Source organism: Hylobates moloch, unplaced genomic scaffold (assembly GCF_009828535.3).
Source record: "Hylobates moloch isolate HMO894 unplaced genomic scaffold, HMol_V3 SCAFFOLD_8, whole genome shotgun sequence".
NCBI lineage: Eukaryota > Metazoa > Chordata > Mammalia > Primates > Hylobatidae > Hylobates > Hylobates moloch.
Window position 1 is genome coordinate 90,170,845 of NW_026652283.1, and position 484,700 is coordinate 90,655,544.

Below are 484,700 nucleotides of genomic sequence, written 5' to 3' on the forward strand. Positions count from 1 at the left end.
GGATCCCAGAGGGAGATGTTTCCCATCATCAGCAACATCTGGGGAACATCTGGTGAGTCCATCCCAGGATGGGGAGATTCTTTTCTGGAGAACACATGTCACTTGATTCTTTTTATTCTCCTGTATTTTCCCTTGTTCTCTCTCCTCCATTGGGCTTCCCACTCTAAGCGCCACTCCAGCCCTCACCAGCAAACTCCCTACCCTGATTTCTGACTCATCTGGTTTCCCCAATATACAACCCAACAGGATGCAAATGTAGGCAGCATGAGAGACCCTCATTAATTCCAGTGCCCAACCCTGCCCAGTTCCCTGATAAGCAGGCAGCATCTTCTAGAAACTGAGTCAAGGAATGTTGAAGCTGGTGAGGGTTCTCTTGTCCAATGCCTCCGTTTTACAGATTGAAAAGCTAAAGGCCAGAGAGAGAGGGAAAGAGAGAGTCAGGGACAGAAACAAAACTAGATCACTTCTGGGTATCACAGAAACCTCTCTTCTGCTGGAAACTTGGCCTGGAGATTAGAGGCAGGCAGGAAGGCAGGCAGTGGAAAGGATTCCTTGGGACCAGCAACGTCTGCAGCCCGCAGCCACAGTGAGAGCACAGCTGAGGTCTGAGGTGGGTGGTGGAGGGTGTGTGGTCTGCGGGGTTACCCCTTAAAGCCCTGAGAGTGGAGTCACCTCTAGCAACAGACACCCAGCTTTGTAGCCTTTAAGCTCCTTCCTGTGCATTCTCAGCTACACTATAGCTTCAGTGTGCTAGCTGTGTGTTAAAAATCCATCCACTGCCACCTCCAGCCCTGCCCTCTCCTTGAGCCCTAGCAACTTTACCCATTTACTAGGCATGTTTAGTTTATTCAACAAGTTCTTATCAAGCACTGGAGATAGAGCAGTGATCAAGTCCAACATTGCTCCTGCCCTCCCACTGCTCACAGACAACGCACAAGGAAATGCACAAGGAAACCACACAACTAAGTGGGTGCAAGGCAGGTGCAAGGTGGGATCAGCATCCTTGAAAGTTTAAAACAGGACATACTCTGAGAACTGACCACTGGCCAACAGAGCTGGAGAGCAGTCATCAGGGGTGTGAGGTGGAAGTGTACAGGTGAGGCTGGGACAGAATCATACCTCATGTGTAAAATAAAACCGAATGCAGAAGGACTAACATTAAAAGCACATGAACTGGCCGGGCACAGTGGCTCACACCTGTAATTCCAGCACTTTGGGAGGCCAAGGCGGGTGGATCATCTGAGGTCAAGAGTTCGAGACCAGCCTGGCCAACGTGGTGAAACCTCATGTCTACTAAAAATACAAAAAAACTAGCCAGACGTGGTGGGGCATGCCTGTAATCCCAGCTACTTGGGAGGCTGAGGCAGGAGAATCGCTTGAACCCAGGAGGCGGAGGTTGCAGTGAACCGAGATTGAGCCACTGCACTCCTGCCTGGGCAACAGAGCGAGACTCCATCTCGAAAATAAAAAAAAAAAAAAGCACATAAACCAACAAAATGACATGTACACACATTAATGGCATTGAAGCGGGGTGGGGGGGAAGGGAGTGGTAAATGGGAGTGGTAAATGAGGGTATGAAGAGAGAGGTAAGACTGCAAAAGTGAGAAAGGGCCAGATTATTCCAGCTTTGTAGGCCCCAAGGAGTTGAGACTTCATGAGGAGTGTACTGGGAAGCCACTGCCAGAGAGTACTGGGAAGCTCCAGCTGCCCAGACACCTCCCCCTGCAGGCCCCCAGGTACACACTCAACGCATGCGGAAGGACAGGGCCTTTATCTTCCCCCAACCTGCTTTCCTCCTATTGTTCTTGCAGGAAAGGTAAAGTGGAGCAGACCCCTGCCATTCTACATACACATCTGTGGCTGAAGAGGGGCTCTCACCATCAACTCCACCGCAGATGCCATCCAAGCAGGCCAGGAGGTCACCCCCACCCCCAACCTGGAGGAAGGTAGAATGAAATCCTGAGGGCTGGGCTAGTGGCTGACAGCATTCATCTAGGACAGTCAGAAGAACCCAGAATGCAGCGGGAGCAGGACGGGGAGGGGGAGGGTCAGGATCCCACGAAGGCTCCCTGGAGGAGGCAGTGCAAGCTGAGCCCTTAAAGGCATTGGGATTCTGGTAAGCAGAGAGAGGGCAGGAGAGCATTCCAGTCGAGAAGACCGGCTGCAGTAAAAGCGTGAGGGTGGAAACGCTCGAGGTGATGAGTAGACTCGTACCTGCGGTTGGGAAATGGGGCTGAGGGTGGGCTCCCAGGCCAGGACTTGGTTGCCGGGGCATGCCGTACCGGGAGGGTTGGCCCCGAGTCAGGAAAGGCCTTGGCGGGAGCAGAGAAGGCAGTGGGCCATTTTAAGTGGCCAAGATCTGGCCCGGAAGAAACCAGCCATTTTATTGAGGGAAGGTTGAGGTGGGAGTGGGGAAGCTAGTTCTAAGAACCCCTAGTTTGGAACTTCTGCAGGGAAGGGTCTCTTGGCCCGTGGGCAGGGATGAAGTTCAGGCCCACTGATTACATCCATCCTTCCCGCTCCCCGCCTCCCCACTCCCCACACACCCCAGATTCCTCTCCAGCCACAGTTTACTTTTCCGGCGGATCTGGGGGTGGGTGGTAGGTTGAGGGCGGAGGAGGGAACTTTTAGATTGGAATAAAATAAACTCCCTCTAGAGGGATGGGGGTGGAGAGCGTACAGGAGACGTCGGCTCTGCCACTGTCTAGCCCGTGGCCTTGGGGAGTTACGAGGTGCTCCCGGCCTTAGTCTACCCATCTGTAAACTGGGGCGGTGGGGCGAGGTGGGGATCTCTATGCTCGGCTCTGCCGGCTTGAGTCGTCCGCGCCTTTAGGGACGGTGCTGGAAGCGGGGCGGGCAGGGCGCTGGCGGGAGAGGGCTGGGGGCGGAGAGCGGCGGAGGCGCAGTTACCGGGTCAGAGTCCGCAGGGAGGCCCCCAGGCCGCTGCGCCAGGCTCCAGGCGGGGGAGGAGGCGGCGCCTCCGGGGCGGGGCTGCCGGGCTGCCTGGCTGGAGGCCCGGCGTGCGTCAGCGCAGTGAGCCCCGGAGTTTTCCACTGACGAGGAGGGCGGAGCGGCGGGCGGGGCTGGGCGCAGCCAGTCTCCCGCCGCCGCCGCCGCCGCTGCCGGACGCGCAGAGCGAGGGGCGGCTGGACCGACGGCAGCCGGGCCGAGCGCACAGAGTCGCGGCGCGGGGGGCGTCCCCGGCCGGGACGCGGGTCGCGTCGTTGTCCTCCGCGAGCGTCCGGATTGCAGGTGAGCCCCGAGGGGCCTCGGGCCCGGCAGGACGGGACTTTGGGGAGGGGGCATTCAGCGCGAGTGACACTGCCGCTCCTGCCTCCTGCGGTTCACTCCCCGGTACCCTGAGCGGGCGCGGGGGCTGGAGCTGCCCGGCTCTGACGCGTGTCGCGGCCGGAGTCGGGGGCCGGGGGCCCGGCCGGCGGGAGTCGCAGGTTTTCTGCTCCCCTCCCCCGCCTGCCGCGGTAACCCCGAGAGAAGTCACGGCTCCCCGAGCTCGGCGCGAGTGGGGACAGAGCCGGGCTTGCGCGCGAGCGGCGAGGCGACGGGGGCGTGCGTCCGCGGGTGAGTTTCCTTTTGACCCAGTTGCCTGAGAACTTTTCAGAAGTTCCTCGCGTGGCCGGAGCAGGTGACATTTGTCGCCTTCCTCCTCGGGCTCCCCCCTCGGGGAGGCTGCGGGAGCTGCCGCGTGTGCCGGACGCCCCCGGCCGGCGGGGGTCAGGGAGGGAGTGGAGGGATGAGCGTAGAGGGAGGCGCGGTGAGTCACGGACCCCGGGAGGGAGGGATTGTGTCGTAGGCTCACCTGTTTGTCAGTCGCCGTCACTCTCAGAGGCCACTGCTGTGAGTCACGGGCGCAGCTACACCGGCCACCCGCAGGCACACGTAGACTGTCTCCCACGCACTTCTCTTTCCGCAGCACGTACTTCCTCCCCTTCCTCAGTTTCTCCTCCCCGGGGCCCATTCACAGGCACGCACTGTGGAGATGCCCACACCACAGCCATAGTCACACACTTAGTCACTCCCGCTCCCAGCACAATCACACACAGCCGTAGCCCACACTCCTGACACCAGAGGGTTCCTCCCCATCTCCTGCTGCCCACCCAGCACCTCCACCCAGAAGTCTCAAGCCTTTTGGAGAGTAACTCATCACCTCCCCCGACCCAAATCCTTGACAGCCCTGCCCTCTTCCTTCTCCACATCTCGGTATCTGCCTTTCTCCTGTGCCCTTGACCTGTCATCTCACCTGGCCCTGGCAGCACCTCCAACCGGTCACACCCCTTCCACTCCCGGTGCTGAGCCACGTTTTTAAAATGCAAATCTGGCATTGTCACTCCCTACTTAAGCCCTTTGTGGCTTGCCGTGCCCTCGAGCTAAAGCCTGCCCTGGAGCCCAGGCTCAGCCTCGCGGGCTGCCCCTCCTCCGATCACACTGTGCTGGTCCCTCCTCCTGTTCCTTACCCATGCGGAGCCCCTGTCTGGAACTCTGCCTGCATTCCTTCCTCGGAGAGACCTACCATCACCCCAGCCGTACTCTGTCCTACCCTTCAGACCCTCCATCCCAGCACCCCACTCTATTTGTCCGCCCTGCTCAATTCAGAGCTTCAAGAGGGCAGCAGTTGTATAAGTCTTGCTCCCTGCATGCGCAAGTGCCTGCCACAGTGTTTGGCACATACGTGAGCTTAGTGCATATTTGTTGAATGAATGAATGAGAGAGGGAAGAAGGCCCCACTTAGGTGGAGGAAGCAGTCATTGTCAGGTGCAGTTTCCCTTCTGCAGGAACAAGTGTCTCATATAGCCAGCAAACATTTGGCACCTATCCAGTGCCAGGTCCTGGAGGCCAAAGCCGAGGAGCTGTCCCCTCCCCCAGCTCTCCTTCAGAGGGATGCTTGGGGAAGAGGTGCCAAGGCTTTCGGTCTGCCCTCTCTGGGCCACCCAGGCTGGTTTTTCAGTGGGGGCTAGAGGTGCTGGGAGGTGCCCTCCCCTTCTCCCAGGAAGTTCCTGAGGGACAGGGGTCATGTGACCGCAAGTGTTTTGGGGGGACTGGCCAAGGCCTGGGGCTCTGAGGTTAAAGGACACATTCTTCAGATTCCTGAAGGGGGATGGAGGCAGCTAAAGGTGCCCCCTCCCTAAGACTGGCTTGGGCTGAGGCCTGGGGCACTGGTGGGACTGCTGAGGTGGACAGAGGAGTTGCTGTGACGTTTTCAAGCCCCGCCCCCACTTCTCGAAAACAGCCTTTGGTTGCTTGGTGCCCGGGGGTGAGGTGGCCTTTCCTGGATTCGCACAGTGTGACCTGAGCTTGTAGATAACTGTGGCCAGTTGAGTGGGGGGTTGTCAGTGCCTGTGTGTGGTGGCAGGAGGGCTGCCTGATTGTCAGGGCTCAGATCCCAGAAGAAGCCTGGCTCTCTGATTCAGGGCCTGTCTCTGGGGTTCCTCAGCGGTGTGGTATTTCTGTCTGAGCCAGCTCCTGGGAACTGCTTTTCCTTCCTCCAGGACCCTAGGGAGGGGGCTGTGCTCACCCTGGGAACACTGCCATGGTCAGGATCTTGATTCCTGGGTAGCTGCTGAGGGCCCCTCCCCCCACCTCTGACTCACTGTCTGACACTTTTCTTAGATTCTCACTATCTTTCATTCCCTCTTGGCCTCTCCTTGTCTCTGGCTCAGTCTTTCTGTTTCATCTCCTGCCTCTGCCTCTTAGCCTCTGGATTCCCAGGTGGAACAGAGGAACATGAAAACCAGGGGCACTTCCCCCGCCTCTCCAGAGGAGTATCAGGGAGGAGGTAATTTCTTATTTCATTCCCGCTCTGCAGATTTGGAAGGGATTGTTCATCACTAGAACCTGCAGCATGACCGTAGCTTCCCTGTGTCTCTGTTTCCCTGTCTGTAGGCTTGGAGGTCATAACCTCCTCACCTTAAGTTCTCTTTCTGTGGACATCCCTTAGGCAGAGCCGCAGTGTGTGGCTGAGCCTGCTTTCCTGACATCTCTCTCCATCTGTTTCCTCTTGGGGGACCAGGGAGCCTCCTGGGATTGCCTACATTGGCACCTGCCTGCAGCCTGAGCTTCCCTCTCCTGCCCCCAGAGCCACCCTTTTTGAGCACCATTCTTGCTTGTACCCTCTGGCACAGCTGGGGGATAGACATGTGACTCTCCTCCTGCCCCTCTTAAATTAACTGTGACAGGAGCAGGAGAAGGTCACACTGACCAGTCACCCTCAGCAGCCTCATGTGCGTAAGATTGCCTGTGCAGTTGGGTCTGTACCCGATATGCAGGGCTGGTCTGCTTACCTCTGGTATTATCAGGTGCCCTCTCTATGCCAGACTCTGTCCTAGACATAGGCACAGGGGCAGCCAGAGAGAAATGCCCTCAGCGTGAGGCAGATGAGCAATGAGGCCCTTGCAGTCTGATCAGATAAAGTCTGTGATGGGGAAATACCAGGGTTTTGGGGAGCTGTTTTACTTTGGGCTGCTATAATAGAAAGTCCGTAGACTGTGTTGCTTAAACAAAAGATTTATTTTTCACACCTTGGGAGGTTGTGAAGTCCAAGATCAAGGCTCTAGTCAGCCTGATGAAGTCCGTCTTCTTGGCTTGCAGATGGACACCTTCTTGCTGGGTCTGAGCTCACATGTTGGAGAGGGAGACCATCTCTTTTGTGTCACTTCTTATAAAGGTGCTAATAAGGTGTCATTCATCTGATTACCCCAAGGCCCACCTCCAAATACCATCACACTGGGGATTCAGTCTCAACATAAGAATTTTGGTAGGATACAAATATGCAGTCCATAGCAGGAGCACAGAGAGGCAGGAGGAAGGAGTGGGGGATTCAGGAGGCCCCTTGAAAGATGACTTTCTGAAAGGGAATGAGGCTGGGTTGTTCCAGCTTTGCAGAGGCCAGGAGGTGAGCGGGGACATGGCCATTATGGGAACTGCCAGTTCAGCTGGAGTATAGAGAGCGAGGTGGGGAGAGGGAAGCAGTGGCCGGGTCAGCTTCAGCTTCTTGAATTCTGGACTTGATCCTAATGCCCCAAGGGGAGCTATAGAGTGGTTCTAGGTGTGGGAGTGGCAGGTAAATGTGTGGTTTAAGAAGGTCATTCTGGCTGCAGGATCAAAAATGGCTGGGGAAAGAGGGCAGGAGCAGAGGGACATGGGGTAGCTGCTGTGGGGACAGAGACATGTTAAGGTTAGTGAACTTTTTAAATTGATAGTAACCTAAATAAAATGCATAAGTATATAAATCTTAAGTGTCCATAAGATGAATTTTTACAATTTTAGACATCCATTTAACCACCATGCAGATCAACACAGAACTTTTACAGGTCCCCCAGCCCTTCCTACCTCCCACCCCAGAAAATTTCCCTCATGACTCTCTCCAGGGTGTCCTTCTCCCTCCCCTGGGGAACCACTGCTCTGACTTATATCATCACAGAGTAGTTCTGCCTTTTTTTGAACATTTGCATGTATTTCATGTCTGGCTTCTTTCACTCAGCATGATGTCTGTGAGATGCATCTGTGTCGTGTGCATCCAGGAGCTGGAGCTCATTTTTTTTTTTTTTTAACAGTGTAGAATAACACATTCACTGGGCACTTATCACTAATCTAAGAACATGTGACATGTATTGATTCTTCTAAACCTCTCAACCCTATGAGGTCTTAAGACAAAGAATTGGAGGCACAGAGAGGTTAAGGAACTTGCCCAGGATTACCCAGCCAATTAATAGTGGATCCAGAGTTCAAAAGCAGGCAGTCTGGTTCTGGAGCCGAAGTTCTTAACACTGCCACGTGGCCTTCATGATACCTACTGGGTCTGTACCTGGCTTTGTGTGGATTAAATGGATTTACGTGAACTCCCAGGCATGGGGTGCCTGGATGTAGATGGAGGAAGAGAGAGGAAGGAGTTGAGGATGACTGCAGGTTTCTGGCTTGAGTGACTGGGTGGGTGGTGGGGCTGTTACTAAGATAGGGAACACAAGAAGAGGAACAGATGGCATGGGGGGTGGGGAACAGAGACAAGGGGTTCGATTTGGGGCCTGCAGAATTTTTTTGTTTCTAGAGGATGGCTGGGCAGAGATACCAAGTGGGCAGCGGGTCCTGGGGGATCTCAGGCTGGATGTGTGGTGAAGGAGGCATTCAGGGCCCTGTAGATGGCATCTGGAACTTGGGAAAGGATGGGGTCTCTTGGCAGGATGCGATGGGGACAGGATATGTGGGTGTTGTTTGTCCATATGTGTATTTCCGTGTGGTCTGAGCATGTGTGTACATGTGTATATGCCTGCCTCTGGGTCATGAATCCCCCACCTCCTGGGAGAACCTGCGGGTCAGCTGGGAGCTGGGTTGTTTTTGTTTGTGGTTTGACCCTGGGAGGGGGGTGCCAAGCCTGAGAAACTACCCACGGAGAAGCCCCCGGAAACATCTGTGAGTCTTCTTCCCTCAGGCCCAGGGTGGGGGATTGGCCGGGGAGGGAGATTTTCTTGCTTCTCTCACGCTTGCCTAGGGGAGGCTGTCCCTGGGGTAAACATTATCCAGTTAGTAAGGTTGACAGCAAACTCTACAGGATTCGGGGACTTCGTAGGCGGCTGGGAAGACGGCGAAGGAGTGTTTGGAAAGGACACCTGAGTAGAGGAGACCAAGACAGCCTTCTGGTTGGTTTTTCCTGTTCTCTCTCATTTCCTGTGATGGCAGTGGGGGAAGGGTTCCCCAGCACTGGGGCCTCGGCCTCAGCTTCAACTTCCTTTCCCTTTCCCCCTGGTGACCTCCCCGAAGGCCCAGCTGGAGCAACAGACACAAGGTAGCTGTACTCAGCCTTTGGGATTGAGTCCTCTGGGGCTTGCCAAACCTTGGGAAGGACCCTTATTTGCTGACGCATTCCAGGGAATGAGCCCCAAGTCTCTTCTGCTTGGGTAAGGCCAGCCAGCTGCGGGAGTCTCTGGTTATACTTCTGAGGGCTGAGACTCTCACATGGGAGACAGTGATGTGTTGTGGGGTGCTCCATGTCATGAAGCCACAGACAGGAGAGACTTTGGACATTAGGATCAAATGAGATGTTAAAGAGACAGCCTGAGTGGCTGTGGTCACACAGGCCTGGAGGCAGGAGACTTCTTGACAGTGGAGCGGGGGTTTCTAAGGGAAAGTCTGAGAAGCTCCCACACCGGGAGGGGGAGGGCTCAGAAACTACTCCGTCTAGGAATGGAGGCCAACGTCAAAGCCAGCCTGTTCCCCAGAGTGCCTGGCTAGCCTGGAGCAAGGGCCCGCAGCCCTGCCTGTGTGCAGGGTGGCGTGCCTGTGTGGGTGTGCTGGAGGAGGAGGAGGAAGCAGAGCCACCATACCAGGGCCGTGCGGGCTGTGTGGGCTGTGTGGGCTGCGCGGGCTGTAGGGCGTACACACACACAAACACACACACATACACACACACACAGGCACACAGATGCAAGCTGTGTGAATCACCCAGCCTGTGAGTCAGCCCCAGGATTCCTGTCGGGGAATGAGTGAGACCAGGCTGAGGTCTGTCAGTCCATCTGTTTGTATGTCTGCCTCCTTCCCCTGCTGGTGTGGATGCATGTGCGTGTGTGTGTGTGTGTGTGTGTGTGTGTGTGTGTGTGTGTGTGTTTTGTGTATGTATGTAAGTGTGTGTTGTAGGAGGTAGTGGGGAAGGTGCCTGGTGCCTGGGAAGGCTTTGAGCAGAGGTGGGAGTTTGAAACATCAGGCTGTGGATTTGCACATTAGTTTGGAGGGAGGGAGGTGCTGTGCCTTGTGCAGAGATCCTCCTGGAGACTGTGCACTCCCCCACACAGAGCTCCACAGGCAGGGCTGGAGGGCAGAGGCCAGGGTCTGGGATGTCTTGGAGGGTAAGTGGGAGGGATGATGATCCTGGCTGGAAGCCCACCTGCTGCTGCCTGCCTGCCACTTAGAGCCTTCTCATTCCCATTCCAGGCTGTCTGTCCCCAGACCCCAGAGCACCTCCGGCACCACCATGACTGGGCTGTTGAAGAGGAAATTTGACCAGCTGGATGAGGACAACTCCTCGGTTTCCTCCTCCTCCTCTTCCTCTTCCTCTGGGTGCCAATCTCGCTGCTGTTCCCCAAGCTCTTCTGTCTCCCGTGCCTGGGACTCAGAGGAGGAAGGCCCCTGGGATCAGATGCCCCTGCCTGACCGTGACTTCTGTGGCCCCAGAAGTTTCACCCGTGAGTCCTCCCTCCCCTGGGAACTCCATCACCTGCCTGCCTTCCTGAAAGATGAAATTTAGAAGTCCTTGACCAAATGCCTTTGGCCTCTGGAGGTTATGTCCCCATGGCGGTAGCTCTCATGAGCTATAATACAGTGGTCACTCAGTGTCCACTGTCCAGGGGCACCTGAGCCCAGCTAATCCACCTTTGACCTCGGGAGTGATGACATCCAGGATGCAGCTCTGCAGAGTGCCCTCAGGGCCTTCCCGGTCTGGCCCCTCCCTTCTGTTCCAGTTTCGTTTCTCCAATGAGCACCCTACCCTCCTACAAATGGAACTGCTGGAGTTCCCCGCCCACCCCATGCTTCCCTGCCACAGGGCCTGTCAAGCCGGTCCCTCTCCTGTCAAAATGCTGTCCATTTTGCCTGAACATAGTGAAAAGGGGTTTTTCCTGGTTATTTTCAAGCTTGTATAATTGTGATTCCAGACTGATGAACATGGCCCTAGAGCAGTGTTTCTGGACCTTATTTTTCATTATTGTTCCCCAGGAAGCCTATTTAGACATTTTCTCCTTAATTACCCCCCACCATGAAATTTTAATACAATAGATGTGCTGTTTACCTTTTTATGTACTGTAGGGTATATCTGTGCATTACACATAAAAAGAACATAATTTTTAGCACATAGAATCTAACAGTATAAACAGAAAACCTTTTAGAAGGGAATTCCCTCTGGTAGCTGGGTACAAAATTAATATAGTAAGTTGAAATATATGGAATTTCCAATATTTGACCGTTACATGGTAATTTGTTATGGTTCAACCTAATGAAAATACCAGTACACATAGCTTGCTAATTAATAAACATTCACTTGTAAAGGGAAAGCCCTTTTAAGCCTTTGCAAAATACAGAAATCTTACAAATCAATAAAAAACAATAGAAAACTGTACAAAGGACCTGTACATGGCTAATAAACATAGGAAAGATGTTTAATCTTATGAATACTGTCATTTGGACTGGTAGATAACAATAAGCCAGTGCTGACATGGGTGTGGTATTCAGTTTCAGCCGCTCCAGTCCCAGCCACACAGGCTCCTAAATTCACATTTCTTTTTTCAAAGTGGGTGGAGAGGGAGGAGGGGAAAGGTGGGAGGCGGGAGGTCAGTCTGGCATGATCTTTTTGGAGGTAAGTTGTGCCTCACTGAAAACTAATCCCCAGCCCATCTCCGCCTGCTTTCTAGCCCTGTCTATCCTGAAGCAGGCTCGCCGGGAGCGCCCAGGCCGTGTAGCCTTTGATGGGATCACCGTCTTCTACTTCCCCCGCTGCCAGGGCTTCACCAGTGTGCCCAGCCGTGGTGGCTGTACTCTGGGTATGGCCCCTCGCCACAGTGCCTGCCGTCGCTTCTCTTTGGCTGAGTTTGCACAGGAGCAAGCCCGTGCACGGCACGAGAAGCTCCGCCAGCGCTTGAAAGAGGAGAAGTTGGAGATGCTGCAGTGGAAGGTAGAGACAGCCCTCTCCATGGCCCACCTCCTGAGGCAGCTCCTGGAGTCCTAGCCTTGAGGGGTGGGCGTACCAGGGGTGGGTGCTGACTTGCTCATTATGTATATGGGGAAACAGGCCTGTGGGCCTAGTAATTGGCTTGATTGGAGTCTGTTGCCTGGGTTGTCTGCAAACAGGAGCCACAGAGGAGGGCTCGTGTCTATTTGCTGCAGGGGCTGGGGGCATGATACCTGAATCTGAACTTTTTGGAGAGGGGGATGTGAAGTTGATATGAACTGGGGGTGTGTGTATCTGTCTGGTTAGGAAAGGGAGTCTGTCCATGATCTAGGGAATGCCATGAGTAGGATATCTCTTTTTTTTTCAAATGCCCTGGGGGCAGTTTTCTTGGCTGTCCTGTTTGTTCACTGTCTGACACACAGTGCCCATCGCAGATTAAGCACGAGTAGTGGGGGGTAAGCACTTGGGGAGGGTTTGTCTAGTGACAGTAGGGCGAAGCCCATGTCCATGTCTGTGCTTCTCACATCCCCCTTTCCTGTGGATGCAGCTTTCGGCAGCTGGGGTACCCAAGGCAGAGGCAGGGCTGCCACCTGCAGTGGATGCCATTGATGACGCCTCTGTGGAGGAGGACTTGGCAGTCGCTGTGGCAGGTGGCCGGTTGGAAGAAGTGAGCTTCCTACAGCCCTACCCAGCCCGGCGACGTCGAGCTCTGCTGAGGGCTTCGGGCGTGCGAAGGATCGATCGGGAGGAGAAGCGGGAGCTGCAGGCACTGCGCCAATCCCGGGAGGATTGTGGCTGTCACTGCGACAGGATCTGCGACCCTGAGACCTGCAGCTGCAGCCTGGCAGGCATCAAGTGCCAGGTGTGGTGGCTGGACTGGGCTGGGATGGGGAACCTGAGCGTGGGGACTTCTTTGCACTCCACAGAACCCTCACTTGTACCTCTACTTTCTCTGCAGATGGACCACACAGCATTCCCCTGTGGCTGCTGCAGGGAGGGCTGTGAGAACCCCATGGGCCGTGTGGAATTTAATCAGGCAAGAGTTCAGACCCATTTCATCCACACACTCACCCGCCTGCAGTTGGAACAGGAGGCTGAGAGCTTTAGGGAGCTAGAGGCCCCTGCCCAGGGCAGCCCACCCAGCCCTGGTGAGGAGGCCCTGGTCCCTACTTTCCCACTGGCCAAGCCCCCCATGAACAATGAGCTGGCAGACAACAGCTGCAGCAGCGATATGACTGATTCTTCCACAGCATCTTCATCAGCATCGGGTACTAGTGAGGCTCCTGACTGCCCCACCCACCCAGGCCTGCCTGGCCCTGGCTTCCAGCCTGGCGTTGATGATGACAGCCTGGCACGGATCCTGAGTTTCAGTGACTCTGACTTTGGGGGCGAGGAGGAGGAAGAGGAGGAAGGGAGTGTGGGGAACCTGGACAACCTCAGCTGTTTCCATCCAGCTGACATCTTTGGTACTAGTGACCCTGGTGGCCTGGCCAGCTGGACCCACAGCTATTCTGGCTGTAGCTTCACATCAGGCATCCTGGATGAGAATGCCAACCTGGATGCCAGCTGCTTCCTAAATGGTGGCCTTGAAGGGTCAAGAGAAGGCAGCCTTCCTGGCACCTCAGTGCCACCCAGCATGGACGCCGGCCAGAGTAGCTCAGTGGATCTCAGCTTGTCTTCTTGTGACTCCTTTGAGTTACTCCAGGCTCTGCCAGATTATAGTCTGGGGCCTCACTACACATCACAGAAGGTGTCTGACAGCCTGGACAACATTGAGGCACCTCACTTCCCCCTGCCTGGCCTCTCTCCACCTGGGGATGCCAGCACTTGCTTCCTGGAGTCCCTCATGGGCTTCTCCGAGCCAGCCGCCGAAGCCCTAGATCCCTTTATTGACAGCCAGTTTGAGGACACTGTCCCAGCATCTCTAATGGAGCCTGTGCTGGTGTGAGGACCAGGATGCCTTTTCCCAGCCCCAAGACACCTGTTGCTGCTTTCTTGTAATTGTGGGGCTCCCCAGAGTCTGCGTAACAGTCTCCCACTGGCTGGCTCACCCACAGGTGCCATGGGCATACTCCTGGTTTTCATACAATTCTCTGGATTTATTTATTTTGTTTTAACTTTTCTGTGCTGAAGAGAGGACTGGGGGGAGGGGGCTTCCCCTTTCAGCTGCCCGGCCCCCGACACCCACAGCTTGCTCTTCTGTCTCCACAACGTGAGCCTGGAAGAGGAGAAAATGTGGCTCCTCTGGAGCTTGGCAGACCACTTTTCGGTCTTTGTGTGATGTTCCTTAGCCCAAAGACGGTGAGACAGGGCTGAAATCAAGTGGCTTCTGCCACCCTGAGCCCTAGACCCATGGGTGGCTAAATCCACTGGACTGTGAAGACTATAATTTATTTCCATAATTTATTTGGAGATTGAGGAGGCTTTGGTTGCACCTCTCTGGCTGGTGGGTAATGCCATGGGTGGGGTGGGCACAGGCCCTCAAGAGCCCCTTTTGCCTTGTAGTCCTACACCTTGCCCTGCCTGGGCTTTGGTGCAGACTAGGTGTGGATTTGAGCTCTATGATCTATGTCTGCTGCCTGGCTCCTAGATGGCTCTGCAGGCAGGTGCTGGCCAAGGACATCATCTAGGCAGGGGGAGAGGCTGGGCTGAACAGCTGTGACCAAAACTCCCTTCTGCCCCACCCTGCCCCCTCCACTTCCTGCCCTCTGTTCCATCTTCCCCCTCCCCAAAGGCCACAGCCTTTATTCCAGGCCCAGGGATGTAGGAGGGGGAAGGAGGAAACAGGAAGCCCAGAGAGGGCAAAGGGCCTACCTCGGGGCGCGAACCATGCCCCAGACTATTATCTCAGGGCTTTCTGGGCACTGCACTTCAGCCTGGCCCACCTGCCCATGCCCTGAGGCCAGTTGGTGAGGGGTGGCTCCTGAGGGTTTTTGTACCCTTTGTTTGCTAATGTTTAATTTTGCATCATAATTTCTACATTGTCCCTGAGTGTCAGAACTATAATTTATTCCATTTCTCTCTGTGTCTGTGCCAAGAAACGCAGGCTCTGGGCCTGCCCCCTTGCCCAGGAGGCCTTGCCAGCCTGTGTGCTTGTGGGAACACCTTGTACCTGAGCTTACAGGTACCAATAAAGAGGCTTTATTTTTAACAATGTGGTATGTATTTGTGGGGTGGGAAGCAGGGGTACACCCTCAGGGGCAAAGGGGATGGGGGACAAGCCCTGCAGAGGGGAGTATGGACACAGGCTGTGTTGGGGGGTAGGAGTAGGCACACCCAGCATATTGGGCCTCTTTCCAGGCAAGCCAGTCAAGTTGGAGGCAGGAAGCCAGCTGAGAGGCTGGCCAGGCAGATAGAGCAGTTTTTCCTTTGGATTAACCTGTTCCTCTACAGTGGTGACCTGGGGTGGTGGGGAGGAGCAGCAGCAGGGTCTTCTGACATGGGGCTATCTGCTGGGGATGGGTAAGGGCACCCTTCTTCCTACACACCCACACTGAGCTGAGGCCTTGTCCTGAGGGTGAATTCACCAACCTGGGTGGAGGCAGGGTAAGGGGATGTGCCTGGTCAAGGCCTGGTGATGGCCTTACATGCAGCTGTGGTCCCTGGGGACTTGAGCAGGGGGGCAGCAGGAAGGGCAGGGGGGAAGCTGCAGAACCTCATCCCTCTGCACCAGCCAGACCTGTCTGACCTGTCCCTGGCAGCTCAGCTGGGCTGCAGGCCAAAGGAGTAGGCCACACCCTGCTCTGGGGAGCCCCAGTCTGGGGGCCTGAGAAAGGTTGACTTCCCCCTTAGGAATGATAGTGATTTGTACAAGAGCTGGAAGGAGGAACGGCCAGAGGAGAACTGATTTGGGTCTCCTTGCTCTAATTCTCTGCCTTGGTCTGTACTGGGCTCACTCATCTCTTTGGCTTAACTGGTAAGAGCACAGAGCCAGAATGCTGGGCTTGAATCTCAGATTTTCTGCTACCTAGTGAGGTGATTTATGCAAATTACTCCCTCTGTGCCTGGGTGTCCTCAATACTGCATGCAAACAGTAACACTACTCACCTCATAAGCTTGTTTAGTTCATATTTACAAAGCCCTTAAAGAGTGCCTGGAACATGCAAGTCCTGTGTATGTCTGCAACTTGCATTGATGTTCATGTTTCTGCCATTCTTTCTCTGAATGTTTAATCCTTTCTTTTTTGCCTGTCCTGTCACCCTTTAGGTATCTGTCTCTTGCCTCTGGACATGCATGGACATGACCACATGGCCATATCAGTGCCATTAGAGGACTCATAGTTTGGAGTCTGGCCTATGGCGGGGCAGTATGTCTCTGTAACCAGCTTAACTAGGAATAGCTGGGCCTTAGGCTTCTCAGGTTAGAGTACCCTGGTACACTGAGTTGTCCTGTCTCTTCTTCACTGGTGCCTGGAGACCCTTCTGTTGCAATTACTTCAGCACGCACAATCCAAAACCTGGGTTCTTCCAAGGGTTCCCAGGGTCTCTGATTGGCCTGGTGGTCTGGGTGGCAGCCCTCAGCTCCAGTACTCTGGCAGGAAGCCCCAACAGGCTTCCACCACAGGGACTCAGCCCATGGCTGGACTGAGGCCTGCCTACTCCCATCTAGGGCCACAGGGTTCTTAGTTTTTGTTTCTTTGTTTTTAGATAAATGAAGAGAATCTAGGTTTTACAGCAAAAACATGATTAATGCACAATCCCTTTACAGGATCATTCTCCATATAGATAGACCTGTCAACAAACCTGTCCCAACAAAACTGGGTTGTAAAGCAGATCACAGAAAGGAGACTGGGTTTTCCCATAGGGAAAATGGTAGTAACCTGGAGAAAGCAGTCCAGATCCCCAGCTCATATCAACACACCATGTATGTGATCAGCAGTGTGTTATAAAAACAAGGCTCAGCACCATCTGAGTTACACTGTTCCAAAGGGACCCTTATCTGTCCACTGTTCCCAAACCTTAGTCACTGGACAACTGCTCTTGAAAACTCTGCCCATATCTGCATTCTACTTTAAATAATTTTTCTTTAAATCAATTATATCAGTATGCTTAAAAGTTAAACCCATCCCATGGAACAGCACCCATAAATTCCTGACTTTGCTGTGCTAGTTGGTTTTCTATGTAAAAATGATGTGTTTTTAAAAACACATAGTTATTAAACTTTCAGATGTTCGCTGTGTATCACTGGCAGAGAGTTGTGCCATGATTTGGGAGACATCTAATTTCCTGCCACAAATGGGGACACTAAGACCCAGAGAGGGGAAGGGACCTGGGAAGGCCACATTGGGAGATCCTAGGCTTCCTGATTGTCCTGAGGCCAGACTGTCCCATTATTGGCATCCTTAATGACATCAAGGAAGACTGGTATTGGGAGCACAGCAAAGGTGCCCTCTGTCACCCTCTTGCCAGTTGCAGTTAACATTATTCATCTAAATAGGAACCACTGCATTTGCCCCCTTAGACATTAAAAGAGGTTCTGTAGGATGTTAGATGGGCAATGTCTTTTGTAAAAGTTGAAGTGGGAACTATTTTCTCTTGGAATGTATTTCCTTGTGCCAGGCGAGGGTAGTCAGGTTTGTCCCAAACTGGTAAGGACCAGAAGAAGCCAGCTGGACTTGGTGGGGAGTGGGGGTGTGGGGAGCAAGGGAAAGGGAAACAATGCATGGACAGGGTGGGACAATGGCCCGCCCTTGCACCCTGCAGGCCCTCTCACACAGGGCCTTAGCTGTGGGGGCCTTCTGCAGTTAATCCTCCTGTCTGGGCCCACTGCCCACAGCATCCTGGGCCCACCGCCAGGCAGACTCAGAGGGTAGCATGGCAGAGAGAAGTAGCTGCTTCTTTAGCTCCAGGATCCTGGAGACCAGACAGAAGAGGGGCAACCACCATTGAAAAATAGCTGAAGGGGATTCTTTTCAACCACCATTCCACTAGGAGCCCCCTCTTTGCTCCCCTCTGCCCCCTCAAAGAGTCTGGGATAAAAGCGAGGTCTGTTAGAAGGCGCCCAATGAGCCCAGCAAAAGTTAAGCCAGTTAATGTCTTTCTTCCCAGAGCAAAATTTCTTGTGCCTTAAAAACATAAAGTTAGGTCAGGTGAGACATGATTCAAAATAAACCACATACACTATAGAAATGGGGAAGAATGTGTCATTTTCTGAATCCCTTCTCCACTGACCCACTTTCTATCCCTCCACACAACTTCAGTAGGTTGATGGCTTCTACTGGTCCAGGCCCCTTGACCCCAGCTAGGGCCTCAGGGACCTTCGGGCCTTTTCCAAAATTTCCTCCCTGATCTTGGGGTAGTTGGGGTGCTCCCTGAGGACCTGGAACAGAGAGAGAATGGGTGTGCAGTATCAGGCATGGTTCCCCACCGCTACACCAGGCCCTCCCCACCAAGGCTGCTGGCTTACATCATGGCAGATTTCAATGGCCTCCACAAATTTCTTGTCCTTCAGGTAGTTGAAAGCAAGTTTGAAGCCTACCAGGGACATGGAGAGCATAGATGGTGGCACCCTGGTGACCTGAGAACCCCTCTGGTTCTCATAACAGCCAGAGTACAGGCCTTGAGTTCTGGGGTCATGGTGGGGGTCCTCCTGCCCACCTCCCTCCCACGTCCATTCACGTGCACCCTGGCTGGTTGCCTTACCAATGGCAGGGTTGGTGTGATGACTGTACTTCCAGGCCAGTTTGTAGTTGGTGACTGCATCCTTGTAGGACTGCTCCTTCTCCATGATGAAGCCCATGTACTCATAGGCCTTGTAGCAGGACTGCAGGGAAAGCCAGTTAGAGCCTCTGCAGAGCGGAAGCCCCAACTGGTTCCCTGGGCCAGGGTGGGACTAGGACCAGAACCAGAAGCAGGCAAGGGACAGAAGTGAGCTGCCATACACCAAACTGCCAAGGGACCCCAGGGGTACCCCAACCTTTGCAAGAAGCCGACGGTGTGCCCTCCTCTCAGCTACCCCAGACACTGGTGTAACCCCTTTCCCTGCAGCCCTCCTGTTCCGCCACTCCCATTCCTGGCCTGCTCTGACCTGTTCCCTCCAGCTTGGAACCCATGAACCTTTCCCATCTCTGTCATTTAGTGTTCCCTCCTCTGGACATGACACGACCCCTGTGCACCTCCTCTCACCTGGTCCATCGCCCTTGATCCTCATTCCTATTCTGGTCTGTCACCCATGTGCCCCCCTCAGCCTGCCTCTTCCCGACTAGTTCTTATTCTATATGGCCTCTACCTGCAAAGCCTGCTTCACCTTCCTGGAATGCCTAGAACCCTTTCTGCCATCCCGCAGCCCTAGTGTGTGTGTGGCTCCTTGCCTTGTTGTACTGCACACAGCGCCGCAGCAGTTCTAAGGCGAGATCGAACTTGCTGCCCTGGCAGTAAATGTCGGCCAGCAGGAGCCAGCTCTTCTCCAGGTCCTCAGCCTCACTCAGCACCCAGGGGGTCTTGGCCAGGCGCTTCAACTGCATACGCGCCTTGGGGATCTGCTTCAGGAACACGTAGGCTTGTGCCAAGGCCAGCAGGGCAGGGACACTGTCCTTCTGCACACCAGGTGGGAAGTGGACGTCAGCACGCGTTGGCTGCCTGGTCTTCTCAGCCCTGCCACCTGCCCATGCCTGCCAGTCCCCACCCGCCACACCTCAGCCTGCGCTATCTGGATGAAGCTGCCCAGCGCAGCCTCCACGTTAGCCTTCTCCCTGGTGGCCAGCCGGCAGAGGCCCTGCAGCAGCCGCAGCTGGGTCTGGCTGGAGTGTGAATGTGGGTAAAACTCACGCAGCAGTTTCTCGGCAGTGCTCACGCCCTGCTGCTCCAACTCCTTCTTCTCCATGTAGCTGCAGGTGTTAGACCTGGGTATCAGACACAGGCCGGTGGCCTGCCTGTGTGGCCCTCACCTGGCTTCAACCCAGAGGCTGCAGGCTTTCCGTAACTTCCCCAGGGTTCCACCCCTGCCTCCATGGGCCCTTACTTGCTCTCAGCCCCCTGGTTCTCAAAAGCCTCTCCGCCCACAACCTCGTTGTCTGGATTCAGACAGATCTGCACCATGTGGTAGATGGCGCTCTGGCCCCAAGTGCTGTCCTTGCGTGCCTTGTTCAGGAACTTTAAGGCTTCGTTGGGCTGCCCTATGTGCCTGTGGTGGAGAAAACATTAAGAATCAGTGAGGGAAACTAAGGCCCAGTCAGGGCAGGGATATACAAGGGCCACTTTGCGAGTCTGCACAAAGCAGAGGCTGGATCGCTGGTTTCCCAGCTCCCCTGGAGGAGATGTGGGCGTCGGACCTGGGTGTTGGATGCAGGCTGGTGGCCTGCCCAAGTGGCCCTCACCTGGCCTCCATCCAGAGGCTGCAGGCTCTCCCAGGGTTCCACCCCTGCCCCCGTGGGCCCTTACTTGCTGGGCCCGGGTGTCCTGGAGGCAGAATTTCTGCTCCCTTTGTGCAGAGCAAGGGCCTAGCCTATCTGCCAGTAGGGCTTCCTGCACAGAGCTGCCCCTCAACACACCACACCCAACTCACCAGCAGTAGATACCTCTGCAGTACTTGAACCCTGGTTCCAAAGGCACCCGGCTAGACACCTTGTTGGCCAATTCAAAGAGGGCAGGAATGTCTTCAAGTTTACCACTTCTTCTTAGCAGATCGATTAATTTATTCAATACCAAAAAATTGTCTAAAATAAGAGACAGAAACCTCCAGGCTGAAATGCCCAGTAGCTGTATCAGATGAGGATGCTGGGGCCCTAGGAGGAGCCAAGAGATACTGCCCATCTGGGCTGAGCAGGGACATTCCAACAGCTCCAGAGTCTCCACTGGTCTCCAGGGTAGAGTAAAGAATAATACTAATGCTTAAAAATAGTAAAGAATAGCAGCTAACACTTACATAGCACTTATATTGTACCTGGTATTAAGTGCTTTACCTATATATTAACTGCAAGATTAGGTAGGTACCTAATCTTTTTTTTTTTTTTTTTTTTTTTTTGAGACGGAGTCTTGCCCTGTCACCCAGGCTAGAGTGCAGTGGCGTGATCTCGGCTCACTGCAAGCTCTGCCTCCTGGGCTCACGCCATTTTCCTGCCTCAGCCCACCCCTGAGTAGCTGGGACTACAGGCGCCCGCCACCACGCTCGGCTAATTTTTTTGTATTTTTAGTAGAGACAGGGTTTCACTGTGTAGCCAGGATGGTCTCGATCCCCTGACCTTGTGATCTGCCCACCTCGGCCTCCCAAAGTGCTAGGATTACAGGCGTGAGCCACCATGCCCAGCCTAGGTAGGTACTCTTATTGTGTCTGTTTTACAGATGAGGACACTGAGACATGGAGAAATAATTTGCTGAAAGTTGCACAACCAGTAAGTGGTAGACCAGGACTCAGACCCAGGCAGCCTGGCCCCAGGACCCATACTCCTAACCGTGGTGACCTCCTGGGCCTATGGGCACACTGCCATGGGCCTGCCAGGGCTCCAACCTGAGCCTCAGGTCTGGCCCCTTTCCCCAGCAAGAAGGGGTGGTTTTATGCTGCAGTGAATGGGAATGAAGCTATACAACAGGGGAGAATTTCTAGTCCCTCCAAGTGGCTGTGATCTCAAAAGGGGACTGTGTCAAGCCCCACTGGCCGTGATTTGGGGACAGACATGCTGTCCTGGGTCCAGTGCCAAGTCCTTGAGACCAGGAACTGGCCCCTTGGACTCGGGAAGGGCCGGCACGTTCCATTGGGTCTTTATCAGTTTCCTGCTTCTCTGGAACAATCAGGGAGGAAGGGGCTTCCTCTGCCCAGTCAGGAAGGAGGGAGAGGTCCCACCCTTCTCTGGGAGAGCAGCCCTTGCTCAGTGGGAACTGGTACAGGCAGTCTCCATGGGCAGAATTACCTGGCGCTTTCTCCAAGACTTGGTGGTAAAGATTGATGGCCGCTTCATGTTTCTGTTTTCTAAACATCAGGTCAGCCATCAACTATCAGAAAACACACAAAGCTCCAGATTTCCCAACAGTGGCAGCTTGCATGGGTGTAGGGGGAGGTGGGGGGTATGGGGGTGATGGTGGTAAGAAGGGAAGGTAGAAAAGGACTTGCAAGGCAGCCTCCCTAGGCCTTGTGAGAAGCTGCCACAGGAGAAGTCAGGGTTTCTCAGGCCCCCACCCAGAAGGTGAGGACTTCCCAAGGTGGGGGGCAAGAAGAGTTGGGTTGAGGATGTACATGGGAAGGTAAGACCAGTGGTAGAGACCAGTGGGGCTTTTTGACAGCCTACAGGGGAAGCTTCTCCACCCATTCTGAGAACTGCCAAGCAATAGAGGTAGGGATGAGGACCCCTCGTTGCTCTGCAAGGGGTCAGCTTCTGCTCCTGGGCCAGCCCTAGAGGAGGTCTGGATGATAGGGAAGACAGAGGCAGGACCGAGGAGGGCTTTTCCTGAAGCCCCAGGAACCTGTCCCACCCTTGCCTTCACCTACAGTGGATGTGCTTTCCCCTGGGGTGAATCAACCTCACCCCACCTTAGACTGGCCCAGGAGACTGATGCTGCCCACTGCCAGCCAGCCTACCCCTTCCGGCTAAAGGGCAGAGTAGGTGCAGCACTGAGTCCTCTCAGCCTGACAGCTCCTCAGAGGTGTGTCAGTGAGGCATCTGAGGTTATGGGGCTAGGAAGTAGCCTGCATCTGGTCACAGGGACCCTGGGAAGGGAGGAAGGGAGGGAGGGAGTGGGTGCTGGGGGCTTCCTACCACAGAAGCGGTCTCATGGTTCTGCTCAGTCTGCAGGATGGCACAGTGCTGCTCACACAGGTCCGGGTGACCCTGGAGCAGGTAGAGCTGCGCCAGCTCCAGCATCACCTGGGACAAGGCCGGATATAATAAACTAACTAATAAACACCATGGGAAACTCCTGGGATCGTCCTTGACAGCTCTTTCCCTCACACCCCACTTCTATCAGCTCTGCCTTCAAAATATCTCTCGAATTCCCCAAGTGAACGTCCTGGCCTTCCCCTTCTCCCACCCAGTTCTCCAGTCAACCCTGTGTCTTACTAACCTCTGAAAGTTGGGTCAAGCTAACACATACTCATCCTTCAGCTTCAACTCTGGCCTCACTGCTCTGAGAGCCCTCTGTGCCCCAGACTCTGGGGCAGGTACCATTCCTCCAAGTGGTGCCCTGCATCCCCATGCAGGCATGTATTGCATGGCATTAGCGCTGCCTGTGCTCTTGTCTACATGCCCTTGCCCAAGGGTAATCTGTGGGCAGTGACCAAGCTTTGCCCCACTATGTCTCCAGAGCCGGGCACAGTACTTGGCACATATTAGATGAGGTATCTGTTAAATGAGTTGAGTATTAAATGAATGAATGGATCTGTCACTAAGCTCTTCATTTACTGTGTCAGCATGAACTCCAACTATGGTTCCCTTATCTGGAGCCACACCTCCCTCACAACTCTAGGCCCTCTTGGAAGCTCAGCCTGCACTTCATGCCCAAAGTGCCCTGGCAGCTGCAACCCTCATCATCTCCCCACCTCCAAGGGGGACTTGAAAATGTCAGACTAACGTGACTTTCAGCAATGTCTTCCCTACTACACCCTTCACATTTGGCTATCCAAGGTGAGCCTTGCTCCAAGGGCTGCAGCAGGTGAGGCCCCAGGTCAGTAGGAGCAGGTACCTTACCCCAGAGGCCACTGCTAGCTGGCCTCCCATGCCCATCATATCTGTGACTCCTCAGGGAAGAATGGAGAAGGAACTGGTCCCTGTACCTGGTCAGGGAGCTCAGCAAGTCATTGTGCCCTGAGGGAGAAAGCAGCCTCTTGCTTTGAGGGCCACTCACCTTATTGTCAGTGGGCAAGTAGGAGAAGACATCCTTATAAGACTGTACTGCCTTGTCATACTCTTTCTCTGCCAGGTAGTGCTCTGCAAACTGGATGCAGATAGAGGCTGCCAGTTGCTTCTGGGAGGGGATCATTTCTGGTTGCTCCAGTGGAACTCGCTTCAGTATCCGAGACTGGAGGTCCAAGGCCTTGAGAAACCAATCAAGCCAGGATCAGAAACTCAGAGCCTGACATACCAGTTCACAGAAAGTCCTAAGTTCATAACTCAGAGCCAGAAGTATGAAAAATGACATCTTAAGTGCCCTTGGGCAAGTTTGGGTCACTCTGAATAGGCAAAGCCACTGGCTGAGTACACATGAGGCAAGCTGGCACTGCCTCTGGGGGCAGGAGCAGAAGCAAAGGACTCAAACAAAACACGCTTTTGTACTTAGCCCGTTTACCTGCTTCCATCACACCTTGAGGTTCTATGTCTAATTCACTTCACTGCACTACAGGCTAGAACTAGCACACAGTAGGTGCCCAAGGGACACAGTAGACTGTTCTGTTCTGTATGCCTCCCTGCTGGGAATTTGAGGAAGCACCCACAAATATTCACCACACTAATGATCAGGTGAGTAAGCAGAGAACATCAGGGCAAGAGGAAATGATGATGCCAGGGTTAAGCTGTAGGACGTGGGTAGGAATCAGCGCTTGGCTCCCCGAGGGCCAAAAAGAGGAATGGGAGTCCAGTGGTAATCAAAGGGACAAATCATCTCAAACAGTCAGAGAGTGGGCCCTCCCTCCAGAACCACAGAGCATACTCCAGGAACAAGTTTGAGACCACACCCCTGGGGGAAAAAAGTGAGGAAGATGTGACAGGAATGGCCGGGGGCTCTCGGATCGGGGCAGCCCAGTGTGCAAAGAGCACGGGTTGGGACAGGCCAGACCTGGCTGAGATCTCAGCTCCACCACTTGCTGGTACAGTCATGTGCTGCATAACATTTCAGTCAATGACAGACCACATATACGATGCTGGTCCCTTAAGATTATAATACTGTATTTTTACTGTACATTTCCTATGTTTAGCTGTGTTTAAATACACAAATATTTACCATGATGCTACAATTGCCTACAGTATTCAGTAGAGTAACATGCTGTGCAGGTTTATAGACTCAGAGCAATAGGCTACACCAGATAGCCTAGGTGTGAAGTCAGCTATACCGTCTGGGTGTGTGGAAGTACATTCTATGATGTTGACACAACAAAATCATATCCCTGCTGATAAGCAACATATAACGTTGCTATGGTTTGAACGTGCCCCCCAAATGTCATGTGCTTTCCTAGAAACTTAATCCCCAATGTGGCAGTATTGAAAGTTAGGGCCTTTGAGAGGTGATTGGATCATGAAGGATCTGCCCTCATAAATGGGTTAAACCACACATGGATGAATGGATTAATGGGTTATCATGGGAGTGGAACTGGTAGCTTTATTAGAAGAGGATGAGAGACTGGAGCAAGCATGTTAGCATGCTCGGCGCCCCCCGCCCACCATGTGATGCCCTGCACTGCACTCTTTAGAGAGTTCCCCTTCCCCTGAGCAGGAAGGATCTCACCAGATGTGGCTACTCCACCTTGGACTTCTCAGCCTCTAGAACTGTAGGAAATGTATGAATTACCCAGTTTCAAGTATTCTGGTATACACCAACAGAATACAGACTAACACAACTGAACCCAACTTTGGGCACATTTCTCAACCTCCTAGAGACTTATCTGTTACATGGGAATGTCACAATGCTTATTACAAAGGGCTACTGTGATCATTCAATAAGAAAGCAAAAACCCTACAGAACCTAGCACAGAGCTTTCAATGCATGGGAGCTATTGTCATTGCCATCTTTATTATCTCTATCACCCTTGAGGACAAAGGCACTGTCTTACTTCTTGCCTTCCCCAGCCCACCCCAGCTCAGAGCACATTAGTGTACCATCACTGAATGAACCAGGATGGGAAAATAAGTGAAGGTGGATGTCAGAGGTGTAACCTAGGTCTTTTTTTAAGGAAGAGGTCTGGGGCTTTCCAGACCTGGAGCTCTCTCCTTCCTCCTCCTTCAGTCCCCATCAGCAGATGGCAGATAAAGAGCTTGAGTCCACTTGTCAATTACCTTGTTCAAAGTTTCTATCACAGCTTCTTTTTTACGGCTCTTGTAAACCTTTGCCAGCAAAAGCAGGCACTTAACATCATTCATCATGGATGGGATGTCTTGGACTGTTAAATGGAAACTCAAATTAGTGTTAGTTCACTGGCTCCTGGGAAGCTGTGTTGGTGGGGAGGGCTGGGTTCAGGACTTCAGCTAATGGGGAATGGGGGAGGAGTATGTCTGCTCCAAATGCTAAAAATGGGTTACAATGCTGCCTCACCAATGTCATGTTCCAGTGCCTGTTTCAAAACTTTTTCTGCTTTATTGACCTTCTTTAACTTCAGGAGCAGTTCACCCAGATCGTAGCACAGAAAGTCCTGTCCATTAATCTTCTGGGCAGCCTCATAATACTCAATTGCCTTAGTGCAAATAATAAATATTAGCCTCTGGCCTGGTTCTGCCCTTCAGTGCCCAACACCATGTTCCCCTCAGTAGCCATCACACCAGTGTGCCCCTCCAGAACATAGCCTAAGGTGAGAAGGCACTCCTCCCAGCTGGCACAGGGTATAACCCTCAGCTTAAGCAGGTGTGGTCAGCGGCAGAGAGTTGCTGAGTTCTCCCCTTGGCACCCCATTCAGCAAGGAGCTAAGTGAAAACTCAGCCACTCTCCTCCCATCCAGAGCTCCCCAGTCATGTACCGTCCTCCACCTTCCCTGCTGGGCTGGCCCTCCCTGCCCCTTCACACCCCAGCCCAGCCTGACCTCAGTATACTGGTGGGCCTTCACATAAGCTTGCCCAATTCTGCTGGCCAGGGAGGCGTCATGTGGGTTCTGTCTATAGGCCTCGTCATAGACCTCCAGGGCCTTCTCGGGCTGGTGGGGAAAGTATCTTTGGGTCTTCCTCTTCTCTCCCACTGGAGAAGGGAGACTGGGGGCCACCTGGCAAGGCTGTGAGGCCTCTCACTTACCTCCAGAATGCTCATTAAAGCATCGCCCAGTAGCAGGTTGGTGTGGGGGCCAGGCAGATGTTCACAGAGCTCACTGCAAGCAAGAGTAACCAAAAGCTTATCCTGGGCTCGCACACACCTCATGTTCCTGAAATCATCTCCTTCACTTCCTTCCCACTGATTCTGGCTGACATTCATTCATTCATCAATCAATACTTATAGAAAGTCCACTGTGCATGAGGCACTGTGCTAGCTACCTGAGTCAGGCTCTCCACATCCATCTCTGTAGTTAGGCCATGGCCAGGCCCTCTACCTGTTCCTCTCACTCTACACGCTATCCCTCCAGATCCCTCTCCATGAGGCAGCCACGTCACTCTTTCTAAAACTCCAATCTGGCCGTGCCTCCATACTGTTCACTGGTTTCCCACTGCTGGATAGCCTTCCCTACTCCCTCAGCAACCCCACCTCCCACTTTAAATTGCTTAGATGCAGCTCTGCCAGAAGAAAGGGATGAGGAAGGCGCCTTGGAGGTCCCAATGCAAAATCATACAGAGACAGCAGCTTGGAACTTCAGTGTGTCTGCTCTGAGAACCAGGCCTACAGTCTCCCACCAGTATGTGCAAGCAGGTGAAGCGGGGGCAAGAAGGGCTCAGGGCCAATTCAATTCTGTATCGTCATCCATGAACAGGGCTTACTGACCATGGAAAATTCCATACATTCATCAACTACACTCCAAGGACACATTCTGGAGACCCAGGTTGAAGAAATACCATCTGAAGGAAACACTCCCTAAGATACCATCGGAGAAGAAGCTGTCATTGTGCTGCCTGTGGGGCTTACCGGTAGCATCTGATGTAGAGGCACCTGTCTCTGAGGGTCTGCAGGTAGATGTTGGCCATCTTCTCTCTGGCTTCCATATAGCAGGACTGCTTGGGCGAGATGTTCCTTAGCATTTTCAGCGCCACGTCCACATTGCCCTTGCTCAGGACCAAGTCCACGTTGGCAATGGTGATGCGGTTCTCTTCCGGTGTGCCGCCGAACTCATAGATGGTGTCCTGCATGACCTTGGTGGCCTCATGCTAAAACATGGGAATCAAACACACCCTTCACTTGATGCACAAGTAAACAGTGGGTGGAATCAAAGAACCTGGTTCCTGGGCCTACCCTGAGCCTCCAGTGTGCCCCAGTCCCCAGGGAAGAGAGCACGGCATTTCTTACTAGCTCCCCATTCAGCCGGAGGGCCTCCACCAGTTCCAGTAAGATGGATACCCGCTGGCTGGGCTGCACAGAGGGCCCGAGGAACTTCCTGCCTTCTTCCTTCTTCAGAGCTGGCAATTTGATGACCATTTTCAGTGTTTTTATGGCCTCTGGATAGTCTCCAGCCTTGCTGAGGGCCCTGGCCTTGATGAGGTGGTAGAGGGGGTGATCTCGGACCTAGGAGGAGCACAGCAGAGTGTGGGGCTCCAGTTCACTGCTGCTACTGCGGCTGCTCACAGCAGCCAGGTCAGAGAAAGCCTCAGGAGCCCACTGAGCCTACCCCTGCCTTTGGACCAGCAGAAAGATCTGTGGGACACAGCTAGCCCCTGGGGCTACTCTCAGAAGGCAAACAGGGGCCACAGCTAGCTGGGCTTTGGGATGCTGAGAGGATGACAGGGCACCCACCTGGAAGTTGTGGCTGACACCCAGCTCTAAGCAGTGGAAGCACATGCCAAAGTTGCCCTGAGCCAAGTAGATCTGACACATGAGGAGATGGGCATCCACGGAGGCGGGGTCCAGCTCCAGGCAACGCTGCAGGATGCTCTGGGCATTCTCTAGCTCTCCTAGAAATAATATACAAACCTCTACATGCAGGGTTCACAATGGGCTCCTAAGATCTGATATGCAAGGGCAGAATCAATTTTACGTGTCCTGTTCCCCAGAAATATACAAAGTTGAGTATTTTAGCCAGTTTTGTTCTGCTTCACTCAGGGGTCCATTTCTAAAATTAAGACTACACAGTTGTTTCCTTGACTCAGACAAAAGACAGGAAACTCAAACCTCAGTGCAACACCCTTCTTGTCTCTGTAACCCTCAGGGAGATAGCTAAGTCACTTCACTGCTCCATCCAGAAGCTCAGGGGAACACATTAAGTCTCAATTCCCACACCTAAGAGCAAACAAAACCTAGTAGTAACAGCAAATGTAATAGTTACAATTTAAGAAGCTCCTGCTCTATGTTCAATACTTGCAAAACACTTTAGAAAGTCTGATTTATTACTTGCCCAGCCCTGCAAGGTTGGTGCTATTGTTCTTGTTTTTTCAGATGTGGAACCTGGAGCTCCAGTGATATAAGCCACTTGGCTTGGGAGGGACAAAGTTGGCATTTACGTCCAGGCCTATTGGGTTCCTGAGCTTCAGCTCTGAACCCCCTGGGACTTGAAGGCTGAGGTGCCTCCCTGCAGATAGGCTGGTACTTACAGGGTGGTAGCAGCAGCCTAGGGGTTGGGTGTGATAAGTTGGTAAGGGCACTCTCTTCCCTTGCAGTCAGGTCTCTCAACAACTCCTACTTGGGATCCATAACCTGGTGGGTAGGGAGCACCTGCTTCTGGGTCCCAAGCTCCCTGCTCCTTTTTATGTGCTGTGGAAATGTGAAGAGGTCACCATGGCAACCTACGCAGCTGGAGACCTTGCTTTGGGCCCCAAATCTGCTGGCAGATGCCGGCACCCAGGGGAAGTTCTCTCACCCTGGCCTTGTATCCAGGATACCTTGAAGCTGTGGGGAAACCTGGCACCCAAATGAACATAGGGAGGACCAAGGATGAAGACAGGAAAGCTCTCAGCAGGAGTGCAACCCACACGATGCAATGCCAGAAGACAGACAAATGGCCACAGTATTCTGATCTCTTTGGACACCCCCAGAACACCACAGATCAGCCTGGTTTCCATGCAGGCAGGATTGGGTGAGAGGCCACAGGGAGACAGTACTTCAGGGGAGGGCTCTGCATCAGAGAGGACAATAGAGCACCCATGGAAGAGTTTCCCTCTCCTTCCCTTTCTCTCCAGGGTCTGGGCCTTGAGAAGGGAGAAGGTGAAAGGGGCCCTGGAGGCTCTGAAGGCTTCATGGTATGGGGTTCTCACTTCTCCACAAGGCCTTTCTGGATACCTTTTCAAACTGCAACCCTGCCACCCCTGCATCACTACCCTGTTTCAGCTTCTTCCATAGCATTACCATGTTCTAGCAAAAAAATACGATGTGCTCCCTCATGGAGCTTGCATTGAGTTGTCAATTTCCCCTTACTGGATGCAAGCTCCGTGAGGGAATTTTTGCCTATTTTTGGTACTACTGTATCTCAGAAGAAGTTCAATAACTATTACCAGCACAGATCAAATGAGTAAATCCACAAAGGCCTAGGTGGGAGAGACCCCTGCTGGTGAGAGGTCAGGAAGCTTACTAGGGGATGGAGGCTGGGAGTGGGCAGGCCTGTAGGATTATGTGCCTGTGTGTGTGTGCGCGTGTGTGCGTATGTGTGTGTGTGTGTGTGGGGGGGGGGTACCCCAGGCAAGGAGCATGCATGTGTGTGCGTGCATAGTACCCCAGGCAAGGAGTGTGTGTGTGTGTGTGTGTGTGTGTGTGTGTGTGTGTATGTAGTATCCTAGGCAAGGAGCCTGCGGACACAAAGCTCCATCAGGTGTTTGCAAGGCCCCACCTGGCTGTCAGGACCCCCCGCTCACCTGAGTAATACCTGACCTGAGCCATCAAATACAGGGGGTCGATCAGAGCTGGTGCTGCTTTGACTACAGGATTCAAGATCACGGCGACTTGTTTAAGAAGTGGAGACACGATCTGGCCTGGTAACCTGGGCTGTGGGAACATGGCAGTGGAGGTGGGAGTAGGTTTGCCCTTTTCTAAGAGAGACTCCTGGAGCTCCCAGAAAATGCTCTCAGTGAAGGAATTTTGCTTCATTCCACACTTATTTATTATCCTCTGTATCATCTAGTGCTTAGAGCATGAGCTCCAGACTATGGAACTTTGTTTTGTTCACTGTTGTGTCCCCAGTACTGAGAATGGTATCTGGCACGTAGTAATGCACTCAATAAATATTTGCTGAATGACTCATTACAAGGCACTGGGGGGATATTAAGGTGTATAAAAATATGATCCTTGGTCACAAAGAATCCTGACTGGCTGGAAGAGCAGGACAAACAAGTAAAGACTAACATACTTCTTAGGGGGCTTCTGTGGAAAAGGAAGCCAAGTTCTTGTCTCGGATAAAGGCAGGGCCATGGGCCGGTGCCCTGTTCTTCCAAGTGTGGTCCCTAGACAAGCAGCATCCATATCACTTGGGAGCCTGTTAGAGATGCAGGGTTTTAGACCCCCCTATAGAGTCAGAATCTATACTGGAACAACCTCCCAGGTGACCTGTGTGCTGTATGTTCAAGTTTAAAGAGCACTGGGCTCCCCAGCTGCCCAAGGTTCATCCCATCCTTACTTGTGACTGGCCAAGTAAGGTCCTTGCCTCTGTCCTTCAGGTGGGCACCATCCAAACCGGTACTCCAGACCCCACCATGAAGATAGGCCTTCCCCTAACCTGCTTGGGGCAGAAGAGCAAGTACTCCTTAGCAATGCAGACCAGGAAGTAGGGGTCCAGCTTTTCAAAGTACTCAGAGCCAAGAGGGATGCCTTGCATGCTGGAGAAGTGAAGCTCTGCTGCCTCCTTCAGGAGTGCTGTGGTCTCTTGCTCCCCCTTGTGCTTCTTGGACATCAGGAGGGCTTGGAGGAAAAGTAGCATCTGTGGAAGAGAGGACCGAGTCTCAGTGCCAATGTCAGCCTGAGCAGAGTTGGTAGGCAAGGGCAAAGTGAAGGTCCAGGCCACCTTGCATGCTTTCTATTGGAAACTGGGGGTGGGAGGACAGCAGAGGACATCATCCTGGAGCAACCCATGCTCCCAGGGAGCTCTGACCTCAGACTTCCCAAGGGACTTCTGCACCTCCTTCAGGAATTCCAGCTGGTACTCAGCTTCCTCCAGGTGGCCTTCTAAGATATGACACAAGATGATCCCTGTAAATTGGACAAAACAATGAAGAGCAGCTAACACTGAAGCACAGCCAGCAGCCCATCAGGTCAAGGAGCATGGATAAGACAGTGGAAGGAAGATGTCTCAGCATAAGGGATCCTTTCCAAAATTTCTACAAACTTAAAGAGAAATACATGCTCGTGCTCAAGAATTCAAACCCTAAGGCAATGCAGAAAAACATTCCTAGCTCATGTTCTGGCTTTAACAATGTCTCTCCCTAGAGATAACCACTAGGAACAATTTGAGGTATAATATGTTACTACTATATAGACACCTCAGGCGTATATATGTACACATGAGCATACCAATGGGTTTAAAAACACACACATACACAAAGGGAATCAAATTTCACATACACCATTCTACAATCTGCTTTTTTTTTTTTTTTTTTTTTTTTGAGACGTAGTTTCGCTCTTTTGCCCAGGCTGGAGTGAAGTGGCACGATCTCAGCTCACTGCAACCTCCGCCCCTCAGGTTCAGGCAATTCTCCTGCCTCAGTCTCCTGAGTAGTTGGGATTACAGGCATGGCCACCACGCCTGGCTAATTTTTGTATTTTTAGTAGAAACAGGGTTTTGCCATGTTGGCCAGGCTGGTCTCTAACTCCTGACCTCAGGTGATCCACTCACCTCAGCCTCCCAAAGTGCTAGGATTACAGGCATGAGCCACTGCGCCCGGCCACAGTCTGCTTTTTAAAATTTGTATATGATAGTCATATTTTCCCATCTCTTCATACAAATCTACCCCATTCTCTTTGATAACAACACAATATTTTACCGTGGATGTAACAATTTATTACCCTACTATTTATTTAACTATTGCCCTACTGAAGGACATCTAATTTCACATTTACTTTATTTTTGGTATTTAAATACTACAATGCTATGATGAACATTTACATATATTCAAATTCCTGAGGGAGAGCTGATGAGTCATAGAGCACATATATTTAAAATGCTGACAGATAAGGTCAACTTGCCCTCAAAGATACTTGAACTTATATTACTATTAAGAATTTAAAATATCCTTTCTTCATAACCTCAAACATGCTGTAGTTTTTGCCAGTCTGAAATATGAAAAGTAACTAGTTTTCATCAACACCTTTTTTAACTATTAGAGAGAATGAACACCTGTTCATATTTCCAATATAGCCTTTTCCTTTCTACTGTGAATATTCTGTTCACAGCCTGCCTGGTTTTTTTGGTGGGGGTGATTTTTTTTTCTCTTTATGTTTTATTAACCCTTTGTTGCAAGTGTTTTCTATTAGTTTGCCATTTATCCTTTAACTATTTTTACAGTACCTTGTCATGTAGTAATTTTCAACTTTTATGTAGTCAAATAGGTAAAATATTTTCCTTTGCAGCTTCTATTTTTTTTTTTTTCCATGTAGAGCCACAAAGCCAAACTTTGCAGCTTCAAAGTTTGGAGTTAGGCTTAGAATCCCCAGGGAAACCCATGTTTCATTTAATTTTTATGTTTAATACTTAATTCATCTGAAATTTAAGTATGGTATAAGATGAGAACTTACCTTTTTTTCTTTTTCATAATGGATAGAAGGGTATCCAACTAGGAGTTAGTGAACAACATATCAGTTTGAAATAAGGCCTGTTACATCCCATTTATCTATGTGCTTATCCCAGTCAGTGCTGGCCTCAAAGGGACTTAATTACTGTGGTTTTGTGATATGTTTTGATGTTGGGAGGACAACTCTCATCTGTTTGAAGCAAGCTATTCTACTTCCACAGGTATTTCTTCACTACTTTGGTATATCTATTCTTGACTGTCTTCCTAATTACCATCTTAGTTTTCAGTTATATCCATCCCACTATTTGGCCCATCTATGAAATTTTTTACCTTACAATAATATTTTTGATTTTTGGCAACTCTTTTTTGTTCCTGTACCTTTTTCATTGTAGCATGTTCTTTACTTATTGACATAATAGCCTCTCCAAACACTGAAGGTGTTTTGGGAGGAAAAGTCTTTTCTGTACTAGCCTTAACTCTGCTCCTCAGAGGGCTACTGCTTTGCATGTTCCACTCGGCCAATCTTTCACACTGCTAGCAGATTTATAAAGGAAGGACAGCAACTAGGCACATTTTACACACTGTTAAGGTCACTGATTTTGCCAGACTGGGCAGAAAATATGGTGACTCCAGGACATACGAGAGGGCTTGGCTTGGACTGGGAGAGTGGGACAGACATCCTGACCAGTGGACTTTCCTCTGGCTAACCACTGGGACTCTCCTCTTGAAGGAGGAAGTAGGGAAGGACTCAACCTGGTGGAAGAACATTCTAGGGAATTTTGCTTTTGTGCTGAGCAGCCAAGTCCTTTTGTCCTTCATGTCCCTGGTTACAGTGGGAAATCATCCAGAGCACTGCTCCTCTCCCTCCTGCCCCAACGCCCAATACACATATCCTGGATTCTAGCCTCTGGCCGGGACATGGTTCCAATAATCCTCCTATTATCGCTCTCACTGCCCCATGGCATGCTTTCACACTCAGCCTCTGGTGACCCTGAGCTCGTGTTTTTTAGTTTTTCTTTTTCCTGGAACTCTTTGGGGAAAGCTGGTCTACTAAATTCTTTAGCTAACCCATCTCTGCCTATGTTTGCTTATGGGTTTCTAGATCTGCTTGGAATTCCCATGTATTTGACACCATTTGCCTTCCATCTTCTAGAAATGTGAAATTCTTCAAAGTTTCTGGTCCACGCTGCTATGTACTTTTTTTGGGGGGGTGGAGTCTCACTCTGTGGCCCAGGCTGGAGTGCAGTGGTATCATCTCGGCTCATATCAACCTCCATCTCCCTGGTTCAAGTGATTCTCTGGCCTCAGCATCCCGAATAGCTGGGATTACAGGTGTCCTCCACAACACCTGGCTAATTTTTTGTGTTTTTAGTAGAGATGGGGTTTCACCATGTTGGCCAGGCTGGTCTCGAATTCCTGACCTCAAATGACCTGCCCATCTCGGCCTCCCAAAGTGTTAGGATTACAGGTGTGAGCCATCACACCTGGCTCATTACCTTTTAAAGATATCTTTCATTATTTTCATGGGATTTGGGGACAGAGGGAAAGCATGGATCTGAGGGGGTCAGCCTGACATGTTGAACCAGAAGTCAAGATAAACTACTCTGATAACTGTGCTATGCAGATGAGGAGCCTGGAGTTTAGAAAGGAGAAGTGACTTGGCCCCAAACACACAGCCCCTCAGAGCCAGGGCAAGAGTCGGCCTGCCTTGAGCACTGGACCACACAACTTCCTCAACCCAAACCAAACACTGCCGTTTCAGAATTCACCACAGACCATGGAGTAGGGGGCTTTAAAAAATGTGTAAAATGGAAATGGCACTATAGAAAGTTCATTTGGCATTTATAGAAAGGATTTTTAAAGTCACCTGGACAGACAGGGAAATATATAATTCTCAGAGCTACTCTTTCTGGTGGTTTTTCAGCTCAGAGCCCTGAAGGAGGGTCTACAGAGGTGAATCTAGAGGCTCTGCATGTGGGGACTGGTGGTGAGTAGAACTGCCTCCAACCCCGGCCTGGGCAGCCTGAGAAGAGGCGGGGCCCACTGAGTATTCTCGGGCAGTCAGTGTAGACAGACACTGGAGGTCTAGTGGAGATCAGAGTGACTCTGATCATACCTCCGAGCATTGCTGTGCCTCTTACATCTATACTTGTCGATTCCCAGAAAGATACCCCATCATACATTGTACCCCAAAATTCACATACCCTCCAAGGAGAATGCTTTCCAGCACCTCTCTTCTGGACCCATGGAAGCTGCCCGGTTTGGCTCCCAACACCCATCCCTGAGCCCTGCCACACCTGCATATACCTGTGAAACCAGCCATGCCATCCTTGTCCAGTTTCATGGCTTCTGAGTACCACAGCAAGGCCTCTTTCACTTGGTTCTTCAGGATGAAGAGATAGCCCAGCTCTGTGGCCACATGAACATAGGAGGAGGTGGCCACGAAGGTGCGCTCGATGAAACTACACACTAGCCCTAGAATCACCTGGTGACTCCCACACTGCAAGAAACAGGAAGGTGGGAATTGGGAGATCAGTCAGTCCAGCCTGTATGAGCAAGGTCATGTCAGAAATGGGGGACACTTTGGTAGGCAGGGCTGGTAGGCCCAGGAGAGCCCAAGAGGTACCCTGTGTCTAGGCAGCTGGGTCTGTGTTGCTGTCTGGCTCCCAAGGAACCTCTCACTGGCCACATCTGTGGAATCTGCCTCTAGCCACAGGGTCCTCTGAGGGACCTATCCCGTCTGGTCACAGTAATTGGTCTAAGGAGTCACCAAGAGGTTTTTCAAAAATTGAAGCTGAATGAAATAACTTCTTTTTTTTGTCCAGTAATAAGAAGTGGCCCCAAAGGCTGCCATCAGCCATGTTCCCTGCCATGTGTGGAGAACAAGGCAGAGAGAATCAGACACACAGAGGGAGAGACGGTGTCTATGCAACTCCACAGTTCTTGTTCCTGAGGTCCCAGAGTTGCCTTCATTCTTACAGCAACTACTTCTAGTAAATCTTGCTTTGGGGCTGAAGGGTCTGAAAGAGATACAGATTTGTTGGCAACCTGGTCTAGTTGAACCTTCCCTGATGTTTGAGAGGCCTAGGCAGACCAGCCTTCTCAGTTCACTTCCACAAAAAAGAATATGGGAGCTGGGCACCCAGGCACTGGAGGCTAGAGCTGGGTGTGGGTCTGCTGCATAACAGCTGCAATACCACCCGCTTTCCCCAAATAACGCACAGCCCACTCCAAAAGCACTTTCAGACCCCGTCTCCCTGATCTTCATGGCATCTCTGAGGGGGCACCTAGGCTAAGGATGTAGAACCCACATGTCACAGTTATCAGCCAGAGGCAAGTAGGCGCAACAGGCTATGAGCCACTACCCTGAAAGGACAAGTTTGAGCCAGAAGGGAGGGGTAAGGTACTCAAAGAGCTTCCTTGGGGAGCACAGGTCTCCTCTAAGGAAAGCAGGGAGAAGCACCATTTCAGAACCAGGAAAGAGCCTTCTTACCAGTCGGCTAACCACAATAATTTTTTTAAGATGGAGGCTTGGATTTTCAGGCTCCCTTGTCTCTAGTGCCTTAATCAGATTTCTAACGTGATTGGTAGCCTGCAGGGACAAAACAGAGAATGTCAACATGCAAGGTGCAAGGTCAGAATTGGGCCGTGGTTCTCAACCGTGACTGCACAGTAGCATAAGCTGGGAGATTTAAAAAATGCCCATGCCCAGGCACAACCTCCCAGAAATTCAGATTAAAGTGAATTGGAGTGGCCCAGGTATCAGAATTACTTCAAAGGCCTATAAGTGGAGCTCCTGGGGACATTATTCACCCAGAGCTGGCATTGCCCCTCTGTTCCTGAATTTGTTTTTTCTTTTCTTTTTTTATTTTTTTTGACTGCTCCTCATGGAGCAGGGCTAACCCACAGAGTAGCCCTTTTCCTGAGTTTGTGTAGAGAAGTTGCCTTTTCAGACCCACCCAGGCAGAGCCAGGAGCTAGCCCTCACTGTGTCCACAGCGCAGCCTTCCAAGCCAGCAGCAAACTAACTGTGCTGGCCCAGAAGCCTCTGCTCCATTTTGACATGAACCAAATGTAAGTCAGTACAACTATTCGAACTTTCCGAACTTTCCTGTACAACATATGAAAGGTTAGAAAGGTTAGGCAATTGGTCTGAGGTCACCCAGCCACCCAGGTCACTGACAGATTACAAAGCTTAGGTTCTTTCCCACTCCCCACCCAGGAGTAAGGAATTCTTAGTTCCCAGCTGCAGAGAAGTGCCAAAAGTAAAACCAAGGATGGTATGGGTCCACTCTGTTCAGTAAGTGTGAACAAAATTAGAATTGGGTAGCCAGCCCGGGGTCGGTGGATAGGTCCCAAGGTTTGAAGTGGGAGTAAAGCAGGGGCTAATGCTAAATCTCAGTTGGCTAAATGCTAAGTCTGCCCCTGGGGTTAACTTTCAGGCCAGGCCCCAGGAAGGCCTGCTTAGGGATCTAGAGTCACAGGGAGCTGAGGATAGTCCTATTCTCTTATTCCTACCCAGGGACGAAAAGGGCTGGGGCCTTTTTCTCCCAAATACAGACTCTACCCTCTGCCTCACCCCATCCCACAAAATCCACAATCTCAGAGTTGTGCAGAAGGAACCAGAAGCTTCCCCTTCCCACCATGACCCCTTAGAGACACTTGGTTTGCCATGCTCTCCATAGAGGCAATATATTTCACTGATCTAAAAGGCAATGCTTTGGCTAAAAACAAACCTTTTTGAAAATAAGAACCTGTCTGGGTATTGAGGTTTCACTAAGAATTCTAGGTGTTTCTGACTGCATTTGAGGGCTATTTTTGGTTTCTTTGGAAAACTACAAGACTTACGAGCATGTTTGGGGCCTGGTATTACCTGGCCAATGCCTGAGCAGTTCCAACTATCCCCTAAAAAAAAAGGCATTTCCTGAATTCAGAAATACTACCATGACTTCTACTATCAGTTAACATTGATGGAATTACTGTAGTGTGCCAGGGACTGTTCCAAACTCTCCCACTTCTTATCACATTTAGTCCTGTGTGGAATTCTGTCTATTTTACAAACAGGAAGCCTGAGGCTTATCCAGGTGGGGATGCCTGATGCTGCCTGACTCCCAAGCTATACAACCCAAAGAGTCAAACCAGAGCAGGCCTCCTTGGCAGTGAGTATAGGGGTGGGGTAGGAAAGAGGAAGCTGAGATCCAGGGGCTCCCTACAAGGGCTTTGGGTCAGGTGCACAGGTTATGAAGGGTTCCTCCTTGACTCTGTTTCAAGGCTCACCTTCTGAGTCTTCAAAGAACTTACTGTGGTCATGTTTCCTTCTCTTGCAAGCTCATGCACAGTTAGAATTTGGCAGGCATCAATATTGCTCTCATCTTTTTCTAGGATTCTGAAGGAAGAAGAGGAGGCACATGAATTGAGAGTATTGATAGGCAAGGCTGGGATGGTGTGTTGGCGACTTCTGATTGTCTTTGAATATCCATTCTCCCCTCTTCTTTTAATAATAGAACTCCCAAATTAGCCAGGCACAAGCTGCTCAGAATAAAGACATTTCCCAGTCTCTCTTTGCAGCTTACATTTGGCCATGTGACAAAGGTCTGACCTACAGGATAGAAGTGCAAGTGAGGGGTGTGCTGTCTAGTTGTGCCCTACCAGCATGCCTTCCCTTTCCGCCCTTTCCTCCTGCCTACTGTCTGGAAAGTGGCCCACGTGAGCATTATCCTGGGAATAGCAGAGCAACAAGATAGAGGGGCCTGGGACTCCCCAGAGTTAAGCTGTCATCCCAGCCCTGAGCCACCACCAACTTTACCTGGAGGAGGGATAACCTTTTATGTTTTTTAAGTTGTGTATCTGAGGGTATCTTTGCCACAGAAACTTATTCATAACCCAACTAACCAGACATGACCATGGTGCCAGAGACTGGAGGTGGCCAGAAAGGCACTTGGGGGGCAGTCACTGTAAGATAGAAAAGGAACCTGGGTTTCAATTTTGTACCATTGTGAAGCTATAGCTTCTGACCATACTATGAGGTTTTCAATATTCTATTTCTTTATAGAAAGATTCTTTCCCATTTTTCAGCCTGTCAGGGAATGACTTTCTGCTTAATAGCAGGTTAGTCTAATTCACATACTAAATTCTGACATGATTAGGCACAATCAGCATTGAAAAAGTTCTAACCATTTCTGATACTTCTGAAAGCACTGTAAACCTCATACATGTGAGAATTAACAAAAACTGCAACATACTTTGAAATAACTTATAGACCAAAGAAGAATCAAACAGATATTAGAAAATTCTTGGAGCCAAATGATATGGAAAAATATTACATACCCAAATGTGTAGACTGTGCAAAAATGGTACCTCGAGGGACACCCACAGACTTCAATGCTTATATTCCAAAGTAAAATTGAGAATGGTTGAGACAGGCATCCAACTCATGAGTCAGAAAACAGGCCAGGCACGGTAGCTTACACCTGTAATCCTAGCATTTTGGGATGCTGAGGTGGGAGGACTGCTTAAGGCCAGGAGTTCAAGACCAGCCTGGCAACACAGTGAGACCCCATCTCTACCAATTAAAAATTAAAAAATAAAACTAAAAACTAAAATTTTTTAAAAGTTAGAATACAATAGCAAAATACCTCGGAAGAAAGCAGTTGGTAGGAAATAATAAAGTTAAGAACAGAAATTAGGCTGAGTATGACGGCTCATACCCATAACCCCAGCACTTTTGGAAGCCGAGGCAAGAAGATCATTTGAGCCCAGAAGTTTGACACCTGCTTGGGCAACATAAAAAAAATAGCTTATAAAAAAAATAGCTGAGTATGGTGGTGCTTGCCTGTAGTCCTAGCTTCTCAAGAGGCTGAGGTGGGAGGATCACTTGAGCCCAGGGATTCGAGGCTGCAGTGAACTATGATTATGCCACTGCACTCCAGCCTAGGCAACAAAGCAAGACATTCCGCCCCCCAAAAAAGGGGGGGGCGGAAATTAATAAATTAGAATACACAAAGAATATAATATAGAATTTCTAATATAAAATTTCTATTTTATTAGAATATAATAGAAAGGAGCTACAAAACTCAAAGCTGGTTCTTTAAAAAGACTAATAAGAAAGGCAAACTTTTAATATTAATGAAGAAAAATAAGAAAGAAAAAACATATTAGGGATGAAAACAGAAACACATCTTTATAGAGCAGAGTTTTAAAATCAGTGAGGGAATTCTATGAATCTCACTAACTGGGAAAGCTTCCATGAGCGAACACGCTGGGGCAATGGATTCAATCTGTTGGCCCCAAACACTGTCTCCCTGCACATGGGCACAGCAGGGCCAGGGCCAGGGAGGCCACAAACACCCACATACGGCTTCAGCCAGGTGCTTCCAGGTGAGTTGCTGGCCTGAGGCCTAGCCTCCAAAGCAAGCTCCTACCAAGGCCAGGTTTACACTGTGAGAGAGGGAAGCTGAGGTCCACACAGGCATTACATGTGTGGTGCCTGTGGGCTGGGCAGGGTAGAGATATGTTTGATTTGGTACCAGCACCTCTCTATAAGATTCAAGTTCCAGTCATCAGCAGAGGAACTAGGATTCTTCCCCAGGGAAGGAAGAGGTTTGATTATACGCTTTTTTTTTAGACCTGTGCTATATATTTCCCTATAATTCAGTTACAAGTCATAGTGATAACTCATGGGCCATTAACTCCTTCTGGGAAAAAAGTGAAGATAACACATTTTAGAATGATTGCGATAAAAATAAAGTGTTAGAGTTTATTTTTATTTTATTTATTTATTTATTTTTTTTTTTGAGACAGGGTCTCATTCTGTCGCCCAGGCTGGAGCACAGTGACACAATCACAGCTCACTGCAGCTTCAACCTTCCTGTGATTCTCCTGCCTCAGCCTCCCTAGTAGCTGGGACTTCAGGTGCACACCGTGCCCAGCTGATTTTTTTTTTTATTTTCTGTAGAGACAAGGTCTCACTATATTGCCGAGGCTGGTCTTGAACTTCTGGGCTCAAGCAATCCTGCTGCCTCGGCCTCCCAAAGTGTTGGGATTACAGGCATGAGCTACTATGCCTATTAGAGTTTAAAGAGATAATTTTTTTTTTTTGGTTCCCCAAAAGCCTTGCATCAAATATCCTCCCCAAAGCGGTTGTCATTTTTCTTCACAATGCTTCCAGATCACTCTACACTTGGTGTCTGGTTTCTACACGCCCAATAACTCCTGAAATCTGCTTTCTGGTTTATGTACCCAGCCTGCTGCTAAAACACTTCTCTCAAAGTCACCAGTGACTTTTTTCCCCTAAAGTTTTTATTAAGGTATACTATACTCATAGTTTTAAAAAAAAACTTAATAATGCAATATATTCTAGTCTCATTCTCTTCATAGCAACTGCTTTCTACCCTGTAACTCTTGCTTTAGTTCTTTTGATGGGTCCTTCCCTGTCTCTTCTAAACAATAAGGCTTTACCCTCTTTTTCTTGATTTAGCCATCGTAGGCCACAGCTCCTAGTCTCATGTTATCATGTATATTTTGTTTGCTTGCACCCATCCCCGCTGTCTTCCTCATCCCAATTTGGCCATAGCACAATTCCCAGTTCCTCTATGGGCGATATTTACATTTCCGTCTTGTTCTCCTGCCTCCCCAGCTTATAAGATGGTAAATACGTGTTAGCACCCTTGGCTTGGAAAGAAAGGAAGCTGCCCATTTGTGCAGTAGCTCACCTGTGTCCCATTTCTACTGTCTGCTCCCAGTCCTGCCGAGCTAAGAACAGCTGCATCTTCAGGACGAGGGCTGGCAGGAAGCTCCCTGAAGTCACAGTGATCTGGTTCACCACCTCCAGGGCCTCTGAGTAGTTCTGCTGCATCATGAAGTACATTGCCTGTTGGGAGCCGGACAGAAGAGCCTCCGTGAAGGGAGTGCCCATGAAGGGAGTTTGTTGGAGGGGGGTTGTCTCAGTGTCTCCATGAAAACAGGAACAGAACCTGGCACATGGGCACTGTGGGTCCTCTCAGCTGGGCCAGTAGCCTCTCAAAGTCCCTGGGAGAAGGAGTGACATATCAAGGTTTACAACAGTCTTGGGTTCTTGGACAGGATGAGCAGGGGCTTTGGGGAGATAGCTAAGCCTCAAGCTTGGAAAACTTAGCAGGCCTGGGATAGAGTAAGGTTATGTGAGGTCACCCTGAAGGGGAGAGGTGAGGTCACTGGGTGCTTTCCAGTTCCATAAATTTTCCATTCATTTCCCATTCACTTTTCTGTATTTCATCACTGAAATTGCTCACCAAGGCCCAGTTTAGCAATTCTGAGTCAGTTAGGGTTTTCTGGCAACTACTTCTATAGCAAGTAGTGGAGTTTTTTTGTTGTTGTTCTGTCAAGGCCTATTGGGCTGTGGTCATGGCCTCTGCAGGCCAACACCAGCCACCAGGTTCTCCTCCAAGAGTCATGACACAGGTGCCCTAAGGGCCAGGGGGCAATGCTTCTAAAAGACTTGAAATTGGACTCTGAAAGGAGGGCTTCCCTTAGACCTACAGTAACCCCCATTAAGAGACTTGTCATTAAAAACGAGAAGATTATTCTGTATAATGAAGGTTTATGTATAAATGTGTTCACTGAAGCACTTTAAGTGCATAACCGGAAGCAATCCCAATATCCAAACAATAGGGGACTGGGTTGGTAAATTACATTATGCTCATACAATAGAAGACTGGCCTTACATCCATGTTCAAACTGACATTTTGAATATTACACAAAGAAAATATTACATGAAGAAAAACAAACTAAATGACAATATGCCCTAGGGTGAAAACTACATTATAGACCAACACTGTCTCCCACCCCACAGTGACTGCTGTGTGTGGCCCACCTCCCTACCATCAGGAGCAGGAGAGCTGGCTGATGGCTCTCCATGGAGTCTCCCTCCAGGGATCACCCATGGTTGATGGGAGTTGCTTTGTCCCAGGTCACACCTGTCCCTGGGGCAGCCCACCTCCAGTGTCAAGGCACTGATGGGGAGCTCACTGAAGGGGCATCCCGGCTCCAGAGTTCCCCAAAGAGTTGGCCGCGGCCTTTGCTGTGACTATTCACAGCCTGCCTTCTCTTTCCACAGGTGCTGGCCCCAAGGGTGCTCTGTGATGAGCTGGCTCACAATAATCTCCATTGCTTTCTGCCAGCCAGAAAACCAACTAATGCACACCCTGGACCCAAGTATAGAAAGAAGACTAGAAGACATTGCCCTAAAATACTAACATTTGTCTTGGAGTGGTAAGACTAAGCCTGCCATTTTAATTCATCTATTGACTTTTTTTAGGCTTCTGTTTTCTTAAATAAGTATGTATTCTTTTATAATAAAAATATATACAAACAGAAGAAAATACAAGGACATTTTTTCTCTCAAAGATTAATTCCATGAGGTTCACAAGAGAAAAAAGAAACTTAAGATCAGAAAATACACAACATATAAAATATATACGTCCCATCTCTTACGGCACACTAAATGAATTTAACAGGTAGAAAGAGGTGAAATGGGAAGGTCAAAATAAAAGAAGAAAAGGAGAAGGGCACTGAGTGAAACTAACACAGAGGCAGAGAGAAAGCCTGAGAGGGTCAAGGAAGGACAGACCTTAAGAAAGTGACCCTGAGAAGACCCCCATGCAAATGAGACAGAAACTCAGATCAAGCAGGAAGAAATTTGAGAAGTAGAGTGGACCTTGGACTGCTGTGTAATCCTGGGTTGGTTGCTGAACCTCTCTGGACCTCTGCTCTTTATCTATGAGATGAGGCATCTGGAGACTGAGGGTTTGGCCTGGGGGTACCTGGTGGGTCTCTGGTGCCAGTGGCCTGGCCAGGAATACTTCCACCACTCCCTTTTCCACTGCCCACCTTTCCCATCAGCCCCAGCACATCTTTGGTGTCCTGAATTCCTTGTTCCAGGTACTCAATGGCTTTCTTCGCAGTGTGGGGCTTGTCTGAGGTGAGGTCCACCCAGCCTCTGAGCACATAGGCCTGGGATGAGAACAAGATGAAAGATGAAGTCCTTGGTCCTGCACAGCCTCAACCCAGCCTGCACATGATCCACACTTTGCCACCCAAAACCCTGAGGCCCTGTCAGGCACAGCCCCATGCAGATCCCAGGGCAGCCGGCTCTCTCTCATGACCAGGTCTCCCATTGTTGCTTTGTCTGGAAATGCCCTGGACAGCACCCCTCCCACTCCCAACCAAACCCCTTCACCTGATGTCCATTACCACTCCTTACAACTCAGCCTCAGAGGCCCCTGCTTAGGAGACCTCCCTCCCTGTACCCCTACAGCTCTCCATGACCCTTACTGAGGCACACTCACCTATCCTGTCATTGCCTGTTTACACAGGGGTCAGGAGCCAACATGGGGGCCTACGCACGGCCACTCTTGATCTCTTCACTCCTTAGGCCAGCACAAGGTCTGGCCCTGCATAGGAAGCCCAGGAATGCCCTCTGAGTGGGTGAGCAGGAACCATTCTGAGCTTGTGGACCTCGCTGGTTCCATGTTAGCCTTCACCCAGCCTCCCCAGGCAGATGGGGAGGGCCAGGCCTGGGAAGCAGACTTGGAAGAGCCCTGCCCTAAAGCACCCCTCTTGACGGCCTAGATCAGTATTTCTCTATTATATTTCTATTTCTCTTTTCCTATTATCTATCCTAAGGAGTCTCTTTAGATACTGTTTTCTAATCAATCCCTCCCCCTCCAAGAAATGTTAATGCCTCAGATATACCATATCTGTGTATTGTATACTGTATATATATCTGTGTTTTATATATAAAGAGTAAGATTTTTTTGCCCCCTCCCCCAGGGACCATGTCTACACCCTTGAAAATTGATATCAGCCCTGCTGAGAAGGCATGGCCTAGACTGAGGCTTCAAATTCCATATTAGTGCAGATATACAGTATATGGGCTGCATTGCATGAGCCACCATTCAATTCCAGCAGAGCACTACAGGGAGGGAATGGCCCAGTGTGGCCAGCTCATCTGGGTCTTCAAAAGAACCAGTAAGTCTGGACCAGCCTGGGCAACATGGCAAGACCCAGTCTCTACAAAAAATGTAAAAACTACCTGGGTGTGCTGGCACACACCTATGGTCCCAGCTACTTGGGGGGCTGAGGTGGGAGGATTGCTTGTGCCTAGGAGGTTGAGGCTGCAGTGAGGTCTCAAAAAAAAATTTCTTAAGAATATGGTGCAAGCCATAGAAAATCTATCTAGAGATCAGACTCTGTGTACAAATGCCAATGTGTAACCTCTGCTAAGCCCAGAGACAACATGCGTGGGGCACCTGTGAGAGCCGGTGTTTTGTCAGTGCCTGGGTGTGGCTCTCCCCCAGTTTCAGGGCCCTTTGTGGGAATGAAGGCCACCCTGCTATTATGTGTTTGGATGCTGCTTTCTTCGCCTGTTGTCCCCATGGTGTGGTGAGTACCTCTCTGAAGCCTCTAGAGATCTTCAGCATGCGGTCAATGTACTCTTTGGCCTTGTCATGGCGGCCTATGAGCCAGAGGAAGAGGCCAGCATAGTACAGTGCAGTCCCACTGACTGTCTTGCGTATTTCCTTCAGGCTGTACTCAAGCTCCTGAATTGCTTCTCGGTCTGTAAATCCAAGAGCGAAGGAAGAGGGAGAGTTAGGATGTGGAAGTCTGCCTGGTTCTGCATGGGCCACCGAGGGCCCAGGGAACTACCTCTGGGTCTCCCTCAGACACTGTGGATCTCCTTCAACATATGCAGCACACCGCATGCAGCCCAAGGCCTGGAAACCAGCAGTACCTGCCCTTGAGATGCTGCAGGGGCTGCCCTGGCCTGGACTCAGGTGTGCTGTCTGAGATTATCTTCTCTTCTCTGTGCCCAGCAGTGTGCTGAGCAGGCAGACCAAACCAAAATCCTTAGCCTCAGGCCCACAACTTATTGTGAGTAAGGAAATAGTAGTCTGTAGTCTCTCTTGGACCCTCTCCCTGACTCTAGAAATGTGGAGATTAGGCGTAGAATTATATATATTGGCTTGGTTTCTCTGACAAGATCTTGGCAAAGAAAAAGGGTGTTTCCCCAACTCTTGGGATCTGGAGCATGGGCCCCTCCCACTGTCATGGGCTCTGCCTGCTTCCACTCAGTTGGGCCCAGGCATGGATTCTTCTCCCAGGCCTCCAGAGGGAGAGGAACAGCAGCCACTTCTCACTGGTTAACAGCATCTGCACAGCCACCAGGGCACATACCTCCTTTGGCAGCCCTTGAAGGGCTGTGTATCTCTGGGGCAGGGCTTTCTTTCCCCTGGTGGGCCAGGCCTGGCTGAGCATGGTGGCACTCACCAATGATTTCACATCTTTTGTGAGCATAAATGAGGGCCATGGTGGAGCACAGGGACACGTCTGGGTGATGCCTGATGCTTTCCAGGTCACTGATGGCATCCTGGATGTGCTCTGCAAAGATAGTCCACATAGTTATACTCTCAAGCTCCAGGACTAGAGGACATGAGACTCTGTAGCTGACCCAACAGCTCGGCACTACCTGCTGGACTAACTGGTCTGAAAGGTCCCCAGTGACCCAAGTTCCCTGAAGATTGGGCCTCTTTGAAAGAGCTGCTGGTAACATGGTCCAGGCTGTTAGGGGCTGGAAATCTTGGACTTGAAAGGTGTACCTGTGAGTACTTGTAGGGATATGTGTGAGGCTGCAATTATTAGCTGCGTCAGTTCTGAAGAAGGACCTCGGGCAGGGCATTCCCAGCTACTGCTCAAGAGCCACTGATTATGTTTATCCCTCCATGTCCTCAGATGTTGGCCACGGGCTATTTGGCCAGTCTTCAGCCCAGGACCACCTTCTGAATGCCAGCCCATCTGCACCTGCATGGGTCCCACTCCTCTCCCTGTACCTGTACCATACCCACCTGTCCTCACACTACCTCTTCCTCCTCCTTTGCCTGCATTACCAGTTCTCAGCTTCCGGGCCTGGAATTACTTCAACGATCATGCAGCTATCTCTCTAACCACTCATTTTACAGAGAGGGAACCCGAGGTGCAGAGCAGGGATAGTGAGCGCTCTGAGGTCTCAAAAGTCAACTAGATATGGATTACGTAGACCTCTGTGGATTCCCGCGGGAATCCAGCCGCTGAGTGTGAAACTGTTTTTATGGGACCATAACTAGGATACAAGGAGGCATCCAGGTGGAGCCAGAGTGTTAGGGCCGGGCTAGTGCCTGGGGTCACAAGACCAACACTACCAAGTCCTTACCTTCTTTGAGGACTCCATAGGCTTTAAAGAACTTCAACACAGGGTCATTGCTGAATTTTTCCAGGCCCACAGCTGCAGCCTGCTGCACATGGTGGAAGTACTTTTCCTGGCTATAGTAAATGATCCCAGCCTGTATGAAGGAAGACATAGCTGCAACAGCCCAGTCCCTTTCTGTCTCTGTTCTGTCCCAGATGGGATGAGACCTGCTCCCTTCCCTATCCCCTGCTCCTCCTCAGTTCTGCAAAGGGAAGAGAAAGAGGAAACATTCAGGCCTCATCCTGTCCTCTAACAGCCCTGGGAGCAGCTCCATGCAGTTTTCCCAGGAAAGAGTTTGGAGGTGTTTGTTTGGGGGATTACCAACAGATTCTGGTTCACCTATGATGGGGAATTCAACCCAGGCTTTGTCTTAGGAAGGGAATAAGGGGGGAAAAATGAGGACAAGTAATAAGAAAAATTATACCAATTGTAGTTACAAGTTATTATGGGCTTCATATCCACTATCCTGTGCATGGTCCTCTCAGTATCTTTCACAGCTAAGGAAGCTTAAGCCCATGGAAACTATAGCTTGACAAAGGGGCTGAGATTTTAAAGCTAAGTTTCACTTCCCCTAAGGTTTGTGGGCGCTAGGTTGGGAACAGATGTGGTTGGACTGTAAACATCCTCATGGGCCATATGAAAGAGCCCAGACACCATCCTAAGGGTAACAGAAAGCAGAATGGTTTTAAGGCGAGAGATACTTTCAGATGTGCATTTTTGCAACAACCACTCTGGCTGCTTTTGCATGTGGGGGGTGTGTGCCGTGGTGGCAGCAGGGACTACTGATGCTGAAGAGAGCCAGAGCAGAGAAACCAGATGGGAGGGAGGCTGTTGCAGGCGCTCAGGGGGAGAGATGGTGCTGGTTCTGGGCTAGAAGATAAAAAGATAAAAAGAAAACCCAGGAGACATCAAGGAGCTGGCATTTCTTGTAGACAGGATTAGAAGACGAGTATAGGGAAGAGGTATGAGTTAAGGCTAGGAGATTAAATGGTGAAGCCATCAACTGGGGTGGGAGACGCAGGCGAGAGTGAGCTGGGTGGAAGAAGAAGGGATGATGACAAGAAGGGATAATGATAGTGATGGGATGCGCTGGTTTGGGGTAGCTCAAGAACCGGGGATGCTAATTTGGGGCTCAGGGTGCGCAGAAGCCACCGGAGAAGACGCCCTTGCCAGGGAGAGTGGGGCAAGAAAGGGCAGGACCACCTGATATAACTGAGGACAGCGAAGGGTGGCAGGAGAGTAGCAGGGCACGAGGTCTCTGCGACAGGGGCGGGGAGTCACGAGGGAGCGGTCGGACAGCGCCCGGGCCCACGCACCATAAGGGAGGAGTCATTGCTGCTCATCTCGGGCCGCTCGCGGCTCCGAGTCCGGGTCTGGTGGGGCGGTGCAAAGCCGGATTCTCGAGGCAGGGTCGTGGGCACTCTACCGCGGCTGGCGGTTGAAGGCGTAACAGTCCTTGGAAACCGAGCTGCTAGCCGGTTGCTAGGAGCGTCAGTGTCAGGAGTGGGAGGAACAAAGCACCCCACGTCACAAGGCGCAGGAATCGAGCGCCGAGAGAGCGAGTCCGTGCTACTGGCGCCGGGTCGGCCCGGGTAGGCGCAGCGGGACTGGACCTGGGTGCCGAGCGGAGCCGCTGCCATGGGCCTGGGCGTCAGCGCTGAGCAGCCCGCAGGCGGCGCCGAGGGCTTCCACCTCCACGGGGTGAGTTGCCGCCGCGGCGCCGGTGACCTTGGCGGGGCGCCCGCAAACCCGCGCCCGGGCGTCCGGTCGCCGGCTGGCTGGCGACTGCGGCGGGGTCCTGGCCCGAGTGTTTCCGCCTGGGTGGCGGGCGGTGCCCCCTGCCCGGTGGGAGCCGCCAGGGAGAGGCGGCCTCGCGGTACTCCCGGACCCTGGCTAGTCTGCGGCCGCGGTCGGGCCCAGCGCCCGCCCCAAGTGCCAGCAGTGCCGGAAGCGGAGCGTTTTCCTGGTCGGGCCGCCGGGAATGGCGCTCCTCCGGGGTGAAGAATGCACCACTACCAGTCGGGACGCACTCGTGCACTTAGCACACATTTACGCTCGCCTGCCGCGGGCCGCTCTCCGTGCTGGACCTGAGAAGGGAGTCAGCCACGCCGAGGACAGTCCCAGGGGCCGGGGTAACCGAGTGGATGCAGCTGCGGAGGAGCCCGTCGGCGCGCGTCCTGCCAGTCGTAGGGTCATAAGGGCTTCCGAGGGTAGAGGACCGGTGCAAACCAGCCACGGGATAGTGGGGAGCGGGAGGGCCGGGAGAGTGCTGCAGAATCCTCGAGGAGAGCGTTTGCAGCTGGGGAGGGTCCCAGCCTTTAGATGCCGCTACATGGAGGTCTGGGCGAGCAGGCTTCCGGAAAGTGGAGACGGAGTGGGGTTCCTAGAACGGAGTGTGCTGTGAAGGTGAGGAGAGGGGCCCGCAGCCGGATGGAAATTTGTGCCTGCGGTGAGGGAAGGGCTATAATGTAGGTGAGAGGAGCTGGGGGGTCTGACCCCGGAGCGCTGCGGGGAAGAGGCATCCCTGCACCCCCCTTTCCCTAGTGAAAGGCAGCTGGATGCAGAGATGAGTGGAGACACGCAAGTTTGTCGGTTTGTGGGTTTTGAAGGTAGGGTCTGTTGCCAGCTAACCACATGAGAGGGCTAAAAGTTTCTTAACGTGAAAACCAGGCTGGCTTGGAGAACCCAGAGTTGACAGGATTTGTGCTTGGGAATGGGCTTTCTTATGGTGAGACACCAAACAGCAAGCGTGGACAGTGGAATGCATCCAGCCAGGAGCGTCTTCCAACAGGTTTGATTAAAGGCAAAGGAACTCAGGATATTGGCAAGAGGAGGGGTGGGGCGATGATGGGAGCTTCGAAGACGGGAGGGGCCTGCCTGATGGAGAAGGACAAATCGGAGAGGGACCAGGGATCAGAGGTTGTCAATCACAAAAATATAGTTTTGAGTTCCTACTCTGGCAGGCAGAATTCTAAGGCTCTAGAGATGAAGCAGTGAACAGAACAAACATGGTCCCTGTTCTCCTGGAGCTGACATTTGGATGATGGTAGGGAAAGAAGGGAAATGAAAAAATACATGGTAGGTGGTAATTACCAGTGATAAAAATAAAGCAGGTTAAGGGGATACAGAATGGTGAGTGGGTGCTATTTTTGATAGAGTGGTCAGGAAGGGCCTCTTCTCAAGTCACATTAGAACAGATGCTTCTGAAGGAAGTAAAGAGTGGACAATACAGATATTTAGGGGAATAGTAGTATTCCAGGCAGAAGGACCAGCTTGTGCAGAGGCCTGGAGGTAGGTTGTGCTTGTGTGTTTGAGGAAATGCCAGGTGAGGCTGGTGTGCTTGGGTGGTGTGGCCAGTGTGAGGAGGAGACCAGAGCAGACCATGTAGGACCTTGCCTGTTGTCTTGAAGATTTAAGATTTTATTCTGAGATGTAGAACCATCAGGAGGTTTTAAATGGAGGAGTGGCATGACCTACTTATATTTGACAACATTGAAGAACAGCTGTGCTGCGTTCTAGAAATATTGGCACCTTGCTGTGTGCCCAATACTTTGGAGAAGTCGCTGCCCTCAGCCAGCTTACAGTAGTGGCAGATGCACCAGAAAACAGCTGTTAGGAGAGGGCAGTGGTTAGGGGGAGGGCTCTGGGTTGGATTTCCTGGGGTCAAATTACTGAATTACTGAGTACTTGGTCTCATCTGTCATTTGAGGTTATTAAAAAGGTTAAATGATACATAAAACAGGTGAGGTGGTGCCATCCCCTGGCACTCAGCCAACCAGCCCTTAGTAAGTGTAAGCTGTGATCACTGTGAGTTCCATTAGGTTCCCTGATTGGGAAAGATAGGGTGGGAGCATGAGGAAAAGCAGCACTATAGGGCCGTGGGGCAGGCTGTGATGGGAGCCCCTGAGGGAGCTGGATGGCAGGCAGTGGTTTCTGCAGGGGGAGCAGTACAGTGGGCAGCCGCATAGATTATTTCAGCTGCGCAGCCATAGTGAGTGGTGATGAGGCCCCAGGTGAGAGAAGTGGAGTGTAGCCAAGCAGAGGACAAAGCCACAGGAGAGGGTGGTGGAGGTACTGGGTGGGTCAAGGAGGCCAGACCTGGGGCCTGATCCTCTGGACCTCATTCATGATGGAGAGCAGCTGACATGCAATACTGGGGAGTGGGGAGGGGAGTAGGCAGGCACCTGACGTGGAGTTATTTGGAAGTGGCCCTGATTAGGGAGGGGCACTATCCCCAAGCTGTTCCTGAATAACTGTCCTGTCCTGTGGTTTTCGAAAGATCCCCTCACCCCAAGGGTTAGAGGGCAGGGCCCAGAGCTCCCCTGCAGCGGGGCCTGGGAGCAGCTTGCCTACTGGGCCAGGCCAACTAGGGCCAGATCTGATTTCTGGGCTGCACTCACTCCCTTTGGAAGCCATGGCAGCTTCTGGAGGTGATAAGGAGGGGCTCAGTTGATGATGCTGCCAGAAGGGATCCTAATTCAGGGGCAAACTGGCCTTGATCCCAGCGGTTTGTTCTCAGCCTAGTCTTCATGAGCTCTCTTTCAGGTTGGGGAATCCAAAACTGGAGGGGCTGGTGTGTAGCAGGAGTCACAGGGCCTTTCCCATGAGGAAGCAGCAAGAGCCTAGGTCCTGTGCCCTCTGGGCTGGGTCTGGCTGCTGTCCACGCCAACAGGTCATCAAATGCCCGCAGCCAAAGGCCTGAGGGTGTGGGCCCATCTTCGGGTCTAGGGCCTTGGGACAAAGCCTGCATTGTTTAAGCCAGGCTCTGTAAATGGGGCTTTTGGGATGGATTTCTGCCACAGCCTGCAAAGCCTGGTTGTTGTGCTTTTGGAGACAGCAGTGAGGTGGGGAGTTCAGAGAGGGGCAGGGAGCACCCTGGGAATGGGAATGCTTCCTGGGGGAGGTATCCTGCACAGGCATGGAGGCTACACTATGAGGCTGGTAGGGCAGCTGAGCCACTGGGGGCTCCTCAGTCCAGAGCCAGGCTGTGGGGATTGGTACTGCCCACTCACTGGGCTCCCTGGCTCAGGCCCAGTTCTACCGCTGGGGTCTGCTTCTCTGCCAGTGGCTTTCAGTACCTGCTGGAGTGAGCCTGGGCCTCCCACCCCAGAGGCTGGGGTGCAAGCTGGGATCTGGCTGCAAGCTGCCTTTCCCACTCCTCTTTCTGGGTACAGCCCTGGGTGTATCCCTCCCGAGGCCTGCCCACTTCCACTGCACGTCAGGGCTCTCCCTTCTTGTCCATTCTAAACCTTTCTGGTAAACCCTTTTGGCTTTCCGGCCAACCCTAGACCAGCCATCTGCAGCAGCATTCCCACAGGCCTGGGCCAGCCTGTCTCCATACTGCCTCCTGGGAGCCCCTAAGGATGTCCTGGGCTATGAGCCATTTCTGAAAGCATCTGTGGATCATAATCAGGAAGAAGCCATTTTCCTAAGAGGAAAATTTATGCCCATGAAGGTAGCAAGAGGCCATGGAGTGAACCTTGAGAATGCCCAGAACAGTTCACGCCAGGCATGTGTTCTGGCTGGCACACTGGGAGTGCTGATGGTTCCTGAAATGGGGGAGAGGACTGCTTGGAGAGTCCCAGGGTTGGTGCAGTGACTGTGGCCTTTGCTGTGGGACAGGTGCAGGAGAACTCCCCAGCCCAGCAGGCGGGCCTGGAGCCCTACTTTGACTTCATCATCACCATTGGGCACTCGAGGCTGGTGAGTTCCCCAACCTGCCTCTGCTTTGCTTGCTTGTGTGTGTGTGTGTGTGTGTGTGTGTCTCCATCTGTCCCACAGGGGTCCACAGTCTACCCTTCCCTCCCTTTTTTTCGAAAGGGAGTCCCAGCCCTGTCTCCCCTTCTTCCAGGGCTGTACTCAGAGCCTGACTGGGGCCCTGCCCAATGCTCAGCTTCTGAGCTCTCTGGGGTGGACAGAGGACAGATGGCCTCTTGGAGGTGGCCACAAGGCCCAAGGGGCCTGCCTCCTGGGGCGTGAGGGATATGAGGGCCCTGGCCAAGGGGCAGCTGAGAGTGGGGCAGCACTGGAATGCTGTGGATCCGGGAGGCTTTTTGCTTGCTTTGTTTTTTCTGGCAGGCTGAGGAAAGTTTGGCAGTGCTTGGGGAAGGTGGGGGTCCCAGTGGCTGCAGGCTCAACCCTGGTCTGTGAACCTGGCCCATCCACTACCTTGGCCCATCCCCACAGTGACCCTGCTGAGGGCTGCTGCCCACTAAGGCCCTTGCCCCATCTCAGGCCCAGACTTGTCTGAGGGTCCTAGCCTGGGCATGAGGTGGCCTTGGAGTCAGCCCCACTGCCCCCACAGAACAAGGAGAATGACACCCTCAAGGCACTACTGAAAGCCAATGTGGAGAAGCCCGTGAAGCTGGAGGTGTTCAATATGAAGACCATGAGGGTGCGCGAGGTGGAGGTGGTGCCCAGCAACATGTGGGGCGGCCAGGGCCTACTGGGTGCCAGCGTGCGCTTTTGCAGCTTCCGCAGGGCCAGTGAGCAGGTGTGGCATGTGCTGGTGAGTGTGGGGTATGGCAGGGCAGGGTGTGTTGGAAGGATGAGTTTACTGGGGCAGGTCTGGGTGTGGGCAGGGTGTGAGGGTGGGACACACAGGAGTGGGGCGGGAGCCTTGGAGCAGTGGCCAGGGAAGACTGAGGGCAGGATGTGGTCTCATTCCAGTGTCCCAGAGAGGGCAGCTCATTACTACCTGAACAGTGTACGTTGCTTCCTGTTAGCCATGACTTTGGGTACTTTCTTACCTTCTATACCTAGGTTACTTAATTTGAAAGGTAGAAATACCATCTACTGGAATGGTGGTTGGACTGCTGGAGTGCTGCTGCTTTTATTATTCTGTGTGTCTCTCTGTGTGTGCGTGCACGCGCGCGTGCACACACACACACAGCCATGTGTTGCATGACAACGTTTCAGTCAACCACGGACTGCATATACAATAGTGGTCCCATAAGATTATAATACCATATTTTTGCTGTACCTGTTCTATGCCTGAATGTTTAGACACACAGATACTTAATTGTGTTACAGTTGCCTACAGTACTCAGTATAGTAACATGCTGTGCAGGTTTGTAGCCTAGGAGCAATAGGCCATAGCGTATACTCTAGGTGTGTAGTAGGCTATGTGTAGGTTAAGTTCACTCTATGATGTGTGCACAACAATGAAGTCAACTAACAATGCATTTCTCAGAATATATCCCTGTCATTAAGCAACGTGACTGTAAATATACGGTTTTTTCTGGTATATTGTTATATGATCAATTGATATCTTAATGAACCTCAGTGACCAAGCTGTCATAGATGTTAGTCTGTCCACAGACACACGTGCACACCCAACACCTGTGCCCATTGATGGTATCTACGTTCTTGAATGCTCAGTCCTGTAGCCTGGTGGAAGGAGGGTGCTCTGAACTAGAAGTTGGCTGGTTTGTTTTCTAGTCACTTATTTTTCTCACTGACTTCTTGGGAGAGCCTGGCCAAGTTTCTCAACTTTCACAGCCTGCCTTAATCTGCCCATGAGGTTAAGGGGACTGATGATGCAAATTCCTTTGCATTTCCCAGGGAGACTGGGAGATTGGGAGTGGTGGAACTTTCCAAAGGAGAAAGGAATCCTTATTTGTACCCAGTTTTGCTCATTGCCCTCACCTCCAACCCCTAGGGGTCTTTAGCCACATGCCTGCAGCAGAAGCAGCAATGTAGTGGGTGCTGCTGTAGCCAAGGTGTGCTTTTCTTCTTTTCATATATTTATTTTTCTCAGTAACCCTATCATTAGGTACTGTGTAGCTTACTTTTAATTGTGGGGAAACTGAGGCTAGGAGAGGTTCAATAATGTGTTTACAGTCATGTAGCTGGGCAGCTGGAGCCAGGAGTTGAGCCCGGGGTCAGATTCCAGAGCCTGGTGCTGAGCCTTATCATGGTACTGCCCTCTGCTGGACAGGCTGTAGACCTGGGGGAGGTAGGGGAATGGAGGGGTGAAATGAGGGAGCATGGGCTTGAAGCCCTGCTTAGGGACAGAGGACAAGTGTCCCACTCACTACCTCAAGAGGCAGTTCCCCCTGCCCTTTCCCATCCCCCAACCCTACCTCTAGTAGCACGGCCAGTGGTCTGTGGTTCTTTCACCAGGATGTGGAACCATCTTCACCTGCTGCCCTTGCCGGCCTGTGCCCCTATACAGACTATGTGGTTGGTTCGGACCAGATTCTCCAGGAGGTGAGGAACCCGCAGCTTGCCCCTCCCCAGACCCTCTGGATGTGGTGTGAAGAGAAGGGTGCTGTCCATGAGAAGTGTCTGGTTTTGTTGACGCTTTAGCCCTGGAAGCAGGCCTCAGGTGCTATGCATTTCTCACAGTCCGAGGACTTCTTTACGCTCATCGAGTCTCATGAGGGGAAGCCCTTGAAGCTGATGGTGTATAACTCCAAGTCAGACTCCTGCCGGGAGGTGACTGTAACTCCCAACGCAGCCTGGGGTGGAGAGGGCAGGTACTTCGTGGGGTTGGAGGGCTGCAGGGCCAGGCGGGTGGGGCCTGACCATTGGGCATGGACCTCAGAGTTCTATGGTGGAGATGGAGGAGGGTTGGGCCCTGGGCCCAGGGATCCTGAGCCTGACCAGTATTTCAGAAGTACCCTTTTCAGCCCCCTTATTGCTGGTAGTAGGTGGGGATAGCAAAGGTAGGGAGGGCCATGGGACAAGCCCCTGGATTGAATGTTTCTGGCCTTCGGCAGTCTGGGATGTGGCATTGGCTATGGGTATCTACACCGGATCCCAACTCAGCCCCCCAGCTACCACAAGAAGCCACCTGGTACTCCACCACCTTCTGCTCCACCACCTGGTGCCCCACCACCTGGACCCACCCCCGAGGACTCTCCTTCCCTGGAGACAGGTTCCAGGCAGAGTGACTACATGGAGGTATGTGGGGAGAATCTGCCAACTGGGAAGACAGGAGACTCTAGAGGCTGCCCTTGGGGAGCCATCAGCAACCCTCCCCAGGGGCCTGTGGGGCCTTTGTGATCTGAGAGGCCCCTCTACTTCTGGGACCCAGTGGGAGCAGGCAGGCCATGCCTGGAGCAGTGAAACTCACTTTTGGCTTTCCTGCCCCTTGGGTCTAGAAGTGAGGGTGGAGGTGAAGCACCCGTTGTCATCTTCATTTCATGAGTGGGAAACTGAGGCTCAGAGATGGGTGCTTGCTGTGAGTTGTGGCAAAATTGGACAAAGGGCTAGGCCTTCAGAGCCACAGTTGGGATGGTTGTCTGGCCAAGTCTGCAGGGAAGTGCTGGCCCTGCCTTCACAGCTGATGAGTGGGTCCTCTGAGAGCACCTTTGGGCACTGGGCTAGTGCCTGGGGTCTAGGCCAGGGAGTGTTCAAGGATGTTCTCCAGGTGTGCCTGAATTCAAGGAAGCCCCTCTCTTCTTGTGAGTCATTGATGGGGCAAAGGGAATGTGTCAGGGCCAGGTGGGCACCTGGGATTCCTTGTCTGAGTGCAAAGAGTGCTCCCTCTCAGTGCCAACACTGCAGGGAGGCCAGGCCAGGCCCCTCAGGCCTGACTTCCTATCACCAATAGAAGAAGGGGTGGCTTATTAAGGCCATTTCCTTTCTTCAGGCAGAGCAGTGCTCCTGGGACAAGTGGGGACTGGTGGTTAGGTTGGACTGCAAAATTCTTCACCTTGAGGCACTGTCCTGATTGTCCCCTACCCATTTCTTCTTTCCTAGGCCCTGCTGCAGGCACCTGGCTCCTCCATGGAGGATCCCCTTCCTGGGCCTGGGAGTCCCAGCCACAGTGCTCCGGACCCTGATGGACTTCCCCATTTCATGGAGACTCCTCTTCAGCCCCCACCTCCAGTGCAGCGAGTCATGGACCCAGGTACTGGGCAGGCCCTGGAGAGGAGTGGGCCCCAGGCTTGGGGCTGGACTTTGGCAGCTATGTCAAAACTTTCCCCAGGCCCTGCTGACCCCTCATATCTCATGTACACCAAGATATTTAATAGTTGCATATCATCCAATCTAGTGTACAGATGGGGAGTCTGTAGTCCAGAGAAGAGAGGTGGCTTCCTTCAGGTCACACAGCAAATTGGAGACAGAGCAGAGTCTAGGTCCACTGCCACTGTGCTATTCCCATGATGACCAACTCCAGGCCCCTTTCTTTCCTCAGAAACAGGCAGTGTGGGAACCTCTTTGAGGTCGGGTGAGGGGTATCACCAGGGACTGAGGAGATTACAGTCTCACAGGCTGGGCCAGATGCCCTAGGCAAGGTGAGCCCAGGGTGCTGCTTTCCAGCAGTCAGGGTTTCATGCTGGCAAAGAACTGCACCACCCTCCCCTAGGCTTCCTGGACGTGTCGGGAATTTCCCTCTTGGACAACAGCAATGACAGTGTGTGGCCCAGCCTGCCCTCTTCCACAGAACTGACCACCACAGCTGTGTCAACCTCAGGGCCAGAGGACATCTGCTCCAGCATCAGTTCTCATGAGCGGGGTGGTGAGTGGCCATCACCTTCCGAAGTCCTCTGGGAAGGACCCCGGGTTGTTGGGAAGGCTGCCCTCAATTCCTCAGCTGGGCAGAAGCGGGCCATTGGGTTGATACAGCCACACCAAGGCATTTGTACACTCCATCTCCAATCCCCCATCAAACCTGGAGTGGCAATGGGGGGCGGTCAGTGGGGTTACTGGCCCTATACACCATGGCCCTAGGTTCTTGCAGGCCTCCTCAGCCTGATCTTCTGTGTTGCAGGTGAGGCTACATGGTCTGGGTCAGAGTTTGAGGTCTCCTTCCTGGACAGCCCAGGTGCCCAAGCCCAGGTGGACCACCTGCCTCAGCTGACTCTTCCTGACAGTCTCACCTCTGCAGCCTCACCAGAAGATGGGCTGTCCGCCGAGCTGCTTGAAGCTCAGGCTGAGGAGGAACCAGCAAGCACAGAGGGCCTAGACATTGGGACGGAGGCTGAGGGGCTGGCCAGCCAGGCCCAGATCTCTACCACAGAATAACACCCTGGGCTGTGACAAGGCCCCTGATGACATTTCATGAGGCCCAGATGTGGGCAGGTAGCCTGGGCTGCACTATGCGGTCAGCTCCATGCTGATCCTAGCCCTGTGCCTGATCCCAGCCCTGTGTGTTCAGCTTTCTAGGCTGTAGCTCCAAGTGATGTGCAGGGACTTCTGCTGGCAGGGGGCTTCTGTGTCCACTCAGACTCTACTTCTAGTGTCCAAGAGGTAACCTCCCAGCATTTATCCTGCCTGATAGTCCTGGCTTTGGGGGTTTCAAACAAGTCTTTCTGGGGTAGTAGAGGGCTGGGAGCAGCACCCCAAATTGTTTTATAGGAGCTGGGGTAGGAGAGGAAGGATTCTTTGCTGCTTCGGTGGGGCCTGAGGCCTCAGTGGGTGGTTAGAGGGGGCCATGGGCCTTGTGGGAGGACATCTTTTGGCCATGTACCCTCAGGTCCAGTACTTGGTCCTGCTCTGGTCACTGGGGCTGCCCAGGAGGCAGCAGGTTCTGGTCATAATCCAATGTGAAGATGAGGTGAGAAAGGAAGGGGTTGCTGTCCAGTGTTGGCCTGTCGCTTTGATTCTTCCTGCACAGCTCAGCCCAACCCATCTGTACTGGAAGGGACCCTGGAGCCCTGGGACCACCCCCTTTCAAGTCCCAAACACTGAGTCCTCTGTCATGTGTCCTTTTCCCTAGGCTACAGTACTACACTTGGCTCAGGCTGGTCACCATGCTAGTCACAGGAGGGAGAGAGAGGCAGTGTACTTGCCCCCCTCTCCTGGAGGGAGGTGGGTTGGAAATTCTAGGCCCTTCAGCAGAGACCCATTTGTGCCTAGACCACAATATTTCTTCTTTCTCAGGGCCTACATGCCACAGACCTGTATCCCCAGTGGCAACTCCTGTTAGCTCCCAAACTTAAAACAGTGATCTCTTCTAAATATACAAGGCATCTACCTAGCCCCAATAGTGAATAAAAGTCACAAATTTAAGTTCAACACCCTAAGCAATTTCTCAAAGCCAGTCTACCTGACTAGGTCTATCCCCACACGGTTCCCAACCCCAAGGGGGAATTAGTGGAATAGATTAAGAGTAGGTAAAGACCCTTTTGTTCTTTTCTGTTGTAGGGCAGGAAGCTGTTCTCCCCACCCCAGGTGCCTTTGGAGGTTAAGGTTAGGTTAGGCCCTGCACTCCATCTGGGGACGGCCCCTCATCACCTGAAGTCCTCTGCTGTGTTGACCCTCACTTCCCACACTGCTAATTACTATGAAAGCTGCCTCTGGCCTCGTCTTCTAGCCTGTGCCTAGTTGAAAGTCTCACCCTTACAGGATCATTTGTAATCCTGGTGTACATGCAGGGAACTCAAGCTGTGTCAGGTATGCAGGATGAGGAATGTCTGCTCTGGGGGGCACAGACCAACTATATGGAGGGAGGGTCCCAAATCAGCAAACCCTTCATTTAAAGCAAACCCTTGTCAAGCCTACCAGAGCAGCTGATACATGCATAACAGTGAGGCACTGTGTCCTGGATCGTCTGGGAGCCCAATGTCAAGTCTGCAGGAATGCAGGAAGTACAACAGAATCGCCACAGGACTGTTCTGGGGCCAGCTTCCCTTAACTCTGTAGCCTGGCAGTCTGACCTAAAGTTGCCCTCACCCGAAGGTTCTGGCCCTTCCCTCCCTCACTTTTACTTTCCCTTCCCCCATAAGTTGGAGGATAAAATGGTTATCAATGCTAATATTTCCAGGGAGAACATGAAACCAGAGGTTTCTTTCTCTGTAATCTGCTATGAAAGAAAATAACAAATGAAAATAAATGTGTACTACACTTTGAAATATTTTAACTAAAGCCTTTATTCTATACAACTGTGAAATACAGATTTTTACCCTTTTGGCATTGCAGACTGTCAAATTTTCTGGAAACTGTATTACGGTTTGACTGGAGGGAAAGAAATACAATCATGCTGGGGGTCAGATCTATGACAGGAGGGGAATGCAGCCACCCAAGGCTTAGCACACAGGGCAAAATGACCCAGCAAAACCCATTTTTTTGCTCAAAGGCCCCTTGGGCAAACACAACTGAGGGCTGGTAAATAATTTTTTTTTTTTTTGCCATTAATTCACAACTATTGCTAAAAAATGTGCACCAAAAGCGCACTGTTGTATCCAACAGATAGAAAGGACTTTTAAAAAAAAGAAGCTGGTTGCTCTCTGAAGAAGGGAGAAAGACCATTTCAACTTATTAGAAATGTGGCCACGTCTTTGCTCACTTCTTCGAAGTGCAGGTGGCAATGGCCTGTCCAGTTTCCAAAGGAAGCTGACTAGCAGTGAGGGAACCCTGTCTCTGCAGTTGTGCGATCAGAGTATCTTAAATAGTAAGGTATGGACTTAGGCCCATCAGCTGCCCCCAGCCGAACCTGTGAAGATGTAGAAAAGAAAAAACATTCCCTGCCTCCCTCCTTAGTCCCTGCTATGGTGGAGGCAGGCCACACACAAGCTAGGGAGGCAACTGGACTGGAATCAACTGCCCTCTGAAGGCACTTGTGCTTCTGGCTTCATACAGGAGGCTTGTCTTACAGTTTTATGGGGGTGGACCATTGATTTACTCTGAATACAAATGACCTTGGGGAGAATCCAAAGTATTTTCTGCCAAAAGTAGAAGTGTTTATCCCCAATAAGTTACATTCTATACAAGATCCAAATGATTCTATGAAACTGTTAGATTGTTAGAACAGTGAAAAGATCTGGATACAGGTACAACAAAAACCTGCATATAAAACTTTGGAAAAACAAATATGTATACTTCCAGGATATGAATATCAAATTAACTCACTATGATCTCCCTTTATTCTGACACCATAAATTTTAGGTAACATTTGAATGAAACTGAAATTTCATCATGGTCTTAAGTTTTGATGGTGTCATGCTGCTCATCCAGAGCAAGAACCTGTGGTCTCAGCTCGCTTTGTGTAAATAAAACTGGACACAGTGGAGGAAGGAGTGAAATGGCTGCACCTCCCTGGGGCTGCCACAAAGCCAGGACATCATGGGAGGTGGCAGCATCGCTAGGCACGGGCTGCACAAACTCTGGCCCAGCAGTCCAAGTGCTATGATCCAGCACCTGGAATTTCAACAGATCTTCCTACAAGAACACATCTGAGATGCAATATTAAAAACAAGCCCAACATTAATCCTTTATTATGAAATGGGCTGGTTCTCAAATTGTACAACAGCAAATTCCCATTAAAAATAACTGTCTTAAACGGTGAAAACAATTTGATTTTTTTATATGACAAACTTGGAAAAAGCCTTCATATCTATTGCATGAATGGAATGTACTCTTTTAGAAAAGCTACAGAGTGTGTGGGTTTGAAGTTGAAACAGACAGTTGTGGCCCGACCGAGGTGTCTCTAACAAGTGTTAACGGACAGATAAGGTCCTTTGAAACAAAAAGAGGAAGCAAAGTCTGCACTGGCCTGTTGTCAGTCTTCTGTACATCTTGAAAGGCATAGTCTGCTTGGGGCTCTTCTGCTCTTGCACTCTGCTTCCCTGGGGACAGCTTAATCTACACATGGAGACTGGTTTCTATATTACATCTCGATTAGTCACTTCAATTGAAAGATAATCTCGGTCCATACCAAATCAGCCGTTAGAAGTCTTGCTCCCGTTGGGGCTCAGTGGGCTTCCTAGGACTACTCTTGGGGCCATAGAGGAAGGTCGTAAATGAATACCCAGGAGCATTAGCCCACCCTTCACGTGGACTTCTGACGGTAATGGAGGGTGAGGTCTCCACCACTCTTCCATATGAAGTGTTTCACTGTTCGAAGGTCCATATTTGGATCCAAAACCTGAATAGCCAAAATTAAATTTAAAAATTTCAAAGTCTCTAATATCTAAAACCTTTATCATTAACTCAGGGACTCTCATCAGGTGATCCAGCTTGCTCACTCCTCCCCTATGCCTGGTATCCAATTCTTACTGTCACAGCTTCCATGCATGCGGGAATGAAATTGGGCTTAGTGAGATGTACATCTTTTGTGACTATGCCAGAAACACCAGGCCATCTTTCAGCCATTCCTCTGAGGATATGTTTTGAGTGCATCTTGATTTGAAAAACAGTTCTGCCATTTCTCCGCACACCTTCACTCTAAATCATAAACTAACATGGCATATGCTGCTTTGCAAATCAGGAAGACCATGTGTCTTTTTCTTGTCAGAAAAAAAAGCTACCAGCACATCCACATTTGTCTATGTAACCCTTCTCTGAAAATCTCCTCAGCAGTAAAAAGGAGCTTTAGGGTGGGCTTTAGGTGGGAGAGGCCCAGGGCTCCTTAGAGCCCCTCTAAAAGTAGAAGCCCCCCACCCAAAGGCATGTAACTCTTGATGAGCACCAGCACTGGAAAAATTGGGGCTGTAGTCCTCCAGTCCACTTACCTGGTCCTGGCACAAAAGTTCAATTTTCTCCTCTGCCAACACAGCAATATCTTCTTCTTTTTCTTGTTCTCCTGGTTTTTCATTATTAGAAGAGCTAGTGGTTTGAGACTCATTATCCAAGTTGATAATTTTTTCATAAACATGTTCCATAACTTTTCGGACTTGGAGCATGTCACTAGCAGAGAGTCTATCTCTGTAAAAAAGCAATGGCATATTGTGACATCAGGGAAATCATTAGATATTATTTCTTCCATATTATTTTTCTTTGATGCAAACATTTTATAAAGATGAAAAATAAACCAATAAATGTTTTTAGTCATTACCTTAATCCATTTTTAGAGCTGCCGAAAGATTTTCTACAGTGTCCTTCTAAGACACAGTTTATGTACAACTAAATAAGATTAATACATGTTCTTAAAACTTACATATACAGGCCAGGCGTGGTGGCTCACGCCTATAATCCCAGCACTTTGGGAGGCCAAGGCAGGTGGATCACTTCAGATCAGGAGTTCAAGACCAGCCTGGCTAACCAACATGGTGAAACTCCGTCTCTACTAAAATACAAAAAATTAGCTGGGCATGGTGGTGTACGCCTGTAATTCCAGCTACTTAGGAGGCAGAGGCTGCAGTGAGCCAAGATCACGCCACTGCACTCTAGCCTGGGTGACAACAGAGCGAGACTCCATCTCAGAAAAACAAACAAAAACACTTACATATACATACATAGTAGCCTTCTGGGTTTTATTGCCTTGAATACTTTCCCAGAACCTGGGCAAACTAAATAATTCCGGAAAGGCAGGCAGCTCCCAGTGCTTACCAGGGTCCGACACTCTTAGTGCTCAATTTTCCCTGGGCTCTCCTCCCCACTGCCATGCCTTCAACTAGCACCTGTGAGCAGAGAATGCCTGAGTCTAGACCTTGAGTCTCAACCTGTTCTAAAACACAAACCCAACAGCTGGTTGGGTATCTTCAGTTGGATGTCCTACAGGCACCTCAAACTCTATGTCCCAAACTAGACTCATCAACACCCTACTTCTGTATCTCTGATAACAGTCAATAACTATTACACCAAAAAACTAAGGCTTACGCTCTGAAAATCATTTGAACTTCAGTTGTTAAATCTATCTGAAGTGGTGTCTAGGACTCACTTTAAAATAACTGTGTGTGTGTGTGTGTGTGTGTGTGTGTGTGTGTGTGTGTGCGCGCGCACGCGTGTGTGGAGAGGTGGGTGCGAGGGCAGGTAGAGGTATAGGTGAAGCAAAATGTTTAGCAAGGTATTGATAATTACTGAAGCTATCTGATGGGACGATGAGGGCTCACTAGCTTCTTTCTATGTAAGTTTGGAAATCTCTATAACAAAAAGGTTTAAAAATTTTTTTATTTTATTTGCTAGAATATACATATTGTTCATAGTTTAGCATCCCATTACTACACTACTAAAATTCTTCTCTTGGGTCTCCCTGGACCATATCCCACACTGACTCAAAAGTTTTTGGTGTTTTAGTCACTGCACGCTCTATGGCTTGGCATTCAAATCCAACATCAACAAAACCTTTAACTGCCTTTCCAATTTACCTCCTAATATCCCCCTGCTGCCCCTCCATCCCATGCTGCAGGTGCATGGGTCCTCAAGTTACTTTCCACTATCTTATGCATGCTCCCTCTTCCACATCCCTGATCACACTGTGTCCTGGACTTGGAATATCTATCTTTTGAAGTTCTACCAATCATTACATGTCCAACTCAAATTCCATGTCCTTCAAGAAGCCTTTCTGGGAAGCTCCAGCTAAAAGCTCATTTATTTCTCTCACTCTCATTATTCCTTAAGTATCCATAAAAGCAACTATTATATACAGGTTGGGTCCTAAACTGTGAATTAAGGCAACAGACAAAATATGTGTTTTATCATTTTTTTCTTAGATACAGGGTCTCTCTCTGTTGCCCAAGCTGGAGTGCAGTAGCATGATCTTTGCTCACTGCAGCCTCAAACTTCTGATGATCCTCCTGCGTTAGCCTCCTAGCTAGCTTGGACTACAAGCGTGTGCTCCCATGCCCAGCTAATTTTTTTACTTAAATCTTTTGTAGAGACGGGGTCTCACTACGTTGCTCAGGCTGGTCTCAAACCCCTGGCCTCAATTAATCCTCCCACCTCACCCTCCCAAAGTGTTGGGATTATGGGTGTGAGCCACTGTACCTGGCCTTATTTATTTTTGAACACCTGTAGTCGGCCAAAGTTGGTACCTGGTAAGTGGTTTAATTGTATAAACTTTGAATATTATAAAATCAGCCTTAGATCTGGTATTTGCTTCCTTTGCTATAAAAGCAATTATAAGGAAAAGGAATTCTCTCTAGTAGTTAATTAGATCAAGAAACCATATATTTACTTACTTTTTTAAGGTTTTTGCTCCTGAAGATGCATGAGGTTGGAGGTAGAAAGGAATTTTGTTGAATTTGGGCATATTTTTCTGAAACAGTAAAAGTTAAAAAGGTATAATAGTTTCTATTAGTTGATAAATGAAAATAATGTTAACAGGAAAACATGACTTGCAAGTAATCTTACAATTAAAAGTGACTTTCTATGAAATGTATAGTAAGCTATCAAATTACCTAAGTCAGCCTTCGAGAAAATTCATCAGAAAAATATATGTAACATTAGAGGTAATATGAAATTGTAGCATGGCTCTTCTTAGGTAACAGTACAAGGTATTAAAGGGAAACAAACTTTAATTTTTTAAGCCATATAAACCAAAATCTCAATTCTACATTAAAATATTGGAGCTGATACCGAAAGGCCCAAACAAAAACTTAAGTGTCTTGAGAGAAACCCACAGCATTCACCTTTGAGCAAAGCCACACATTCTGTGCTGGTGAGGCCCATCATCCAACTGAAAAGGCCAATCAAAGTCCTCCCATTTTCTTTCCCTCTGACATCAGAGTGAGGTCTGAGGTGTTAAGAAAGAGTGGAAACTTCAGCCAAGAACCCAGATGTCTACCATGAAGTAAACCACATTCTTAGATGAAGGATAAAATTATGTGGTCATCTTTTCTCAGGGTATTAATTCCCTCTGAGCCTCCATGTCACATCCTGTCTGGATGTCTCCTCTCAAGAATAAGCCACAGGGCTAAAGTCAGCAATGCATCCCAGGTGAGTTTCACACTCAGAGAAATTAGTGGCTTATGGGGTGCTCGGGCATAGAGAAGACCATGGAATATCCATCAGGTGTCACATTGGCTTTAAGTCTTAGAGGTGTATCCGGGACAGAAAATAAAGTTTCTGAAGGTTCTAAAGATTAAATTCCTTTTCATATGGCTTTAGAAAGATACAAAATAGATCAACAGTACATAAGAGAGTCTAGAAACAGACCTATGTGTATACAGAAATTTAGTACATGATAAACATAGCATCCCAGATTAGTAGAAAAAGGACAGATTTTCAATAAATTGTGCTAGCACACTAGCTGTCCCTTTGGAAAAAGTCAGAATCCTACTTCATACCAAACAGAAGACTAAATTCTAATAGATTAGAGAGCTAGACATAATTATCATAAAAGAGCTAGAAGAGAATATAGGAGAATATTTTTGTTACTTTGGAGTAGGAAATACCTAAACAAGACATGAAACTAAGAGCCATCAAGGATCAATTTGATTATATAAAAAGTAAAACTTTTCACCTGGCAAAAGGAACAAAGTGAAAATTTAATTGAGAGACACAGATAACAGTTAAAGGGTTAATATTCAATATAAAGAACCACCCCACAAATCAGTAAGAAAAATGACCCAATAGAAAAATGGGTAAAGAATACAAACAGGTAATTCACAGAAGAAAAACAAATGGCCAATATGAGAAGATGCTTAACCTCACTATTAATTTGTTTTTAATCCACATAAAAATAATGAGATACTATTTGCCTATTTTTTAGCAAAGATTAAAAGTATCCAGTGTTGGTGCAGGTGTGGGGAAATGGGCACTCATACACTGTTGGTGAGAATGTAAACTAGTACAGCCTTTGTGGAGGGCAATTTGGCAGTATCTATCAAAATTTAAAATGTGCATACCCTTGGATCCAGCAATTCCACTTCTAGGAATTTATCCTAAAAAGTACACAAAGATATATGTACAAGGATGTTCACTGCAGCACTGTTTGTAATAGAAAACATTGGAAACAACCTAAATGTCCATTAATAGGGGATTGATTAAATAAATTATGGTACATTTATACAGTAGAATCTTACACAGTCATTAAAAAGGAATGATTCACATGTACAGACATGAAAAGATGTCCAGGATACATTTTTTTAGGTGAAAAAAAAGTTGCAGAACAGTATGTGTAAGAGATTTTGTGCAATATAAAATGAACTGTAGACACATCTATGTACACAAATAATATATGCTTGTATGCAAAGAAAAACGTACCGAAGGCTATGCATTAATTTATTAATAGCTGTTACCTCTGGGAGGAAGGATAAGGAGTGAATGGGCAAGAATGAATGCTTGGGGAAGAGATGAGAGCTTCATTCATTTATTATTTTATTGAATAAGCATATATTATTTTTATAATTAAAAACCAACAAAGCTAGATATATAAATAATTATCAGTACTATTTCTGCAACTTTGGAACTGCAAGGAAGCAGATGGGGATTCCACTTCGGAGTCTAGCTTTTATTAAGGTTTAAGATTATAATGTCTAAAGCCGTTCTTAATTTCATAAGTTGCAAAAAAATAAAAGAGCAAAGTGGGAGTGGAGGATACTTACATCCACAGTGATGTCAATTACCCATTGTGGCACCGTCTCATTAAGAAGCATAGACTCAGTCTCACCCCCGGAATCTCGGCAGAGCAGCCTAAACATAATCCATCAAGTAGTAAGTAACCCAACAAGCACAGATGTCAAAATCACTGTCAACAAATATTAGTGGGAGGAACCCTCACGGTTTTCATGTAGGATAACCACCACTTGACAGCTGAGGAAATAAAGTACAGCCTGGGAAGAATGACTCACTCAGCTAAAAGGGAAAGCAGGCCCTAAAATCAGGCCCCCAAATTCCAAAGCCAAGCATACACTACAGCTGCTTCTCGGAGTCCTTGGGTGATGATAGGAAACCTGGGTGCAAGCAAAGCACTCAGTAAAGGTCCCCAGCTAGTGCCACAGTGCATGGCAGAGACTTTCACATGCAGTGGAAGTCAGAATATTTCTGGTAACCACTCAGGAAACTATCAGAAAGATAGATAATCCTGCACTCAAGAATAAGACAAGCATGTCTTATTCTTTCTTTCTTCTGGCACCTATAGACTAGTAAGCTCTCCCCCGGCTCTACCAGGACCTTGCTGGCAACCTGGAGGTGAACCGGTCCAGCCCTTCCCTGAAGGGCCCCACACATAACTGTCTGGCACCCCAGGCACTGTCAGCGTCAGCCTCAACAGTTCCCAGGAGCAGCCCAGTTCATCTTGGCTGGACCAGCCTAAGGAAAGTAATGTAATGTACTCTGAATTCTAGTGGTATCATCTGTTGCTTGACCCTTGCAGTCACACGGACAAAGTGAAGGAAAGTGAGAATTTCCTACAGAAACCAATAGAGAAGCTGCTTCGAGGCAAAGTATCCTACCTCATTCTAACACTAGAGTTTCTCCTCCCAATTAGAATGTGGTCTGACAGCAGCAGACATTTCACTATCTCATGGACATGGGATGCTTCCAATCCCTGGCATCCCTAGAATTTAATAATAAACTATTTCTAATATCGAAATATTGAGTTTGAGTCGACATTTCTTAGCAAATGGGATACCTTCTCAGGCAGAACCTCTGGTCTTTCTTACCCATACCTGAACAGTGTGCGACCTCCAGCTTCACCAAAGATCACGGGTGTGTGTGGGGGCACTTGAAAATATCCATTTCCTTTCTGCACTCGGTTCTCCTGCTCCCCATTTACTAGGAAAATATGCAGGTGGTGTTAATATCAGAGTTAGTGCTAAAAACACAGATTCTAAACATTTTACTCCCACAAGCTTCAAACACTGCAAGATTAAATTCAAATGTCCTCTAAGTCCACCAGAGTTAGAAATAAAGGTTAAAAACAAGTTAAATTTCTGAAAATAAGAAACACAGCAACTTGTGGTATATTTCATGGAAAAAATGACTATATTTTAGAGGATTTTAATAAAAGAGATTAATGTCTGAGATTCAGAACAAAAACATAACCAGCTACTTCAGCCACAAGGAAGTCTAGGACAGCCTGTATATAAACGATGATCTAGGGTTTTGTTTTTGTTTTTGTAGAACACCAAGCTCAGAAAAATTTCTCGAGGAAAAAAAAAATTACATTTAATGGCAGCCATAACTAATGACAGAAGCATTTGTGAAAAAATCCTCAAGGAGTCCACAATTTTACTTTTATTGTTCTCTGCAGATTTCCTTTCCACTGTTGTTTTTCTTTGAGACAGGGTCTCATTCTTTTGCCCAGGCTGGAGTGCAGTGGCGTGATTACAGATCATTGCAGCCCCAACCTCCCCTGGCTCAAGTGATCCTCCCACCTCAGCCTCCTGAGTAGCTGGAACTATAGGCACACACCACCACACCTGGCTAATTGTTTACATTTCTTGTAGGGACAGGGTCTTGCTATATTGCCCAGCATGGTTTCAAACTCCTGGGTTCAAGGCTGCTCGGCAGAGCAGCCTAAACATAAGCCATCAAGTAGTAAATAACCCAACAAGCACAGACGTCAAAATCACTGTCAACAAATATTAGAGGCCTCTCAAAGCACTGGGATTACAGGTGTGAGCCACCACGCCTAGCTCCCTTCTGCTTTCTTCATAAACTTTTGACCCAGCACAGGTGACACCAACTCAAGTGCCAATTTATTCATGACACTTTCCTCATCAAACTGGAAGCATCTGACCCCCTGAAATCCTATAGCATTTGTGGAACCTCTCTCCTAGCACCCAACTCTTCTGTCTCAGAATGCTTTCTATAAGTAACTCTCTGCCATACCAGAACATCAGCTCCTGAAGGACAGGGACCATACCCATGTGTCTTTAGTACCCCCACCTGAAACTTGGTAAGGGCCCCTGAATAATAGAGCTGCTCACCAAGCACCATCTGAACAACTCCAGAGTGTCCACTGAGTATGCTGCAGGTGCTGTGGTCTGAGCTCTGGATGAGGAGGTAGCTATGCCCTGCCCTGCCTTTCCCATGCAGTCTGATGTTAAGGATGACATGATTTCTGGTGATGTCTTCCTTATACTCCTCACTCAAAGCCTAGATCCAAAGGGTGCATGACTATACCACTGTTTTGATAACTTAATCCTTATTGCTTATTTGGGTCCCTGAGAGTATCCCATCTAACTGGAAATGATTTGCCCACAGCAACATAGCTGTTAAGCAGCAGAGTCCACCCCAGAACCTAGCTTTCTTGACCCTCTGTGGAAAGATTTTTCCATCAGTTTCTTTGGCTCAAAGTCCACTGTACAATTCTGACAGGGATCAAAGTGTGTCAGGTGATGTGAAAGAAAAGCCACCATGGGTGGGGCAACAGCACCCTCTCTCTGACAGGAACATCAGAAGTTTTGAACGGATCTCGCTCTGTCCCCAGGCTGGATGCAGTGGGGACCCGGGTCACGCAACTCTGCCTCCGGTTCACCCATTTCCTGCCTCATCAAGGAAGGATGTCATCCTCATGTGAGAGATTTAAATTCCACATATCATTATGGGTGAATCTGACAGCCAGAACAAAGTCCCTGGCAGGAGGTACTCGCCATTGTTGCTCACTCCTGGTGGCCAGCAGAGAATCTTCAGCAGAGTAAGCCTCAGTCAATGGGACTCAATGATTCCTCAACCAGCTGTAGGTTACACATGAGGATGTGAAATTCTGAGTTCTTGTTTCCCCTTCCTTTGATCAAACTGAGCCAAATGCATACATTCAAAACATGTTCTCCTCTGCTGCTCAGGGAATGTTAGTGACACTGCCTATGGCACACACACGTTTCAGATGTCCTCAGTGACATTAATTCTTTACACATGCTTGAGCATATGCCCTGTCACTTCTGAGTTGGAATTTGAATTTTTTTTTTTTTGAAACAGAGTCAAAATCAGGTAGGCCACGAGACTAGGAAATACCAACATTTCAGCCCAACATGAAGAGTGACTATGCAATGACAAACCTGGCTTTCTGATGCAGCTAACTACCTAGCTTTGGAGGTTAATCCAAAAGATCAGAGGTACCTTGAAGAATATTTTGGAAATAAGTCTGTTAAGGTGCCTCATTTTAAGACAAAAGTCATCTGAATATAAATACAGGGTATTTTATTTATTTTGAGCAGTCTCACTAAAAGCCATATTATAAGGTGGTCTGCTCTTTTGGAATCTCAGTCTCAGTTAAGACTGGATGGATGTTCCTACTTTGAGATGTGGAAGAGAGGACAATAAATTGAGCACACCACAAATATTTTAGCTAACGGTTTAAGTAAGTACCTTTTAGCAAGTACCTTTTAAGTAAGTACCTCTAACTTTTTATGCAACTATCTGAATATAAAAACTAACCATGGTTTACTTCATTTTCCTCTTCATCCATTGGATTCACATGTGTTCTAGGCCAATATTCCAGGAGTGCTTGGAGCAAAAGTCCTCCTAAATTCACTGCAAAAAAGTTAATTAAAAAGAGATAAAATGAAAAAGTGAGTTAATCGGCTTTAACCTAAAAATAGAATAAAAATTGTAAGTTTGTACATATTCTGATGTTAAATTCTTAACCCAATGCCAATGATGTCTAAAATCAAGACTTTAGTCATTTTGCCGATTCTGCTAAAAATTTTACCTTAGAATGTTTAAAGCAATGATGCTATGGAGCAAAGAGATATTCTACTTGGTTGTTCAGATATAGCTATTATTTAAGAACAAAAATGAGAATCAGATTCTTTTTTTTTTTTTTTTTTTTGAGATGGAGTCTCGCACTGTCGCCCAGGCTGGAGTGCAGTGGCGCGATCTTGGCTCATTGCAGGCTCCACCTCCCAGGTTCACGCCATTCTCCTGCCTCAGCCTCCCGAGTAGCTGGGATTACAGGCACCTGCCACCACGCCTGGCTAATTTTTTGTATTTTTAGTAGAGACGGAGTTTCACTGTGTTAGCCAGGATGGTCTAGATCCCCTGACCTCGTGATCCACCCACCTCGGCCTCCCAAAGTGCTGAGATTACAGGTGTGAGCCACTGTGCCCAGCCGAGAATCAGATTCTTTAAAGGGCTATTTCCATATGAAATTACTAAAATGATTTGTATACATTAGGTATTTGTACATACCACATTTTTAGGACATAGTCACAAAATATAGAGAACTTTTACAAAGATAAGTACTTAGCAAAAAACAGCTCATATTCATCTTCTCTTTAGAAGGGAGGAAAAAAATGAAGGACACTTAAACTCACATTTTGGATCTGATCCATCAGGGCTGCTGAAACCAGCATCTTTTGCAGAAACCCAGGCAGCAAAACAATCACTTTCATCCAAAGTAATAGTTAACATCTATCAAAAGAAAAAATTTGGTGGCATTCCATTTGAATATATTCTCCAAACAAGTCTCTAAACCTTCATTTATTTGTACTATTTGACTAAAGTGCTAAGTCATAAATTCAGGAACCAAAATGTGTTTTGTGTGATTCAATGCAACGACACAATTTAGTTTCCTGGGATACCAAAGGCATTTTGTAACTTTTTAATTTTTTTTTTAATATAAATTTTTAAATTTTGTTTTTTAATCCGTTTTGCATTTTAAGTTTTAACACAAATTTTTTTTTCTTTCACACCTAAAAACACAGGACTCTGTAACTAATAGTAATTATAAGCTATAATGAAAATCCTCAATTATCCCAAATTATACAAGTATCAATTGCTAACTTACCCCTGTTTTTAAGTCTACTGAGAACCAATTTGGCACATATACCATTTTAAATCTTTTCTTAATTTCATCTTCAAAATCCACTTTGCCCAGATCTTCAACTTTACATGCCTACACATCAAAAGAAAGTATAATGATCAATATTAAGTGAATTCACTTGATTCTGACTTTGCTATTCAAAATTTTACATATTTTCATATGTGTCTAAGTGAAACAGTCTAAAATACATTTCAAAAAGAATGTGGTCCTTTTTTAAAATAACAATCTGCTGCTATAAAAAATTTAAATTAAAAAAGCACAAAATATTATTTGGGAAGAAACTGTATTTAATTGTGCTGATACTGATATAATATACCACCTCATCTTAACAGCAACGTGGCTCTTTCGAGGGTCCCAGTTGTTGGCCATCTTATCAAAGGGGGACTGCTTATTTTCCCACATCCCATTGCTCCTTGATGCTACATGGAGACCATTACTCTACCATCTCCATGTAAAAACTTATTTCTCTGAGGCCCATGTCATTTAGTAGCAGTAAACTGTACACCTTTCCTTCACTGCCATCTAGCAACCTGCCACTCTCCCTCATTTACTGGAGACTTGAGCCCTGGGCTCACCGTCTTGCAGTCCATCTCAATTAAATCTCTCTTCTACCTTTGACCTTGCCACCTTCCCCATTACCCTCAGCACATGACTCTGATTCCTTTTTCTCAAAACAAAGAGAAACCTTGACAGAATCCCCTTAACTTTATCATTCTCCCTGGTGCAAGGAAAATGGTGTCCCTTCTGACTGTGCTCCGGTCCCCCTCACCTCTTGCTTCTTGGGATGACCTTGTATTGTCATCTACCCATGAATGTCTCTACTGGCTTCTCCCCAGGAGCAATGAAATATGCTCAAATTTCTTACATCTGAAAAATTCCCAAATATCCCAACAAAACCAAACAAAATCAAAAGCTTCCTTTGGCCCTCTGACTCCTACATCTTCTCCAGTTTCTGCCTCTTCCTGCCTACCCCTCCAATCAAATTTCTTCAAAGATTATCCAGTCAAATTTCCTGTTTCTTCACCTTCAAATCACTACTCAACTCACTCTACCTGGCTTTTGCCCTTAAGACTCTACCCAGAGGCCACCCTCTTTATTTAAATCCATGTGCATGTTACAGTCACATCTTAAATCAACTCACAGCAGGTTAATGCCACTAACCACAAGCTCCTTCCTGAAACACTCAATTAGTTCTTGAGCTGCCACTGGCTCTTCGTTTTCTTACTCCCCTGCAACTTTTTAAAATTGTATACTATTGTGGCTTCCTCTTTTCCCAACATCCCTGAAAGACTGATGACTTAAGTTTCTTCTCAGTCTACATATGTCCCTTGGAAACTCTGACATTTCCTATGACATCAATTGTAATCCACAAGCTGATGACTGCTGAGCCTTTATCTCCAGCCCAGTTCTTTAACTGTGCATGAGACTGTACAGCTGTCTGTCCACCAAACACCTCTATTCAGATATCCCACAGAAACTCAAATTCAACATCTTTCTCAGCATGTCCTTTTCTCCTGATAACCTGTTTTTCAGCTTACATTCCCTACATCACTTCCATTCACCAAACTGGACAATCAAGAAACCTGGGACTCATTCTTGCTTTTTCCTTTCCTCATACTCCTTTCATTAAAGTATTCCTGTGGCCAGGCACGGTTGCTCATGCCGGTAATCTCAGCACTGTGGGAGGCCAAGGCGGGCGGATCACCAGGCCAGGAGATCGAGACCGTCCTGGCCAACATGGAGAAACCCCGTCTCTACTAAAAATACAAAAATTAGCCTGATGTGGTGGTGCATGCCTGTGATCCCAGCTACTCGGGAGGCTGAGGCAAGAGAATCGCTTGAACCAGGGAGTCGGAGGTTGCAGTGAGCCGAGGTCGCGCCACTGCACTCCAGCCTGGGCGACAGAATGAGACTCCGTATCAAAAAAAAAAAAAAGTATCACTCTTGTTCACAGGCCTAAATATTTTCCTAATCATTCTATTTTTTCCACCCCCCTTGTTCCCACCCTAGTCTAGACAAATAATCACCTTTCATCTGCATTAGTGCAACAGCCTCCTATTATGTACCAGACACTGTGCTTCTTGACATCACCAATAATAGGCACCCCCAACATTTTAGGAATGAATAAACCATTTTAGAGATGTTCCCTAGCATATTCCGTAGATCACCTGGTGAGTATTTGCCACAGCCAAGGTTAGAATGTAGCTCTGTCCAACCCCCAAGCCAATGTTCCTAAAAAACTCCTGACTGTCCCACACTGTTTAGCCATGTCTATTACACCAGATCATTTGATATCAAAACTTCAAGGTCTAGATATGGAAGCTGCTAGGTACACAGAAATGCCAATCATGATGTATGCTGGCCCCATCTAAGTAGAAGGACCTCCCATTCAGACAGCAGGACTCTACTCAGGCCTCAGTTAACTAGACCAACAGTGGGCAACAGACCCATATACAGAAAACTGATAAGTCAACTCTCAAAGAGTAGCTGGTCTGATCAGATTCTCTTGGGTATTCTGGAGACAATCAGGTCCTGGGCAGCATGAGGTGAAGTCCAGCCATAAGACAGAGTTAGGGACACATTTGTGGTACAGTATCAAAGTGAAGAATCAACAATTTCTGCTGATGAGTTCCTTAGGGCTGTTCTGGATCCTGCCAGTCCCCAAGAGAACCCTCTCCGAAATCAATGTGCATTTCTACCCCCACCCCCAACAGGCATCTCTCTATTGTAGAGAAAAACTAATCAGATTTTTGAAGCTTGGTGCAACTAAACTTTCTACTCAAAGAACTAAAGCCTCTCATTCTGAAGCAATGCTCACCAAACAACTGTTTCATAATGGATTTCCCACACAGATGTCCCACAGGGAGGAAAAATGGTAGTCAAGCCAAGGTTTCTGTTCAGTGACAGTCCCTTTTTCCTAGCAAGAAACTTGCCTGTCTTATTCTTTAGATCATTAAGTGAATCTCTTTTCTTTATAACCAGGAGCTTAACCAAAATACCAGCTCTTTTCAATTCTTCCTTTATAATAAGCTCAACATCTGTCTCGTCCTTTATTTTTATTTATTTAACCTTTCCTATGGTGCTCATGTCTCTTCCTTTAGATCTCCAATCATGATGTCTTCCAGCTTTCAGTTTCCCATTACATACACTAACAACTACTGCCCTCAACATGAGATTTTCCTGCTCTAAAATTATCTAAGGTTCTTCTAGGAGTACAAAAGAAAGGCCAACTTTGGGTCCTGCAGCTTAAGGCTCTTTGGGAAATGACCTAAATGTCACTTTTCAACCTTACACCCGTTACTTCCTTATATTTACTCTGGTCTCCAAATAAACAAAACTGCTCAGTGTACCCCAAATAAGCACATACCATCCTTCTTCTGTGCCTCTGCCATTCATTTCCTTTTCCTGAAATGCTCTTCCTCCTACCCCCATTATGCATCTACTGGAAACCTTTAAGTCCTTGTTCAAATGATTTCTCCACCACGAAGCTCTCCTGACTTCCCTCATCCATAAGCTATCCTGAAATCTGTTCCTTCTTTATCTATAAGGTTTTCCCATTCCACTTGTCCCTCCTACCAAAGGGGATCAAGGTAAAGACTTTTTCATCATTTATTACCCTCAAGCATGGTTCTTTGCACATGACAGTCATTCGATTTAGGAAGTATCTGTTGAACAAATGAACAAGTATACCAACAACACTAAGAGAGAGACTGGTCAGAATGATAAAAGTAGACTAACTTTTTAATCTGCCTACAAATGCTTCACTGCTATTTGGAATGTGATTGAATAGCTTCATGCATTTCAACTGTCCCAGAGGGAGTTACTGTAACATGACCCAGAGTTGTAACTAATGCTCATAGTGATGTCTATAAATCCTAAGAAACAGCCAACGTTATTGTGTGCACTCCAGTGTGTCCCATCTAGGGTGATTTTACAACATTCTTCCTCCCTCCAAACATCTGGCAACGTGTAGAGACACTTGTGGTTGCCACACCTGGGGGGGAGGGAGGGGTACTACTGGCAACTAGTGGGTGGAGGCTAGAGATGTTCTAAACATCCTACAATGCATAGAATAGCCCCCTACCTGCACTCCCCTCCTCCAAATAATTATCTGGCTTAAGATGTCAACAGTGACAAGGATGAGACTTTTAAGATAAGGCAGCATATAAGATTGTCTGCAATACACGAACCAGAGAAAATGATTCCATTTAAACAGTTTATTTACTTAAAAAGATGAACCATGTTCTTATCTAATATTCATATAAGAAAGTATATACCACCCCATAAAGTATTACTGCAATTACATCTTAATTTATATTTATTATCTTATCACATACAAAAAATAAAAAATAAAGGGGGTACACAATCTAACAACCTGTATTTAGCCCAAAAAAAACTCACCTTTAATACATCCCAATATGCCACATTATTATTGGTATCTTTGGTTAATATATGTCTCTTATCATTAAGAATGTGGCACTGAATAATACTAGCACCCCCTAATGGGAAAAAAAAAAACACAATTGGTAAAACAATCCTTCTACATTTAAATTCATGGTGTGGTAACAATTGTTAACTGGTATGTAACAGGAACATAAACTGTACTAGCTACCAGAAAGGAAAAGGCAACAAAAGACTATATAATTATATCTAAAGCAATTCAAGTCCCATAAATTATTTATGTCCATTTATAAACATTCAAAGAAAAACTGTCTGATTTTAATAATACATTGTGGACTAAAGGGCTCTTCATGTCAAGGGGGTACTAGTGGAAAACTGTTGAGAGACAACAGCTTTATACACTGGAAAAAGTCCAAATGATGACAGGAAATCTCTGTATTAGTCTCATTTTGCATTAACTTTTGCTTCCCATCTTTTGCTTCCTGAATGAATATTCTAAAGGTTTAACAGCATGAACAAATGAATGTGCCATACAAAATTCTAATCCCAAACTCTGACATTAAACATATGCTGCTTTTTGCCATAATCAGCAGCAGCATGTAGAATTTGAGGATCATATCTGTCCTTTTCTGCCTCATACCTAAGTACAATATTAAATCCTATGTATTTTATGAAGTGGTTACTGGCTTTATCATGGCTATTCTGATGTTAGGCAAATAAACTGACTCAAGAAAGTCCACTTTAAAAGTCACTAACAGCATTTTTTAAAATAACTTTTTCTGGCTGGGCGTGGTGGCTCATGCCCATAATCCCAGGGAGGCTAAGGTAGGCAGATCATTTGAGGTCAGGAGTTCGAGACCAGCCTGGCCAACAAGATGAAATCCCATCTCTACTAAAAATATAAAAAGTAGCTGGGTGTGATAGCTCACACCTGTAATTCCAGCTGCTCGGGAGGATGAGGCAAGATAATGGCTTGAACCCGGGAGGCAGGGGTTGCAGTGAGCCAAGATCCCTTCACTGCAGTCCAGCCTGGGTGACAGAGCAAGACTCCATCTCAAAAAAACAAAACAAAACAAAAAAGCAAGAAAACAAAAAAACCTTTTCCTTATATTAAAAATAAACCAATGTATTATCTTTTGTTTACATCAGAATTATATTTAAAGAAAGGTCATTGTCTTGATTTTCGTCAATATCTAAGTAACTATCGCTAACTTCAATAAAGGGTACAGTACCTTCCATTTTCTTACCTTTAATAACCTGGTCAGGTTGTGTACAAAGAGGTGTTATAGGATTTGTACAGTCATTGTCATAATCTCCAGAGGCTCTAAAATTATGAATTCCTTTCAAAGTCTAAAATAACAAAATTTGTTACTTGATCATTTTATGCTCTACAAGCTTTGCCAGCCTGTTTAAAGTGGCAAGAAAAATAAAGTCAAAAAACAAACAAGAAAACCTCAACAACCACTACATCAACCGAAAAATATTTGGTCACAATGCAATTATCTATCATCGTTTAAAAAGAAACAAATTTTAAGAAGGGAATATTGTCTTTGGGAGAGAAAACTATGCATGAAAGCAGGAGTGCTCTTCCAGGTAAAATTATATTGGTCATAACTTGGCATGATGAAATTAACACAAGATATACAACATTTAAAAAATAAGTACACAGAAAGAACACTTGACCTGCATGTCAACAGGAATAAATGCAAACACTTTCTCTTTTGTTACCTACAGATAGTCTGGTAAGCAAGAAAACTTGTCTTTTTAAATTAAGATTTAAGAATTAACAGTGCACTTTGGATGACTTCTGTTTATCCTCTATCTCTATCCCTGTTCTTCATGCTGAGGAAAAAGAAAACTAATTTGAAAGCACAATTTTCTGCTTTCTCTTATGTTTAAACAAATTTGAATCCTGGTGAGTTTCCCTGCCTTGTTGGTACTTGGGCTGCCTATCTTCAAATGTAGCTTCATGAGGTCAGAAGATGTACTGAGACTTACTGGTTTTATCAGGCAACAGTGTCTATTCTAAGGACATGGAACATGTATCTTGGCTCCGGACAAGGAAGTCAGAATAGTCATTTTGACTATTATCTTAATTTTAGTATGATCTTTAGGATTCTACCTACATTCCCAGGGCTTTCAGGTTTTTGCCCCTGCCCAAAAGCATGCTAGAGTTAGGGCCACACTAAGCATTTGCAACTGGTGTCTATGGGTCTGTGATAACAAAATACATGTTTATAAACCTTTGCCAGGTTAATAGCTCACTTACCCATTTATTTACTGTAGACTTAGTTGTTGCAACCCAAATTGCAGGAGGAGGATCAGCTGATCTATCAAGCTCCATCTGAAAACAAAGCACAAAAATATTGCTTTGTGGAATGTCAACTCTTCTGAACTGCCAGCACTAGATACGTTATTAGTATCAACTCCTTCATTCAACATTTGTGTGTGACTATACCTGGGCATGTGTGAAAAACTAACGATGCACAGAAAAATGAGAGAGTCTTTTTCTTTGCTAAATAAATTCACAGCCCTATAAAAGTGTAATGGGGTAATTTCTCACCTAAAACAGTGGCTAATAATTTTAAGTGTGGTCAATTTGAGGGACTTGAATGGATACAGTCAAAAGGATAGACTTTCCATAATTTTCTCTTCTTGTTACTCCAGTTTTTATGTTTCTTTAGTAACAAGGAAATAAATTTCTTTTTATTTTGAAAATGTCTGAAGTAAAAAACATCCTAACAACATAGTAAAAGTGAAAATAACCCTCGCCTAAGGACGGGACACCTGGGAATAGCTTACTGTATATTCTTCTGTATGTAAAATACTGCACATATAAGAATATGTTTATGTGCATGTATATATTACACAAGCGGAATCACTCTACATTCATCCACTATTCTTCCCACATCAGGAAACTGCAGGTTTGCAGTGGTGGGAACAGGGCAGGACTCCTAGCTAGCAGCAATCCTCCTCAGTTCAAGACGATATTCCTTATAACATATAATTATGTTTGTGCCAAGTTCTTTCAGTCTTTTCCCCACAGCCAACATTCTGGCAAGAGATCCAGGCAGCTGCAGAACTCATAATGCAGAGTGTCTCCTCCAAGCTTGTCTCCCCATCACATCAGCCTGCTGCCTGCACACATGTTGTATATGTATGATTATTAATTCAGCTATGACTCCTTGCTTCTCTAAAGGATTACTGGTTCGGTCCATTAGGATATGCCATCTATTTTAAAGAACCGTACTTGGCCAGTTTTGTCTGAATTCTTAGACTGCAGACATCTTCCCAACCGTTGCATTTGACCTCCATTCCTCTTTTCAGCCCTTCCTCCTACACAACAGTCTGAGGTTTCAGATGTCACTTAGTTTCGTAGAGAATGGGTATCTGCAGTTCTGTTTCTCATTTTCCTTTTAGGTGATTTCTGAGAAAAAGGAGTAGTAGTATTTTTCTGCCTCCATTTTAAAACTTGGAAACTTCCAGCCAGGTGTGGTGGCTCACGCCTGTAATCCCAGCACTTTGGGAGGCCGAGGTGGGTGGATCACCAGGTCAGGAGATAGATACCATTCTGGCTAACATGGTGAAACTCCGTCTCTACTAAAAAAACAAAAAAAAAATTAGCTGGGCATGGTGGTGGGCGCCTGTAGTCCCAGCTACTCAGGAGGCTGAGGCAGGAGAATGGCATTAACCTGGGAGGCAGAGCTTGCAGTGAGCTGAGATCACGCCACTGCACTCCAACCTGGGCAACAGAGCGAGACTCCATCTCAAAAGGAAAAAAAATTTTTGGAAACTTCCTCATTGTTGTTTTAATGTGAAATTCTGTGACTATCGGTGAGGTTGAACATGTTGACTGGCCATTTTTCAGTCTAGGCTTCACTTTCAGCAGGTGTCCATATGGATGGCCTCCAAAGACTTCCTCAAGAATCCTTTGACCCACATGGCAGATCCTGATGGTCAGGGCTGCTCTGAGGCAGTAGTGGTTTAGAGTATGAAGCAGCCTGCTCCCTCTTCTTTCAGGAGAGTACTCTTCCACTTCCTTACTCCTGAGACCATGGACACATTTCCTGACCTTCCTCTGCTTTGTCGTCTGCTCACAGATAACCTTAACTCCTCATATTTCTCTTCCTAAGGACTGCTCAGGAAAGCCAGGCAAGCTCAGGAGCAAGTATGAGACAATTTCACTACAATTCATCAGTGGGAGAGCCATGCATCACTGATGTACCAAGAAGTCACACTTTCTTCTACAGGCGACTTATAAAACTGTTAAAAAAAAAAAAAAGCAAAACACAAAAGTGCCCTAGAACTGACCCAGAGTATCTCATACTGACACTCTTCCATCCAGACAGATGCCTACTCTTCCTTATCCTGTTGAGTTCTGCTCATGATGGAATATCTTTTTTACAAACCTTCCCCCCAACCCCGCAGTTGAGTCATGTTTTAATATAGCTTTTGCTCTGTTTGGCTAACACATGTAACAACCTTAATTATAAAACTAAAATATTAACATATGACATACCTTGAGAACTGGTGCTTTTTCTTCACAAATTAGCACCCGAATGTCAGGGTTTCTTAGGTCTGTACAATAAATCTTCCTGTCCCTTCCACCAGAATACACATGTGTGAAGGCATCATTGACTTGCAGCGCCCAAACACCTTCATCATGGACTCGGTATGTTGCTATACATCTCTGCTGGCCAAGGGACCAAAGGCGAATTGTCCCATCAGAACTGCCTGAAAGGCACTGCAAACAAAGAAAGGTAAAGTTAGAACTTGCCACAAAGTTCCTGCTTTCTTGTGCTTTGCACTTGACTTCTCCCGAGTCCACACTGTCAAACACACAACTCTAATAACCTGTGTTTCTGCCTCTGATAAAGGCTTGACAACCATGTACCACAGGCTAAAGTGACCAAATTCACATAATTTTGGGAAAATTACTTATTTTCCCCAAATATGTAATTAGGGTAGTTTTGTTGATCAATTCACTAATCTGTAAGTAAAAGTTTCTTTTCTCCTCATCTCTTTTTCCTAAATAAGTAGTTATGGTTGTTTTGTTGATCAATTCACTCATGTAAATACGCTAGGCTGTTGGTGGTAATTTTACATTTAGTCTATAGTTGCCAATAAGGAAAATGGATAGAAGAGAAACTAGATGAATGATACCTATTAATTATGCTTAGAGATACTCCAGCAGGAGAAATCTCTGAGCAGAACTGCCTTTGTCCTCTCTACCTGGCCACTTGTTGATTTCTGGTCAATCCTGTAGACAAGCCCTATTCGCATTATCTACTCCCAAGGGAGACAGAATTTGAAAGCAGTGGAAACGAAGGTAGCAGTCTCCACTAGGCCCATGGGTCTCAAAGTGTGGTCCCAGCAGCATCAGCGTCCCCTGGGAACTTGTTAAAATCTAAATTATTGGGTCTCATTCAGAGCTAACAAGGCAGAAACTCTGTTGGAACCCAGCAATTGGTGCTTTAACAGGCTCTCCAGGTGATTCTGATGTTCACTATGTTTGACAAACACTGCACTAGGCCAGCAAGCCTTCTGAAGCCCTGGGTTACACCTCTGTCTCATGGCTCTGGATTCCTGATGAGGCCAGGTCTCTTGGATTCTACTGATGGGAGTCAGAAACAAAATCTAGTCTCAGGCTTACCATTCACTCTTTGTGTTGGACACTTTCCATATGAGCCTCAAGTGAGTTAACATTGGCAATTCTGACAATTTCTGATGGCTCAAGAGAGTCAACTACATAGAAGCTGCTGGCACACAAATTAGGGCTGAGCACACTGTGAGTGTGCTCAGGCGGAAAAAGACTGAATTAGACACCCTGCATCCACACTCAGCATGTTACTGTGGTGACTTGCAGAAGAGTATAAAAACTTGATTTCCTTAGGAAAAAGAATGGCCCAGAGGAAAAAGCAATTGCTGGTGCTGGAGTATGAAGTTAAGTAAGCAAAGAGCTTCAAAGAAGGAAAGACAGTTGTGGGCTTGGAGATTTGGAAGTTGCCCAAATACATGAGGCCTTCAGGAATAAAAATTTACTGGCCTGCCCCATGACTTTAAGGGCCCTTGAGAACTCTAAGCATGTTTAATTAAATGAACACATACTGGGAAACTCCCCCACAAGATGCCAGGAGCATCAGTAGTTTAATAATCTATTCCAGCTAGTTTACAAGGGAACCAAAAAACTAACCAATAAAGCAACCATCAGGAGCAAAGTTAAAGCCAATCTGCAACATATGTGAGTGAGAAATGTGGCAATCTGATGGTGTAGGGGCCAAGGAGGGGCTCCCCATTCCAGGAAGAGGTGTTATTCTGAGGTGGCAAAGCTTTTAGTAAAGCTTTGATCCCTCAGATCCTAGACTATGCATCTACAGAGTAAGATTTGACAACTTAAAGAGGATAAGGAAAGTAAGATATGATGGGTTAGAAGTCCTCGTGGCCTGGGGCAACTTGTAACAGGAAAGGATAAGTCCCAAACTAAGGATGCACAGTTGGAAGCAGATAAGGAAACACAGTTGTATCAACCCCGATATAGAACGCCAAGTAATCTCTGATGGTAATCAGTATTCTAAGACTACAGAAAAGCAGGTCCCCCAACAAAGCAACCACTTTAAAAGTATTATGTTGGCCAACTTCTTTGCAGCATTTAGTAGTATGATTAAAGGATGTCCTGTTTTACAGGAATTCTAGTGCCTGAGATCTTGTAGGAGCTAGAGGAGTCATCAAAACATTTCCACTGCCTCCATCCTTCCACTAGAAAAACATAGATAAACATGAAGATGTTCATTATGAGGTAACTCCTGGGACTAGGACAGAATGTCCTTCAATGATTCTGCTAAATCAGATGCAGTGGAATAGTGTCTGTAGCCCTAATCAGGTGCTCTTTGTTTCTGCCAATGAAGATAGGAAGTACTAGTGTACTGAGGCCAAGTTGCTGCTGACCAACAGGAGTGTTCCCAGGATGGTCACTAACACACAATCTCAAGTGCCAACAGAGATCAGCCAAGTGGACGAGGTAAGTTGGGGCAATAAGTGGCCTGATGCTCTGAGACCCTCAGACCCATAAGCTAGGATCAGCAGACTTATATTACCAAAAGAACCCTGTGAGTGATATACAAGGACATGACTGACTCAAATCAAGATGGCAGGTTGTCCCAGCTCCTCAAGCAATGAATTGCCTAAGTAAAAGGAATAAAAAGATAGGTGGCTCTGCCCAATAATGTTAGCACCAATCAAAGCGACTGCAATGCTGATCTCTTTACAGGCAGAACTCCCTTAGGGAGAACCTCAAATAAATTTGGTAAATAAGAATCTTATTCTACAACAAAAGAATCAGGCAACAGGCAGATATTCATGGGATTCGTTGGCCTATAAGATATGTATCTTACTGCCAGTTCCTGATGTACAAAGCCACCAGATACCCTATATTACAAGCTCACAGGGCAATTTAGCAGGATGCAATATAAACTTTGGCCCAGTAACTGATAACCACCTCTTCCATATTACAAGAATTCAAGAATTTGTAAGTAGAAGTTTCTTTTTTCCTCACCTCATTTTTCCAAATAATTATAGTTTTTTGTTGGTCAATTCATTAATCAGTAAGAGTTTTTTTTCTCATCTCTTTTTCCCAAATAAGCAGTTATTATAGTTTCTTTGTTGATCAATTCACTAACGTAAATATGCTTGGTTGTTGGTGATAATTTTATATTTAGTCCATAGTTGCCAATAAGGAAAATGGATGGAAGAGAAACTAGATGAAGAATGATACCTATCAAGTTTGCACTCTGAGACGAACAGGCAGTTTTTAAAGTAGAACCACAATATTTCTTCTGCTTACAATGACTGTAGCTGACTTCAGATGAAGTGAATTTCTAACTGTACACGTGATACTTATATCATCTTTTACAGAAGCACATTCATAATTGCATAGATAGGAAACAAGAGATGGAGCAGACAGGTAGAGCTTTAGAAGGTCTGCTAGGCCCATAGCCCCCTTCTGGAAACCATGGAGATGATATGATCCTGCCCAATCCTGGCAAAGCTAACTGAAGAGACACGGGCAACCATCTCAAGTGCAGCCTTGCAGCTACACTGCAAAACAGTGAGGGGCTGACTGCACTGGGCTTCTTACCCTCACATGAAAATGAGGCTACAAAGGAACTTGAGAGCTCTAGGAAATGCCCTGGCTTACAGTTAAGAAAACACTTATTATTAACACATATATATATACATATACACACACTCTCACCAACTATATAAACTATATATTATGATTCTTACTTTGCAGATAAGCAAATTAAGGACTAAAGTGAAATCCTATCCTCAAGGTCACACAGTACATCAAGATCCTTCACATCTCCAAATACCTCCATAGATATCTTTAAGTCTTTCTTCTCCTGGTTCTGAAAAATGATTTCCTTCCTTAGACTAGTTTCCAAACTTTCTGTTCATTTCTGGAGGCGATGGCTTCTCTGATTCACGCCTAAAGCAATTTCTTAGACATGAAATTTTAGCAATTTCATGTCTAAAGTCTTAATTTCCACAGGAAAAGAAACTGATGGTGTTTCTCACCTCGTCATCTCTCTACTTGCCCTTTTCTAACCCTATCACAATCAATTCCAGTTATCTCTGACTTATCACTGCATTCTGAAAAAAAATGGCTGAGGGAGTCAAGGGTACATGGTAGACGTATGTCATACCCATAAAATGATGCTCAGTTTTTGTTTTTTATTATCTACATTGATGAAAAAGTATTTTCCATTGCTACAGAACAGAATTGTGATTTATAATTCACAAATTATGTGGCCAACAGAGCTAATGTATAACATTACCAAAATGTTTTTCTTTGAAATGTTCACTGTGGGCATTATGTTAGAAAACTAAATTTATCAACTATATGTACATAGTCAACTGACGAAATGTGCCCCTAAGTCAGACCCACTGTGAGCAAACTTTCCACTTAATACACTGGCAAAAAGGATTTGATATCAAAGCTTCCTTTTGCTTTACACAGGTAACATTTTTAGTTATTTTAGCCTCTATGCACCATAAATGCATATACTCATCTGCATTAGAATTATTCTAAGGAAATTCTTTGTTTTGTTAAAAGAAGTGATGCAAATAGAATAGTTTTTAAATGTAGCTTATATGTGCAATTTAGTATTTAAAAATTTTTTAATTAGACCACAATTTATAATAAGTGTGGCTTTCGGTTCAAATCAACCTATGCAATAGTATACAAAGTGCGGAAATTTCTAACAAGGTTATTAGGTAAACACTCAAATGAAACTGCATACTTGCGTGCCATCTCTGTTTAATAGCAATGCCTTCACATTATCCGTGTGCCCTTTAAGCTTCATTAGTTTTGCACATGTTCTTGGATCCCACACCCTTAACACCTGTGAATTTTAATAAGAGTATTACACAAACTAAATATATCAATATCAAATTTAAATAACAGACAACTCTCATAAGTCAAATGATAACCATTAAATTCTGAGAAGGCAATACTGCTTCTGCCAATGGACAGGAGCAGTAAGCCTCCCAGCCTCCCAACCTCAGGGAATTGGGCCTTTCAAACATCAAAAATGCACAGCCTCTTTATCTTGTCACTATACACACAACAGTTATAGTTGTACTCTTATTTATTCAAATAAAACCTTTTGTTTAGCACCCACTAGGCAAAACCACTGTCTATATATTTAATAATTACACAGATTAAATTATTTTGGTTTCTTCATTTTCTAATGTTCAAAACACCCTTTAAGCTCCCCCAATTGGGGCACGGTGGCTCTCATGCCTGTAATCTCAGCACTCTGGGAGGCTGAGGCAGGTGAATTGCTTGCACTAAGGAGTTGGAGGGGCAACATGGTGAAACCCTGTCCCTATCAAAAATATACAAAAATTAGTCAGATGGGACAAGGAGTGGCCTGATGCATGTGATGGTGTGTGCCTGGGGTCCCAGCTACTCAGGAGATTGAGGTGGAAGGATCGCTACAGCCTCAGCAGTCAAGGCTGCAGTGAGCCAGGATCATGATGCCACTGCACCCCAGCCTGGGTGACAGAGTGAGACCCAGCCTCTAAATAAATAAATATAAAGAAGCTAATCGTAAAATATCTGCTTAAAAAATAGACAAGGTATGTGAAAAATAATTTTTTTTTTTAAATAAAGAAGAAATAAGCTCCTCCTTACCTTTTCAGTGGACCCTGATACAATGATTGTTCCCAGTTGATTCATGGCCAGGCTATAAATGGAATCTTTGTTTCCACTTAAAGAAGAAGCTATTGAGGATAAATGGAGCTAAATGTTAACGAGATCATCAGCTGTTTAGTAACTAGTCAGCAAAAACTGCAAGTTTAATTATTCAATTTAGAAAATCATCTTTATAAGTCCTCTAAGGAAAAGAAATCTACCTATAATGGAGATAATTCTAAACAGTATTATTATCAAAATTTATATTTTTTCTGGATTTGAATATACACAAATGCTCAATATCTGATAAACTGCAGTGCCACTGAAAAGCTATCCGCTTAAATGACATGTTTAAAGCTATTCATGTGCCATAAATATGAAAAAAATGTTCAATTTCAGTATTTTTCAAACACAAATCATACCAAAAACACTGTTTCATACACCAAGACAAAAAACAAGGTAATACTTGATTCTAAAAAGAAAACAGTACAGTGGAACTCTCATATATTACTTATGTGAAGATAAATTGGTACAACCTTTCAGGAAAGAATTCAGACTATAGCAAAAACCATGTTCATACTCTCAGTATCACTGAAGTGAAAAAAGATGCATATGAAACTGTCCATATAGTATGATCCCAATTTTACAAACAAACATATTAAAAAGTTGAGTAAATGAGTTAATACATGTAGTGTTTAGAAAAATGTCTACTTGTAGCAAGTACTCAATAGATGTTAGCCATTATTAGCGTTATTTTTATTATTATGTATTAAAAAAAAGTGTGATATCCTCTCTAAACAATTCTAAGCAAGATATATCTATAGCAGAATCTGTATCCACTAAGCCTGGGCCCTGACCTTGTGACAACCTGCTTTTTTTTTTTGCTTTGTTCCCTCCCATTAGTGTCTCTCTGAGGCAGGCCTTACAGCCAGACTTAAAACCTAATGATGTATCATGACAGCCCCAATAGGGACCAGCTGATGAATCAGAGATAATGTACAGGTGAAAAATCAAGAACAAGGGAAACAGAATGTTGAGACCTTCACATATTTCCTGGCAAAAAAGGCAAAACAACAATCAAGAGATTATAAACACAAGTCTCCCAACTTGCCCTTCTTGGCACATACTAGGCTATATTAGCAAAACCGTATTGTCTATGTCAATGTGAACATTCCACAGAGTCGTTATAAAATGGACCTATAATGTAGGGATCCAGAGAGTGCAGGCCCATGTCTTCAATGTAGACTTTCCAGGTCAGGCCTAGCCAAAAATGTGCTTCTAACAGTCTCTTCTGAAACCTGGCCTAGAGGACTCTAGTAGATTGGGCCAAGCATGAAGCTCAATTTCAAATCTAGACTTGTACGAGCCTGACTTGGTAGTCTGAGATCTCTTAGCTGATGAAGCATCCATGCTGTGAACATCTCTGGATTGCCTCTAGAAGCACTCTACTGTTCTGGCTCTTCTGGAATTGCCTTGATTCCTCATGGCTGCTCTAAAAGGCAGAAAATTGAATAAACTAGCACTGGAAACCTTTTCTTTCTTTCTCTTGGGTATTTTTCATCTTGGCTATTAATTCAAAAGCTCTTAACACTTTAAAAAGTCAGAAAACCGCCTACTTTGTCAGATAATCACCACCTCCTTCAATAATACCTGCTGAGTGTAGGGATTTGGACCAGGGAATGCTGTGGGAGACACGAAGTAGTAAGACAGTCTCCTCTACCCTGCAGGGAGTTACATTTTAGCTACGGAGCTAAGACATGCACATGTACAAAAAATAACCAGGTTACACCTGGAGAAGTTACCATTTTTAGACTGCAGTGAGGAACTAGCTCCTTGTTGTTCAATCATACTCTTGGGGGCTAGAACGCTGTAGGTAGAAGCACTCTCAAAATATGAACCACTCTCTCGATGCAAACCTATCAAAAATGTTTTATAAACCATTCTTTATTTATGTTAACTTGGATCACTTTCAAAGAAGTTTCTTTTAAACACCTTACTTGTGACAGTGTTATTTGAGGCAGTCAATGCTGTTAGAGTATTCACATCCCAAAGGAATATTTGTCTGTCCAACCCAGCTGATGCTACTAGTTCTTTATCCTTGGCATATGCTAAGGCCTTTACGTAATCCTGTAATAGAACAGACATACTATGATCTATTCTGTAGATCAGTAATAAAACGAGCCACACAAAGTACTGAGATCCCAATATTACACTAAAGACACTGAGAACTGTATTGTTTTACCTTATGTGTCCTTAATGTTGACATGCAAAATCCCTTATGTGCATTCCATACTTTTACTGTCGTGTCAGAAGAAGCAGATATTACTAGAAGAAGCAAAGAATTAACAAACTCCTTAGTAGTATGACTTACAACTTTGAAAACATATCTTACAACAATGTAACATTATTTCAAACTAACATGTTCTCTCTCACACACACAAACATACCTAAAAGCTCTTTCTGGAACCTATTGTATATTGCTTCAATTTTTTTAAATCTCAAGACACATGTTCAAAGAAAAAAATACATTTTTAAAACAAGCAGTGCAAACATTTTTAATGTTCCAGTTGAAGGCTCAACTAATGTGATTGAGAAAAATTCCTGTAACTCAGACTGCAAAACCAAGGAATGGATCTCACCAAAATAAGAACAAAAAGAGGTATTAATAAGGCTAAACGAAGAATACATATAGTATGAGTCTATATACAGTTCAAATGAAGGCAAAACTACCCTTTGGTGTTCAGAAGACAGAAGAGCAGTTACCTTGGGGCAAGAGGGAATAACTGAAAGGGTGGCAAAGGGTGGCACAAGGGGGCTTCTAGTAATATTCTGTTTCTTGATTTGGGTATTCACTTTCTAAAATTGTGCTGAACTGCAATCTCGAAGTGTGTGTACTTTTCTGTATGTATGTTTCAATATAAAAGCTTATATAAAAAAAGAAAAATATATCAGAAGCCCAATAATAATCCAAAGAAATACTTACATGTTTTCCCATTACAACAGAGTACAATGTCATTTACCCAATCAGTATGGTGTTCCATAGATGCTATATACGGATCTTGCTGAAATTAAAAGAAAAATCCTGAGTTTATATGAGAGAATGAAATATATTACAAATGATAGATATGGTGAAATTCTTCAATTAATGTGACACACTGCTCTAGGCATTAAAACTAACACCTGAATTCTGAGTAGAATCTCACCAAATAGGTGATGCTTCCAGATAACAGATGTAAACAGTTTTGTTTCAGGACAGTTTTACTCTTACTGAAAGCTTAGGTTTCCAGGATAAATACTTCATTTTTTTTTTTTTTGCCTTGTGAAAGTGAAGGCAACAAGCTCTGGACTAGGCACTGTGTGTGACATAAAACCCTTTAAAAAGGGTTCACTAGAAAGGACAGGACTTGTAGGAATCTGCAGGCCGTGGGGATTTGAATGAGTGGTGGTGAAGGCTCAACAGCAGACAGCAGGGGCAGCAATGAGTCTGATCAGTGCGGTAAGGAGCCTGGTCTGAATGCAGAGGGAGATAAACACTTCTGCTTTCAGCTTCCCACTGTTGGGTTCACCCTCTGAATTAAATGTTTTCCTCATGGTACCTACAGGCCTTCAGAGATGAAATGAAACCCAACGGCTGAGAAAGGACAACCTGTGTCACCATTTCAATTAGGTAATTCGAGATTCTACTTCTCTTACCTGGCTTAATAACCAGGAGAGGCCTTTTAAAGAACAGTATTTAGTTACATCCTACACCTAAAACAGGCAAGTTTGAGACACTTTATGGGCAAACAGAACAGCTCTGTACGAGTCTGTTTGACAAATAATACTATTCAATCTTGTCATAAAAGGAAGACCAGAAAAAAGATGTTTGGGGCAAGACAGGCAGATTTCCAGATTCTTCAGGTTAGTTCTTGTGGGTGTTTTTCTTAATTTGTTTGAAATACTGTGAATTCTCAGAAAGGAGACATTCCAATTCAACTATAAGTACCAAAAAGCATTTCAAAGCCAAACATAGTTTTCTTACTTTTCATGCTTTTGACATTTGGCCATCACTGCTTCCATTGGCTAAAGAATTCAAAGCCTGCCAGACTGAAGTTATAGGCGCATAAAGTAGTGGTTCTTTTTCTGAACTGAATATCAGACTTGTAAAACTTGCTAAAAAGACACAAACTTTTAAAAATACAAGGTCTAGCACTAGGGTTTTCAAGTTGGGCTGGGTACTAATTCTCTGTCACTTCCTAGCCACTTAACCATGGGGTTTCTCTGAGCCCATTTTCCCATCTATGAAAATGGATCTGGCCAGGCACGGTGGTTCACGCCTGTAATCCCAGCACTTTTGGGAGGCCAAGGCAGTTGGATTACCTGAGTTTAGGAGTTCGAGACCAGCCTGACCAATATGGTGAAACCCCGTCTCTACTAAAATTATAAAAATTAGCAGGATGTGGTGGCGTGTGCCTGTAGTACCAGCTGCTTGGGAGGCTGAGGCAGGAAAACTGCTTGAACCCAGGAGTCAGAGGTTGCAGTGAGCCAAGATCGCGCCACTGCACTCCAGCCTGGGTGACAGAGCGAGACTCCATCTCAAAAAAAAAAAAGAAAATGGATCCTAATAGGTACCTTGAGGGACACTGAAAATTAAAATCACGTTGGATGTGAAAATGCAAACAGCGTATGGCACATAATTAGAAGATCAATAAATGCTCTTTTTTTCTTCCCTGATTTTTCTTTTCTCTGTCATTCACAATATAGGTGTTCCAATAAAATACTAAAAGGGCTCGTTCCCATTTGCCTGCCTGGGGATTTATCTTTACATATATTTAAACCCCGTTTCCTGCTTAAGAAAGGGAAACCTTTGAAGGGGAGCATGTTGTCTTTATAGTTTTAACACAAATTTTATATTATCTTTATTTATTTATTTGAGACAGGGTCTCCCTCTGTTGCCCAAGCTGGAATGCAGTGGTGTGATCATGGCTCACTGCAGCCTCAACCTCCCATATTCAATCAAGTGATACTCCCACCTCAGCTTCCTGAGTAGCTGGGACTACAGGTGTGTGCCACCATGCCCAGCTAATTTTTAAGTTTTTTTTTTTTTTTTTTTTTTTGCAGAGACGGGGTATTGTCACATTGCCCAGGCTGGTCTCGAACTCCTGGACTCAAGGAATCCTTTCACCTTGGCCTCCCAAATTGTTGGGATTACAGGCGTGGGCCACCATGCCCAGCCTAACCTTATATTATCTAGTTAGGCCCTGTGGGGTTTGTGAGGACCCTAATTACTTTTAAATGAGGAAAATAAAATATTTTTTCAAGATTAATTATAAATGTAAAAGAATATTCAATCTTTTTTTAGTAAGGTTACCAAGAGGTTGTTGGGGAACATATTTAAAGCAGAAAAATTAATTGTTGAAAGTAATCCCCCTACTAGCCAAATCACTTTGTTCCTTTGTGGCAAAGAACTCTTTAAGGCAAACCTAGTTTAGGGAGTCCTTGTCTTAGCTAAAACACTTCTAAAACTTTCCTAGGGATGGTTTTTCTCAGAGGCTTACAGAATTCTGGTTGCAATGTCTTTATAGAGTGTACCAAATAACTCAGTATTCAGAGAGATTAAATCTGAAACTGTGAAAAGTGTCATATTGGACAGTAAAAGCCATTTGTCCAAAATTTGCTGGGTACAGATTTTAATCCCTGCATTACCTTGTGCTGATTGACACTCCATATTCTTATGATAGAGTCTCGACCGGCTGTGAAAAGTCTATTTAGTGCTGGATCCAGCTGCAGGGCATTGACTCCATTTCGGTTGTACTTCTCCACTTCATCTCGAATAACATAGGAAACCTGACAAATGTGTCAACATATGCTTTTTATAAAGTACAAGCCATGCAGTAATACAGTCTACTAGTGGCCAATCTGAAACAGAAAATCCCATGTTTTCCAATATGTACTTTTTCATCCAATACAAATTTAAATTTTACTCCTTAAAGACTAAAGGGCTGAAGAGAAGGATGATATCAATGATAGCCTAGTCCAACATGGGTAAGTTGCTAAACGACTACAACTGCTTCCTAACTGGACTCCTTTCCCAGTCTTTAATCCATTTTTCACAAAGCAGCTAGAGTAATTATTTAAAAATGTATCTCAACTCTGCTCAAAAACCTCCAGTTGCTGACTACTACATGATTGGATGTAAACTCCTTAACATGGTCTCAAGTACCCTGTTTGTCTTTCTGGCCACTCATCTCTGCTCCAGGTTCTGGTGTATTGTGCCTCCAGACCATCACACATGCTGGTCCTCTCTGTTTGGAAGCTCTTCCTCCCACCTGTCTGGCTAACTCTTGTTGCAGCCTTCAGGTTTCCATTTAAACAATACTTCCTTTCGAAGGCCTTCCCTGACTTGCCAAGCAAAATGAGGTTTTGAGCTCCTATCACATACTAAACTTTTTCTACACTTGATCTTAGCCAAAAGGCCGAGAAGCGATGACTAAACTTTTTCTTCAGGGCATTTTCCCCTACTTTGTTACTGTTGGTGACCTCTGTCTGTTCCTTGTGAAAACAGGGGATCAACTGAAAACAATTACACCTAAGAAAAAGTCAATAAGCTGGCTGGCAGCCAGAAGTAAAACTTTCTAATGTAATGAAATAAACAGTTAAAAATTAACTCAAGATGGATTAAAGACTTAAACGTTAAGACTTAAAACCATAAAAGCCCTAGAAGAAAACCTAGGCAATACCATTCAGGACATAGGCATGGGCAAAGACTTCATGACTAAAACACCAAAAGCAATGGCAACAAAAGCCAAAATTGACAAATGAGATCTAATTAAACTAAAGAGCTTATGCACCGCAAAAGAAACTATCATCAGAGTGAACAGGCAACCTACAGAATGGGAGAAAATTTCTGCAATCTACCCATCTGACGAAGGGCTAATATACAAAATCTACAAAGAACTTAAACAAATGTACAACAACAACAACAACAACCCCATCAAAAACTGGACAAAGGATATGAACATACACTTCTCAAAAGAAGACATTTACGCAGCTAACAGACACATGAAAAAATACTCATTATCATTGGTCATCAGAGAAATGCAAATCAAAACTACGATAAGATACCATCTCATGCCAGTTAGAGTGGCAGTCATTAAAAAGTCAGGAAACAACAGATGCTGGAGAGGATGTGGAGAAATAGGAATGCTTTTACACTGTTGGTGGGAGTGTAAAGTAGTTCAACCACTGTGGAAGACAGTGTGGTGTGGCGATTCCTCACGGATCTACAACTAGAAATACCATTTGACCCAGCCATCCCATTACTGAGTATATACCCAAAGGATTATAAATCATTCTACTATAAAGAAACATGCACACATATGTTTATTGCAGCACTATTCACAATAGCAAAGACTTGGAACCCACCTAAATGTCCGTCAATGATAGACTGAATTAAGAAAATGTGGCACATATACACCATGGAATACTATGCAGCCATAAAAAAGGATGAGTTCATGTCCTTTGCAGGGACATGGATGAATCCGGAAACCATCATTCTCAGCAAACTATCACAAGGACACAAAACCAAACACCACATGTTCTCACTCATAAGTGGGAGCTGAACAATGAGAACATATGGACACAGGGCAGGGAACATCACACACTGGGGCATGTCGGGGGGTGGGGGGCTGGGGGAGGGATAGCATTAGGAGAAATACCTAATGTAAATAACAAGTTGATGGGTGCAACAAACCAACATGGCACATGTATACCTATGTAACAAACCTGCACGTTGTGCACATGTACCCTAGAACTTGAAGTATAATAATTTAAAAAAAATTATCTCAAGTACCTATAGTGATTCTATTAGAAACAATTATATCCCTTCTGCACATCTTAAACCAAAAATGAATTTTTCTATGAATTAAAGACTGAAATTTAACAACCATAAAAATAATTTTTGTTTTTATTTTTTGAGAGAATCTCGCTCTGTCACCCAGGCTGGAATGCAGTGGCCCGATCGTGGCTTACTACGTCCCCTACCTCCCAGGTTCAAGCAATTCTCGTGCCTCAGCCTCCTGAGTAGCTGGGATTACGGGCGTGTGCCACTGTGCCCAGCTGATTTTTGCATTTTTAGTAGAGATGGTGGTTTCACCATGTTGGCCAGGCTGGTCTTGAACCCCTAGCCTCAAGTGGTCTACCCGCCTCAGCTTCCCAAAGTGCTGAGATTACAGGCGTGAGCCACTGCACCTGGCCAGCATAAAAATAATTTTTAAAAGACAGGTGAATATTTACATAGTCACTTGGCAGAGAAAACTCTTCTAACATGCCAAGAAAGATGGTAATCTTTACGAAGGAAATGAGCAATGGTGATCTGGCCAAATATAAGTCAAAACCTTTTCTATGTACAAGAATGTTCACAGCATTGTGGCATTCACAATAATGTCACAAAAGTGGAAACAACCCAAATATCCATCAACTGACAAAACAAACAAAATGTGATGTGTGTATATATATATATATATATACACACACACACATATATATACACACATGCGTGTGTGTGTGTATATATATATATACACACACACTGTACTGACACATGCTGTAACATGGATGAACCTTGAAAATGTGCTAAGTGAAAGAAGCCACATATTTTACAAAAGGCCACATATTTTATGACTCTATTTACATATAATGTCTAGAATAGACAAATCCACACAGAAAGTAGATTAGTAATTGCCAGGGGATTGAAGGAGGGAAAAATGAAAAATGGGGAGTGATTGCTAATGAACACAGAGTAATTAAACATTCTGGAGTTAGGTGACCAATAAACAACTTTCTGAATATACCAAAAAATCACTGAATTGTACACTTTGAAAGGGTGCACTTTATGGTATGTGAATTTTATCACAATGTTATTATTTTCTTAAACCTTCTGCATGTCAAAAAGTAACATGGGCAAGACTAAGAGAATAATGAAATAAATATGAAAGAAAGTTTACTCTTAACAAGATTCCTTATAAAATAAGAAAAAGTTAAATTTTCCAATAGAAAGAGGGACAAAGTTACAAAAAGGAACTTTTAAAAAAAGAAATGGCCAAAAACCCCATAAATAATCAAAGACATAATTAATATGAGATTATTTTACCTGTAATACAAGAATTTTTAAAAATAACTGCCATTTTTGTTTCCCCTGAGGATAAATAAACACTTTCTGACAAAATTTTAAACTCTTTGAAATGTTCTTTAAAATTCAATTTCCAGAGATTTGTCCTTTAAAAAGGGCCAGGGCTGCAGACACAAATAGCTACAAGGATGTTGTTTTAACCCAGTCTTTTGGATGCAATTAACTGTAACTGAGATCTACTCAAACCAGCTTTTTTTTGTTTGTTTGTTTTTTAAAGGAGACTTCAACACAAGGATACAAGGATATCTTAACAGAGCCCAAGGTCAGGAAATACAGTCATCATTTATAAGAGGCATTTAAAAAATCAAATCATCACACTTCTCTGCTGAAACTTTCCAATGGCTTTTCACAAAATTTAAAGTTCAAACTCCTCAAATGCTTAGTTCTAACCCTGCATCCTCACACTCATTTCAAACTGACTGCCCCCAGCTTCTTTTATGACAGTCATTCCAAACTCCTTTCTGTTCTGTAAACACATCAAGCTCTTTCCCATCCCAGCACCTTCTCATTTACTGTTGCCAGTGTCATGAAGATTCACCACCCCTCAAATCCCTATAGGAATACTCTTTCTCCAGCTTTCATCTTGTCTAACTCACCCTTACTCTTCAGATCTTTGGAGAAAGGTCTCCTTGGAAAGGCCTTTCCTGATCTCATTCTCCTCAGGGTTATGACCCTATCACTTACCTTACTTATTTAACAGTTCTTACCACATTCTATATTCTTTTTTTTTTTTTTTTTGAGACAGAGTCTCACTGTATCACCCAGGCTGGAGTGCCGTGGTGCAGTCTTGGCTCACTGCAATCTCTGCTGCCCAGGTTCAAGCAATTCTCCCGACTCAGCCTCCCTTGTAGCTTGGATTACAGGTGCCTGCTATGGCGCCCAGCTAATTTTTATTTTTAGTAGAGACAGGGTTTCACCATCTTGGCCAGGCTGGTCTTGAACTCTTGACCTTCTGATCCACCCACCTTGGCCTCCCAAAGTGCTGGGATTACAGGTGTGAGCCACTGCGCCCGGCCACATTCATATTTTTTGGTGTATCTTCTCCATTAGAATAATAGCTCCAAGAAGGCAAGGGACTTGTCTGCCTTGTTCCTTCCACCACTGTGCCCCCATTATAGTGTCTGGCATATAAAAGACACACGTATCATTGCATGAATTGGCTTTCCAAAGCCACCAGGAACCAAGCTAGTTTCAATGTCAACTTCAGTCTTTCTCAATCTCTCTTTCTCTGGGGTTCCAGGGCTGCTTACCTAGCTCACATTTCCTTTAACTGAGACTGTGCAGCATATCTAAATCTTGATATCCAGACTTCTGGGAGATTATCTGACTGGTTAAGGCAAGAGTGAAAGAATAACCTGAATGTCAGAATTCTCGTTCTAGGTGGAAAGTAATTACTGTCAAAACCAGTCTGGGCCAACCTCTTCAACGATATTTCCTAAAGATGTGTGCTTTAAAATGCAAAAGAATTAGAAGTATCCCAGTCGGATAAATTCTAGCACGCACATCTGTAAAACACAATACTATTCAATCACTTAAAATGTTGATGTAGGCCAGGTGTGGTGGCTCATGCCTATAATCTCTGTGCTTTAGGAGGCTGAGGTGGGAGGACTGCTTGAGCCCAGGAGCTTGAGGCTGCAGTGAGTTATGATGGCATCACTGTACTACAGCGTGGGCAACAGCATGAGACCCCTGTCTCTAAAGAATAAGAAAGAATTGATGGAGGTCTAGACTGATAAACATGGGAGGAAAGCCATGATATATTTTTAGTGAAATATGTGTGGTCCAACACAGCAATGTACAAGTCATTATTATAAAAATGTTTCAAAATATTAAATATTTCAGAATACACAAGTTTTGAAGACTATACATATATAAAAATAACCAGGGGCCAGGCGCAGTGGCTCACGCCTGTAATCCCAGCTTTGGGAGGCCAAGGCGGGCAGATCACGAGGTCAGGAGATCAAGACCATCCTGGCCAACATGGTGAAACCCCGTCTCTACTAAAAATACAAAAATTGGACGGGTGTGGTGGTGTGCACCTGTAGTCCCAGCTAGTCAGGAGGCTGAGGCAGGAGAATCGCTTGAACCCAGGAGGCAGAGGTTGTAGTGAGCCAAGATGGTGCCACTGCACTCCAGCCTTAAGACAGAGTGAGACAATGTCTCAAAAAAATAAAAATAAAATAAAATAACCAGCAGTTATTTCTGAATGATGGGATTATGGTGATTTTTCACTCATTCATGTCTCTTTCATGTGTTCTGAATGTTTTACAAACAACATATATTACTTAGTTTTTAAAATTTGATCATTTGTTATCCAAGTAATTCTTGCTTGTATTTAGAAAATCAAATAGTAATGACTGTAATGAAAAACAGTCTCTCTACTGTCTGGATAAGACTCCCACACCTAGTCTTCATCCCTAAAGGTAACTAATTGCAACTCAGTTGTTGCTACTGGACAGTTAACTGCATTTCTCTAAATACTGTGCTTATCCTATAACTTTTTGGCTCATCCATTTTAGACATTATCGACTTACTCATGCTACTGTAGATTAGGATATAGTTCTGAAACTACCCTCAATATCTCCTTCCTCTACTCTTCTAATATAGATACATCCCTATTTTTAATTGAACAAATAATCAGTGCTATATTGTTGTGACTGTAAGGCTATCTACTAAGTACTATATTACGAACACATTTCCTTCCTCAAAGAGCTTTTTGTTTTCCCTAGAGTTTTAATCTTTCCTTCTTCAATGGTTTTCTCCACTTTAACTTCAACTTTCTTTAATTGCCGTACCACAGAACTCACCCCCACCCCTTTATTTTCTCAGAAGGCTTCCCCCTCCAAACCCTCCTCCTTCTCACTACAATCTAGGCTGACTGCCCTCTAGATCTGCTGGCACAGCTGTCACCTTTGGTGTTTTCCTTTACTGCTTTTCTGGGTTTCAGCCATTGTTTCCTGAATTTTAATGCCTCCTTCTTTCTTTGTTCACTTCACAGTTTTGCTGAAGTACATCTCCAATACCTTAAGAAAGTAATATAAGAACAGGCACATGGGTGGCAACTTAGTCCTTGCATGCCTGAAAAGGTCTTTCCTCCACATTTACATTTGATTTAGCAATTCTCTCAGCTCTTGAAAGCATTGCTGTAAGTTCCTCTAGCATCCAATGTTGCCACTGATTTCAATGCCATTCTGTTTCATACAGCTTTAAAGGGATCCTATTTTCATTCTTTCCTCCACTCCCTCGTCATCTCCTTCCCTAAGCTTTTAGGATCTTCTCTTTTTCCTTGGTGTTGTGACATTTCTTGTTTGTTTTTTCTATCATTAGTTTTTCTGTGCATTTAGAAAGCTCCTTCAATCTAGAAATTTGTGGCGCTTAAGCTCTGGGAAATTTTCTTGTATCCATTATTAATCATCATCTCTGTTTTCTTTGCTCTTTCTTGAACTCAAATGAGTCAGACACTGGAACTTTCAAACCGATCCCTCATCTTTTATGCATTCTGCATTATCTATCTTTGTCCTTTCATTTATTTTTGTAACACTTCCTTTACTATTTTATAACTCTGGAGGTTTTTTCAAAGCAAATTATAGTATGATGGAAAAAAATCAAAGCAATATCTTCAATAAGGAAATGGCTAGACAAATTATGGTATATCCATTCTATGTGGTCATTAAAGAATGAAAACTATATACTCTGACATGTTTCAAGACATGTCACCTTAAAAACTTGTTACCTGCATCCATTAAAGTACAGAGAAAAAATTTAAAATGTCTGGCTATACAAAAATAGAGGAAAATGGATTTAATTCTTTCAACGAATATTACCCACTTTTTGCCTGGCACTATTCTAAATGCTGAGGATATTGTAGTGAGCACAAAAGTCCTCTTGGCATTTAGCTGGGGAAAGAGCATAACTAGAAGTGGCAGCAAGTTAAGTATTTTTTTTTCCCCAAGCACTGTGAAGCAGTGAAGGAAGAGGTCGTAACAGGAGGAAAAATGGAGGCAGAGAGAGCCAATCAACAGACTCAGGTTGTTGGAAAATCATAACACCAAGGGACTGCCAAAGATGGAAAAGACTTGCTTTGATATCCTGGTTACCAGAGAAAATGCTGCATCATGTTTCTGAATTCACATATTTGATTATGTTTCTGACAGTCACAAATCCATCCCTCTCCCCTCATATCTCTAGTTTTCCTAGAAGTTGAAGATGGTAAGACATGGACTCATTTAAAATTACGTCTATAATTAATATGCAGTATGTTTGGACCCCTCTCCACTGATTTTAAGTAATCATTTTATTTTATTTTTGAGACGGAGTCTCTCTCTGTCGCCCAGGCTGGAGTGCAGTGGTACAATCTCGGCCTACTGCAACCTCCGCCTCCTGGGTTCAAGTGATTCCCCTGTCTCAGCCTCCCAAGTAGCTGGGATTACAGGCATGCGCCACCACGCAGGCTAATTTTTGTATTTTTAGTAAAGATGGGATTTCGCCATGTTGGCCAGGCTGGTCTCGAACTCCTGACCTCAAGTGATCTGCCCACTCTGGCCTCCCAAAGCGCTGGGATTACAGGTGTGAGCCACCACGCCCGGCCTCCACTGATTATTTAGCAATATTTTAAGTCTCAAGGGTTTGTCTTGGCCTACAACTTGACAAGGAGCTTAGGGCTACTGTCTCTTGGTCTGAGACAGTCAGGAGACAAAGTATATTTACTCCAAGTACCCATATATGCTTTTTCCAAGATGAGAAGTTTTCTTTTTGATGTATAAGAGAAAATAATGTGGTTAAAAGTTCAAAAATACAAAGTTGTGCATATTTCAAACTAAAAGATATCCCATGTCCTATCTTATCTATAATCACACAATCTATTCCCAAAGGGATAATCACTGCTATTACCCTTCCTGACTTTTAAAATGCATATTTCCTTTGTGGAAATGGGAATATGCCACGTTGACTTGCTTTTTTGACTCTCTCTCTGAGGCCTCCCTGGAAGACGAGCAGATCCTAGCACCATACTTCCTGTAAAGCCTGCAGAACTATGAGCCAATTATGCCTCATTTCAGCCAGTCTCAGGTATTTCTTTATAGCAATTCAAGAACGGCTTCACACAACACCCTTGCATAAGTAGGGACAGATATATGCATATGCAATTTTGTAGAATATATTTTTTAGATAAGGAATTCTGGGCTAAAGGGAATGTTTATTTAAAAATTTGACAAAGCAAGACACAAAACAGTGAATACTATGGCTCCATTTACAGCAAAAAAAATCATGTTAAGTCAGGTACACAAACAGGAAGAGGTACAGAACAGTGGTTCTCAACCAGCGGCAATTTTGCCCTTGAGGGGACATTTGAAAACGTCTGGAGACATTTTCAGTTGTCACAACTGGGGAGATGCTACTACATCTAGTTGGTAGAAGCTAGGGACGATGCTAAAGAACCTGTGATGCATAGGACAGCTCCCTCCCTCAGACACAGCGAAGAATTATCCAGACGAAATTTCAAGAATGTTCAGGTTGATAAACCCTGGTCTAGGATTAAAACATGATATTGCCCGCAGTAGCTTTCTTGGAAGCATGGAGGGCAACTCTAATTTATATTTTTGTTTGTTGGGATTTTTACAATGAACACGCATTAGTTTAAAAAACACCTCATAGACAATGATGGTTCAGACGACATCAATCCCTGTGGCTTCTCAGGCTGCTTCTATACCTTGGGGACAAATTCCGAAAGCTCCCTGAATCTTCTCTTCAGCAGGTTAATCTTAGCTCTTTCAAAAGTTCTTCATAGGAAATAATTTCAAGTCAGTTCACCAATCTGATTGCTACCTATGAAGAACAAGGTCCTAAGTGCTGAACACCAAACTCTAATTTTGTACTCTGACCAGTGAAAAGTGGAATTATCTATCACCTGCCTCATTCTACGTGCACTGGCTCACATTCAGCCTATTAAAACATTGTTTTTCCAAACCTGCTGCAGTTAATTTACATTTTCTCCATCCCATACTAGTACAATTGCCTTGTAAGTCTTTTTAAAATATATATACTTTATTGCATGCATTTTGGTAGTGGGCAGGCCTGGGAAGGAAGCAAGCAGGGAACACACTGCAGTAATAGGACTTTTAAGTCTTAATGCAATAAACTGAAAGGCCTGATTAACTACCCTTACTCCCCTAAGATGTATACCACCATACAGTCTATAATACAATCAGGTTACATTTTGAGTTATATTTCAGTCCCAAGGAGACATTCTCACTACCTGCCTTGGATGCTGGTGATACTTAAACCCTATCACTAATGCACTGAAAAACTCACCTAATAGGGTGAGTTTAGACTCTTATTAATTTCACTAATTTCAACAAACATCCAGTGAGTGCTTAAGACACTGTACTGATCAATGAGATCAATAAAACCAAGATGTGAACTAATCAGAAGACTTTACGGCCTACCACCTTCTGCTGGGATTACCTTACTGAAGGACCCCTTTATCTAACTACCTTTATCTGACACTTGATTTCAACCTGCAGAACTCCATATAATGCTGTGTTTTGTAAAGAAAGCCTAGGTGTTAATTATTCCTACACTCTTTCAATCCCTTTTCCCCTTTGGGGGCCACTCTAAGTGCTAGGTAAATGTTTAATGAATAAATGCACCAAACTGCCACTACCACATACAATATAACTGCAGGCAAACACCTGTAAGAGGGCTTTTATTCCCTGCATCACTGAAAATATTAAGTGGCAATAACTCTTTTTTTTATTATTATACTTTAAGTTCTAGGATATATGTGCACAACGTGCAGGTTTTTTACATAGGTATACGTGTGCCATGCTGGTTTGCTGCACCCATCAACTCGTCATTTACATTAGGTATTTATCCTATTTATCCTCCCAGTCCCCCAGCCCCAGAAAGGCCCCGGTGTGTGATGTTCCCCGAAGTGGCAATAACTCTTAAGCGTAACCGCAAACAAAAGTGAATTCACAAAGGCATAAGGCACAAGACACACACGGTAAGATTAGACAACTCTTTACCACATGGACAATAAATTACACAAACAATAAAGAAAGATTCAGCGATGCACACTGAAGATGAAGAAATGGTGAAGATACCAAAACAATTAAAATTATAATTTCCCCACGCACATTCTCATGTCACTTACACCTACCCAGGGGACAGCTCCCACATAAGAGAGGGCTGGGGGCTCCCAAGTGCGGAATCCTCAGCAGAAACCCCGCAGGGCCGTTGGCCCTCCGCCGCCTCGCCACGCCCCCGCACAAGCCGCTCACTCCTCCAACGCCCAACCCCTTGGGAAACCCCTGGAGGCCTCGGCTCCGACGCAGCGAGGGCAGAGCGCTTCGAAGAAAGGCAGGGCAAGGGGGAGGCAAGTGGGCGGGGAACGAGCCTATCGCGACCCCGCAAGTCCATTCCTACAGAAGAGCGGCGACCAGCAATCCCGGGCTGAGAATGCCGCCCGCGAGGGTCCTGGGCCTGGGCCCCAAGGGCCAAGCAGGCCGACCCCCGCCCCTTCCTCAAGCCGTTAGCGCCGCGGCCCCACCCCTCGTGGCCGGCCGCGCCCCGCCCCGTTCGCCCCATGCCGCTACCCCAGCTGGCCATGGCCCCGGGCACCTTCTAGCTGGAGTGGGCCCGGAGCTGCCAGCTGCGTCCGGAAGACCGAGGAACCGGGCTTCCATACCTGCACTTTCCTCCGCCCTGCTGTGTTCTGCCGGTGATGGGCCGCCATCTTGCATGTTGACACTCCGACGTCACTTCCGGAGGTGGCTCAGAGCGGGCGGATGTCCTGCCCCTTTCCCTTTGGCCAAGGGTTAGTGGCGGGGCTGGAGGTAGACAGGCTCTGTGTTTCCTAGGTGCTGTTCGTTGCTGTGTGGCCGGTAGCCATGTGATGAGGTGGATGCACCTAAAAACAAAACCATTGTGCAAGTATAATGCTGATGGGAAGAGAGCCACTTTTCAGGGCTGAGGGAGCAATCCGAATCCACTTGTGTGGCCCTAGACCCTGGCTTGCGCTCTTTTCCGGGCCCTCCCCGAGAGGCCCAAGCAAAACGAAAGCACTGAAAGAATTAACAGTGCTAAACATGGCGCTGGACCATCTCCTGACCTTTCCTAGGCAGGCAGGGGAACCAAGTGAACCAAGTGATTTACTATTAAGTACCTAAAAATGCGGAGAATTATATCGTGGCCTCCAAGTGGGAGAAATAGAAGTCCTTGCAAAGGAGGTGGCCTCCATCTTCAGGGGGAGCAAAGAATCCATTTAAATTAAAAGGATAAAAAGTGGGGCCATAAAAAAGAACGAGATCATGTCCTTTGCAGGGACATGATGGAGCTGGAGGCCATTATCCTTAAGCAAACTAACAAAGGAACAGAAAACCAAATACCGCACGTTCTCGCTTATAAGTGGGAGCTAAATGATGAGAACACATGGACACAAAGAGGGAGACAACACACTGGGGCCTTTCGGAGGGTGGAGGGTGGGAGGAGGGCGAGGATCAGGAAAAATAACTAATGGGTACTAGGCTTAATACCTGGGTGACAAAATAGCCAGTACAACAAACCCCCATGACACAAGCTTACCTATATAACAAACCTGCACTTGTACCCCTGAACTTAAAAGTTAAAAAAAAAAAAAGACCATAAGATGTTATAGGAAGGCGAAAACGGTACACCAGCTAAAATTGTTCAAAGAGACGACAAAGTTCCAAACCCTGAACTGAAAACCCAGTTCTAGTTTAAATCATCTCTTATACTGGAACAGTTAGGTTTGACTTAAGGTGGTTTTCCTGACCACTAATTATAAGAGCTGAGGGTGATCAGACCCTCTCTAGTGAAAGGGAATCCTATAGAACTACACTGTGGGATATAGCATATGATATTGTATCTGCTAGTCATCTGTGGCTCTTGAGCACTTGAAATATAGCTAGTTCCAGTTGAGATATGTAATTGTAAACTACCCCCAAATTTCAAAGACTAGTTTGAAGAAAAGAATGTAAAATATCTCATTAATAATTTTTTTGTATTGATTTCATGTTGAAATGATGTTTGGGGGTATATTAGACTAAATACAATTTATTACTAAATTTTGTCATATGGATATTAGAATATTTAAAATTACATATGTGCTCACAAATTTCTGTTGCATAGTGCTAGTATATAAGTAATGCTTAGAAAAGTTGTCTTGACATACTTGTTCTTAAATTAATAAAGAAATGTGAATTAGAGGAATAAAAATTGTGATGGCAGAAAGCTTCTTAAGCAAAACTGGAAGTGATAACTTATAGGTAAATTACTGCATCATTGCAGGCTTATTCATTCACTGATTCATGTATTCATTCATTTAACAAAATATTATGTAGCACATCATATATGCCAGGCACTATATTAGGTGTTGGGGAATCAGTGGTGAGTGCACATAGTCATAGAACTTAGAGTCCCAGAATGAGACAGGAATTAATACAGAGATGAGTACTCTGAAGAAAGATGATTGTAAGACAGGAAGTATCTTGAGTCAAGAGTTAACTAGGCAAGGAGAGGGAACAGTCTGAGCAAAGGTCTTGTAGCAGGAGAGAGCATGGAATATTACAGGAACTGAGGGTCAAGGCATAGAGTATAGAGAAGTGAAAGGAGTATGCAGAGGCCATACTCAGCAGGGTCTTTTAGACCAATGGGAAGCTGTTGAAATATAGCTAGGGAAATAATATGGTCTGTATTTTAAAAATTGCTTAAGTGTCTATTGAGCACCTATGATGTGCAAAATACAATACAGGTATGTTACTCTGGACAGTATTCTGGTACTTGCTAGAAATTGATATGTTGTAGTCCTGCTTTGGACCTGAAAAATATTGAAGTAGTGAAGTTCTTTCAGTGGGCAGAATTTTCACCAGTATGTTTTGATGTTCACCTTGGCTGAAAGGAGAAATGGTCAATTCAGGGTCAGAGGATAATTTTTTGGCCAGTTTGTGAAGGACATGGAAAGAGGAAGACTGGAGAACTAGTGACAAGGAAGACCCCAGAAGGGATATAGTGATGGACCTCTCAGAATAAATCTTAAGAATCATATGGATGAAATGAACTGCTTTGTGATGAAACTCAGCCTCACTGCCTGCTCAGTAGAATCATGAAATAAATGGCAATGGCAATGGCAACAGGATTGGAGCTATGCATGGGATCACTAAGCCACTGCTGGGTGTTCAGAAGCAGTGACCAATACCCCATGCTCTAGGAGGATCAGCCAGTCACATGTAGGCAAGCCTATTCCATTGGCCATTGGCCCTACCCCATCATTGAGGGAGTTCTTATTTGTCCTCTCTAAAATATGTTTATTCTAGATTGAGATTTGCTTCCCCTGCTCACTGTACTTCTGCCTACACCACCATCTAGGGAATTAGTGCTTTAGACACTATCATTTTCTCTAACACTATATTGCTTTTGACCAAGAAATTCAGTCTGCAATGAAAGAAGTAATGCAATGGGCTATTGCCCATGGAATTTATTGGTCTAAGGTCTAATTGTGTACTCAATCACTGAGAAGTATCTTGTCTTATTGAAGATATATTGAAGACTTAGTTATAGTGCCTTCTGGGAGATAACTCTTTTTGATACTGTCCTGTAGGATGCAGTATATGCTCTGAGCTACTGTCCAATATTCAGCACTCTTTTTTCCTGTTCCTTTTATCTATTGCTGTTTAACCGTCCGCGAAATGTAATGGTTTAAAACAATCACAACACTTACTTTACGTACAAATCTGTAATTTTTGCAGAGCTTGGTGAGAACAGATTGTCTCTGTTCCACTATCCACTTCACATCAGCTGGGACAGCTAAAAGATTGGGGCTGGAATCATCTGAAGACCCCTTCTCTCACATGTCTGGTGATTGATACTAGCGTTGGCCTGGTCCTTAGCCAAAGCTGTGGCTAGAACACCTACTCATGATCTTTCCATAGCACTATTTGGTTCCTCACAATATGCTAACTGGGTTCCAAAGATGAGCATCCCAAAGAAGAAAAATCTGGTTGGAAGCTATAATGCTTTTTCTAAACGCACAGTGGAAGTCATGCAGTGTCACTTTAAGCCATAGTCAATTCATTAGAACTTAGTTACTAAGGCCGTCAGTGTCTAAGGAGAGGGGATTAGATGACTCCTTTTTTTGTGAAATGTCAATAAATTTGTGGATGTATTTTTTAATTGACACATAATAATTGTACATATATATGGGGTACAGTGTGATATTTTGATACCTGTATACAATCTGTAATAATTGCTTTGGGAAAATTCAATATCCACTCTTTTAGCTATTTGAAAATATAGAATAAATTATTGTTAATCATAGTCACCTTACAGCGATATAGAACACCAAAAATTGTTCCTTCTACCTAGCTGTTATTTTGTATGTGTTAACCAACCTCTGTATATATAATCCTCTCCTTTACCCTTTTCAGCCACTAGTTACCACTATTCTGTTCTCTACTTCTCTGAGATCAACTTATTTATCTTTCACATATTGGTGAGAACATGCAGTATTTATCTTTCTGTGCCTGGCTTATTTCACTTAAGATAATGACCTCCAGTGCTATCCATGTTGCTGCAAATGACATAATTTTATTCTTTTTTATGATTGTATTTCATTGCGTATATGTACCACATTTTCTTTATCCATTCTTCTTTTGATGGACACTTAGGTTGACTCCATATCTTGGCCGCTGTGAATAGTGCTGCAGTAACTATGGGAGGACAGATACCTCTTTGACGTACTGATTTCCTGTTCTTTGGGTAGTAGTGGGATTGCTGGATCATATGGTAGTTGTAGTTTTAGTTTTTTGAGAAATCTACACACTGTTTTCCATAATGGTTGAACTAATTTACATTCCTATCAACAGTGTATGAATTCCCTTTTCTCTGCATCCTCACCCTCTGCATTTGTTTTTGTCTTTTTCGTAATAGCCATTCTAACTGGAGTGAGATGATATCTCATTGTGGTTTTGATTTGTATTTCCCTGATGATTAGTGATGTTGAACATTTTTTTCATGTATTTGTTGGCTATTTGTATGTCTTCTTTTGAGAAATGCGTATTCAGATCATTTGCCCATTTAAAAATTATTTGGGTTTTCTGCTATTGAGTTGTTTGAGTTTTTTGTACTTCTTGGATATTAATTCCTTGTTGGATGAATACTTTGCAAATATTTTCTCTCATTCTGTAGGCTGTCTCATTCCTCTATTGATTGTTTCCTTTTCTGTGCAGAAGCTTTTTAGTTTGATGTAATCCAATTTGTCTATATTTGGTTTTGTTGCCTGTGCTTTTGAGGGCTTATCCATAAAATCTTTGCCCAGGCCAATGTCCTGAAGCATTTCTCCTGTATTATCTTTTAGTAGTTTCATAGTTTTGGGTTTTATATTTAGGTTTTTAATCCATTTCGTGTTGATTTTTGTATAGGGCGAGACGTAGGGAGTCTAGTTTCTTTCATTTTCATGTAGGTAGTCAGTTTTCCCAGCACCATTTATTGAAGAGGCTGTTCTTTTCCCAATATGTTATAGGGCCTTTGTTAAAAATCAGTTAATTGCCAGGCGTGGTGGTACATGCCTGTAGTCCCAGCTACTTGGAAGGCTGATGTGTGAGGATTGCTTAAGCCCAGGAGTTTGAGGCCTGCAGTATACTATGATTGTGAATAGTCACTGCACTCCAGCCTTGGAAACACAGCAAGACCCAGTCTTAAAAACAAAAGGCAGGGGGGATGGGGGTGAGGGTGGGGGGGTGGGGGGCTGGGTGCAATGGCTCACACCTGTAATCCCAGCACTTTGGGAGGCTGAGGTGGGTGGATCGCTTGAGCCCAGGAGTTCAAGACCAAACAGGGCAACATGGCAAAACCAATCTTTATCAAAAAATACAAAAATTAACCGGGCATGGTGGTGCATGCCTGTAGTCCTAGCTACTCAAGAGGCTAAAGTGGGAGGATTGCTTGAGCTTAGGAGGTCGAGGCTGCAGTGAGCAGAGATCATATCATTGCACTTCAGTCTGGGTGACAGAGCAACACCGTTTCAAAAAAACAATTAGTTGGGTATAAATACATGGATTTATTTCTGGGTTCTCTATTCTGTTCCATTGGTTGATGTGTCTTTTTTAATGTCAGTACTATGCTGTTTTGTTTACTGTAGCTTTGTATAGTATATTTTGAGGTTAGTGTGATGCCTCCAACTTTGTTCTTTTTGCTCAGGATTGCTTTGGTTATTTGGAGTTGTTTGTGGTTCCATATGAATTTTAGGATTTTTTTTATTTCTATGAACAATGTCATTGGTATTTTGATAGGGATTGCATTTAATCTGTAGATCACTTTGGGTAGTTTGGTCATTTTAACAATATTAATTCAATATGTGAACATGGATGTCTTTCCATTTTTGTGTATGTCCTCTTCAATTTATTTCATCAGAGTTTTATAATTTCCTTCATTCCCTCCCTCCCTCCCTCCTTCCCTCCCTTCCTTCCTTCCTTCCTTCCTTGCTTCCTTCCTTTCTGAGACAGAGTCTCAGTCTGTTGCCCAGGCTAGAGTGCGGTGGCCTGATATCGGCTCACTGCAACCTCCACCTCCCAGATTCAAGTGATTCTCATGCCCCAGCTTCCTGAGTAGCTGAGATTACAGGCCTGTGCCACCATGCCCAGCTAATTTTTGTATTTTTAGTACAGACAGGGTTTTGCCATGTTGGCCAGGCTGATCTTGAACTCTTGGCCTCAAGTATTCCTCCTGCTTAGGCCCCCCAAGGTGTTGGATTACAGGAGTGAGACACTGCCTGGCCACTACTGATTTTTGTATATTGATTTTATATCCTACAACTTTATGAATTTCTTCATCAGTTCTGAGAATTTTTTGATGAAGTCTTTAAGTTTTCTATATATAAGATCATATCATCTGCAAGCAGTGACAATTTGACATTTCCTTTCCAGCTTAGATGCCCTTTATTCTTTAATCTTGCCTAAATGCTCTGGCTAGCATTCTCCATACTATGTTGAATAAGAGTGGTGAAAGTGGATATCTTTGTCTTGTTCCAGTTTTTAGAGGAAAAGTTTTCAATTTTCTCCTGTTTAAGATGATACTAGCTGTGAGTTTGTCATATATGGCCTTTATTGTGTTGAGGTATGTTCTTTTTGTACTTACTTTGTTGAGAGTTTTTATCATGAAAGGATGTTGAATTTTATCGAATGCCTTTTCTGCTTGATTAAGATGATCGTTTGGTTTTTGTCCTTGATTCTGCTGATGTGATGTATCTTTTGTTTATTGATTTGCATATGTTGAATCATCCTTGCATCCCCGAAATAAATCCACTTGATCATCGTGTGTAATCCTTTTGATGTGTTGTTGGATCTGGTTTGCTAATATTTTGTTGAGAATTTTTACATCTGTTTTCATCAGGGATATTGGCCTGTAGCTTTCTTTTTTTGTTGTGTTTTTGCCTGGTTTTGGCATTAGGGTAGTGTTGGGGTTGTAGAATGAGTTTGGAAGAATTCCCTCCCCTTCAATTTTTTGGAATAATTTGAGAGGAATTGGTGTTAGTTATTTAAATGCCTGGTGCAATTCAGCAGTGAAGGCATGGTCCTAGGCTTTTCTTTGTTGGGAGACTTTTTATTTCTCCCACAATCTCATTACTTGTTATTGATTTGTTCAGGTTTTCTGTTTCTTCCTGATTCAGTTTTGGTAGGTTGCGTGTGTCCAGGAATTCATTTCCTCCAGGCTTTTCATCTTGTTGGCATATAGTTGTTCATAATAGTCTCTAATGATCCTTTGTATTCCTGTGGTAACAGTTGTTTTTTTCATTTCTGATTTTATTTATTTGGGTTGTTGCTCTCTTTTTTTAAAACTAGTCTAGCTAGTGGTTTGTGGATTTTATCTTTTCAAAAAACTTTTTGTTTTGTTGATTTGTATTTTTTTGTCTCTATTTCATTATTTCTGCTCTAATCTTTATTATTTCTTTCCTTATGCTAATTTTGAGTTTCGTTGGTTCTTGTTTTTGTAGTTCCTTGACGTGCATCATTAGTTTGTTTATTTGTAATCTTTCTGCTTTTTTTGATGTAGGCATTTATTGTTATAAACATTCCTCTTAGTAATGCTTTTGATCTGTCCCATTGGTTTTGGTATGTTGTGTTTCTATTTTCATTTGTTTCAATTAATTTTTCAATGTCCTTCTTAATTTCTTCATTGACATATTTATCATTCAGGAGCATGTTATGTGATTTATATGTATTTGCACAGTTTCCAAAATTTCTGTTATTATTGATTTCTAGTTTTATTTCATTGTAGTCAGAAAAGATACTTGATATGGTTTTGATTTTAAAAAATGTATTGAGACTTGTTTTGAGGGCTAACATATGATCTATCTTGGAGGATGTTCTATAAGCTGATGAGAAGAATGTGTATTCTGCAGCTGTTAGAAAAAATGTTCTGTAAATGTCTGTTGGGTCCATTTGGTCTATATTGCCGTTTAAATCTGATGTTTCTTTGTTGATTTTCTGTCTACATTATCTGGTCAAAGGTATTGAAATCCCCAACTTAATTGTATTGGAGTCTGTCTTCCCTTTAGATCTAATGATATTTGCTTTATATATCTGGGTGTATATAGATTTAAAATTGTTATACCCTCTTACTGAATTGATCCATTTATTATTATATAATGACATTCTTTTTCTCTTTTTACAGTTTTTGACTTAAAGTAAAAAACTTGCTTGTTTTTGGTTTCTGTTTGCATTTACATTTGGCATTTAAAAAATTATTTTTATCTTTAACTTTCGTGGGTACATAGTAGGTGTATTCATTTATGGGATATATGAGATCTTTTGGTACAGGCATGCAATGCATGGTAATCACATCATGGAAAATTGGGTATCCATCTCCTCAAGCATTTATCCTTTTTTTTGCATTTATCCTTTTTATTACAAGCAATCTAATTATACTCTTTTAATTATTTTTAAATGTATAATTAAAGTATTATTGACTATAGTCCCCCTGTTGTGCTATCAGATACTGTCTTATTCGTGCTTTCTAATTTTTTTGTACTCATCAGCCATCTCCACCTCCCCCCCACCCCACACCCAACTACCCTTCCCGGTTTCTGGTAACCATTCTTCTATTCTCTATATCCATGAGTTCAGTTGCTTTGATTTTTAGATCCCACAAATAAGTGGGAACATGTGATGTTTGCTTTCTGTGCCTGGCTTATTTCATTTAATATCATGACCTCCAGTTCCACCTATGTTGTTGCAAATGACAGGATTCTGGTATTTTTTTTTGGCTATATAGTACTTCATTGTGTATAAGTATCACATTTTCTTTATCCATTCATCTGTTGATGGACACTTAGGTTGCTTCCAAATCTTGGCTATTGTGAACAGCGTTGCAACAAACATGGGAGTGCAAATGTCCCTTTGATATACTGATTTCATTTCTTTTGGATATATACCCAGCAATGGGATTGCTGGATCGTATGGTAGCCCTATTTTTAGTTTTTTGAGACTGCTAAATGATTCTTCATAATGGTTGTACAAATGTGCCTTCTTACCAATAGTATACGAGGGTTCTCCCTTCACTACATCCTCGCCAGCATTTGTTATTGTCTGACTTTTGGATAAAAGCCATTTTAACTGGGGGAGATAGGATCTCACTGTAGTTTTGATTTGCATTTCTCTGATAATTAATGATGTTGAGCACTTTTTCACATGCCTGTTTGCCATTTGTATGTCTTGTTTTGAGAAATGTCTAGTCAGATCTTTTGCTCATTTCTTTTTTCTTTTTCTTTTTTTTTTTTTTTGAGATGGAGTTTTGCTCTTGTTGCCCAGGCTAGAGTGCAATAGCATGATCTCATCTCATCACAAACTCTGTCTTCCGGGTTCAAGTGATTCTCCTGCCTCAGCCTCCTGAGTAGTTGGGATTACAGGTATGTGCCACCAAGCCCGGCTAATTTTGTATTTTTAGTAGAGACAGGGTTTCTCCATGTTGGCCAGGCTGGTGTTGAACTCCCGACCTCAGGTGATCCTCCTGCCTCAGCCTCCCAAAGTGCTGGGATTACAGGCATGAGCCACTGCACCCGGACGTTTTGCTCATTTCTTGATCAGATTATTAGATTTTTTTTCCCTATAGAGGTGTTTAAGCTCCTTATATGTTCTGGTTATTAACTTCTTGTTAGGTGGATAGTTTGCTAATATTTTCTCCCATTCTGTGTATTGTCTCTTCACTTTGATGGTTGTTTCCTTTGCTGTGCAGAATCTTGATGTGATCCCATTTGTTCATTTTTGCTTTGGTTGCTTGTGCTTGTGAGGTATTACTCAAGAAATTTTTGCCCAGATTAATGTCCTGGAGTGTTTTCCCAATGTTTTCTTGTAGAAATTTCATTGGGATTTCTTTTTTATATTTTTTCACTTTCAGTCTATGTGTGTCTTTACAAGTGAAGTGAGTTTCTTATAGGCAGAATAGGCTCTTGGTTTGTTTGGGTTTTTTTGGAAATGGAGTTTTGCTCTGTCTCTCAGGCTGGAGTGCAGTGGCACAATCTTGGCTCACTGCAACCTCTACCTGCTGGGTTCAAGTGATTTTCCTGCCTTGGCCTCTTAAGTACCTGAGACTACAGGCGCCTACCACCACACCCAGATAATTTTTATATTTTTGGTGGTGACAGGGTTTCACCATGTTGGCCAGGCTTGTCTCGAACTCCTGACTTTAAGTGATCCTCCTGCCTCAGCCTCCCAAAGTGCTGGGATTACAGGCATGAGCCACTGTGCTGGCCTGGGTCTCTTTTTTTTAATCCATTCAACCAGTCTATATTATTTAATTGGGAAATTTAATCCATTTACATTCAAGGTTATTATTGAAATGTGATATTTTTTTCTGTCATATTGTCAATTGTTTTCTAGTTGTTTTGAAATTCTTTGTTCTTTTCTTTCTCTAATCATTTATCTTTGCAGTGATAAGGTTTGATTTATTTTTCTTTCTCATTTGTGTATCTTTTCAACCAGTTAGTTTTGTACTTTTGTGTTTTCATGATGGTAGTTATCATCCTTTTGCTTCCAGATGTAGGACTCCCTTAAGTATTTCTTGTAAGGATGGTCTAGTGGTGATGAATTTCCTCAGTTTTAGTTTGGGGAAAATTTTATTTCTTCCTCATTTCTGAAGGATAGTTTTATTGGGTTCGATATTCTTGCTTGGCAGTTTTTTTCTTACAGCACTTTGAATATATCATCCCATTCTCTCCTGGCCTGTAAGGTTTCTGCTGAGAAAAATGCTGTTAGTCTAATGGGGATTTTCATATATGTGACTTGACATTCTTTTCTTGCTGTTTTAAAAATTCTCTCTTTGTCTTTGACTTTTGACAGTTTGATTATAATGTGCTTCAGAGAGGACTTTTTTGGGTTGACTATATTTGAAGATTTTTTAGCTTCCTGGATGTCAATGTCCATATGTCTCCAAAGTCTCAGAAAGGTTTCAGTGATTATTTTATCAAATAGGTTTTCTATTCCTTTTTCATCTCATTTCCTTCTTAAACATTCAGAATGTGAATATTTGTTTGCTTAATCGTGTCCTGTAAGTACTGTAGGCTTTCTTTATTCTTTTTGAATTCTTTTTTCTTTTTTTAGTCTGACTGGGTTATTTCAAAAGACCTGTCTCCAAGTTCAGAAATTATTTTCCTTTTTTTTTTTTTGAGACGGAGTCTCACTCTTTTGCCCAGGCCGGAGTGCAGTGGTGCTGTCTCAGCTCACTGCAAGCTCCGCCTCCCGGGTTCACACCATTCTCCTGCCTCAGCCTCCCGAGTAGCTGGGACTACAGGCGCCTGCCACCATGCTCGGCTAATTTTTTTTTGTATTTTTAGTAGAGACGGGGTTTCACCATGTTAGTCAGGATGGTCTCGATCTCCTGACCTCATGATCTGCCCACCTCGGCCTCCCAAAGTGCTGGGATTACAGGCGTGAGCCACTGCACCCGGCCCTCAGAAATTATTTTCTTCTTCTTGATCTAGTCTGTTGTTGAAGCTCTCTATTGTATTTTTTATTTCATTAGTGGAATCTTTTAGCAAGATTTCTGTTTAGTTCTTTTAAAAAAATGATATATGTTTCTTTGTTGAATTTCTCATTCAGAGCATTAATGTTTTCCTGATTTCATTTAATTGTCTGTATTTATCCTGTATCTTGCTGAGGTTCCTTAGGCTCATTAGTTTCAATTCCTTTTTAGGCATCTGGTAGCTTTCATTTTGGGGAATGTGTTACTGGAGAATTATTGTGTTCCTTTGGCAGTGTCGTGTTTCCTTGTTTTCTTATGTTTCTTGTGTTCCTATGTTGATATCTGTGCATCTGGTGAAATAGTCACCTCTTCCAGTTTCATGGAGTAGCTTTCATTGGGAAAGACTTTTTTCCTGCAGTTGTGACCTGTAGTGTTGATTGCATAAGGTGCTTTGGCTTTGGTTCTGAGTGGGTGCAGTAGTATAGTCTCCACACTCGATCTTAGACAAAAGGCTGAGAAGCAATAACAGTTATGTAGTCTCTGTGTGATTTTTAACAGCATCAGCAGTATTTGAGTGCCACAGTGGCATAGACTGTTGACATTTATGGAGGCAATAGTGTAGTTTTGCTGGTAGTAAGTGTCCATTGGTGGCCAGTTCTTGGATTATGGGAGGGTGCTTGCCTGGAACAACAGCTTTACTGATTATAGGATGCCATTGCCAGCTGTGGTGGGCACCAGCCCTGAGGAACACAGCATGTGATGTCTCTACCTCTGGAGGGGGTGGGGTTAGCAGAGGTGGTGTGTGCTAGGTAGACCAGTCCTCAGTCCTTGGGGGACATGTACACATGCTATATCTCCACCACTGGATGAGGCAGGGTTGCTGGTAGCAGTGGGTGCTAAGTGGGCAGGTCCTTGGTCCCTGGGGACTGTTTGAGGTACATGGTAGCTCTGCCACTAGAGGGGGCAGGGTCTCCAGTGGTGACAGCCTCTAGGTGGGCTGATCTTTGGTCTCTAGGGGTGCCCATGCATAAGGCAGCCTCATCACTGGAGGGGATAGGGTTGCTGGCAGCGGTGGGTACCAGGTGGCTGGCCATGCACATTGGATCCCTTACTCCTGAGGTGACCTCCTTACTGTGCTGGACTACCTGCTTCCTGGAGCACAGAGTGCTATGTGGGCTTTAGTGCTAGAGTCATGGCTCTACTACTAGGTCTGGCTGGGATATTGGCACTCAGTCTTCTGTATGGGCATGGTGGAATGACCACAGGGCCCCAGGATACAGGAGATATAGGGGCCATTGGATCCTGGGGCAGGATGTACTTCAGCAGTGGCTTCTTTCCCAAAATGGTCCCATGCCGTGACAGCTTAGGTCCCAGGGAGTGTGCGGGAGAGGGTTCATTGTGTGTTTGTGGATGTATTTTAAAATCATCACACTGCCATAGGCAAAATACATAGATTTAGAAACAAAGGGATATTGTACCTAATGACCCACTTAAAACAATTTTTTAGACTTCCATTCTCTGAAATTATGGGCTTTGGTGGTTTAGAGGTTTGTTTCTAAAGAAAGGAGTTCCTCCAGCAAGGGCTAAACAATGATTTCTTTGATTTGGAGCCGAGACTGCCATCTGACCATTTTCCATGTCATCTATCATTGGATAAGCAAGAGAAGAAGAGGGTGAATGAGAGGAAGAAGGTTATGGTATTGACTGATGTTATTAAACTTATCATCAAGCAAAAAAAAATAGTTTTGCTGGTATATCTTTAAACAGATAGATCTACCAAATGCTTGGATCCCTTAGAAATGAAGGTACTGCCTGAAAGTAAAAGGAGCATGGAATCGCTGGTAGAGAAGGGAAGTCATAAATGGAAGGAAGGCCTTATGATCAGGGGAGGAAATGAGAGCTGTCATCTTGTTTATGTATTTTTTGTTTCATGTATTCTTTTATGTGTTTTCACTTTTCTTTCTTTAGCCTTTATACTTCACTATTGTATGTAGGGTGTGATACTGTTGTAAACTTCATTATTTAGTCCATAAGTGTCAGAATGTGGATAGGAAATCAGTACAGAACTTGAAGAAGAATGGCCACCAACTAGACTTGGTGATGGATGGTTCTAGACTTGGAATTGGGTTGATGGATGTGGTAACTGATGACACATTGGATTGACTTCCTTGGAGAGTGACAATGTGAGTGCATCTTTGATTGTATAAAGGAAACTTGCAATATTTTAAGTGGCAACACTTTTTTGAAATATAAACATTGGAAGCAATGGTTATATTGGTGTTGGGCAACCAAAGGGATGACTTTGTGTTTGACATTTTTGTGGTTTTATTTTCTGCTATCATCTGAGTCCTCTTTCTATGTGTGTGGAATTCCTCACTGTGTGTGTCTTGGTTGTGGTGAGCAATACTCCCAGTATAGAAAATAAGGATAGTTACTCACTTTTATAGTTAAAGTATGTTCATGTAACCTCAGCTTGGCTAATCAGATAACATCTTGACTGCAACCTCATGAAACTCTGAGCTACAACCAACCACCTAAACTGCTCCTGAATTCCTGAACTACAGAAACTGTGTGAAACAATAAATGTTTATCATTGTTTTAAGTGGCTAAGTTGTGGGATAATTTGCATTGCAACAATAGATAACTAATACACCTTCTCTTCCTCATGGGGAGTGGAAATGTCACAGCGTCTTCACAACTTTCACAAAGATATTCTTACCAACACCCTCTTCAATCTACCATTTAATTGTTTGCCTTGTCTTACAAAATTGCTAGGAGGCTTGTCCTGGCAGAATTCCTTTAACAATCTTTTTAGCATTTTCTGTATGAAAAGACTGGTTTCTTTATTCAAAATGTAAGAAACCTTGACACCTACTATATTGTTTTCGGCTTTTAAGACTTCTGCCAAAACTCCTAGATAACATGAAAAGTTTAACATCCTTTTTTATTTTTGACTCCCATTCTCATTTCTATCCCCCATTATAAGTACAGTCATCCCTCAATATCTATGGGGGATTTGTTCCAGGACCTCCTCTGATACCAAAATCCAAGTATACTCTAGTCTCTGATATAAAATGGGATAGTGTTTGCATATAACCTAAGCACATCCTCCTGTACACTTTAATTGTTTTTATTTTTAATTTTATGTGTACATAGATGTAGATATATTTATGAGGTACATGAGATACTTTGATAGAGGCATACAATGTGCAATAATCACATCAGGGTATATGGGATATCTATTACCTGAAACATTCATATTTCTTTGTGTTACAAACATTCCAATTGTACTCCCTTAGTTATTCTAAAACATACAACAAATTATAAATGACTGTATACACCTTCTTGTGCTATCAAATACTAGGTTTTATTCATTCTATCTATGTTTTTGTACCCATTAATGATACCCACTTCCCCCACCCCCACCACTACCTTTCACAGCTTTTAGTAACCATCATTTTACTCTATCTCCATGAGTTCAATTGTTTTAATTTTTAGTTCCCACAAATTAGTAATAACATGCAAAATTTGTTTTTCTATGCTTGGCTTATTTCACTTAACATAACGTCCTCCAGTTCCATCCACATTGTTGCAAATGACACGATCTCATTCCTTTTTGTAGCTGAATAGTGCTCTATCATATACATGTGCCACATTTTCTTTATCCACTTGTGTGTTGATGAACACTTAGGTTGATTCCAAATCTTGGCTATTATGAGTAGAGCTGCAATAAACATGAGAGTGCAGATATCTCTTCAATATACTGATTTCCTTTCTTTTGGCTATATACCTAGCAGTGGGATTGCTGGACCGTATAGTAGTTCTATTTTCAGTTTCTTGAGGGAACTTCTATACTGTTCTCCAGATCGGCTGTACTAATTTACATTCCCACTAACAGTATATGAGGGTTCCCTTTTCTCCACTAGCATTTGTTATTGCCTGTCTTTTGGATAAAAACCATTTTAACTGGGGTGAGATAATATAGTTTTGATTTGCATTTCTTTGATGATCAGTGATGTTGGGCACCTTTTCATTCGTATGTCTTCTTTTGAGAAATATCTATTCAGATCTTTAGCCCATCTTTAATTGGATTATTAGATTTTTTCTTACAGAGTTGTTTGTGTTCCTTATATATTCTGGTTATTAACCACTTGTCAGATGGATAGTTTGCAAATATTTTTTCCCATTCTACGTATTGTCTCTTCACTTTGTTGATTATTTCCTTTGCTGTGCAGAAGCTTTTTAACTTGACATTATCCCACTTATCCATTTTCTTTGATTGTCTGTGCTTTTGGGGTATTACTCAAGAAATCTGCTTGGCCAGGCGTGGTGGCTCTTCCCTGTAATCTCAGCACTTTGGAAGGCCTAGGCGGGCAGATCATTTGAGGCCAGGAGTTTGAGATCAGCCTGGCCAACATGACAAAATCCCATCTCTACTAAAAATACATAAATTAGCCATATGTGGCATGGCATGAGAATCTCTTGAACCTGGGAGGTGGAGGTTGCAGTGAGCCGATATTGTGCCATTGCACTCTAGCCTGGGCTACGGAGCAAGACTCTGTCTCTAAAAAAAAATAAAAAGAAATCTGCTGAGTGCAGAAAGCTGACGCAGGAGGATTGCTTAAGTCCAGGAGTTCTGGGCTATAGCGCACTATGCCAATCAGGTGTCTGCACTACATTTGGCATCAATGTGGTGACCTACCAGGAGCAGGGGACCAGATCACCTGGTTGCCTAAGGAGGATTGGACTAGCCCAGGTCAGAAATGTAGCAAGTCAAAACTTCCATGTTGCCGGGCACAGTGGCTCATGCCTGTAATCCCAGCACTTTCAGAGGCCAGGGCGGGCGGATCACAAGGTCAGGAGATGGAGACCATCGTGGCTAACATGGTGAAACCCCGTCTCTACTAAAAATACAAAAAATTAGCCAGGCGTGGTGGCGGGCGCCTATAGTCCCAGCTACTCGGGAGACTGAGGCAGGGAGAATGGTGTGAACCTGGGAGGCGGAGCTTGCAGTGAGCTGAGATTGCACCACTGCACTCCAGCCTGGGCAACAGAGCAAGCCTCCATCTCAAAAAAAAAAAAAAAAAAAAAAAAAACCTTCCATGTTGATCAGTACCAGGATCACACCTGTGAAGAGCCACTGCACTTCAGCCAGAGCAACATGGGGAGATCCCATCTCTAAAAAAAGAAAAAAGAAAAAATTTTGCCCAGACTAATGTCCTGGAGAGTTTCCTCAAGGTTTTCCTTTAGTTGTTTCATAGTTTGAGGTCTTAGATTTAAGTCTTTAAACCATTTTGATTTGATTTTTATATACAGCAAGAGATAGGGGCCTAGTTTCATTCTTTTGCATATGGATATCCAGTTTTCCCAGCACCATTTACTGAAGAGACTGTCCTTTCCCCAGTGTATGTACTTGGCACCTTTATCAAAAGTGAGTTCATTGTAGATGTATGGATTTATTTCTGGGTTCTCTATCTGTTCCCTTGGTCTGTGTGTCTCTTTTTATGTCAGTACCATACTGTTTTTGTTACTATGGCTCTGTAATATAATTTGAAGTCAGGTAATGTGATTCCTTCAGTTTTGTTCTTTCTGCTTAGGATGGCTTTGGCTATTCTGGGCCTTTCATGGTTCCATATAAATTTTAGGATTTTTTTTATTTCTGTGAAGAATATTATTGTTATTTTGATAGGGATTGCATTGAGTCTGTAGATTGCTTTTGGTGGTATGGACATTTTAACAATATTAATTATTCTGATCCGTGAACATGGTATATCTTTCCATTTTTTGTGTGTCTGCTTCAATTTCCTTTATCAACATTTTGTAGTTTTCATTGTAGAGATCTTTTACTTTTTTAAGTTTATTCCTTGGTTTTGATTTGATTTGTTGTTATTGTAAATGGGATTACCTTCCTGATTTCTTTTTCAGATTGTTCACTATTGACATACAGGAATGCTACTGATTTTTTATGTTGATTTTATATCCTGCAGCTCTACTGAATTTGTTTATCAGTTCTAATAGTTTTTTGATAGAGTCTTTAAGTTTTTCCCAATATAAGATCATATCTGCAAACAAGGATAATTTGACTTCTTCCTTTCCAATTTGTATGCCTTTTATTTATTTCTCTTACTGGGTTGCTCTAGCTAGGACACTGACTACTATTAAAATGTTCAATAACAGTGATGAAAGTGGACATCTTTAATGTGTCCCAGATCTTCGAGAAAAGACTTTCAGTTCTTCTGCATTTAGTCTGATACTGACATAGGTCTGTTGTATATGGCTTTTACTATGTTGAGATATGTTCCTTCTATGTCCAGTTCTTTGAGGATTTTTTTTTTATCGTGAAGGGATGTTGGATTTTATCAAATGCTTTCTCAGCATCAATTGAAATGATCATATGATTTTTGTCCTTTATTCTGTTAATATGTTGTATCACCTTAATTAATTTGTATATGTTGAACCATCCTTGCATCTCTGGGCTGAATTCCACTTGGTCATAATGAACGATCTTTTTAATGTGTTGATGAATTCTATTTGCTGGTATTTTGTTGCCTCCTGTATCGTTTTTGTTTGTTTGTTTGTTTTGTTTTTTGTTTGTTTTGTTTTTGAAATGGAGTCTTGCTCTTTCATCCAGGCTGGAATGCAGTGGTGCGATCTCGGCTCACTGCAACCTCCGCCTCCTGGGTTCAAGCAATTCTCCTGCTTCAGCCTCCTGAGTAGCTGGGATTACAGATGCACACCACCATGCCCGCTAATTTTTGTATTTTTAGTAGAAATGGTGTTTCACTATGTTGGCCAGGCTGGTCTTGAACTCCTGACCTTGTGATCTGCCCACCTTGGCCTCCCAAAGTGCTGGGATTACAGGTGTGAGCCACCATGCCCATCCTATACTTTTAATTATCTCTAGATTACTTACACCCAATACAATGTAAATGCTATGTAATAGTAGTTCTACTACATTGTTTAGGCAATAACAAGAAAAAACTCTTGAGTTTTTTTGAAATATTTTTTATTTGCAGTTGCTTGAATCCACAGATGTGGAACCCATGGATATTGAGGGCCAACTGTACTGTGATGTGTTCATATAATCTCTCAGATTCCCTGTGAATGCCTAATGATAGCCATGTGCCATGACCTAAGGAATATTCTCAAGTCAATCTTAACACACCTGAAGTTATTCACATGATATGGGTCAATTCCTAAGTCAGCCTTTGCCCTTTGAGAATTCACATTATTTCTCCAAGCCCCCAAGGTCTTAACTAATCTGTAAAATAGTAATAACAATGCTTTTCTCACAAGGTACTTCTGAGGTATATTGTAGTTCTGTTCTCTTTGAGTCTCCAATCTTTGTTTTAAGCATTTTTATGCAATAAAATATAGATTGTACATGAAAAAAGTTTAACATCTGGAAAGAAACCTCACATGTATAATAAACAAAAATGTAGTAAATATAAAAAGTAAATAAGAGTTTTAGAAGGCTTCTGCTTCCAAACAAACCAGACTTGCTATTATTAAATCATTCTCTGAAGTTTGATCTTTCTTCTGCCAATTATCTGAGCAAGTTAATTAAGTTTTCTCTCTCTCTCTCTCTCTCTTTTTTTTTTTTCCAAGATGCAACCTCCTTCTGTTACCCAGGCTGGAGTGCAGTGGTGTGATCTCAGCTCACTGCAACCTCCACCTCCCAGGTTCAAGCAATTCTCCTGCCTCAGCCTCCCCAGTAGCTGGGATTACAGGCGCCCACCACCATGGCTTGGCTAATTTTTGTATTTTTAGTAGAGTCAGGGTTTCGCCATGTTGGCCAGGCTGGTCTCGAACTCCTGACCTCAAGTGATCTGCCCACCTCGGCCTCCCAAAGTGTTGGGATTGCAGGCATGAGCCACTGTGCCTGGCCAGTTTCTCTCATCTTCAATTTCTTTATCTGTAAAATGGTAATAAAAATGGTACCCATTTCATATGGGTCTTCTGAATTCAAATGAGATGATCTTAGCATAGCACTTAGTATGCAGGAAATATTCAGTATATTTTAGGTATTATTTTTAATGATCAGCTTGCCCAGGAAACATTGGCAAAGTGTTATAATTTCCTAGAGTCAACTGTCTCATAAGTTTTATGTAATATAGGCTCTCTCACTTTTTAAAAATTTTCAAATCAGTTTGAAATTTTCTGTTTTTCTTGCCTCCTCTCTTGCTTTTACAAGCTGGAAAAGGTCTTGTGAAATGATAAAGCTTGTTTTTTCTTTTTGTTGTTGTTGTCTTCAGATTGTCCCGGTGCTTCACATGTTTCTGGCTCCATGTTCAATCTATTTGCTGAACACAGTGAAAGTATCCAGTATGTCTTTCCACTGTACCCTAGAGTTGGCATCTTGTTTACCAGAGGGGAGAGGTGAATGTTTTCGTATTTTTTGTTTGTTCAAGAGGAATTAATATATTTTGAAAATATATTTAAAAACGCAACATAATTAGAGCCTTTATTTATAACTACCACTGTCTGTTAGTGATTAATATATTAATTTGGATATTTTAAAGACAGATTTTTAAAAGAATAGAATAAGACTCATTTAAATAATGCAGAAATGCTAAATAAACTATTTTTTTGAGCAACTGAGTTTATTTTATCGCCCTGGTCCTGACACAGACATCAGTCTATTTTAAACACGTCAGTTCTAGAAGTATATTTAGAAGTACAGGGGGAAATGAGCACGTAAGAGTCAGTCAGTATTCAGAGATTAATCCACTCCTTTTGTATAACCATTTTTGTTTTGTTAGTTATTTTTTTGTTTTTATGTCAGTAAAATATACTTTTTCTAAGTTTTTCCTTCACTATAAAATATATCTATCAGTTGGTTAAAGCAGGATGCAAATGTGGTGGGAATTGTGACTTAGCAGAGTTTGACAAACTTTTTCTGTAAACAAAATAAACTTTTTAATGCAAGCCTATCACTGATATTAATCAGATTCATGGAGAAACTAAGAAGCTGCATAATTTCTTCATGGCCCTTTAATAATCTTCTTTGAAGAAATAATGGTGTTATGATATATAATAGACTAGAAGATCATAATTAAATAATTATGCAGAAGTAAAGCAAGATTATATCAATATACATAGAGACTCAGAATGCTTAAAATGTTTAAGTTCAAAGTTGTGTACTATTTTTGTCCTGGCAGAAAGACCTCCATTTTATCTTTCTTTTTCTTTTTCCTTCCTTTGTTTTTTTGTTTTTGTTTTTGTTTTTTGTTTTTTGTTTTCGACAGAATCTCGCTGTCACCCAGGCTGGAGTGCACTGGTGCAATCTTGGCTCATTGCAACCTCCGCCTCCCAGGTTCAAGCTATTCTACTGCCTCAGCCTCCCAAGTAGCTGGGATTATAATCACACGCCACCACACCCAGCTAATTTTTGTATTTTTAGTAGAGATGGGGTTTCACCATGTTGGCCAGGCTGGTCTCCAACTTCTGACCTCAAGTGATCCTCCTGCTTTGGCTCACCAAAGTGTTGGGATTATAGGCGAGTGAGAAGCCACCCTGCCTGGCCAAGACCTCAGTTTTAAATACAGTCTTTACAATATCCTTTTGAAGTTGTAAGAAGTCATGGTGCTGAATGCTTCATTGTTCAACAGTTCACTTATTTCTGAACACACTGAGAAGAAAACATCCTTCAGTTCTTTTATCTCCTTCTGTCTATATATTTTACATCCCAATATTAGAGACACATAAACCAGTCCATTTTCCATTTCAAAAATGCTTTGACCGCCATCTAACTTTCCCACTGGAGGGCAGTAGAGAACCATCCAGGCCATCCTTGATATGCACTAACTGGCGAATATGACAAGTCAGATTTCAAAATACTTAACACTTATTCCCTACTGATGAAAAGTCATAACCAAAGTATCTTTTCAGGAAACCTATTTGCTCCCATAAAAGTGCTATAATTGATCATGAAAATACATTAAAAGAAATAAAGCAAAATGTGTTTGTAAAGTACTAAGTGGGCAAAATAAAAACAATATAAAAACCATGTCACAAATGTGCTTTGTGTGTGTGTGTGTGTGTGTGTGTGTGTGTGGTAGGATTTTTGTCAGGAGCTGAACTGGCTGAGGCTTCTTACAATACTAGTCTAAAAACGTGCGCTGGATGTAAATTTTAATCCACAAACTGATGTGTCAAATTGGATGTTGCATTATTAAAAATAAAAATAATTTCGAGCTCTTGGCCAGCTAAAATGATAGAAAATGTAACTTCAGTTATTGTTAAGATTCTTCTGACACTCTAATTTACCATAAAGTCACTCATGTATCCCAGGGGTTACATGCCTGGAAGCACCAACAATCCTCAGGCCATAGTGGTTAGGGCTGAGATGCCTTAGAGTATCAGAAATATGGTCCCTTGGAAGTGGGCGAGCCACTGGTCTTTTCTGCCGTTGGGACTGGGATTTTTTGTTAGGGCCGGGAATCCCAGTGCCTAGGGCTGCACTTCCCGAAGAGCTCCAGCCATCATGACCAGGTTCTGTCACCAACCTAGATGTTTTCAGCAGTGGTCACAGGTCTGCCCTCTTTGCAGAGCCTCTCCTGCTTTCGCTCACTCCTCCTCTTGCCTCCAAAGAGAATTGGCTTGCCCCCACCATGCCCCTCCCCACCTAGATTTATAGTTTAACCTCTTCAATGAGCTTGAGCTTTCACTAAGAGCAAGACCAGAGATGATATTTAAGCAGTTTCTGCTTTATGCCCAGGAATATAAACCACTTCTGAGACCAGCAAGCACTGTGGGCTGGCAACCCTCAGCAGATGGTGTAAATGGAAGAAAAATTACACCAAAAACAAAATATACTCTAATGTCTGAACAAATCATCTTGCCACAGAAGCTGGGACTGAAGACAATTCTTTTCCTAGTAATCTCCCTATAGCAACCACAGGCATTCTTTATGTCTCTAAGCACCTTCAAACTGCATTCAAAATTATGGTTGTGAATCTGGAAATCTTTCTTTGCTAACTTGTTGTACATGAATGCCTGCAGAAGCCTTTGAATGGTAAATACTGTGGGAGGGGCAGTTGCCATGGTGACTGTCCAATGGACCCATTTTCTTACACTTCAATTAGATCTTCGTTGCTGAACTGCTATGAATGAGAAGGTAACAACTCAGTAACATCTGGAAGACAGGAGATGTGAGAGATGCTGTTCCAAATGTAGCTACATTCTAAATGCCCTGAGTTGTACTACGTTTGCCTTGAACCATCTCTTCATGGGTGCCCCTGCCCACTATGCCCTTTCCCACTATGGGAAAATCTGTTTGGAACACACATGAGAGTGGGCCAATTTCCCTAATAATACAAGAAGTGTTTACAAGTTAATATGAAAAATACCAAAAGCACAATAGGAAAAAATGAGCAAAGGATATGTACAGGCATCTCACAGTAAAAGAAAATAAGTGGCTTTAAATTGCATAAAAATATGTTTAACTTCATTTATAATCAAGAAAATACATATTTATATAGATATAATTTTTTACCTATTACATTGGAAAACGTTTAAAAGTTTAATAAGGTACTGTGTTCAGAGGATGTGGGAAAACCATCTTTTTTTACACTTAGATTGGGAGGGTAAATTGGTATAACCTCTTTAGAGAGTGACTTAGCACTTTTTCTAGAAATTTACCTACCGATATGTTAACAGTTGACTTAAAAACACAGGTACAGGGATATTTACTGAAGCATTGTTGGAGTAAATGATCACGACAGATTAAATGAATTATTGATACATCCATAAAGATGCATCCAGACAGTTACTGATACTGCCACGCATAGGCAGTTACTAATGGGTTGAATATGACTTGTCCCCTATAAAACTCATTTGCAATTTGATTCCCAATGTAATGATGTTGAAAAGTTGTGGGACCTTTATGAAGTGTTTGGGTCATGAGGGCTTTGCCTTCATGAAGGGATTAATGCTGCTCTCATGGGACTGGGTTAGTTCTGGTTGGGGTCAGTGAGTTCTTGCTCTAACGGGACTGGATTAGTTACCATGAGAGTAGATTGTTATAAAGCAAGTCCACCCCTCATGTTTTGTCTTTTTCACACACTCTTGCTCTCTTGCCATGTGATGCCATTTGCCAAGTTATGATGCCGTACAAAGCTCTTGCCAGAAGCTGTCATCATGCCCTTGGACTTCTCAGTCTCCAGAACTGTGAGCCAAATAAACTTCCTTTCTTTATAAATTACCCAGTCCCAGGCATTCTGTTATAACAACAGAAAACAGGACAAGACAGCAGTTAAAGAATGGTATGGCATGAGTGTTTATTGTCTCAGTTTGACCTGAGGTAGAAATATAATTAATATAAAATCTCAAATAGGTTTAAGACAGATCCTATGTGCCAATTTACAAATGAAATATCCCTGAGAACTGGTTACAAGCATCTAGCAGGTTTAAGGATATTAACAGTGTCAAAGCATGGGAAGAGGCGTTAAAAGATTTCTTTGGAAAAAATCTGTGCTGTGAACCCTACCCCTTCTCCCCCAAGGGGATGTATCCTGTGATCCCAAATATAATGGGGTAGATCTTCAGTGAGAGCATCTGAGAGCTTGGTAAGTGACCAGTTGGGTGGTCTGGGGTGTAACCCTTCAAAATCTAGAGGGCTAGAGATGGACCAACTAGTTGCTTTGGTGGTAGAGCCACAAGAGTGCTAGTTGACAGACTGTACTCGCACAGTTTTTTATTTGGGAGGGGGTAAGGGTTTGATGAGGGTTTTCTGTAGACTAGATGGATGTGTGGGAGATGGGAGAAAAATCCAGGCTGAACTGAATTAAGTCCCACTCAAGAGGACCACCTGGGAGATGAGAAAGAAGTCTTCGACTATGAAAAATGTGTGGGTGCATCACCATGACCCAGGGCTGAGAGGGATGCAGCTAGGCCAAGGAGCAGAATATGTCACCTCTTCAGGAGACTTGAAGCTGGGTCACAGAGCTGGGGCTCCCAGAAGTGCCCAAGAAAGCTCTAGAGGGTAAAATGCCAGCTTCAATCATCTGCTAGTTCCAGAGAAGCCACCAGCTAAGGAAGAACTGTCCTACCTCCTTACTTCTCAAATCCTTGCTTCAACCTTGGTAGTATCTGAAATAGCAGCTGTGAATGGGGGGTAGACAGCCTCCCCAGTTGGGTTTGTGAGATGTTTTAAGGGATAGGGGCAGTGATAGTTTTAAGGGGCTAAACTTTCAGAAGCCAAGTGTTTATTCCTAAAGTTCATTTGCCTGAGAAATTTGCCCACAGCTGAGTGCCAATGCTGGTCCTTCTTTTCTTACCTACACTTTCGAGCTCAGCTTCCAATTTACAAAAGAAAGCCATGTGTTCTGAATCTCACTATCATGCACTGACCCCTGGGCAACAAGAAGGGATTTTTGAAAAACTGGTGTCAACCTTGAGTAAGTCAATGACCCCCAAAACCCAATAACAATCCTTTTGCAAATCTCGTGGTTTAATAAAGCTGAAGGAGGATCTATCCTGCCAGATGAGGCCCTTTATGGTTGCCACTGGCTTTGTGAGCATGACTTAAGTAAGGAATAGTCTTTACTGAGTAAAGGAAAACCCCCCACGCCAAGGTAAACAAGACAGGGATGTTCAATGTCCCTCATTCTACCCATCTTTCCATGTGAGTTGTTTCTAGGGCCAGGGTTTCTGCTGGACATTTTTTTTTTCTAGTAGAGTGACCCATTCCTGGAAGTGGCCTCCATGGGAGGAAGTGGCATCAGGCGGTCTTGATTTGGAGGGCCAGCTGTTTTCAGAAGTTGTCTAGGAAAGTTAGCTCTCCTCTCCCTGGGGGCTTTAGGAACATCTGGAGCGACAGACTCTCTCTGACCTAACACTAATAAGGCTCTTCTAAGCCCTGAAGACCCAGACTGTGGGCTCTGTCCTTGGCTTGCTTATTCTGCTTTCAGAAAGAATCCTGCCGAGTTAGTGTCACTAGAATCCCCCACCCTTGGTATCTGACCACCCTTGATATCTGATGAAATTCCTCAACCCCTCTCCCTCAGTACCTTATTATCCAGGCTGCCTTCAGCTAGAAGCTGAATCAGTTTAGAATCCCTCTTATTGCTGATGTTCCCTTTTAGTAATTTCCATTCACTGACCTCACCCTGCACCTTGGCCATAATTTCCCACTTGTCCTTGCATTCAGAAGGGAGCCCTTTCTAAACTGAGGTCTCTCTTTCCCTATTGCAATAGCTCCTGAATAAAATTTGTCTTCACTGCTTTAACTTCTGTCTGGCCCTGGTTTTCTCTGACAGGGGTCTGCAGGATGTTAAAGGCCCTTTACCCGGGAGAAAACCACTGGTATCATGGGAAGCTGGACTTAAAGGTTTTCATCATGATGGGAGAAGGGAGAGCTTCCATGACCCAGCGAGGTTGTAGTTCAGGTAATTCGTGGTGAGCAAAATGAGTTGTTTAGAAGACACTTTTAAATTATATCCCAGGTAGAGAACAGTGAACACATCTTAAGTATAGAGTTTAATGAATTTTCAGAAAGTGAACCTTCCCACATAAAAAAGAACACAGGATTATTTTAAAGATAAATATCTGCCTTGTATAACGACTTGTCAGCTGAGAAATCATCGCAGACAATCTCTAATGACAGATCAGTATGTGATATTTAAGGTTGAAAGGATTTTCTTCTATGTATTTTTTAAAGTTTTATTTTATTTTTAATTGACATATAATGTTCTAAAAATATGGAACACTTCATGAATTTGCGTGTTATTCTTGTGCAGAGGCCATGTTAATCTCTGTATCATTCTAATTTTAGTACATGTGCTGCTGAAGCAAGTACTCTTCTATGTATTTTTGTCAACAAGGTTTTTTAGTGCTTTAGGTATAAAAGAAAGAAATAATAGCAATAGAACTGTCAGGGGCGTTCGAACCAGAGAAACTTCATCTTGAATTAGGGAGGAGTAAAATAAGGCTGAGACCTACTAGGCTGCATTCCCAGGAGGTTAAGCATTCTTAGTCACAGGATGAGATAGGAGGTTGGCACAACATACAGGTCACAAAGACCTTGCTGATAAAACAGGCTGTGTTAAAGAAGCCAGCCAAAACCCACCAAAACTAAGGTGGCGATGAAAGTGACCTCTGGTTGTCGTCACTGCTTACACACTAATTATAATGCATTAGCATGCTAGAAGACACTCCCACCAGCGCCATGACAGTTTACAAATGCCATGGCAATGCCAGGAAGTTACCCTATATGGTCTAAAAAGAGGAGGAACCCTTAGTTCCATGAATTTCCTATCCCTTTCCAGGAAAACTCATGAATAATCCACCACTTGTTTAGCATATAATCAAGAAGTAACAATAAGTATAACCAGCTGAGCATCCTGTGCCGCTCCTCTGTCTAGGGAGTAGCCATTCTTTTATTCCTTTCCTTTCTTAATAAACTTGCTTTCACTTCCCTCTATGGGCTTGCTCCAAATCCTTTCTTGTGCGAGATACAAGAACCCTCTTTGAGGGCAATTTGGCATGCTGAGTACTTTGAACTAAAGGAGACTGGAAGGTCTCAGAAGCAGCCTCAGAACCAAGGTCTCTCTGACCTCCTGCCCTCCTGTATCCCACCCCTCCTCTCTTGAAGTAAGTCAGGAACAAGAATTCCTCTTCCCCAAGGGTGAAGCTAGAACTCCCTTTATCCAAAGCAAGCTATTACTCTAAACTTCCTTCAACCTTTCTAAGAGCTCGTGCAGAGGCCAGGTGGTTCCACTTGGTGCTTTGAGGGTTTGCTGAAAAACCAACTTGGAAAAGGCAGATTAACTGGAGAAAAGGCATACAAATTTATGTAATGTGTATGTACAGGAGCCTTCAGAAGGAAGACCCAAAGATACAGGGGAAATTGTCCATTTTCATGCTTAGGTTCAAAAAAGTATGGACAGCCATGTAGAAATGTGATTGGACAGAAAGGGTATGATCTAATGCTAATAGACTGGGGAAATCCAGCAAGGCCTATCTGTCTAAACTCTTCTGGCCCTCTGTGAGCATGCATTCCTTCCTTCTGGGTATGGGGCGGGACCCTTTCTGAAACGGGAGTCTTACGACTTACAGCCAAACAAGGAAGATCAGATAGCTTTTTTTCTGGCCAGTTTTACACAGAAAGGTAGGGGAAAAGTTAAGAGTATTATGTTCAGGTTTTATGGCTGGCTTTGGGGGAAAGGGGTTCTGGTTTCTGTGACCTGACTTGGGGAAGAGGGATTCTAGTTTGTATGGCTAGTCTCAAGGGAGAAACTTTTTCTCTCACGGCTGCTTCTGAGGTCTTCATTTTGGGGTATTGTTTTCTGAGCCCCAACACTGGCCATAAAGATGTTCTCTGATCTGCCCTTGCCTGATAGTAGGTCGTAAGACCTTACCTCATTCCAAAGGGTCCTGCCCCATACCCAGGAGGAATAAATGCTACAACAGAGAGGCCAAGAAGATTCTGAACAGACAGGTCTTCCTGGGCTTCCCCAGTCTATCTACTACTATTAGGTCATACCCTTTTGTCTAATCACATTTCTACATGGCTATCCATTCTTCATCAAACCTAAGCATAAAAACAATTTTCCCTGGGTCCCTGGGTCTTCATTTCTGAAGCATGTAAAACTTTGATTAAATGAATTTGTTATGCTCTTCTCTTGTTATCCTGTCTTTTGTTATAGGAGTATCTGCAGTGACACTTGTGATGGGGAGGAAAGGTATCACACCTTTCAGTCCCTACAGTTTATATACATAGTCATTACTCCTCCATGGAGACAGAAAAAACTGGTGATTGGGAAGGGGGACTGAAAGTTGGGGATCTTGGCCAGGCACGGTGGCTCATGCCTGTAATCCTAGCACTTTGGGAGGCCGAGGCGGGCGGATCACCTGAGGTCAGGAGTTTGAGACCAGCCTGGCCAACATGGTAAAACCCTGCCTCTACTAAAAATACAAAAATTAGCCAGGCATGGTAGCGGGTGCCTGTAGTCCCAGCTACTCGAGAGGCTGAGGCAGGAGAATCACTTGAACCTGGGAGGCAGAGGTTGCAGTGAGCCGAGATCATGCTACTGCACTCCAGCCTGGGCGACAGAGCAAGGCTCTGTCTCAAAAAAAAAAAAGTTCTGGATTTGGGAATCTGAGGTGAAAGGCAAGTCTATTTTTCATCATCTACCTTTATATTCTGCTTGATTTTTTGTTTGCTTTTGACATAAGCATATATTATTTTTAAAGAAAAAAGGGTATCTTTTATAAACCTACTGTGACAAATAATAAAGCAATAAAAGATATAAAGGAAGCATTGCAGAAAATACAAGGAGAAATGAATAGAAATGTAAAAGTCATGGGAGGAGAACCCTCAAAAAACCCCTTTCAGGTTTTGACAATTGAGCAGACAAAAAATAAGTAAGGGTATGAATAGCAGTTCTCAATATAGGCTGTTTATGAAGAACAATTTAGAAGTTTCTTTTTAAATGCTTTTTTATTATGGAAACTTCAAACATATGCAAAAGTAATAGACTAACCAAATGAGCCCACATGGTCCACCACCCAGCATCAACCATTATCAATTGATGGCCAACTGTGTCCCCATCCAGTTTCCCCCTTTCCAGATTATATTGAAGCAAATCGCAGAAATCATATTGCTTGATCTATAAACATTTCCTCCAGTCTCTAAAATGTAAGTATCTCTAAAATGTAAGGACTCCTTTTAAAAGGCATAACCACAATACCCTTATCACTTTTCGAAAATTAAAAATTTGTAAGCGTAATATCATTATCACACTTAAAAAATAACAGTAATTCCTTAACTTCATCAAAAATTTAGTGCTAAAGTTTCCAATTGTTGCACAAATGCCATTTCTAGAAAGCTGTGTTTATTTTATTTTATTTTATTTTTTTGAGACAGGGTCTTGCTCTGTCGCCCAGGCTGGAGTGCAATGGCATGATCAGGGCTCACTGCAACCTCTGCATCCTGGGCTCAAAATCTTCTTGCCTCAGCCTCCCAAGTAGCTGGGACTACAGGCATGCACCACCGTGCCTGGCTTATTGTTATATTTTTCTTGTAGGGACAGGGTTTTGCCATGTTGCCCAGGCTGGTCTCGAACTCCTGGACTCAAGCAATCCACCAGTCTCAGTTTCCCAAAGTGCTGGGATTACAGGTGTGAGCCACTGCCCCTGGCAAGAAAAACTGTGTTTAACTCAGGATCTGAGTAAGTTCTACACATTTTGATTAGTTGATGTGTCTCGCAAGTCTCTTATTGTAATCTATACTTTACCTAGGAAGTGTCAACTGACGAAAGACAAGGTTCATAAATGTGGGAAGGAAAGCTTTATGTCTCATAAAGGGTTGCAGCCTGCAGGATGGCCATTCTGACAGGCTGGGAAGCACAGCCTCCAGTAAGAAGCCAGAAACAGACCCTTCAAAGGAGGGGCAAAGGGAGCAGAAATTTATGTGGAGCACAGTGGCCAAATAGACATATTTATTAAGCTATCGGAAGAGTCATGAGTATTTACAAAAGGAGAAACATGCACATGCACAATTGAGCTTCACTCCTCTCCATGAGTCCCAGAGACAAAACATAGCAATGTTAGCATGATCTGAGGGTGGAGTTTTTGGCCCTCTGATATCAAAAGGTGAAGCAGAGGACACACAAACCCTTACTGTGCCTTCTCCTTAGGCCAGAACTACTCCAGTGGTGATTTCTTAATCAGGCAAAAAAGGAGGGGCAGCCTTAGACACTTGGTTGATTGATATCAGTGGTGGAGTCTCTTGAAAGGGCTGGTTTCTGCTAAGCCCTGAGAGATGAAAGCCTAATCATGGTTAGTCAGGGAGGGGGTATAACAAGGTATGTCTGAACCCCTGATCCCAACATGGCCAATAACTCAGTTTTCAAGATTATGCTGGGGGCTCCTTGGCCAAGCAGTCAGTTGAGGGGCTTAGAATTTTATTTTTAGTTTACAGAAGCTTCTAGAAAATGTTGTTCAGGCTCCATCCAGACAACATTGAATTTTACCTGAGTCGTATTGCGGAAAAAAGAAACAGTTAAGAATCCTTCCCATGCCCTTGAAGGCTAAAGGCAAAAGAAAGAGCATCTGGCTAGACCAGACCTCCCCCACTGCCACAACTTTATCACTGTTATATAATTTTTGCAAATGCAGTTTCAAAACAATGATTTTTTAAATTTTATTTTTATTTTTATTTATTTATTTATTTATTTTTGAGATGGAGTCTTGCTCTGTCGCCCAGGCTGGAGTGCGGTGGCGCCATCTTGGCTCACTGCAAGCTCTGCCTCCTGGGTTCACGCCGTTCTCCTGCCTCAGCCTCCCAGGTAGCTGGGACTACAGGTGCCCACCACCACACCTGGCTAATTTTTTGTATTTTTAATAGAGACAGGATTTCACCATGTTAGCCAGGCTCGTCTTGATCTCCTGACCTAGTGATCCGCCTGCCTCAGCCTCCAAAAGTGCTGGGATTACAGGCTTGAGCCACCGCACCTGGCCCAAAACAACGATTTTTTAAAGACACTCAACATCAAACAACAAAAGACAGTTTCCTTAACAGGAAACAAAGGAGGTGAACCCTATCTTGAGAGAGCTTCCAGGTCTTAGAACAGGAAGGGGAACCCATCAGAGTACAGTAGCTTCCTTGAGTCGAGGAGAAGGAGCTGAGAGTCTGAAGGAGAATAAAAACATCTGGAGTTTTCAGGACAGAATACCAACAAGGAAAGAATTGCACCCAGAAAGAAACCCAGAGATCTGTAGAGAGTTCTTTTCTAGTATTTGGCAGAGTACTGATCAGTGCATGTCTGTAAGGAACCAACCTGAGGTCAGGAAAAGAAGTTTCTAAAAAGATTAGAAGTAACAGTGCCCAGGGTTCACAAAAAGCCAGGAATAGTGGCCCAATTTCAGCAGCCAGGGCACTGGGTAGTCCCTGTGGAAGAGTCTCGCCTTTATAATAGGAAATAATTAGCCCCCAAATGAATGCTGTTGCAGTTTTACCTAACAAATCTTAAAAGTAAGACCGCAAAGAAACAAACTCTTTCCAAATAAATTAATGGTGTTCCAGAACAAAGTGTAAGAATATTTACAGGAATACAAAAATACCCACACCTAACAAGTAAATTTCACTATATCTGCCACCCAACAAAAATTGCCAGGCATGCAAATAAGTAGGAAAATATGACCCATAATAAGGAGAGAAATTGTTCAATCGAAACCACACAGAACTGACACAGATATTATAATTAGTAGGACATTGAACAGTTGTAACTATATGCATATGTTCACAAAGTTGAGTAGAGATATAAAACATGTAAAAAAAAAGACATAGAACTTTTACATAAAAACTGTAATAAAAGTGAACTGTAGGACAACTTCAAACAATACAGTTGGAGCTTCCAAAAGAGAGGAAAGAGAGAGAGAGACAGAAAAAATACTTGAAAAAATAATGGTTGAAATTTTCCCAGATTTGATGGAAACTATAAATCTATAGATCCAAGAACCTCAGAAAATACTCAAGTACAGAAACATAAAGAAAACAACTCAAAGGCACATCATAAAACTGGTGATAAAGAGAAGCTCTTAAAAGCAGCCAGACAGAATAAAAGGCATTACAGAAAAGCAAGGATGAGGATGACTTTAGATTTCTTGTTCGAAACAATGTAAGTGAGAAAATAGTTGTCTTAGTCAGCTTAGGCTGCTATAACAAATTACCATAGACTAGGTGGCATAAACAACAAACATTCATTTTTCAGGGTTCTTGAGACTGGAAAGTCCAAGAGCAAGATGCAGGCAGACTTGATGTCTGATGAGAGCTCACTTTCTGGTTTGCAGAAGGCCATCATTTTTATTGGGTTCTCACATGGCAGAGAGCAGAGAGAGAAGAAGCAAGCTCTCTTGTGTATTTTTATAAGATCTCTAATTTCATTCCTGAGGGCCCCACTCTCATGATATAATTACCTCCCAAAAGCCCCACTTCCCAATATCAACAACACTGGGTGTTAGGATTTCAACATATGAATTTGAGGGGAACACAGTCAGTTCAAGCACTAGTGAAGCAACATTTTTAAACTGCTGAAATAAAAATACTATCAACCTATAATTTTATAACCAATAAAACTATCTTTTAAAAATGAAGGCTGGCTGGGCACAGTGGCTCACACCTGTAATCCCAGCACTTTGAAAGACTGAAATGGGCGGATCGCCTGAGGTCAGGAGTTTGAGACCAGCCTGGCCAACATGGTGAAACCCTGTCTCTACCAAAAATACAAAAATTAGCCTGGCATGTTGGTGTGTGCCTGTAATCCCAGCTACTCGGGAGGCTGAGGCAGAAGAATTGTTTGAACCCAGGAGGCGGAGGTTGCAGTGAGCCAAGATCACACAACTGCACTCTAGCCTGGGCGACAGAGTAAGACTCAATCTCCAAAAATAAATAAAGTTAAATAAATAAATAAATAAAAATGAAGGCAAAATAAATGTGTTCCAAACCTAACAAAGGCTGAAAACATTTATCACTACTACATGATGCACTATAAGAACTATTAAAGGATGTCTTTCAGGCCATAGGAAAATGATGCCAGGTGGAAACATGGATCTACACAAAGAAATAAACATCAGAAATTGAATCGTTTTCAGTGCCTTAGTTTGTATGCATATGCTTGAGCTGACAGGGTGTTTCAGGCAATACCTCATACTTGCAACTTTCTCTGGGGGATCACTCCTGAACAACTAAAGCCATCTTACCCCAGATACCTGAGAATTTTACCGCCTTCCCTACCCTGGCAGCCCATGGCCGATGACCATCTGCAATGGGGGTACTAAAGCCCCTTTCCTTGCCTCAAAGTGGGACAGATTCTGTGGCACAGTTTATACTCAAAGTTCCCTATGGGATCAGATGAAGCTAGACTTCACCTTAACCCACATTCTTACATAGCTCCTTTTCCTTCCCTACCCTGCTTCTCTCATTCCCTTATCAGTTTCTCCTGAGAGCGCCTTAAAAATATATCACATCTAGTGGCTCACGCTTGTAATCTCAGCATTTTGGGAGGCTGAGTTGGGTGGATCACTTGAGGTCAGAAGTTCGAGACCAGCCTGGCCAAAATGGCGAAACCATATCTCTACTAAAAATACAAAAATTAGCCGGGCATGGTGGTGAGTGTCTGTAATCCCAGCTACTTGGGAGACTGAGGCAGGAGAATTGCTTGAGCCTGGGAGGCGGAGTTTGCAGTGACCCGAGATCACACTACTGCACTCCAGCCTGGAAGACAGAGCAAGACTCTGTCTCAAAAAATATATATGTCACATCTTTCCTGTGATGACAAGAACAATCCAGTGCTTAGTAACCCTTTTCAGTGTAGTCACTGTCTCTATGAGAAATAAACATCTATTTGTTTAAGCCACTGGAAAAAAATTTTGCATATATATGAACCTCTGTTTCAGGCTCTGCTTCTGGGAAACCTGAATTCGGAGAGGCATAGAGTATAGAAATGTTTGTATCCAATGTAAATACTGAGCAGATGGCATTAACATCAGTGGAGCTTCACAATAATCAAGCTTCAAGATGATCATCCTGTGGCCATAAGTCAGTCTCTTTTTTCAGTTGTTTTGTTGCTTACTCAGTGGGTTTGTGTATAGAAACCCAAAGTGGTTGTCTTAGTCCCTTTGTGCTCCTATAACAGAATACCTGAGACTGGGTAATTTATAATGAGTGGAAGTTTATTGGCTCACTGTTCTGGAGGCTGAAAAGTCCAAGATCAAGACGCTGGCATCTGTCAAGGGCTTTCTTACTATGCTATCACATGATAGAAGGTAGAAGGGCAAGAAGAGAGCTAGAAGAGGCTAAATTTGCCCTTTTATAACAGCACCAATCACACCCATGAGGGTGGAGGCCTAGTGCCCTGATCTTAAAGGCTCTCTCTTCTTAAAGACTCCACCTCTTAATATTGTTACAATGGCAATTAAATTTTAACATGAGTTGTGGAGAGTAACAAATATTCAAACCATAGCAGTGGCCATGACATCAGAAATGTAGGCCATGTCTCAGTTCAACAGCATGGACTTTCCCACACCAAGACTGATTTGGCTGCTGCTGCTGTTGAGTGCACAATATGCCAACAACAAAGGCTGATGATGAGCCCCTCATACTATATCATTTCCTTGGGAGACCAGCCAGCCACCTGATGGTAGATCAATTACACAGAAGCCCTTCCATCATTAAGTGGGCAGCATTTTTATCTCATTGAATTTTTTTCTGAATATGAATAATTGCTTCTATTCAACTTGCTTTAACTAGCAGCACTATCCATGAATTTATGGGATTCCTATTCACCCCCAAGGTATCCTGCACAACATCACTTCCAACCAAAGAACTCATTTTACCATAAATAAGTACAGCAAGGGATTCAACTGGTCTTACTATGTGTCCCACCATCCAGAAGCAGCTGGCCTGATAAAAATGGTACAATGATCTGCTAAAGAGTCAGTTATGGCAGACATAATTGGGAGACAATACTTTACCAAGTTGGGATATCGTCTTATAGGATGTGTTTTGAGCCAATAATTTATATATGTTTCATTTTCTCTCCTGGCAAGAGCACACTGTTTGGAAAAGTGATGGAAATGGGAGGGGCTCCTTTTTACAATTAATAACCTGTTTGCAAGAGTTTGTTGACTTTGTCTGTAACTTTGACTTCTGGTCTAGAAGTCCTAATTCCCAAGAGCAGAATGCTTACATCAGGAGACCCAATAGTTCCATTGAATTGGAGGCATTTCTACTCAATGGGGACTGAGAAGACCATGTCTGGAATCAGGAATTCCCTGGGGCACCTCTTAATACTTGCATGTTCAATAGAAAAGGTCAGTGTGGAAGAGGGGGGTAAGAGTGACCACAAAAATTCAGGACAAGTAAGGACTAAAACCCATAAAGAATGAAGGTGTGGGTCACCTCACTGTGTAAAGAATTCCAACAAGCCAAAGTTCTGCTCAAAGGCAAGGGTATTATAGAATGGGTAATGGAAGAAGGATGTGATAAGTATCAACTATGGCTTCATGATCAGATATGAAGCTGAGGACTGAGGCTGCAGTGTTATGTGTATTTAAACCAGTAATTCCAAGCCTCTGCCCTTCACCTTTTCCCTGTGGTTTTACACAAAGACTTTCAATGGTGCTCAACTTTAATTCAATGGCAACCAGGTATGAGAAAACACAACCAGACCTGCTGGTGCTGCATATCCCTTGGAAATCTTAGATTTGATATTGACAACATGACAGATGAGGTTTTGTGTTTCCCCTTGTTGGGGAGAGAGCAAGAACATCCTTATTGGTAGGACAGATCTTCCGCCTAACATTTTATGTTAGGTAGAAGAATAAGGCTCTTTTATGAGAGTTAAGTATGGGCAGAAAGATTAGAATGGATGCTGAATAGCAAAAAGGGTGGGCTATGCTAATCCTGTGCTTGTTTGTGCCTCTTCCTTTCTTCCTGTGACTTCCTGGGGCTTCCCCGCTGTGGGCTGCATTTTCCAAGATCTTACGTCAGCTGACTTCTGGCTGGGTTCAGCCAATGGGAGGCGCTACTGGGAGACTGGGAAAAAAAAAAAAAAAAAAAGAAAGAAAGAAAGGCAGAAGCCAGAGAATTTCTTCCTCTTTTTCTGTGTCCTAGCATCATCTCCAGCAGGGACCAGATCTCCTGCATAGCTCCAACTATGGCATATACAAATTTTATGTATGTGAAAGTTTGTGTGAACTAAGCCTGTAAAATGTGTTTCTGGATCACTTAGTTTGTTATACCTGCCAAGAAAAAGGATTGGAAGACACTATTAATGATGTAATTTGCTAAAGATTCTTATCTCTAAGTGGTAGCATTATTGATGACTTTTTTTAATTTGGTTGTTTTTTAAAATAAAAAAGTATGCCACTCTCTCGTCTCTGTTAATGCTCTTTGATGAACAGTGCCAACTGTCACCTGGTATTTATTTTCAGGAACCTCTAATAGCAGCTTATCAAGCATTTATCTTGCATTTACAAACTCTAGCTGGAGGTACATTTTTAGCCATCCTCAGTTAAAAAAAATAATTACAGTAGAAACTGTAGAAATGAACATAAGAAAAAGTAAAAGATGAGCATAATCACTTATTACGTAAGCACTGCTACCTTTTTTCTGCCCACATAGAGATCAGGAAGAGAAAACAACATCTTAAGTAGAATTTATGAAGCAAGGAAGTTATTGGAAAGGAGCTCAAAGAAAAACTGCTATGGAGTTTTCATGTAAAGAAAATGATCCAGGCCGAGCACAGTGGCTCACGCCTGTAATCCCAGCACTTTGGGAGGCCAATCAGATTTGAGACCAGCCTGGCCAACATGGTGAAACCTGTCTCTAATACAAAATTAGTGGGTATGGGGAGTGCCTGTAGTCCAGTGTTGGAGGTGGGCAGAGATTGTTGAACCGGAGGTGAGGTTCCAGTGAGCCAAGATATCATGATCCAGCCTGGGCAACAGAGCAAGACTCTGTCAAAAAAAAAAGAAAGAGAGAAAGAGAGAGAGAGAGAGAGAAAGAAAGACAGACAGACAGAGAAAGAAAAAAGAAAGAAAGAAAAAAAAAGAAAGAAAGAAAGAAAGAAAGAAAGAAAGAAAGAAAGAAAGAAAGAAAGAAAAAGAAAGAAAGGAAAAAAGGAAGAAAGGAAGGAAGGAAGGAGCCAATCCAGTACACCAAGTATATTCGATCAACAGAATTTTTTTCCTTTTCTTTTTTTCTTTTTGAGACGGAGTTTCACTCGTTGCCTAGGCTGGAGTGCAATGGCGCAATCTCGACTCACTGCAACCTCTGCCTCCCAGGTTCAAGCGGTTCTCCTGCCTCAGCCTCCCGAGTAGCTGGGATTACAGGCATGAGCCACCATGCCCAGCTAATTTTGTATTTTTAGTAGAGAAGGGGTTTCTCCATGTTGGTCAGGCTGGTCTCCAATTTCCGACCTCAGGTGATCTGCCCGCCTTGGCCTCCCAAAGTGCTGAGGTTACAGGCATGAGCCACTGCTCCTGGCCCCAGAATTTCATATTATTTAATTTGTAAATCTCAAAGCCCAAATCAAATATTATTTTTCTTTTCTAAGATGTTTTTATTTCTATTTTAAAGATAAGAGAATTTCCTTGTCCAGATCAGTCTGACCTGTTTTTTGTAATTCAGAATATTATTGGTAGAACATACAATAATTTTTTGACTTAATTGTAATCTGAGTGACTATCAAGTGCACTCCTCTTATTTAACAGGAAATTGAGAGCAAGTGACTTGGTTAGGATGAGACAGAGCAGGGACCATTTTTAGGAACCCGCCGCCCACAACCATGGAAATATAGGAAAATCTTGAGCTCCTTCAAGGGGATTTCCAGGCACCTAGCTAGCCTTGAGAAATAAATGAGCAACCTGATAAGCAAAAAGTTAGCTTAAAATAGTAGACAAGGAAGTTACAACTACAAGATACTTGGTTCCCTATAGAAACTAAAGATAATATCTTATTATATGTCCTTTTTCAGAGTTGCTTTTTCAGAAACCTGGACCTCCACCAAATGGAAAATGCCATCTGCTGGCACGTAGACCTCAGATAAAAGGGAACTGAGGATCAAACTCTGACCACTGTTCTTTGTTCTAAATTTCTTCCTGAGGGCCCTGGAGAGGGACATGCCTACAGGCCAGTAGTTAACATTCCTTTCTGCTGACCCCAAGTTTTTAGGCAAAGCCTTACTTCCTTAACCAATTGCAAATCAGAGAATCTTTGAATCCTCCTATGGCCTTTAAGCCCTCGCTTAAATATATCCCACCTTTTTAGGCCAAACCAGTGTATAACCTTCACGTATCAATTTATAATTTTGCCTGTAACTTCTACTTTCCTGAAATTTACTCCTCCCCTGCCTTTAAAAACCCTTTCTGTAAACCATCAGGGAGGTCGGGTCTTAAGCATAGCTGCCTGAGTCTCCTTGCTTGGCACCCTGCAAATAAATGCCCTCCTTTCTCTTGCTGCAAAACCTCAGTGTGAATGTTTGGCTATGCTGCGCCAGGCAAGCAGACCTAGGTTTGGTTCGGCAACAAGGGGAGTAAGTGGCCGAGCTGGAACCACAGTCCACTCTCTTGATTCTGAATTCACTGTTTCTTATAAATATTAATGGTTCTTCAATGAACAGCAGTTTTTCTTCAAACCACACACACCCCTCCTCAGCAATCCCACCCTTGTGATTCTCTTATGTTCCACCCCGCAGTTCGGAAACATGTGTTGCAATCTTCCATTTCTCAAATCAAAATTTAAAATCCCAAATTTACTGCGGTGGACTCTGAATCAGAAAATTTAGCTGCTATCTCATGAATTTATCTATTGCAAAGTCAAGAAAAAAGAAATATTAGGCCGGACAGGGTGGCTCACGGGCCGGGAGTGGTGGCTCACGCCTGTAATCCCAGCACTTTGGGAAGCCGAGGCCGGTGGATCACAAGGTCAGGAGATCAAGACCATCCTGGCTAACACAGTGAAACCCCATCTCTACTAAAAATACAAAAAATTAGCCAGGCATTGTGGTGGTCGCCTATAGTCCCAGCTACTCGGGAGGCTGAGGCAGGAGAATGGCGTGAACCCAGGAGGTGGAGCTTGCAGTGAGCAGAGATGCACCACTGTACTCCAGCTTGGGGAACAAAGCGAGACTCTTGTCTCAAAAAAAAAAAAAAAAAGAAACACTAAAACTTCTGTTTGTACTAAATTTTTTTCTATTTTCAGCTTTCATCTTTAACAAAATTATACATAATTAGAGTCAAATAATTCCATAGGACTTGTTGGGAAAATGCCATCTCCGTCTTCATTTCCCCCTTCTAGAGGCTACTACTTCTACTTTTATTTGTGGGTTTTTTAGGATTTATTTTCATATCTCTAAATAACATGCCTATTTTTTAAATCTTCTTTTTAGAATTAGTTATTATCTGTTGACTTCTCACTATGGAAGATGAGAATTTAGCTCTTTTTTGACAACTTCCCTTTAACTAGACTTGCCCCTAGTATCTAATATAGTTATGTCATATCTTTGATTAGACAATATCATTTTACATTAATATGGCTATGTACATGGCCTGGCTGGGCACAGTGGCTCGTACCTGTAATTCCAGCACTTTGAGACGCTGAGGTAGGAGGATAGCTTGAGCCCAGGAGTTCGAGATCAGCCTGGGCAACATGATGAGACCCCTATCTTTACCAAAAAAAATATAAAAATATAAAAAAATAAATTAGCTGAGCATGATGGTGCACACCTGTAGTCCCAGCTACTCAGGAGATTGAGGTGGGAGAATCACTTGAGTTCTAGAGGTCAAGGCTGCAGTGAGCTATAATTATGCTACTGCATTCCAGCCTGGGTGACAAAATAAGACCCTGTCTCAAAAACTAAAAATAAAAAATATTTTTAAAAGACTGTGTACACGCTCTTCTCAGCTGAGCCATCTAGTATGCTATGCTTAGTTTTCCTTTTCTGTTCAACTTTCTATTTTCTCTGGAATTTATAATTGTTTTTTGCTTTGGTCTACCTAACAAAAATTCAACCTAAACTCTCCATTAGTTTTCTGAATCAGCAATTCTCAAACTTTCTGTTCTCAAGAGCCCTTTCCACTCATAATATGATGGAGAATCCTAAAGAGCTTTTATATATATATATGTACTTTTTATTTTTGCATGAGCAGGATAAGAGGTCCAAAGAGCTTTTGATTATATGGGTCATATCCACTACATTTATCATATTTGAAATTAAAACTTACAAATAAAAAAATCTATTTATTAATACAGTAAAATACTAAACCTATTTTATGTTAACATAACATTTTTCATGAAATATAACTATGTTTTCTAAAACAAAACAAATATAATAAGAATGATATTATTTTACATATTTTCAAATCTCTTTAATGTTTGGCTTCTTGGAAGACAGACTTCTCATATCTGCTTTTTCATTCAATCTGTTGTAATATCACATGCCATGCAGCCTCTGGAAAACTTTTTTGGATACTTATGAGAGAAAGAGATTGAAAAAGAAAAATAATATCTAGTATTATTACATAAATAGCTTTGACCTTGCAAATTATCTAATAAGGTTTCAGGGACTCCTAGGGCCACTGGACCTGACTTTGGGCATTACTGGTCCAAATATATATACATACTTTTTTTTTTTTTTGAGATGGAGTCTTGCTCTGTTGCCCAGGCTGGAGTGCAATGGCACAGTCTCGGCTCACTGCAACCTCTGCCTCCTGGGTTTAAGCTATTCTCCTGCCTCAGCCTCCTGAGTAGCTGGGACTAGATGCACGTGCCACCACACCCACCCCTGTATTTTAGTAGAGATGGGGTTTCACCATGTTGGCCAGGCAGGTCTCAAAGTTCTGACCTCAGGTGATCCACCCACCTTGGCCTCCCAAAGTGCTGGGATTACAGGCATGAGCCACTGTGCCCAGCTCCAAATATATTTAGATGCATTAGATGTTCTAATAATTTAATCTTTTAAAAAGGACTTCCTTCTGGATCTTTCTGACTGCTCCATTTGGAATAGTTTCCCTCTATATCTGGTGCTCGGCAGTTATCCAGGTTTCTCCTTTCACCAAAATCCAGAGGATTCTCTTGATTTCTCTTCTATGCTATATACTCTTCCCATATCCTAAGGCTTCCTCTTTCTTGTTCTAGTGGAATATATCCTGCAGTAGCTTTCTGTGAAATGATGCATGGGGACACATTTTTTCAGACCTTGCATGTCTGAAAATGACTTTATTCTACTCTCATACTTGATTGAGAGTTTGGCTGAATTAATATAATAATTTGGAAATGATTTTCCATTATTATTTTGAAAGAATTACTCCATTATCTTTTAGACTCCAGTGTTGCTATTGAGAAGTCAAAAGCCATTGTGATTACTGATCCTGTTACTCTATGCTCAGAGAACTTTTAGTATTAAAATAAAAACTTGTGCCTCTATTCAAAACACTTCTGACACCAAATGTGTAGGTTTCCCACACCGAGCAATTCTTCACTTCTCTCTGGACACCAACTGGGTGTCCCACAATTTAATTCACTTCTGACACTAACTGTCCAGAGTTAATGCAGACCCCATAGATTAAGGGCTCAGTCCCATGAGTCTGCCCCCAATTTCAGATGCCAGTTGTAAGTATTGGGTGTTTAGGGCATCCACACTTCTCTCCAACTTTGCTACAACTCTAGGGTTTCCATGACCTTCTCCTCAGATTTGATAATTTGCTATAATGGCTTTCAGAACTCAGGAAAATACTTTACCTACACTTACTTGTTTGTTATAAAGAATACAAACTAACGGCCAGATGAAGAGGTACATAGGGCAAGGTCTGAAAAGGTCCTGCATGCAGGAGCTCCTTTCCAGACGGAGTTGGGATGTGCCTCCTGGCACAATGATGTATTCTCCAACCTGGAAACTTTTTAAAGTGTTATTTAGGGTTTTTATGGAGTTTCCTTTATGTAGGCATAACTGATAAATTATTGCCATTGGTGAATAGCTCAATCTCCAGCCCCTTTCCCCTCCTAAAATGCCTCAGTCTTTCTGGCAACCAGACCCTATCCTGAGGCTATCCAGGGGACCCAGCCACCAGTCATCTTATTAACATGAAAAAAGACTCTCCTATCACTCTGGAGATTCCAAGGGTCATAGAGGCTCTTATGATAACAAAAGGTGCTCCTATCACTCAGGAAATTACAAGGGTTTTAGGAGCTTTGTGCCAGGAACAGGGGATGAAGATAAAATGGACATTTCTTTAAAAATTGTTTAAAAATTTTTTTAGAGTGCTTTGAGTTGCTCTTTTATGTATATTTCTTATTACATCACAATATCACAAGTATCTTCTCTTTCTTCTCAGTGTTCTAAAATCTCCCAGTGATATGTCTTGGTATGAGTCCACTGTACTGGGCATTTCCTAGGTCTTTTTAATCTGGAAATTCATGTTTTTCCATTCTCGGAAAATTTCTTGAATTTTTCTTTTGATAATAATAGTTTCACTTAAATTCTTCTTTTTTTCTCTCTCTATGAAACTACTATTCAGATCCTCTCTCCACTACCACTTTTTTCTATGTCTTGTTTATTTTTGTCCTACTTTTGTACAATATCTCAATTTTATTTTTCAATTCTTCTATTGAATTAAAAAATTTTTCTTTTAGTGACCTTAAAATCCTCTGAATGTTCCTGCTTGTTTATTTAGGTTTGGTTTGGTTTTGGTTTTTCTGAGACAGGGTCTCACTCTGTCACCCAGGATGCAGTGCAGCAGTGCAATCATGGCTTGCTGTAAACTTGAACCCCTGGGCTCAAGCAATCCTCCCACCTTGGCCTCCCAAAGTGCTAGGGATTACAGGCAAGAACCACTGTGCTAAAGTAGTTTCATGGCTGCAACATTTTCTCCAAGTACCCTGAAGACTTCGATAATATGTTTTTTTCTTTTTTTTTTTTCCTCCTTTCAGAATCTGTTTCCTCAAGATTGCTTTTATCTATTGGTTGGTTTGTCTCCATCTTTCATAAAAAAGCTCTCAGATGTCTGTTGATTCTTGATTGGTTATATAATGGTGGGGCATGCAAACCCTGATTGAGCATCAGATGTGGGCTTTACTATAGCATGATCTGGCTGGGCTATTTTCAAGGAATCCTTTATGTTGGTATCATTGGGACTTCTTGGGCTGGTCAGATTCTCAAGAGAAGGTTCTTTCATTCCCAGATACTGATTAGTTGTTTAGGTTGTCACTTGAAGCACTGAAAGATCAAATATGTTGATAAACACAATGCACAATGCAAAACTAAGCAAAGGCCATGTGTGGACTTCATAGTGAATATCAGAATGTAAAGGATAAAGGGAAAAATCCTAAAATCTTTTAGAGACAAAACACATATTACATAATAAGGAATGATAATCAGATTGTCATAAGTCTTCTTATCAAAAACACTGAACAAAAAAGACAATAGAGCAGAATTTTCAAAGTACTGAGATAAAATTACTTTATATTTAGAAACATATACCAAGCTAAACTGTCATTCAACATTGAAGATGAAAGAGAACTATTTTCTTAAAAATAGTGATTTAGAAATCTCAGTACTTTGGATTTTCTCTGAAGGAATTATTAAAGTATGTACTCAGGTAAGAAAAACAAAACAAGACAAAAAAAACACAAAAAACAAATCCAAGAGGTAGTGGGAGGCAGGAAGCAAAATGAGGGGAAAAAATTAGTAAAGCTCATTGTTATGTTTAAGTACTGATTGAGGGTTTTGTTCAAAGCCTCAGAGTGAGCACATGCCAAATGCTTTCTCCTTTGCTCCAAATATGTAAAAAATGGAGAAGACAATATTTTAAAATAAAAAAATATGGATAGTTGATCTAGAAGTTAATGGAAAGTTTATGTGAAGCAAAAAGACAGCCCACATGGCAAACAAGGGCTGAAGCCACATGGTCCTTGGGGAACCAGGGCTGTAAATGGGCAGAACTTATGCCTTTGCAGGAATGGGAGCCACAAACACTTTTACACATGGTAGGAGACTAGAATTGGGCTCATTATGTGAAGCCAGAGGTAGGAAAGGAAAGAGATTGGTCCCTAAGATACCTTTGTTACCCTTCCCAGGGGTTGCAGTCACTTGCCAGTGTCCAGGGAGATCCTAGTACAGAATGGCAGATTTTGCTCAGAGCCCTGTATTGAGGGAAGAGAGAGACCCTCTCATATTGTTTTATACTTAGTACCTGTTTTAAAAAAAACAACAAGGAAGTAAAACCAAAGACAGGCAGCCTGGCACCAGGCCCAAAACCAGGCCTGGGCTTGCCTGGCCTAAACCCTGTAGTTGAAAATCAACTCATAACTTGAAAACTGATGTTATTCATGGATTCCAGACATTGTATAGAAGAACATTGTGAAACTCCCTGCCCTGCTCTGTTTCTCTCTGACTACCAGTGCATGCAGCCCCTGTCACGTACCCCTTGCTTGCTCAAATCAAACACGACCCTTTCATGTGAAATCCTTAGAGTTGTGAGCCCTTAAAAGGGACAGGAATTTCTCACTCAGGGAGCTCAGATTTTAAGGCAGTAGCTTGCCGATGCTCCCAGCTGAATAAAGCCCTTCTTTCTACAACTCGGTGTCTGAGAGGTTTTGTCTGTGGCTTGTCCTGCTACAGTATCACATGAGACTGAAGCAGAAGACATAGAATTATAGGTATGAAGAGTGGAAAGAAAAAAATTGTCAACCTGGAATTCTACATATAATTAAAGTGTGAGGGCAAAATAAAGATATTTTCATATTCTGTACAATGAAAATTACAAAACACTGCACAAAGAAATCAGAGAAGACACAAACAAATGGAAAAAAATTCCCTGCTCATGGATAAGAAGAGTCAATATCATTAAAATGGCCATACTGCCCAAAGCAATTTACAGATTCAATACTATTCCTATCAAACTACCAATTACATTCTTCATAGAACTAGAAAAAACTATTTTAAAATTCATATGGAAAAAAAAAGGCCCAAATACTCAAGACAATCCTAAGTAAAAGGAAGAAAGCTGGAGGTGTCACATTACCCAACTTCAAACTATACTACAGGGCTACAGTAACCAAAATAGCATGGTACCAGCACAAAAACAGGCACACAGACCAGCGGAACAGAATAGAGAGCCCAGAAATAAGGCCGCACACCTACAACAATCTGCTCTTTGCCAAAGCTGACAAAAGTAAGGCTTGAGAAAAAGACTCCCTATTCAATAAATGATGCTGGGATAACTGGCTGGCCATATGCAGAAGATCGAAGCTGGACCCCTTCCTTACACCATATACAAAAATCAACTCAAGATGGATTAAAGACTTAAATGTAAAACCCAAAACTATAAAAACCCTGGCAGACAACCTAGGCAATACCATCCTGGACATAGGAATAGGCAAAGATTTCATGACAAAGACACCAAAAGCAATTGCAACAAAAGCAAAATTTGACAAGTGGGATCTAATTAAGCTTAAGAGCTTCATCACAGTAAGACAAACCATCAACAGAGTAAACAACCTATAGAATAGCAGAAAATATTGGCAAACTATGCATCTGACAAAGGTCTAATATCCAGCATCTATAAGGAACTTAAACAAATTTACAAGAAAAAATAACCCATTAAAAAGTGGGCAAAGGACATGAACTGACACTTTTCAAAAGAAGACATACATGCGGCCAACAAGCATATGAAGAAAAGTTTAATATCACAGATCATTAAAGAAATGCAAATAAAAACCACAATGAGATACCATCTCACACCAGTCTGAATGGCTATTACTAAAAAGTAAAAAACAGATGCTGGTGAGGTTGTGGAGAAAAGGGAACACATACACTGTTGGTGGGAGTAGAAATTAGTTCAACCATTGTGGAAATCCATATGGTGATTCCTCAAAGAGCTAAAAGTAGAACTACCATTCAACCCAGCAATCCCATTAGTGGGTACAGACCCAGAGGAATATAAATCATTCTACCATAAAGACACATACTTGCAGAAGTTCATTGCAGCACTGTTCACAATAGAAAAGATATGGAATCAACCCGAATGCCCATCAATGACAGATTGGATAAAGAAAATCTGGTACATATACATCATGGAATACTATGCAGTCCTAAAAAGGAATGAGATCATGTCTTTTGCAGAAATGTGGATGGAGCTGGAGGCCATTACCCCTAGTAAACTAATGCAGAAACAGAAAACCAAATACTGCATGTTCTCACCTATAAATGGAAGCGAAATGATGAGAACTTATGAACACAAAGAAGAAAAACAATAGACACTGGGGTCTACTTGAGGATGGAGGGTGGGAAGAGGGAGAGGAGCAGAAAAGATAGCTATTGGGTACTGGACTTCATACCTGGGTGATTGAATAATCTGTACAACAAATTCCCATGACATGGGTTTATCTATATAACAAACCTTCACATGTACCTCTGAATCTAAAATAAAAGTTAAAAAAGAAGTATTTTCTACAAAGACTAAATAAGTTTACTCCATACTAGTTGGGTAGGCAAAACATTGTAATAAACAACTTTTAATTTTCTAAATTAAGTTCCTAAAAAAGAACGAGAACATGAACTTGTTGGCTGATTTAGACTGAACTTAGCTGGAGCAGTTCAGCTTGACTCCATGAATCTCCTATCCTTCTCCTGGCCAAGCAGCTAACGCAAGTATGTTTCTCTTTGGCAGAGTTGTAGAGGTTCAAGAAAGCAAACAAAATTACAGAAGAGCATTTAAGGTTTGCAACCAACATACTATGACTTCTACTTTGTTCCATTGGCCAAAGCAAGTCACAAAGCCAAATCCAAAATCAAGGAGTGCGAGAAACTGCAAAGCCACATGGCAAAGGGTATGGATACAGGAAGGGTGAAGAATTGTACTACATCTGTCTCCTCACATCTTACATACCCCTGATGTCAGTTGGAGCCTCCATGGTTTGTGTGATCTGGGTAAAATGGTTTTGAACCTTCAGTTACAAAACTTGTGGAAATACAAATCCCTTCTTAGAAGCCAGCAAGTTCCTGGACTGTATATGTTTTCCTGTTCCTTTTTGCGTTTGGCCTTTTGCTTGTATAAATCATTCAAGATGGTGAAACTCAGCTCTTTTTACTTCACAAACATAGTCCATTTACACAAAGCTCATGTGAGTAAGGAGAATTTATTAAAGCACCGGTTGTGGGTCATATTATAGACAAAATAAATCACAATATTTGTTTCTCATTTAGACTTCTTTGTACTTTTCAGGTTAGGAATCACTGGCCAAATTTCAAAAGTTATTATAAACTACAGTAATCAAACAGTTTGGTACTGGCATAAAGATAGATGTATAGCTGAATGGAATAGAATTGAGAGTCCACAAATAAACTCATACATCTATGGTTAATTGATTTCTGAGAAGTGTGCCAAGACCATTCAATGGGGAAATAATAATAGTTTTTTTTTTTTTTTTTTGAGACGGAGTCTCGCTCAGTCGCCTAGGCTGAAGTGCAGTGGTGTCATCTCGGCTCACTGCAAGCTCTGCCTCCCGGGTTCATGCCATTCTTCTGCCTCAGCCTCCTGAGTAGCTGGGACTACAGGCGCCCACCACCATGCCCAGCTATTTTTTTGTATTTTTTTAGTAGAGACGGGGTTTCACCATGTTAGCCAGGATGGTCTCGATCTCCTGACCTCGTGATCCGCCCGCCTCGGCCTCCCAAAGTGCTGGGATTACAGGCGTGAGCCACCGCGCCCGGCCAATAATAGTTTTTTTTTTTTTTTTTTTTTTTAACAAATGCTGCTGGGGACAACTAGATAGCTACATACAAAAGAATAAAGTTGGGCCCCTACTTCACGCCATACACAAAAATTAATTCAAAATGGATGAAAGATGTAAAAGTAAGAAGTAAAACTATAAAACTCTTAGAAGAAAGCATAGATGTAGAAGTAGAAACAACCCAAATGTCCGTCAGCTGATGAATGGATAAACAAAATGTGTTATATACATCCAATAGAATATTATTTGGCCATGAAAAGGAATGACATACTGATCCATGCTACAACATGGATAAACCTTGGAAAAGAAACATTTTGCTGAGTGAAAGAAGCCAAAAGACCATATATTATATAATCGCATTTATTTGCCCAGAGTAGGCAAATTCATAGAGACAGAAAGTAGTTTAGTGATTGCCAGCAGTTGGAGACTGGAGAGAATGGAGATCAGCTTTGTAATGGGTATGGAGTTTTTTCTGAGGGGTGATGAAAATGTTCTGGAATTATATAGTGGTGATGGTTGCACAATATTGTGAATATATCAAAAGCCACTGAATTGTACACTTTCAGATGGTTAAAATGGTGAATTTTACCTCACTAAAAAAATGAGTTTAGGAGGTTGATGTAACCTTGGTGAAACCAAGAACCATTTGGCATAATCGTGGATTTTGTTTTTGTTTTTGTTTTTTGAGACACAGTCTTGCTCTGTCATTCAGGCTGGAGTGCAGTAGCACAATCATGGCTCACTGCAACCTCTGCCTCCCAGGTTCAAGCAATTCTCATGCCTCAGCCACCTGAGTAGCTGGGATTGTAGGCGCATGCCACCATGCCCAGCTATTTTTGTATTTTCAGTAGAGACAAGGTTTCGCCATGTTACCCAGGCTGGTCTCAAACTCCTGGCCTCAAGTGATCCTCCCACCTTGGCTTCCTAAAGTGCTGAAATTATAGGAGTGAGCCACTGCACCCAGCCAATCATGGTATTTTAAAAAATTAATTTAATAAATATTTAGTGATTATCTTCAATGTGCTAGGTAGTGAATGGAATACATGCTAATAAGATCAAACCATAACAGTTGCACCTCAAAATCTTGAGTTTAGAGGAAGAAAGGGACTATTAAATAATTAAGTTTCATGTGGTAAATGTAACAGAACTGAGTAAAACTTGATCTAAAAGCACAGAAGAAAGTGAGAACAAGTTTGGGGAGGGGGGAGTTGAGAACGCCCTTCTAAAGGGGATATTTGAATTTGATTTTTAAGGAGAACAGTTTGCTGATTGAATGGAGGAGAAGCTGGAGAGTAGGTCAACAGTGTAAAGAACACGTGCAAAATCAGGAGATGAAAGAACAAGCCTTATTCCAAGAGTGAATCATCATGCATACCTTGAGGACTTGTAGAACCAAACTCTACCCAGTCCACACCAACCCAGACACAAATCTAAAACCTCCGCACAGACTCCCAACAGGCGGAAAGGATTTTAAGTCTTGTCAGCTATTACAAAGCTAAGCTAAGCCATCGAAGTCACAGACTACATGCAATGTATTGCCCCCTAGAGTTGGTTATGATGTCAACAAAAATCAAATTGGAAATGAAGCTTAAATTCACTAGATGGCAGTAGCTACAAAGCAGATATTTGTGTTACTTTATCTTTTCAGTATTCTAGCTTTAGGTGTTGACCACATCTTAGAGCTCAAACCCACAGGAGCTGGGAGCCAAGCCTGAGGGGGTATTGGTGAGTTCCTCAGCCAGCATGCATAGGTTACAGCTGATCACCTTTCCAGGTGCTGTATCCATCGTCACACTTCTTCCAATTAGTCCTTTCACCAAGAATCTGAAATGCTAATTCCTGTTTTTGAGTGCAGGGGAACCTCGTTTTCAGAGTATTTACTATTGGAGTACCTATAATTATAAGCTGGGAAGCAAAGGTCATCCCAGCACGAAATGTTCACTAACAGAACCTTATAAAGCTAGTCCCCACTCACACCTCCCTCCAGCTTAACACTGGCATCTACTCCCACCCAGTATTATTGCCAGGTGTTTTTACTGTGATTATTATGCTGACAAATTGCAAGGTGAAACTGCCAATCTCACAAACATGAAGGATTTCACTAAGATAATGAAAGCAATGGAGGAGGACTGATGGAATAATTATTAGAATGCCTCCAAGAAATGAGGGTCTGGCAGAGTTTGTCTGATTACAATTGAAGAAGAGAAAATTAACAAAAATGATGACATAATAGAGTCTTCAAAAGGGGATAATTAGAAATTCAAAGGGTTAGGAGAGATCCTGGAGAAAAGTGAAGTCCTCGATTATTTTGCAAAATTTACCTTCTTTAAAATCTTGAGATGAAGGTCAAATGAGAAATGATGGATGCCATATTTTGCTATGTTACAATTTTTTTTTCTTTTAGAAAAAAAGCACACCAAAATGAGTCTTGATTCAACCTCCTGTCCTAAGAATTTGTCTATAGTTGCAATTATAATCAAAAGTGGTTAAATGTAAAAGAAAACAAATGTAGTGTTACAATTTTTAGTTCTTTTAAAGCTAAAGCCTCAATCCACACTCTCCCTTACCTCCCTTATTTGCTGTAAAATGTGGCTTCCCATTTAAGTGGATTCATGTTAAGTGGACTTTTCCCAGGAATAATTATCCTTAAATAGGCTTTTTCTTTTTTTTTTTTTATTATACTTTAAGTTTTAGGGTACATGTGCACAACATGCAGGTTACTTACATAGGTATACGTGTGCCATGTTGGTGTGCTGCACCCATTAACTCGTCATTTAACATTAGGCATATCTCCTAATGCTATCCCTCCCCACTCCCCCGACCCCACAACAGGCCCCAGTGTGTGATGTTCCCCTTCCTATGTCCACGTGTTCTCATTGTTCAATTCTCACCTATGAGTGAGCACATGTGGTGTTTGTTTTTTTCTCCTTGCAATAGTTTGCTGAGAGTGATGGTTTCTAGCTTCATCCACGTCCCTACAAAGGACATGAACTCATTATTTTTTATGGCTGCATAGTATTCCATGGTGTATATGTGCCACATTTTCTTAATCCAGTCTATCCTTGTTGGACATTTGGGTTGGTTCCAAGTCTTTGCTACTGTGAATAGTGCTGCAATAAACATACATGTGCATGTGTCTTTATAGCAGCATGATTTATAATCCTTTGGGTATATACCCAGTAATGGGATTGCTGGGTCAAATGGTATTTCTAGCTCCAGATCCCCGAGGAATCGCCACACTGACTTCCACAATGGTTGAACTAGTTTACAGTCCCACCAACAGTGTAAAAGTGTTTCTCTTAAATAGTCTTTTTCTAAGAAACTCCTTAATTCTACCTTATAAGAGCTTACAGAGTCCACTAGGCATAAAAGCATCATAGAAGTGCTGCTATGTGTTTGGTTAGTGGAGATTGCAAACCTGATTCCAGACTCACTCATCCAGCTTCTTCCTCCAAGAGGAATGAGGTTTTCCTATGATGGCTACATCTACTTGCTTCAAACTTAAATCATAGAAATGCTGGGCTGGCTCATAAAAGCTGCCCTCTGGACTTCGTGAGAAATTCAGCTGCGGAGATAACTGTTCTTCCTTCCCTTAACGTAGTAGTCATATTTCTGAAAAACAGTACATATAAATATTTATAAAGTGAGTCTAATTCTAATCAGTTTTGGGAGGAGTTCCATGTTTAAAAAGCAAGACTTCTTTTTTATGGGAGGGAGTTGTTAAAGCAAAGAATCCCTTTGTTTTTGGAAGGGGATTATGAAAGTCCTTTTCTTCTCATCCTTAAGTTACAGATGTTTAATACATTTATTTTTAAAATCGGATTCTCTCCTATCAGCATACACCTTCATTGTCCCAAGTAAGGATATCTTGAATTAAAAGTATTAATCCATAAATATGTACCTTAACAGGCATTGGTTGGTATTCATGATAAACACTTACAGGTATTATGTGATACTGCACACTATGGGGAAAGCCCCACTGTCTAAGGCCTATGCTCCTTTCTGAATATTTGGAGATGGAAAATTAGAGATGAACATGGAGATTCCACATTCATTTATCTCCATTCTCAAGCACTAACTTACTCATTCAACAAGCATTTACTAAGTGTCTCATTTGTGTTCTATACACTGTTCTAGGCACATGAGATTGTCAGTGAACAAAACAGATACAGATCCTTGCCCTTGTGTAGCTAACATTCTAGTGGGGGCAGAGGAATACGTATCAAACCTAATAAGTTGTATAGGATGTTAAAAGAGAATAAGTACTATGGAAACAAAAAATAAAAATAAAGCATAGCATGAGGACTGGGATTTCTTTGTGGATTATAATTTAAATAGGGTGACTGGTATAGATGTATGGAGAAGGTGACAGTTGAGCAGAGACTTAAAGGAGATGAGGGAGCTAGGCATTTTCACATCTGGGGATGAGTACTCCAGCAGGGGGGATGGCCAGGGCCAAAACCCTAAGAGGAGAGCATCCTGGTTTGTCCCAGGAACATCAGGAAGACTAATGTGGTTGAAGTGGAGTAAGTGTAGGTAAGAGAGACCAAATGCAAGGTCAGAGATGTAACGGGAGTGAAGCAGATAGAACAGGGCTTTGGAGGTCATTGAGGTCACTGCGAAGACTTCGAGAGAAACAGAGAACCACGGGAAGGTTTTGAGCAGAGCAGTGACATGACATGACTTTATTAAAAGATCACTGGACTGCTATGTTGAGAACAGATTAGAGGGGGCAAGGGTGGAAGCAGGGGGATCAGTTAGGAGGCCACTTGTGGTAACTGAGGGAGGTATTGATGGTCATGTAAACCCAGGAGGAGGCAAAGAAAGTAGTAAGATGTGATTGGCAGTGAAGGAAGAATTAACATTTATCCTGTACGGTGGCATGATCAAGTGGCTACTCACTGCAGCCTTGAACTCCTGGGTTCAAGTGATCCTCCCGTCTCAGCCTCTTGGTAGCCAGGACTACAGGCATGCACCACCATGTTCAGTTGACTCTCCTTCTTGATGGGAGAAACTGCAAATTTACACAACTATAGGGCATGGAAGAGTTTGTTACCATCTTTGCAATATACCACAGGAGGGAAGACAGTGATTATGGATGCAGATGCTAATAGGTGGGTCAGTGCAGTTGTAGTATTATCGGAACATTCTCTTCTCAGCACTTTGATCTTCTCAAAAGTAGGGTCTCAAGTTCAAAGTCCACACAAGGCTGATGTTGATTTATTCATTTACAATAAGAGACAACACTGCCAAGATAACTGGGGCCTTATGGCAGCTTCCTAGAGTCTTTAGAAAAATGCTTCCTGGAAGCCACCTAATCATGAAGTCTGGGATTCCTGCAAATGAGGCTAACTGGATAAACGATGGTTGATGTCATGAATCTTGACAGCAAGATGCACTCATCCTTGAAAACGACAGACTTTTCAAGCAGATCGAAATACCTATCTGCTAGGCACTCCCTGCCCTGAATAATGCTACATGGGTGCTGCTGGGCTCTGTCTTTTGACTGTATTTTCTCTGTGAACCAGTGCCTATGTCCATCCACTCTTTCCATACATTTACATGTGTGTTAAGAGTGGGCTTCTACGACAAAATATCACAGGTGGGATGACTGAAACAAAAATTTATTTCTTATAGTTCTGGAGGCTGGGAAGTCTGAGATCAAGTTGCCGTACAATTAAATTCCTGATGAGGGCCCTCTTCCTATCTTGTAGATGGTCACCTTCTCGCTGTGTTCTCACATAGTAGACAGAAAGAGAGAGAGAGAGAGAGCGCTCATGCTCTGGTGTCTCTTCATCTTTTGCAAGGGTACCAGTTCTATCAGATTAGAGCCACATTCTTATGACCTTATTCACAGTCCTTATCTCTACATACATCCTTATCTGTACATTGGAGGGTTATGGCTTTGTATTAGTCAGGGTTCTTAAGAGAAACAAAATATAGATAGATAGACAGATAGATAGATAGATAGATAGACAGATAGATAGATAGACAGACAGACAGACAGACAGACAGATAGATAGATAGGTAGATAGATACACCGACAATTTATTGTGAGAAATTGGCTTACATTATTATGGAGGCTGAGAAGTTCCACATTCTGCCATCTGCAGGCTGCAGAACCAGGAAAAACTGTGGTGTAATTCTAGTCCAAACCCAAGGGCCTGAGAACCAGGGAAGCCAGTGCTGTAAATTCTAGACCAGGAGCAGGAGAATATTGAGGTCCCAGCTCAAACAGGCAGGTGGGAAGCAAAAGAGAGGAATTTCTCCTTCCTCTTCCTTTCTGTTCTATTCAGACCCCCAACAGATTAAATGATGCCCCCCGCCTCCCGACATGGAGGAAGGTGGTCCACTGAGTCCACAATTCAAACACTAATTTCATCCAGGAAACTTCATTCACATTTCTTCTTAAACTTCTTAAATTGGCCGGGTGCCGTGGCTCACGCCTGTAATCACAGCACTTTGGGAGGCCCAGGCAGGCGGATCACGAGGTCAGGAGATCGAGACCATACTGGCTAACACGGTGAAACCCTGTCTCTACTAAAAATACAAAAAATTAGCCAGGCTTGGTGACGGGCGCCTGTAGTCCCAGGCACTCAGGAGGCTGAAGCAGGAGAATGGCGTGAACCTGGGAGGAGTGAGCCGAGATCGCGCCACTCACTGCACTCCAGCCTGGGTAACAGAGGGAGACTCCATCTCAAAAAAAAAAAAAAAAAAAGGTCTTACATTAAAGCTTCCCTTGTATGCTGATATGGGCTTATTTGGGGCCAAGAAGTCACACTATGTCTTCTCTACCCTTTCCTGCCAAGCTTGTTAGCTTCCCAGGAAGTGTGTCTGTATCTTTGAGGGTGGAGGGGGGGTGAATGTAGATGCGAGGAGGTGGGGAGGTAGAATGAGAGGCAGGGGCGTTTCCCTTGACGGCTTCGTGGTGCTTTTGTGGGTCTTCAGAGACTGGCCTCACATTTCTGGCAGCCTCTCAGCTGCAGACAAATAGCTCCTCTGCTGGCCATGTGAGTCTGTCCCCTAGAGCCCTGTGAGTGTAGGTCCCTCCAGCTTCCATCTGTCTCCAGGTGGATCTTGTGAGCCAAGTCTATTTAAATTGTCTCTCCCCTTTGTCTCCCACTTGGTCCATAGAAACACTCCCCATGCTTTGGCTTGACAAACCCCTCCATGATCCACAGACACTGCAGACTCCAAGGGACTTAGGCCAACTTCCTCAGAAGTGCTCCTTGATGTCCTCTCACTAGGTTTAATGTAGGGGCTCGTAAACCTACGTGCTTATCTCTGATGGGTATGGGGGCAGAAGTAGGGAGGAATCATAATATACCAACAGTTCTCTCCAAAGAGATCCTCTTTCTCTTTTCCAGCTTGTGGCCTCTTAAACGTCAACAACAAATGGGAAAGTGGCCAAGAGTCTTGGAACCAGTTTTATGTAAGTCCTAGATATGTCCTAAACATGTTCTGAGCATTTCCTATGCTAGTCCAGCACTTCACCTTAAATGTGACGCTCAGTATCCTGAGTGCTCATTTTACCATCCTGTTACAGGTTCCTATACAGGGATCCAGGAGCTTAGCTGGTCCATCGTTCTGCCATGACAATATATAGGAATACTTTATAATTAGCATTAAGAAAAATAAGATTAATTGCAATCAAAGTATATCATTGAGTTAGTTTTCAGTCTTATCTTGTGTCTAGTTTGATTCCTTTCTTTCAGACCCTGAAACAAGAACTTGGATGCACAGAATTTATTTGGGGAGTGATCCCAGGAAGACCAGTAGAGGACAGAGGAGAACGAGGCACGGAAAGGAGAAAAGTCCATGTAGAGTATGCTAATGAATGGTTACTGCATGGACAGCTAGGGCTGCACTGCACTGGGACCCTCTAAGAGACTGCATGGAAGATGCTGCAAAATCTTCCCACCAGAGGAAGGCAAGGCTGCTTCCCATGTAATTTGTGGAGAACTTGCCCCCAGTGGTGTTAATTGCAGCCCCCTACTCCAAGTTCCCTGCATTGGAACTTAGGTGGGCTGGGATAGGTGGGATATTGGACAGGGCATAAACAGCAGCTGATACCGTTGCACACAGGCCAGGAGAAAAGTGATGAAAAAAGACTGCTTTGGTGTTTCTTTCTTTGAATGTGTAGATTTTCCTATCTCAGACCTCTGTTTCTTCTGCATTTGCAGTGCCTCCCTGTAGTTTTATGAAATCTTAGTGACCAGAAGTTTCTCTTGGCCTGATGTTATGATCAACACATGATTTGTTTCTTATAGTAAAACCAATTTCCCTCCTGTTTAGTATGAAAGTATGTGATTGGAAACTAGAAGTTTTAGAGGAGGAGAAGGGAGCCAAGCCTAGCATAACTCTGAGACATCTGCTGTACGACATAACCTGGCTGAGGAGAGTGAGACCCAGCTTTGGCTCAGTGCCTCTCAGTGGCATTTGAGATTGACTTCTGTTAGGGCTCTTTTTTTCTGATCCCAGTAGCCTTCATCCTGGATTCTTCAATGAATAAAACTCCCAGAGGTGCTCCAGTGTCTGGTGTATGTTGTCCCTTACAAGGCCCTTCAAAAAGGACACTATTCATCTCCCATGGCCACCCCAGAGGAGTCCAGGTGGATTCTCAAGCACTTGGGAGCCACAGTCATCTCAAACAATCACGATCACAGGTAATCTGAGGCAGAGGAATGCCTCGAGAGAACCACATATTCTTTTCCTCTTATTGCAACCCATTAGGGACCAGTTCTCTGGGGCTGAGTGGGCAGAGTGCAGCATTAGCTATTCCTCCTGAGAATCGGGGATGTCTGTACCTGACCTAGGACTGAGCTGGCAAGTGTGTGTGGTAAGGTAGGAGACTGGCATAGGAAGCTCTCAGCCTGGCCCACAGCTGAAGGCTAGGCAGTGAACAAAAGCAAAATGGAAAAGGGAAAGGTAGCCAGTAAAACTCTACCTGCCCTTGATGTATCAAGAAAAAGCACTTGATTAGATGCAAGTCCCAGCTGGGAGATATGATGCTTGGCAAGTTACTTAACCTATCTGTGCATTGGTTTCCTAATCTGTAATATGGTGACCATGCCATCTTCCGGGGGTTGCTGAAAGTATTCGGTGGGACTAAAGGTATGAAAGAGCTTTAGCATGACGCACAGACTGTAAGGGTATTTTCTTTTACTATTTGAAATGAATCAGGTAAAAGGTATAAGGGATTCTTTCTTTTGTTGACACATGAGTCATTCATATAATATGCATGAGCAAGAGAGATATAATGGGAAGTTGACTGTCAAGGCAGGGAAGACAGATCCACCAGAGGATGCAGGTTGTTTGTAAAGACAGATAACAGAAATCAGCAGTTATATTTAGTAAAACCATAAGCCTAGGGGAGAGCAGCATGTTGTCTATCAATATTCCGAGGCATAAAAGCACAGAGCATTCTTGAGGAGGATTGAGCGTTGAGCTGCACAGATGATGTGGCCATAGCCAATCCTGGATAGACTGAAATCCAGGTCTTTTCTCTGTAACTTAATCATGACATATCAGTTCATCAGGCCTTCAATGAAAAGCTTCACTGTTAGAATATAGGTGGAATGCAAAGGATGTATTGGACTTCGTTTCTGCGCTCAAGAATCTTTGGGAAAGCAGAAGTGTGAAACAACTGGGAGTTATTTGCAATCTAAAGAACAGACTGGCCAGGCATGATGGCTCATGCCTGTAATCCCAGCACTTTGGGAGGCCGAGGTGGGCAGATCACCTGAGGTCAGGAGTTCGAGACCAGCCTGGCCAGCATGGCAAAACCCCATCTCTACTAAAAGTACAAAAATTAGCTGGGCGTGGTGGCGCACGCCTGTAATCCCAGCTACTCAGGAGACTGAGGCATGAGAATCACTTGAACCTGGGAGGCAGAGGTTGTAGTGAGCCAAGATCATGCCACTGCACTCCAGCCTGGGGAATAGAGTGAGACTCTGTCTCAAAAATAAAATACAATAAAATAAATAAATAAAAAATAAAGCACAGACTGCCAATTCAGCTGCTCACCAGGACCCAGCAGGGGATGTAGCTAAGCAAGCAGGCCAGTTATAAGAAAAACAACAGCATAGGTGCCAGGTAAATGACATTTGACCTTAACATCAACTCCGCTTCCAAATTGTCCAGTGAAAATGGAGGCCTAGGATTGTCAGATCTTTTGGTTTTATCCAAAGTCAGAAATCCAAATTTTTATACAAATTTTGTCAATTTTTGTAAGCTCTCAAGTAACTTTAGGAAATTGCACAACATTCTCAGGTCAAACAAAGAGGTCTTCATCTCTCTGTGATCTCTGCAAACACATGGTTGTGAGTAGGAAGGTTGGGGAGCTCAGAGAGAAAGGAAGAGAGGGTGGGGTGAGCATAGTGTCCAGAGCCTGAAGGATGGATTCTGTGAGCTGGCAGGAGGGCAGGTCTCCAGCTCCCTCTGGGCAGAGGAAAGAGTCCATAGGCTCATCTTCCCTGTACCCAGTTGCTGCCCAAGGACTGGCCCTGGCTTGGTTTGCTTCTCCTTCTGAGCAACTGTTTCCTTCAGAGAAATGGTGGGGCATGGGGAGGATAGTCTTAATTTGTTTTTTATAAAACAATATTTAGTTGTAAAAGTGATTCAAGGTGAAACTTTCTAACTTTTAGAAAGTATAAAATACTTGTTTCACTTCACTCCCATCCATTTCTAAGACGTAATCACTGATAACATTTATTTTTCCATATCATTCCGGAAATTTCCTAAGCACAAAAAACCATATACATGATTATTTTTTCCCCCAGGAGACGGAAGAAAGATGTGATTGGCCGCTGAATGGGGAGCGGAGTCCCCACTCTGTGCATTTGTGCCTGCAGTGTCTCCTGCTTGGAAGGTCCTTCCCTTTCTTCTCATCTCCTTTACTGCCTTGAAAGACACACAGTGTGGTGGTGAAGAACACAGACCCCTGAGTCAGACTTTCTGGCTCCACATCCTGCCTCTACCAATTACTAGCTCTGACCTGTGCCGAGTTTCTCAACCTTTTCATGCCATGATTTTCTCATCTGTGGAAAAGGGATTGGAAGCAGACTCTATCTCAAAGGGCTGTGGGGAGGAATGAATGTGTTAAAGTATATAAAGGGCTTGCACAGGATTTGGCACGGAGCATGTGGTATGTAAGTGTTTACTACTGTTATTGTTCTCAAAGGCCCAGCACTTGTTTCCTTCCTAGTAGGAAACCATTCTCAATTATCCCTAATCTTTGCTCCTCTCTCCTCCTCCAATTTACCTCTTTTAATGCGAATTATGCCATCTAAATTGGCACCTAATTATATTGCCTCACATTATCTCACCACCTATCATACATGCAAGCATAATGCTGACTTTTTGAGGGCAGACACCATGCCTTTTACTCCTTTGTGCCCACACAGAGGCATTGTGTGGGCAGATTTGGGTCAGGAATGCAGGTGTAAGGGCCTCCATGTCTGTGTTCGGTCTCTGCCCCTTATTGCAGAGATGAGTGAGATGCAACAGGGAGCCCGGGGCCCAGCAGTTTCTCCCCTCCAGCACCTTGGATAAGGGGGAGATGGAGTGCCTCCCTTGCCCTGAGCTGCTCTTTATATTCCCCAGAAGTTGCTCTGCCAAAATTTAGAGCCAACTGTTTTAGAAACTCTCGGCAGCACCAGGGCCCTAAGGGCAGCAATGCTCTGCACTTTCCCTGCTCCCCAGGGAGCCTCTGAGCTCATCTCAGTAAAACTTTAATGCCTGGAAGTCAATTAGAGTGAATTCTCCTGTAATCAAAAGAGGCAATGCTTTTATTGGAAAGGTGCAAACTGGAAGAGAAAGATGACAGCTGTGTGAGCCTCTGGAAAGCTAATGGCTTGGACTGGGAGCATTATTTCGACAGAGTCACCCTGTGTCTACCAGGCACCAAGGCAAAATGAGAGGGGGTGGGGTGGACGGGGGGAAAGGATTGTAGGGGTCCTTAATGATTATTTTCATAATGTGCTGCAAAGTTCCCAGAGCATGTTCACACATTTGCTTTCCTAAAATCCCCTATCAGTTCCACAATGTGGAATTACTCACTAATTCCCATTTTACAGAGGAAAAACTGAAGTTCAGAGAATTTAAGTATGGAACTGGAGTTGGAACACTAGCCTGTCCACTTCTTTTCAGAAAGCAGACCTGGCTGGACTGAGGCATGTGGATGAGGAAGAGGAATCCCTGCTCTTTCTAAGCACATTCTTCAAAGGCACCATCTTTTTGTTGCCTGTTGAAGGAATTCTGAAAAGCAGTTAGAGGAAGTCATGTGAAATTTATGACTTGAACATCAGTGGACAGATGAACAGGTTGTACCTAGCTGTTCCAGTTACTACTGTTACATAACAGCTCACTCCAAAACTTACTGTCTTTGAACAACCATTTTAGTATACTCACAGATCTGTGGGTTAGGGATTCAGTCAGGGCAGCGGGTCTCTGCTCCATAATGCCTGGAGCCTCAGTTAAAAAAAAAACTTTTAGGCAGGGGCTGGAATCTTCTAATGGCCCAGCTGGCTGGAAGTCCAAGATTGCTCATTGCATGGCTGGAGTTAATGCTGGACGCTGGCTGGACGCTCAACTAGGGCTGTTGACCAGAGCGCTACGTGTGGTCTCCCCAGCACGGCGGTCTCAGGATGTCTGGAGATCTTATATGGAGGCTGGCTTTCCCCCAGAGTGAGCATCACAGGAGAACCAGGCAGACTTTTGTTGACCCTTCATCACTTCCACCTTACTCTAATGGTTGCAGCAGTCACAAACCTGCCCAGACTCAAGAGAAGGGACATAGAGCCCCACCTCTCAGTGGTGCCAAAGAATATGCAGCCATTGTTTTTAAAAAACCACATACTGCCTTTTTCCTTTATGTCCTTATTCTTTTATTCTCCTGTGACCCCATCAGTCCCAACTTTAGGAGTTGTAGTAGGAGTCAGCAGGTGCTGGAATCCCGTCTTGGCTTTGCCACTCACTAGCTATGTGAGCTTGGACAAGCCACTTACCCCATCCGCATTCCTATTTCCTCATTTATAAAATCAGAGTTGTAACAAAAATAAACTTTTAGATATCTCCTGTCACTTATAAAATATCTTTAAAGTCTAGCAGTCTCATAAAACTCTGAACAGAATTGTTATGAGGGGTGGGAATACTCCCAAGCTGCTGGCAGAACTCTTTTGTTGGGCAGAATCCTGGTGACAAGACGAATAAATAAGGCAATGGCCTTCAGAAACAATGGCAGGGAGATGGAGTAAGGGCGGGACAGGGGAAAGATGTGTGCGAGGACTACCTGAGACAGAAAGAGACTGCAAGGTGTGTGGAGGGCAGGTATGATCTGCAGACAGGGAAAGAACTATAACAAGGAGGGATGGGGGAGCCCAGAGACTTGTGATGGAGACCACAGGGTCTGTACTGGCCAGGAGGTGAATGATGGAATTGTCTAGGCTCAGAGAATGAGAGATCGGTGATAAATAAGGAAGGAAGAGTATTTCTCCTTCAGAGCCCTGTGTGGCTCAGCCCAGGGCTAGAGAGGCATGCAGGGAGACTGGCTGGAAGGATGTTAAGGGCAGGTATCAAGGCTGTGGACTCAGGGGAAGTCACAGGCAGGCAGGGCCAGCTTTATGTGTGTGTAACCAGTGCAGTCACACAGGGCCCTGCACTCAGAAGGCCCAGTGCTTTAATGCTCTGTTGTCACCGTTCTGAAATTCTTAATTATTTATGGACAAGGAGCCTCAAATTCCCATTTGCACCGGGCACCACAAATTATGTAGCTAGTCCTGGAGGCAGGATGGTATGACTGTTTCCTTCATGCTTGATTCTGAGGCTCAACTGCAGACTTTGTGCTCAAAATCCTTCCCAGGATAGCAAAGTTGAGTTATGTGCCAGCTCTGCACATGTGGGCTGGAGGCAGAAACAGGACAGTGAAATATTCTGCCACTGGAGAAGCCAGACAGGTTTGGGATGTGGTCTTTTATTAAGAAAACTTCTCCTCAAGGCTGGGCCTGGAGCAAGAGGGCACCTTGGCTCCCTGAGAGAGCAGCCCTGGGCTCTGTGGCTTCACAGAGCCTGCTCTTTGCATTTTTAAGTAAGATTCAGCAAATTTGATCAACTAGGCTTCACTGAAGTGCCAGTGTCCAGAACGAGTGTGAGGTCGCCTCAGGGATGAAGTTAGAACACTTCAGGTCACATGGGCAAATGGTGTCTCCTTTGTGTGATGCCTGCTCTTAGGAGAAAACTCTTGGATCTCAGACTGTCTTGGGGAGATTACTACTTTCCTCAATACTTGATCCACATTCCTTGAGGAGTCCCTAAGAAGGTTCAGGTACCGAGAGAGAGCCCTGTCCCTATGGAAGAAGCTGTAAGCTAGAAATATGGGCCCCAGACATGCTTGTGCCATTAGCCAGCCTTGCAAGGTGAGTGACTCCTAGAAAGGACAGGAAAGGGGTGTGTGTGTGTGTATGTGTGTGTGTGTGTGTGTGTGTGAGAGAGAGAGAGAGAGAGAGGCACTGGGAGGGAGAGAAAGGGAGGGAGAAGAAAGAGGAGGGAAGAGGGGAGAAAGGAGAGATGAAAAGAGGACAGGACAGGAAAGAGGAGGGATGGATGAATGCCTGTGATGTTAATTTTCCCATCCTCCCTTCCAAAGATATTCAGCTTCTGTCTTTTACTGAGCATTAGTCACTATGTACTGTGTTTGGGGTGATTTCACATCAAACACTTGTGTGTGTGTGGTAGGCAGAGCCTTGTGTTTCTCAATGGGATGTGTCTCTACTGGCCTTGCTGTAGTTGTCCAGGCGCGGAAAGAAAGGGGTAGGGGTACAAAAATGCAGAGGACTGAATTCCACCTTGACCTGTCAAGGGGAAAGTAGTCTCACAGCTGGAAAATGACATATGGCTCTATAGATCCTTGCTCCAAGAGACTCAGTACAAACCTCAAACACAAGGCTGTGATCTGCATGGCCAGGCTGCAAAAATCACAGGGTTAATTGCAAGACTTACACTCTGGTTTTATCAGTATTGTATGGATCTGCCCCATATTTCAAAGCCTCCTTGTCCTTTGTTTGTTCCTCTCCAACATGGGTTGATCTCTGGCTCATTCCCCAACTCTACTCCCACTCAATACAACAACGACAACAACAACAACAATAACAACAACAACAACAGCACACACACACACACACACAGAGGGAGAGAGAGACAGAAAGAAAGAAGGAGGGAAGGAGAGATACTTGCATCTTCAACCTGGTTAGCAGCCTGGATTGATTTCCTTTTACATCTTCAGTTTCGGGGTTCCCTCTTCTTTCTTGCGGTCACCTCACTGCATCACCGTTCATAAAGCCTGGTGGGCCACTCAGTATGTAAGGCAGAAGCAGGGTCTGTCCAGCTCAGTTCACACTTTAATGGGGAACACCCAGCTCCACTGAAGTCTCCATTCCATGTGTCTGGAATCATTCCCTTTGACCCATTTGTACCTCTCTGAATCCGATCATTCCACTCCTATTCCTGCATATTCTTCAGTTCCTCTTTATTAGACTGGCCTCCCTGACACACCTGCTGGCTCTGTCTGCACTTCTTCTGGCAGCAGTGTGGATGGTGTGGTGACCATACATTGAAATGGCCCCTAGTGATTCTCAGCTCCTAGTATTCATGCCTCTGGGTAGTCTCCTCCCACAATGAAGGCGGCTGATCTGTATAACTCACAGGATATTGTGGAAATCAAAGAGTGTGACTTCCAAGGCTAGACATTGTGGCTTTTGCCTTACTTTCTTACATCACTTGTATAGGACACTCAAACAGACTGTGGAAAGGTCCAGGTAGGGAGAAATGGCAGTTTCCCACCAATAGCCAGTACAACCTCGCCTCATGAGCGAGTCACCTGCAAAGCAGACCCTTTAGTCCTAACCAAGACCAACTAGCTAACATCTTGACTGCAACCTCAGGAGAGATCATGAGCCGGAGGAACCCAGCTAAGCCATTCTGGAATTCATGACCCATAGAAACTGTGAGATGGTAAATACTTATGGCTATTTTAAGCCACTAAGTTTTGAGGTCATTTCTTACACAGCAGTAGATGACTAATACTTTAAATGACATGTCTCTTCTAGTTTTCACCATCCCAGCAAATGGCAAATCCATTTGTGCTGTTGTTCAGTCCAAAATCCAAGACTCAGCCTTGATTATACTTTTCCCCTCACAATCCACATCAGCAAATTATGTAAGACAGCTTTTCCTTGAAATGGTATCACAAATCTATCTGCCTTTCTCCATCTTCACTGCCATAACTCACACCCAAGCCATGGTCACCTTCAGCCTGCACTCCTGCAACAGTGTCCCCACTGATCTTTTCATTTTTACACCTGTCCCTAACAGTTGATTCTTAAGACAGCCAGCAGGCTGGGTGCGGTGGCTCATGCCTGTAATCCCAGCACTTTGGGAGGCCGAGGTGGGCGGATCACGAGGTCAGGAGATAGAGACCATCCTGGCTAACACGGTGAAACCCCGTCTCTACTAAAAATACAAAAAAAAAAATTAGCTGGGCGTAGTGGCGGGTGCCTGTAGTCCCAGCTACTCAGGAGGCTGAGGCAGGAGAATGGCATGAACCCAGGAGGCAGAGCTTGCAGTGAGCCAAGATTGCGCCACTGCACTCCAGCCTGGGCAACAGAGCAAGACTCCATCTCAAAAAAAAAAGACAACCAGCCAGAAAGACATTTTTTAAAAAAATCCGAATATGTCAACCTCTGTTCAAGCCCTCCTGTGGCTTTCATTGTATCACAAAACTGAAATAGTCTGTTGCAGCCTAGTGACCATATATAATCCAGCCCCTGCCTACATCTCTGCCTCATCTCCTACCATGCTTGCTCACTCACTCAACTCTAGTCACACTGGCCTCCTCACTGCCCTTGAATATGTTTCTGAGTCAAGGTCTTTGCATTTGCTTATTTTCTTGGAATGTTCCTTCCCCCAGACTTTCGCATGCCTTGTTTTCACACTTCATTGAAAGTTCAACATGAATTTCAGCCAGGCACAGTGGCTCACGCCTGTAATCCCAGCACGTTGGGAGGCCAAGGTGGGCGGATCACCTGAGGTCAGGAGTTTGAGACCAGCCTGGCCAACATGGTGAAACCCTGTCTCTACTAAAAATACAAAAATCAGCCAGGCATGGTGGCAGGTGCCTGTAATCCCAGCTACTTGGGAGGCTGAGGCTGGAGAATTGCTTGAACCTGGGAAGCAGAGGTTGCAGTGAGCCAAGATCATACCATCACACTCCAGCCTGGGGGACAAGAGTGAGACTTTGTCTCAAAAAAAAAAAAAAAAAGCTCAGCACAAATTTCACCTCCTCGGAAAGGCTTTCCTCGACAATTCAATATAAATATCTCCCTTTTACCATCTACCCCTTTGTCTTCACCACTAAGGTGCCATATTGGAGTTGGGGTTCTTGGGTTGCAAGCAACAAAAACCAGCTTTCTTATTTAAACTAAAATAACAATTATGGGAAGGTAGGGGGAGCTCTTTAGATTGAATGCAATGTTGAAGAGCCAGAAGGAGGCAGATACTTAGCAGCTCTGAACATGTTGGTCTCCAGATGAATAGAGCGCCTTCCTCAACAGAGAGACCCATTGAAGAATGAGTACATTCCTAGAGAATGTGGTCTAAGAGGATTATGAGTGAAAAGGACTTGATGGTCATGGAGCAAGACTGCTCTGGGATTCCTCCTTTCCTGGTGGTTGCAGAGAAGGAACAGTGGGAAAGAGGATGCCTGTAGAAGGATGACTGGTGTAGAAACTTTCCCAAAGCAATGGGACTAAAAAGATTTAGAAATGTGATCAGCAGGACTTCATTTTACCCTGCTCTCCTGGGAACAAATCAATGAGGTGATCATTATCTTCACCAGAGGCCCATTTAGAAATAGAACATTTTTAAAAGCACACAGAACAGAAGGATTTGTAATGTGTAAGTTTATCTCTAAGTAATTTCTCTTTCTAACTTCCTGGTGGATGAAACCCAATACAAGTTAGCTTAAGCAAAAAAGGTTTTTGTGTTCTTTGTTTTTTAAGTAGAGATAGTTCTTTCGTAAAACCACAGGACTGTCATGATGGTCAAAGGACTAGAACCAGAAACTTAAGAGTCATTAGCAACTCAAAGAGATTCCTTTTGGATTTTCTTTCAAGCTCCCTTATGGGGTAGGGGTTGTCCTTAACTTATAGATGAGGAAACTGAGACACAGAGGTTAAGTAACTTGCCTTAGGGTCACACTTGGCTTTACCTTTATGATAGGAGGGTCCTTGTTTGTCTTGAGGGTTTCAGAATTTCCTTGTTCATTTCTCTATTACTTTCTTTCCCCATTCAAGTGAGACTCAAGTTGCCGACACAGGGGAGGTCAGGCCACAGAGGAACCAGTGTCTATTGAAACTCTATTTTATAAGGCACAGTGAGCACCTTTCCTCAGCCCCCAATGCCCCTTCTTTCTAGGAGCCTTAACTTAACTAGGGGAGCTCAAAGTCATGCACCTTTTGCCTAGGTCTGAATATTGAAGAATGGCCTGACCACTCTGGGGAAGGTGACATGGAGCAAAAATCATCAAAGCTCAGGGGTGAAGAGGAATCATGAAGGCCATCTAATGCAGGGGCCACAAACCCACATGCAGCAGGAACAACTCAGGTACTATAAAGGAAGTAAGGAGCACAGTAAGAAGAGTGGTGAGGTCTGTGGCTAATGGTCTCATCTAAAACAGCCTTCCCTATTCAGCTCTGGCTTCTTGCTGACATTTTGGACTCATATTCAACATTGTTAGATTTTCTGAGTTTTCAAGAGAAGCCAGAATTTCCCCCCCACCCACTTCATATTGTTGTGAAAATTAAATAACTCACATAAGGTGATTGGAAGATGTGTCTGGCATATGGGGTAAGCTTTCAGTAAGTGTTCATGGCTATAATAGCATTTCACAGATGTGGAAACCAAGGCCCAGAATGGTCTCCCCCAAGATCACTTTTATTGGAAGATGTTACATGACAGCCCAGGATCCTGACCCTGGGTCCAGGGTTCTTCCTTCCTGGTTTTCCTTTCCTGACCCCCACCCCATCCTTGAGCCATCACCATTGTCACTGTGTAGCATGACATATTTTAACTAACTATATACTGCTTCACCACTGTATCTTTCATGTATTATGTCTGCTGATTCTCTACTTTCAGAGAAATTTTCCTCCCTTAGTAAATGAAACCTATTTCAAAGCTTGTTCCAGTAAAACAATCCACTGGGTTGTTCGTATAAAAGCAATAGCTCTGAAGCAGCTCCCCACCCTGCCTTATTAGTTTGGCAGAGCTGTATTACATAATCTCAGACCTTTCCATTTAAGTCAGGGGCTCACCCACTGTTTACCCAGAGCCCATTAAACCATTAAGAAAAAAGGATGCCTTAGTGGGCCAGGAAGACTTGTGCACTTTGTTGGGAATGAAGCTAATTTCCTCTTGCTCTGTGGAAAGAAATGCGCTTTACACCCAGTAAAAGTTCCAGGAATTCTGCATCCTGTAGTGGTCCAGATGTGGTCCCACAGAGCAGGCAGCAGGGACTGCCATTTCCCTCTTAGTACTCACAGCTCCAAATGGGCCAGGGTTGGCCCAAGTTGGTACTTTCATCTTTTGCTCAATCCCTCAGTTCTAAGTTAATGCCATCTCCTTTTGCACTACATGTCAGCTTCATTCGGCTCACTGGTACACCTGAGGCTGGATGGGACCACACTTGACCCTTGTGGTTTTGTTTGTTTTTGTTTTTTTCTTTTTGCTATTTGTTTTGTTTTGTTTTGTTTTTTGAGACAGTCTTGCTCTGTTGCTCAGGCTGGAGTACAGTGGCATGACCTTGGGATCTTGACTCACTGCAACCTCTGCTTCCTGGGTTCAAGTGATTCTCATGCCTCAGCCTCCTGAGTAGCTGGGACTACAGGTGCCTGCCACCGTGCCCGGCCAGTTTTTGTATTTTTAATAGACAGGATTTTGCTATGTTGGCCAGGCTGGTCTCAAACTCCTGACCTCAGGTGATCTGCCTGCCTCAGCCTCCCAAAGTGCTGGGATCACACAGGAGTGAGCCACTGTGCCAGGCTGTCCCTTAGGTTTTTTGAACTGGAATTCTCCCTGTGGATTGCCCTGGTGCTAGATTCATGCTTGGCCTTGGGATGGCTACTATGGCACTTTCTCCAAAAAATTTGCCATAAATCAGATGTCTGCTGCTCTTTCCTGAAACCGTGGATGAGGAATACACACACACACACACACACACACACACACACACACACACACACACAACCCAGGAACACTGATCCCTAAAGGTACCAGGAAGATGGGCCCTGGAGGCACTGGCCACCTTGGTGCTCAATGTTGCTGCTTTTTCAGGCCTTCTCTCCTCACAGTGCTCTATTCACATTGGAGCCAACTTCAAGCCATTTTCCAGGTCTGTTTTTCTGAATTACTTGGAAATGTAATTAAAGTACCAAAGAAGGCACTCTTTGAATTTGTCCAACAGGTCAGGAAGTGACATTCCTGGATAATAAGAATTTCTGTAATACATGGAAATCTCAACTCAGAGAAGGCTTGTTAAACATGTGGTTGATCAGGTTAGGGTTTTTCTGAATTAGGAAGATAAGGAAGAAAACCAAGAGCCACAGCATAAACTGTAGCCTTGGAAACTGTGTCATACTAGTGGAAAATGCAGACAGAAGGGTAGACATCTACATAAAGGGCAGACAAAGGATTTCTCCTGAAATTGAAGAAAACCAATTACAGAGTTTGTTCTGCTACTGACAAACAGAGTGAGATACTGTGTCTGGTGTTCTAGGGTATCTCACCCTGGTTTTGATAGACCATTTCTCCACTGCATCAGAAATTTCAGGCTCTGTGTAAGTTGTGGTTTAAAAAAAAGTGTGTCTCTGACTATCCGGTCTCCTTTGGCTCAGCTTCCACTCCCAGCGAGTAAATCTCTGGTTATTAATTTGGTTTCCTTGGTAGCGTGATGTTGGGGAAAAGCTGCCCTGGATAGCAGTCAGGACTATTTTCTTAAATAAATGAAATGTTTCTGAATCATCAAAGGTGGGGATAAAATTCTGGATCTGACCTGATTTATCTGTAATCCCCTCTCTGCCAGAAGCAACCACCTCCAGAAAACCCAAAAAGCCCCCAGAGGTCTCTCTTGAGCTCATATACACTTGAAACCAGGCTACAGTTTATAACACCTCTTCACATGTCTTTCCTTATCCTCTCACTTTTCCGATGATGTTTAGTTTACCATCTCTGTATCACAGACTCAGAGAGGTTCTGTGACTTGCTTGGACTCCACAGTAAGAGCGTATTGCAGCTGCGGCTCCATGACGGACATCACTGAATCACAGTTGCCTGCAGTTGTTCCGGGTCTTTTGTTGGATTGCTTCCCCATTAACTTCCCTTCCTGGAGAGATGGTTTTAGAAACCAATTTGCCTCTGGAGGTGATTCCCCTTGTTTCTGCCATTCTTTTCCCTGAGTGCAGTTTTCCATGGTTTTCCCAGGATCCATGTAATGTAAATGATTCTATTCTTTCAATGTGAGTTGGTATTTTTTTTTTTTTTCTCAAAGAAAGCAGAAAGAGATATTTTCATTCACACCCACTGTGAGTTGTGCCTAAGTTGATGACTCCTCCAGCATTTACGAGCACCCAGCAGCAAGGGTTGTCTGCACCTCTGAGAGCTTCCTCAGCTGTGGGGACTAACACTGAGTCGCTCAGGTTCTCCTTCTGCCTGGTGCCCTGGGCCTGGTGCTGGTGTGGGTGTGATGTGGGCCATAGGTGAGCTGCAGGCCAGGGTTGAATCTCAGGGTGACCACAGAACAGCAAGCGGCTTTCTCTTCTGTTGAGCAGAGAAGCTGAACGGGCAGGGTGGGGTCTGCACTAAGGGGGGTTTTAAATGTTTGCTGGGGAAGCCTTGATGTGATCTGTGGGGAATTGGGAGTTGGGAGACTTCCCAGTTTCTCAGCTAAGAGGCAACCTGCCCATATATGAATTTAGGACTGTGCCTGTTAGAGAATCCATTAGAGAAGACAAAGGCTGGAGGGGTCTGTTAGAATGGTCGAGATGCCAGGGACAAGAGCGTGACTTAGAGATTGGCAGTGGAGATAGAGAGATTTTGGAGAAACACTATGCAGACTTGGCAGAGAAATGATCAAATTTTTTTGGTGTTTTATGAAATGTGAAGTCTAAAAGAATCATGGAAGGCTGTTTTAAACCTTGTTAGTCATATCTTTATTTTTCCATATGGAAGCCCCTGCGTATCTGTCACAGTCTTGTGTGAATGGGATGACACAGATCTGCCAAGGATGGACCATGGAGATGGCAGTATCTGGAGGACTCAGAAGATTCAGAAAGCACTGACTCTCAAAACCTGTGAGCACTCTCACAACCTCAAAACCTGTGACCCAGCTGTGCCTCCTTGGTCAAAGGAAGCAGTGGTGACCTCACCGGGGAACGCTTACAGTATCTCACACCACATAATCAAGTCAGAAACACAGGTGTTGAGTAGGGAAGAAAAAAGTTACGTCTGCAAGGAATTGCACTTTACTACTTAGATTTCAAAAACCTGGTAACCATTCAGTCACTCATTCACTCTTTCCTTCGTTCAGCAAATACTATTAAATGCCTACAGTGTATCAGGCACCATGCTAAATTCTGGAAATTCAGTGGTGAGCAAAACCAGTAATAGTCATAGCCCTGGTGAATTTACATAACAGAGGCTAATCAATTTCACAAACAAATGCAAAACTGTCCCTGGGAAAAGTGCTAGGAAGGAGAGACCCACGGCTCCCTGAGGCCTGAGGTAGAGAGGATTTGGCCCAATTAGAAGGTCTTTAAAGGTTTCCCCAAGGCTGACCTTTGAAAGGCTGGAAGGAGGTAAGTAAACATGATGGGGAAGAGGGTTTTAGGTCAAGGAATGGCATGTGCAAATACCCTGTGGCAGTGACATGGCAAGGACAGAAAGAAGGCTGCTGTGGAAGGGCCAGGAGGAGAGCGGAGGGGCCAAGGCTGGAGGGGACAGGGCCAAAGCACGCTGGGTCCACAAACCACATTAGGGAGCTTTTCTTTATCCTTCCTTATCATGTTTAAATTTAATAACAGCAAATTATCTTCATTTCACTTTATATTACTTTCTGTTTATGAAAAGAGTTATTAATTTTTTTTTGAGACTGGGTCTTACTCTGTCATCCTGACTGGAGTGCAGTGGCGCAATCTCAGTTCACCACAACCTCTGCCTCCCAGGCTCAAGCAATTCTCCTGCCTCAGCCTCCCGAGTAGCTGGGATTACAGGCGTGTGCCACCATGTCCAGCTAATTTTTGTATTTTTAGTAGAAACGGAGTTTCACCATGTTGGCCAGGCTGGTCTTGAACTCCTCATGTCAAATGATCCACCCACCTGGGCCTCCCAAAGTGCTGGGATTACAGATATGAGCTACCATGCCGAGGAAAAGTGTTATTCATTTTTAATGAACAGGAGTGACATACAGATTTTAAAAAGAATATATCTAAGAATAAAAATGGACTTGATATAAATAAAAATAGTAAGTTAATAGTTATACAGGTGGTCGGTAGAAGTGGCAAAAATGGCAAACCTGGAGCAGAGATGACTGTGGTGGAAGGAATGTGGGTTCTGGAGGAGGCAGATGTGGTTGTGGATCCTGGCCTCTCCACCACCAGCTCTGTGATCTTGGCATTGAGCATCAGTTTTCTTGTCTGTAAAATGGGGATAGTAATACCTGTTGTATGTGGGTAGTTGCAGTGAGTAATAAAATATTGCAGAAGGTTCCAACAGTGCTTGGCACATCATAGGCAATCAGTGAATGTATGTTCTTCTAAAAGGAAAATGATTTTCTGAAAGCATTGAGAATAGTAATATTGGTGGAGAGAGGCTGAAGATGGTCTGACTATTCAAATATTCCTGGTGAGAGGTGATGCAGATTTAATATGGGATGGTGGCAAGAAGAGAAAACTCCATGGAGGAGGTAGACTTGAGTTATGCCTTTGAAAGAATGGCTTATCTGCTGATTAATCAATATGTAGAGAGAAAAAAAACACGTATTCCAAGTAGAAGTTACAGAGTGAGCTAAGCGCAGAAGGGGAAGCTCCAAGGCATTTTGTTGGGTGATGGAGATGTTCCAATTTGGGTCTCAGTGGGAAATGAGTCTGGAAAGGCAGGTGAAGCTAGGGCCATATTCTGCAGCTTTACTTGCAGAGCAAAGAGGTGTGATCAAAACAAGAGAAAACACAAACAACACTAACAGTGGTAATGGCTCGCATTTGTTGAGCACTTATGATGTATCAAGCAATGTTCTAAAGGGTTTTCAAATATTGACTCTTCATTCCCATATCAACCTCATGACTGCCTACAAATTATTACCATCTACAATTTACAAATGAAGGAACTGAGGCACAGAGGGGTAAAGTGACTCGTTCAGGTGATGTAATTCTTATCCAGCGCTAATGGGGAGCCCTCCAAGTCTTCTGAGCAGCCCTGGTCTCAGATGTGGCGTGTACAGGGCCAGTGGAATGGGAGGAGGAACAGCAGGCCAACTGGCTAGAGAAGAAACCATGCCAACATTTCAGACAAATTAGGAGGGCTGGACTAGGAAGTCAAGAGTGGAGTGGAAACCCACTCTTTCTTCTTTCTGAGTGATCACAACCTACTCAGCAACAGTAATTTCTTTTTATTTTCTCTTTTGCTTAACAGAGATGCTTGTGGATCCAAATCCATGGTAGGTGGTCTGATTAAGAAGATTTGCAGAGAGGCTTTTGAGAAGTTGGATGCTCACTGCTGGTTAGAAACTACTGCTCTGGAATGAGTCACACTCTGTGCAGTATTTGATATTAAAATATTCTCCTGATTGCTTCTAATTCTACATATAATAATAAATCACTACCTTCTGAAAAGAAAGGCTCTTATTAAGTAAAATGTCTGTCAATATTCAGAGCGTCTACATGGATTTGAATATTGACTGGGTTTGGGTAGGCGGACTGGAGAAAGCTGAATTGCTGGGCATGATGAGCAAGAAGAATTAGAGATACTGGGTGCAAGTGTGGGAGAGAGAGGGGAAGGGTTAAGGGAGAAGCCAATGAGATTATATGATGCCTGGAGCTTTGGAGTGGGGTGACCAAAGAACTGCTAAGATCAAATGTGCAATACAGGTTGAGTATCCCTTATCCAAAATACCTGGGACAAGAAGTACCTTGGATTTCAGATTTTTAAAGATTCTGGAATATTTGCAGACCAGTTGAGCATTCCTAATCTGAAAATATGAAACCTGAAATGTTTCAGTGAGCATTTCCTTGGAATGTCATATCAGTGCTCAAAATGTTTCAGATTTTGGAGCATTTCTGACTTCCAATGTTTTAGATTATGAATGTTCTAACTGTATTTGATTTGAAATTGTTTGTATTTCTGTAATGCAATTTCTGCCATCACCTCCCCAGGTCTTAAGTCTGCTGCATTTAAAAGTGTCTTGCGGGAGGTGTAAGTAGATGTTTTGAGTGTGTAAAAACTAAGAAACAGTCCTCATAAGTATGGAAACTTGGTTTATGACAGTATGTATATTTCTGTTCTTTGACTTTCAATATTTCTGTCTTCTTATATTTTAATTGTGTCTCATAACAAGCATGTAACTGGACTGTTATTTTAAATCCAATATGAAAACACTGTTTGACACTGGAGAGTTAAGTATATTGAACTTTAAAGTGATTACTGATATATTAAAATATATTTATACTATCGTACGCTTATTATGTGTTTTCTCTTTATACTGCATTTTATGGTTAAAAAAATTCTAAACAATTTCCACTCTTTTTTCCTTTTAAAATATTGTGGTAAATACACCTAACATAAAATTTACCATCCTACCATTTTAAAGTGTACCATTCAATATAGTGTTAAGTACATTCACGTGATTGTGAGATCAATCTCCGGAGCTTTTTCATCTTCCCTAATTGAAACTCTATATCCATTAAATGACTCCTCTTTCTCCCCTCCTCCCGGCCCCTGGCTACTACCATTTTACTTTCTGTCTTTATGAATTGGTAGGCATCTCATATAAGTGTAATCATATAATGTCTATCTTTTTGTGACTGTATTATGTCACTTTACATAATGTTTAACAATCTTCATTCTTGACTTCTTTTCCTTTTCTTACTATAATTTCTTTCTTGACTTGTTTGGAAAAAGTTATCCACTCTATGTCCACTTGAACAACTTGCTCAACTTGCTAAAGAAGTTGAACAATTTGTTGAGCAAGTTGTTTTAACATGCCTGCACTAAACCAAAACCAATCCAAATATTAATCCTGCTGAATTAGACCAGTACGAGGATCTGAGAATGCTTTAATTCTTGTTAGCCTCTCTCAACTTAGATGCTTTTGTTATCCCATATTTTATTTGCAGCTTACCTTCTCACCCCTCGAATTAGACATTATTCTATTATTCTATTAGACATTATTACTATTGTTAGTGTTATTATTAACTTCAGAGACAGAGTTTGCTTAGCTGTATCCTCCTATTCATATCCACCTACGTTTTTACTCACCATCCCTTCATGTGTCTCAGACTTAGCATTTGGAAGAATTTTTCTTCTGCTTGAAGTATATTTTTTTTTTTTTTTTTTTTTTGAGACGGAGTCTCGCTCTGTCGCCCAGGCTGGAGTGCAGTGGCGCAACCTCGGCTCACTGCAAGCTCCGCCTCCCGGGTTCACACCATTCTCCTGCCTCAGCCTCTCCAAGTAGCTGGGACTACAGGCGCCCGCCACCACGCCCGGCTAATATTTTTTGTATTTTTAGTAGCGACGGGGTTTCACCGTGGTCTCGATCTCCTGACCTCGTGATCCGCCCGCCTCGGCCTCCCAAAGTGCTGGGATTACAAGCGTGAGCCACCGCGCCCGGCCCTTGAAGTATATTTTTTAGGATTTTCTTCAGTGAGGATATTTTAATGATAAACTTTTCTTAGTTTTTGTCTGAACTTGTCTGTGTTTTACTGTTGTTTTTTGAGAGTTTTTATCAGCATACAAGTTGAAGTTGACAGTTTTGGGTTTTTCCCTCTCTCAATATATTGAACATTTTACTCTACTGATTTCTGTATTCTTTTATTGATATTGAGGTGTCAGCCAGGAATTAAATTGCCATTTATTAGTACACAATCTATATTTTCTCTATGGCAGCTTTCAGAATCTAGTTGCCTTTGATGTTTCAAAATTTCACTATTTTGCATGTAGTTATTGATTTAAAAATTATTTCACTTTGGATTTATTGAGCTTTTTAGGTTCGAAGATTGGCATTTCCTAATAATTCTGGAAATTTCTCCATTGTTATAATACACTTCCAATACTGTTTTTCTTATTTTTTTCTATTATTTTCTTTTAGAAATTCAATTAGACTTGAATTAGGCCTTCTTTTCTTTTGAGACGGAGTCTAGCTCTGTTCCCCAGGCTGGAGTCCAGTGGCGCGATCTTGGCTCACTGCAACCTCTGCCTCCCGGGTTCACGCCATTCTCCTGCCTCAGCCTCCCGAGTAGCTGGGACCACAGGTGCCTGCCACCACGCCCGGCTAATTTTTTGTATTTTTAGTAGAGATGGGGTTTCACTGTGTTTAACCAGGATGGTCTTGATCTCCTGACCTCGTGATACACCCACCTCGGCCTCCCAAAGTGCTGGGATTACTGGCGTGAGCCACTGTGCCCAGCCTTGAATTAGGCCTTCTTAATTCATTCTCCATGTCCCAACCCTTCTTACTTATTTTGCATCATTTTGTATTCCTGTGCCATATTTCGGTTTAATTTTGTTATATTTACCTTTTAGTTTACTAACTTTCTCTTCATATATGTCTAATCTGTTTAACTTGCGCATTACATTTCTAAATCCCAGTTGCTAATTATTTTTATTTCTAGAAATTCTGTTTCTTTAATTTTGAAATTTTCTAAGATTATTCTTTATGATCTCTTGTACCCTCATGTTTTTCAGCTTTTCTATTAGTTTTTACATTTTCTATCTGTTAATTCCAGTTGCTAAGCCTTTGTGTTGTCTATTACTTTGGCTCTCACTCATGGTGACTTATTTCCTTGTATGTTTTGTGATTTTGATTGTAAGGTGATATTTTTACTAAAATCTTATTTGTAGGAATTGCTTGAGGTCTGGGACACAGTAGAACTCCTTCAGAAAGAATTCATGTTGGCATCTGCCAGCCTCCTTCTAAAGAGAGATTTTATTTCTTGTTCACCTTACACTGTAGGTGGAGCCCTTTGACGCTCCAGCTTTACACAATGAACTCCTTTAAAATATTCCACTTTAGATGGTCCCCAGGCTTTCTGTCCTGCCTCAACCCTGTGCAGTCATCCAAGTGGAAGCCTAAGATCTTCAGGGTGGGGCACAGATCCTTCAGGTCAAAGCTGCTTCCAACACTCTCTTCCATCCAGAGGTTTCTGTTTTCTATTTATTTTAGAGTCCTTAAATCATAAGAGCTTTTTAAATATTCTAATTTTTAAACTTTTAATATTTTATCCAATATTTTAGTTGTTTTACTAGCAAGAATTATTCAAGGTATCTAACTATCCATACTGATAGAACTGTCATTCTAGGCTCTTCTTTAAGCACCACAGTTTTTTAATATAAAAACCATTATCTCATATTCCTTTCTTTGTTAGCATTTTGATTTTGCTATATATAATTATGTATATATGTGTGTGTGTGTGTGTGTGTGTGTGTGTGTATCTCAACACCATTTATATGGTGTTACTGTTGACTTCTGACTGCAAGAAGAGACGGTGAGCCTCTAATTAACAGACTTGTGAAAAAGCTTTTTCTCCTGAGATAACATTTATTTATTCAAAAGTGTATTCAAACAAATATAGCAATTAAAAACATTTTCTTGTGATAAAACTGAAGGTTGAAAATAGTTTCTAAACATAAGATTAAATGTAAATTTAAATATTGTTTAGAAAAAGTGACATGGTCTTCAAACTTACACCTGTGCTACATCTTATAACTTTTCTTTTTTCTACTTCCATAATTATAAAAATGCCTTTTGATAGTGGTTATTAAACTATCTTGTAGACATGTGGACTTCAACATTTTAACATTGTCTCCTATATAATGTAACTAAAACTCTCCAAGCCTCATTGATTAATTTTCATGTAAACATTGTGTGTGAAATCCTGGTCCGTCACACAGCTCTACATGTTCCTAAATTTCTTTTCTTTGCTGACAATGTTGTCAGGCTCACTTTGCCTGCCTCTTCTCCCTTTGGCCACAGGATTATTAATAAAATTCCAAACTCTAACAGATTCTTTATGTTAAATTAAGTATTAGAAAGACTTTTTTTTTCTATGCAGCCCATAATAAATTCAATATACTTGTATCTGTCTTCCCAAGTAAGTGAAGGCAGAAACTGTCTTACTCATTTCTGTATGTCTCCTTTGACCCCTTTCTCCACTAAGTGATTTATAATTTGGTAAAAACTCAGTGTACCTCAGTGTGTCTCAGTGTGTGTGTGTGTGTGTACATATATAAGTATGTGTGTGTGTGTACATGTATATGATACATAAGGGAAAAAAGAGTCACAATCCAAGTCTTTGAACTGAGATTAAATCTGCTGTTGAGGCCATCTAGCTTTCTTTCAGGTGAGAGACAGCTGGGGCCTGGTTGGTGTTCAGAGTCTGGGGAATCCTTTGGGTGACTTCTGGCCACTCAGCTCATCTCGATTCTCTCTCCCTTGGCCTACCTGGGCTGCCAATGACCCAAGCCTGCTAGGGGACCGGAGCATAGGTAAAAGGACCTGGGTCACCGCAGGAAGCTGGAGAGTGAATGGTGGTTTGTCAGCCCTTCACTGTGGCTACATGGTCCTGGAGAAATGAAAAATCTGAGACTGTAAGGGGGCTTCTGAGGCTCCCCCATCACTCCCCCATCCAGGCAGGCACAGCTCTGAGCTCTTCCCTGCAGCAGGATTTTGTTCCCTCCAATTAACTGTACATAACAACAAGGAGTGAAACCAAGTAATTTAAGAAATAATTTATCATATTCAGTTCACCATTAACAGCCATCTAGTGTTTCCTTTGCCCTCTTAAATGAGTCTTTGTTCTGATGCTCAGCTCTTCTGTGTATTCCATAAGCTTTTAGTGAGTGCTTCTTCCCTCTCCCTCCCTCTCTGCCTCCCTCCTTCCTCCTGCCTCCTGCCTTCCTTAAGCTTTGAAGCCCAAGTGTCTTTCTGGAAGCAGCTGAGCCTTCTCCCATCCAACATCTTTTGTCCCAGTTAATAAGGAATTGAATATTACTTTATGAGCATGAACTCCAGGCTGGGTGTTGAGACATACAGAGAGTATGATAGTCTTTGCCCTGAACCAGCTTTCAGACCCCCCAGAAGATGAGGCTCATTCACCAAGAAACAAGGAGGGGAGGAAGGGGCACATAGTATTCGTCAGTGTCATTGGCTGGGCTACTGGTGGCCAAGAGAGGTCAGATCTTGCTGTGAGAAAAGCTCCCTGGAAGAAGAGGACTTGAACCAGTTCTGAATGTTGGTGTGGATTTGGAAAGGAAGTAAAGAAGAGGGCAGCTCATACAGGGGTCCAGCAGGAGCACAGATATGGCTGTGGGAATAAGCCTCTGGCATGAGGGCAGGTGAGAAGAGGACAGAGAGGTGAGCCTTAGCCAGGCCAGTGCCCAGTTAGTAAGGCCCTTTACCTGCCTGCTTGCTCTTTTGTCTCCGCTTTGGGATCACCTGGCCTGTGAGCCTCTCTTTCCTTACCTCTAGGGTAAAGGGAGTCCAACCGTCCAGAAGGAATTAGGTGGTGTCCTCAGTGACGTTTTAGGTTTTAGAGTCTGTTTCTTTCATGTGTCTCTTCTGCTGAGCTCCATGTATGTGTGTGTGAGCCCAGGAGATCAAGGCTGCGGGGAGCTATGATTACGCCACTGAGCTCCAACCTGGGCGGCAGAGAGAGACCCTGTCTCTCAAAAAAAAACAAGAAAAGAAAAAATGTGTGTGTGTAAGTGTATGGGTGAGTGTGAATGCACAGCTGAGCTCTCAGGGACACACATCAGACACTTATGTCTCTGGATTTGAGCCACGGCAGCAGGATCTATAGCTTTGAGTTGCTGAGGCTGTGAGACCCTGGACCCTCCACTGGGGCTCTGGTAGCAGCTCTGCCTCTACTTCAAAGCCTGTTAAGCTCCCTGATGGAGGAAGATGGGTCTAGGGATTGGGAGATCAGGTAGTCTGGGCTTTCAGAGGGGCTGAAAGAGCATCCACACATGCCCCTCCTTTTGAGCAAAGTCCTAAAGCTCTGGGGGCACAATGAAGCCCTCATGGTCAGGGTGTGCTCACGGCCCATGGTGCTGACCTCTTCTCAGAAGGCAACATCATGCTGGGTGTTATAGGGAAGGGGTCTTGCTGGTGTCCAAGGAGCCTAGAGGCTAACAATCTGGACTGCCCAGAGCATGGGTCACAGATGATCCAGGAGAGTGAGCTAAGCAGGGACCCTGAGGGTCTGACTCTCTAGACATCTATGAGCAGGCACACACACTCACCTCAAGGCCTCTTGAATAGTGTCTGAGAGGCCAGGCCTCAACCAAAAAATTAACTAAGATTTCCAGTATCTATTTTTAATTTCTAAGATTAAATATAAAATTGACAGCAACCTAAAAGAGAAAGTTACCTTTAATTCCAAATTATAGCAATCTAATGAGCTGGTGACATATTTCTTTACTAAAATTTATTTTGGAGAGGGCATATCATTTGTTTCAAAGAAATACTCAGGTAAATTGCTTGAGATGGAAAGTAAGACCCCAAGGGCACGCATACAAAAAATTACAGGGGGTGGCATCTTTAAGACTGGAAACAGTATTGAAATCTGTTTCATTCCTGAGACGAAAGATGGCAGGAAATTGAGGTGAATAGATACAATCAAGGGTCCAGTAGGGTTAGGGAAGGCCAAGAGAGATCTCCCCTGTTGCTATGGGCTGTGCAGTATAACCCTCCTCCGCTCTCTTCCCTACAGAAACACCGGTGAGATCTACGATGCTCACTAGTGCTTTCCTGAGAGCAGGCTCGTTGGGGGACCAGAAGCCAGGGGCAGCAGGAGTGGATACAGGTGACAGCAGAGAAACAGGCAGCTAACATCTGCGCTGCAGATTAAAGGGAGCATTCAAAAGATGGCCACTGGGGCAGGCAAGCCTGGAGGCTTTGATTGGGCCACCTTATGTGGGAGGTAGACTGGGTGGGGGTTGTGTTCTCAATTTTAGAGAGAGAACTGAGCCTTCTTAAGACTAGACTTTGGCATTAAGCAGTTAACTTAAGGTGGAGTGAGGAGCTGATCCTGTGATATCCAATCATGGTGCTTCTGAACTTGAACTTCGGTTATCAGACAATGTCTCTTTTCTTATACACATTGTGAATTCGTTTCCAGAAGCTTTTAAATTTGTTCCAGAAATACCAACATGCACTTTCTGCCTAGTCAGGAAAAAATAAAACAAGCTGAAATGACCAAACACAGGGAGCATCACAAGGCAATCCTCACTTGACTCTTCAAAGGACACTAAACTGCAGCCCCTAGACCACAGGGCCAGGGATGGCAGCTTCACAGCCAGGTCAGGCATGTGTGTTTCTTCCTGTCACTACAACTCAACTCCCTCACTCCCTGTGTTCCCTAAGGAGGGGCTGTGCAGGCAGCCGATGTCACAGCGGGCTGCTGAGATTTTGTTCAAAGCTTAGACCTGTTCCTCCCTCTTATGTGCTTGGTGGTGCTGCCCCTTTAAGATTTTTCTCCTCCTTCCTCCCCAGTAAGGATAAACCAAGAAGAAGGAAGCCAGGGTAAATTGAGAAAATATTTGAAGCCTATTAAGAGTGGCAACAAGTTTATGGTGATTCTTAAGTTAATTATATCCTTTTTGACTTCCAGCCAGTCCCTTCGCTGGGCCTCCATGTAGACTTGGCCACCTATCCTAGCCTCAGTCTGGCAGCATGCCTGCCTGCCTGCCTGCCTGCCTGCCTTGTTCCTTCCCTTCCTCCCTCCAACCACCTCTTCCCTGAACCCTCCTGAACAAATAAGTCAGCAAGCCACTGCAGCTACTACTTGGGGCTCAAATGTGGTAGGTAGGGGCTGTGATGGGCATAAAGAATTGGAGTGTGTATGTATTTGTATCTGTGTGTGGGGTAGGGACATGGTAGCTAGTGGGAGACCACATATATAAATACTATTACCACAACCATATGCATTTATTTTCACATGTACTTTACAGTTTATAAAGTGTTAACTCCTGATCATTTAAATACATGAAAACTTTATGTAGTAGATGTTATCAGTGCCATTTTCTAGATGAAGAAACTGAGGCTCAGACAGTTCAAAAGGAGATCATACAGCTATTAGGTGGCAGAACAAGGTAGGCTTCAGGCCAGGTCTTTGATTCTGTCGTGTATATGTGTGTGCGTGTGTGTGTGTGTATGTGTGTGCTTGTGAGCATGTGTTTGCATATATGTATGTGTGTGCACATGTGTAAGCACGTGTGTGTGTGCCTGTGTGTGTACACGCGTGTGTTGGGGGGAGGCATGTGTGTTTTCCCTCTACACTATACTGGTTCCCAAATAACAATAGAGTTGGACCTTAGTATAACATTTGAGAATGTATGAAGGGAAGTTTTGGCATACTGCCTCATTTAATCTTTAAAACATTGCTATAATGTTGCTACCCCCATTGGGGGTTTCTTTAGGGATTGCTTCTCCCTGGTCCACCAGGTTGGCAGGGGCAGCTGCCTGACCTCCATCTCTCTGGCCTCTGTTGAGGTTCAGAGTCAGGCCCCTGAGCCAGGTGGGGCCACTCAGTCTCTTCTCTAGGAATTTTGTATCTGGGAATGAGAGAGAGCAGCATGTAAACATGGTGGTTGAGAGTGACCATTTTCTGTCAGGTGTACTAGGATCAGAGAAAACCAGTAAACACTGAGAAAGGAGAGCAAAGAGGCTGTAGACTAGCAACGACTGCAAGAGACAAGGAGACACAGACCTCCCTGTATTTCCTACAGGTCTTCATTCTTCGGTTCTACTCCATGAGGGTCAAAAGCTTCTCTCCCCTTGAATTCTGTGTGACAGCCCCGTTCTCTGCCAGTAAGCTTCCTTTTATGCTTATACTAGCTAGGGTTAGCATTCTGTTCCAAAAGAATCCTCAATACTATATATTAGAACTGGAAGCAGAGTGAACTAAATACTTAGAATAGGTACAAGGAATGAATAGTGGAAGTCAGAGGATGGAGCAATTTTCACTGTTGTGTTGCAGGAGCTCTCATGAGTTGGGCATTGATGCCTTTGCTGAATACTGACATGTATGAATAGCCCTTTGGTGAGCCCTGGGGAGGGGAAATAAGAATATGCAGGAATCATCTTTTAGGAAGTTGCTCAGTCTAGCAGGTGCTTGTGGCTTCCCTGCCACATTCCAGCAGCCCACCTCTGATTCCAGCTAAAGCTGTGGTTGGACAGTTCTCTTGCATACTGACAGCATCCCACCTCAAGAGTCTGCCTTGCTTCACTTGGCTTTTCTGTCTCAGTGCTTTCTCCAAAGCCGTGGGAGCTCTCTCAGCCCATAAACAAGCATAGCCCAGGGATTTGGAGTTGGGAGGGAAATGAACCCCTGAGATTAGAGGGTCTGCTTCCAAGATGACTTACTCATATGGCTGGTAAGCTGGTGCTGGCTATTGACAAGAGGTCTCAGATGCTCCCCATGTGGAATCTCCGTAGGGCTGACTGAGTGTCCTCACAGCATGGCCACTAGCTTCCTCCAGAGTGAGCAATCCAAGACAGCAAGACAAAACTTGCAATGCCCTTTATGACTGAGCCTCAGGAATTACACATTGTCACTTCTCCAATATTCTATTGTTTACACATGTCAGCCCTGTTCAATCTGGGATAGGACCACACAAGAAAGTGAATATCAGGAGATATGGATCACTGGGCTGCCTTGGAGGCTGGTTACCATGACATCTCTGACAATAGAGAATGTAAGCCAGAGGATAAATGTTTTAGCCTCCTAATATTCAAGTACATTCTACGTGGTTCCTCAGACAGTCTCTAGAGAGGCTGAGCCACAGTTGGCCATATCAGTAATCATCTCAAGTGCACACCCTTTATTGGCTTCTCCTTCTCAGCTTTCCATTCCTCACTCCCTCATTCCTGTTTCCTGAGATCACTTTTCAGATAAACTCCCACACTGAAGTGCTTGTCTAATGCTTCTGGGGGAACCCAAACCAAAACACAAAGGCAATATCTAAAATAATTTTGAAACATGAAAGTATGCACAGCACTGCACAAACATGGTCAAGAAAGGCTTCACAGAAGCCAAGGAGAATAATAGATACCAGAGGCTGGGAAGGATGTGGAGGGCAGTGGTAGGAAGAGAGATTGGTCAGTGGGTACAAACATACAGTTAGGTAGAAAGCATAAGTTCTAATGTACAATAGCAGAGTAGGGTGACTATAGTTAACAACAATGTATTCTATATTTCAAAGTAGCTAGAAGAGAGAATTTGAAATGTTCCCAACACATACAAATAATAAATATTCAATCATGGATACCGGCCCAGATACCCTGACTTGGTTGCTACATATTCTATGCATGCAACAAAATCAAATATACCCCATAAATGGGTAAAATATTGTATAGCAATAAAAATGTACAATCCTTGCTACTCTCTCCTCTTACCTTGCTTCATCTTTCTTTTGTAAAATACTCCTACCTCAAATTATGTAATTTATTTGTTTTGTAATGAATGAATGATCTATAATGATAATAATAAACTATGACATCAACAATGTTAATTTCCTTTGTTATTAACATTTCCTTTGAAACTGATACAAAAAATGGTGTCCCTCTGGTTCAGATCTCTAAAGTGAAGTCAGGAAGCCATTCTAGGGAGGACTGACGACCTGCAACCTTGCAAACAACAACAAAAAAAACCATCAGAATCTTGCCTCGAATTTTTGGGGTGGGCCAAACAGCCTTGATGGCAACATTCTGGAAAGCAGCTGAATTTCACCAGTGCTGCAACTTCTGAACAGAAACAACCAATGATCTCAGGTACTAAGCCAGCTGCCTCTACCAATGATATATATTTTTTCAAAACAACTTGCATAATCATCCTCAGCTTCTTTTTTTCAAAAATTATTTTTTAGGGACAGGGTCTTGTCCTGTCACCTAAGGTGGTGTAAAGTGGCACAATCCTAACTCACTGCAGCCTTCACCTCCAGGGCTCCCATGAGTCTCCTGCCTTAGCCTCCCAAAGTGCTGGGATTGCAGGTGTGCACCACCATACCCAGGCCTCGGCTTCCTTTTAAAAACGCATATTCCCCTCCCTTTCTTTGGAACACAAGTTGACTTCTAGTCGAATCTGTGTCTTCCAAATTGCAATTCTTAAGACTCCAATAAACACCTTGTCATGTGAAAAAAAAAAAAAAAAGAAAAAGAAAGTCTTCACAGGAGCAGCAGAAATTCAGAGATTGGGAAACACAGTGAGAAGAAAGGCAAGAGGAGAGCACTGCAACTTTAGCAAGACTCAGAGTGGCCACAAGGCCTGGTCAGGGCAGGGAACAGAGAAGAGCAAGATGTGGCTGGAACAGGGGTGGTCAGGACAGGGACAGCTTACCAGGAGGAAACTGGAGCAGACTGTCGATTGTGAAGGCCTTCATGATGGTCAAGATGAGAGGTGAGAAGGGCTTGCACTGGGCAAAGCTGGCTGGAAACAAAAGATGGGAATGAAGAAACCAGACCTTACAAACGTTGTCTTACAGGGGCCTGACAGGGCCTCCTTTCCAGGACCAGACATATAAGATTGAGGAGCCAGGGCTGGGTCTCAGAAAGGACTATGAGGAGGTTAGCAGTTATTTATTCACAAACAATTATTAAGCACCTATTAAGTGACATGCACTGTTTTAATCACGGCACAGCAGTGAACAAGATCATGAAACTCTTCTCAATGAGCATGCTTTCTGTAAGGATCTACTAGGAGTCTCCATTAGAACCCTGGAGGAAGTGCTTCCTAGCCACGGATTCTATGCTTCCTCAGAGCTGTCTCTGCAGAATCAGTCACAGCCAGTTCTTTTGGTTTGCTTACTCTCAGTTTCCCCACACAATGCTCTGTTCACTTTGGCTATTCACTCTTCTACGCGGCACTCATCCTACACTGAACGTTGCCCATTGACATCTGCTTATTTGCATGGATGTCAGCAATGGCCCTCATCAGGGAAACAGAAGACTTGGTGGTTATGCCTAAAGTAATTGAGAGCTTGAGACGGTGCCAGTGTCATGCCTGCTGTGTGAATCAATACAAGTTTAGGTGTGAACTCCTTGGTGGTATGCAAGAGATATTCAAGGCCATGCAAAGCATCCCTTCAACTTTTCCTCCTCTTCTTCCATGCCCTTCCCGTTGGCAATACCACATCTCCATGAAACCACTAGAGGTTGTCTACACATGCTCGTACCTCCAAGCCTGCGTGCCCTTGCTCCTGCTTTTCATGGAAAGCCCATCCCCACTTTCTCCACCTGTTGAGTTCTTAGTCATCCTCTATGCTTCAGTTTAAATCTCACCTCTTCTCAGAAGCCATCCCAGAACAAGTTGCTCCCTGTCCCATGCTGTGAAAGCCTCTGTAACTTACTTGCAGCTCCTTGATGCTCTCTTGCTTTTTTATGGTTCTTTCTCAGCACACCTGTTCTTTCTCATGCAGCAGACTGCATGCTCCTAAAGAGCTAAGGTCTTATTTTAATGTTTTCAGGACACAGCATGGTGTTCTGCAGTAAAGGGGGCTCAAAGTCATCTTTGCTAAATGAGCAGATGGGAGGTGTTGCTGCCGCTAAAGCTGATGCACCTTACCCGGCCACTGATGCTGAAGCCAGACTCCTCATCAGACGGCAGAACTGAGACTGGCAGGGTCTTGCTGCCTGCCATCACCAAGGGAGGGCAATGTGCTGTGTGGCTCCGAGGATGCAAATGTGTGGGGCCTCCTGAAAGTGTTTGATGTTGACATCCTCTTACAATGTGGACCCAGCACAGGTGCTCTGCTCCATTTGTCAGACACATGTTTTAATTTCCCACAGGACAGAAAAGTCCTGAATGTAAACTCCACTCAAGTGACCTGTGTGTGTATTATTCTTTGTCACTTAAGTCTTTACATTTGGAATCATTTGCATTTACCTTAAAGATGAAGCTAGAAAGATTCTTTGAAACTTCAGGAAGTCTGAATGTGACTTAAATGTGACTTAATTGTTTAGAAAAAATTGTTTAATTTTTTTAAATTTTTCCATAAGTTATTGGGGTACAGGTGGTATTTGGTTACATGAGTAATTTCTTAAGTGGTGATTTGTGAGATTTTGGTACACATATCACCCGAGCAGTCTACACTGTACCCTATTTGTAGTTTTTAAATCCCTCGCCTCTCTCCCACTCTTCCCCCCGACTCCCCACAGTCATTGTATCATTCTTAGGCCTTTGCATCCTCATAGCTTAGCTCCCACATATCAGTGAGAACATACGATTTTTGGTTTTCAATTCCTGAGTTACTGCACTTGAATAACAGCCTCCAATCTTATCCAGGTCACTGCAAATGCTGTTAATTCATTCCTTTTTATGTCTGCATAGTATTCCATTACATATAATACGTGTATATATATATCTCCATCATATATATATCTCATCTACATCATATATATATCTCCATCATATATATATAGTTTCTTTGTCCACTTATTGATTGATGAGCATTTAGGTTGGTTCCATGATTTTGCAGTTGTGAATTGTGCTGCTACAAACATGGATGTGCAGATATTTTTTTTTCAAATAAAGACTTCTTTTCCTCTGGGTAGATACACAATAGTGGAATTGCTAGATCAAATGGTAGTTCTACTTTTAGTTCTTTAAGGAATTTCCACACTGTTTTCCACAGTGGCTGTACTAGTTTACATTCCCACCAGCAGTGTAGAAGCGTTCCCTGTTCACTGCATCCACACCAACATCTACTGTTTTTTGATTTTTTAATTATGGCCATTCTTGCAGGAGTAAGGTGGTATCACATTGTAGTTTTGATTTGCATTTTTCTAATCATTAGTGATGTTGAGCATTTTTTCATATATTTGTTGGCCATTTGTATATCTTTTGAGAATTGTCTATTCATGTCCTTAGCCCACTATTATTATTATTATTTTATTTTTTATTTTTAGATGGAGTTTCACTCTTTTGCCCAGGCTGGAGTGAAGTGGCATGATATCTGCTCACTGCAACCTCCGCTCACTGCGTTCAAGTGATTCTCCTGCCTCAGCCTCCTGAGTAGCTGGGATTATAGGCGCCCACCAACATGCCCAGCTAATTTTTGTGTTTTTTGTAGAGACAGGGTTTTGTCATGTTGGCCAAGGTCTCGAACTCCTGACCTCAGGTGATCCATCAGCCTCAGCCTCCCAAAGTGCTAGGATTACAGGTGTGAGCCACCACATCCAGCCCTTAGCCCACTTTTTGATGGAATTGAAAGAAATCATAGATGACACAAACAAATGGAAACACATCCCATGCTCATGGATGGGTAGAATCAATATTGTGAAAATGACCATACTGCCAAAAGCAATCTACAAATTCAACACAATCCCCATCAAAATATCACCATCATTCTTCACAGAATTAGAAAAAACAATTCTAAAATTCATATGGAACCAAAAAAGAGCCCACACAGCCAAAGCAACACTAAGAAAAAAGAACAAATCTGGAGGCCTCACATACCTGATTTCAAATTATACTATAGGGCCATAGTCACCAAAACAGTGTGGTACTGCTATAAAAATAAGCACATATACCTATGGAACAGAATAGAGAGCCCAGAAATAAACCCAAATACTTACAGCCAACTGATCTTCAACAAAGCAAACAAAAACGTAAAGTGGGGAAAGGACACCCTTTTCAACAAATGGTGCTGGGATAATTGGCAAGCCACTTGTAGAAGAGTGAAACTCGATCCTCATCTCTTGCCTTATGCAAAAATCAACTCAAGATGGATTAAAGACTTAAACCTAAGGCCTGAAACTATAAAAATTCTAGGAGATAACATTAGAAAATCCCTTCTAGACATTGGCTTAGGCAAGAATTTCATGACCAAAAACCCAAAAGCAAATGCAATAAAAACAAAGATAAATGGCTGGGACCTAATTAAACTACAGAGCTTTTTCAGCAGAGTAAACAGACAACCCACAGAGTGGGAGAAAATCTTCACCATCTATACATTTGACAAAGGACTAATATCCAGAATCTACAATGAACTCAAACAAATCAGTAACAAAAAAACCCCAAACAATCCTATCAGAAAAATAATATTTTTAAAGAGTCTACATTTCAAAAGGCCAGGGCTCTTTAAGACAATGGATTCGGAGTCCTCTTACCTTTTCAAACACACACGTTGCATTTATGTAAAAACTGCTTATTAACTCCTTATTAAGTACCTCTTAATTAATAAGTACCTCTTAATAACTGCTTATTAAGTACCTCTCTTATTCTTTGGTCTTCTCTTATTCTGAGAGTCACTGTGAAACCAGACAAGGGCTTAGAATTTTTGCTTCCTGCTTCAAAAACCCAAGCCATATGCTCCATGCCAGGCCAGGGGCTGATCCCACGTCTGTGGCTTCAATTCCTCTCCAGAGGACCTGGGTGTTGGCTTAGTAGGGGGAGAAAAGCAACCAGGCATTTTTCCTCTTAAAAATCCACAGATACTTCAATTTAGTGTTTGCTGAGTGTTTTTAGAGCTATTATCACATTTTTTTCTTAACAGTAAAAAGATTTGAAAGAATTATCATATTTAACGTGGAGAAAACTAAGGCTCAGGAAACTAAGTGATTTTTCCAATAACATGCAGCTGAGAAGTGGTGGAGCTGAAACTAGTATTCAGCGTCTCTTGTGGCGGGACCAAAATTTCCTATTTCCCATCCTGCACTCTCCCGTAAGCACCTACTTCCTTGTAAACACTCACCCTGTACCCTTTATCTCAGCTGACTGTCAGCTAGTCTCCTGAAGGTGACAATAGCTTATGGTGTGATACTTTCCAGGGAGAGTTAAATTTTCCCCAGGAATAAAAAACAAACAAACAAACAACAACAACAAAAAACTAAGAGCTTACTTGGGGGAGTTTTGGGTTGGTGACAGGTCTGCTGCGGAGTTGCCTGGATGACCTAAAGTTCTTCTTGGCATCCCTATGGCCACCACATAAGCATGCATGTTATCAGTATTTTTCTAGGTCTGAACCCCAAGGTTGATGGCACAAGAGAAGAGAAAGGAGGAGATGCCGAATGGACACGCTGTGAGCAATTCCATGTTGTGTGGGCCTCAGTGGGTCCTGTAGGGGGTGAGACCCCAGAACGCTGGGTTAGGAGGCCTGCAGCTTAAGCTGAATGTGGAAGCACAACCTGGGTTTTCACACAGATTTTTCTGTATTCCCTCACCCACTTGGATCAGGCCACAGAAAAAAAAACAACAACCTGTTTCTTTATTAATGATGCTTTCTGCAGAGTTAGATTAAGCACTGATTAAAGGCAGATGCTTCCAAAGTATAAATGTAAGTACCCTCTCAGTCACTTCTCCGGTTACAGGGTTTCCTACACAATTCTTTAAAATCACTTTGGCTCTCTTCCCATTTGCCTTCCTCCACACTCTCCACCCAGCTTCCAAGCCGCTCCTCCCAGAAGGGCTCCAGGCAGCTGCCAGGAGCAGAAGCTCGAACTCTGCTGAGAGGCTTCCTCTGTGGAGAGCTTCAAGAAGTGTCGCTGGGATTGCTGTCTGGAGCCACCTTACCAAGAAGTCAGGTAAGTCCTCTGGGCCGGGTGTAGGCCTGTTCTGTTCTTTCAAGTCTGGGACCTGCCACCCGGAACTTGGTTTGTTTTTCTCATCAGGGTAGAGTACAGGCCTTTTGTGATTATTTCCTGATCAAATTAGAAGCAGAGAGTGGGTACGAGATATATGGCTCAGCTGGTGGAGTCCATCAGGTTGTTCTCCCTGCTGTCAAATGCACTGAGAGGTCATGGGCTCACAGGGACAGGAGATGGCCAGCTGGCTTAATAGGCGCTTGCAACCCTGGACTTTGTGTCAGCAATTGGACCTTGCTAGAAAAGGTCATCTCAAATCTTGTCTCCAACTGAGGCGATGGTAAAAATCCTCCAAATATTTTCTGAATTCCCCATGGCCAATTTATTTAGTCAGAAATTGACATGCATGATTTCTTTACTGAAGAGCTAGCAAACTAATCTTGGGATTGACTTTGAATTGAGATCAATTTCATTAAACTCTGATCATGTTCGTTTGCTTTCTGATTTTCTTATGGGATCTACGAAGAGGGAAAGAGATATCTTTTTTTTGTAACTTATGTTAATAAATATGGATTATGTGTCACTAAAGTTAAGAACTTGTTCAGGTCACACCTAAAATGAATGAGGAGGCTTTCTGTAGGGCTTGTCTACCATTAAGCTGTCTGACTTGGGTGGTGGGTGAGAGTGTCATGGTGAGGCCAGTGGAATGCCTGTAGGACTGACATGTGAATGAGGAGGTGGCAGTGGGTCGAGGTCCTGGGAGGCCACGTCACACAAAGTGAGGTTGCCATAGACACATACCAGCCCAGTTGGAAGCTTGTGAGGCTTTCTCCTCTTGACTCCTTTCTCCCATCTCCTTGGGGATATCTGAGTTTTAAGTAAGAAGAACTAGGCACGTAGGTGGAATTGCTTGGTGGCTAAGAGTACAATGCCTGGAATGGAATTGTTTCGGCTTGAGATTTTCCAGCACTTACTTTATGTGATCATAAGCAAGTTTTCTCCGTTTCTGTAAGACCTAATGTTTTCTGCAAAATGGGGATGATGTAATCATGCCCACCTTGTAGATTTCTGGGGGAAATTCTGAAAGATAATCCATTTAAAGCATTTGCCCCTTTGTTTAGCCCATAATTCATAACTCTTATTAACCTCAGTGTGGACCTCTGGCATTCCAGATTGTGTGGACCAGATCTATGCTGAAATGTTCCAGGTGAGCAGTTGCAAACGTCTTGCGATTTCCCTTGCTGGTTAGGATAAAGTATGAGAATCAGGGCATCAGTTTGCTCTTTGCCAAAAGAGAAAGCTAGAAATACCAGGCAAGGAAGGTATAAGGTTAAAGTCTCTGACCTTAAACAGAAGGCCGTAAATAATCCACCTTAATTCTAGATGAACATTTCTTTCAGATATCCCCAAGAATAATATATATCTCACAAAATGGTTTTGAGGGTTAAATGAGATAATGTATGTTAGTTAACACACTCCAAATTTCACCTGGAAGAGCATAGACACTATGAAATGGTAACTTTCTTTATGAAAATGTTCTTATTATAGGGTTTAGTGAAAAAGTCACCATTTAAAATTGTTATAAAGGACAATGGCAGTCATGTGAAATATATGGACAAAAACTCTACTGCAAAGAGATACATTAAAATGTTAAAACTTGCATGTATTAGATGGCTATGGCTTGTGGGTAATAATTTCCTTTTCTTGATTTCTAAATTGTATTTAGTGAATGACTCTATCAGCCAGGGCCCCAGCAGGAAACAGATGGCAAGTTCAAATTGGACATTGTGAGGATATTTTATTAAAGGGACTTTTTACAAAGGTGTGGGCAGAGTACCGTAACAGAAGCAGGTGATGGTGCATTTCTCAGGTTGGTGAAAGTGAGGTGCCATTACACCCCACATCAGAAGAGGCAAGGGAAGGGAGGTGCGAGCCCTGTAGATAGGCACTTCACAGGCACTGTGGCCCACGGCCACCATCAGGGGAAAGCTGGAGGAGAAATCCCTGCCCTCACTCTCCCATCATATTCTGGGTCACTTGCTGGATGCCTCTCACCAACCAAACCCAGCCATAAGCCAGAGTGTGAGAGATCCCATGGGGGACTACATGTGGGTCAGCTTTGCATCACTGAGCAGAGTGGGGAAGGATGGAGAGTGAGCTGGAGGGCACAGTGAGGCTATGTGACTTTTATAACTACAGGCAAATTCATAAATAAGAACCAGGAGTCTGTGTGCAACCCTCAGTGCTTTCACACTGCATTGCCTATTGTCCAGGCCACCTCCCTTCCTCCTCCCAGCTAAACGACTTCTGATTCCTCATCACCATGCCCCCCTCAGGGCTCCCACAGCACCTGACGATTGCCCCTCGTGCAGATGTACACATGGCGTGGTTTCATCCTCCGTCATTTCTTCAACTGGTCCCCACAGATTGGAAGACCCTGGAAGGCTGGTGTTTTATATCCCTTTGCATCCCCAGCGCCCAGCACATGAATGAATGAACCATGGGAGGTCAGGCCTAAATGCTTCTATAAAGCTTGCAGCTTTGGAAAGTGAGGCCTTAGTCCTCTCACCTCGGTGACTGTTCACTTTCTGTCTACTCGGCAGGAGTGGGCCAGTCCTCAGAAGAGCAGTTGCAGAGTTCCCTGTGACAGGCAGCCCTGGCCACCCTGCAAGACTGGCCCCTTGGCTCATGAAGGTGTTGCAGGGCCTCCTCACTGCTCTCCCAGGCTCTGCATTCCCCACGTCAAGTCATAACCCACATGTGGCCGGCCTCCCAGTTTAAGACTGCATGCAAGTTGAGATTCTGCTTGTTTCCTTCATGGCCCAAGGGGATTGGGAGCCCGTCGTGCTTGATATCTTGTCTCTCTAGTTTGAATCAGAAGATGTTTTGATCCCCTGAAGGATTTTCACAATCCTTTTGCAACCTATAAAAGTAACACAAGCACATAATTCAAATAGCTCAGAAGGAGAAAATGTTGAGAAGGATATAACATCAAAAGTAAAATGTCTCCACTTTCACCTATGCTCAGTCCAACTTTTAACCATTTTAGTTTTTAATTCTGGTCATTGTCTCTCTTTCTTTATTTAATTTTTTTTAAGTTTTATTTTTTTCTTTGGACTACTATGCCCAGGGACTATTTTATTTTCAGTTGACAAAATAATCATTGTATATATTTGTAGGGGGTCTCTCTAACTTTAAATTAGCTTACACTGCTATTTCTTGATTTATCAAGTTTGAGTAGAAGTTTTTGAATTGTCCCTCTGGGAGATGAGGAATTTAGCTTATTGATGGTAATCCTTCTGGGCTCCCCATGATTCTTCCAGTTTTTGTTATCTGTATTTAAAATTTGGTTTTGTACTTGTCTGTGTAATTTTAAGGTATAAACTTATTTTTGTGTGGCTTGACCAACTTTTCATAGAGTGTCTTGACTCTCTAAATGTTTAAGATGAGAAAATTGGTATCCTTAATCTTCCCTTCACTTTTTCTCTCCGACTTCAGCTTGCAGTAAAATTTTATAACATTTATAGCGTTTGTATTCTACTCTATAATTATAATTAATTCTGCTTTATCTTTAGGATGATTGTGAAAATTAAAAACTAATAGATAACCTGAATTATATCATAATTTTGTAGCTACTATTCTCCAGAACCAAGAACTGTATTATATTTGGACCCATAATAAAGGTAAAGGAATGGACTCTGATGTTACTGACTATCTGCTGCACATTCAGTGTCAAGGTCAAATGAATTATCTTATTTTTCCTATTATACTGAAGGATGGTCCTTACCAAGGTTCCTGTCAAAATGGCAGGGTATCAGGGCTAAATCATTTAGTTGGCTTTGTCTATAAACCATGACTTTTGAAGTACGTCTTATTTTGATGGAATTTCTCATTACCTTTCTTTTAACATGTGGAAAAACCATTTTCTTAAACATAATTTTTGTTACATAAAATTTTCTTTATAGTTGAAATATTTTTCCCAGGATTCTCTGACTTTTCTGTCAGTTGGAGCAATTGCTTCTTTTTGTTTGTTTTTTGCTTTTTCTTTTGAGACAGAGTCTCCCTCTGTCACCCAGGCTGGAGTGCAATGGCGCAGTCTTGGCTCCTGGCAACCTTCACCTCCAGGGTTCAAGCGATTCTGCTGCCTCAGCCTCCCAGATAGCTGAGATTACAGGTACGCACCACCATGCTCGGCTGATTTTTGTATTTTTAGTAAAGACGAGGTTTCACCATGTTGGCCAGGCTGGTCTCAAACTCCTGACCTCGTGGTCTGCCCACCTCAGCCTCCCAAAGTGCTGGGATTACAGGCGTGAGCCACCATGCCCCGGCTTTTGTGCCGAATGTGCAGGTTTGTTACATAGGTATACATGTGCCATGGTGGTTGAGCAATTGCTTCTTAAGCCTATTGATGTGTGGTTGACCAGAAATATTTTATTGCACTCTTGGGTTAAGGACACAATGTCTTGGATTCCATGCATCTTGCTTTTCTGAATTCTCTTTTCATTGTTTGGGAGCATATATTCAAGTAATTTTTTTTGTAAAGAGTCATTCAGAATCTGAAAATTTTATCTTCAAATTTGTTAGCAGGACTTGGAAAATAATTGCACTTAGCTAATTTAATTCTTTGATCAAGTTTCTAGCAATGCAATCTATTTTCTGTACAGAAAATTTTCAGAATTAAGTATTCCTGTACAAATTTCACCATAAGGATTTGAGTCATTTCAAATTTTACCAATTACAGCTTGTGCCATATTGATTTTCTATTAATTTATCAATTTTATCTATTTTGTGGATGCAGCCTTGATTTTCACAGTTGAATTTTCCTGAGTTTACTTATTAAAGAATACTTGATTCTTCCATTAATTGTTTTTTCAGTTAATAAGGAAATTTTACTGCATACTGCATGTGGTTTTATTTTGTCAGATTTATTTGAGTTCATAATTTTTATTCAGTTTTCCTTTTCCTGGATCAATTTTTGCAGTTTTCAATGTTACTTTCTTTTTTTTGAGACAGAGTCTCATTCTGTGGCCCAAGCTCAAGTGCAGTAGCATGATCTCAGCTCACTGCAAACTCTACCTCCTGGTTCAAGTGATTCTCGTGCCTCAGCCTCCGGAGTAGGTGGGATTACAGGCACATGCCACCACGCCCAGCTAATTTTTGCATTTTTAGTAGAGACAGGTTTTCACCATGTTGGCCAGGCTGATCTCGAACTCCTGATCTCAAGCAATCTGTCTGCCTTGGCCTCCCAGTGGGTGTAAGCCACTGTGCCTAGCCTCAATGTTACTTTTTTTTTCTTTTCTTTTCTTTTTTTGAGACAGAGTCTGGCTGGGTTACCCAGGCTGGAGGGCAGTGGCACAATCTTGGCTCACTGCAATCTCCGCCTCCTGGATTCAACTGATTTTCCTGCTCAGCCTCCCAAGTGGCTGGGATTACAGGTGCACGCCACCATTCCCAGCCAATTTTTGTATTTTCAGTAGAGACAGGGTTTCACCATGTTGGCCAGGCTGGTCTCGAACTCCTGACCTCAGGTAATCCACCTGCCTTGGCCTCCCACAGTGTTAGGATTACAGACGTAAGCCACTGCACCTGGCCAATGTTACTTTTAAGATGTGGTTTTTTAGGTGTGTGTGGTTTTTTTTTTTAATCATCTATAACAAATTTTACTGTGTACAGTTTCAGGGGTTGTCAGTTTTATTTTGTGTTATTTATTTTTAGCAAGTTTCTCTTTCTTAAGAACCCAGGCAAAATATCTCCCAGGGTCAAAAATGTCCAGTTGCTTCGTTAATCGCCACATTAGAATGGCAGCACCCGCCACTGGACTCCTTGCTGTAACTGAGCATAGGGTCCAGGTTTTTATAGGATTGACTAGCATCCATATGGTGTTCACTGCAAAAGACTTAGGCTCTGAATTAAATTTCTTTCTTGAGCTCTAGAGTCAAGTGCAGCAGAGTCTCATTATATGCCCACTTCATTCATACAAATTCAATTATACATGTTCATGAGGAGGGGGGAATTTAAATAGTGTGGGCAATTCCATCATCTAGACCTACCAGTAATGAGCTTGACTCTGGATGAGTGTGGGATAGAATGTGATGAATCTACAGTCCTACATTCAGTTTCAGCTGACATATGGCTCTCACAGTATTATCATTGCTTGCCCTAATCATAGTATGCTTGAAGGATCATACATTGCCTTTATCATGGCCCTGAAATACAATTCAACTACTTTGTTTGATGCTAACCTGAAGAAAGAGTGCCTGGTTCTGGCCCTGGAAGAAAAGCTGGTTGTATTGAACTTGTTTAAGTAATGAGTTGGGATGCCTCTTTAGTATGGTGCCTTCCTGAGGGAGTTTCAAGAGAAATTTTGGCTATATTTCTTTGCTTTCACGCTGTTTTCAGAGCCTGACATGTGTGAACTATGATTTCCCTATATTCGAGTGCCTTTTGGTTCTCTCCACTTGCAGGTTCCCCAGGCAGCTTCAGCTTCGTGTGTTGTAAACCAAATTTATTCCCTCGCAGTGCCCTCCTTTTCTTGCACTCTCTGTCTCAGTGAGTGGCCACACTGTCTTCTCATCTGCCCAAGCCAGGAATCTCGGTAAGGACCATCCCTCAAGTCTCTCTCTTCCCATTAATCTCATGTCAAAGCTATTTATTAACTCTGAAATCCATCCATGTCATTAGATCATCCCCTGCAGTTTGATTTGCTGCAACAGTTTCCAAGCTCACTTCTCTGATTTTAGCTTCCCCTTTATCCTCCTATCTCAAGCCTTTTCCATCCCCAACAGTTAGAGGGACTTTCTTTTTTTAACTTGGATTTTAAGTTCGGGGGTACACATGTAGGTTTGTTACACAGGTAAACTTGTGTCATGGGGGTTTGTTGTACAGATTATTTTGTCACCCAGGTATTAAGCCTAGCACCCATTACTTATTTTTCCTGATCCTTTCCTTCCTTCCACCCTCCACCTTCCCATAGGCCTCAGTGTGTGTTGTTCCCCTCTATGTGCCCATGAGTTCCTATCATTTAGATCCCACTTATAAGTGAGAACATGTGGTATTTGGTTTCCTGTTCCTGAGTTAGTTTGCTAGGGGCCTTCCAGCTCCGTCCATATCCCTTCCAATTCCCAATAGTTAGAGTGGCTTTTATTTAAAAAAAAAAAAAAATCTGATAGTGTTTCTCCTCTGTAATAACAATAATAGCAATGAAAACCCAAACCTTTAGTAATTCCCTGTTACCCTCAGGGGAAGTCCATGATCTTTACCAAGGATTACAGGCCTGCCCACTCTCTCCCTCTGCTGAGTAAAGCCCTATTGGCCATTCCACTCCATGAAATCCCCATCCTGGCAAACAGAACCAGTTGCTGGACATCATATTCTTTCTCAGCTGAAGGTTCCTGTACACACTATTTGCTCTCCCTGCAGCATCCTAATGTCCCCCTTTTTCTCTTGTCCTAAGTCTTACATCTCTTTCAGGTCTCAATCTAGACATTAAAGCTTTGGACAACAATCCCTGATTCCCTGATGAGATGCCTATCCTATGACGAGACACCTATCCTATGCATAGACATAGCCCCACTACTTTTCCCTGTAGTAGCATTTGTTCTGTTTTAATTTCCTGTCTTTGTCTTTTCTGCTACTCTAGGACAGTGTAACTGTTGGACCAGGGACTGTGTTTCTTCACCGTTAGTGCCTAGCACCATGCCTAGAACAGACACAGGGCACAAAATTGTTGAACGAACAAACCAGTGATATGTTGGGTTTCCTATTATAATTTCCTGGAGTGGGTGTAAGAGTCAGCCCTAGATTAGCATCCAGTAAATAAGAAAGAAAGAGGATGCCTGGCATGGGGAATATAAGCGTTCAACCTATACTGCTTCTTTTCAGCGTCTAGCTTGAACCCTGGGGCTGTAGAGAAAGTCCTTGAAGAAGCTATTATCCTATGGTAGAGTAACCCTATTAACAAACCCTTTCTACTTTCTTAGGGTCGGAGTCCTAGAAGTGAGAGGGCTGGCATGGGGTCACAGTTCATGCCTATGTTTATGGCTCTTTTGTTGCCATTTCATCACATTTTAAGAACTTTACTGACTAGATGTGAGAAAAGACCCATGCACTTTCAGTTTTGCTTTTGCAACCCATAACTATGGCCCAGTCAATTCCCTATTCCTTTTTCTCTTGTTTGGGCCAAGGTGGCCACTTGCCTGCTACTTGCAGATCCCATTTCAGCAGTTCAGCTGGCTCAGCCTTATTGTCTTGCTTAATGTCTGGGTCTCAGTTTTAGAGACTGGGCTTCTTTTGCTCACTTGTTCCTGAACTCAACTTCCCGCCTCTTGCCAGGTCCTCCAGGAATGATGCCCTGCTTTGGTTTTGTCTATGCCAAAAGTTCCTGCTATACCTACAGTGGTGGTCATCTCTTCTGATCTTCACAGCCAATCAGCTCCCAAGGCCCCTGACCTCAGCTCAGCTCTTGTAGATCCTTATGACACCATCCTTTAAGATTGGAATCCTAGGGCAGGCTGTTTTATTCCTGCCTCCTGAGGCCTTTCTGAGGATCTGTGGCTTGTCTCTGTCCTGAGGGTGAAGATGGATGACAGATGCTACCCAGTAATCTTTCCAGATGAGCGAAATTTCCGCCCCTTCACTTCTGACTCTCTGGCTGCAATTGAGAAGCGGATTGCCATCCAAAAAGAGAAAAAGAAGTCTAAAGACCAGACCGGAGAAGTACCCCAGCCTCAGCCTCAGCTTGACCTAAAGGCCTCCAGGAAGTTGCCCAAGCTCTATGGCGACATTCCTCGTGAGCTCATAGGAAAGCCTCTGGAAGACTTGGACCCATTCTACCGAAATCATAAGGTACTTCATGAGGAGGTGGGGGTGTTCCAACCATGCAGTTATAACTGGTGTTACAGGTTCTCCAAACACCACTCTTGGGCTTTATAGCAGGCAGGCTGTGCCTCTTGTTTTCTGTCATCCCCTGGCATTGCCTTGATAGTCCTGAGAACCCCTTTTAGGCCTCATTTTTTCTCTGCAATGCATGTATTAGAGGAGAAGATGAGGATGAGGGACTGCAAAAGGATGAAAGGAAAACAGAGAAAACACAAAATGAAGTCTGGAAAGAGGACTGGACTAGTAGTCCCAGAAGTTAGATACAGGCCATTTCAAGTGATTGGCTTTATGACCCTGGGCAAGTCACTTTACTAATCTTCACTTTTAAAATCTGTATAATAGAAATAATGCCTGATGTTCCTACCTTAGAGCATAGACATGCTGGGAAAGCACTTTATCACTGTAATGCATTATACTGATACAAAGGATTAATATCATGGTCCAGAAATGCTCATTATAGCAACAAGATTTTACCTCAAAAACTCCTGGATAATAGGCTTTCTAGGCTATTAAATGAGACTAGTAGGGTTCAAACCAACACTTGATGCATAGTAGGAGCTTAATAAATGAAACCAAAGAAAATGGTAACCAAGTGGGCACATGCAGATTGTATGTAAACTCAATGCAAATATGTGAAAGCCTTGCTACTTTATCTGCCTGGATGCAGTTCTTCCAGGGAAATTCTAGTAAAGGTTTCTTGAAGGGGCTCCTGAGTGAGGAAATGTAAACTTTGAGCTCCCACAGGACTGCTCTATAGCCTGAGGCTGTGAGCACACTTGGCCGTTTCAGGAAAGGCTCAGAAGATTTTGCCATCATCACCTCACAGTGTGATCCAGCAGAGGTTGGAAACCCCACCTTGCCATACTGAGGTTAGAGGCCTAGGAGACTGGGAGCTTTGGGGAAGCCCTAGAAAATATGGGATGCTGAGAGCATCTTTGGCTGGCATCCATAAGAAACTGATCTTTCAAAGAAAGATTGCCTGATTCGCATGTCCTTCAGTTGGAACAGACTTAGGGTTGTCAGGCCAAATGAGGACCACATGTACAGAGGAAAGTAGAGTATAAGTAGGAAGGACAAGCAAGGGGGAAAGAAGTGAAGGAGCAAAAACATTCCAATGTTTCTCCTTTTTCTGATGCCCCAGGATTCCAGGGCCTTCTTGGAGGTATAGTTGTTGGAGGTGAGTTAACTGTAGAGGTCTCCTTCTGCCTCAATGCTGGAGAGGAGACCCATGGGTCAGGCAGCAGTTTGGTGTGCAGCTGACAGCTCTGGGAGAACAGGACTATTCCAGCCTGGGTGGTAATTCTAGGACCACCACTTCTCAGCCTGGGTCCTCCCTTTAAATAAGAAGACATGATATCTGTTTAGAGCTCTGCACACCCATGATCTCACATGACCAGTGCCCTCAACAGCCATGTGAGGTATGTGTGATCATGATTAGCACTCTACCTTACAGATGAGGAAACCAGAGCCTAGCTGGGAAAGTGGCTTAAGCCACGTCAAGCAACCAGTGAGTGGTGGAGATAGGATGCAAACCCAAGAATGCTTTTTATCGTCAAAGGCTACTTCTCTTTAGAAGCCCCATTTTGAAGAGCAACAGGGGAAAGAAGTAGAGAAGTGTCAGCAAGAAGGCAGGAGGAGCTAGTACCTATCATTTTAATCCTTAAAACCCTGGCATGTAGTTAAATACACCATTAGTTAAAATATTTAAAGCAGTAAGAAGAGGCATCAATAAAATATCAAAATCAAAGGGCACAGAAGGAGAGCCATATTGTACCACTTATTAATGTGGGGTGACTCACCTCAAAGAGAAGTTTGTTTCTGCCTTAAAATTGTCTGTCTGTTTGAGGAAAGGCACAGAATTTCCAAAGCAGGTCTTGGGCTCCGGGCTCATATTTTAAAAAAACTCCTTGGCTCATTTCATTATTATGGGGGCAAAGAAAAATATCCTAGCACAGTTTTCCCTGCAGCCAGGTAACCATCAGACCAGTCAATCCCAGCAACTCATTAAAGGAAAGTTGATGGTTGGCAGTGGCTGACGTTCTGGCACCTGAGCCAAGGTAGCACTCACAGTGCTGATGTTGGGAGCTGGGTGCCGAGGTCTGTCTCTCCTGCCTGAGAACATGCTGTATTACATTGCCAAGCAGTACTTTTTGCAAATCTGAAAGGAGCCATGAGGTGGGGAGAAAGGAATGACTCTTACTTTCTGAAGGCTTTTGTAACTGACAGCCATGGGGACAGATATGGGGATAGCTAGATTACAGTTACATGGAAAGAGGGAGGTCTGGAGGTGGATGTTAGAAGCATGTTAGTGACAGGTTGCTGTCCAGGGGCTGCTTCATTCCCAGTGCCCAGGGAGTCATGCTAGGAGAAAATGGGCAGAGGTTCAGTGTTCTTTAATGGGACTCCATTGGGCACTTTGGGGGGTCATAATGTACCATTGGCAAGTTTGTCCTGTTTGGCATCCCTGGGTCTTCCCAGTAAAGGCCAGTAGAGCCCATAGTCATTACAGCAGACAACCAAAAATACCCACACGCATTTCCAAATGCCTTCTGTAGGGGCAATGCCCACCTCCCCTGCTGGTTAAGAACCACGGGGAAATTTGCCCCTCTGTCCATAGAGGTAAAGAAAGGCAAATCCAGGAAACTTGGTGACTTTTTTCTTGAAGATCATCAAGGTTAGAATTGACTAGTTATTTCACACAGTGCTTCTCAGACCTGTGGCATAGCAAACATGGACCCTTTAGGTCACTTATCATTCTAAGATTCATTACAAAGTTTTCATTAATTATCAAAATAATTTAAAATAATCTGCTGAATCTAAATTTCCAAACTCCATTTCTGTCTCTTCAAGTTCTCTGCTAGTCCCTTTCCCCATTGATACATACCATGGAGTACAATATTAAGGGTTTTGTTTTCCCCAGTTATTCCTCTATACTCCTAATTTTGGTATTTTCAGGTCCCATGTTTTCCATCTCTGATTCCTCTGGAGTATCCCATTGGGTAAATATTCCACAGCCCAACAGTTATGTTATAATTTTCTCTAAATAAATTAATGATAAATATTGTTTTGTCACTGCATTAAGTTCCTGTTGTGTATGTGTGTGTTTTCTTGTTTTGTTTTGTTTTGCAGACATTTATGGTGTTAAACAAAAAGAGGACAATCTACCGCTTCAGTGCCAAGCGTGCCTTGTTCATTTTTGGGCCTTTCAATTCAATCAGAAGTTTAGCCATTAGAGTCTCAGTCCATTCATATCCTTTCATTGCACCTTTTACTAAGTCCAGATCATTTGAAAAGCACACATGCCCCACGGTGTTCATGTTATTGAATGGAAGCAAATAGCTAATTCTTTCTACAAATACTGGCTGAGTGCCTACTGCTGCAGGCAGGGACTGTGCTGGATGTAAGCAAGATGTCATCTCCTTCTCTGGGGTCCTATGGCCTCAGAAGGGCATAGAATAAAAGGCAGGCAATTTCTTTAGTGAGATTGGTCATGTGAAAGTGGTAGCAGGAAGAGGTACTGCTGTGCTTTAGAGGCATCAAGGATGGCTTCTTAGAGGAAGGTGCATCTAAGCTGACACCTAAAGAGTTGTAAACTGGCAACCTGTGCACCATGTTGAGTTGATAATGTGTTGTGTTGGACCTACACAGTACTTAAAACTTTGAAAAACACTTTCTAACGTGAATACTCCAGATTTCCAGCTTTTCTTGAAAGATGGAAACTGGCAAGGGTATGTTCCCATTTCTGTTAATACCTGACAAAAATCAGTAGAGTAAGGAATTGCTGCCTCTTTGGAGGGGGCATGTAAGCTCTGTCTCACCACCTCTGCACTTCTCTTGTGGCTGAACACCAGCCCATTTTACCCATTTTACCCATTTATATGCCTTTTCAGGCTCTTAAAACTTGGGGTTCACAATGTCAGTCTTAAAGCGTAAAGGCAGGTGGGGAATTATTAAGCATTTCTGATGTATGCAAGGGTTGGGGGAGACGCTAGGAAGTTTTAGACAGGGAAATGAAAAAAAGATATGGGTTGGTAGATTTAGTAAAATACTGAGGAGAATGGCAATGAATAACTATTTGGGTTTGGTTGCCTAGAAGCAGAGCCTGATATGGGCATTCTTATTTAAGTGATTTAATAGAGGAGTGCTTTCTGGAGAAGGAGAAAGGGAAGCAGAAGGGGGGAAAACAAAGAGCCAAGCAAGGATATGGTCTCAGCTGAGTCAGCTTCATCCTGATCCCATGAGGAACTCTGGAGCATGAATTGCACCACAGAATTGTCCCACTTTGAAGCAAGGGCCTAAGTCAGTCAGACATGTAGAAGGGGGTGTGTAGCTCTCCAAGTGAGGAGGCTGCCATTCAGCAGGGGACAATTCTCCACAGGAGGGGACAGTTGTGAGTTGTTCTCAGCCAACACTCACAGTCAGAAGACAGATGCACCTGCAGAAAAGGGGACCAGCCAGGGCACTCCCAATCTTACCCAGTAGCTAATGATGCATGCCATCCTGCAACATATCTGCCTTAATGGATGCTGGCCACATTATTCAGCATGTTCATTATTGGCACCGTTATCATCAACTGCGTGTTCATGGCTACAGGGCCTGCTAAAAACAGCAACAGCAACAATACTGACATTGCAGAGTAAGTATTTTTCCTTCACTCACCTGTCCTAAGTTTTTAAACAAATATACCTAAGGCAGTTAATGATTACACTGGAGAGAAAGAAAAAGTCACTAATAATTCTAACATATATGTTGGCAGAATCAGTTTTATTTTTGACCTTTTTTTTTTTTACAATTTGTAATAAACAGCACACATATGTTATGTTCACATTTTAAGTGGTTTTCTTTGTGTTTACATAAGTTTTATAGGTATCCATTTTGATGGTTATATAATATCTTATCAGGTGAATAAACCAGAATGTACTTAAACCATTCTAGCATTTTAGTAGATTATAACATTGTCATAAAAATCTTTTTGCATAAAGCTATATTTATGTATTTACTTTTTCTTTGTTTTTGTTTGTAAAAAATTGTTATGCCAGTTCACTATGCCAAAAATAAAGCTATTCTTTTTTTAATTTTTTTTATTTTTTGAGACAGGGTTTTGCTGTTGTTGCCTAGGCTGGAGTGCAATGGTGCTATCTCAGCTCACTGCAACCTCTGCCTCCTAGGTTCAAGCAATTCTCTTCCCTCAGCCTCTCAAGTAGCTGGGATTACAGGCGCCTGCCACCATGCCCAGGTAATTTTTTTGTATTTTTAGTAGAGACTGGATTTCACCATGTTGGCCAGGCTGGTCTTGAACTCTTGACCTCAGGTGATCTGCCCACCTTGGCCTTCCAAAGTGTTGGGATTACAGGCATGAGCCACTGCACGCAGCCCTATTCTTAAATTATTATTTTCCTGAGATACACTCTTAGAAATGGATTTTCTAGGCTGGGTGCGGTGGCTCATGCCTGTAATCCCAGCACTTTAGGAGGCTGAGGCGGGTGGATCACGAGGTCAGGAGATCGAGACCATCCTGGCTAACATAGTGAAACCCCATCTCTACTAAAAATACAAAAAATTAGCCGGGTGTGGTGGCAGTCGCCTGTAGTCCCAGCTACTCGGGAGGCTGAGGCAGGAGAATGGCATGAACCTGGGAGGCGGAGCTTGCAGGGAGCCCAGTGAGCCACTGCATTCCAGCCTGGGCGACAGAGTGAGACTCCGTCTCAAAAAAAAAAAAAAAAGGATTTTCTAGATAAAAAGGTACATTTTAATGCTTTTAATAATAGATATAGACAAAATATTTTCCAAAAAGTTTGTATCAATTTGCTCTGCCATCAGCAGTGTATTCTAATAACCAATTATATCACATTCTTGCTAGCATTAAATTTTTTCTTCTCTAATTTATGGAGTTAAAAATATTTGCATTTCTTTAATTTCCAGATGGGTTAGACTTAAAACAATTTTAATTGACACATAATAATCATACACATTTACAGGTTACATGTGATATTTTGATACATGCATACACTGTGTAATGATCGCTTAAGGGTAATTGGGATATCAATCCCAATTGGACATTTATTATTTCCTTGTATTGGAAACATTTCAAATCTTCTCTTCTAGCTATTTTGAAATATACAATAAATTATTGTTAACTAAATAGTCACCCTACTGTGTTATTGAACACTAGAATTTATTCCTTCTATCTGTGTTTTGTACTCATTAATCAACTTCTCTCCATTCCTCACCTGTCACCCAATCTTTCCCCATCTCTGGTAACCACCATTCCATTCTCTACCTCCATGTAATCCACTTTTTCAGTTCCCATATATGAATGACAACATGAAATGTTTGATTTAGACTCTTAATGTTTTCATTTCTGAATTGTGTGTTTCCATCTTTGCTTCTGTATCATTTTTATTTCTTTTCTAATCAGTTTGAGTTCTCTGTATAACTAAAATATTAATTTTTTATCATTTGTATTGGCTTTTCAGACATATGAATTAATCTATTAACTTACAAGTTCTATATTTATATAAATATTTTCTTATCAAAAGTTCCAGTTTTTCTAGTTTAACATAATTACTGCTTTAATCTTTCAGGAACATATTGAATGCAAATTGAATGCAAATTGAATAAATGAGACCATTTTTTCTAACTCCTATTTAATTATGCAATATAAGCCACTGCAATCAATATATAGACCATTTCAATTACCCCCAAAAACATCTCATGCCTCTTTGCAGTTAATCCCCGACTCCCACTCCCAACCCCAGGCAAACATCGATCTCATTTCTGTCATTCTAGACTTGTTTTGCCTTTTTTAAGAATTTCGTATACATTTCATTTTCTATGTATGATACTGTATTTTTGTATCTGGTTTCTTTCATTTAGCATAATGCTCTGAGATGCATCCATGTTGTGTATATTTCTACATTTTTTTTTCTTTTTGTTGCTAAGTTGGATTCCATTGAATGGATATACCACATTTTGTTTTCCCATTTATCTATTGATGCACATTTGTGTTGTTTCCAGTTTAGGGCTATTATAAACAAAGTTGCTGCGAACATTTCCGTATAAAAATCTTTTGTGGATATTTTTGCATTTCTCTGGGATAAATACCTAGGTGTGTAATTGCTGGGCCCTGCAATAAGTGTATATGTAACTTTCTAATAAACTGCTAAACCTTTTACAAATTGACAGCATAATTTTACATTCATATCAGCAATATATGAAAGTTTCAAAGTCTTTATTAATTTTTTCATTCAATTTGCTTTGATTTTAATTTGCTCTTCTATTTCTAGCTTCTTAAGTTGGAAGCTTAAATAGTTGGTTTTAGATTTTTCTTCTTATACAATTGTATAAAGCTATACATTTCTGTCCAAAAACTGCTTCAGCTGCATTCCACAGATGTCAATACACTGTGTTTTTATTACCTTTTGATTCAAAATATTCCCTACATTTTCTCATGATTTCTTCTTTGTCCCATATGTCATTTAGAAGTGTGTTTTTTAATATTTCCAAACATTTTACACTTTTCTAATTGTTTTCTGGTTGTCTGATTATTATCTAATTTCAGTTCAGTTATGATCAGAGAATATATTCTATAAAATTTCAATCTTTTGAAATAAAGAGAAACATCTTTTATAGTCTGTCTTGGGAAATGTTTCACATGCACTTGGAAAGAATGTGGATTCTGCCACATTCTTAAATACTCCTTAAAAGATCAGTTAAGTTAAGGTGGTTGATAGTGTCATTTAGATCTTTTGTACCTTTACTGATTTTTACCTAGCATTTTTGTGAATTACTGAAAGAGAGGCTTAAAATCTCTATCTATGATTGTGGATTTGTCTGTTCTTTCTCTCTTTTTGTCAAATTTGGCTTCGTGTATTTTGAAGCACTATTATCAGGCACATACATATTTATGATGATTATTATCATCCTCCTGATGTATTCATTCTTTTGTTATTATGGAATGTCTTCTTTATCTCTAATAATACTCATTTAAATATTTGTTTTGTCTAATATTAATAAAGATACTCCAGCTTTCTTATGCTCTTTGTTTGCATGGTATATCTTTTTCCATTCTTTTACTCTCAACCCTTTTGTGTCTTTGTATTTGTAGCATATATCTTGTAAACAACATATAGTTGGTTTTTGCTTTTTATGCAGTCTATCAATCCAGTCTCTGACTTTTGATGGACTAAAGTTCATTTAATATAGTTATATAACTGGATTTTGCTCTGCTATTTTTCTATTGGTTTTCTATTTATCTCATCTGTTTTTTTTTTTTTTTGTCATTGTTGTTGTTCCTTTGCTACTCCATTATTTCTCCATTCCTGCTTCCTTTTGTGTTAATCATGTATATTTAGTATTTCATTTTAATCCTCTACTGGCCTTTTATCTTTACTTATTTGCATTTTTTAGTGGTTTCTTCAGATATTAAACAATGCATCGTTAAATTGGCAAAATAGAGTTAACGTTGAATTCCTTCAAGTAGAAAAGGAACCATGCCACAGTTTAGTCCCATGTTTGTTTTTTGTCATATAGTTATGCTAATGTACACAATAAACCCAATAATACAGTTTATCATTTTTGCTTTTAATGGGCACATGCCTTTTAAAGACATTTTTTTCATGTAGATCCAAGTTATCTTTTGGTAGTATTTCTTTTTAGCCTGAACAACTTCCTTTAATATATCTTGTGGTTCAGTTCTGTTGGCAACACATTCTCAGTTTATATTGATCTGAAAATGTCTTTATTTCATACTCATTTTTGAAGTAGAGTTTCATTGTATATAGAATCAGTGCTTGACAATTTGTTTTTCTAGCACTTTAAGTATGTCATTTCCATGTTTTATGCCTCCTGTTGCTTAGCTCTCTCTTGCATGCTTCTAGGATTTCCTCCCTAAATTTCCAGCTGCTCTGCCAGCTCTGAACCCCACCCTCGGCCACCTTAAATCTTCAGGACTGCAGCCATTTGCCAGTGTTGGGGTGGGAGTGGGGAAGTTGGAAAACACTCTCAGACCAAAACAGTTAAACATTTTCGTAATTCTTATGCATTGCAGGTACCTTCTTTTAAGAGGAAACTCTGCCCCAGTTTCTGCCTCCTTTTGTTCACCTTCCAGGGCCTTCAAATAATTGTCCTTATACATATTTTTTCCAGTTTAATACTCATTATCTGTGGGAGGGTTTGCCCAACTATTTCATGTCTTCATCACAATTGAAGCAGGCATCAATGGTCTCTTAATTTTGCTTATTATTTTTTTCTTTTCCTGTATTAAATTTAACAAACTTTCCTCTATGCCTGTGGATTTTGATTTATAGTTAGAAACACTTTCTCTAGCCTTGAGTTATAAAAGGACTCTCTCATATTTTCTTACAGTGCTTTTATAGTTTCCTTTTTAAAAAATTTAAATCCTTGAATAATTTGGAATTCATTCAAGGGTAGGGTGTCATAAATAGATCTGACTTCATAGTTCCGTCCCAGATGTCTATCCATTTGTCCCAACGCCATTTGTTAAATAGTCCACCTCTTATCCTCTGATGTGAAATGTTACTTAGGTATTCAGATCTATTTCTGGACTTTCTTTTCTCTTCCATTGGTCTGCGTTTTCATATGCCAGAACCACACTTTTTAACTATCAAGATTGTCTAATGTTGTAATGTCTAGGAGTGCTAGAGGTTTCTTTTGAGAATTTTTATGGCTCTCGTTGGTTTATTTTTTCATGTAAATTTTATAGTCAATTTGGTTAGTTTTATTGACATGATGAAAGGATTTATAAATTAACCTAGAGGAAACTGACATCTTTATGAAGTTGGAACTCATTGAGAACATGACATATTTTTCATTTGTTAAAATCTTCTTTTGTGTTCCTCTAATTGCTTTAAAGTTTTCTTCATACAGATCTTCCACAATTCTTGTTAAATTTGTTTGTGAATTTTACTGTTTTTTGTTGCCATTATAAATGTAGTCTTTTCTTTCATTATACCTTGTAACTAGTTGTCTTGTTAAATAAAACTATATATATGTATGTATATGTACATCAGTATTATACATATCAATATTTTATATATATATAAAATTTTGTGCTATCTTTGATAAAATTTGTCAGCATTTGTTTACTCTTCTGATGACTTGTATGGCTCCCCCCCATCTTTCCCATGTATTGAATTTTTTTTTTTTTTTTTTTTGAGCTGGAGTTTCACTCTTGTCGCTCAGGCTGGAGTACAATGGCGCGATCTCGGCTCACCACAACCTCCTCCTCCCGGGTTCAAGCGATTCTCCTGACTCAGCCTCCAGAGTAGCTGGGATTACAGGCGTGCGCCACCACACCTGGCTAATTTTGTATTTTTAGTAGAGATGGGCTTTCTCCATGTTGGTCAGGCTGGTCTCTAACTCCCAACCTCAGATGATCCACCTGCCTCGGCCTCCCAAAGTGCTGGGATTACAGGCATGAGCCACCGCGCCTGGCCTTGAAATGTTTTTAATAGCATGGAAATGAGGTATTCTGAGAGAAAGAAAGAGAGAATTATCCAGTAAAGTGATTTATATCTGCAAATATTTTGGAGAGGGACATAAGGAATTAGTGAAATGGGAAGGAATTCATTTATTAATAGCTTTTTCATTTTTCATTGGTAATCTTTTTCAGTTTTAAAATTTCTCTGAATATTTTGCTATATTCTTCTTCTCATTTATCATTTTGTTCATGTTTTCTTTTTTCTGTGATTAGATTTGCCAGAGGCTTGCCTATTTTTATGTTTTTTTAAACTATGTCTTAAATTCTATTTTAAAAACTATTCCATAGTTTTTCTAAAACTGTGTCTTAAATTCTATTTGTCTTAAATTCTATGTTTTTCTAAAACTATATCTTAAATTCTATTTATGTATTAAATTCTATTTTTATTTTATTATTATTTTTTGAGACAGAATCTCGCTTTCTTGCCCAGGCTGGAGTGCAGTGGAGCAATCTCCAGTCACTGCAAACTTCGCCTCCTGGATTCAGGTGATTCTTGTGTCTCAGCCTCCCAAGTGACTGGGATTACAGACATGCACCGCCATGCCTGGCTAATTTTTGTATTTTTAGTAGAGATGGGGTTTTGCTATATTGCCCAGGTCTTGAACTCCTGGACTCAAGTTATTTGCCTGCCTCAGCCTCCCAAAGTGCTGACATTACAGGTGTGAGCCACGGCACCCGGCCTTAAATTCTATTTAAAAATATAACATTTTTGGCTGGGCGCCATGGCTCACCGCCTGTAATCCCAGCGCTTTGGGAGGCCGAGGAGGGCAGATAACCTGAGGTCGGGAGTTCGAGACCAGCCTGACCAACATGGAGAAACACCATCTCTACTAAGAATACAAAATTAGCTGGGTGTGGTGGCACACGCCTGTAATCCCAGCTACTCAGGAGGCTGAGGCAGGAGAATCACTTGAACCTGGGAGGCAGAGGTTGCAGAGAGCCAAGATCATGCCATTGAACTCCAGCCTGGGCAACAAGAGTGAAACTCCATCTCAAAAAAATATATATATATATATATATATAATATTTTATTTTCTTCATTATACCTTCAATAGGACATAATGTTTTCTAAAATACGAATTTGAATGTTTAGTTCATGCATTTTCCTTCTTGTTGTAAATAATAAAAATATTTATAGGGACAATGCTTAGGGGTACAGCTTTGTCTCTGTCTTGTAGGTTTTAATATGTGGCATTTCAATTTTTAATATTTTCTAAATGTCTTTTGTATTCTTATTTTCCCTTACTCTTTGGTTCAGTTTCTTGCAGATTCTTCTTTAAGGATGTTTATAGTAACATTTGTGGTATCTGACTTGGCAGGTTTCAAATATTGTACTACATTTCCCACGTTAGTTACCCTTGTAGCTGTACATTTCCTTTCAGATCCTCTAGTAATTCAAAGAGACCCACTCAGGTTCAGGCAAATATAAGAAGCTTCTTGTGAATGGAATGGCTTATCTAATATTCCTAAAATGACTGGAGCAATGACTTATTGTTTCTAAGGCTTGAGGGACTTGGGCACACAGGCAAAAAATCACTCCTGCTAGAGGTATGATGGTGAAAGCTGGCTAGCAGCTGTTTGTGCCTCTGGTGGGGAGTAGGACTGGGGACTCCCAGACCTTGCAGACACTTATTAGGGAATACAACATCATCAGGAAAGGAGCCATGTGAACAAGGTTGGATGCTCCAAGGAAAGATGGACTGAGGACCCTGGGAGGCTTTCCTCCTGGAATCTGGGCGATGCCCACTCTCGTCATGCTTCTTTAGAACATGTTTTTATTTTCAAATGTTTTCATAGATTTTAAATGGGAATTTGGGAAGGCAGTCTCCAGTCACTTCCACCCTACCTTTTTCCTGGAAGTGTTCTCTAAATCATATACACATCTATTCTCCTTTACTTGGCTCTAGTGGTTTCTGGGACACCAGTTAGAGGTCAGACTTTGAAAACTGCCCTTTCTTTGACTACAAGGTCTGATTTGGTCTATTTGTCTCTGGAGAATTCTTCTCCCTCCTAGGTGGTGTCTTTGTGGGGACCATCTGTCTCTGTTGCTGGGTGGAACCTGGAACCTGGTTAAGGCTGACCAGCAGAGGGGCTGTGCCTTGAGGAGGGCACAGGTAGCCTCAGGAATAGATGCCATCCTGGCAGTGTCCCTGGGGAATGTGGTCTCGCCTTTGGAGATTTGGCTGTTGCATGAGGTGCCAACTGAGTGCAGGGGCTGCTACTCGTTGCTTACTGCAGTTTCCCTGGAAGCCTTTGATCGGGAGGGCAGGACCTATGGAGGAGACAGAACAGGAGAGTGCATTGTTTCCACAGCAGTGGTTTGCTCTGCCTAGCCCTTGTGGTGAGACGCAAGGAGCCTTCTTTCTCTATTATGGGAAGGTAATTTGCTCTGAGGCCATTTTTACTATTAAAATACTCATAAGGCAGGGAGGAAAACCCCCTTTTAAGCAGAGAGGCAGGAGGCAAGTGTGGGGAAAGCTGTTGCTCTCCCCTGGAAGTTTTGGATGAACAGTGGATACCTGAATGTGGGGTGGGAGGAGGCTGTTAAAAATGTCTTCATACAAGGAGGCATGTAATTTCCTCCTGGTGGGCATGGCTTTACTCCACATCAGATGTCATTTTGATCTGCCTGTCCCATCATTGGTCAGGCTTCAGGTGGAAAAGAGAGAATGGTGGAAGTAAGAGGTGGGAGACTAGAATGTCAGGCAGAAATAGCAGCGACAGTCTGCTGTCTCATTTGCTTAAGATCTGTATGAAGACTTGAAAAATCCCACAAATCTGCAATTGCAGAGTTTTATCAAAGCATCTATAACTTTATAATTTAAAACTGATATTAAAAGATGTTGCCTTTTTAAACTCTTTTAATGCCTGTTTATATGAGGACATTTTTAACAACCTCCTGCAACCCTACATTCACACACACATATTTTAGGACAGACATTATTTAATCTGATATGCTCATTTGTCACACAAAAGGTGAGCAGCTCAGAAAAAGCCTGAAGCAAGGAGGAGCTCTTGCCTGTAGCAGTCTCATGACCATTTCTGCTCTTGGACTTGGCTGCTTTGAGTTTTTTCAAGTCCTCAAGGCCTTTGTTCTTTAGCTTTCAGGGCTACTATGACTGGATAGTTTACCAGAAAAGGTCCACTTCTTTTACTCTGAACTGATAAGTTATTTAACTAAATTGCTTGTTTCTGTCCCAAGTGAGCGTGTGTATGTGTTTGTGCTTGCAGACTCAGTATTTTTGCAGCTTGGGATTATAACAAAAGATACAAGATTTTTTTTTGAGACAGAAGAGAAAAAGGGAAATAAATTAGAGAATTGTCTTAGTCAATTTTATGTTGTGATAACAAAATACCACAGACTGGATAATTTGTAAAGAATACAGATGTATTTTTTACAGTTCTGGAGGCTGGGAAGTCCAAGATCAAAGGGTCTGCATCTGGTGAAGGTCTTCTTGCTGCATCATCCCATGGCAGAAGGCAGAAGGGCAAAAATGTGCACATGAGAGAGCAAGGGCAAAGAGGCCTGAACTCACCTTTTATCAGGAACCCACTCCTGAGATATTGGCATTAATACATCACAAAGGCAGTATCTTCATGGCGTAATCACCTCCTAAGGGTCCCACCTCTTAATACCATAATAATGCCAATTAAATTTCGACATGACTTTTGGAGGGAACATTCAAACCATAGCAAGGATAGAATATGATGGAAGATTCAGGGAAGGAAAAAGAAGGGCCCAGTTTTTATTAAAATTGTGACCAAGTAAGTATAACATAAAAGATACAATCTTAACTATTTTAAGTTCAGTGGAATTACGTATATTCACAGTGTTGCACAACATTATCGTTATTCATCTCCAGAACTCTTTTCATCTTGCAAAACTGAAATTCTACATCCATGAAATACGAACTCCCCATTTCAATCTTCCCCTCAGCCCCTGCCTCATATAAGTGGATCACACAGTATTTGTCTTTTTATGACTGGATTGTTTCACCTTGTTTAATGATTTCAAGGTTTATACATGTTGTAGAATGTGGCAAAATTTTCTTCCTTTTTAAGGCTGATTAATATTCCATCACATGTATATACCACATTTTACTCTGAACTGACAGGTTGTTTGACTAAATTACTTGTTTCAGTCCCAAACATATGTGTGTGCGTGTGTGTGTGTGTGTGTGTGTGTGCAGACCCAGTATTTTTGACAGCATGGGAATATAAAAAAGATATAAGCTATTTTCTTTTTTTAGGAGATTGTCTACTTATCTGGCAAAGGGCATTTGGGTTGCTTCCACCTCTTGGCTATTGTGAACAGTGCTGCTATGAACATGGGTAGGCAAATGTGTCCTTGAGAACCTGCTTTCAATTCTTTTATACATATACCTAGAAATGGCTTTGCTGGATCATATAGCAGGTCTATTTTTAATTTTTGAGGCGTCTTCATACTGTTTTCCATAGGGCTTGCACCATTTTACAATCTCATCAACAGTGCACAAGTGTTCCCATTTCTCCACATCTTCATCAACACTTGTTATTTTAGGTTTTTTAAAAAATAGTAGCCATCCTAATGGGCATGAGGTCATCTCTTTGTGGTTTTGATTTGCATTTTTCTAATGATTAGTGATGTTGAGCATCTTTTCATATGTGCGTTGGCCATTTGTATTTCATCTTTGGAGAAATATCTGTTCAAATCCTTTGGTCATTTTTTAATTAGGTCATTTAATTTTTTATTGTTGAGTTGTAGGAGTTCTATTTTATTTTATTTTATTATTTCATTTTATTTTACTGTAAGTTCTGGGATACATGTGCAGAACATGCAGGTTTGTTGCATAGCTGTATGTGTGCCATGGTAGTTTGCTGCTCCATCAACCCGTTGTCTAGGTTTTAAGCCCCACATGCATTAGGTATTTGTACTAATCCTCTCCCTCCCCTTGCCTCCCACCCCCAACAGGCCCCAGTGTGTGTTGCTCCCCTCCCTGTGTCCATGTGTTCTTATTGTTCAACTCGCACTTACGAGTGAGAACATGCAGTGTTTGGTTTTCTGTTGTCGGAGTTATTTACATATTCTGGATGTTAACCCCTTGTTAGGTATATGACTTTCAAATTTTTCTTCTATGAGTTTTATGTTTTTCAGGTCTTACCTTTAGGACTTTAATCCATATTGAGTTAATTTTTTATATGGTGTAAGTAAAGATTCTAACTTCATTTCTTGCAAGTGGAGATTCAGTTTTCCCATTAACATTTGTTGAAAAGACTGTCCTTTTTCCAAGGACATTGCCAAGACTATTCCATAGTCTTGTCACCCTTGTGGAAAATAATTTGGCCATATATGCAAAAGTTTACTTCTGGGCTCTCTATTCTATTCCATTGGTCTATATGTGTCTTTATGCTAGTACCACCTTGATATGGTTTGTCTGTGTCCCCACCCAAATCTCATCTTGAATTGTAGTTCCCATAGTCCTAACGTGTGGTGGGAGGGCCCTGGTGGAGATAATTGAGTCATGGGGATGGTTTCCACCATGCTATTCTTGTAATAGTAAGTTCTCATGATATCTGATAGTTTCATTAGGGGCTTTCCCCTTCGCTTCACTCTCATTCTTCTCCTTCCTGCTGCCATATGAAGAAGGACATGTTTGCTTCCCCTTCCACCATAATGGTAATTTTTCTGAGGCCTCCCCAGCCATGCTGAACTGAACTGTGAGTCAATTAAATCTTTTTCCATGATAAATTACCCTATTTTGATTACTGTAGCTTTCTAATAAATTTCGATATCAGGAAGTGTAAGACCTCACAATTTGTTTTTTTTTTTCAAGATTGTTTTGGCTATTTGGGGTCACTTGAAATTCCATATGAATTTTAGAATGGATTTTTATATTTTTGTAAAAAATGTCATTGGGAGTTTTATAAGGATTGCACTGAATCTGTAGATCACCCTGGGTAGTATGACATCTTAACAGTATTAAACCTTCCAATCCATGAACACAGATATGAAAAAATTCAGCTATTTGCGTGTCATTTACTCTCTTCATTGTTCTGTCACCATTGTCTCCTTCTGTACATCAAAGTGACAGCTCTAGAATGGTGGTGACAAACTACAACCTCCAGTGCTTGGGTCTCATGTTACCTGAAACTATTCTCAAGAATATGGACATAAAGCTAGGCCTTGAAATGCAGCTTCACAATTTATCTCTAGGCCTGTTTCTCTGAAATTCTAAATACCAGAACTTGCTTAAAAAGCTTGCATTTTTGAACTCTGGTTTGCTGAAGACCAGAATGTTAAATGTCACATTGAAATGGAAAAAAAAAATCAAGGCCAGTAAGATAGAAGGGCTCTTTGCTTTTCACAATGTTTATCATGTTTCTTCCTGTTGTTAATGATTTGCTTTTTAGGTGTGTCTTCACTGGGATTTATATTTTTGAAGCTTTGATTAAAATATTGGCAAGAGGTTTCATTCTGGATGAGTTTTCTTTCCTTCGAGATCCATGGAACTGGCTGGACTCCATTGTCATTGGAATAGCGTAAGAATGTTAAAGATGTTTTTGAAGAGACTTGGAGTGGGAAAGAAGCCCCTTTGCTTCCATCAGAGCTCTGTGTGGATCCATTTGAGTGGCTGAGTGTGGCCTAGTAGTGCCTAGAGCTCTGAGTGCTGTGTTGGTTGGCCCTGAACAGCACATGCAGCCAATTGGCCCGAGGTCTCCACACACAAAGCCATTTCTAGGTCAACACTCAAGTTCTTGTTCCTTCAGCCATTAACTCACCAACACTGGCCTGTTATGGGCCAGGCTCTATGCAAGATACAGGGGTGTGCCAATGAAATAATAATAAAAAAAAAGATTGAAAAGATTTTTTTCAATCTTATGAAGCTCACAGTCCAGAGGGGAAGAGTGACAATTAATGACCCTGAAAATATGGTATGATGAGTACCAGGATAGGGGCTATACATGTATTAAGCTGTCAGAGAATATAGGAAGAACAAAGCAGTCTAAAAAATCTTCGGCTACTACAAGGTTACAAGGAGCTTTACTCCTGTTTAATTCTAGAAGTTCTGTAGTTTTGGCTTTTATGTTTCAGTCCATGGTCCATTTTGAGTTAATTATTATGTATGGGGTAAGGTGTAAGGCGAAGGCTGAAGTTCTTCCTGAAGGAAAGACACTGATTTGGAATCTGAATGATGAAATGGAGTCAGCAAAAGAAAAAATAAGAAATGCAGTGACACATTGCCAGCACAACAATAGTAAACCTAGCATCATTCAATTTGTACCAGGCATTATGTTAAGCACTTTGCATATTTTTTCCTATTTAATATTCACAAAAGCCCTTGGAGGTAGGTGCTAGTAATTTCAGAGTTTTACATTTGAAGTTCAAAGATTGTGTGCTCTTAGCTATTGAAAGGTGGTGAAGCACAGGGGTTTCGAGTATGGCTCTGAAGCTACACTGCCTGGCTACACATTCAGGCTTGACCATGTAGTGGCTGGAGACTTCAGTGAACTGCCTTGGGGCATGGAACTTGTCAGCCACTCAGTAAATATTTGAGAGGACTTCTAATATTCATGGATGTAGCCACAACTACATGAACTATGTCAAAGAGTCTTCATCTGTGTCCATGTATGAAGGTGAACTGAGAACAGCCTCCTCTGCAGTTCATAGCAAGAACAGTGGTATTGCCGGATCTTAAGATAAAGGTGGGGCTGGAAAGGTGAGGCTGTCGATTTCACCTTGGAGGTCACAGGCCCCAGGCTGAGTTTACTTGTGGCTTTTGTGGAGATGTGCAGTGCAGCTGTAGGACTGAGCAAGCCCATGCTTCCCTGTGCTTTGTCTTGTAGGATTGTGTCATATATTCCAGGATTCACCATCCAAGTGTCGTCCCTGCGTACCTTCCGTGTGTTCAGAGCTTTGAAAGCAATTTCAGTAGTTTCACGTAAGTCACTCTCACTTCCCACGCTGGCTTCTATCTAGAAAGAATGTTAATTTACATTTAAATCTTTTCAAAATGTCATCATGTAAACCAAAAACAAACAAACAAACCCTGCTTTACAAATTTATCTGATGGTCCAACTGATAATTATTGAGCACCTAATATGTCCAGGCACTGTGCTAACTGCTTGAGATCTAGTAGTAAGCAAATAGATACAGACTCATGGAGTTTTACCTTCTAGGGTAGGGGGTGGGGAGATAGACACGAAGCAACAACTATAATAAATAAGTACATTATGTAGCATGTGAGCAAGTGCTATGTGCCACAGAAAATACAAAGAAAAAGTAGACACCATGGAGGCTATGGGAAGTCACAGGGTATAGGGGAAGCAGGTTGCAGCTTTAAACAGAGTGATCAGGATAGTTGTCATTGAGGTGAGAGGTGGCAGAGATTTGAAGGTGGCAAGGGAATGACACAAGCAGATATATGGGAAAGGGTATTCTGAGCATGGGAAACAGACAGCACAGAGATTGAGTAGCAAGGATGAGGATGGGACTGGAAAGGAGAGGGTGAGGGGCCAGGTAGAGGTGGGATCATAGAAGTGAAGGGGGGCCGGGTACAGTCGCTCATGCCAGTAATTCTAGCACTTTGGGAGGCCAAGGCAGGGAGGTAACTTGAGGCCAGGAGTTTGAGACCAGCCTGGCCAAAATGGTAAAGCCTCATCTCTACAAAAATACAAAAGTTAAGGCCAGGCGCAGTGGCTCACTCCTGTAATCCGAACACTTTGGAAGGCTGAGGCAGGTGGATCACCTGAGGTCAGAAGTTTGGTACCAGCCTGATCAACATGGAGAAACCCCATCTCTACTAAAAATACAAAAGTAATCAGGTGTGGTGGTGTATGCCTGTAATCCCAGCTACTCAGGAGGCTGAGGCAGAAGAATCACTTGAACCCGGGAGAGGGAGGTTGCGGTGAACCTGGATCGCCCCATTGCACTCCAGCCTGGGCAACAAAAGCAAAACTCCATCTCAGAAAAAAAAAAAAAAATTAGTCAGGTGTGGTGGTGGGTAACTTTAATCCCAGCTACTCGAGAGGCTGAGGCAGGAGAATTGCTCGAACCTGGGAGGCAGAGGCTGCAGGCTGCAGTGAGCTGAGATTGTGCCATTGCACTCCAGCCTAAGGTCTAAAAAAAAAAAAGAAGAACTGAAGGGGAGTCTTGTAGGCACAGGGAGGATCTGGGCTTCACTCTGAAGAAATGGGAGCTGTTGTGTGGAGAGTGGAATGTAGGGGAGATGGGAGAAGCAGGAAGACCTCCTGCTACAGGGAGACCTCCTGCTACAGGGAGCACGGTGGACTAAAGATCCCAGCTTCCACCTCTCTGGATTCCCCACTGCATTCATCCACATGCCAAGATCGTGCCTGCCCTGCACAGTGTGTGTGGGTTCTAGTGCTGGCCCATTCCTGAAGCATATGGGATTCTTCTAATAGGAAACTTTGGCTCAGGGACTCTCCAGTGACCTGGCTGAGACTCCGACAGCTGCAATGCAGTCTGAGGTTCTTCCTATCCAATCCTCCTCCCTTGTCTCTCTCTCTCAGACGTCAAACCTGAGCTGCAGTCTGAAGTTTCTCCCTGCTCACTCCTGCTCCCTCCATTCATCTTTCACAGGCATCCTCCCAATCGCCACAAATCTCTTGCACATCTGATCTCAGAATGTCTGCTCCTCAAAACCCAAACTGACACAAGAGAACATAATCCAAGCAAGGGATGGCAGTGCTCTCTGATCAGGTAGTGGTAGTGGCGTTGGTAGACACTGGTCTGATTCTGTGTCAATTTGAAGGTAGAAACAATAGCATTTCCTGACTGATGAATTGTATACATGGTGTGAGCAAAAGACAGGAGTCCAAAATGACTTTTATGTGTGATGTCACTGATTGAGACAGAGAAGGCTGTGAGAGGAGCAGGCCTTGGGGTCAGATTACAAGCTAGCTTTGAACATGTTGTGTTTGAGATGGCTGTGAGACCACCAAGGGAAAGGATTCAGTAGGAAATTAGGTATATATGAGTCTGGAAGTCCAGGGAGAAGTCAGAGCTAGCGATACCATTTCAGGAATCAAGAGTCTATAGATATTTAAAGCTGTGATATCTGAAGAGATCACCAAGGGAATGAGCATTGATGGAGAAAAGAAGAGGACCAAGGTCTGAGCCCCAAGGCACTGAAACATGAAAGGGAGAAGAGGAGAAACCAGGGAAGGAGATGAGCAGCAGCCACCTGTGAAGTAGGAGGGGAACCAAAGATGGTCTCCTGGAAGCCAGGTGAGGAAGTCACGTTAGCCCTTTGGATCAGGATGAAGCCAAGGTTGGGTGTGAATATGAATTTCAGTTTATTAAAAATAAGGTTCTTACAGCACATCCTTTTCCTCTCCTTCCCCTTTCCTCTCTTTTCTTTACTAAAACAAACAAACAGTTTATTATCTTCCCTCTCTGGACTCCTTTCCCCCCCACCTTCTCCCCTTCCCTTCTTTTCTCTTCTATCAGTGGCTTTGGCAAACTATAAAAAGACATGGGAACTATTTAGTTGTGCTGATGACATAGACATAAACTATACCATATGGCCCCAATACCTAAACTCCAGTCCTTCCAAACAGAAGCAGTAGGTTATTTTTTGAAACTTCAGAAAAGCAACTGAATAGTGATAAAGAAACTGGTAGTTAGAGGACACTTTAGGTATAATTTATCTCTCCTCCTCCTCCTCCTCCTCCTCCTCCTCCTCTTCCTCCTCCTCCTCCTCCTTCTCCTTCTTCTCCTTTTCAAGTAGGACTTTGTTTTCCCAGGTAGATTTAGGAGCTTTCTGCATGAGCTGAGCCCCTTTTATTTTCACGTAAGTAAATACACATTCAGACAGTCATTTAGCAGCTTTCATGTCCCCTTCTTCATCTCCACACAGGTGAATATGGTCTCTATTTTGGCCCATTAAATGCACTGAGATGTCTGGATGCTTTTTGGAAGTAAGGGTGCAAAGTACAATTCTTTTATGAGACTATGAAAAAGTGATCCAGGAATCACAATCATCACTCATCCACATTTCTTGCTTTGGAGAAGCCTCTTGTTATAGATTAAAATCTGCCTTGGGTGACGCTGTGGTAACCTCTGGTTTGCCTTCAATTGGTAATATAGTAAGTGTCGCAGCTGGGCCTCCAGGTTCCTGCTATCTGGTGTCATTCTTTGTGGGAAGCCCATCCACTGAGGGCTTGGCCTCCCACTGTACGCTGCCATGTGCTCTCACCTCTACACTGATCAATTGAAATTTTGTCACTTAGTGTCATTCCATGCATTTCAATCACATCTGGGAGTTTATCTCGCCAGCTATCTTAAGACTCAGTAGATTGCTGAAGTTGACTTGTTCTTTTTCCAGCTCTGTCCAGTGACATCATATTGGTAGCTTGAAATCTACTATGGTGGTGAGTGGGGATCAGGATCTATACCACAGAATTCAGAAAACAAGGAAACCTGTAAATGCTATAGATCAGGGCTCTCCTGCCTCCTGCTTGAAGAGCCAGTTTTAAACGTTTACTAGCATGCCACAAGATTATTTATTTTGTAACTTTGGCAGCTTAACAGTGTGCCATGGACATAGTAGGTGCTTAATAAATACTTCTTGAATGAATGAATGAATGAAAATAAAACACCCTATTCTAACTGGTAATCTGAGTTTTCCCTCCCAGGATATCCTCATAATTTGGGTCTAGACAAATCTTCATCCCCTATACCCCACAATTTAGCTGTGTCTCATGGTACTCATGTACTTTGACAGTAGACAGTATCTACTAAATGTTAAATACAGGTCTATCTCATTCTCTAGTGTGGCCCCAGCTTAGGTGGTGCCTTTGCAACTGTCCTCAACCTATGCCTTGAGTCTGTGTGGCATGTTTCTATTCAAAGCTTCCTTGCTTGCTCCTCATAGCAGCACTGAGGCAGGCATAGGGCAGGAATAGAGAGATTGAGTCTCAAGCTTGTTGACTGCTTTGATGACACTCAGCTTCCAAGGCACAGAGTTGGAGCACAAACTCAAGGCATCAGAATCATAGGCTAGGCTGGAGTCCAGTTCCAGCCTGCAATTTGACAGTTTCCGAAACTTCAGTTGCTCCTTACTTGGCCTTTGTGAGCATCTGGCTGAGGGGGATGGGCTTCTCCCCAAGCCTGTCCTCTTTCTCAGGTCTGAAGGTCATCGTGGGGGCCTTGCTGCGCTCTGTGAAGAAGCTGGTCAACGTGATTATCCTCACCTTCTTTTGCCTCAGCATCTTTGCCCTGGTAGGTCAGCAGCTCTTCATGGGAAGTCTGAACCTGAAATGCATCTTGAAGGACTGTAAAAATATCAATAACATGGAAGCTTATGGTAAATACCCAAACTTTCTTTCACTCCTTGGTTTTTGCATGCTTAACTTTTCCTTATCCTCACTTGTCCTGCCTTCACACTTCCCTTACAGAGTCTCTTAGCAGCAAGGGAGGACTTCATTCATCCAGGGTGCTCCTGTGGGCAGACACATTTCCTAGAGAATTGCCTCATTCCTTGGGTTGCTATGGAGAAGGAAAGTCTTGAAACCACATCCACAAGAGCAATTCTATGCTGTCCCATCCCTTTGCCATTTAGATCTCTGCCCACTTCTTTGTAATGATTCGCAGAAGTTTTCAGAATGCTTGGATTTGGCTAATGATAATCAGCAGCTTCCCAGCCCCACTCCTCAAGTATTTCTCCAATGACATGTCCTTTTTTTTTTGAGATGGAGTCTAGCTCTGTCACCAGGCCGGAGTGCAGTGGCACGACATTGCCTCACTGCAACCTCTGCCTCCCAGGCTCAAGTGATTCTTCTGCCTCAGCCTCTCGAGTAGCTGGGATTACAGGCATGTGCCGCCACACCCGGCTAATTTTTGTATTTTTAGTAGAGATGAGGTTTCACCATGTTGGCCAGGATGATCTCCATCTCCTGACCTCGTGATCTGCCCACCTCAGCCTCCCAAAGTGCTGGGATTACAGGCATGAGCCACCATTTCAGGTGCCCACCTCCCCATTGTGTTGACCTACACCTACTCCATGTGTCATGAATCTCATGTGACTACATTCTCTTTTTTTTTTTTTTTTTTCTCTCTTGATGTCTCTCATGGGATGGGTCTGTGTTCAGCTTCCCCAGGGAGGATCTTCGGTTCAGTATTATTTAAGAGAGGCAAAGTGGTGGTGGTGATGTCACTGCTTCCTCCTCTACCTTCTCCTTCTTTCTTCTTTTCCCTCCTTTTTTCTTGCTCTTTCCAGAGGTCTTGGGCCCCAGTTTCTCTCTGGACACACCTCCTTTAATCATTTTAGAAGATGTAGAAACATCCATTTTCAAGCATAATCTGCATACTTACTATTCTCTTTCCTTTCGATGTTTTTTTTTTTTTAAATCTGAATTTATGACTTTTTCCTCTCTCAGACCATTGCTTTGAAAAGAAAGAAAATTCGACTGAATTCAAAATGTGTGGCACCTGGATGGGTAACAGGTAAGAGGTTTATAATTTTCATTTTTCTCCCAAGAAGAGTACCTCTAGACCTTTTAGAATGGTGTGGCAAATAGTCTTTAATGACTGGTGGACACAGTGATGATAGTTCTCAAATAATTATTTCATGTGTCTAAACAGGTTGAGACTTGTGTTATTAAATTAAAAAATCATTTCCTGGTGTTTAAGGCAGCTTTCCTCCCTAGTTATGTTAAATTGGAAGCTTATAAGAAACCTACTGAAACAGTGATATTTTAACTTTATGGAGTAGCTATTCAAGACTTTCAAAGCTGAGAAGGGATGTTATGACTGAGAGCCCTGTGAGGCCCTTGTTTCCTGCTCAGTGGCATTGCCCTGCTGCAAGAGTATCTGAGCATGCTTCTTCTCTTTGGTGACCTGTTGACAACTATTGCCTCTAATTACAAACACAGTTGGACATACATCCACTTACACTTGCCCCAACAGCTGCTGGCCCTCTGCTCCTATGGGGAAACTCTTTTTTCTTTCAGGATAGCAGTGCTTTCTGTTGTGAAAGATTCAATTCAGTGAAGATCTATTGAGTGTATTTCAAATTAAGATAATATGCAAGGTACTCTGATGAAATACATGACATTCATTCCTAAATTACAAATAGATAACAAGAATCTACAGAGTGCCAAGCCCTGAGTTAGCCTCAAGGAATGCAATTATGAACAAGGCAGCGCCACGCTTTTGGATTTGATAATGTCTTATAGGGAAGACAGATGCACAGAAAATGCAGTTATGTGTTGCATAATGATATTTAGGTTGATAATGGATGACATATATGATACTGGCCCCATAAAATTATAATACTGTATTTTTACGGTGCCTTTTCTGTGTTTAGATACACAAATTCTTACCATTGTGTTACAGTTGCCTACAGTATTCAGTACAGTAACACACTGTACAGGTTTGTAGCCTAGGAACAATATGCTATGCCACATAGTCTAGGTGTGTAGAGGCTATACCGTCTAGGCTTGTGTGTACACTCTATGATGTTTACACAACAAAATTGCCTAACTACACATTTCTCAGAATGTATTCCTGCTGTTAAGCAATGCATGACTACTAGAAAGTGTGATGAGTGTTATAAGGGTGATGTGCAGGTGCTGAGAGGTATGATGGGGGTGTGACCTTGTCTGGAGAATTAGGGAAGGCTTCTCTCATTCCATTTGTAAGACACAATAGGTTTTAATCTAATATGAGGCTTACTGAGCTTTCTAGAATGATTCTCAACAGAACACACTGCACTGATCTTGTTGAGGATCATTCTAGAAAGAAAAACTGTCTTCCATGAAACCGGTCCCTGTTGCCAGAAAGGTCCCCAACATTTTGGCACCAGGGACCGATTTCATGGAAGATAATTTTTTCATGGGCAGGAAGTGGGGGTGGTTTTGGGATGAAACTGTTCTACCTCAGATCATCAGGCATTAGTTGCTCATAAGGAGCGTGCAACCTAGATCCCTTGCATGTGCAGTTCACAATAGGGTTCACACTCTTATGAGAATCTAATGCTAACCACTGGAGTTCAGGCGGTAATTCTCACTTGCCCACTGCTCACTTACTGTACAGCCCAGTTCCTAACAGGCCATGAACCAGTACTGGTCTGGGGCCTGGGTTTGGGGAACCCTGTCTTAAAGGGAGCCCGACAGCTGCTGCATATAGCACTTTTATTTACCCCTCACACAGGCAGACATGTGTGGTTACCATAGGCAAAATCCAACGTGGGGTGTATAACCTAGACGTGCAGAAGGAGCAGCCTTGTTTCCAACTAGTCCTTTTTTTTTTTTTCCCAAGTCTTTTGCCTCCAAAGTCTCTTATTACAATACTATACTGCTATAAAAAGTCCAAAAAACTATTGTAGCTGTTGAAAACTCAAATAACATCAGGCACAAAATGAATCAAGTGTGAAGTGTATATGACAATAGAGAGTGGTGGGGAAAGTAGAGAGGCAGAGGACACATGCCATGCTTAACAGCAGTCAAACTTGGGTGTTTTTTTTTATTTCAATAGGTTTTGGGGGAACAGGTGGTACTTGGTTACATGAATAAGTTCTTTAGTGGTGATTTCTGAGATTTTGGTGCATGAACTGGTCTTCTTTTTAGCTTTCATTTTAAGTTCAGGGGTACATGTGCAGGTTTGTTATATAGGTAAATTTGTGTACAGATTATTTCATCACCCAGGTATTAAATCTAGTACCCATTAGTTATTTTTCTGATTCTCTTCCTTCTCTCAACCTCCACCATCCAATAGGTCCCAGAATCTATTGTTCCCCACTGTGTGTCCATGTGTTCTCATCATTTATCTCCCATTTACAACTAAGAACATGTAGTATTTGGTTTTTCTGTTCCTGCATTAGTTTGTCAAGGTTAATGGCCTCCAGCTCCATCCATGTTCTCGCAAAGTAATAGAACTCATTCTTTTTATGGCTGCATAGTATTCCATGGCATATATGCACCACATTATCTTTATCCAGTCTGTCATTGATGGGCATTCATGTTGCCTCCATGTCTTTGCTATTGTGAATAGTGTGGCAATGAACATTCACTCACATGTGTCTTTATGATACAGTGATTTATATTCCTTTGGGTATATACCCAGTAACAGGCTTGCCGGGTCAAATGGTAGTTCTGTTTTTAGGTCTTTGAGGAATTGCCACAGTTTTCCACAATGGTTGAACTAATTTACACTCCCATCAACAGTGGATAAATGTTCCTTTTTCTCTGCATCTGTGCCAGCATCTATTATTTTCTGACTTTTTAATAATAGCCATTCCGACTGGTGTGAGATGGTATCTCATTGTGGTTTTGATTTGTATTTCTCTAATGATCAATGATGTACAACTGGTCTTTATAGGGCTCTTGTCTCTAGGTTTATGTGCCATCACATCTCTGTCAGTCTAGGTACAATATAAATGCTCCAGAGTTTTATGGTAAACCAACTCCTAGTACACAGCATTCCACACTGATCACAACATGCTTGCTTCTGAGGAGATGGCACTCTGAGAAGGCAGGTCTGTGATCATCTTCCCAGGCAGGCTTTGGGTCTGTTCAGGGCCCAGGCTAGTCTTCACCCTCCAGTCACTGCTTCCTCCCCTGCTGACTAATTCACAGTGACTACAACTCAGATCTGAAGTCTAAGTAGGAGGTTCAAGTAGATAAAGAGAAAGAGTGAACCATTCCAGACAGTAGGCACAGCAAGGGTGAGCATAAGTCTTTGGAGCACAAGAGCATGTAGGGAATGATAAGAAGCCCAGCAACTTTTGGGCAGACAGGCAAGACAGCAGGCAGGAACAGAGACAAGAGACAACCATGAAGGACCTGATAGCTCATCAGTGCCAACGATTTTGGTCTTGATCACAAAGGAAGCAGGAGACATGGAAAGGTTTTAGGGCAGGTGGATGACTGGGCAGATTAGACATATTTTAAAAGCCACTATGGCTTCTGTGTAGAGAATGGATATATAGAATAGATGAGGAAGCCAATTACAAGACTGTGGTAGAAAGAATAAGGATCATGAAGATGTATAGTGGTGATGAAGAAGGATGGATGCATTCCAGAGACATTTAGGAGATAGAAAGAACAGGACATATCAATATTAGCCTTGAATGTAAATGGGCTGAATGCCCCCACTTAAAAGGCACACAGTGGCAAGATGGATAAAAAAGCAAGATCCAATGGTATGCTGTCTTTGAAAGACTCATCTTACATGTCATGATACCCATGGGCTCAAAATAAAAGGAATGGAGGAAAATATACCAAGCAAATGAAAATCAGAAAAAAAGTAGGAGTTGCAATCTTAATTCGGACAAAACAGACTTTAAACCAACAAAGATAAAAAATAGATAAAAAGGGCATTACATAATGGTAAAAGGTTCAATTCAACAAGAAGACCTAACTAATCTAAAGGTACACGCACCAAAGACAGGAGCACCCAGATTCATAAGGCAAGTTCTTAGAGACCTACAAAGAGACTTAGACTCCCACACAATAACAGTGGGAGACTTCAACACAGCGCTGACAGTATTAGACAGATCATTAGGGCAGAAAATTAACGAAGATATTCAGGACCTGAAGTCAACCTTGGACCAAATGGACCTGTTAGACCTCTACAGAACTCTCCACCCCAAAACAACAGAATATACATTCTTCTCATCACCACATGGCACATACTCTAAAACTGACCACATAATGGAATATAAAACAAGCCTCAGCAAATGCAAAATAACCAAAATTATACTAAACACACTCTCAGACCACAGCACAATAAAAATAGAAGAAAAGACTAAAAAAATCATTCAAAACCATGCAATTACATGGAAATTAAACAACATGCCTCTGAATGACTTTTGGGTAAATAATGAAATTAAAGCAGACATCAAGAAGTTTTTTGGAACTAATGAGAACAAAGATACAACATACCAGAATCTCTGGGACACAGCTAAGCCAGTGTTAAGAGAAAATTCATAGCACTAAATGCCCACATCAAAAAACTTAGAAATAACAACGTCACATCACAATGGAAAGAGTTAGAGAAGCAAGAGCAAAGCTAGCAGAAGACAAAAAATAAGGAAATCCAAATAAACACTTTAGAAATGACAAAGGGGATGTTACCACTGACCCCACAGAAATAAAAATAACCATCAAAAACTACTAAAAACACCTCTAAGCACACAAACTAAAAATACCTGGACACAAACACCCTGCCAAGACTGAACCAGAAAGAAACTGATTCCCTGAATAGACCAATAACAAGCTCCAAAATTGAATCTATAATAAATAGCCTACCAAACAAAAAAATCCCGAGACCAGATGGATCCATAGCTGAATTCTACTAGATGTACACAGAAGAGCTGGTACCATTCTTACAGAAACTATTCCAAAAAATTGAGGAGCAGGGACTCCTCCCCAAATCATTCAATGAGACCAGCATCGTCCTGATACCAAAACCTGGCAGAGGCACAACAAAAAAGGAAAACTTTAGGTCAATAACCTTGATGAACATTGATGCAAAAATCCTCAACAAAATACTTGCAAACCTAATCCAGCAGCACATCAAAAAGCTAATCTACCACAATCAAGTAGGCTTCATCCTTGGGATGCATGGTTGGTTCAACATATGCAAATCAATAAATGTGATTCATCAGGACTAAAGTCAAAAAAATGCATGAATATTTCAATAGTTGCAGAAAAGGCTTTTGATAAATTCAACATCCATTCATGTTCAAAACTCTCAATACATTAGATATTGAAGGAACATACCTCAAAATAATAAGAGCCATCTATGACAGACCCACAGCCAACATCATACTGAATGAGGAAAAGCTGGAAGCATTCTCCTTGAAAAGTAGCACAAGACAGGGTACCCTCTCTCACCACTCCTATTCAACATAGTATTGGGAGTCCTGGACAGAGCAATCAGGAAGAAAAAGAAATAAAGCGCATCCAAATAGGAAGAGAAGAAGTCAAACTATTCCTATTTGCAGATAACATGACTCTGTATCTAGAAAACCCCATAGTCTCAGCTCAAAAGGTCCTTCAGCTGATAAACAACTTCAGCAAAGTTTCAAGATACAAAGTCAATGTACAAAAACCACTAGCATTCCTATATACCAACAGCCAAGCTGAGAGCCAAATCAGGAATGCAATCCTATTTACGATTGTGACAAAAGAATAAAATACATAGGAATACAGCCAACAGGGAGATGAAAGATCTCTACAATGAGAATTGCAAAACGCAGCTCAAAGAAATTAAAAATGATGCAAACAATTGGAAAAACATCTCATGCTCATGGATAGGAAGAATCAATATCATTAAAATGGATATACTGCCTAAAGCAATTTACAGATGCAGTGCAATTCCTATTAAATTACCAATGACATTCTTGACAGAATTTTAAAAATGCCATTTTAAAATTTATATGGAATCAAGAAAAAGCCCAAATACCCAAGGCAATCCTAAGCAAAAAGTGTAAAGCTGGAGGCATCACGTTTCCCAACTTCAAAATATACAACAGGGCTACAATAACCGAAACAGCATGGTACTGATACAAAAACAGTCATATAGATCAATGTACAGAATAGAGAGCCCAGAAATAAGTCTGCACACCTACAACCATCTGATCTTGAACAAAGCTGACAAAACAAGCAATGGGGAAAACATGCTATTTAATAAATGGTGCTGGAATAACTGGCTAGCTATATGCAGAAGATTGAAACTGGACTCCTTTCTTACACCATATACGAAAATCAACTCGAGATGGATTAAAGACTTAAATGTAAATCCCCAAACTATAAAAACTCTGGAAGATAACCTATGCAATTCCATTCTGGACATAGAAATGGGCAAATATTTCATGATGAAGATGCCAAAAGCAATCAGAATGAAACCAAAATTTGACAATGGGATCTAACTAAACAAGAGCTTCTGCACAGAAAACAAAAACAAAAACAAAAAACAAAAAACTATTAACAGAGTAAACAGACAACCTACAGAATGGGAGAAAATATTTGCAAACTATGCATCTGTTAAAGGTCTAATATTCAGCATCTGTAAGGAAATTAAATTTACAATAAGAAAACAACTCCACTGAAAAGTGGGCAAAGGACATGAATAGACTTTTTTTTTTTTAAAAGAAGACTTAGATGCAGCCAATGAGCATATGAAAAAAAGCTCAGCATCGCTGACCATTAGAGAAATGCAAATCAAAACCACAATAAGATACTATTTCACACCAGTCAGAATGGCTAGCATTACAGAGTCAAAAAATAACAGACGCTGGCAATGTTGTGGAGAAAAGGGAACACATACACTGTTAGTAGAAGTGTAAATTAGTTCAACCATTGTGGAAAGCAGTGTGGCAATTCCTCAAAGACCTTAAACAGAACTACTGTTGCTGGATTAATCCCAGCAATCGCATTGCTGGGTAGGTACCCAGAGGAATATAAATCATTCTACTGTAAAGATACACACACATGCATGTTCATTGCAGCACTGTTGACTATAGCAAAGACATGGAAGCAACCTGAATGCCCATCAGTGACAAACTGGATAAAGAAAATGTGGTACACATACATGATGGAATACTATGCAGCCATAAAGAAGCACGGGATTATGTCTTTTGTGGGGACATGGGTGGAGTTAGAGGCCATTAGCCTTAGCAAACTAAAGCAGGAAACAGAAAACCAAATACTGCATGTTCTCACTTGTAAGTGGGAGTTAAATGATGAGAACTCACAGACATAGAAAAGAACAACAGCTACTGGGGCCTACTTGAGGATGAAGTGTAGGAGCAGCAAGAGGAGCAGAAAAAATAACTGTTGGGTACTAGGCTTAGTACCTAGGTGATGAAATAATCTGTACAACAAACCCCTGTGACATGAGTTTACCTATATAACAAACCTGCACATGTACCCCAGAACCTAAAATAATAGGTAAAAATAAATAAATAGAAAAAAAATAGGAGATTGAAGAGGGGATGTTGGTGTGTATTTGTGTGTACAAAGCCTTGTGTAAGAGAGTGGCGGGAAGTGCAAAGGAGAGAAAACTGTTACAGATGTTTCTCATGTCAGTGTGAGTGAGTGATAATGTCATTAGCTGAGATGGGGATGCTGGCAGAGAGGCGTAATCACCTGTGTAAGTTGATGAGAGGGTGCACCCAGAGAGTAGGAGATTGAACAAAACAGGCTGATATTTTGAATGGTGACCAAGAAATGAGGGAGATTAAATATGGTAGGTCCATCCTCAGCAGACTCCTGGAAGTTAGAGGGCACTGGGACTTCACAGAATTTCCTCCAGGTCTGGTGAGAAAGAGGGCGCAATGGATGCCCTCCTCCTCAGTCACCCTAAAGCAAAACCTACCACTCACAAATTCCCACTCTGCCCACCAGGCAAATCCCAATCAGCTTGTCAGGTCCTCTGATTAAAACACATGAACAGCTCAGGCTCACCAGGCATCTGAAGAAAATCTTTGGTAAAAAGGAGGCCAAGATAAAGCCACAGAAAATGTGGCCATGAACAAAACAAGAGAACCAGAAAGGGCTCTGAAAACTTTGAATAGTGTTCTTGGTGAAATTAAGAGAGATATTACATACATAAAACAAAAAGCAGCTTGTTGTGAAAAAAGAACAGCAAAAAAAAAAAAAAACTTACTAGAAATTAAACATTATTACGCAAAAATCAATATTAGAACTAAAAGATAAAGTTGACAAAATAGCCCCAAAAGCAGGAAAAAGAGAACAGAAAATCTAAGAGTAAATGTCAATTCAAAAGTCCCAACTTTGACTAAGTAGGAATTCTACAACTGGAGCACAGATTAAACAAAAGGAAGGAAATTAGTGAAGAAATGATGCAGAGAATTTACCTGGGACTAAAGATGGAAGTCCCTCAGTGCTCCAGAAAGTACCCAACACAGTGAATGAGAAAGGACCATGCCAAGGACATTATCATGGCATTTCAGAACTTTTTGGGAAAAGATTTTAAAACTAATGGGCAAAAGAAGGTCACCCACAAAGGAACAAAAATCAAACTGGCATAAGAATTCTTAATAGCAACACAGGATAATAACTGAGCAGTGCTTTCATATTGCTAAGGAAAAACTTTCAACTCAGAATTCTATTTCTGGCCAAACTACCAATTGATTGTGAAAATGGAATAAATATATATTCATATATGTGAAGATTGCACAATGTTCTTAAGAATAGTGTTGAGAGGTGCTCCAGAAGAATGAAGGAGTAAAACATGAAAAAGCAACACGAAAAAGCCAAGAAAAAATGTCTACCATAGCAAGAAGTTAATCAACGTGAACTACAATTGATAAATCAAATATCAGTGTAAGCACTATTTAGACATACGGAGGTAGAAGAGTTAACAGTTGTTGAATTTGGGGTTTATAAATGACAGTTAAAGAATTATACAATTGATTTCATTATAAGCTTTTTGGTGCATGTAATTTTTAAGCCATGTGCATGTATTACTTTGATTAAAATACTATTTATTAAAAAACTAAGAAATACATATCCTTAGTACATCTTATAGATACACTCAATAATTTGTGTTTTGGTAATATGCGAAAAGACCTATGTTCAAAGATATTCATTGCCAAAATGTTTGTAAGAGTGAAGGACTGTCAATTACTGAAACCTAAATATTCATCATTAGCAGAGCAGTTAAATAAATCATAGAACTATAGACTTGAAAAGAAATAAGATATCTCCCTGTATGGTGATATGAAAAGAGCTCTAAACTATATTGTTCCATTAAAAAGAGCAAGGTGCAGGAGAGTGTGCAAAGCATGTTCCCAGTTTTGTGTGTTATAAAAGTTGTGTATAGATATAGATGTGCTGTATAGTCATAGCAAACTTCTGGAAATTTACAAAAGTAACTGTTAACTATTGCCTCTAGGAAGTGGGATCAGGAGACTGGGAAGAGAGGAAGACTTAATATTCATTGTATGTGCTTTTTTACTATTCATTGTTCATGTGTCACTGTACTCAATTTTTCAATGAAAAACTATCTTATATGAATTTATTAATCAGTTCATTAGCAAAAGAGTCTTGTCAGACAGGGCAGTGGCCACTTTACAAATAAATACTCCCTTCCTCTAGGGCTCCTGGTGTGAGCCCATGGCCCTCGGAAAAACCAGTGTCATTGGAAGGAAAGAGAAGCTTGGTGGTGGCATATATAATTATTTCTCTGTTTGTTTCCAATATCTAGCGCCTGTTCCATACAATATGAATGTAACCATACCAAAATTAATCCTGACTATAATTATACGAATTTTGACAACTTTGGCTGGTCTTTTCTTGCCATGTTCCGGCTGATGACCCAAGATTCCTGGGAGAAGCTTTATCAACAGGTTGTCTATTTATAGTCTCTCTTTTTCCTCTCTCCCTCCCTCCATCCTTTTCCTTCCCCCTCTATCATTTACCTATTTATTTACCATTTATTTATAACTACCATTCATCCCCCACTTTTATCATCTGTCTCATCTTTAACAGTTGTACTGTTAAATTCTGCCTTACTAATTCTGTTAGAAACTTCAAGAAAATTGGCCTGGCATGCTGACTCATGCCTATAATCCTAGCACCTTGGGAGGCTGAGGCTTGAGGTCAGGAGTTTGAGACCAGCCTGGCCAACATGGTGAAACCCCAACTCTACTAAAAATACAAAAATACAAAAATTAGCGGGGCATGGTGACAGGTGCCTGTAATCCCCACTACTTGGAAAGATGAGGCAGGAGAATCACTTGAACCTAGGAGGCAGAGGTTGCAGTGAGCCGAGATCACATCACTGCACTCCAGCCTGGGTGATAGAGTGAAACTCCATCTCAAAAAAAAAAAAAAAAAAGAAACTTCAAGAAAATTTTAAATGCAATATTTGGAAGAAGACTCCAAAGAACCCCTCCTCTTCCTGGAAATATTAGCCCCCTCCAGATTCCCCTGCCCTCTCTCTTGCCACTTTTAAAAATGCAGATACTCTTGAGAGAGTTATAGATAGTAAAGTCACTGAAACTTCCATGTGAAGGTGCCCTGAGAGGCAGGGCATCAGGAATCCCTGGAGTATTAGGGAAGCTATAGATGATTCTGTGGTCAACTGAGCCCACCAGTGCAATTGTCTGCTACTGTGTGGTCTTTGCTTGAGGTGATGGTCGCTCTCCTGTGGAAGAAGATTTGAGATTCAAGAACATGCTCTGTCCTTCGCAGACCCTGCGTACTACTGGGCTCTACTCAGTCTTCTTCTTCATTGTGGTCATTTTCCTGGGCTCCTTCTACCTGATTAACTTAACTCTGGCTGTTGTTACCATGGCATATGAGGAGCAGAACAAGAATGTAGCTGCAGAGATAGAGGCCAAGGAAAAGATGTTTCAGGAAGCCCAGCAGCTGTTAAAGGAGGAAAAGGAGGTAGGGACATGGGGTCAGACAGTGGGATCTGGTTTGGGGAGGGGAAGGGGTCCCCAGAGGCAATGTGACCTGAGACTCAAGGCTGCCATCCTTGGCCTGGTCTCAGTGCTTTCTCTACTGGTGCTTGTCTGAGAATATAAGTCCCTTGAAGAATGGCTGTGCTGCTATCTTTCACAAAATTGTCCAGGCACCAGGCCCTTCAAAATGGGAAATGCTTGGTCTTGATGCTTTTTGACCTTCTGAAGTCTAAGCCTTCTAAGACATGCCCCAAATTACTGACTAGACAATACAACATAAGTATATGTAAATCTAGGCTGTGCTCCAGGCTTTCTTGTGGAAATCTGGAGATGTTTGTGTTCGGGGCCTTTGCTTGAGGTGGACTCTAGAACAATGTTCACCTCTCCCTGTCTGCAATCCTTGTCTTATTTATAGGCCATTCTAACAGTTTCCTTGGAATCTTTACATTCTTCCAGCTCAAGTCTCAGATTTTCAGGACAGGGACCATGTTTTATACTCGCACCGATCCTCTATAAGATTTGTCAGAAGGATGCCCATCGTAAGTGCTTAACATCTGCACTATCAGGCATAAGTATTTATTGAGTGCCTAGCGCATACTGGACACTGTGCTAAGGGGCAGTGACACAGAGATATGAAAGAGTCAGCGCTGCTTTTGGTGGCTGCAATTTCTGTGCAAAAACAGGACATGTTTCCCCAGATAAATAATAACAGAGCTAGCATAGCCCAGGTAGATGATGAGCAATTTAAATGATACAGAGCTACCAGAAGAGAGATTTTCACCACTCTCAGGTCGGGGTCATTTGCAGTGTTTCATGAGGAGGTGTAATCTGTTCTTTAATTGCTTTTGTTCAATTTGAAGGCTCTGGTTGCCATGGGAATTGACAGAAGTTCACTTACTTCCCTTGAAACATCATATTTTACCCCAAAAAAGAGAAAGCTCTTTGGTAATAAGAAAAGGAAGTCCTTCTTTTTGAGAGAGTCTGGGAAAGACCAGCCTCCAGGGTCAGATTCTGATGAAGATTCCCAAAAAAAGGTAAGTCTTTTCCAGGGAATTAATGATACCATAGTGCTGTCCAGAGGGACAGGTCCAATTGCCAATCAAAGTGAAAGAATTCATTTATTCAGTTACTCATTTATTCATTCATCCATTTGCACATACTTTCATGCATCCATGTGTCTTTTCAATTGTCCATTTATTTGTAAACATCAATTTAGAGTGTTTACAGTGTTTACTATCTTCTTGGCACTGGGATAGGTACTAGGGATACGTGATTTATACTCCACAGAGTGTACGGCTAATGATGAAGATATACTGATAAGAAGGCAGTTACGAGTCAATGTGATGACTGATGTGCTGATTGCTGTGGGAGAACAGAGGAGGAACTATGTGTCAGTGTGGGCTCCCTCTGAAGCAAACCCAAGGACACTACAATGCAAGTAGATTATTTGGGAAGTGATCCCAGGAAGCACTGGGAAAGGAGGGAAGAAGTGCTATATGGAATGAAAGGTAACCAGTGAAGATGCCTTATCAAGCCAGTTACCACTGAAGCCAGGTAGTTGGAGTTTAATCCTTCTGAAGTAGAGGCATCCACACACACACACACACACACACACACACACACACACACACACACATATATATGTTGGTATATATACCAACTTTGGTCCATCAAAGATTAAAGGTTGCTGAAGACGGAAGACAATAATTTCTCTCTAATTTCCTACTTGCTGTGCACTAAGGAAGATGGGATTTGAGTCATCAGAGAAAGTCCTCAAGTAAGGACATATGGGTGGGAAAACCAACAGCATCCAGAATTCATGGGGCCTGGGGGAAAAGCAGTGGATAAGAAAAGGGTCCCCAGAAGATGCAGTGTGTCAGCTGAAAGGGCGAATTCACCAGTAAAAGGAAAAAGAGAGCATTATCTGCAGAGAGAACAGAATGTGCAAAAGCCTAGAAGCGAAGGCAAGCAGGAGAACATGACCCATTAGAAAACTTGCCAGTGTGTGTGTATGTGTGTGTATGCGCATGCGTGTACGCTCATGAGTGCTCATGTGTGATGAGGCTGGGGGAGGGTGGGTGGCACAAGGCTATAGTGATCAGTTGGGGGATCACAAAAGACCTCGAAAACAAAGCTAGAGAGTTTACCCTTTTCAATGAGGGCTAGAGGTAAAGAGCATTGAAAGTTTTATATAAGAGAAGGATATGACTGGATTTATGAAATCCTGGATGCATTGAAGACAGGGGATTGGAGGAGGGCAAGACTGGAGGCAACCAGTTAAGAGATTGTTGCAGTTACCAAGTAAGAGGTTTCTGTGGCTTAAACCAGGGTTAGGGAAGTGAGGATGAAGAGCAATTAATAGACGACCGTGATCTGCAGAAGATAAAATTTAGCAGTTGAGTTGATGGACAGTGTGGGGATAAGGCCTGGTTTCCGACATGATTAGCTAACTTGATGGAGGGTAATTTATGGAGACAGGAAAGGTACACATTTTGAGAGTGGAAAGATGGCTCATTCAGTTTTGAATGTGCCAATTTCCAGTTGCTTATGGGACCTCCAAGCAGGGATGTTGATTAGGCAGCGTGATGTGCAGAAATGAAGCTGGTTGGGGGGTGGCGGGGAGGGATGGGCAGCGGAAAAAGTTATTCTTATCATTAAGGTGGGGGATGTTCAGACATATTTTAATTGTCCCGAGAAAAGTCAGAGAGAGGAAGATGCTAAAGATACAGGTAAAGATGGCAAGAGCCACTTTCCTGAGATAGAGGGAGATGTAGTAGGTAGAAGGTGGATATGTATGTCTGATAATGCGGTGGGGAAAGGGAATCGAGGGGCCTTTGCAGAAGTAGGTAGAAGGATCCCATCCACTGATATGATCAGTTCTCTGCTGTAGTAATTGGGAGAGATCTCATAGAAAGACTATCTAGATTGGCTTATCACAAAAGGATAGTTCCCTCTGGGGCCCTGGTCAGTCGGAACCTTGGAAAATAAGCCACTAGGAAAACCCAAATTTTCTGGATAGCTGGAGGTTTGCACTCTTTAATTCCAGTAACTTTAGAATTGTAGATAGATGTGAGAGAGTGAGCTAGCCCTTGGGCTCAGCTTTAGAGTGTGCTTGAGGTTTAGGATCTAGATTTTGTGATATTTAATGGGACTGTTCTTTTTAGTTACTGACCATTTTAAAAACAGTATAGGCAGTTGTTCACTTCACAACTGGAGCCAGCACTTCACAGTCTGGCTCCAGTCCACCTTCCTAAATTTATACTCCACTTCTTCCCTTTAAACATTGTTTTCAAATTGGATTTTATATTGCTTTCATACCCGGAACCATTGCTTACTAATTTTTGTAAAATTTTGTTTGCTCTTTGTTGGCAGTGAATAAAACACAGAGAAAGTAAAATCTCTGTAGGTAGGACTCTAGAAATGTGCATGCATAGGAAGTATGAATGATCAAACCAGATTTCTCTTATTTGTTAAATATGAAATAAGAAAACTGAATATTTGGCATGCTGTAAAGATGAGGTGAGTAGACCTATAGAAAATGTTGAGCACTTTTGTTACATGTAGCATTGGAACAAAGTAGCTCATTAAGTTTTGAGGAGAGGCAGCCCCTGTCTTTAGAAGGTGCGCCGTGCCTTCTCTTACAGCCACAGCTCCTAGAACAAACCAAACGACTGTCCCAGAATCTATCACTGGACCACTTTGATGAGCATGGAGATCCTCTCCAAAGGCAGAGAGCACTGAGTGCTGTCAGCATCCTCACCATCACCATGAAGGGTAAGTTCCACCTCCAAATCCAAGGGAAAGCCTACTTCAACGATGTCCTTCCATTCTTCTTCTTCCCAATCTCCTACAAGCCCTCTGCAAAGGAGGCTGTTTTGGAACCAACCCACTGTACTGTCCTGCAAAGAGTGACTTCCTTTGCCTCTTTGGAGCATGTAAACAAAGTGGCTCATAGGAAGCAGACCTTCCCTGTGGGCCCACTCTAAATTGGCACTTGGGTAGAGGTGGAAGCTGCCTAGACTTGGGATGGGACTTCTGACCAAATGCATAAACACGGCCTCACAACCAGGCCAGGGAGTCACAAGAGATCCAAGTGACAACAATAGTCAGTCAAAGAACAGAAGACTTTGAAGTCTCCAGGAGGTGGCAGTTGTTGTTGAAGTTACAGCCAGAAACCCCACATGGGCAATAGAAGACCTGTGTAGACAGGCTGGAACCATCTGATAGACCAAATTAACAGCAGGTAACAGGACCCCACCCCAGGTGTTGGTGTTCAGGAGCAGGATTTACTCCCTGCAAGGGGGGTGTCAAATAGGTCCTCTAGCACTTTTAAGCCTAGTGCATCATCTCGTTTGCCCTGCATGTGTCCTTGCAGTGGTGCCAGGGAAATCAGGGGTGGTCTGAACTCAACTAATGGATAGAGTCCCTTTTACTGTTTCAGTGCTTATAGATGCCCCTTCCCTTGAGCCCTGGTTGCCCCTTTTGCCTCTGTTACGGCTGACCTTATGGTCTGTCTTGAGTGGACATAACTTGGGCCTGTATCTATCTCTCTCTTGGATTCACAGCCAGCCAATGTTGACTTCCACATCTATATATCTAACAGCAAAGGCCAGCTCCTGGATGCTCAGTAAGAGTGTAAATATTTAATGGACTTGACTGTGCCGCATGCTAGTTGTATGTGGAACATTGTCTCTTCTGCACTATGATTGGTGGAAAAACCTTTCTGGCTACACAAATCAAAACCTTTCACAACTGATCATGTATCAGGAGGCCCTGGGGAAGAGGGAGGAAGGAATGCACTCAGGCAAAGGGCATCTGGATTGCTTCAGAGCTAACTCCTCAACCTCTCACTCATTCTCCTACAGAACAAGAAAAATCACAAGAGCCTTGTCTCCCTTGTGGAGAAAACCTGGCATCCAAGTACCTCGTGTGGAACTGCTGCCCCCAGTGGCTGTGCATTAAGAAGGTTCTGAGAACGGTAATGACTGACCCATTTACTGAGCTGGCCATCACCATCTGCATCATCATCAACACTGTCTTCTTGGCCATGGAGCATCACAAGATGGAGGACAGTTTCGATAAGATGTTGAACACAGGGAATTTGGTAACATTAATCTTTTACAAATAAAAAACATATTTCAAACTTTAAAGTATAACTCTTTCAAAGTCTAAACATTTTGTGAATGAGCTAACCTAACCTAGGTTTTTGGTCCTCTTCAGTGGAGTGAGGGAAAATATGGCTGTTATGGTTTTACTGTTACCCGGTTCATTTCAGAAATTGTCCATGTGTCCTGAGTTGGCCCTCTGGTATGTTCAGGTATCTCTTTAGTCATTCAGTGGTAAGCCAGATACAAGCAGACATCCTAAAAGGTCAGCTCTCTGAGATAATCAAGAAAATGTTAACCATATCCGGAGAACCATGGTAATGACTGCTGTGGTCCCAGTGATATTCATGACATAATTTGTCACAAAATGATGTGACTACTATTACTAGGTGTTATTCTCCCTGGAAAGATGAATCAGGGCCTGGCAGCTGTGGAAGTTTCACTTTTTTGGGAGGAGTTGTTTCGGGGGTGGTCAGGGTGGGGTGGGGTGAATTTCCAGACTTGAGCCTGCTTCACTATGTTTCTCATTGGATAGATCTAGTCTCAGTTAAATTGGGAAAACTAAGGGGAGCCGACTTTTCAAGGACTGTTCACTTCAGTTTATGGTTCTTGTGGAAGGCATTTTTCTCAAGGAAAAATTAGTCCCTCGAATATCAGAAACAACAGATAATTGCCCACGGGATGATCTACCCTAATTAGCTGATGGGTTAATGAGCTAAAAACCTTACCAGACTGTCTAGCCTTTTCTTCTTAAACTTTTGTTTTATTTTTCTAATTTAAAAAATAGTAAATGCTGTTTTATTTTTTTAAATAAGGAAAAATATAAATAAGGGAAATAGAAGAAATTCATGTCCCATGTACCTACTGACAAAGATGATCATTTTTAGCATAGCAGAACATTTCCAAGCAATATGTAAGCATGTATGTATGTATGTATTTTTATTTATTTTTTTCTCCTTTTTTGGCATATTTTTTGTTTGTGATATCTTTTTACATGTCTTTAAAAATTTGTTTTACATTGTTAAAAACCCACTGCAGCTGGGCACAGTGGCTCATGCCTATAATCCCAACACTTTGGGAGGCCGAGGCAGGCAGATCACGAGGTCAGGAGATCGAGACCATTCTGGCTAACACGGTGAAATCCTGTCTCTACTAAAAATACAAAAAATTAGCTGGGCATGGTGGCGGGTGCCTGTAGTCCCAACTACTCGGGAGGCTGAGGCTGGAGAATGGCGTGAACCCGGGAGGCGGATCTTTCAGTGAGCCGAGATTGTGCCACTGCACTCCAGCCTGGGTGACAGAGCTAGACTCCATCTCAAAAAAAAAAAAAAAAGAACCCTCTGCACTAGAGACAGGTACCTGTCATCCTCAGTTCCACAGCCTCCACAAGGAGCAGTGATACAGTGGAACTGTAGTATAAAACCTGGGTGGTTCTCCTCACAGGCAGTCTGCACATAGCACATAAATTCGTTTCTCCATGCTGCCTTTGGGAATAAATGCCTTGTGGGTGTAAATGGGTTAGACTAGATTCCACGCTGCTTGACAAACCTAACACATAGTTCCTTGTAACAGATCAGGGTCGCCTGGCCATGTATTCAGCTATCCTCTGCTGAGGCATCCCAGAAATGAGCTGAAATTGTTTCAGTTGAAGGCAGAAAGCTGTGTCTACAGGGGCATGGTCAGCAGACTCCACCTTTTAGCACCTCCTGGTGGAATGGAGTTAACGAATAAGTTCTAGAGAACACTCAAAAACCCAGAGTCATCTCCGTGGACACGGCTTCCCAATTGCAAAGGTGATCTGTTTTGATCTGCTGGTCCAAATTTAGAAAATGAGAAAACCTCCCCATCTCAGATTTCCCACTGATTAGACATCCTGAGTGTGGAGGTGAAGCTATATTTTGCAGTTGGAAACTGAGTGATGGACATTCTTCTTCACTTCCTCCAGAGCAGGAGGAGCCACAGGGACATTGTTGTTTTCCAAGTACACAGGCAGCAGCTGCACCCTAGCTCCTAAAAATTGGCAGGAAATATGTAGAACCATACACATAGCTTGTGTTTCCATTCCATGTGCCTACTCCCTGGACATACGATACCAAAATGGCAGCCACACTATTTACTGCTCCCATGGTAGTAGTGGTGGTGAGAAGCCTTGGAGTCGAGTTCCAAAGAACACATCAAAACTTCCCTCCTCTGATGTGTGGGCCAGGATTAAGCCACTCTGTGGGGTGCTGCAGGACTGGGCTAGAAAATTAACTCTCTAGGATAGAGATTGCTGTAATCAGAGGGATACACTGAATGCCAAGAAGCCGTAAAGAAAAGTTGGATTGAATTGACAAAACTAATGGTCCCAAGGTATCTGGGGATGCTGTAGAGCTTGATGCCTAAAGCCTAAAGGAGATACAAGAAGGAGGAGTAAGTCAAAAGAGGTGGGGATGACTACACAATTATCTAGGACAGGCATCACTGTATGCTTTTAGATACTGGTGGTGACATTGAGCAGAAGTAGATAGCAGTATTTAAAGGAGGAATATGAAAATAAACTTGAATTTTCTTTGTAACTCTTGATTTATTTTTATTTTTCTACCCTGGATTTATCTTTGCTATCCTTTTGTCTTTAACTTGTGCCATTTTATTTCAGGCATTTAAAAAAATAAATAGTAAATCATTGAATCATTTATAAAAAACAGATAATCCATTATTTTTAATAATCAAATTTAGTCATTTGTAGGTTCCCCCCAGAATTGTAGTAGACAGTTTTATAACAATCTTTGTAAAGACTTTAATCCTTTTAATGTTACCTTATTATTTTTATATTCTTGCTTTTTTCATTTCTATTTATTTGTGTTTGTATGTGATAAGACTGTGCTATTTGCTGTGAAGAAATGATTTGCTTTATTTTTTGCAAAGATATGGAAGACAGATTTAGTTTTTAATTGGCTACTACATTCAACATTTTTACATATTTCTTAAGTCTGTATTTATCTGATTATTGAAGACAAAGACAAAACTATTTTGCCCATGGAAAATACAAAATTCAGTACTTTTTGTAATTTCTGCCTCTTCTTTTTATTCTTTGATATTTTGTTCTGGAAGTGTGAGCCCTGCATTCTGAATGAGTTTTTAGGATTATATTCTGATTCACTAATTCTCCTTTCAACCATAACCAATTGAAGGCTTATCCCATATATTGAGTTGCTCAAAGACATTTTTTTTTTTGTCTCTGGAAGTGTTTTCTAATTCTATGATCTGTGCCCCTTTTTTGTTTTTATTTTTAATTTTTCTGATCAAGGTGTTGAAATTAGGTGGTCAGGTGAACTCCTCCTGGATTCTAGTTTATGGGTGGTATTTATCCTTAGCTTTCAGGGCTATTGTTTACATTCCTTCTCTCGCTATTTTAATTGTGTTAATTGGTATTCTAGAGAGAATTCAGAGGAGAAATTGCCTGACACTTTCTGTCACCTTGCCATCTACCAGTAATACCATTTTGCTTTATCTTCAACAGAATGAGAAATAATATTCATTTTCCATTCTGGTGTCTGTGAGCTTGGTTACATTGCTCTGGGCACCATGGAGAGGGATGGAGAGAGGAACAAAGCCATAGTGAGGTTCATGCTACAATAATAAATGTTTCTATTGTGTGGACTTTAGGGTATAGTGTATCAATCATGAGAATACTTTTCATTTCTTTGTAACTTCTGTACTTCTCTTGGGCCATTCTTAAAAGTGTGTCTCTGCAGCTTCCTTCTCTCATTCTTCTTTGTCCCGCTCTAGGTTTTCACTGGCATTTTTATAGCAGAAATGTGCCTAAAAATCATTGCGCTCGATCCCTACCACTACTTTCGCCGAGGCTGGAACATTTTTGACAGCATTGTTGCTCTTCTGAGTTTTGCAGATGTAATAAGCAGTAAATTTGAAAAGGGAAGCTGGCCATTCTTGCGTTCCTTCAGAGTGGTAAGGCACTTTCTTATTTTACTGCATAAACATAGCTGCCTAAGTGGAAAAAAAGTTTTGAGCGAGTTCAATGGTTATCTTGGACTAAACTTTAATTTATCTTACCTTAACCCCAGAACCAAAACTGCACTCCTCTTCCTGCACAGGTCTTTAATAGCCTTGCAAGTCCCTGGGGGGTCTTCGCTTAACTGAACCCCTATACCCTCAGCCCCTTCCTGCCAGAGATGAGCCTTTAGGCAATTGGGTACAAAATTGTGTCTCCCAGTGTGAGGACTCTGCTCCTTGCTCTGTGCACAACCCTTCCAACACTCTTTTTTCCCATGGAGCTCTGAGGCAATAAATATATAAGGGAAAATATTCCTATCTCTCAGGTCATATTGGGCTTGCCAAGGTGGTTGAAAACTATAGAATGCAGGGAAGTAAGGCAGAGGAGCTGACGGCAGGTGCTATCTCACAAGTTTCCTTCTCACTGCTGCCAGTGCTACATTCCTGTTCTGCAGTCTTTGCCCGCTATCCAGTTTGGAAGCATTCTGGAAACCTTTACAGAGTACCTAATATAAACTGACATGAGGGAAGGCACAAAGATGAAGACATCACTGTCTTTGAGAAGTCTGCAGCACAGGAGTGATACAAGACTGGGCTACATGCACAGTACAGTGCGACAGAGCCCAGGAAAGGTATAGACAGAGGACTACAGAGAAATCCAGTCTGAGAAGGGGAACTAGAAAACCTCCAAGGTGGGATTTTGTCCCCTTTCAAAGATATTTACCTTTTTTTTTTTTTTCAGATAGGATTTTTAAGCCTATGGAATAAGACACTTCATTCAGTTACCTAAATGTACATTTTATATTTTTTATACTTGGGATATAGTAAGAGGTTACACTGCTCAAAGTCAGGTGTTATTAAGCTCTTCTACTAATGTTTTATTAGCACTCAGGTAAGCAAAATTGCATTTGCTTTATCATTGTTTAGGCTTATCGCAGCCAGGCTCTAATGCACGGAAATCTGTGGCATTGTCTCTGTATGAGAATGGAACCACAGTTTTTTCCTGGGATGCTCCTAGCTCCCCTTTGAGTAGACAATGACCGTCCTCTTCAAGCAGAAGCCTTACTGACCTGCAATGTTTCCATCCCCAAATAGGGGATGTGCTTAACCAAACTGTACTTTGGAGTAAAACCGTCAGTTTATACCAAAAGTTAATATAAGAAACAATCTATAAAAGAAGTTGCTATGTTTTCTCTAAGATTGTTTCCTATAAAGTCTGTGAAGATCTAGGATAAAATTTCTCTTTGGAAAAAGTATACAAGTCTTGAATAGCTGGTTGCCTTTTCTCTCCTGACTGCAAGTGCCGTATTATTCTAATCATTCTTATGAGGCTTAGATTCAAACTCGTGGCCTGAATTACATAATGCAAAAGTTAGCAAACTTTTTCTGTAAAGGGCTACATGGTAAATGTTTTCAGCCTTACAGGCTGTGAGGTCTGTGTGGCAACCATTAAACTTTGCCATTGTAGCACAAAAGAAGCCATAGACTTTCAAAAACCAATGAGCATGGCTATGTTCCAATAAACTTTATTTGTGGATGCTGAAACTTGAACTTCATAAGATTTTAATGCATCATGAAATATCCTTTTGATCACTGTTATTTTCTTTTTTGAGACAGAGTTTGGCTCTGTCTCCCAGGCTGGAGTACAGTGGCGTGATCTCAGCTCACTGCAACCTCTGCCTCCCAGGCTCAAGCCAGCCTCCCTCCTCAGCCTCCCAAGCAGGTGGGACTACAGACGCACGCCACCACGCCTGGCTAATTTTTGTATTTTTTGTAGAGATGGGGTTTCACCATGTTGCCCAGGCTGGTCTTGAGCTCTCCTGTGCTCAAGCGATCACCCACCTCAGTCTCCCAAAGTGCTGGGATTACAGATGTGAGCCACTGTGCCTGGCCTGATTATTTTTCAATCATTTAAATGTGGAAAGGTATTCTTGTCTCTGAGGTCATACAAAAATAGGCAATGGACTGGGTTTGGCTCTCAGGCCAGAGTTTGCTGACACTTGGTATATTACATAGAATTCTAAAATATTCATTTTATATAATAATTATGTAGCTCAGTCACCATGCTGATCCCAAAGTTCTTATGATTAAAAAACTAAAACAAAATATTTCCTTTTTTTTTTTTTTTTGTGAGATGGACTCTTGCTGTGTCTCTAGGCTGGAGTGCAATGGCACAATCTCAGTTCACTGCAACCTCCGACTCCTGGGTTCAAGCGAATCCCCTGCCTCGGCCTCCTGAGTAGCTGGGACTACAGGCATGCGCCACCATGCCCAGCTAATTTTTTTGTATTTTAGTAGAGATGGCGTTTCACCACGTTGGCCAGGATGGTCTCAATCTCCTGACCTTGTGATCCACCCGCCTTGGCCTCCCAAAGTGCTGGGATTACAGGCGTGAGCCACTGCGCCCGGCCAATATTTCCAATTTCAAATAAGAAAGTAGATACAGGTGAGCATTAGATTATGACAGAGATTTTATGGCTATGTTCAGGATGGATTTAACTTAGAAGAGAGTTTTGGATGTCATAAGTTTGGGTATATGTCATTTGCTTTATAGATGAGCAGATGGAGTTTGTCCTTAACTGGCTTTTCTTCCATTTTTGTTTATTGTCTTTTTCTACAGCTCAGGGTCTTCAAGTTAGCCAAATCCTGGCCAACTTTGAACACACTAATTAAGATAATTGGCAACTCTGTCGGAGCCCTTGGAAGCCTGACTGTGGTCCTGGTCATTGTGATCTTTATTTTCTCAGTAGTTGGCATGCAGCTTTTTGGCCATAGCTTCAATTTCCAAAAGAGTAAAAAACTCTGTGACCCGACAGTCTCATGTTTACGGCACTGGCACATGGGGGATTTCTGGCACTCCTTCCTAGTGGTATTCCGCATCCTCTGCGGGGAATGGATCGAAAATATGTGGGAATGTATGCAAGAAGCGAATGGATCATCATCATCATCATTGTGTGTTATTGTCTTCATATTGATCACGGTGATAGGAAAACTTGTGGTATGTGTCTTAGATTTTTTTCAAAAAAAGGGAAAAAGATCCTACATGCCTCTCAAATGCATTACTTCATTTGCAAAACTTTACTGGTAAAAATTATTATTCTAAATATAATGCCAAATAAATATTTGAAATATTCATTCAAATTTTGTTTGAGAAAAGTATGATAAGCATGAAAAAAACCTCTTTGACACATATTACTCATTTGACTGATGCCCCCAAATTTATTTTATTCCAGATGATTATTCTAAGACAATAGTATTCTCTTCCCCAGTGATTGGCTGAAATAGGAGTTTGTGAGTTAATTTGATGAATAGGATGTAAAGAGATGTCCACTGGAGAAATTTGGGAACTATCTTTTGTTCTTAAGAAATATGTGTTTTTAAAAAATGATCCTTTTACTTCCTCTGGGCTTTTTTATGACTGTGACCCCTGGAAAAGCCAGATCATGAGCTTGGAGCTGTGGTGGAATTGCCCACAGGGATGTGGATATGATATCCAGGACTGCTGTGCAATCCTCTCCTGTTTGCACAAATTGAGAGATGGTGTACTTTGTGCAGTTTCTTTAGGTCCCTGTTCCCCTAACTTCAATGAGGTATTGGTGCCTAGCCAGAGGGGTTTGGACCAAACCTGCAAACATTATGCAACCATGAGAAGAGCCAGCCTAAAACAAAGCCAACACTGAGGCAGATAGAGTGAAAAGAGAGAACAAACCTGTATTCGTGTCATAATTGGCCTGCTGTTCTATTTTTGAACTTCTTGTTATGCTACAGTTTTTTGTTGTATAAGCTGGCTTGAGTCTGTTACTTGCAGCTGGAAGCATAGGTATTTATGAGGAGGCTAATTAAGTGCACTTCATTGCCTTACTGCACAAGATCTTCAGGATCAAGTTGGGGCTATAGTGCAATATAATTAACTCTCCACACATGATAGCTTTATCCTAAGTACCTAATAAATGGTGTACCTAGACAGTAAGTGACACATACAAAAGCTCAGAACAGGGCATCACCAGTGGGAGTGGGAGGAGAGCACTGAGAAAGGATTCGTGTAAGATTACAGAACTTGAGAAGACCACTTATACAGTAAGGAGGACTTAGACAGATAGACGAGAGCTTAAGCAAAGATCCAGAGGTGGGAATTCTCACAGTGCAGCTGAGGAACTGTGACTAGACCCATTCACACCCACCAGGCACTTCTCTCCAAAGGCTGTCTATTGTCAAGCTGAAGAGAGCCACAAACAAAGGAATTTGAGGAGGTAAAGACAATGAATTAGAGAGTGTGTAATTATGAGCAAAGAACCCAGGTAGGAAGCTATTGGGATTCTGTGAATTTGAAGTGATATGTGGTTCAGAGGAAGAGTTGCATATTTGGTCCAACTCCCTTGGCTTGGCCCCCAAAACGTTACTAAGGTTAGGGCAACAGGACCTAAAGAAACTGTAAAGTACATCATCTCACAAATATGCAAATAAGAAAGGACTGTACATTGGGCTTGAATATCAGATTCATATCCTTGTGGGAAATTCCAGCAAAAATCAAAGCTCACTATCCAGTTGTTCCTCAAGAAATGTACTCTTAATTTTGCCATATGGTTATCCCATTCTGCTTTACCCTGGTGAGGGTCTACTCATCCATGTTCTTTATATGTAGGGAAAGTGGACTTGGCTATTTGCACCCTTTAATTTCAATTTTTATTCGTCTTCCTGTTTCTATTTCTTTCTCAATCTTTTGTTTATTGGATAGATGAACTTTCTTAGGAGACAGTGGGACATAGAACTCTCATTTGATTCTGTTTTTAGTCTTGGGGAAAAGTTGTCCTGGAAACCCACTATATCTTTTCCTTTGCTAAACTTTCCTTTCTTCTTGCTACCCACCCCATTCCCAGGTGCTCAACCTCTTCATTGCCTTACTGCTCAATTCCTTTAGCAATGAGGAAAGAAATGGAAACTTAGAAGGAGAGGCCAGGAAAACTAAAGTCCAGTTAGCACTGGATCGATTCTGCTGGGCTTTTTGTTTTGTGAGACACACTCTTGAGCATTTCTGTCACAAGTGGTGCAGGAAGCAAAACTTACCACAGCAAAAAGAGGTGACAGGAGGCTGTGCTGCACAAAGCAAAGACATCATTCCCCTGGTCATGGAGATGAAAAGGAGCTCAGAGACCCAGGAGGAGCCTGGTATACTAACCTCAGTACCAAAGACCCTGGGCGTCAGGCATGATTGGACTTGGTTGGCACCACTTGCGGAGGAGGAAGATGATGTTGAATTTTCTGGTGAAGATAATGCACAGCGCATCACACAACCTGAGGCTGAACAACAGGTACGAAGGTTCACACATAGACTTAAAGGTCATACAAAGCTGGAGCTGCCACAGGGTCACTGGTAGCCTGCCCTTTTCTAGGCACTATGCAAGGAAAGTAAGGGTATAAAATGTGGCTGCCCTTTGATACCCATGTACACATCTCAGGACAGGTTCTTTATTGTGGTCCTGCAGGTGTGGCACAGATAGGAGGTGTCAGAAGAGTTCAGAGGGGAGCAAAATCAGAATGGGCTGGGGTGACAGGGGGAATTCCTTTGGTTGAACTCTACAAGAAATGTAGAATTTGGACTGGCTGAAAAGTGAGGAAAAGGGGATTGGGAAGTAAACTGAATAGCATGTTTTGTTTGTTTGTTGGTTTGTTTGTTTTAGGAAAAAAAGGCAGTGCTGGGAACAAACTCAGTTTCTGCAGAGACCAATCTTGTGGGTGAGGAGTGGTGGGAGATGAGGGCTGTCAGGGAGTGTGAGGGTAATGGATACTGTATTAGTCTGTTCAGGCTGCTATAAGAAAATATCATAGACTGGGTAACTTCTAAACAAGAGAAATTTATTTCTCACAGCTCTGAAGGCTGGGAAGTTTCAGATCAAGGCAGTGACAGATTTGATGTCTGAGGAGGGCCTGTTTACTGACTCATATTTGATAGCTATAAATTTCTCTCTAACCAGTGTTTAGCTGTATCAAATACATTTTATTTTCATTTTTATTTTCTATATATTTAATTATATTTTATCTTATTTTCTAATTCTTATGATTTCTTCTTTGAACCACTGCTTATTTATAAATGTGTTGTTTAATATTTATAAATATCTCAAATTTCTATTTGTTATTAATTTCTAATTTCACTCCATTGTGATCAGAGAACATACTTTGTACAATTTCAGCCCTTTTAAATTTTTGAGTCTTGTTTTGTGGCATAGTGTATTGTCTATCCTGGAAATGTTCCATGTGTACCTGAGAAGAATGTGTATTCTGCCATTTGGAATTAAATGTCTTATAGATGTCTGCCAGGTTTAACTGGCTTATAGTTTTGTTCAAATATTCCATTTCCCTGTTGATCTTCTATCTAGTTGTTATTCATTTCTGAAAATGAGGTATTGAGATCTCCAATGTTTATTGTTGAATTGTCTATTTCTTCCAACAGTTATGTCAATTTTCATTTCATATATTTTGGGGCTCTTCCATTGGGTGTATATATGTTTATAAATGCTATATCTTCCCAATATTTTGGCTCTTTTATCATTACAAAATGTCCCTCTTTATCTCAGTAAGTTTTTTGTTTTTAAATCTATTTTGTCTGATGTTAATAGAGTCATCCCAGCTTTTATGGTTGCTGTTTGCATAACATGTCTTTTTCCATCCTTTTATTTTCAATCTATTTATATCTTTGAACCTAAAATGTGTCCTCTGCAGACAGTGTATAATTGGATCTTGTTTTCTTATCTATTCTGGCGATCTCTGCCTTCTGATTGGATTGGTTAACCCATTCATATTTAATGCTATTGTTAATTCAGTTTATTTACTTCTCATATTTTCCTCTTTGTCTTCTATATGTCTTCCATGTTTTTTCCTTTATTATTTCTCTACTGCTTCATTTGCATTAAGAAAATATTTTCTAGTATAACATTTAAAAAACTTTAGTTTTTTCAAAATCTTTTTGAAATTATTTCCTTATTTGGGTACTCTAAAATTTGACATATACATCTAACTCATCAGAATCTATCTCAGATTTATACTAATTCCAGTGAGCTATAGAAATATTACTCATATATAGCTCTATTTCCTCTCTCCTCTTTTTGTATTGTTTTTAATTCTACATATTATATTCATATATGTTAAAACCCAAACAACTTTTTTTATTATTGCTTAATGTAACTAGATGTCTACTAAAGGAGCTGAGAAAATAAAAGAAAATAAGTGTATATTTATAAGATTTATTTTAATAATCTTCTTAGTTACTCTTGGCTGTCTTCATTTGTTCCTGTGAATGTGAGTTACCTGCAGGTGTGATTTTCTTACTCCAATGCAACTTTGCTCCCATTCATATCCTTTGTGCTCGTATTAGCAAATATATTTTATTTCTATATGTTACATATCCAGCAATACAATTTTAAACATATTGTTTTACACAATTGCTTTTGAAATCAGCTAAAAGAAGAAAGGAAAAGAAATATATATTTTTTACCATACTTGTGTGTGTGTGTTGGGGGGTGTTGTATTACCATTTAGGGTCACTTGTTTTTAGCCTGGAGGATGTCCTTTAGTATTCTTTATAAGGTAGGCCAACTACCAAAGCATTCTCTGTGTTTGTCTGGAAATGTGATTATTTCATCTTCATTTTTGAAAGATAGCCTCACTAGATATCAAAATCTTGGTTCACTGTTGTTTTTTCTTTCAGCACTTTGAATATATCATATCACTGCCTTTTGGCCTCCATTATTTCTAATGCAAAGTCAGTGTTAATTTTATCAATGTCACCTTGTACATGATGAACCACTTTTGCTACTTTCAAGATTTTCTCTTTTCTTTGTCTTTCAGCCCGTTTACTATGATGTGTCTAGGTGTAGATCTCTTTGTGTTTTTTCTACTTGGGGTTTCATTGAGCTTCTTAGATGTGGAGTGCTAGGATTTGAATGTGTCCTCTAAAGTTTATATGTTGGAGAATTAATTCCCAAAGTAACAATGTTGAGAGGTAAGCCCTTTAACAGGTGATTAGATTATGAGGGCTCTGGTCTTATTAATGGATTAATGCTGTTATTGTGGGAGTAGTTTAGTTACTGTGGAAGTGGGTTCCTAATAAAAGAATGAGTTTGGCCCCCTTCCCTCCTTTCTCTTTCTTGCCATGTGATGCCTTCTGCCATGTTATGATGCAACAAGAAGTCCTTCACAAGATACTGGCCTGTTGACCTTGGTCTTCCCAGCCTCCAGAACTGTAGGAAATACATATCTGTTCTTTATAAATTACTAATTTCAGGAATTCTATTATAGCAGCATAAATTGGACTAAGACGTGTAGATTAATGTTTTCGATCAATTTTGAGGAGTCTTCAGCCATTACTTATTTAAGTATTTTTTCTGTTCCTTTCTCTTTCCTTTCTGGTCGGTGTGCTTAATGGTGCACCACATTTCTCTGAGGCTCTTTTTATTTTTCTTTCTTTTGTTTTCTCTGTGCTCTTTAGATTGCACAGTCTCCGTTGATTCATCTTTAAATTCACTGGTTCTTTCTTCAAATGTACTGTTGGTCTCTCTAGTGACTTTTTCATTTCAGTTATGATAATTTTCAACTCCAAAGTTTCTATTTGGTTATTTTTAAAATATAATTTCTATTGATATTTTGTATTTGATTGTACATTGTCATAGTATCTTTTATTTCCTTAAGCATTGTACCTTTTAATTCTTTAAATATATTTATAATGGCTTCTTTGCATTCTTTTTCTATTAGCTCTGACATCTTGACCCTTTCATGTGCAGTTTCTATTACTGACTGTTTTCCCTTGTATGGGTCCTGCTTTCTTGTTTTTTGCACATTTCATAATTTTTTTTTGTTTTGTTTTGAATTGGACATTTTCAGTAACGTATTGTGAAAACTCTATAACTGATTCACTTTTCTCCTCTCTGAAGCTTCTTTTTTAAATGGTAGTCTGGCTAGACTATTTTAGTGGAATCCACTCCCTCTCCAATCCATCCCCCTCCATTCACACACAATGTGAAAGCTTTGGTGTCACTCCTAGGAGAGTACATCCTTGGATGTGCACACGGTCAGTCTAGGATGACTGTTGTTTCAGCAAGGCTATCTTTGTCTCCTTCTGTGATCTCTCTGTTAAGCTGTCTGCCTCTTTTGGTATTACACTTCGATTTTAGGCTCAACTAATTGCTAGATAATTGCTCTATTTTCCTTGACAATGCCATGGGGCATAAATTGCTCAACTGTCTGATTCAATTAAATTCAGGAAGTGATAGCTTTTAAGCGCAGTCTTTGAGATTTGTTTTGACCCCAGGGGGACTCTCCTTAGCCATCACTTTCCGTAGTTCTTTGCGGTGAATTTGCTGACCTATGTTTTAGTTTGTTGCCTTTAATGAAGGAGAGCTACCAGTCTCTTCTTATTTGCTTATGATCAAAATATCCAATATCCATTGTTTTCAAGAGCACTCTTAGACTTTTACTTCCCCACACCACTTTGTTTCAAATAAAGTCAGTTCTATGGAGAGCTTCAGAGCTCTTTTTTCTTATGAATTACCTCCCACTCTGGGCAAACTCTCTTAAGCACAATTCCAGGCACTTGGGCAGGGGCAGTAGCCTCTCAACTTCTCAGTTTCCTTCTTCCTTAATCCTCCCCACCCCCAGAGCTTTTGCCCTACAAGTAAGCTGGAATGAGGGTGATTCTAGTATTCTTGGGCTGCCGCTTCTCGGATAAAGTCTCTGCTCTATGAGTGGAGGGCTAGATGGAAAAAGGGAGCCAACTTTTTGGCCACACTCACTAGAAATTTAGAGGCCTTAACTCAGAGTTGGAAGAGATAAGAAATGCTGGTGGCCTGCAGCTGCTGCTGCTTTTTTTTTTTTTTCCATAACTCATGCATTTTTATTGGTAGGCATTTCATGGTGGTATAATCATTTATGTATTGGAAAATGGGATTATTTTTGATGATACTAAACAGCGTTTCTTTATTTCTTTATTTTATTTTATTTTGTTTTGTTTTATTTTTTTGAGATGGAGTCTTGCTCTGTTGCCCAGGCTGGAGTGCAGTGGCACGATCTCGGCTCACTGCAAGCTCTGCCTCCTGGGTTCCTGCCATTCTCCTGCCTCAGCCTCCCGAGTAGCTGGGACTACAGGCGCCTGCCACCACACCCGGCTAATTTTTTTGTATTTTTAGTAGAGATGGGGTTTCACCATGTTAGCCAGGATGGTCTTGATCTCCTGACCTCATGATCCGCTCGCCTCAGCCTCCCAAAGTGCTGGGATTACAGGTGTGAGCCACCGTGCCGGGCCAGCATTTCTTTATTTCAAATGCATTGAATGACCACCATGTGACAGGCCTTGCACTAAAATAAAATAAGTTTGCAATAAGTAATTTTTTTTTGAGGTGGAGTTTTGCTCTTGCCACCCAGGCTGGAGTGCAATGGCACAATCTCATCTCACTGCAACCTCTGCTTGCCAAGTTCAAGCGATTCTCCTGCCTCAGCCTCCCAAGTAGCTGGGATTACAGGCATGCACCACCACGCCTGGCTAATTTTGTATTTTTAGTAGAGATGGGGTTTCACCATATTGGCCAGCCTGGTCTTGAACTCCGGACCTCAGGTGATCTGCCCACCTCGGCCTCCCAAAGTGCAGGACTTATAGGCATAAGCCACTGCGCCTGGCCTGCAATAGGTAATTTAACATGTAGGCTGTATTTTTTTAAATGTAAGCATTTAAAAAGATTTTCCCTTTATGCAGATATCATTGATGTGCCTTTCCATTCAAAAGGCTCAATATCTTTTTTTTCAATTTCATTAAAAAGATTTAATTTCAGTAGTTTTGGGGGAATAAGTGGTTTTTGGTTACATGGATAAGTTCTTTAGCCATGATTTGTGAGATTTTGGTGCACCCATCACCACATCCCTTGATTGAGAGCTAGGGTAGAGGGAGCCCTATCTTCTTGGCCACCTCAGTCTAGAGTGGAGCCTCCATAAAACTTGGCTGGAAGGGCCGGTGGGAGAGGTCAGATCAAGGCTTAAGTGTCATCAATTTCTACCGTTCTTACTGAATTTCAGTGGATTTTCTTGAACAAATGTTTCTTCATTTGCTGTGCACACTCAGAATAATTTCCAGAGACTTTAAATTATTTTTAAAACAGTTTTCACCACTTATGCTTATTTCCCTAAGGAGAACGTCCACAGAGATTATCATGCTATCATCCAGGATGTGAAACTCTATGTGACTTCTTTATCAAATTCTAAATGTATTAATTTAAAGACATTTTCAGATTATTATGTTACTTTCATCTTTTTCTCAAGTGAATTCACCTCCTAGTTGTTAATTTTAGGAAGTCTACTGATTTTATGTTTGTTTCCTCATATATTTTGGAATGTTAGCTTAAAAGCTCATCTTTAGTGGGAGGATCTGTCATTCTCTTTGCGATCTAAGTTCTATGATTGTCTGCAATAAATCCTTCTGTGGCATCCATTTCAGATCCATGTCTTATATTGCCAACTTTGGGTTGTTGTCTAATAATGATACAAGTCATATTGCAGATCCAGTCACTGAACCAGTGGGTACCTTTGCCAGGTCCTATTTCTGAGGCTGTACTTCTTCCTGTCTCCCTACGTATGCAGCTTTGTACAATTGTAATTATAAGCATTTGCTACAGCATTTGTTTTTTTGGCTTTCTCTCTTAAGTGCAAAAACTTTACCTCAGCCCACAGTTTCAAGCCTTAAATATAGCTCTAGTTCCCTTCCTCATCTAGAGTACTTTTAGACACCATTACCTGCTATCTTATTTAAATTCTTACTACTTTATATTTCTTTTCTGTGTCTAGTCCACAGACAGGTTGCCCCTTTTTGTATGTGTATGTTTGTGAGGTATATTTGTGGCTATATTTGTATGTGTGTGTATTTTTACATATGCTATTACATGTGTGGAGAAACATTCCTGAATCATGACCTTATCATGTCAGAGTTGCAAGAGTCTTCACATAGATGTTAGGATAAAACATTTACCCAAGATGTGACTGTAACCGGCAAAAGGGTCCGTCCGGCTGCTAGTTGCTTATGAAAAGAATTCAAAATAATAACAAATTATGATAAGAAAGAGCAATCTTCCCTTATTATCTGTGTCAGCAAGGGGAAGAGCAGAGACCCATTCTACTCTTCAATTTGTGGAAGGAATGTGGGGGTTTTTAAAGAAAGGGTTTGAGATGCAGAATAGGCAAGAGGGGCTAGGAGGTGCCAGGTGGCGTGACTTGCTCCAGTGGTCCCTCTTGAATTATTGTCCCACGTGGTGAAGGGGCTGGTGCCATCATGGATCCTGCCAGGTTATAAATTAGTTGCGGTCAATCTTGTAGTCACTCTACAGCCTGAAGTATGTTCCGTTCTTGAAGTAATCTTGTTGGGGAGAGAATTCTAGAGGTACTTGGTCCCTATCAGGATCTGACTCTTGAAGCTTCTAAGAAAACATATGACCACGTAAAAGAACATGGTGTGTCCTTAAAAAGCATTTAGGTAAATAAATGTGCATAAGGTATGGGAATATAGTATGGGAAAGGAAAGGCAGTGGAGGCTCACAGCACATTCCAAGGCTGTATTTCATGGTAAGAGGTAACACATATGCAGTTTGTCTCAAAGTTGTATCTTGAGACTTGGAGGGGAAAGAGGAAGAGGAAAAGAAGAAAAAAATGTTTAAAACACAGTTTGAGGCTCAGCTGCCAAGCTGCTTGGTTACATGACTGTACACATCCTTATTAGATATTCCTGTAGTTCATCAGAACAAATGTATTTTTCAGTTTTATGTAGTGATATATTTTCTTATTTTTCTTTATGTCTTTTAGTTTCCTGTTTTGCTAAGGAAACTCTCTGTACCCCACATGATAGCAAGTTATTTTTCAAATTTTTCTTTTAAAATGTTTACCCATTTATTTTTACATCAGAATATCATAAGAATATATATTTTATTTTTACTGTATTATGGCATTGTGTACCATTTATTAAATAATTTATTATTTAGCCATTGAATTGAAAGAGCACATTTAAAATATATTAAATCCCCATATAAATTATATTAAATCCCAATATAAGTTTTATTTCTGAATTACTTGAGGAGTTTTGTACCAGAACCATACTGTTTTGATTACATACCTTTGCAACAAGTTCAGTATCTGTTTCCTCTAATAGTTTTCCCAGAGTTATATTATGTTAAGTTTTTCCAGGAGCAGTTTCTAAAGAGCAAAAAGAGTAATAATGTCAAAGGCTTATTCTCATGAAAAAGAGAAAACCAAATAGCATTCAAACTTCTTTCATTTTAAGTGACATGTCCAGGAGGAATATTATTTCTATTCTGGGCTCTCTGTGTTAGGCCTATGAGCTCCATCAGGAGAACAAGAAGCCCACAAGCCAGAGAGTTCAAAGTGTGGAAATTGACATGTTCTCTGAAGATGAGCCTCATCTGACCATACAGGATCCCCGAAAGGTAATTTTCCTATGATGTTGTCAGAGGAACTTGTGGCTCATCCACACACCTTCTCCAGGATAGTTATTATGGAAAAATGGCACAATTAATGCAGAGAAAAGTGCAAGAATCGAGTTTTGAGCAAAAGTCTAGGCCAGGTTTCTCAACTTTGCTAGTATGACATTTGAAGCAGGACAATTATTTGTTGTGGTGAGCTTTTCTGTGAATTATAAGATGTTTATCCATATCTTTGGTCTCTATGCATTCAATGCCAGTAGCATCCGCCAGTTAAGATAATGAAAAATGTCTCTAGACATTGCCAAAATGTCTCCTGGAGAGCCAAAGAAATAAGAACCACTGGTCTCGGCCTATTATTCCAGGAGGTGAGACAGTGGAAAATTATAGCCTCAGTAAAGTAGCCTTCTTCTCATCACATAATTGGAGTTAGGCAGCCTATCAGGGTTATGATCTGTAGGGAGAAAACGTGGAGGTACTGTATCTTCATATGCATTGCTATTCCTCAGCTATAGAGATGAGCTAGAGAGTTCTCTTCTGAAGTCAGGCTGGTCATAGCACTTAGAAAAGGACCCAGCAGGAGGGGTGTTTCTTGACACCTCTCATCCTAGAAACCTTTGCCTAGTTCATTTCATCCCTAAAAAATCAGACAATGAGAAACTCCATACTACCATGGTGAAAGAAGGTCTTAGTAAAAGGCACCCCCTTCCTTTTGTTCTGATGTGCAGAAGTCTGATGTTACCAGTATATTATCAGAATGTAGCACCATTGATCTTCAGGATGGCTTTGGATGGTTACCTGAGATGGTTCCCAAAAAGGAACCAGAGAGATGTTTGCCCAAAGGTAAGTGGCAGTATTTCTGCATCCAGTTCACAGAATCTTTGGATGGGGTTTCTGTTCTTCTTTGAAGCTCTGTGGTTTTAGTAGATATCATCTTTCTACTTCTATTGGAGACAAAAGCAATGAGTGGGCACCCATAGATTCTTGGGGTGATTGTCGGGTCTAGGCAGAGGGGATTTCAGGAAATTCTTGCTTTAATTGGGCTCCTCTCATATGGCCCAACATGCCAGGTAAACACTCTAGAAAACTCTCTTAGAAAGCCCACTGGGCCAATATGTCTGCCACTTTCTATGGTTCCCAGGGCATTCAATGTCAGGGTATATTTGAGGTGAAAGACCAAGAAAAGAGTTTAGACATTGTAGTCAGGATGTTTAGCTTAGGAGCGAGACTGCCTGAGCTCAAATTCTGGCCTTGCCACTTATAAGCTGTGTGACTTGTTTAATTTAGTTAACCTTTCTGTGCTTTATTTCTAAAATGAGGGTAATAATAGTATACAAAGCAAATAGTTGTTGTGAGTATTAAATGAGTGAATATAAATCGCTTAGAAGAGCATCTGGAACAAAAATAAGCAATCAATAAATGCAAGCTTTCCTAATTCCTTGAGTGAACGTAGTGGCTTTTTCCTATAGGCCTTTACTATTTCTTATATTCATTGTAGTGAACTTATTTGCACTGGTTTCCCCCATGAGGTCCTTAAAAACAAAGGCAGTGACTTCATCAGCATTGTATCTCTAGTGTAAGAATAGAAGCCGGCCCAGAAATGGGTTCAACAAATGTTGATAAATAAGTAAGTGACAACAAATTAATGGATGAATCTAAAAAAATTATCTATAAGTTTAAGACTAAATTGGGTCCAGAAAGACCACAAACAACAGGTTTCAAACTCACATTCCAGGTTGCTTAACAGCTCCAAAGCTGGACAGGAGTTGGATTAAGGATTTCCCGTAGATTGCAGTTCTCCTGATTTACGTTTGCACTGGCCCTTGAGGTGTGCATATGATGTCAACAGTGGAGATGAGAAAGAAAGGTGGTTTTATCAAAGAAGGGAGGAGTGGGATAAAAGCCAGGAAAAAAGTGTAGTCTTTTAGGAAGATGAAACTACTGATGTTCTTAGAAGAAGAAAAGAGGCAGAGTGAAGAGAGCCCATAGTGGTTTCAGAAGATGAGGAAAAGAGCAGAATGTTATAATCATCATGAAGTAAGGATCAGCAGAATTTGTACAAGGGGAGGAGGAGAAAATGTGGAAAGGGCAATGTGGTCTATACTGAAGGCCTGTGTGTGTTCAGAACAAATGCTCAGCTCTTTGTAAACATCTCAACATTTGATCAAATTCTTTTGTGTATGACCTGAGAGGTTCACAAAGCCTGTGGCCATCCTACCTCATTCCCTGGAGTCCTCCAGACATGATCTCTTTATGATTACCAAAAAAATTGCTGCATAACAAACAACTACAAAACCTCAGTGGCATAAAATAATAAACATGTGCCTGCAGGATTCAGCTGATCTTGGTTGGCTTCATTCATGCAAGTGTTATCTAGCCTGGGCTCAACAGGGCAACATGGCTCTGCTCCACATGTCTATCATCCTCCTTCCAGACTCAATAGGGTAGCCTGAATATGCCTTTTTTTGTGGAGATGGCACAAGACAGCAAGTGGAAGCATGCAAGGCTTTTCAAGACCTGGGCTCAGAACTGGCACAGTGTGACTTCCATTCCACTCTATTGTCCAAAGCAAGTCACATGGCCGGGACCAGATTTAAGAGGTTAGAAAAAGATGCTCTACTTCTTTAATGGGAGCAACTGCAGGTCACATAGCAAGGGGCATGAACACAGAAAGGGGTGAAGAGTTGCAGTTTATTACAGACACTAACGATAGTGCTACCGTTAATTCCTTTCAGGCTTTGGTTGCTGCTTTCCATGCTGTAGCTTGGACAAGAGAAAGCCTCCCTGGGTCATTTGGTGGAACCTGCGGAAAACCTGCTACCAAATAGTGAAACACAGCTGGTTTGAGAGCTTTATTATCTTTGTGATTCTGCTGAGCAGTGGGGCACTGGTAAATCATCATGGTGTTGTGGAGACGTTGGGCATCAGGGCAGCTGGGGAAGCTGCACTCTGACTTGGCTTCTCGTGGGACTGTGAATATGGGAGACCAGACAGAAGTGGTCTCTGGTGCTGCTGGTTCCCGCAGTGGGCAGGGTTTTGCACAACTTCTGAAGTCGTGCTCAACTGGGATATCCCCAAGCAAAGATGCTTTATCTGTGTGGAAGAGTAACAAAAACCAGCACTTTAAAGTGGCCACTAGAGTCTGGTCCTTGATCATCTACCTCTCATTTTTGGGGGATTTCTAGACATTTTCACTGTATCCTACATAATTCTTCCTCTAGATAGCAATGCTTCGACTCTCCCTGTTACTATAAGCCATAGTGCTGTTTTCTGAAAGGTAAAATATTATGGGAGGGAGTTACAGGGACCAGATTAGGATATAATAAGTTGCCTTGGTATTTTCTATAATTCATGATCCCTTGAAAGAAAGGACAAGGAGATGTTGCTTTATATGCATGGTCAAAGTGTGGTATGAGTCCCAACGAGGTTTAGAAATAACTCTGAACCCATCAGCTTCCATAGCCATAGAGCTATCCACTCCTTTATGCTCTTTCTCCACACCTTCTGGCCCTTCTCGTCTCCCTTTCCCCTCCCTGCTAGGGGGGATAGTATCTTTTATCTTATCACCTGCATATTTCTCCCTCTCCTTTTCTATTTTCTGCTTTTTTCTATCATGCATCTTCCCTTAAAATGATCATACAGTAATGTGTGGCTAAATAATATGGAACCAAACTCTCTTACTGTTTGACATAACAAACAGTTATGAGTTTGTTATGAGAGTTTGGTTCCATATTACTAAACCCAGGAGTCTTGGGTTCTCCCCTGCTAAGAGTGACAGAACATTTCACAGCGAATCACTAGCAAGTGGAAAAAAACCAGGAAATGTCTTGCTCCTACACCCCATAGCTACTGGTTAGTGTTTTACACATGTGTGATCTCTAGGTGAAAAGAGATGAATACATACCAGAGCCCACCGGGGACTGTGATCAACATACATCTCCATTTGTCTGCTTACTACAGTGTAAATTATTCTTCAAATAGAAAAGCAGATTTCTCTAAAACCATCCCAGAGAATTCCCTTGATCAATTTTTATTGTTAATCTTGGGTCTAGGGTTACCTGTAGACTTTCTGGTGACTACATTTTCACTGGCCGTCTACTCTTATTCAAGTGGTAGGGTTTCTTGTATTTATTCCACAAATGATACTTATGATAGGCAGTGGGAAAGCAGTGACAGTGCCAAAAGGCCACAGCAAAAATGCCCCATGGTGCCATAAAAAGAAAATTTATGATCAGAAATGTAGCAGAGGGCACACAACCCCAATTCTTACTTGCCTTCAGAAAGGCAGGTGTGGGCTGGGCAGAGCAAAGCTGAACACACAATGCAGAGCGTGCCAGGAGAAGGACCCAGCCCATACTTCTCTATACATATTTGTAGAGAATGAGAACAATAGACATCAAGTCGTTTGCCACTATATGTGTCTATCAGCAGCAGCAGCATCACCTGGAAGCTTGTTAGAAACGCATAGTATTACATTGTAACAAGCAGTCCATTGTAACAAGTTCCCTAGGTGATTTGGGGTTCATTAGAGTTTGAGAAACTCTGGTCTAGGCAACTATGTAATAATAAGAGCTTCCTGTGTCAGAAAATGGTCTAGATATAATGTGGAAGCCTCTGAAGCTCAATTGCAGGTATAAGCCTGCTCATCCATTGAGCTAACTCAGATCTGCTGAACCAGCTTACTGGGAAGCTTCCCAAATAAGGGAGGAAATGAGCACCCAATACCATTCAGATTTGGTTATCCTCAATAGGCAAACAAACGAAGTCCCTGACCTCCAGGAGCCTGAAGTCTAGTAGAAAAGATAAGCGGGAGTGATTATAGACCAGAAAGTATAGATCAAGATAGACAGAGCAATTAAGTGGCCTACTCAGGGAAGCAGTGGGTGACATGGGAGCATGTAGGATGGGAACCTAACCCAATCCTGCTGGAACAGGACAGTTTCCTATAGAAAATATCAGCTAAGCTGAAATCTTAAAGCTGAAGAAGAGCTGAAAGAGCAGAGGATGAGATAGAGGGCCTTCTTCAACCAAAAACCAACTTGGCAATTGGAAGTGAGACTGTTTTACTCTTTTGCATTCTTTTTTTCACCCCAGGACTTTGGAGCTATGGGCTTACCCTAGTCCCCAACAGCAAGGATGATTCTCTTCCTGCCTTCAATGTTGGCGTAAATTTCATGGGCAGCTTTAGTAACAGGCCCTCTTCCTTTCTTTCATTCTCAGTAACTCTGTAAAGGCCAAAAGGACAGCTTATATGCTAGTTATATAGACCCTGTAGAATCACATACAGTTCAGGTGAGGGAAGTTTTGGATGTAGCATTAAAAAGGGTCTCTCTGAAAGCCAGGATCTCTTTTTCATAATAACAGATAACAATGTTTAATAGTCAAAGCAATTTACACTGGGAGCTTTAGCCTAGAGTGTTCCAAATTTTGTTAATGTCATGGCACACATACGAAATGACACTATTTGTAGGGAATGGTAAGGTAAATGGATAAGGCTGTTTGTAGGGGGAGATGAGGGGAATCGGGGTTGGCAGGATTTAGAGGATGGGCTAAGGCACTTGGACTCAATGTTATAAGCAATAAAGAGACACTGAATTAATCCACCAAGGCAATTGGGAGGATGAGAGATGGTCTATGCCACTGGGTGGTCCTGGGAATGTTGACAAGACATATTTGGCAAGAGTTGAAAGGATAAGGAAGCCCAGGAAATAATGTGGTGATCCATTAGGAAGATGTTTTAATATTCAGGGGACCAGTGATAAGAAGTTGAGGAAATATTGTGACAACAGAAGAAAGAGGATTTTCCTTCTTCCATTTTTACTTACTCAAGGAATGGATTCCATTGGAAAAGTTTAGCCTTAATATCTTTTGAGCAAAACCTCCTTACCAAGAGAGATACCAGTTTTTATTCACATAAGGAAGAAAAACAAAAAGTAAAGTTACCAAGGAGTTCTTTGCAAATATTCAACCTGGCCTATGGCTATGCTTTTTCATTTCAGATATTTGAAGATGTTCACCTCGAGAAACAACCCAAAATCCAAGAATTAATAAATTGTACTGACATTATTTTTACATATATCTTTATCGGGGAGATGGTACTAAAATGGGTAGCCTTCGGATTTGGAAAGTATTTCACCAGTGCCTGGTGCTGCCTTGATTTCATCATTGTGATTGTAAGTTTACCATCTCTGTGTCCCACACAGGCTGGGGTAGTGGTTAAGGCAGGGATCATGTGGGGGCTGCTTTTCCTGTGTGCCTCATATGGATGTCTGTCTAAAATAGTTTTTCTTGTTATCATTGCCTCTTCACAGTACTTGTAAGTAGTTGTCATATTTCTATCAGCAGTTTAGCCTTTCCCACTCCTCATACACTACACTTTATATGCTCACCACTACAACCTTTCCCATGATGGGATTCATTCACTTCTCTCCATAAGCACTGTTTATGTATAATATGTACCTAGAATAACTTTCAGTATCCTTGATTTTTTCTTCTTCCAACTTTCTATTTCTTTTCAAGACTTCTCAAAGCTGGTCAGCAGCCAATAGACTAAGCTAATATCCATCTTAATTGTCAAGCAACATAAGAGGATTGTTCACATACAGTCTCTCATTTAATATGCATGACAATGTTCTGAATTAAGCAGCATTGTATGACACCTCCCACACTGTATACAAGGAAATCTGTAACTCAGAGGATTAGCAATTTGTTTCAGGTCACAGAGCTGATAAGTGGTGAAATTGGGATTCACGTGTCTAGCTGTATGACACAAAAGCTAATAATAGTATTAGTGGATCACATTTATTGAGTGCTTTCCCTGTATCAAGTACTCTTCCATATGCTCCAAATGCCTTCTCTCTTTTAGTTATGATAGCCACTCTGTGGCAGGTGCTGCTGTTTTTGTATATTCAGAGAAAGAAAGTAAGTCATAGAGAGGCTAAGAAACATGTTCAAGATTGCCCAGCTAGAAGTGGTGGAGGTGAGATACAAACCTAGTAAGCCTCACTCCAAAGCTCTTGATTTAACATTACATCCTTTTTTTAAGATTAATGTTATGTTTACTGATACATAGTAGATAGACCTATTTTCAGGATACATGTGATTATGTAATACCTTTATATAATTAAAACTGGTGGAACCTAGTAAGTCTCACTCCAGGGCCCTTGATTTTAACATTACCTTCTTTCCATCATGATATAATTAGTTAAACTTTGTCCCTGCTGTGCAAGGAAGTAGATAAGACAAATACCTGAGCATAAACCATGTGGTCAGCAAACCCCACTGGAGAACCATAATGTTGTTGGTTAGCACAAATAGACCATGTGTTCATTTAATATGGACATCAATATTCTGAGTTAATCAGTATTACATGACATCTACCACGTTGCTAACAAGAAAACCAGAAGCTCAGAGGCAAGGAAACAGAAGCTCATTTTGGTTCAGGCATTTTAGAAAGGAATAAATGCCATAGAAACTACAGCAGGATTCAAAGATGGGAATAAAAACATCCACGTTTGTCAGTCCTATTAATTTCTAGAGAGCAAATAACTTGTACCTATTATCTTAATAGATTATAGTAAAAAGAAAACCCTGTAAACTGTGTGAACAGATGATTGTTATCTCCATTATAGGGACCTCTGTTTTACCGGATACAAGCCCTACACTTAGGAGCCTGGGTCCTAAAACTAATTGGTCTACCCTCTTTTTGTGTAACCTTAAGCAAAACATTTCCCCTCTTTTGACAATAATTTTCTCACAGGTAAAAATGAGGATGTGGACTATAAATTGCTCAAATTCACTGAACACATAATAGAAAACAAGTGATAGTTTCACTAGAAATCTAGTGATCACCATTAAAAATATCAAAACAGTAGTCCAAAGCCACACTGTCAAAAAAGGGTACCAGGCCCAGATGGGTGGCTTTATTTATTTATTTATTTATTTATTTATTTATTATATTTCAATAGGCTTTCAGGGAACAGGTGATGTTTGTTTACCTGAATAAGTTATTTAGTGGTGGTTTCTGAGATTTTGGTGCCCCATCGCCTGATCAATGCACACCGTACCTAATGTAGTCTTTTATCCCTCACACCCTCGTTTCCCGAGTCCCCAGAGTCCACTGTATTATTCTTATGCCTTTGTGTCCTCTTAGCTTAGGTCCCTCTTATGAGTGAGAACATACAATGTTTGGTTTTCCATTCCTGAGTTACTTCACTTAGAATAATAGTCTCCGATTCCATCCAGGTTGCTGTGAATGCCATTATTTTGGTCCTTTTTATGGCTGAGTAGTATTCCATGGTGTACGTATATAGTATATACCATATACATATACTATATATGGTATATACTATATATACCATATATATACACCATATATATACCACATATATATATATATACCATCTATCTCTCTATATATTTATATATGTATCACATTTTCTTTATCCACTAGTTGATTGATGGGCATTTGGGCTGAATCCATATTTTCGCAATTGTGAATTGTGCTGCTATAAACGTGTGTGCAAGTGTCTTTTTCATATAATCATTTCCTTTCTTCTGAGTAGATACACATTAGTGGGATTGCTGGATCAAATGACAGATCTACTTTTAGTTCTTTAAGGAATCTCCACATTGTTTTCCACAGTGGTTGTACTAGTTTACATTCCCACCAGCAGTGTAGAAGTGTTCTCTTTTCACCACATCCATGCCAACATCTATCATTTTTTGATTAGGGCCATTCTTGCAGGAGTAAGGTAGTATCGCTTTGTGGTTATGATTTGTATTTCCCTGATAATTAGTGATGTTGAACATTTTTTCCTATGTTTGTTGGCCATTTGTAAATCTTCTTTTGAGAATTGTCCATTTATGTCCTTTGCCCACTTTTGGATAGGATTATTTGTTTTTTTACTTGCTGATTTGATTGAGTTCTTTGTAGATTCTTGATATTAGTCCTTTGTCAGATGTATAGATTGCAAAGATTTTCAACCACTCTGTGGATGTCTATTTACTGTGCTGATTGTTTCTTTTGCCGTGCAGAAGCTTTTTAGTTTAACTAAGTTCCATCTATTCATCTTTGTTTTTGTTGCATTTGCTTTTGGCTTCTTGGTCATGAAGGCTTTGCCTAAGCCAACGTCTAGAAGAGTTTTTCCCATGTTATCTTCTAGAATTTGTATGGTTTCAGGTCTTAGACTTAAATCTCTGATCCATCTTGAGTTGATTTTTGTATAAGATGAGCAATGAGGATCCAGTTTCATTCTCTTACCTGTAGCTAGCCAGTTATCCCAGCACCGTTTGTTGAATAAAGTGCTCTTTTCCCAATTTATAAGGTGCTCTTTTCCCAATTTGTTGTTTGCTTTGTCGATGATCAGTTGGCTGTAGTTATTTGGCTTTATTTCTGGGTTCTTTATTCTGTTCAATCGGTCTGTGTGCCTATTTTTATACCAGTACCATGCTGTTTTGGTGCCTATGGCCTTATAGTATAGTTTGAAGTCTGAAAATGTGATGTCTCCAGATTTGTTCTTTTTGGTTAGTCTTGCTTTGGGTATGCAGGCTCTTTTTTGGTTCCATGTAAATTTTAAGATTTTTTTTTCTAGTTCTGTGAAGAATGATAGTGGTATTTTGATGGGAATTGCATTGAATTTGTAGATTGCTTTTGGTAGTAGGGTCATTTTCACAATGTTGATTCTACCCATCCATGAACATGAGATATGTTTTCATTTGTTTGTGTCATTGATGATTTCTTTCAGCAGTGTTTTGTAGTTTTCTTTGTAGAGGTCTTTCACTTCCTTGGTTAGGTATATTCCTAAGTATTTTATTTTATTTTATTTTTAGCTAGTGTAAAAGGGGTTGAGTTCTTGACTTGTTTCTCAGCTTGGTCACTGTTGGTGTACCAACAGTACACTGATTTGTGTACATTGATTTTGTATCCTGAAACTTTGCTGAATTCATTTGCTGGTTCTAGGAGTTTTTTGGATGACTCTTTAGGATTTTCTATGTATACAATCATATCATCAAGAGGCCCAGATGGTTTTGCAGGTAACTTTTACCAAACTTCCAAGGAAGAATTAATCTCATCTTATTCAAATTGTTACAAAGAATAGACAAAAAAGGGAAAGCTTGCAAATTTATTTAATGAGATAAACATAATATTGATAATAAAATGAATAGAACAGAAATGAATCAAATAAGAAAAGAAAATAATCTTACAATTATATATCTTTACAAATCACAGATAAAGCACTCAACAAATGTGGTTTACTATTACTATTATTAGCCTTGACATCATGCAGACTGTGGTGGGAATCTGAAATTCACCACTTATCAGCTGTATGACCTGAAACAAGTTGCTGATCCTTTGAGCTTCAGGTTTCCTCACCTATAATATGGTAGATGTTGCAAAGTGCTGCTTAGCTTGGGATATTGTTGTATCCCTTGGGATATTGTTGTATCTCTCATTGATTAAATGAGAGAATGTATGTGAACGATTCTATAATGTTTATTATCAATCAAGATTATATAAAATTACCATCATAATTTTTATTAGAAAAGCATAAACCACAAAAAGATACACAATTCAACTACATCAAAATGTAGTAAAGCTTTTATTTTTCTATTCAACAATGCTCTAATTACAGTTACAAACCAACTAGAACCTGGGAGACAGTATTTGCCACAACAGATCATTATTATTCACAACATATAAAAATTTCCTACAGATTCACAGGAAAAAAACAACCCAGAGTAAGAATGGGAGAAGTATGCAAACAGCCAATTCACAAAAGGAATAAATGTATGATGAAATATACACTAGTTCTATCACCAGTTAGCACAGAAGTGCATATTAAAATGAGAAGCCTCTTTTTACTCATTAGATTGGAAAACAAAATATATTGTTTTGAAACATGATCTCACTCTGTCACCCAGGCTGGAGGGCAGTGGCAACCTCTGCCTCCCAGGCTCAGTTGATCCTTTTGCCTTAGACTCCTAAGTAGCTGGGACTACAGGCACCTACCACCATGCCCAGCTAATTTTTGTATTTTTTGTGGAGACAGGGTTTTACCATGTTGCCCAGGCTTGTCTTGGACTCCTGAGCTCAAGCTATCCTCCTGTCTCAGCCTCCCAAAGTGTTGGGATTACAGGCTTGAGCGACTGTGCCCAGCCATGGCAAAATTTTAAAGATGGATAACATTGATATTTAGAAGGATATAGGAAAATGCGATCTCAAACCACTGCTAATAATTTAATTGATACAGCCACTGTAGGGAACATTTCGCACTATTAAGTAAAAATCACAAATGACCCAACTCACAATCCACAAATATCACTTGTTATAGATCCAAGGAGAACTCTTGCATATGTACCCAAGAAAAATGCACACATCTGCCCAGTGTACTGTTGTGCGTAATACTGTCCAGTGTACTGTTTTGCATAATAGCAAAGAAATGGAAATAACCTAGGTATTCACCAAGGAGGAGTGGATCCATAAAACATGAAGATTTATATGCTGTACTATTCCTCAACAGTTACAAGGAGCAAACCATAAGAATATAATCAACATGATGATTTCAAAAACAGTGCAGAGTGATAAATGCATGTTAGATTTAAAAAATAAGATAAAACTAGTAGAAGACTTCTCACTTGAAGAGTACAGTATGGTGGGAAAGAATGTGGGTGCTTCTGTGTGTCTCACTGATACCTGCAAGTCTGATGGAACAGAAACTGGGGTAAGGTTTAAGGTAAAGAGGTGTATAAGGTCTCTGTAGGAACATCTCTTCTCACCAACTATGACAATGATTTGGTAAAAGAGAAGAATTGCTAAACTTTGCCATCTGTTTTCATCTGGCTAGGAATAAGTGGAGTATTTGCGAGAAAGCTACTTAATAACTTAATAACTTAAATAACTCTCCAAAAGTGGTGCCATTGTAAACAAAAAGCCCATTAAAAACATTATAAATACACTGTAAATTGATTATAAATTTCAAAATCTTAATATTCTGTCATATTAACTCAATTTCTCTTCACTACTACAATGAGGTTGACAAGATTTGTGAGGAATGTTTTTAGGTAATAGTGAACTCTGACACCAGCTTAGTCAGGACTATCCTGATTCACTTCCTATCCAGCTGAGCAACTCTTCTTCCAAGTTGAGCCTCTGAAAACTCTCCATAATAAGAATGGCTGAAGATCTGCAGCAAGCAGATTCAACTCAAGCTCAGCATTGATTCCATTGTGATAATAGAAGCAAATCCTAATTCCTCATATGAAAGCCAATATCTTCTAGAATTGTCCTCTACTGAGCATCTGTAAATATTGTTAAGATTTAATTTGGTATACTTAACAGAGCTTTCTAATACTCAGTTCTGTCCTATTGAGGAGAAGTATATTGGGAGAGAAAATAGCATTTAATTCCCCAATAAGGAGCTATTTGGATTAGGGGAAATATTAGCAAATAATTTATTTTTTCCTTGTAACTTTTTATTTTGATATCATTTCAAACTAAGAAAAATGTTGCAGGAAATAGTATAATGAAATCCACATATTCTTTCTGCAGGTTCGCCAATTATTGTCACCCATCTGCTTTGTCATTTTTTCTCTCTTTTTTTCCCCTTAAACTGCTTGAGATTAAGTTGCAAGCGTCAAACCTATTACCCCTAAACATGCCAATGTATATTTCCTATCAAGGACAATGTCTCACATGATTACAATACAGTGATCAAAGTTAGGAAATTTATCATTGATTCAATTAAAATCCACATCCATTGTCAAATTTTTCAAATTCACCATAAAGAGCTTTGTTATGGCAATTGACTGTCATAATAAATTTCAATTGACTGCCATAACAAGATTCTTTATGGTTAACTCCCTTTATGCATCCACCTCCTGCCCCCACTCCAATCCAGGATCCAATTCAGCACCCCATATTACATGATTGTTATATCTCTTTGGTTTCCTTTAATTCGCAACAATTTCTCAGATTTTCTTTGTCTTTCACTAAACAAATAATGTGAGTGCATTGTTCCCACGTGTATGGACTGTAGCTTTGGTAGATAAGGAGAAAAATGGACTTTCCAGCTGGACACCAAGTCAGGTGCATTATCTGTGGCCTCTCTTCCCATCAGATCTCTGTGACCACCCTCATTAACTCAAAGGAATTGAAGTCCTTCCGGACTCTACGAGCACTGAGGCCTCTTCGCGCGCTGTCCCAGTTTGAAGGAATGAAGGTACATTCTGCAGAAGAATGGGTAGAAGTTCAGTTAACAGGGAAAGGTGGAAAGACCAACAGTTCTTTTTGGGCTGAGATTTCCTTAAATTGCCAAGCTTTTCCTGGGTTACTTCCCAGCCTGCCCAGTGCTTAGAATTTGAGAGGTAGAGAAAAGCCTAATATATAGTTTCTACCCTAAAAGCTTCTGTGACAGCCAAGATGAGCTCTAGCTTCCCCTCAGAATCCTGGGGTAGGTGTCTGTAAGTCTCTAACACTGTCGTCACCAGGGCACTTCTCAAGGTATCCTCAGCGGCAACAGAGAGGACCTATTATGTAGGGAGCCGAGAGCAGGGCTTGTCATGGGGATGGGGCACATGTATGTGGAGATTAAGGACATAGCTCCAAGAGATCAAGCCCTGCACATCAGGCCCATGCTGAGAAGTCGAAGAGCCTGGTGCATCCTACCCATCTGTTATGGTTTTCTTTGCTTTTGTTTCCATAAGGTGGTGGTCAATGCTCTCATAGGGGCCATACCTGCCATTCTGAATGTTTTGCTTGTCTGCCTCATTTTCTGGCTCATATTTTGTATTCTGGGAGTACACTTCTTTTCTGGAAAATTTGGGAAATGCGTTAATGGAACAGACTCAGTTATAAATTCTACCATCATTACAAATAAAACTCAATGTGAAAGTGGCAATTTCTCTTGGATCAACCAGAAAGTCAACTTTGACAATGTGGGAAATGCTTACCTCGCTCTGCTGCAAGTGGTAAGTACAGTCAGTGTGTTTTTCACTCTGAGGAGAAAAAACTTCAGAGAATCATGAATTGTTTCTCAGCTAATAAAAATGCGGTGACTCCATTGTGATAATAGAAGCAAATCCTAATTCCTTATATGAAAGCCAATGCCTTCTGGAATTGTCCTCTACTGAGCATCTGCAACTTCACTGACTACTGAGCATCTGCAACTTCATTGACTGCTGAGCCTCAGCTTCCTAGTGATGCCCCTTTGAGGATCTGTACATCTCACATTGTCCTGTATGGCACCTTGCTGGCTCTCCACAACTCCAGGCAGAGAGGAGTGGAGCCTCAGGCGTAGGTCATGACACTTTGAACAGTTCCCTGTTTAAAGCACAGTTGCCAGGTCTTGAACAGGCAGTGCAAATAAATATGGCATCAGAAAAGAACCCTTAGCCAGTCTCTTTTCAGCTGTTGGGCCACAGCTTCAGCTTCTCTGGTAACTTTTAAGGTGGAAATTTCTTGTTTTTAAACTTTGTATCTTGTACAAATGAAGAAGAAGAAAAAAATCCAAGACACACATCCTTGAGTTCCCTTCTACTGTTCTTTCATTTGAGCATCCTGTCCTAGAAGGTTGGGGTATCATCTTATATATTCAGCCCACTGGGCCTCACCTGCTTTTCCATGCCATGTGTCTGTTGATGGCAAGTCTACATTTGTATTATTCATGTTTTTCTGCTTTTGTTGCAGGCAACATTTAAGGGCTGGATGGATATTATATATGCAGCTGTTGATTCCAGAGAGGTGAGTCAGTGTTCTACCATGTTCTGGAGTGTTAGGGTCAAGTCAGAGATATCATGACTACATGGACAGTCCAGAACTGGCATCATAGTTCCAGCAGCCGGGGTTCTCTGCCTTGTTTTCTTTGGAACAAAACGCTGTGAGATACCACTGCCTAATATAAAGGATTCTTATGCATCCTCTAGTGAGTATCTGATACCCCAATATTCTCTAAAGTCCAGTCTTCTTTCTCCATGGTGGCCAAGGAAAAACCACTCGTACAGGAGATGGAGCAAGAAGTGGCAGAATCACAGGATACCTTGATTTTCTTCTTACCTCTTCTCCAAATGGTTGGATAGGCAGAAACCAAATTTCAAAGAGTATCTGTTTTAGATTGTGGGAAACCTTAAGACTGCGCTAAATTTGCAAGGGAGACCCTCGCATGGCTCCAGACTCCCTAGTGATGGCCAACTGTTGAATTTTAGAGTTTCTAGTGGTGGCCAGCTGTTGAATTTTAGTTAAAGAAAAGATAATCACGGATTCCCAAAGTTGGAAGTGTACTCAGTAATCTAGCCTAGTTTCTATTTTCCAGCTTGGAAAGTTGAGGGATAAAAAGAAAGAGTTTCCCAAAGTCATAGAGTGAGCAGATGGTTGGCTCAATAATGAAGTCAATGGCAGAAATTATTGTTTTCTATTATAGCACATGTGTGTATTTCGACCTATTTGGGAGTCTGCAGAGTTGATGCCTAACACCTAAAAAGTATTCAGTACCTGTGAGCTGATACAGACTGAGTATCCCTTATCTGAAATGCTTGGGACCAGAAGTGTTTCGGATTTTGTAAGACTTGGGAATATTTGCATAATACAGTTGAGCATCCCTAATCTGAAAATCCAAAACACCACAGTGAACATTTCCTTTAAGCATGACCTTTGCATATTATGTCAGCACTCAAAAAGTTTCAGATTTTGGAGCACTTGAGACTTTGGATTTTCAGATTAGGGATGCTCAACCTGTAGTAGCAGTAGAGGTGGTTTGAGTAGTGTTATAGCAGCACCGAGGGATGAGAATTAATCTTTATGGCCATTCCAGTTGTCATTATAAATTCACAGATTGTCATTATAAGTTAATATACAGATGATGCATAGCAACAAATCTGAGTTTGCTTACTTCTGGGTGTGTTAATAAAATCAACTTTCTGGAAAGGCAAAGCTAACAGTAGATACTTAACTGTTTATAACAATTATAGTTTACATTGTGATATTTATATATACAATGTAATTTTATAATTATATATACAACATAATTTTATAATTACAATTTATAGCAAAGGAAATATTTTAAAAATACTAATGTACTCATTTCTTTTGTCTTTTTGAGTACATGACCTTCACTCTAGTTTGGCTTTGACATCCATCTGCACGGAGGTGGAGATGGGGAGTGGGGAGGAAAGGTTTTGCAGATGTGTAGTAGACAAGGTGTGTGGCTTGCAGATGCTCCCAGAGTGAGTGACAGGTGGGTGGAAGTGTGTGGAGGGGTGCCTGTTTTGATGCCGGTCCTGATATGTACTGGTTGTTGTATGCTAGCTTCTAGCTTGATGGTTGTTGTCTGTGTAGTCACCCAGCACCTTGCTGGCCTCAAATATTGAAGTTGTGGTTGTTGACGATGTGGGCATTCTCCCCATCATCTCCTCCTGGCCTTAAATACTGGTTCTCTGCCATATCCTCCACATGGTCCCTGGCAGTCTACTCCCATCCCTTGCTACAAGGCCCAACATGACAGGCCCATGGCTATCAACTCCGTGTCCAAGCCACATGAGAACTGAGAGGTTCAAGAGGCTTCTCTCTGTTCAATTATGTTACTCAAATCTCTTAAGTCAGCCTGCCTGCCTAATATATCTCAGGGCTTCCCAGTAGTAATTCCTTCCAGAAAATGCAGAAGTAAAGCAAGAATACCCTCTTTGCCTTCCATGTTTCCCTCAATTTACTGCATTCCAACCCCCCTTTCCAGACCCAAAGAGGAATAATCAGGACACACATCTTGTAGCTCTGATTTTCTGTCTCTGTTTATTTTTCCTACATTTCCTATGGACAAATTGGGTGAGCTTTGATAATTTCATCTTTTTGTCTAAATCTCCCTCCAGTAAAACTCTCCACCTTCACACCTTTGATCTAACAAAGAGGGACATGAAGGAGTACAGACATTCCTATATCTCAAAGCAGTAACCTAACATGCAAGACTATTAGCCCAATTGGCAATTTTATTTTAAATGTCCAATGCTGAATATTCTTTCCATTACATTGTTTTTGTACTCATGTCTACCTTTTGTTCAAATAAATGGATGCCTCAAGCAAACCTGGACTAAGGTCAGGTAGTCTTCATAGCAAAAGAGAGAAATAATATTTTCAAATAATTACCTTCATTACACTAGTCTACATTGTGAGTGTTGAATAACAAATACCATAAGTGCATTCAACATTAGTCAGAGCTATCAGCACTTATATCTTTGATGTGATAGAGGGAAAAAAAGTGAAATCTTTTTGCCACCTGCCTAAAAGTGCTTGAAGCCAATAACAATGCAAAGGACTTGGATGAAAGGGCTCTCAGATGATTTGGCTTGTACCTTGGACTGGGAGAGCTTGGTTGGAGTCAATTTGTGTCCATTTTAGAGCTCGATCATTCATTCATTCATTTAGATATTCATTCCATGTGTATCAAAAATCTACATATCAGAAGGTATGCTAGGCACTAGGAAGTTAAGAGTGAAAGAACATAACCACATATTAAGTAAAGCAGTGGGCCTCTATATGGGGGTCATAGTAGTTCAACAACACTTAGTAGTTTAGTCACCTCTGCCCAAGGTGAACGTGCCCCTCCTGTGGTGGCCTCACCTCCAGTCAGGTTCCCTCCAATTACATACCCATATGGACATTCCATATGGATGACTTTTTAAAAAGACAAATGTGATCATACCACTCTTCTCCCTTACAATCCCTCAATGATTCTCCTTTGCTTAGAGTAAAAAGCCGATTTTCCATCACCCCAGGTCCCCACCACACGCCATCACTCAAGCTGAGCTGGGAAAACTGAAAGACAGGCTCCCAACAGGGGCCATGGCTGTTAGGAAGAGGCTATGTAGTCAATGTTGCTGCTAAGAAACACCTTGGTCTTCTAGATAAGGTAGTTAGAATGCTTATGTTTTTCTCCAGTAATTGTTTTTTTCTCTTATTAAAAAAATTTCTAACAGAAAGAACAACAGCCAGAGTTTGAGAGCAATCCACTCGGTTACATTTACTTCGTAGTCTTTATCATCTTCGGCTCATTCTTCACTCTGAATCTCTTCATTGGTGTTATTATTGACAACTTCAACCAACAGCAGAAAAAGATAAGTATCTGGATTGTCTTGATTTGGTAATTTTATCTCTGTCCTCCCAATGCATTAATAAAACATAATTCTGGCCTAGAATATTATACAAACTAGCCTTTACGATCTGCACAATAACAAGGAGGGAGCTCCCATGTCTGCCTGGAGATGATCCTCAAAGATGAGGCTGAAAGAAGACTGAAAACATCTGGGTTTAATTAAGTCATTACTTTTATTTTCTTTTACCTTCTTAATCAATGGACATTGCTACTATTGAGATGAAACCCATTAATAACTGAACCCTAACAGAACAACAACCACCAGGATTAGTATTTATTAAATATGACACTAGGGTCATATTTTAATAACCTTTCAAATGCACTTTATTATCCACTGTAAAAATAATATACTCTCCTTTTTCAGCCAGTGTGTCCTGGCCCCCAGCACCCAAGCCTCAGCATATCTATCCACCCTACTTGGAAAGAAGATGACTGGGGAAGAGGCAGGGCTAGGGAGGTTTTCTTCCCCATGCACTATAATAAACACATGTTTATTTTGCTGATTCTAAAATCCACCGGAGCTTTGTAGTGAATGTGGAAAATTAAGGAAGATAAAAAGAAAATTTAAATCACCCAAAGGTGGCCACCAAATGATAACCACTTTAGACAATGCCTCTTATGATTTTGGTATAATCCATTCCAGTCACTTTGTATTACTTTTACACAGTTAGGATTACCGTATATTTTTAATTTTGTAGTTTTGACCTCATTAGTTATAAGCTTATGTCATAAAATTATCTTTGCTATAAGAATTCTCAGAGCCCCTGGCAGGGCGTGGTGGCTCACACCTGTAATCCCAGCACTTTGGGAGGCTGAGGCGGGGAGATCACTTGAGGTCAGGAGTTCGAGACCAGCCTGGCCAACATGGTGGAACCCAGTCTCTACTAAAAGTACAAAAAAATTAACCAGCTGTGGTGGTACACGCCTATAATCCCAGCTACTTGGGAGGCTGAGGCAGGAGAATTGCTTGAACTCGGGAGGCGGAGGTTGCAGTAAGCTGAGATCACTCCACTGAATTCCAGCCTGGGCAACAGAGCGAGACTCCATCTCAAAAAAGAAAAAAAAAGAAAAAAAAAGAATTCTCAGGGCTGAATTACATTGCATATTATGGATAGACCATAATTTATCCTGATAATTCCCCTCTTTGGACAGTTATAGGTTGTTTTTAAATTTCTTGCTCTTCTAAAACAATTATGACCATTTTTAAAATTCTGTGTATCTCTGATTATTTCTTCAGCATAAATTCCTAGAATTAGAATATTAAAAGCATTGAAGACATATTGTCAAAATACCTTCCAGAAATGCTGTGCTAGGTACCCTTATTCTGCAGAATATGAAAATGCGTGGTTACTGAGATCTCATCATTCTAATTGTTATACTTTTATTATCTTTTTTAGACTGATGGGGAAAAGTGTTATCTCATTGTTTTATATTTATTTATTTGATCATTAGTGAGGTTACACACTTTTTCACAGATTGATGGCCACAAGTATTTCTCCTTTAAGAGTTTTTTATTTATATCATTTGTCTATTTTTAAGTCTGAGATTGCCATCTTTTTTGTATGCATTTTTATATAATTAGTCCAATTTGTGACATGCATCTTATATTTTTGTAATAACATATTTAACTTATAGACATTAGTATTTTTCGGAGTCAAATTCCCAATCTTGTTGTTTTTGGATTTTTTTTTAATTGTACTTATGAACTAAAGGCATTTCTCAATCCCCAAATCAAGTAACTAAGTATTCTCCTTTGGTTTTCCTAATTGTTTTATGGCTTTCTTTTATTTTTCCTCTGGACTCTCATAATTCATCCAAAATGTACCTTGATACCAATTGGCCTTCTTAGCATCTGCTGGGGAAGTTGTTCCCTGTTGTTACACAAACTGTATTGCTTCTGCTACTCAGGAGTGTGTGATGTAGCATCCTCTCTGTAATATGCATCTTGATTTCTATCACTACCTGCAATTTGGATGTCAGCCTTTGTGATTTTAGATTTAAACTTACATTAGAAATCATTGTTTTGATCAATCTACTATATCCTTTTGTTTTGTCTTGTTTTACTTTTTATTACAGAAAATCTCAAACATGCACAAGAGTGTACTAGAATTAACCTAAAATACCCATCACCCAGAACAACATTTATTGACTTAGGAATGTGCTTGTTCTAAGCCATATATGCCCTTACTCAACTCTGCCACCAGATTTTTTTTATGGAGCAAACCACAGACATCACATCATTTGATTCATAAATATTTTAGGACATATCTCTTTTTAAACATAACCACAATTCCATTAGCACACCAAAAAATTTAATGTGAGTTCTTTAAATTCATCAAATACCCAGTCTATTTTCAAATTGGTCTGAGCCTTTAATTTAAAAGAAAAATGTTTATTTATTAATTCTGTGTTTCACTGTTGAAGCTTTTTGTTTGTTTGTTTTCAAGTCAGGATTCAAATACATAAGGTCTTTCCGTTTGACAACTTTCTTGTTCTCTGAAATGCCACAATGTTCCAAGTTTAGGTTGTACCTTTCCTGCCCTAGATCTGTAATCAGCCATTTCTCTAAAAACTGTTTGTTTCTTTGTGGGAAACGGTCTCCAAGACCACAATCTAGAATGCTCATTGTCATTGTTTCTAAGCCTTTGAGTGGACAGAGTTGCTTAAAATTCAGGACTACAAGGAAATATATAAGTGGAAGTTTGCATACTGATAACTCAAATTCAGGACTACAAAGTTTTCACTTAACATCTATATCTCCCCTTTTCCACACTGAGAAACCTTATTCTCAAAGGCAAAAACGATAGAATTTAAAATTTCCACAATTACTCATTTTCTTTATCTCACAACACACATACACACACTACAGTCTCAGAATAGTGGCATTAATACTATTATGACATATATGATTACTAAAAGACTAATTTCTTCCCAGCATCCCAGAACAACTTGATTAATTTTTAGGTTGACTTCTAGGGCTACATATTTTTATCTGTGCTGGTGGAGTAAAGTCAACCCCCAAACCCTCATCAAAGTAAGCCTGGAGTCACAAATAATCAGGGAAGACTGGCTTTTTACTCATAGTCTGCACTGACACAATTTTCTGGTTGTCTTCCATTGCCAACAGACAGATTCGGGTTTTTTTTCTTTACCCTTCTGTTGGCTGCCTTTGGATAGTCCCATATTCTTGCGAAGACGTCTGTGCCTCTCCTGCCTTTGCATAGGCCTTATTTCCCATTTACCCCCTTACATTTACTAAAAACTGAGATTCTAGTTTACAGAGATTAGTAAATGTTGTAAGACCAGCCACGGCTTTGGGCTGATTTACTAGTCTATCTTTTTGATCTCTCAATTTTCAGACCCCCAATTTTTTTTCTTACTTCTATGCAAGTTCAGCTTTACATTTTAAAAGAATTCTGTTCTAGTTTATCTAGCCTTTCTAAATATGTTGCCCCCAAATTTCCAGATATGAGAATCCTAGTTCATTTTTCTGTTCTTTCTTGCTCAGTAGTGAAAATAGTTAGAACTTTTTTTTTTTCCCTGAGAGTGGCTCTGAACAGATTTTATGCAGCTTTGTTAGTAGTGTTATGTGTATTCATTATTTAAGAGAAATTCAATTGCCCTTTATGAGATGTTTGTCTAAAATTTTGTACTAATTTCTATTTTTGTTGCATCACGGTTTGATTTATGCAAGCTGAAATATATCAAATTTTTGTAAAGATTCTGTGTATATTTGCAAATATTTGTAACCTTTCTGTTCTAAAAAGTGAAAAATAACTGATAAAGGTAACTTTATTTCTCCTGTATACCTTAACTTAAATCTTGTTTCTTTACAGCATTTTGCTATGGTCCAGTCTTTTAAGCTTACCATTGAAATTTTAGGAATTGTTAATAGAAATGTAATGTAATTTTAAAATTGTGTCAAAAAATTCAGAACTAGATTCCAAAAAAAAAACTGTTAAAGGTAATTAGCTTTTATCTTCTCCATATACTTAGGTGGCCAAGACATTTTTATGACAGAAGAACAGAAGAAATACTATCATGCAATGAAAAAATTAGGATCCAAAAAACCTCAAAAACCCATTCCACGGCCTCTGGTGAGAGCAATTGAATGACTGTAAATATGTAGAACAGTTGAGTTACTGTGAGGAACTCAAATTTCCGCAATGCCATCCTTCTTTATTTTTAAAATTTGCAGACATTAAGGACTCAACAGAAGTCAAGACATATTCAAACACTTAGGAAAATTAGATACTCAAATTCAAAAGTAAGAGCCTGGACAACAACTTAAATTTATTTTTTAGTGAGCCAGGCCGTATGTGCTTAAGTAAATACTTATTGCAACCATATGAACTTAGTGGTTTGTTTGAACTTAATTTTGACCAGTTTTATTTTATTTTATTTCAGTAGTTTTTGGGGAACAGGTGGTTTTTTGTTCCATGTGTAAGTTCTTTAGTGGTGATTTCTGAGGTTTTGGTGCACCTGTCACCCAAGCAGTGTACACTGTACCCAATGTGTAGTCTTTTATTCCTCACCCTCTTCCCACCCATTTCCTTGATTCCCCAAAGTCCATTATATCATTCTTACACCTTTATGTCCTCACAGCTTAGGTCCTACTTATAAGTGAGAACATACAATACTTGATTTTCCATTCCTGAGTTACTTCACTTAGAATAATGGTCTCCAACTCCATCCAGGTTGCTGCAAAGGCCATTATTTCATTCCTTTTTATGGCTGACTAGTATTCCATGGTGTAGATATACCACATTTTCTTTATCTGTTCTTTGGTTGGCAGGCATTTAGGTTGGTTTCACATTTTTGCCATTGCGAATTGTGCTGCTACAAACATGTGGTGTGTGTTAAGTGTCTTTTTCATGTAATAACTTCTTTTCCTTTGGGTAGGTACCTAGTAGTGAGATTGCTGAATCGGATAGTAGTTCTACTTTTGGATCTTTAAGGAATTTCCATACTGGTTTTCATAGTGGTTATGCTAGTTTACATTCCCACCAACAGTGTAAAAGTGTTCCCTTTTCACCACATCCATGCCAACATCTATTATTTTTTGATTTTTAAATTATGATCATTCTTGCAGGAGTAAAGTGGCATCCCATTGTGATTTTAATTGGCATTTCCCTGATAATTAGTGATGTTGAGCATTTTTTTTCTGTGTTTCTTGGCCATTTGTAAATCTTCTTTTGAGAATTGTCTGATTATGTCCTTTGCCTACTTTTGGATAGAATTGTTTTTGTCTTGATGATTTGTCTGAGTTCCTTGTAGATCCTGAAAATTAGTCTTTTGTCAGATGCATAGTTTGTGAATATTTTCTCCCACTTGATGAGTTGTCTCTTTACTCTGCTGATTATTTATTTTGCTGTGCAGAAGATTTTTAGTTTAATTAGGTCTCATTTATTTATTTTTGTTTTTGTTGCATTTGCATTTGGGTTCTCGGTCATGAATTCTTTGCCTAAGCCAATATCTGGAAGAGTTTTCTTGATGTTATATTCTATATTCTAGAATTTGTATGGTTTCAGGTCTTAGAGTTAAGTCTGATCCATCTTGAGTTGATTTTTTTTCTTTTTTTCTTTTCTTTTCTTTTATTTTTATTATACTTTAAGTTTTAGGGTACATGTGCACAATGTGCAGGTTTGATTTTTGTACCAGGTGAGAGATGAGGATCTAGCTTCATTCTTCTACATGCAAATTGCCAATTATCCCAACACAATTTGTGGGATAGGGTGCCCTTTCCCCAGTTTATGTTTGTTTGCTTTGCCAAAGATCAATTGGCTGTAACTATTTGACTTTTTTGGGGGATTCTCTATTCTGTTCCATTGGTCTACATGCCTGTTTTTATGCCAGCACCATGCTGTTTCAGTAACTATGGCCTTGTAGTATAGTTTAAAGTCTGGTAATGTGATGCCTCCAAATTTGTTCTTTTTGCTTAGTCTTGCTTTGGCTATGCAGGCTCTTTTTTGGTTCCATATGAATTTTAAGATTTTTTTTCTGGTCCTGTGAAGGATGATGGTGGTATTTTGTTGGGAATTGCACTGAGCCTGTAGATTGCTTTTGATAGTATGGTCATTTTCACAATGTTAATTCTACCTATCCATGAGCAGGGGATGTGCATCCATTTGTTTGTGTCATTAATGACTTTTTTCAGCAGTGTTTTGTAGTTTTCCATGTAGAGATCTTTCATCTCCTTGGTTGAGTATATTTCTAAGTATTTTATTTTTTTCTGCAGCTGTTGTAAAATAAATTGAATTCTTGATTTGTTTCTCAGCTTGGTTGTCGGTGTACAGCAGTGCTACTGATTTATGTACATTGATTTTGTATCCTGAAACTTTACTGAATTCATTTTTCAGATCTAGGAACTTTTTGGATGAGTCTTTAGGGTTTTCTAAGTATACAGTCATATCCTTGGCAAACAGCAATAGTTTGACTTCCTCTTTTCCAATTTGAATGCTCTTTATTTCTTTCTCTTATCTGATTGCTCTGGCTAGGACTTCTGAGTGCTATGTTGAATAGAAGTGGTGAAAGTGGGCATCCTTATCTTGTCCCAGTTGTCATGGGGAATGCTTTCAACCATTACCTGTTCAGTATGATGTTGGCTGTGGGTTTGTCATAGATGGCTTTTACTACCATGTGCTATGTTCCTTCTATGCCAATTTTGCTGAGGGTTTTATCATAAAGAGATGCGGAATTTTGTCAAATGCTTTTTCTGTGTCTGTTGAAATGATCATATAATTTTTGTTTTTAATTCTGTTTGTGTGATGTATCACATTTATTGACTTGTGTATGTTAAACCATCCCTGCATTCCTGATATAAAACCCACTTGATCATGGTGGATTTTCTTTTTGATACGCTGTTGGATTTAGTTAGCTAGTATTTTTTGAGTATTTTTGCACCTATTGTAATCAGGAATATTGGTCTGTAGTTTTCTTTTTTGTTGTGTCCTTTCCTGGTTTTGGTATTAGGGTGATACTGGCTTCATAGAATGATTTAGGGAGGATTCCCTCTTTCTCTATCTTTTAGTGTAATCACCCTTGCCCCCTGCCTAGTCAGAGCCAATTTATCAAGATGGGGGAATTGCAATGGAGAAAGAGTAATTCACACAGAGCTGGCTGTGTGGGAGATGGGAGTTTTATTATTACTCAAATCAGTCTCCCTGAGCATTCAGGGATCAGAGTTTTTAAAGATAATTTGGCAGGTAGGGGCTAGGGAAATGGGGAGTGCTAATTGGTCAGGTTTGATATGGAATCATAGGGGGTCGAAATTAGGTTTTCTTGCTGTCTTCTGTTCCTGGGTGGAATGGCAGACCTGGTTGAGGCAGATTATGGGTCTGGGTGGTGTCAGCTGATCCATCTAGTGCAGGGTCTGCAAAATATCTCAAGCACTGATCTTAGGTTTTACAATACTGATGTTATCCCCAGGAGCAATTTGAGGAGGTTCAGACTCTTGGAGCCCAGGGGCTTCATGACCCCTTAACCTTAATTTCTAATCTTGTAGCTAATTTGTTAGTCCTGCAAAGGCAGACTGGTCCCCAGGCAAGAGGAGGGGTCTTTTGGGGAAAGATCTATTATCAATTTTGTTTCAAAGTCAGGCCATGAACTGAATTCCTTCCCAAAGTTAGTTCAGCCTATGCCCAGGAGTGAACAAGGACACCTTAAAGGTTAGAAGAAGATGGAGTCCATTAGTTGTGATTTCTTTCACTATCATAATTTCCTCAGTTATAATTTTGCAAATGCGTTTCTTTAAGTAGGACTGGTACCAATTCTTCTTTAAATGTCTGATAGAATTCAGCTGTTAATCCATCTGGTCCTGGACTTTTTTTGGTTGGCAATTTTTTTATTACTGTTTCAATCTTGCTACTTTTTATTGGTCTGTTCAGAGTTTCTATTTCTTCCTGATTTAATCTAGGATGGTTGTATGTTTCCAGGAATTTATCCATTTCCTCTGGACTTTCTAATTTGTGCATGTATGTGTTTGTAGTAGCCTTGAATGATCTTTTGTATTTCTCTGGTATCAGTTGTACTATCTCCTGTATCATTTTTAATTGAGCTTATTTTGATCTTCTCTCTTCTTGGTTAATCTCACTAATGGTCTATCATTTTTATCTTTTCAAATAACCAGCTCTTTGTTTCATTTACCTTTTGTATTTTTTTTGTTTTAGTTTCATTTATTTCTGCTTGATCTTTGTTATTTATTTTCTTCTGCTGAGTTTGGATTTGCCTTTGGCTTGTTTTTCTTTCTCTAATGCCTTGAGATCTGACCTTAGATTGTCTGTGAGTGCTCTTTCAGACATTGTGATGTAGGCATTTAATGCTAAAAACTTTGCTTTTAGCACCACTTTTGCTGTATCTCAGTGGTTTTCATAAGTTGTGTCACTATTATCATTCAGTTCAAAGAATTTTTAAATTTACATCTTGATTTCATTGTTAACCCAAAGATCATTCAAGAGGAGATTATTTAATTTCCATGTATTTGTATAGTTTTGAAGGTTCCTTTTGGAGTTAATTTCCAGTTTTATTCCACTGTGGTCTGAGAGGATACTTGATATGATTTCGATTTTCTTAAATTTATTATGAGTTGTTTTGTGATCTATCATATGGTCTATCTCCATGTGATATGGAGAATGCTCCATGTGCTGATGAATAGAATCTATATTCTGCAGTTGTTGGGTAGAATGTTCTGTAAACATCTGTTAATTTTGTTCGTTCTAGGGTATCGTTTAAGTCCATTGTTTCTTTGTTTAATTTCTGTCTTGATTATCTGTCTAGTGCTGTCAGTGCTATACTGAAGTCTCCCACTATTATTGTGTTGCCTCATTACTTAGGTCTAATAGTGATTATTTTATGAATTTAGGAGCTCCAGTGTTAGGTACACATATATTTAGGACTGTGATGTTTTCCTGTCGAACTAATCATTTTATCATTATATAATGTCCCTCTTTGTCTTTTTTAACTTTTGTTGCTTTAAAGTCTGTTTTGTCTGATATAAGAATAGCTACTCTTGCTCACTTTTCATTTCCATTTGCATGGAATATCTTTTTCCACCCTTTACCTTAAGTTTATATGAGTCCTTATGTGTTAGGTGAGTCTCTCGAAGACAGTAGATGCTTGGTTTGTGGATTGGTATTCATTCTACAATTCTGTATCTTTTAAATGGAGTGTTTAGGCCATTTACATTCCATGTTAGTATTGAGATGTGAAGTACTGTTCTATTCATCATGTTAGTTGTTGCCTAAATACTTTGTTGGGTTTTTTTTTTTTAAGCTTAAAAATCACAATGGAATAATTTTTTTAATTTGTATTATCCACAAAGTTTTATTTAAATTGATCTGTATCTATTTGCATCATTATATCTGAGAACTTGTGATAGCTGTCTAAACTCAGACTTACTAAGTCAAGTCCATGAACGGGCATGTTTGGGGGCTCTGTATTTCTTTCTTTTTTTTTTAATTATACTTTAGGTTTTAGGGTACATGTGCACAATGTGCAGGTTTGTTACATATGTATCCATGTGCCATGTTGTTTTGCTGCACCCATTAACTCGTCATTTAGCATTAGGTATTTCTCCTAATGCTGTCCCTCCCCCCTCTCCCCACCCCACAACATTCCCCGGAGTGTGATGTTCCCCTTCCTGTGTCCATGAGTTCTTATTGTTCAATTCCCACCTATGAGTGAGAACATGCGGTGTTTGCTTTTTTGTCCTTGCGATAGTTTACTGAGAATGATGTTTTCCAGTTTCATGTTGTTTTATAGGCCCCATGAGAATTATGCTTTAAGGAGGTTTTTTGTTTGTTTTGTTTTGTTTTGGTGTATTTCAAGGTTTTGTTTCATAATTTAGAATTCCTTTATGCATTTCTTGTAGTGTTGGTTTGGTGGTGATGAATTCTCTCAGCATTTATTTGTCTGAAAAAGACTTTATCTCTCCCTCATTTATGAAGCTTAGTTTCACTGGATACAAAATTCTTGGCTGACAATTATATTATTTATGGAGGCTAAAGATAGGATCCCAATTCCTTCCAGCTGGTAAGGTTTCTGCTGAGAAGTTAACTGTTAATCTGATAGGTTTGCCTTTATAGGTTATCTAATTCTTTTGTCTCATAGCTCTTAAGATTCTTTCCTTCATCTTGACTTTAGATAACTTGATGACTATGTGCCTAGGTGATAATCTTTTTGTGATGAACTTCCCAGAAGTTCTTTGAGCTTCTTATTTGGTTGTCTAGATTTCTAACAAGGCCAGGAAAGTTTTCCTCAATTATTTCTTCAAATAAGTTTTATGAACTTTAGATTTCTCTTCTTCATCAGGAAGACCAATTATTCTTAGGTTTAGCCATTTAACATAATCCCAAATTTCTTGGAGGCTTCATTCATTTTTTAAACTTTTTTCTTTGTCTTTGTCTGATTGGCTTTTAATTCAAAAGCCTTGTCTTTGAGCTCTAAAGTTCTTCTACTTGTCCTAGTCTATTGTTGAAATTTACCATGGCATTTTGCATTTCCCTAGGTGTTTCTTTTATTTCCAGAAGTTGTGAGTATTTTTTCTTTATGATATCTATTTCTCTGGAAAATTTTTTTGTCCATATCTCGTATTGTTGTTTAAATTTCTTTAAGTGGGTTTTCACCTTTCTTTGGTATCTCCTTGATTAGCTTAATAATAAATCTTCTGAATTCTTTATCTGGAAATTCAGAGATTTCTTCTTGATTTGGATCCATTGCTGAGAAGCTAGTATGATCTTTTGGAGGTGTTATAGAACCTGTTTTGTCATATCACCAGAATTACTTTTCTGGTTCCTTTTCACTTGGGTAGACTATTACTTAAAATTGTTCTTGGATTTGTTTTTAATTGGACTGTGTTTTTTTTTAATTTAAAATATTTTCCCTCTTTAACATCAGGACAGTGTGTATTTTAGCCTAATATGATTATTGGTCCTTGTAGGAGTAAAGACTCTGTATGAGATCCTTAGTTATAGAGAGTCATTGTGCACTGGCTTTCCCTGATGCTGGTTGTAGTAGTTATCGTCTTTGTGTGCTGGCAAGTTCACTGTCTCCTATGAAGTTGGAATGGCAGGGATCTCTTGCAGCTTATCTGGTTCTCTCATGGTGTACATTTTTATTTATTTATTTAATTTTTTCCCAGTGTTTTATTTACTGACTTGATGATTCAGGCTTCAGGCCAATAGGGAAGGTATCCCTGAGTAGGCACCGGCTATGGCTAAGGCAGGTGGGTAAATGTAATACCCAGCAGTAGGCTGAGGTCCTAGCCTTGATGAATGTGGCTGGGAGAGCTCTCAGTTAGATGCGCTGAGGTTTTATCAGGGTGAAGAGTGGAAGCTACCTCAGCTCCTCTGCCAGGTCAGCCAGAAAGCTATTCACCTCACAGCCTCACTCCTGTCCCAGTGTTTTGGCTGTTCAGATCAGACAGCCACCTCTTTTCATCTGTAGGAATGTTGATGTTCCAAGTAGGGAGGAACTGTGACTCTGCCTCTCACACAGCCTGAATTTGGGGTGTGCTCCTTCTGTGGGGCCGCACTCACCCTGGATTGTTCCAGACAGGCTGTCTATAGATGCCTCCATACTGTGTTCCTGTGGGGGAAGCCCCAGCCGTGTCTGCAGTGGAGTGCCAGGGGAAAACAAGGACGTCTTCTCTAAGACCCTTCACAATCGCAGAGGATGCCTGCCCATTGGGCTAGAGGTGCAGACTTTCCCTACTGTGCCAGCACTGTAATTGTGTTTCTGCTGTGAGAAACTATCCACCAACAGAAAGATCTGGAACTCAAGGCCTGCTCTTCAGATTCTTTTGTCCCACAGGGTGATCCCCTGATGTGGTGCATTCCCCCTTCCCTAGGGATGGGGCTTCCTGAAAGCCAGACTGCAGTATTGTTATTGCTCTTCTGGGTCTAGCCACCTGGCAGGGCTACTAGGCTCTGGGGTGGTACTGGGGAATGTTTGCAAAGAGTCCTGTGATGTGATCTGTTTTCAGGTTTCCCAGCTGTGGATACCAGCACCTGCTCTGGTGGAAGTAACAGGAGAGTGAAGTAGACTCTGTGAGAGTCCTTGGCTCTAGATACATTAAGTATGCTGGCTTTCTCAAATGCTGGTTATGCTAGCAGTGAAGTTGTCATGTGGACAGACTCAGGACCTCTGGTTAGCCAGGATGTTGCAGGCAGTAGAATTAGCTGTCGTTTTCTCCTTCCTGGGATCAGCGCTATTCTGTCATGAATTGCGGTCATGTCCTGAGTTGTTTGACCTCCAGCCAGGAGGTGGTGCTTTCAAGAGAGCACCACCGTGCTATTAGCAGTGGGATATATGCTTGCCCTAAGTTGGCCAGGGGAAGTATTCTGACTTTTCAGGTGATAGGCAGAGCCATAAAACTCCCAAGGGTTTATGTCTTTTGTGTTCAGCTACTAGGACAGGTAGAGAAAAACCATCAGGTGAGGGCAGGATTAGGCACGTCCAAGTGCAGACTCTCCTTGAGTGGGGCTTGCCATAACCACTGTGGGGGATGAGGAAGTGGTCCTCAGGCCAATGGGGTTATGTTCCAGAGGGGATTATGGCTACTTCTGCTGTGCAGTATAGATCACCAGAGAAGTGGGGGATAGCCAGTAGTGAAAGGCCTCGCCCAGCTCCCAAACACTTGGTGAGGCTGGTCTTGCTACTGCAGTGCCGTACTAACTGCACCAAGTTTAGATCCAGGCAGCCTACTCAGGGATCTCAAACCTGCCCCAGGCCATAAGCTTCCCTGCTGACAAAGCAAGCATGGCTTTCAGGCCACATCCCTCCCTGTCTGCCCACGATGTTAGCAGCTCCTGCACTCATATCTGCAGCAACTCCTGTTAGCCCCCTGGATTCTGCTCAAGGAAGTTTGTGCCCAGTCGAAATTATCACAAAATCTAGTTGGAAGTTTCTTTCACCCTATAGCCCCTCCTGTATTTGGCTGGCTGCCTTCTCAGAAGGCCCCTGTGAGATACAGTCAGGAATGGCATTCCAGGGCTCAAGCTGGAGACTGGGAGTGCCTTCAAGGTTCCTGTTGCTTCTTCTACTTTGCACTTCATGCAGCTCCCTAAAGTCATTTCAGCTCTAGGTAAGGTTACATCCTTCTCTTGTGATCTGGATTTTCAGATTCCCCAGTGGGGATGTGTGTTTGGAGGCAGGTTTTCCCCTCTCTCACTCACACTTTGGGAACTCACGGCTTTTCACCTGTCTTGTGCAGTCTGCAGTGGCATGTCGCTTCTTTCAAAGGATCTGTGAATTCTTCTGGTTTTCCTGTTACGTTCCTGCGGTGGTTCTTGAAGCAAAAGTCCACAGTGTGAGTCTCCACACACTGTTCTGTCCATCCAAGTGGGAGATGCACGTTAGCCCTGCCTCTTATCTGCTGTCTTCCTGTTTTTGCTTTTTTCAATTTTGATGAGTTTAGAATGTACTTGTAATATTTTTTACCAGTTTTTGTTAGTGTGAGGTTAAGGTCATGCATACTTACTTCCACTTTACAAGTATTTATGATAAACTTTGTATATCAGGGATTGACAGACTTCTGCTTAAAGGCCCAGATAGTAAATAGTTTAGTCTTTGCTGGCTGTATGTCTCTGTCATAGTACTCAACTCTGCCATTGTGGCACAGAAGCAGCCATATACAATATAGAACAAATGAACATGCCTGTATTCCAACACAACTTTATTTAGGGACATGGAAATTTAGATTTTATATAATTATCATACGTCGCTAAACTTTATTCTTCTTTTGATTTTTTTTTTCACCAAATATTTAAAAATGTAAAACCCATTCTGAGCTCATGGGCTGTACAATAACAGATAGGTCACTGGATTTGTCCTATAGGCCATGGTTTGCTGATCCCTGCACTCTATGAATCCTGCTTTATCAGGTACTATGGGGCAAGATAGAAGCAGCATCCCGGGCAGCTCTGTGCTTGCAGTCTAATTGAGGAGCTGAGATGTTGTATACATACTTGAGAGCATTGGATTATAAAGTAGTACAACAGACACAACAGAGTAGGTAGCTCTGACAAGTGAGTTTGAAAGCTCCATAGCAGAGCAGGTCAGTGGATGCTGAAAAGTCAGGGAAAGCTGGATGAAAGAGGGGCTTGCAATTGGAAGCATGCAGATAATTTGGAGATTTCCATTTGAACCTGAGATCCCAAATGATGAATGCAGTTCACTTACTGCTATTCTCGGCACTCAGAATAGGGCCTGGCATAAAATGTGTTCTCAGTAATTATTTATTGAATATAAAAAAAATGTTATAAGGCACAAACAGAGTCCATCACACTTAAATGAGGTATTTTTGATGCATTAAAAATGTCAATAAGTGTCAGGGCCAAGAATTTAGAATTTATCTTTTATGTAGTGAGAGATTTTTGACCACAGGGTTCATAATAAAATTATATTTGGGAAGGTTTAATCTGCCAGCGGTTTATGGGACTTCAGTTTACCTAAATTGAATCTAGCTTTTAAATACCAATCTCACTTTCTAGTACTGATTTCACTTTAAAGTTCTTACTTGAACTTGAGCCAACAACAAGAAAAGGAGAATTTTTGTTTACATATGCATGCTATGCAGCCACTGACTCATTACCAGTTGGTCTTGGGTTTGGCATTAACTAAGAGTCACAAGACACAATATGTTCCCATATATTTATCAGTTTATTTCAAGCAACACAGCACACAGCCCAACAGAAGCTGCAACACATAGATGCACTGCACAGAGCATGCTAGGCTGTAAGAGATGAACAGAAAGTGGGTGCAGACTACATTAACATAGGAAAGCTGTCACCTCCATTCCTTACCATCTTTTATAGCATGCTTATCACGTGGCTTATCTGGGAGTAGGTGCAAAGTCACAGCTCTCCCTGTGTAGCTACAACTCAAGCCTTCAATGAATGATTCTGGTAATCAAATACAATCTCACCACTTAACACTGCACGTTTATCTTGACTTTTATATTCCAGAGTAGTGTCGCATGACATAAATCCAACATCATATCACCAGAAGTCCCTGAGTCTGGGCTTAGACTTCAAATCAACAGTTAGCCATTGACCCACAACTTTATCTCCCCAGAGATTTTTTTTTCCATCTCTAAAATCCAAATATTAGCTTTTGACCCTCAAAACGAAGAGCAATTGCATAGGAGGAAAACATAGCTGTTTTAGCCTGAGCATTGATGCATTTCATTTCCAGTAATAGAACAAGGGGTTTGGAATCACTTCTGATTTCTCCTGAAGCATCTTCACAGGATGGCTTCATTTCTTGATTTAAAATTCATACTGAGGTATAGGAGTCACTCTATGTTCTGAAGTGACATAGAATGCTTTTTGATCATCCAACACTTTAGGTAATTCAACACTTTAGGACATTTATGCTCTTAATCTCCTCTATTTGTCTAGATGTTAGAGTTAACTATAAAACCAATACTCACCCTCCCTCATATTTCCTTTTGCCCTTCATTCCGCTTCCCTGGAGTTCACCCTTGAAAGTGTCTTTTCTCCAGCTCTTTTCTGACTTCCCAAATTCATGCTTAAATAGGAAAGGCACTTGACTTTCTAGTGTCTTCTCCTGACTCTTTGATAAAAGCCTTGGGGCTCCCAGCACATGGTTTGAAAATCACAACTGAAATGTAGTGTCCTCCAGTGTTGTCCCTACCCTCTTTCCTCTCATTGCCCTTGCTCTCGCCGAGTGATACATGATTCACTCCCGTGGTTTTAATTCATATTAGTATTAATGTCATCTGTATTCTAGCTTCTGCACCTGCACTCCAAACTCATACTTCTACCTGCCCATTGCCCTTGGATCCCCCACTGGCACCTCAACTCAACCTGCTCAGGTCAGATCTATCATCTCCCTTTAATATTCCTCATCCTCTGTTCTCTGGCTGGTTAAATGGTTTTATCAACCAGAAACTATATTCTCAGTCTTAACTTTCTCAAAGCCCACTACATTTGAATTCTCTGACGGTTCTTGCTTCCACCTCACATTAGCTCTTAAGCCTATATGCTTTTATCTTTATCTGCTGTCACCACCACAAGCCAACATCATCTTTGCCTGGATTACATAACAGATCCCTTGCGTGTCTAAAGATGTATTATTAGGAGTATGTGAGTTCTCTAAAGATAATAGTGTATGCCACTTTGATTTGATGATAATATAATATAAAACAATATGTACACAGATTGTAAAGCAACCAATGTATAGTCAAGAATGCTATAAAATTTCAATGTCTGGGTTTGTATTTAGGAATAGTTTTCCACAAAGTGAAGAACAAAGTAGTGCTTCACAGCAGTTGTATTAAAGAAAATCATGGAATAATTGAGTAATTTCACTGCATATGGTAGACTTGGCATGCAAACTTGAGTTAGGACCTGTACCAGAACAATCAGCATATACTCACTTTTTGGGCAGTATGGCCATCTGTATATAAACCACATGTAATAATATAAACCTCAGTTATAATATAAATTAACCATCTTTTTTCTGTCTTCAGTTTTAGTAATTATTGGGTTATAATCTCATCTATTAGCTTTATCTTCAAGTGAACAAGACTTTTAAAATTAGCATTGAAGAATTATTTGAATACAGAATTTTGGTTAAGTTCTGATTATTGTGAATTGGCAAATGGAGCATTGAAGATACTAATTCCATTTTGTCCAACATACTTATGTGAGCAGGTATTCTCTGCACTAATATTGTTGAAGTAAGAATACAGAAAGAGATAAAATATAGAGACCAAGATTCATCTTTTTATTATTAAATCCAGCATGCACTGTTTTATTTCAGCAAAGCACATCATCAATCACGTCAAAGTTATGTTGTTACTAAGACTTTTTAATATTTTTTGTTTTAAAATGGAATTAAAACTATAAGCCTAAGCACTTAAAACCAGTTACTAATTACATTTGAATGAAAATATATAAGGCAACCCTGGGGATTTATAAGAATTTCTTGCCCTTTGAAAAGGGTCTGTGTATTTTTCAAGGAACTGCTTTAATTTTAAGGAAAAACAAATTCTGTTGTATTTATGTTCTTTTTATTGTATGTAATTTTATTCTTGCATTCAAAATGATTTATAATCTCTTTTTTCTCTCAGAACAAATGTCAAGGTCTCGTGTTCGATGTAGTCACAAGCCAGATCTTTGACATCGTCATCATAAGTCTCATTATCCTAAACATGATTAGCATGATGGCTGAATCAAATAACCAACCCGAAGCCATGAACTCCATCCTTGACCATCTCAACTGGGTCTTTGTGGTCATCTTTACATTAGAATGTCTCATCAAAATCTTTGCTTTGAGGCAATACTACTTCACCAATGGCTGGAATTTATTTGACTGTGTGGTCGTGCTTCTTTCCATTGTTAGTAAGTAAAATCAGCAGACAGAGGGACTTTAAGAACCAGAAGTAAGTTTGTAAATCTTATCATTTTTTGAAGTTTGTTCAAACTATCCACAAAGCAGAAAACTGGGCCTAGTGTAGTTTCTGAAAGAACAGACAAGGGTACTAATGCCATTCTCTACCAGGAAGTTGCTAGGAGATAGAGAGTAATTTTCATTCCCTTAACTCACTACAAAACTGAAATAGAGTTCAATTATTATGCAGCTAATGTATTCAATGGAAATAGACAGAATTAAAATGACTCAGAAGTTTTTGTGGTGGTAACCTGATTTATTCAGATAATTGAGTCAAAGTTCTACCTTTCCTGTGCAACTATAAGCCCTATGAGCATTTTATAGTTTTAAGGATTTACTGCCCATGTTTTTCCTTTGTTCAAAATCCACATGGATGCCAGATCACAATTATTGTGCCCCTGTGGCACTACTGTGCTCCCTTTCAACCCCTGTACAAGGCCCCATGGCCCACTCTAGATTGGGCTTCCAAGAGTATATCATTCAGACAATCAAAGCTTTTTTTCTATTCTATATCCCATGTTAACTTAAACCACAGTGTGAACTGTGATTGTCTCAGATTCTTTGACCCCACTTACCAACCAGCCTCATTCTCTAATCAATATGTTTTTTCTAATCACAGGCAGGGTTAACTAAATGGTTTATAAAAGAATACAAAAGAAAGAAGGTTATTGCCATACACCTTCTTATAAAACACACACATATGCACATCAACTTTAAAATTAAATTCTTCATGGCTAAACCATAAGTGCTTACTCTGGGTTTTTGAAGTCTGGTTTTAATTAAACTGTTAACTTGACTTTTTATAATTATGTAAAACTGTCCAGGAGCCCTTCTCACAGTTCAAAACGCCATGAAGACAAAGAAAACTGATTTTCCAAGTGGAAGCTTTTGTGCGATCTCAGAAAGAATGCATCAAACAGATATATTGGATCAAGATATTTTGGTTCCTAATGCTACTGCAGCATTGCAGATGTTTCAGAGAACAACAACAAAATATACTACAGTTCATAGTGTGTTCTGGTTTCTAAGCCATGATGTTAATGTAGATAAAGCTTAGCAATAGATTCTTCCATGAGTTTACAGTCAAGTAGACCTTTAATTTTTATTAGTCAATTCCAATCACAAGTCTTGATGAAATTGACAGCAGCAAAAAAAAAAAAAAGCTAGAAAATGGTGGTCGGATGTCTAGGGAGGCCCTCTAAGAACTCAAAGAGCCCTTTCTCTGATGAGAAAAAGAGCAGCTCATTCATTCCACAGCTCCTTCCATGCAGTGCCAGGCATCATGCACTTTGTGGAAATGTTTCTGACTTTTGCCCTTTGAACAACGGCTAGGCAATTGCAGTTACACATGCTGTATGGCATTTGCCCCAGTGGATGAGAAAATCCACATATTAAGCCAAATAATACTCAGCAGTAGGATTAATCCATATATTAATCCTACTCACTAATGTGGACAGAGTTTTTTGTGTCTTTGCCAATATTTCTGCCGTCCAACGCTTAGCCTCAATACTTTTCCAAGCTCTTTCCTAAGTTTTTGGAGAAATGCAAAATGAGTGTGAGTTGAAATGAATCTCTCTCTAGGATTTAACAATCTAGTTGAGGTATTACGGCTTACCCATCTTAAAGTGCCAAAAAAAGATAGGGAAATTAATTGAATACCAAATCACATGATGCAAAACAGAAATGAGCTCAGAGAAAGAACAGATTACTATGGGCTTGATCAGCCCAAGAAATATTCATAGAGGAGATAGATCTTAAATGATGGGGTTCCTCCAATTGTTGCTGAATTGGCACTTAATAAATTTTACATCTTTCCAGGGTTGACTTCCCAATTAAAGTATGAATTAAACTTCTTTGGCATAATTGGGTAGTCAGTGAAGTATATAATCAACTAGTTCTCTTTAGTCATTAGGTGACAGCAGAGCATTCTGCTGCCCATGAACCCTCATAGACCCCAATGACCTTAGAGGATACTCAAGGTCATTAGGGGTCATGGGCACTCAAAGACTGCCCATGACCCCTAACGACCCTAGAAGACACTCAAAGCAAGAACAAGGCCATGTCTACACAAGGCAAGCATGTTCCAACCATTCTATAATGTTTAGGCCAAAATGTGAATTGTCTTAAATCCTTGCATCACTCGCCTGCAGAGCAGGTAATGGAAGAACAGGGCGACATTTTAGGTCAAATATTCAGCTGTTTGATCAAACCTCTGAAATGACATTTATGGGGTTTGCAGCAACAGAGAAAGTATCTCCAAATTGTGTCCCTTGAGCCTTTTGAGTTTGGATCTCAGAAGTCCTTGGAATGAGGATGACAAATATGAAAGATCCATGGGCAGCTTCAGCCTAAAGGTGAGCATTCTAATGCTACCATTTCCCTCTGGCCCTACATACATTGTGGCTCTTTCAGCAGATAAGCTGTCCTCACTTGTAGTAGGGCTGTATTTAAATTCTTCTACACAAATAAATACAGCCCTTCTACACCTGTAGTAGGGCTGTGTTTAAATTCTTCTACACAGAAATGTAGAAAAATTGTATGGCCCTTGGAAAGTATTTTCCAAATTAAGATGCAGATAGGTATTTTCCCTGATAGTGGTAAAAGAAATTCTTAGTTTTGTACATGAACTACAAAATATTGATAAAAAGTCGGCCTCCATAGGATTCTGAGGCAGGAGACAGGCTGGATCTGAAACCAGTGTGCCTTCTGGAAACTTATTTACTTTTCTCCTTCTCCTGAGGTACAATGATTTCTACCTTGGAAAATCAGCAGTACATTCCTTTCCCTCCGACGCTCTTCAGAATTGTCCGCTTGGCTCGGATTGGCCGAATCCTGAGGCTTGTCCGGGCTGCACGAGGAATCAGGACTCTCCTCTTTGCTCTGATGATGTCACTTCCTTCTCTGTTCAACATTGGTCTTCTACTCTTTCTGATTATGTTTATCTATGCCATTTTGGGTATGAACTGGTTTTCCAAAGTGAATCCAGAGTCTGGAATTGATGATATATTCAACTTCAAGACTTTTGCCAGCAGCATGCTCTGTCTCTTCCAGATAAGCACATCAGCAGGTTGGGATTCCCTGCTCAGCCCCATGCTGCGATCAAAAGAATCATGTAACTCTTCCTCAGAAAACTGCCACCTCCCTGGAATAGCCACATCCTACTTTGTCAGTTACATTATCATCTCCTTTCTCATTGTTGTCAACATGTACATTGCTGTGATTTTAGAGAACTTCAACACAGCCACTGAAGAAAGTGAGGACCCTTTGGGTGAAGATGACTTTGACATATTTTATGAAGTGTGGGAAAAGTTTGACCCAGAAGCAACACAATTTATCAAATATGCTGCCCTTTCTGACTTTGCTGATGCCTTGCCTGAGCCTTTGCGTGTCGCAAAGCCAAATAAATATCAATTTCTAGTAATGGACTTGCCCATGGTGAGTGGAGATCGCCTCCACTGCATGGATATTCTTTTCGCCTTCACCGCTAGGGTACTCGGTGGCTCTGATGGCCTGGATAGCATGAAAGCAATGATGGAAGAGAAGTTCATGGAAGCCAATCCTCTCAAGAAGTTGTATGAACCCATAGTCACCACCACCAAGAGAAAGGAAGAGGAAAGAGGTGCTGCTATTATTCAAAAGGCCTTTCGAAAGTACATGATGAAGGTGACCAGGGGTGACCAAGGTGACCAAAATGACTTGGAAAACAGGCCTCATTCACCACTCCAGACTCTTTGCAATGGAGACTTGTCTAGCTTTGGGGTGGCCAAGGGCAAGGTCCACTGTGACTGAGCCCTCACCTCCGCGCCTACCTCACAGCTTCAGAGCCTCGCCTCCAGCCTCTGAGCTCCAGGGGTCAGCAGCTTAGTGTATGAACAGGGAGTGGATTCACCAAATTAGCCATTCCATTTTCTTTTCTGGCTAAAATAAGTGATATTTCAATTTCATTTTAAATGATACTTACAAAGATATAGGATAAGGCTGCTTGACAACCACTGGTACAATTTTAATAAGGAAGAAGACACTAGGAAGGACTGTAAAAGGACATACCAATGTTAGGATTGAAATAGTTCAGGCCGGGCGCAGTGGCTCATGCCTGTAATCCCAGCACTTTGAGAGGCCAAGGCGGGTGGATCACGAGGTCAAGAGATTGAGACCATCCTGGCCAACATGATAAAACTCTATCTCTACCAAAAATACAAAAATTAGCTGGGCATGGTGGCATGCGCCTATAGTCCCAGCTACTCGGGAGGCTGAGGCAGGAGAATCGCTTAAACCTGGGAGATGGAGGTTGCAGTGAGCCAAGATCGTGCCACTGCACTCCAGCCTGGTGACAGAGTGAGACTGTCTCAAAAGAAAAGAAAAGAAACATGGTTCAAATTGTATCTAAACAAAAAAGAATAAGAAACAAAAAACACATTAAAATTTTAAGTTGTATTTTCTGTTTCTAGGTACATCATTTTTGTTTGATATTTTCCTGATGCAAGTATGTGGTTTATCAAATGTAGCTCTTTGCATGCTAAATGAAAATTCAAAACTTGCCAATAAATGAATAGCTTATTGCAGACATTTTTTACCAACATTAAATATTTCGGGTTTGTTTAAAACCTAGAGGCACAATCTTGATTTGTCAATTACTACCCTTTCACAAGCTACCATCTCAGATTATATATATATATATATATAAATTCAATAAAGCTTTCTGTTTGTGTTTCTTTCAGATAGTACACTAATATTCCCCTTTCGTTCAGTGGTTCTGTGAGTAGTGGTTTAAATGTGGTGCTTTGCTTGCAATTAAAGACTAGAGCCAGTGGTGTATCTGACAAGTGTTTAACAACTGACTCTTCAGGAAAAAGGAAAGCCATGCTTTATAGCATTCACAAATCTCTGTGGTGTGAGTACTCCCATTATGGCTGATTTCAAGCTATCAACATAATGTTACTGGACGTGGAGTTGAGAAGAGATGCTCGTAATAAGTTCTTGAGAGCTGGCTCAAGCTGATTGCAGCACATCACTTGCTGAAACTGAAAAGAGAGCCCCACTTGGCTGGTTAAGATATTTGCAGTGGACACCTTGGGCAGTGAGAGTACCCTCTTAGCAACACCTGGGGCACAGGGTGAGAGATCCATAGACATACTGCTTAACCAGTGATCTTAGCTATTTGATGAGCCCTACATACAGTTTTGGCTGATGTCTGTTTCAAAGAAACACCCAGACCTATCAAAAGGGCTTGGGAGCAGGAGGAGTCCAGGAGTTCCCTAAAAACTGGAGATGCCAAGAGGTCAAACAGGCATTAGGCTTTCAATCCCCCAAAAGGCTGGGCGAGGGACAAAGAACCTACATTGTGATCATTGAGGAGTGGAGGAAAACCTCATAGAAATAGCCCTGGAACCCTGTAGCTCAGACAGGTGAGAAGAACTGATGCATCTGTCAGCAGCCTGGAGTCTGAGGTTGGGCCCTCTGACCTGCCCCACACTGCCCAGCAAAGGGAATGGCAGCACTGGATCCTGTGGTGGGCTGAGAGGTGATTATTTTCAGTGTGTAAGATCTTACCATGACTTAATGTATTCATTTCAAGGGCCTGAGTTTTGTAGGCAGCCTTGTGCTCTGAAGCATTGGTAAAAATAGTGACAATATCATTATCTAATATTTATTTAATGGTTGCTGTGCATCAGGCACTGGCTAAGCATATGTCGTGAATGATCTCTTTTGTACCTCATACCAACCCAATGAGGAAGATATACCCCATTTAAAAAGGAGGAAACTGAGGCTCAGAGAAGTTGAGTGACCTGCATACAATCATGCACCTGGTGGAGCCTGAGCCTGTGTGCCATGCTGGGAAGGGGAAGTGGGTGGGCTCAGGACCAGGGAAGCTTTGAGATGGGCTACCAGGGCTCCTGTGCAGGACTGGGAGGGCCTCGTGGAAATCACTAGTTGCAAAGTCATGGCCACATTCTCCTTGAGGTACTGGAAGTAATCTATGGCGCCTTTAAAAGAAGCTCTGATTATAAACTTTAGGTGTTTTATAGATTCCCTATCAAGTTTCTAAAAAAAAAAAAAAAAAAGATGGCTGGTCATCATTTCAAGAAGGGTACCTTTTGGCTAGAGGTAGGGAGAGGATCTGGAAGGATATGGTCTTGCCCATTCCAGACTACCATGCAGGAGCTTGAATGTGATCTGTTTTGTATAGAAGCTTCACCCTCAGAACATGTGGAACAAAATAAAAATAATAATAAAACAGGCTTCACCCTCCTCCCTTCCGTACACACCTGTATACCCTGACATGCTTCTGTTTAACCAGGGCTGGTTTCCAAGGGCCACTTCCTAGGGAGAGAACAAGATCTGCTTAGCTTTATCAAGAGGTTGGACCACTCTACCTTCACTAGATGGCAGCAAATGTCCAACATGTTCTTTTCGGAGAGGGCTGCACATCATCTGTACGCAGGCCTGGCACTTAGAAAGCCATAGGGTTGAAGGGAGAAGAGCCCAAGCAGGATATGGTGAATTATCTAAACCCTGGATGGGTGATAGAAAGCTCATAGTAATATCCCTAGAAATATTGCTCACTGTGAGAGGATCCAGGACACCCTCAGAAGGCAGAGATGTTGGTATGAGCTCTGTTTCCCTGGGACATACTGAGTTTCCACTGCAAACAGCCCACCAGGCACGTGAATCCAGTCCCCTTATTCTCCGAGTTTTCTTTACTCCAGGTAGATCAGCCCCCGTGCAATTCAACTGGCAGACATGTTCCAAGGATGAATGCAGTGTATTTTGTGTAAACTGCTTCTAACCAAATAGACTATAGGACTATAGTCTCAAGAGCATATTTGCTCTTTGGCAGGAGAATTAGATGAGTGTCCATGCAATAATAATGCAATACAACATAACAAGTGCCATAAACAAGAAACATGCCTCTGCTCTGAGGACATGAATGAAGCAAGCTCACAGAAAGGCTTCCTGAGAGAGGAGCATCTGAGATGGATGCGCTTGACAGGTGTGTAGGATTTTGACAGGTGAACCTGGTTTTGGAGGGTGTTAGAAGTCGGGGAGACAGCACAGGCAGCTCGATGGCAACTAGAAAGTGTGAGGAAGTATGAATTACCCAATTGACTGGACATGGAGTATAGGGAGTGGAGCAGCAGCAACTGAATCTTAGACACAGACATTTGTGGAGAGCCTCAAATGCCAGAATGAGGAGTTCTAGTGTATTTATATAATCAGAAGGCATTGAAGGTGTTTTAGCAGGGAAGAAAAATAACTGGATAGAATGTGCCAGGTGGAATGGAGAAAAACAAGATCTGATCCTGGTGGGGAAGACACACTGAGCCAGGAAGGAGGTGAGGGCAATGCGGTGTGATTCCAAGATGCTTGTGCCAGCTGCCTGACCATGAGGGAGGACAAGATAGATGACAGTAAAGGGTACTAAGTTAATAGCATAGGAGGAGCAAGGGTTTGAGTTTTTTGCTTGTTTGTTTTAATGGCTAATGAGGAAGAAAATCTAAAACGTAATTTAATTTTAAATATTTTGAAAGTTTAAGATGTCAGGTCTAACTGACAACGCCCAGCCAGGACTTGAACTTGAGGACAAGGTGTGGACAGGAGTCTTTGCTGCAAAGGTGATGTCTGAAATCCCAGGAGCAGATGACATCATGGGAGAGAGAGAGCATACCCAGCTCTAGAAGCAGGCAAGGGACTTGCCCTGAGGGTATGTTTTCAGGGAATGAAGTTGAAGAGGAGTGAGACAGTTCAGAGAAGAATGTGGGGTAGTAGGTGACAGTAAATATCATGACATGTAATGCGGGAACAAAGCAGGCTTCCTTGGAGAAATTCAGTCAACAAGATGAGATACACAGTCCCACCTTTTCATCCCTTCCACCAAGCAGCATGCAGGATCCAGGAAAGAATCCCACCCCTTATTGCTCTACTTTTTTATAGGGTGAAGATGAGAGCTTGCCTTATAAACAATTGGGCCAGGGAGCCAGCTATTCCAGGGAGCAGTCTTGGCATGTCAGTTTCTAACACCCAATGCCCTTGGGGAGCTGAAATCCTGTATAGCTCCTCCTGCTCAAGGAGGGTAAGCCACTGATCCCAGATTGCTTGTTGCCTGGCAACCCAGATAGAACCTCCAGGGTCATTGAATGGGCAATCCTGTCCCTTGATACACAAGGAGTAATCAAAGTGGCACTGAGAAAACAAGAGCTAACATTTGTTGAGCTCTTACTCTGGGCCACGTAGCCACTTTACCAGCCTTACCTCTTCACAACATCTCTATTAGGTAGAAACTATTTGTAACCTTCATTATACAGATGAGGAAACTGAGTCATGTAGAGGAAATAAGAGGCTTCTTCGAGAGCCAGTAAGAGGCTTTGTCAGGATTCAAACCCAAGCATTCTGGCTCTAGGTCTCAAGCTATCAACCACTATACTGCACTGCCTCTCAGACAAAAAGAGACAATGTGCTTGATGTTAAATAGAAGGTACAGGGTTTTCTTGGTAGTGTCTGTGAACCTTTTGCATTCATTTCTTTTTCTCTCAAAATAATGCATGTTTTTAAAGTTATCTTTACAATGTGGAAACTCACACTGGGGAGACGCTGTGCTCCCTCTCCAAATTTAATATACTCAGTTCTATAGATGTATTTGGTCCCCTAATATTTTGACAGAGCTTCCATCCTTTTTCTATTCTCTCCCTTCTTCTCCAGGCAAACTATGGTTAATCTATCTCTTCTAAAACCAGGTGCCCAGGGGGCAATGGAACATCTTTTCCTTTCGGGCAATAGACTTCTATTAATGTAGACTACAGCTGTACTGGTCAGACTGTAGTGCTACCAAGAGGTATCCTGGGGGTACTAATTTAGCTTCCTTTAATGCTCACCAATCCCCCAACTCAGGATACTCTGAATGAGCACACAGGCTAAGTAAAAACACTGGGTCAGTGGTGCCAGTGCAGCTTCAAGTTCCCCTGCCCCCTTTCCATACTCCAAGTTCTTCCTATATTTTAAGTATAGGCGGTATATTGGAGCTATAGGACTATAGGAAGTATACCTGGAGCCAAATCATACAGATGACTCATATTCTATTGATTCATGAGCCTTAGTTAGACTTCTACAGAGTTTTTCTCCAAAATTAATGTTTTAAAGAGCAATACTTGAAAAATTGCTTCGGATCTAAATGAAGGTCTCAGTAACATTCTGGATCATCCATTTTCACACTGAAGTTTGGAAAGAGAGGTTTCTACTATTCCATGGGAGGGCACTAGAGCCTCAAGGGATGGACCACCAATCAGGGGAGACATCAAGTGAGGGAAACGCCCTGCCTGGAGTTGAGAGTGACCACTCCAGGACTGAGTGAAAATATAAAAAGGTACAGGAGACTTGAACAAAACTATCAGCCAACTTGCTCTAACTGACTTTTATAGAACTCAGTAAGAACAAAATACACATTATTTTTAAGTACTTATAGAACATTTACCAAGATAGGACTATAAAATGTCTCAATAAATTTTAAATATTCAAATCATAAAAATATGTTGTCGATCACAATGGAATTGAATTAGAAATCTATAACAGAAAGATACCTGAAAACTCCCCAAAGCTGCTTTGGAAACTAAAAACATGCTCCTAATCAGAAGATAATTAATAATAAAGATAAGAGAGAAATTAATGAAATGGAATGCAGAAAAATAATAAAAAGAACCAATAAAACCAACAGCTGGCTCTTTGGGCTGATCAATAAAACTGAAAAATTTCCAGCTAAAAAAGGAAGAGATATAAATGACCAATACCAGGAATGAGAATAGAATGAATCCCTTATTATCGTGTTGTTGTCTGTAGAATCACCCACTAATTCTATAGACAGTAAATTCTACAGAAAATAAGATGATAAGAGATTATCACGAACAATTATATTCTGATAAACTCAACAACTTAGATGAAGTGAATAAATTCCACAAAAGACATAAACTAGCCTCACTCAAGAAGAAATAACTTGAATAGTACTATATCTAGGTTAAACATTGAACTTTTAGTTAAAATTCTTTTCACAAAGAAAACTCCAGGAAGGGAAAAAATAATTCAATTTCTACGCAAACTTGCAAAAAATTGAAGCAGTAGAAATATTTCCAATTCACTCTATGAGGCCCTGGTATGAAAACCAGACAAAGACGTATCAAGAAAAGAAAACTACAAGCCAATAAGCTTCATGAACATAGATCCAAAGATATTTTACAAAATTTAGCAAATCAAATCCAGAAATATGTTTTTAAAAATACATTACAACAAATGGGATTTATCTCAGAAATACATGAATGGTCAGATGTTGAAAATCAATCAGTGTAATGCACCATACTGATGAACTAAAAAAGAAAAATCATATGACTATCTCAAAAGATGAAAAAAAAGTCATTTATCAAAATTTAACATTCATTCCTGATTTTTTTTTAAAAAAATGCTCTAAGATTCCAGCAAATTGGGTATAAAAGGGAATTTCCTCAACCTGACGAAGAGCATAAAATAAAGGAGAGCTAACTACATAATGATGTACTTTCCCCCGAAGATCTGAAACAAGGCAAGGAAGGTTGCTCATGAAACTTCTACTCAACATTGTATAGAAAATCCTAAGCAGGAAAATAAGGCAAGAAAAAGTAAAAGCCATCCAGATACATTGGAAAATAAGTAAGACTGTCTTTGTTGGCAAATGACATAATTGACTACATAGACATTCTTGTGGAATCTACAAAAAAGGTGAGGTTAGGGAGGCAGCAGGATACAAAATCATTATTTTAAAATCAATTGTATTTCTATATGCTAGCAAAGAACAACTGTAAGTTAAAACTTAAAATACTATTTACAATAGCATGGGGAAATATGAAATACTTAGAAATAAATTTGACAACTAAGGTGCAAGACCTGTGTACTGAAAACTACAAAACATTGTGAGAAATTTAAACAGATCTAAATAATTAAAGAAGATAATACTATGGTCATGGATCAGAAGACTCAATATTGTTAAGACATAACTTTTCCCCAAAGCAATCCTGAAGTCCCTGAAAGTTTTTTGTAGAAATTAATAAGCTGATTCTAAAATTTATATGAAAATACAAAAGACCTAGAATAGCGAAAATAACAGAAAAAGAAGAAAAAAGTTGGAGAGGTCAATACTACCTGATTTCAAGAAATATTATATAGCTATAGTAATCAAGATGGTGTATTAGTGGCATAAATATAGATAAATAGCTCAATGGAACAGAACAGAACAGAATCCAGAAAAGAAATAGAACCACACATAAATGTTCAATTGATATGTAACAAAGATGTCAAGGAGATTCAATGAGGAAACCATTTCCAAAAAATGTTTCTGGAATAACTGGGTACTCATGTACAGCAAAAACAACAAAAACGAACATTGATTCTTACCTCACACCGTATACAAAAATTAACCAAAATAGATCATAGACATAGATGTGAGCTAAACTAAAAATTTCTACAAGAAAACATAGGAGAATGATCTTGGGTTGGCAAAGATTTCTTAAGTACAACATATAAAGTACTAATTTTTGAAGAAGAAAAACAATATAGTGGACTTTAGAGAAAAGAAAGAAAAAAATTGACACTATCAAGTTTTGTTGAGGATGTTGAGTAACTGGAACTGTCATATATTGCTGGTAGAAACATAAAATAGCTAGCCACTTTGGGAAACAGTTTCCTTATTTCTTGTAAAGTTAAGCGTACACCTACCAATCACACAACTCAGCCATTCCACTCCCAGCTATTTACCCAATAGAAATGAAAACACGCCTACACAAAGACTTGTGCACAAACACTAACAGTAGCTTTATTTTTAATGACCCAAACTGCAAACAACCCAAATATCTATCAACAGGTGAATGGATAAATAAATTGTGGTATATCCATCCAATGCTATACTACCTAGTAAACACAAAGGAATGAACTATTGATAGTTGATAGCAATAACAGGAATGATTCTCAAAAGAATTATTCTGAGTGAAAGAAATTAGACAAAAACAAGTATAAACTGCATGATTGCATTTATCTAAAATTCTAAAAAATGTAAACTAAAGAGTAGTGACAAGTAAACCCATGGTAATCTGGGGGATGAGAATGGGATTGATAAGAAAGAAGGATAGAGAGGCAGGAGGAAGCTTTTGAGGATGTTGATATGTTTGCTATCTTGTTCATGGTAATGATTTCTCAAGTGAATAATATAGGTCACAATTTATCAAGTTGTATGCTTTAAATGTGTGCAGTTCACGGTGTGTCAACTTCAACAAACTTGTAATAAAAAGCCTGCCCTTGAGGTTTGAGGGTTTAAATGGAAGTCTCAGTAAACCTCAGCATCCCTCATTTTAGCTCTGAAGTCAAACTGAGGGGCTGCAGCTGTTCCAGGGATGGCTGCTATGTCTTGGCACCTGCCCACCTAAGAATGAAGATAACGCCCTCATTAGGGAATGGCCACACTCAGAAAGCTTCAAGACATCATCTGGCTCAGCTCATTGCACAGAGGAGAACACTGATGTCCAGAGATTGGTAGTGATTGAAACAAGGTTCATGATTGATGGCAGGACAGATTCAGGGACAAACCAGTGAGCAAGATTGGTCAGGAGAGGAGAGGGCTGTGTCCTATGAGGAGGGACTGAGTTCTCTGTCTCCTCTTCCCTACCCCTGCAATAGTCTCTCACTGCACAGAGCATGACTGCTTGACAGCTGTTGGGTGGGTGGTCTAAACCCCTGTCCTCTTTCCACCCAGCATTGGAGAGGACAAGTTGGGCACTGAAAACTCTGCTTCCTAGCTTGCACCATCTCCCGGGACCTCACCTCTCTTCTCCCTCCCAGGAGAGGGCCACATCCTGTAGCCAGGAGGAGAGGCTTTCCATACAGACACTGCTCCATGAGGCAGGAAACGCCAGGCACTTTCCCTCTCCCTACAGACCTTGTGTGAGCTCATTCTGGTAAAAGTTTAATGCCTAAAAGTCAATTACACTTAAGAATGCTCTGATGAGCCCAACAGCAGCCTTTTCTCAGAGCCGCTGGGGCCTGAAGCTACTTTCCTGCTCCCTCCCCTCAATGCTGAGAAAACCTCCCTGCCTTCCTCACAGTCCCTGCTTTCCCACCAACTTGCTATGTGACCCTCGCCAAGACCCATCCCCTCTCTAGGCCCGATTTTGATATTAATAAAATGGAAGGACTGATTCAAATGCTGTCTGAGGTGTGTGCTCTTCTTGTTCATCCTCAAGAGCCCTTACCTCTGGGTGAGCAGAGCAAGAAGAGGGGACACACACCAGGTTGGAGGTCTGTAAAGGAATGGCCAAGGGCAGAAATGCCAAAAACCAGAGGTGTTGGAAACAACGGAGAAATACTTGATGGGTTTATGCTCATTTAGACAGTAAACATGTTACAATCAATGTGCAAATAATTATGCAAAAGTACAGGACAAGTTATAGTGACCTGGCCTCCTTTCCTTTATGGCATCCAACTCCACCTGCCATCACAGACTTTTCATCAGCTGGCCCAGATGTACCACAGCTGGCCTCCGGCATAGGATAAATGGCTCAGGCAGCCCCAGGGGAGAGAAAGAATGAGGCCACTTGTGTCTTCCTTTGCAGGCCATGATGGACATTTTCCCTCTAATCCACCGAACTCATTACGTCCCATTCAGGGTCTGCCAGCCCCCAGGCTGTTCTTTGCATAATTCCTGTGTTTCCTGCCTCCACATCCTCCTCACAACAATCCCCTCCACTGGAATGTCCTCTGCTTCTCATTCATTTCCTTCTCATTGAACCCCAGTGCAGCTCTGGACTCAATATGGGGAAGCTTCTCTGCCTAACTTCATTCCAAGCTAAGTACCACTCCTGTCATCCCTCAAGTTCTCCATAGCCTTTTGCTATGCAGAGAACAGCTTTCAGACAAAGGTGTGGAGGACGTTCTGTCTGAGAACATGGGCTTAGCGTGCTGATCTGTCCCCTGCCCCCCACCCCACCACTGGAACCCAACAAAGCATGCCAAACCACAGATAAAATGCTGGTAGTGCTGAGAGATTTGTTCCAAATCCAAAATGGCGGCTCTTTTTTAGCCAGGGGAACCCTTCCCCACGGGACATTGAGCCTGTTTCTGCCCTGGTTCAGGCTGCTTTAGTGTGTGAAACGTGGATTCTCCCTATTTCAAGACCGAACTCCCTCATTTGACTGTCACTGGGCCATCCTTCTCTGCTTTAGTTAAAATTATTTCCTTTGCTGTCTGTTTTAGCCAGAGGTGATATTTAAAAATATTTAATCTCTGGTGAGGCTTGGGCACTGACCAAACAGAATGGCATGTCACTGAGTGCTGGAGAGGGTCCTTGAGATTGGCCAAAAGGAAGGCAGTGGGTGGCTGGATTAGAGATGTAGCTGGGTGTCGCCCTTTAGAGATTGGATCCCAGGATATTTTGGGGGTGAGGGCATCAGGAGAGGAGCCAGGCAGCTCGGGCGGCCAGGGAACACTTAGGGGTGCTGGTTAGAATCCATTTACCCACACTCCCACCTCAGATCCATTATCTGTTTTTCTCTTCCTTGACCTGTGTCCACAGAGACAGATCCTTTCAGGCTGCATCAGCTGGACTTCCTTGCTGACTGACTTCCAGTTGGGTTAAGTCAGTGGGAGGCACCACCAAGAGATAGAAGGGAAGGAAGAGAAGCAGTCAGGATTTTTCTTCCCTGCTCCCTCTCTGCTCCAGGCTGTGTTTCTAGCAGTGGATATATTCCTCCAACGCTACAAATCCTGTCCTGCACTCCTTTTCCATTATTCCAGCTTTCCTGGGCTCTAGCAATGCTGTCTTCCCTTTTCCCCTTCCAGTCTAAGGATGGAAATGGTTTCCTGCTATTGCTAGTCTCTGAGTGCCTAACATCCTTAACTCCTGGATAGCCAGCCTTTGGGATGGCCCCTGCTGGTCTTTGCCTCCTGCTATTCATCCCTTTGAATAGTCTCTCCCACATCATCCCTGGTTTGTTTTGTATGCCTTGGTTTGAGGCAGACAGCAGTAGTGATGGGGGTGTCAGACTGAGACTTCTGTCTTGACTGCCCTCTGGCTTGCTTTCTCTTGGATCATTCACTCTGGGGAAGGCAGGCCACCAGGTTGTGAGTAGCCCTATGGAGAGGCCCCCATGGCAAAAAAAAATGAAGTCTAACTAATAGCCAGCAAGGAACTGCAGTTTGTTAACAATTCTGAGCTTGGAAACAGCTCCTGCAGCCCCCGGGCAAGTCTTGAGATGACTTGAGATGACTGTAGCCCCTGCAGACAGCTTGACGACAACCTTGTGAGAGAGACCCTGTGCCAGAACCACCCAGCTAAGTCACTCTCAAATTCTCACTTCTTGGAAACTGCGAGAGATAATAAATATTTGTTGCTTTAAGCTGCAATGTATTGGGGTGATTTGTTATATAGCACAGATAATTAATGTAACTCCATCTATACTTCTGGAAATAGTCACTTTACTAAAGTTTCCTGAACCATCTAAGGCAGATTCTGCTTTCTGATTAATACTGAGGCTCACTGTGGCTGCCACTTAACCAGTGCTATGGAAAAAGTTCTATATTTTAACAATGCTATGGTTGCACTGGTATGTTCCCTCTGAATATCTTCTGACCCATCACTAGAAGATCAGGGAAGTCCAGGGTGGAGCCCCCAAGCTCAATGAGATCCTGGATGGGGCAGAGCCCAGGGATAGAGGAGGGAATAGGAAAAAAGGGTTAGAGGAGAAAAGGAAGAAGGGAAGTACGAGGGAGGCAGATAGGGAGCTAGATGGCAGAATAAAAGATTCAGGCCTGAGTTAGTCCACAAGAAATTAGGAGAGGCATCTTCCAGAAATTCACCTGCTCTGCAATAAACCCTACCCAACTTGCCCAGTGGGATGGAGATGAGAGCTAGAGAGAGTCCAATACAGGTAATAGTCCTTAGACTGATATTTCTGTGTGGGTAATTCAGCATTATTTCTAGATGAGTTTTCCTTGAGGCATCAAATCCTGACTCACCTCAGCTCTCAGCCTCACGTGTTGTTCATCTCTACAAGCCAGCAAGCCAGCAGTCCCTGGGGCCCCACCGAGAAGCCCCTGCCTAGAGGAGATGGGCAGCATCCTCCATCGTGGGCGGGGCACTTTCCTCTCTGCAGTTGGCCGGGGCCAGCAGCCAGGCATTACTGCGCAGGGGGCCCCTTTGTATGGCTGTGTGGCCTCAGGGTGCCCTCTGTGAGTCATTTCCTGTTATTCTCATCGAAGAAGTCCTGCCATTCTTTAGAGCAAAATTTGACATTTTTACAGGACTTACTTCTGCGGCCTTTTGGTCAAGAGAAAAAGGCAGGGATCCTTTCTTTTATATTTACAAAGCCATTAATTGGCTTCTTTATAAAATTAGACTCCATTATAAGCTCAATTGGAGTGGGAGCATAGCTTTATTTAGTCCAAAACATCAAACGGTTTTAAAGGATCCTTTTTTAACAACCAAGTGTTCAGTGGCAAGTCGACTGGAGAAGTAAGCTCCATTTCCTTCTGCTGCTGAAAATGCAGGTGATATATATATATATATATATATATTTTTTTTTTTTAATTATACTTTAAGTTCTAGGGTACATATGCACAACGTGCAGGTTTCTTACATATGTATACATATGCCATGTTGGTGTGCTGCACCCATTAACTCGTCATTTACATTAGGTATATCTCCTAATGCTATCCCTCCCCCCTCCCCCGACCCCACAACAGGCCCCGGTGTGTGATGTTCCCCTTCCTATGTCCAAGTGTTCTCACTGTTCAATTCCCACCTATGAGTGAGAACATGCGGTGTTTGGTTTTTTGTCCTTGCGATAGTTTGCTGAGAATGATGGTTTCCAGCTTCATCCACGGCCCTACAAAGGACATGAACTCATCCTTTTTTATGGCTGCATAGTATTCCATGGTGTATATGTGCCACATTTTCTTAATCTAGTCTATCATTGATGGACATTTGGGTTGGTTCCAAGTCTTTGCTACTGTGAATAGTGCCGCAATAAACATACGTGTGCATGTGTTTTTATAGCAGTATGATTTATAATCCTTTGGGTATATACCCAGTAATGGGATGGCTGGGTCAAATGGTATTTCTGGTTCTAGATCCTTGAGGAATTGCCACACTGTCTTCCCACCAACTAGTTTGAACTAGTTTACAGTCCCATCAACAGTGTAAAAGTGTTCCTATTTCTCCACATCCTCTCCAGCACCTGTTGTTTCCTGACTTTTTAATGATCGCCATTCTAACTGGTATGAGATGGTATCTCATTGTGGTTTTGATTTGCATTTCTCTGATGGCCAGTGATGATGAGCATTTTTTCATGTGTCTATTGGCTGAAAAATGCAAGTGATATTGACTCTGGTGTGCCCACTGCTCACAGATGCACCTCAGGTGTGCCCACCTACCCTGGAGAGAGAGAAGGGAAGATGGAAGGCATGATCAAGAGCCATCCCCAGGGCCCTGCCTGCAGCTCCTGCTTCTGTCTTCAGGTACCCATCTAGCTCCAGAAAAGTGCCAGAGGAGGAATCTCCCAAGCCTGATCCCCACTCCAGACCAAGCCCAGGCATGGACAGTACCAGCGGTGTGGCTCACCACACTCGCTGCTCCCTGACCCTGTGGTCGGCCAGGCACTGAGCCTTCACAGAGAGTTTATCTCCACTCAACCTATGTCATGAAGCTGCAAGAATCAGTCATTTCCCATCACCCACATCATAGTCTGGGAACTTGGAACCAGTCGCCTAAGTTACTTTGATTTCTCTCACTCCAGGGCACACAGAGCATTGAATGCAAGATTTTTCAAGTTTTAATATATAGATGCATCACCAGGGAGCCTGCAAACATGCAGACTCTTACTCAGTCACTCTGGGGTGGGGCCTGAGTGCATTTCTAACAAGGTGATGCTGATGCTGCTGGTCCAACACCATAATTTATGGAGCAAGAATCTGAGTCAGACCCCTCATGTTATAGGTGGGAAGACTGAGCCAGGAGCAGGAGAATGGCTTTCTCGCGATACTTAAATCAGGCTGGAGGAAGTGTTTCAGGTAGTCTCACCTACCTTCTGTCACCTCATTCATGATACAGACCCCCAGCTCTTTAGGGAAGTGCTTCTCAAACTTTCATGTGCACATGAATTACCCAGGATCTTGTGAAAACACAGATCTGATTCAGTAGATCTGTGGTGAGCCCAGAATCTTAATTTTGTTACAGCTCTCAGGTGGTGCCAATGCTGTTGGTACATGGATCTCATTTGAGTAATAAGGTCCCGGACAATGGCAGTGCTATGGTTTGAATGTTTGTCCCCTCCAAAGCTTGTGTTGAAATTTAGTTGCTATTGTAACAGTTTTAAAAGGCATACCTTTAAGAGGTGGTTAGGCCCTGAGGGCTCTGCCCTCATAGGTGGGATTAATGCCCTTACAAAAGGGTGAATTCAGCCCCCTTTTGCCTTTCTCTCTCTCTGCCTTCTCACCATGTGATGATACAGAAAGCAAGCCCTCACCAGATGACAGCATTTTAATCTTGGATTTCCCAGCCTCCAGAGCAGTGGTGAAATAAATTTGTTCTTTATAAAGTACCCACTCTTGGGTATTCTGTTATAGCAGCACAAAACAAACTAAGATAGGCAGTAAGAGCATTGACTTGGTGACATCAGGATGCATAAGTAGTTTATGACTGGCTGTTACATGCATTCACTTCCCTGAGGCTCACAGCTGTCATGGGGCACAGCCAAGCCAAAGGTATTTATTTCCCCCATACCTAGTTGGTTTCCTACCTGAGGTCAGCCCAGAGAGGAGCTGTGCTATTAAGGCTGCTGTTGAAAAGAGAAAAAAGTTTAGAATAGTGACAGACTTTAAGATTTCTGATAGTGGAAGTCACGTACAGCTTAGTTTCTGTGGAAAAGCTTTCCAGGGTTGTCTTTAGCTATAGAGACCAAAGCTAGAGCAAGGCAAAGTAAAGCTGTGGCAAAGATGGGGGTGAGTGTGCTTAATATACATTCCCCCCTTTTTCTTATTAAAAGAAATCCGAGTTTACTGGAGGCATGGAAGTACCCAGCTTTTGAAAACTGCCATTTCGATTCTCCCTTGAAGCTAGGAATAGACTTTCACTAAGTTCTGGCCAATGAATTATAAGTGGACATTGCTGGATGAGGCTTCCAGAAAAGATCCTTAAAAGAGGAAGAAAAATCACTTGGTATATGCCTTTTTATCCTTCACCATCTCTTCCTTCTTGCTGCCTGGGATGCAGATGTGAAGGTGGGGCTCCAATAGCCATCTTGTGTCTATGAGGCATTCTGAAGAACAGAAGCTATATCTTAAAGATGGCAGAGTCAAAAGATGGAAACAACATGAGTACAGATGGAATCATGGATCTGCTGCATTAACCCTGAACCACCTACGTCTGCATATCACAAATTATGTTACAGTAAAAGAGACCCACATATTCTTTAAGCCACTCTTCTGTGAGTCTCTGTTTCAAGCAGTTGTGGGGAACTTCTGATTCTGTCATCAATCCTGAAAAGTGATGCAACAATACATTTACGTATTCCATTCCCAGAATGAAATAATGGAATTGAAATTGGATTTCAAATGACCAAAAGTGGACAAATTTGTGTGGAATGAGCTAGAGAGAGTGCCACTGCATCTATGAGTGGGTGTGTGCAGCCTGCTTCCAGGCCTACGACATCCTCATTGCAAGGACTCTTTATTGCCCCCTTTGTGTGTAAACTATGGCAAACAGAAGCTGCTTGGGTCTCACATCCATTCTACCAAATAGCAGCAGGGTGACCATGGACCCAGTTGTCAATCCCTCTTAGGTTCTAGTTATCTAAAAGAATGGAGGGACCAGGTGCGGTGGCTCACGCCTGTAATTCCAGCACTTTGGGAGGCCGAGGCAGATGGATCACGAGATCAGGAGATTGAGACCATCCTAGCCAACATGGTGAAACCCCGTCTCTACTAAAAATACAAAAAATTAGCAGGACATGATGGCGGGCATCTGTAATCCCAGATACTAGGGAGGCTGAGGCAGGAGAATTGCTTGAACCTAGGAGGTGGAGGTTGCAGTGAGCTGAGATCGTGCCACCGCCCTCTGGCCTGGTGACAGAGCAAGACTCCATCTCAAAAAAAAAAAAAAAAAAGAAAGAAAGAAAAAGAAAAGGAGACTGTAATGAAAATGCTTATTTCTTAGGGTTGCTGTGATCCTTAAATGAGACACAGCTCAATTAGCATTGATTACTATTACTATTTATTAAATATTTATTGTACATATATTTACTAAATTTTGAAGAGCCGAGATGAGGACACAAAGATGACGAAAGAGTAGCCCTATTCCCTCAAGGACCTCCCAATTTCATTCGTTGAAGAGAGTTGTTCCATGCCTTTGTCAGGAAGACGTTTAGATGCTGCCAAAGAACCCAGAAGGTGAGGATGTATCCTAAGACTCAGCCTCTGCAAGCCTGTAGGTGGACATTCTGCCAGGAGTAAGTTCTAAATGGATTTCTCCAAGACACCCAACAGTGTGCAGAGAACTGGCTGCCTCAGCATCTTGCTTGATCTTTCTCTTGAAAAGTATGTCCCTAACACAATTTTCTCATCATTAAAATATGAAAGATAAAGCCACTTATCTCCCAGGGCTTCAGGGAGAACTCAGTGAGGGCTTGCAGGTCAAGGGGTCAGGTGTGCTGCCAACCGTTGGGTCCATGGCTGTCCCTCCCTCATGGGGTCCACCTGCTGGTCCTGTCCTCATTCAGATCCCTTCTCTACACCTCTATGCTGAGGGGTCCAGCTGCCAGCCCCATGCGCTGCTTTGCAGAAGACTGCACATGTGGGACGGGAGTATCCTTCCTGGTGCTGGGTGTGGAGTTGTGGGAGGAGGAGGAGTCCCATGGATAATTACAACAAACCTCCACTTATCCAAATAAATGAGTCAGGACTCTGCAAGGCAGGGAGAGCAGCAGCTGCCTCTGAGGTCTGCCTGTATGAGGCCTGTCTGTGCTCAGCCCAGGACTTGCCTCAGAGAAAGAACTGGAGGAAGTGAGCCTTTCTTCCCCTCTCTCTTTTGAGAGCTGACTGGTCTGCCCTCAATTCCTCGTAGCTGCCCCTCTGCCACCAGCCTGGATCAGGAAGGTGGGGAGGGGAGAATGTGGCTTAGGGGCCAGAGTCAGGCAGGAAAGGGGTCCTGACAACAGACTCCTTCTCACTCTCCTTCTCCTCTCACTTCAGAGCTGTGGCCTACAGGACACAGACATACTTGCTTTTTTACCAGATGACTGGCTCCCAGCTGATGGGGTAAGTGTTCATGGATAAGTTCAAGGGAAGGCCCGGAACTCATTTAGAAAATTTTATCAGAGGAACCTGGGAGCCACCACTGCCCCTCCCTCCCCCTGAGCCACCCATTGATCTTTGGGTGAACACTGGCAATCCCAGCCCCCCACACGCCACACATTGAGCCCCTCCTCTGCACCCCCAGCCCAGACATCCTCATTCTGGGAATTAATAAGATAATCCTGTAAGGCTCTTTATGCATGACAAGAACCAGGGTCAGCTGGCATCATTCGTAGCATTAGTGTGATTCTCCCTGGCTCACACCATCCTTTGTGGCCTCATAGCCCAGAATAGCTTACTGCATAGCCCAGAACAGCTTACTGCAGAAGGCCATTGCTGATGAAGGAACTCAGCGCCACATCCAGATGCCCTGCCCTCTCTGCCTGTGCTGCGGCATGCCCAGGTCAGGATGCACAGCTCCTGTGTCTCAGAGAAATGCACCAAGTGCCTTTCCTAGTGATTCATGGACTCTCCCCAGAGCATAGTAGGTTTAGTGCTGCTGACGTAGTCTCTGGATCTTCTCCCTCCACTCTGTGGTCTGACAGCATTCCCTTTGTGGACATCCATTACCATTCCAAGCTTGGTGGGAGAATGCTTAGGCTGGGAGGTGAGAAAGCTGCTTCCCCAAGATGCATGCCAGAGCTCCACGTTGGGTTTTTTTTCCTCTATGTCCTGGAAGAATATGCCTCACAATGTTAGCAGCAGTTACCTTGGAGTGGTGGTGGTAGTGGGGTGTGTGTGTGTGTGTGTGTGTGTGTGTTCCTAGGGTTTCTAGATGTTCCAGATGTAATGTTAGTTTTCTGATATCTGATAACTTTTAAGGTTAACAAAACCAAATAAATTACAAGATTTGGTTAAAGCAGAGGAACCAGACCACGCCAGATGAGAATGAGAGGAGCAGCGCCAGAATGGGAGGCCTGGGTCTCAGAATCTGTTCCTGCCCTGGCATGGACTTACTGTGTGACCTTAGGCAAGTCCTTTCCCCTTTCTGACCCTCTGATTCTCATCTGTGAAACAAGGAAGGCAATGAGATGAGCTCTGTGGTCTCTCCCAGTGCTGACATTCTTTGATATACTCACCCTGTGGAGACACTCTAGATCTCTTTTGGCCCTGTTATTTTGCAGATGGTTAAGAAATATGCCCACTAGCTCTTTCCTGCCTTCCAGGGCTGAGTGATGCCACATACCGCACACTGAGTCCCTAAGACCAAAACACTGCAAGGAATTTGATAAGGGTAAACCATTAAATTCCACAGGGCAGTGGTCCTGAAACTTCAGTGGGCATCAAAACACCCAGCTTTAGTACTCTGTTCTTCTCCAAGCCCATCCCCAGGGAGGGACAATATTACTCCATTACAGGCCTACTGGACACAGACTGTGTGGATACTCCCAGAAGGTGTGGAGTTGGACTCTGTTGGACCAAGGATGAAGTGGACGTTGCCTGGAAGAAGAAAGGGGACCTTCTTGATTGGCAGAGACCTCAATATTTTGTGCATCCTGTTAAATTTGGCTCGGGAGAAATTCTGAGCTAGGAGTAGTGGGAAAGTTCAAGGAAAATTGCAGAACCAGAGCAACATGGCCTTTTGATATAAAAGGGAAGCTGGGTTGCAGACCCCAGGTGTCCTAGCCAGAAAAAAAAAGATGTCTTGCCAAGCAGGAACCTACCGCCTTCAAGAAACCATGCAGGCTTTGACAACGGGCATGTCCACTGTGACTGGGATACCAGAGCACCTTCCCCAAGTGTTTCAGAACTAGTAAGCCAGGCCTGGAAAGCTTCGTTTGCTTCTGAGAGGAGGTGGAGAGAGGAAGCGCTCCAGGGATGACTGAGATGTTCTCATCTCCTGGAGGAATGAGGGCTCAGAGGGACATTTAGTTTAATTTTATAAAAATAAACTAACATAGCATTTCTAGCACCAGAGCATTGTGGTGAAGTAAAATCCCCACTTTCTACACACAGATCTTCAGATGATCTGAGGCAGGCTGGCAGCATGGTATCCAGTCATCTCCCTGCACAAGATCCTTCACCAGGGTTTTGGTCCCCGTCACTGAACATCCCCTACCACCCTCAGCCAGGTGTGCAGGCCCCACTCTCCTAAAGGAGTGGTACCACTAAGGACTGAATTGTGTCCTGCCAAAATTCATAGATGGAAGCCTAAACCCCAATGTAACAGGACTTGGAAATGAGGCCTTCAGGAGGTAGTTAAGGTTAAATGAGGCCTTACGGTTGAGGCCCTAATCTGATAGGATTGGTTATCTTAGAAGAGGGAGAGAGATCTCTCTTCTATGCAGTCTGTGGTGTTTTGTTTAGGCAGTACCCAAGCTGCAATGCTTGACCCTCTATATCAGAATTACCCAGTGTACTTGTCAAAAATGTAGAATCTTGGAATCAACTTCAAACTTTCCAAAAAAGCAAAAAGGAAAAAAAAAATAAGATCTTAGGAATGGGACTCCGGAGCATGCATTTTAGGATCACCTCAGGCAATTTCTGAAGTTTGACAGGCACTCATTTCTAGGTCTCCCTACCTCCCCTCCCCACCCTCCATACTCCAAGGAGTCCAGACACAACTCTGCCCCTTCCAGGAAAGTTCCAGCCCACCCTCATCCCCTCCAGGAAGATCCCTGGATGGATGTTCTGCTCTGAGTGCCAGAAAGTGCACCTAGGGAGAGCAGAGACGTTTGCTGTGTGCAGTCATCTCTGACAGTGACAGGGGTTGTGGGCAGGTGCACACTTCCATGCCACCATAGTGGTTTCTCAAAAGACACCTTTCCCACATAGCTGCCATCTCCCCTCCAGCACTCTGTCCTTTATTGGCCACAGTCACAGACAGATTGTTCTGGAGTTACAGGTGTCAAGTGCATGAGCCTTCCTAGCCAAACTGTGAGCTCTTTGAGGGGGAGGCCATCTGACTGCCCTCTCCCGGAATGCCAGCTCCACATATAACGTCTATTACTGAGAAACACATTCCCAGCCAGTTCACTGCCCTAGCCTTATGGCCAGCACCTGCCTTCATCTCTCAAGTGGTTGATTCATGGATCAGGAGAGTACCATCTCTGGCCTGGGGGAACAGGCACCTCAGGGCTCCCCTCAGGAAACTCTCGTCCAAGAGAACAGACTCCTAACCAGTCCCCCCACCGAGTTTTTCATCTTATTTTACTTATCAAAGTAATATCTTTCACTGTAGAAAACCTGGAAAGTACAGGAAATTAACTGCATTATTAAAAGTACATTTTTGAAACTCTCCTCTGCCAATTTCAACTTCATTTGTTCATTCATTCAATCATTCATCCAGCAAATATTTGAGCTAACAGTTCTCTACTCAAATAAGCATTAGAGAGGGAGAAAATACAGGTCGCAGAGCAATTCTCACCCTGTGCGGAAATGCTAACATCATTTTTGATTTAAGATATGTAGTTCATTTCAATTAAATATATATTATATTGAAATGCTCCTCGGACTCATATTTCATCTTGAATTGAAATATCCATTAACATCCATTCCGTATTTCCTCTGTCCATTTAGATTAATTCCAAGCTCCTGATTCTCTTGGGCATGGCATAGCTCTTAGAACACACCCCACTTCTTTCAGCCCATCTCTCAGTTTTTCCTCCAGCTGAGGGCTAAGAGGTTTGAGATCTAAAATGTTTTCTCTTCTTCTAAAAACCTTTCTGTCCAGCTTGTGCTGATCCACATTGGGCAAGACATCTCTCTGTAAAATGAAATGCTATTGTCTAAGAACGGTGCCTACAGATTTCACTGCCATTGCTGATTTAAGCGTCTTTTCTTCTACCTATTTTTTTCTTACTTTGAAATTACGAAAACAGATATCAATTATGACTGTAAAACAATTGCCATTTTAATGAATGTGAATCCATTTGGAAGATAATGTGAGCAACAGTGCATCTCTCACAGCAGCACCACCCCCATCCAATCCTATTAGAACTAGGAGCCTGGGGTACAAAACAAAATCACATCTCTTTTAGTATTCAGATCAGTATGACTTCAAGCTCTGTTCTGTTCACTGTGAGGGTGTCCCTCTTCCCCAGAGCTACCTGCTCTACAGAGTTCACGAATCTTGATGATTCACTGAACTTGGTCCATCCATGTGATGGTAATTTGGAACCCCGAGGGTCAAGGTATCAATTTGCTGTGTTATTACTCTGTTAAAACCTTTCCTCCCAAATGACTTCATGACCTCTATACAGAGTGTCCCTCTTTCATTCCAGAAACTTTCCTGTCTCAGGAGTTTGGGGTGGGAGGTGGTTCAATGAATCTCATGCCTATAGAACCCCAGGCCTTCCAAACAAATATCACATTATACTTTCTTCCAGAACAATGGTTATTCCAGATCCTGAAGGGTCTCAGGACCCTTTGCAACTGTGCCTCCAATGAGTGCCCCTTTGCAACTATGCCTCTTCCCCCTTAAATCAGACCTCTGACAGCATCCATAGAGACCTTTCTAAATCATGAATCCAGCCCCACTGCTGCCTTCCCTGCATAGAATGACCCCCTCTTTCCCTATGGATACAACCCCAGCTTCACAATTTCTGCAGTTTGGATCTCCTGCCCATCCCCCAGCCATGCTTCCCCCTTCCTTCCTTTCCACTTCACCTCATACTCTGTGACTTCACAGAGGATGTTCTTTCATCCAGTGTTTGCAGGAGCCCCTTCCTCTGCATGGAGCGAAGCTCCCTCCTATTCTGAAACTTCCCCAGAGCTGATGGATCCCTCCTCTGTTTCTTGCTCTGAGTTCCACTGTTGCCAGGCCATACTGTGTTGTAATTTTCAGCTCTATGGCCTTTCTTTCTCGCCTCTCCCTAAGGATGGTAACTGCACTTCAGCTGTCTTGGTGTCTCTAGGCTCTGGCACAGAGGGAATGCTCCAGTCATGAAACAGAAAGCCCCATAGTCCCAAGTTCTCAAATCTACCTTTGGTTGGGGGAGAGAAGGTTTGAGAGGCTAGTGCACCCAAAACTCAGTCTTTCTTCCAAAGGCCCTGAGCCCAGGAGGAGCTACCAGAAATATGGAGCAGTTTTCATTCGGGTATCTGACCACAGGCAGCATGTGCCCACAGCCGTCCCCATGGGAACTGTGTCAGGCGAAGCTCCGACTCCGAGTGAGCAGCCTGCCTCAGGCCTGCACTCCCTCCTGCCTACTGCAGCCCCAGGGCCCAGCAGGGCACCCACAGCCCCAGGTGCCCACAGGGGCTGAAGCTGCAGGGATCTGGGTGGGCAGGTTGCCATGGAAACTAAGCTGTTCATCTCTCCCTGGTGTCTGGAGTTCTGACAGGAAGGCCAGGCTCCACCAACGCATCCTCATTCCTGGGCTCCTCCTCCACTTCTCAGCCCATGTCCAGGGCACATCATGAACACAGAGATGTATCAAGAGTCTGAGAGGTGCAGGGAAAGCAGAGGAACCAAGAAACTGGCCATGATTCTCTCCCTGCCACTTCATCAGGCCACTGCCACAGTTCCCGGTGCAGGTTGCCACCTGAAAGGAGTTGACTTACCAAAGGGGTAGTAACCAAAGAAGGCCAGAGTCACATTTGGGAAATTTTGGTGTCAGGAGCCTTGGACCAGGAAATCTTATTCTGACCTCATTCTGATATTTCATAGCCTGATGTCAACGGTGAAGCCTCTCAACCTTTCTAAGCCCAGTTTCTCCACGTATAAAATAAGGACCGTTTTATCCACCAGATTTTCATCGGGTTTTATTACTCAAAGATAAATTGCAAGCTACAAAGACTGTGTGTGTATAAGGGGTTGTTATTATCCAGGTTAAAACATAACCTGTATTCAAAAGAATTCAACCAATGCACATGTGACAAAAGTTGATGAATTATTAAAAGGAGCAATTCCTGGATTCCTCTCCTAAGTCTTAGCTCAGAACCTCTCTACCTAGCTAGGCCTGGTGCTAAGGGCTGGAGATCTAGAAACAAGCCATGAGCCCTGCTCTGGAGGAACTCCTGGCCTCACAGAAGTGTTGTTTGTTGACCTACTGTGTGCCTAGAACTGTGAAGCATGCCAGAATAGACATGGTCACACTTTTCTTAAGGAGCTCAAATAAAACTTTTCAGGGAGATGAACACAAGACATACACCTATGAAACAGAGAAGGAATATTGTAACTTATCTGGGAAGAAGGCTCTAACACATGTCTCCAGTAGGTACAGGAAGATTCCTATACTATAGCGTGGAAAGAGGAGATTGAGTCAAAGGGGCAAACACTAGTCTGCATTATAAAAGTCTCTGGGTGGCTAGAGAAGAAAAAATTTTTGCAAAATATGTTGCCTTCTGAGGAATAATTATTGTCTTTTAATATGCATTTGTTAATTCATCTAATTGCGTATTTTGTTTCTCTCTCCCTTCAGAATGTAAGCTCCATGAGTGCAGAACTTCATCTTTTCATTTTCATATCTTCAGTCCTGAGCATAGATTTTCATTAAGCACTACCTAAATAATTACATAGTAGGGACAATAGGCATTCAACAAGCTGCTTGAAGAAGTGCTTTCTATCCACAGTGACATAAGTACTTCTTTTTTTCCCCCAAAACCCCCATTGCAGTTGGTAGCACAGTAAAATCCTGCCATGATGCCCTATGTGGGGCCCAAAAAGTTCATTTGCGGAGAGTATGTGTTGCATTGTCATGAGGTCCACGAAGTGACTAGGCCGTGCCAACCACCAAGGATGAGAGCCAATTGCCAACTGCTGTCTGTGTGAGTTTGTGTTATTCTAGGAAATGTCACTGCAAGAGGCATTAACGTGGTCATTTTCAGAATTAGTTGTTCAGTCTTTTTTTCCCTACTAGACTGTGAGCTCCTCATACATGGGCAGTGCTCAATAGATAAGTATTGAGTGAATGAATAAATGAATTCATAGGAGAGTAGAAAACATGAGTATTCCACCTTCGTTGGAGGGTCAGGGAATGTTTAGTTTGAGGAGAGAAGGATGACTCAAAATTGGTAAGTGAAGGGAAGGGAACAAATGGGATCTGAGAAAACAAGCAAGAACATTTACAAAGACTCTGAATTGGAAGAGTGTGGTGTGTTCAAGCATACGAGAGCAGCCCAATATCACTGGGGTATGAAAGAATGGGTAAGGTGGGACATTGTTAAAGAGAGATCATGGAGAACTCATAAACTACTTCTGGGATTGGGGACTTCATTGTAACAGCAGTGGGCAGGCACTTGAAGGTTCTCAGTAGAGGTGTCTTCTGACAAGATGTTCATTTTCATAAAGAGCATGCCTGGAGAATGTGCTGCAGAGTGGTGAAATGATAGTGGGGAAACCTGCTGGGCACTCACCAATGTCATCTAGGAGAGAAGATAGTGATATATCATGTTGGTGGCCAGGGAGGTAGAACCAGGGAGTTTCTAGGAGTTCAAGTTAAAGGACTCGGTAGGGAATGGAGGTAGGGGCGAGGAATAGGAGGGACTCCTGCATAACCTCTAGACTTCTGGCTTGAGGGTCCAGGTAGACAGTGACTGAGGAGGAGCTCTGAAGGAGAATCATTTTGGAGTGGGGCGTGAGAACAGAAATATCTAGCTCAGTTTTTAATATACTCAATCGGAGATGCTTATGAGATACCCATAAATGGAGATTTGAGACTTTGCTACATTCACAGATATATGAGTCCAGAATGTAGGGGAGAGATTTGTATTGGAGATAAGGGCTTAGACGCCATTTAGGTATGAGGTAATTGAAGCTATAGGAGAGAACGAAATCACCAAAAAGAGGGCCTAGGACAATACCTTAAGCAATGTCATGATTCAATAGTCAGAGGATGGAGAACCAGCTATGGAGGCTGAAGAGGATCTTCTGCCAATAAAAGCCAAGGGAAGGGATTGCTTCTGCAAGGTGAATGTGGCCAATTATGCTGAACACCAATGATTAGGATCAACTGAGGAGATTCATGAGTCTACAGGGAAAAAATGGAAATCCCTCAGGATTATGGGGGGGGTCTCATCTTGGTCCCCCACGAAAGCTTCTTCCTTCCTTGGATATATCCATTCCTCTCCCTCTTCCAGCTTTCTCCCTCGGGATAGGAATTCAAGAGTCAGCCTGTTTCCCCCTTTAACTGGAGTTTGGAGGGGGTGAGAGGAGTAAGTAGCTGGTGGCACTACGAGGTCCCTTGGAATAATTTTCATCATGATACATTATCACTGCTATAGACACTTCCTGTTGTTTCCTAAAACAGGAAGCTGGGCCCTTCAGAAATGGGCCTCCATCCACCTCCGACAGGCTCACTAAAGTGGACCAAATACCCCCTAGCCCTGATATCATCAGAATGTTAAACACCCACCTCCTTTGCTCTTTTGTACCTTAAACGAACCGCTTCTGGATAGCTTAAAGAGATTCATCATGTAAGATTTGGCCTCTTATCCAGCAGTAGGTCATTGGGAAAGAAGGTTTAATTAGGGCTGCCTATGACATTTTACACACACAACCTTGGAACCTATAACAGAAAGCTAGGTATCACCATGAATAACTGGCACTGAAGGAATTAGGCCACTTGCATGGGTGCTCGATGAATCCAGAGCTTCCCTACCCTCCCTGTATGCCACCACTCTTCCACCTGTTATCAGGCTTACTTTAATATCTTTAAAAACATATAACATTTTGGGCTGGGGACAGTGGCTCACGCCTATAATCCCAGCATTTTGGGAGGCCGAGGCAAGCGGATCACCTGAGGTCAGGAATTCGAGACCAGCCTGGCCAACATGGCGAAACCTCATCTCTACTAAAAATACAAAAATTAGCCAGGCATGGTGGTGCATGCCTGTAATTCCAGCTACTCAGGAGGCTGAGGCACAAGAATCGCTTGAACCCGGGAAGCGGAGGTTGCAGTGAGCCGAGATCGCACCACTGCACTCCAGCCTGGGCGACAGAGTGAGACTCAGTCTCTAAATAAATAAATATAAAAAATACATAACATTTTATTTTGAAATAGTTTGAAAGGCTTTTGAAAGACTCTTAAAAGGTTGCAAAAATAGTATTGTTTCCATGTGCTCTTTACCCACCTTTCCCAAGTATAATATCTTCTATAATCATAGCACATTGTATAAAACAGGAAATTGACATGGCTACAATATTTTTAACTCAGGTATAAGCTTTATTTGGAGTGCACCAGCTTTACATGTACTTTTTATTAGTCATTATTTTGGAGGGTCTAGAGTTCCATATAATTTTAACACCTTTTTTTTTTTTTTTTTTTGCGATTAAGGTGTAATTCCCACACCATAAAATTTACCATTTTAAGGTGTACAGTTCAGTGGTTTTTAATATATTCACAAAGTAGTGCAACCATCACCACTATCTAATTCCAAACATTTTTATCACTCTAAAAAGAAACCCCATACCCATTAGCACTCACTTCTTTTCCTCTCCTTCCTTGGCAACCACTAGTCTATTTTCTGTCTATGAATGGACATTTCATATAAATGGAATCATAAAATATGTGGCCTTTTTTGTTTGACTTCTTTTACTTAACATACTATTTTTTATATTTTATTTATTTATTTTATTATAGTTTAAGTTCTAGTGTACGTGTGCACAAAGTGCAGGTTTGTTACATATGTATACATGTGCCATACTTAACATACTATTTTTAAGCTTTGTCCAGGTTGTAGCACTTGTCAGTAATTTCTTTCTTTCTTTCTTTTTTTTTTTTTTTGAGACAAAGTCTTGCTCTGTCTCCCAGGCTGGAGTGCAATGGCCCAATCTTGGCTCACTGCAACCCCCACCTCCCAGGTTCAAGCAATTCTCTTGCCTCAGTCTCCCGAGTAGCGGGGACTACAGGGGCACGGCACCATGCCCGGCTAATTTTTTGTATTTTAGTAGAGAGGGGGCTTCATTATGTTGCCTAGGCTGAACTCAAACCCTGACCTCAGGAAATCCGCCTGCCTCGGCCTCCCAAAGTGCTAGGATTATAGGCATGAGCCACGGCCCCGGCCAGTAGTTTATTTCTTTTTATGGCTGAACAATATTCTAGCAACATATTTTTGAATGAGTATCCAGTGCAGAGCTGAGAGAGTTTCCTCCAGTGAGACATCTAAAGTTCCCTGGAATGGCTCTTTTCACTCTGTCAGATGCACCCCCACGACTCTGACCAGCATCCATAAGTGGTCCAAGAATAAGGAGGGGAGTTGTGGGGGTTGAAATGAAGTTCCAGTAGGTGACCTTCCCCACGTGCCTTCCCTCTCTGTGCCCTCAGCTTCCACTCTGCCTCAGATGGTGAAGGAATTTGGCACAGACCTTGCACATCAAAGAGCAAAAGTATTTCCATCCAAAGGGAACCACCATAAAAGCAGTCATATTGCAATGGCTCACACTTGTAATTCCAACACTTTGGGAGACTGAGGCGAGAGGATCGCTTGAAGCCAGGAGTTCAAGTCCAGCCTGGGCAACAAATCGAGATGCACGCCTGTAGTCCCAGCTGCTTAGGAGACTGAGGAGGGCTATCACTTGAGCCCAGGAATTTGAGGCTTCAGTGAGCTATGATAATGCCACTGCACTTCAGCCTGGGAGACAGAGCAAAACCCCAACAACAACAACAAAAACACCAACAACAAAATTGGCAGCTTCTCCTGAACCATCAATCTGCAAGTATATTGAGATGAACCCTGAATGTGGTAATTAGTTACAGGAGGGGAAAGATCACATCATACCAATAGTGTGGTGAGACTTCTGAACATCTGCAAGGAAAGAGATGGTTAATGATTTTTATGACATTTCTAAGTTCAAACCCAAATACAAAACCAGAAGGCAGCTAAGAGATCTCCTTGAACAACATGTTTATTTCTCAGGTGGAGAAAATGAGATCCAGAGAAATTAAGACACAAAACTTACCAGTGGCAGCACTGACCCTCCGTGACAAACTCCACAGCTATTTCCCCTAACGATGCCCCTTCTGAGAACCCTGAAGCCCTGGTTCTAGGATGGGAGGAAGAGAGAGAGCAAGTGGAAAGGGTGGTTCCAAAAACCACAGAGAAGCCCTTTTCTAGCTGTGCAGTTTCATTTGAGGGGAGATGACAGGGCTTAATGTATGTCCAGGGGCACTCAGGGGATACCCTCTGAAGGAAGGATTCCCTTCTCCCAGTCAACACTACCAGCAATTGCTCCTTCTTACTCACCGGACCAAGGGGGGCAGAAATCCTGACAGAGCCCTCACCATGCTCTTTAAATTTTCCGAAATTAACAAGTTTAATATGGAGAGAAGTTTAAAAAAAGGGAGAAGAAAACAAATTAGAATTACCCATAATTCTACTACACACATACAAACACTCAAACTTTGAGTGTCTTTCCTTCCAGACAGTATTCTCTGCATATACCTAGAATTTTGTTTTCATAAAGTTAGAATCAACAGAGTGTCACAATTCGATTTTCATGTGACAGCCCAGTGTTAATGCCTTTGCATGAGCATCACAATTTAAAAACACTTTGTTACAGAAATTTCAAGAATATACCAAAGTAGAAAAAATAATATAATAATTCTTACCTACTCCAATTCTACAATTATCTACTCAGAGCCAATAAATTATTTTGCAGCGAATTCCAGACCTCAAGTCATTCCACCCATAAATATTTCAGAACCATCATCTTTCGAGGCAGTTCAGTTTTCATTGTGTGGATAGACCGACAGCAGAAGCACCTTAAAAAGCTTGCCAGGGTTGGGGAAGCACCCTCCTCCTCCTCCTCCTCCTCTCTACCCTCCATGGAGCTCTCTGATGCCCATACCCTCTGACCTCTACCCTTTCTGCTGAGCTGTGCCTTGGAGCAGGGATGTGGCTGTCCTTGGCTTGTCCCCTCACAAATTGCAGCCCCTTAAGGAAAAGGCCAAGGCTTCACAAGAATGGAACCTTGACCCAAAGAAGCTGTTTTTTGCTTGACTTGAGAGGTTTTGAGTAAACAGAGTTGTAACGTAATAAAGCACCAAGCCAGTTTCCTCCTCTACTAACTGGCATTGAGAGACAAGATGAATCAAGCAGCTGCAGGGGAGCTGGCTTGTCCTGGGACCCCCTGCAGCACCTCCTCTACCTATCCCTCCCATTTGGTCCTATGGCCCTGTGGACAGGTTATTTTATCCTGCTCTTTGTTTTGTTTAATCTCATCGGAGGTTTCAGATCTTTTTTTTTTTTTTTTGTAATTTCATTTCAAACTATTATTTTATAAGACTTGGCCTATTACTGAGTATGCAGGCAGAATATGAAAATTACTCCAAAACTTTTTTAAATGAAATTTTCAAGATGCAAAAAGTGAAACTTTAAAATTTCAGAGGAAGAAGGGGAACAAAAACATTTTAATAAATGAAAGTGTTTATTCCAGAATGGGAATATAGAGACAAGCAAGGTACCATGTGAATGGGTGCGCCTCTGCTCTCTTGGGTCAATGGTAGGAAACAGCCTGTCCCACAGTCAAGGCAGCCTTGCCCAGGCTATGAGTCTATCGTGGATGCTGGAGGCATTGTTATCTAAGTGCAGCCTCTTTGCTTCCTCAGGTTTCAGCATTTCCCATGAGATCATTTAAAATCACATTTGCTATTTTACCATCTAATCACACATAAGCCTCTCCCCACACTCCCCCCGCCCTGTTTCCATCCAAGGAGTGCACTTTCTGGAGCACCAGCAACCAGGGTGGAACTCGTGACGGGAAATGGGAATGGCACCCAAGAAAGCATGATTTCTATAGTTTCGTGAATGACAGCAAGGCTCCCATCAGACAAGCTGAGCCACTGTCACTGAGGAGGACAAACGAGTGCAAAGCTTTGCATCTTTGCAAAGCTTGGCATCTCAGACTTGCCTCTCCTTCCTTGCTTCACACACTAGCCTCTTGGCTAGAGAACAGACATCAGATGGAGTTTCTTCTTGCTATGCCTGAATGTTAAGCTGAACGTATGTTCCAGGAGCTCGTGGTCTCCAGTAGAGGCAATCTGGGATAGAAGAGAAGATATTTCTTACGTAGAAGACAAGCAAGACTGAGCAGCAAAGGTTTGGCTGTGCGACTTTGTTAGTCTGTGGCTAACAGTGTAAAGATATGTGCTTGGGTATTTTGAGGGAGATTACAGATTTTATTCATAGACCAAAAACAAAGCATGTTTTGTGGGATGTTTTAATATAGGACCTTCCTCAAACACCCATAGTTCTTGGAAAAATACTATTAATCTATATGCATAGAAGACTCCCACTGCATCTCTTCCTCTGAAGGATAAGGGTGAAAATATAGCTAAATCCAAAAGCTATCAATTTCTACATGCTACATCAACGTCAAGTTTATACTCTTCAAAGAGTTGTGTTGATATAAAAAGATGTTTTATTAGCAGATGTGATTTCAGACATTTAACAAAAACTGTGATAACAGAGGTCAAATGTCCTGGTAGTATTGATGAAGTTGTTAAAACTAAACGAAAAGGGGCACAGAAAGCAAAGAATGCATGGTCTGCAGGTCAGTGGTGATACAGAGCTTCAGCAAGACATTTTGCCTCAAACTCAAGGCAACAAGATATCTTGTTAGAGAAGTAAGGATCAGGATCAGAGCGGTGGTTTTCATTCTCAGTCACACATCAGAATAAAGTGGAGAACTTTTTAGAAACATAGACTCTTGGACCCCACTCCAGGCCTATTGACTCTGAATGTCTAGGGGGTGAGAGTCAGAAATCTGTATTTTTCCAATGCTCTCCAGAAAATTCAGATGGACAACAAGGTTAAGAAACTTTTGTTTTCAGATATTGTGATGAAAAAAAGACAAGCCCAGGTATCCAAGGGTATTATTCAACCTTCAGTGTAGCATTTATACATGTTCAGAGAGGTGACAACAGGCAGGACCAAAGCCACCTAATCTTTGTTTTTAACCCCAAATCTGTAATCCAGAATGCCTCATTCAGAAATTTCTGTGGTTCTGGCTTTGTTTGGCTTTTTTTCCCCATATATCTAGCACACTTAGTGTAAATTTGATTCTTGATCATGATTTTGCTCTTCAAGATTACCTGATTAGATTTGTGGAAGAAAAGAGAAAACACTTGCTATGATTTTAAAACGTAGTTTGAATCAGCTTTACTGGACTTGCAGAATGAAGCAGGGAGAAGCAACCACATGTATATATTTTAAGTAACAGAAGCCAAAGGTTGAGCTTTCTAGCCACATGTTGTGGGAGGAAGTTTGAAATGAGACAGATAAATGAATTGCTTTTAAACTGGTGGAAATTTTTGGTTTGAAATGGCATAAAGTTGGTTTGGAATGTTAGGAAGGTTTTAGAGTGGCCTTAAAAAGTAATTTCCTAGTTCCCTGTCCACTCAGTCAAATAATGGTAGTGATAATAGTAATAATAAACAAGCATATAAATGGAAACATCAGCCTGTTTTTGCCCCAAGCATATGAAAGAGCACATACCTATAAGGATGATTTTTGAGATAACAATCAACAGAAGGAAATGAAAAAGGAAGCTGAGAATGGTCTGTAATGGTAAATGGTGGTAAAGGGTCTTTCACAAATAAATATTGCCAAGAAAATATTATTCCAGGAGGAGAAACCCACTAATTACTGACTCTGGGCATGTGCAGTCATGTATTCCCTTCTGTCAGCACCCAATCAAGTCAAGAAGGCTCTTAAGACCTTCAGCTTTTTTGTGAGTGTCAGCCCCAAGATTCCCCTTAGCTCCCCCTCTCTCAGAATACAGACCAGCCCTATGGTCCCCAGAAACAAAGTGATACTGTGAGCTTATTGTCCCCAACTCCTGAGCCCATGAGTGAAACACTGTCCCTCCCCCCTCTTAAATTGCTGTATTCTTTCTCATTCAGTTTGCATCCACCAGGCTCTCCCTTTCTGCACAATCACTTTCTGCCCAAATCTTACCTGCCTTTCCAACTCCTGGATAGACCTCATTCTCCCACAAGGCATAGTGCCTTCCCTGTCTTCCTCTGCTCCCACCTCACTTCTTAATTTGTGTTTATTTACCTGGTTCATGTCTCATTTTAGAGTGCTGCTTGTATGTGTCTCCCTCCCCACCAGAGTGTGAGTTTATGAGGGTCTCCCTCTCCTTGACTTCTATACCCCATCAAAACTTTGCACATATTAGCAACCCAGTAAGTGCTTACTGAATAAAAATCATGGCTTGGTGTCCTGGATCATATGGGAATAAGATTCAAATGTGACAGCACCTTCTCTCACCCTCCTCACTAAGCAAATATGTTCGGTCCCTTGCCTGCCAGCATTAATTCTGAGAGGCTTAGAACTATTAATATTTGTCCTTAGAATGTCACTTTGGTCCATCTTGCTCATTAGATCCCACGGTCACTCTTCTTACCTTGGTATTTATATATTGTGCTTTTCTCTGTTCTCCAAAGATATCTAGAGCCATGTTTTATGAACTAGTTCATGAGGGTAGGAAGGAGTCAGAGTGGCCATAGCCAGTTGTAGAGTACAGTGGCTAAGAGCATAGGCCTTGTGAACTCAGCTGGACCTTGGTTAGGGTCCGTTTCATCAGTTGTGACATGGCCATAATAATACCTATGTCACAAGATGACTGTAAATATTAAACAGGGGATGCACAAAAAGGTTAACCTAGTCTATTATCTCCTATTCCTATTATCATTTAGTCTGATACACTCATTTTATATATAAAGAAACCGAGACTCAGAGTTTCGGTTTTAGCGACTTATTCAAGGCCATGTAGCTGGTTACTGGCACAAGGAACAGGAACCCCACTCCCCTGCCCACAATGTGAGGTGACAAGAGGGGAGTCCTATTGGAGACACTTTGTTCATACTCTGTAGGGAGGAGCCGAGGTACTCAAAGCCTAGCATGAATTCATCAGCAGGTGTGAGCTTGACTTGCATTAGGCACAATCCTTTGGGAGATAAGGTGGAATCGTAATTATTATTATGATTATTTTGAGGTGCTCACAGAGCTGACCAGCAGTAAAAATCAGAGGATGCTTCAGAAAAAGGGGAATTGAGGGAGGTTGTGAATAACAGGTAGACTTATTTATTTATTATTTATTTATTTATTTATTTATTTATTTGAGACAGGATCTCACTCCAACACCCAGGCTGGAGTGCAGTGGCACAATCTCAGCTCACTGCGGCCTTGACCTCCAGGGCTCAGGTGATCCCTCTACCTCAGCTCCTGAGTAGCTGGGATTACAGGTGGCCTCCAACACACTTGGAAAATTTTTGTGGTTTTGGTAGAGACAGGGTCTCGCCATGTTGCCCAGGCTGGTCTCGAACTCCTTGGCTCAAGTGGTCCTCCTACTGCAGCCTCCAAAAATGATGGGATTACAGGTGTGAGCTACCATGCCCAGCCGTGGGTAGACTTTAGATAGATGGGAGAGAGGGGAGTTTTCTGTGCCCAGAGTGCAGTGACAGGAAGAGAATCAGAAACATCTAGCAAGTGCTGACTCTGACAACAGAAAACGAACAGTAGTTCCCTCCAGGCAGGAGAGGGGTAGCCACTGTGAAGAGGCATGGCAGAGTCTTCTCGTTTTCTACATCTTTGTCTTGGGGGTAGTTACACAGGTGTTTGCGTATGATTTTTAAAAAGCATCAAACTGTAAACTTAAGATGAATGAACTTGGTGTACTTTCTGTATGTATATTCCTCAATTTAAAAAAAAAATTACCAGTACTACCACTCCCCAAGAATGATGTGTTAATATTTTTATTCATTACCTACTAAGCAGAAGAGATAAGAACATTGCCTTAGGTCTCCAATAGGCTATGACCTTCACTAAGTTAGCCTCAAGGCTTTAGTGGCTTCTCTGCAAAAATGGGTTAATTATAGGATATGCTCCTATGATTGTGTGAGGATCAAATGACAGTGTTCATAAAATACTTAGCACTATAGAAATAAATATAGAAAGCAAGCAAGAAGATACATTTATTAGTAAGACAATCATCTTTTTTGTTCAATTTTTAAACACATAAAGCTGTGATCACATTTTTTAAAAGCGCTGGCTGCCTTGGTGGCTGGTCATAGGCCAAACATGGGACAGCAGCACTCAGGCTGCCAGCTGCCCTGGAGCTTATTGGCAGTCACCATGGATCAAGGTGCTCAGGAAGTATTGGTTAGTTGCCTGGCTCACTGCCCCACCATAAACCAAGTGAGTGGCAGGGGGCTCAGGACATCCTGGTTGGCCTGCTGTTTCAGTGGCTGGCCAGGGACTGGTCAGACACCTCACTGTTTCCCATGCTCCAATATATTCCAGTTCTAGCTTTGTGGGAAATCAGTATGAGAGGAGGAAAAAGGGAATCCTGGGGAAATTGATAGCCTTGGGCCTGGACAGTATAAAGTCCTGGAAAATCTGGGTTGTAGTCCAGCTCTGCCTCTTATTAGCTGGAGTCCCAGGCAAGATCCATTACCTAGTCTCAGATTCTGCAACTGTTGGTTGGAAGAGTTGCACATTAGGAAGACTGTATGTTTTGATGTGAAATCAGACAAAGTGGGTAGCACTTCTGAGTCAACTACTTAATTATATTACCTTGGGAGATAATAATATTAATACCAAGATTAATATATTGCTTCCTTTGTTCTTGAGCACTATATATCTTTTTTACACTCATTTAATTTAATTTTCATGAGTACTTCATGGTTCTTTTTTTTTTTTTTTTTTTTAGATGGAGTCTCACTCTGTCACCCAGGCTGGAGTGCAGTGGTACAATATCGGCTCACTGCAACCTCCACCTACCAGGTTCAAGCAATTCTCCTGCCTCAGCCTCCTGAGTAGCTGGGATTACAGGTGCACACCACCACGCCTGGCTAATTTTTGTATTTTCATTAGAAATGGGGTTTCACCATGTTGGCTAGGCTGGTCTTGAACTTCTGACCTCAAGTGAGCCACCTGCCTTGGCCTCCCAAAGTACTGTGATTACAGGCGTGAGCCACCGTGCCTGGCCCGTAGTTCTATTATTACAATTATTTTGGAGACGAGAAAACTAAGGCACACAGAAGTTAAGTAATCTTCTAACAGTCCCACAACTGGTAATTTGTAGAGTGGGGATTTAAGCCTGGAAAGTATGGCTCCAGTATCCAAGATTATAATCATTACCCTATCCTCTTGAAACATTAGTTTCTTAACCAATGGAAAATATTTTGCTCTGTTGGAGAAAAGATGTGATAAGTGTAAAAATGTGTAGAAAAAAAATTGAGAGGACTCAAACTTTAGATGCAATCAAATGCATTTTGAAAAATCTGAAACAGTAAGCATATGCTACAATGTTTGCAAAATGCGACTATTTCACTGAGATCTCATTTTTACCTAATGAGACTATTTCATGCAAACATTCAACAAAACTGCTTGGGGGTATGTGCTATGTGCTGTTTGCTGCCAGGCACCAGGGGCACAGAGCTGTAGACAGAATGATTTTCATGTCTGCCCTCATAGAACTTACAGTCTAGTGGGGCAGACAGTTATTAAACAAATACACAATTAAATATAATTTTAAACTGTGATAAGTGCCAGGAAAGAAATAAACTAGATTTTTTGGGAGATCTCGGGGCCACCTAATTTAGACAGACAAGACCAAGAAAGGTCTCCCTGAGGAAGTGACATTTAAGCTTTAGCCTAAAAGGAGGTGCACTATTTTTGTCCAAATTTGCCATTTAGAAGCAGAATTTGAGGACCAAATCAGAATGTGACTTGTGAACGAAAGACAGATTCCTTCAATGTCAGAACTGCACAGCAACACTGAATTTCCTGCGTATCCTTTACTTCCCTGGAATAAACTGAAGGGCTGCATTATACTGGTTGGCATTTACATAATGTTCACAGTGCTCTTGCCTTAGAACCTTGCCCAAAATCCATTTCTACTGTCAATTTTTATTATAATTTGCATATTTTTTCTTTAGAAACAGAGAAAAGGGGGGATTATTGTTCATGATAAACACTTTGGCTCTGAAATAATTAATGTTTAAGAAGATTAACAACCATAGAGTTGCTTCATGAGCAGGGGCTCATGCTTTTGGTAGGCATTCAACCAAGTGCCCAGTGGGGGCCTTCAGTCTGGGTATGTATTTGTGTATTTTTCAGTGTCCCAAAGCCCAGAGTGCAATGTGTATGTGGCATTCATATTGTGACAAACACAGTCATAGAAACACTCTACCTACAGCTTCCTAGGAAGCCTTCACCAGCTTCTCTAATCTATGTTGATCCATCCCTTCTTTAATACCTTGAGTCACTTATCATTATTACTTAAAATTCCATGGTCAGAACCATATAATATAGCCCTTATTAATTTTTCTTGTGATTTCCTGGTTACTAGGGCTTCTTTTCTCCCTGAGTAGACTCAGAGGCCTCCAAAATAAGGAACACGGCTTCTTGTCAAGATAGAAGAGCCCCATTGTACACTTAGACCAATCCTCTCATTGTACAAATGAGAAAACTAAGATCCAGAGGAGAAGATGCCCAAAGACTGAACATGGTTTATTACAGACCTGTGACTGGGACTCAAGTCTACTAACTGCTAGCCCATTGCTTTTCCCGCTACACCACATCATCTTCCACAGCACCTAATTGTGATAAATACACAGTAGGCTCTTGGCAACTACTGATAATGAAAGCATTTTAAAATATTCAACAGAATGAGAAACAGCTGTCTTGCCATCTAACCCCATAACCTTCCGCAGCTCAGCTGGCACTTCCAGGCTATGACAGTTTCAAGAGAGAAACCCCTGAACCTTAAAAACTCAAGGCCATGTCCACATTTGATTGAAGTCAAGAACACACAGATCTGTTGCTTCTCATTTTCTAGGAAGTCAAGAACAAAGTGTCTATGAAGAGTAGTCTTCTAATTCCTCCAAAAGTTGCATTCAGAAAGCAACTAAACAGACCAATCACATTTGGGAGAAATACTTCTGCCAGGTGTGTGATCCAACCCAGCCCTGATGTTTCCTACTACAAAGTCAACCTGCCTGCATGGAACCTGCCTGGCCTCTAATATGACAAAGTCTTAGTTTCCTCACAAGATCATAATCAGAATGAATCAGAGCCATAACATTATTTCCAGGTTCATAAGGCACCAGAGTTTGCAGAGGTCACCTCAGAGCACTTCATCTTCCTGTGTAGTAACTGCCTCTCAAAGACAAAAACAACAAAAGCAAAAAACACTTCCAACATCAGAAAGCAAGTCAGCAGACCTTCCAGGGCTACCTAACCCCAGAAGCCCTCATTTACAAATCATAGTTCTTTTCACTGCATTCCAATGACTCCTTCTTAATAAATGTCACTGAGTTTGCCTTCAGTCATTGCCCCATTTTAGTTTTCTTGCCTTGATATTTCAGCATCAAACTCCTCTTTCTTCACAAGAGAAGGCCAGTCATGCTCTGCATCTTTGGGGCATGGGAACAATCCCTTTAATTCTAAGGTCAAACTAGGCACACTGACAGCAGAAATTCTAAACTTATCAGTCACAGTGCACATTCATGATGATTCTCTAAAGTAGTCTGTCTCTGAGAAAGCCATCATCATTCATTTGTTCTTTCACTCAACAAATATTTATCAAACACTTACATGTGTCACATTGTTTTAGATGCTGAGGATACAGCAGAGGAAGATATGAACATAGTCTGTGGCTCAGGAAGCTTACTTTTTAACATAGGAACAGAGACATTGAACAGATAATTATCAAAATAAATGGCATCCAGGAAATACTGGCTGCTATGCAAATGAATAACAAAGAAAACATGTCTAATTCAGACAGTCAGGAATGGTTGTTCTGAAAAAGTGACACTTAACTAAACTGAGAGAAGAAAGAAGTCACCCAGGGGAAAGGAGGACAAAAGCATTGCTGAGAGAGAGAGAAAAGCATGTGTGAAAAAACCAAAGCAGAAAGCAAGCTGGTGGGTTTTATTGAGTGAAAGAAGACCAGGGTAACTACAAGAGGGGAAACAAGAAAAACGATGATGTACAAGGAGGTGATGGGCAGGGACCAGATCATGCCAGAACTTATATGCCATGTGAATGAATTCAGATATTCACACGGGGTGAATGTGAATATCTAAACCCAAAGAGGTTGAGAAGCCTTTGAAAGGTATCATCAGAGAAGTGATATGATCAGATTTGCAGTTTTAAAAGATTATGTTGGTTGCTATGAAAGTAGGCAAAAAAGAATATGGGAAGAGACCAGTTAATAAGCAAGTCTCTGTTAAGAGACCAGATAAGAAATGGTTGTGACTTGGTGGTTGGCGCACATATGAAGAGGTGGGGAGAGGGAGAGTCTACATGTTTATGATGTGAGCAACTGGGTGCTTGGTGGTGCCATTTAACTAAATAGGGAATACAAAAGAAGCAACCAATTTATAGGGGAGAGATACCCAAAAAGAACAGGTGGATAGTCAGGTCTGGAACAGAAAAGAGGTTTGACTGGGAGTTAAAAACATGAGAGGAGATTAGATTTTGATGCAAGGGGATATAAAAGAGGACTAGGACAGAATCCCAAGAAGCTCTGATATTTAATGACTTCCAGTATGTAGAAGCCTTCAGTGAAGCCTCATATGGAACAGAGAGAGGAATTCAAGAAAAATAGAGCGGCCAGTCGTATCAAATCCTGCTGGGAAGTCAAGTCAGTAGAAGTATAAAAGTTTATCTGGAATTGTCAGCCTGGAGGTCATTTGCATCTTAGCAAAAGCTTTGGTAAAGAAAGCTAGGAGAAACATATTACAGTGCTTTGAGGTGCAAAAACATGCATTGATGTATTTTTCATGTATGACCTTTGTGATATTACATCACCTAATTAAACCCGTGACCTCAGCATCCCTTGAAAACCTTAATCAGTTTTAAATTGATTACCCAAATTCTACTGTCCACCCAAACTTTATAAATGGCAAATAATTATCTTACATTAGTGATTTTAGTATTCTTCTTGAATCAAAACTATACTTCATCCTTACAAAATATTTGGCTTACTTAAATATAACTGGTAATGTTAAGCCACAGCTTTAAAAACTGTAAGAACTCACACTATTTTCCAGGCTTCTTCCTTCAAGAATTCTAAAGGAATCCTATGATATCTGTTAAGGATATAATAGGATGAAAATTTGGGGGAGAGGGGAAATTCGAAATAGGAGAAAGGAACACGGCTTCTTGTCAAGATAGAAGGGATTATACACCCAGACCAATCCCCTCATTGTACAAATGAGAAAACTTTTATTTGGGGCAGCTGAACCATATTCAAAAGTATTTACAAACTAAATAAAGTGGAACATTGTAAATTCTTTATATTTAATTTAATTGCAAATGATCTCACATGTTTGTTTTGTTTATACACTAAGAGCCAGTGGTGTGGAATTGAAATAGGCTAAGTGGCTATTGGCTATTAAATCACATATGTAATGGAAATATTAAGGTCTATATTATGCATTTGTCTATAATTTACCTTACACAATGCTTCCATATATATTATTTGATTTTCCCATGGTGTCAGATAAGTAGGGCCGAGGTAATCATTTCCAGTTTACAAATCACAGAAATGAGGGTCAAAGAATTCAAAAGACCCAGACAGCAGTCCAATGACTATTTCAAAAAAACCACACTATCTCTCGGGTTTTTTTGAATTATTATAACTCAAGGTTTCTATAGCTGACTCAATCCACCATCCTGAGTTTTTTGGTTCACAACACTTTCAGATCATGTGATAAGGAACTTCTTTTCTTCCTTAGACACAAAAATCTATTCCTTCTTTCTGATCCCATTCTCAATGGGTTGGAAGAGATGATACGGAGGTAAAGACTCATGAGAAGTTAAGATTTATCCTCCTCAACTTCGTTTGGATCTCCATTCTGGTGGGCAGAGCTGTTTTAAGTGCCTTATTAGGCACTTTCTTCTCCAAACTCCAGCTTTATTTCTTGAATTACGCTCTTCTTCCCTTTTAGCACACATATAAATGCACCTATTCTCAGCATTTCAGCCTGACACACTCATTTAGCACTACAAACAGATCAATCATTCACCAAGCCCCACAGAAAGCCAGTCCCATCCAGCTCTCACCCATTCCTTCCTCTCTTGTCCAGTACCACGGTCAGCTCAAATCCAGACTAGACGCTCACTAGCGATTTCAGAACCATGGATAACGCACGCACTTTCCTCCGCCCCGAAAATTACTTTGGTCCTGTTCCAACAACAGATTACCTAGCTATTATCTCTGAGATCATTCATAGGTGATTCAGTCAAGCAAGGATTTCCCTAGCCCCATTCTTTTGTATCAGAGGCAACTCAAGATTATTCAAAGACAGCTAAGTGCTATTTTTCCAGTGTCACAGACTGCTGAGACTCAGTCTCGAACAACGGGGCAGGATCATGTAGAGTGCGGTCTGGTCTCACTTTCATCACCACAAACAGCTTATCACACTTTTTCAGTGGCTTATCTATTTCAAATGCTATCTCTTTCCTAGACAGCTTACTCATATGTCCGGTGTCCTGTTGCTCCCATCAGATGTCTAAAGATTAAAATTTTTGAGACAATGGACTGCTTAGCTTGACACATATCAGTATCACTGGCTATATGAAATGCTTACATCTTGGAGACAATCTTCTTAAAGTCTTGACCAGTCTGGCCACATCTGCAAAACCAGGGACATTTAATCTCATGTTCACGTTGCCATGGAGAGCCCAGCAATATCTTCAGTGCTAAAGCTAGCTTGGTTATTTGTTCCATGTATTAGAGAACCTAATAACACTCTCAGCACCATGCATAACACAGTTTCACTCGGACATAACAATAGTTCAGTTAGTATTTCTCAGCACCAACTCAGTCACACTTTCACCCAGTGCTATGAAAAGTCCAACCACATTCTCAGTCCTAGTAACATCCTTACAACATGCTCCTTATTCCACCAAGCAGCTAAGTCATACCAGGCAGATAATGAACCTGAAACAGTTCATTATCATGGCCTGCTCTTTTGGTATCTCTTATAATTAGCTTAGTCATGTTTGCAGTCACACCAATATCCCAAACACCCTCTTCCAGCAATTGAGAAATCTAGTCACATCCTCTCCACTCCACGGTACTTATTCACACTCCCTCCGAGTCTATATGACTAAAATCATTCCCACAACTAGAACAAGACTCAGCAGTTCTTGAAACTTTTCTTCCTTCTGTTTCTATAACACTGACATATCCTTTTTCTTCTCCTTCATTTTTGGCTACTGCATCTTTGTAATATTCAGTGCCATTCCACCCCCACAACCCTCCTAGTTTCAGCCTTTATTGTTCTCCTCTCACTTTGGAGAATGACTTTTATCCAGATCTTGGTGAATTTTAGTAAGTTGTTATTGAGCATAAGACACTTGTCTTTTCAGTAATATGGAATATGATCAGTTTCTATCCACCCTGGACTCACAGTTCAGCTACATGTACTTCCTCTTTCCAGTGTTCCCTAAACTCAATTTCGGTGTCAGGTGGAAAGCTCTTTTTATAAATATCTGATACATACCCATCCAGATTTCTTGAATATTTATTTATTCAACAAATATCTGTTGATTACCTAAAATGTACTAAACATTATTCTCAGTGTTTGGAGTTCAACAGCTAAGCAAATAGACAAAATCTATGTTTTCATGGGGCAAACATTCTAACTGAAGGAGATAAACAATGAACAAAAATGTAAACCACTAGGTGGTAAAAGGGTTATGAAGAAAAATGAAGCGAGAGCTAAAGGAGTACAAAGTGGCCAGGGGCTGCTGTTTGGGAAAGGATGGTTGGGGAGTCTTCTTTAGCAAGGTAATAGTTAAATGAGCTATGTAATTATAAACATGAAGAGAATATGGGCAGAGAGAAGAAGGAGTTGAAAAACAGAGGCAATATTGTGCTTGGTGTGTACAAGAAACAGCCAGGGAAGTCTGTGAGACTCAGCTCCAATGAACAAGCAAGAGAATTATGTGAAGTGAGTTCAGAGATGAAGTTATGGGAGCACACTACAGGGTATATTTCAAAAGTGCCATTCTGATTGCTACAGAAACTATAGGCTTCAAGCGTTTGAGAGAATGCTAGCAGTGAGACAAGTTAAGAAGATATAATAGCAGTCCAATCAAGAGCTGATGGTGGATTGGACTGTGGCGGCAGCAATGGAAGCGGGTGATAGTGGCTTGGGCTACATGGTTAGCAGTGGCTGTGATGAGAATTAGACAGCTATACTTCAGAATCAGAGTTTTCTGAGTGACTGGATGTGAGATTTGAGAGAGAGAAGTAATGGGTAATTTAAAAAGTTTTTTTTTTATATATACTTTAAGTTCTAGGGTACATGTGCACAACATGCAGGTTTGTTACATATGTATACATGCATCATGTTGGTGTGCTGCACCCATTAACTCATCATTTACATTAGGTATATCTCCTAATGCTATCCCTCCCCCCTCCCCCCACCCCACGACAGGCCCGGTGTGTGATGTTCCCCTTCCTGTGTCCATGTGTTCTCATTGTTCAATTCCCACCTATGAGTGAGAACATGCAGTGTTTGGTTTTTTGTCCTTGCGATAGTTTGCTGAGAATGATGGTTTCCAGTTCATCCATGTCCCTACAAAGGACTTGAAATCATCATTTTTTATGGCTGCATAGTATTCCATGGTGTATATGTGCCACATTTTCTTAATCCAGTCTATCACTGATGGACATGTGGGTTGGTTCCAAGTCTTTGCTATTGTGAATAGTGCTGCAGTAAACATATGTGTGCATGTGTCTTTATAGCAGCATGATTTATAATCCTTTGGGTATATACCCAGTAATGGGATGGCTGGGTCAAATGGTATTTCTAGTTCTAGATCCCTGAGGAATTGCCACACTGACTTCCACAATGGTTAAACTAGTTTACAGTCCCACCAACAGTGTAAAAGTGTTCCTATTTCTCCACATCTTCTCCAGCACCTGTTGTTTCCTGACTTTTTAATGATCACCATTCTAACTGGTGTGAGATGGTATCTCACTGTGGTTTTGATTTGCATTTCTCTGATGGCCAGTGATGATGAGCATTTTTTCATGTTTCTCTTGGCTGCATAAATGTCTTCTTTTGAGAAGTATCTGTTCATATCCTTTGCCCACTTTTTGATCGGGTTGTTTGTTTTTTTTCTTGTAAATTTGTTGGAGTTCTTTGTAGATTCTGGATATTAGCCCTTTGTCAGATGAGTAGATTGCAAAAATTTTCTCCCATTCTGTAGGTTGCCTGTTCACTCTGATGGTAGTTTCTTTTGCTGCACAGAAGCTCTTTAGTTTAATTAGATCCCATTTGTCAATTTTGGCTTTTGATGCCATTGCTTTTGGTGTTTTAGACATGAAGTCCTTGCCCATGCCTATGTCCTGAATGGTATTGCCTAAGTTTTCTTCTAGGGTTTTTATGGTTTTAGATCTAATATTTAAGTCTTTAATCCATCTTGAATTAATTTTTGTATAAAGTGTAAGGAAAGGATCCAGTTTCAGCTTTCTACATATGGCTAGCCAGTTTTCCCAGCAACATTTATTAAATAGAGACTCCTTTCAGTAATGGGTAAATAAAAAGTTTTAAGATGTGGGACCTAAGTTACTAGAATAATGAAGTTACAATGTGTTAAAATGGGAGAAAGCTAAGGAAAAAGTATATTGGGAGTAAAATATTATAATTTCACTTTATACTTCTGTCAGACATCTGGGTGGAGGGTGATGAATAGATGGCTGAATACAAGAATTTGGAATGCAAGTGAAAGACTTGGGCTAGAGATATAAATTTAATGTTTCAAATGTGGCCACAGACTACTTAGGTTGTCTTCATAACTTCAGCCCTTTTCTCCTCTGAAAAGTAAGGGTCTGGGAAGCTGGCCAGATTAGTTGACTGAGGCCCAGAGCTACATTTAAGCTCCCAAAGGTTATGGACCTACAGTTTGTATACTGCTATATACCCGGAGTGTAAAAAGGTGTCTGGCATAAGGGAGGAAGATTTGAGGAAGCATAAAGGAAGACTCCTAAGTTTCTATCTTGGAAAAATGGCTATGAAGTTTATTAAGAAAGGGAACACAGAGGGGAGAGAAGCTTGATTTTGGTGGAGGAAGATGATGAGATCATGGAAGACAATGATTTTGAGGTGTTTATGGAGCATTAAAGGGGATATGTCCAAAGACAGTGGGTTAGCATGACTGGAACTCAGAAGAAAGGTCTAGATTTTGGAGTCACCCACATGAAAATGCTAACCATAGTTGTATATAAGTAAATGAGCGCAACCATGGGAAGTATGAGAAGGTACAATCCTACACAGGTAAAATCTTACACTTTTGCTTACTAATTAATTTCTGGAAAAACTATAATTACCTGTTTATCCACATCGTATCTACTATACAGAGTCAAATGCTACATTAGTAGGGAAAGATGTCTATTGGGTTCTTAAGACCTCAGTGAGTTACAGGAAAAAAAGGCTCTTCTCAGAGGCCACTTGAAATCTCACCAAATCTCAACACATTCAGGTCAGTTGCTGCCCCTCTCAAGCCCCAGAACTCTCCAATGGTGCCCCAATCAGTAGCATTCCAGACCTGCTGTAGTCAGCCAGACTTGTCCCAGAGATTGTAAAGCTCTGAGTCTGGAATCAAAAGACTCGGAGATAAGCTTGTTCAGTCCAATTAACATCTTTTTATCACAGTAAGCACAGACCCTCATTGGTTCTTAGTTTTCTCTTATTTAAGAGAATACCTTTGACCTACTCTACAGGATTTCTGTGGAGACGAAAAGGGATAATTATGCAGAAGCACTTTGTAAACTCACTGTACATAAGTGAGGTGCTGTTGTTACTGTTGTGAATCGAGGATTTGAGTAATTCACCTCATGAGGTTTAGTCATTTCTGTGATCAGACTCAATTAGTACACACTCAGGAGATAGCAAGTTTATGATTGTTGTGTAATCAGAGAAACATCCTGCTAAGATCTACAAAATCTGGTCGGAAGAACCCTCTGTCTTGCCCTGCCCACCGTAATCTCAGGGAGACCCTCACTGTCACCCTTATTCACACCAGCCTCTACCAAGCAGCTCTGAGTCAGCTGGTTCTCCCAGACCATAGGTCTTAATCAAAGACCAACCATAGCTATTTCCATCACCATCGAAATGGCAAATGTGAAACACCTGTTATCTGTTCAATCACATTTAGTCTTCTTCTTAGAAACTGCTCACTCCTCAGATCTCAGAAATTCAAGTCAAGGTGATACTATAGCCTATGAAGAAGAGACACAGTGGGTCGTCTTGTAGCCCAGAAATCTCAAAAACAGGGTAAATATCTACAGAAACTTGATCCTCAGAAATAATCAAATTCCACTCTGTTCTCATTCCCTGGGTGCAAGCTTCCTGAAGTTCCTGGCCAGGAGTTGCCCTGATTCTGATAACAGAAAGCAGGAAGTCCTAAGGACTGCCCCAACGAAACCTCTGGGGAGTCATAGTTTCCTAGAACGAATAAGAATACCTGCCACTTGGTGCCAGGTCTCTTTTTCCAAAACTCCCTAATACTGGCTTCTGACCTCCAAAATCCAGAAAGATTTTCATCCAGGCCCTAAGACTGTGGGAGTAGATCATGGCTTCACCAGATTCTATAACCTTGTCCTGTTTCATCTCACAGTTGCAGAGAATTTCAGTGCTTCTCAAAGGGACAACACCTTTGGAAGCTTCAGTTATGAGTCTGTTAAAAATGGGGCTCCCTGGGCCTCACCTCAGACCTACTGAATGAGTCTTTTCAGGTGGAGTCCAGGAATCTGCGTCTTAGCCCACTTCCCCCCTGTGATGGTGATACAGCTAGCTCAGCACCAGACTGTGGACTGGCATGTGAAGTTCACTGTACTAGAGAAGCTGGAAGAGCTGTTATCCACAAAGCCAGTGGTTACTGCAGAGAACTAAGAACATCAATGTCTGTTGTAGGAGCTTTGGTTCTAGCTTCTCTAAAGCAAGCAGGAAAAAATCCACATAGGTACTGTTTCACCCATCTGTGATGGCAAACCATCCTGTTTACCTCCAGACTAGCCCTAGGGCTGACGAGCTTTCTGAGAATATTGTAACCCATAAAGAACTTAGAAAGTCAATGGACTGCCTTTTAGGGGTTGCCTGGACCATGATGGACCAGGGATCCCAGAGACCCTTTCTGGAAGCATTAGAGAACATATCTTAGAAGATTTTGCAAGCTTATAGGACCAGCGAACAATTTTAAAATCATCGTGCACTGTTAAGTCATCAGTTGGCCCTCAGGAGATCCAAGACACACTTGAAGTAAAGTAACACAGCAAACATGGTTCCATGAATAAATCACCTGAAAAAATTATCAAAACCTTAATCATATGATTTTTCTTAAAGAAAAACTTTATATAAGAAGGAAAAGTAACCAATTAGGGAAATTAAATAATTTGTTTTCTTAAGAATAAAAAACTGCAATTATGCTGCCAAGCCATACAGCATCAGGCAGAAGCACATTTTCAATTAGCAAGTACAGCCATGTATTCAAGGAGCTGGGCCTTCTCCTCTATCTCCCTGCCACATTCAAGATTGGCTGTCACTTCTTAAAAGCATACCATTACATAATAAAAAGAACAATAAAACATGTTAGTGTATTCTATACTTTTCAACAAATGCATTACAAAGGGGAAAATTTTACCTACACTGTTTTTCCCACAGGACAGTTGTTTACAAATTCTGCAGAACACATTGGGGAAAATGCAAGGTTAGACAGTCCTCTCTGAAGGCTCTGAGCCAATACCCCTATAACTGATCAGTCAATGTAAGTGATGGGGGACTGCCTGTGAGAGGAATTTCTGTAGGCCTGGGTCTGGCCCTCAGGATCCGGGGCCAGAGAGAGTCACCACTGCATAAAAGAATGCATCGGCCCTATAGCTAATCTGTTCTGCCATCACTCAGGTTAGTATTCAGAGATCCTACAGGTTCTGGGAGACGTGGGATCTTTAGAGAAGAACAATAGAGAAAGAATCTCTCCCACCTGATATTAAGAAGGCAAAAGGGGCTGGGCACAGTGGCTCATGCCAGAATCCTAGCACTTTTGGAGGCTGAGGTGGGAAGATTGCTTGAGCCCAGGAGTTTGAGACCAGCCTGGGGAACATGGAAAAATCCTGTCAAAAATACAAAAATTAGCCAGGCATGGTGGCACATACCTGTAGTTCCACTACTTGGGAGGCTGAGGTAGGAGGATCACTTGAACATGGGAGGTCAAGGTTGCAGTGAGCTGTGATTGTGCCACTGCACTCCAGCGTTGACAACAGAGTGAGACCTTGTCTCAAAAAAAAAAAAAAAGGAGGCAAGGGTAACTAAATATCACTGTTGGTTCATCTTGGGAGGGCTGAATGCCCACCAAATAGAGAGGCTTGCTTAGCAGGAACAGCTACTAAGCTTAAGGGAATATACCTGCAAAAACTCATGCAGACTATTTGAAAGCCAGGGCTGAGCGTGGAGCTAAACTAGAATAGATATTTCTTGGATTGTCTCCTCCTCAGCCATCAATCCAAGAAGTGAATATCAGGCCCAGACTAATCCTATAAAACATACATTTGATATGGCTACCTCACAAAGGATGTGCCTTCCCCTCTACATTCAACTGGACTCTAAAATAGGGATTCCCAATTAAGGTTGCAAGGACTGTAGCTGTCACTATCTGCACCTTGCTCATTTCCCAGGGATCTAGACCAGAGGTCACCAGCAGACACTTCCTACATGTGACTTCCTGCCTCTCTCTGCCCAGGGCTTTCTCTGGCCACTGAAGTAAGTTCTGTAGAGTTAAGATCACAGGGCGACCCTCAACCAATAAGGGACAGGACTGGTAGATAAAACCCTAGTATCCTCACCCCTCAGTGAAACAATTCTGAGCCCAGTTTGCCCATAAGAGTAAATGGCTCATAAAAATACTGCTTTCTTCTTCTGATCTTACTTTTCCTCTCTTCTATGACATTCCTAGAACTAGCTCTCAGATAAACTACTTGCACCCCAATATTTTTCTCAGGATGTCATGTAAAGACACTGGGTAATAGATGGGAATATAGAGAACCACTTCAATCAAGGGATCCCAAGTCCAGAGCTATCACTTCTGATGGGGAAGTCTTAAAAGAAGGACTGGTCCCTCATACCTACATCACATCACTACAAATTCCCATCCCAATGTTGAAAACAACTTTGTCCTTAGCCGGAGGGATTTGTGGTAGCCCAGAAGAATTATGGTCATTTAGCATCGAGTCAGTCTCATAGCTGAGTCTGCTTTGACCTCAAGTCCCAGCTCCAGGACCTGGAATTCTGGCTTAGTCCTGTTCTCAATCCTCAACATTGCATTCCAGTGTCACTGAGAGAATTCTTGCACTGTTACTAAACAACTGAGTCCGGGGATTCAAATTTGGTTCCAAACTGTAAGTATCTCTTCTCCCCTAGATAAGGAAGAGAAAGTTAACTTAATCTTTGTTTCTCAGGAGGGAAGAATTAAAAACACCGAAGTCAACAGTGTTTGAATGGTCATTGCATAAATACACCATGTTAATCAGAATTTGGGCACACAAAGCATAGAACTTCTAAGTTAGAAGAAAATAGAAGACAGATGTTCAATTATGTAATGTAGATTGACTTTGAAAAGTTCCCTAAGGGACAGATCAACTACAAATAGGCAGGAGGAGAGGAAGGGGGTGAGGGAAAGTTCTCAGAAGAAAGTAATGAAGGACATTAAGGAAGACAAATGGTGTCAGAGCAGTGAGAGCTCCTCCCAGGACTTCAATGCATGGAAGGACTGGTGACAACCAGCCGAGCCTCCCACATGTGGGTATTGGGTACCAGAGTCGCCTCTAGGGCTGGTGACAATAAGCAGTGTCTATATCACAGGGGTATTGGATTCAAGAAATACCTCTAGGTATGGTGGGAGCAAGCAGGATCTCCATCATAGGGGTATTTGATTTAAGCACTGCCTCTGCCACCATCTTCTTGACTTTGGGGTGTGTGAGCTTTAAAATGTCAATAGACTCAATAATCTCTTCGGTTCCTTATATTCCTATTATTGGATCTGTGATTTTTTGCTGCATTTTTCTGAACAAAATGTTCTTTAGTTTTTCAGCTATTAAGCTTTGTCATTACCTCTTTTCATGCAACAACTATCTATTCTGTATCTAGTTAGTGCCAGGCACTGTACTAGGTTCTGGAAAATCGATGCTGAACAAAATAGATGTGAGTCCAGCTCTCACTGAGCTTAAAATTTGGTAAAAACAATAGAAAGGCAAACAGAAATTACAAATCAGAGGTTTATAGAGGAAGTGTAGAGAGTTATGGAAACATGAAACAGGAATCCTAACATAGACTTCATATAGGTCAGAAATGGAAGAAATTGTCTCAAAGCCAAGAGTACAAGAATAAGAGAGGATTAGCCAGACAAAATAAAGTGGAAAGATAATTTTAGGCAAAGGAAGTGGAATATGGAAAAGCCTTAACATAAAAAAGAATGGGTCAAATTCAAGGATAAACTTATAAAAGTAGTGTGGCTGAGGACTACCATGCTGGAGAAGCCAGCACACAGTTTGGGTTATCTTGAGTGCTATGGAGAGCCTTAGAATGATTTTAAATAAAGATATCACATAACCAGATTTGTATTTTAGAAATATCACTTGGCCACTGTTGGAGAATAGGTTAGAAAGGACTAAAGGGGAATCAAAATGACACATATGAGGCCAGTGGGATGACAGTGATTGGACTAGCAGTATGATGGAGAGGTTAGAGAGACATGAAGAGAAGATACTAAGGAGGCAGAAGCAACAGCACTAGATGTCTGATTGTATGTGGGAATGAAATAGAAAGAGCATAATTATGGTACCCAGCTTGTGGACAGACACAGAAACAGGCTATTTGGGGCTAATGGCAGTAAAAAGACATAGAAGAGAGGCAGGTATTAGAAGGAAGTGAGGAGATAATTATGAGTTTAGTTTGGGGCATGCTGAGTTTGAGGTGCTCATGAGACACTCAAGTGGAGAGATCAGATGAAGATCTGAGCCCCATGGACTTCTGAGAGCTACAGATAAAGACTTAGTCATCTGCATATAAATGAGAAGTGAAGACATGGGAATGAAGAGATGTTCCCAAGAGATTGTGGCAAACACACCTGAATTTAAGTACCATTCTGCCACTCATTAGTAATGTGATCTTGGAAAATTTAACTATGCTGCTCTGGTATCTTATTTATATATTAGAGATAATACCTCACAGGTACAGTGATAGTTAATGTAATAATGCATGAAAATTGCTTAATCCAGAGTCTGAAATACAGTGGAATCTCAGTAAATGCTAGTGCTGTTGAAGTTGTTACTATTGTTATTTTTCTGAAAACAAAAGATAAAGTGCCAATATTCACAATCATGTATGGGAGAAGCTGAGAAAGAAGAGACTGAGAAGGAGAAGACAGAAAGTTAGGAAAATCAAGAGAGTGTCATGGTAGCCAAAAAGAGACAGTATTTTAAGGAGGAAATTGTCAAAACAGCCAATAGGACCATCAAGATAAGAACTGAGATGGGCCTGGACAATATAGTGGTACATTGTCTCTACAAAAAATTTTTTTCAAAACTAGCCGAGTGTGGTGGCATGTGCCTATAGCCCAGCTATTCGGGAGGCTGAGGTGGGAGAATTGCTTGAGCCCAGGAGACAGAGGCTGCAGTGAGCAGAGATGGCACCACTGCGCTCTAGTCTGGGTGACAGTGATACTCTGTCTCAAAAAAAAAAGACAAAAAAGACAAGAACTAAGAAGGGCCCCTTGACTTTAGCCACAAGGCGATCTCTTGTATCCCTGCAAGGAAGCATTTTAGTGAGATAGGAGGGCAAAATCCAAGCTTCAAAGACTGAAGAGTGACTGCAAACAGTGAGTAGAAGTAAGTCCTCTATTAAAAGCCAGCAGAGAACAGGAGGACAGAGGAGGGAAGACCTGGATGGGCTCTGCATCAAGGGAGAGTTTTTAAAGTTGAAGGAAAGTTAAGTATCTTTAAATGCTGATAGGAAAGAGCTGGCAGACAAGGAGAGAGAGAAAAATGAGGTAGCTATGAGATAAGATCCTAAGCAGAGGGAAAGGAGTGGTCCTTAGAATGTAGGATGATATCTCTCATGTTGTAACAGAAGGGAAGGAGGAAAGAAGGCTGCAGATGCAGGTGAGTTGGAGGTTTGATGATATGAAGTTGACAGAGTTCTGTTTTTCTCCATGAACTAGGAAATATGGTCATTGGCTTACTGCAAGGGAAGACAGGGAATAGTAAGAAAAGAATGTATTTGAAACCTCAGACTAGAAGAAACTGCTGACTAGGGATACCATATGATTCCCAGGCAATACTGAGGTTCCCCATAACCCCTCAGCAGTTCAGGAGAATTGTTCTAGATTGACTTAGCCTTGGGATTTAGGATAAGGGTGAGGGAGTGGCTAAAATTGTGGACTACAGGTCTGATCTGGTTATGGAGAAAAGTGTTCAGCCACAGACTGAACCTGGAGGTCCCAGTGAAATTGGAGGTCCCAATGAAATTCTCCAATAATCTGGAGTTCTCCAGTAACTTGGAGGTCTGAATGAAATTCAAACAGGTGGAGAAATGTTGACAATGTCAGTAAATAAAAGGTTGTGATAAGAAAGTAGCATGAGACTTAAGATAAAGTAGACTATAAACCAAAGTCTTTGATGAATATGGGAGAGTGCCTGGAACTCAGTGGTCCTGGAAATGAGGAGAGAGGGCAGCATGGCTAAATCTGGTGGTGGTGGTAGGATGGTACAAAGTGGTGAAGAAGCAATGACATAGAAGCACATGGGGAGCAAAGACATAACCCTGAGGCACCTGGAGGAGGGTGGAATAAACAGCCTCCCCTGAGAGCCTTGCAGGGGAATGGGTTCCTGGGAGGAGCCAAGTGTGAGTTCAGGGAGGAGCCAGATATGAGGGTGGGAGGGGGCTGTTCTGACAATCAAGATGGGACAGATGAGAGGGACAGGACCAGTGGGCAAGCTGTCACCTCTCTGTGGTTATGTCCACTCTTATAAGAGTATAAATACTTCCTGAAGAAGAATGAGAAGATGGAATTCCCCATTGGATCCCTCGAAACTAACAACTTCCGTCGCTTTACTCCGGAGTCACTGGTGGAGATAGAGAAGCAAATTGCTGCCAAGCATGCAACAAAGAAAGCCAGAGAGAAGCATAGGGAGCAGAAGGACCAAGAAGAGAAGCCTCGGCCCCAGCTAGACTTGAAAGCCTGCAACCAGCTGCCCAAGTTCTATGGTGAGCTCCCAGCAGAACTGATCGGGGAGCCCCTGGAGGATCTAGACCCCTTCTACAGCACACACCGGGTAAGAGCTACCAGTAGGAATGTCTGCTCTCAGCTCTTGGAGAGGAAGTCTCGGTCCCACCCAGCCCAGGAAGTCCTCCTGAGCCCTGGGTGATGTGGCAGTCTGCTAAAGATTCCATTAACAACCAAAAAAAAACATATCTAACTTATTTTACGATCTCTTTGAATTTTTATGACATTTATGATAGAAACTAACTAAACCCACATCTTCAAAAGCAGATAACTGCTGCAGAGCTTTCAGGGAAAGTTGGCTGTTCCCTTGGATGAGCTCTGGCCTGGGGCCTCCAGAGGAGTTGGCTCTCTTTGCAGGTGGAGAACAGACATCTTGAGGTTGGGGGAGGAGTATGGCGGTGAGGACAGAAAGCAGGATGATTTAAGCCAGTGGTCCTCGACTATGATCTTGGAACCCCTGGTGTCCCCAAAACTGTTTTAGTGGGTTTATAAAATCAAAACTATTTTATAACAATACTTGGATGTAATTTGTCTTTTTCACACACTTTCTCATGATCATACATTGCTGAATATAGAGGCTATTGATGGGTGATGATGTCATCACTCTAACAGCTACTGGAATGTGTGCCTGTATATTCCCATGTTTTAAAATTTCCTGAGTTTTAAATTTCTAATACGAGATATGTATACACACACATATGATATGTATATATGTGTTTAAGCATATATACATATATATTAATTTCAAATATGATATATATATGGCATAAACAAAAAGGTATAAACATAAACAAAAGTTATTTGGGGTCCTCAATAAGGTTTGAGAGTAATAATCCCTGAAATCAAAAAGTTTGAGAATCAGTAGTTTAAACAAGAGCTTCTTCATGACAATTATCTCACCTGTGCTGTATTTTAGATGTTCTACAGAGCCAAAAAATGGTGAATGCATGTTTGGGGGTTAGGAGGACAGGAATCAGCCATCTCGAATATGGCTAGCAGAGTAAATAAAAAGGCACCGAATATCTTTTTTCCTCCTCTCCCATGCCAAGAGTTCATATCCTCCTAAATGCTCAGAGGGAGAAAACAAGGCAGGGTTTAAGAGACAGAGACCTAGAAGGTGGAGACAGAAGAAACATTACAAAACAAGGATCGTTCTCTAGTCAGAAGAGAAATTAAATGCAACCAGAACTTCACCATCCTGTTGCCAGAGTCCTCCCCCGGGCATAACACATCTTACCAGCCTGAGGATTGGCTGTCTGTCCATTAAAGTACCCTCAGTGGGCTCATCTTGGTGCACTGTCAGTCCCAGAGACCAGGATCTTGCTGAGAGGGTGAGGATATGGCTTTTAGTTCTTGATCCTCTCTACCTCTCTGTACCTGCATTTGACTCTCATTGACCTGTGGTTCCCAGAGCCCTTCTTGCTCATGAGCCTGAGATAATGCCTCTCATGTTTAAAAACATGGTTGTATAAGGAATCTTGTTTCTCATTGGAGGTCCACTGTCTGTTTTGTTTTGTTTTAGACATTTATGGTGCTGAACAAAGGGAGGACCATTTCCCGGTTTAGTGCCACTCGGGCCCTGTGGCTATTCAGTCCTTTCAACCTGATCAGAAGAACGGCCATCAAAGTGTCTGTCCACTCATATCCTTTGCACGATTGCCTCTTCCATGTGTTAGAATTAGACCTTGCCCACTGTGTCCAGTACCTTCTTTAGAGGTTAGCAACAAAGCCCTTATCCAATTGAATCCCAAAAGGATGATGAGGTCATTAGATTGAAAAAATGGCTTGGGCCTTTAATGTGTCCCACACCCCAAAGCAGTCCCAAGACACAGAGGAAGTGTTCATGCAACACACAGGTGGTTTGGATTCACCTCAGACTAATCTAGACACACCTGTGGATGCACAACTTGAAAAATGTCCTCTTTATGAGGGGAGGTTTGCTGATGCCCCCAGACACATTCTCACCACGGTGTGTGGTCCGCTTTCCCCACAACACAACAGGCAGTAAGAGGGCCCAAGCCTTCTTTGGGCAGATGAGATAGGCATGGGTTGTTACTCTGTGCCATAGCCATGCTGAGAAGTGGCTGTTTACTGGGCAAAAGAGCAGCACCTCCCAGAGGGCAAGGAAAACAGACCATGATGGCAAGAGCACACATAGTCTCAATGGGACCTCATTGGTCATGGGGCACTGTTAACATCACAAATTACTCAAAAACTACTAGCAGGTTTAAAATGTCAATAATCTGATGTTCATGCCATACAAGACTGTAATGATTAGAGACACATTGGTCAAATGTCTACTATATGAATTGTTTTAGGTAGTGTCAGAAGCTGCCTTCAGGGGATTTTGCAAGGCAAGCCAAACTAGTAGAAAAAAGAGACTTTGGTTTGGTTTCCTAAGATCTTCCTGGGTGGTCCTAATGGAAAGATCCTAATGACCTGAGATCCTTGGTTATCGGAAGGATTGGAAGTTCTTTATCACAAATTTAGCCCTGGCTTGCAGGAGGTTGATGTGCAAGAATACACCTGCCTCAGTTGCCTGACAAATGGTAACCAGCCTTTTCTTAGAAGCCTTCAGTAAGAAAGAGTTCTACCCTGCTCCCTAACTCTGAGGCAGACTGTTGGATTTCTGGACAGTTCTCATTGAGCTGGTAATCTTGGCACAGTCATCTATCTGCACACTCAACATGAAGCTGCACAGCTTGATGAAGTTGCATTACGTTTTCTCTTTTTACATTTTTTTCTTTCTGGCTGGCCAGCGAGAATTATGTTTTCTGAGCTGAATCTTGAATTTTCAGACTCTACAGAAGGATATTTAATGACAATACAGTCTCCCACTTGCTAAATACTTCCTAAGTGTCAATACCATCATCAGTTCAAAAGCCTCTGAAGTAGAGATTATCATCCCCATTTTACAGATAATGAAACTGACACACAGAGGCATTAAGTAAATTATCCAAGACCACGTAGAGCAGTATCTACAGTGAGGAAGTAGGCAGTTAATGGAAAGTAATCAGGGTAATTATTCTCTCAATGTGTCGTCTCTGCTTGGGTAGTTGTTGCTTTTTCAAAATATATACAATTACATGGAAATTACAAATAAAGAGAAATCACAAACATACAAACTCCTCTTTAAGGATTCTGGTTGAATTACATCTGGATAAGTAAGAAACAGCTAATTAGAAATAAAATCCCCGTAAAAGAACCAAGTGACCAGTGAATATTCTCTTCATCTTGAGATTTGATGAGTAAATAATTGCTTGGTAGAGTCACAGCTGGACAGAAAAGCTGTTGAGGGGGTTTCTTCCTCACAAAAGTCTGCATTTAAATCTCATAAATTTGGTAACTCCAGCCCCAAAAGATACTAGAATTCTCGGGGCCCTATTATTAATATTTCACCAAAAATATAATTCTAATCACATTTGCTATGAATGTTTTCATAACTAGTATTATACTTAAGATATATTACTTTTAAAGGTTTGTAGAATTGGAGACACAATTTTAGTTTAATCCTTGGACTAACATTTCCCCCCATGTGAGCATATTTCTTAATTTAATTGTAAGTCAGCAGGAAAATGTGGTTTAATTAATAGAATTTTCCTTTTCAAAATAGATGTGTTCCTAAGTAACTGTAAAACTAGACACATCAAGGCATTTACAGAAAACTAAAATACATTTAAATACTTCTGCTCAAATTGAAAAATGAGTGTTGTACTCTCTCTGTAGGTCAAGCTTATCTTCAAGCTTTGTTTTTCCTTAGGAAGTACTGTTAGGAGCCCAGCTATTCCTAAGAAAAATGTCCAAGTGGGAACAATTTACCTTTAGATTCTCCCCACCAACATTTCTTCCCTTCTATTTACCCCTTCCACCCACCTTCCTTTCAATGTCTCCCTCCCCTTTTGGTAATCCGTTTGCCCACAGTCTGCTGTCAATATTCTCCGCTCTAGCTATTCAGAGTTCTCCACTCCAGCCTAATCCTACTTGGGGTCTTCTTCCTGAGCCAGTATTTCACTTCCCTGTGCCTGCCTCCACCGTTCCTACCCAGAAGACCATTTCCTCGGTGGAACTGATCTCAACTAAGTTACGCAAACAATCTGATGAAACTAATTCCCATGAAAGTTTGTACCTCTTCACTTATCTCCAAATTTCTAACTTCTCTTTGTCTTTTAGAATAAAAAAGACATTTACCAGATGAAATTTCAGGCCATTCTGTATAGTGAAATGAAGGCTTCGGGGCAGAAGGACATTTTGGAAAAGGGAGCCTGTTTCCTTCTACCTTGCTCAGAGTTTGTTATCAGACAGATAGAGTTCACATCTCTGCAGCATGGTTGACTAGCTGCATGACCTGAGGAAAGTTATTTAACTTTTATTTGTTGTCAGCCTATTTCTCAGCTTCAAAATGTAGTTATTTATACCCACCTGTAGATCAGTTGTATTAGAAGTAACGTGGACAAAGTACTCAGCCTAGCTTAGGCACTCAGTAAATGTTAGTGGTTATTATGTGACAAGATCATAAAGCTAATCTTAGCTAAGATTTATGAATGTAATCATTCAGCATCAAGGTGATCCTAGATGACATCACAGAGACTTGGTGATCTCAGCTTTTCCTTAACACAGGCCTTTCAGGTGGTTCAGTTTATTTATTACGGTCACTATTTTGGTTAATTGTGTGTGCATGACCCGAACTGACCTTCCAGAGAAAATTGAGTGAGTAGATTTGATATCATTATTGTACCATCTCTTTTTACTTTCTTTTCTTCCTTCACTTGGCAGTCTTTGTCTTTTATTTATCCTGCCATGCCTCATGTGGGTAATGCCGAATCTCATTGTCTATGTGTCTTTGTAATAACCAGGTCTCTCCTTCTGTGAGCTTTGTTTCATAAACATACATGATTTTCAGTTTCAAGGAGATACAGATTAGTGGTTCTCAACTTTGGCTGCATATTGCAATTTTCGGGGAGATTTTTTAAATGCCTGAGTCCCAGCCGCAGAAAGTCTAATTTCTAATTTCATTAGTCTAAGGTGGCCTGGGAAGATGAGTCTCCTTGTCCCCAACGCACACACATACACACACATACACACTCACCTGCTAGATGCATGCACAAATGTATGCCTTAGAGAAGGTATGCTTTTGAGAAGGCGTACTATGAAAGAGAGACAGGAGCAAAACTGAGACAGAACTAAGAACAAATGGCTCTGGAGTATATTTAGAAAATAACTCATAAATGAAGCTGTTTAAGTTATCATGCTTCATATGCCTCAAAGTAACCTTAGTATTCCTGAGGTTATTCTATTTCCCCAGGTTGGTGGGTGAAACCCCTACAGTTTCAGAATCTGGGAGCTTTCCAAAAACGTTCCATATCCACACATCTGGGAGGGATGCTTCCACTCCAGCTTGAACCTAACATACCTTTGGGTATAATAACCGGTGCTTTGCAGAGCTTTGATTTTTTTTTTTTTTTTTTTTTTGCTAATCGTAACAGTAATGCATGCCACGACAGAAAATATGTTATATTTTTATTAATAGATTAAAGGAAAAGAATCACATAGTCTTCTTAATTGATGCTAAAAGTCATTTGATAAAGTTTAATTTCCATTTATAATTTTCAATTCTTAGAAAAGTTGAAATGGAAGAGAATAAATGTGGCACATATACACCATGGAATGCTATGCAGTCATAAAAAAGGATAAGTTCATGTCCTTTGCAGGGACATGGATGAAGCTGGAAACCATCATTCTCAGCAAACTAGCACAAGAACAGAAAACCAAACACCGCATGTTCTCACTCATAAGTGGGAGTTGAACAATGAAAACACATGGACACAGGGAGGGGAACATCACACAATGGGGCTTGTTGAGGGGTGGGGGGCTAGGGGAGGGATAGCATTAGGAGAAATACCTAATGTAGATGATGGGTTGATCGGTGCAGCAAACCACAATGGCACGTGTACACCTATGTAACAAACCTGCACGTTGTGCACATGTACCCCAGAACTTAAAGTATAATAATTTAAAAAAAGGGAATTGCATCACTCTGATAAAGGGTATTCATTGTTTTAAAGTATCAGGCATCATACTTAATTGCGAACATGGAAAACTTTCCCTTTGAGATCAAAAGAAAAAAAAACCAAAGATGTCTGTTCTTCTCAGTTCCACTTTGTATAGGAGGTCTCAGCCAGCATAGAAAAGCAAAGAAAAAAAAAGTGCAAGGAAGAAAAAATACCAAAGATGTAATTTACAGATAATAAGATTGTATACATAAAATATCCAACATAACCTAAAGATAAACTGTAAGAATTAATAAAAGAGTATAGTAAGGTAGCTGGGTACAAATTAACATACATAAATCAATTGTGTATGTACACTAGCAACAAATAGAAAATTGTTTTTAAAAATACCATTTACACTGGCATTTTAAAATGTCAAGTATCTAGGAATAAGATTATCAAAGTATAAGTAAGATTTCTATAAGGAAAATTATAATAAGTATTGTGTAAAATTTTTAAAGAAAACCAAATCAGTGGGGAGACATGTTCTCAGATTCAAAGTCTCAATATTGTAAAGACTCCCCAAATGCAGTCAGATGGTGGATAAAACAGAGAGGAAAGGAAATAGAATCACCAAATGGAAATGAGAGCTTTTGTTTAAAGAAATAGTACACTAAGGACAATGTATTACATGGTTTTAATTATAATTATAAATTTATAATAAGTTTTTACTTATAAAGATAACCACCAGGATAAAGATACAAACTCTTTAGTAATCTATATATTTGTAACAAATAATATGACAAACTCTAAATACTGGAAGAATTGTACATCAAAAAATAAAAATCAAATAAGACATGCCAAATAATGAAAAGGTGCAAAAGTAATTGGGGTTTCAGACCATGAATATTAAATCATTATAACTAGGCTCAAACACATCTTTATTAATCAAAGTAGGAACCATTACAATCAACACATTTTTGCCAATAAGAAATGAGTTTGTTTATTCCTGTAGCATAAAAATCCATGCTTTGGGATTCAATGAACTCTTAGAAAGCATTTTCTGCATCCCGCTGGTTGTGGAAGTGTTTCACCTGCAAAAAGCTGTTGAGATGCTTGAAGAAGTCGTAGTTGGTTGGTGAGAGGTCAGGTGAATATGGCGGATGAGGCAAAACTTCACAGACCAATTCATTCAACTTTTGAAGTAAGTGTTGGTTGTGTGACATGCAGTCGGTTGTTGTGGAGAAGAATTGGGCACTTTCTGTTGACCAATGCCAGCTGCAGGCCTTGCAGTTTTCTGTGCATCTCATCAATTTGCTGAGCATACTTCTCATATATAATGGCCTTGCTGGGATTCAGAAAGCTGTAGTAGATCAGACCGGCAGCAGACCACCAAGCAGTGACCACGACTTTTTTGGTGCAAGTTGGGTTTTGGGAAGTGCTTTGGAGCTTCTTCTCAGTCCAGCCACCAAGCTGGTCATTGCCGGTTGTCATGTAAAATTCACTTTTTATTGCACATCACAATCTGATTAAGAAATAGTTCATTTTTGTTGCATAGAATAAGAGACGACAACACTTCAAAATGATGATTTTTTAAACATTTTTCCTTAGCTTATGAGGCACCCATTTATGGAGCTTTTTCACCTTTCCAATTTGCTTCAAATACCGAACGACCGTAGAATGGTCAACGTTGTGTTCTTCTGCAGCTTCTTGTGTAGTTCTAAGAGGATCAACTTCGATGATTGCTCTCAATTGGTCATTGTCAACTTCCAATGGCCAGCCACTACTCTCCTCATCTTCGAGGTTCTCATCTCCTTTGCAAAACTTCTTGAACCACCACTGCACTGTACCTTTGTTAGCAGTCCCTAGGCCAAATGCATTGTTGATGTTGAGTTGTCTCTGCTGCTTTACAACCCATTTTGAACTCAAATAAGAAAATCGCTCGAATTTGCTTTTTGTATAACATAATTTCCATAGTCTAAAATAAATATAAAATAAACAGCAAATAATAAGTCACTAGCAAAAAAAAAACAAAGAGAGAAATGCACATTAAAATGATGTATAACATGGCCACATTTATTTAAGAATGTATTCCAATGTCAAACGGCAAATTTCAACAATGCAAAAACCACAATTACTTTTGTACCAACACAATATTTTAAAAACTAAATACGTCATGTGAAATAATATAAACAAGCTAAGACTAAGCAAATCTGTCATGTCAATAAATATAAATGGATTTGACTGACCTATTTTTAAAAATGCCTATTACATTACAAAGCAATACCCAACTCTATGTTGAATAAAAAAGATACTCCTCATGGTGATACAGAAAGGCTTAAATTATAGAATTCGAAAGACATAAGTAAAGGCAAACAAAGAAAGCAGGATCCATGATTTTAATATCAGAGAAAGTGGAATTTAGGTAAAAAAACATGAAATAGGACAAAAATTGCACAGACATATTAATATTAAAGACAATAGTAATCTGCATCTTTGCAACAAATAAGATGGCAACAATATTTATAAATCAGAAATTATTACAGTAGGAGGATAAATAAAAGCATTGTAGGAATAGAAATTTTCAATTAATTTTAGCCAATAACAGATCAAATGTATTAAAAAGTATGTAAAGTTATAGATGACCTAGTAATATAATTAATATGTGTCCAATTAATATATAGCAAACTACCTTCCCTAACAATAGATAATGCACCTCCTTTTCAAAAAACCAAACATATCAAACCAAATATTAAGCCATGACAAAAACCTCAATAAGCTCCAGAAAGTGGAAATAATATAGAAAATATTCTCTGATCACATTGAAATAGAGTTAAAAAATAATAACCAAATTTAATGAAATGAGAGGACTTTCCACTTGATAATTTTAAAAAATCTCTCTTAAAGAACTCTTGGACAAAAGACAAACTACAAACTAAAATTATATAATTTCTAGGGAAGAAAAGATAAAAAACAGTTTGATCAGAACCTAGAGAGTGCAGTTAAAGACATACATATTCAAGGAATAATTCACAGCGTGGAAGCATAGAATATTTATATCAGTAAAAGCTGAAAAGAAATTATTTAAAGAACTAACAAAACTAGAAAAAGGATAACAAATGAAAGAAAGAAGTTAATAATTATAAAAAGCAATAAATTAGAAAATAGAAAAACAGTAGATCTAATAAATCCAAATGCTGTTGTAAAAATATGCACAAGACCTTTATACTAAAAAATAATACAGCATTATTGAGAGAAATTTTAAAGTACCTAAATGAATTAAAGGATGTCTCATGTGACTGGATTAGAAGATTCATAATTGTTAAAATGTCAGTGCTGCCCAAATTAGTCTATAAATTCAATGACATCCCCAAAAAAATCCCAGCAGCAGCTGTTTTGTAGAAATTAGCTAAACAGATTTCATTTGCATGGATGAAGCAAAGTTTATTTAACTATTTTCCTATTGATAGACATTCACGTTTATCATAATTAACATAATCCTCATATTTTGCCACCACATATTAATTTTTTGGTGAATATCCTTACACATGTATCTTTGTACACATAATATGAGTAAAATTAAGGGATGAATTTCTAGAAGTAGAATTGCCAGGTCAAAGGGGTGTACATTTTAATTTTTGAGATATTACCAAATTGTCTTCCAAAGTTGGATCCTTTCCATTCCCACTAATTATCAAATCCATTCTTTAGGAGACTTTGTATTAACTGAATTGTTGATATAATTCCCTTTATATGCACATTATGAAAAGTATAACATATACAAATCTACCTATATGGTCACAATCCTGGGAATTTATGTGACAGGTATTGGATGATGTTCAGCATCCTTGGCCTCGTGGAAATAATCAGACTAGATTTTCTTTTTGAAATGCAAATTGATAATAGCCATTAGTTGTTTCCTATGTTGCTGAGAGCCCAGAGGAAGAGAATAAATGTCCTTGGGATAGACTGGGGCTCCAAAGATCATGCTGTATCCTGAAAAAGCATTAAGTTGTAGCCAGTGAGGAATCAGAAACCAATCTTATTGCCATGTTCTTAACACAGTCTTTTTCCTTATCTTCCCTCCCTTCCATTATTCCTTGCTGAAACATTAGCTTTGCACAATTGCCTGCTGATAATGGTAGCTCTGTCTTTCTGTGGGCCTGCCTATCTGTCTGCTTATGGAAGGATAAAGATATATATTCCATTTTCTAATCCCCTCTTTCGCTTGGAAAGAAACTAGAGGTTCTTCCTCAGATTGGGCACCAGAAGGTGAAGAGGGCAGGGGGTTAAAAATTGTTAAGAAGGGCAAGACCAGAACTTTCCTACTCTCCCCATGCCCTGGTTTCAGAGAATCATTGAAGGGGCTCTTTGATGACCCTAGGACACTCATCTCAAACCATATCAATATTCTGGAAAACCTTTGACAAATTATAGCAATTTGGTTGTAGAGAAGATAAATGTTTTCTCACCTGGCAAAGAACATGTGAAATGAAGCTGAATCTACTGCAAATGGGGAAGTGGGTGTTTAACACTGCATGCGTAAAGTATTGATTTGTATCTTTTCAAATTTATGGAACTGTTATCATTTTATATGTGTGCTTTATCTGATGTTTTAAAATTATGTTTTTGAGATTTGCCCAAATGGATACATGTAGACCTAATTCATTCATTTTTTATTGCCATATAGTATTCTGTAAAGATATTATCCTATGTTTTCTCCTCAAAGTTACAGTTTTCCTTTCTACATTTAGGTATTTCGATCTCCTAGAATTTATTTTTGTGTGTGTGTGGTATGAGATAGGCTTCCAACATTTTTCCATATGGATTATTCCAACATTATTTTCAATACATCATTTCCCAAGTGGTTCCTACCACTGCTTCTGCCGTGCACCAGATTCCCATGTCTACTGAATCTGTTTCTCCCAGTAATCTCATTGTCACATCCGGAGTCAACATCATGTGGATTTAAATGCTCTATAGTAAGACTTAACCTGGTCGATTCACATGCTCCTCCTTATTTGTCTTCTTGAAAATTGTTTTGGTTCTTGTTTCTTTACTTTTCCATATCAGTTTAAGGGTCATATTTTCCAGCTCGTTTCTTACAACTCTGTGGAAACTTTGTTTGTTAATGCACTGAATTTACTTACCACCACAGGAAGAATCACCACATTTACAATATGAAGCCTTGCCACACATCCATATGGCAGATCTCTTAATTTATACAGGTCTTCTTTAATATTTTTCTACAACATTTTATAATGTCTTTTTCCTAGGTACATTGCAATTTTGGTTGCCCTGTTGAATACTTACTATTGCTATATATACTGATTTTGCATCCAGCAACCCTGCTGAGCTCCTTAAAGTTAAATTTTTCTGTAAATTCCCTTGGACTTTCCATTTAGACAGTTATATTAGCTGCAAATAATGACAAACTTGTTTCTTCCTTTATGATTCTTATACCACTTTTTTATTTTTCCTGTCTTATTGAATTGGCCAGGACCTTCAACATGATGCTGATTCAAAGCTATGACAGTGAGCATATTTATTTTGCTCTTGATTTTGAAGTGTGTGCTTCTAATGTTTCACTATTATGATGTTTATGAGAGTCTCATAATTACTTTTTATATCATTTTTTTCCATTTTTTGTTTGTTGAGACTTTCATCATGAATGGGTGTTGGCTTCTATTGGTATTTTTATATTTATTGAGGTTATCATATAGTCTTTCATCTGTTAATATAGTAAATCTGTAAACTAACAGATTTGCTAGTCTATTTTTAATGGTTCCAGCTGATCATTTTGCTGGATTCAATTAGGCGTATTTCATTTTATCTATTTTGCTAAATGAGGCTGGCCTGTAATCTTCTTTCATAAACTGTCCCTTTGGGATGTTCCAACTCTCTCCTGAATTGTCCCTGAGAACTCCAACTTATTCTTACTTTGTTTAGCAGAGCAATTCATCTCTCTCCATCTCCTACAATGTTTCTCAACAAGTGATCTAAGGATCTCTATGCACATATAATTTTAAAATCTAGCATGTAAGATTAATTATTATATTCATAGAATTTCTAACTTTTTATGTTTTCAAAAACAGTGCATGTGCTTCAAAAACTAATTTCATTCATAATGGTTAACATGGAGTTAATCATAGGCAGTTTATCTTGACTAATGTATTTTATTGTCACCTGACAGTTGTTTACACCTGTCAGACTTGCATTTGCCATTATTACTGTCGCTTTGCATAATATCACAATTCAAAAAAAAGGAGTCATCACTTAGAAAGTGGTTTTCTGAAGCATAACAATAATGATAAAAATAGAAATATAAATCCTACAATGTGAAATAAGGTCACAATGTAAGTAGTGAATGGCCTCCATTGTAAAAATATAAAGCATGAATCTGTCATGAGACAAGTGGACAATGGATGTGGATAATCTCCCAAAAACAGACAAAAATATATAAGAAAATGAGAGCCATGACAATGAATAATGATAATTGAATTTTATTGGACCAATGATCCTTTTGTCCTAGTACCCAGTTTATTATCTGCTAACATTTTTGTCAAGTAATGATATAAAGCTATCAAAACTTCCATATTATTTTCCAATAGAGCTTATCAACCCCACTTTTAAACCAATTGAATACCTCTACTACAAGCACAAAATAAGGCTTTCCAGTATAAAATTGTGAAAATTTTATGTTAAAGGTTGAGAAGACAACAAAACTATAGAGTCATCATTCATCCTCATATCAAAAGCAAGCACAATTGCACTCCTGCTGGTAAGATACGAAACCAGTTTCCAAATCAATTACAAATATTGTGGTTGGAAAAGAAACAAGAAAAACGATTGGTATAATTCCTTAATTAGAAGTATTGCATTCCTTATAATGTGACTGGCATTTAAAGTCAATGACTGTTAGGTGTATGAGCAGACATTTTATTTTATAGTTGAACAAAACTATGAATAAGTAAGTTGTCAGCATATCTTCACTACATATATGGGAACGACTCAGTGACTTTTTGTTCTATTTATCATGAAGCTAATTTTAAAAGAAGAGCTTTCTGGTTTAATTAAAAATTAGTTTGAACCTATGAAATAGACTTTAAAAGGTATATTGGCTTATGCACTGATGTTTGTAGCAGCGTTATTCACAATAGCCAAATATGTCCATCAACAGATGAATGGATAAAAAATGTAGTATATATGTAAACAATTGAATATCATTCAGTTTTAAAAATGAATGAAATTCTGATACACGCCACAACATTGACGAAGCATTGTGCTAAGTAAAATAACTCAAACGCAAAAGAACAAGTGTTGCATGATTCCACCTTTAGTAGGTACCTAGAATAGGCAAATTCACGGAGACAGAAAGTAGAATGGAAGTTGCCAGAGAGGGGGAATGGGGAGTTATTGTTTAATGGGTACATTTCTGTTCGGGATTATAAAAGAGTTTGGAATCAGATAGTGGTGATAGTTCCACAACACTGAATGTACTTAATGCCACTAAATTGTGTACTTAAAAATGGTGAAAGTGGTAAATTTTATGTTATGTATATTATGCATATTTTACCAAAACTTTTTTTTAAAAGAGGAAAAGTGTTAAATTGCCATTGAAGAAACTCCAGCCACATGGTCAGCAAGGAAAGATATCACTATCCAGATAGAAGATGCTGCTCCCAAATCCTAATGCTAGCACATACCTTATTCACGGAACGAAGCTGGGGGTCTGTAATATGTCTCCAGATTCTGATTTGCTGTTGAGGTACACAGTGGAAATTGTGAATACAAACTGATTGTGGTCACTTAGTGTACCTCGCTTTGGCCTACTGGGCTGAAATGAAAAGTGAGTAAGAGAGGCTGCTCTCCCACACTGAATTGCTTTGGCTGGCAAATAGGAAAGGCTTACACAGAGTTTTAAAAATAAGGAATGCATTTTTTTTAATTACCATTTTTATGAATACAAGTTGGGTATCTCAGTGATCCATTCAGAATTTGAATATTATGAATCTTTGCCTTCAGAGCCTGAATATCGGGATTCATAATGATCAGACATCAGTGGTGCAAGTGGCTCAACGGCTGAGAGCTTGACTTTTTCCCAATACCCAATGATTTTCTTCATTCACCAGAAAAAGCACTTAGGAAATAACACATTGGGCTTATTAAAAATTATATCCAAATGCTGCAACCGAACGTCAAGAAATACTTTGCAGAGCCAAATACCACCAAAGAGAGGATGCAACTCCATTAGCTGCTGTTGAGCTGGGGCACTTGCCTTCTGGTGAAGCACTGAAAATAGTCTTTAGAGAGCACTCTCTCCATAATTTCTGGGTCTGTGTTTGATTTGACAAACCAAAAATATCCGTCAAAGCTTCCCAACAACCTATAATTCTGAGTTAAGATTTTCTAATTTAGAAAACATAAAGAGTGTGGGGGGGAAACCAACAAGATATGGAAACTGACAGCTCAAGCAGCTATGCAGCCAGATATAGATTCCTTCATGATTTCAAACACGATTTCTCCTCTCACAGATGTGAAAAAAAAAATTCACTTTTTAACTTGACTTTTACTTTTATTTAAGACATATATGTTCATGATTTAAAAGGTCATGGAGTTTTATAAAGATTCTGACAAAAAAAACCAGCAATTTCATTTTTCTCATCTCTTCTTTCCAGAGGCCACCACTTTTAGCTATTTTTACCTGTGTCTTCTGATACCTCCCTATCTCCAATAATATACTCATAATACTAATTTTTAATTTTTCAATTTCTGATGTTATTTATTGGCTTCCTATTATGAGAAAAAACTTAAGGCCACATACACAAACTCATTTCCTCTCACCCTCGTCTTCCTGTTACAGTTATATTATAATCTTCAGTTAGATCATCAGATAATATATCCATTCTCTGACTACACATATAATTACATTACATTGCTAAGTAAACACTGTTTACAGCTGTGTCATGCAGTGTATTGTGACTATATTTCCTTTTTGCACAATGTTTTTGCTTTCCCTGGAGTTAATAAGGATTTTATTTTTTTGTTTGCTCAGTTTTCTATGTATCCCTAATTTGTTCCCAAACTCTTCTCCAGATGTTTAATTGTTGCTTCAATTTATTTGCACACATCAGGTGCATGTGTATCATTTTTTTCCTATGGAAATCACTGCTAGAGTACTTCATCTTCTGCCTCATTCTGACCTAGATGTTTTCTAGGCCTGATGCACAGCTGTTTTCTAGAGACTTTTTCTTCTTCATCCTTTTTTTGGATTCCTTTTGCCTCTTCCCTGGATCGCATATATGCTTCTTGTTTGAATGGAGCATATCCTCTAGTAACATTTTTTTTAAGACAAAGTCTCTCTATGTTGCCCAGGCCATTGGCCTCAAACTCCTGGGTTCAAGTGATCCTCCTGCCTCAACCTCCCAAGTAGTTAGGACTACAGGTACATATCACCAGGCCCAGCTTCTAGTAACTTTATTAGAAGGGTAACTAAGAAGTACATTTCCCAAGACTTCGTATACTCTACCTTCTTTGACAGTTTGGCTAGGGAAAGACTTCTGTATTAGAAATTATTTTCCTCTTAATTTTGAAGGCCTTGCTCATTGTCTTCTAATTTCTTTCTAGACCTCCTATTAGTCAAACAGTATACCTCCTAGTCTGATTCTCTAATTTTCAAACTTTTTATCACTTTTTATCCACTTCTGCTTTCTTGTTCCACTTTCTGTGAGATTTCCAAAACTTTATTTACAAGTCCGCCTATTAGTGTTTTACTTTTGCTATCATATTTTTGTTTTCAAAATTCCATTTTGTCTTTGAAGGTACTTTTTACAGTCTTCTGTTTTTGTTCTATACGTGGAGGCTCTTCTCATCTCTTAACTCTCTAAAAATATTAGTATAGGTTTTTTCTTTCTTTCTTTTTTTTTTTTTTTTTTTTGTTGTTGTTGTTGTTGTTTTGGAGACGAAGTCTTGCTTTGTCACCCAGGCTGGCAGTGACGCAATCTCGGCTCACTGCAAGCTCCGCCTCCTGGGTTCACGCCATTCTCCTGCCTCAGCCTCCGGAGTAGCTGGGTCTACAGGGGCCCGCCACCGTGCCCGGCTAATTTTTTGTATTTTTAGTAGAGACAGGGTTTCACCGTGTTAGCCAGGAAGGTCTCAATCTCCTGACTTCGTGATCCGCCCGCCTTGGCCTCCCAAAGTGCTGCGATTACAGGCGTGAGCCACCGCGCCTGGCCAATACAGTTTTATTTCTCTAACTTTTCTTCTGCCCTCTTTATTGTCTTTCTTTTCTTTTCTTTTCTTTTTTTTCAGTTGTTTGGTTGCTTTGGTTTCTGGTGTTGGAAGCATCCTTCAAATTCCTGATGCTCCTTGGCTGGCTGTTCATGTTAAAGGTGCAGCATCTTCATGGGCTCTAAACCAGACTATCTTCTGGAAATTTAATGAGGAGCAGAAGTGAATAGGGAGGGGAGTTGTTTGCTTTTCAGTATGTAAACTTTTCTTTATGTGCATTTTTCAGTATGCAACTCTTTCCCTCTTCTTCAACTCTTAAGAAAATGAGCATCCAATCCATTTCTGGAGCAGAAGCAGTTTCTCACTGAATGGATGGTATAAAGCAGCATCTAGAAAGCTCAACTGGTTCTTGTAAAAAACGTTCAAACAATTCTTTCAGCCCTACTTATCTCCCTCCCCCAAACCTTGCTTTCAGAGATACTTAGCATCTCTAAGTTCCAAGCAGTTCTGGGGCTCTGCAGCGTAGCTTGGCTTGCTTCTAGGTATTCCCTGCTTCAGCTAGTTTTCAGCTTTCTTAGGTCTGCTCTGTCAGTTACTACTCATCAGTCTGCACTCCAGTTTCTAAAAACTGGGAGTTTTTAGTTGAGCCTCCAGCTTCTTGCAGGATAGGGAGGCCCTGGCAGACATAAACAGGAGAATCCTTGCTCTTCACTCGCTACTGCCCTCTGCCTAACCCCAGAACAGCAGAAGCTGCTGACTGTCCCAGCCACACACATCCCTCCCCACTCCATCTATTTGTGTGGCCCTTCTTTTTCCCTCAGTCTGTGTCTTGTTTCCTCGCCTTACCTTCTTTCCCCTCATCACCTTGTTGATATTCTTTGCACGTTTTTTCTTGGAGCAGTCAGAGCAGCTCATCCCTGCCTCCTGGAAGCGGAAGGAACCCCCTGAGTACTCTCCATGGCACAGTTGACACTCCTTTTCTACCCTCCTTCCCAGATATGTCTTCACTGTCATTTACACCTTTGAAGCCTTGATAAAGATACTGGCAAGAGGATTTTGTCTAAATGAGTTCACGTACCTGAGAGATCCTTGGAACTGGCTGGATTTTAGTGTCATTACGCTGGCGTGAGTATATCTCTATACAGATCTGCATGTGTGATAGGAGAGGGGACAAAATGGTGGGTAGGAGACAGGGCTAACATGCAGGTCCCACTTGGACAGAGTGTGGAGACTCACACCATGAACATTTGCTCCAAGAACCACTGCAGGAATATACCAGGAGAACTGAAAGAATTCATAGATCCTTTTAAATAAGTGGCACACTGCTGGAAATTCTGCAAGACAGGTGAAAAACTGTGAGCTCCCAAAGTGTGAGGGGGGAAACCTGCCTCCAAACATACATCCCGACTGGGTAATCTGAATATCCAGATCACAGGAGAAGAATTTACCCTTACCTGGAATGTAAATAAATTTAGGGAGCCACACAAAATATAAAAGTAGAAACAGCAAAGGGAAGTGCCTTGTAGGCACTCCCAGTCTCCAGCTTGAGACCAGGGAACCCATCCCCGACTATGTCTCACAGAGACCCTTGGGGAAGGCAGCCAGTGGAATCAGGGAGGGGTCACAGAGTGAAAGAAGTTTCAACTAAAATTAGTAATAATTTCAACTGGGCACAAATTTTCTTGAGCAGAGTCCAGAAGGCAAATGGGGAACTGCAAGCAGACAGTGAGGGATGCAGTCCAAAAGTCATGCTTTCTTTCTCAGTGGGGAAGCTCACAGCCAGGGGCAAGGTCTGAGTGGGGCACTGCAGGAGAAAGACCAGCCTCACCAACTACATGAGAGCTAGGTGAGGCCTCTCACTAGCAGCTATCCCCCACTTCCCTGGAGAACTCTGTGGCACAGCAGAGGCAGCCAAAATTCCCTCTGGAACACAACCCCATTGGCCTGAGAACCAACCCCCATCCACCACAGTGGCCACAGCAATCCCTACCCAAGAAGAGTCTGAGTCCATACTCACCTACCCCTGCCCCCACCTGATGGTATTTCCCTACCTGCCCTGGTAGCTGAACACAAAACACAGAAACTCTCGGAAGCCTTATGGCCCTGCTCATCACCTGAGAAACTAAAATATTTACCCTGGCCAACTTAGGGTGAGCTTAGTGCTCTCTTGAAAGCATCACCTACCGGCTGGAGGTCAAACAGCTCAGGCCATTAAGGCAACTCATGACAGAATAACTTTGATCCCAGGAAGAAGAAAACAACAACCAATTGCACTGCCTGCAACATCCTGGCTAACCAGACGTCCTGAGTCTGTCCATATGACAACTTCACTGCTAATATAGCTAGCATTCAAGAAAGCCAGCACACTAAATCTATCTATAACTGAGGACTCTCACAGACTCTACTTCATTCCTCTGCCACCTTCACCAGAACAGATGCTGATATCCATGGCTGGGAGACTTCAAGATCAATCACATCACAGGACTCTTTGCAGACATTTCCCAGCACCACCCCAGAGCCTGGTAGCCCCTCTGTGTGGCTAGGCCCAGAAGAACAACAACGATCACTGCAGTCCAGCTCTCAGGAAGCCCCATCCCCAGGGAAATGGGGAGAGCACCACATCAAGAGATCACCCATGAAACAAAAGAATCTGCACAACAGCCCTTCAGTTCCAGATCTTTTCTCTGAAATAGTCTACTCAAATGAGAAGGAACCAGAAAAGCAATTCTGGTAATATGACAAAAGAGGGTTCAATAACACCCCTCAAAAGATCAAACTAGCTCCCCAACAATGGATCCAAACCAAGAAAAAATCTCTGAATTGCCAGATAAAGAATTCAGGGCTGGGCACAGTGGCTCACACCTGTAATCCCAGCACTTTGGGAGGCCGAGGTGGGCAGATCACCTGAGGTCATGAGTTCAAGACCAGCCTGAAGCCAACATGGAGAAACTCTGTCTCTACTAAAAAATACAAAATTAGCTAGATGTGGTGGTGCATGCCTGTAATCCCAGCTACTCAGGAGACTGAGGCAGGAGAATTGCTTGAACCTGGGAGGCGGAGGTTGCAGTGAGCTGAGATCACACCATTGCACTCCAGCCTGGGCAACAAGAGCGAAAATCCATCTCAAAAAAAAAAAAAAAAAAGAATTCAGAAGGCTGATTATTAAGTGATTCAAGGAGACACCAGAGAAAGATAAAAACCAACTTAAAGAAATTTTTAAAACAACAGGATATGGATGGAAAATTCTCCAGATAAATAGATATAAAGAAAAAACAATCACAACTTCTGGAAATGGAAGACACACTTAGAGAAATACAAAATGCAGTGGAGAGTTTCGACAATAGACTAGAACAAGTAGAAGAAAGAACTTCAGAGCTCAAAGACAAAGCTTTTAAATTGACCCAAACTAAGCATACAAAAAGAAAGAATTTTTTAAAAAATGACAAATCGGCCAAGAAATTTGGAATCATGTGAAACAACCAAACCTAAGAATAATGGGTGTTCCTAAGGAAGAATAGAAATCTAAAAGTTTGGAAAACTTATTTGAGGGAATAATTGAGGAAAACTTCCCTGGCCTTGTTAGAAATATAGAAATCCAAATACAAGAAGCTCAAAGAATACCTCTGAAATGCATCACAAAAAAGATCATCACCTAGGCAAATAGACATCAGGTTATCTAAAGTCAAGACAAAGAAAAGAATCTTAAGAGCTGTGAGACAAAAGCCTCAGATAATCTATAAAGGAAAGGTTATCTGATTAACATAAGATTAACAGCAGATTTCTCAACTGAAACCTTGCAAGCCAGAAGAGATTAGGGTCCCATCTTTAGCTTCCTGAAACAAAATAATTGCCAGCCAAGAATATTGTATGAAGTGAAACTAAGCTTCATAAGTGAAGACAAGATAAAGTTTTTTTCAGACAAACAAATGGTGAGAGAATTTGCCACTACCAAGCCAGCACTACAAGAAATGGTAAAAGGAATTCTAAATCTTGAAGTAAAACCTTAAAATACACCAAAATAGAACCTCCTTAAAGCATAAATATCACAGGACCTATAAAACAATAACATAATAAAAAAAGGAATTAAGGCAATAACTAGCATAATGAATAGAACAGTACCTCACATCACAATACTAATGTTGAATGTAAATGCCCTAAATGATCCACTTAAAATATACAGAAGGGCAGAAAGGAAAAAAAAAAAAATCCACCAACGAAGTATCTGCTGTCTTCAAGAGACTCACCTAACACATAAGGAGCCACATAAACTTAAGGTAAAGAGATGGGAAAAGATATTCCATGCAAATGGAAACCAAAAGCAAGCAGGAGTAGCTATTCTTATATCAGAGAAAACAGACCTTAAAGCAACAATAGTTAAAAAAAGACAAAGAGGGACATATATAATGATAAAATAATTGGTCTAATGGAAAAATATCACAATCCTAAATACATATGCACCTAACACTGGAGCTCCCAAATTTATAAAACAGTTACTACTAGACCTAAGAAATGAAACAGACAGCGATACAATAATAATGGGGGATCAATACTCCACTGACAGCACTAGACAGGTCATCAAGACAGAAAGTCAACAAAGAAACAATGAACTTAAACTATAACCTAGAACAAATGGACTTAACAGATATTTAAAGAACATTCTACCCAACAACAGCAGAATATACATTCTTTTCATCAGTACATGGAATATTCTCTAAGATAGACCACGTGATACATAACAAAACAAATCTTAATAAATTTAAGAAAATAGAAATTATGTCAGGTATCCTCTCAGAGCACAGTCGAATAAACCTGGGAGTTAACTCCAAAAGAAACCCTCAAAACTATACAAATACATGAAAACTGAACAATCTGCTCTTGAATGATCTTTGAGTCAACAATGAAATCAAAATGGAAGTTTAAACATTTTTTGAACTGAATGATAATAGTCATCCAACTGATCAAAACCTCTGGGATACAGCAAAAGCAGTGCTAAGAGGAAAGCTCATAGCATTAAATACCTACATCAAAAAGTATGAAAGAGGACAAATAGATAATCTAAGGTCACATCTCAAGGAGTTAGAGAAATAAGAACAAAACAGACCCAAACCAAGCAGAAGAAAAGGAATAACAAAGATCAGGGCAGTATTAAACGAAATTCAAACAAAAAAAAATAGTAATACAAAAGATAAGTGAAACAAAAAGCTGGTTCTTTAAAAATATATACAAAATTGATTGACCATTAGCAAGATTAACCAAGAAAAGAAGAGAGAAGATCCAAATAAGCTCAATTGGAAATCAAATGGGAGATATTACAACTGATACCACAGAAATAAAAAAAAAATCATTCAAGGCTGCTATGAACACCTTTATTTGCACAAACTAGAAAATCTGGAGGAGATGAATAAATTCCTGGAAATATACAACCGTCTCAGATTAAATCAGAAAGTAATAGAAACTCTAAACAGACCAATAACAAGTAGCAAGATTGAAACAGTAATTCAAAAGTTGCCAAGGGAAAAAAGTCCAGGAGCAGACTGGATTCATGGCTGAATTCTATCAGACATTCAAAGAAGAATTGGTACCAATTTTATTGAAACTATTCCAAAAGATACAGAAAGAGGGAATCCTCCTAAATCATTTTATGAAGCCAGTATCACCTTAATACCAAAACCAGAAAAGGACATTTAAAAAAGAACTACAGACAATATCCCTGATGAACATAGTTGCAAAAATCCTCAACAAAATGCTAGCTAATTGAATCCAACACATATCCAAAAGATAACACACCATGATCAAAAGGGTTTCATACCAGGGAGGTAGGGATGATTTAACATACACAAATCAATAAATGCTGTACGTCACATAAACAGAATTAAAAACAAAAATCATATGATCATCTCAATAGGTGCAGGAAAAGCATTTGACAAAATCCAGAATCTGATTATGATTAAAACCCTCAACAAAATTGACATAGAAGGGACATACTCCAAGGTAATAAAAGCCATCTATGACAAATCCACAGCCAACATTATACCAAACAGGGAAAAATTGAAAGCATTCCCCCTGAGAACTGGAACAAGATAAGGATGCCCACTTTCACCATTTCTATTCAACATAGTACTGGAAGTCCTAGCCAGAGCAATCAGACAAGAGAAATAAATAAAGGGAATCCACATCAGTAAAGGGGAAGTCAAACTGTTGCTGTTCACCAATGATATGATCGTATGCCTAGGAAACCCTAAAGACTCATCCAAAAAGCTCCTAGATCTAATAAATGAATTCAGTAAAGTTTCAGGATACAAAAACAATGTATACAAATCAGTAGCACTACTGTACACCACCAGCAACCAAGCTGAGGAACAAATCAAGAACTCAATCCCTTTTACAACAGCTGCAAAAAAACAAAAATAAAAACAAAAAAAAAGTCTTAGGAATATACCTAACCAAAAAGGTGAAAGATTTCTACAAGGAAAACTACAAAACACTGCTAAAATAAATCACAGATGACACAAACAAATGGGAACACAACCAATGCTCATGGATGGATAAAATCAATATTGTGAAAATGACCTTACTGCCAAAAGCAATATACAGATTCAATACAATTCCCATTGAAGTACCATCATCATTCTTCACAGAAATAGAAATAACAACTCTAAAATTCACAGGGAACCAAAAAGGAATCCACACAGCCAAAGCAAGACTAAGCAAGAAGAACAAATCTGGAGGCATCACATTAGCTGATTTCAAACTATACTACAAGGCTATAGTTACCAAAACAGCATGATACTGGTATAAAAATAAGCACATAGACCAATGGAAAAGAATAGAGAACTCAGAAATAAAGCCAAATACTTACAGCCAATTGATCTTTGAAAAAGCAAACAAAAACATAAAGTGGGGAAAGGACACCCTATTCAACAAATGGTGCTGGGATAATTAGCAAGCCACATGTAGGAGAAAGAAACTGAATCTTCATCTCTCACCTTATACAAAAATCAATTCAAGATGGATAAAAGGCTTAAATCTAAGACGTGAAATTATAAAAATTCTAGAAGATAACATTGGAAAAACTCTTCTAGACATTGGCTTAGGCAAAAAGTTCCTGACCAAGGACCCAAAGCAAATCCAACAAAAACAAAAATAAATAGATGGGATCTAATTAAACTAAAACGCTGTTGCACAGCAAGAGAAATAATCATCCAAGTAAACAGACAACCCATAGGATGAGAGAAAAATCTTTGCAATCTATGCATCCAACAAAAGACTAATATCCAGCATCTATAAGAAACACAAATAAATCAGCAAGAAAACAAACAAATAATCCCATCCAAAAGTGGGCAAAGGACAAGAATACACAATTCTCAAAAGAAGATACATAAATGGCCAATGAACAGGAAAAAAAAATGCTCAACATCATTAATTATCAGGGAAATGCAAATTAAAACCACAATGAGATACCACCTTACTCTTGCAAGAATGGCCATAACCAAAAAATGATAGATGTTGGCATGGATGTAATGAAAAGGGAACACTTTTACACTGCTGGTGGGAATGTAAACTAGTACAACCACTAAGGAAAACATTATGGAGATTCCTGAAAGAACTAAAAGTAGAACTACCATTTGGTCCAGCAATCCCACTACTGGGTATCTACCCAGAGGAAAATAAGCCATTATATGAAAAAGACACTTGCATATGCATGTTTACAGCAGCACAGTTTGCAATTGCAAAAATATGGCACCAGCCTAAATGCCCATCAACCAACAAGTGGATAAAGAAAATGTGGTGTATACACACCATGGAATACTACTCAGTTGTAAAAAGGAATGAAATATGGCATTGGCAGCAAGCTGGATGGAGTTGGAGACCATTATTCTAAGTGAAGTAACTCAGGAATGGAAAGTCAAGCATCATATGTTCTTACTTACAAGCAGGAGCTAAGCTATGAGGATGCAAAGGCATAACAATGACATAATGGACTTTGGGGACTTAGGGGGAAGGGTGAGAGGAAGGTAAGGGATAAGATACTGCACACTAGGTACAGTGTACACTGCTTGGGTGATGGTGCACCAAAATCTCAGAAATCAGCGTTAAAGAATTTTTCTGTGCAACCCAACACCACCTGTTTCCCCAAAACTACTGAAATACAAATAAAGAACTTATTCATGTAACCAAAAACCATCTGTTCCCCCAAAACTATTGAAATAAAATAAAATAAAAAGATTTGCAAGTGTATCCATGTGGAGCTTATGGGTGCATCCAGGCTCAAACTCTGAAATGGTTCTTCATCTCAGTTCAGCTTCCTCATTTGGAATTGTATGGCCTGGGGTTCTTACCACAGAGTACCACTTTGGGGGTTGCTTTCCAAGATTAGTCCCATGCCCATAAGGAGATGTCAGAGACCTCAAATTTGAAATAATAGTTAGCCTGTCACAGTGGATCAGACAAGGCCCAGCCTTGTACCCCCCTGACATGGAGGTCTCCTCCTGAGAAACCAGTGTCTGAGGAGACTGGTTGGCCAAACTCCCATGTTTGAAGATCTATCCACATGCAGTGTTGCCTAGATCACAATGCATCTTCTCAAAGGGTCCACTCTGAAAGATGTTGCCATAATGAAATCAGTGTCAGTGTCAGTCTATAGATGGCAGTGTCACGAGATTCTAAGTGTCCGTTCTGCATCCTTTCTAGGCTAATGATACCCCAAGTTATCCTTATTTATGCTGCATGCATCCCCAGGACCTTTGCTTGCAGAGATGCTGACTAACTTCTGGTCCTACAGATATGTTGGCACAGCAACAGATCTCCGTGGGATCTCAGGCCTGCGGACATTCAGAGTTCTTAGAGCATTAAAAACAGTTTCTGTGATCCCAGGTGAGCTGCTTGAACCAGAACATTTATTCATAGAGCATATGTTGGTTTTCACAGCCTACCTCCCTTCTTTAATTTTCACAAGAACCCTGTAAGGTTCCAGGGCAAAGACTATTGTCCCCACTTACGAGACAAAGGAACTGAGGCCTGGAGTACAGGAAACATAAACCCAAGGCCTCATCACTAGTAAGAGACAGAGTGACCTGGAAGCCTATTGTCCCAACTCCTAGGCCAGTGCTCTTCCCACATAGCACATGGCCTCACAATCAATACATAACAGGAGGGGCATGTCTTCATTTTCTGTTCTGGTTGTGGGATTCAGGCAAGACCCCCCAGTTAAATTTTTATTTGTACCTTAAACTAAGGATTAAACTTGGAAATGGGGAGGAAGGGAGAAAGCAGTCCCAGTATCTTCACTATTTCCATAGGTCTAAAATCCTGTCTTTAGACACCCAGAGGAAAAAAGAATTAGGCAATTCTTGATTACTGAGAATTCAGAAACAAAAGTAGTCCCTCAAAGCTCATTGTATGGGGCCTCTAAGATCTCTACTGTCACCAGTAGCCCAGCGACTACTCTTCAGCCCCCGTGAGGTTGATGGTGAGGATGGGGAGGCCAGAGACAAGGCAAACTTTCTGAAATGGGACTCAACACTTCCCCTTTGTGGCCTGATGGGTTCTCTCCTCTCATCCCAAGAATTCTTTCTCTCATCTGTAAACAGCACCCATTCTAGGGTGGAAGTCTTTTCTACCATTTCTTGTCTGGCTCTGCAGGGAAAGATAGGAAACTCTCTGCCAATTCCCACTGGACACACTTCTTGAAGAGAGCCCTGGTCCTGCCCCTTCATATCTCTCTCACTTACTCTCAACTGGGAAGACCCTGACTCTTATTTGCAAGACCTGGTCTGTCCATACTGTCTCTTCTGCCTCATCTCTCACCTCTCTTCACATCTCACCATGCTCTGGAATCCACCTATGGTTCCGCAAGTACTCCACACCATTGCTCACCTCCCAGCTTTCGACTGTGCTGCCCCTTCTTCTGGGATATCCTTCCTCCTCTCTTTACTCAACTCACACTCATTCCTCAGGGCTCTGCCAAGGTTTTACCTCCTCCCTGGTTTTCCCACCTTCCTCACACTCCACCCACCCCATTCCCACCCCTGGAACTTCAGTTAAGGGCTGCTCCCCTGTGTGCCCATCTGCTCAGTAATGCTTCGGACTTTCCCCTCAATTGTCAGACAACAGCACTCGACATGCTGCTGCCTTAGCCATCACTCAGCTCCCAGTCCAGGGACTGATAACATGTAGTGCTCAGTGGATTATTTGCTGACCAAAATGACTAAACAAAAATAAATCCTAGATTGCTTCCCTGGTTAGAGCTCTTTCTGCTACCTGTGAATCTGCTCTCCCGAAGAAGTTGATTTTACTTACCAGAGCAACAAATCATCCCTCCTTAAACAAGCAGGTATATCCTTCTTTGCTGCCAGCTGTGCTTGGCACAAGTTCTATTTATGCCCCAGTGACTGTCTCAGTGTTTCTTACAGTCTGTCTCTATTGCTAAACTCACCTCTCTGTTTCTCTGTGTCTCTGTCTTTTTCTTTCTCTTGGTCTATTTTTGTTTCACTCTATCTCTCTTGCATCTCTCTCTCTGTCTCTCTCTCCCCCTCTCACACACACACACACACACACACACACACACACACACACACACACAGAGTGAGGTTCATGTGTCCCAAGTCTCAAGCTGCCTCCCAGAACTGAGAGATGCATGCAGAAAGACAGATGCCAAATTACTGGGGTGAAGTTAGTAGCTTCATGCCTAGCACAGCGCCTGGAAAAAAGTAGGTACTCAGCATAAATTATTTAAATTGAATTGCTAGTGTCAGGAATTTTATTAGCCTCAAGATGATAAAACATGCATTGCCTGGGTCTCAGCTGCATCGTCTTTATAATGAGAATAGCCCCTGACTGCCTGCCTGCCTCTCAGAGTAAATGCAAACTTCAGATGAGAAAGGTCTTGGAACTGCCCTAGAGTGTGTATATACTTCACTCCTGTATGTAGAGATGAGGGAGGATGACTAAGATGAAGATGTGTGCTCTGTGTGTGCTACCTCATCCATGTGGTCATACCACTGTCATCTTCCCACAGGCCTGAAGGTCATTGTGGGGGCTCTGATTCACTCAGTGAAGAAACTGGCTGATGTGACCATCCTCACCATCTTCTGCCTGAGTGTTTTTGCCTTGGTGGGGCTGCAACTCTTCAAGGGCAACCTCAAAAATAAATGTGTCAAGAATGACATGGCTGTCAATGAGACAACCAACTACTCATCTCACAGAAAACGTGAGTGGAGTCTCTTCCATAGGGACCAAGGTCTGGTTGGATCCTTGGTATCATATAGGGACAGGGGATATGGAGCCCCTGTGTGTGTGTATAGACATATATTTTGATTCCCCTTTCCTGCCAAAATGGTTCTCTCGAGTTGTGTTTTACTTTTGGGTATTCTATTTCCTGTTGCTCAGCATCCCTCTTGCAAGGAAATGAGCCATAAATCTAGAGACAAGTCATTCTACCTCTGCTGGGGGAGACTGAGAGCCGAAGTCACTGCTTAGCTCTTCTCTTTTCAGATGTGACTTTACACCTTCCATGTGGCCCAGCATGCCCACTGAGTACATGTAGCCAAAGGAGCTCACTTTGGAAGACTTGGGAGTGTTGCGTTCACCACACAAGGCTTAGGTTGGAGGGTTCAGAACCATCTGTGAGGCTTTCTTTTCTTCCTTTCTTCAGCAGATATCTACATAAATAAGCGAGGCACTTCTGATCCCTTACTGTGTGGCAACGGATCTGACTCAGGGTGAGTTCCCAACTTATGACAAAGCACCAATACCCAGCGATTCCTTCTCCATCTTATCCTTGGCATATTATGGGCACAGATGGGGTTGCAGGTCCTGGGAAAGATGTATAAATAAATAAATCATGGCCTTTGCCAACCCAGAGCTCATGGGGAGGGAATATATGAGTTAGCTTTTGCTGTATAACAAATGACCCCAAAATTTTGTGAATTAAAACAACAATTTATTTAATTCATGATTCTGTGCATCAGCATTTTGGACTGGGATCAGATGGGCATTGGGTGACATTGACTAGGCTCATTCATGCATATGCAGACAGCATATTAACTTGGAGATGGCTGGTCTAGGATGTTCTGTCTCTGCTCATGTGGCCTCTCACCCCCAAGCAGGTTAGCCTGGGCCTGTTCTCATGGCAGGTTTCCCAGAAAAACAGTGGAAGTTTGCAAGGCTTCTTCAGGCCTAGGCTTAGAACCAACACAATGTACCTTTTGTACATTCTGATACATTCCTGACCAAAGCAAGTCCCAGTTCAGTCCAGATCCAAGGGATAGAGAAATAGACTTCATCACTCAATGGAAAGAGCTGAAAAGTCACGTTGGAAAGGGTGTGGATACATAGGGAGAAGAATTATAGCCATTTTAATAAACAATCTACCCCAGGAAGGAACCAATACTTATTTGTGCCAAATGCTCTACACTTAATCATCACAGCTAGCTCCATTCTATAGCCACATTACCCTTACAAATAGAGGAAGAAACACATGTATCAGACTTTGCAATTTCAAATTCTTACAGAGGCCAGATTCAGAACAACAAATGAGTGGAGTGGGCCAGGAGGGAACCTAGGAGCTGAGAATTCATGCGTCCTCTAAAGGGGACAGCCCCACTGCTCGGTCCAGCTTTTGGTTGACATGTTGAAATGTGGGTTCACTGTTTCCAGCTCTTCCAACTTTTAAAATGGAGATAGGAAATTTAGATTTTTATACAAAATCTCCCAACTGTGAACATTGGCTACCTATTCCAAAAAATGTCTACATATTGTTGGGCCAAACAAAATATTTCTGCGGGCCAAATCCAGCCTATATGCTGCTAGTTTGCAATTTGTCATGCATAGACATAAAGATGCTACTCTGTGGAAAACAAGTTCTTTACTAGAGGCTTCATGGGCTGGGGAAACACAGTGAGGTGGCGGTGTGAGGCAAGAGAGAAAGTAGGGAAGGCTTCCTGGAGGTGGTGTTTGAGGTGAGTTTTCAAGGGCAGCTAGGATGTCTCCAGGCTGGGTGGATACGAGATAGTTTGAGTGAAGGCCATTCCAGGTGGCAGAACGTAATGTGAGACAAAGCTAAGGGATGAGGACCCCTCAGCTCTGCCTGCTGCTTTGGCCACTGGAGGAAGGCATGAGCAGAAAGAGTTAGGCAAAAGATCAAAAAGGCCCATCTCACCCACCTCTATGGCTGAGAGCTTGGAAGAGCAGAGCTCACAACACCCCCAGTCCCTGAGAGGCTGATAGCTCCATATTGCCCAGGTCAACCTGTGTGGAGCCTGCATGAGGTTCCACCTTCATCAGCTCACTAGGAAAACTATCTCAGTTGGAGTTGAGGACTGGAAACAAGCAGGAGCATTTGGTCAACATCAGGTTCCTTGGACTCTTCTTTCACAAATGCACTTGGCATTTGGTTCTTTGGCTCATGAGAGGGTTATTCTGACGTCAGTTTTCATTTGCCTTTGACTTAAATGTAAACCAAGAGCCCCTCAGCATCCTTCTGTCTAGATAATGGCATTTCTCAAGGCAATGGCTCCAGAGCAGCTTAAGTCCTTTTTGTGGTAAAGTTGTTGGGTCCATCTACACACCTCTACAGCTCAGCTCCCCGAGAGGCCAGGCCTGCTATTGGGCAAGTGCCAGCCAGGCAGTGGGGGAGTGGACCAGGCAGGGATGGCAGAGAGAGGCCAGCTCAGGGTAACGGACAGAGTGAGCCCTGCAGAGGCATGCTGTGAAAGCTAAACCTGGGTCCTCTGTGGGGCTGCAGAGAAGCCAGAGTCCTGAGGAAAGGCACACATTGGCCAATGGCACTGTGGGAGGAAGGTCAGGGGTCTCAAGGCAGAAAATGGATACCAGAAAATAGTTGATAATTTTCAGTGTTCTTCCACATATATTATTCCAGTTTATCCTTTCAGCAGCTTCCAAGGTTAAAAACAGTAGGAATTTTCCTTCGCAGTTTATATACAATATTTACTATGCAGAAGTGCAAGACACTATTCAGTGATCTCATTTAATCCTCAGAGCAGTGAACTGTTTATATTCAGTGGCTACAGTGGGTTTCTACAGAAGACATAGAAATAAGGCTGCCCTCAGAGTTAATTAAGAAACCTACGAGAAATGGGTTGCCTAGCCCCTTGGAAGAGCAAACCAAGAGCCTACCTTTAAATGTGGGTCTACAAAGCCAGGGAACTTGCAATCTTCAATCGAAGTGGAGATAGACTTGGAACTGATTAGAATTAAGTTGTCAGAGCTCTAATCCCCGGCATGGGTTGTTCACATGGATGTCTGGGACAAGGAGAGCCCCAGAGGTTGGAGTTCATGGAGAAATCCTGGGAGTAAAAGAATTCCATGTATTCATAAGGAATGCAGGTAAATAAAAAAGAAAAAAATTTTTAAAAATAATTCTGGACTTCAAATGAGGCATTGCTGTTTCATTGATCAGGCCATCTCCACTAGGGTGGATGAGAGCACTTTATGCTCCCTGAGCTGACAGATGCTCCTTGACATCAACTCATCCTCCTATTATGAGAGAGAGGAAGGAGTTCAACACTCCCACCTCAATACTCATCAGGCAGTCATTTTTAATCTGGCCTTCCTTCATAGGCCACCTTCAGGAGGAGGCTAGGCTGACTCAAGTATTGGGCTACTTGACAGTTATATTTCTCCTTTTAATAAATATATTGACACCTGCGTAGTTTTAGGCAACTGACTTCTTTCTGACCCCCAGCTTCCTTATCTGTAAAGAAAGAACATTCAGTGATTAAATTATAGTGTTTGTAAAGCACTTAAGGGGAGAGAGAAGAACACAGAAAGTGCTCAGTAAGTGGAAAGTGTTATTTCCACTGTTATATATAATTAATCAGTGAACTTGGCTAATGTGAGACCTCCCTTGATAGACAACTCTGCAGATGATGCCAACAGGCTCAGGTTTTAAGTCTGCATTATTGCTACTGACTCTCCTTTCCCTGGTATGAACTGGCAAAGAGCTTATAGTAACGTGTCTGGGCGGTCAGCTGCCTTCCCCTGGCCACTCCCCTGTGCATGAAATTCTGACGTGAAAGTATTAGCATCCCCGTTTTATGGATAGCAGAAACCAAGACCTAAACAGACCAAGTGTCCAAGATCATCCTGCTAATAAGAGGAAGACTAGGTCTTGAACTCTGATCTCTGACATAAAACTCTGTGGTTGTCTCGCAGCCCTGGGCTGCCTTGTCTGCAATAAGCAGGGGATGACCTTCTCTGTTCTTGCTGCAGCCACTGCCCTGATGGTTATATCTGCCTTAAAACTTCTGACAACCCGGATTTTAACTACACCAGCTTTGATTCCTTTGCTTGGGCTTTCCTCTCACTGTTCCGCCTCATGACACAGGATTCCTGGGAACGCCTCTACCAGCAGGTACTGAGCTGCATTCCCCCACACAGACTTGGTTGGAGGCTGGTGGGTCAGCTGCATGGCTGTGCTTTTCCTGGAGGAGCCTGATTTAAATTCAATGGTCCATGTGCTATGGGTACAGGTTTCTCTTCTTTCCCTTGAATCTGCAGACCCTGAGGGCTTCTGGGAAAATCTATATGATCTTTTTTGTGCTCGTAATCTTCCTGGGATCTTTCTACCTGGTCAACTTGATCTTGGCTGTAGTCACCATGGCGTATGAGGAGCAGAACCAGGCAACCATTGATGAAATTGAAGCAAAGGAGAAGAAGTTCCAGGAGGCCCTCGAGATGCTCCGGAAGGAGCAGGAGGTTTGTGAGGAGTGGAAGTTTTGTGAAGAAGGTTGCAGACTGTCCATTCTTGGATACAGTTCTGGACTAGCCACTTCAATTAGGGCTGCCATTTAGGGAGCTATAGGAGGAATCATCTTGCCTCAGGGACCATATTAGATCAGGTTTTCTCAAAGAAGAAGCTAAGTGAGGATTCTTGTGCAAGTGACCTATTGAGGGAGTGCTCTCAGGAGAAAGCGAGTGAAGCAAAACAGAATGGGGCAGAGGGTGGAACTAAACAAGGAGTGTTCTCAGCTAGAGACCAGCTTCAGCTTGATCCCATGGGGAACTCTGGGGCATGACCTGTACCACAGTTAGTCCTACCTTGAGGCAAGGGGGCCAGCTTTTTTTTACCCTCCCCATACCTATCCCAGAAGCAGACAGCCAAAAGAGATTTTTTTTGCAGAATGCTGCAAGTATGAGCCATCAGCTGCTGCCACTCAAGCAGCTTGGGATAGGTGTGCTGACCTGGTGAAAGTGATCTGGGTGGGGCACCAACAGAGTGCCCTATGAATGAGTAGGGGGTGACCAGAAGTGTCTGTTCCTGCCATGGCCTAATCCCACCACCACCCAGGTCCTAACCCTTGAGCTTCTCTGTTTCAGATCTCTCACCCCTGGCACCCCATGTCTGGGGGACACATTCATGCTAAGTCCAAGCAAATACTATTGGCTACACCTGCTGTTCTCTCTTCGCAGGTGCTAGCAGCGCTAGGGATTGACACAACCTCTCTCCACTCCCACAATGGATCACCTTTAACCTCCAAAAATGCCAGTGAGAGAAGGCATAAAATAAAGCCAAGAGTGTCAGAGGGCTCCACAGAAGATAACAAATCACCCCGCTCTGATCCTTACAACCAGCGCAGGATGGTAAGAGGCTCAGGTTTGTGCTCTAAAGATTACCCACCATTGCAGATGCCGTAGACAATGGGTTGGAGTGGGAAGAGGTGTGTGGCAGAGAAAGAGTGGGAGGCATAGAGCTTAAAAGGATCCAGACACCCCTCCAAAATTATATCTTAAACTAGGAAAGTGTAATTACAGATGGGGAAAAGGGGTGAATTATAAGGACACTTTAGGGGAGGAGATCAACAAGATTGGGATTGTGGACTGTGGAAAAAAGAAAGGGGAGTCCAATTTGACTCCCAGGTTTCAGGATTGGGCAATCAAATGGGTGGTGATTCCAAGATGAGGACACTGGAGGAAGAACCCAGGTTTGTAGGAAGGGTGGGAAGCCCATACTGAACATGCCGATCTTAAGGTGTCTGTGGACATCAAAGGTCAGCTTCCTTCTGAGGCTCTGGTCTGCAGTTCTAGAGCTCAAGGTTCCCTGTCTGTGGTGCTGAGATCCTTCATGCACCTTTTTTTTTCTGATGCGTCGAGGTGGTTTTTATTTTTTACTTAGTTTTTTTTAATTGACACATCACAATTTTACATAATTATTGGGTATAATTTCTGACCTCCTTCCTAGGGCCCTGCAATTCAAGCTGTCACCTGTTGTTATCAGAAAAGGTCCCAGCACCCATCTCTGTGACACAGTCCAGCCTGGGAATGGCTTCAGCACCTCACCTCAGACCCTGTAGCAATTCTCTTCCCCCCATAATAACTTTCTGCCTCCCACTCTAAAATTTGCACTGCAACTTTCCTTACCACGCTTCCTCCCACCACCTTCCTGCCCCTTGAAAATCCTTTTACCCCAAATATGCCCTTTCTATAGGTCTGACAGATGATATCGGCTGTGTGGGAGGGTGGCTCCACACTAACAGTGTGGAAAAGGGGATCAACATGGCTATTTTTTATGCTTTATACCTCTCACTTCCCTCTCAATCTCTTTTCCTGTGCTAAGCTGAAGGATGTTTTACTTTTTTGCAATACCATCTCTCCAACCCTCAGATTTATGTGTGCATATACAAACACAGACACACTCACATGCACACCGACCTCATGACACACCCACACTTCAGCATTTATCTGCATCTGTGCCCTCCTCTTTCTTGCTTTGCCTCTTTTGAGCAGCACCTGGCATACATGGTGCACAGTTGAGACAATCACAGAACAGGATGAATCACAGCTTCCATGGAAATGTCAATGACACTGAGTTGGGCTTTAATTTCCCCCATTCTGTCAGCCCCACACAGATTAGCACTTGGATGTCCAATAATTGGTATGTGTGCTTGTCTCTCCAGTGATGCTTACTTTCAAAGGGAAAAAAGAAGAGCTGTAACTTGTTCATTCAGCAATACTAGGTGCTTGGTATAAAGAGATGACTAGAACATGTTCTTTTCCCCAAGGATTTCCATTTGGGTGGAGGAGGCAGATATAAACACAGCTATGTGTTAAATAGTGTATTAGAGACACATACATGGTGTTTTAAGAATCAAGGAAGAAACATCCACTCTTATGGCGCTGGATAGGTATCAGAAAAGGCTTCCTGGAGGAGGGCATAATTGGGGTCAACAATAAATAGCATGTAGGGATTCTTCTAGTAATTGAAGACTTGAGAGAGTTTGGGGAGGAGTATTTTCCTGGCAGAAAGAAAAACATGTATGTGCAAAGACAGGGAGGCATCATTTGAGTACTTCTTTAATGCTAACTGATTGATTGGAGCCCACTCAGGAAGGCATCCTCTCCCTCTTTTCCCAGGTACATTCATCTGGTAAATAGACCTAATGCAGTTTTTATATAAAGCCATTTTATAACCAATAGAAATTAAATAAAGGAATATATAGGAGAGACCCAGGAGGATTTTCGTGGAAAATCACAGACCAGTTGGTCTCATTAGAGGATGAATTTTAAAGCAATTCTAATGCTTATACTCAGAAGACATTGCCCACCATTTGTCAAAAAGCTTAATTCTAAAATAACTCGTGGCCAAGGAGACACTGCTGTCAAATATGCAACCAAAATTTTCTTCTCAGTTTCTTCATTGGTTTGCTTGGTGCTCAAGTGCAAATAATGTAGTATTCCCTTCCTTAATATGGATGTGTCAATTTTTCTCATTTGCTTCAAAAATTGGAAGGATTTTTGCATTTTATGAGTTCTATAGCCCTTGGGCATGTATTACAGGCAGAGAGTACTCTATTTATAATACTGGGCTTTTAATAATGGTTGCTAAACAGGATCAGGCTTCAAATTATCAAGAGAGGAAACCAGTTCTGTGAGATAAGGGGATTAGTAAGGAGAACCCCAATTGGCAAGATTCTCCACTTTAGTAGCTTAGTAATTAAAAGGAATTAAGGAAGGTGAGTGAAATAAATCAGTATGATCAGAGTTTGGTATGAAGTCAATGTTTAGATTTTGTACATACTGTAGACCACCTGAGGACAGAAATGATGGTTTGTTATGGTCAAGTTTCACTATGGTCCTGGGAACTATCTAACCCAGCACACTAATTCTCTGAGGGCTCTGGGTTTATGAATTAGCTCTTTTCTCTGGCAACGTTAAGCCACACAGTTCCCTCAATGGAAGATTTTGATGGGAAATGTTTATTGATTTGGAGGAATGATATTATTCTTCCAGGAAATTAGGCTGCAACCCTTCCTTCAATCTCTCCATTGTTGACTGTTCAAGCCTCGAGGGATCCTATAAACTCATTGCACTGTACAGCTCTTGTCTCCTCCTTTGCAACACAAACTCTCACACTCATACAGATGGGATCTAATGAATTGTACAACCTAATTTTCAGACAACGAAGTGCACTCATTCATTCAACAAACACTTACCAAGTATGTTCCAGTACTGGTGTGCATAGTAGCCTCCTTATGTCACAACTTTGCATGTGGAAAAGGGAATTTAAGACAGCTTTGTCTAGCCCTGTGGCCAAAGGTTGGCAAACAGCTGAACTATCCAGGTGATAAGGTTTCCTCTGACATGTTCCTGGCCATGATAACCTATTTGTTGAGCATCGGTACCCTGTAATCTCTCCTCTCTCCTGGTCTTTCCCCAGGTCTGTCAAGAATCTCCTTTTTTCTTTTTCCCTCACCATGCATACCTAGAATACCCCTTAGATTTGTGCCTTTACTTAGCGACTGAAAGGTCACAAAGATAGGGGCAGGGAAATGGGAGTAGGTAGAGGGAAGTGTTGGGCTCTGCATTTGCCAGAGGATCAGTTTCCAGCCTTCTTGCTCCTTTGGGGCAATGCCCAGTCTTTTCTAGGCCTTGCCTCTGGAAAACGCCGGGCTAGTCATGGCAGCGTGTTCCATTTCCGGTCCCCTGGCCGAGATATCTCACTCCCTGAGGGAGTCACAGATGATGGAGTCTTTCCTGGAGACCACGAAAGCCATCGGGGCTCCCTGCTGCTGGGTGGGGGTGCTGGCCAGCATGGCCCCCTCCCTAGAAGCCCTCTTCCTCAACCCAGCAACCCTGACTTCAGGCATGGAGAAGATGAACACCAACCGCCGCCCACTAGTGAGCTTGCCCCTGGAGCTGTCGATGTCTCGGTGAGTTTGTGAATGCTTCAGACTCCCCCAGGCTTTCTTCCAGCTAGAAGTCTTGGGCCAAGAAGCCTGAGTATCACCAATGGAAGGGATCTTTAGCCATCATCCTGTCCAATGCCTCCCTATTCTACTTCTTTTTTACAGACATAGAAGATGAGACCCAGAGAGAGAGAGAGATTGAGTTGGCCTGAGGTCAAACAGGTTTCCTGGTTTATTCTGCAGTAGTGATGCAAATTATATTCCATTTGACCCCGTATTTCTTATCAGTGTTTCTCTGTCCCCACTGAACATCACTGCCTCAGTAATAGGCCTGCTTTCTTGCTGGACAGGTATGAGAAAAACTGAAGGACCCTTCTCTTCCTGCTTATGGCTCTATGCAAACTCCTCTAGGCTGGGCAAATGGAACCCAGAGAAATTCAGGAAGTTTCTTAGGACAGATCTGAATAGAAGCACAGTATTCCTTGCTTTACTCACAGAAGAAATGATTTGCCAAAATGAACAAGTTAGGCAACAGTGACTAACTGGCCAGCACTCTTTAATAGAATAATCGCAGAGTGTAATGGCAAGTCAGGGATTCCTCATTGGATTGGGAGCTGTGAGTTAATTTGAGCTCTCCTCTCCAGTTTCAGTAACGATGTTTCTAGTGTTTTTCATTTGCCCTCTCTGGCTAGCTAGGGATACAGAGCAATTTGCAGACAGAATTGTAAAGAGACCAATATATGGTTCTGCTGATACAGATAAGTCTTACAGAGTTGCCTTAGCTCAGTCTCTGACTCAATGTCATGTGATCCAGGGTCCCAGCAAGAAACAGATGGACCACTCCGATGGGCTAATAGAGAGAGTTTAGTAAAGTATTTACAGAGGTGTGGGCTGGACTTAGGGAATGAATAAGGGACGGTGAGGCATCTAGAAACTAGTAACAGGGGGAAGCTGTTACATGCCTAGGCTGAAGGGATGAAGGAAAGGACCAGAATTAGACTACAGCAGCAGCTGCCCTCATGTGTCAGAGAGGCTGCCTGGCAGAACTTGTGATCTTAGTAGAGGATCACAGCTCTGCTACTCAGCCATAGCACAGGAGAGAAGAAGCCAGGGGAAAACACCTGACTTGTCTCTCCTTCTATCCTTGAATGTCCTGCCTATGTCTCCCATTAACCAAACCTGGCCAGAACCAGAGGGTAAGGGTAACGCATTTTGTACAGGTCTCCCTCCCCAGGCACAGAGAGAGTGGAGAAGGTAGAGTGTAGGTCTCCAGGACAAACGGAATCACCAAAACAGAGCCTTAAAGTCAAAGGCAGCCTGCAGGGCTCGCTGGGAGTGCATTAGCACTCTAGAAAATGCCTCATTGAAGGCATTTATGCCTCTCTTGTGATGGGCCCCCACCCTCCTTTCTCTGTTCCTGAGATTATCATGTGTGTAGATATCCTGACCTTGATTCATTCTAGTTAAATTACCAGGTTAGTGAAAGATTGAATCTTCAGGCCCTTCTGTTTAGTATGGACCTGTATTTTAGTCCCAACTGTGCCAGTTACCACCTGAGTCACTTTTAGCAAGTCCTTTAAATTATCCAAGCCTCCTTGTCTCCCCTTGTAAAAAGGTTTTTAAATAGCTGGAGGGTTAAATGAAATAATAAAGTGCCTACATTTTTATACATGTCTGACAGATAACAATAAATAGTGACTACTAGTATCATTTACTTAGTCCTCATGGTTGGAAACTTTATAAACTTTCTTTATGTTTATTAACTGTTTATACTTACAGTATTCAGCAATAACATGCTGTACAGATTTGTAGCCTAGGAGCAATAGGCCACACTATTTAGCCTAGATGTATAGAAGGCTATAGCATTTGTTTGTGTAAATACAATGTAGGATATTCACAGAATGATGAAATCACCTAATGATGTATTTGTCAGAACATATCTCTATCATTAAGTGACATATGACTATATATGAGATTGGCCAATAAGAGGATGAATGATCCAACTTTGCCATGAAGATGTCAGGTTAAGGGAGTGTCCTGACTCTGTTTGTGTCTCAGCAGGCATTCGATGCAGGACAAAAGAAGACTTTCTTGTCAGCAGAATACTTAGATGAACCTTTCCGAGCCCAAAGGGCAATGAGTGTTGTCAGTATCATAACCTCCGTCCTTGAGGGTAAGTGCTGCTCATTGCATTATTCATCCACTCTGTCATGATGAATTCCCATGTGAGCAGCAGAAGCAATGTCTCTAACTCATGTCAAAGCGTCCATCTCTGTGTACTGGAATTCTTAATACTCCTCCTTCCTATGTCTTAGGCCCCACCATCTTTTATCAATGTGGTTTTTTTATATGCATAATTTTTCAAAAACAAAATAATTTGATGAATAAAATATCCTAGCTCATCTCTTGTTCAAATTAGTATCTGCTTTGTATGCATCACAAAACTAGATTTTTAAAAGTGATCTGGCAGGCATCAGAGAATTTCAGGCCAGCTCTCCGGTGTGCAAGAAATTTAACCATCTTTAATTTTCCAACATGGCAAAATTATCCTTTTCATGGTTTCAAAATTATATTTTTCATGGTTGTAACTTACACAGTTGTAATTTAATTTCTTGTTCAAGCCCCCATTATGCTGAATATTGGAAGACAATTTAAGTCCATTAATCAGTCAATTTAACTAAGTCCTTGTTAATTTAGAATTCTACCAATCAAGTGGGAATCCACTCAGTCTCCCCAGCAATGTGTCTAAGTTCCAAGCCAAGGGGTAGAGGAAGAGAGTGGCAATGATCATGGCCACCTATCCACACACTTTGCCATAGAGCGTGATTGCATCCCCCTAACCCTGAGCAGGAGGTCTGTTCTAATCCAGCCTTTTTTTGCCTTAGGGTATGAAGAATGCAGCCTTAGTCATTTCCAGTTATCTTACTCCACTAGACAATTTAAACTGACCTAGGCTGGAGGAGTTGTAAGGGAGCTTGAGTGCTGGTGTGCTCCTGAGAAGGAGTCCTGTGTGTTTTCCTCCCAGCCCTAGGCTGAATCCTAATTTGAGGGGAAGAAGTGGTGAGCAATAGAAACCAAAAAAATGTTTGAGAGATTTCAAAACAGAGCCAATGTGTGCCTTACTTTCTAGGTAAAGCCAGAGGGGGCAAGCCTTAGAGAGAGATTCACATGCACAGAAACTGTAGAGTAGAACTAGCCATTAATTTACCAGATACGCAGAGATGTATCTGTTTTGCTCACAGCTGGATCTCCATTACCTAGAAGAGCAGGGCATTAACAAAGGTGATATCTGGGGGGTGATGCCAATTTATAGTGGTGTAAACTGATAAAAAGGGAGAAAATAAGGAATAGTCAGGTATCTTGGGGTAGGATAGACTTCCGCTAAATGAAGATATGTGAGAGTAGAGTAAGAAAGGCAGGAGAAACAAAGACGTTTTTAAGAAAATCTGGGGAAAGGCAACCTTAGCTTAGGTCAACCTTAGGTTAGAGAAGGCCTGAAGCAGCCTGAGAGCCCTGTGGCTCCAGAATGGCAGAGAGGAGCTGGGTGATGACTTAGCCCCCAGTGAAGGCTATGGAAAAAGGTGAGTGAGACCCATAGATGGAATCTAGAGAGAGAAGAGCCATCTTCATGGACTCTCCCACCAGGGACCAGATGGGAGCTACAACTCAGGCAAAATACGCTTAGCAATGACAAAGGACCAGCTCAACTCTCCACCAGGTTTGAGCCCTACAAAACTCAGACACAGACTCAGATATTGAAATAGTACCCAACATTGACTTAACAAGAGAGAGTTCCCATGGTGAGGACTTGAAGCGTAAATTGAATTCAACTAAGTTACATTTCTTGCATACCTGAGTTTGTGCTTTGAGAAATGTGTACTCATTTCTCAACAACAATGTGTACAGACTTTCTTATATTATTTTTTCTCATTGATAATTATTTAATCTCACTGTTCATTGTAATAGAGTCTGCACTTCTAACGTTTTCATGGCATAGAATTTGACCAAGCTGCTATTCCCACAATTTTTTTCTTGGCCAGATAGGTTTCTTGGTTTTTGTTTGTTTGTTTTGGTTTTTGTTTTGCTATTAGTCATCCAACAGCAAACATTGAATACAAACAGTTTGTGTGTTCATTTATTCTCGAACACTGTTAAGCTTCCTCCTTCTCTCTTCTTCCATTTATTCTCTTATCAACAAGCATTTGTTGGGCCCCTGTTGCGTGTGCGGCATTGCTCCAGGTGCTGGGATTCAGTGGTGAACTGATATAAGCTTGAGCTCATGGAATCTACATCCTAGCAGGGAAGGGGGCATGAAAGATGGACATGAATAGATATTCAGATATAAGAAGTAAGAGAAAAAATAAAGTAGGAAAGGAGATGGAAAATTATCTCCAAGAAGAACAGAAATTTGAATTAAATAAAGGAATCAGCTATGTAAGAACCTGAGGAGAAAGTTCGCAGACACGAATAGCAAGTACAATGCATTCTGCAAGAATGAGATAGGAATAAGCAAAATGCATGTCCTAAACACATCCCAGTGTAGGTAAGAAAAAAGAAGGTCATGGGATGAATGAGAGGCAACAGAGGGTAGTAGTTAGAACACTGCTCTGGAGCCCGGCTGCCTGGGTTTGCATCCTAGCTCTGCCACTTATGGTACACAGTGTGACCTTGGAGCTTCAGTAACTTTTCTGTGCCTCAGATTTTTAGCCAGTAAAGTAATGAGAATATACTTATCTTGTAGAGTTTTGTGAGGATTAAATGAGTCAGGTCAAGCAAAATGCTTAGAACCATGACTGGCATGTAGTAAATACTCATCACATTTGGCTATTATGATTCAGTAGGTTGTAAAATCTATGAGGGCGGAGATGTGTCTGTTTTGCCCACAGCCTGATCTCCATTACCCAGAAGACAAGTGCATGCACAAAGGTGATATTTGGGTGGTTGGCAGGGGGAGTGATGCTAATTTATAACAGTGTGAACTGATAAAAAGGAAGAAAATAAGTAATAATCAAATATGTTGGGGTAGGGTAGACTTCCCCTCAAGGAAGATGCTGTGACAGTAGAGTAAGAACGGCCAGAGAAACAATGGTGTTTTAAAGAAAATCTGAGGAGAGGAAACCTTAGGTTAAATCAAAGAGGTCAAAGTTTTCTGAGCATAGGGCACATCGTCTTCTCTGTTTGGATGTTATATTCATTACACACATGAGACACCTGAAGGATGCTCCATGCTGCCAGAGTCATAATAGGATTTACAAAGGCCACCTCTTTAAGAGGGAAGATGCTTAAGAAAGTTTGGCCCAAACCAATAGGAGTTTGACAATTCACTGAATTCAAAGCATGTGAACCATCTATGCTTGGCATGCAAGCTGAGATTTCACTGTTGTCCAAACCAGAATTCCAGAAGCTGGGTCACAGCAGTGAGCTTACTGGAGTGGTGAGTGCCTTAAAGAGGAAGTGCAGGATACTAAGTGAAATATGGTAAGGTTTGCCTGGAGCCAGGGAATTATCCCAGGCTGAGAGGACTGCAAAGCCGAAGAGAGAATAACATTTGAAGGAATGAAAAAGCCTAATGTAGCTGTAACCTAGAGAACCAGAAGAACTCAAAATAAGGCTAGAGGGATGAGTTGGGGCCAGATCCCAAGAACCTCCGAGACCGCATTAAGGATATGGGACTTCATGCCAAGAGGAGTGAGGTGCCATTAAAGGATTGGAGGCAGGGAAGTTACGTTTGCATTTTATAAAGGTTACTCTGGATACTTGTAGATAATGAAATTAAGAGGGGAAGTATGTTGGCAAGGAAACCAGTTAGGAGGAAACCAAGTACAAGATAGCAGTGCTTGAACTCTAGGGTAGTGACGGTGGGGCTGATGGGAAATGGAAGAATATGAGAGCTATCTAAAGGGCATAAGATTCAGGACTTGATGATGCATATGGTTCTGGTATAAGAGCCTTAAGATATGCTGATACAATAACTCATAAAGAGAGCATTTTAGGGGAAGAAGGGGGCTTTACTGGGGAAAGATGAAAGAAGATTATGAGTTGAGTCTGGGATATATTGGGTTTCAGGTGCCCTTGGAACATCTAGGTAGGGATGTCCAGTAGGAAGCTGACTTTAGGATATATGGGTCTAGAACTTAGATGACAAAGATGGCCTAGATACATATATATATATATTTGAAAGCAGTTTGAACGTAAGTGTTAATTTTGAAAAGATGCAAGTGGATAAGTTAACACAGAAGGGTTGAAGTAAGAAGAGAAGAAGGCCTCGGACACAGTTCTAACAAACTAAATGTTAAATGGTTAAGCAGAAGAGATGGACCCAGCAGAGGAGACTAAAAAGGAAGGTACAGAAATAGGAAACGATCTAGAAGAGTACAATGCAGAGCCAAGAGTAAAAATTTCTTCAGAAAGAATAGAAAGGCCAACAGAGGCAATGCTGTGGAAAGGTCAGGTAAAATGAAACATGAAAAGGTCCAGGGGCTTTAGTCACATGGATGTCTTTGGTGATCTAAGCAAAAGAGGATTAATGGAGTAAAAGGGTAGGCAGAGGTCATATTGAAGGGGCTTAAAGGGCAAGTGAGAGGTGAAGAAATGGAGATACGGTGTACAGGCAATTTTTTCAAGAAGTTTGCCTGTGAGGGAGAGGAGATAGTAAGATGGCACTAGGGAGTAGGCAGAATTGAAAGACTTTTTGGTTTTTGTGTTTGGGGGAGTTTTTGTTTGTTTGTTTGTTTTGAGCATATTTGCATGCTAATGGGAAGGATCTGGGAGAGTAAGAGAGACTGAAGATTAAGGGAAGAAAGGGAATATTCAACAGATTCCTGCAGTGGCAGGAGAGAATGCACAGTGGAGACACTGGTGTTAACAGGAGCAGGGGGACCTCTTTAAACGTAACAGGATGAAGGGAGGAAAGTTTTTTCTGTATCAATTTTATATAGGAGATCCTTTTGAGGTGGGGCCATGGTCATGTTTTAAGCTGGCCAAGTAGATAATTTTAGCCTCTGTGTCTCTGCAATCAATCAAGTTCAGCGATGTCAAGGCTGTTTACAAAGCTGCCTCTCTTTTCCCATCATGCCTCACAGGCGGCTGCTTCCTGCCAAAATGGCACATCTAAAGTGTCCTCATTCATCACTACTTCCTGTGCTTCTTTTTAGTGCCAAAATAGGTCCAGGGAAGTTCTTGCTTTTGTTCCAAACGGGGATTGTTGATTTTGGTCCCAGGATGTGCCAACTTCTTTAGAGAACTATGCTTTGCCAGTTTTGACATCTGTAGTTTCTAAAATCCACAGTCAGTGATTAAAACAGCATGATAGTGAAAATAAATAGTCTGATCTGTGGAAGAGAAATGGACATGCGTATATGAAAACACATGAACATAAATGGTAATAACATGACAAAAATGACATTTCAAATCTTGGGAAAATGAAAAATTATTCAATAAGTAATGTTGATATAAATAATCAGAGATAAGAAAAAATAAACCACATCAATATCTTACTCTTTACCCAAAATAAATTTCAAATGCTCCAAAGTTTTAAGTGAAAAAAGTGAAACTACAAAAGAAAGAAAAAGACATGGAGAAGGTATTTTCCAAGCCTTGCAGTGAGTAAAGCTTCATATGTAAGGCATACATGCAAGAAAACAAATAAAAATACTACTGATAAATCTTGACTACATACACATTTTTAAATTATCAGGAAAAAGCACTGTTAGCAAAATTTGGGGGCGCACAGTTATTTCTCTAAACTCATTTTTCAAGTGCATATAGTAAAAAAATCTAAACACTGCAAATGTGTATGCAATGACAACTATATCTCCTTCCCACTGTAGACCCTTCCTGCTCCCCAGACTCCTGGTGCACCCCGCTCCTGCTCCCGTTTATCTTATATTCTTCAAGCAATGTTCTATGCATATATAAGCACATGCATGCACATACACACATTACACATATATATTTTTCTACATCACCACAAATAAATCTGCCTCATCCTTTTTCATAATATATTATGCTTTATCAGTTGTTGTTTTACATTATTATTATAAACAATGGACAACATCTTTCTTTGCCCACATAGGCTGATATCTGTTCAAGATGCATGTCTTGCCAAGGAATTTATAGATAAATCTAAAGCTAAGAAATTGCCCTCCATTGAGGTGGACACAGTTACACATCCACATGGAGATTTAATGGAGGCAGGTAGAGAGATGAGCCTAGTGTTTAGGAAGGGATCAGAAATTGGACACATAATTTGGTGGGAATCGGCATAGAGATGGTTTTTTAGGGCTATGAGATTCAAAAACACAGAGAAGCTAAGGTGAGAATGCCTGAGTTCTTCAACATTTACAAGCAGGAAAGGAAAAGGGAGACAAAAACAGAAAGTGAAAAGAAGTGGAGAAATATGGGAGAAAAAGCAAGAGATTATGCAGTCCCCAGAGCCAAATGAACACTGGTTTCAACGAGAACAATATAAATTCTGTCAAATACTATAAAGGTAAGATGAGAACTGGAAATCAATTATTTGAATTTGGAAGCAGTTAAAGTCAGATTCCAGGGGCTGCAGAGAAAAAAAGAGGTAAGGAGGTATAGAAGGTTACAAGGAATTTTACTGTTAAAGAAGCAGTAATGAAAGAGAGCATGGGGTCCAGAGAGACTTTTTCAAAGCTGGGAGGTAATTAAAGCATGTTTACCTGCTCATGGGAATGGTCTGCAAGGGAGAGTGGTCTGGATGACGCAGGCCTTGAATAGGTGGGAGAGGAAAGGGCCCCGCACAAGTGGGAGGGGTAGAGCCACCCATGCACTGTGTGGGGCACGAAGACAGAATACCGGGTGGACTTGCAGATATGCCAGAGATTCAGTGGTAGGAAGAAGGGGAAGTTCTTTTGTGAGCTAGTCTATATTCTGAGTGAAATAAAAGGGAGCTCATCAACAGAGAGTAAATAGAAAGAAGAGCTGGAGGTTAGAGGGGGGAAGAGGAAGTGAGAAACAGTCATCTGGAAGACTGAAGGAGTGGAATATAATATAGAAACACAGCCCCTTGCCGGGGCTCACAGATCTCTAGGAGGGTCGGTAAGCATAGTTGTGTATTTTTTCCAGCCAGGTCCAGCTGGTTGGGTGCAAGTACAGAGTAGTCTACAGATTGGGTCTATTCACAGTTCAGGTTTTGCCAGGCAAGTACAATGAAGGAGGAGAGGGGCAAAGGAATTGAGGGTGTCTGCAAGGGAGTAGTTAGAGAGATGAATGTGAAATCTAAGCTGGGTAAATTGAGAAGTAAAGACATGATATAGGTGATGGGCAGTAAAAATGTATAATGTCAGCGGTTTAAAGGACTGGATGGGGCAGACATTAATTGGAGTTGCAGGACTAAAGGAGTTCAAAATACAGGAAATGAACACCAGAGACAGAGAGAGGGCTGAAGGCAAAATGTTGGAGGTGGTACTTATTAGTAACAACAAGGTCTAGAGGATGACTGCAGAATTGGGGTCCAAGGTGACATATGGCTGACAGCTGTCACTGACCACACCTGTAATGCAGAACTCGAGGAGTCTGAACAGAAGTGCCCACCCTGCTTGACCAGCTTGGCTCAGAAGTATCTGATCTGGGATTGCTGCCCCATGTGGGTGAAGCTCAAGACAATTCTCTTTGGGCTTGTGACGGATCCCTTTGCAGAGCTCACCATCACCTTGTGCATCGTGGTGAACACCATCTTCATGGCCATGGAGCATCATGGCATGAGCCCTACCTTCGAAGCCATGCTCCAGATAGGCAACATTGTGAGTGCTCTGGCTGGTACTGCCCTCACTGGCATGGCCGGGGCGGGGTGGGGATGGTGGCAGGGTGCGGTTCGGGTGGTGTGGGGCATGCCCTTATTGGTTAGTGTGTTGAGCCAGTTAGCTGAGAGCAGAGCAGCAGTGTGGGAGACATGTGGACACTGGGTTCAGGAGGTCAAGTGTGGGAGGACCCAGGCTGAGCTGGTGGGAATGGCTTTGGGATGAACAAGCACAGGAAAGTGAATCAAGAGAGCCTGGAGCCAGAGGCAGCTAGTTGCCCTTTACAAAACATAGGACAACCACTTGAATCTTCTGGATCTCAGTTGCTTTACCTTGAAATGAGGATAAATGTCACTTTTTTATCCGAAGACAATATTTGGACTTGTCCATTTCCTTCCAATGTAATTACTTTTATGACTGCAATGAACAGTAGACACGATTTTCAATGCTGTCACTTAAGGAGAAAAAGAGTTGGGGAGGGAAGGGGAAGACAGTGGAAGGGAAGAAACGTGGAAACAAGGTTGCTGTTGTAACAAAAGCATCAGGAAGTCGGAACTTTTCTTTGGCATCTAGTTTAGACATGATGCTACTTTAAATTTTCCTCCATCACTTGTTAGTATTATTTACTCTTAACAAGATACAATCGTACTGGATTTCACTATATACTGAATAAAGCATCTGACTCAGAGGGAGAATAACTGCTCCAACCTTGCCCCACCCACAGGAATAGTAATAATACTCAGATGCTTCTCATGGATTATCTCATTTTATTTTCACAACAACCCTATATGGTAGGCACTGTTGTTATTCCCTTTCCCAGATGGAAAAATGGAGATGCAAAAGGTTAAATAATCTTCCCAAGATCATAGAGTTGAGTTTAGTGGCCACATCAGAATTTGAACCCAGACAGACCAGCTCCCAAGCCCACTTTTCTTAACCCCTGAATTAAGCCACCTCACAAGACCTGCGTGTGTGTGTGTGTGTGTGTGTGTGTGTGTGTGTGTGTGTTCAAACACATGCACACATGATAGGCAGAAGCTAGAAAGTGTCAGTGTCCTGCCTTCATGTCCGCAGCAGGGTCCACCAAACTGGAGGTGACCTACTGGATTCACCAGAACTGTCTGGCTTTGGGGTCCAGCTTCTTATAGGCTGCAGACTTAGGTGGAGGGGGAAGGCCCAGAGGAAATGTGACTGCTTGTCCCTAGAAACCACTCCCTCCGCCATAATCCAGGGCTGTGAAAGGGGCTGCAGTAGGTTCTGGAACATGGTGGAATCAGCATGCCTCATGTTTTGGCAGCACCTAGGCTGAGGTCACATCCTAAAGTTGATATGAAAAAGAAAAATGGAAAGAGAAGAGAATGCTTGTTCCCAAGAAGTCAGCCACAGAGGGCCTTATGGAATAGACATTTGAGCCCACACCCTCATTCTACAGTTAGAAAAGTGGAAGCAAGAGAGAGAAAATGCCTTTCCCACAGTGTCAGAGCAAAGCACCATTTTTTTAAAGCAAGAAAGTCATGTGTTTGGTGCCTGCAATGAGTCAGGTGCTTTATGAATGTTATCCCAGTGTCACAACAACATTATAAGGTTATTGTCACCCTCACATGACAAAAGAGAGCACTAAGACTCAGAGAGGTTAAGTATCCTGCCCAAGATTGTATAGCTGGTGAGGGTGGAACCAGGGTGGACCCAGGTCTCTGGAAGACACAAGACCTCAACCCTACCCCCCACCACACCACACTGACTTGCCTACAAGGGGCACTCAATAGATATTCTTTGAATCACTCTTGTGGCATGAGAAAGTCACTTAAACTCTCAGCCTGTTTTCTTCTCCATAAGAAGGATGCATTGTCTGTTTCTCAGGCTGGTGATGGGCTCAGATAAAAAGATATGAAGGAAAAGCACCTGACCCTGGTCTTTGCTTTCCTCCTTCTCTGTCTCCCTTCCCTGCTGGTTGTTGTGTTACCCCAGCCTGGTTCTGACCTCTCTCAGTGTCAGAATTCTGTCCTATTTAAGACAATTAGAGACACACAGAGCCTAAAAGAACCTTAGAGACAATGAATCATTGTTCTTACTAGTCACTGTTATTTATGAATGAATTACTGTCTGCCAGGCTCTTTGTTAAGAACTGCACATGCATTGGCTCATTTTATGCCCATTATACAGATGAGGAAATTGAGGTACAGGAAGGATGCATTATTTGTCCAAGCTTACATAAGCTAGGAAATGTCTGAGATGGGATTTTAATCCAGGTCTGTGATGTCCCACAACCCACACTTTTTAACTACTGAACCAGACTGACTCCTCACTGACATAATGATATTATAATAATGATCTTAAAGACTATCCGCTTACTCCAGTCCCACCGCCATTCACATGGAAAAACTGCAGCATGCACAGCCCCTGAGAATGGTGCAGAAATGTCTCCATTCTGTCACGTTGACTGTTCCCCTGGCCAATCCTCAGGAGCCCACAGATAGCACAGCAACTGAACAAAACAAGAGGATTTTCTATTTTGTAAATAAGACATTTTCTTGCTGCCATTTTTATCATTGCCTCCGACCCCACAGATCCCACTGTGATGAAAACTTGTTTCCATTCCTAGGTCTTCACCATATTTTTTACTGCTGAAATGGTCTTCAAAATCATTGCCTTCGACCCATACTATTATTTCCAGAAGAAGTGGAATATCTTTGACTGCATCATCGTCACTGTGAGTCTGCTAGAGCTGGGCGTGGCCAAGAAGGGAAGCCTGTCTGTGCTGCGGAGCTTCCGCTTGGTAATGTTTTTCTCTTGATGGCTTGGGGAAATTCCCACCCAGACTCAGGGAAGACACTGTGCTCTGGGGACTGCACCAGCCAGCTCCCCCTTCCTCTCCTGTCCTTGTGGGAGGGAGCAGGGTCTGATTCCTGGGCGACTGGAGACTCGGGTCTGTGGTCCCAGCTTTTCGCTGACTCAGAGTGGGGACGCGCCTTCTCCTTTCTGGGCCTTGGCTCCCTCATCTGCACCAAGAGGGGACTTCCAAGCACTGTCCTCGTCTCTTATCAAATAACAATAACAGCAATAATCATAGCAGCTAATACTTACTGAGCACTTACAATGTGTCAGGCATAGCACTGGACACTTGAAAAAACGTACCTCATTTTATGCTCACAACAACCCTGAGAGATAGTCGTTTTTAAGATCCTCACGGGTGGGTGAGGAAAAAGAATGGTTCCATGATGACCCCAAGTCTCCCAACTGCCAAGCAAGCGAATAAGCCACAGACCTGGATCTCAAATCCAGGTTGTCTGACTCCAGAGCCCCAGCTCCTTCCAGCCCCAGGGAAGTCATTCTCTGATTCCCTGGTGCCGGAAATCAGAGCCCCAATGTCTCAAGCACCTTCAACCTGCCTCCTATTACTCTCACTCACATGCAATGACGGCTCTTCTCTAAACTCAGCTGCAGGACGCCCTCTACAGGAGAAGTGCCACAGGCCACCCACTTTTATCAGAGCCACGTTTGTCAGCCAAACCTGTCAGATTCCCAGGAGTGTCGGGTCATTAGGTTCTTCCGAGTCTCCAGGCCATCTGGAGGAAGCTTGGCATCTCACTGACTCTTGGGAATAGGAAAGAGGCCTGAAGAAATGTCATGGCTTGTTGGCGCAGGCCGCCTGCTCTCAGGATCTCTCAGTGTTAACTGGGAGCCCTGCATCTAGCCTTGGAGAGAGGTGACAAAACAAAGGGGAGTATCCAGCAATCTCCCCAAGGTCCTGACAAGTCTTGGGCATCCAGAGGTTGAAGGGGGTGCATGGTTCAGGAGGCAGCGAGACACTAGGACAGATCTGCTTGGGACCCTATCATGGGGACCAGTGAGACAGTGCTGAGCCCCTGAACTTGGTGTACCTGGAGCAGGGGTGGCAAACTCAAATGCCCATGTGTGGTGACATAGAGCCAGCCATGGAAAAGATTTGGGCACTGGATATTTGCCTCAGGTAGACAGGCAAAGAGTACTCCATTTCACCTAGGCAGATCCAAAGCAGTGCACAACTCCAGGGAGGGATGTTTACATAGAAATCAATGTGACCATCTCAGGCCGGGTGCAGTGGCTCACACCTGTAATCCTAGTACTTTGGGAGGCCGAGGCAGGCAGATCGCTTGAGCCCAGGAGTTCAAGGACAACATGGTGAAACCCCCTCTCTACAAAAAATGAAAAAATTAGCCAGGCATGATGGTGCGCTCTGTTGTCCCCGCTACTCAGAAGGCTGAGGTGGGAGGATCACCTGAGACCAGGGAGGTGGAGGCTGCAGTGCACCATGATCGTGCCACTGCCCTCCAGCCTGGGAGACAGAGTGAGAACCTGTCTCAAAAAAGAAAGGAGACAGGGAGAGAGAGAAATAAAGATAGAAAAAGCAAGAGATAGACAGATGAAAGAAAGAGAGTAAGAGAGAGAGAGAAAGAAAAAGAGAGAAAAAAGGAAAGAGAGGAAGAAAAAAGAAAGAAAAGAAAGAAAGAAAGAAAGAGGAAGGAAGGAAGAAGAAGGAAGGAGGAGAGGAAGAAGGAAGGAAGGGAAGGAAGGGAGGGAGGGAGGGAGGGAGGGAGGGAGAAAGGGAGGGAGGGAGGGACGGGCTATGGCCTGTCCATTATTGTCAGAGTTACTAATTTTCCACAAAAAGTCAGAAATCCAGATTTTTGTGCAAATATCTTTAATATTGGCTACTAATCCAATTTTTAAAAACACTCTAAAGACCAAATAAAGCATGTCCTGAGACACAGCTGTGCCATGAAATGCTGGGTGATGGCATCTGCCTAAGCTGATGGTGCTGTCACCATCCCAGGGAGGAGAAGGGTAGAGTAGGCCTGTAGGACTCTTTATCCATAACCTGAAAATCTTAGAAGGTCAGAATTAAATCACATTTTTAGAAGGACAGATTTCTCTAGGTATCTAGAAATTGATGTCAAGAGGCAGGCCCCTAAGCTAATGGTCAATATAAGGTACCTATGCACAATCGTCAAGAGAGCAAGATATCACACCCCCATACCCTGGCAGGCCCACAGTTAGTTTTCTAATAAAATACGAACATTTCTACTACACTTGGGGAAGCAGAAGCTTAGTGTTTTAAGGTCTATGTGCTACTTTTGTTCTGATCCCACAGTCTAAAGTCCCAAACAACCAAAAATAGGCAAGTTTACTTCACAATCTGCGCCTACAGGATTCTGCAGGGGAATGCTGCCCTGTCCCCACCTCGCCGATTTAACATGCTGATCAATGCACAATTCCCTAACCACACCCACCAGCTACACACTTTTGGGATCTAGTCCACTTCCCTCATGACCTGGCTTAGATTTCACAGCCTACCAATATTATCATGCCCTTGAAAACAAACTCAATCACCTTTCCCCTCTGCCTCTTTGCATTTTTGTGTTTGGCAAAACCTCACCAGAGAGTCTAAGTCAAATATTTCTCTCCACCTTGCCTGCCCCTGAGCTGTAAGAAATGCTGGAGAAAAATCACCGCCAGCTGGTCAGTCTCCTGGTTTTAATTAATAGACTTTATTTTCAGGACAGTTTTCGGTTTTCAGAAAACTGGAGCAGATTGAAGAGAAAGCTTTCATATACCATCAATCCCACAACACACACACACACACACACACACACACACACACACAGAGTTTCCCTATTACCAACATCTTATGTTAGTACTTACATTTGCTACAAATAACTTCACTGGTTTCCCATTGCTCTGAGAATAAAACCCAGACTCCTCATGATGGTGTACAAAGTTCTGCATAATCAGGACCTGCCAGTTCGCCAGTCTCCCGCTTGCCCACTTTGCTCCAGCCAGAAAGGCCTACTCTCTCTTATTCACACATAACAGAGAACTTCTTGGCTTTGGGCCTTTGAAGTTTTTTTCACTGTGCCTGGAATACTTTTCCTTTAGTCTTCACTTAGCTCGCTTATTCTCAACCTGTGTTCAATGCACTTGTCACCTCCTTAGAGGAGACCTCCCCAACCACACTATCTAAAGTTGGATTCCCTCATCAAATTAACCTGGCATTTACAATTGTCCTGCTATCCCATGAGGCAAAAACCAGACTTTCTTGTCTACCATTTTATCCCAAGGGCCTAGCACAAGGCCCAGCACATACATAGGAACTCAATAAACACCTGTTGATTGATTGAAGGAAGGAAAGAAAGAGAGGAGAGAGGAGGGAAAAAAGAAGAAATAAAAAGTCTGTCTTCCTTCTCTCCCAAAATAGCATTGCTTCTCCTCCCGTCACTTAAAGCCTTGCTCCATTTGCTCCATTAGTCCATTGGTCTATCCTGGCACCAGTATCAGTCTTAATTATGGCAGCTTTAAATGTATCTGTGTCTGTAAATCAAGTAATCCACCTAATTTACTTCAAGAATATCTTGGCCTGCACACTTTCATATTCACTTTAGAATTATCTTGCCAAGTTACATACCCACATACACACAAAACTGCTATTGTTTTTCCCATCAGGGACTGCTATAATTGATAGGTCAATTTAGGAAGACTTATAATCTTTACATAATTCAGTCTTCTGATTATGAAGATAGTATACTCTCTATACCAGTCTTTCAATAAAGTTTAAAAATGTTTCCATGAGGTTTTTATAATTTTCTCCATAGGATCTTGCATATCTTTTTAAATGTTCTTTTCTGGCATTTTTGGCTAGCATTTTGATATTTAACATTTTTGTATCCAGAAATGTCTCATTAATTCTAATAATTTATCTATACAATGTTTTAAATTTTCTAACATAATCACATCATGTGAAAATAATAAGTTTAATTTCTTCTTTTCTTTTCTTTTTTTTTTTTTTTTTTTGAGATGGAGTCTCGCTCTGTCACCCAGGCTAGAGTGCAGTGGCACGATCTTGGCTCACTGCCGCTCCACCTCCCGGGTTCACGCTATTCTCCTGCCTCAGCCTCCCGAGTAGCAAGGACTACAGGCGCCCGCCACCATGCCTGGCTAATTTTTTGTATTTTTAGTAGAGACGGGGTTTCACCGTGTTAGCCAAGATGGTCTCGATCTCCTGACCTCATGATCCGCCTGCCTTGGCCTCCTAAAGTGCTGGGATTACAGGCATGAGCCACCACGCCCAGCCTAATTTCTTCTTTTCTAATCCTTATGCCATTAGGTTCTTTTTACTAGATCACTGTGCTAGTTAGGACATCCAGTACCCTGTTGAAAAGAAGTGTTAATAACAGGTATCTTTATCAATTTTCTGATCCCAAAGAGAATCCTTTCAATATTTCACCAACTCTAACAGTTGTAGCAGGCTTTTTTTAAAGATAAGAAACCTTTGTCAGTTTAGGAAGTTCTCTTTTATCAAGAATATTTATCATGAATGGATGTTTAATTTTATCAGACAATTATTCTACATGTATTGAGATAATCATGTATTTTCTCCTTTAATCTGCTAACGTGGTGAATTATATTAACTGATTTTCTAATGTTAAACCAACTTTACATTCCCAGCTTAAACCTAGCTTGATCGTGATGCATTTTTTAATACATTGGAAGATTTAGTTTGCTAAAAATTTGCTTAAGATTTTTTTATCCATATCGATGAGTAATATTTGATCTATAATTTTCCTGACTTTCATTGTCCTTGCCAGGTTTTGGTATCAAGGTTCCAAGGTTATGCCAATTTTCTTTTTTAAAGCCAAGGGGGCCGGGTAGGGTGGCTCACGCCTGTAATCCCAGAATTTTGGGAGGCTGAGGTGGGAGGATTGCTTGAGGACAGGAGTTGGAGACCAGCCTGGCCAATAGGAGGAAACCCCATCTCTACTAAAAATATATAAATTAGCTGGGTGTGGTGGCGCACGCCTGTAATCCCAGCTACTCAGGAGGGTGAGGCACGAGAATTGCTTGAATCCCAGAGACAGAGGTTGCAGTGAGCTGAGATCATGCCACTGCACTCCAGCCTGGGCAACAGAGCGAGACTCCGTCTCATTAAAAAAAATAAAAAGAAGGCCAGGGGCAGTGGCTAATGCCTGTAATCCCAGCACTTTGGGAGGCGCAGGCAGGTGGATCACCTGAGGTTGGGAGTTTGAGACCAGCCTGACCAACATGGAGAAGACCAATCTCTACCAAAAATACAAAATTAGCCAGGTGTGATGGTGCATACTTGTAATCCCAGCTACTTGGGAGGCTGAGGCAGGAGAATTGCTTGAACCCGGGAGGCGGAGGTTGCGGTGAGCTGAGATCGCACCATTGCACTCCAGCCTGGGCAACAAGAGCAAAACTCCATCTCAAAAATAAATTAATTAATTAATTAAATTAAAATTTTAAAAAGAAAAGAAAAGAAATTAGCTGGGCATGATGGCACGTGCCTGTAGTCTCAGCTATTTGGGAGGCTGAGGTGGGAGGATGACTTGAGCCCAGGAGGTCGTGGCTGCAGAAATTACAGCATAAATTAACTCTCCATTAGTTAACTTAATCAAAGCCAAAAGTTAGCTAAAATCTTTAACCTTCCTCCAAGACAATTTTTCATTCCAGATATCCTTTCCCAATTTATTGTAATGATAAGTATTTTAATTTTATCTTGTTTATAAAAATTTTTATTAATCAATGAAAAATAAAGCTACCTATTACACAGACAATCCCTAAAATTGAGTAACTTACCCCAATAAAGGTTTATTTCTCACTCATATCATAGCCTAATGCAAGCCAGACAGCTCTAGGTGGGACTCCAAGAAGTGACTTTGCCATACCTGAAGGAGGCCAATATAACCTTCAAAGTTTGCCTCCTGCTTGTGGGAAAATGGAAAGCCAAGGTCCGTTTTAAGGTTTAAACAGTGAAAGGCTTTTTCAGTCAGGGATTATGGTTTATTTCACAATACAATTACTTCAAAAACTTAGATGGCTTCAGACCTCTCATTGCCACACAAAGTGCTTTCTTTGACAAAGTTCTCAAGTGTTCTTTATTTCTTTGCTTTCCTTTCCCTACGCCTTTCTCTTGCACAAGAAACAGTGGCTACACCATTACTAAAAGCTTTGTTAAGAGTTGTTTCATTTAATTGGAAAATTTAGTCTTAACATTTGAAGACTTAATCCCATTGCTCACTGCCTGGAATCTAGAAGCAGTACAGTTCCCTAAATCTTCAAGGCTCTAAACTTCTGGATTATATTTTCTTTTATTTCTTATAAACCAGCTAAATCTTTCCTGAGCTAATCTCTTTCTTGTACTGTCTTGACCACATAGCCAATTACAACTGACCCACAATACTAAGGTTTAATAAACCCTTCCCCTAGGGTTGCTGGTTCATGAGGCTCATGATCTGCCTCAAAATTTTTACCAGCAATATTTTTGTCACTGAATAACATAGATTGACATTCCAAGCCTTCTCCTGTCAGCTTCCTTGTTGCCCACCACATGATCATTAAGCCAGTGCCACATAGTTGATGCTTTTGAAAAGGCAATACCTTTTTTCAATGAAGCAATTTCTCCATTACTCAAGATAAGTACAACTAGCTGCAGTGATACCCTCTAATTCTGTGAGTTAACATAATAGAGATGTATGTCTCACAGCACATTCAGTGCTTGTTGGGAAGCTCTCCTGGGAGTGTCTACTTCCAGTAGCGACTCAAGGATCTAGGATTATTTCATATCATGACCATCTTCAATTAGTGACCTTTATGGTGAACATGAAAGGGAAAGAAAAAGTGCAGGGGGTTTAAGGCTATGTCTAAAAGTCATGTATATTAGTTCTGTCTCCATCTCCATTCCACCAGACAGAACCCACTAACATGACCCCAACTATTTGCAAGCAAAACTGGAAAACAGTCTTCCGTTGCGCCTGGGAGGAGACAGTGAATGGAAACCATGTGCCCAATCTCTTCCACATCTCACAAGACATTGTTGTTGTGTCCATTCAATGTTTATTTAGATTCACTCTCATGCTTAGCACTTTCTTGCTCTTTATACGTTTGTTATAGAGGCAGTGGGGGCTCGCTGCCCAATGCTCTAGAAGCCAATACTATGACTTTGGAAGCCAAGACTATGACACCAGGTTTTTGAGAAAAGAAAAGCTTAATATTGCAAGCTGGTTGGCAAGAAGACAGGAGGTCAAGCTCAGATCTGTCTCCCTGTGCCGTCTTCAAGGCAGTATTTTTATTAGAAAATGTTTAGTGGGTGGATACCGGGATTTGCAGGTGATTGGCGGAAGGAAAGGGGAGGTTTGGAGAGTCCCTGGGCCTGCGCAGGTATCTCTTCATTCTAACTCATGGGTTGCATATGCAAATCTGGGGGGAGTTAGTATGCAATAGGAAGTGGAAACTCAGTCCATGACGTCAGCAAGCTCATTTGCACAGACTCCAGTCGACCATCCTGGTTCCAATTGATTTCAGCCAGTTTTTTCATCATCACACAAGGGGAGGGAGTTTCAGTGTCTCAGCAAGTTGTTTCTTTACCTATCTGCTATCCTAAAAACTCAAGAATTTTTGTAAGTTAGTGATTTCTTACTCTTTGGAACACAGTTTGAGTTTCAGATTTTCAGTGAGCTGTTTCTTATCTGGTATCCTGTAAGCCTGAAAATTTAGTTACTGATTTCTTTAACCCTTTGGAGCACAGTTTCACATTCTTGTATATTACACATTACACATTACTTCTGGGATCACTTTCTATCTACCTGAAGTACCTCCTTTAGAATTTCTTTTAATAAGTGCCTTCTGGTCGTAACCTCTTTGTTTATCTGAAATTTGCTCTTCAGTTTGCCCGTGTCTTTGAGAGACATTTCTTATGAATGTAAAATTCTAGTTGATACTTCATCTTCCTTCAGTGAAGATAGTATTCCAACAATTAGCCTCCATTTTTGCTAATGAGCAGTCAGCTTTCAATTTAACTGTTATTCCTTTCTTTCTGGATGCTTTTTAAATCTTCTCTCTGTCTTTGGTGTTCTGCAGTTTCACTGTAATATGTCTAGGTGTGGATTTCTTTTCATTTATAATGCTTAAGATATATTGACTTCTTGAATCTTTAGATTTGTAATTTTCTTCAATTCTGGAAACTTCCCAGACATTATGTGGACGATTATAGCCTCCACTCCATTCTATTTTTTCTCCTTCTGGACTTTGGTTAGATAGATGTTAAACTCTCTCATTCTATCCTCTATGTCTCTTACACTATTTTGATATTTTTCATCTTATGTCTCTCTGGGTTACATTCCGAATAATTTATTCTGATATATCCTCAATTCACTAATTCTCTCCCAAACTGTGTCAAATCTGATGCAAACCTTCTTCATAATATTTTTAATTTTAAGTATTATATTTTTCATTTCTAAGAGTGTATTTGTTTTTCACAACTTGTTATTGTTATCTATAGTTTTTTTATTCTCTGCACATAGTTTCAAGTTATTATTTTATTTCTTTAACATATTATACCTAATTATACTGTTATCTCTGACTAATAATTATATCATCTAAAGAAATGGAATGACTATTTCCACATCTGTGGTTTCTTCTGGATCTCATTCACTCCTGATGACTCATTCCTTCTGTTTTTGTTTGTTTTTTTACTGCAACTCTTAAACAATTTTTGAGGGAATACTTTGAAACCTGGGATAAAGGCAGGTTCCTCCAGAGAGTATTCACATTTAATTCTGCAGAGCACTTTGTAGAATTGCTCTAAATTAAATTCTCAACTTAAAATACCTAGGTAGTGTGAATTCCAACTAAAATCCTATATGAGCACCACTTTGTTGTTCCAAATGCTCAGCGTCAATTTTCCTCCTGTAGCTGGTACCTAGCACCAGCCATTCGATTTTCCTTGCATTCTCCTGGGCTTGTGGTTCATCCTTACATGAAGGGTATAGCTCTTTGGGATCTAGTCTTAAAGCGGGGATGGACTACGTTTCCTGCTCCCCATACTAGTTACTAATGCTCAGTTTTTATTTGTGTTTATCAGCTGCCTCTGTGTGTGACCAGTCCACAGAGTTGTTGTTTTAAGCTCTGCTTCCCATATGAGGAGAGTAATTTCCAGATTGGGTGTAAGGTGAACGTGGACCCGCTCTCCCCCATCACATAAAGAGATGTATACGGTACTTACTGTATAAGAGGATTAAACCTCCTCCCATGGGATTTACTCATTGATATGGGTGATAAAATTGTAGCTGCACTGTTCTGTTCAGCATTGCATCCTAGCACCTAAGCCACAGCCTGGCTCTTAGTAGGTCCTCCATAAACACACCTTGACTGATAGACTGACAGTTGAGCTCAGATATTTTTTTCCTAACAAATTAGAGAATCATGCAAATATATTTTAAAACATTTATACATTTTTATGCTTGATGCTTTTGCTGTCTTGTGGGACTTAGCATATTTGAGTTTACAATGAAGACTTTTTGAGACTTCATCTTTTCTCAGTGACTAAATCATTAGTTCCATGAGAGCAAGAGCCCACACACCTCTCTTCATACACCTCACAGGCTAGCACACTGCCGTGTACCTGCACGGCTGGTGTTCCGGGGGGTAGGTTGGTTGGTCAATTAAATGAACATATGAATGCTGAGTCCATGAAATCATGGACATTTGCAGTTTCAAAGCTGGTAGGAGCAACCGATGGTGTCCACTGCCCCAAGATGAGAAATGCCCTAAGAGATGTTTTGCCAATACTATCAAATGCAGTGAGTCATCCCCTACCTGAAGGAGGCTGGTCTCTATTCGGGTCAAAAATAAGCTTGTTCTCACTTATTTGTGAGCCCCATCACACCCACCCCACTTCCACAGAAGAGGCCCATATTCAGGAGGGATCAGGCCTGTGGCTATAGAACAGAGTACAAATCGCAAGGCCACCACCCCAGTACAAGACCCTGACTCGGCCAATAGTCAATGAAGCACATTGATACTTAGGAATCATAGAAGGCTGATCATATTTTTGAGTAATTTATAGCATAGGAAGAAAGGTCTCTGAAAGCAGCTTCCAGAAAACACCCTGGTTTAATGGGATGAGAGGCCTTGTGTTTTTCCCAGATGTTTGGTTTCCAGGCAAAACTTTAGATGAAAGGTAATGAGCACAGCTACCAAAACCTGACAGTCTCTGTTTCTCTGCAGCTGCGCGTATTCAAGCTGGCCAAGTCCTGGCCCACCTTAAACACACTCATCAAGATCATCGGAAACTCAGTTGGGGCACTGGGGAACCTCACCATCATCCTGGCCATCATTGTCTTTGTCTTTGCTCTGGTTGGCAAGCAGCTCCTAGGGGAAAACTACCGTAACAACCGAAAAAATATCTCCGCGCCCCATGAAGACTGGCCCCGCTGGCACATGCACGACTTCTTCCACTCTTTCCTCATTGTCTTCCGTATCCTCTGTGGAGAGTGGATTGAGAACATGTGGGCCTGCATGGAAGTTGGCCAAAAATCCATATGTCTCATCCTTTTCTTGACGGTGATGGTGCTAGGGAATCTGGTGGTGAGTGGTGAGCCCTGCTGGGGGCACTGTCTCCTGGGGAAAGGAGAAGGCTTCTGGGTTAACTGAAAAAGCTTTGATCTGCATTTTTATGCCCAGATTGTACTTCTCTTGTTGAAAAGTCTTCAAACTTTTCAAATTCTTGTGGGATTCATTACAAGAAGTGTGCCTTGGGAGGCAGCCTGACTTGCAGGAATGAGAATATATGATTAGAAAAGAAAGACCTGGTGTAGAATCTCTGCTCCACCATTTACTAGGTGGGTGACCCCAGGCAATAGACTTAATCTCCTCAAGATCTAATTTCCTTAAAATCAAGAAAATAGTGCTTACTCATGGGTTCACTGGGAGAATTAAATGACAGGAGATGACATATGCAAATCGCCTAATGCAATGTCTGGGCTGAGGCAGGAACTCAATAAATGGTGTCTATTAGCTGTTAAAGGAAAAATGTCCTTCCCCAATCTAAGGGGGCTCAGAAAACATTTTTATTCAGGGAAGTAAGAGCTGAGTGATTTCTCCAAGCTGCACAGGTCCTAGCTGGGAGCAGGGGGAGAGGCCGCAGGGAGGGGGCACAATGGGTCACAGACAACATCCAAGGCCACAGAGATAATAACAAAATCTACTCCATGTTTGGAGGAAGCCCCTCTGGAGACTCACTTGCCAATAAGCCCCAATACCCCTTCTCCACCCCAGCCTGGCCCCCTGCCCTCAGCTTATCTCCACCCACTCTGGTCATGGGGGGTCCTTGCCCTCCTGGGACTGACTGGCTGTGTGGGAGGATGCAGTCTTCCGGAAGCTCCTTTCTTATTGCCCTGGACATCAACCAACTTGAGTTCTTTCCTCACGAGAGTTTTATAGACAGAAGAAAGCTAAACCAAGAAAACGGAAGCAACAACAAATCCAGACTCTTTAGTCTTTTCCACCCTGGCCCCTGAGCCAGAGATTCCTCTGCCTGCATCCCAGAAACTCTGTTCTTCCAGGCTGAGCCCACCATCCCTGTAGAGCCACAGATGCCCCTCACCCTCAGACAGGAAGTTTACCCCTCTGAGCACTTTTACATTTCTCGTATCATTTTGTCTTCACAACCACTCTTCATCTGCTCTCAAGTGAAGAACGGGAAGCAGCAAGATGTGCCCAGGATTCCAGAGTCAGGAACAGAGCCCAGGGCTTTGGCACATGAGGATGGTTGCAGGAAGGGCCAATGCCTTCTCTCTGTTGTCCCTAAATGTCCCTCTGCTCAGCAGGGGGCTCCTCCTTTATGGTGGAAAATATGCTTCCAAGCCTCGTCCACTGAGGCGGGTCACTCCAGGACATCCCCAAACTTTCCCTCAACTGCTCTCAGAATGTCCATTCCCCCAAAAGGGACAGCATCCCAGGTGGGCAGGAAGAGGCCCAGGCCATGGCTGTCGTGCCAGCCAGCTGCTAACCCCGTAGGCCAATGTGGGGCTCAGCTTAGAGATTGATCAATCTTCCCTTCCATTCCTTCTCTTCAGGTGCTTAACCTGTTCATCGCCCTGCTGTTGAACTCTTTCAGTGCTGACAACCTCACAGCCCCAGAGGATGATGGGGAGGTGAACAACCTGCAGGTGGCCCTGGCACGGATCCAGGTCTTTGGCCATCGTACCAAGCAGGCTCTTTGCAGCTTCTTCAGCAGGCCCTGCCCATTCCCCAGGCCCAAGGCAGAGCCCGAGCTGGTGGTGAAACTCCCACTCTCCAGCTCCAAGGCTGAGAACCACATTGCTGCCAATACTGCCAGGGGGAGCTCTGGAGGGCTCCAAGCTCCCAGAGGCCCCAGGGATGAGCACAGTGACTTCATCGCTAATCCTACTGTGTGGGTCTCTGTGCCCATTGCTGAAGGTGAATCTGATCTTGATGACTTGGAGGATGATGGTGAGGAAGATGCTCAGAGCTCCCAGCAGGAAGTGATCCCCAAAGGACAGGTAAGAGTTATCCCCAAGGGACAGCCACAGGCAGTGGGGAGGGGCTTCAGGGCTTGAGTGACAAAGGGCAAAAGGGAAATGCACTGGAGACCTTGACATAAAGAAGTTTAAACCATGCCAAGCTTTCCAGAGGAGGTGGCGTTTGAGCAGGGCCTAGAAGAAAAAGTCAGAATTCCCCAGGCAGACAAACAGGGAGTGGGGTGCAGCAGGTGAGCAACAGGCCACCTCGAGGTGCTTGGGGATTGTCTTTCACACAGCTGTCCCATGCGCTCTGCCCAACCCAGGCTCTGTGCATGAGATGCGAATGAGATTTCTCTAAGAACAGGATGTTGTCCAAGAGCAAGGCTCATCTAATCTTTACCAGCATCCTAAGAAGTCCTGATTCTTATGTGACTCATTTAGCCAGCTTTTCCCCACAAGTGATATCACAGGGAAATGACACACTCCTTTTGGCACCAACTAATTTAAAGCACATTTGAGCCATTTGATAATATATATTTTTAAATACTTGGCACTATTCCTTACTACCTTAAGTTGGTATATCAACCCTTGCTGACCTCTTCTCAGTAACTCAGGGCATTCACCTCTGCCCAGCGTGGGAAGGCAGGGATCCCTGTGGGGCCTCAGGAACATGCAGGGCTGCTGGCCAGGTTACTAAGTGGTCCAGAAAAGCTGTGCTTTCAGTCTGTAGCTCTCCCATAGCCTTCTTCCCTGCAGTCGTCACTTGTGTTCCAGCAGCTGCTGTTATCAGCTGCCATATTTTACATGCCTTTGTCTGGGTGACAGCAGAGGGCAGGGCATCACCATCCCCAGAGTAAAGGACATGAACTCTGTGACAGCAGTCTGCTACTCAGAAGCATTTTCAGTTACTTTGGGGCTCTTAGGGAGCTCCAGGTGGCCAAGTTCCCTACAATTTTGACCTCTGGACAAATAACAACGGTCATGGCTAACATCTATTGAGCCAAGCACTTCGTGCAAGGTGTTTTACAAGCATTAACATATTTAGTCATCAAAACAGCTGAATGATGCAGATCTAGCCTTTTCAATTTTGAAGATGGGAAAAACAAAGATTAGAGAGGTTAAACAACTTGCCTAAGGTCACACATCTTATAATTAATGGGGCCCAAGGATAAAACACAGGTCTATCTAGCTATAGTCTTCATGCTCACTTCACACATGTGTATGTATATGTGTATGTACGTGAGTTGCATATATGAAACCCTTGTCTCTGGCAGCCTGTGATGTGCAAGATCCCTTCAAATTTAGAACTGGTCATCTAAGGGTGGGGCCAGGCACCCAGTTGGGACCCTCTCTCACTAGCAGGAGCAGCTGCAGCAAGTTGAGAGGTGTGAGGACCACCTGACACCCAGGAGCCCAGGCACTGGAACATCTTCTGAGGACCTGGCTCCATCCCTGGGTGAGACGTGGAAAGATGAGTCTGTTCCTCAGGCCCCTGCCGAGGTAGGTATGTGAGCTTCCTGGAGAGGTTGGACAGCCAGCCAGACGCTGACCAGTGGGCTGGTAGAGGCTGGAGGGTGGGAGTGAAGATGGGGTATTCCAGACTGCACTCAACCACATAACCTCATTTCTTATCCTGGGAATTTTTAAAGTCCCTCCCAACCTCCGGCTAATCCGCACAATTTCAACTTTCACCCTATACCATTGCCACAATCTCACTCCAGGGTGGCTGTAGGTATAGAAAGAAAGAGTGAGACTCCAGAAGCTGTGGGACCTAAGATCAGTTCCTAAACCTCTCTGATCCTCCATTTATTCATCTATGAAATTGAATGGTAATGCCTACTTGGTAGGATTATTTTGAAGCTTAAATGAGATGCTGCTTGTCAAATGTTTAGGTCCTGCCTGAGACAAAGTAAGTGCCCAGGAAATGACAGCCAAGAAAAAAGGAAACGAAAGACAATGCACAAAGAAAGTCAAATATCTTTCAGGGCCAGCAAATAAGAGTTGGAGGTGCTCACAGATGAGGAAGTTTTCCCTTGTGATTCTCCCCTGCTTTCTTTTGTCCACTTCATTTTCTCTAGGCAAAAGCAGCCTGGGGCTAGGGAGAGGCTCTCTATAGGTGAGTAGTGAAGTGACAGCCTCACAGAGACTGAGCTGGAAGATTTGAGGTTTAGGATTGTCTTATACAAGGTAAAAATAAATGTGGTTTCACTTACAAATCTTGAAGGAAACAAGCTATGGGGAAAGAGGCGTCTATAAAAGTTTAGCATCTTTAATAACACTGCTTCAATTCAAGAATTTAATTTGACACCTAGCCACTGAGTGTTGACTATGTGACAGGCACTGGGCTCAACAGAGATAAGGAAGTCATAATTCATCCCCAAAGTTATCAAGCCCTTCAGCTTGAAGAATGTCAGCCACTGGCTGTGTGCCCTAGGCAAGGCTGACCACAGCAGGGTAAGATAAGAGGGAGGGCTGGGACGGGATTTGGGGGCTGTGGGTGAACAGAAGCTGCTTGGTTCCCACTGGGTGAGGGCTGTCACATTCTGCACGTGGATGTCATGCTTCTTCCCAAATGTTCCAAGGACTCCCCTGGCTAGTTGTCCCTACTCAGTGTTTTCAGTACACAACTTCTGGGTGTTGGTTTTTTGTTTTTGTTTTCTTGTCCATGACCCCGGCTAGGCAGGAGGGGCCTGACAGCGACAGATGGGGACCCGCCCCACCATTTGGGTCCATTAGCCAAGCTATCAGGTTTACTAATATGAGAGCAGCTTCAACCCCTAATTGAATTCATCTGGAGACATTATAGGGCTGGAGCTGCCAGGAGGGCAGCAGGCCCCTGCAGCATCACTCCTTGATTAAATATTCAAGCCCAGTGAATGCCGAGAGTCGTTATGGGTGTAATTACGGTGTCTCGGGCCATTGCCAGCACTCCATCAGGGGCCCCGAAGGTTTACAGTCTCACACAGCTAAGCCTCTGGGACTCCAGGGAGAACAGCAGTGTTCCAGGCCTCAGCTGGCGAGGCACCAAACATGGGTGCAGTTGAACCTGCAGTGACCGCGTGCAATTCCCCGGGCCCCGCGGAGAGACGAGTTCACTGCCCTGGGCTTCTCCCCTGCAGGGAGTGGACGACACAAGCTCCTCTGAGGGCAGCACGGTGGACTGCCCAGATCCTGAGGAGATCCTGAGGAAGATCCCTGAGCTGGCAGATGACCTAGAAGAACCAGATGATTGCTTCACAGAAGGTGAAGGGACAGCCACAGGCCCCCTCACACTGATGTTAATTAGGGCCAGAATCCAGTTGAGAGAACACTCACCTGGGATCCACAGAAGACAAACAAGCTGTGCCCACTTGCTGCCTCATTCCCAGGCTTGAGGGCGCCAGCATCAGACACACGTGCCCCAGCTGGCAGCAGCCTGGCCGTGGTATCTGCATCTCATGCCCTATCAGACACCACGGAGAGACGTGTGCCTTCCTCGTTACCCTCAAAAACCCCTCCCTGAGTTCTAAACCAGCCCTTTTGAGTCGAAAGGGGGAAAGGTAGTCACCACCACAAACACCACTGAAAACTCTTGATTTGGACCATGAAGGACCCAGAGGAGGGCCATGATGTATCTGCTTCCCTCAATCTTTTGTTTAGCTCTCAAAAGCAGAACCTGTGTCTTAGTCATCTTTCTTCTCAGTGTTTAGAACAGTGAGGCACATTACATTCTCAATAAATATTTTTGCAATGAATGAATCAAGAGTCCATTCTATGAAGGGAATTGTGGCCTCAATGCTTTCTAAAAATACGTAGAAAAATTTTTTAAATACTTGAGTTTTTGTTAATAGTTTTATTTGACCCTGGGCTGGGCTGAGCTGGGCTGGACCCAATCCCCATCTCAGCCACGTCGTGGCCCTCAGTTCAGCTTGGGCTTGGAGCATATCCCCCTCAGGCACCCCCAGGCTCATACCCTGTAGCTTGTCTGTTTTCTAGGTATAGGTGGGCAGGACAGGGACCACTAGTGTCATCTGTAAGAAGGATATGGCTAGGAAAAACATCAGAGTGGGCAAGACTAATGATGGAGAGGAACACCTGCAGGTCTGGATTGAGGGACTGCCTAGAAGGGACCCCTCTTCACCCATATTCCAGGAAAGAATTTTTTTCCAAGGGCATGACAAGTGGGTTTCCTAGCAGAATGGTTTCTCTGCAGCAGGAGCAGAAATTATCCCCTTTGCCCAGTGACCATCACCCACCATCAGTCACCTCTCCCCACAGGATGCATTCGCCGCTGTCCCTGCTGCAAAGTGGATACCACCAAGAGTCCATGGGATGTGGGCTGGCAGGTGCGCAAGACTTGCTACCGTATTGTGGAGCACAGCTGGTTTGAGAGCTTCATCATCTTCATGATCCTGCTCAGCAGTGGATCTCTGGTAAGGGGAGGCACAGTCCCTGCCCCCAAATCCTCCAGATAGGAATCTCCTACAATCTAAAGGCCCTGGAGCTGCATCGGTGGGTTCTCCTGACTACTGAGCTGAAAGTCCCCAACCTTGTCACTAGAAGGAGAGCTGCAGCCCAGGGCAAGGGCCCCTCTTAGCAGCAGAGCATGGGAGGTGTTCGAGGTGCCCGTGCCATGGCCTGCCAAACCTGACTGCAAGCATTTGAGTGAGTGAGTGTATGCATCCCACTATATAGATGGGAAAACTGACACTCAAAATGTTTAAAAGACTCGTCCAAGGTCACCCAACTTGTCAGCAGCAAAACCCAGCTTTGCCCTTATTTAATCCCGAAGCCCCTGGCTTCCCACCCTCTGACCTCCCCAACACACGGCCTTCTCTGAAGGCCTACAGTACAAAAAGGACTATCTTTCCTTATCGAACCACTTCCAAATGCTACTAATTACTCCTTTAAAGCTCACAGAAAATCATTACAATAGCACTTCTCAAAATTTAATCTCCCAGGAGCTTCTTCAAATGCAGATTCTCATTCCATAGAGCTGTGGCAGGGCCTGAGAATTTGCATTTCCAATAAGCTCCCAGGTGATGCTTGCACTGCCCTCAGTGACCCACACTTTGAATAACAAGGCCTTATGGGAATAGAGATTCAGAGTTGGGAGACATCTCTAAGGCCCTGGCTGAATACTGGGCTTTGTAGAGCAAAGAAGGAAGGTTCTCTCTGTACTGTGGCTTAAGCTCCTTATACAATCTCAACTACTCCGCCAGTAGACCAAGGTAGACATAGACACAGGAAGGGACTTAACATCCTCAGTTGTTTGCATTTTCTAGATGAGGAAGTCGAAGCCCAAAGGCATGAGGGGCTTCAGGTAATTAGTTGAAGGGCTGGGAATAGAGTCCAAGGTCGCAGCTAATTAGTTGAAGGGCTAGGACTACAGTCCCACTCTTCTGATTCACGGCTGCAGTGTTTTCACTCATCTTGCACCTCATGTGTCATTTACTCTCTAAAAACAACCTACTAAATATCTGGGCCTCCATCTAAATGCCAGATTGCCCAGGAAGGGTGACAAAACTGCTCGGTGCATGGCCTCAGCCTTAGGGAGGAGCACAGGTGCGGGACAAGGCAGGATCTGAGAGGTGGGAGGAAAACTAGGGTGGCAATGACGCAAAGCCAAGGGAGAAGAGAGTTTCGGGGCAGGGGCTGCTCTGCCATCTTGGGTGCAGGGGGGAGGGTGTGACAGCAGCTGCAGGTGCCCAGTGCCCTGGCAGAGGGCAGTGATTGTCCACACGGACCTCAGCACAGTGTAGATGCCAAATTGCAGGGGCAAGAGGGGGCTGGGCTGGGCTGTGCTTTCTCCACACCTACGCTCCTCTCCTTCCAGTCCTCCTGGATTAAAATAATAACCACATGTGCTGTTGGCCAGGTGCTCTCCTCACTACCTCATTGGCTTATGGGCCTTCTCTCCTCATTTCACTTCTCTGCTCTCCCTTGCTCCCTCCCTTCTCTTTCTAACCCCCTTCTCCTCACACCCCGGTCCACCCCCTGCATTCCCAGGAGGAAGCTCAGACCTGCAGCACTGCTCCAGCCCAACCCGCCCCCCTGCAGCTCTCCCTTCCCTCCCATCTCCTTTCCCCTGGGACTGAACAGGCTGGCACCAAATTTAGCCTTCTTTAGGCTTTCACTTTGAGTACCTTTTAAAAATAACATGCATTTTCATCTGACAAAGTAAGGTACCAAAAAAATACTTGGAAATTATAGAAAAAGGTAAAGAAAAAAAAATCATCCATTTCCCTATCACTCAAAGAGAAGCTCACTTTGAAAACATGCTGGTATACCTCCTTCTCATCTTGCTTATGCATAAAATATGCACACATTACAAAAATAAAGCCACATTTATGCATTCTATAACCTCAGTACATTTTCTCCGTAAATATTCTGATATTATTTAATGGATATAACATATTCCTTTATAATTTATTCAACCCATCTCTATGTTTACTTCTAATACACATTGAATATTCCCTATGTGTACTCCCTTAGAGATGTTGGATAATCTCCTGTCTTAGTCCTGGTCCTAGACACAGAATCTGAAGCTGAGAAAAGATATGGGTTCAGTTGAAATCCAGCTTCAGCTGATCCCATGGAAAGCCCTGAAGTACAAAGGGCACCACAGAGCTGTCCCACCTTGAGGCAAAGGAGACAGCCCTTGTAAATCCCCCTGTCAGTGTCCCTGGCTGAGGGCTGCCCCAGCGGGGAGGATGAGCATTTCCCAAGGTGGACACAGTTCCCTCCAGCCCAGCGAAGCCATCAGGTAAAGGGGGTGTCCGCATCCGTGAACTATTAGCAGCTGACACTCCCAGCAGATGAAGGATGGGGCACTGGCCCCTTAAAGAGGAGCTGGGTGGGCACCAACAGCCTCCAGTGTCCTTAGGATTAGTGCTTGAAGGAGGAATTGCTGGGTTCCTGAAACCTTTGAGTCACATTGCCAATTTGGCTTCACACAGGACTGGCCATATTTTCACTCCTGCCAGTCACTTGTAAGGGTGGCAGCTCCCCACAGCCACAGCATCCTAGGGTTTCCCCCATTCTTTTCCATCTCCACCAGTCTGATAGAAGAAAAACAGCATCTTCTTTTAATTTGGATTTCCTTGATTACCAGTGAGATAGAACATTCTTTTTCAGAGGTGTGTTGGCGATTCTTACTTTCATTTTTGTAAACTGCCTGTGAACATCCGTTGATGCTTTTATTTTTAAACAAAGTCACTGTTAGTATCCCTTTGGTTCACTTCCAAAATCCAGTTTGAGAAGGTTTTCTTTCTCCCTTGCATTCAGCATCCCTGCAAATATCAGCAGGGCTGTGTGTCCCCATTGGCCCTGAAGAAGTCATGCTTTGTATCTCACAGTACCTCCTCCACTATCCCACTTTACCTCCCCACAACAAACAAAATGCTACTGGCAAGCTGACTACCAAATCCCCTTCCAGGGACTGTGGTCAGGGCTGGCTGGGTCCTTCCCTATCAGTCTGGGCCCCAGTGCTGTGGGTCCAGGCAGCCTGCCATTCTGCATCCTTTCTTCCTTCCAGGCCTTCGAAGACTATTACCTGGACCAGAAGCCCACGGTGAAAGCTTTGCTGGAGTACACTGACAGGGTCTTCACCTTTATCTTTGTGTTCGAGATGCTGCTTAAGTGGGTGGCCTATGGCTTCAAAAAGTACTTCACCAATGCCTGGTGCTGGCTGGACTTCCTCATTGTGAATGTGAGTGGCTCAGTGGGAACATGTGGGGTTTGGGGTCCTCCCCTCTGACTCCTGGCTACAGCTAGTGCAAAGGAAGCTCAGAGACCTGGCCCTCAAGGGCTACTTCAAAGAAAAGCTTTGAGCATTTAGTGAGGAGTCTGAGAATAGCCCTGACACCCATGAGTGGTAAAGTCCAGGCAGTATGTGACTGCGACACAATAGTGATTGTTAGGTGAGTTATTAGGTCTCCATTCAGAAAGATCCCTGCAATCCTCTGCATTTTTACATCCAAAGTGAGAAGACACATGCAGTTCTCAGAAGTCTTATGGCCGTGCATCCACAGATGGGGCTTCTGGACCTCGGGGAGCCATGAACTGTGAGCACAGAGAATCTTCCCACCTGCAGGTCTGTGGTCCTCACACCTGGCTGCACTTGAGAATCACCTGGGGAGCTATGAAATATGCAGTGACCGAACACCACTACCCCAGAGATTCTGATCTTATTGATCTTGGGTGGGGCCCAGGCACCTGTATTTTATAAATGCTCCCAGGCATTTCCAAGGTGCAGCCATGGCTAAGAACCACTGAGCTTATACTGCTGCCTGCTCCCCAGTGGCATTGAAAAGAACAGAGGGCCCATTTGGAGAGGTAATGAGCTGGAGTTCATGTGTTCACACTCATAGTAACCTGTGGCCAGTAACCCCTGCATTAGAGAATTGACTGTGTGCTTCTCACACATCAGACATGTGATTCCTCAGTCATCTCTTCCTCATCTTAACCACCACATTGCACTATCACTGTGTAGGCCACTACCTTCTTTGCTTTGCAGCATGGTTACCTGAGTTATCTGTTCACTGCCGCATAGCTGAGGGTTTCTGCAAGCAGGGTGAGGTATGTACTGTGTTGGTCTCTGCCTGCCCCACTCCAGCAGCTGCCAGCATCAAGGTCTGCCCAGCAGAGGTGTCAGGAAATGTGTCTGTATTTGGTGCTTGCCTCCTGAAGCTGGATGAGGTCCAGCACAGAACATTCTGTCCAGCCTCCTGTGCTGGCAGGCCCTCCACAGCAGGCCTGTGCATTCAATTCTCTTCTTCCCTGATGCCAATGCACTAGCAGCTTCAGGCCACTGTACCACAAGGATTAGCTGTGAGGCCTGAAATCTGAGTCATGGGTGATAATTCTGTGCATATAAAATAATTATTCATAAATGAAAGGAAAATTATTATTCTGGTGTCCCACCCCTTTAGGGGCACAGTCACTCCTGCTTATGTTGATCTCACCAGTCTCAGTCCTAATCACCTTAAACAGTCACACACTCATTTCATCCATCTTCCTACTGATTCTTCCTTCCAACCATCCATCCTTCCTTCCATACATTTCACCTTTTGTATCCAACCATTCAGTCTTCCTTTTTCCTTCCTCCCAAACATCCATCCATCTTTATTTCTTCCAGCTGTACATCTCCATCAGTCCTCTCCTTCCATCCATCCATTCCCATTCTTCTTTCCCTCTTCTCTTCTGCCCAATCATTTATTCTAAACTTCCTTCCATCTATTCATCATCCTTAACCCTTATATCTTTCTATCTTTTGATTCATTCTTCTATCCAACTGTCCAATCGTCTAACATTCTGTTCACTCATTCATGCATCTTCCATCCAAGCATCCTTCTACTCACTCATCCTTCTATCCACTCATTCTTCCATCTTTCCATTCTTGCTTCAACCTATCCATCTATTCTTCCTTTCTTCCACTTATCTGTTCATTCATCCCTTTCCCTTCCATTCATCATCCATTCATCTATCCTATCAACCTTTCAGTCATTCACTAATTTATTCCATTTATCTGTTCTGTCCAGATCCCCATCTTTCTATTCATGCATCAGTCATTTTATCCAGCCATCCATCCTTCTCTTATCCACCTATCTCATCTATCCATTCACTATTCCCTGCTTTCATACTTTTCCTTTCTTCTTTGTTTCTTCCATCCTTCCATTCAACTATCTATCCTATCCATCTTTTTGTATCTGTTATATTTTAAAATTTTTTAAAATACATTTATACAAATATAATATATATTTGTATTAGTCTATTTTCATGCTGCTGATAAAGACATACCTAAGACTGGGCAATTTATAAAAGAAAGAGGTTTAATTGAACTTACAGCTTCACATGGCTGGGGAAGCCTCACAATCATGGCAGAAAGAAAGGAGGTGCAAGTCACGTCTTACGTGGATGGCAGCAGGCAAAGAGAGAGGTTGGGCAGGGAAACTCCCCCTTATAATATCGTTACATCTCATGAAACTTATTTGCTATCATGAGAACAGCATGGGAAAGACCTGCTCCCATGATTCACTTACCTCCCACTGGGTCCCTCCCCTCTCACAACACATGGGAATTAAAGGTAAGATTTGGGTGGGGACACAGCCAAATCATATCAATATTTAAGGGGTACAAAATGATGTTATAAGATATATATATATAGTAAAATGATTACTATAGTGGAACATATTAACATATCCATCATCTCACATAGTTACCCATTTCTCCCCCTGTGGCAAGAGCAGCTATAATTACTCAGTTAGCAAAAATACTGAAAACAATATGCTATTATTAACTATAGTATTCATGTTATACATTAAATCCATCCTATTTATCGTTGTATCCTTTAATTCATCCCTCTGTGCAATCACCGTTCAACTTTTCATCCAGCTGTACTTCTTTCTTTCCTTCCTTCTAGCCATCCCAATGCTCCTATTTTTCTTCCATTTGTCAAATGTCTATTTATAACTATTGAATACAGGATTGTCTTATGAAGTGCTCTGCAAGAAACAGAAGCACAGAATACTCACTATCTCCAGGATCTTACACTTTAGTCTTTCAGCAGACAAGACACACATGGAAATAAATGTATTATAAGGGTGAATGTGTTGAGCACTGCTGGGGGCAATTAGTATCTTGGAGACACAGAGACATGAGCCTTCTTCCACTCTTGGGGTGGGGTGGTTGAGAAGGCTTCCTATGGGAGGTGGCATTAGATGTGGGGCATAGAAATGAGCGGGAGCAAGGAGCTGCAAGGGGACTGGGGAAGGCCCGTCTTAGCTAAAGCCTGACCCTGAACAAAGGCACAGACACAAGTATGCTCAGGGAACAATTTGATTTGGGTAGAATGTGTGGGTGAAATATGATTGGAAAAGTAGGTTGTGACAATATGACACAGGCTACAGAGTACGGAGCTTATCCTGAGGGTGATAAAGTACCAGTGAAGTTTGGGAGTAAGAGAAAGACATGATCATAATCAGATTTGCAGTGGAGAATAGATGCATGGTGCAGTACTAGGGCCTGGAGACTACTTGGGAGGCTAGTGGGCTGAGCAGTGGGAATGGAGGTGGGCTTGGGTGGACAGACTTTGCTGGAGAGGCACCAGCACCTGTCTGCCCCAGCTGCAGATTATCCATGTGAGGCAGACTTCCCAGGGGGCTGAGCAAAAGACTGAATAGGATTCAGCATGGAACTGGCCCCAAAACTCCCTACCCTCAGGCACCCAGGCAGCTGGGTCTCGCCTGCTGATGTCTGGAGCCTTGCATGAATGAAGGAAGGGGGTCCCTTCCATTCCAGTTCTTTGTCCTGATGGAATAAGCCACTCATCCAAAGAATGGACATCGCTTGGGACTCTGCCACTCAAGTATAAAGCCCTTCTTTTCTGAAGCTCCTGTGTGCATCCCACCTAACTGCCAGGGTAAGCTGAGCCTGAATTCAGCCCACCATCTGTGATGTGGCTAAGATCTCACAGGACAGGGTCATAGCCCATATCTATGACATCTCCCTGGCACCTTCAAAGTTCCTAGCAGGGGAACTTTTTCATGTAAGTTTCTTTCCTTTGCAGTCTTTGGACCATCACTTAAAGAAAACTGACAGACCAAAAGGGGCTCACAAGTCAGTCATTATATCTCAGATGTCTATTGAAGCTAGATCTCACGGACCCATACCAGAAACTTTTTGAAGAACTGCAGTGCTATCAGAACTTTGGAATTCTCTTAGTCTGACTTTTTCATTTTACAAAGGGTGAAAGTACCCTGGACTAGCCAGGCACTAACCCAAGGTCACAAAAAATCAGGGTCCAAAAGGGAATTAGACCCCACCCAAATCACTGTTCTTTCCACTCCACTTCTCTGAGCAAATATAATTCAGATTACTATATTCCTCAGAATAGACTCTCAGCATAGCCCCTAGGAGGGAACATCATATCTCCAAGTCTCTGAAAATCAGTTCAAGGTTGTTGAGGCCTGACTGCTACCCCTAGAGAGAAAAGGAAGGGTTGATTTAATACACTGGAAGCTTGGCCACCTACATACCAGAGGTTGGTGATGTTAGAGACTGAGTTTTGCTTGCCCAGATTGTTTAAGAGAGTGGTGAATAAAATTTTTAATACAAGGGAAGAGACAGAACTCTTTCTAGACCTCTCATTGGAGTTCTGAATAAGGTGAGAGTTAGGATGATGGCTTAGATGTGTACGGATGGGAGGCTGGGCGGGAAGTTCCTATCTCCTTCCACCAGGACTGCCTTTCTGGAAACCTAGAGTGATGTTTCTGCCCTCTCCTGCACTCAGATCTCACTGATAAGTCTCACAGCGAAGATTCTGGAATATTCTGAAGTGGCTCCCATCAAAGCCCTTCGAACCCTTCGTGCTCTGCGGCCACTGAGGGCTCTGTCTCGATTTGAAGGCATGCGGGTAAGTCTGACCTCAAAACTTCTCTCATCTGGCCAGGCACGGTGGCTCATGCCTGTAATCCCAGCACTTTGGGAGGCTGAGGTGGGCAGATCACCTGAGGTTAGGAGTTCAAAACCACCTTGGCCAACATGCCGAAACCCAGTCCCAGCTAAAAGTACAAAAATTAGCCAGGTGTGGCGGTAGCGAGCCGAGATTGTGCCATTGCACTCCAGCCTGGGTGACAGAGCGAGACTCCGTCTCAAAAAACAAACAAAAACTTCTCTGATGTGCAGCTTTTGGTAACCCTTCCCCCTTTATGCCCTCCATCCCACCAACCCTGAGCACCATCTCCAAAGGTAGGCTCTGAGTCTTCACTTCCTGCTCTGACTTTGGTGGTGCTGCATGTCCTAACTCTCTTAGTTCTCTTTCAAGTCTTTTTGTGGGCCCCTCTTCCTTTGTCACCCATAAATATTACAGCCACCAGGACCCAGACCTCACCCCCTTTGCTCTTAGTGAAGTGATCCTGAATCATCGCTCCACAAGCATCTATTATCTCAATCACCCAACTCTGCCTCTTATTGCCAACATCTCCAGAACATCCCAAGTTCTCTGTCTTTCCATGACAAATGAGTCTTTCCTCTAATACTCCATTTAAAAGTAGTGACATCATCAGCTCATTACCTCAGCTGCCACCCACTGGAATGCTTCTTCTCTCCTACCTAATGCAATCATCAGATCCTGTGAATTTTTCCCTTCCATCCACCCCTTTCCTTATCCACCACCGTCAGCCTCCACCTTGCCCTAACTGCCTCCGTCAGGACAGAATGCTCACAGCCAGAGCCTTCTCTTAGAGACTGCTGATTGACACCCACCTTTTCCTCATAATTACAAAAGGCTCCCCAGCAGAAAATAAGGTTTTGCTTTGCTCCACTATCATTGGCTGGAAGTAGTCATCATAGCTTCAAAAACAAAAGTGGGCTTTTGAAATTAACTTGTACCTTTGCAAACACTAAGACCTGAAGATTGAAATAGTTTGAAATTTATTTTATTTTGTATCTAATAGAGTCTCATTTGCTTATTTACAAATGAGCTATTTTGTGAATATGGATTTAGGTTTTCACTAGTTCTTGACCAAAGCATATTTTAAATTGTATTTAAATTGTGTTTGTGTTTTATGCATGGTATTTAAGGAGAATAAGTCAAGGTTCTAGAAGTCTGTATGTGCAAGTACAATAGACACACTCACGCTTCTAAATGAGTGCAGTATGCTTGTAAACTCATCCATCTTCTCACTGCAACCCACCCTGAATGAGGTTAAGGGAAGAAGGTCTAAATCCATCTTCAGCTGCCCAGTGTCTCTCAGTCTTCTGAGTCTGAATTATTGCACTAATTAACCCACTTATCTTGCTGCTTCCAAAGGCCACTGGCTCATGAAGCAGCCTAAATGAGTATAGAAAGAGATAGAATCCAGCAGAGGGGGTGGGGTATTGGGGGGTTCCAGGTCTTTCTCTATCTCCCACCAGGTGGTGGTGGATGCCCTGGTGGGCGCCATCCCATCCATCATGAACGTCCTCCTCGTCTGCCTCATCTTCTGGCTCATCTTCAGCATCATGGGCGTGAACCTCTTCGCAGGGAAGTTTTGGAGATGCATCAACCATACCGATGGAGAGTTTTCTCTTGTACCTTTGTCGATTGTGAATAACAAGTCTGACTGCAAGATTCAAAACTCCACCGGCAGCTTCTTCTGGGTCAATGTGAAAGTCAACTTTGATAATGTTGCAATGGGTTACCTTGCACTTCTGCAGGTGGTGAGTCAACCATGAGATCAACCATATCTCTTGCTTTGACTGCTCAATAAAATGGAGAGTCTGGGTTCCCAGAAGATACTATGTGGGGACTTTGCAAGGAGTAGCCCTCAGAGTGAAGTGAGGTCATTCTCTCTTCCTACAGACTACACCATGAGGCTAGAGGGCCTTCCTAGTGAATATGATATCACAGTGGTGCAATTACACAAGTGTTGGCCAGTAGAATAGTATAAAGGGATGGGCCTGCCATGGGATTGTTATCAGGTGGTGAGTTAAAACACAGAACCTGTACAAAATAGACAAGGCATAGCCACATGTTCAGTCTTCAACTTCACATCATTTCCTAAATGGTAATAAATTATGTCTAACTAGGTCTATTGTAATGATATATAATGTTGGTGATAATGACAGTCAAACACATTCACCCTGTCTTTCTTTCATCATCCATTCAACATTCAATCACTCATTTCTTGCCTTCATCCACCTGTTCATTCAGTCCTCTGTTCTTTCAAGTGTTAATACAATTACTTATACACTTGTCATGCAGTTACTCTTGAGTGTCTACATTCCACCATTGGTTCTTGCATTTATTCAACAAATAATCTCTGAGTAGCTCTGGTATGCCAGGCATGGTACTACTCAGCCCTGGGAGATACAGTCAGAACTGGCCTTGGACACTGATGCTGTATGAGAGAAACAGACTAATAAGTGAATTAAAACAGCAAATCAAGTGCTTTACACAGGCCTAGGAGTGTAAGACCTAAGATGTCTTGCATGCTCTGAACATGCTGGAAGGCATATCCAGTTTCTAGACCTCAAGAATGCTAAAACTGAAGGCAGGAACATGGAGGTCTTCTATTCTCAACTTCTCCATCTGGAAGATATACCGTTCTTACATCATGTGCGTAAGGTGGGAAAGTGGCTGAGAAAATGGCAGCCCTGAGAGGGGAAACCTTAGGCAAGTGCACAGAGCAGCCTTGTAGCAGTTGGCACTAGAGCCAGACATCTAGACACTCAGTCTTCAGTCCATACTACATTCTGAAAGTCTCTGTGTCTTTAATGCTACTTTATTCTTAAACAGTCACGTGTGGGATTACTTTAAATCATCATATGAGATTAGTCAAGTAACCCAAGGGAACCTTTCCTTTCATTCTTTCTGCACAAGCCCTTTCCAACTCAGGACTCTCCCCTCTCTAACTGGGCCACCATGGCTTGGGAAGGGTCTAGTGTAGATGGATGGGCAGACACTGAGTGGCCTCTGCTCCTTGTCTCCAGGCAACCTTTAAAGGCTGGATGGACATTATGTATGCAGCTGTTGATTCCCGGGAGGTGAGTCTCAACCCACTGTCCCTACAGCCTTCCCCTCTGTGCATCCTACCCATATCAGTCTGCATTTGAAATGAAATGACGATGACCCTGGTACTGGAAGAGGCGATCACCCAGCAACCTCACACTGTCCCTCCTTGCAGCAGTGTCCAGCTGGCTCTCTGTTGGGTGTTTCAGCCACCGAGCCTATCCCCCTTTCATCTACACTCCCCAGGCTTCTCGAGGTTTTCCTCTGTTCACCATTGAGGAAAGCATCAGATAACCTCTAAGAGACAGTTCATGTGAGTCACTCCCTGGACAAGGGTGGCAGCAAAGCAAGGGTAGTGGCTAAATCAAGGGGCATCGGGAGGAATGAGGTAGAATCTCAGGAACTATCATAAAACCCAGGCTGGGCCAGGTGCAGTGGCTCATGCCTGTGATCCTAGCACTTTGGGAGGCCGAGGTGGGCAGATTGCCTGAGCTCAGGAGACCAGCCTGGGCAACACGGTGAAACCCCGTCTCTACTAAAATATGAAAGAAATTAGCCAGGCATGGTGGCTTGTGCCTGTAGTCCCAGCTGCTCAGGAGGCTGAAGCAGGAGAATCTCTTGAACCCGGGAGGCAGAAGTTGCAGTGAGCTGAGATTGCGTCACTGCACTCCAGCTTGGGCGAGAGATCGAGGCTCAATCTCAAAAAAAAAAAAAAAAAAAAAGAAAACGAAAAAAAAGAAAAAGCCTGGCTGGGGAGACACTATTGGGGAATGACCCCTTCCTGCTGTGGCAGGCACTGTCAATTCCCTGCCACCTCTTCCCTTAGCCCACTTCTGATTTCACCTGCAGGCTGCACTTCTGATTCTCTGTGTAAAGACTTCAGGGCTTAGGAGCTTGTTCAGCAACTTCTCCCCCAAGGACTAGGGATTTAATGCCCCTAGCGGCAACCCTTACCAATAAGTTTTGGGAGTCTGAGGATAAATACTCCAGCTTCCCTGTCCCTTGGTGATACAATCCTTCATGTGCTCTACACAGTTACTCAGAGGACCCCAATAGGATTGCACTCCAGTTGCCCACAATGATGCCCTGCTTAACAACATCCTCTTCACAGGCTCTTCTCCCATTCCCGCTTATTCTCCCCCACTCCTGCTTATTTGCCCCCACTCCCTCATTCCTGCTTCCTTGGATCACCTCCCAGATAAATCACCTGCACCCAGGTCCATGTCTTAGGCTTGGCTTTCAGAGTGAACCTGAACTAAGACACCCACCCTCCTTCCCACTCTCCCTTGTCTGGTCACAGGTCAACATGCAACCCAAGTGGGAGGACAACGTGTACATGTATTTGTACTTTGTCATCTTCATCATTTTCGGAGGCTTCTTCACACTGAATCTCTTTGTTGGGGTCATAATTGACAACTTCAATCAACAGAAAAAAAAGATAAGTGGGGCTCAGGTGTTTCTGGTTTCTGCTGTAGTGGTAAGCCTTATATTTCCTGTTCCCTGGCCAGCTCTGTCCTCCTAACAAAAGCCAACACTACTCATAGCCCATCACTTTAATGTCATTGCTAACCCTTACCCTGTGATTGCTGTTGCTAGAAGAGTTGCATTTCTCTCTGTCAGCAATGCCCCCCTAACACCCTCACTCAGGGTTCACATTCCTAAGGCATCTTGGGCTTCCCAACTGGAACCAGGTGTGTTAGATGTGTTCCAAGTGAACCCTGGGAGAATACAAGCAGGGAAAGAAAGGGATCCAGAACTTGCTGACCTGTTGGGGGATATGATCCCCACAGAGGACTGAGTCAGGGCACCTCAGGAAAGGCCATGGCCCAGCACTGGCAGAATCCCAACCCTCCTTGGGATGGGGAGGAAGGCTTGTGCCTCCAAGGGTGCCAACTCTGATTGATAGGAATCAAATCCCAGATAACCTCTCATGTTTATAAGCAAATGTCAGGGCAATAAAGGTATAAAGTACTTTCCTATTATCCTTTCATTTAATGCCCTCCATACCCCTGAGGTAGATAGGCGCTGTTCTAGATTTGCGTAACTGAGATCCCGAGAGAAAAGAGGTTACATGCATAAGTCACAGAGTACATGCAAACCTGGGTTTGCATTCCTGACTCAACTACTTGTGGATGGCTCATGCTGGCAATATTTTAAACCTCTCTGAGTCTCAGTTTTCTCATTCATTCAATGGGGCTAATAATACCTACTTTCTGGATTGTGGTGAGGGGTAAACAAAACCCTGAACAAAGATCACTGAGCATAAGACAGCTTTGGTGGTGAAGTTTCTGGCACTGTAACAGCAGAGGGCAGTGTGACTGGCAGGGCCTCAAGAGCACCAGATGCTGTTGCTATTAACAATTTAAAATATATACCTAGTAGGGCAGGCATCCCACTTACAGGAAATCCTTGCCCAGGGTTCTGGGCATAAGAAGAGGATAGGATAGGACTGGGACAAGACAGTGCTGATCAGTGTGATTAGTACCCTAGGGAGGTTTGAGATTATTGAAGCAATCATTTCTCTCATTTTACAGATGAGAAAACTGAGGTCAAGAAACAGATTACAGAGGGAGATATTAGGTAACGGAGGGAGATGAGCCAGTGACCAGGCTGGGGTCACTGAGAAGCTGCATCTACTGAATCCTTGGTCAGAGTTCTCAGCATGACCTCACCTGGAGCTCACCTAACCACTGCCCTTGCCCTTTCCTTCTCTCCCCCCATAAAGAGGTCCTCCCAGGAAGCCCTTTGTGTCCACAGATCTTCTCAGATCTCCTTTCAAATTCCACAGATCTCAGCCCACTTTCCCAGCATTTGCAGGGACTAACTTACATAAGCATGTTATTAAAATAGGTGGCTTTCAAATTATGTCAGCAAGTTAAAGGTGAGAGCTTGAATGAAGAAAATCCAAATAGCCCCTGAAGAAAAACTAATACCCAATCCTAAGAGAGGAAGACATCTTTGGTGGTGCAGTTTCTGGCACTGTAACAGCAGAGGGCAGTGTGATTGGCAGGGCCTCAAGAGAACCAGAGGTCCCTCTGAGACCAAGGACCCAAGGATAAGGCAGTAATTGTCCTCATCTCCTCCTCTCCAGAAAAGATTTGAGGGCTTCTGTCCGTCCCAGAGTCTTTGCTTCAAGGTCCTCAAGAAATCTCTTGCCCCCTCGGAGAGACTGTGACTCTAGAAGCCCAAAGAATTTTACTGGAATGAACAGGCTAGATCCAAGGCTCAGATTTGAACCAACATGTACCTTCTCCTTGAGTCCTGTTTCCTAACCCTCCCCACCCTCTATCCAGCATCTCTGGATCCCTGGAGAACAGAAACTGGCTTTGCTTTAGAGACCCAGGCAGGGAGTCAGCAATGGAACTCAGTCCCCCCGTCCTGACACTGGTTGTGGCAAGACACTCCTTGATGCTGGGCTTGGTGTGTCTATCTGCAGAGGAGGGGAGAAGGTTGATATGATCCTTTCTCTCCTGCCAGTTCTGATTTTGGTATCTGTGGGGAGTTCCTCTTGCTTTAGTAACAGTGTGGCCCTCTCTGCACTTAGGGGGCCAGGACATCTTCATGACAGAGGAGCAGAAGAAGTACTACAATGCCATGAAGAAGTTGGGCTCCAAGAAGCCCCAGAAGCCCATCCCACGGCCCCTGGTGAGCCCCAGAGGTTTACTCTAGCACAGCCAGGCAGGGGCCTGAGGGAGTGCTGTTTATGGAAGAGAAGATCTGGGTTGACGTTAGGATGAGGGTGATGAGGGTTCCTAGGCCCAAGGAATGAGAAGTTCAAAAGAAGCAACTCTGGTCTTCTGGAGTAAACATACCTTTTACGGCTATTTGAAATGAGTCTGTTCGGGGAAGCACTGAGTTTCTCCAACAGTTTTAGAGTTCAAGCACAGGATTGGAGGCAGATTAAGCTAAGTGACAGTAAGGGTAGTTAGAACCCAGGCATTAAACTTGTGTGGTTATGTATCATGGTCTAGGTGGCAGTGGATCTCCAGTATCACCCTATATTCTACCCCACGCCTACAGGTATAGAGAGGAAATGACCACAACCCAACTCCCCTGCCAGGATCCCAGATGCAGTCATGGTCATGGTCAAATGACCCAATAGGAATCAAAAGTTATCCCACTCGAGTTTGAAGATTGGGCAAAAATTAGGGCCAGACTCTAGTTTCACTCCTTTTTTTGTAAAGATCTCAAGAGACATGGCTTTCTGTTCCTCCATTAAATGCATTACCCATACCACACATGATATCACCTAAGTTCTTCTCAGCCTTCTGCCAGAAGATAGAAAACATCAAGCCTCTGAGAGGCCCTAAGATAGCACTTTTTTGGGAAGGGATGAACAGGTTTAGGGGTGAAGATGTTGATGTGTCAGAAATTATTGTTGATCCTCTTCAAAGAATTTCCAAGCCATCCACTTCAGTGAATGGAATTGGCCCTGTGTCCCTTTACATAAACTTTCTGTGGCTAAGATGCAGCATTAGTGAAGAAAATCGCAGGTATTGCTGGTGGCACAATTTCATTAGCCCTTCCCCACACAAGGGCAAGGTCCAAAGGACCTTTAACAAAGGAACAAGCCTTTCCCTTAGCCAAGGTATTAGATTTTTTAAATCAAGGTATAGGATTTGCATAATTTACTGCAAACTTTGTCAGAATAAAGTGAAAAACATTTACAAGAGAAAAAAAGTGATGACTTTTGACACTTTATTTTGAAATAGTGGTCATGAATTTATTACTAGTCTCGATTCTGATAAGAAGTATTACAATGGGGAGTGGGGAGTGATAGAAGGTTCAGACCTCTCTAAGGGCAGAGCTTTTTTCCTAAGTCACGCATACGATCAAGATAACTGGATTTGAGTGAGCCTGAGCAAAAGTCCTTCGGCTCATTGAGTATCCCTCCATCAACAAGTTCAATGGAGAGGAGCAGGCTCAAAATTAAAATTAGGTGAAAGGCTGAGTCCCAACCACATTCAAGTCATGGGTAATGAGAGGAGGACCCTAAGACTTAATGAGAAGCAAACAGCTGAGTCCACATTGGCCTTTACTTGTGGCTGGAGTAAGGTTGAATCCACATTTGAACCAGATGCCAAGGAGGTGTATGCTAGGGACAACCCCTGGCAAAATCATGAAAGTTTTTGGCACCTTTCCCCACATACTACTCAATCTCTCTTTGACATCCCAGCTTCTTCCCTCTCATCACCCAACCCCATAGGCTGCCAAAGAAAGCTTCCTCCCCTCAAGGAAGACAACATTCTTAGGACAAGGTAAATCATATTTCAAAAAGGGACCCTGGAGAGGGCATCTACCTACAAAGGCATGACCCTAATATTGAAATTCCAGGCAGTAAATAGGAGTGGGAGACAGAGTTGATGGTCAGGCAGGAAGACCTGCAACAAAATCACCATTTCTCCTAATTAAGCTGCAACCAAGATCCTCCGAGGATGGCACTGGGGGAGACCTCCACATGTCAGGGGAGAGTGAAACCTCATAACCAATTCTGTTCCTGAGATTCTCCATCCTTTGAATGGAAGAAGAGTGGGGTAGTAATTCTTTCCTTTGTTCCCTAATTTTGCATAGCTGAGGCAAGGCTAGAACATTTAAACAAAACTTTGAAGTCACAGGGATGCCAACAGAGAAATCAGCACAAAGCAGAGTCCAAGCAGCAATTGCAGATGGCTGCTCTCCAGGACCCAGAAGTCTTGGACCATCCTAGCTCCTGACCAGCATCCATATGGCAGGCAACATCTTTGACACCCACATGCCCAGTGGCACAAGCCTGATCATCTTCCCTCTTCAAAGTCTAGAACCAAGAAAGAAATCCAAGGACAAAGGAAATTCCCACTCCCAACTAAAACCCTTCTTCCCAGGCCCAGCTTGCTTTTGGCCAGATTATTGGCCCTGGAATGTCCACCTTCTCCCCTTAGAAGCCCCAAAGGGCAAGCTGGTCATACCAGCAAAGCAGACACAGGATTTCTGCCCCATCAGTGCATGGGTGCCATTTCATGACAGAGCTTACCTGGGACCACATAGGAGCCACACACACCTCCTATCACCTCTGATGATGCTCAGGCTCTAAATCTTGTTTCTTCCATAGGAAAGGCTAAGGATTCCACAAGACTGGGAAATTTTATTCTTTAACATTCCCTACTACAGAAATCAATAAAAGCAGCTCTCATTCCACTTTATAAAAATATAATAGGCTCTAGAGAATATCACATCATCAATCACCCACTACATCGTCTCTGAGAGCACCAAGGGTTGCAAAGGTATGATCCCTGACCATGGGCTAATCCAAGAGCAGCTAGCAAGCTACTCCATTCCCTAAAGTCAGAATATCCAGGGCAAACTTCACACCCAGCCACTTAGCGATGCTGCTGCCTGCTCTGTTTAATTAGAAGTCATGTGACCATGAATGGGCCTGTATTCTTTCACCATTTTCAGTGATGAAATGGAAGGGATTAGTGGCTCAGCAATCCCCCTCCCGCCCTAGGAAAGATGTGAGCCAGCAGTTCTGCCCTGAGCAAAGGCCACTTGGGTCTGATTCTTTGCTCTAACCCAACAGGGTAGCAACCCATCCCCACCATGAAGCAGAAGGCAAGGATCAGCCTCATCGCAGCACTTCCCCCTCTGCCTGCTGTGCAGCTCCTATGGGCTCCCTGGCAGGGATCAGACAGGTTCTTGTCTTCCTCCCTCATAGCCACTCATGCAGAGGCCTGCACATCCCATACATTCAGTATGTACCCTTGGTACAGAATTGAATTTGGTCAAATAAACGGTGACTTTAAATTTTCATTTGAGCTATGGTTAACTCAGAACTGCCCATTCTGTGTTCCATTCATTTACCAATTTGCGGAGCATCTATTGCAGCCAGGCACTACGCAGACACCAGGGTTAGAGTAGTGAGCAAGATAGACAAATTTCCTACTCTTACGGAGATTACAGTCCAGTGACAGAGGCAAACAGTTGGCCAAAAGTTGCACATATACATTAATTCCTGGCTGGAGAAATTGTCAAGGGAGAAAAAATGGGGTGAAGAGCAAAGGATGCTCAAGACTGAGCCTCGAAGAACTCTGATGTCTAAAAGTTGGGTAAAGGAGACTATAAAAGAGCATCACAAATGGCAAGAAAAGAAGCAGAAATGTAAGGCATGGTGGAGACCAAGAAAGCAACATTTCAAGGCAGAGGGGGTACTAGGCAATATCAGACAAGTGTCCTTGGATCTAATATTATGGGAAGTCATTCATGATCTTAGTGAGAACCATCTCTATCAGGATAGAGGCAAAAGCTCTGTTGATGTGGGCTAAGGAGTGAATGAGGGGCACTGATTGTACACAACTCTTTCAAGAAATTTTGCTTTGAAGGTGGGAAGAGATCTAAGATGGTAGCTGGAAGGAGATGTAAGTTTCTGAAAGATTCTGCTTTAAGTTAAGAGAAACTAAGTCATTAGAGATTTGTGCAATAAACCAAGAGACAAAGAGTAATGCACATGGACATTAATTTTGCCTAGGATAATAGCCAAGAGTGGGCAAATGTGGCCAAAAGCCTCACCCATCAGTAATGGGGCAGAGGGACCAAGAGGTTGGCAAGCAGCAGTAATGAAGAGGTGACAAAGCTAGGTGGCAAAGCTTCAAAGCAAGAAGGGGTTTTACAAGACACAGGAAGAGCAATGGTGTGGAAGGGTCAGTGGTGAACAAGGAGAACCCCAGGCCTGACCCCTGAGATACATGGGGTAGGGGAGAATGGCAGCCTTTAAATAGGGGGAGATATATGCAGATCAAGGCAGGTGAGCTCCATAGAGGTCAGGAGAAGTTTTGGGAGAAGGTCAAAGCGTGGGGAATGGGGCTGGGATCAAGGACTCACAGAGCAGTAAGATGTTCACAGCACTAAAAGAAGAGAGGATCACACTAGGAGCTTTTTAAAGACACCATAGAAATAACCAGATATAAATGATCTCTTGGTTGTCCAGGCCACTCTGCCTCCTTCCAAGATGCAAACAACCAAGATTTGACCCCATGCCCTATACCTGCATTTGCTTAGGCATTTGCACAGCACCAGGAACAGAGGGAACATTTCCAAGAATAAGTTTCCCCTTTGCACTTGACTTTACTCTCAGCAAAGTAGCTCAGATTAATATTTCAAACAGCTCTTGAACTCTTGCAATGTGCAGGGCACTACAGGGAAACAAAGTTAAGGAAGGTATAGCCCTTGTCCTCGAACAGCTCATTGTCTAGTAGAGAAGAAGAGACGCATATACGAAATGCTAGAACTCGAGGCTGACTGAAAAGTGGGAGCCCCAAAGGGACAGGACAGTGTGGTGTCACGTGACTAAGGGATGCTCCATGCAGTAAGTGGAGCTTAAAAGAGATGGATTACTCAAGACTGTTGGAATTTAGACAGCCAAGAGAGGAGACTGGGAGGGCATTGCAAATAGAGGCAAGGGCACAGACCAGGACAAAGGAAGGGCCTGGTGACTTCAAAGGGCCAGGAGAGGTATTAAGGACTTGAACTGGGGCAATGAGGTAGAGTCAACTAAAAGTGAAATTTTGGAAGAGGTAAGGCTAGTATTTGGCTTCTGTTCGGATGTGCAGTGTGGTGGAGACAAAACTCATCTATGGATAACACAGTTGCCTGGTTTGTGTTGGCACAAAGGCCCTGATGCCACTATCTCTTGTTTTCTCAGAACAAGTTCCAGGGTTTTGTCTTTGACATCGTGACCAGACAAGCTTTTGACATCACCATCATGGTCCTCATCTGCCTCAACATGATCACCATGATGGTGGAGACTGATGACCAGAGTGAAGAAAAGACGAAAATTCTGGGCAAAATCAACCAGTTCTTTGTGGCCGTCTTCACAGGCGAATGCGTCATGAAGATGTTCGCTTTGAGGCAGTACTACTTCACCAATGGCTGGAATGTGTTTGACTTCATTGTCGTGGTTCTCTCCATTGCGAGTAAGTGGGCAGCCACGTGGTGGGGAAGCCCCACCTCTGCTTGGGGGTCTTTGGGATACTCTTCTAAAACCAAGGAAATAACCAACCAACTTTTTGAAATACATGTTTATTTTAGAAGAACCCTGTATTTGCAGCTTTCCAAGAGTAGCAAGTTTTAAATGCCTTGGGCTGCTCTCTCAGTGAAATGAAGAGGTTCTATTGGCCTTCTCCATGCTCACATGAAGTGTTTTCAGGTGCCTACTGTGTGCACAGCCCATGGCTAGAACCTCAGGGGCTGAAAGGGAATAATCACGCCTCCTGAGAACTTCAGACTGTAAGATGGTGGAGTCTCCAGCAGACCTTACTTTTATGGTCTTGAAAGCAGTGGGCGGGTGGCGTAATGTGAGGTGAGTCTTAAAATATGTTCTGGAAAAGGAGATGGATTGCCATCAAAGTGAGGAAAGACTGGGAGGAGATTGTTCAAAGGAGATTCTCAAGTCTAGCGTCTGGAATTAAATCTCTACACAACTGTTCTATTAGGGAACATGAGTGATAGAAAAGTCAAGATATCAATGCCAAGAACTTAATACAGTTAAGGCCCAGTCTGGGTGTTGTTGAATGACAGGCCCAGTATTTTGGGCCCAATGGTGTTCAGAGAAAATTACTAGAGTTAGAGGCTAACATGGGGAAATGGAGCTGCCATGATTGAATACTTCCTAAGTTCTGAGCACTGAGCTGGGCTCCATGAATGTTCACAGCAGCCCTGTTAAGCAGGTATTATTATCCTCATTTTATACATTTAAAATTGAGACTCAAAGATCAAGAATATTATGCAGGGTCACAGAGTTTCCAAGTGTTGAAGCTGAATTTAGGACAGGCTCCAATTTTCTAATGAACTTGCAGCCTGTCACCAACAGGCTGTGCCCAAACTCTTTGTCCACTTAGCTGTCTTATAAACACTTGGGCTAGTATCTCAGATGGCTTTTTCATCATCCACATGGGATTTAGATGTTGAAGAAGCTGCACAGTCAGTATCTGTGCAGACTGTCCCTGGGCTTATGGGTTAGCTGAAGTTTGACCCTATGAAGGCCAAATCACAGCTCACCAGCTTCACCTGGCATTATAAATGTATCTTGATTGGTTATATCCTGACCTGCTTACTTTTCATGTCAGGGCGTAGCTGTAGATTTAATTTCCCACTGATTTACTACCAAGAGCTGAGAGTATCTAAATACAACTTAGCAGCATTTCATCAACCTCCCCACCTTGGTGCTGAAGCACAGCCTTGGGTTGCGTGTATTTCCGGGGATTTCAGTTTGTTTTTGTTCTCGTTTTATTTTGATACTGCTGCTCTGTTTTTTAACACTTTATTGAGGTATGATCCACATGTAAAAACTATACATGTTTAATGTACACAACTTTATGAGTTTGGAGATAAGTATACACCCATGAAACCATCACCACCATCAATGCCAGAAACATGTCCAGAACCTCCAAATATCTCCTCCTGCCTATTTATTTATTTATTGGGTGCTAGGAACACTTAAGATTTATTCTCTCAGTGAATTTTTAAGTAGACAACACAGTATTGTTAACTATAGGCACTATGCTATAAGTAGAGCTCTAGGATTTATTCATGTCACATAACTGAAAGTTTGTACACTTTGACAAGTACCTCCCCAATTTCCCCTCCTCCCAGCTCCTGGAAACCACCATTCTATTCTCTGCTCCCATGAGTTTGACTATTTTAGATTCCTTATACAAATGCAATCATGTCATTTTTGTCCTTCTGTGTCTGGCTTATCTCACTTAGCATAATAGGAGTTTTTGTTGGTTGGTTGGTTAGTTGTTTTCATTTTTGTTTTGTTTTGTTTGTCTTCCAAAATGAAAGATTCCAAAGGCTATTTTGATTTTGTTTTAAAGAAGGGAGCTTGTTTGTGTATCAGCAATATAGAAATAAAACATAGCCAAGTACTTAGTTCTATGATGGGGATATCTTAACTACCAGTTCCTGTGACTTAGAGGGTAGCACCATCCTCTGGGGCAGGAATCCTTTATAGAGCTGGAAAATAAGCAGAAAAACCCACATATCAATCTTTCTGCCCTCTCTCCTTACCTCCCTTTCTTCCTTCCCACCAGCAAGAGGTGATTGAGTATCTAATTGTTACAAGTACAAGGACTCATTCTCCCTTAAAATAAGATCCTGGAGCAAATTAAAATATGCTGTAGACCAGTTGTCTGGCAGAAAATTTTACCAGAGTATGTAGACAAATAATGTACCCTACACTATGGGAACATGTCCTAGTTAAACTGGAATTTCACAGAAGGTCTTCCACAAAGATTTTATAATCCAAAATTATAATTATTTCCCAAGTCCCCTTCTACTTTCTTCCTCTTTCCAACACAATATTGTGACCCATGTGCATAACGACAAAGGGCAAGTAGGGGAGAGGGCCCAGGGAACCCGGCAAGGAGCGAGAGCTTGCTGCTACATCCCTCACCATTTTTCCTGTGAGATGTTGAACCTTCTCTTACCTAAAGGCCTTGCCTCATCTTTGGTGGAGGCCTTTGGTACAAATAGGGCTCCCCAGGTCCCCAAGACCAAAATTCAAACATCTTCAAGTTAGACATCATATAGAGGGACGTACACATTCTTTATATTTCCAACTTTGTTCATAGTTGGAGTTGGGGGCAGTAACTGACTCCCTCAAAAAAACCTATCTCCAGGCCCTAACATAAAGTTCAAAAACAGCTGGAACCAAAAAAAAAAAAAAAATTAAGGCATTGTGCAGACAGCTGGTCATTCAAAGCCCTTATGCTTTAGCTGTCTGCCAGTTGCCCAAATCCTCAGGCCCCCTTGTAATTAACACCAGACTCTGTACAATTAGCCACGGGACCGGGTGCCAGAAACAGAGTCAATCTTCACAGTAGGAGGTAGGGAGAGGAATCATAAAGGGTCCTGGCCTTCACAGAGCACAGGACCTGGGTGGAGGCAAGGGCATGACCCAAAGGCTACAGTATCAGGGAGGAGCAGGGTCTGTGTCATAGGCAAAAACAGGCCAAAGACTGTGGGCCTGTGGAATAAACTGCAGTCACTTGCAGTTGAACTTGGCTGCAGAAGATGAAGTTTTTGACTGTGGAGGTTGACCAAGAGGATATTCTGGGTGGAGGCAAAGATAACATGGTAGGAAGGGTAAGACTGATGAGGAAGAGAGGACTTATGCAATGGGCATTTACTGAGCCCCTACTTTGTGCTACCTACCATGCCAGGCTCTGAGGGCCCAGAGTCCTCAAATATGGATGCCCAAGTGGCAGTCTATACCAAGCAAAGCATAGTGCCATCACAGCCAACTTTGTCAGGTCTCATGGCCGGAGATACTGATTAGATGATTTCTTCCTTCTTTTAAAGGCCTCGTTTTTTCTGCAATTCTTAAGTCACTTCAAAGTTACTTCTCCCCGACGCTCTTCAGAGTCATCCGCCTGGCCCGAATTGGCCGCATCCTCAGACTGATCCGAGCGGCCAAGGGCATCCGCACACTGCTCTTTGCCCTCATGATGTCCCTGCCTGCCCTCTTCAACATCGGGCTGCTGCTCTTCCTTGTCATGTTCATCTACTCCATCTTCGGTATGTCCAGCTTTCCCCATGTGAGGTGGGAGGCTGGCATCGACGACATGTTCAACTTCCAGACCTTTGCCAACAGCATGCTGTGCCTCTTCCAGATCACCACGTCGGCCGGCTGGGATGGCCTCCTCAGCCCCATCCTCAACACAGGGCCCCCCTACTGTGACCCCAATCTGCCCAACAGCAATGGCACCAGAGGGGACTGTGGGAGCCCAGCCGTAGGCATCATCTTCTTCACCACCTACATCATCATCTCCTTCCTCATCGTGGTCAACATGTACATCGCAGTGATTCTGGAGAACTTCAATGTGGCCACGGAGGAGAGCACCGAGCCCCTGAGTGAGGACGACTTTGACATGTTCTATGAGACCTGGGAGAAGTTTGACCCAGAGGCCACTCAGTTTATTACCTTTTCTGCTCTCTCGGATTTTGCAGACACTCTCTCTGGTCCCCTGAGAATCCCAAAACCCAATCGAAATATACTGATCCAGATGGACCTGCCTTTGGTCCCTGGAGATAAGATCCACTGCTTGGATATCCTTTTTGCTTTCACCAAGAATGTCCTAGGAGAATCCGGGGAGTTGGATTCTCTGAAGGCAAATATGGAGGAGAAGTTTATGGCAACTAATCTTTCAAAATCATCCTATGAACCAATAGCAACCACTCTCCGATGGAAGCAAGAAGACATTTCAGCCACTGTCATTCAAAAGGCCTATCGGAGCTACGTGCTGCACCGCTCCATGGCACTCTCTAACACCCCATGTGTGCCCAGAGCTGAGGAGGAGGCTGCATCACTCCCAGATGAAGGTTTTGTTGCATTCACAGCAAATGAAAATTGTGTACTCCCAGACAAATCTGAAACTGCATCTGCGACATCTTTCCCACCATCCTATGAGAGTGTCACTAGAGGCCTTAGTGATAGAGTCAACATGAGGACATCTAGCTCAATACAAAATGAAGATGAAGCCACCAGTATGGAGGTGACTGCCCCTGGGCCCTAGTGAGAACACTCTAGCCTGGATATGTTCAGTTATGATGTGTCCTTCTGCTCTGTGTTAACTCTTTCCCATTGCAGATCACACCCAGCTACAGCCTCACCAATGCATGCCACTGATCACAGTGTCAGAACTGGGCAGGGAATGCAGCTGGTAACCACCTTTGAAAAAGTCGTCATACACAAAAAGGAGTCAGAAGCTAAGAGCACTTCCACTGTGATTTCCCTTCTGAATTTCAATATCAGATCATGGGTTCTCTTACTCTCCAGAAAATATCCCTTGTCCTTTTATTTTTATTGTAATCAGATTATATTTACTGAGACAAACTTCTCAGGACCAGAACTTCCAAAGATATAAAACAAGAACATTACTGAAGGTCCAAGGTAGTCCTCTGTGAAGCACCATATAGAGATTGGCAATGTTATTTAGGATTTTGCATGACTGCATGTGAGAGCTGTCGGACAACTGCTCTGACCCAGGGTAACACCTGTGGCCTATGTCTTGAAAAGCCTTTGAGATATCCATTAAAATTAATATTTTTAAAGGTATATCCACACCAGTGTTATGTCATAAAGCATCATTTTATTTTTCTCTTATTTCTGTGATGCTGACATGTATCATGAGTCACTTACCCCTCACTTTCTGGGATCTTTATATTTTTCAGTTTGAGATTGAGGCTGGGTGGAGCAGGAAAGAGCACTGTCCTGGGATCTGGAAATGCCAATTGGAATCCTAACTTTTCCACCAATCGCCTGGCTGACCAGGGCTAAAGTCTTTCCCCTCTTAACTTCAATTTCCTCACTTGTAAAATTGGTGGGAAGGGAAGAAAATGAATGCTTTCTATAGCCTTCGCATCTCATGTTGTAGAACTCAATGGTGCCTGCCCCATTTATATGGGAAAAACACTCTTTTCTGAGGCCGAAATGGCTGGACCTTTCTGTGGTGTAGCTAAAGAGGCAGCTTTTGAATACATTCCAGAGTGTGTTTACATCTCATAATCAGACATTAAGGAGGAGAGTTGTTACATTACCCGGCGTCTAGAACTCCATAGTTAGTATAATCAGAAGAAGAAGTATAATCATGAGAATGATGATCCAGTAGATAAAAGGTATGGCCAGTAGTTTCATTCATCCTGCAAATGTTATTAATTACCTACTATATGATGGGCATTGCTCCAAGAACAAGAGATAAAATAGGAGTTAAGCCCCCAAAAGATTAATTATATGAACTGAATGGAGTAAGAATTGTCAGAGTTTACTTAGTCCAAAGGCATGTTGCAGATTTTGAGACGAAGGAAAGCAAAGACTCCCTATGACAAAATAGGACATAGGGATTGTAATGACAATTATGATCTTCCATTAACTCTTGGGCCATTCCCAGCCACAATCACAAAGATTCAAATATATAGCCAATTCATTGGCTATATATTTGATCATTTCACAAGATTTTCCATTTGTATAATTACAAAGCACAGTGGCTGATACATCTCACATGCCTCAAGGATACAGATTTGCTGAGGCCTTGCTCTCCCTTCTCTGTCACTATTAGCCCATCAGAAGTCAAAGAGGCTTTCGAGATGCTTATTGGGAGTTGGCAGCATCCACAGATGCAGGTTAATAAGATGATGATGGGATAGCAGAGAGCCCAAGCCTTCTCAAATCAGCTATTCTCTGAATGCCTGATTTATTCTAAAAGATGAGTTCAACCAAATAGCTCGTCCTCTCTCGTACCACTGAACCCGGGAGCACAGATACTGACTGTGCAGCTTCCTCAACATCTAAATCCTATGTGGATGATGAAAAAGCCATCTGAGATACTAGCCCAAGTGTTTATAAGACAGCTAAGTGGACAAAGAGTTTGGGCACAGGTTTATTTTTACAATGATATGTGAAAGAATTAAGTGAGCCAAACCATCAGACTGGTTCTATTAAAGTAGATGATACTATTCTCAAAAGTATTCTTACTTTCAGTTGAATTATGCTCCCTAAGCATAGGAACATAATTCAACTTTATGTTCAAATTTATGTTGAATTATGCTTTGGGTTGAATAATGTTCCCTAAAAGGGTATGTTGAAGTCCTAACCAATAGTACCTGCGATTGTGACCTTATTTGACATTAGGGTCTTTGCAGATATAAACAAATTCAGATGAAGGTGAGCCCTAATCCAATGACTGGTGTTGTTAAAATATGAGGGGAATTTGAACAGAGACACACAGAGAGGAGAATACCATGGGAAGATGCAGAAAAACACACACACAGAAAAAAGACAGCTGTATGAAGACACAGGAAGAAATCGGAAAGACACATCTGCAGGCCAAGGAATGGCAAGGATTGCTGAAGCTAGGAGGAGGCACAGAAGGCAATGGTTCTCACCTGCAGGCTTCAGAGGGAACATGGCCCTGCCAATACCTTGATTTTAGACATCTAGCCTCAGAAGTGTAAGAGAATAAATTTCCATTATTGTGATCTACCTAGTTTCTGGTAATTTGTTACAGCATCCCAGGAAAACTAATCCATTTCTCATTTTTTCTACACAAATGCATTTCCTAGATTGTAATGGGAAACATTGGAAAAGGGATGCAATATATACATCTTGCATGACACGGAGTTTTTGGAAATGTATCCAAATGCAAGATTATCTTTTGAAAACTTCGCTAGAGCCAGTTTCCAAGTTCACCTGGTGGTACAATTACAAGGTAGAAACTAGATTTCCATGGGAGCCAACCTGAGAGCCAGAGCTACTTTCTCAACCTCACCCGCAAGAGATAAAACTAGAATCTCTCTGGCCCAGAATGTGAGGATACCTTAGCACTGAAGGGAGATAAGAGACAGGACAATGATGCTGACTGTACAAATATCTGGAATCTGCAAGTTCTCAAAAATATGCCTCCACCATAAACACCGCCCTAACTTTTTATACCATTAAACTGCATAACACATAGACACAGATGGCAAATAACATTCAGAACATCCACTTAACACAGAATAGTAGGTATAGGCAGAGCCCTGGTGTGCTGGAGCATTTGCTTAAGACAAAAGTGAAGTCACTTTCCTAAGTGCTAGGGATGCAAAATAAGACAGATCTTCAGTCTGGAGCTGAACACAGGCTGAAGGTTTACAAATACATTAAAAAGACAATTCCTTTTTTTTCTTTTTTTAAAATTATGCTTTAAGTTCTAGGGTACATGTGCACAATGTGCATGTTTGTTACATAGGTATACATGTGCCATGTTGATTTGCTGCACCCATCAACCCATCATCTACATTCCGTATTTCTCCTAATGCTAAAAAGTAAAAAAAAGTAAAGGTTTTTATTATCATTAGACTGTGTAACTTAAGAATGAATTACTTAATTATTAGGGTTGCCAGTAACAAATCAGAAATAGAGTATATCATTTCCAAAGTAGGACAAGGGGGAACTATGCTGAGAAACAATTAGCCAATCAAAAAAGTAAGGTTAAAAAAAAACGGGATTAGGATTGACTTGGCAATGCAGGCTGTTTTTTGGTTCCATATGAACTTTAAAGTAGTTTTTTCCAATTCTGTGAAGAAAGTCATTGGTACCTTGATGGGGATGGCATTGAATCTATGAATTACCTTGGGCAATATGGCCATTTTCATGATATTGATTCTTCCTACCCATGAGCATGGAGTGTTCTTCTATTTGTTTGTATCCTCTTTTATTTCATTGAGCAGTGGTTTGTAGTTCTCCTTGAAGAGGTCCTTCTCATCCCTTGTAAGTTGGATTCCTAGGTATTTTATTCTCTTTGAAGCAATTGTGAATGGGAGTTCACTCATGATTTGGCTCTCTGTTTGTCTGTTATTGGTGTATAACAAAGCTGGAGGCATCACACTACCTGACTTCAAACTATACTACAAGGATACAGTAACCAAAACAGCATGGTACTGGTACCAAAACAGAGATATAGACCAATGGAACAGAACAGAGCCCTCAGAAATAATGCCGCATATCTACAACTATCTGATCTTTGACAAACCTGACAAAAACAAGAAATGGGGAAAGGATTCCCTATTTAATAAACGGTGCTGGGAAAACTGGCTAGCCATATGTAGAAAGCTGAAACTGGATCCCTTCCTTACACCTTATACAAAAATTAATTCAAGATGGATTAAAGACTTACATATTAGACCTAAAACCATAAAAACCCTAGAAGAAAACCTAGGCAATACCATTCAGGACATAGGCATGGGCAAGGACTTCATGTCTAAAACACCAAAAGCAGTGGCAACAAAAACCAAAATCGACAAATGGGATCTAATTAAACCAAAGAGCTTCTGCACAGCAAAAGAAACTACCATCAGAGTGAGCAGGCAACCTACAGAATGGGAGAAAATTTTTGCAATCTACTCATCTGACAAAGGGCTAATATCCAGAATCTACAATGAACCCAAACAAACTTACAAGAAAAAAACAAACAACCCCATCAAAAAGTGGGCAAAGGATATGAACAGACACTTCTCAAAAGAAGACATTTATGCAGCCAAAAAACACATGAAAAAATGCTCATCATCACTGGCCATCAGAGAAATGCAAATCAAAACCACAATGAGATACCATCTCACACCAGTTAGAATGGCCGTCATTAAAAAGTCAGGAAACAACAGGTGCTGGAGAGGATGTGGAGAAATAGGAACACTTTTACACTGTTGGTGGGACTGTAAACTAGTTCAACCATTGTGGAAGTCGGTGTGGCGATTCCTCAGGAATCTAGAACTAGAAATACCATTTGATCCATCAATCCCATTACTGGGTATATACCCAAAGGAGTATAAATCATGCTGCTATAAAGACACATGCACACGTATGTTTATTGCAGCACTGTTCACAACAGCAAAGAGTTAGAACCAACCCAAATGTCCAACAATGATAGACTGGATTAAGAAAATGTGGCACATATACACCATGGAATACTATGCAGCCATAAAAAATGATGAGTTCATGTCCTTTGCAGGGACATGGATGAAGCTGGAAACCATCATTCTCAGCAAACTATCACAAGGACAAAAAAACCAAACACCGCATGTTCTCACTCATAGGTGGGAATTGAACAATGAGAACACATGGACACAGGAAGGGGAACATCACACACCGGGCCTGTCGTGGGGTGGGGGGAGGGAGGAGGGATAGCATTAGGAGATATACCTAATGTAAATGACAAGTTAATGGGTGCAGCACACCAACATGGCACATATATACATATGTAACAAACCTCCACGTTATGCACATGTATCCTAAAACTTTAAGTATAATAATAATAAAAAAGGGATATAGAGACATACAGAATAAAAGAAACAAACAGAATAGACAGAGTAAAGTAGTATATTCAAAAACAAATATATTCATAAATTACATTAAATTTAAATGGACTCTGGGAAAAAGAGTGTCAGTCAAGATTTTAAAAAATTCAAATAAATTCTGTTTACAGAAAGCCACACAAAACCTAAGGTTACCAAAAGGGTACAAATACAAGTACATAGGGCACATTTACAAAAATAGTCTGTATGCCTAGCCATAGAATAAAATTCAAACAGTGTTCAAGGGATTAAAATTATATGTATGTTTTCAGATGATAATACAATTTAGCTGAGAATCAATTATGAAAGGAAGCAGACCCAAGCTTATATATCGACCCTTCATATATGGTAAAGATGGGATAACATAGAGTGAGGAAAAGATAGTCTTCCTGTAGGATTAGGTGCTAGGATTATTGTGTTTTCAGAAGAAAAAGAAAAAGAAATTAGACCCCCACCTAAAACTGTACTCAAAAATCAATTTCAAGTATACCTAAATGTGAAAGGCAAATCTATAAAGCTGTTAGAAGATAATAGAGGAAAATATCTACATGACCGTAGAATAAAGAAAAGACTGATAAATTTGACTACATTAATATCTAGAACATCAGTTTATTAAAATATATATTAGGGATGAAAAGGCAAAGTATAGAATGGAAGAAAATATTTAAAACACTTATATTCAACAAAATAATATTCAGAGGATATTTTTATTAACTTCTACAAATCAATGCAAAATAGTAACACAATAGAAAAAAAATGGCAAGAGACTGGAAGAGGCACTCCACAAAAAAGAAAATCTGAAGAACCAATAAGCATATAAAAGTATGCACAACGTAATTAGTAATTAGGGAAATGCAAACTAAAATCACAGTGAAATACCACCACACATCTATTCGATCTGCAAAAATGTTAGAGTCTAAGAAATATCAAGTGATGGCAAAGATGGAGAAAACAGGAATTCCCATTAAAGAGAGTGTAAATTGGTACAACTTCAGTCACGTGTAGCTTAGCAATGGAGATATATTCTGAGAAATGTGTCTTTGGGCGATTTTGTCACTGTGCAAACATCATAGGGTGCATTTACACAGACCTAGATGATATAGCCTACTACACATCTGGGCTGCATCACCTGTAGCCTGTTGCTCCTAGGCTACAAACCTGTACATGTTACTGTACTGAATACTATAGGCAATTGTAACGCGTTTGTGTATCTAAATATAGAAAAGGTACAGTAGGCCGGGCAGGTGGCTCACGCCTGTAATCCCAGCACTTTGGGAGGCCGAGGAGGGTGGATCATGAGGTCAGGAGATTGAGACCATCCTGGCTAACATGGTGAAACCCCATCTCTACTAAAAATACAAAAAATTAGCCAGGTGTGGTGGCGGGCACCTGTAGTCCCAGCTATTCAGGAGGCTGGAGCAGGAGAATTGCTTGAACCCCGTAGTCGGAGGTTGCAGTGAGCCAAAATTGCACCACTGCGCTCCAGCCTGGGAGACAGTGTGACTCTGTCTCAAAAAAAAAGAAAAAACAAAAAAAAGAAAAGATACAGTAAAAATATGGTATAAAAGATAAAAATGGTATGCCTTTGTAAGGCACTTACCATGAATGAAGCTTGTGAGACTGGAAGTTGCTCTGGTGAGTTAGCGAATGAGTGGTGAGTGAATGTGAGGCCTAGGACATTATGTACGCTTCCTGTAGACTTTATAGACACTGTACAGTTAGGCTACACTAAAGTTTTTTAAAATATTTGTATTTCTTCAGTGATAACCTTAGTTTACTGTAACTTTTTTACTCTATAAACTTTTTAATTTCTTTTAACTTTTTTATTCCATAATAATACTTAGCTTAAAACACAAGAACATTGTACAGGCTATACAAAAGTATTTTCTTTATATCCTTATTTTATAAGCTTTTTCTTATTAATTTTTTTAACTTTTTTGTTAAAAACTAAAATACAAACATACATATTATCCTAGGCCTACACAGAGTCAGGATCATCAATATCACTGTCTTCTTTCTCCACATCTCGTCCCACTGAAAGGTCTTAGGGGCAGTAGCACTCATGGAGCTGTAATCTCCTATGATAACAATGACCTCTTCTGGAATACCTCCTGGAAGACCTACTTGAGGCTGTTTTACAATTAACTTTAAAAAAAAAAGTAGAAGGAGTACACTTTAATAATAAAAATATGATATTGTAAATATATAAACCAGTTAGTCACTTATTTTCATCATCAAGTATTATGTACTATACATAATTGTACATGTTCTACTTTTATATGACTGGCAGCCCCATAAGCTTTTTTATACCAGCATCACCACAGACATGGGAGTAATGACTTGTGCTACCACTTTTTTGTTGGCTATGACATCACTAGGCAAGAGGAATTTTTCAGCTCCTTATAATCTTATGGCACATCGTCTTCTATGTGGTCTGTTATTGACAGAAATGTTATCATGCAGAGCATGACTGTGTTTTGGAAAACCGCTTAAATTTACCTAGAAGAGTTGAAGATACATAAACCCATGACTCAGGTTTTCCATTCTTGGGTATGAAACCTAGAGAAATCCATGGACGGATATTCCAGGAGACATTTACAAGATGATTTCTTATCAACATTGTTCATGATGGACCCAAATTAGAAACAACCCAATGTCCTTCAACAGTAGGATAAATTTAATAAATTTTGGTATTTTTAATGTAATTTTATGCAGTAATGAAAATGGATGAGATACAGCCTCAAACAAGTCTAAAAATGAACCTTATTAAATGAAAGAAGCCAGACACAAACTATATCTACTCTACGATTATATGAGTTTCAAAAACAGGCAACATTAAACTATATTGTTTAGGAACGTATAAAGAAAAGCAAGGGCTGGTGCCCACAAAATTCAAGGTTACTGGTAGACGGAAGATAGCGCTTGTGACTGAGATTGGCAATGTTCTAATTACTCATGTGGGACGGGCACGGTGGCTCACAACTGTAATCCCAGCACTTTGGGAGGCCCAGGCGGGTGGATCACAAGGTCAGAAAATTGAGACCATCCTGGCCAACATGGTGAAACCCTGTCTTTACTAAAAAATACAAAAATTAGCTGGGCATGGTGGCTCGTGCTTGTAGTCCCAGCTACTCAGAAGGCTGAGGCAGGAGAATCGCTTAAACTCGGAAGGCAGAGGTTGCAGTGAGCCAAGATTGTGCCACTGCACTCCCATCTGGTGACAGAGACTCTGTCTCCAAAAAAAAACAAAAAAGATTACTCACCTACGTGGGTCTCTTAACGAGTATTGTCTTTATGTCTAAGCATTAAGCTAAACATTTGTCTCATGCATTTTCTGTGTGTATGCTCTATCTCATTATTTTAAGAAAAAAAAGAAATTTTAAATGGTTCAGCTTTGATACTCTATCTCATGATTTTAAGGGAAAAAAAAGAAATTTTAAATGGTTCAGCTTTGATACTCCTCCCTCTTCACAGAAGTAGTTACTATTTGCTACTCTCAGTGGTGACATTTTATGTCTTGGACTTGGATTATCAGAGCCGAGTTGTAAAAGATGGCATAGGAGTTCAATAGTGGGTAATAAAAAATAAAATTCTAGGAAAAAGTAATAAAAACTGCAAAGGACACAGAAGACGTGCACGTGGATGAAGAGTTTGAGGAAAGGTAACCAAGCTATTGTAATACAAGCATATCAGGGAGTGTGGGAGCGAGTAGAATATGCTCACAATGGGCACAAAGTTTTATATCCCTCTGACTTATTTTGGATGGTACTTTGGGTGATATTAAAACTTTTCACAATCTGCCTGGCGCCAACCAATTAGCAGGAACTGACCATATTGCTGAAGCAGGCCCCCTGCTGTGTCGTGTATTAACCCTTTCGTTGTTGGATTGTGGGGAGGTCCAGAGAGAGGTCCCAAAGAAGGGACCAGGATAGCTGGCACAGTAGGGAGCCCTTGGAAGACTTGAGGCAGCTGCTATTTCCGAGTCAATATAGAAATATCTCATTATACCTGCATATACTGACCAGATATTATCCCATGTTGCAAGTGATAGAAATCCCACCTAGATTAGTTCCTGGGAAAAAGGAGAAAGAAAAGAAGACATTTTCATCTACTAAACCGGAAACCCTGAGATGCAGCTGGATCTGGCTTAGCTGGATTCAGGAGCTCACACAATGCCATCAGGATGTCATCTCTCCCTCTTGACTCTGGTCTCTTATATGTTGGCTCCATTATCAGGCAGACTTTTCCCATGAGGTAGCCAAGATCACCTGCAAATTGCTCGTATCTGTGATCGCAGAGGGGAAGCTTAACTCCTACCTAGTGATTCCAGCAAAAATCCAGGAAGGCATGGCATTGGCCCTGATTGTATTACATCCCTTTTCCTAAGCAAGCATTGTGTCCAGAACATGCAGCCCACTGGCCATTCCTGGATCATGTGCTCAATCAGAATCAGAAACTGGGTGGAGAGTAGTTCCCATATAGAGGAGCTCTGTGGCCATAACAAGAAGGAATAGATGATGAATAATAGCTGCTCACCACATTCCACCTCATGGCTGCCCAGTGTTAGCAAACTTCCTTCTTTCCAGACATGCAATAACAAGAATAACTTCCTAACATGATGTAACTTTCTCACATAAAACCATAGACTCTAGAGCCTTGTCCAATTATTGCATTCAGCTTCAAGTCCAGCATGTTTCAATAATAGATATCAGCAACTCCTGTCAACTCTGCTTTCAAAATGCATCCAGGATTTGACCATTTCTTACCACCTTAACTTTCAACTTTATCCAAGTAGCCATCATTTTTCACAAGTTTTATTTCAATTTCTACTCTTACCCTCAACAGTCAATTCTCAAACCACAGCCAGAGCTCAAAATCCACCCATGGCCCCAGGATGCTCTGAGTAGATGTCATTACAACCGTTTCACATCATCAGGCCCTTACTCCTCCCTGACCTCATCTCCCCTCCACTCACTCCCTGTGCTTCAGCCACACTGTCCTCCTTGCTGTTCCTTAAACACACAAGGCATGCTCTTGCCTCAATGTCAAGTCCATGGAACTTGCTTTCCCTCAGCCATTATAACCATATCACTCAGCCCTGCGCTTTCTTCAGTTCTTCTCCGACCAGCCTATCTAATCATGAGCCACAACCACAGCACTTAACACCCTCTGGGATCTCATACATGAACTCGGCTATGGCCTGTCTTCTCCACTAGAATGCAAGCTCTGTGAGGGCAAGGACTCTTCTTTACTCATTGATATATTCCTAGCCACCAGAACAGTATCAAAGTAAATTCAAAGATATTTGTCAAATGAGTGAAATGCTTTCTTTCTGATCAGTTTAGAGGTAGCTCTTCATGGCCCAGTACCCAAATGCTAACCATGCGATTGATAGTATAGGATAAACATGTTAGCTTCCATTTAAAAAATCCTATTTAGAAAAGGAGAAACCACATCCCGAAGTGCCAATCCACAATGTACCCTGAAGCATGTACTCCTTGACCTGACAGTGGAGAGTTTTCTTGGTCTTGATGGCTGGAAGAATTCCTCATCCACTGTCCTACTTCCTCATGAGACAAGAGCACTGGGAAGAGATTCCCTCTTGGGAATAGGCAGCTTATTGCACTTTCTGTTGGCACCACTGGGCCCTACAAATTCCCTTCAGCTTTGAGCAATCACAGGCCATTTCTTATCTGGACTGAAGTTTCTCTGGCAATGCAACTCCCTCAAAACCCCAGTCTCAAAATATAAGAGATTTTTTCTGTTATATTTTACCAACTTGTCAAATCTAGTGGGTTACGCCCCTTCCATCTAGACTTAGACTTGTATGTTACTGTCTTTTAGCAGTAGACCTCCTGCCCTTCCTCCCTCCAGTTCTCAGCTGAGTAGCCTTCATCCTGGCTTTAGCCAGCCACTGTATAAAGATACTGCTGAAAAAACATAGGCTTTGGTTTGGAGGCACAGTTTACTTCCACCTTACCCCAGTCTGTATCCCACTGGACAGCTCTTTAAATTGGGGTAATATCTCTTTTGCCCTACAGAGAGTGCAGGAGAGGGGAGGAGGTGTCAGGCTTCTCCCAGCTCCTATTCTTACCCCATCTCAATGTACCCAACCAGTGGTGTGCTGGTGAGTGTTTAAAAAAATCAGCTCTTCAGGAGAAAAAAAAAACTGATATGTAGCATTTTCTGCCTTATCTAGTGTAAACACTTACACCATGGCCCATGTGAAACTACTAATGTGACCACCCTGAAGATAGAATTGGGAAGAGATGTACACAGTCGACTTGAGCGAATATGAGCTGGCTCTGGCACACCACTGTTTCCAGCCCCACTGCCTTCTCTCCACCATTATTAGCCTGGGACAGAAATTTGCTTTTTCTACTCTTCAGTGCATAAGCCTGTAAGATCTAGGGTTCCTGCCATAAAGAGAAAAAGCTTCCCCTTCTGCTTTAATATGGGCCAACTTAGGCAAAGTAAGTTTGTCTTCATTTGTATGACTTTGCTAAGCCTTACAGAAAGTAGCCCACACCTTCCAAATCTTAGAATTTTTCCATCAAGGCCCTAAAACTCCTACTGCAAGAGGCAGGTGGCCTGAGTCTCCAGATATAACAGGCTACAGCTAATGGCATAATAGAGATTTCCAGATTTGGATCTGGGGATAGGAAAGTCTCAGTGCTCTACACTCAAACCTCAGTTTGGCCAATGACACATTTTAGAATCTGTTAACGGTAACACTCATCTCTAGGTATCAATTTCTGCATCAGAATTATTCAGTTATAAGCACAGAAATAATCTGCTAGAAGGCTATGGAAGCTCAAAGAATGAAAGAAAATGCTGGAGAATCAGGGAGGATGGCACCCCAGGCTAGGTAGATTTCTGGGCAGCAGGCACTAATATAAAGTCTCTTCAGGAGGCCAAGACCAAGCAGTTCCAGTTTTTTCCCTTGTGAGTCTCCCAGTTAGGATTCAAATTTGAGGAAGAGAGCATCTGATCGGCCCAGCCCCAGTGGAGGAAGAGAGGGGCATTTAGACTGATAGCTCCAACAAGACCACGTGCAATCACCTCCTCTCTCCAACCCCTCCCTCACCCCCAGCAAAAACATGAAAGCACTGTTACCAAAAGGAGGAAGGAAGCTGGTAGGCAAAAATTCCCCATGAGTATTACAAGTTACAGGCTGCATTCATGTTTTGTAAAGACCCCTCTGGCCACAGATACAAATTACGTAAAAGCTGAGCTTAGGTGCAGGGAGATTAGGTAGGAGGTTGTGTCCAGTGCTGACCTGATCTAGGGACTTTTGATTCTCTCAGCCAAACTGACTAAAAGCCACTAAGCCTGCTCAGATAGGATGCCAAGGACATGGACTAGGCTTCCTGCTCCCACCTTCATCTAAGGGGAGATGGCCAAGTACTATTCGTCTGGATAAATGCTCCCTAGGCCCCAAACATTGGCAGTGAACTCTGGCTCCAGAAAGTCATTCAAACATTCCTTGAAATGGAAATATGTTTGAAATGTGTCCTCCTGAGGAGACCCAGATAAATCATCACTCACCTGAGTTCAGGTAGAAAAAGGCAGGATTTGCTGGGGGCATCAAATATACACCAAGGAAATTCCTGTCTACTGCTGACCCTTTAAATACCAGTTCTGACAACAGAACCAACAACAAAACCTGGTCCATAAGCACACCGCACAAAGATAAATTCTAAAGGGGGATACATGAAGAAGACTCATATTTTTTTCCTTACCAGCATTGAGTTAATTGATTGTTAGAAATGTGGCTATTCCTACTTCCAGCTTACAGATTTAATTGCATTATAAAGCAATATAAAGATGTGTGTGTGTGTGTGCACTTGTTGACTAATTATGTTTCTTGAAGCTGGAACAAGGAGCCTCAGAAACACCTGGAGGCCGAAGATGTCTGGAAATGATCCACGCAGAAGCATTCAAACTCATCTGCTAAGTGGTATGGCGCTCCAGACAGAGCTCTGGATGAGAGGGCAGATGGTCCCAATTTGATTCCAGGCCTTCTGTTGCTCATATCACAAGTTCCTTGAGCAAATTTTCTCGTCTACACAATTGGAGGAAAGATTACTGCCCTACCAAACCCACCAAAGAAGTTCAAAGGGGATGAAAATGCTTTGTAAGGTTTGAAAGAGAAAACCAGCTTTGGGAGGGGTTGTTATGGCGGGACCATTATGAAATTCTGCAGCAGATAAGGAATGTGCAAGGGAGTGCTTAACTCCCAGAGCTTCCTCCTAATGAAGTAGAATGGCAGAGCCTCCAAAACACCAGGCCCTTAAGAGGCAAGAGGGCTTGAGTCCTTGCTACCACACTCCCTCCTCTGAAAACATTCTCTTTCTTTCACTTTCTTTCCCTCTTCCTCTCTGAACACCTCTTCCTCTGGCCATCTTTAAATATCAGTGCTGGCCAGGCACAGTGGTTCATGCTTATAACCCTAGCACTTTGGGTAGGCCAAGGCAGGAGGATCACCAGGAGCTCAAGAACAGCCTGGGCAATTTAGCAAGATGCCCATCTCTACAAATTTTTTTTTTTTAAATTAGCTAGGTGTGGTGGCTTGCACCTATAGTTCCAACACTTTGGGAGGTTAAAGTGAGAGGATCCCTAGAGCCCAGGAGTTCGAGGATACAGCAGATATGGAATGTGCAAGGGAGTGCTTAACTCCCAGAGCTTCCTCCTGATGAAGTAGAGCTATGATTGCACCACTGCACTCCAGCCTGTGTGTCAGAGTGAGGCGCTGTCTCTAAAGACTAAAAATGTGAGTGCTCCCTAGAATTCAAAGTCACCCCTCCTCCCCTGGCTGCAGCACCTCCTGGTCATGTCCACCTGAATGTTCTCGGATCACTCCAACTCACGCCTCTTTTCTCATAACAAGTCTGCAGTGCCCCTTGCCCTTTTCAGGTTACCACTCACCTCCCAATCCACCCAGTTTGGACACTCAGAGCTAGCTATGCTTGCTGCCTTTCCACATACTCTATCAGCTAAGTCCTGGGATCTCTACATCAAATCTCTACCTCTCACCTTCTGTTATTTTTTACTCCTCTAACTCAGGGTCTTGCCTTCTCTCTGGATTAGTATGATTACTTCCCTCAAACTCTTTGAAATATTAAATTTACTGCCTAGAGATGCATTCAGCCTTAAAACCTCCACCTCAGTCCACTGCTGTAACTCCTATCATTCTGGCCCTAACCCACAGTGACTGAAAAGTCATGCCCACTCCACCCACAACCAAGCTTGCTTCTAGCTGACCCTAAACTGCTCTGAAGCAGAGGATGATGGTGGCGCTTCTTTGCTGCCCACTTAGGGTGGCCTTGCAGTTCACACAGAGTTGGCCAGCCATGGCCCCATTTTGCCCTCCCCTTTTATGTTAAGTCACTAAGTCTCATTGACCCCTACCCCATATTCTTTAGGAAGGAGCACCTACAGGCCAACCATTTATTGCCATTGGCATAACTTTTAAACATTCTCATGCTAAGAGATGCCTTCCACTTCTGCCCAGAAGAAAGAAGCAGAAAGATAAAAGGGGGGAAAATTAGAGAGCCCATCCTGCCACACTGTGCCCCTCCCAAGTGGCAATGCTGCTGTCCCTGCCCCACTGAGTAGAGGGGTGCTGGGTGGGTGACACTGTGCTCACACACAAAAGAGCATCTCACCACATTGCAGGGTCCTCCCTGGACATGCCCAGAACTTGGGTCATCAAAATAGATGGCAGCTCCTCTAGAGACCACTGTGGGAGGCTATGCTCAAATTCTACCATGTCAACCCTGTAGCACATACCAATGGGGCTCCGTGCCACATCCCTTGCCTCGTCTGACTTGGGATACAACTCTGCAGCTCTTCTGCCTCGGGACTTTCTCCAAAGCCATTGGGCTTTTCTCCACTGCTATTTTTCAGGCACAGCAGCCCAGAAGCTGTTCTTCCTGTGGAGGGGCAAGTGCAGGGGGATGTTGACACTCTTGAGGCCAACCCTCTACCAATGGAGGACAAGAGTTGGAAGATAAATATCCTAATCTCCTTGGAGAGACAGTTCTGAGCCAAATTCCTCAGAGAATCCCCAGCAAGCCTAGGCTTTAATGTAGGGCTGGGTTTTCATGAAACTGAGAGTGAGTGCTTCCTTAAGTTCTGCACCCCAGGCCACTCTCTCAACTCGCCTTAGTCCCTGCCCTGCCCTGTTACCCAGGGCATTAACCAGCTTTTCTTGGAGTTTCTTCCTTCATGGCTAACTCTCCCTGCTCCTTCACTTTTACTTCCTGGAATAGCCACCCAAATTAACTATCTGTCCCCAAATTCTTGTCTCAGCTCCTGTTTGGGGGAAAGCACAAATTAACACAAACCCCCAGACATCCTGCTGCTCAGAATTGGGAAGTCACTTTCCCATGCCATCCACATGCTAACGCTCCCATCTCCAGGCTTGCTATAGATGGCTCCTGGAGAAAGGAAATCACTTCCTCTAGCTTATGTGAGTTGTTGAAGGGTCCCACCCAAAAACAACATTGTCATCTCCAGCTCCCCACTGCTCACCCATCGCCCATCAGCTTTTGACCAAGGAGGCAGGTGAAACTCCTCTCTACACCCTCTCAAAGCACTACTGAAGGCTTTGATTTTGGTGGCAACTGCTTTGGGACCAAGTAGATCCTCACCTCCCCTCTCAACTGTTCTGTGAGAAAGAAAAGGTAATTACAAGCCCGAGTTCTAGCTTCTCACTGCCTCTTGTAAACTGACAAGACTCCCAACAAGTCTATAACCACCTATGGCCCCTTTTCCATCAGTTTATTGTACTGGACTACTTTGTGGGTCACACTTTGCAACAAGACTCTCCAAACTGTGACTGTACCCAGAAGCTATCATGGTTCCTTTTCCTGGCACACAGCATCAGGCTAATTTGCTGTGGCCTACTGTTAATAAGAAGCTTAGCTTTTGCCACTCAGAGCAACAGAAGACTGTGGAAGAAACCCTCAGTCTTCTCCCTTGTTGTCCACCTCATAAAAGAAGTCAGTAGGCAGCCAAGGCTCTTTCCTAAACATGGAGAAATAAGGGCTCCAACTGGTGGCTTCATTCCAGTGGCATCCTATGTATGGACTATGAGGTCCACCTACCCCACTCACCGTCCTTGTTTTGGACAGAGCCTCTATAGTGTCTTACTAAGCTCTAAAGTCTTTCTAGATAGGGATCTCCTTGAGGATGATGGAGCACATTTCAGATATGTTTATCCTGCCAGCTTGAACACTTCCCATAGTTCTCAAAATCCCTCCCTGAATCTCTCCCATACAGAGTCTATAGGACCAAGATTAACTGCCCCTGCAATATGCTGCCGTAGTGGGAAGAGCACCTCTGTGTCAATCTTGGTCCTCCAAGAGCCAGTCTCTCAAGTCAAAATTACATTGCAAGAGGTTCATGGAGGGGGGCATTTATAAAGAATAAAAGAGAGGGGAGCAGGAATCAGCAGAAAGAACCTCCGATGTGATGCAGGTCTACTGTCTGTAAAAGGAGAGAAGGAAGGAAGTAGGATTAGAATCGAAGAGCTTCAGTCTGCAGTGCAGCCAACAGTGGGAAAGTCTCAAGCGGGTTCGTGAGGAGTCTTAGAATAAAGAGTGCCCAGTGGAGGGGTCTTCAATAGGCAAGAATGGCCTAGTTCTAGAACCCCACTCTTCAGTCATTGATGGAGGCAGCATGGGAGGAACATGGCTTTTACATGAACATTATGCAGTAGAGTAGATTCTGAAGGTGTCACAGATGGAGCCCCTCAGAGCAGATGTTCAGCAATATGTCATCTGAGCATCCTTAGCCATCTTGGACCAGAAAAGCTGCTTTCTAATCAGATCTAGCAACAACCCCTCCCCTCCCTGAGTGCCCACAGTCACCATGGATTGCCCTCAACACCGTGAAGCAGTGTTTCTGAAGCAGAGCCCCCATTCAAGAAGCTCCCATGCAGTAATTTTGACCTTCCTCAAATCAGTGCCTCGAGAATAGGCTTCCCCTTACCACCTGCAGGGATTGTGCTTTCTCCTCGAGTACTGCCCGTCAAGGTGAGGACCAGAGTGAGGCAAGCATGGTGCCCTGGACACAGTATTGAAGGAGGCACTCACTCTCAAGTGCTGATCCTGCAGTTGCATGAGCCTGAGAGTTGGTGTCTCCTTAAATTTTGCACCCTGGCACATTGCTTGCCTCTTACTTCTGTATTCAATGATGCAACTTCGTTTTTGTCACTGCCCTCTGGAATTTCATTCAGAATGGAAGTTGTAACACTTCTGAATTAAATCTTGATTGTCCTTTGCCTCTTCTGATTACATTTATGTAAAAAGAAGTCCACTGATAACTTTTGGTCACAAAATACAGTCCCAGTTTGGTACTTAGAATGCCGGTCCTATGTAATAGCCAAAGCTTTCAACCTTGTTCAAAGTTCCAGTTCCTGGAAAGGGGTGTTGCTTGTTTCTCTCTCACTTGCCTTCTCCCTCTTCTAGCTGCTGTCTCTGACCCCTGTGGAGTTTGGGTGTTGGAGAGGGAAGGGAACTGGAAAATTCTTTCCAGCTGTCACTGTTGTGAGTTGACCTCCCACTCTCTGAGCCTTGCCAATGTTTAAAGATGACTCTGTGGGAGATTTTATGGGTTTACCTCAAGCTCTCATTCCTGGAGCTCTCCCACTTGTGGTTCCTTCCTTTGGAGTAAGATGCTCTCCTCTAGCTCATCCGCCCTGTCCTCTCACTTCCTTCCACAGCCCTGAGAAGCCCTGAGGTAGTCCCCTACAGATTCTTTCTGCTGAGGTCCCTTGGTCCTTCTGGGCATCCTGTTAGATGACAAATTCTAGGAGGGCTCATCTATCCCAATAGATATGTCCAGCCTGCATTCGGCCGGCCTCTATACCAACAGCTAGCCAGCCCATCTTCAGCTGCGTCATGTTCCAGGCATGAGAAACACCAGCCACTACATCTCCCATCCTCAAATCAGTGCTTCAGGAATAGGTTGGTGGTCAGTACTAGTGGGGAAAGCACCCTCAGGGGTCACAGAGTTGGCCTGTTGAAACCCTCCTCACGAGGCTCAGTTACAAGACAGGCCGTCCACCCACAAGCACCACACATCCAGGTTCTACCGACTGTGAGACCTTGGGTAAGTTATCCAGCCTCTCGGTGCCTCTACTTCCTCATCTGCAAAAAGGGATAGTGTATTGTTATGAATATTAAGTGACTGAATCCAAGATTTGAATCTGTGCCTGGAGCATTGTAACTGTTTAACAAATGTTGTCAATCACATTTGTTTCAGATCTCTTCCTTTATTCTTGAAAGAATTCAAACATTAAAGAGTTGAGGTATCCCTTGTATCCCTTCCCATTCTGATTCTCTTTCCTTCCATCCCAGAGACAACCACTGTGATGAGTTTAGAGCATATATTTGTTTGCAAGATTTTATCTTTATATTACATATATAAAGGTTTTGTGTTTATATTACATATATTTGTTTAATGAGTAATATATGATATCTTGGGCATTTTATAAACTTTGCATAAACAGTATAATGTTTCCTGTGTCTTTCAATAGCTTACTTTTTTACTCAACATTTTTAAGCTCATCATTCATTTTAACTTTTAATTATTTTTCATCTTTTGAATATACCATGATTAAACCATTTCCAACTGATGAACATTTACATTGTTTGATTACAGCATAATTGTTTGATACAGCATAATTCCCTAAGGATCCCTCCAAGTTGTTGTGTGTATTCATAGTTAATTCTTTTTTCATTGCTGAATAACATCTCATGGTATAGATGTATCACAGTTTGTTTAACCATTTACCCATTGAAGGACATCTTGGTTATTTTAACTCTTTATTTATTAAGAATAAAGCTACTATGAATATTCATGTACAGATTTTATGTGAACATAAGTTTTCATTCCTTTGGAATAAATGCCCAGGTGTGCCTTTGATGGTTCATATGGCAAGTGCATGTTTACTTTTGTAAGAAATTGCCAAGCTATTCTCAAATGGCAGTACTATTTTACATTCCTACCAGAATGCATGAGTGACCCAGTTTCCACATATCCTACTCATCATTTGTTGTTATCACTATTTTGTATTTTAGCAATTCTGATAGGTGCATAGTGATATGTCATTATGGTTTTAATTTGCACTTCCCTAATGGTTAATGATGTTGAACATCTTTTCATATGCTTGTTTGTAACCTATAAATCCTCTTCAGCCAAATGTTTGTTTATGTATTTTGCTCATTTTCCCATTTGGTTGGTTGAGACTTTTTACTGTTGAGATTTGAGAATTCTATATATATTCTAGATAATAGTTTTTTATTGTATATGTGATTTGCAAATATTTTCTCTATATCTGTAGCTTGTCTTTTCAACCCCTTAATGGTCTTTCACAGAACAAAAGTTTTTAATTTTGATGAGGTGCAATTTGTCAACTTTTACTTTTATGGATCATGTTTCTGGCATCAAGACTAAGTCCAAATGTGTTGAAATTTTTTACCTAAATATTTTTCTTAAAGTTTTTTAGTTTTACATTTTACACTTAAATGTGTGATCTATTAAAGTTTATTTTGAGGTTGTGGTTCATGTTTGTTTGTTTGTTTGTTTGTTTTCAGACAAAGTCTCGCTCTTGTCCCCCAGGCTGGAGTGCAATGGCGCAATCTCGGCTCACTGCAACCTCCGCCTCCCGGGTTCAAGCAATTCTCCTGCCTCAGCCTCCTGAGTAGCTGGGATTACAGGTGCCTGCCACTACACCTGGCTAATTTTTGTATTTTAAGTAGAGACAGGGTTTCGCTATGTTGGCCAGGCTGTTCTCAAACTCCTGCCTAGGTCTCCCAAAGTGCTGGGATTATAGGCATGAGCCACCGCGCCCGGCCACAGTTCATGTCTTTGCCTATGGATGTCTAATCACTCCAGCACCATTTGTTGAAAAAGATATCTTTCTCTATTGAATTGTTTTGACGCTTTTGTCAAAAATCATCATGACATAAGGCTGGGCACAGTGGCTCATGCCTGTAATCCCAGCACTTTAGGAGGCCAAAGCAGGTGGATCACCTGAGATCAGGGGTTCAAGACCAGCCTGGCCAACATGGTGAAGCCCCGTCTCTACTAAAAATACAAAAATTAGCCAGGCATGGTGATGGACGCCTGTAATCCCAGCTACTCAGGAGGCTGAGGCAGGAGAGTCACTTGAGCCTGGGAGACAGAGGTTGCAGTAAGCCAAAATCATGCCACTACACTCCAGCCTGGGCAATAGAGCAAGACTTCATCTCAAAAAAAAAAAAAAAAAAAAATCAGTTGCACATATATGTATATCTTATTTCTGAGTTCTCTATTCCACTCCATTGACCTCTATGTTTATCTCTCCACCAGTGCTACATATCTTAATTACTATAACTATGTAATAAACCTTAACATTGAATAGAGTGATTTCTTCCACTTTTTCTATATTTCAAAATTATTTTAGCTATCTAGGTCCTGTGCATTTTTATGTACTATTTAGAATAAGCTTGTCAATGTCTACAAAAACTGTTCCTAATATTTTTATAGAAATTGCATTAAATCTATAGATTAATTTGAAGAGAACTGACATCATTACTATATTAAATTTTTCAATCCATGAATATGGTATATATCTCTCCATTTATTTAGCTCTTCTTTTTTCACCCACATTTTGTAATTTTCAGAATGTAGAACCTACACATTTCATTAAAGTATTTCATTTTCTTTTAAATGAATACGATAATGATATTGTGGGTTTTTTTCACCAACTGGTATTGTGTTTTTAATTTCAGTTTTTATACACTCGTCGTTAGTATATAGAATGTGATTAAATTTTGTGTGATGATCGTGTATCCTGTATCTTGATAAATTCATTTATTAGTTCTAGGAGTTTTCTTGTTTGTTTTTGTAGTGATTTTCTACCAGACAATTATGTCATCTGCAAATAGTAATTCTTTCATTTCTTCCTTTTTGTATGCTTTTATTTTTTTTATTGCCTTATGGCCCTATCTAGAACTTTCAGTGGTAGTATGTTGCAATAAGAACAGTGAGAATAGACATTTTTTCCTCATTCCCAATCTTAGGAGGAAAACATTCAATCTTTCACCATTAAGTATGATGTTAGCCATAGGTTTTTCATAGATGCTTTCCATCAAGTTGAGGAAATTTCTCTCTATTTCTAACTTGCTGAGAGTTTTTATCATGAATGAGTGCTGGATTTCTACAATACTTTTTTTCTTAATCAACTAATATAATCATAGCATTTTCAGCCTGTTGATATGGTGATCATATTAATTGATTTTCCAAATCATTTTTCAAACCAGCCTTAAATACTTATGATAAATCCCACTTGGTCATAGTATATAATAATTGTTAAGTGTTGCTGGATTCAATTTATTAATATTTTGGTGAAGATTTTTGTGGCTAAGCTCATGAGAGACATTGATCTCTTTTTTTCCTTTTTGTACTTTCTATGTCTGGTTTTTGTATCAGGGTAATACTAGCTTCTTAAAATAAGTTTGGAAATTCTCCCTCCTCTTCCATTTTCTAGACCACTGTGTGAATATTACTACTCTTAAAAACATTTTTTGGCTCTTTGTATTTTTTCTTCTACGTACTGCCTGCTTGTACTTTTTGTTCACTTGTCTATTACATCAGTTGTCTTTTTCTTATACACTTTTAGGCATTCTTTGCATATATCTTTACCTGCTATAAATTGAAAATGTCTTCTCCCAGCCTATCGTCTGTCTTTCTAGTCCATTTAGAAATCAGTAAGGAGCAGCATAAAGTTGTGGTCAAGTGTGTAACCTCCAGCGCTTGATTGCCAAACTCCCCTTCTACTACTTATTAGCCCTGTGCCCTTGGGCAAATTATTATGAACTCTCTGTGTCTTCATTTCCTCATTGTCAAAATGGAGATAGTAATAGCATAGACCTCAGAGCACTGTTTTGACCATAAATATGTAATTACTGAAAAAAAATTTAGAACAGTCACTTGCAAAGAAGCCTTCATCATATATAGTTACAGTTGCTTTATTTCAATGATTTTTATAAAAAGAGGATTTTGATCTACATATGGTCATATTTGTCAATCTTTTCCCTCTTTTGGTCTATGTAAGAAATCATTCCTTATATAATTAAAAATTTAAATATATTCTTATCTTTTTATTCTAAAACTTTCAAATTTTGTGTTTTGTTTTGGCTTTTTTAATTCACCTTGAATTTTATATTTTAATACACAAGGTATCTGTTTATGTTAGTTAGGATATAACCTTGGCTATTGTAACAAAGAGACCCCAAATCACAGAGGCTTAAACAGTTAGAGGTGCATTGCTTCGTCAATGAAAATCCAAGTGGGAAGTATAGGACTGAAGGCTCCACAGCCACCATGAGCCAAGGCTCCTTTTACCATGCTGCTCTGACATCTGCATCATGAAGCTTTCATCTCAAGGCCCAGAAGGGCTGTTCTGGACCCCACTATTGTATCCACATTTCAGCCAATGGGAAATGGAAAAGTGGACAGCACATTTTCTCCCTTTAAAGGTATCACTGGAAGTCACCCACATTTCTTCTGTCATAGTCTCCCTTACAAGCTAGGTGCTGCCACCTGACTAAGCTCTAGCAAGAACATATTCCTTTACAGGTTCTAGTCTGTCACTCTATCTATTTAGCACAGAGGACCAGCTCTGGCTGCACCCTCAGGCAATGACACACCATCCACAATGGCAAGTGACTTCTACAGAACAGGCTTGACCTACCCATTTATTATGCCAATTGTGGGCCACTTCTAAAGACTAGCACCTGCCCACACTCTGTGGCAAATCTCTTCACTACCAATAGGCCGTGTTCCTGGGGTGGCCACACCATCTTCAAAGAGGTCTTAATCTCAGCCTTGGGGATGGGTCTATGCCCAACTAAAAATATATCAATTTATGAAAACAAGAGAAGGATAATGGATATTAGAAGATAACCAGTTATCGTCAACACAAAATTCAATATTTGTCCATATTAGTAGTCTTTGTTCCAACACCATTTTGTAGACAGCCATCCACTCCCTAAGTGATTTGAAATATCACTTCTGACACATGTAATATCAAGTTCCTATACATGCTTGGGCCTGTTTATAGACATTCTGTTCAATCTCACTAATGTGTATCTCTGCCTTTTTATAGGAAAAACACTGTATTACTATAGCTCTGTAATAAATCTGATAAGCAAAGTCTCTCACTTGGTTTTGCTCAAAATTTTATTATTGTTTGTGGCCTTTTAGTTTTCCATATAAATCTTAGAATTATGAGTTGTTCCATATAATCATCTATTAGAGTAATTGTTGAAAATATATTGAATTTATAGATTATTAGAAAAGAACTGACATTTAAAAAATATTTGGTCTTCCAATCCAATATCAAGATATGCCTATTCATTTACTCAGATTTTTTATGCCCTTCAATAACATATGACATTAATTTTCATAAAATACTTGCACAACTTTATTATGTTTACTGCTAGGACATAGTTTGTTGCTACTACAAAAGGCATATTTTGCTCATTACTTTTTATGATTAATTATTACTATTGTATAGGAACACTATTGATTTTCAAAAGTTGATCTTGTATCTGGAAATTTTTCTGAACTCTCTTATTAAGTGCTACAAGTTTGTAGATTCTTAGATTTTCCTTGCAGATAATTAGATCTTATGTAAAAAATAATATATTTGTATATTTGTCTCTTCCTTTCCATCCTTAAGCCAATATTTCCTTTCTTGTCTTAATGCATGGAGGACCTCCTGCACAATGTGGAATCGCAGTGATAAGAGTGGGTATCATAATCATGTTTCTGACTTTGGCAGGTATATCTAAACCTTTCAGAATTTATTAATGTATTTGCTATCAGTTTTTGGTAGGTTTCCTCAATCACATAGTGGAATAAACAGCTAATTGCTTCCCAAAATCCAGTCTCTTCTTTTGCCTTGGTAACAGAATTCTGACAAGTATATTCAGCTAAAACACAGTCTTCCCAGCTTCCTTTGCTGCTAGGTGTGGCTTTATAACTAAATTCCTATTAAAGAGATATAACCAGAGGCATTTTTACGACTTTCAGAAAGCTCCTTAAAAGGCAGGAGGCTGCAGTGAGCGGAGATCACGCCACTGCACTCCCAGCCTGGGCAACAGAGTGAGACTCTGTCTCAAAAAAAAAAAAAAAGGGAGGAGGCAGACTATTTTGAGTTCTGTTTTAACTCCTCCATCCAGCTTACCATGCAAATGAGACAGATGGAGCAACCACCTTGGACTATGAGGTGACAGAAGCTGTGAATTAGTATGGTGAATTAGAAAGACAGAATTGATGGATTCCTGATGATCATAGAAGCACAAAACTTGATCCAGACTGCCTATCTTCAAAATTAACTCACACAAGGGAGAAATAAACTTCTGTTTTGTTTAATCCCCTATTACGTTGAAGTTTTGTTAAGTCACTGGACTTTATGTTAACAAATGCACAGGTTTAGAAACTTCTACTAGTCATGTGCTGAGCAGCAAAGCCTTCCCAAAGCAGCAATTAAATCTAGTTTGCATTTTTTCAGCACTTGCAGAACCAACTTCTTCATGATTTTACCCCAGAAACACCTTCACTAGCCAGCCAGAATCACCTCCTTAAAGTCCAAGTTTCAGCTCCTCAGGACCCCTCCTTCCAGCTCTTTCCTTTGTACCTCCAGCTCTATCTAATTATAATTATATCTGCTTCCTGTAGTTCCTACTGCTGTGAGACCTTAATGTTCTCTTTTTATCTTTTCAGTTACTTAGTTAACAGATTAATACCTACTTCATAATTCTCTATATTATATTATCTCTACTAATTTACCTCTATTAAAATGAATAGTGAGAACTTCCAGCTCAAGCTTGAAGATATAGAGAGCCGGAAAGAGCATTGCTCCCACCCATATAAGAAAAAAGCTGAAAAAGTAGTGACTTTTCTAAAATCCATGAGAGAACTTAGATCACAGGGCAAACAACTAACCCAGTATCTGGAGAGAAACAGGTGCCTGTAGGGAAAAATGCTTAGATCTTAAGCATTTGCTTACGTAGGACAGATGTTGTTAAAAACCATATAAGCCAATGAGAAGATTTAAGATTTAACTAGAATTTTTTTTTTTTTTTTTTTTTTTGAGATGGAGTCTCACTCTGTCACCATGCTGGAGTGCAGTGGCACAATCTTGGCTCACTGTAAGCTTCGCTTTTTGGGTTCAAATGATTTTCCTGCCTCAGCCTTCCGAGTAGCTGGGACTACAGGTGTGTGCCACCACGCCCGGCTAATTTTTGTATTTTTAGTAGAAACGGGGTTTCACCATGTTGGCCAGGATGGTCTTGATCTCCTGATCTCGTGATCCACCTGCTTCAGCCTCCCAAAGTGCTGGGATTTCAGGTGTGAGCCACAGCGCCTGGCTTAACTAGAAATTTTTAATAAATTGTAAAGTACAATGGTGGGGTAGCATGAAAGAGTAAAGTTTGTAGGGAGTGGGGAGGCATATAAACAGGGGAGTTTACATTCTCTTGCATCTTTTTATTCTGGGAACCCCACCTGGTTCTCACAGGGGACATAGGTAAGAAACTTGCTAAAGCTCCCTCCCCATTGCTGGCTGGGGAAGGGGAACAGCAGCCACAGTGTAAAAAAAAAAGGAAAAAAAAAAAAAAGAAAACCTCTAGCCAGACCCATGTTCCCTATCTCCCCTAGTTTTTTTTTTAAAAGCCCTAGCCCACAGAGGACAGGTAACAGTATAATAGCCTTAAAACACTGGTGGAAACCCACTGCAGCCAAGGGAGGCCAAATAAATAAATAAAACCAAACAAACAAAAATCCTGTATCCCCACATGGGAGGAACAGGAGTATAAACAAGGCCCAGTATTATATGAAGAAGCAAGAATACTTTTGGAGAACACACTCCCAAGACCCAGGTTCTCAGTACCTGCCTAAGAATGAAGCTAAATTAATACATCAAAAAACATTTCCCTCTCCTGTCCACTACCACCATGCTAACAAGTGTCATGTAAAAATAACAGTGGAATACATCTGAGAGAGCTGCAAGAAATTCATTCTCTCTGAGGGGCAGCTCAAAGAGACAACTCAAAGCCAAGTGGGGAGCAGCCCTCAACCCAGCCCAACTACTGACTAGATTAACACAAACCCCCAAACTAAAGCCCTGGCAAAAACAAAAGCATGTGCATGTCCAAGCATAAAAATATTTAACCCAGTTTCTACTGACTTATACAATGTGCCCAGCTTTTAATAATACAAAAAGTGAGGCATACAAAATGGCAAGACAAAACATAACCTGAAGACATAAAGCAATAACCAAAACTAAACTCACATATGACACGGAAATTGGAAATATCAGACAGGGAATTCAAAATATATATGGGTAATATGTTGAAAGGTTTAATGGAGAATATAGACAACATGCAAGATCAGATTTCAGCAGGAATGAAAACTATAAGAATCAAATGAAAATAGTATAAATCAAAACCACAATAACAGCAGTGAAGAATACCTTCAACTGATGCATCAGTGGATTCAAAACAACTGAGGAAAGAAACAGTGAGTCTGAAGATAGGTCGACAGAAATTACCCACTGCAAAGAAGGGTCACTGCAATAAAGAGTCACAGCCTCTCACCCAGTTTCCAAACCTTAATCAGTCCACAAACTAAGATTCCTTTGATTGTAGAGACAAGTTGCTATTGAAAAAGGATTCTGCAGAATTTCCAAATGTATATACTATAAATCTTTCACCAGGCTTTTTCCAAAGGAACTTGCAACTATTTACTGTAGTAATTGTGCACTGGTGAAAAAGAAATATCCAGAGGGATTAAAAGACACTGACTCTGAACTGATACTAATTCCTGGGGACCCAAAATGCCACTGCAATCTAAATGGAAAATGAGTGCTTAGGGAAGTCAGTGATTATGGAGATGTGGCCAAAGTTCAAATCATAGTGGACCCAATAGGTCGATTGACATACTTGATGGTTACTGGATATAGATCTGCATAGTCCAATATAGTCAACACTAATCACCTGTGGCTATTTAAATTTAAGCTTCCATTATCATGTTATCACAGAAAGTTTTATTATATAGCGCTGGTCTAGACCAGAGGTTGGCAAAATATGGCCTGGGCTAATTATGGCCTGTAGCCTTCTTTATTTATTTATTTATTTATTTGGTACATCTTGTGAGCTAAGAATAGTTTCTATCTTTTTTAAAGGCTGAAAAGAAGAAGGAGGAGGAGGAGGAGACGACAACAATGTGGTCCACAAAGCCTGAAACATTTACTATCTGATCCTTCACAGGAAATGTTTCCTGACCCCTGACAGCTGGGAGAGACATACCTGGAAGCAGGCAGAATCCTCACATTGGCTTGTTGACACATGGAGTAAGGGCTATTACTGTAGCCCTTTGAAACCCCTGGGAGAATTTCAAAGATTAGTGCCACCAACAAAGACTTTAAAGTTGCACAGATAGTGTTATCTGTCACATCCCATTTAACTCACTAATTTAGCTTGTTCAGAAGGCAGGTGGATCTTGGAGAATAACTGCGGATTACTGTAAGCCTGATTACGTAGTTACTCTAATTGCAACTGCTATTTCAGATGTAGTATCTTTACTGGAACAAATCAACACAGGTTCTGAGTCCTGTATGCAGCTATTGACCTTGCAAATGCTTTTTCCTTCACATCAATTTGCAAAGATCATCAGAAGCAGCTTGCTTTTACCTAGCATGACTAACAATGTACCTGCACAGTTTTTCTACAGGACTATTTAAACTTGCTTTCACTACAATTATACAGTCTGAAGAAATCTTCATAATATTGGTATTCTACATAACAGCAAACTGATTCACATCATTCTTGATATTATGCTGATTGGATCTGATGAACAAGAAGTAGCAAGTTTTTTAGCTGCCTTAGTAAGACAGATGTGAATCAAAAGATGAGAGTAAACCCCATTAAAATGCAAGCACACGTAATCTCAGATTCCAAGAGTCCAGTGATCTGAAGCATGTTAAGATATTCCTTCCAAGGAGAAATATAAGTTGAAATTTTAAAAAGTAAAATTTATAACAGCACTAAAAATCATCAAACACTTGGTATAAATCTAACAAAGTATGTACAGAAGTTGTATGTTAAAAACTATAAATATAGATGTAAAAAATCAAGTAAAATCTAAGTAAATGAAGAGACATACCATGTTCATGAATTAAAAGACTTAATATTGCAAAGATGTCAATTCTCCCATAAACTAATCTATAGATTCAACACAATCTTAGTATCCCAGCAGGATTTTTTGCAGAACTTGACAAGCTAGCCAGACACAACAGCTCTTGCCTATAACCCCAACACTTTGGGAGGCTGAGGCAGGCAGATTGCTAGAGCTTAGAAGTTCAAGACCAGCCTGTGCAAGATACCAAAACCCTGTCTCTACAAAAAAATACAAAAATTAGCCAGGCATGGTGGTGCATGCCTATAATCCCAGGTACTCATGACACTAAGGTGGGAGGATAATTTGAGCCTGGGAGGCAGAGATTGCACTGAGCTGAGATCATGCCACTGCACTCCAGCCTGGGCAACAGAGCTAGACCCTGTCTCAAAAAATAACATAAAATAAAATAAGAAATTGACAAGCTGAATCTAAAATTTATATTAAAAGGTAAAGAAACTAGAATGGTCAAAAGTTTTCCAAAAAAGAAAAATGTACAGAAATTCTTGTTACCTGATTAATTTACTATAAATCTTTAGTAACCAAGACAATACAGCATTGATGAAAGAAGAGACATACAGATCAATGGAACAGAATACAGTTTCCAAAAATAAACCTACATATACATGGTGAATTTATCTTTGACAAAAGCACAAAGACAATTTAACGGAGAAAGGGTGGCCTTTTCAACAAACGGTGCTGGGACAATTTGATATCTATATGCAAAGAAAAAGAATTTCTATGTATGTTTCACATCCTATACAAATATTAAACTATGCCTAATATATGCCCATATGCCTAAATATAAAACATAAAATTACAAAATTTCTAGAAGAAAACATAGGAGAATATATATTTTTGACCTTGCATTAGGCAAAGCTTTCTTAGATATAAGCTCAAAAGCAATAAAATTTAAAAGAAAAAAATGATAAATTATAAATCATTAACATTTAAAACTTCTATTCTGCAAAGGACACTTTTTATTTGCTTGTTTTGTTTTTGTTTTTTGTAATCAAACTTTTTATTTTTTAAATTAAGTATTTTTTGTAGTGGTACATAATAGCTGTACATATTTTTACAGTACATGTGATAATTTGATACATTCATATAATTAAATTAGAGAAACTGGGATATCCATCACCTTAAATATTTATTTTTTCATTATGTTAGGAATATTTGAATTATTCTATTCCAGCTATTTTTAAATGTACAATTAATTAATGTTAACTATGGTCACCCTAATAATCTATCCAACACCAGGTCTATCTATCTTAGCATGTATTCGTATCCATTAATCAGCTCTTCATCCTCCTCACTCTTACCCTTCCTGGCCTCTGGTAACCATCAATCTACTCTCTGTCTTTATGAGATCCACTTTTTTTAGCTCCTACATATGAGTGAGAACATGTGACATTTGTCTTTCTGTGCCTGGCTTATTTTATTTATCATAATAACCTCCAGTTCCTACCATGTTACTGAAAATGACAGGATTTCATTCTTTTTGGTGGCTGAATAATATTTCCTTGTGTATATATACCACATTCTCTTTATTCATTCATCCATATGATTCCATATTTGGGCTATTGTGAATAGTGCTGCAATAAACATAGAAGGGCTGATATCTCTGATATATTTATTTCCATATATATGGAATATATATATATATGTATTATATATATGTGTATATATATATATACTCAGTAGTGGAATTGCTAGATCATATGATCATATCATAGTTCCATTATTAGTTCTTTGAGGAACCTTTATACTATTTTCCATAGTGACTGCACTAATTTACATTCCCGCCATGGGTAGGAACAAGGGTTCCCTTTTCCCCAGATCTTCACCAGCATCTGTTATTCCATGTCTTTTTAATAAAAGCCATTCTAACTTGGGTGAGATGGTATCTCACTGTGGTTTTGATTTGTATTCCTCTGATGATTAGTGATGTTGGGCATTTTCTCATATACCTGTTGGCCATTTGTATGTCTTCTTCTGAGAAATTTCTATTCAGATATTTTGCACTTTTTAAAATCAGATTTTTAAAATTTGGTTATTATAGCTTTGGAGTATATCTTGAAGTCAGGTAGTGTAATACTTCCAGCTTCATTCTTTTTGCTCAAGATTGCTTTGGCTATTCAGGGTTTTTGTGGTTCCATATGTATTGGACCATTCTTACATTGCTATAAAGAAATACCTGAGACTGGGTGACTTATAAGTAAAAAAGTTTAATTGACTCATGGTTCTGTAGGCTGTACAGGAAGCATGACACCGGCATCTGCTTCCAGGGAGGCTTCAGGAAGCTTAAAATCATGGCAGAAAGTGAAGTGGGAGCAGTCACATCATATGGAAAAAGCAGAAGCAAGAGAGAAAGACAAAGTGAGTGAGAGGGCAGGTGCTACACACTTTTAAATGACCATACCTCAGGTGAACTCACAGTGAGAACTCACTTATCACCAAGGAGAAAACTCAAGCCATTCATGAGGAATCCATCCTTATTATACAAACACCTCCCACCAAGCCCCGCCTTCAACTCTGGGAATTATATTTCAACATGAGATTTGGGCAGGAACAAATGTCCAAACTATATCACCATATAAATTTTAGGATTTTTTTTTCTACATCTGTGAAGAATGTCCTTGGTATTTTGATAAGAATTGCACTGAATCTGTACATTTCTTTGAGTAGTACTGTCATTTTTAACAATATTAATTCTTCCATTCCATGAGCATGGAGTATCTTACCATCTTTTTTATTTATTTCATCAATGTTTTATAGAGTATTTTTGTATAGCTCTTTCATGTCATTGGTTAAGTTGGTTTCTAGGTATTCTATATTCTTTGTGGCTATTTTTAATGGGATTGCTCTCTTGAAATTTTTTTCAGATTGTTTGCTGTTGACATATGTATCAGTCTGTTTTCACACTGCTATGAAGAAATACCCAAGACTGGGTAATTTATAAAGGAAAGAAATTTAATTGACTCGCAGTCCAGTATTGCTGGGAAGCCTCAGGAAACTTACAGTCATGGCAGAAGGCAAAGAAGCAGCAGGCACCTTTTTCACAGGGCAGCAGGAAGGAGTGAGTGCAAGCAGAGGAAATGCCAGGTGCTTATAAAGCCATCAGATCTCGAGAGAGAACAGCATGGGGGAACCACTCCCATGATCCAATTACCTTCATCTAGACCCACCCTTGACACATGGGGATTAAGAGGATTACAATTCAAGATGAGATTTTGGGTGTGAACACAGCCAAACCATATCAATATATAAAAATGCTACTGATTTATTGTGTTTATTTTGTATCCTGCAGCTTCACTGAATTTCTGCATCAGTTTTCACAATTTTTTGGTATGCTCTTCAGGTTTTTCTATTTCTTTCTCTTGACTAATTTTCTGACCAGGACTTCCAGTATTGTATTGAATAAAAGTGGTGAAAGTGGGCATCCTTGTCTTGCTCCAGATCTTAGAGGAAAGATCTCATTTTTCCCCCATTCAGTATAACGTTGGCTGTAGGTTTGTCATATATGGCCTTCTTTTCAAGTATGTTCCTTCTATGCCCGGTTTGTTGAGGGTTTTTATCCTAAAGGAAAGCTGAATTTTATTGGATTTGTCATGTACTGAAATAATTATATGGTTGTTGTTCTTGATTCTTTAATGTGATATGTCACCTTTATTGATTTGTGCATGTTAAACCATACTTGCATCCCTAGGATGAACCCCACTTGATCATAATAAAAGATCTTGTTAATGTGTTGTTGACTCCAGTTTGCTAGTATTTTGTTGATAATTTTTGCATCTATATTCATCAGGAGTATTGACCTGTAGTTTTGTTTTTTTGGTTGTCTGGTTTTGGTATCAAGCTAATACTGGCCTCATATAATGAGTTTGAAAGTATTCTGTCTCTTCAATTTTTTTCAAAGAGTTTGAGTAGAATTGGTACTGGTTCTTCTTTAAATGTTTAGTAGAGTTCAGCAGTGAAGCCATCAGGTCCTGGGCTTTTCTTTGATGGGAGACTTTGTAATTACAGTTTCGATCTTGTTACTCATTATTGACTTGTTGAAGTTTCTATTTCTTTGTGGTTCCATCTTGGTAGTTGTATGTGTCCAGAAATATATCTATTTCTTCTAGGTTTTCCAATTTGTTGGCAATAATTTTCCATAATGGTCCTCAATGATTCATTGTATTTCTATGGTCTCAGTTGTTATGTCCCTTTTTTCCTTTCTGATTTTATTTATTTGGGTTTCCTTTTTTTTTTTGTTAATCTAACAAGAGGTTTGTTGATTTTATTTATCTTCTCAAACAACCAACTTTTTATTTCATTCATCTTTTATAAATTTTTTAGTCTTAATTTTATTTATTTCTGCTCTGATTTTTATTTTCCCTTCTGCTAATTTTGAGTTTTGTTTGTTCTTGCTTTTCCAGTTCCTTGAGGTGCACCATTAGGTTGTTTATTTGAAGTCTTTCAACTTTTTTGATGTGGGCGTTTATTGCTATAAACTTCTCTCTTAGTACTGCCTTTGCTGTATTTCATCTTTTTGGTATGTTGTATTTCAATTTTCATTTGTTTGCAGGAATTTTTTAATTCCCTTTTAATTAATTTTAGTTAATTAAAATTAATTAACGTTAATTAATTTTAATTCAGGAGCATGTTGTTTAATTTTGATGTGTTTGTGTAATTTCCAAAGTTCCTTTTGAATTTTATTCAGTTGTGGTCAGAAATTATCCTTGGTATGAATTCTACTTTTTTAAATTTGTTGAGACTTGAGTTGTGGCCTAAAATATGTCCTATCCTGGAGTATGTTCCATGTACTGATGAAAAGAATGTGTATTCTGCAGCAATTGGGTGAAATGTTCTGTAACTGTCAATTAGGCCTATTTTGTATAATATGTACCTTAACTCTGGTGTTTCTTTGTTGTTTTCCTGTCTAGATAATCTGTCCATTACTGAGAATGGGGCATTGAAGTCCTCTGTTATTATTGTATTGCTAACTCTCCCTTTAGATCTATTAATGTTTGCTTTACATATTTGGGTACTCCAGTACTGGGTGCATAGACATTCGTAATTGTTATATTCTCTTGCTGTATTGATCCCTTTGTAGTCTGTTTTATCTGATATAAGCATACCTATTCCTGCTTTTTTTTGGTTTCCACGGGCATTTCTTGTAAGATGGGTCTGGTGATGGTGAATTATCTTAGCTTTTATTTGTCTGGGAAAGACTTCATCTCTATTTCATATTTCAAGGATCACTTTTCTGGATAGAGTATTATTGGGTGGCAGTTGCTTTCTTTCAGCACTTTGAAAATGTCGTTCCATCCCTCCTAGCCTGTATGGTCTCCACTGAGAAGTTTGTTGCCAGATGAATTGGAGTTACTTTACATATAATTTGCTTCTTTTATTTTTCTGCCTTTAGAATCCTATGTTTGTCCTTGACCTTTGAGAGTTTGCTTATTATATGCGTTGAGGTAGTCTTGTTTGGGTTGAAACTGTTTGGTGCTCTCTGACCTTTCTGTACCTAAATATTTATATCTTTCTCAAGTTTTGGAAAATAATCCGTTATTATTTGCTTGAATATGCTCTACACCCCTTGCCCTTGCTCAGCTCCCTCTTGAACACCAATAATTATTAGATTTGGCCTTTGAGGTAATTCTCTATATCTTGTAGGAAATCTTCATTCCTTTTTATTCTTTTTTCTTTTTTCTCCCTTGACCATGTCATTTCAAATAGCCTGTTTGTGGGTTCACTGATTCTTTCCTCTGCTTGATTCATTCTGCTGTTGAGAACCTCCAGTGAATTTTTCAATTCATCAAGTGTATTTCTCTATTCCAAGATTTCTGTTTGATTTTTAAAAATTTATTTCAATGCCTTAACTAAATTTCTCTGATAAATTTCTGAATTCTTTTTCTGTGTTATCTTGATGACTACTATGTTTCTTTAAAACTACTATTTTGAATTCTTGGTCAGAGAGCTCACCTATCACTGTCTCATTAGGGTCAGTCACTGTTTCTTTGCTTTGTCCATTTGCAGAGGTCATATTTCCCTGTATACAACTGTTTTCACATTGAAGGATTAGTAACTTACTCCAGTATTCTCTGTATGACTTGCTTTCGTTCTTATTGGGTATATTTACTTAGACATTCTTCATAATCTACCTGTTGAATTTCTTTTTTTCTACTAGGTCGCTGCCTCCTTTTTGGCACTAGATGGCACCTTAAGCCCAGGATTGCCTCAGCTCTAGCAAGTAATCAGAGAGCTGCCAGTCAGGAAGAGGCCCCAAAGGGGATATTCAGCAATGTGGAAAGGCTGACAAGCGGTTTGTGCCCAGAGGGCCTGTGGAATGTACCTCCTACAGTGTGTTGCTGCTGAACAACCACTCCCACTTGCCATCTCCTTTGGCTAAGTTACAAAGCAAATTTTCTAGAGCCAGGGGTGATAATCCTGCCTCCCCACTTTGTCTCTTGCTGTCCTCAGGAATATGTCCCCTTTAGGCACTCACGCTACTTCCTGTGGGTTGAGGCATGGACAGAGCTCCTGCCAGAGAATCTAGAAAGTGGGAAAGCTGGTTATCCACCTTAGTATCACTTTTCCCAATGTAGAAACTGATTTGGCACCTGTAATCTCAGCACTTTGGGAGGCCAAGGTGGGTGGATCACTTGAGGTCAGGAGTTTGAGACCAGCCTGGCAAACATGGTTAAACCCCGTCTCTACTAAAAATACAAAAATTATCAAGGTCTGCACCTGTAGTCCCAGCTACTCAGGAGGCTGAGGCATGAAAATCACTTGAACCCAGGAGGCAGAGGTTACAACAAGCCAAGATCATGCCACTGCACTCAAGCCTGGGTGACAGAGTAAGACTCTCTCAAAAAAAAAAATAATAATTATGAGTTAGAAAGGGGTGGAATTTTGCATGCTTGCTGCTCGGCAGCTGGGGGAAAGGGGCATTGCAGATATGAAAATCTGGTTCTACTACAGTCTGCTTGGAGTTTTTTCACTTCTTTGTGGCCCCAGGAATTGACTCATTCCCATATTTAGTTCTGGGATATTGCTGGTGATAATCCTAGCACTGTATAATTTGGGTTTGGTTTTCTGTTGTGGGGAGGACAGTGAAGCTAGCTTGAACTTATGCTGCCATTTTGAAACCAGAAGTCCATGACATTGTAAAAAAAAAAAAAAAAACAACAACAACAACAAAGAAAAAAACAGAAAGATAAGCCACATACTGGAAAAAAATTGCAAAACACAAATTTGATAGATGATTCAGAATATATAAAGAACTCTCAAAACTCAATAATAAGCAAATAACAATCTAATATTAAAACGGGCAAAAGATTTGAACAGACACTTCAAAAAGTAGATACCAGGATAGTAAACAGGCACACAAAAAGATGCTCAACATCATTAGTCATTAGGAAAATGCAAATTAAAATCACAAGGATATACTATTAAACACTTAGCTAAAATTTTAAAAAACTGACCAGACCAGACCAAGTTTTGGGGAGATAATGGAGGAAGTGGAACTTGCCACGGCTAGTGGGAATGGTGTAACCACTTTAGAAAATAGTTTTATGATTTCTCAAAAAATTAGACATTCCTCTACTGTACAATCCAGCCATTTCACTCCTTGATATTTACCCAACAGAAATGAAAGTCTATGTTCATACAGAGATTTGCACATGAATGTTCATGGAAGCTTTATTCATGACAGTTAAAACTAGAAACAACCCAAATGTCCATCAACAGTTGAATGAGTAAACAAATTTTGATACAACCATACAATGAAATACTACTCAGCAATAAAAAAGAATGAACTATCAATACGTAAAATGACATGAATGAATTTCAAGATAATTATGCTTAAAAGAGCCAGATGAAAAATTATAATAATAATTATCCCATTATTGAAAACTCCAGGCAAATACAAACTAATTTGTAGTATCAGAAAGCAAGGGCAGTAGATCAGTGGTTCCCTGGTGACAGGGGTGAGGAGATGGGCGTACAGGAAGGGACAAGAGGGAAGGATTGCAAGGGGCACAAGAAACTATTGGAGGTAATGTATATGTTCACTATCTTGATTGTGGTAACAATTTTATGGATGTATACATATGTCAAAATTTACCAAGTTGTACACTTTAAACATTACCCCATGTAAATTATGTCTCCATTTAAAAAGTACTAATTGCAACAGCTTTAATCCAAGGATCAGTGTTTTAGTTGTCTATTGAGATGCAACAATCTATCCCAAGATTGAACGGGCTTTAAAAAATTACCTTCTAGGCAGGCACAGTGGTTCACACCGGTAATCCCAGCACCTTGGGAGGCCGAGGCGGGTGGATCACCTGAGGTCAGGAGTTTGAGACCAGCCTGGCCAACACAGTGAAACCCCATCTCTACTAAAAATACAAAAAAAAATTAGCCAGGCATGGTGGCGGGTGCCTGTAATCTCAGCTACTTGGGAGGCTGAGGCAGGAGAATTGCTTGAATCCAGGAGGCGGAGGTTGCAGTGAGCCGAGATTGCACCATTGCACTCCAGCTGGGGTGGCAGGGCAAGACTCTTTCTCAAAAAAGAAAAAAAATCACCTTCTAATTTGCTCCTAAGTTTGTGTGTTAGGAACCTGGGCAGGCTCAGCTGAGTGGTTCTTTTGCTGCCTGTGGCATTAGCCAGGGTCCTTCACTCAGCTGCATTGAGCTGTTGGTTAGGATGAGCTAGAACATCCAAGAATGCTTTACTCCCATCTTGGCATCTCATTGCTCTTTCACATGGACTATCTCTCTACCTATGGCAGTCCTGAGCTTCCTCACAGCATGGTGATCAGACTTTCTACATGATGTGTGACTTCCAAGAGAGTGCTTCAAAAAATGAAAGGAGAATTCACCATGGTAAGAAAGCCATTACACCTGCTACATATTTTTTTTTTATACTCATAAATCTGGTCACAGGTCACTGGAATACTGATATAGAAAAGCCCAACATCTCTACTATGCTTGCCAGGAGAAACAGCCAAAACAGTAGGAAGATGATTTCTGCTTTAAACTGCTATTCAAATCTCATGCCAGCACATCTAATTGGTGGAATCTAAATTTAAATCCAGAACTCTATCTGCAAAGGAGTCTGGGAAATCTACTTGCTAGCCTTCTGGCTTGGGTACAGAAAGGTGCACTAGAAGGATGTTGAAGTTGCGGCTGAGTGTCCCATCCACTCAGCCTCAGAAGCATTAAACAGTTCAATTTTGCTTCTCAGTGTGATCCAACAGGTATAGACCAGGCACATGAGCCAGGAGACAAACGGAGGGCCTCTCCCTGCTGTCCACCCGCAGAGGCTTGACAACAACCATAGAAAAAGGCATTTCTATTGGATGTTTATCTAGAGGCATCCCAGGTTGGGCCCTAAAAGGCATTACAGCTAAGGTCTGGACCCTGGAAATGAATGAGAGTTATTCAGTGGAATCTTCCAAAAGAACAAACGTCAAGCCCTGTGTTCACCCTGTTCCCATGGAAAGGTCCGTCAATAAGGAAGTGGTCCCGAAGTTGGCCCAGGCTGAAGCCAACCTCCCTGGGAGTTGTGGCTGATTGGGCCCCCAACACTCCTTTCTCAGAATGGGAGCCACAGGGATTCTGTTCTCCACAGCGCTCAGAAATTACAAGGCTGCCTCCATTCCACAGCTAAATCCAGAGCAGCTCCACTCTTCCCCAGTGCGCATTTAGGCGGACAGGTCCCCAGACTCTCCCCAGGGACCCCAGCAACAGCCGCTGCTGCTTGCAGGCCCTGGGCAGGTCACTGCCGGTGCCCAGACCTGTCTCCCCTCGTCAGAGCAGTGTGGGGGCTGGAGTGGTTGATGTCTCCGCCCTGGCAGCCCGGATCTCCGTGCTGGTGAGAGTGGGAGGCAGCTCTTCTGTTCTCCTGTCAGCATTCACTTGAGAAGCCTGCACTCCAGCCCCCTGCCTCTTATCTCTTTCAGAAGCTGATACGCTTGCTGACAAGAGGCAGCTTTTGTCAGCCGCTGCCAGGTTTAAGCATTTTCTGGCCCGAAGCATTGACTTCCAGTAAAAAAAAAAAAAAAGAGAGAAAAAGAACCAAAGTCTCCTGAATCCTCTTGTCAGGTCTAACACCTTTGTTCATTCACTAATCTCAGGAGCGTGCAGGCAGCATGGGGTAGGCTGGGACACCCAGGACTCCTGTTAGCATTTGGATGCAGAAGTGAAGGAGGTAGCCCCAGGCAGGGGAACGGCAGCAGGAGAGGCTGAGTTGCTCCTTGTGTGCCGCCTTCATTCATTATGACCGCATTCTTGCTGAGTGGGGTGGGGTAACTGGAGGATTTCAGAATCCCACAGTTTTGCTCCTAGAGATGGGGAAACTGATGCCTGGGGCAGCCTCTCAGCTAACCTATGTAGTACTGGGACTCCAGTCCTCTTTCCAAATCCCTGATGTTTTTATTTTTAGAAATCTGGATGCTGGGGAAGGAACGGAACTGAGGGGGAGGCTCAGGAGTGCCCCCAGCGTGGGATCACTGGCTCCCTCACTTACTGGCTCCCTCCCTCTTCTCTACCACCAAAGACAGAGCAAAGAGTGCGTTAGGGAGAAAACGTCTGATCAACAAAACAAAACACAGTCTTTTGTTTCAAAGTCCAAACTCCTGTTTTTGGGCAACGAGAGCCCCTAGACCAGGCTTACGTACAGAGCAGCAGAGATGAAATACCTGAAATCCAAGGACTGTTCCAGAACGGCAGCTCTGACTACCATCTCTCTAACAGCCAGAGATACCTCCTGTCTCTCCTCCACTCCACACACACCCACACACTCACACATTCCTGAAGGAAGCACCACTTCTGCTCACAAAGGTAAAAATGCCTCCTTTCTTGTTTTTTAAACCATTTATTTATTTATATTTTAATTTACATTCAGGGAAATTCATGCCTTTTGGTGTCCAGTTCTGTGAGTTTTGACAAATGCAGAGTCATGGAACCACCATCACGGCCAAGATACAGAACAGCCCATCACCCTAAAATGCTCCCTCCCTCACTCTGCCCCTCTGTAGTCAGCCCACACCTCCCTCCACCCCCAGCCCCCACGGCCACTGATGTTTCTTGTTCCTTTAATTTTGCCTTCCCCAAAATGCCATATAAATGAATTCATAACATCTACAAAACCTTTCGAGGCTGGTTGCTTTCACCTAACACAACAAATTTAAGATTCATCCATGTTGTGTGTGTGTATCAATAAAAATGCTTCTCAAATGTATAAAAATAAAACTCTGGTGGAAACCCAATGCCCAACCACAGCTCCCATCCAATGAGAGTCTCCAGCTCTGAACACAGCTCACTAGCTCCTCTGTAACCAACGTCACCCTCCCCTCCACCTTCAGCCCCATTCCAGTCCCTGCCTGCTTGCTCATTACAGCATGCAGCCTGCCCAGAGCCTACCCACCTCCTTCTGAGCCTAGTTCCTGTGGCCACACTGGGTGCTCCACAATCCTCTTGGTGCTGCTTGGTCCTAATCCAAGACAGAAAATCGCAAATGCCGGCAGAGCCAGGCAAGTAATTTAATAAACATAATACAACACGGAATGGTGGGGATCAAAGGGACTTGGCGAGTGCATGTCTCAGACAAAGATATTCACATTGCTATAAACTATTTGACACACTTTACCTGCACACCACTCTCCCTGCCCCCAAAAATACATCTGTGGGATGAATTTAGGCACCAGGATTCTGGATCTGCAGACTCTAAATCTCTCACTCTGACCCTCTTACACAACTACACCACTGCACTGATGTGAAATATGACAAAACACAGGACAACCATCGCACCTTTATGAAGGTGGCAGAACTCAGGGTGATCACATGTCCCCAGTGAAATGCAATGGAACATGGGGAAGCAGATCACCCCATGTGGACTTGAGAATATGCTTTGAATAGAATATGCTTTGAGCAGATTCAGCTGCCAGAAAGGCCAGCTGAGTGAAAGGGATAATGCCCAGGAGACCCCCCTCCCACAGCAGTCTGGTGCTTCTTACCCTACAAAGCTCAGACCCGGGAAGGCTGTGTAATGTATAGAATCAATGGTTGGCTCTTTTTCTTATGGCTTCCATATTGCGTGCACCAACAACACCCCTCACTCTGCGTATACAACCAAGGGAAGAGAGCATGCTGCAGTGAGTTGCCCAGAGCCCCTCTTAGGATGGAATTCCTCCATCTAGCTCCTCCTCCAGCTGGAGGTTGTTCCTCCAGCTGCCAGGAGTGTGGCTGCTGATGGCTCTCAGATGTGCCCCTGTCTGGACATTGCCCTTGCCTCATGGGAGCTGCTCACCCAAGGTTATGGCCTCTCATCAGAAGCAAGCCACTGCCAATGACTGGTTGAAGTGGAGGTAGACAAGCTTGCTCATACCACTCTGGCCTAAAATTGGGACAACTCCAAGGGGTCATCCCAACTCCTGGTCATCCCAGCTTCCAGGACGCTTGGCTGAGGTGTTGGTTGCAACCACATTAGAATTCAACTTCCTCTGCCCAACCCTGCTTCCCTCACATCCTTACAAATATTGTTTCCAAGTGAACTCCATAGAAACTTCCTGCATGCAAATCTCCATTTTAGAGTCTGTTTTTGGGGTTTTTAGGGAGCCCAATCAAAAGCAAAGGATGAATAGGCTTTAGATAGTATGACTGTCAAATTCAATCTGTAAAATATTTATTTTTAAAACATCTTCCCATATTATTTCATTTGCTCCTCTTAACAACTCAGCTAGGTAAGTATAGAATTATCTCATTTTATATATCAGTAAAGTAAGGCCCAGAAGGGTTATGTGTTTAATACGAGGTCACATGGGCTATAAGTGAAGAATCCTATCAAGACTTCTGGCCCTCCAAGCCCTGCTCCCTAGTCACTACAATGGCCAGAGCTGATGGGTGAGGGACTGCATTTTGTAGCAAGGAGATGAGACAGGTGGAGGCAGGGGCCGATGCCATGCACCATCATGCTTCACACAACCTGGGGTACGATGCACATTCCTACTCATCAGAGATTTCTATTTTCTCTCAATTTTCCAGCAGATGGCAGTCAAGTGTCTTGAGGAAGGGGCAGCTCATCCTCATTTGCAGATTTGCAGGTAGGCATTATTTGAGCTAGTGGGGCCACCCGCAGAGGCAAGGGCATGTGTGTCTGACTTGGGCTGAGGGTACCTGTAAGAGACAGCAGATGCTTCCCACATGGGAATGGTCCCTCAGATAAGAGCATTACCCTGTCCATTGTCTAGGTATAAAGGCAGGATCAGGTCACCAGCCCTTTGGCAGCAGGTCATGGCCTTGACCATGAATATATTTATTTTTTTCTCTGCCCCTTCTAAGATAGAGGGTCTCAATTGCTCAGGCCTTCAAAATAAAGCAAGAATGCTCACAATCCATGAGGGTAGTATCTGATTACTACTTAAAACTACCTGGGGTAGAAACTGAAATGGAGGACTTTCTTTCAAAATATAGTGGAAGACATCTATTGAAATGTCACTAAAGTGACAGTGAAATAATTTTTGTTGTTTGTTTGTTTTGAGACAGAGTCTCATTCTGTCACCCAGGCTGGAGTGCAGTGGCACAATCTCGGCTCACTGCAACTTCTGCCCCCCAGATTCAAGTGATTGTCCTGCCTCAGCTTCCCGAGTAGCTGGGATTCCAGGCACCTACCACCATGCCTGGCTAATTTTTGTATTTTTAGTAGAGACGGGTTTCACCATGTTGGCCAGGCTGGTCTCGAACTCCTGACCTCAGATGATCCGCCCTGATCGGCCTCCCAAAGTGCTGGGATTATACGCATGAGCCACAGTCCCCA

General features: G+C 42.4%; 7 protein-coding genes and 1 non-coding gene across 37 annotated transcripts; 4 read left to right on the plus strand and 4 right to left on the minus strand.

Moving 5' to 3' along the window:
* Positions 1 to 2,001: 2,001 nt before the first annotated feature.
* Positions 2,002 to 3,446, minus strand: LOC131384053 (atherin-like). Its single transcript, XM_058442810.1, has 2 exons — positions 2,911 to 3,446; positions 2,002 to 2,214 (listed from the first exon to the last, which is right to left on the minus strand). The coding sequence occupies exons 1-2, from the start codon at positions 3,304 to 3,306 to the stop codon at positions 2,002 to 2,004; spliced, it is 609 nt and encodes a 202-aa protein (XP_058298793.1). The 5' UTR covers positions 3,307 to 3,446.
* CSRNP1 (cysteine and serine rich nuclear protein 1) lies at positions 3,128 to 14,819 on the plus strand. 6 transcript variants are annotated; one of them, XM_058442970.1, is made up of 6 exons: positions 5,771 to 5,791; positions 6,604 to 6,679; positions 9,937 to 10,187; positions 11,409 to 11,668; positions 12,213 to 12,527; positions 12,624 to 14,819. In XM_058442970.1, the coding sequence occupies exons 3-6, from the start codon at positions 9,977 to 9,979 to the stop codon at positions 13,611 to 13,613; spliced, it is 1,776 nt and encodes a 591-aa protein (XP_058298953.1). In that variant the 5' UTR covers positions 5,771 to 5,791; positions 6,604 to 6,679; positions 9,937 to 9,976; the 3' UTR covers positions 13,614 to 14,819. The 6 variants fall into 6 exon arrangements, with proteins under 6 accessions (XP_032017908.1, XP_058298952.1, XP_058298954.1 ...); XM_032162017.2 differs by lacking the exons at positions 5,771 to 5,791; positions 6,604 to 6,679 and adding an exon at positions 3,128 to 3,252; XM_058442969.1 differs by lacking the exons at positions 5,771 to 5,791; positions 6,604 to 6,679 and adding an exon at positions 3,428 to 3,579.
* Positions 14,820 to 17,688: 2,869 nt separating this feature from the next.
* Positions 17,689 to 48,973, minus strand: TTC21A (tetratricopeptide repeat domain 21A). Of its 6 annotated transcripts, none has more exons than XM_058442007.1 (29): positions 48,650 to 48,973; positions 47,298 to 47,427; positions 46,379 to 46,489; positions 45,502 to 45,668; positions 43,940 to 44,062; positions 41,785 to 41,942; positions 38,375 to 38,459; positions 36,568 to 36,666; positions 35,382 to 35,574; positions 31,439 to 31,536; positions 31,067 to 31,267; positions 30,210 to 30,339; positions 28,162 to 28,319; positions 27,769 to 27,933; positions 27,340 to 27,578; positions 26,521 to 26,593; positions 26,315 to 26,425; positions 25,834 to 25,972; positions 25,578 to 25,681; positions 23,437 to 23,625; positions 22,353 to 22,460; positions 21,510 to 21,591; positions 20,168 to 20,318; positions 19,625 to 19,786; positions 19,298 to 19,505; positions 18,975 to 19,199; positions 18,307 to 18,427; positions 18,071 to 18,138; positions 17,689 to 17,983 (listed from the first exon to the last, which is right to left on the minus strand). In XM_058442007.1, exons 1-29 carry the CDS (start codon positions 48,971 to 48,973, stop codon positions 17,906 to 17,908), a joined length of 4,200 nt encoding a protein of 1,399 aa, XP_058297990.1. In that variant the 3' UTR covers positions 17,689 to 17,905. The 6 variants fall into 6 exon arrangements, with proteins under 6 accessions (XP_058297990.1, XP_032017911.1, XP_058297989.1 ...); XM_032162020.2 differs by having other exon boundaries at positions 19,298 to 19,490; positions 27,718 to 27,933; XM_058442006.1 differs by having other exon boundaries at positions 27,718 to 27,933.
* GORASP1 (golgi reassembly stacking protein 1) lies at positions 48,908 to 59,842 on the plus strand. 11 transcript variants are annotated; one of them, XM_058442014.1, is made up of 10 exons: positions 49,133 to 49,465; positions 52,956 to 53,036; positions 53,412 to 53,442; positions 53,638 to 53,841; positions 55,458 to 55,544; positions 55,683 to 55,813; positions 56,057 to 56,240; positions 57,042 to 57,192; positions 57,652 to 57,804; positions 58,057 to 59,842. In XM_058442014.1, the coding sequence occupies exons 4-10, from the start codon at positions 53,713 to 53,715 to the stop codon at positions 58,308 to 58,310; spliced, it is 1,089 nt and encodes a 362-aa protein (XP_058297997.1). In that variant the 5' UTR covers positions 49,133 to 49,465; positions 52,956 to 53,036; positions 53,412 to 53,442; positions 53,638 to 53,712; the 3' UTR covers positions 58,311 to 59,842. The 11 variants fall into 11 exon arrangements, with proteins under 11 accessions (XP_032017919.1, XP_032017922.1, XP_032017924.1 ...); XM_032162028.2 differs by lacking the exons at positions 49,133 to 49,465; positions 53,412 to 53,442 and adding an exon at positions 48,908 to 49,034; XM_032162031.2 differs by lacking the exons at positions 49,133 to 49,465; positions 53,412 to 53,442 and adding an exon at positions 48,908 to 49,034 and having other exon boundaries at positions 55,683 to 55,772; positions 56,106 to 56,240.
* A 290-nt stretch (positions 59,843 to 60,132) lies between these two features.
* Positions 60,133 to 104,173, minus strand: WDR48 (WD repeat domain 48). 6 transcript variants are annotated; one of them, XR_004249373.2, is made up of 21 exons: positions 104,110 to 104,173; positions 92,939 to 93,079; positions 90,237 to 90,315; positions 89,496 to 89,578; positions 89,251 to 89,380; positions 87,254 to 87,342; positions 86,358 to 86,459; positions 81,578 to 81,802; positions 79,328 to 79,402; positions 78,306 to 78,408; positions 77,059 to 77,156; positions 72,622 to 72,729; positions 72,149 to 72,245; positions 71,271 to 71,366; positions 68,558 to 68,663; positions 67,493 to 67,580; positions 66,794 to 66,829; positions 65,126 to 65,202; positions 62,738 to 62,930; positions 61,386 to 62,151; positions 60,133 to 61,318 (listed from the first exon to the last, which is right to left on the minus strand). XR_004249373.2 is itself a non-coding variant. In XM_032162022.2 (20 exons), exons 1-20 carry the CDS (start codon positions 104,155 to 104,157, stop codon positions 62,056 to 62,058), a joined length of 2,070 nt encoding a protein of 689 aa, XP_032017913.1. In that variant the 5' UTR covers positions 104,158 to 104,173; the 3' UTR covers positions 60,133 to 62,055. The 6 variants fall into 6 exon arrangements, 4 of the variants coding, with proteins under 4 accessions (XP_032017913.1, XP_032017915.1, XP_058297994.1 ...); XR_004249374.2 differs by lacking the exon at positions 66,794 to 66,829; XM_032162022.2 differs by having other exon boundaries at positions 60,133 to 62,151.
* A 65-nt stretch (positions 104,174 to 104,238) lies between these two features.
* Positions 104,239 to 300,056, plus strand: SCN11A (sodium voltage-gated channel alpha subunit 11). Of its 3 annotated transcripts, XM_032159133.1 has the most exons (30): positions 104,239 to 104,321; positions 123,650 to 123,773; positions 193,325 to 193,465; positions 199,930 to 200,060; positions 202,036 to 202,309; positions 205,472 to 205,590; positions 206,877 to 206,978; positions 219,234 to 219,362; positions 220,668 to 220,762; positions 224,972 to 225,151; positions 226,224 to 226,290; positions 236,023 to 236,164; positions 237,012 to 237,209; positions 238,087 to 238,260; positions 240,871 to 241,000; positions 242,092 to 242,330; positions 246,103 to 246,282; positions 248,948 to 249,325; positions 251,205 to 251,636; positions 259,680 to 259,793; positions 260,516 to 260,630; positions 262,523 to 262,677; positions 265,787 to 265,960; positions 272,906 to 273,007; positions 273,492 to 273,755; positions 274,474 to 274,527; positions 277,749 to 277,886; positions 281,917 to 282,021; positions 295,020 to 295,290; positions 298,080 to 300,056. In XM_032159133.1, the coding sequence occupies exons 5-30, from the start codon at positions 202,043 to 202,045 to the stop codon at positions 299,126 to 299,128; spliced, it is 5,373 nt and encodes a 1,790-aa protein (XP_032015024.1). In that variant the 5' UTR covers positions 104,239 to 104,321; positions 123,650 to 123,773; positions 193,325 to 193,465; positions 199,930 to 200,060; positions 202,036 to 202,042; the 3' UTR covers positions 299,129 to 300,056. The 3 variants fall into 3 exon arrangements, with proteins under 3 accessions (XP_032015024.1, XP_032015025.1, XP_032015023.1); XM_032159134.2 differs by lacking the exons at positions 104,239 to 104,321; positions 123,650 to 123,773; positions 193,325 to 193,465; positions 199,930 to 200,060 and having other exon boundaries at positions 201,844 to 202,309; XM_032159132.1 differs by lacking the exons at positions 104,239 to 104,321; positions 123,650 to 123,773; positions 193,325 to 193,465; positions 199,930 to 200,060 and having other exon boundaries at positions 202,043 to 202,309; positions 277,749 to 277,890; positions 281,921 to 282,021; positions 298,080 to 299,128.
* On the minus strand, positions 130,091 to 130,194 carry LOC116473947 (U6 spliceosomal RNA). The gene has a single exon (XR_004249509.1). It is a non-coding gene; the product is annotated as a U6 spliceosomal RNA (small nuclear RNA).
* A 51,603-nt stretch (positions 300,057 to 351,659) lies between the features above and the next one.
* On the plus strand, positions 351,660 to 442,344 carry SCN10A (sodium voltage-gated channel alpha subunit 10). Of its 3 annotated transcripts, none has more exons than XM_032159135.1 (27): positions 351,660 to 351,929; positions 353,403 to 353,530; positions 356,507 to 356,587; positions 369,094 to 369,222; positions 376,880 to 376,971; positions 379,115 to 379,306; positions 379,751 to 379,817; positions 383,329 to 383,470; positions 383,617 to 383,814; positions 384,529 to 384,699; positions 387,972 to 388,265; positions 390,303 to 390,414; positions 397,773 to 398,011; positions 400,611 to 400,784; positions 411,068 to 411,427; positions 412,918 to 413,364; positions 414,685 to 414,825; positions 416,445 to 416,568; positions 417,583 to 417,737; positions 420,842 to 421,015; positions 425,597 to 425,719; positions 427,222 to 427,506; positions 428,779 to 428,832; positions 430,098 to 430,235; positions 432,338 to 432,442; positions 437,472 to 437,742; positions 441,131 to 442,344. In XM_032159135.1, exons 1-27 carry the CDS (start codon positions 351,660 to 351,662, stop codon positions 442,342 to 442,344), a joined length of 5,880 nt encoding a protein of 1,959 aa, XP_032015026.1. The 3 variants fall into 3 exon arrangements, with proteins under 3 accessions (XP_032015026.1, XP_032015027.1, XP_032015028.1); XM_032159136.1 differs by having other exon boundaries at positions 414,688 to 414,825; XM_032159137.1 differs by lacking the exon at positions 387,972 to 388,265.
* Positions 442,345 to 484,700: the final 42,356 nt, after the last annotated feature.

Bases quoted from the DNA above. Each gene is read 5' to 3' on its own strand.
- LOC131384053 (XM_058442810.1), bottom strand. From the start codon at position 3,306: ATGCCCCCTCCCCAAAGTCCCGTCCTGCCGGGCCCGAGGCCCCTCGGG. The intron at 2,215-2,910 runs GTAACTGCGCCT...TCCCAACCGCAG, and splicing joins TCCCTGCGGACTCTGACCCG to GTACGAGTCTACTCATCACC.
- CSRNP1 (XM_058442968.1), top strand. From the start codon at position 8,881: ATGAGCCCCAAGTCTCTTCTGCTTGG. The intron at 11,669-12,212 runs GTAGAGACAGCC...CTGTGGATGCAG, and splicing joins TGGAGATGCTGCAGTGGAAG to CTTTCGGCAGCTGGGGTACC. The intron at 12,528-12,623 runs GTGTGGTGGCTG...CTTTCTCTGCAG, and splicing joins TGGCAGGCATCAAGTGCCAG to ATGGACCACACAGCATTCCC.
- TTC21A (XM_058442006.1), bottom strand. From the start codon at position 48,973: ATGGCAGCGGCTCCGCTCGGCACCCAGGTCCAGTCCCGCTGCGCCTAC. The intron at 47,428-48,649 runs GTGCGTGGGCCC...TCCTTCATACAG, and splicing joins GCAATGACTCCTCCCTTATG to GCTGGGATCATTTACTATAG. The intron at 19,787-20,167 runs GTGAGTTGGGTG...TCTCCACCACAG, and splicing joins TGCAGAGGTATCTACTGCTG to GCACATAGGGCAGCCCAACG.
- GORASP1 (XM_032162025.2), top strand. From the start codon at position 49,656: ATGCCGCTACATGGAGGTCTGGGCGAGCAGGCTTCCGGAAAGTGGAGA. The intron at 57,193-57,651 runs GTACTGGGCAGG...ACCCTCCCCTAG, and splicing joins GCAGCGAGTCATGGACCCAG to GCTTCCTGGACGTGTCGGGA. The intron at 57,805-58,056 runs GTGAGTGGCCAT...TCTGTGTTGCAG, and splicing joins CAGTTCTCATGAGCGGGGTG to GTGAGGCTACATGGTCTGGG.
- WDR48 (XM_032162024.2), bottom strand. From the start codon at position 104,157: ATGGCGGCCCATCACCGGCAGAACACAGCAGGGCGGAGGAAAGTGCAG. The intron at 93,080-104,109 runs GTATGGAAGCCC...CACATTTGTCAG, and splicing joins CAGGGCGGAGGAAAGTGCAG to GTTTCCTATGTTATTCGAGA. The intron at 62,152-62,737 runs GTAAGTGGACTG...TTGGCTATTCAG, and splicing joins AACTTTTGTGCCAGGACCAG to GTTTTGGATCCAAATATGGA.
- SCN11A (XM_032159133.1), top strand. From the start codon at position 202,043: ATGGATGACAGATGCTACCCAGTAATCTTTCCAGATGAGCGAAATTTC. The intron at 251,637-259,679 runs GTACGAAGGTTC...TCTCTGTGTTAG, and splicing joins AACCTGAGGCTGAACAACAG to GCCTATGAGCTCCATCAGGA. The intron at 274,528-277,748 runs GTGAGTCAGTGT...AATTTCTAACAG, and splicing joins CAGCTGTTGATTCCAGAGAG to AAAGAACAACAGCCAGAGTT.
- SCN10A (XM_032159135.1), top strand. From the start codon at position 351,660: ATGGAATTCCCCATTGGATCCCTCGAAACTAACAACTTCCGTCGCTTT. The intron at 427,507-428,778 runs GTGAGTCAACCA...CCTTGTCTCCAG, and splicing joins ACCTTGCACTTCTGCAGGTG to GCAACCTTTAAAGGCTGGAT. The intron at 432,443-437,471 runs GTGAGCCCCAGA...TTGTTTTCTCAG, and splicing joins AGCCCATCCCACGGCCCCTG to AACAAGTTCCAGGGTTTTGT.